Below are 565,722 nucleotides of genomic sequence, written 5' to 3'. Positions count from 1 at the left end.
TCCTCCTGTCTCTGTGATTGCTGTTACTGTAGGTATAAACCATCACACCCAACTCAAATGTTTTAAAATATGTTCACGATTTCTCCCCACTCTTCTGGTTTTCTTTTTTCAGCAGCTTCACCATATCCAGTTTCCCAGTCTCACTTCACTACAATTCCATCATCTCATAGTTTGGTTGTTGTTAATGTTTTGAGGCAGAGTTCTTATGTTTCCCAGGCTAATCTTGAACCCCTTAATCTTTCTGCCTTCACCTCCCAAGTGCCTGGTATTTCAGATATGTCCTACCACACCTGGCTCATTATAAACCATTTCCTTAGAGATTTATCTTCAATGTATTTCCTATGTTGGTTGAGGGTTTTTGAATGAAATAAAGTAGATGCAGTTCAAACTGCATAAATATAATTATACCCAAAGAAGTGTTTTTGCTCTGCAGCCATATCCAATTTTTGAAGATGAGTTTGGGATAGAATTTGGTCTAATTGTTTTCAGGGTTCCTGTCCTGTGGTCACAAAGCCTCATATTTATCATTCCCTGTAACTCAGTACCTCCAAGCAGCCACTGCAATCTCAAAAGCTCTTAACACTGCTCCCCTCTTACCTCAGAGTAGGCCCCATTGTGTGCCTGAACTTCATAGAGGAATAAGCCCATACTTTTTACTTATACATTTGTAATGAAAAAATTAATTTATATATTAAATGGAAGAAAATGTCAATAATTATAAAATTATAATATATTGTAATAAAGATTAGATGGATGTGGTGGCTCTTACCCATAATCCCTGCACTTGGCTGAAATGAGAGGACAAGCATGTAGCCCAGGCTACACTGTGTACTTGAGGTTAGCCTGGGCAGAGTGAGAATCTGGCTAAAAAAAAAAAAAAAAAAGTGAAAGTGGTCTCACCATCCTTCCTCTCCTTTCTTCTAAAATTTCTTAGAGTTCTGAGCAATCTCAGCTTTTTTTTTTTTAACTTTTCTTATTAAATTGAGAAGTTTTTACTTATTAAAAAAAACCACTTTACATCTTCTCTTTGGTTATGTCCAAATTTCCAACTTTACAACTCTTGCAAATTTGGAGCCTTTACTAAGTAAAACAAACGTTACTTGAGCTAGCTGGGAAGTGGCAGTGCATGCTTTTGACGCCACCAGCACTCAGGAGGCCAAGGCTGACAAAGCCCTGTTGAGTTCAAGACCAGAGTGGTGCTACAGAGCTAGTTTCAGGATAGGCAGGGCTACACAAAGAAACCCTGTCTCCAAAAAACAAAAACAAGCAAACAAGCAAAAATATTATGTGAACTGTAACACCACCATTCAGGACAGCTACTCTGAATGAAGACAGAGAGACTATTTACAGTGTAGCAGGGAGTATAAACAACGTGGACATGAGGTATAAAGGGACAATTCTCATCCCAGGCAGAGCAGCATGCAACACTGTGAGACTTCATAAACCTACTCAGAACAGTGTACAATTTAAAATTTACAGTGGGTGCTAGAGAGGTAGCTCGGTAGTTAAAGGCACGTACTCCTATTGCAAAGAACCCCAAGACCCATTCCCAGCATTCCCATCAGCTGGTTCTCAACTACCTGTAAATCCAAGGGAATCTGACATCTCTCGCCACCTCTAGAACTATACACACTCATGCACATGCCCCAACACCAATACATTTCTATTTATACATACCCATAAATACACATATTTTAAAAGTAGAGTAAAAGTTATCTTTATTTCTGGAATTTTATTTAATATCTTCAGGTCGCAGTTGAGCTCAGATGACTGAAATCTATGTGGCTGGGATGAAAGTCAACTGACAGGATGCAGGGTGAGGTTCCAACCCCAGTACCAGGTACACCGGGCATGGTGATTCTCACCCGTAATCTCAGCACTGGGGAAATGGAGGCAAGAGATAAGACATTTGTTATCATAAAATAAAATCTTTAAAAAAAAAAGGGGGGGGCTGGAGAGATGGCTCAGTGGTTAAGAGCACCGATTGCTCTTCCTGAGGTCCTGAGTTCAAATCCCAGCAACCACATGGTGGCTCACAACCATCTGTAATGAGATCTGATGCCCTCTTCTGGTGTGTCTGAAGGCAGCTACAGTGTACTCATATACAATAAAATAAAATCTTTAAAAAAAAAAAAAAGACATTTGTTATCTTTGGTGACAAAGTGAGTTTAAAACCACAACAGGCGTCATAAGACCCTGTCTCAAAAATAACAAGAAATAAAAACCCAGCACAGCAATGATCAGTGGGCAAAAGTGCTTGCTGCACTGGATGGCCTGAGTTCGATCCCTGGATTCCATAGAGAAGCTAGTCAGCTCCCAAGAGTTTCTGACACCTACAGGAGCATGTGCAAACCCACTCTCTGTCATTGTGTGTGTGTGTCTGTCTGTCTGTCTGTCTCCCCTCTCTCTCTCTCTCTCTCTCTCTCTCTCACACACACACACACACACACACACACAGAGAGAGAGAGAGAGAGAGAGAGAGTTTTTAAAAAAAAAAAAAAAAACATCTGATAGATGGGGCTAGAGAGATGGCTCAGAAGTTAAGAGCTCTGGCTGCTCTTCTAGAGTACCTGGGTTTAATTCCCAGCACCCACATGGCAGATCACAACTGTCCTTAGCTCCAATTCTAGGAGGCAAAACACCAATGCACATAAAATAAAAATGAATAAGTCTTTAAAAGGGGGCACTGACTGCTCTTCCAGAGGTCCTGAGCTCAATTCCCAGCAACCACATAGTGGGTCATAAACTTTGGTGGGTCTGTAATGGGATCCGATGCCCTCTTCTGGTGTGTCTGAAGAGAGGGACAGTGTACTCATGTACATAAAATAATAAAATAAAAATCTTTAAACACAAACAAACAAACTCTGAAAGGCAAACTGCACATCCAGGTGGGGAGCCATAATTCGAAATTAGGTACAAACACGATCTGCTTTGCACTTACTGATCTGAACTTTGGCACCTTTGGTCACAAAAAGTGATCTAATGCTTTGTAAATTAAAGAACTCTATGACACCTTTTTTTCCTGTTTGTTTGTTTGTTTGTTTGTTGTTTGTTGCAACAGGTGTAGCCCTGGCTGCCCTGGAACTCACTCTTTAGCCCAGGCTGGCCTCAAACTCAGAGATCCTCCTGACTCTGACTCTCAAGTGCTGGGATTAAAGGCATGCTGCCACACCTGTGCTTGACACCTCTATTTTTTTCCCTCCATACACATATAAGTGTTTGGTTTTGTACTACGGGACATGAACAGAGTTGCATATTTTACATATCAAAACAGGCCTCCAGGTTCTCCCAGCATCCCTCTGTCCCTACCTGTCATACCCCTTTCCCCAACCCTGAACTTTCCATCTCAGGGACTGGACTGCCCTTCCTCCAGAGGCTCTTCCTTATATAATCCAGACATTTCAGTCTCTCCTCTTCTCTTTCTTCAAAAGTGCCTTTTTTCTCTTTTTCCACACCCCCCTGGCAACTTCTTTGGCTTCCTTCTTTGGGGCTAGTGAATTCACCTGCTGGAGAGGAGCTTCTCAACAAACCTGCCTAATCTGGCTTGAATTGGCTCATTTCACCGATGGTGGATGTTATGGTCTGATGGCCACCCCCAGAATAGCTGTAGCTATTTTGTGCCATATTGTTGCTGTACCATGCCTGCCAGTCATTGACACCGAAAAATAACTTGACTCAGAGCAGGGTCATGCTGACCACATACCATGTTTTGTTCTGTAAGGTTTGTTAACCTTAAGAAATTCCACAAAGCTTTACAAGAGACCCATCAATCCAAAGGTCAATATGAACTGTTATGTCTAAAATATCTTGAGTCAGAGCTGACCAGTGGGCAGCCCTTCCTGCATCTATATATGACCTCACTGTGGCTTTTGTTTCTGGCACTGAAGAATATTATTAATAAGCCAAAAGGTTATGATTATAATATTCATACTTTGTCATCCCAATGTTCTGAAATTCCCCTGATCACCACCCATCTATCACCACCACCTTACTCAGGACCAATAACCCTAAAGTTAGCAGATTATACTTTGCCTAGTAAGCCAACTGTTCCCTTCCTTGCCCTTTGAACTTTTGAACTTGGGTTTTTCCTGTAAAAAGTCTACCCTGGGGGCTGGAGAGATGGCTCAGTGGTTAAGAGCACCGACTGCTCTTCCTGAGGTCCTGAGTTCAAATCCCAGCAACCACATGGTGGCTCACAACCATCTGAAATGAGATCTGATGCCCTCTTCTGGTGTGTCTGAAGACAGCTACAGTGTACTCATATATAATAAATAAATAAAATATTTAAAAAAAAAAAAAGTCTACCCTGAGATCAGACTGCTACCAAAATTAGGCTTTCCAGTCCTTTTTTGTGGTCCTGATCATTCAGTTTTAATGTGTTTGTTCAATAAATTATTCTTGCTTAACTGAGATCAGCGTTTGTATGGCTTGAGTGACGATTCCCAAACCCCCAAAACAGAGAAATAACCTATCAGATGGTGCGGAACCTGGGAGAAGTTGAGTTGTGGCCCTGCCGGAGTGATCATATTCATCCCTCATCCCAGAGTTTGAAACCAAACAATGAACATAAAGTTAGAACAAACATTTAATTTAAGAAAACTGGTACTCAGAGTTCCAGAGATAGGAAAGGGGTCATGGTTAATGTAACAAAACCTATAATCCTGGGCTTCGAGTTTTGTACTAATTAAGCAAGATGTAATAGAGTCAGACTTTTAAGAAGAAATAAGTGTCAAATCCCTCAAAGGATAAAAACAAAGTAACTCGAAGAATAAACTGTAATCTCTATGTGGTTGTTTGCTTCTAAAATGTTGTTTCTTGTTTCTTCTAAACACATAATGAAACTCTGCTCCTGTTGTTGAAGTTGGCCTGTACCTTTGACCTAGAAAAGGGGAGAAGTAATTTTTATAACAACAGACTTTTCTCTGTATCGTTCCAATTTTAGTATATGTGCTGCCGAAGTGAGCACAGCCTAGACTTTTAAAGACATCTTTGTAGGATTAGGTTTTTTAAAACCTGCTTTTAATGGGGGTTTTTAAAGGCTTTACACTCCCTTCTAGCCCACCACCCACCAGAGGTAGTGAAGAGGAAAGGTTAATAGAGCAAAGAAGGATGTGAACCTGTTTAGAGCAAATCCGATCTGTGTTGTAAGGATATCAATAGTTCAGTTCACACTAATCAACAGTGGCAGCTCGATCCACTCACAAACACCATTCAGGAGTCAGCAACAGCAGGACTTAAAACACCATTCACAAATCAGCAGTGGCAGGTTGACCCAGAAGAGACTGCTAGGCTCTGCCAATCAGCCCAAGTCTGCAGAAGTGGCAAGAAACCACTGAAACACCACAAGGTTTTTGGTGCATTTCTCTCTATGATGTCATGACAAACAATGACCACAAGCACGGTAAGGTGTACTAATTCCACACAGCCTTGTCCACTCTCTGTTTGTACCCCTTCCAAACATCAGGTGTTCTCTCAAGTGTTCAGTCTAGCAATAGAAAAAGCTCATGCCCTTTTCCCAGGTTGCTTCCAGAAAACCCACATATCTGTTCCCAGCAAAACATCCTCCCCTGTGTCTGCTTCAGCAAAAACACCCTCTCATTTGTCTGCTTTGCCAAAAACATCCTCTCATAAGAGAGTTTCCAGAAAAACATCACATGACACAACTGAGTCTGCAAAAGAAACTAGTACAAATCATGGAAATTTGTGTTGGCATAGAATGTTGTCACTTTAGGTCCCTAAATGATGACGATAAGCAGACTAAAATCGTGCAACGATGACCACAACCAAACAGCATTTATTAGCTCCTTCCCCATTCCTCAGTCATTCTTTTCACCTTCAAACTGTTGTTGCCATAGGTTTACTTTTCTATGAGTTCCTATAAATGTATTTAAACATTACTTGCATACTACCCGTCTTGCACAGTATAATGTCTTTGAGGTATATTTGCAGAAAAATGTTCAGTGTTTTGGTTTTTTTTTTTTTTTTTGCCTTATTATTTATGAGAACTCCACTGTATCAATAAACCACTTTACTTTTTACCTATACATATAAATCATTGCCAATTTTTGGCTAATGTGAATGACTCCACTATAAACACTTCTTTACAATTCTTTGTGTAGATATTTGTTTCTTTTTGTTGGTTGGTTGGTTTGGTTTGGTTTGGTCTTTTTGAGACATTGTTTCTCTGTGTAACAAACCAGGCTATCCTGAAACTCTTTGTAGACCAGGATGGCCTCAAACTCACTGAGATCTGCCTGCCTCTGCCACACCACCAGGCTCTTTTTCTCTTCCTTTCTTTTTGAATTGATTCTCTGAGTAATTAGTGAGTTACATGATACATGAGTATCTGTCATTACTAAAGGCACAGCCAACTAGACTGGGTAAGCATGCTGGTAATCCTAGTACTCAGGAGATGGAGACAAAAGTGACAAGAGTTTAGGGTTATTCTTAGCTACGTAGTTCCCCCCTAAAAACATCGACTAGGGATATAGCATTAACACCTGTTAGCATGCCTGAAGACCTGGGTTCAGTCCCAGGTCTGCATAGACTGAGCATGTTGAAGAACCTAGTAATGCCAGAGCTGGGGAGGCAGAGGTCATGCTCCTTGCATAATCAGCTCTATGCCTACTAGTATAGAAGAGACCCCAGCTCAAAAAACAAAACAAAACAAAACAAAATAAAAGCAGGATGGTGGTGGCATGCACCTCAGCCAGCACTCAGGAGACAGTAGCAAACTCTCTGAGAGGTTTTTGTTTTTTTTGTTTTTTTTTTGTTTTTTTTCTTTTTCTTTTTTTCGGAGCTGGGGACCGAACCCAGGGCTCTACCACTGAGCTAAATCCCCAACCCCCCTCTGAGAGTTTGAAACCAGCCTGGTCTCAGGGTGAGTTCCTGGACAACCAGGACTACACAGAGAAACATTGTCTCAAAAATTCAAAACCAGGGGTTGGGGATTTAGCTCAGTGGTAGAGCTTGCCTAGGAAGCGCAAGGCCCTGGGTTCGATCCCCAGCTCGAAAAAAAAACCAAAAAAAAAAAAAAATTCAAAACCAAACCAAAACAAAACAAAAACAAAAACAGCAACAGTAATAAAAAGCATTTTTGCTTTCCTGCCAGGTGGCACACTGGTGAAAATATCTATTATGTTGCTGCCATGAGAGTCACCAGACTTTGTTTACATTGAAAATCTGTGTCTTTAGCCTTCCTACCAGTGTGAACTGAAAACCAATGATTCTCCAGGAACCCTCCCAGCTTTCTGAACCCAGTTAGAACTGCCAAAGCATCTAGAAGCATGAGCTGAGCAACTACCCTGCCCCAGACTCTCCAGGGTGAAGACAGCCGCTAACCGGACTACATAACGCGAACCATCTAATAAATCCCTCTTTAAGTTCTGAATCAGAACATAGTCCCGGAACAGAGTTGTGTGAGACTTCTGAGCGCATGTGAGAAAACCCAAGAAACCAAGACAAGAGCCTTGGAGCCTCAGTTTCTTCAAATTCCCAGAATTGTTTTTTGGTTATGTTGATTATGTACCTCATGGATAAGAGTGAGTTTACTTCAGACTATTCATTACGACTGGCTATTACTTGTTTATCTGTCTCTGTGGAGAAAACATGTTTTTGGCACACGCAGATTGTCCTTGTGGTTGTATATACTTGACACATGAGAACTTCACCCATGTGACTCCTCTTAACTGTCAAGAAACCGACTTCTGATGTGAGAAAGTTTTGCAGGGTTTTGGGTTGGTTGTGTGTTCGTTTGTTTGTTTGTTTGTTTTTAATCCAGGGCCTCACAGTATGGATTTGACTGGTCTGAAGCTTGAATATTTACCTGTCTTTAAAATAAACCTGTCAAGTAGTTGCTACCCAGGGTAGGGGTGCAGGGGAGGGGTAGGGGAGAGGCCGTGTGAGGAAGGTGCTGGGATCAGGATATAAAGTGAATAAATAAATTAATGGGAAAAATGTCAAAGTGGCATAGTTATCCAAGCCTATGATTTTGCCACCTCTTGGGAGGCTGAGGCAAGAGAACTGTCTAATATTCAGTGTGGGCTATGGAGGTGGTTTTCATATTAAGTCTACTTTTTTTCTCCTTTTTTTTTTTTTTTTTTCGGAGCTGGGGACCGAACCCAGGGCCTTGCCCTTGCTAGGCAAGCGCTCTACCCCTGAGCTAAATCCCCAACCCCTAAGTCTACTTTTTTTTTTTTTTTTTTTTTTTTAGATTTATTCATTTATTATATATAAGTACACTGTAGCTGTAGCTGTCTTCAGATACACCAGAAGAGGGCACCAGATCTCTTTACAGATGGTTGTGAGCCACCATGTGGTTGCTGGGAATTGAACTCAGGACCTCTGGAAGAGCAGTCGGTGCTCTTAACAGCTGAGCCATCTCTCCAGCCCGTCTACTTTTTTTCTAATGGTTTTGTTTTTTTTTGATTTTTGAGACAGAGTCCAGGCTGGCCTAGGTTTTCTTATTATTCTGCCTCTGCCTCACCACGACATCTCTCAGTGAAGATTACAGGTGTGGGTTACTGAGGTGGATTGAGAAATGCCCCCTCCCCATAAGCTCAGGCATTTGAATACTTGGTACCAGTTGATGGCATTGTTTGGGAAGGTGATAGGAGGTGCACTCTTCCTGAAGAAAGTATGACCTCTAGGGCAGGTTTGTACAGCCTCACCCTACTTCCAGCTCATTCCCTCTGCCTTATTCTTGAGATCTCTCAGCTTCCAGCTCCAAAACTCAAGCTTGCCACTTGATGACATGCCTCCTTGACAAGATGGACTTGTATCCCTCAGCAGCCATAAGCTCAAATGAACTCCTTCCTCCCCAAGTTGCTTTTGGTCACATCATAGTATCACAACAACAAAAACTACAACAAAAAAGTAACCAGTACAGCCACCATGTCCAGTTTATGTGGTGCTGACCATCCTATTCAGAGCATTGTGCATGCTAGCCTGCCAACTGAACTACATCTTCAGCCTCCAAAATGAGATGATTTATATCTCACTCCATTTCATTTTCATTTGATGTCAAGTAAAATATACCATTGGTCATTTTTTTTTTTTGTTCTTTTTTTTTTTTTTTTTTTTTTTCGGAGCTGGGGACCAAACCCAGGGCCTTGCGCTTCCTAGGTAAGCGCTCTACCACTGAGCTAAATCCCCAGCCCCACCATTGGTCATTTTATTGGGAAAAAAAAAAGCCCTACAATATGCTTGCACATATCCACCAGCTATTTTAGATACAACAAATAAATGAGGAATGGGGAAATAAAAGACTTGAGTACTGTCTTAAGACACTGTGACCAAGGTAACTTACAGAAGAAAGCATTTAATGGGAGCTCATAGCTTCAGAGGGTGAGTCCATAACCATCCAGGCAGGGGGCATGGCGACAGGCAGTATGGTTGTTTGAATAGATTATGGTCCCCATAGACTCTTGTGTTTGAACACTGTTAGAGGTGTGGCCTTGCTGGAGGAGGTGTGTCACTGTGTAGGGATGGGCTTTGAGGTCTCCTATGCTCAAGTTATGTCCAGACATTATCAGTCCCCTTCTGTTGCACGATACCATGCTTCCTGCCATGATGATAATGAATCAAACCTCTGAAATTGTAAGTTAGCCTCGACTAAATGTTTTTTTCTTTATGAGTTGTGGCATCTCTTCAAAGCAATAAACTCTAACTAAGACAGGAAGGCTGTCATGGCGCTGAAGCAGTAGTTGAGCGTTTACATCCCAATTCACAGACCTGAGGCAGAGAAAAGGATAACAGGGAATGGTATGGACTTTTGAAACCTCAAAGCCCATTTCCAGTAATATACCTCTTCCAACAAGGCCACACCCCTTACTCCTTCCCAAACAGTTCCACCAACTGGGAAACAAGTGTCCAAATAAACAAGCCTATAAAGCCCTAACTTATTCAAACCACTACAGCCAGTGATCAAATGTGGGGGACCAAAATTGTGAGGGTTTCATCGTAGGGTTTTGTTTTGCTTTGTTTTGAGATTGTTTGGGTCTTTCGTTGCTTGTTTTTTTTGTTGTTGTTGTTGTTTTGTTTTTTGGTTTTTGTTTGTTTCTTTGTTTTTGTTTTTAAGGTAAGACTCTCATTATGAGGTGCTAGCTACCCTGGACCTTGCTTTGTAGACCAGGCCAACCTCAAACTTGCAACGGCACCATGCCCATCTGTGTTTGGTTTTTTGGTAGTGGGTTTTAGGGTTTTTTGTTTGTTTGTTTGTTGTATTATTTTGGTTGGTTGGTGTCTTAGTTATGGTTACTATTGCTATGATAATAGACTATGACTAAAAGCAAATTGGTGAGGGAAGGGTTTCTTTGGCTTAGACTTCCACATTGCTGTTCATCACTGGAGGAGGTTAGGACAGAAACTGCATCAGGGTAGGTACCTGAAGGCAGGCAGGAGCTGATGCAGAGGTCATGGAGGGATGCTGCTTACTGGCTTGCTCTCAATGGCTTGGTCAGTTCGCTCTCTTATAGAACCCAGGACCACCAGACCAGCCGATATCATGGAGAAATTTTCTTTTTTTTTTTGTTTTTTTCCGGAGCTGGAGACTGAACCCAGGGCCTTGCACTTGCTAGGCAAGCACTCTACACTGAGCTAAATCCCCAACCCCGGAGGTATTTTCTTTTTTCTTTTTTTTTTTTTTTTTTTTTTTTTCTTTTTTTCCAGAGCTGGGGACCAAACCCAGGGCCTTGCACTTGCTAGGCAAGCACTCTACCACTGAGCTAAATCCCCAACCCCGGAGGTATTTTCTTAATTAAGGTTCCTCCCTGATGACTTTAGTTGTGTCAAATTAACAAAAAGCAACCAGCACAACTAGTTAGGAACCTTTACTTTTGCTTTTGTGAGACATGGTTATGAATAAATTTTTCATATCCTCTTTTTAATAGGTTCTTAAATACTTTAATATTCCTTCTAGCCTATCATCCACCAGAGGTAGCAGAAAAGAAAGGTTTTTAGGATATCAGGAAAGAGGACCCATTTAGAAATTGTTCTTTGGAGCAAATCCTATCTGCCTTGTCAGGAAATCAGCAGTTCAGTTCATAGGAGTCAGCAGTGATGGCTGATCCACTTGCAAACGTTTCGTGGATAAACCAGCAGTCTAGTTCAGTAGTGTCCAGATAGCAGTAGCGGCAAGACCCAGCAAGAACCCGGCCTCAGCCAAATCGGCACAAGTCAGCAGGAGGAGTGAGGACCACCAGGGATGTCAAGGAAGGGAAGATCAGCGAAGACTGGAGCACTATAAGCCCGCCCCTCCCCCCAAACCTTGAGTCCTATTCATACTCCCTCGAAGCATCACGTGTCCTCCACGGGTCTTGCCTCTGCATGTGACTCTGAAAGTCCGTATCAGCTGACATCATTCTGCCAATTGGCCAGTGGGCGAGGAAATGGCAGGAAACCGCCAGCACATCATTTAAAGTCTTTTAATGCCTGTTTCTCTCTATGGAGCCATGGCAAAGGGAGTTCAATTACGTAACGTAAGGCGGACCAATACGTGTGGGTCATTAGCGAAGACTCCTTTTGTGTGCTTGCTTTAACAAAATGTCCTTTCACCTGTGTCTGCTTCAGCGAAACATTCCTTCATGCCTATGCTTTAGCGGAACATCCTTCCATTTGTGTACTACGCTTCAAGGAAATACTTCTCCAAACAAAGCGTCCTTTCATTTGTGTGGCTTCAAGGAAACAGGTATTTGCCTCAGCAAAACACCACCCAACACAATTGATTTTCCAAAGAAAACCAGAGTTTCCATTTCATTATTATGCAAATAAGAGTGGCCCCAGTTGTATTTCTCTCCTCCCCACTCAACTTCCCTAATGCTGGCATTACAGCCTGCTCCAAAGTGCAGGTTTACAACTGAAAATGTGTTTGTGGTCTGTAGGTGCAGAATTCTGGAGTGAAGTAGCATGTTCTCCTTTAGCTAATACTGCTGTCTGCTGCTAGCACACATCGACTGTGCCTTCGTCCTCCATTGCTAACTCGGCATGACTGTCTGATTCCTTAACATTGAGTTAAGATCTTACAGGGCTTTTAAGCCTAAAATCCACAAACATCTGTGCCACGTTATTTCACCGATCAGGGTTTAGGGATAAGCGATTTTCTTGAGAATGTGACTCTGTTGTACACTTATCCTGTTCTCTTTGGTTTTTCTGTAATATTTAACTAATATTTATACCCATAAAATGACACATGAGGTGGGAGCTGTGTAAAAACCTGCTAGCTCAGTTAGGTAATTTTATTTTACTTATTTTTTTTTTTTTTCCGGAGCTGAGGACCGAACTAAATCCCCAACCCCAACCCCTTATTTTCTTAACTGTATACAAAATACCTACTTATGAGCCCGATTCTACAGCTGCAAGGTCTTGGAAAATCTCTTTCTGTGTCATACTACACGGCTGGTCTACCTTCTTCTCCAAACCTAGAAGGGCACTATAACTCTCTCTCCTAAAATCCTGTTTCATTGGAGTCCTGCGAGCTGCTTCTCTGTGGTTCCTGCAAGCCCAAGAGAATCCCTAACTCCTGACTGGAGCCTCTCCTAAGAAGTTTTTCTAAGCCAAAAAGGTACCCAAAGCCAGCCCCAAAGGATGGAGCTCCAAAGACAGAGCCTTTCAAAGGTCCATTTGCTATAAAAGAAGTCTTTATCTCCTCCCCTTCCCCGCGGCAGGCTGAGACCCATCACCCTCTTGGAGAGAGGCACCAAGTCAGTGAAGCCCAAACCGTTTCACCTTTACGATAGGGAAGTTTAAGACCATCCAGCTGACTTTGGCTGGGAGCAAAGAGCACAAGACCTCTCCCAAGCAATTTTTCTTAAAACAGGCGTGAATCTTCCTTCCATTCTTAGCATTCTTGTGAAGCTTTCAAAGGCGCACCCTCTTAGAGGACACACCCAAGGCATCTGACAACCGCCACTTCGACCTAGGCTCTCGTGCTTTGCTACCGTTTAGGTTTTCTATGAAGGCGAATCAAATATCCCATAACGATTTTCCATTCCCGGGTACCGTTAACAGAGGCAGTGCGAAAACTTGTGCCCACTGAGATTGCTGGCGGAGCGAAAGGGCCTCTTGATGCCCTTTCTCAAGCCACGAGGCAGCAGCTTCAAGGGCATCTTAGGGATTTGCAGGACGGTTTGGGTCTGTTGTGATTCTGTAGTAAAGTTTTGAAGATAGGAATTTATGGTTGCTACAGTTTAGGTAGAGTTAAGGCTCCGCCTGGAGTAGCAGTGTAACTGTGGCAGTTGTGAAAGCTGCAGCAATCAGACCAGTCAATCTTTTGGTTTCAGGGCATAGTTGTAAAGCAGGTCCCTCAAGCCATTTGACCAGTCTGACTAACAGGAATCCAGGCGCGGACTTACTATCTAAGAATTAAAGCCAAGGGATAAAGATCAGAGAGCCGGAGAGATGGCTCAGTGGTTAAGAGCACTGACTGCTCTTCCTAGAGGTCCTGAGTTCAGTTCCCAGTAACCACAAGGTGGCTCACAACCCTCTGAAATGAGATCTGATGCCCTCTTCTGGTGTGTCTGAAGACAGCTACAGTGTACTTAATATATAATAAATAAGTAAGTCTTTAAAAAAAAAAAAAACATGGGGTAAGAGAAGTTTGGTAAATGTGGTGACAATTACAAGAGGTTTTTTTGTTTGTTTGTTTGTTTTTTTTTTGGTTCTTTTTTTCGAGCTGGGGATCGAACACAGGGCCTTGCGCTTCCTAGGTAAGCGCTCTACCACTGAGCTAAATCCCCAGCCCCACAAGAGTTTTTTACATGTGGTCAAAACCCAGGAAAGTTCTTCTGTTCCACAGTGTCCTGTGTTGACAGTTCACAGCATGGTTTTACTCATCCCTTCGGAATCCAGAGAAATCATGTAGGAGAGAGCACAGATTTGAAGCCCGGACTCCAAGTTCTGAAGGGAGCAGAAGCCAGACCTTGGTTAGGTCCTTGAGAGAATATATACAGAGCCATGAGTTTGGATAAAATGCCTTACTTCTTGTGATGTTTCTCTGCAGGTGAAATTGAGGGAAACAATGAATAACTTTTTTTTTTTCTTTTTTCTTTTTTTCGGAGCTGGGGACCGAACCCAGGGCCTTGCGCTTCCTAGGCAAGTGCTCTACCACTGAGCTAAATCCCCAACCCCAATGAATAACTTTTAAAGTGCACTTTACTTTGGCAAGCTGCTCCTGAGCAGTTGATGTCCTATTTCCCCCTTTTGTTTATGCATTTGATGTTTCGATAATAAATAAACACGCTAAATTATGGCTTATCATCGGGGCTATAGGGAATGCTATCAGAGACAAGAGCTTCCCAAAGTCGACAGAAAGAACGAAAAGTTTTACATATTTCAACAGGATCATTGTCTGTTTTGAGACCCTCATAACAGGGAAAGCAGAAGTGAGAGCTTGGGTACATTCATGTATTTGAGCTATAACAAAAATAAAACCTGAAAAAATATAAATGCATTTAAAAAAATTTTTATTAGATATATTTCTCTACTTACATTCCAAATGTTATTCCCTTTCTGCGTTTCCTGCCCATAAGCCCCCATCCCCTCCCCCTCCCCTATACAGGTGTTCCCCCATTCACTCCCCCTACACCCCACATTCTCCTACACTGGGGGTCCAACCTTGGCAGGACCAAGGGCTTCCCTTCCACTGGTGCCCCAACAAAGCTATTCTCTGTTATGTATGCAGTTGGAGCCCTGGGTCAGTCCATGTATAGTCTTTGGGTAGTGGTTTAGTCCCTGGAAGCTCTGGTTGGTTGGCATTGTTGTTCTTATGGGGTTGCAAGCCCCTTCAGCTCTTTCAATCCTTCCTCTAATTCCTCCCAAGGGGGTTCTGGTCTCAGTTCAGTGGTATAAACACAATTTTTATCTGAGACAGGGTCTCTCTCTATAGTCCTGGCTGTCCTGGAACTTGCTCTGTAAATCAGCCTGGCCTTGAACTCACAATTTACAGAGTTCCATGTGCTGCTGCCTCATGGATTAAAGGCGGGCCATGTCTCAGATCAGCTGGCCTTGAACTCAAAGAAATCTGCCTGTCTCTGCCTCCTCAGGAGTGCTGGAACTACAGGTGTCACCTACATGGTGGCCCACACCTTTATCCTAAGCCTTGGCTTTCACATGCGCTAAATCACTTCCTCAGATTCTCACAACTGGCAAAAAAAAAAAAAAAAATCTTCCTCTCTTTTTTTTCATTCTCAAAACATCCAGCTATCATAGTCTTCAACACAAATTGTATAAACATTTTACTTTTCCTTTCTACCTGCAAACATCCAATCAATTTAGCTTTCTTAGCTTGTATAAATCTTCTATCTTTTTTCCTAGCTGTACTTAGGTATCCATCCATCTTAATCTTCCTTGTAGTGCCATATTGGATTTGGGCCTGGCCGCTTTGTAACTGCATGGCCATAGTAAAAGTCATGGGATTGCTGGACAGAGGCCTCTCCCATGTATTTACGGCACAGGAAGAAAAGACCAGTAGTAAACACCCGGTGTCTCCACTGCATGACCTCTGCTGAGCCCGGCTGATGCATGTGGAACTGACACACCTGGACCACACCTGGGTGGTGGTCAATTTACTTCTGCCTTTTACTTCCTCAGCCTTTATCCTGGAGATTTAGGCTGGTCTTCTGGGATTTCTCCCTAATTAATTCAGGTCTGGTAGTTGGTCTTTTGTTACCGAAGTCACGAGCCAGGTAGTCACGAGCCAGGGTTTCCCACTGTACTTCCCAGTTATTTTCTACCTGGAGACTTGGGTATATAAGTGGTGAATAAAGCTACAGGAGACTCTCACTATTCCTCCTCACTCTCACTCTTCTTCCTCACACTCACTCTTCCTTCCTCTCTCTCTCTCTCTCTCTCTCTCTCTCTCTCTCTCTCTCTCTCCCTCTCTCTCTCTCTCTCTTCCTCTCTTCCTCTCTTCCTCTCTTCCTCTCTTCCTCTCCTGGCTTGACACGGTACCCTGTGTGTGTGTATGTGTGTTTCTTTCATCCCATAGGCTTTCGCCCGATTCTCGGTACCAGGTCGGTGCAGGCGCCGACACTTCCTTACAGCTTGTTTAAACTTTGTGCCTTCCTTCATCATATATATATATATATATATATATATATATATATATATATAGTTTTTTCATTAATGCTCTGCTTTTTTATCCATTTAATTTTTTAATTTATTTTTATTTTATGCGTTGGTGTTTTGCCTGCATATGTCTGCGTCAGGGTGTGAGATCATGGAGTCATGGACAGTTGTGAACTGCAACGTGGGTGTTGGGAACTGAACCCAGGTCCACTGGAAGGAGCATTTAGTGCTCTTAACCAGTGATCTATCTTTCCATCCCCCATTTAACTTTTTATTTATTGATTCATTTTTCTTAATATCTTAAGACATAGGTGCTTGATTACTGAGAGTAGACACTGAGAAGTAGGTCCTTTTTTTTTTTTTTTTTTTTTTTTTTTTTTTTTCCGGAGCTGGGGACCCGAACCCAGGGCCTTGCACTTGCTAGGCAAGCGCTCTACCACTGAGCTAAATCCCCAACCCAGAAGGTCCTTTCTTAATCAACATTAGAGAGTAAAGGAATGACAAAAATCAGTTTTAAGCTGGTTGTTCCAGCATGGAAGTTTTTAGTTTGCTTTTCCATTCAAATCTGCCAGTGGATTTACCTGTTCACAGCAGGAAGCCTGTTAGCTCTAGGAAAAGGCAAAGCCTGACTTTTTACATTTGAAACGTTTAGGGGCCTAATCAGTATTTGTGTTTCCTTAAGTCAAAGAAGGAAAGTAGGTGGCAGCAATCTCTCTGCTAGCTTGAAGAAGATTAACAAAGTCTATAAAGGCCTTAGTAGTCTTTTGTCTGTTGGCGGAAGAAGACCCAAGAGTATGCCAAGATCAGGGACTTTATTATGTACTTACTACCACGCTTGTGCTGACGGTCAGACCTGTGCAGAATTTAGGAGCCTGTGGATTTGTTTCTTTGATTTGTTAATTAACCATTTCAGGGCTGGATGGTAATTGAACCTCAATTTCAAGACTGTCTTATTTAAGAGAATATGGTAATTAAACCTTTACTTGAAAGCTCTGTGTTTCATAGCAGCAGCGAGAGACATCTTTTGTTGTCTAAAGCTGTTGTAAGACCAGAATGTTCTTAAAGTAAAATCAGAGCTTTTAGCTATGCCTTGTCTGACCCGGCAGCCTCCAGGGAGGAACTGGTTGAGGCCTGACGGCTGCTGTAGCAGCAGGTGGCAAGGCTGCCTATTTGTTTGCGAAGCTAGAACAGGTGACACAGAGATCCCGTAGGAATTGTGTATTGTTGGTGTGCTCAAAGATGAACGCTTGCAAGCTTGTTTTAATGATGTCTTAGTTCTACTGCTCTAAGTAAAGTGCCCCTCCACCCCACCGCACCCCAGACAGGGTTTCTCTGTGTAGCCCGGGCTGTCCTGGAACTCAGCTCTGACCTCAAACTCAGAGATGGGCTTGCCCCTCAAGGCACGCATCAGCACCGCCCGCTTTAAGTAAAGTTCTTAACTGCTGTGCATGCACGAGAGATATAAGAGACAAAGAATCCCGGTAGTGAAAAGAGATGGAACCAAGCAGAAAGATGTGTGCTTGTGCGGGCATTGCTTAAAGGACGTGTGCTATGTCGGCGTGCCTGAGGGAATCAGACTCTTTTCTTGTGGTGAAGTTAAAGTAGAATCAAACTGGGCTCAATAAAGAGAGAGAGAAACAGGGGCGGAGAGATGGCTCAGTGGTTAAGAGCACTGACTGTTCTTCCAGAGGTCCTGAGTTCAATTCCCAGCAACCACATGGTGGCTCACAACCATCTGTAATGGGATCTGATGCCCTCTTCTGGTGTGTCTGAATACAACTACAGTGTACTTATATATAATAAATAAATCTTTAAAAAAAAGAGAGAGAGAGAGAGAGAGAAACAGGGAGACAAAGAGTGATGGAGGGGAGCACAGGGCTCGAACCCTTGCTCCTGAGATTGGAGTTGTCCAAAATTTAACCCCAGCACTCCAGAGGCAAAGGAAGGCAGATCTCTGTGAGTTGGAGGTCAGCCAGGGCTACACAATGAGACGACCCTATCCCCGCAAAAGGCCAATAAATAATTAAACGCGTAAAAAGTCTGAAAGAGGACAAGAGAGATGCCTTAACGATTAAGAGAAGTTGTTGCTCTCGCAGAGGACTTGAATTTGGTTCCCAGTACCCACGTGGAACCACACAGGGCTCGTCATAACCACCTGCAACTCCAGTTCCAAGGGACCCAACAGCCTCTTCTGGGTTTCTTGGTCACCTGCAGTAGTGTGCAAAGGCACACACATAGGTGCACATACACATATATAACTTAAAAATAAGAAAAAAGACGTGAGGTAACTGAGTGTCTTGCTATATTCCTGTAACTCCAACATTCAGGAGGCTAAGCCAAGAGGACTGCTCTAAATGAGTCCTTTTCTTAAACGGCAAGCAAGCAAGCAAACAAACTTCAAGAGTGTCCTCCTAACTGCCAAGAGGGATTGTGATTGAATGAGCAGTTTGCCGCTGTGGTTCCTCTGGGCTGATTTTGATCGTATCTGGATCAGGTAAACCAGGAGAGAGTGATACTATCTCACTTCCCACTTTCCAGCCCCTCAGAAGCTCAGCAAACATCAAAGGAAATAATGAGAATGGGGGTTTCTAAGCGAAGATCACCAGATAGCCGCAAAGATGGCTGACAGTTAGGAGCACCTGTCCTTACAGAGGACCTGACCTCAGTTCCTGTCCCACCTGGCCTTGCGACCTGAGGCCACCCACTCCAGGCTATTCCCAGCCACCTACCGCACGAGTTCTGTGGGAACAGTTTTTCTAAGAGACGCGGTCTGAAGATACGCTTTACACAACAAACTTTCACCCAACCTGTAACCAAGTTAATAATGTGTTTTGGGATCATTTATGGCAATGTTGCTCATTCTGCTCACACACTGTATATTCTAACTGTTCACAATTAATGAGTCCTATGTTCTAGACTTTAACGTAATTCACCCCTACACACTCAGCTTTGACTGTATTATATTTCAGATTTTTCCTTTGTGACTCTTTCCTTCATGGTCCTGACCCAGAACGGTGAACTGTGTGTGTGTGTGTGTGTGTGTGTGTGTGTGTGTGTGTGTGTGTGTGTGTGTGTGAGAGAGAGAGAGAGAGAGAGAGAGAGAGAGGAGACAGAGAGAATAACAGAGATAGAGACAGAGGCAGGGAGACAGGGAGAGACAGCAGAGAGAGAAAGTCCAAGTCTAAGACCCATGTAAAGTGATCATATCCGACCATGGCTTTGTGTGCTGCTGGGTGTTAGTAGGGACAGAAAGACATTATTCTCCCTTAAGAGATTGCTGTGAAAGATTGATTAAGGCAAAGTTTTCTTATTCCTTCTCATTACTATATTTGCCATGCTGCTCAGTACAGAGAGACAATGCCTTTGTTCAGGTCTACGTTTTTAGATTGGGACTCTCTTGAATTAGACTTCTTTCAGATTAGAACAGGAGAGACCAAAACTCTTCTGGGGGGAAAAAAAAAAATCTGGCACTCTTTCGAGTAAATGACACCAAGAATTGGTCTTCATTTATGTGGCATTGCCACAGATCCACGGACCAAATCTGACGTCCTCTTCCCATCTCAGAAGGCAGCTGCACACGTGTGCCACTCGCTCACGCAAACCCACGGTCAGACAAAGAAACTTTGAGACTCTAGAGCACAGGCGCTTAAAGACATTTTAAATAGTGTTTTTAACCCGAATGTAATCGAGTGGCCTTCGTAAATAAAGATCGTCGCCACTGGTTATCTAAGAGGAGTATTTAAATAGTATTTTATTTAATTATTTTATTTTTGGAGACAAGGTCTTATTCTGTGGTCCTGGCCAGCCTGAAAATCTTGAATAGATCAGGCTTGCCTTGAACCTGTAGGGAGGTACTGAGTCTGTCTCAAGAGCTGGGATCACAGACATACACCGTCATGCCCAGCTCAAGAACGAGTTAATTATAAAAATACTTCCATTAGGTTCATTTAGCTAAAGCAGAGAACAAGCCGAAAGATTAACTGTTAGACGGCCGTAAAGAGGTTCATAGGGCTTTACAAACGGTTCAGAGGACATTTATAAACCTGAGGATAATGCCCCAAATCAATGAAAAGCAAGCTCCCATCTATCATCCCGTCACTTCTCCTGTGAGATGGGACATGAGAGTTGCCTGTAAGTTTGAGGGACCGCCTGCTTGGAGTACTCAGCACAGGAAAAAATTCTACAAGGTGGAAGGTGGAACCAACTCCTAAAAATTGTCCTCCAACCACATGTGTGTAAATACACACACACACACACACACACACACACACACACACACACACACACAAAACCTGGCCCATGATTTAAAACAAATAACTGATATAATTTAATAAAATATTTACTGGATTTAGGATTAGTGTTGTTGTGACATGCCCCTAAAGGCTCCCTGTTATTTGAACATTTGGTTTCCAGCTGGTGCTGCTAGGTTGGAAGGTTGTAGAACCTTTAGGAAGCAGAGTTTTACTGACTAAAGTGGGTCACTGTGTAGAGGTCCCACGGATGGTCCCAGTTCCTTTCTTCTCTGTGTATCCTGTCTGTAGATACAATGTAACTATATCCTCTTTGCCTCCTAGCCATGTCTTCCCAGCTGAAATAAACCTCTTCATTGTAAATTACTTGTCAAGTTTATCATTACAGCAATAACAGAATTGATAGAAATATCATTGTTCGTTACTAGTTGATTGGTTACTTGTATTTGTGGCACAGAGGTCAAAGAACACTTGCAGATCCTCAAATTTGGCAGCAAGTACCTTACCTGCTGAGCCATCTTGCAAGCCCTTTTTTAGACCTTTTCTCTCTTGTGGTTATAAAGTAAACGTGTATTGTCTTTCTATGTTGTAAGCCTTTCTGAGAACAGCCTAATCTTTTGATAGCCACCAGGTACAAGTGTAAATTTCATCCCTGTGCAGATGGTTGATACACTAGTGATTACAAAAGGGGTGGGAGCAAGGGAAATATGATCTCAGACCAGTTTTTTTTTTTTTTTTTTAAGGTGGCTCTGAAAAGAGCCTTTGGGTTTGGTGTCAGCTAGGAACGCTCCCTTGGAGCTGGTTACTTGGTGATCCTGGGCAGCAGCAGGTGCACAGTCTTCCGTCCGGATGATGGTCGAGCGCTTGTTGTAATGCGCCAGGTGTGACGCTTCGCCTGCAATGCACTCGAAGATGTCGCTCACAAACGAGTTCATGATGTTCATCGCCTTGGAAGAGATGCCCGTGTCGGGTGCAAATGCCTCAGCACCTTATACGCATACACCGAGTAGCTCTCCTTGAAGCTGTGCTTGCGCTTCTTGCCCTCCTTTTGCTCTTTGGTCACGGCCTTCTTGGGAGCCCTTCTTCCAGGCGGGAGCAGACTTCGCGGGCTCGGGCATGGTGAGACTGGAACTCTAGAACTCTAGCCCTCAGACCACCTTTTACCACAGTGTTCAAGCACAGAGCAGTCGACCCACTGCTGGGACCGTTCACTACAGAGATGAGAGACTTAACCTTTGAAACTGATGGAGTATCCAGCATGGCTGATTTTTTTTAATGATTTAATGTCTCAAATAAAGATTTTAAATGTATCTCTCAAATAAACTCCCTAGCGATCCCGTTGTGTATCTCCCTACACCTACTTCGCTATTTCCTTTATTTGATTCGTATGACTTCTCAGAACAGCTCCCCGACAAATACTAATTCAAACCTAATTACGATTCTTTTTAAATATTTGAAAAATTACATGTATGTAATTGTTTGTGGGCATATGTATATGTGTGTAGGCCGGTACGAACAAGTTCTTTCTTTTCACGATTTGGGTCTCAAGAATCAAACTAGAGTTGCAGGCTTGCTGAAGCACCTTCCCTTCTGAGCTCCCTCATTAGCCCCAGTGAGATATTTATTTCTAAGACGGAGTACTTGGCCTCAACAAGTGGAAGGCATCTTATGTATAAGATTCTTTATGGGTAAGAATTAAGCCTAGCTGAGCATATAGTCACTCCTGTAATCCTAGCACTTGGGACACAGAGGCAGGAAGATCAGAATCAGAAGGTCACACAACGGACACATTGTGAGTTCCAGGCCAGTCTAGGGTACATGAGACCCTGTATCAAAAAAGAAGGAAGGAAGAATAGATAGAAAGAACAAAGGAAAGAAAGAAAGGAAGAAAACAAAGTGAAGAAAACATACACCAGAAAAAACCTCTCTCTCTCTCTCTCTCTCTCTCTCTCTCTCACACACACACACACACACACACACACACACACACAAGTAAATAAAAGTTTTGAGAAAAAAGAGAATGTCAGGAAAAATGGATAGGGCTCTGGCAAAAAAATAAAAAAAAGTAGGATGTGAATAAGGGTGTTTGTATGTGTCTCCGTGACTTCCCAAAGCTAGATTAGAAAGCTCCTGACCAAGGCTAATAATATTAGCTAACATTTTAACATTTATTAGTGTAGTCAGTGGGGGAGGGGCTCACATATGCCACAGTGCACATGTAGACAACTTGAGGAAGTTGGGTCTCTCATTCCACCACGTGGGTCCCAGGTCAGTAACTCAGCCCAGCAGTCTGTCTCAGTGGCCGGCCGCCTTTACCAGCTGAGCCTTTTCTCTTGCTCCCTGACTGACCTTCGGAGCTCACCGTTGCCAATCCCTGCGCTTAATGCTCTACAGTCCGTCAGCGTCACAAAGTCACACCGTTATCTTTCTATGGGAAACAAGTCCTTATGGCCGTCAGTTTGTGGATAAACTGAAGTTTATGGTTCATGGTCACGCGGCAGTAAATACCGTAGCCTGAGCCCTGAGGTTTCCTGTCTCCAAAATGCAGGCTTTGAAACGCTTTACCATTTGTCCTTTGAGAGGATTCCAGCCGCTGGTAGTGCCCTGGGTGAATGAAGACGCCTGACTCCTAATGATCCCACCTAGACAAGGTGCTCTGGGTTGCTCTCCCACTCTGGGTTGCTTTCCCATCTCCTGTCTCCTCTCACCCCTCCTCCTTTCCCAGCCATGAATTGTGGCTCCTCCTTTTCAGGGTAAGTTCTTTGATCAAACTTGACACCTTGTGGTCAAAACACAAGCTTCACCTCTCTGCTGGAATTGGATACTTTTATTCCCCACCGCACATCTTTTTTTCTCCTCAGTTTGATGATGCCCCAGGTGTAGCCACCGGAAAGCCTGGGTTGGACAACAGTTGGTACTAGGAAATTAAGAGTGAACATTCTTTTTTTTCTTTCGAGACAGGGTTCGTCTGTGTAGCCCTGGCTGTCCTGGAGCTCACTCTGTAGACCAGGCTGGCCTTCAACTCAGAGCTCTGCCTGCTTCTGCTTCTCAAGTGCTGGGATTAAAAGCCAAATGTATTTTTATTCCCCACCCCCACCCCCACCCCACCCCCCTCCTCCTACTCCTTTACAGAGTCGTAGAGTAGCCCAGACTACCTGGAACTTAATACCTGTAACTACTTACAATAGCCCAGAACTTCCTGTTTCTACCTCCCAAGTTGTGGAAGTACAGGCATGCGCCACCACTCCTGGTTTCAAGTGGCGCTAGGGTTTTGTGCTCCTTAGCATCTGCGCCCTACCAAATAAGCTAGAGCTACAGCGCCATATTTTTTTAATTAGTTTATTATAGGTGTGTTCATGTTGTTTTAGATTAAATTTTTCCCTTTAGTTTAATATATATTTATATATTATTTATATTTATATATAAATTTATATATTATTTATATATAATATATTATATAAATTATTTATATATAATATATATTACATATATTATTTATATATGTATTTTGCCTGCATGTATGTCTGTACATCTGTGTACCATGCTTGTGGAGTGCATGAAGAGGCCAGATTCCTTCCTCTGGGACTGGATTTAAAGGCAGTTGTGAGCACTCTTGTGGGTGCTGGGAATTGAATCTGGGTCGCCTGGAGGAGCAGCCAATGATCTCAACTACTGAGCCTCTGAGCAGCCTCTTTAGCTCCTACGTATGAGTATTTCCCCCACGTGTACGTTTGTGTGCTACACGTGTGCCTGCCGGACAAGGAAACCAGAAGGGAGCATCAGAGCCCCCTGGAACTGAAGTTACAGATAGTTGTAAGCTGCCATGTGGGTGTTGGAAATCAAGCCCAGGTCCTCTGCAAGAACAGCAGGTATTTTTTTTTTTTTTTAAACCACTGAGTCGTCTCTGTAACCCCTGTTTTGTTGTTTTGTTTTGTTTTGAGACAGTGACTTATTTTTTTCCAAGTCTTGATTTTTATTACTTTAAAAAGCCGCATATTTATTTTGCCTTCTGACTCCGTGCTTGTACCTTCAACACTTCCACAAGTATCTTCTGCTCCTCAATAAGGAAAGACTGCTTGATCCTGTCATGGACACGCTCGGCGCACATGGAACCATCCTAGGTCCTGCTGATGTGTGTCTTTGTCGTAGACCATCTTATAAGGACTTTGGGTCTCACGGCTCGAACCCCTTGCGGTCTGCCTGGCATGTGCGGCATGCGGATTTAGATGCTTTCCCAACCTTCTTGGTGTAAAGGTAAACAATCCTGTTGCCAGGGGTTCGAGGCAGCCTAGTTTTGTTAGAGGCTGTATTGTGGGAAAGCCTACGATGGAAAGTCGTCAAACGCCAGACCATCCTGAGTGCAACATCCGGAAGTGCTGGCTCGTTTCTGAAACTGTGAGGACCCGCCCTATACTCACCGCTCCTTGTTGCTAGCTAATAGCCCTAGATACAGCTCTGTCCCAAGGGCTTCCTGCCCTCCTAACCCCTCCTAAATGGAACAAACACAGAGCAGAAGCAGGCCACCAGACCTTTCGAGATAGTGCTTATGATGCTTCTATTCGCTTTTGCAAGCCTCTGCTTCACCCTTTCTGTTAGGGTTTCGGGTTGTGTAACAATAGCATTTCCAGAACTTGGAGCTAAGTGAAGAGAAAAATGGAAGAATATGGTAGGAAGAAAGCCAGATGTCACCTTAGTTATGGCAGAGGTTTGTTGGAGGATGCAATTTAGCACACGGCTGTACAGACTGATACAGCCGCTCATAGGCAGGCCTGGGTAATCCTGGGGTTGATGGGTAAACTTTAAGATTCACGTCACCGGGGGAGGGGCAGCCCAGGATGTGCAACCTCTATGGAAATGTGATGATTTAATTATCAATTATATATTAATTACCAATCAGGTGATTAACTTTGTCTCCTCTAAAGAAGGAACTGGATAGGAGGTCAGAATCTATGCAGACTTTGGAAGGGCTAATGGCCTGAATGTCTGTCTGTTCAGGAACTTGAGGGGCGATGACTGGGAGGTTGGAGACACAAGGGAAGGACAGGGAGAGAAGACTCAAGTGTGAGGTTTTCTTGTCATGTGTTAATAACTACTAGAAGTACTTATCATAAAAGTGCTGAAAAATGGTTGACAGAATTTCCCAATTAGCTATGTTAGCCTGCCTTAGCCAACGTCAGTGCCAGGCTAACCTGACAGATACAGACGCAGGCTGGTTCTGATGGCAGAGATGGACCAAGACATGGACCCCCTATTCCCAGGGCCAGTCTAATTGTCACCATCTAGACCAACGCTGGGGTCTCATAAGGACATTTCTTTATGGAGGCCAGGTAGAGGATCTCTCTGTCCTGCAAGGGTCAGCGGTCTAATCTCATAAAGACAGACATTCCTGACCTTAAGCCTGAAACTCATGCAACACAGCCTCTGGCCAGGGAACTCAGTACTTCAGGGTAGAGGCTGGAGAGTCAACCTGTGACCTTGTTCCTGTTTGGACGGAACGCTCAGAAAATAATGTGAATTTTTCACTTTTTCACTTGGCACTGCCGTGCCAGACATCGCAGAGTTTCTACGTGTTGGTTTTCTTCTTGTAAGCTAAAACTCTCAGGGAAAACAAAAAGTGGGCCTGTGTTAAATATTTTACAAAACCAGTTGATGGTTTAGAGCTTTATGATCGTGGAGAGTCGAAACCCTGCAGACCCAAATCCACACTGCCTTGGTCTATCCTTAGCCCCCTTCATCGCCACCCTGTCCAACCTGACATCCTTGCGATTATCATGCAACATCTTCTGGAATGTTTTTAACCATAACAGATCCCAGCTTCCACCAACCCCCATGCTAAGAATGCCAGATACAGATGCATCCGGAGCCTATAATAAAGATCCATTGCTGCCTTTTATCCTGCCCCTAGTATGCCCCACAGTGTGTTTGAAAGAATGTGCTAATTTGTAGGAAGCTGCGAAGTGCCAGGCCTCAAAGATGGCGCTGGTTTCCGCCTTCCACCCTCCCTACGGTGAGCGCTCCTTGTAGTAAACAAGTCCTTATTTGGCTATGCCTGCCTGGCCTGCTAGGTTCTGCATAGTGACAGTCTGTCTGCATGACCCACATGGCATGTTGGGGTTGGTTGGCGTTGGGTACTTAAGCTGATGTAGGGCGTTCCCCGGAATAGTAGTAGTGGTAGTAGTAGTAATGGTAGTAGCAATAGTAGTAGTAGTAGTAGTAATAGTAGTAGTGATAGTAGTAGTAGTAGTAGTAGTAGTAGTAGTAGTAGTAGTAGTAGTAGTATAAGAAGAAGAAGAAGATTGTATCAAGGTTCCTGAATAAACTGCTTGAAGAAGATCTCCTCTGGTCGTGTCTTCCTTGCTGGTCGAGGTTGGTCGCGACACTAATTCACGATGTTCTTTTGTTACGTAGCTATAAAAACTTAAGCCACCACCATTTTGGAACATGTTGTTTGGGACAACCTGAACCCACGTCTCTTGGTGTGGTCACTCACACTTTGCTGAAGAGTAAACTGTCTTATACTGTCTTTGAGATGGCAGCTGTGTTTTATGCTGACGCTGCGTGCTTTTGTAAGCTGTGCATTCCTCAAAATACAGTATGTTGAACTCTTCACCCTACTTTCTCAGAACCCCTGTGTTTGGAGGTTAGGCTTCAAAAGGCTGAAAGTAAAATAAAGTCATATGGGTAGGCTGTAAGTTAATATAAGCTGTCTTTTCTTAAATTATGTTTATTTATTTGTGCATGGGGGAGTCAGAGAACAACCTCTAGGAATTGGTTCTTGCCTATCAAACGTCATCAGACTTGCTGAGAAACTGGGCTCACCCACTGAGCCATCTCGATGGCCGAGGTGTCTTTCGAAGAAGCACAGGATTAAAACACAGACAGACAGGAGAGGCCATTTTCAGACTGATGGGGACACCCAGGAGAATGGGAATCTGTTGGTGACATCTCAGTCCCAGCCTTCTAGACTTGGAACTTTGAGAAAAGACGTTTCTGTTGCCCAAGCCACCCAGGCAGTAGTGTCTGCAATCAGAGTCCCAGCAGACTGATACAGATGCTAACATAATCATAACTAGCATTAGTTCAACTTCAAACTTAACTTCCAGCTGCTTGACTCCTACCGACGCTCTGAGGTGGTTGATAGGGTGAGTGAGGTGACGTTTTCAGGGAAAACCACAAGGGTCTTAAACACTCTACGGTGCTGATTGACTGATTAGAACCGATGGCTGTGCAGAGTTGGAATGTCACAAGTCCAGAGACAAGTAGTCTTGTGCTATTTCCGTCTCTTCAAGAGCCATTTATGTCGCGATCTTTTACCTAACATTCTGGAATGTACAAATAGCCCCTTCCTCCCACCAACCCCAAGAAGGTCATCAGATAACATCGGAGGCTCCGGCTGAGATTTCTCCTCTTCACTGCAACCTGCTTACCTGATACTTCTACCAGCATATCTGAAGAGTGTCTTGATTTACGATTTGCCTTGGTCTGTTAGTATAAAAAACTTCATGAGTTGCCTGCTGGGCGGTGGTGGTGCACGTCTTTAGTCCTAGCATTCGGGAGGCAGGGGCAGGTGGATCTCTATAAGTGTGAGACCAGCCTGGTCTACAGAGCGAGTTTCAGGACAGTCAAGACTGCATGGGGAAACCCTGTCTGAGAAATCCAAAACGAAAACAAAGGACTTCACAAAACTCTTACTACATCAGAACATGGCGTTTGTAGCAATTTGAATGTGTTCATGGGTCATGGCCACTCATTTCTGGTTTCAGAATGAATAATTCTGTGTTTCTCTCTTCTGCCTCTATCTGCCTTTTACTCTCCCTGTCTCTCCCCCTCTCTCTGCCTCTCTCTCCTCTCTTGTTCTCAGTGTTTTAGGCAGGGAATGACTTTGTGACCACACTGGCCTTGAACTCATGGAGAGACCCTTCTGCCTCTGCCTCCAAAGTGCTAGGATTATTTTTTCTTTTTCTTTTTTTATTAATTAATTAATTAATTAATTTATTTATTTATTACGTATACAGCGTTCCACATGCATGTATACCTGCAGGCCAGAAGAGGGCATCAGATCCCATTACAGATGGTTGTGAGCCACCATGTGGTTGTTGGGAATTGAACTCAGGACCTTTGGAAGAGCAGACAGTGCTCTTAACCACTGAGCCATTTCTCCAGCCCAAAGTGCTAGGATTAAAGGCATTGCCACTATGTCCAGTATAAATTATCTCTTATTTCCTTTATGATAAAAACTGTTGGTTTTTGTTTTGTCTTGATTTTTGTATTTTTGCTTTCTGCCCTTGTTGTATTTTTGGCATCACAAAAGGTATCATTTTCATTTAGAAAATTAAGGACACGGGAATCCCTAAGATCCCACAATCACATAGCAATGGCAAAACTAGTTCTTAAACTCAGGCTTGGTGGAGCAGGCCTTCATGCCAGCACTGGGAGACAGAGGCAGGTAGGTCTCTCTCAGAGAGTTCAAAGCCAGGCTGGTCTATATAGAGAATTCTAGGCCAGACAGAACTACATAATGAGACCCTGTCTTAAGATATAAAAATTTAGGGCTGGAGAGATGGCTCAGCGGTTAAGAGCACTGACTGCTGAACTGAGAATAGGACCCCCGTTGAAGGAATCAGAGAAAGAACTGCAAGAGCTTGAAGGGGCTCGAGACCCCTTATGAACAACAATGCCAAGCAACTAGAGCTTCCAGGGACTAAGCCACTACCTAAAGACTATACATGGACTGACCCTGGACTCTGACCTCATAGGTAGCAATGAATATCCTAGTAAGATCACCAGTGGAAGGGGAAGCCTTTGGTCCTGCTAAGACTGAACCCCCAGTGAACGTGATTGTTGGGGGGAGGGCGGCAATGGGGGGAGGGTGGGGATGGGAACACCCATAAAAAGAAGGGAGGGGCAGGGATTAGGGGATGTTTGCCTGGAAACCGGAAAGGGAATAACATTGAAATGTAAATAAGAAATACTCAAGTTAATAAAAAAAAAAAAAAATTAACTATCTAATAGAAATGAAAAAAAAAAAAAAAAAAAAAAGAAGGAAGCACTGACTGCGGGCTGGAGAGATGACTCAGCGGTTAAGAGCACCCGACTACTCTTCCAGAAGTCCTGAGTTCAATTCCCAGCAACCACATGGTGGCTCACAACCATCTGTAATGATATCTGATGCCCTCTTCTGGTGTGTATGAAGACAGCTACAGTGTACAACGTATAAATAAAATAAATAAATCTTTAAAAAAAGAAATAAAAATTTAAAAATATAGGTATTGAACTGACATATTCCAATTCCAGTCCTTCCTATTAAAGTGGGGAATCTCTGTTTAAAAGCTCTCTATATAGATTTCCATCGCCAAAACTGCTTAACTTCAAATACTGTACAAGGTCCTTACATTTTGGTGTACCCTAGCTTCCTGGATATATTATCACTAATTCCTTTCAACCTATGCTTTACGGTGGAATTACTCACTAGTCCTGATAAATCAAACACACCTTGCTCTCTTATTCAATGTGGTCATCGTCCCTTCAATGCTTTCTCGAACTGACAAACCCCGATGCTGTCACCAAGATCCAGCCCAAATATCCCCTTCCCTGTGAGCCTTATCCTGACTTTCCCTTGTCTGAGCTCCCACGTTGTGTGTTTCTATAATTGTACCTATAAGATTGGGAAACCAACTTAACAGTGTAGACCGGACAAGGTCTATTGGAGCTCAAACTGTCACAAGCAAATGGAGTAGAGACTTGAAACATAACAAAAAAAAGCTTTAAAAACATTTGTTTTATGGCTTGATGTTGTATTCCTTCAAACATACAAAATGAAAACAAATTTCTTCACGAAAAGAAAAACTAAGAAATGTTTAGGCTCTCTCTTTCGTGCGCATGCGTGCATGCCTGCGTACGTACGTGTGTGCGTGGGTATCAGCTTTCATGAATTGGTCCTCTGCTTCCTACCAAGTAGATCCAGGGGGTGAAACTCACATCATCAGGCTTGCGAGAAAGTGTCTTCACCTGTTGAGTTGTCTTCCAGGCCTGGGAAATCAATTTTTAAGTTGAGGTTTATTGAGCGGGCCAGCAATCTAGGAGTGTAGTGGATAATCACACTGAGGGCTCTGCTTTTTTTTCCCCGGAGCTGGGAACCGAACCCAGGGCCTTGCACTTGCTAGGCAAGCGCTCTACCACTGAGCTAAATCCCCAACCCCCATGAGGGCTCTGCTTTAAGTCTCATCTCTAGCTAGCAGGGTCAGGTGGGCCCCTGGTGTTGGTGCTGTTGTTCTGTGAAAACCCTCCACGCTTCTCGAAGCACTAGGCAGCTGCTTGAGCTCTCCAGGGACACCTTCCCTGGAGAATTAACTCAAAACAAGTAAGCAAGGTGTATATGAGCTCATCCGTCGAAACGTTAACAGTGGGCAGCTGATAGGACTCATGGGGTAAGTGTACCTACCACCAAGCTTGAGGATCTGAGTTTGAGTCCTAGGACCCACCCTCATGGTTGAAAGGAAAATCAACTTCTAACAAGTCGTCCATTGAGCACTGCACATTGCCCTCAGCGCGCGTGCACACACACACACACACACACACACACACACACACACACACACACACCCATACACACACACACACAGATAGATAAATCTAATAGCTAAAAGACCTATAACAATGCATGTGTGCAGAATTCTTTTCACAGTATGGTCTGCAAATGTGCTCCCCGAGTGGGAAGTATCAAGTCCCATCTGAATTCTGACACATTTTATTTAACGAAGTATCTTTCGCTGGGCATGAGTTACATGAAAGGAATGTTCCAATAGAGATAAAGCTATCACCTCTCTTTGTGTTACAATCCTGGTGCAATTTTAGTTGAAGGTGAGGACCAAAACAGGAAATTAAAATTTAGAAAGTCAAGCATGTAAATGCCCCAAGGGAGAGTGACAGAAAGGCAATGCCACCGCTAAACCTCGGCCTGCCCATTTGCAAAGGGCAGGTGTGCACCTGTCTCTCCGGACTGGTGGTGGAATTAAATAGGATGGCATATGGAAATTGTCTAGAACATCTGACATCAACCTTCCAAATATCGGAGCGCTTGTTGTTAGGTTAAAGTTATTTCTGCCCCACAGCACTGACTCCCTGATATTATGTTTCTTTCTTGCTTGACTATAGAACTCCAATCCAGACGTGTTTCCAGCTCTCCTGTACTCTAAGATGGAGAAAAAGGGTAAATATGGAAGCAAGAAGCTGCAACACCTAGAAATGTCTCCACTCGGAATGCTCTTTTTCATAGATCACACAGGATTTCTGTGGAGGGAAGTTATAATTTTAATATGAAAAGGGAATGACACATGTGAATTAGACCGAGAATTAATCCAAATTCTTTGATATTTTCCTTTCCAACAACTACCAGTGCTTGTTACAGAAGATCTCAAACAAATACTTAGAGGGCTGGGAGATGGCTCCGTGCTCAGGACTCATGTAAAAGTAGGGTGTTTATTCTGCCAGTCACCCCAGAACTTGGGATTGGAGGCAGGTGTCTGGGACAAGCTGGTTCTCAAGGCTGTCTATTCAGTGAGAGAGCCTGCCTCAAGATGTAAGGTGGAGAGTAATGGAGAAGGACTCCTGACAGTAACCTCTGACCTCCACAATACGTGTACTCACACATATGTCAACATGCATCCATACATTCACACGCATCAGAGAGAGAGAGAGAGAGAGAGAGAGAGAGAGAGAGAGAGAGATCATACAGAGGAATCTGGAGAGATGGGCTATCAATTAGGAGAACTCGATGCTCTTCCAGAGGACCCAGGTCATTTCCCAGCACCCACATGGTGGCTCACAACCTTCTGTGACTCCTGTTCTAGGGCATCCAACGTTCTCTTCTGACCTCTGAGGCCACTGCACACTCATTGTGCACAGACATATGCACGTGCAGGCCAAACACCCTTCCTCATAAATAAGTAAATAAAACCAGGAAATAATATCAATAAAATTTGTTTTTACAAATTAAAATCAATAAAAACATTTTTCCAATTGAGGCAGGGTCTTACTACATAGCCCTGGCTGTCCTGAAACTCAGTATGCAGACCAGGCTGGCCTTGAACTCACAGAGATCTGCTGCCTCTGCCTACCAAGTGCTGGTATTAAAGGCATGTCCAGCTAAAACCAAAATCTTAAAACAAAATCCATGCTGAGCAAGGGAGTTGGTCAATCGTAGTCAGCTACAGGACCAGCCAGTATCTGGGAGCTCCCCTTCTTTCTCTTACGGGAAAGTCTAGAAATGTCGGTTAACTGAGAACAACAAAAACATTGCTTTTGTCAGGCATGGTGGTGACTGCCTTTAATCTCAGAACTCAAGAGACAAACTGATCTCCGTAAGTTCTAGGCCACCCAGAGCTACATCCAGAACCTGTCTAAAAACAAAACAAAGCAAAAAAGAAACAAGCTATGTAGACACCATGTATTTAAATATATGCTTCTGGGTTTTTCAGTAAGATCTCTGGGTTCTGTTGGTTTGGGACAAAGCCTGGTGTAGACCAGGCAGGCTTTGAACTCCTCCCCTTAAAGGAGCCCCAGCTGTAGGTGTAATCTGGATTTATGCTCTAAATTACCAAACCCAGCTTCACTCTCAGGCACTCAATCTATTCTCCTCCGTTTGTATGCAGACCCTGCTAAGCGGCGGTTTGTAGCTTGGTAATTATAACATCTACCAGCTGTTAAATTTACACAGGGCTCTAATTCACATGCTTAATTACTCTCGGAGCACTCAATTTGCAGCTCATAAACCCCTCCCAGATGGCAATAGTGAGGGTTTCCTTTGAATTAACATTGGAGAGAAGTAAAAGCTTAGGTTTACAATTGGTCCCCTAACACACTTGTGTCGAATTTGGAGCTCCAGAGCAGGGGCTCATTCTGTATATAGTGTCCAGGTTAATCAGCAGCAACAAATGACTGTGTCATTACAAACTACCCCCTCCTCTCCACGTCTTCAGAAAAGATTAAATACTTAATCTGTCAGCAGCAGTGGGGAATGGTAGCCCTGTGTTATAGCCGCCAGGAGTTCTTTCAAAGACCTCGATTCAGTAAAGCTGGGGTTTTGTCTTTGTTGATATTAGGTATTGTATATCAAAACAACTCAAACTCAAAACTAAACAGGTTGCTGAGGACGAACTTGGATGTCTAACTCTCCGGCCTCCACCTCCTGGGTGCTGAAGTTACAGGGTTACATCATCCCAAAGGGTTTATCAGATTCTTCTTTCAAATTTATTTAGATTTGTTTATTTGACACGCATGAGTGTTTTGCTCGTATGTGTATTTGTGCACCTCGTGTATGTCTGGTGCTGAGGCGGTCAGAAGAGAGCATCAAATCCCCTGGAACTGGAGTTGTGCATTGAAAGCCACCATGTGAGTACTGGGATTCAAACCCTGGCCTCTGCAAAATCCAGTGCTCTTAACCACTCAGCCCCCTCGCCAGCCCCTGATTTCTTTTAAAATTGAATTTATGTATATATGTGTCTGTGTATACACACACTGAAACAGCTCAGAGAATTTGCAGGAATCGGTCTTTCCTACCTTGTGGGTCTTGGGAATTAAATTCAAGTCATTAGGCTTGGCAGAAAATGCCTTTAATGGCTGAATCATCTTTCTAGTCCCAGGATTCTAGATTTACTGGTAAGAAAAGAATTTCAAGCTATGTATGGTGGCCCATGCCTGTGACCCTAGCACTTGGGAGATGGAGGCAGGAGAATTCTGGTGATTTAAGGGCCAGCTTGGCCTGCAGAAGCTAGTTTGAGGACAGCCCGGACCCTGTCTCATAAAATATGGCACCATGCCCTTTCCATCCACCCCTCAAAAGGAAGAAAGAAAGAAAGAAGAAGAAAGGAAGAAAGGAAGGAAGGAAGGAAGGAAGAAAGAGAGCGAGAGAGAGAGAGAGAGAGAAAGAAAGAAAGAAAGAGAGAAAGAGGGAAAGAAAGAGAGAAAGAGTGGGCTTAAAATTAGGCATAATGGTTCAGATGCGTAATGCCAGCATTGGCTACATATCAAGATAGTCAGGCTTCATGAAACCCTGTATTAAAACTAACTAACTAACTAACTAACTAACTAACTAACTAACTAACTAACTAACTAACTAACTAACCAACACCCCCCCCAAACCAACAAATAAATGAATAAAAAAAAAAAATTGACTTTTATATTTGTAAGGCAACCTTTGTAAGGGTTTGCCGCCCTCTAGTGGCTGGTAGTTATTTTATCAGCTTGGTTTTTATTGTTTTGATGCCCGTAACAGCACATTTTCACTTAAAATCACTTTTCAAAGTTTTCTTTGAGTAAGAGAATTTGTGCAATCTAGTGGTCAGATTCCCTAAATACAAACACTTAATGGCTGTTTGAACCTGTACAAGCAAATGTTGTGTGACTAGCCCAGGTCTAAGATCTCTGTCCACAAAAAGGCAACAACCGACTAGGGCTAGGGGCATGACTCAGTGATCCAGTTCTTGCTAGCACGTGCCAGGCCCTGATGTCGTGCCCAGTACTGGGGTCAAAAAGGAATAAGATAATTGACTGAGTTAATCTGTATGAGACATTTATAACAGTATCTATCACGTAGTAAACAACATAAACGTCTATCTAATTAATTTTATAATTTTAGCACTTGAGAGGCTGAGGAGGAAAATCTCTAAGATTTCAATGTCAGTTTGGGGCCACTTAGTGAGTTCTAGGAGAGCCTAGACACCAGAGGGAGAACCTAGTTGTTTTCTAGCGAGATTGGGGAAGTGAGGAGGATCTGGATAGAGTTCAGGAGAGGAAACCATGGTCAGATTATATTGTATGAACAAACCCTATTTTCAATACAAAATATTAAATAAATTACAATATGGGCTGGAGAGGTGACCTGGAGGTAAGGCCACTGGCTTCTCAAGAATTCTTTTTTTTTTTTTTTTTTTTTTTTTGGTTCTTTTTTTCCGAGCTGGGGACCGAACCAAGGGCCTTGCGCTTCCTAGGCAAGCACTCTACCACTGAGCTAAATCCCCAACCCCTCAAGAATTCTTTGTGCTTGTACATAGGAGTCTTGTGTTGAACTTGTGTTTATTTTGTAACAAAAATAAAATAAATCTTTAAGAGATAGATTGATTTATTTTGTTCTATGTAGACACAAGTGTTTTGCTTGCGTATATATCTGTGCACCATGTCTGTGCCCAGAGCCTGTGGAGGTCCCAAGGGAGTGTCAGATCCCTTGAAACCAGAGTTACTAATGATTGTGAACCATCACGTGGATGCTGGTGTCAAGTCCAGGTTCTCTGGAGGAGCAGCCAGTGCTCTTAATTTCAAGCTTTCTCTCCAGCCTGGAGTGAGAATTTTGGTTTCTTTAGAAACCCAGCTATCTTATATGAATGTATTTTTGTTTTAATCCTAGGTGTGGAACATGGGGCTGCTTCAATTTGTCCACAGCAGCTAACTATGGTGGTCTTTGCCAGCTGCTGGTAGTTTAATTCTGGGGACTCTGGAGAGGACATAAATGCCAGAGCTCTGAGAGAGAGCCGCTGCTCTGAAGAAGGCGGCTGCGGCTGGTCCTTGCTGCTCGTGATTGCCATTGTTGCAGCTTGTCAAGTGTTTGTTGGCAAAGAGAAGTGAGGAGACGCTGGAGGTATTCTGATATGAAGATAGGCCTTGCTCCAAGGAACCCAGGACCCCTAGTCAGCAGGAAGCAGTCAAAAGAGATCTGTGCTCCCTTCCGCTCCAGCCTTCTTTTTCTCCTAGTGCTGGGGAGGGGGGTTGGAAGGATTTAGGGTGGAGTCAGGGTCAGAGGGAAGGTAGACCTGTAAGAACCCAGTAAACTAGCAAAACAAATACTCCAACGCCACCCACCTCCCAGTTTTTTGTTTTTGTTTTTGTTTTTTTGTTTTTTGTTTTTTTTTGTTTTTGTTTTTGTTTTGTTCTTTTTTTCAGAGCTGGGGACCGAACCCAGGGCCTTGCGCTTCCTAGGCAAGCGCTCTACCACTGAGCTAAATCCCCAACCCCCACCTCCCAGTTTTTAAAAATTACAGTAAAGGTCATTATTACACTGACAAAAATTTACACATTTTTACTAACTTAGAAATTAAACCTCTTTAGGCTCCATATCATCTAATTGTGAATAATTATGTGATAGATGTTTAAAAGATTATTTTATAGAACAGATAATATAAGTAAATGGAGACAACAGAACTTCTACAAAGTATGTTATTGCCATTTTTATAACAGTGGGGTGTATTTGTTACAAAAGTTGAACCAGTAGTGAAACATTACTAACTGAAGTCTGTAGTTAATGTCGTTGTAATTAATGCTCAGATTTTATTAGCTTCAATCTAATGTCCTTTTATTATGCAAAGATCTCATCTGGGGCTAGAGATGTATTTCAGTAGGTTGAACGTTTGCCTAGCACGCACAAACCACTGGGTTCAGTCCCCAGACCACAGTGCTGAGATCAGTAACACAAGTCTGGAATCCCAATAGAAAGGAGGTGGAATCAGGAAGTCCAGAAAAACACAGGAGATCCCGAGATACCATAGAACATTTATTTAGCAGGCCTCTTCACTCTCTTCTTAGCTGTGAAAGTGGAGCCTTTTCTTGTTTTTGTGACATGGCAGTTGGGAGAAATAATTGTTGGGTGTCTTGTTGATTGTCCTTTGTCTGTCCACTGACAGATTCCTTTTCTTCCTCTTTTTATTTTTTCACATTTCTTTCTTTTTTAACAGATTTCTTTCTTAGAATTTTTATTTATTTATTTTTTTAAGGTTTATTTATTTATTATATACATTGTAGCTATCTTCAGACATACCAGAAGAGGGCATCAGATCTTATTACAGATGGTTGTGAGCCACCATGTGGTTGCTGGGATTTGAACTCAGGACCTTTGGAAGAGCAGTCGGTGCTCTTAACCACTGAGCCATCTCTCCAGCCCCCAGAATTTTTATTTATTTTATGTATATGAGTACACTGTCATTGTCTTCAGACACATCAGAAGAGGGCATCAGATCCCACTACAGATGGTTGTGAGCCACCATGTGGTTGCTGGGACTTGAACTCAGGACCTCTGGAAGAGCAACGAGTGCTTTTAACCACTGAGCCATCTCTCCAGACCATTTCTTCACATTTCTAGAAGTCACAATACATAGTCCATCCTTGAGAAATGAAGATGTAGGGGTTGGGGATTTAGCTCAGTGGTAGAGCACTTGCCTATAAGCCAAGGCTCTGGGTTCGATCCCCAGCTCGAAAAAAAAAAAAAAAAAAAAGAGAGAAGAAATGAAGATGTAGGCCCCTTCCTTGAGGACAAAGTGTCTGTACAGAGCTGTAAAAGTATCTTTCATTCTCCTGTGATAATTGTCTCTGAGGTCCGCTGCCTCTGTCTGATAGGCCTAGTCCTGGAAACCTCTAGCCTCTGTACAATCGAATCTAGGCCTAAAATGTTTTCGGCCTCAGACTTGCTCCTGAGTAAGCCCACCTTTCCTAGTTCTTTCTGAGCTCCGTCTGGCTGATTCAACTCAGCTGTTGTGGCTCAACTCTTCTCCAAGCTAATTGATTCAATCTGGCTTCTCTCTCTCTCTCGGCCTCCCCTGAAATGCTCTGCTTGGCTTCATACTAACTTTGGCAATCTGTTCTAATTTGACTCCTCGTTCTCTGGCTTGTTCTGTCTTCACCTGTGTCTAGCTTGTTCTCTCTCTGCAGCCTGTCTCTGTCTGGGTAAAACTGCCTCCCCCCTCATCCCCCTCTCTGCACTGCTCTGCTCTTTCTGTAATTAGCCTTTCTTTCCTCTCTCTTCTCTGAGACTTGGGCAGCTCCTATTCTGTGAAGTCTTTCTCTGATTGGTCACTGTCTCCCACTCAATTAGACATCATTTTCAAACATGGCTGCTTCTTTCTACAAACTAACTTTACCTTCATTGTTTGGAATTAGAGGTGTGTACTAAGGCTGAGTCACGCCTCAATTAGAAACAGTTTTTTTTTTTTTTTTCAGTAAATACCACAATCTTGGGGTTCACAGCGTGGTCAAATATTCTGCAACACAGATTATTTAAAATTCTTCTAGCCAGGTGGTGGTGTCAAACACCTTTTATCCAAGCACTCGGGTGGCAGAGGCAGATGGATCCCTGAGTTCAAGGCCAGCCTGGTCTATAAGAGTGAGTTCCAAGATGGCCAGGGCTGTGTGGAGGAACCCTGTGTCAAAAGCAAACAAACAACAGCAAAACACCTGGGCAAGTTGTCTTTTCTCTTGTTGATTTATTTAACATTCAATTTATTTATACTGGTATTGTTTTGTAGACTACAATCCAAAATTATTTTTACTTGTTCAAATTCTGTTTTTGATCATGGGCGTGCACACTTTCAGCTGGTACTTGTGCTCCCCTTACATATAACCCTGGATATACGTACAATTGTGTTTCACTGCTCGCTCGCCCACCCGCTTGCCCGCTTGCCCGCTTGCCCGCTTGCCTGCTTGCCCACTTGCCCGCTTGCCCCCTTGCCCGCTCTTTTTAAATGTATCATGGCTGGGGCACAGTGCTAGTGTAGAAATCAGAAAACAGATATTGGGAGTCACTTTTCGACTTCCACCTTGAGTCTGTTGCTCGTCAAGTCGGCCTTTGAGTTTCCAACAATTCTGTTATCACCTCCCACCGTACAGGCTTTAGGTGGATGCCTGGGGATCTGGACTGAGGTCCTTGAGCTTGTGAGGCAGCTGCTTTACCTGCTGAGCATCTCCCCATTCCACGCACAGCAGACTCCCCTCAGCTCACCAGTGCTCTCCCATCTAAACCTAAAATACTTAGTTTTAGTTTTTTGTTTTGTTTTGTTTTCGGAGCTGGGGACTGAACCCAGGGCCTTGGGATTGCTAGGCAAGCGCTCTACCACTGAGCTAAATCCCCAACCCCAGTTTTAGTTTTCTTAAATTATATTTATTTATTATATGTAAGTACACTGTAGCTGTCTTCAGACACACCAGAAGAGGGCATCAGATCCCATTACAGATGGTTGTGAGCCACTGTGTGATTGCTGGGGATTGAACTCAGGACCTCCGGACGAGCAACCAGTGATCTTAACCACAGGGCCGTCTCTCCAGCCCCATGAGTTTTAAAATTTTTAACTTACTGTTTTGGGCGGTGGTGTGCCAAGGTTAACGTGTGGGACAAGGAGACAGCCTTATGGTGTCTCTCTCCTTTCTCCTTCTGGGGGGTTCGAGGAATTGAGCTTGGGTCACCAGGCTTGTACAGTGTGTGCTTTTACTCACTGAGCCATCTCACCGCATCGATTTTATTTTTATTTTATTTATTTTTTTTTTTGGTTCTTTTTTTTTGGATGGGGACCGAACCAGGGCCTTGCGCTTTTTGAATCCCCACGATGGGGTTTAGTTGTCTGTTTTCGAGACCTTGTCTCAGGTATCCCAGGTTGGCCTTGAGTTTGCTCTTCAGCTCTGGATGTCCATGAACTTCCAATCTTCCAAGCTTTCAGTCCTAGGGGCTAGGATTTGAAGAATGCACCACTGCGTCCAGCTTATGGGTGCTAAAGATTGGTAACAGGATATCATAGTTTTTGTCAACTTGACACAAACATAGACATAACTGGTAAGAGGGAGCCTGGCCAAAGGAATTGGCTCTTTATCCCACTGACCTGTGGCCAGCTCTGCCTTGGGACATTCTTCTGATTGCTGATGGATGTAGGATCCTCCCACCCCCAGCTATAGGCAGTACTGCTCCTGGGCAGGTCAGCCCAGGGACCTTGTATAAGAAAGGTATCTGAGCAAGCCAGAAGAAGCAAGCCAGTAAGAAGTATTCCTCCACGGTCTCCGCTCAGTTCCTGCTTCTGGGTTCCTGCTGTGGTTTTCCTCAATGCTGGACCTGAGAGCAAAATAAACCTTTTCTTCTCTCGGTGGCTTTTGGCCAGTGCTTTATCAGAGCAATAGAGAAGCCAACTAGAGCACAGTTTGCACATGATGGGCAAGCTGCCTACCCAGTCCTAGACTTCCCCTGCTTAGCTATAAAATTTCATTCCAATTCGAGGCGTTCTCCTGCCAATTGCTGTCTATTGATTCTGTGATTCCGTTTCCGCAGCCTTATGCAACAGGAGTACAGTTGCTGACCCACACCCCATGTGAAACGGCTTTGTCTTGGTGTTTCGTCAGAGCAATAGTAGCTCTATGACCAAAAGAAATTTGGGGAAAGGATTTATTTGGCTTACATATCTCAATTGACATCAATTAAGGGAAGCCAAGGTAGGATAGAGAACTTGGAGGCAGGATGCAGAGGCCATGGGAGAGCTGCTTACTGGTTTGTTCAGCCTGCTTTCTTACAGAACTGAGGATCACCAGCTAAGGGATGGCACCACCCACAGTGGGCTGTCCCTCCCCCCATCAATCACTAATTAAGAAGATGCCTTAATAGGCCTGCCTACAACCCTGCCTTGTGGAGACACTCCTCCCTCTCAAATGACTCCAGCCTATGTCAGGCTCACAAAAAACTGGCTAGGACAAGCTCTAACGACTGAAGCAAATTCACATGGGTACTTGCTTTTGTCTTGTATCTTTGTATTCCTCGAATTTCCAAAGCTACTTAAGGTGCTTTCCCAACAACCTCCTTCAGTGAGAAAGTTTTATAAACCTTTAATATGGTAGGTTTTCCTGCCATGGTCTGCTTCTTGTAATGTTCCCACCTCCTAAATAATTCTATTTTAGTTTGCATACATTGTCTTTCTTTCAAAAATTTTTTATTTGTTTTATATATGTGAGCACACTGTAGCTGTCCTCAGACACACCAGAAGAGGGCATCGGATCCCATTCCAGATGGTTGTGAGCCACCATGTGGTTGCTGGGAATTGAACTCAGGACCACTGGAAGAGCAGACAGTGCTCTAACCACTGAGCCATCCCACCAGCCCACGTTAAGTCTTTTCAAGTACAACAATTCTACAGGTGCACGGAGTGTACCCGCCATAGCAACAGCGCATAGACTGACTCCGCCTGCTCAGAGAGCTCCTGTGCTTTGTTTTCTCTGTTCCTAGCCTTAACTCCTGGAAGCAACTCCGTTTTCCTGTTTTTGTTTTTTTGTTTTTGTTGTTGTTGTTGTTGTTGTTTTACACTTGATCTTAGCCAAAAGGCTGAGAAATAATGCTTTTGTTTTATAGTTTTATCTTTTTGTTTATATTTGTTATGCGTATGTCATAAGTGCATTACCCAAAGAGGCCAGAGGAACATGTCAGTCCCCTGGAGCTGTATGTACAGCCACCTGATGTGGACACTGGGAACTGTACTTGGGTCCTCTGGGAGAGCACTGGGTAAAATCATAGCAATATATATATATATATTTTTTGGAGCTGAGGACTGAACCCAGGGCCTTGGGCTTGCTAGGCAAGTGCTCTACCACTGAGCTAAATCCCCAATCCCGCAATATTTTAATAATTGAAAATGCAGAGTCAGGGGCTGGAGAGATGACCCAGAGATTAAGAGCACTGTCTGCTCTTCCAGAGGTCCTGAGTTCAATTTCCAGCAACCACATGGTGGCTCACAACCATCTGTAATGAGATCCCATGCCCTCTTCTGGTGTGTCTGAAGACAGCTGCAGTGTACTTATATAAATAAAATGAAAAAGTAAATGTTTAAAAAAAAAAAAAAGCAAATGCAGAGGCAAAGAGGAAGCTACCCTTCTCCTCAGTGAAAAGTCCTAGTCATTAGGCTACAGCACATGAATGAAATGTGGTCCTGCCCTTGCACTCTCTAGGAACCTTATGCACCCGAAGGTGCAGGCACACTGCCGTGGAAAGTCCCAGGAGGCTACGGAGATCTACTTGGGAACCTGATGACTTCGTGTCTAGGACCTGGAAGGTCCAGTAGGTGTTGTAGGTGAGAAGAGAAGAGGAAAGCGGTTGGAAGGGGAACCAAGCCAGTAAGCCTTGCAACACAAGGACAGGTTGCCTCACGTCCTACATAACAAGGGAATTTTCATCATCTGCAGATGACACCAGAGCTGGATCTGCACGAGGAGGAAGGATGTGGCAGCTTCAGTCTACTCTGGAGAGACAAGTGCAGCTCTCATGAGTGCCCACGACGGTCAGCCCTGCACTGGGCTCAGCACAGTTTCCCTTTCAGGAGGAGATGGATACTTGTGTACGTAAAGCTATGGGTGTGCTTCAGCAGTCTCTTGTGTACACACACACACACACACACACACACACACACACACACACACACACACACACACACACACACACACCCTTAAAGCTAAACAGGAAATGTTAGGGGTACCTTGCTCCATCACTTTCCGACTTACTTCCTGGAAACAGAATCTCTCACAGAAACAAGAGCCAGGCTGGGGAGCCATCAAGATTCAACCAGTCAGCCAGCCAGCCAGGTGTGGTGGCTCACGCCTTTAATCCCAGCATTCCAGAGGTGAAGGCAGGCAGATATCCGAGTTCTTGGCCACTCTGGTCTTGGACAATCAGGGCTTCACCAAACAAACACCTGCTTGGCTGCCTCAGAGAGTGAAGCTATCTCAGATAGTGCCCAGCTGCATAAACTTGTTGGGTTTTATATGGACGAATGACAAGCCGGGTGGTTAGCATGGGAACTTTCTCAGGAAGACGATGTGCTGACAGCTGCAGTCAGGAGTGTTCAGCAGTCTTTAAGAGCTTCTGAGAAACACTTACGGTTTCTATTTCCTACCACAACCCAGCTGAGGTGTGGGTCGAGCCCTTATCCTAAAACACTGCCATCATCAATGCCATTCGGGGGGCTACTTTGTGATCCAGCAGTCTCCATGCTCGCACAGCGGCTGTCTTCCCCACAGACCCATCTTCTCAGCTCCGGAGAGGTTTTTAGTTGTTCCAAGCAGTTGGGCTCAGAGTGTTGCTATGGGAATCTAGTGGGTAGAGGCCAAGGATGCTGCTAAAATTCCCAGCATGCACCAAGAAGCCCTCATAACTCTCTAGCCTTAACACGCTCGGGTATAGAAAGTCTGGTGTAGCTGACTGTAGCCATAGGTTAAAACTGGGAACGCCACCTTCGCATACTGAGAGCTCAGGCCAGTTGTAAAAAGCGGATCATTTAGCCAGCCTGGATCGTTGCTTGGAAATATACAATCCAGACTTTCATTCAGCATCATTAGGTAGACTCCATGATTAGTCTGGTACCTTCACATTGCCCTGTGAATATGAGATAGCTTGTTTTCCAGAATTTCTTGCACGTGGTGAAGATAATTGTGTCCCACCTAGGGCTCCCGAGGCTGTGACCCTTTCAAAGGCCAATGAACTGAGTCTCCGTTTGAACAAGCTCTCAGTCTGAAAGTGTGAGGGGTCATCGGCACATTGCCCCTCTCTCCTCATTTCACCCAAGTTCTGATATGGGAATCACCCCCACTTTTCCAAGTCTGCGGCTTGCTCAGAAGATCAGGCCAGCGGGGCCCGAGAGGGCGGATCTAGTTTGATTCTGCAACTGACACGCTGTTTGAACAGGAGTCACTCTCTGGTTCCCAGGCATCAGTTTTTCTTATAGTGAAAGTAAAAATTATCATTAGCTACAGGGAAGAGCTGCTGCTGCTAAACCTCTTCAGATACCTCAGCAAGCTTCAGCCTCAATATCCCTGTCAGCTCTGTATTGATTTCTTATCGATTAGATCACAAATATTACTTTCATGCAGGTTACAAAGTACTATGCCTGGTGTTCTGAGGGCTTTTGTTTCAGTGAGGATGCAGACACACACACACACACACACACACACACACACACACACAATCCCAATACAAGGTAGCAAATGATAACATCATTCAAGGGATGGAGTAGCAGGAGGCAGTATGTCTTTTTTTTTTTTTTTTTAAAAGATTTATTTATTTAATTTATAAGAGTACACTGTTGCTGTTTTCAGATACACCCGAAGGCATTGGATCCCATCACAGATGGTTGTGAGCCACCATGTGGTGCTGGGATTTGAACTCAGGACCTCTGGAAGAGCAGTCAGTGCTCTTAACCGCTGAGCCATCTCTCCAGCCCCAGTGGCTCCTGTTTGTAATTACAGAGGCTGGGGAGGAAGATTTCATTAAAATTTAAGGGCAACTTGGGCAATAAAGAGAGACCCTTTCTGGAAAAGGGGAGAAAAAAAATATTACTGCAATTCTGCTATATGCCAGTTTACTAAACAGGCGTCAACAGCAAATGAGAGGTCGGAGGATGGCTCAGCAGTTAAGAGCACTGGCTGCTCAAATCCAGGTTTGATTGCTAGGACCATGTGGTAGCTCACAGCCATCTATCTATAGCTTCTTTTCCAGGGAATCCAAAGTCCTCTTCCTACCTCACCAGGCACATGTGTAGTGCACATACAAGACTAGCAAGCAAAACCCACACATACACATAAATCTAAAGTAGGAGGCAAATGAGACTTTGGAGCATCAGGGAAGGCAGACCCATAAGAGGAAGCCCGGACACAATGTAACCATGAGCATATAGCCTGGCATGGTGGTCTGTGCTGTCATCCCAGCACTTGGAAGGTTGGCGCAGGAGGATCAAGAGTTCAAACTATGGATACATAGTGAATACAAGGGTTACAATGAGACCAAGTCTCAAATGAATAATAAAAAACGACAAAGCCAAGTTGAGTTGTGTGTAATACTATTAAAGGTCAAATATGGGGTGGGGGCAGTTGGGGAGGGAGGGATGGGAAGGGAAAAAGCAGGAGAAAATGCTCCTATGTCAGACCAACCTGTATTTCATTAATCTCAACTCAGTGTTCCCCAGCTGCCCTATGTTCCAATCTCATTTTTCTACTTATCTATGATAGTGTGCATTTATGTGCAAATATGGGCACATGAGCCATCCCATGTGTGTGGAATTCGGAAGACAACTTTCAGAAGTCCCTCGTTCACTGAGTTCTGAGAATTTAACTCATGACATTTACTTGCTCAGCCATCTTGTCTCCCCTAGATGATTTTTTCTTTTTCTTTTTTTCAGAGCTGGGGACCGAACCAGGGCAAGCACTCTACTACTGAGCTAAATCCCCAAACCCCTCCCCTAGATAATATTAAAGGAGAAGAAAAGGCTCCTTCCCAAGCATGCTAACACAAGCCCTATGTGTGCTAACACAAGCCCTATGTGTTTTTATAATGTTTTTTTGAATATTATTCTATTAGCACTGATACAGGGTTCTGTTGTTTGTATGTTCCTGGGGGGTTTTGTGGTTTGGGGGTATTTTGTGATTTTTAGAGATAGTTTCTCTATGTAGCCCTGGCTGTGCTGGAACTCGCTCTGTAGACCAGGCTGGCCTCAAACAGAGATCTGCCTGCTTCTGCCTCTTGAGTGCTGGGATTAAAGGCATGCACCATTAAGCCTATGTTTCTGGTTTTAGTTGGTATGTATGTGTGGTTCTGTGCATTTATGAGTGTGGATACTCAAGAAATCCAAAAGACATTATCGGATCTTCTGGAGCTAGAGTTATGGGTGGTTGTGAGATGCTCAACATGGTTACTGGTAGCTAAACTTGAATCTTGTACAGGAGTAGCATGTGTTCTTAACCATTTAACCCTCTTTCTAGCACCCACTCCCTGCTTTGACATGGGTGTCTTACAGTTCAGATGGTCTTTACATTCATTACCTCCACTTCCTGAGTACTGAGGTTACTAGCATATCATGTGTGCTATTATGACACGTACCATCTCTCAAGATCATCACAGATGAACTCTTAGAAGACACACTCAAACCACCCCCAACCGTGGACACTGGGTTGTCTCCATCTTTCTCCTACTGTGAATAATACTATGTGTAAACCCATACCCGTCTCTTTATCATTCACCAGAAGCAGAACCTCTTGGTCATAAGTGGACCAATTGCAGAGCCCAGGCCCCAGAGAGCCTGTTTGTTTTTTTTTTTTTCCCTTGTGAGTTTGTTTTGGCAAAATTTCTAACTTTTTCAAATTACACCTTCTCTGTGCATGTGAACGCAGTGCCCTCAGAGACCAGAATCGTACATCGGATTCTCTGAATCCCCTGGAGGTGGAGGTACAGGCAGTGGTGAACTACCGGATGTAGGTGCTGGGAGCTGAACCCAGCTCCCTTGCTGTTCTCTCTTGTATACCTTTCTGTTCGGAACAGTTCAAGCTCACAGCAGAACTCTGGAGGTATCTGTTCTCTGACTCTGCAAGTGCTTAACTCTCCATTTTCTGCAAAGATAAACTCAAGAGTTGCCTGTATCTCGGTGTGAACTACTCTAAGCAGCCAGTTGGATTCATTTCTCCTAGGACTTTAGAGGGGAATTTTATTTAGCAAGGGAAGGAAGACAGGGTTTAATTTTAGAACTTGGGTCAATGTAGAAGACAAGGCGCTAGGACACTTTTCTCAGGACAGAAATGCAGTTGGGTTAGGCAGAGGTAGGGATTTGGCAGTTTCTTGGAATTGCAGTGTATTTAATTGTATTTAATACACATCTGAGGAGATCTGGAACCAGGAAGGCTCACTGTCCTCCCCATCCTAGAATCTTTCTGCTTATTCAGTTTATTCTTTCAGGTAGCTTCACTGCAAGGCGGGACTGCCAACAACACCCTCAGCGCTCCCCTGCCTTGGGGCTCGCAGCTTTGCTTCTTTAGAACGTTTCGAAGTCAAAAAGCCCTGGGGATAAATGCTGAGCTTGTGGCCAGCCCTTGCCTTGACAGGTCTGTCCTGTGCTGGGGTCAGGGTGGGAAGCAGTCAGGTTGGCCTGCTTGGTTCACCCTTCCAGCGGAAGACTCGTGAAGTGTGTCCAAAGAGCAGAGTTTGTAACAGGAAAGGCACGCTCTAGAAGAAAAGGCAGTCCTTCCTTCTCTGAAGGTGAAGGGGGTCCTGGGACTATATCATAAGTGAGGTGTCTACCAGAACAGCCTGAGTGAATGGCCATCTCCTTAGTGTAAGAAGCTTGGGGGTGGGGAGGGGCAGAAGCCCTGAGAAAGATCTACGTGTACCCAGTGCAACTCCCAAAACCTGTAGTTGTTTTCTAGCTCTGGAAATCTTTACAAAAATTTTTTTTTTCCCAAAGGGCAGTGGTGTTGCCTGCCTTTAGTTGGGAGACAGAGGCAGTCCTCTGTCTCTGAGTTCAAGGCCAGACTGGTCTATTGAGGTAGTTCCAGGACAACCAGGGCTACACAAGCAAATCTGTAAAAAAATAAACCCAAGTTTTTATTTCTCAGCCCCTGATCCTGGGATGATGATTGAAACTAATGGTCAGTAAATGCCCAGGCCATAGCCTTGGTTTGTTCTCTGATATAAATGAATTATTCTTAATATAAATGTAATCAGTGAATTAATCCATCAGCCGTGTTTCCTTACTTTATGCTAGTCCCCAATAACTGCACAGAGAAACCAAGATTTATTTAAAACACCTTATCTGTTAACCATTAATATTAGCCTGGGGACTAGCTACTTACTTGCCATCTGTAAGGTCCCAAGGAATTCCTTTTCCCAAAGTCGAGCAGTGGCATGATCTGCCTTTACTTTCTGTGCTAATCTGGGCCTCTTAGCCTCATCTCATAATCCTTGCATATTATGACTGAGCTGGCCCTTCCAATCCCTTCTTCACGGCTCCAATCGTGCTATCCTGCCAGCTTATCTGAATCTCCCTCTCTCCCCTCTCTCCTCTGTTGGCAGATGTCCCACCCTATTCTCTATTCTGCCCAGCCATTGGGTAATCACATTTATCGATAAGGCAGAGAATAAATGGTAAGAACTGTTTACACAAACTTGAGACTGGAGATTCTCATTATAAGCATTACAATGCCATGAACTGAAACAAAATTTGAGGGCAGAGAAATCAGCATTTGAATAACACAAGGGTAAACTTTACACAGTGCACAAAAACATTATGTCTACCCTTTGAACTTATCCCTCTTAGTCTATCCTGGGTTCTGCTACGCGGCTGGTTTCCTCTCCTAGTCTTCTTGTGTCCTCAGAGTTCCTGGGACCAATCTCCCCTTTATTCTAACCTGAGTTCAGCTGCCTGCTGGTTTAGGCCTCAGCCTCAGCGGTCCCTGCTGGATGTCCCACCTTCCATTTCCTGCCTCAGCTCATTGGCTATAGGCTTTTTATTGACAGGTGATGCTTATGAGAAATTCTCTCCACATTTTCCCCTTTTAGTCTAAGAAAAAGCTCTTTCTCTTACATACAATAACCCTGGTTTACCTGTCTCACCAGTGATTCCAGCTTGAACCTCCTGCCTCTGACAATTTCCCAGAATTCTCTCTTTCTGCCACTGCCCCACCTATCTCCTGCCTCAGCTCATTGGCCATTGGCTTTTGTATTTACAGGTAGTAATGCTTATAAGAGATTCTTTCTATAGCAATCTTGTCATGGAAAAAACAAAAAATAATCCCTTTTAAAAATGTATGTATGCATGCATGTATATATGTACGTATGTGTGTATGCATGTATGCACGCATGCATGTATATGTATGCATGTGTGTATGCATGTATGTACGCGTGCATGTATATGTATGCATGTATGTATGCATTGTGTGCATGTGTGTATGCATGTATGTGTATGCATGTATATATGTATGCATGTGTGTATGCATGTATATATGTATGCATGTGTGTATGCATGCATTTATGAATATGTATTTTTGAGTGTATGGCACTTCTGTGGGTGCTCAGTGAAATTAAAAGAGGGTATTGGATGCCCTGGAGCTGGAGAGTTACCTGATGTATATGTTGGGAACCGAACTCAGACTCTAGTTTCAGGCCCTAGAAATTCTAGCCTAATTCACCCTTCTTTTCCTCCCCTAAGTTGTCATGATTAATGCCCCTGATAGCATCACAAACCATGTACTTACTGAACTGCATTCCTCAGAGACCTCTTCTCCTCTTAATGTTCAAACAGTTGGGAAGGCAATGTCCCTATTCTACTACCATTTCTTCCCCCCAGAAGCCCTAACGAGGGATATCACATCAAATATCACATTATGCGAGACCTCGTGGGGTAGGCTCCTAACCCCAGATATTAATTCTTGGGAATCTGAGGCAGGAAGATTAACAGTTAATATTAGTCTGGGGCTAGCTACATGGCACCTGCCATCTGTACGGTCCCAAGAAATTTCTTTCCCCTAAAGTCAGGCATATAGCAAAATCCATCACTCCTTCAGAGATATAGGAAGGTGGTTTCTGCTTGCTAGAAGGGGTCACAGGCTTCCTCCAACCTGTTTTTTAGCCTGTGGTGCCTATTAGCATATCAAGGTCTAGCTACCTGCTCTTCTGGCTGCTGCTGCTGGTTCTCCTGCTCTCCCCTCTTTTTCCCCCTTCTCTCCCAACATGGCCCAGCTCAGTCTGGTCTGGCCCACTCTAGATATCTCTGATTCTGGCTATGCTCTCCCACATATTTATAATAAACTTTCTCCTCCACCATACCTGGCAGCAGCCATGTTCCTTTCCTATCTATCTATCTATCTATCTATCTATCTATCTATCTATCTATCTATCTATTCAATGACAATAAAAATAAAAATCACTGGTACTTGACTTTGCTCTGCGTTCAGGATCTTTTCCAACTTCTCTGATGGAGTCACAATATTCACTAGGTTCATATTAAAGATTCCCTCTTCAAGTGGAAGAGGTGGCTCAGAGGTTAAGAGCACTGACTGCTCTTCAGGAGGTCCTGAGTTCAATTCCCAGCAACCACATGGTGGCTCACAACCATCTGTAATGGGATCTGATGCCCTCTTCTGGTGTGTCTGAAGACAGCTACAGTGTACTCACATACATGAAGTAAATAAATAAATAAAAGATTCTCTCGGGGCTGGGGATTTAGCTCAGTGGTAGAGCGCTTACCTAGGAAGCGCAAGGCCCTGGGTTCGGTCCCCAGCTCCAAAAAAAAAACAAAAAAAAAAAAAAAAAAGATTCTCTCTTCAAAGAACCACTCCTCGCCCACCCAGACACACTCGCCTCAGTTGTCATATGTGATCAAATTTGCTTTGTGATCAAATTAGCTGAAACCTAGCTGTCTCTTTGTCTCTGTACCAATACAATACAGGCTCTAGGAAGGCAAGGAGTCACTTGCTTATCAAGCCCTGAACCCAGAGCAGCATCTGTGCCGTGAGAAACAGCGAAGGCTTCTCAGAGGTCTGCACACTCACCCAGGGTGAGATGAAGGGGAATCAGGAATCTTTATGGAATCTTTATGGAATCTTTATGGATCTTTATGGAATCTTTACAGAATCTTTATGAAATCTTTATGGAATAGGCCGTTTCATTTTATGGGACAGAAGCAATTCTCTTACAGAAAAAAAAAATGGCTATAAACATACACTTTTGGTGGGGCTCTGAGCCTGGTCTAAATTCTCATTTGGACATCAGCATCAAGGTGTGTGAATCCTTCAACAGTCCCATCAAGATCTAGGATCAGCTTTGGATATGAGGATATGTTTTATTTCTACACACAGAAAAGTGTACAAAATAGGTTAAGCGGGTGGGTGCTTGTTGAAACAGTGATTACCTCTGGAACCAAGAGGTTAAGGTCAAAACGGAAAATAACATCAGTTCATCTTTGTGTGTGTGTCTTGCCCTCCCAGGCTCATCCCCCAAAACAGGGTCTCAGATAGCCAAGGCTAGCTCTTAAATTGATTGTTTTACTTCTACCTCTCCAGTCCTCCAGTTACTGCCCCGCCCCGCCCCCCACATCCGGGACTTGTTTGCTTGTATGTTTAAAATTTTCTAATTACAGTGTGTACACACACACACACACACACACACACCTACCTGTGGGAACACACTTGTACTATAGTGCATGTGTAGGAGTCGGAGCAGCTGGCAGGAGCTGGTTCTCTCCTTCTACCATATGGGTTCCAGGGATTGAGCTCACTTGGCAGCAGGTGCCGTTTACCTGATGAGCCATTTGCCTGGCCCATTTCTGGGTTTTGATAGACTGGTTGATCTTGTTTTGTTGTTCTCACTATGCGGACGTGGCTGTCCTTGAAGTGATCTCCGTCTGCTGCTTCCTAAGTGCTGGGATTATATCATGTACCATATCTGAATTTTTCTATTCATCATCGTCGTTGTCGTTGTCGTCGTCATGGTCATCGTCATTGTCATCATCACCATCATTTTGGCACAGAGGCTTAAACCTAGGGTCTTGTGAAGACAAGCACAGGGCCTGTGCATGCAAGTCATGCCTCACCTCTATCCCTGTACCCCTTCCTAGCACTTGAACTTGAGCAATCGCCAAGGTGAACAACGTCTGAGCCACAGACAAGGCAGGAGCTTTCTCAGTTTTATCCGTGACTGTATGATTCCTTCAGTCCACTGTAGTTGACAAGTAGCATAAAAAATGCTTTATTGAATGTAATAAATGGATTTGAAGAAACCCCTTGCAGATGTGCCTTACCTAGCATATACAAAGCTCTGGGCTTCATGGCCAACACCAGAAGGGAGGAAAAGAAAGAAGGCGAGGAGAGGCAGGAAGGGAGAAGAAGAGAGAGGAGGGAGAAGAAGTGGGTGTGGGAGGGTCACAGAAAAGATGAGAGGTTCACTGAGCACTAATGAGCAGGCCCAGTCAGCAGACCCAGCCGGGGAAACTCAAAGGTCAACTTAGGAGAAGCTGTAGTGTTTGTTTGCTCAACAGTTTCAATGGAATCACCAGGGGAAGAGCAGTCTCACCTTTGGCCTGCTGTGGGGTCAGATTTCAAACATCTAAGTTGGGAAGCGGCAGGTGTGTCATTCACAGCTCTCATCGCAGCACATCAGGCAGAAGCAGAAGGGACTCAAAGCCATGCTCTACCACGTAATCATCTCAAGGTCAACGTGGGTTACACGGGAGCCTGACTCAAAATGCAAAAAATTATAAAATGAAATGAACTAAATCCGGAAACAGCAGAAGGAAAACTTTCCGGACCCTCAGAAGCAGTCTCTCTTGCCATCTGGCATCGTTGGTTGGTCGTTTGGAGAGGCAGGGTCTCGTGTGGTTGTTAGCCTTGAGTTTTCTATGTAGAAGAGGCTGACCTTGAACCTGTGACCCTCTTGCCTTTCCAGTGTGTTTTTGTTGAGATAGGATCATGTTGTCTAGAACTCACTCCGAGTTGTGAGTTGTCCTCAGACTTGCAGCTGCCATCTTCCCTCAGTCTCCCAGGTGCTGCCATCATGCCTTGAACTCCTGAACTTCCTGCTTCTGGGTACAAAGTGCTAGAATTATATAGGCTTGTTTTTGGTTTGGTTTGGTTTGGTTTTTAAATTAAAGTGTAACTTGACTGTTCTTGGTGATCTAGTGATTAGGATTCTATCCTCTCTCTACTGTATGGTCCACATTTGATTTTGATCAGGGAAGCCTCTCTTCTCTCTGAATCTCAGGCACCTTCTGACCTCTCACACACAGATAAACATGTAAGGAAAAGATTGACAAGGGGCTGGAGAGATGGCTCAGCAGTTGAGAACACTTGGTGTTTTGTTTTATTAAAAATATTTTATGTTTATGGGTACTTTGCCTGAATGTTTATCTGTGTACCACATGAGTGTTTGCTGTCTGTTGAAGCAGAAAAGGGTGTCAGATCCCCTGGGACTAAACTTACAAATGTTCGTGAGCTGACTTGTGAGCGCTGAGGAGCCAACCACAGTCCTCTGGAAGAACAGCAAGTTCTCTTTTTTTTTTTTTTTTTTTAAAGATTTATTTATCATATACAAGTACACTGTAGCTGTCTTCAGACACACCAGAAGAGGGCATCAGATCCCATTACAGATGGTTGTGAGCCACCATGTGGTTGCTGGGAATTGAACTCAGGACCTCTGGAAGAGCAGTCGGTGCTCTTAACCTCTGAGCCATCTCTCCAGCCCCAGCAAGTTCTCTTAACAGCTAAACCATCTCTCCAACACTGTAAATGCTTGCTGCTCTTGCAGAAGTCCTGAACACCCACATCAGGTAGCTCACAGCTACCCATAATGTCAGTGACTCTGACACCCTCTTCTGTCTTCTGAGGGAGCCTGTACACACATACATGCAAAAAAAAATAATAAAACAAGTCTTTTAAATTTTCAGTAAAAGTACAACTGACAAATGCAAATTATATACACTAATATTTGTAGGGCACAGAGTTATATTTTTGCCTCCTGCATGCTGGGGTTACAGGCATCAGCTATCACATCCAGCCCAAGGTGATGTCATCACATCCAGCCCAAGGTGATGTCATCACATCCAGCCCAAGGTGATGTCATCACATCCAGCCCAAGGTGGTGTTTGTCACTGTGAGCTCCTCACCTATCCTTCCGTGTTTCTCAGAGAATTTGGTCATAAATTCTGATCAACAACCGTTTTGGATCTGGAGCTATTCCCCAAACATACAGTTTACAGCGTACAAAGGTGTGGGTTGATGATTGCACAAAAAACTTGTAGCTATGAGGGTGGGAACTCCTAGTGAAATCACAAGATTGTGGCATGTCATCAGTCTGGCTCAGCTCGACTTTCCGTCTCTGCCTACTGTGTTAACCTAGTTATGGTAATATGTTTTTCTATGCACATTGTCTTTAAAAAATATCCATGATGAACCATATGGGAAAAGGGTTATCTTTGCTTAAAATTCAGTGGGTCCTAAAATCTTCTGCCCAATGTCTTGGCCTGCCTGAGTGAAACAGGTTACACAGATCTTGTATTTCTTTGCCCTTGAAAATTTTATGACCCTGTAACAGGCTTTTAATGTTTTCTTAAATAGCCCTCCCTTCCCACAGCAAGTTAACAATGATTAACTGTGGGCGGACAGTCCATTTGGCACTACACCAAACACAGAAGCAAGAAAGCATATTCTAGGAGAGATCAAGAATCTAAATTACCTTTTCTCCTGTCCCCCTCCCTCACCTGAGAAGAGAATGTCATCTGGCAGGTTCAATAGTTCCTTAACCCTGAGAGGCCATTTGAGCCTAGTAATTCCCCAAAATGTCACTGCTCTTTCAAGTCAGAATAAATGTCAATCTGTTTTCTCAAGTAGAATATTTGTCTTCAAATTAAAAACCCTCGGGCTGGAGAGATGGCTCAGTGGTTATAAGCACTGACTGCTCTTCCATAGGTCCTGAGTTCAATTCCCAGCAACCACATGGTGGCTCACAACCATCTGTCATGGGGCCCGATGCCCTCTTCTGGTGTGTCTGAAGACAGTTACAGTGTACTCATGTACATTAAATAAATAAATAAATAAATAAATCTAAAAAAAATTCCACTAGAAAATTGAGACTGGGGGCATAGCTCCATAGTAGGACACTTGCCTAGCATATACAAAGGCATGGGTTCAAAGCCCAGAGGAAGAAGAAGAGGAAGGGGAGGAGGAGGGGGAGGAGAAGGGGGAAGAGGAGGGGAGGAGGAAGAGGGGGAAGAGGAAGAGAGGAGGAAGGGAAGGAAGAAGAGGAAGAGGGGGAGGGGGAGGAGGAGGAGACACAAAAATAGAGAGTAGTGCCACACACTTCTAATCTAGTACTTATGTCTGGACAGCGGTTGAGAGCACAGGATGCTCTAAAGGACCGTGGTTTGATTTCAAGCACCCACATGGCAGTTCACAATGGTACTCCAGTCCCAAGGGATCCAACATCCTCTTCTGGCCTCCTTAGGCACCACTGCATGTGATAAAGAGACATACAAGCAAGGAAGACACCCATACACATTTAAAACCAAAACCAAAGGAACAACAAAATTCACGCATGCAATTACTCTGTAGTGACATTAAGCTCAAACGAGGAGCCTATCCCTCTCTTGCATGAAGTCAGCGTCAGTGCTGAGAAGCTTGTAAATGCCTTTAGTTTCCTTCATGAAACCTGAATGTCCTCTGGACTCTAGCTAGTACAGATGGGCCACATTCTTATGTGCTGTCATGAGCCTCACATAGCCATGACTTTATCGCCCTATAATGTCTTCCCCCCGAATCTCACACAAGAGTTTCTAGACGTTTCCAAAAAGTGTGGCATGTGTACTCAGGGATAAGTTCCCAGTTCTGCACCATTAGATTTCTCTGGCACTCTGCCTATCATTTGGAGGCGCAAAGGGCTTTGTGTGGGCTCTCATCTCCCTGTAGATGACCTCTTTAGGAAGGTAGCAGGGCTGGAGCGACAGCTTGGTGGTTAGGAGCATTGGCTTCTCTTCCAGAGGACCCTGAGTTCAATTCCCAGCATCCTCATGGTGGTTCACATATGCCAGTTGTCTCAGTCCTAGGGGATCCTAATACACAATTCTGGCACCCGGCACGCACATGATGCACAGACATACATACAGACAAAATACCTATACATGTTAAACGTTTCAAACAATTTTTTTTTTTTTGGTTCTTTTATTCAGAGCTGGGGACCGAACCCAGGGCCTTGCGCTTCCTAGGCAAGCGCTCTACCACTGAGCTAAATCCCCAACCCCTCAAACAATTTTTAATAAAAAAAATTATTAGGTGACTCTGTGTGTCATGTTGTCCTGAACTCTGCCATTTTCTTCCCTTGAAAGGTCCAGGAGTATGCTAAAGGTCATGGCGGGGATGAGGGTCATGGCAGGGATGATGATTAAGTTAACACCCAGCCAAGAGGAACCCTGCAGGAAGGGCTTGGGCCTGACTCTCCTATTATGACAGGAGAATAAAGGAAACTTTTGTGTTTTCCTTGGCTTCTATCACAGCTCATGAGGGTAAAAGACAAAGTAGATGTGGTATTAAGTTCTGGATCAAAGCCAGGACTCGTTGGCTTGGCTTCATCCCCTGGGTATAGCTATTTCAAGGTCTTATCAGGGCCATGTAGCTAGACAGTGGGGCTCACAGATTCTACTCAACACAGCTGACTTTGTACGACTTGTGGGAGAAGTGCCCTCGGGAGAAAGAGTTTAAGTACCTTTTCATCATTTTACTTTAAATTTCTAACATTAACCTCAGGAAGTCTCTCTGAACAGCTGAACACATTGATGATAATTCCTCCCACCACGAGGCAAGTAAGCCAAGGATATGAAAACAAGCTTTATGTAAAAACAAAACCAAACACTGGAGACATGGTGTCGTGTCTCTGAGGCTAGCCTGAGAACTGCGGTCGGGCAGACAGTAGTCATACATTTTTGACCCTTCTCCCTCCTCCTTCCTGAGTGCTGAGATTACAATGTGCTATGGTGCCAGATTTTGTTTGGGGCTGGGGCTGAACCCAGAGCTTTTCGAATGCTCTGTAAGCGTTCTGCCCACTAAGCTATATGCCCAGCCCTCAAATCAACTATAGATATTATGTGTGATATCTATACACATGTTCACAGGGCTGTGTACAGATGTGTGTGTAGGTCAGAGGTCAGCCTTGGCTCTCTGCCTCCTTTTGTTGTTTGTTTTGTTTTAAATGCAGGATCTTTCACCGAACCTGGAGGTCACCAACTGGCTAGGCTGGCTAGGAATGAGCTCCAGATATTTACCACAGTCTTTCCTCCTCCTCTTGGCACCAGGGGTTGCAGGCCAACTTTTAAATGGGCGTTAAAGACCTGAATTCAAGTTCTCCTCTTGTGTGGAAAGCCACCTTCCCAGCCCCTTAAAATCAAATGCTTATGAAAACAAATTCCCACTACTTTTGTTTTGTTTTTCAAGACAAGGTTTCTCTGTGTAGCCCTGGCTGCCCTGGAACTTGCTCTGTAGGCCAGGCTGGCCTCAAACTCACAGAGATCCACTTGACTCTGCCGCCCAGGTGCTGGGGTTAAAGGTGTTCAGCACCACCAGCTGACTAGTTTTTGTTCATCTTTAACAGTGAAATCAAACCCATTGCTCACTGTGTGTGGCTCCTTGATGAGTCTATGCTGCTTACCTGCCTCATTTCTTGATTTCTCTTTGACTGTTTTGTTTGTTGTTGTTGTTGAGACAGGGCTGCAGAGAGTCAACTTGACCTGGGTGGGGGTTTGGGGGAGCGGTAAGCTGAGGAAGGCAGTGAGGTGTGGTTTTGGGGGGTGGGCAAACGCTGATGACTTTTGGCTAGTTAACTCTCTCTCGCTATTCTAGGGCCAAAAGCCGATGGCTTAGGGCTACTAGCTCCTGCTGATTGCAGCAGGGAATTAAGATAAGAAACTTATTTACTTGAACTCTTTTTGATTCAGAAGCTCTCACTGGCCAGGTGAGAGGCTCTGAATTCGTTAACTCTTTGTAAGTTAGAGAGAAAAGAAAAAGAAAGAAAGGAACAGGCACAGACACATGCACACTGGATGAAGCAGAAAAGGGCTACCCTACCACTTTATTGCTCTTAGTTTTTTTATACCTTTTCAGGATGATTAACCACATGGTTTTCTAGGCACTTCTACATCCCATAGGTTCACAGTAAAAGTTTCATGTCAGAGGTGGGAAGGTTTGTCATAGCTGTGTAAGGTTTAAGGAGTTACAGCAGATTGCTTACATGTCTTTCTATTAAGACTAGTACCTGGCTGAACATTCCTTATCTATTTTCTAGTTCCATAAGCTCATTATAAGTTTAAAGCAATAGTTTTTTATGCCATAAGTAAGCATGGTTTTGTCAAGCGATAAATCATCTGTCTGTCTTGGGTCTTATTTTTCTGGTCTTGTATAAACCAGTCAATTATTTACTTCTGTCCTTACACCTACAATAAACTGTCCATTCCCAGTTATGTGAAGCAATCTTGGGATGAAGTCTCTGGGGTCCTTACCTCTTAGAGTTTATCCCAGCCATGCAAAATGGTGGGCCATCTCTAGGTAACTCACTTGTTTGCCCTAGCCTTTCCTGGATGGCTCCTGTCACTGGGCATCCTGTATTATAAGCTGGTCTAGAGCTCACTATGTAGCTCGGGCTGACTTTGAACTTTCAGCAATCCTCTTGCCTCTGAGTGCTGGGTTTATAGGTGTGAACCATCATGGGAAGCTTGTGTCCTCTTTTGCAGCATGTTTTTCTCGCTCCTGCTTGCTTCCCTGACTTCACTGTGACACCTGGGTCAGATGTTTCCTGGTCCAATTCCACAGACCTGTCAATGGGTAGTAGAGGGGAATGCCCTTCTTTATGGGTCTAGAAGCCAACGAGTAGGAAGCAAATTACAGAACTGAGAGCCAGTCGGAACCAGAGATGTGATCAAATGGTCACTGGGACAAAGGGGTTCAATACTGACCAAGCTGGATGGACTGAGGGGAGGGAGACTGAGAGTAACAAGATCGAACAGGGCTGTGGAAGAGATAAGATGGGCTGGTGGGATGGCTCAGTGGTTAAGAGCACTGACTGCTCTTCCAGAGGTCCTGAGTTCAAATCCCAGCAACCACATGGTGGCTCACAACCATCTGTAATGAGATCTGATGCCCTCTTCTGGTGTGTCTGAAGACAGCTACAGTATACTTATATATAATAAATAAAAAATTAAAAACAAAACAAAGAGATAAGATGAATGTCAAAGCAATGCTTAGGGGATGTTCACATGCCTTGAAAAACTGAACCAGGAGGCACTCCCATGTAAGGGACTGTGGGAGAAACCGTTTCCTGACTCTCATTCTCACCCTCGTAATTTACCAACTAATCAGTTTCCCGGTGTTTGTAGTTATTTCCTAGCTCCATTGACCCTCAGTTTTCCCCACTGTCAGATGTGGACAATGAAGCCATTGTGAGGATTATTTGGGACCCAATTTCTAAGACACACAGCACAGTACTTAGCACAGAAGATACCTTTTGTCTCTTTATTCTGTCTGTCCCACACAGGGATGTGAGGGGCGGTTTGCTCTGCTTAATATCTCAACAGGAAGAGAAATGGGATTCCCTTGGTCGATAAGGCATCTGGTAACTGAAGTTCCTGGCAACCGATGGGTCTCCAATGTCTCCATCTCTAGACAGAATCATAAGAGAAGCGGTATCTCTGAGGTCACTCAACACCACTGAGACCTTCAGCCAGATCTTAGCCATGACGGTTATGCAGAACCCTTTTCTTTTTACCTTTGGCAAGCTGTCATGGCCTAATTTTTTTTTTTTAAGAAAGGGACTTGGATAAAAAGGAAGAAAGAGAAAAAAACACGAATATTAATCAATCCCCAGACTTACAAACAGTAAGCAGAATTAAAATTGTCTGATGAAACTAATTCACTGAGACACAAACCTAGTTTAAGCTGGGCCGGGTGGCGCGAGTCTGCAACTGCAGTTACTTTGAGGCAAGAGGATCAAGAGTTAAAAGCCATCCTGGATAATTTAGTGACAACCCCCGTCTTCAAGTAAAAAGGGCTGGGGATGAATGCAGCTCAGAAGTAGAACATTGCCTAGCATGCACAAAGTCCTGGGTTCCATTATACCACCACCACCACCACCAATAATACAAAACAAAACGAAACCAAGCAACCAACAAGAACAACAGCAACAACAACAACAACAACAACAGCAACAACAGCCCAAACCTGGCACGCCTTTAATCCCAGCACAGGCAGGAGGCAGAGGCAGGTGGATCTGAGTTTGAGACCAGCCTGGTCTACAGACCAAGTTCCAGGACACCCAGGGCTACACAGAGAAACTCTGTCTAGAAAAACAAACAAAAAAAAAACCCCAAACAAGTAAAGAACACCCCCAACCCAAAGGCAGAACAACCGAAAAGATACATTCCTAATAAAGATCAAGCCTGGGCCAGAGAAATGGCTCATCCACAAGACTGACAACCCGAGTTCAATCCTGCAGACTGAGAGTATAAGAAGAGAACCAACTCCTGAACGTCATCCTCTCACCTCCAAATGTACACCATGGCACTTGCGTACACACACACACACACACACACACACACACACACACCATCATTATCACACATAAACACACCATCAGCCATCATCATTCTAATACATCCTCATCCTCACACACATCATCATCATCATCATTTTAAAAATAAATGTCAAATCTGCTGAAAACCAAAGCAAATCAACCAACCAATCAAAAGCCCTCTTTCAGAACCCAGCATGAAGTTCAGACTAGGGGGGATAGAGGCAAGAGAGTCATAAGTTCAAGATCATGTAAACAGCAAACCACAATGTCTCCACTAAACAACAAAAGGCACCTATACACACTCCAAAAACCCCAAGGCCACACATATACACACACAAGAGGAGGCGAAGGAAAGAAAAACAGGAAAGCTATCTTGGAAATTGAGGGGAGGGCTTTTGAGAATTCCAGACTACGTTTTGGCTTTAAAAATTAAAAACAAAACAAAACAACAACAACAACAAAAACCAAGCCAGGCAGTGGTGACACATGCCTTTAATCCCAGCACTTAGGAGGCAGAGACAGGCAGATCTCTATGAGCTTGAGGACAGCCTGGTCTACAAAGGGAGTTCCAGGACAGCCAGAGCTATACAAATCAAAACAAACAAAAAACAAAAACAAAAATAAAAATGAAAGAAATCCTGATTGCTTAGTTAAAACAACAATAAAACTTTGTGTTGTTCATTTGACGCAGGGCCTCTCATGTAGCCGAGGTTGGCTTTGAATTAAACAGGAAGTAGGGATGACTTGAAGTTCTTATCTGTCACTGGACTTTTGGCCTTTTCATTGGATTCTTTTTCTTCTACCTCCCAGCCATCTCCACCCCCATCCCTTCTAATCCCCCAACACTAGGTAGGAGAGAAAGGAGGTTAGAGGGGAAGGGGGCATTAATCTTGTCAGAACAGTTCCTGCTCATAAGGGGCGTCCAGTTCCTTGGGGCTGGTCCAATCTTCGTTGTCAGGTATCTCCAATCAGCAAGCAGCAATCCAGCAATCATCCAGCAATCCTCAAACAGCAATTCGAAAGCAGCAAGCAGCAGGGGAGCGGCAGGCACCAGTGCCTCTTGGGGTGCTAGTATTTTTATATTTTCTCAAGAGTTCCCAGAATTCCAAATGTAAACTATCTTCAGCTGGCAAAATCACGCTCCCGCCAGAGCACGAAACAAGTAATAGCTGCTGTGGACACTGAAGCAACCTCGTGTTCTGCATTTGGAATTAAAACAAAACAAAAAAATTCACATAGCATTTCTGCTCTTTTAAAGAAACAAAATTTTCACTACAGTTATCTTCCTGCCTCTCCATCCCAAATGCTGGGGTTATAGGCATATACCATCAAGCTCAACTCCTACTTTATTCCAAGCCCAGGATCTAGAGTGACCAGGCTAAATACTGACTAGAAATGACAGGCAAAATAGAACCATAGATCATTATATAGGTCCTGGTGCAGCAGGGTCAAGAAATTGTGCAAAATCTGGGTTTACTTAAATTGCATCGCAGAACAACATAGACTTTTACATTATCTTAGACTTTCATTCTAGCTGTCTTGATTTTAACCAATGGTATATAATTCTCTAGGAAGCTGGCTTAACCTCCCAGAGTATCTTGCAGTTAGGGAAAGGGTCAAAACTGGCATGTTCTAGATGTTGGCAGAGGACAGAGTGCCTAATGTGAGTCTATGCTATTAAGGTTGGTCTAAAGCCGCATCGAGGGTTTTTGATGCCACTCACTGAAGTATTTTTCTTTGTCTTGGTACTAGGCAGCTGTATTAGCTACTTTTCCATTGCTGTGACAAAATACCGTGACCAAGATGAAGTGGAAACTTCCGGTTTCTTCGGAGACTCAGTTGTGTTGCATGATAGTTTTCTGGAGACTGTCTTCTAAGAGGATGTTTGGCTGAAGCAGACACGTGGGAGGGTATTGTGCTGAGAACAGACGTGTTTTTCTGGAAGCTGTCTGGAAAAAGGGCATGTGGTGGACACTTGAGAGAACGCGTGATGTTTGGAAAGGGTGTAAGTATAGCCCAACAGACAGTGGTCGATGCCGTGGCGTTGTTTCCCTTGCCTTCTTCGCTGATCAATGTCAGGACTTCTGTGACTTCGTAGAGAGCTTCTCATGATATTCCAGCAGCTTCCTGCTACTTCTGCAGACTCTGGTTGATTGGCAGGGCCTTGCTGTTTCTACTGGCTCAAACTGCCCTTGCTGATTTGTGTGAACTGAACTGCTGATGTCCTAAACAACGACGTGACCTCGTGATGTCCTCGGTTGCTCTCTACTTTATTCTTATTTATTTGTTGTGGGTGTGGCTGTGAGTGCGCCAGAAAGCACATGTGGAGGTCGGAGAACAACTTTGTGGAGCTTGGTTCTCTGCTTCAACATTTAAAGGACCCGGAGACCGGACTCAGGTTTCCAGACTTGTACAGCAGGCTTCTTTACCAGCGTGGGTCCTTTCACTGGCATAGTTCTCTCTCTGAACCTGGAGATCCCTAGTTCCACTACACTAGTTGGCCAGTAAGCCCCAAGGATCCTCCTGTTTCTACCTCTCCAGCTCTAGGGTTACAGGCATATATGCGGCTGAGCCCAGCCTTTCATGTGGATGCTGGGAAAGAAGCTCATGCCATCATCATGCTCGCACAGCGAGCACTGCACCAGTGGAGCTGGGGCCATCCTCCCAGCCCTTCAGTGGGACCATCATGTAGGGCCACCCACCTCCACCCCACCCCCACCCCGCCCTTCCCGGCCCTTCGAAGATTCATCTTGACAGCCATTCACACAGAAGACAAATACTCTCACGTTCTGGGGCGCTTCCGTTTACTCACGAACATTTCCGCTAAGTCTCCAACTTCCGTTTCCTCAGTGTTTCCTTTTTTTCGTTTAAGTTCTGCACATGCAACCACGCGCACAGCTTCTTTGTCCGAGTTAGATCACTGTGGTTGTTCCATCCTCACTGGGAGGGATGTAAGAAATGTGTTCCTGTGGAAAGCCATCCGAAACTGAGGACTGAACTTCATGGTCTTTAGTCGACTGGTCAGAAAGAACTTCCCGCAGGTGAAGAAGTACGAAGTCAGCAAACTGCGAAACCCTCCTGCTCGTGCGCTCGCTTGCCTTTCTAGAAATGTCTTACCCTGGTTACCTGTGCGCTTTCCCTAGATGGTGAAGTGAACCAAAATTTTGGCAACTCTGTTAAGATGAAAACTCGCATGGTCAGATCGATATGGAATAATGTTATAACAAGACAAAGATGTCCCAGAGGTGGAAGATAGCCTTCTGCCTGAAGATGGGCTAGCTTGGTGATCTCAGAGTATTGGGCCCCACATCCCGCCTTTGCTTCATCTCTGTCAAACTGTGCAAGCAAATATTCCAAAGCAGGAAGACGTTCTGACGCCTCCTACTAACTTTCTTGTAATGGTGTAGATTTTGATCCTATGTTGATGTTGGTCCTGGCTTAATATTTCATTTGGGGGCCTTGAGAGACAGACAGTTTCTCCCCAACCATCTTATTAAAAACATAAAAAGCAAGCAGTGCTTTCTACACCACGCAACTTAAAATAAGGATTTTTGTTTAGATACAAGCTCTTGCTATGTAGCCCAGGCTATCCTCAAACTCATGATTCTCCTATGCCAGCCTTGAAAATGCTGGTGTTCCATATACATGCTATCCTGCCCAGCTTAAGGTGGGATATTTATGGGTTTTTGAGGAGTTCTCCTCTATTACTGTTCAGGTTTCAGTGCCAGAATAGGCTTCAGGAAACCATGACTCAAAAACAAAACAAACAAAATACCATACAACAGTTACAGTTTGCTTACTGTTCCTCTACCGTGATGAATCATTGCGTAGCGGGTTGGGAATATCGGGTCCCTCATCAGCTGATTGCCTTAAAGACACACAGGCAAAGGCCCGGAAGTAGGGGTTGATGAGCCGGCTCCGCGGGCAGCGTGCTTGCCACAACATCCTGACAACCTGAAAGGCAACCGTTATTGGAGGAGTTGTTGGGCTCAAAGCCCAAGTAAGCCCTAGCAAACCAGTCTCAACTGGCTAATTACAGAAACGAGTAATACCAAAACCAGAAAGAGGATGTTTATTCGATATGTCAACATTGTGAAGAGGAACGGAATCCACCTTCGGTCTTGACATGAGGCTATGCGTAGCTAAGCAGGCTGGTCAAAATGCTGCCCCAACCTCACTAGTGTCTCAGCTCCATTCTCCCACTCTGCTAGGCACCAGGCTTCCAGCCTTTTCCTTTTCCCAGCATGAGATTCCTGGGGAAATTCCAACTTCTTGGGGTCCATTGTTTCGATGGTCTGATAGCCAAAGGGAGGGGCACACGTCTTTCTAGAGTATCTTTACTCCTGCCAGGACAGCAATGGGACTCAGGGTCAGTGTCAGCCAAGACACAGACTGATTAAATGACCGACTGGGACGGGGGTTTCGTGTAGCCCGGGATGACCGCGTCCTCCCCTCTCCACCTTCTGAGTGCCGGTATTGTGTGCCACCACACCCATTTTACGTGATGCTGGGAATGGATTCTAGGGCTTCTTGCATTTTGGTGAGAATATGCCCCAGCCCTGGGCTAGATTTCTAAATTCCGACTGTGCAAGTAGCTCCTTAGTCTTTGTTCCTCCCCTCTTTCTGTTTGAAACCCTGTTTTTTTTTTTTTTTTTTGTTTTCTTTTTTCAAATATCACAAAAGTTTATTTTGCAAAACGTCTCGCATGAAAATGTACACGACCCAATTCTACGGCACAATCAAACGGGCCCTTTGGGGAGGGTGTGGACGCCAGTGCTTTAGACTCTTCCCAAGGCTTCTGACCTGATGAGGCCCTTTCCTCAGATGACCACCCTTCCGACCTAATCTTGTTGCCCACTATTTGCCACTTCCACCCACTCACCAATCACACGATACATAAAGGGATCGAAGCCCTGTAGCATTCCTTGTACATGTCTGCCACCGTTTAGCTTCAATGATAATTAAAAAAAAAAAAGATTTATTTTATGCATATGAGTACACCGTAGCTGTCTTCAGACACACCAGAAGAGGGCGTCAGATCCCATTACAGATGGTTGTGCGCCTCCATGTGGTTGCTGGGAATTGAACTCAGGACCTCTGGAAGAGCAGTCAGAGCTCTTAACCACTGAGCCATCTCTCCAGCCCCCAATGATAACTTCTTGTCCATAAATTTGTTCAGTACGGGAAGGTGGGCTTTGCTCAGCAGGCTCTGCAGGATGGTGAAGAGTGAGGGCCACCTCACAAACCGTGGGAGGCAGACTTGGTGAAGATTGGAGCCCTATCTTCTTCCTCCAATTTTTTTTTTTTTTTTTTTGCCTCTCAAGGGGTAGTTTTGGGGGCTTCTTGTCACCTCCTCAGCCACACACAACACCTGCTGCTTTCCCCAGATCCCGATTCTTGCTTCTTCTTTTTTTTTTTCTGGACACTGTGAAATCTCGTAATAGCTGTTTGTCCCTGAAACAATGAGTCACAGTTGTGCCTATTCAGTAGTTTAGAAGTAAAATTTAGATACCCAGGTATTAGTATACTATATTAAAGAGTATGTTTTGTATTATATTTATTTATTTATTTATTTATTTATTTATTTTTTTTTTTTTTTTTTTTTTCGGAGCTGGGGACCGAACCCAGGGCCTTGCGCTTTCTTGGTAAGCCCTCTACCACTGACCTAAATCCCCCGCCCTGTATTATATTTATTATGTGCGGTCCCGTGTGCCACCATTGCATGTGGAGCTCAGAGACAGCTTGTGGGTTCAGTTCTCTCCTTCTACCATGTAGATCTGAATTCTCAGAACATGTCTGTTACATTTCTGATTTTTTTTTACTTTTAAAGACAGTTTTCACTGTGTAGCTCAGGCTGTCCTGTACTTCACTGTGTAGATCAGGCTGCCTCGAACTTACAGAGACAGACCTGCCTCTGCCTTCCAAGTACTAGTATAAAGGGATGCACCTCTACCGCTTGGCTTCTGATGCATCTTTAAAAGACAGAAGGCAGAAACGGAGAAGGACGTCTTGACCTTAGTCAGACGGGGTCATGCTTATTGACCACACAGAGAGGGAACATTATCTCACCTACGGAGAAGTGAGCCATATATCAAATAGCACACAGGTGGAGGAGAGAATGCCTAAAAGGGCGCGGGCGAGGAGAAACAACGACCTTTATAAGAAGGTAAAATTTATTGCATTACATTTCCTCCCATAGTCCCGCCCTTCCGGCCGCAAGGGAAGCTGGAAGGTGTAGTCTTTTTTTAAAAAAACGGGACCCTATCAACCAGGCTTGACCGCAAGCACTTTTAACCACTGGGGCATCTTTCCTGACCAAGATGATATGTTCTTAACCCTAGGTATTACTGTCAGCACTGGGGATGATGCGCAGCTCCACATTGTCATCCTTAGCATCCCGCGGAGTTCCCCTGACTGTGTTGGAACTTCAAGCTCAGCCAAACAGAGCTTCATGGCCACGATGTAGAAAAATCTCTCAGGGCTGGTGGGTGTGACACAGAGTTGGGGTTTTATTAAAGTTACATAGAAAGGCTGCCCTGAAAAAGATAAAAGCACACCTGAGGGCTAAGGCATAGTCTTCTTAAAGAAAAGTTGCAGAAAGTACGACATACCCAAGTGTGGCTCCGCAAGGGGGAGTCCCAGCCCAGCATGCTGAACCATCCATATTGTACCACATAATGGTTTTTAGCCAGGAGCCATTGGGACTGCAGGAGCTGTAAATGGAGTTTTCAGTGAGATTCCTAGAAAAGGGCAGGTTTACCGCTGGGAAGGGAAGAAGGCCTTAAGCCATTGTTAACTGTGCAGGGGAATTCTTGCTTGTCGGTTGCTAAAAGGAAGCTTCAGCCACACTCTGGGCCAAGGGCTCCTTTCCCTTTGAATGTTCCCATATTTTTTCTTTCTATCCATACCTCTATCTTTCCTATCTTTTAACTTTTCCCTTTGCCAAATGTCTTCATTTCTCTTCATCTCCCTCCCCTTCCCCCTCTGCTTCCCCTTCATCCTCCCTCTCCCTCGATTACTAAAATGCCTGTGTACACATATATGTAGATGAAGAACAACTTTTGGAAGTCACATCTCTCCTTCCATTTTCATATAGGGTCCAGGGATTGAACTTTTGACATCAGGCTTGCTTGGTGAATGCTTTTACTATGTGGGCCATCTTACCATTCTAGTTGAACTTTTAAAAAAAAGATTTATTTATTTTATGTATATGAGTACACTATATCTATCTTCAGACACACCCAAAGAGGGCATCAGATCCCATTACAGATGGGATTTGGGAGTTAGAAGTTGGAATGGTTGCTGGGAATTGAACTCAGGACCTCTGGAAGAAGAGTCAGCACTCTTAATTTCTGAGCCATCTCTCCAGCCACCCTAGTTTAACTTTTAAAGGTTTTGTTTTATTAACCTAACACATTAATTATGCATATCAAATAGATGTACAATGATATTCTCCTGCTTCTCTCTCCCAAGTGCTAAGATCACAGTTCCACACAGAGGTGTTTCTCTCTCTCTCTCTCTCTCTCTCTCTCTCTCTCTCTCTCTCTCTCTCTCTCTTTCGAGATAGGGTGTCACATTATAGCCGAGGCCAGCCTTTAATTTGCAGCAATCCTCCCACCTCAGCTTCCGGAGGGCTGAGAGTACAGGTGTGAATCATTACATTCAGGCGACATTTTTTAAAGTCAGGGATGAAACACGAAGTTTAGCTGTATAGTAGCATTTTTTAAGACCGTGATTATTTCCTCAACACCCAAAACCACAAGTCAAATTGTATATTATGACAGGAGGATCTTAGGAGCAAATAGTTCTGCCTCGTCCTCAGGACAGCTGGTAGAACATCTGTACTATGTGAGATACTGTATATGTGATAGAAACGGAATCCAGAATTTGCATGTGCCAGGAAGTGCTTCTCTACTAAAATTAATTCCCAGCTCCTCAAATGCTTTCATATACCACCTGGGATTTAAGCACAGTATCAAACTAGTTTAGAGAGAAAAAAAAACCCCAAAACTAGAAACCATGTAACTTACCTAAGGTTACTTTAGTCAGAACCTCTAGAACTGGGCTCCAAGCTGAGGTTATGGGATCCAAATCCATTTAATGAACCCTTGGGCTAGAGAGATGGCTCAGGGGTTAAAAGTCCTAGCTGCTCTTCCAGAGGTCATGAGTTCAATTCCCAGCACCTACCTGGTGACTCACAACCCTCTATAATGTGACCTAATCCCCTCTGCTAGCGTGCAAATAGAACACTCACACATGAAATAAATAAATAAATCTTAGGGGGAAAGGTTCCTCATGACAGAGGACCTCAGGGATGCTATTGGTTGACCAGGGCCGTCAGAATTTGCAGCAGAGAAAAGGTTAGGAGGGAAAGATGGACTCCATCAATCTTCGTTCATGAATCCAATGGCAAAGGAGTGTTACCTCGTAAAGAAATGTCCCCGCTTTTATCAAGTCTTGCAGGTAAAAGCAGGAGTAGAATGTAATTTACCTATCAAATAGTGCTAAGTTTTTGAGATAGGTGTGATGACTCCCACCTGTTATCCCAACATTGCAGAGGCAGGGGGATTACTGAGAATGACAACACTGGGCTACATAGTAAGTTCCAGGCCAGTCTGGGATTCAGCCTAAGACATTGTTTCAAAAAAACCAAACAAATGGAATATAGACCCTTACCCTAGGGTGGATATAACGACAAGCTCTTCAGCTGGAAGGAAGGAAGTAAGCTATGAGTGCCTCTACTTTGGGAGACAAGAGATTGCTTCTCCAGATGGCCTAGAGAGGGGTAGTGTTCTGTGAAATTCCTGCTTCACAGGAAGCATGTCACCAGACTTTTGGAACTATATGGCTTTGTTAGTTTTCAAGAGGGAGAATATAACACTGTATCAGCTGTTCCTACTTCTGTTTCAATATAAAAGTCACTTCTGGAACAAAACCAGACCCAGAGAGGGAGCGGATAGTATGTCCTCCTCCCCACTGACAAGTCCTTACTTGGCGTGGGATTAAGACGCCAAGTAACCCTCCTGTCAGGCTGAGTCAATGGGCAGGATCTATTTCCAGTTCTCGACTTGTCCCCAGATGCTCGGAGTCTCTAGCCAAATAGAATCAGTGCAGAAGCATCTGCTGGTCCCGATTAAGAACTTTATAGTACCCAGGGAGAGAACAGCAGACGCTGCCCAAAAGTGAAGGGAATTGGCAGCTCTCACGTTGTGCAGCCAAACCATTCGTTAGCAGTGGGAAAGGGAAAGGCCTGGCCTGCGCAGCCCATGTTCCTTACGCAAGATGGATGTTATTTCCAGACATTGCCTCGCCTGAGAAGGAGGACTTCCTAGGGGAATTCTCTGCCTGGTACTTGACCTCCACTGCTCTGACCTCTTGCTGAGGCTACTCTCTGACAGGATAGAAAGAGAGGGGAAACTGTGGGAGCTGCAAAGGAAAGGAGCTTCTGACCCCAAAGCCTGAGAGGGGGAAAAAAAAAACCCCAGCACAATTAGCAAATATGTGAGGCCTTCCTCCCTTCCTATCTACAAACCTGCAATTTTCTAGAACTCTCCCCAGAAAACTCTTCTCAAGGAAAGGGCATAGACTAAACCCTTGCACAGCCCTACTGGGTTCTGGTTTTACTTTAGCAGATATAATCCATCGAAGACAACTGGAGTCATCTATAATCTCACATATCAGAAGGTAAAAAGGAGAACCCAGGAATTAAAGACCTCTTTCAGCAAGCCTGGCCACTCTTGGGTCTCAAAGGGTGGAAGGAGAGAGCAAATTTTTTCACTAGGTACCTTCTGGAAGATGAGTGTGCCCTGGTGCACATGTGCACACATCCACACAAAACAAAGAAATTAAATGTAAAGAAAAAATAACTCTAAACATGTTCTTAAAAAGAAAAAGAAAAAAGTCAGGTTAGGGACTGAACTGGTTCTATAGAAGAGCAACAAGCACTCTCACCTACGGAGCTATCTCTCCAGCCTATTGTTTCTATTTTGTTTCATTTTGTTGAGACAGTGTCTCACCATGTAGCTCTGGCTGGACTGGAACTTCCTATGCAGGCCAGGTGGCCTCAGGCTCACAGAGATAAGCCCATCTCTGCTTCAAGACTGCTGGGATTAAAGGCCTTTGGCCTCTTAGTGTCTTTGGTCACTGTCTGTGTGACTAACTTCTACATATGCAGCATTCTGTAGGTCTTTTGTTTCTGGATGATTCTTCCTGTCATCGGTTCTTGAGTGCTTGTATAATGTAAGCAGTACTGAAGATTGAACAAAGGGCCTCACGCATGCCAAGCAAGGTTCTGTGTGCACTGTAAGTGATATAACCTGCTTCCTTGGTTTTTATTTTCTGTGTGTGTAGGGTTTGGTTTTGTTTTGTTTTGTTTTGTTTTTTGCCACAGAGTTTTTCTGTGTAGCCCTGACTGTCCTGAGACTTGCTCTGTAGACCAGGCTGGTCTTCGGTCCGACTAAGAGATCCACCTGCCTCTGTCTCCTGAGTGCCGGGATCAAAGGTGTGCATCCCTATACCTGACTACGTAAGTTGTACAAAAGGATCCTAAGAGGACTTCCCTACTTTTTAAAAAAGAGATTATATAGTCTGATAAGGCCACAAGGGTCAAAGAAATCAGTGCTATACTGAGCCATATGGAGGTTAAATGCTTTTTAATATTCTCTGACTGTATTGTTCTCTATTTCTATACTGTATTACTCTCTGACTATTTCATATATGTATATATTGTATTATTCTCTGACTATTTCATATGTGTATATACTGTATTCTCCATTTCATATATATATGTATGTGTATATATATACTGTATTTTTGTCATCGCACCCCCCATTACTCCCTCATCTCTCTGTCACTTGCCCTGAATACCTTCCTTCCCAAGTTCCCCTCCTAATTTCACATCTTTCATTTGCAGTTTTATTAGAGATGCTTGAATGTACACGGGAAAGTTATTTGCTGGTGCACAGGCAACTTAAAAATGGCTACATTGGGGGTTGGGGATTTAGCTTAGTGGTAGAGCGCTTGCCTAGCACTTGCAAGGCCCTGGGTTCGGTCCTCAGCTCCGAAAAAAAAAATGGCTACATTGTTGAAGAAAATGACTTCGGGTGCTATTGAAGACATACCAGGGTGGTTAGGAAGGCTTACTGTCAAACACAGGCACCCAGGTAAACACTGTGGCACGGCAGTGCACTTACTGTAACTCCAAAGCTGTGGGAAGTAGACAAGAGCCTCACTGGGGCTTGCTGCCCATATGCGTCAATCATAAGACACTCTGGAGCTGGTTTTCTCCTGCTACCTTATGGGTTCTAGGGATCAAACTCAGGTAAGTAGGATGTGTGGCAAGAGCCTGTCTCTATTGTGCCATCTCACTAGCCAAAGTCCCTATTTCAAAAATCTGTACCTACTGTGCCACCTCACCAGCCAACTATCCTATTTTTTTTTTTAAAATGTTCCCCTGTCTTTTTATCCTACCTCAGAGTCAGTACTGAACACATTCATTAGCATGAGGCTGGATCTCAGGATTTCTGGCTATGAGCAGGCATGTTTGAAATATTTCATAATACCAGGCTAAAGTTTGTGAGGCTGTTGTCAATGAATGGCAGGAGGGGAGCAGCTAGCAAGACTCAAGCTGGCACAGAATCAACAAGTTCAGGGGGAGATGCTGTGGAATTCAAACTGGTGGTCTAGAGTGGTAATTGTTTGAAGATTATTGGGGGGTTTATAATCTGTCTAGAGATCAGATGAGTCATCTAGGTCATTGGAAATTAAATTCTAAAATAGAGACCAGAACAAAAGTCTAGTCACGAAGGTAGGTGTGCTGGCACATGCTTTTAATCCTAGAACCGAGAGGCAATTCTCTGTGAGTTTAAAGCCAGCCTGCTCTACACTGCACGTTCTAGGCCAGCTGAGGCTACCTAGTAAGTCCCAGTCTCAAAATAAAACAAAACAACAACAAAAACCAACCCTGCAAGAATAGAGGTTCATTGGGGCAACTAACATTTAGAATTTCATCAAGGGCTGGAGGAATGGCTCAGCGGTTAAGAGCACTGAGTGCTCTTCCAGAGGTCCTGAGTTCAATTTCCAGCAACCACATGGTGGCTCACAACCATCTGTAATGAGATCTGATGCCCTCTTCTGGTGTGTCTGAAGACAGCTACAGTGTACTTATATATAATAAATAAATAAATCTTAAAATAAATAAATCTTTAGAATTTCATCAAGATGAGACCAGTGGAAGGATGGCTTGACCTAGGTCACAGACTGGAGCTGAGAGTTAAAAACTGTTCCCAGGTGCCAGAAGTTGGATAACTTACCTAAGTTTATGTTGTGAAGGTGCACTGTTAGAATTCTATCAAGAATTTTTCTTATTGTGATAAAGAGGAAAAAAAAACCTGACAAAACAACTTAGGGAAATAGATTTATTGCAGCTTGCCACTTCAGGTTACAGTCCATTGCAGGGACGCAAGGCAGTCATGGGAAGCAGGTAATCACATCACATCCACTGTCCAGAGCAGAGAAAGAATACACAATGTTTCCGAGTGCTCAAATTGCTTTCTCCACTCTTAAGTCATCTGGGACCCAACGGTGTCCTAGAACAAAGAGACTCTAAATCCTGACACATAGGCACATCCCAGACTGTGCCCGTTGATGTTGCTGCCAGTGTTAGGGAATTGGGGTTGGGACTGTATGTCGCATAGCTTGAGCCGGCCACAGATTCGATGTGTAGCTTAGGACTGCCTTGAACTCCTGATCACTGTGCCCCTACCTCACACGATCTAGGACTGCAGAGGTGTACCACCACACTCTTGTCTCAGTGCTGGAGAATGTTAAGTCAGGTCCTTCAAGAATAACAGGTCCATGAGCATGCACTTCTGGTTTGCATGGTTTACAAGTGCTGTGAAATGACTAATTTTGGCCATTACTAAAATGGATCCCACTGAGCTACCCTCAGCCAGAAGAGCTACGGAAGCCAATTCTGACATTAAGGAAACTGTCTATAACACTAGCCAGGAGACATTTGTACCAGTTTCTGATTGGAATGGTAATGAAGGTGTTGGAGCTAAATGCTGACATGCCTCTGTTCCACAGATCCCAATGAAAAGAAACAGTCTGTGGTTTTAAGGTGTTTATTGTCATGGTGGAAAGTGGATGAATAAAACCGCACCCCACTTATCAGGGTGGACCTGAGATTAAAAATCTTTTGCAGGGAGGAGTGTCTGGGAAAGAAAGTTCATTGGCTAAGCCTCCAGACCTTTGGGTACCTCATTGTAATGGAGAGCTGTCTTGAGCCTACATGACTTGAGGTCACATTCTCTACCTATGCAGGGGCATGGGGCATTGTCCTTACTTGACTGATGGCCACAAATCTATGGAGGGATGTGGTTAGTGATGGTGTCTGGTTTCCCAAGAGTCAGGCAAAATGCCTACCATCCTTTCATGGTCACCGGGGATTCAAGCCTTTGCTCGACCAGGAACCAGGGTGCCTTTCACGGTCCCATGGAATTGATGGTATTGCTCATGTGTTTGTGGGGTCAACAGAAGATGCATATCCTCAGAGTTGGCACTGCCATAACGTTCGTTCCAGTCAATTCTACAATCAAGTACAAATCATCTCTGAAATAGGATTTCACTTTGTTCCTTTGGATGGCCTGAACGTTAAGGCCCTGTAGACCAGGCTGGCTTTAACTTATGGAGATCCATCTGTGTCTGCCTTCTAAGTGCTGGGGTAAAAGGTGTGTACCACTAGGCCCTGCATTGAAGTATGTCTTGAAATATACCACGAAGGTTTGTATGAGGTTATTCCTCAGGACGACATGGGGTTCGGTGTCAAGAACGAGACTGTGTAGCCAGGTGGTGGTGACTGCCGCAGCTGATATAATTCCTGATGAGTCTGTGAGTGTTTTAAGTTCCTCTCACTGTCTTCTGCACCATCTTCCTGCTTGTCAGCAACGGACAGTTGCTGCGAGTGTCGTTAAAGCAGGACACCAGATGGCTGCTGGAGTTATCACATGAACAAGTCTGCCCAGTACACTCAGAGGGGTCAAGGAAGGTCATCCTGTTTGGGAAGGATTAGGGGGTGTGGCCCTGTTGGAGAAGGTGTGAGAGCTCCACTCAGATGGACCCCTGCCTTCCACCTTGTTGAGTCTTTGTGTTTTTTTTTTTCTCCTGCCTCCACCATGAGTTTCTGGAGATTCTCTGCCTCTATCTCCCTTTATGAGTGGCTGGATTAAAGGCATGTGCCACCACTGTCCGGTGACACACTGTCTTAAAAACCAACAGACAAACGAACAAAGTGGGCCATTGGGGATGGCTAGTCGGGTAAAGGTGCTTGTGGTGCTAGCCCGATGACCTGAGTTCAATTCCTTGAACCCACGCAAAGGTCAAAGGAGAGAACCCACTCCTTTGACGATCACATTCATGCCATGTGGCACCTACATGTACCCACATAAAAATAATAAATAAAAGCCAGGCATGGTGGCACATGCCTTTAATTCCAGCACTCAGGAGGCAGAGGTAGGTGAGGCCTCCAGTCTACAGAGCAAGTTGCAGGAGGACTAAATCCTGTCACAGAAAACAACAAAATATATATATATATATATATATATATATATATATATATATAATAAAAATTTTAAAAACAGAGAGGTAGAGCTGTGCAGGATAGCCCAGTGATTAAACTGCATGGGAGGCAAGCAAGAGAGCCAGGATTTAGATCCAGAACTCATGTAAATTCTGGGCAGGCATGGCGGTCCTATTGAAATTCCAGGCCTGGAAAGTGCAGGCAGGGGATACCTAGACAGCAAACAGAGGCTGGCTTGATGAGGGTTTGACTGGGAGATTCAGCCTCAGAATATGGTGGGAGATCCCTTAAGGAAGAGTCTCAATATCAACCTGGAGCCTCCACTTGCACAGGCATACACAGGGTCCCATACAGTGTGGCCATGCACGTCTGAACATGAGTAAACTCACATGTATCATGGGCATGGACATTTGTGTCTTAGTCAGGGTTTCTAGTCCTGCATAAACATCACGAGCAAGAAGCAAGTTGGGGAGGAAAGGGTTTATTCAGCTTATACTTCACTTTGCTGTTCATCATCAAAGGAAGTCAGGACTGGAACTCAAGCAGGTCAGGAGGCAGGAGCTGATGCAGAGGCCATGGAGGGATGTTTCTTACTGGCTTGCTTCCCCTGGCTTGCTCAGCTTGCTTTCTTATAGAACCCAGGACCACCAGCCCAGGGATGGCACCACCCACAATGAGATGGCCACACCCACAATAGGTTGGGCCCTCCCCCTTGATTGAGAAAACTGAGAAAACTGAGAAAATGCATTACAGCTGGGTCTCATGGAGGCATTTCCTTAAGGGAGTCTCCTTTCTCTGTGATAACTCCAGCTTATGTCAAGCTGACACATAAAACCAGTCAGTACAACTTGTAAAAAAAAAAAAAAGTAAAATTAACTTGTGTCAGAAGCTAATATTTTACAAGGACTGGCTGAGGTTGCTGGCTGCCCATGGACTTCTTTCCAGTATAAGCAGTGATTAAACAGGACATTGTAGAAGGTGGTACAGAGATGTGTTTGATCTAACCACCCACCCACCCATCCAAACAACCAGCAAAACAACAAAAAAGAACGGTGATCTAACAGTGCTTCCAGGCTACTTCTTGCTACCTTGTATCTGTCTCAGTAGAGTTCCTCCACGGTAGAGAATGTGGCTTAACCTGCTATAAAGAATTAAAAGAATGGCAAGGCTGCCTGTCAAAATGCCATTGCAATAGAACAATGATGACAGTGCTCCCCACCCCACCTCCCAAAAAACCCATCCAGACTCTCGACAGAGGCTGACGTATTCTCAGCCTCAGGACAAGTTCTCTGTCCTCTGAAGATAAGCCACCATAACAAGGTGATCTGTTCAGTAACGCCCATGTGACAGGTTTCATACCAGTTTAAGCTCTGACGTTTGTTAACAATCACTGTGAGTTACCGATACAGATTTTCGTTAGGGTATTTCCAGAGTTTTATATTATTATTCCTCAAGCTAGGCAAAATCTTAGTCCCAGATTATATATGGGCTGCTTGTTTCCTTAAGGAACCTTTAAAAACATGATTTCTACAGGACTACATAGATCCAAATAATGAATATAAGGAAGATTGAGATTCATGATTCTGCTTCAGATTTTGAGTGCTGCCTTTAATTTTAAAGCATCTTTGAAACCAAAGATTCTTTTTTTAAAAAAAATTTATGTACATTGGTGTTTTGCCTGCATGTAGGCGCCAGGGTGAGGGTGTTGGACAGATCCCCTGGAACTGGAGTTACAGGTAGCTGGGAGCTGCCATGTGGGTGCTGGGAATTGAACCTGTCCTCTGGAAGAGCATCCAGTGTTCCTAATTGCTGAGCCATCTCTCCAGCCCCCAAACATTCTATTTTAGTATTGTTTATCCTTGTCTTAGGATTTCCATTGCTGTGAAGAGACACCATGACCAAGTCAACTCTTTTTTTATTTTCCAAGTCAACTCTTATAAATGCAAATATTTCACTGGTGCTGGCTGGGTCAGTCCACTGTCATTATTGTAGAAAGCACGGCAGCATGCAGGCTGACTTGGTACTGGAGGAGCCAAGAGTTCTATATCTTGATCCAAAGGCAGCCAGGAGGAAACTCTTCCACAGACAGCCAAGAGCAGGCTCTCTTCCACCATGGGTGGGGTTTAAGCATAGGACCTTAAAGCCCACACCTAAAGGAATATATATACTTCCTCCAACATGGCCATACCCACTTCGACAAGTATATTTCTTAATAATTCCACTTCCCATGAGCCAAGAATATTCAAACTCCCTGCCTTTTATAGGTTTGTTCAAAAAAAAAAAATGAGTCTACGGTGGCCATACCTAGCCATAGCATAATAAAAACTACATTTATCCCAACTTCGAAAGTTCCCATAGTCTTTCATAGTCTCAGCAATGTTCAGAAATCCAAAGTCCAAACTCTCTGGTGAGATTCATGCAGTCCCTTGACCGGAATTCCCTATAACATAAAAATAAAAAAGCAGATAGCATAGTCTCACCATAACAGGATATACATTAAACATTCCAAAAATGTCATAGAGAAAAACACTGGACCAAAGCAAGACGAAAAACCTGCAGGGCAAACTCCCAACTCTGCATCTGTCCAACACCCTTTCAGCTTTGTTGACTACAACACAGTCCTTCCTCCTGGCCTGGTTCCACTCTGTCAGCAGCTTTCCTCAATGGGTATCCCGCAGCTCTGGCATCTTGAACATCTTTGGGTCTCAAAGGCAACTTCATCTTCACAGCTTCTTGTTCCAATGTCTGGGATCCATACATGATCTTCTGGGCCTCCAAAGGGCTCTACCTCTGCCCTCTGTAGCACCCTAGGCTATGGCTGACTCCACTCCACTGCTGCTGCTGTTCTTGGTGATCATGCCATGGTACTGGCATCTCTAATACACCAGTGTCTTCTGCTGTAATTAGGCTTCACCAATAGCCTCTCATAGGCTCTTTTCATGGTGCCAAGCCTCAACCTCTTCCTTTGATCCCTTCAGTCCTAGGCTGTCAACTGCAACAGAGGCCTTCCATGGCCTCTCACAGTGCTCAGCTGTTCTTCATGACCCCTTTATGCCTTCAAAAACACACCGCATGGGTGTCTTTTACACATTACCAAGTCCAGCTGCAGCATGAGGTACAACCTTGACTACCTTTGGAACACAGCTCCTTTGTGATCTCAGAAAAACACTTCCCAGAAGATTTCACCTCAGTGATGATGGTCTCTTTATCACCTTGAACTTCCTAGTTCTAGCTGACCAGCATCAATTGGCCTAGTAGTCCCTTCTATTTTAGACACTAAAGCTAGAGCCACATGGCTGAAGCTGTTGAGTTCTGCTGCTTACTGGGGCTGGAACATGGTCCCACTTGTTCTGTTACATCACCACCAGCTTTCTGTCTTCCAACTTCCTCACTGCCTAAGCTTAGCTGTCTTGGAGCTTGCTGTGTAGACTGGCCTTGAACTCAAGAGATCTGCATAGCTCTGTCTCCAGAATGCTGGGATTGAAGGTGTGTATCACTGCACCTAGCCTTTCTTAACCTTTTCACAAGACCTTTATAAGTTCTAGCTTGTAGTTCATTCCACATAGAGTCAAGTTGACAACGGAGAATTGCCATCACAATGCTCCCCTTGTCACTTTGACGCATAATCATATCTCCTATGTCCAAATGAAAATCACCAGGTCTCTTTTTCAACTACAAATGAATTAACAATAAACAATAAGCTTAGTTGGGTGGGACCTTGCCCGGAGGCCACCACCCCCTTAATTCCATTTGATATCCTTGAACTCAGCATTTAGCTTCAATCCACTTCCTGTGCCCCTTTACTCTTTGAAGCACACATTTTGTATCTTCCCTGTTTTCAGTTTGCTTCGCTTGATCAAAATGATCCTCATAAGAGTGAACCACAGGATAAAATCTAGGTTTTGGGAGGTTTTTTTTTTTTTTTTTTTTTTTTTTTTAGTTTTTTTTTGAGACTTCCTTTGTCAATGAAATTAATCCAAATCTCTTTACCTTAGCTCTAGGCAGACTTCAGACAAGGGCAAAAAGCAGCCACATTCTTCACCAAGAATGATCTCTAGGCAGCATACTAAAACTCTTTTCCTCTGAAGTCTCGTAAGCCAGGTCCCCAGAGTTCAAATCATCCTCAGTACAACTGTCTTCCATATTCCTACTAGGATGACCTATTAAGCCCCACTTAAAGTATTCCACTGATTTCCAAATCCAAAGGCCCCCAATCTACATTCCTCCAAACAAAAGCATGGTCAGGCTATTCATAGCAATAGTACTGTGCTATGCTAGGTGTTAGACATACAAGTGAGGGCTGGAGAGATGGCTCAGCTGTTAGGAGCACTGGTTGCTTATCCAGAGGTCCTGAGTTCAATTCCCAGCAACCACGTGGTGGCTCACAACCATCTGTAATGAGATCTGATTCCCCTATTTGGTGTGTCTGAAGACAGCTACACTGTACTCATATACATAAGATAAATAAGTCTTTAAAAAAAACCGGGGTTGGGGATTTAGCTCAGTGGTAGAGCACTTGCCTAGCACGTGCAAGGCCCTGGGTTCGGGTCCCCAGCTCGAAAAAAAAAAAAAAAGAGAGAGAAAAAACCCCAAAATACAACAATAAATTAGAATTATTGTCAATTGTAAGCATGGCACTACGTATTAATACCAGGTGTCCAAAGTGCTTTTCCTACTTCACAGTAAGTTTCTTTTGACTATATTCTCAGTAGCAGTTTTTCAGTGTACTGGATACAATGTGTTCTTGATATTTGATGGTGGTAGTAGAAAAAATGGAATTTATCTTTTATATTTTGTTTGTGTGTGTGTTTATTGGTTCTTGCCTTCCATCTTTGTGCCGGCTAGTTTTATGTCAGTTTGACCTAAGCTACAGTCATCCAAGAGCAGGGGACCTCATTGAGAAAACGTCTACTAGACAGTAGGCAATCCTGTGGACAGCATTTTCTTTCTTTTTTTTTCTTTTTTCTTTTTTTCGGAGCTGGGGACCGAACCCAGGGCCTTGTGCTTGCTAGGCAAGCACTCTACCACTGAGCTAAATCCCCAACCCCTTGGAGAGCATTTTCTTAAATTAGTGATTGATGGGAGGACCCAGCCCATTGTGGGTGGTGCTGTCCCTGGGTTTGTGGTCCTGGGTTTTACAAGAAAGCCAGCTGAGCAAGTCATGGGGAGCAAGCCAGTAAGCAGCACTTTTCCACGAACTCTGAGTCAATTCTGGCCTCCAGGTCCCTGACTTGGCTTCCCTTAGTGGACTACTATTCAGGATATGTAAGCCAAACAAGGCCTTTCCTCCTCGAGTTGCTTTTGGTCTTGGTGTTTCATTCCAGCAAAATAGCTCTAAGACAACTGTGTTGAGGGTCTCAGTATAAGGCTAGCTAGCCTATGTGGTTGTGGGTGGTCCTTCACTCTCCATCTCCCATTTTAACTGTAAGGATGCTGGGCTTACAATGTGTACCACTGCCTTTGTTGTCTGTCTGTCTGTTTTGTTTGTTTGAGACAGGGTTTCTCTGTATAGTCCTGGCTTTCCTAGAACTTGCTCCGTAGACCAGGTTGTCCTCGAGTTTACAGATATCCGACTGCCTCTGCCTCCCAGTGCAGGGATTAAAGGTGTGCACCACCATTACCCGGCCACTTGTTTGTTTTTTCATGTGGGGTCTTGGACTAGAACACAGGTTATCAGCATTTTATCTGCCGTGTTGTCCTGATGCATGTATGTGTTTATTCCTATAGCCAATACGTTTTTTTATGGAAGTTTTTTTTTAAGTCCTACCTCTTATTTCAATCTACATCCTCGCGATTAAATTGTAGCATATTTCATATATTTAATTTTTCTTGGACTGTAGACTTACTTACCATCTTGAATTATGAATACTCCACATTATGCTTACAGACGGGGTAAATACAAGCCATTCAGCTTACAGAAAGTACGTATTTGTAATTGTATTATCTGGGGAATTTCAGGTAAAGGTTACACCACCACCACCACCACCACCACCACCTCCACCACTACCACCACCACCACCACCCCCTTGCACTCATTCATTCTCCCACACCCTCGTTGTTGGCAATCAAAACCAGGGCTTCCTGTGCCGTATCGCTGAGCTGCAACCACAGCCCTTGGGTTCTCTTCAAGTGAACTCCTTGCTCCACATCCTAATTCCCCTGCCCACGTTCTTTACTTGTGCCTTACTTGCTTTCCATTCTGAAGTTTCCAAGAAGCTCCAGTCGGAGTCTACCTTCCCTAATCACATCCACGACTTTAACCCAGAAGTTACAAAGTCAGACGCCAAAGGAGCCAGGCAGTAAAGGTCAATAAACACTGGAGGACAGAGCAGGGAAACGTGAAGAGGAGGATCACAGCCATCTGGCTGGCAGACACTGCACGGAGGTGGCTGAGCCAGCTGGCTTACGAATAAAAGGCATGGTCATCTCTCTCTACTCTCTCAAATATAGCTGAGGACTGCCCTGAACTCCCCAATCTTTTGTTCCCGGTGCCTCACCTCCCAAGTGCTGGGATTTTAGGTCCGTGCCACCACACCCAGCTCCTGAGATCACACACTCTGACCTTGAGTCTCTTCCATTGTCCCTGCATTTATAGCCTCAGGATCTATCTACCCCATCAGTCTAGATGTGGGGCACGAAAAGGAAGGGTAGAGGTTGAAACCTACCCACAAAGAGAATAGACAGCCTGCCTTCTGCCCAGATGATTCTCTTTCCCCTTGACGAAGAACCCTCAGAACCACACAGACTTCCAGCTCTTTGATGCCAAGGCTCAGTGATGTCGTACTTGCCCGTTACTGATCCTACCGCACTTCTGCTGTCCTTGACCTGTCTGTCCCTACGCTGTGTCTCTACTCATCTTAAATCCCCTGGGGAATCAAACTCACTCTCCGTAAGATAGATGTAATCCTCTTTTCCTTACTGCCCTCTCTTTACACTTATTTATTCCCTTGCAAATTTTGGTGACGGAGAATTCTCAGCAGCTGGACCTGCATCCTTGGTCGCTGATCGTGTTAGAGAAAACAACAGGATCGCATCAACTGTAGCACTTAAACTCATGCTCATGAACTCTGGGCAGCGGGCACACCCCGCAAGCTCGTATTTTCTCTAACCCATTCATCTCCCCAGCCAGAGGACTACGTCACACCTTTCTTCTCCTTCTTCAAACTCCCACTAACCTTTCCCACTTCTCATCTCAGAAGCATTACTCCCTACGCCACTAGCATACTGAAACTATCAGAATAGGAGACCCGAAGGTTCCCACCACCACCTCTACCCAACTGCACGCCTAGATATACTGTGTGCTCCCACATAGAGAGCTGCAGGACTAGATTCCAAGACAAAACCTCTCCAGGACACCACTCCAGCAAGTCTCATTTCTTATTCTGTATTTTTTTTCCTAATTTTTCTTTGGTGTCATATGCATCAAAATATGTTTCTGCAGTTTTTTCAACATTTTAAAAAACTGATTTTTTTAAACATTCCCAAATGTATATAATGCATACTGACTCCCACTGTCTCCCATCTTCCTGTTACCTATTTATATCCCTTTCTCCTGCAAATCTCTCCTATCCCCTTCTTCTTCAAGACAGGGTTTCTCTGTGCAGCCCTGGCTGTCGCCTGGGAACTCAGAGATCTGCCTGCCTCTGCTCCTGAGTGCTGGGATCCCATGTCTTCTTTCTTCCTCTTTCCCTCCCTCCCCACTTCCCCTCCGTCCTATTCTTTTCCTCTTCCTTATCCCTCTTCTCTCTCCTCCTTTCCCTCTTTCTTTTAGAGGCAGGACTCATGTACAGGAGGCTGATCTCAGCTTCACTATGACGTTGAGAATGGCCTTGATCCTCATACCTCCACTTCTGGAGTTCCGGATACGTCCAGTTTCTGTGGTGCTGGGAGTCAAACCCAGGCCTTTGTGCATGCTAGGCAAGCCTTCAGAGCCCCACCCCCATTTCTTCAAATGCTTCTTTCCTCCTCATTCTTTTCTTTAAAAAAAAATACAAAAATCAAAAAACAACTTTGGGGCTTGAGAGACAGCTTAGTGGTTAAGAGCACTGAGTGCTCAAGAGGTCTTGAGTTCAAATCCTAGCAATCACAACCATCTGTAATAGGATCCAACACCCTCTTCTGGTGTGTCTGAAGACAGCTACAGTGTGTGTGTGTGTGTGTGTGTGTGTATGCTGTATATATATATATATACTGTATATATATAAACTTTATTATTTTATCTGTATGAGTGTTTTGTCTGCATATATGTATGTGTGCGTGTGCTACACACGCACTACTTGCATGCCTAGTGCCCTCAAAGACCAGAGCCAGCACTGGATCTCCTGGAACTGGATTACAGATGGTCTGTGAGCTGCCATGTGTGTGTGTCCGTGTTCTTTAACAGACTAAATCCAGTGGTCAATTTCTTACCATGGTATTCACTCCTCGTTGATACACTAGCTCAATTTGGCTCTCGGGCCACCTTACTCCGTAATTGGCTGCTCCTGAGACTCTGCTCACCTCTTATAATTTGCATTATACCCAGTGCTTCATCTTGATTCTCTATTTACACTCCCTCCCCCTTTACAAACATATCTAGTTTGTAAAAACCAGCTTCGATGCCATCCGAAAATGCCGATAACTCGTGTGTATCTCTAGTGTGGACTATTCCCTTCACCCCATACTCTGGTGGTCACAATCACTGACTGAAGATTGCCATGACAGCTGGGCATGGTGGTATATAGCTTCGATTTCAGCACTTGGGAGTACAGGCAGGAGGACTGGGAGTTCAAGTCCCAGCCTGGCCTTATGCAACCTTGTCTCAAAAAAAAAAAAAAAAAAAAAAAAAAAAGCCAAAAAACCAAAACCCAGACTCCATTTGAATTACAAATACAAAATTAAATGTAACATGAGTAAATAAACGCTTGATCTTTTCCTTCTAGCCAACTATCTGTAATTTTCTCTACCCCTCACTACCCCATTACCCTAAGGTCCCACTATGTAGCATTGCCTGTATAAAACAGGCAGGTCTTGAACTCACACAGATAGATCTGCTTGCTACTACCTCATCTGACCAGTTTTATTTTATTTTATTTTATTTTATTTTGAGGTAGGGTTTCCACGTTGCTTAGGCTAGCTGATCTTTTTACACAAGTACTATGATTGTGGGCATATGTCACCACAACTGGCTTTTACCAGACTTTTCTATATAGTCACTGTGTTTTTTATTTATTGCCTGTCTTCCCATCCCAAAATGTAATATCCATAAAGGTAGGGATTCTGCCTGCTTTGTCTCTTTGTGCATACAGCAAAAGAAAAAAAAATTTTTGAACAGTGTCTGGGAGCTAAGAACATACACACTGAGGAGCTGGAAAGGTTGCTCCATGGTTAAGGGGGCCTCCTGCTGTCCCGGAGAACTGGAGCTTGCTTCCCAGCACCCACGTTGGGCAGCTTAAAACCGATTGAAATTCCAGCCCCTCTTTTATGAGCAATCACACAAATGTGGCAGACCTACACATATAAATAATAAAACCTTAAAAGTTCAAGGAAACCAGTAGGATCCATCCTTTCCTCATTTTCCTTCTTCCTTCCCTCCCTTCTTCTGTCTCTGTCTTAACCTCGGGTTGGCCCTGAATACCTGATCCTGCTTACACCTCCCAAGTGTTGGAATTACAGGTATGAGTCACCATGCCCAGCTCCCGTTTACCTTAATCTTAGAGATTACTGAAGTCATTTAATTAAAAATGAAACACAGTGGCTAATGCACTTATTTGCAAGTAACGAAATATTATTCAGGCTAAAAAACCTGTCTCCAGAAGCTGAGAGCACTAGAAACATAAACTTAGTGGGTATCACGTGGACTTATGGTAGAATGAGGGGGGAAAAATGGAATAGGACCTGCATCTCCCTGCTTTGATGTCACTCGGATCATCAGTTGTCCTTCTAGGGTGGCTCTTTCCCCCTTATTTTGGCCATCAGTGTCAAAAGAAGGAAGCCATTCCTTGATCTGTATAGCCTTAACGGAGTTGCTCTGCCAAGTCTTTTTTTTTTTTTTTTTTTTAAAGATTTATTTATTTATTTATTAAGTACACTGTAGCTGTCTTCAGACACACCAGAAAAGGGCATCAGATCTCATTACAGATGGTTGTGAGCCACCATGTGGTTGCTGGGGTTTGAACTCAGGACCTCTGGAAGAGCACTCAGTGCTCTTAACCACTGAGCCATCTTTCCAGCCCCAGCTCTGCCAAGTCTTAAGTCTCCTGACTTTAGAACTGTGTTCATTCGGCGTTTATTTATTTATTTAACCTTTGAGTCAGGATTCTAGAGGCAAAAGAAAATTCTAAAGTTGTTTTGCAAACAATGCAAACTTCAGAAAGTCGAAATTGTGTGTGTGTGTGTGTGTGTGTGTGTGAGAGAGAGAGAGAGAGAGAGAGAGAGAGAGAGAGAGAGAGAGAGAGAGAAACTGAATGTACGCAAAGCACGAAGTGTCTGGAAGGCCACGCAGAACTGAGAGAGGAGGATTCCCTTCCTCCCCTAGATACCGGTGGTCCCATCTCCAGAGCGCCTCCTTTCCCTGGAGAGGATCTATTAGTTGGTCGCCTAGGAAGCAGCTCCAAGCATCCACAGAATTTCCGTGCAACCCGCTCGCACAGGTCCTGACTCGAAATGGAGACCGGAGCGCGGACGCTAGGGCTCCGCGCGTGCAGCCGCAAGCCTGTAACCCCGAAGTGGGCGCTCCACGGAGCCCACGCTGTGCGCACCCCCGCGCTGCTCGCGCCAGCCTCGGCCGCACCCCTCCCCCGTCCGCGCCTCCCCTTTAAGCACGGAGGCGCAGGCGGATTTGTGTCGGCGGACGCGAGGCTCGACTCCCCTTTATGGCGGAGCCCCGCGCCCGCGCCTTGACAACCGCCACGGCTGGCGGTGGGGGCGGGGTTCTGCGCGCAGAGCCGGCCTCCGCCACCCGCCGCCGCCCGCCGCCCTCGCCGCAGCGCGGCCCCGGAGTGCGCGCGCTGGGGGCGGGCCGTGGGCGGGCCGGCGGGGCAGGGCGGGAGGCCGGCGGGCGGCCGCGCTCGGGTCCGCCTCCGACTGCGGCGCGGCGGGGCGATGGAGTGCCATGGCGAGGAGTCTCTGCGCGGGGGCCTGGCTGAGGAAACCCCATTACCTCCAGGTAGGCCGGCCGCGGCCCCGCCACGCGCCCTCCGCTCCGCGCCACGCGGGACTCCGCGTTCGGTCCTCCCTCCGTGCGCGCCCCGCCGCCTCCTGCGGACCGGCACCTGGCGGCGCGCCTTCCCCAACCCCGGTCCGCCCCGCGTCCCGCTCCCTGGGCGCCGCCCCAGCCCTGCGCCCCTCCGAGTCCCGGCCAGGACACTCTGCAGTCCCTTCTCTGCGCGCTCTCCTGCTTTCCCCAAGGGCCCCGGCGACCTGCCATTCCTGACTTGTGTCTGGGGTAGGAAAGGGTGGTGTGTCATTCCTCCATGTTTCACAGAATCGTGACCGATTGTCATACCAGTGGTTCCCCAAGTCCCATCCAGCGGCTGTGCCTCGTGCAGATCCCCTGGGTTTGGTGTTCTCATCACATCTCTGGTTTAAATGGGAGGAAGGAATCGGCAAGCCCGATCCAGGCGATGGCCATTCGCTTTGCAAAACAGGGGATGGTGACTGCTGTGCGGCTCTCCACTCAGCCCGCCAGCAATGCGAACGCAATTCTCAGTCACGTCGTGTGTACTGTTGGCGTGTTAATTTTTCATGATTTTCTGTTCCGCTGTCAGTAGGCTTTAGAACCCTCCTGCTGCCTTCGTGCACTGTTCGGTCGCCAGGGGGACCTAGTGGACGTCGTGAGTAGCTGAGCGCAAATCCATAGCTCAGATGGAAAAACAACTACAAATCAATGCCTCACACATTGACAGTAGTGTTATGTCTATAGAGGACGCTGCTTACATTAAAAGGTCTGACAGCCAGACTGGTGTTTTAGGTCAGTTGATGGTGTGCTTCTTTCGAGTATGGGAAAAAAAAAGTTGAGGAGAAACCATCTCAGTCCAAATAAATGTTACGTTTTAATTTGAAATTTGCATGTGTAAGTCATTACATTGAAACAAGTGATACTCAGATTGAGAGGATGATTTGACAACTCGCGGTATTAAGGGTGTAAGACTAAATGTTTATAGCAGCATCACCAGAAATAGTTGCACCTTCAATACCAGTGTTGGAACCCAATCTTGCCTTCTACTCCGCCAGAATAAAGTATTTTGGCATAATTAAAATCTTTGAACTTAAACTACTTGACTTTCATTAATTATTTAGGGTTGGTAGAGTTTTAGGCTTTAGTTTTGGCTCTAAATGTTTTCCACAGATGTGAAAGAAATCTTTGGCACTGTAACTAACTGTACAAGGGTTTTCTGATTTGGTTAAGAGTTCTGGGTTCAATCCCAGCACCACACACACAAAATTAGTTTTACAGGTCGTTATGCCTACATTAATGACAGTGTGTTTCTTTCTGAATCTGCATCATTATCAATGATCAAATTAGGGTAAGCTTGCTAGTGGGCTAATATTATTAGATTTTTTAAGATGCTTAAACTTATTAAAATACCAGCACTTGGGAGGTAGGTCTAAGTGAGTTCAAGGATAGAGAAATCTTGTCTCAAAACTTTTTAAAGGTAAACTTAAGATTTCTTTTAAAAGACAAGTTCTCGTGTGACCCAGATTGGCTTAGAACTAGCTAGGTAGCTAAGGATGACCTTGAATTTCTGATCCTCCTGCTTTTAAGAGTTTGTGACTGCAAGGGTATGTATGTATGTATGGTACAATTCATATTCCAGTGTTGTTCCTGAGGAGCCAACAAACCCTCCACATAGGCCAGAGAGTCCTAGGAATCCTCCTGTCTCCGACTCATTCAGGCCCTCAGTTTTCTTTTTTCTTTACTTCTTCAAAGTTATACGTCATGTTTAGCATTAACTTACCATCAAGTTAAATTTGATTATTCATGGAGAGGGTTTTTTGTACATTGTCTTTTGGCAAAAGAAAATAAAAAATACCTTTCCCTTTAACAGCCTTTAACACACACACACACATACACATACACACACACACACTTTTTGAGACCAAGTCTCATTAGTAGCACAGGCTAGCCTTGAATTCCCGGTCTTCCTGTTTCTACCTCCCAAGTGCAGGGATTTCCAGTGTGCCCGATATACCTCGCTTCAGGGAAACTGGTTCTTATGTTATGTTTTGAGGGAATATCTTATAATGCAGATACCTGTTTTGAGGGGTTTTTGCTTTTCCATTTGTGGTCTTTTGAGATAAGGTCTTGCTATGTATGGTGCTGTCTGGCTTGTACTCAGGTATTCAGGTTAACCTCAGACTCACAGTGGACCTTCTGCCATAACCTCTCAAATACTGGGATCATAGGCCTGCCCAGTGGCACCTGCCAGATACCTGATTTCAATAGCATTTCTGTCCAGGTACATTTTTGCTGTTGGTTTTTTGAAACAGAGTTTCTCTGTGTAGCCCTGGCTGTCTTGGCACTCACTCTGTAGACCAGGCTGGCCTTAAACTCAGAGATCCACCTGCCTCTGCCTCCCAAGTGCTAGGATTAAAGGCGTGTGCTACCCACCCCCTCTCCAGATACATTTTAAGTTATGATGAGGTTGTAATCATTCACCAAGTACAGGAGATACTCTTTCCTTTGTGTATAGAAAACAGCAAGGTAGATTTATTTCCAAGAGGAGGGGGAGGACAAAGGGCCTGGAAAGTTTTTGAAACCAGTTTTGTATACTTGGCAGTTCTTGTTTGTCTCGACTGGGTGGGGTCAAAGATCATGTATCCCTACTTAGGCCTTAGAGAGCTTAAGCTTCTTTTTCCCTTAATAATGTTTTTCTCTAAATTTTTTCATACACTATATTTTGATCATATTTCCCCTCCCCCAGCTTCTCCCTACCTCTCTGTCCACCCAACTTAATGTTCCCTCTCTTTCAAAAAGTCCTCGCAAAAACAAAAAACGTTAAGACAAAACAGCCAAAACAAACTAAACAGGCAAAACAAAATGAAGACATACATTTCTTATTTTATGTGCATGAATGTTTTGCCTGCATGTGTACGTGCAACATGTATGTGCATGTTGCCTGTGGAGGATAGAAGAGCACACCGTATCCACTGAAGCTGGAGTTAACATGTAGTTGTGAGCTATAGGAGGGTGCTGGGAACTGAACCTGTCTTTTCCCAAGAGCAGTGAGTCCTTTTAACCCATGGGCTATGTCTCTAACCATAATTTAGAAGGGGAGACTTAATCATTTGACTTGTTGTCAAGGGCCTTCACTCACAGAATTCCCACTAATCCAGATGCCACTGGGCATTTACTGCTACTTCTAGAAAAATAAACATTTTGAGCTAGTTTAAAAATAAAACAGGGTTGGGTATTTAGCTAAGTGGTAGAGTGCTTGCCTAGCAAGCGCAAGGCCCTGGGTTCGGTCCCCAGCTCCGAAAAATAGAAAAAAATAAAAAAATAAAAACAAAACAATAGCTGGGCACACACCTTCAGTCTTAGCTCTCAGGGCAGAATCAGGTGGATCTCTGTGAGTTCAAGGCCAGCCAGCATGATCTACAAAGAGTTCCAGGACAGCCAGGGAAACACAGAATCCAATCTCAAAGAACAAAACAAAACAAAACAAACAAACAAAAAACCAGTAAGTCACCTTTCCTCCCCGCCAAAACTTAGTATTTTGTAATTAATGTTATAATTTCTGAAAGAGCCTATATAACAGGGATTTGTGAGTACATAGCCACTCTGGTTACCTCAGTCGACATAGCCAAGAGATTCTGCTGCTCGTGAAGGAAAGAACTTAGGTGCTGTATCCATAGAGTAAAATACTATTTATTAGACTAGTGGGTACTTAGAGTTGTGTGGAAAGAAAGAGTGGTTTCTGATGGGTAGGTTTTGAGGCAAGGGGATGAGAAGAACATTACCTAACAGTATACTTAAAGGCATATGTTCTGTAGCACATGGGCTATAGTTCAGAAAGACAGTGAGGGAAGCAGAAAGGGAAGTGATGAGTTGAGCTGACTTTGGACACGGACCTTGTTCCTCCCCCACCCCCATTACAGCTTTCGCCAATGCCAGCTCTGTGGTGTAGGGAATTCCTGCTTCCAGGGCAGCAATGCAAGCACACTGTGCAGCCTCTGAATAAGTTAGCTAAGACGCGTGTGCTGAGCACCGGTTTCCCCAGGTCAAGGCATTGTTCTCAGAGAAAGCTAATGTACACCAACATCCTTTGCCGCTGCTCTGTTGAAAAATATCCCTGGAAATAACACTTTGTGGATGTGCCGAGTATTGTGGTATGTGAACTGAGCCTCTTGACTCACCGCCCTGTCAACCAGCTTAAATAAACAACTCTTGGTTACAGTTAGAGCAGGAATGTGCAGGACTAGGCATTGAACCTGCACATGTTCTTAACAGCCTGTTATCTACAAACTGGGATTTGGTTTTTGTTTGGGGCTTTACTACAATTGGGGGAGGATGACAGATAACACAGTAGCCCTGTAATTTGTTGACTTCCGTGTAAAATGCCTGCTTTCTTCTGTCATTAAGCCCTGGAAGAATGAAAGGTAAGACAGTTTGCGGTAATTTTATATGCTTAGATTATACACGTTCTCTGTTCTGGCCATCCCGCTCATACTGTGTGACCTAGGAAAAGATGTACAATTCTAATGAAATTTAAGGTCTAAGACATCTTCCTTTGAAGGTTTTCAAGCCTTTTAGGTAGAATGTTTTGTTTTTGTTTTGTTTCTCAGACAGGGTTTCTTTGTAAAGTCTTGGCTGCCCTGCAGCTTGCCCAGTATAGACCATGCTGGCTTTAAACTCACAAAAGATCTGCCTGCCTTTGCCTCCCAGTCCTGGGATTAAAGGCGTGTGCCACCACTACATCCCGGTGGTAGAAGTTTTAAAATTTGGGATGTTCTCATCAAAATAACTGCTCTGGAATTCTTCACATGTGTTCAGTCAGGGCTGTCATGAATGGATGGATACACAGCCTTTGTTCTTGACAGAATCCCCCTATGTAGCCCTGGCTGGCCTGGAACTCCCCATGTGTATCAGGGTAGCCTTGAACTTGTGGCAGCCAGCCCTCCTGCTGCTAGGATTACAGATATGTACCGCCACATCTCTCAGTGGCCCGCTTTAGACTCTGGGACTTCAACATTACTGTTGGGGCTTATTAAGCATATCTTTTGTTGTTTTGAGATAGAACTGTATTTCAGTCGTGCTTGGTCTTTCTCCCCTTAGTTCCCACGTGCTAGAAGCGCACCACTATTATTTAAATTTTCTAATAACTGGAATTTTGACTTACATTAGTACCATTTTCCAAGCAGTTTGGTTCTTTGTGCCTTAATATTTTGTAGGGTTTAGTTCCAGAGAGAGTTATTGACATAACGGTGGTAGCCATTAGAGTGTTGACAAATGCTAGTGTAAAAGTAAGATGGTCTCTGAATCTTAGAGTAGGTGGTTCTGTATTGCCAAAGGTAGCAGAGGGAGAAGCCATGCATTGACCTTTGCCTGAACTGAAACTTCTAGAGCTGTAATTCGCTCTCTGAAGTTGTGAGTATACAGAGAATGTGCATGACTGATAATGCTTTAAATTTAAGTATATGCCTGCAGTCCCAGGATTTAGGAAGCTGGGGAAGGAAGATTGAGACAGTAACCTATCCTGGGCTACCTAGTGTAATATTGTCTCAAAAACTTGAAACAAATGAATCAAAAAGAAATAAAGTTTAAACATAGATGTAGCATGTAGCTATTTGACATTACCATGCTTCTTGAAAACCATAAATGAATAATTTTCTAGCAATTTTTCCAAACTTACTAACTTAAAAGGGTAGGCCAGAAGAGGCATTGAATCTCCTGGAACTGGAGTTACAGATGGTTGTTAGCCACCAGTTGGGTGCTGGGAATTGAATTTGGGTCTTCTAAAAGAGCAGTCAGTATTCTTAACTGCTAAGCCATCTTTCTAGCCTTCATAGTACTATTTTTTTTGTTTTTGTTTTTTGAGACAGGGTCTCAATATTTAGCTCTGGCTGTTTGAAACTCACTATGTAGACTATGCTGATCTTAAATTTACAGAGATCTCCCTGTCTCTGCCTCTGGTGCTGGGATTAAAGGCATACACCCACATTCAACAACTTAAATATTTTTAAGTGCACTTTTTACACTTTGAGTGTATCAGACCTATAAAACCTTTTCATCTTGCAAAGTTGGTACTCCACCCACTGAAATACTCCCTATTTCCTTCTAGTCTTTCACCCCACCCTAGTCCTTGGTAACCACATCCTATTTTCTGTTTCTATTAGTTTGACTCTCTTAAAATATCTTGTGTAAATAGAACCCTGCAGTATTTTTCCACATATTATCTCCTCTCCTGTCCTCCCCTCCTCTCCTTTTCTTTTTCTTTTCTAGTTCCTAACCTCAACTTCTTTTCTTGTCCTCCTCCTTCTTCCCCTCTCTCCTTTCTTGAAAAACAAAACAAAAAAATATTAATACCCCCCCCCATGTTTAATCCCTCTCCCAAGACAGGTTTTCTTCCCTGTGTAGCTGTGACTGCCCCGCCTCAGAGAGTAGACCAGGCTGGCCTCGAACTCAGAGATCTGCCTGCCTCTGCCTCCCAAGTGCTGGGATTAAAGATGTTCATTACAAGGTTGGGGTTTAGCTCAGTGGTGAGCGCTTGCCTAGGAGGCGCAAGGCCCGGGGTTCGGTCCCCAGCTCCAAAAAAAAAAAACAAAAAAAAAAAAAAAAAAAAGATGTTCATTACCACCATCCAGCTTAGTGCCTTTTTATGTTATTAGAATAACTAGTATTTTATTTAGAATACAGAATAATAGGTTCATTGTGACATTTTAATCTTTGTCATGTGTATAATTGTGCTTTGTTCATACCCTTCCCTCCATCACCCATGTCTCCTCTCTCCTCATTTCCCTTTTCTGTCTCTTAAATATTGGTGTGTGAATATGTATATGTATGTTAATATATATGTATGTGAACATATATAATATCCACTATGGTATGTGTTTTTATAATCTAAAAATGAGAAAAAATGTACAATACGTGATCTTTCCTCTTTAGTTCCCCTCTCCTTCCTCCCAACCTCTTCCTCCCGCTCAATTATATTCACATCCCAAGTACATTTAAGTATTTAAATCTAGATCTACATATGAGAGGAAATGGGTAGTGTTTCTCCTTCTGGTGTATTAGTGAATCTTCATACTATTCCTCATAGTGGGCACACTTTTCCCTTCACATTCCTACCAATGATGTGCAAAGATTCCAGTTCTTTCTAGCACTTGTTTTTCGACTGTAGTGACCACTCTGTGGGAGTGAGAAGGTAGCTTGTTGTGGTTCTGATTTTGTTTTCCTAAAGGCTGGCAGTGTTGAGCATCTTCTCATAGGTTTACTGACCATTTGTATGTCTTTTTAAAGAAAATTCCCTCTTGGTTTATTATTTTGGTTTGACTCTTTTTTCAGTGAGATTATGGGTTATTATAAAAACATTCCTGTTTCTTTCCAAACAATAGAATAACTATGTCTGAGGATGTTCTTGAAAGAAAGATTTTTGCATGTACTGACAGCCGTCTGAGTTAGTGCACAGACATAACAGGTCAGAAGGGACAGAATGATATCTGGAAGAGCTTCTTGCAGGAGGTGGTGGCATGTGCCACCATCATGTACCAGCTTACGATATTTCCAATCACACTTGGGGTGGTAGAGCTAAAGTTTGCTGTGACAGAGGCAGGCTTGTTCGCTATGCTGTTCACTTTTGCTCTAAGAATACATTCAGGATTACAAAGCTCATACGTATTTTATACACATCAAAAATATTTTGTGGCTGCTCTTGGGCTTCATGGAGGTGCACTTGCTGGATGCTCAGTCCCATGGCTCAGTCTTCACTCGCCAGCCACCTACTTACTGATGCTACCTATTTTTGTTTTGTTTTGTTTTATACTTATTTTTTGGAGATAGGGTCTCATATAGTCCAAGTTTAGCTTGAACTTCTAAAGTAGTCAGGGTTGGTCTTGAACTTCTAATCCTCCTGCTGCTACATCCAGGGTACTGGGAATGCAAGTGTGCGTATCACACCTGGTTTTTGCCGTTCAAGGGATGAAACCCAAGACCTGCAAACTAGCTGGGCAAGCACTTTACCAAGTGAGTGACATCATCGCCAGGGTAGAGGGTCTTGTCAGCTCACTCCTTCCAATCTGCTCTCTGAGGGCATTCATTCCCCTTAGTCCAGAGTCTTTGGTCCATTGCCTCACCCACCTGCCTTTGTTCCATTACCGCCTCCCCATTTCTCTAACTCACCTTCCCTGTAGTCTGGAATCCCCACACTTGTCTCCCCTTCCACTCCTCCATATCTCCAGGATTTCAACCTAATTCTCATTTTGAATAGGCTCTTGGTGATTGTGTCTCCTTATATGGCTTCCACAACAACGGGCCTCATCTCAGTGTTCCTAGCCCACCCCTGACCCCAGCACTTGAGTTTTGTGTTTTCATCAGTTACCTCTGGACTGCCAGCCATCTTGAATCTTTCTGCATTTCTTCTAGAGGTCATATCCAATTACATGAGAGAGTGGTGTGCCCAAATTCTGAAGAGTACATCTCCTAAGTAACTCATGAATGCACCATAGCCTTTTGTTCTGCTGGCTGGCCTAGTAGAATAGCCTGCTCTCCCGGTACAGAGGCACCCTCCCACCTGGCTTCAGCAACATCTTCCCTAAGGTGCAAGTCTGTCTGGGCCTCCTTCCTTTGTACCTGTCCTTGAGTGGACTCACTTTCCCCCTCCTAGTGGCCTGCCTTTACCTCAGGAGGTCTGGTTCAGTGGAGAGCATGGCCCTTTGTTCCACTGTCTGTCCCAGCAGTCCTGAGAAACTTGACTTTTCCAAACATACTAGCAAGCCACTCACTCTTCTTGTCTACCGTGTCCTTTCCTCTTTGCTTTAATTTAGTTTTGGTTTTTCTTTTTCAGTGCTGGGGACTGCAGCAGGCGTGTGTGCATGCTAGACATGTGCTCTGCCCCTTAACCGGTTCCCCAGTTCTACCGTTTCCTCTTTGTCCTGCAGAGCGCTTTCTCCGCTGAGACTTTATATCTGCTTACCTGGTTTAATCTCACTTATCTTTTAAGTCTCAACTCAAAGAGGAAGTGACCTTTGAACATCCCTCTCCGGTACCTCCAGATGTCAGCTGCTTCTTTTGCTTGTTTCAAACTCTAAGTAAATGGTAGCCAGCACCTGTGTCTCTTACAGGAGACTGAAGCATCATGGGCTTTCCTGTCTTTTCTCAAACTGAAATGTCAGTTTCCTTTGCCTCCTATGCCTGCCTCAGGGTAGGTGGGCAGTAAATGTCTGTGCTTGAACATTTACGGAGATATGGAGGGTTTTTCCTGGGGAGTCCGGCAGGAATGCTTTACCTGTGGGTTTGCCAGTTTGAGAAAGGGTCTTGTTGTGTGTGTACCAGGCTGGAACTCCTGTTCAGCCTTTTTGTTCCAAGATCACACAGGCACCTCTACAGCTGGTTCCTGATACAGAGTCTTATGGAACTGATTAGTTCCTTATGTGAGAGAATGTGTACACAGTAACTGAAAGCACACGGCTGATCATACCCCACAGGCCTCAGTGCCTCCTTTCACTTCTGTCTGACCTGCTTTAGTCCCAGAGCTTGTCTGGTGGCTGCACCTCTAACTGCTAGCTGTGTCTACTAGATACCATGACCAGGACAACCCTTATAAAGGAAAACGTTTAACTGGCCCATTAGCATCGTGGCAGGAAGAATGGAGGCATACAGGCTGTCTTAGTCGGGGTTTGTGCTCCTGCATAAACATCATGACCAAGAAGAAAGTTGGGGAGGAGAGGGTTTATTCAGCTCACACTTCCACACTGCTGTTCATCCCAAGGAAGTCAGAACTGGAACTCAGGCACGTCAGGAAGCAGGAACTGATGCAGAGGCCATGGAGGGATGTTACTTACTGGCTTGCTTCCCCTGGCTTGCTCAGCCTGCTCTCTTATAGAACCCAGGACCACCAGTCCTGGGATGACACCACCCACAATGGGCTGGGTCCTCCCACTTTGATCACTAATTGAGAAAATGCCTTATAGCTGGGTCTCATGGAGGCATTTCCTTAAGGAAGGCTCCTTTCTCTGCCATAACTCCAGCTGGTGTCAAGTTGGCACACAAAGCCAGCCAGTACAATTGACCTCTTGTCAATGTAACAAACACATCACTATTAAGTCTCAACCCTTACTTTCTTATTCATCCCAAGATCTAAATAACTTTGAGTCCCACAGTCTTTACGTATTAAAATTTCAATCCCTTTAAATTATCCAATATTTTTTAAAATTCAAAGTCCTTTTGAAATTCAGTTTCTTAACTGGGGGGGGGGTGGTCCACTAAAATACTTTTTTCCTTCAAGAGGGAAAAATATCAGGGCACAGTCACAATCAAAAGTGAAATCAAACTAACCATCCAATGTCTGGGATCCACTCACAACCTTCTGGACTCTTCCAAGGGCTTGGGTCACTTCTCCAGCTCTGCCCTTTGTAGACGCTCCTTGTCTTCCAGGCTCCAGATGCCTGTTCTCCACTGCTGCTGCTGTCCTTGGTGGTCATCTCATGGTACTGACATCTCCAAAACACTGCTGTCTTCCACCGCAACTGGGCTTCACCAATAGCCTGTCACAGGCTCTCTTCATGGTGCCAAGCCTCAGCTCCTTTGCATGACCCCTTCAGTCCTGAGCCATCAACTGCAGCTGAGGCTGCACCTTCACCAATGGCCTTCCATGGCCTCTCACAGTGCCAGCCTCAGCTGCTCTGCTTGATCCCTTCATGCCTTCAAACCCAGTACCACCCGGGTGACTGTTACCCATTACCAAGTCTGCCACAACATGAACTACAGCCTTAGCATCTCTGGAACACAGCTCTCAAAAACCACTTCCCAGAAGATTTCACCTCAGTGATGCTGGTCTCTTCTTAATCACCACTAATTTCTTAGCTCCAGCTGACCAGCATCAATTGTCCCAGGAATGCAAAGGTTTCCCTTTAGTAGTTCTGGGATCTTGTTAATCACAGCTGATTCTTCAGCCCCAGCTAACCAAAACCACAACATCTTCACAACCAAAATAGCAACAGCCATGAGAAAAATCTTTAATCTTCTCTCTGAAATTTCACAAGCCAGGCCTCCATCTTCTGCACTGTTCTCAACATTATCTTCCAAGCTCCTACAGAACAGCCCACAGAGCTCTTAACATTCCAATGGCTTTTCTAGCACAAAGTTCCAAAGTCTTTCCGCAGTCCTCCCCAAAACATGGTCAGGTTGTCACAGGAATACCCCATTGTGCTGGTACCAATTTGTCAAGTTGACACACAAAACCAGCCAGTACACAGGCAGACATGGTGCTGGAGAGATAGCTGAGAGTTCTACATCCAGATCAGCAAGCAACAAGAAGAGAGGGAGAGACAATGGGTCTGGCTTGAGCATTTGAAACCTCAAAGCCCACCTTAGTGGCACACTTCCTCCACAAAGGCCACACCCACTCCAACAAGGCCACACCTCCTAATAGTGCCATTCTCTAGGAGCCTGTTGGGGCCATCTTTATTCAAACCACTGTGCTGGCCTTTAACTCCCAGAGTTTCACCTGAGTCCTCCATGGCCATATAAACAATACAGTTATTTTAACTTTTCATTATATTTTTATTCAGATACAGTCCTGTGTACATGTGTATGTGGTTGCTTAGCGTGCATGTGTGTATGTGGTTGCATACATGCCATAGCATGCACATGTAGTCAAATTGCTGTTCTCCTTTCACTCTCCCATGACATGAACGTGAGACCCACAGACTGAAGCTTGTAGCTACCACCTGAGGTAGCAGGATGCCACAGTTCCTCTGTTGTTAAGCACACGGTTAGGATTTTTCCCTTTCCAGAGAGTACCACGTATTTGCCACTTGGGAAGAAAATGTGACATTTGCAAATTGCCTAGGTTTGGTTACTGTTTGACATTTATGTTAAAGAATAATATTTTAAAGCTAATCCTAATAAAATACAAGTTACATTGAGAGCATTGTGAACCTCCGACCATGAGTTTCTTACTGAATGATTGCCTGTGCTCAGCTGTCGATGCAGATGTATTTCCTGTTATCTGCTCCTCAGGTCCACTGACCTGGGCTAGTTGAAGAGCATCAAGCCATTTGAATAATGAAAATGACTCTCACCTCCAGAGAAAGAGCATAGAAAGGTGGAACTGGGAGTCAGCTGATAGTATGCGTCTTTTTAAAAGGCAAAGTTGATGGCCTTAGCATCCTGGTGTATGTTGTCACCGTGCTGGGGCAGTGATCCTGAAATAAGTTCTAAAGGAAGCCCGTGGGGGAAGAAACCTTCTGAGCGCTTTCATGTCTGAAACTGAATTGCTTGTATTCAACTTCCTATTTATTATTGAGCTGGGTGTAGAATTTGAGGCAGAAAGTAATTTTTCCCTGCAAATTGAAAGCATGGGTCCTTGTCTTCTGATAGCACTTTGTTACCAAGGGGCCAATTTGTTCTCTTTTTCTCTTTTTGTTGTCTTGAAATTCCCTGAGGAAGGCACAGGCTCAGTTGTACTGAGCACTACCTGAGCCCTTCGGATAGTCTTGTTTTTCTGAGATAGGGTCTTCCTGTGTAGCTTTGGCTGGCCTAGAACATACATCAGGCTGGCCTAAATCACAGGGGTTTGTTTACTTCTGCCTCCCATGTACTGGGATTGCAGGCCACAAGCTTACCCTCCCTTGGGTTATTAAAATTTAAAACTTTCTTACCTCGGCTCTAGGGTACGCTTGCTGACTTACCAGTTTATACTCTCTTGTTTCCTCTTTCTAGGGCTGTGTCAGATCAGATCATGTGTCTCTTGGTTGGTTCCTTGTGTCTCTTGTCTTTATCGTGTCCATCTTTGTATCATTTTCCATACGCTGTCAAAAAATAACTCAGAGAGGAAAGGGTTAAAAACCTCTGAAGGGAAGCCGGGCTGGAGTGCAAGGGAGAGAGCACTGCAGCAGGTGTCCTGGAGGAACAGTGCCTCCTGGATGGCCTGGCCTGCTCAGCTTCCCTCATACACAGTCCAGCTCACTTAGGGACTCAGTGCCCAGCTGCTCAGGGAGGGCACTGCCCGCATGAGCTGTGCCCTCGTGCATAAGTTAGTGATTAAGAAAATGCTCCACAAATATGCCATGAGCTAATTTCATGGAGGCAGTCCACACCTGAGGCTCCCTCTTTTGGGGTAGGTCGAGGTGACAACCTCGAACAGCTTCACAAAGGTTCTCAAGAACCACAGGCTGGCCTTGAACTTGCCTTATAGCTGATGACCATGAATCATTTCCTTAAATTAAAATAAAAAGCTTTTGTGTACACACACGCACGTACCACCACACTCAAGTGGAGGTCAGAGGATGGTTTTCAGGTTCTTTCCTTCTACCTCGGGTTCTAGGCTTGCATGGCTTGCAAGCGTTCTCCACAGCTCGACTTTGAACTTCCTGTCCTGCTTCTGCGCCTGGATGCTGGTTATGCGAGTGTGTCAGCACGTCTGGCTTATGGGATACACTTCATGCATTCTAGGAGTGCTGGACCAACTGAGCGACAGTCCCGCCTCCCTCCTGGAGTGGCTTTCCCTCCTTGGTATTTCGACTGCAGATCTTTCCTCCCTCCCTCCCTCCACCGCTCCTGGGCCATGCCTCTGCCGCCTCTGCCGAGGGCCAAACCGAAGGCTTGCTCAGTAAGTGTTCTGCTGCTCAGTGTGTTCACAGCTTTCGTGGGAGTTGGGAAGAAGGCCTTATGTCCCTTTGTCTCCTTCAGCTGTGTTTTTCCTGTGCGTTTTCTTAGTTCTTCTTTTTCATGCCCCTGGGCTTCCTCACTTGCTCATCTTTGGTTGTCTGTTTCAGAAAGGACTGGGTAGCTGGTGTGGTAGATTGCTCTGTTTTATCAGTAAACTCCTGACTAGTGTGGGAGCTGGCCTCTCCTCTAGAGGCAAAGTGTGGTGGCTGTTGCTTTGCCCTGTGGTCCCAGGTCCCTTGTGTCACTGGAGTACTTTGCTGTGGTCATCATCCTGCACCTACATAGAAGCTTTGGCCGTCTTGGATTCTTCTTTTCTTCAGAAATTCAACTTCTCTGTTTCCCTTCTTGATTTTTAGAGACGAGTTCTCACACTGCAGCCCAGAATGATCTGGTATTTATGCAGTGTGTAGCCCAGGCTGATCTCCACCTCCCAGACACTCTGCCTGCTGAGAGCTGGGGCTACAGGAATGCACTCCCAGGCCCAGCCAGAAATCTGGTTCTTGTTTTTGTTTTTTGGCTGACCTATGTTGAGTGGGGAAAGCAATCGGGCTGCCAACCAGCAAGGTCTAGGTACAGCTCCTCAAATATCACCCCCACCTCCCCACCGTCACCTACCTCCCCACCCCCACCCTTAGTCTCACTGCCCATACCCACTGTCTTAGGTGTGCTAAGGGGCGGGATTCCTTCTGGATTCCAACAAGAGTTCTGCTTGCAGCCTATTTAGGTTGTGTGATGGACCGCTCTGATCTGTGGCTTTCTCTACCTCCCTCTTCCATCCATCAGAATGACATTAGCCTTTTGAATTCTGCCATTTTGTCAGCCCTTCTGTACACTGTGGAATGCCCAGCTTTCTCTTTAATGGTAGCAGTTTAGTGATCCTTTTGCTTATTTGGATATAGTGTGGCACGGCAAGCTGTGTAATAGCACACATGTATCTTCAGGGTAAAACCTTGAAGTCCTCATATGAAGTTTGATCGTCCCGTGTTTAGTGTGTTCAGTTGTTACAGATTAGCAAGTTATTTCAATAAAATAAGGCAAGAGAATTAGAGCAACCAGCCTTAGAGAGAGAGAGAGAGAGAGATAAGGGAAGCAAAAGTGAGAATGGACAGCAGGATTACCTCAGCTGGAATTACCTCAGCTGGGATTACTTCAGCCAGGATTACCTCAGCAGGAATTACCTCAGATAGAAAGCTTTTGCTGATCATAGGGAGCAGCCGCTGGGATGAATGACAGCCTAGAGATCAAGAGCAAATATTCGTGAAGTACTGTGAATCTCACAAAGGATTAAGGCCCTGGCATACGGGGAAACTTGATAGCTAAGGGACTAGGGAGCTGGCTCAGCTGTGCAGAGCACTTGCTAGTATGATGACCTGAGTTCAGATTCGCAGCAACTACGTTAAAGCCAGGAATGGCAGAGTTTATCTTTAACCCCATGCTGTGGGGTTGGAGACAGGTGAGATCCCAGGGCCTCACTGGAAAATAAGTCTAGCTGAAACTGTGGGCTTCAGGCTCAGTGAGAGAACCTGACTCAAAAGGTTAAGGTGGGGATAGAAGACACCAGATGTCACATCACCTTCTGTGTTCCCAATGTGCACTGTGAGTACTCACATGTTCTCCTCCCCTCACTTCCTCCCTCTCTCCCCTTCTCCTGGCCATGACAACTGTACTGCTGAAGATACCATGTGCTTATGTCCCCAAACACTGAGACACAAAGCTTCACCTCTGCTAGTCCATACACACATTAGAGGAGAAAATTCAACAATATCACCCATCTGTAAACTCCAGAAGCCACAACTGCAACTTCTCTGCACTTCACTCTCCCCCGTCCTTTCCCTCCTTGCCTCCCCCTCTCCCTGCCCTCCCCTCCCCCTACTCTCCTCCTTTCCCCCCTCACCTTGCCTTGCCTGGCCTCTCTTCTCCTTGCCATGCCTGTCCTCTCTCAATGGCCCAAATTAAAACAAAAAACAACTCAGCAAACCTAAATAGATATTTCTCCAAAGAATATTTACAAATGCCCACCAAGTGTAGGAATGCTCCTCTTCACTAAACAGAATGGTTAATGCTGATGTCAACTTGACAGGATCTAGACAGAGCTCTGGGCAAGTCAGTGAGGAATTTTCTAGAAGGGTTCATTGAGGCGAGGATAATTTAAATGAGGGCAGCACCAACCATGCACAGGGACCGAGTACCAAGTACAAAGGGGAGTGCAAACTCAGCGCCCGGCTTTCCTTTTCTCTGCTTCCTGATTGTGCGCACAAAGTGGTCAATTTCCTCAGCCTTCTCTGTCACGATGGACCACCCTCTAACTGAAGGCTAAATAACTCTTTCCTCAAGTTAGGTCTTTGATTACAGCAATGAGAAAAGTAGCTAATACACTATCAGAGGAATGCAAAAACCATGGGCTAAGACTTAGGGTTCAAGACCTGGAAAGGCCACACAAGCATGGATACCCAAGTTTGATTCCTAGAGCCTGTGTGCAGAGTTGGGCATGAGGCCACATACTTGTAATCCTAGCAACTGTGGAGTCGGAGACAGGAGGAACCTTAGAGTTTGCAGACTAGTCAGTTTGGTTTAATCTGTGATCCCTGTGTCCAGTCAGACCCTGTCCAGAAAACAAGATGGACAGTTAAGGAGCAACACCCAAGGTTGACCTTTGACTCACACACACACACACACACACACACACACACACACACACACCTCCCTACAAACAAAAGTAGTGCTTCACTTCAGTACGGAAGGCTTATGAGTAAGCCACAGAGATGGTGGAGTGGGTAAACGGCAGTTGCCACCAAGCTAACAACCTGAGTTTGGTCCTTGTTCTCTGACCTCCACACGTATTCTACAGCGTATGTCTCACCTCCCTCTAAATAAATGGAAAACAACAAAAATTTAAAAGTGGCTATAACCAGAAAGAATACAGATAACAAATTCTGGCAAGGTATGATAAAAATCTTTGTATATGGTGAGTTTGTAAATTAGTGTAGCCAGTTTAGAAACAATATGGAAGGTCTTAAAAAAAAAATGAAATGCCTAGGAAGCGCAAGGCCCTGGGTTTAGGTCCCCAGCTCCGAAAAAAAAGAACCAAAAAAAAAAAAAATGAAAATGGGACCACCACAATCTAGAAATCTCACTATTGGTTATATCCAGAGGAAATAAAATTAGTCTGTTGAAGAGGTACCCATCTTTTGTGTTCAATGCAGCACCATTCACAGACGCTAAGAAATGGAAACAACCAACATGTCCAGCGTTTCTTGAATGGATGAAAAAATGTGACACTGTACACCTCAGCAAACTATTCAGATGTAAAAAATGAAACCCCGCCATTTGTAACACGGGAATGGGACTGATTGTTTGGTGAAATAAGCCAGGCACAGGAAAAGCAACAAAAAATAAGTGAGAACTGGAAAAAAATAATTCCGTTGAGGGGAAAGTGGTCAATAGAATTTTGAATGGTTTCACTGTAAAAGAAAGGCATGAGTAAATCGGTATGTTTAAGCCTGATTTAAATATTATACAGTGCATGTACATTTTTTGAAATGGCAACCGATAACAGTTTCTATGTTTTTGTTTTGTTTCTTCAAGACAGAGTTTCTTTGCGTAGCTTTGGCAGTAACTTTTATGTCTTTAATGTATCGATTTAAAATTTCTGGGCACACGCCTTTAGTTCTAGCACTCAGGAGGCAGAGGCAAGCAGATCTCTGAGTTCAGAGCCACACCTGGCTACAGAGTGAGTTCTAGGACAGCCAGGGTTACATAGTTCTCAAGCCCTGTCTTGAAAAACAAACAAGCAAACAACAGCAACAAAACAAAACTTAAGTGAAACAAAAATATCTTGCATAGCAGTAGTAGATTTTGGTTAACAGGGAACAACCTAGGCTTGGCAGGGGTGTGTCGTCCTTTAAGCCCAGCACCTGAGAGGCAGAGTTGCATGAATCTCTGAGCTAGCCCGGGCTACACAGAGAACCCCTGCCTCAAAAATAAACAGGTATACATACATACATACATACATACATACATACATACATACACACACACACATACACATACATAATACATACATACATACATACATACATATATACATACATACATTTAAAAAAGGACAGCCTAGACATTAGAGTTTTGTGCTAGACGGGCAGCTCAGTGGGTAAGAGTGGGTGCTGCAGTAGTGAAAGGCCCGAGTATGATTCCCTAGAACCCACATAAGAGTCAGGTGCTGGAGTACTAGTGTTTAGTCCCAACACTCCTTGGGGAAGATGGAAGCAGAGGCAGGAGAGTTGGTGGGAGCTCATGGGCCAGCTGGTCTGGCACAGATGGGAAAACACTCATGCCGTGGCATGCAAGTGCGCGCACGCACACACACACACACACACAGGAATGTCTGTGGCTTATTTCGATGCACTATCAAGTACCACAGTACGTCCCACTTTACTAATAGTGCTACTCACACTGCTTTTGATTGTATTTATGTCCTCTGAAGGATTTTTATGTTAATAGAATGACTTGTTTAAGCATTTCTTCAGCTTCTAAGTAGCATTGGATGAAGTGGACTCATGAGATAATTTAGTCCCCTAGGACAGAGGGGAAAAACAAACCTACTTAGCTCACGGTAGTTATTTGGTAAATTTATAATCCTTAATCATTATTATTTAAGCAGTAGTCTAATTTTGCTTCAGTATGACTCTTAGCTTTCAAGTGATATCCTTTGATGGGTATATGTCACTATTCTGGAGCATCTGGTTTTGCAGTTGTCCTTATCCTTATCAAAAAATACTCATTTTCAGCAGCTCCCTTACATGGCTTCCCTTGCTTGCACTGATACTGGTGGCCCTGACTCTTGTGTTTTGAGATGGAGTCTCTAGCGCAGGCTGGCCTCAAACTTATAACGCACCAGAGGACGATCTTGAACTTCTGATCCTCCTGCCTCTAACCTCTCAGGTGCCAGGATTACTGGCAGTGCTACCACACATGGTTTATGTCACTCTGCCAGGTGCCTTATATTGTACTAGAGATCCAAGCAAGGCCTTCCGTGTCTAACATCAGCCAGTGGAGCTGTATTTTCAGCTCTGCTTTGACAGCTTTTGTGTGCTTTAGACAAGGTCTCACTTAGAATCCCTGCCACGCCTGGACCTCTGTAGGCAGAGGCAGGCAGGTCTCTGAGTTCAGAGTCAGCCTGATGACAGATGACTTCCAGGACAGCTCGGGCTGTACAGAGAAACCCTGTCTGGGTGGATGTTCCCTCTACTTAAATGACATTTAAGTTGGTCATGGTGCCACATACCCATAATCCCATCACTCAGGAGGTTGCACTGTGTGAACATAGCTAAACTACTCATTCTACTGTTAATTAGGGTGGGTTTTTTAAGCTGTTGAAGTTGCAAATTTCTTGGTTCTCATCTTTTGTTAAATATATGTGAACATGTGGGTTGAAATGGTATAGCTAGCTCATAGAAATGTATGTGTATGCTTTTGATTTTTAAGACAAGATTATAGTGTGGCTGGCCTTGAACTGCTCTGTAGGCAAAGATGTCCTTGAGTGTCACCTCCTAAGTCTCTCTTCCAGTGCTGGGATTACAAGCAGGCATTGCTGAGCTAAGAGAGTTTATTGGCATTTAATGAACCTCTTGTCTGTACTTTCAAGTCACCAAGACATAGGTATTCCTGAGATCCATAAACTTCCTCAGCCCTTCTGCTGAAGAGCTGACCTCAGATCCCACGCTGGCTGCACAGGGAGCTTTCTCCTTAAACTTGAGCAGCCTGGTAGCTCTGAGTCAGTCAGCGATGGCGGAGGGTGCCTCAGACTGGTTTACTGTTTGTTTTGTTTGCCAAATTTGCCCATGTCTGTTGATGGACCTGTGTCCAAGTTTTCAAAATTGACAGTTGACGAAAGCTCTGGTCCTCATACCAACTTTCCGGAGTAACCTGAATGATTCTGTTCAAAATGGGCGCTGTGGTGATCCATGCCACAGCGCTACCTTATCCTCCTGAGTGCTTCTGGTACTTGTCAGTGTGGGAGCGGATTTGGCTCATATAGAAGCAAAATTTCTGGATCTTCTTCAGTGTGGAGGGCATGCCAATGGCTGCGATGAAAGAACAATCTTGGGGAAAGAGAAATGACTCAGCAGGTAAGAGCATTTGCCGCTCAATCCTGAGGACCAGTATCCAGATCCTAACACTCATATGAGGGGGTTCCCAAATACCCATGATGCTTGTTCCAGGTGATCCAGCTCTTTTCTGGACTCCACAGATATGTGTACACACACACACACACACACACACACACACACACACACACACACACACGTTAATGCATGCACATTAATTATAAAACTAAACATTTTTTTTTCTTTTCTTTTTTTTCGGAGCTGGGGACCGAACCCAGGGCCTTGCGCTTGCTAGGCAAGCGCTCTACCACTGAGCTAAATCCCCAACCCCAGAATTAAACATTTTTAAGTGTTGAGAATATTTAAAATTCTACTCTCACCAGTTTTTAAGTGTACAACACACTGTGGATTTTAATGTATATTTGTTTTGAGGTGAGATTTTTATTATAATCCCCAAACTGGCAGTCCTTTACCCTAGTCTCCTGAATTCTGGGATTACAGGCAGGCACTGTTATTAATTATGCGTGTTATACACGTATACATTTATACAATGTTGTACAATAGATCTCTCCTACCTATACCTCTCAGCCAACTCAAATCTTGTATCCTTTGCCCTATCTAGATGAAACTGTATCCTCTGAGGGACAGTTTCCCTTCCTGCTGTCTTAATAAATACTTAAAATAAATTCTCCAAAGATTCCACTATGTTTTTGTTTTCTCAAACTCAGAGACTTTCTTGCTACTGTGGGTTGGGGAGAGAAAGACCTCAGTAAGGATGGAGAACCTTGAAGTGTGGCCATGCCAGATGCTGTGCACAGTATACATACATTGTGGCCATGCCAGATGCTGTGCACAGTATATATACATTGTAGCCATGCCAGATGCTGTGCACAGTATACATACATTGTGGCCATGCCAGATGCTGTGCACAGTATACATACATTGTGGCCATGCCAGATGCTGTGCACAGTATACATACATTGTGGCCATGCCAGATGCTGTGCACAGTATACATTTGGGCTGAATTTGGGCTGAGGAAAAACCTGGGCATCAGGCAGTGATCAGAACAAGAGGGCTCCCCGGCTTTATTAATGCCACAAACAACAAAAGTGCTGTGGTCCATTTGCATTGCTTTAACAGAATACCCAAGACTGAAGTTTATTTTTAATTACTGGCTTTATTATTACTTACTGAAATGAGTTTATTTTGGAGCTCTGTAGTTGTGGGAAGTTCAGAATCAAGGGACCTCAGGTTCACTGGTGAGGCTTGGGCCCATTGGTATTGCCACTTCCCGTAGGCAGCAGCAGGCAGAAAGGGCAGAAGGGTAGCTCACACATTTATATTGCTATTGGAGAATCAATCTTGCTGTCCCTGTCTGTCTGTCCTTCTCTCCAGGATTTCATGTAGTGCACAGGCTGTCCTCCAGGCTACTGTGTAACTGGGGATATAATTGGGGTAGGGAGATAGCTCAGGCAGTAAAATGCTTGTTTTGCAAACCTGAAGACCCTCATTTGATTCCCAGAACCCATGTGGTGCACACTTGTCTCCCCAGCTCTGGGGAGGTAGAGACAGGTAGATTTCCGAGGCTCCCTGGCCAACCAACATAGTCTAGTTAGCAAATCCCAGGCCAGATGAGAGAGCCTATCAGATAGGCAAGGGGTGTGACACCTGAGCAATAGATTCAGGCTGGCTTTTGGCTTTCCCATACACGTTACACACCCTCCCCGAAGTCATACACAGTATTAAAAATACTTTTATCCATGTATTTTTTAATTTTTAATCAAGCTTATATATGTATGTGTATGGCATGTGGGCTGGATGCCTAAGGAAGCCAGGTCACTTACCCCTGAGCTATCTGACATGCACTGCCAGAGGCTTTGAAAGTAACAGGAATTCTGTGGCAATTGTTGAGTCATCCATGTCCAGAATAAGTTTCAGTTCTGGCCCCAAGAGAGGCCTAGAGACGTCTCAAGCCTCTTTTCTTTCCGGATGTGCTGTTTGCTCTCCACCAAGAAAAGCAGGTGGGAGGTTCCTTCTGCCCACACACTGAGAGTCCCATGAGTTAGGGAGAAATGCAGCTTACAGTCCCTGTCAAGTAGCACTGACAAGTTGTTTCTGCTAAGAGACCAGTTAGCTTGCTGAAAGGAAGCTGGAGAGGTCTGCCTGCCTTCATCACTTAGCTTCAGCAGACAGCTCTGGGCAGCTGACCCAAAGGAACAAAGATCTCCCAAATGCGGTGTACTCTGAGAAAAGGATAGACAGTGTTAATGTTTATTAAAACACTTTGTCTGACAAACGAACTGGAGCTTATCGGCAGTTCTTGCCTCTGGCTCACAGGGTAGGGTAATCACATTGTACTGTTACCTTCCTGTTACTGGTACACCCCACCATCTCACACGACAAGCAGTTCCACAAAGAGCCAATCGTACCTTAAAAGAGATGCTTATTAAACAAAAGGGGAGAGTAAAAGCCCCCAGGGGCAGACTCAATAATGCTTTATTAAATCTCAATTTTCTTTTTTTTAAATATTTATTTATTATGAATACATTATACAGCTTTCTTCCTGCCTGTATGCCTGCAGGCCAGAAGAGGGCACCAGATCCCATTACAGATGGTTGTGAACCACCATGTGGTTGTTGGGAATTGAACTCAGGACCTCTGGAAGAGCAGAGCAGACAGTGCTCTTAACCGCTGAGCCGTCTCTCCAGCCAGCTCTCAATTTCCTTAGTGTTGGTGACAAAGGAACAACAGCAGCTGAGAGACACTGGGGACCTCGGCAAACCAATACAGTATAAGGATGTACTGACCTTAGAATGAAATCCGGCAGTAGTTTTAACATGGGGATGTGGTTGTGCTTATATATTTACAGGGAATGAAAAAGTATGGTTACCAACAGTAACGGAGATCAGATCTGATCAGGAAAAACCTCTTATCAGCTGAGACATGGATGCCTTCACAAAGCAAATAGACCAAGTGATTCATGGACTGTCTCAATTACTGATTTCTCAAAAAAATCAATCAACTTCAAAAGGGCTAGCCCAAGAGATTGGTCACAAGAGAGAGACTGGACAGTCGATACCAGAGGCTGGGCCAGGCCTAGAGAGCTGTGCAGAGCTGGTTTGCATCCTCGCTGATCGTTGTCACCGAGAAAGGCACAGGCATGAACTTCCCTCCTGGCCTCCTCCTCATCCCTCCTGTTGACTTGTGCCTAGGCTGAGGCCTGGCTGTCCCTGCTAGGTAGTGCCACTGCTGCTATCCCAGCTCTACTGATCTGGACTGCTGGAAGATCCATAAAGTGTCTGTGATCTAGCTGCCACCGCGGAGTCCTGTGACCTGAACTGCTGACACCCTGACAACACAGATACGATTTACTCCAAGAACCATTTCTAAACAGGTCCACTCCCTCCCTATCCTTTCTTTTCCACTGCCTCTGATGGGTGGTGGGCTACAAGGAGGCTAAAGCATTTAAGAACCATCATTAAAAATAGGTCTTGAAAAAATAAGAGTTACAACAAAGTGTAACAAAATATAATGTATGAGAAAGTCACAGTGAAACCCATCCCATGTTAACCAAAGTTGTTGTTGTTGCTGTGAATGGTTCAGCGCTTGGGGTATGGCTTAGGGGTAAAACACTAACTGAACAAGCCTTACAACCTGCGTTTAGAACCCCGCCACATGGGGTTGGGGATTTAGCTCAGTGGTAGAGCGCTTGCCTAGCAAGCGCAAGGCCCTGGGTTCGGTCCCCAGCTCCGAAAAATAGAAAAGTAAAAAAAAAAAAGAATCCCGCCACATGTGGTGGCATAATCCCAGTATTCTTGGAGTGAGATAGCAATGGAGACAGTAAGTGTCAGGAATCTTGGCCAACAGCTAGCTTGGCGTATGGGGTATAGAGGAAATTAGAGACCCTGTCTTGAGGTGTGATAAGAAACCGTTCCCAAGGGGCTGGAGAGATGGCTCAGTGGTTAGGAGCACTGACTGCGCTTCTCTTCCAGAGGTCCTGAGTTCAATTCCTAGCAACCACATGGTGGCTCACAACCATCTGTCATGGGATCTGACCCCTCTTCTGGTGTGTCTGACAGCTACCGTGTACTCAAATACATGAAATAAATAAATAAATAAATAAATAAATAAATAAATAAATAGGTCCCCAGCTCCGAAAAAAAAGGAAAAAAAAAAAAAAAACGTTCCCAAAAAGTGTCCTCTCGGGGTTGGGGATTTAGCTCAGTGGTAGAGCGCTTGCCTAGGAAGCGCAAGGCCCTGGGTTCAGTCCCCAGCTCCGAAAAAAAGAAAAAAAAAAAGTGTCCTCTCCTCTCCATATGTGTGCACACTTACACACACACACACACACACACACACACACACACAGATCTGATGACTTGTTGGCAGAATCAAATGTAAACCACATTTCTGCACGCAGTGATATTAAGCAGCAGCACACGGAGGCTGCTGACCCCTGCTGCCATGGCTGGTACTGGATGAAATGGGACTCACACAGCTGATCTGATCTTTATGCTTTCCTGTTCCCCCTTGAGCCACACTTGGGGTTAAAAAACCATCTGTGTAGACAAAGGAATGCAAAGACATGGGATTCAAGGCTCCTTAACACCAACCGTAGGACATGTGTTTTGTTAACGTCTTCTCTCTGACTGTGCAGAGCTGAGTCTGCCACACTTTTTTAAATAATAGAGATGGTATTTCCGGATCAGATATGGAGCAAGGCTACAGGGTGATAAGAATAAGAGAAAGATCTTATCCTCGAGTTGTCTGCAATACATTTTTAAATAATAGTATTAATTTTTTCTCCCCCAGCCCCCATAGTACTAATTTTTATGGTTCTAGTTCCATTTACTTATTGTTTTGATGAGACAGAAATGGGCTCACATTACATAGCTGGTCAGTTACATAAGTTTTAAATCTGCAGTGGCCAGTTTTCACCACTGTGACTGACAGGTGAACTAAGCAAGCCGTTCAGAAAGAGAAAAGATGAGTTTTAGTTCATGGTTTCAGAGATCTCCACCCATGGTCATCATCTTCATCATTTCTGGGCCTTGGTGAGACATAAGGTATAAAAAACAAAACTGATCACCCCATGGTCGTCAGGAAGAAGAGAGACAGGTATAGGAAGGACAGACACAGGCCCTTAAGTTATGTTTACTACTTATAACTATGCTTCACCTCCCAAAGCTTCCAGCACTAACCCCAAATTGTGACACATGCCGGAGACCAAGGCTTCAGCACAAGATCTTGTGGGGAACACTTCACATACAAACCATGATAGTCTCAGTCTTGTGGCTTTGATTCTCATGTCCTTCCTCCTAAATTCATTAGACCACAAGTTTTAAAGAATCATCCAGCGTTTACAAGTGAAGATTTTCTTTGTCATTATATTTTGTTTGTTTTGAGACAAGGTTTCTTTGTATAGCCCTGGCTGTCTTAGAACTTGCCCTGTTGACCAGCCTGATCTTGAACTCAGAGATCTGCCAACCTCTGCTTCCAGAGGCTGGGATCAAAAGCATGCACCACCATTGCTTGGTAGCTTTTCATACTTTTAAACCAGTTCTAATTTTTTGGTGACTCTAGAACTTAAAATACATAATCTATTTATTTATTTATTAGATTATTTTCAGATATGGTCTCGCTCTATACCCTACGCAGGCTGTGAACTCACAATCCTAACACACAGTCTGTTTGAAAGCTGTCACGAGGGTCAGCTGAGGTGGATGAGCAGGTAAAGGCACTGGCTCAGCAACACTGGCCACCTCAAGCTTAGTCCCCAGGACCAACGTGAAGGTGGAAGATGACAGACAACTGCACAACATTGTCCTCTGACCTTCATGTGTGCAAGGTAGCATGCATGTCCAAGCACACACACACACACACACACACACACACACACACACACACACACACACACACCATCATCATTTCTAGATAAAGTAAAACTAGTATGAGTGAGCCAGGCATGGTGTTTCATACCTATAATTCTAGTACTGGAAAAGCTGCCATAGGAGACTTGCCACAAGTTCAAATTCAGCCAGGGCAACAGAGTGAATGAATCCCAGGCTCGCTTAAGTGAAAGTCTGTCTTAAATAAACTGAAACAAAATCCAAACCAAACAATATACAAGGTCTTACAAAAGTTACATAAATAGGGAGGAGTCTATGGTTCAAGTTCTTGAGATGACTGAGATGAAAAGTGTTTATTAAAGACATGAGCATCCTTTTCCTTTTGGTTGCACAAATTAACCCATTTATTGCAGGCTAAGCAAGTCTCAAATGGATGCTCAAATGGATGTCCCTTCGGTCTACTGATGGCAGACTTGAGTTTGACAGTAGAAGAGATATTATAGGTCTAGCCCCCAGCCCTTGCTTTCTGTCATGGAGCCACGGTGCCAGATGCTAGTGGCTTGTCTCTTCATCCTGGTCTTGCCATAGATGGGACAAGTGTTCTTGGTGTACCAGCTGATTTCAATTTTCTTCAACCTTTCCTTGAGAGAGACACCATAACAGGTCTCTAAGTCCAAGTCCACAGAGTTCCTGGTTTTTGTTTTTATAATAAGCATTTGGCAGGCACCACTGCTCGGTAGAGAGAGAGGTTTAGCAATTATTGAACTGACAGCGGGCATCTGTGTGATTTGGGGCAAATGACCTGGGCTTTCTGGCTGAGTTTACTTGTCAGTAGCATACAGGAGCAGGGCACATGAAGTTGTGCCATCTTCAGTACGTAATCCTCACTAATCGTGAGTGTGAGAAGTTGGGCAGAGCAAGTTCCTTGTCACAAGTCTCTGGGCATGAGACGGTCTGTCCCTGATATCCTTCATATTGACACTGTGAAGGAACCAAAGCCAGCCAGCAGTCGATTTCCATCTGCAGCGTAGCCACCACTGTCTGCGTGTAGCAGGCTGGAGAGGAGCCAGGATTTATTTTTGCTAGAAACTATCTTGGCAAATGGGTTTCCCCAGAGATGACTGTTTAATCTTGTGGTGTGGTACATGGTTTGGTGGAAAGAAGAGGAAGGCTTATTTGTTCCATGACTACCTGTGTCTCAAGACTCTGAGGGGGAGGGGAGCTGAGAGGGGGAGAAGGCTGAGAAATCTCACAATGAAATGAGTTTGAACTGTGCACATGCACTTACACAAACTAGAAACTTGGCCCGTGTTGCGTCTGAAGCCCTTTACAGTCTGGATTGCTGCAGTAGCTCCCTCACTGTTTCTCCGTCCTCAAGTTTCTTTCAAAGCTTCCACATTCACACCTAGATTAATTTTAAAATAACGTTTTGTGGGGCTGGAGATGGCTCGGTGGTTAAGAGCGCTGACTGCTCTCCCAGAGGTCCTGAGTTCAATTCCCAGCACCCACATGGTGGCTCACAACCATCTGTCATGGGATCCGATGCCCTCTTCTGGTGTCTGAAGACAGTGACAATGTACCTACATACAAGAAATAAATAAATCTTTAAAAAATTTTTAAATAACATTTTGAACAGGCTATGTTCATTCATTCATTCATTCATTTATTTAGAAATCATACTACTTTATTCTTACTGTCAAACATCTAATGTTTTATATATACAATTATTTCTTTTCCATCCAATGTAATTAATTAAGCAAACATTGTGAGCTTCTAAGTGTAAGCTACTGTGAAAAGGTAAAGATGAATAGACTCTAACTTCTGAGATGTAATATCAACATTATTGTTACCCCACCCAGGATGTTTTCCGCTCGAAGGTTCGTTCTACTTCACTGCTTTCTGCTTAAGCACGCTGAAGTTATGCTGAGGTCATCTCCGCACAGCCAGGCTCCTCAGGAGTTCTCAGTCCTAGCAGCACTTTTTTGTTACAGCTTTGTATATTGCTGACTGTGGTAGCTTATATGAAAATGTCCTCCATAGGCTCAGGCATTGGAACACGTGGTCCCCAATTGGGATGCTGTCTGGGGAGGTTTAAGAAGTGTGGCCTTGGGCTGGAGAGATGGCTCAACGGTTAAGAGCACTGACTGCTCTTCCAGAGGTCCTGAGTTCAATTCCCAGCAACCACATGGTGGCTCACATCCAACTGTAACAGGATCTGATGCCCTCTTCTGGTGTGTCTGAAGACAGCGACGGTGTACTCATCATATACATAAACCGAAGAAGCAGTAGCAGCAGCAGCAGCAGCAGCAGCAGCAGCATGGCTTTGCTGGAGGAAGGTTGTCACTGGCCTCACCTTTGAGAGTAGATAGCACTGCTCTGCTTCCAGGCCACTTTCTGCTTCTTGCTGTGGTTGAGATGTGCTCTGTCAGCTTCCTGCTCCTGCCCCCTTGCCTGTTGCCATGTCACCCACCATGGTAGACTCATCATATAAACCTCTATCCATTGCTTTGGTCTGGTGTTTTATCACGGCGACAGAATGGTAACTAATACATCGACCATGCCTGTCTCCAGAGTTTTTAGGTAAAGATATCATTCACACTTTCCATTTGTCCTTGGAATTTTAAAAGGAACAGTGTCTCGGTTTTGTCAGTCATTATTTTTGTCGGTTCCTCCCCTATCCTAAACTGGATTCCATCTTACTATGTGGTCCTGGATAGCCTTGAACTCCTAATCCTGGCTCTACCACACAGTTCTCAGAATTACAGAAATGTGTTGCCATTCCTGGATATTTTAGGTTGTTTTCTGTTTTTATTAGTTTCTGTCTTTTTTTTAAAAAGATTTATTTATTTATTTATTATAAGTACATTGTGGCTGTCTTCAGACACACCAGAAGAGGGCATTTGATCCCATTACAGATGGCTGTGAGCCACCATGTGGTTGCTGGGAATTGAACTCAGGACCTCTGGGAGAGCAGTCAGCGCTCTTAACCACTGGGCCATCTCTCCGTGTCTTTTGAGAAACTGATGGAAACATCATTATTAAGCAAGAAGACAGTATAAAATAGTGGAATGAGAGAGAGCATAAGCAGATTTTTCTAGACAGCTGAACTGAAAATATTTGAAAAGTGACAGCGTTAGCTAAACAACATAAAGAAGAATATTTGAAGCCGACATACTGACCTCTCCCTTTTCATCTCATGTGCACAGAATGTACGTATGCTGTGGAATAGGGTGCCTGTGGAAGTCAAAAGTTGTCGGATCCTCTAGAAGTGGAAATGTGGGTGGTTGTAAGCCACCGTGTGGGTGCTGGGGATGTCACACGACTGCCCATATGGACTTATGCACACATTAATAAAGGTAAACTACCTTTAAAGAGTACCGTTTGGGGAGCCTATAACTGTCTAAGCTGAGACCCTTAACAGTGTCTGTTAATTACAGATGGCTTTAAGAGTTCCCGATGTGTACAACTCTTGACTCGGAAGTCTCTGTGCTCTGCGTTTTGTTTTGCTTTCTACCTAGCCCTAAGGAACTTTCTAGAGACACCATGCTCAAGACCTTGTCATGATCTATGTGTCTTAGATCCCACTGTGCTCTCCTCAGGGCACATAAGGTATAGCAGCTTGTCTTCACATTCCCCATCCCTACTCCTCTGCCCCTCATAGCCTGTGTGCACCACTCTACCTCACTTCAACATTATACTTTCTGTGTATGTCTGCTAGATTTAATCTGATATGCTCGTCTTTGGGAATACCATGTCTTTTCTGTTCTTTTTCAAGGAAGTCTGTCACAATTTATCTGCCTAAAGTGTTTTTCTATAACCCATGAAAACTAGAACACAGAACTGCTTTCTCAACACAATTGTCAAGTTCTCGAGAACTGGAGTATTGCTTCCTTCTATTCTTACGCAATTTAGGACAAGCAACCTGGAATTTAAAAAATTATTTTTAAGAAGTAGCAGCCGCAAGTAATCATTACTCTCCAGCAGTGGATATCTGGCTTCCCCCAGACCCTGCCAGGAGTGAGTCAGGTCGCTCTTCCAGTTCTATAGGTCGCTCTTCCAGTTCTATAGGCCGCTCTGTGTGTGATAACTTCCCTAGCCTGCACTCCATGAATGTCCTCCTCTTAGTCACCATGCCCTACACCCCTTCCTTCCTCTCACAGGCTGGCTACCATGGTAACAGTCGCCACTCCCTTACTCCGACGCACAGTGTGTTGAGCAGCCTGGGTGCTCAGCTGGGCTCCGGCTGGTCAGTTTAAGCAGCAGAGCTTCCTCATCCCTCCAACACCAACCCGCCATCTTTATTCCTGGCTCCGTGCTAGGGTTTACTCCCTTTGAATGTGCCCTTTCCTGGGAAGACACTTAGCTCGTATCACAGTTAGTCCCTTTCAGTGTTCAGACTGTAACCACCTAAGACTGAATCCGTGACCATTTCCTCCAGGACATTATTCTCAAAGTCTTCAACTCTCTGTCACCTCCAGCTACACAAATCTCTTTAGAGATCCTGTCCTGAACCTGTTTTTTTTGCATGTTGCCGCAAGTATGTTTTTTACATCGTATCTGGACTGTACGCTCTTTGAGGGAAAGGCTCTGTCTCATGCAGTGTCTCAGACTGAGCCCAATGCCATCTGTGTCCTAATAGATTTGGCTCAAATAATACATTCTGTTGATCGGCACCAGTCTTCCTTAAGATGAGAATTTTGTGCTGAACTGTTTAATACTTTTTTATTTTAAAGATTGGTGTTAAATCAATTTATCAGACTTCTGGTGAGCTCCTGTGTGTCCTAATTATGTGAATATATGTAAGAGACTGGCTCGCCTTCAGAGGTCTCACCACTTTCTCTCTCAGGTCTTCCTCTGGACTGGGTAACTACCCACTTGATAACACGCTAGAGTTCACCATGAGGAGAAGGATTGTCTTGGTGGTTACCTGATGCTGAGACCCAGCTGATGGTGGCGGCACCGTTTCATGGGCTAGGTCCCACGCTGTGGTAATAATGGAGCGTGGGCTCTCTAGTCTCGACTGTAGCTGTGATGTGACAGCCTGGATTCCCCTGTCCTCTCCACCTTCTCTTCCCCGTTGGCTTTCCAAGCAGACCTTTCCATCTTCATGTCTTCCCTCGCTCTGTGGTCACCCAGTGAGCTTAAGAGGGTTGTTTACAGCAGTATGGGTGGCTTGCCAGTGGTCATAACAGTGAAGAAAACGTCTCTCCCCACCCCGAGCAACCTTGTAAGCCACAAGGAAGGGTAGAACTTTGCGAGCGCCACCGTATGTACCACATGACAGAGTTGGTAGGCCTAACCTTGGACATCTTGTTCAGTTATTGCTGCTGCTGACAGTTTAAGAGTGAAGTGGCCATCTCGTGCCGAGAGGACAGGTGTCTATAAGAGCTGATGTCTTCTCTACCCCTCCATTCTTTCTGCCTCCTTTTGGTGCGGTTGTCTGCACCTTAGAAGGGGGTGGTATAATTGTCGCATTTACACTAAGTGTTACTTTTCAGAACTTTGACTCGTGTTGAATCTCTGCAGTAACCACTGCCTACTAAACAAGAAGGTTTTTTTTTTTTTTGATATGTACATAAATATAAACATTTAGAAAGCAAATGTTTCCACTCGGCAGAACAACAATAGCTTCTCCACTACAGCCTATGACCTTCCCAGACATGGGCTTTTGACCAGGTTTACAGCACTAGACATGAATTCCTTCCTGTGGAGTGTGTGTCAAACGCAGCCATAAATGATAAGTTACCTCTTACGTAGCTATCCCACTGTTGCACACGTGAGCATATCTTGCCTGAAGTTGGCACATAGGACCTGTTGTTGACGCTTTTGCTGGTAATGCTCCTCCAGAGTGCCGCATGTCACCTCCTAGAACTATGGAAGACACAGCTAAGATTTTTCACTATTATTGTTTATATAAAATGAATTCCTAGATGGACGTGCTGGGATGTGCTTAGCACATAGGACACCTGGGAAACTGATGCCCAAGAACTGCCCGTTCATGTGGTAGCTCCCACCTTTAATCCCAGCACTTGAGAGGTGAGACGCAGAAGCAGGTGGATCTCAGTAAGTCCTAGACCAGTCTGGTCTACACATAGAAACCCTGTATCAAGAAAAACAAAAACGAAAACAAAATTACCAGTTTAAGACTAGTTGGACTAGGTAATTCTGACCTAACCTCATTCAAAGAAAGGGAAGGGAGACTTTCCTGTGTCTGTGCTAAGCTACTCAGTCAGAGCACACGGGAACTGTTATCCCTGCCATCTCCTCCTCGCAGAAGCACACTGTGTGCTCTTCTCGTGGAGCACACTGGCGTTATCTCCTAGTCCTAGTCCTTATGTCCCCAGCATCCTCGGTTTGAATCCTCGGTCTTCCATCATCTGTGCATGATTTCCCAGAGTCTTTGACCATCAAATATGTTTTATACTTAGACAACATCAAATTTAGGAGAAGGATGCTTCAACAACCCTTTCCACAGGAAGACTTATCTTTTAGCCTTTCCCTTTCTGTTTGCTTTATAAACTGCTCCCCCACCCCCAGGGTTTCTCTGTGTAGCCATGGCTGGCTTCAGACTCAAGAAGATCTACCTGCCTCTGTCGCCTGAGTGTCAGGATTAAAGGTGTGCACCACCACTGCCCAGCAACTGTTCATTTTTTTGTAGAGAGCCTTTGCAGTTTTTACAATTAAAAGGTAGATATAGATCTGCTTGGAAAAATAAAATTCAATAATAAGACTTTAATGTTATTTAAGTCTGTTAAATTAACCTGTCTGTGTACATGCTCCCACATGCCCCCTACTGTTAACAACACTGGGCAAAACAGTGTGGAAACTTGGTGGACAACAGGAGTCACAAAACGTTCATGTTTCATGACTTGTAAGCTACTGTTAAAAGACAACCTAAGGAAAATAACTGAAAAGAATAAAACTAAAAACCTCGGTGTGTCTTTTGCTTATACATAGCAGAGTGGAGGAGCTAAAACTAAAGCTAAGAAAGAAAAGGGGCTCGGTAAGTAATGATGATTTGGCTGGATGGCGGGCGCATCATTGCAACACTGGAAACATTGTTAAAAACTGGGCTAACAGTGTTTACAGTGCAGAAAGAATGCTTACTGATTATAGCTGTCTATAAAGTAAATTGCATCTGAATGACTAGGAAAGCAAACAGATAATTAAAGCTGTCCTTCCAGTATAATGGAATTATAGACACATTTTAAAATATAACCAGAAAAATCTGAAGAGTTTCAGATTGTCAGTTAATTCAGATTATTGTTGTCTTGGGAGATTTGAGCAAAAAGATGACCCTGAATTCTGAGCCCTTTCTCTTTTCTGCATGAGCCTAAATAATTACGCCCTACAGATGAAGGAAACCTCTGCTTTCTTATACGTATTAAAACAGACGTGCTGGGAACATATGATATTAGAATGGGTCCTGGTGAAGACTTGTGGTGTGCACCAGGACTCCAGGTTCTCTTGTAGCCCAGGGCTGGTCTTAACTTTACAATAGCTGAGGAGGGTGACCTTAAGTTTGACCCCTCTGCCTTTGCTTTTGAGTGCTAGGATTATAGACATGGCCTCCTAGTCAGTTTCCGTGACTCTGGGAATTGAATCCTGGCCTGTGTGTGCTAGGCAGACATGCCTCTAAAGCTCCATCCCATCTCTTCATCATTTATGATCAAGTGATAGCCTGCTTTACAGGACAGCACATGTTATCTGCTCGCCAGATGATAGGTATTTGGGTTTTCTCCATTTTTCACTATTACAAGTAATGTTGCTCCAAACACCTGGAAGAGGTCCACATTCTTGTGTGGACGCTGTTTTCAGTTCCTCTGCCTGCTACCTAGAAATGGGCCTGCTGGGTCCTATGCTCGGCTTCTCCTTAACCTTTTGAAGAGCTGCCAACTTGCTTTCCAAAGCAGCTGCCCCAGTCTCCATCCCTGCCAGCAATGTGCAAGAGTCTGATACTTCTTGGCATCATTTCCAGCTCTCAATGCAGGACTTGCTTTGTGGTAAACATTGAGTTGATGCCAAATTTCTTACTGATGTTCTCACATCAGGGAAAACTGGAGTGGGTAAAATGAAGGGTGATAGCTACTAAAACCTCTGGCCGATGAGGGAAGCCTCAGGTAGTGTCAGAGCTCTACACATATGGCTACAGCGTGGGTATGGCTTACCCTCCAAATTTCATGTTCGGGAAACTCAGTCCCCACTGTACCAGCATGGAGGCAGAAGAATGACAATGTTGATATGTTCTTTATTTTACTGTTTATCAGGGTTGGAAGAATGATGTAGATCAGAGAAAATAAACAGAGAAGGGTAACAAAAGGCTGTGTCAGAGTAGGGGCTATGGGGCATGGTTAGGGCTCTACTGTTGACAGCTTCTTACCTCTGTGTTTCCTGTGCGCTGCTTGGGAAGCCTGAAAGAATTTAAGAGATTGTTGGACTCATTCACAGGGTGTGTGGAGGAACAGAGTACCCAGTTTGTGCAGTTGATGCAAAAGAAGCTGATAATAGGAAGAGTAAAATTGGTGTTTCTGGCCTAGCAAGAGCAAGGCCCTGGGTTCGGTCCCCAGCTCCGAAAAATAGAAAAGTAAAATAAATAAATAAATAAATAAATAAATAAATAAATAAAAATGGGTGTTTCTGGTGAGTTCTACTTAAGGACTCAGATCCATCTTTGTGGCGTTCTAAAAGCAGAAATGACCCCCACATATGGATAAAAGTGAGCAGACCACCATTTTTTCTCCTTTTCTTCTTCTCCTTTTTTTTTTTTTTTTTCAGAGCTGGGGACCGAACCCAGGGCCTTTCACTTGCTAGGCAAGCGCTCTACTACTGAGCTAAATCCCCAACCCTTGTCTCTTTTTCTGCATATCATGGCTTAAAGAGAGTATTCTTAAGAATCGGAGCGCACAGGGCCACTGATGGGCAGAGAGAACTCATCTATTGCAGCCCAGGCTGATCTTGAACTTAGGACAATCAGCATCTTGGCTCACCCTTAATTCTCTCCCATTTCATTTCACGAGCTCAGGAATAAAGTGTATAAATGATGGTATTAGAGTGAGCCAGTTCTAATTTTGCCTTAGTTAGAAAGCCAACATGTCTTGGCATGAATATGGTAGACAGAAATAGCAGCTCAGCCAACTCTGTTCTCCATTGTGTCTGTATGCACGATACTGTGGCTGTCAATAGTCTGTCCACCTCACTATACCAGAATGACAACAAAAGGACAATACATGCTTTAAATTATCAAGCCTGCCCTGTGACCTTTTGCTTTTTCTGAACTCATAGATGATGAACAAAATCCAAGCAACCATTGAACTCTAAAGACTGCAAGCTCAGCTCTGTACACTTGTCAAGCCTTTGTGTGGGGTGGACTCAAAGGTTCAAGCATATGAAACTGTTTTGAGGTACCTAATGCATTGTAATGCTTTAAAAATTACTTTTATGAATTAGGGAGATTGCCCAGTGGTTAAGAGCACTTGACGCTTTAGCAGAGGACCAGGGTTTTGTTCCCAGCACCCACAGAGTGGTTCACAATGACCTGCAACTTCAACTCCAGGGGATCTGATACCGTCAGGCATCCATAGGCACAAAGCACACACGGTGCACAGACATGCATGCAGGCAAAACACTCATGCACATAAAATAAAAAACCTCAAACAACTGAAGAACTTTCACTCTCTTTATATAAAACTCCACCTGTCTTCCCTTCCATCTCAGAGAATCCTTTATATTGACACATAGATATTTTAAAATTTTTTCATTAATGTAATTCTACTGTAACACTTATTCTGAGTTATTGTCTTAGCCAGGTTTCTATTCCTGCACAAACATCATGACCAAGAAGAAAGTCAGGGAGGAAAGGGTTTATTCAATTTTCACCTCCACATTGCTGTTCATCACCAAAGGAAGTCAAGACAGGAACTCAAGCAGGTCAGGAAGCAGGAGCTGATGCAGAGGCCATGGAGGGATGTTACTTACTGGCTTGCTTCCCCTGGCTTGCTCAGCTTGCTCTCTTAGAGAACCCAGGACCACCTGCCCAGGGATAGCACCACCCACAATGGGCTGGGTCCTCCCCCCTTGATCAATAATTGAGAAAATGCCTTACAGCTGGGTCTCATGGAGGCATTTCCTCAACTGAGGCTCCTTTCTCTGTGATAACTCCAGCTTGTATCAAGTTGACACACAAAGCCAGCCAGTACAGTTATGAGTATGAGTTATAATTTAAAGAACAAACTACCCTTATATCAACCCAAGTGTCTAAGTTGTTAGGCCAGCTGATGCACAATTGTAATCTCAGCTACTCAGGGGGCCAAGGCAAGAGGATTGAAAGCCCATGGTCACCCTGGGCAACACAGGCAAGACCTGTCTCAAAAAGGTTTTAAGGGATTAGAAAGATGGCTCAACAATTGAGATCACTGGCTGCTCTTTCAGAGGGTCCAGGTTCTACTCTTAGCACACACATGTTGACTCACAACCATCTGTCATCCTCTGCTAGAGCACACATGGTTCACACACATACATGTAGGCAAAACACCTATGCATATAAAGAATTTAAAAGTTGGCAAGGTATCTTTGTGTAACTCTGACTGTCCTAGAACTTGCTCTGTAGACCAAACTGGTCTCAAACACAGAGATCCACCTGCTTCTGCTTCCCAGGCTGGGATTGAAGGCGTTTGCCATCATGCCCAGCAGAATTTAAACGTTTAGAGACTGAACCACCAACCAAGGAGCATTCAGAAGCTGGACCTAGGCCCCCTACACATTTGTAGCAGATGTGCAGCTTGGTCTTCATGCAGGTTCCCTAACAATTGGAGTGGGGGCTGTCCTGACTGTTGTCTGCCATTGGACCCCCTTCCCCACCTTGAACTGTCTCATGTGGCCTCGGTGGGAGAGGATGCACTCAGTCCGACTGCAGCTTGTTCCACGTGGGGTGGTACCAAAGTAGGTAGCTGAGGAGAAGGGGAGGAGGTAACTGTGGGAGGGAGTTGTAAGGGTGGGACTGGGAGGAGAGGAGAGAGAAGGGACTGCGATCAGCATATAAAGCGAATAAATAAATTAATGAAAAAAGTTTTGGGTTCAAGTTTGCCTGTGTTTACTAAGTGCCGAAGTCAAAACAGGATCCTAAATTCGTCCATCGCAAGTTCAGAGTGCTTCCCACTTTACCGTGTAGTACTGTGGTTCCAATCAGAGTGCTTCCCACTTTACCGTGTAGTACTGTGGTTCCAATCAGAGTGCTTCCCACTTTACCGTGTAGTACTGTGGTTCCAATCAGAGTGCTTCCCCCTTTACTGTGTAGTACTGTGGTTCCAATCAGAGTGCTTCCCACTTTACCGTGTAGTACTGTGGTTCCAATCAGAGTGCTTCCCACTTTACCGTGTAGTACTGTGGTTCCAATCAGAGTGCTTCCCACTTTACCGTGTAGTACTGTGGTTCCAATCAGAGTGCTTCCCACTTTAACAGTGTAGTACCTGGTGCCCAAACGCAAGGCTCCCCACTTTACCGTGTGCTGTCGTGTGCCTACTGTGTAGTACTGTGGTTCCAATCAGAGTGCTTCCCACTTTACCGTGTAGTACTGTGGTTCCAATCAGAGTGCTTCCCACTTTACCGTGTAGTACTGTGGTTCCAATCAGAGTGCTTCCCACTTTACTGTGTAGTACTGTGGTTCCAATCAGAGTGCTTCCCACTTTACCGTGTAGTACTGTGGTTCCAATCAGAGTGCTTCCCACTTTACCGTGTAGTACTGTGGTTCCAATCAGAGTGCTTCCCCACTTTACTGTGTAGTACTGTGGTTCCAATCAGAGTGCTTCCCACTTTACCGTGTAGTACTGTGGTTCCAATCAGAGTGCTTCCCACTTTACCGTGTAGTACTGTGGTTCCAATCAGAGTGCTCCCCACTTTACTGTGTAGTACTGTGGTTCCAATCAGAGTGCTTCCCACTTTACCGTGTAGTACTGTGGTTCCAATCAGAGTGCTTCCCACTTTACTGTGTAGTACTGTGTGTAGTACTGTGGTTCCAATCAGAGTGCTTCCCACTTTACCGTGTAGTACTGTGGTTCCAATCAGAGTGCTTCCCACTTTACCGTGTAGTACTGTGGTTCCAATCAGAGTGCTTCCCCACTTTACTGTGTAGTACTGTGGTTCCAAGCGGAATCAGGGGCAGCACCGAATTCTGCTGAGGACACAGAAAGACTGGGTCACCGCCACATTGATATCCCCAGGCATATAAAGTGTAAAACTTACCCTTTGTAGAAGTTGGGCAATCACTTTAGAAACACTGACTGTCCTGGGTGCCGGGGTTTCTGAACACACTTGACCTTACCAAGTTTCCTGGCATGGCCCACTGCCCCACAAGTGGGGGCACAAACATTCAAAGCAGTGTAGCCTGGATAAGTCTCTAGAAAATTAGACTCAGTGGAAAAAAAAAAAAAAAACCATCTTGGGGGTTGAAGAGATGGCTCAGTGGTTAGTAGCACTGGATGCCCTTCCCCTTACTCGAATGACAGCACATGACTGACTGCCTGTCTTACCTCAGTTCCTGGTAGTTCAGCACTCACCCGGGCCCTCCGTGGGCATCATGCATGCACCCGATACACTCACACGCTCACGAATTCAAACACTTGTCAACTGTATGAGCCTTTTATATGGCAGTCCTGAAACTAGCGATGAGAATGGATTAATGTTACCAGAGAGTGGGAGGGGGATAGAGGTGACTGTGATTGTCAAAGGCTGTTAACATCTAATGCAGAACTCTTTTGTGTGATCACAAAATCGTATAGAAATCAATATAGCCACCCCATACCATCCACACACAAATGCATGTTAAACAGGGAGTCTGGGGCTGGCAAAATGGCTCAGTGAGTAAAAGTGTTTGCCCCTAAGCCTGATGACCTGAGTTCACTCCCTGGAATCCACATGTGGAAATGTGTCCTACGTGCAAATAACATAAGTAAAAATTGAGTGTGAAAGTACACACACCTTTAATCCCATCATTCAGAAGGCATATGCAGGTGTAGATCTCTATTTCTGTGAGTTCAAGGCCAGCTTGGTCTACCTAGTGAGTTCCAGAATGACCAGGACTATGTTGTGTGAGCCTGTCTGTAAACACAAAAATAAGTGAAAGAAATTACAGCAGGAAATCTGAATAAAGTCAGTGGATTGTATCGGAATTGTAGTTATAGTATTATGATTTCCAAAAGGTTATGATTGGGGAAAATTGGGTTATTTCTCAGCAGCTACCCATGATCCTATAATTATGTACAAATTTTAAAATCCAAGTTTTCATAAATTTTTCAAACTTATAGGTTGGTGATGGTGGTGTATGCCTTTAATTCTAGCTCTTGGGAGGCAGAGACAGGCAGATCTTTGAGTTAATGGCCAGCCTGGGCTACAGAGTGAGTTCCAGGACAGTCATGGCTGCACAGAGAAACCTTGTCTAAAAAGAAAATTATCTAAATTAAAAAAAAAACATTTATATGGGGACATATGGCGGCAGGTGTCTTACAGGACACATATGGCAGCAGGTGTCGGGATGACCTGTAAGAGTTAGGACTCTCATAGGTGTGGGCCCTCAGGGTTGTCTCCGTGGACACATTTGCTGGCAATGCCCTTTACCCCGGAATCATCTTGCCTTCCAGGAGCTGCAGCACTGGTGTTTTTATATTGTCATTAGCAGTGAATTAACACTCAAAGTCATTACTAAATGAAACCTTGGAATGGAAGGGACTGAGTTTCCTATAATCCGTCATTGACTGGATAGGTGTTCTTTCACAGGTCCTCATTTACTTAGTCTTTTTTTTTTTTCTTTTTCTTTTTTTTTGGAGCTGGGGACCGAACCCAGGGCCTTGAGCTTGCTAGGCAAGTGCTCTACCACTGAGCTAAATCCCCAACCCCTACTTAGTCTTTATTTACAGCCATCTTCTCCTAAGTGTGGGAACTTTTAAGGTGAATATTCCTGGCTGGGATGGCACAGCAGATAAAGACTTGCCAAGAATGAGTAATAATCTGAGTTTTGAGCCTTGGCACCCTTGACCTCCAAAGTTGTCCTCTGAGCTCCACACACATGCAATAGTACATTCACATATCATTCGAGCAGACACACACGCACATGCACACACATGCAAATTAAAAAATATTATTCCCAGGCCTAATCCCAAAGATTCAGATTCAGTGGGTCTGAGGGTGAATCCTTGAAACTCTTATTTAAAGAATTTTATCAGCCGATTCTGATTCAACAGATCAATCAAATTCTCTTGAAGTATATCAACAGCCATGAATAATAGGTTATGAGTTTATTCAAGCAGATAAGAACCTCTTAAGTCCTTTTGTGGCATAGAAGAATTACAATTAGGCGAGAATTTTAAAGTCATCTTCTTGATAAAATATCTCACCTGTTTGTTAAAACAATGCGTGACCAGACTCACTGTGCACTTGCTCTGAGGACTCAGAGCAGAAGTGGCTTGGCTTTGGTTCTAGCTCCTGCTGCAGAGCCCCCGCCCACTACTTAACTATTCTGCCTGAGTGATCCCTCATGATTTCTTTGTCACGAGGTGAGGTGAGCAGAGACCCCTGCTTAGTTACCTCTGCTCTGCCAGGCTTAGAAAACAGAAGCTCTTTTATAAGCTCTGAAACAACATACTCATCTAGTTCTGTATTTTTTGGAAATGGAGTGTAGGAGATTTTTGTTCTTGTTTATAATTATCACCTCCTCCTCCTTCTTCAGGGCTCCTCCTGCTCCTCCATAACTGCTCCTCCTCCTCCATTACTGCCTTCTCCTCCTCCTCCATCACTGCTCCTCCTCCATCATTGCCTTCTCCTCCTCCTCCATCACTGCTCCTCCTCCTCCATCACTGCCTTCTCCTCCTCCTCCATCACTGCTCCTCCTCCTCCATCACTGCTCCTCCTCCTCCTCCATCACTGCTCCTCCTCCTCCATAACTGCTCCTCCTCCTCCATCCTTGCCTCCTCCTCCTCCATCATTGCCTTCTCCTCCTCCTCCATAACTGCTCCTCCTCCTCCATCATTGCCTCCTCCTCCTCCTCCTCCTCCTCCTCCTCCGTGTCATGCTCTTTCTTTCCGTCTTTCCCCCAAAGACTAATACTTTCCTGGGGTTGTTCATCTGTTGTCCAGTCTGGCTCATATTTACCTAACTCTTTCTGATCACTCTGTTTTCTAATTTTCAACCATTCCCTTTTCTTCCTTTTCTTCCTTCCTAACTCTGGTGTAATAACTTTCTAACTGGCCCTGCTTTCTTAACTCTAAAGACAGACATTTTTTAGAATTTGAAATGTAGATGTGTTTAAATCTGAAAGTATTTCAATACTTGGTATATTTCTAATATGTCTTACTGAGGTATAATTAACAAAGTAAAAACTGTTTTAGTTTTCTTTTTTTTTTCTTTCTTTCTTTTTTTTCCAGAGCTGAGGACCGAACCCAAGGCCTTGCGCTTTCTAGGCAAGCACTCTACCACTGAGCTAAATCCCCAACCCCTGTTTTAGTTTTCAGTTGTATAGTCTGACATGTTTAGACAAATGTATTCATAGGATAACCAACACATGAATTATATTGATATTCCCATCATCTTAAAATGTTCTCATGTGACCCTGTCAGTCACTTACCCCATAAAGCAACCACTCAGCTAATTTTAAGAAATGTTTGATATAATGTTTAATTAATAACACCTTAGAATAAAACACAAAGTAATATTTTAAATATTACTTTTTTGCTTATTTAAGCAAAAAATGCAAAAATATGAGGCTGGGTGTGTAGCTGTTGGTAGAGAACTAACAAAAATGGGGCCCTAAATTCAGTCCCCAACATTTCACAAACTAGGATTGGTAGTGTCCCCCTGTTGCAGTATCTTCTAATTGCCTGGAGTGTGTGAAGGCTTACCACCTCTGTCTGCTAAGCCAGGCCTAGTCCTGGAAGTGTCCAGCCTCCATACAATCCAATCTGGTCCTAGTCTGTCTTTAGCCTCTGAGACTTACTGCTGAATAAGCTCATCCTATCTAGTCCTTTCTGAACTCTGGCTGGCTGGTTCAACTCAGCTGTGCTGGCTCAAACTCCTCTCCACACTAACTGATTCAATCTGACTTTACACAATTTTCCTGAACTGCTCTGCTTGGCCTCAGACTAACTTTGGCAATCTGTTCTTCTGGATCCTTCTCATTCTCTGGCTTGTTCTGTCTTTACCTGTGTCTGTCTTCTCTCTGCAGCCTGTCTCTGTACAACTGTCCCAGTAAAATGGCCTTTTTTTCTCTTTTCTATTTCCTCTCCTCTCTTTTCCTCTCCTCTCCTTTTTTCTCCTCCCTTCCCCTTCTCTCCCCACCTCTCTTTCTCTGCACTGCTCTCTCTCTTTTTTTCTTTTTTTCCTTTGGATATTTTATGTATTTACATTTCAAATGTTATCCCCTTTTCTGGTTCCCCATCTCCCATGCCCCCTCCTCATCCTTCTATGAGGATGCTCCTCCTCCCACCCACCCACTCCCACCTCACCACCCTGGCATTCCCCTACACTGGGGTATCAAGCCTTCACAGGACCAAGGGCTTCTCCTCCTATTGATACCAGACAATGCCATCCTCTATAACATATGCAGCTGGAGCCATGGGTCTATCCATGTGTACTCTTTGGGCCCCTCCATGGAGGTTTAGTGCCTGAGAGCTCTGGTGAGATCTGGTTGGTTGATATTGTTGTTCTTCCTATGGGGTTGCAAACCCCTTCAACTCCTTCAGTCCTTTCTCTAATTCCTCCATTGGGGTCCCCATGTTCAGTCCAATGGTTAGCTGCAAGCATCCTCATCTGTATCAGTAAGGCTCTGCACTGTTCTCTCTTAAGTAGCTTCCCTTTCCTCTCTCTTCTAGTGAGACCTGTGCAGATCCTGTTTTGTCAAATCTTTTTCTGATTTGTCACTTTGTCTGCCAGTCAATTAGATGTCTCTTTCCATCATGGCTGCTTCCTTCTATAATCTAACTTTACCTTCATTATTTGGGATTAAAGGTGTGTGCTAAGGGCCAAACCACATCACAACTAGAAACAAGCTTTTTTAGTAAATAACACAGTCTTGGGGTTCACAGTGTGATCAAATATCCTACAATACACCCCTAAGTCCCAGCATTTGTGGGGAGAATCGGGAAGGTTAGAAGTTGAAGGTCATCCCTGAAGGCAAACATATAATCCATCATCTCTTGCTCTGTTCCATTCTGCCTTGAGACAAAGTCTTGCACCAAATGTGAAGCTCACTGCTCTGGCTGGGCTAACTGGTCGACCTTCCTGGGACTCCCGTCTCCAGAACTCAGCTCTCAGGTTGCTTCTACACACAGCCATGCCCTACTTTTATATGGGTACTGGCAGTTTGAACACTGGTCCCACTGCAAAATCTTTGTAGACTGTCAGGGTCCAAGAGTCGCAACACAAACACCGATCTCAGTGATACAGGGATGGTTTATTGAATGTACACCCTGATACTGATCAGATTAGGGACATAGTTCAGACTTGAGGAGCCGAGTCTATACCCATGAATATCTTTCTCTATCAGCTTATAAAAGATAAAAAACCACAATGAACTTGTACATAGGTGCAGGAAGTGCTGCTTGGTGGTCAGCTCTTACTCAAACCATTTTAGAAATAACAGTTCATATTGACCTTTAAGTCGATGGGTCTTATGTAAAGCCTTGTGAATTTTTTAAGATTAAAAAAAGCCTCATATAGACGATACAGAACGTAGCAGGGTCTGTGGTCAGCATGACCCTGCTCTGAGTCAAGTTATTTCTCTGTGTCAGTGACTGGAGGCATGGTACAGCAACAGTATGAGATAGCTGGCAGGCATGGAACAAGATGGCTACTGCTGTGCTAGGGGACGGGCCTCAACACAGACCCTTGGTAAATTTTAAAATTCATGCATCTTTTGCCTATGAGACACATGCTGCATATTTAAGAAATTTGTAACAATTCAGATTTCATGTTAAGCATGATGGGTGATTCTGTCACGGTATTTCCTATTAGGGCAGCGCAAAGCCTGTTGCTGTCTAGGCATGAGTGTGTTATGATAAGAAATTACCAGTGTGGAAGTGGCCAGAACCCTTAGAATGTCTCCCTGCGTTTTCTTTATAAGTTTATTCCTAAGTAAACATTGCTATGATCAAAACAGCTGTTATTTTTATTTAAGAACTTTCTCTAGGTTTTGTTTTTAGCTTTCTTTACAATTTGAGAACTGAGAAGGTAATTTTAGATTCGCACCTGTTGGAGAAATTCCAAAATCAGAGAGGGCCATCTGTTTGTGTGCTTTGGAATATTTTCAAAATGAGATTTTGTTCTGTTGCAGAGTCTCACTGTATATCTCTGGCCACCCGAGAACTCTGTCATCTGGGTCGGCCTCCAACTCAGAGACCCTCTGCCTCTGCCTCCTGAGTGCTGGGCTTAAAGGTGTCTGCTACCTCACCCAGCTTACAAAATGAGTTTTTTTTTTTTTTAATTTATTTGGTTAGTGTGTGTGTGTCCATATGTCCTAATATCCAGAGAGCTCAGAAGAGGGAATTGGATGGATCTCCTGAAACTGGGGCTATAGACAGTTCCGAGCTGCTACATGGGTGCTGGGGATTGAACCTGGGTCCTCTGGAAAGCAGCCAGTGCTCTTGACTGCTGAGCCATTTCTCCAGTCCCCACAAACTTATTATTTTAAAGATTAATTTTATTGTTTCTAATTATATGTGTGTGTGTGTGTGTGTGTGTGTGTGTGTGTGTGTGTGTGTGTCTGTGTGTAGTTTCCCACTGAGGCCAGCGGCATCAGATCCCCCGGAACTGGTGTTTAAGGCAGTTGCGAGCTGCCTGACATGGTGGCTGGAAACCAACTTCAGGGCCTCTGAAACAGTAGTATTTGCTCCTAAACTGCTGGGCCATCTATTGGCCTATCAACTGACATTGTCTTTTCTTTTTCAGTCTATTCTGAAAACTACTGCCACTGTGCACATCTTTCTACAAACGTTCCTACAAATCTTGGAGTGGTATTCACTCCGAGAACTCTGAAGAGAGAGCACATAGGCAAGATTGTAACCTAGGCCGGTCCTATAGCCTGAAGGGCCAGAGTTGTCTCTTGTAACCCTAGGCAGGTCCTATAACCTGAAGGGCCAGTGTTGATCTCTCCGTGTTTTCATTATTCTAGGTCAGACATAAGGAGCTCAGGCTTGGGAGCTCTTAAGATGTGCGGTGTTGACACTGGGGTAATGTGTCAACTGGCTCACAACCACCTGTAACGGGATCCAACGCCCTCTTCTGGTGTGTCTGAGGACAGTGACAGTATGCTCATATACATAAAATAAATAAAGTATTTTAAAGAAATAAAATAAATTATGCTATTGTCAAAGAAATGAACCTGTAGTAGATGTCTGTGGAACTGGATTCTGGAGAAAGTAAAATAAGTACATTTGAAAAAAAACAGTGAGTGTTAATTTTTACAAGCTTTTGGGAAAACATTGCAACATGTTATCTTAAACCTCTTAAAACTGCAAAGCGTTTGACCTAGAACTGTCAGTTACCGAAATCCTCTCTGAAGAAGTAATCAAATACTCAGGCAAAGATTTGTGTATTTAATATAATGGACTGCAGAGCAGAGCACTTACAAGTCCTGAAGCCAGGCTGCTTCCATTCAAATCCAGATTCTCTCTCACCTGGGGCCACCATGGCTTAATGCTCTCGTGCTTCAGCTGTCGCTGTCTGCCATGTGAGGACTAGTCCCCACCTGTAGAGTTCTTGTAAGAGAATATTGGCCGCCCCTTCAGCGTCGGTCAGCTACAGCAGTGTGTATAACACCATCTCCCCAACACAACAAGCACGTTTCTCCCTCACACACCAGAAATGCTCTGCTGAGCTTGCCTCTAGGACATGGTGTCACTTGCTCTTCAGGGTCAGTAAATGACCGAGGATGGGTTCCTGTAGGCAAAGCATGCCACACTCTCTTTGCACCACGTTCATTGGCAGTCTCGGGCCAAAGCACATCACATGCTGAACCACCATTCATGAAGCAAAGGAGAGAATGAATCTTCCACAGTTTGGAGGTTCGCAGACTCTGTAATGATCCAAATGATTTTTAAACATTGGCTTTGATGGCCTATGGTCTCTGCAACCACTGAATGTTGCCATTGTAGGGTGGAAGCCGGATCAGTTAACACACGGGTTTATGGGGTCGTGGCTGTAATTTAAATAAAGCCATGTTTTTAAAAGCAGGTGGCACCTTGGCTTATGGACCGGAGTTTTCTAACCATCAAGTAGCTTATTCTCATCAGTCAGAAATCTCAAGAGGATTAAATAAATTAGCATACCTAAAGTACACATCAGTTCCATGTTTGGAACATCACTAGCACATGTTGATCTTCATTAGTAGTATTGTTTTTGTTACTTTAGCAAATATTGGAAATAATAAATGTTCAACAGTCCACATAGGTTCAAATATATTACAGCACACTGCACTTTTATATGTTAGGTATCCATTTAGACAGCATTTAAAAATAACTAAGGGGAGGACCGGCTCGAGTAAGAGTATTTTCTGTGCAGCCAGAGAACCTGAGTTCACATTCCTGGGACCCATATAAGAAGCTGGCGCAGCCACACTCATGCCTGGAAACCCAGCCCTGTGATGGGCCACAGAGACAAGAGGGTTGTTGGACCTTGCTGCCTGCTAAACTTATCTCCAGGTTCAGTGAGAGGTGAGAGGCCCTGACTCAAGGGAACAAGGCAGAAAGTGACAGTGAGACACTCAGTGTCTTCCTCTGTCCTCTGCAGAGGCAGACACACACACGCACATGCATATGCATATGCACACACCACACACACACAGAGACACACACCCGCACATGCACATGCATATACTACATGTAAATACATACAGACACATACACTTAAAAACATTTTTTAATATAAGGGAGAGCTGGAATGATGGCTCAGTGGTTCAGAGTGCCTCCTGGGCCTCCAGAGGACCTGGTTTGCTTCTCACTATTCATATCACCAGAGAGCTCAAAATCACCTATTACTCCAGCTCCAGGGGACCCAGTACCCTCTTCTGTCTCATGACTTAATAAAAACCTAATGGGAAGGGGTTGGGGATTTGGCTCAATGGTAGAGCGCTTGCCTAGCAAGTGCAAGGCCCTGGGTTCGGTCCCCAGCTCCGAAAAAAAAGAAAAGAAAAAACAAAAACAAAAACAAAAAAACAAAAAAAATCCTAATGGGAAAGGAATATGTTTGTATTAAGTAAAGAGATGATTCCTGTTATAACATGAGTCTATTTTTTAAAAGAAAATAATGTGTTTTATGTGCGCACAAGTTTATTCTCCAAGATGGCTGAGAGAGTTAAATAGATGGACACTTTCCAAGGCATAGTAGGAAAAAGCAGTTCTGTTCCAGGACTCAGAAAGTGGTCAGGGTACCAGCCCACGGGGTAGGATCCCCTCACTGACTCTCAGGTTATCCAGACCATATTCCTCGAGCATCCAATCATCCTTTCAGTGATACTAAGGTAGAATACTGGTGTACAGAAGAGAACAGCCTCTCGTGCCTCTGGCCATCTAAATATCCAGACATACCCAACGGCTTCTCTTAGAAAGTAAAGGATTTGCTGCAATGTTTGCTAGCCCTAGACAACACATAGAGTAGCAAAGGGACCGTCGGATTCTTCCACATCCTTTTTTTTTTTCAGTCTCACAAAATATTGACAATTAAGTGTATTTTTTGTGTGTGGAAGGATTGCCCGTTGTACATGTGTATATGTAGAGGCCAGTGGTAACCTTGGTAGTCCTCATGAGCAGTTTACCTTGTTTTTAAGATGTGTCTCACTGGGACCTAGTCCTCAGTAATTAGGCTAGCCTGATTGGCCAGCTGAGCCCAGGATCCTTGAGTGCCTGCCTCCCAGAGCTGGTATTACAGACACGCCATTCTCCTCACCCCTAGGTCCTGCCTCTCAGTCATCTTCTGGAGTGGCACCTGGTCTACACAGCTGGCCCTCAGCGAGCCACACCTCACTGAGCCCGGCCGGCCTGTGTGTGATTCTGGTCTTTATTTTCTCTCAGTTGGTCTTGCGTAACCAGAAGAACGCTGCAGATATGGTACAGCTTCCATCTGGACATTTTAGAACACTTGGTTCAGGAAAATCAACTCTCATGTAAGAATTCCTTTAATCCCAGCACGCTGGAGGCAAAGGCAGGCAGATCTCTTGAGTACGTAGCCAGGTCTAGGACAGGCGCTAGCTACGAAGACCCTACCTCAGAAATGAAACCAACAAAAAGAAAATCTTCAGATTTGTTTAAAGAAAAGTAATCACGATGATGTCAGCGATATTAAGAGAAGCAAAGCTGCTGTTTGTGTGTTTGTTTGTTTGTTTGTTTTAAGACAGGGTTTCTCTGGGTGAGAGCCCTGGCTGTCCTGGAACTCACAGCAATTTGCCTGTCCCTGCCTCACTAGTGCTGGAATGAAAGGCATTTACCACCACTGGCCTGGCACCCCAATCACTCTGGGGTTTTGTGGGATTTTCTCTTTTGTCTTAAATTTATTTGGGGAGTTGGTTTATGTGTGTATGTGTACACACTGCTCCCATCATGCCTGCCTTCTGTGTGGAGGACTTGAAGGAGGATATGTATTTTCTTTCTGTCATGACACTTTTAGGGGTTGAACTCGGGTCAATGGCAAGCTTGGTGGCAAGCCCCCTTTTCCCACTGAGCCAACTCAACAGCCTTGTGTTTTTGTTCCCCTTTCATGTTTATGTATTTTGCTCATATATATGTCTACATATCACTTGTACACAGTGTCTGTGAAGCCCAGAAAAGGGTGTCAGACCCCCTAGACAAAAGAGTCACAGATGGTTATTACCCACCATGGGGGTGCTGGGTCACCTGAATGGACTGGGGTCACCTCGAGCAGCCAGTTCCCTTCCTCTCCCTCCCCCTTGCCTTTGCTTTGAGACAGAATCTCATGCCCCCCAGGCTGGCCCCAAACTCGCTCGATGGCTGAGTTTGACCCTGAGCTTCACCAGCCCAGTGCTGGGATTTCAGACATAGCACATGCCCAGTTCATACTGTGCTGGGGGCGGCCCCAGGGCCTCGTGCCAAGTGCACCACTATTCCTTAGGGTGGAACTGCCAGAGAAGATTTGTTTATTGTGTGTATATTTCCCATTTCCAGGGACTTTTCTTTATTTACAATAAAAGATTGGTGGTGATTCTTACCAATTGGTCTGCCGTTTTAAATTAGTAATAATTTATGCATTAACGTCTAGTTAAAAATGAAATGATAGTGTCATACAAATTTGATATGTTGGATAGGGTGATCTTGGTGGAGGGAATATAGGGTACATTGTAACGTGTTTAGCTGCATCTCTAGATGTTACCCATGAGAATCCAGTGGTGAACCACAGCTTGAGGCTGAAAATGTCTCCAGATGTGGCCTAGTGTCTCACCAAGAGGGCTCTACTGAGGCAGCTGAGAATCATTGTCCTGTGTGTTTCCTAAGACGGCTGTCTTGCTTTACAGGCGTGTAATTTGGAATAAAGCAGTGTTCCATTAGGATCTAAGCACAAAATCAACACAATAAAAAACCTGCTAGGCAGTAATTTTAAATTGTTCAGCATGAACAAAACCTTCAGACTGTATTTCTTAATCAAAGGCTAGATGTCTTGGTAATTGTTATAAAAAGAGATCTCAAGAAGCATTTTAGCAAATGCCACATGGGGAAAGTGGAATTAGTTAATAGAGATGTAATCTATTGTTATTTCTTCGGTTATTTTAAAGTGTAAGTCTACAGATCTGCCCAGTCGAGGTAAAGGTAAAGGTCACTGCACTCGTGTTTATACTTGAGTCACAGCAGTCTCTGTAGTGTGATGGATAAAAGTGTGTTGTAGGTCATGATACCTACAATAGTGGTGCCCAGCACCCTGCTGGGGACCGCGTTAGCCTGACTTCCTCCTCTGTGGAACACCTCAGCCCTCAGGGTGTTCTTCCGCTCACACAGAGAGAAGAGCAAACACTGTTACCCCACCTCAGCCCTCAGGGTGTTCTCCTCCGTGGAACACCTCAGATCTCAGGGTGTTCTTTTCTGTGGAACACCTCAGCCCTCAGGGTGTTCTTTTCTGTGGAACACCTCAGCCCTCAGGGTGTTCTCCTCTGTGGAACACCTCAGCCCTCAGGGTGTTCTCCTCTGTGGAACAGCTCAGCCCTCAGGGTGTTCTTCCGCTCACACAGAGAGAAGAGCAAACACTGTTACCCCACCTCAGCCCTCAGGGTGTTCTCCTCCGTGGAACACCTCAGATCTCAGGGTGTTCTCCTCCGTGGAACACCTCAGATCTCAGGGTGTTCTCCTCCGTGGAACACCTCAGATCTCAGGGTGTTCTCCTCCGTGGAACACCTCAGATCTCAGGGTGTTCTTTTCTGTGGAACACCTCAGCCCTCAGGGTGTTCTTTTCTGTGGAACACCTCAGCTCTCAGGGTGTTCTCCTCTGTGGAACACCTCAGCCCTCAGGGTGTTCTCCTCTGTGGACCACCTCAGCCCTCAGGGTGTTCTCCTCTGTGGAACACCTCAGCCCTCAGGGTGTTCTCCTCTGTGGAACACCTCAGCCCTCAGGGTGTTCTCCTCTGTGGAACACCTCAGCTCTCAGGGTGTTCTCCTCTGTGGAACACCTCAGCCCTCAGGGTGTTCTCCTCTGTGGAACACCTCAGCTCTCAGAGTGTTCTCCTCTGTGGAACACCTCAGCCCTCAGGGTGTTCTTCGGCTCACACAGAGAGAAGAGCAAACACTGTTACCCCACCTCAGCCCTCAGGGTGTTCTCCTCTGTGGAACACCTCAGCTCTCAGGGTGTTCTCCTCTGTGGAACACCTCAGCCCTCAGGGTGTTCTCCTCTGTGGAACACCTCAGCTCTCAGGGTGTTCTCCTCTGTGGAACACCTCAGCCCTCAGGGTGTTCTCCTCTGTGGAACACCTCAGCCCTCAGGGTGTTCTCCTCTGTGGAACAGCTCAGCCCTCAGGGTGTTCTTCCGCTCACACAGAGAGAAGAGCAAACACTGTTACCCCACCTCAGCCCTCAGGGTGTTCTCCTCCGTGGAACACCTCAGATCTCAGGGTGTTCTCCTCCGTGGAACACCTCAGATCTCAGGGTGTTCTCCTTCGTGGAACACCTCAGATCTCAGGGTGTTCTTTTCTGTGGAACACCTCAGCCCTCAGGGTGTTCTTTTCTGTGGAACACCTCAGCTCTCAGGGTGTTCTCCTCTGTGGAACACCTCAGCCCTCAGGGTGTTCTCCTCTGTGGAACACCTCAGCCCTCAGGGTGTTCTCCTCTGTGGAACACCTCAGCCCTCAGGGTGTTCTCCTCTGTGGAACACCTCAGCCCTCAGGGTGTTCTCCTCTGTGGAACACCTCAGCTCTCAGGGTGTTCTCCTCTGTGGAACACCTCAGCCCTCAGGGTGTTCTCCTCTGTGGAACACCTCAGCTCTCAGAGTGTTCTCCTCTGTGGAACACCTCAGCCCTCAGGGTGTTCTTCGGCTCACGCAGAGAGAAGAGCAGACACTGTCGCCCCAGTGCCATCTTTTTACATCATCAAGTGTTCTGTCATCCTTCAACGTTAATCACCGGCTTTGCAACCCGGGTAAACTGAGGCATGCAGCCAATGAGGGGGTCAGTGCTTAGAGTTGCTGATGGGGGTTGGTCCAATGCTGCTTTCTATAGCATCCAGTGATTAAAGAAATTACTCAGCAGACTGTTCTCTAAGGGAACATATACACATATGCACATATACCCATATATGCACATAAACACACCTGATGGACACATACACAAAGTTCCAACAAGCAGGCTCCATGCACTTCACACACACACACACACACACACACACACACACACACAATTGTGGATGGAGCAAGCTACAACACACACTCGGACATATATACATACGGATTTGATGGATGGAACAAAGTTCTATATGCTCTCTCAAACTTTACATATATTCACACATGTACATACATACACATAGTTGACGGATGGAAGAACAATGTTCCAACAACTTTATTCTTTCTTCCATAGCTTACATATCCCAGCAAAGTCTTTCAAGCAGTATACAATTGCAATGTGATTGCATACTATTTTTAGTGAATGATTATGAAAAAGTGTGTTCCCCAGTGGCTTTATAGGAAACAACATTACACAGTACAGGTGAAGAAAACAAGTTATTCCAAAGAATTCACGTACATCCATGAGCAACTGAGCAAGCAAGGGAGTTTCCTCAGCCAGTGTCTCTTACTGGCAGGCAGCAATTTGTGGTTACAAAGAAAGGATTAGTTATTTTATTATTTTATTATCTATCGTTAAAAGTAATCTTATAATAATCTTAAGCTCACAACTAAATTCTAAATCGGTCATATTTATTTTAAATCCTCAGAATGCAATCTACCCATCAGCAATTTTTATTAAATCATATCAGGAAGCTGAGGGCAAAATGGGTATAAAAGGAGTTGGAGCAGTGGCTTAGCAATTGAGCACGGACTGCCCTTCCAGGGGTCCTGAGTTCAATTCCCAGCACCTACATGGTGGCTCACAACCATCTGTAATGGGATCAGGTGCCCTCTTCTGGTGTGTCTGAGGACGGCTACAGTGTACTCATACACTAAATAAGTAAATCTTCTTTTTAAAAAAGTGGGTTCAAGAAATCAGTCAGCAGCAGCCCAGCCTCAGCGAGAGTCACGTCAGCCAGTGCTGCCATTGTTCTTGTTCCCTAACCATGAAAGGTCCCAGCTTAACTAAGAAGGGTGCCTTTCTGAACTTCGGATTGTTCCCTAAGATTTTCTACATCACAGCCAGTAGCAAAAACATCTCAACCTGGCTTCACTAAACAGTTTTATTTTTCCAAATGCTTTGTAAGGGTGGTGGTCATTGCTCACAATCTACGCCTCTAAGTTCTTCTCCAGGGTGGTGATGGAATGGTTCATCTGCTGCACAGCAATGCCTGAAAGAGATGAAGCACTGTCGTTGTGAGTGCCAGAGAGGCTGCCCTGTGAGGGGCCGGAAGCCCCTGAGTTTTCCTTCAGTTCTTAGATTAAGAGAGAAGTGAGAGCAATAGGCAGAGCAGAACTCCACAACAGCACTAAGTCCTCACTCAGGGCCATGCCTCAACCAGAGCACCGATCGATCGTGGCTATGCTTACTGATGGGCCAAATCCAGAGTTCTGACACCATTTATTGTTCCTCCTGCATGGTCCTCAGCTCTCGAAATTGTCAGTTGTGCTTTGTGAGGCTTAGGGATTAGTTCAGTGGTAGTGCGCTTGCACTGAACCCTGGGTCTGGTCCCCAGCACTGAAAAAACTAGAATGGTGGAAGGAGGGAGGGAGAAAAGGGAGGGAGGACAGAAAAGCATGTGGGTGGGATGGCTTAGCTAGTGCAGGTTCCCGCTGCCAAACTGGGGACCTGAATTCAACCTCTGGTACCACATGGTGGTTGTACAGAACTAATTACCACAAACTGTCCTCTGACTACCACACATGTCCTATGGCACTTGAATACACACACACACACACACACACACACACACACACACACGCACACGCATGCATGGTTACTTAATGGAGAAAAAAAATCTTTTGGTTTGACTCACAAATACCATTTTCTCCTTGTTTCTTTCTGTTTTGTTTTGAGATGGTCTCACTGTGTAGCCCTGGCTGGTCTAGAGCTCAGAGATCAAACTCCCTCTGCCTCCCAAGTGCTGGGATTAAATTGTGCTTCATCACTCCTGACTTTCAAACTTCATTTTCTTATTTTTCTTGAAATTAGAATGATACCATTTTCCTCTTCCCTTTCCTTTCTCCAGCCCCCACCCACACCCCTCAAATTCATGGCTTCTTTTCTTTAATTGCACACATATATATTTAATGTGTTCCTAAATATACAAACACAACCTGCTCAGTCTGTGCAATGTTACATCAGTGTCACTGACAACCTGCTCAGTCTGTACAATGTTACATCAGTGTCACTGACAACCTGCTCAGTCTGTACAATGTTACATCAGTGTCACTGACAACCTGCTCAGTCTGTACAATGTTACATCAGTGTCACTGACAACCTGCTCAGTCTGTACAATGTTACATCAGTGTCACTGACAACCTGATCAGTCTGTACAATGTTACATCAGTGTCACTGACAACCTGATCAGTCTGTACAATGTTACATCAGTGTCACTGACAACCTGATCAGTCTGTACAATGTTACATCAGTGTCACTGATTTCAAGGTTGAGTGTGTGCTGTTGGATGGTGCGGCTCTCCCTGGGAAGGCCGTCTGTCCCACTCACCTTTGTTTAATTGCCTACAGTCCTGCCTCTGGGCTGGGGCCCTGATAGCTTCCCCCCTCTGTGTGCCTTTTGGTCTCCTTGTTGTTCTGGTCTTTGTTCTTTGGTTTGGATTTTTTTTTTTATTGAGTCAGAGCTCTAAAAAGATTTCTATGTTGTAATTATTTGCTGTCTTTTTTTAAAGATTTATTTATTTAATGTATATGAGCACACTGTACAACTAGAAGAGGGCATAGGATCCCATCCCATTACAGATGGTCGTGAGCCACCATGTGGTTGCTGGGAATTGAACTCAGGACCTCTGGAAGAGCAGTCAGTGCTCTTAACCGTTGAGCCATCTCGCCCGCCAGCCCTGCTGTATTTCTTAAATATTTTCCAATTTTAAATTTCTCCTTGTCTAGACTTACCCCTTGTGACTTAATTGTTGTCTCTTGTCTTGCGTGTTTCCCACAGACTGTCCTTCGCTTCAAGGTTCCCAGTGCTGTCTCTGCCATTTCCTGTGACCCTGTGGTTACAGCTAGAGGTTTGATCAGATCCAGATCTTCCTTCCTTTAGCCAGTGGCAACACCGTTGGTCTCTTGCATGGCGACTTGAAATAGATTTTACGTTTGGGAGGTGTGTGTTCAGTGCACCCCATGCTTTGCAGGCACTCGCTTCAACCTTCATGGAGCTTCATAAAGCTAGCACCTGCCAACTTATAGCTGATTATCAGACTTCCCGTTAGGGCCAAGTGATCTCAAACCAGTGTGTTTTAGACAGACCTCTTGGTTCCATTGTGTTGTACGTGATTTAATTTTGTGTATGGTGTGTGAGTGTGTGTGTGTGTGTGGTGTGTGGGTATGTGTGTGTGTGTGTGTGGTGTGTGAGTGTGGTGTGTGTGGGGGTGGGGTATGGGGTGTGGGGGTTGTGGGTGGAGTGAGTGTGTGTGTGTGTGAGAGAGAGAGAATTCACTTAGTGCTATATAAAAATGTTTTGCATTACAAACTCTTTTACATTTAGTAATAAAACTCAGACTTACTACTACCCACCATCTAACTGAATTATTTGTACTGGGATTCACCATCTGTGAAAGCCCTTGAGGACAGATGTCTGAGCTGCAGATAGGACCGTTTTCCTTTGGGCTCACCGAGTTGGGCATTTTTTCCCTTTGAGCTCGCTGTCTTCTGCGCGTGCACGGTGGCTCGTCTGTCTCTTTCTGCTTTCTCTGCATGCTCATCCCACTCACAGTATTCTACTGTTTGCAAGTGTGAGAAACTGGCCTGGGAACATAAAAGCAAAGCTAGCTTTTCATCGTGTGCGTGCATCTGTGTGCATCTTTAATTCATTCTGCTCAGTTCTGCTGCTTATTAAATCAAACCACTGGAACTCCAGCCCCAAAAGTAAATATCAGGCTGTGTTGACCAACTGCCACGTTTGAATATTGAATGGCTTGATCTGTGGCTGACGTAGAAAAGCATCAATAGCTGAGACCAGATATCAGAGCAGTGAACACAAACCATCACATAGAGGATCCTACTGTGTGGCTTGGCCCATTGACGTGCAGGGAATAATTTATGCTTTTCTTTCTTTTTGTTGTTGTTTTGCTTTGTTTTTCTTCCTTTGAGACAGGATCTTATGTAGCCTTGACTGGCAACTCAGTATACCTAACTTGAACTTCTGATTCTCCTACCTCCATCTCCCAAGTGCTGGAGTAGGGGCTTGCTGGACCACCATACCTGGCTAAGTCACGCACGCACACACCAGGCAGGGTTTCTCTGTGTAGCTCTGGCTGTTTGGGAACTCAGGGTTAGGGTTAAGAACTTGCTCTGTAGACCTGGCTGGCCTTGAACTCACAGATATCCACCTGTCTCTCTCTGCCTCCCAAGTGCTGGGATTAATGGAGTGTGCCAGCACTGCAAGGCTAAAATATTTAGGGTTACTATGTTTATTCATAAAGACCTTTAGAATTCCCACTTGAACTGTTTAGTCATCCTGCCTGGTCTGGGAATGGCGCCGTGCTGTACCGAGTAAATAGCTTGAGTGGCATTGGACAGGCTAAACATACATCCTGAAGAGTATTTGTTCCCTTTCCTTGCAAGGCTGAGGAACTTACTTTCCTAAGCCCGGTGTTGTCTGGGCTTCTTGAAAATGCACTTTGTTCTGGAATTGCCCTATAAACGCTTGGATTGTATATTGTGCCTCTCCAAGCGAGGAGAATGCCCGTCCCAGGGTGGTGAGTGATGGTGGCTGCTGAGTGACTGTCATGTGTCCTTCCCTTGCAGGCTCGCCTGTCCTACATGCGGGTGAAGTACCTTTTCTTCTCCTGGCTGGTGGTTTTTGTTGGAAGCTGGATCCTATATGTGCAGTATTCAACCTATACAGAGCTTTGCAGAGGGAAGGACTGTAAGAAAATCATAGTAAGTATTTTAAATGTTTTAGTTATTTAAAAAAAAAAAACCTCCTATAACAGACTGTGGTTACTACATAGGGAGTAATTACTAAATGTCTTCAACAGTAAAGGCAATTTGATATTACAGTTGAACTGAACTTCCTAACTATTTAGTAAATCCAATTCTCAGAAGTCTAAATATATAGTACTGGTAAATCAGTGTGGAAGCGATCTCACTGTGAAAAGGTGTTTTTATTTTCAAATATATTTGAAATTTGGTTTATTTTCTAGATAACATACTTTAAGTAAATGGAGTTATATCTGATCCTGGCTGTGAGTGCTGTAGGGCACTTACTTTCAACCCTTGAGTTTCTTAGTTAACTTAACTCCTTGTTTTCTAGCAGTGTCCTTCAACATACATCAGCACACTCTCTCAGGAGCATACATACTTATTTTTGGATTATTTTGTTTTTGTCTTTATGGGACTCTGGTTCAAACCATGGACCTCAGGCATCCAAGCAGGTGCTTACCTCCAGACTATACCCATCTCTATGCAAAAAATTTAACGTGTGTGTGTGTGTGTGTGTGTGTGTGTGTGTGTGTGTGTTGCAAGCATGTGCCTTTGAATGTCAGAGGACAACTTTTAGTTTTCCCTCTCCTCCATGTTCCTGCTTCTGCCAATGCTCCTTGCTATGCTGTCTGTGTGAGTGTCTGGCCGATTCTCCTTGTCCTTTCCTAGCTCACCCTAGGAGTGCAAGGTGACATGTGTGAGCCTGTGTGAGCAGATGCCGCTGGCCTTTTACATGGGCTCTATGATTGAACTCAGCACCAGAGTTACTTATCAAGTGCTTTTACCCCTGGGGCCATCTCCATGGCCTCATCACACAACTGTATTTTTAATAATAATGGCTTGCACCTTCTGGGTACAATGGAGACTGAGGCAGGAGGATCATAAGTTCAAAGCAAGACTGGGATACATAGTGAAAAATTATATCTCAAAGTAAGAGGAGGAGGAGGAAGAGGAGGGTTGGTTCTTAGGATTTCAGTACTACAACTGTAGCATTATAAGCTGATGCTTATGACATAAGATTGCTGGAGTGGTTCCCCTAGTGCACTGTTTCTACTTGGTTAGGGGTTGGGGTGAGAGGTCATCGGCAGCCACATTCCTCCTGCTTTATTCTGAGTGTCTGCTGTCTCTTACACTCTCTACTTCTGTGTGAGGGGTTGTATCTGTTGTGGTGTGAGTGGTGTGAGTGGTGTGAGGGGTTGTATGTGTTGTGGTGTGAGTGGTGTGAGTGGTTGTATCTGTTGTGATGTGAGTGGTGTGAGGGGTTGTATCTGTTGTGGTGTGAGTGGTGTGAGGGGTTGTATCTGTTGTGGTGTGAGTGGTGTGAGGGGTTGTATCTGTTGTGCTGTGAGTGGTGTGAGGGGTTGTATCTGTTGTGGGGTGAGTGGTGTGAGGGGTTGTATCTGTTGTGGTGTGAGTGGTGTGAGGGGTTGTATCTGTTGTGGTGTGAGTGGTGTGAGGGGTTGTATCTGTTGTGGTGTGAGTGGTGTGAGGGGTTGTATCTGTTGTGGTGTGAGTGGTGTGAGGGGTTGTATCTGTTGTGGTGTGGGTGGTGTGAGGGGTTGTATCTGTTGTGCTGTGAGTGCTGAAGTGAAAGCTCCTTAGATATGAGGTCAGTCACCTTCTGAACTGCATAAACTGTGCAAGCCACTGAACTCCTGCAAAATGGTAACTAAGACCATTTCCAGATACTTACCTTCTACTACTATATGATTACTTACTATCACCATAATTCCCTAATTACTAAGTGATTGCAGTCAATCCAATTTGACCAGCTGTGTAGAAATCTTGTGTAATTGGACTCTGTAGGTGGGATTTCCCAGACATGGCCTGTTTCATTAGCTGGAGAGGGAGAGGTGCTTCTCTGCTGTGCACGTCTGAGGACCACAGAGTTCCATCTGAGTCCTCTGACTGGCTTCTCTGCGGTGGTAGTTCAGGGTCCAGTCTGCACTTCTCTGAGAAGTGCCCCGCCACATTTTAGAGGGCTGGTGTGAGTGTTAAAGGAACACACCCTCTAAACTGAAGCACTAAAAGATCGCAGGGACCCTAATTTAATCACAGTCTCTTTAGAGACTCAGTTTCCAAAGATAATGGTTTGTTACTTAAAGCAATCAGCTTAAGACGTACTAGATTGAAGCCATTAGGAGCCATGTTCTTGGTTAGACAGTAAATGCACAACAGTATTCCATTTAGCCTCGCCTCGCCTGAGCATCTTTAATGTTTGAGGAAGAAGTCAATAGAGAGAAAACGGGGAAAGATTGAGACAGAACACAGAAAACGGCAAAGACTGGAAATGTCGGAGAGAGGAGTGGAGAAAACAATGATTGGAGCCTGGAAACTTTCCAGGCTTTGTGAAAAACCCAGCTCTGCCTTCTCTGTGTGCGTCTGCTTGTGTGTCAGCCTCTGTACATGCGTCTGTCAGTGTACGTCTGCATTGTATGTGTTGTGTGCCTGTCTGTACATCTGTGTGTGTCTGTGTGTGTCTGTTGGTGGGTGTCTCTGTGCCTTTTGCCAAGCTAGCTTTACCTCTCTGTGTGTATATGTGTGTGGGTGCTGTGTGTCCGTATGGGTGTCTTTGTTGAATTTGTGGAGGGTGGGGTGTCTGTGTATATATGTGTGTGCCTGTCTGTCTGAGTTCATGTGTGCCTGTGTGTGTACATGTGTGTGGAGGCCTGTATGTTTTTAAGTGCCTATGTGTGTGTCTGTCTCTGTATGTGTGTATATGTGTGTGTGTCTGTATGAGTGCCTTGTGTCTGTTTGTGTGTGAGAGTATGTATAGGTGTGTTTATGTGGGTGTCTGTGTCTGTGTGTCTTGTGTTTTTTGTGTGTTTGTCTGTCAGTTTGTCTGTGCCAGTGTCTTTGTGTGTATGTATCTCTGTGCTTGGTTTTTTCAGTCTTAAGGAGAGCCAGCTGTCTGAAAGTGATATCTTAAGTACATTTTTAGAACATGGATTTTTGAAAATATTTGAAGCCAAAGATTACGCATATGTTTGTGGTTATTGCCCCCTTGTGGTCCAGTTTGCCGTCTAGGGAAGGATTCCCTCAATAGGGGTGAGGTTTGTAAAAAGAAGGCAAACAGTGCCCCCTTCTGCTATAACGAGGAGTGTCCAATCAGAGTTAAACGCGCACGGCGTATTACAACAGGAAGTCTCAGGACTTAAAGTCGCTTAGTAACAGTATTGGCTATTTGATATACACCTGAAAATTTTTATAGACATTTCTTAGAGTGATTATAGTTTTCTGAAGCCAGCTGCTTTTTTCATGCAAACGTTTGGGAAACGTGCCTTTGATTTGGGATGGAAAGCCACAGCTGTTCTTTGTGACTGTCCCTCTGACGCAGGATTAGCTTGAGGCCTTTCTCATAACAAGAAATCTGATTCTTATGGCTGACTACCAGACTAGTCACTGCTTACTGATTTACTAATAAAAGCCTTTACTAAGAAAATAAAAAGGAACTTTCAATACTATATACTGTTCTGTACACTACAAGGGGAGGGGAACTTCAGAGATGCCCAAGACAGTCTGTGCCTCTAAATCACCTGTGTTCCGCCAGCAGGATAGCCAGGCTGCAGATGATGCTGGACTTGGGGCTAGAAGGAAAGAAGAGAGGAGGAATGCTGGCTCAGGGTGTGCGGCCATTGTCCACGTGGAGAGGGAAGCGTTGCAGAGGGCTGCTTTTGAATATTAATTGTATACAGTGAAGTGATGTTGGGATTCAGGAGTTGAAGTCAGGTCAGTTGAAGGAGGCGGCTGTCAGTCCTGCCCCAGCTCTTCATGACAGAATGTGCTACACCTAGAGAAGGCTCCTCAGCTTGTCAGTTTGGCAGGTGCCCTTCTCTGTGTTTGATGATCTGTCAGTCGTTGCACAAAAGTCCCGAAAGGACAGCATGGAGCTGCGGCTCTGTCTCAGGTGGCTTGTGTGGAGGGAGGGGGTGATCAGTGAGGTCTCTGGGAGGGGCATCTGAGTAAGTCAACTTTAAACCTGTTCTTCTAGTTCCAGTTCAGCTTGTCAGCCTAGCTGGACTGACTAAAAGCACAGGCTCTGGAAGCTGACTGGGCCTAGGATTCATTTTCCTGCAAACAAAACTCCGTGCAGCATGTGGGGTCACCTGCTTTCTTTGGAGGAAAAGATCTTTTGATTACTGACTTAGTTTTCGTTGGTAATGTCGTGAACATAATAGGAAAACACTTCACTACTGTATAAGGTCTCTATGTGTGTGTTCTGATTTTTAACTTCTTTGGGTAGTCTCTGTCTCTGTCTGTCTGTCTGTCTGTCTCTGTTTCTGTCTGTCTGTCTCTGTCTCTGTCTCTCTGTCCCTGTCTCTCTCTCTCTCTCTCTCTCTCTCTCTCTCTCTCTCTCTCTCTCTCTCTCTCTCTCTCTTTTCCTTTCTTCCTTTATTTGGTTTTTCAAGACAGAGTTTCACTGTGTAGCTCTGGCAGTCTGTACTGGAACTCACTCTGTAGAGCAGCAGGCTGGCCTTGAACTCACAGAGATCCACCTGCCTCTGCCTCCCGAGTGCTGAGATTGAAGGTGTGAGCCATCAATGCCCAACTTTAGGTAGTTTCTTGGTTACTTTTTTATTGCTATGATAAGACACGCTTATTCCATGACCAAGAGAAGAGTTTATTGGAGCTTACATTTCAGAGGGTAAGTCCATGATCATCACAGTGGAAGGCAGGCATGGCGCGGGAACAGCAGCAGAGAGCGTACAGCCTATTCCCAAGTAGGAGGCACATGGGCATGGTGTGGGCTTTTGAGCTCAAAGCTCACCATAAGTGACACACTTCCTCCAATACAGCCACACCTCCTAATCCTTCCCAAACAGTTCCCAATGTTCAAAGATGTGAATCTACACGGACAGGTAGCATGCAAAGTAATGAGTTTCATCATGGCGTCTGCATACGTGTGTCATACTTTGTGCTAGTTCATTCCTCTCAGTACCTCTTTATGCTTCTTTCTTCTTGAGCAATTCCTTTTTTCCCTCTCAGTTCCGATTTCACTATTTAATATATTCACAAGAATCCAGGTAGCTCATGCCTATGTCTGGGAGACCAACTCAGGAGGATCCACATGGGCAAGCCTAGGCACAGAGTTCCAGCTCAGCCTGGGTTACAGTGGGTTAGCCTGCCTACCTGGGTTACAATGGGAGAGCCTGCCTGAGTTACAATGGGACAGCCTGCCTGGGTTACAGTGAGACAGCCTGCCTGTCTGGGTTACAGTGGGACAGCCTGCCTGGGTTACAGTGGGACAGCCTGCCTGTCTGGGTTACAGTGGGACAGCCTGCCTGTCTGGGTTACAGTGGGACAGCCTGTCTGTCTGGGACATTTTTTTAGAACAATCTGTTACCCTGGTTCAGCTTTGCTGCTTCATCAGCATTGTTTTTGTTATTTGCATTTTCTAGGAAATTGTTCATTTTAAACGTATTGCCATGAAATCATTCGTATTTTTCACAGTCACCACCCAGTGGTTGCCTGTTAGTGCTTCCTTTTGCCTTCTGTCCTGTATCATGGCCAGTCTTCCTGAGATTATGAGGATGAGTCTCTGGTATCCATTGCTTGTTACTCCGTTGCTCCCGTGCCTCCCGTATCTTGAGGAATTGACTCTGTTGTCATTAGTGCAGTTTTTGGTTTTACTTAGTTTAGGCTTTAAGTTTGAGCCTATTTAGTGCTGCATGTGCTTTCTTACGTTTTCAACCTTGTGTTTGGAGTTGTAAATTCCCCTCGCAGAGATGCTGGTGGCTGTTTCCTACAAGTTTTAATTGTTGTTTCATTCTAAATATTTTGCATTTTCATTTTCAAGTCTACTTTAAAATTTCCTTTTAGATCGTTCTTGCTCCTCCCTCTTCATCTTCCTTCTCCACCTCCTCTTTAAAAACGGAGTCTGGGGCTGGAGAGATGGCTCAGCGGTTAAGAGCACCGATTGCTCTTCCAGAGGTCCTGAGTTCAAATCCCAGCAACCACATGGTGGCTGGGATCTGATGCCCTCATAAAATAAATAAACAAATCTTTAAAAAAAATGGAGTCTTATTCTAGCCCAGGCTAGCCCAAAGTCGTCTTGTAGCTCAGGCTGCTCTAGTGAACTCTCACTCTGAGTGCCCAGCCTCCTTTTCTTCCCACATAGACTTTCAGTAAATTTTATTTTCATCTTTTTGGGAGTGGCAGCCGTTGGGGATGACTTTTGTTTTCCTTCCAATCTGTTTATTCATTCATGATCAGAGAATGTGTGGTCTGCATGGTTTAAATCCCTCTGTGGACAGTCCCTGCAGTAGGCTTCACCTGCCTCAGGAGGCTTCACCTGCCTCAGGGCTCCCACCCCCCTGCATCAGGAAGAAAGGAGCCAGTGAGTCAGTCGGTCATCTGCTGCCAAGCACATGCACCATGCAGATGCCCACATTTCCTAAGAAATCTCACAAAGGAAAGGCATTGAGCATCGCTGTACCCGCATGGCCTCCCAGACCTGCAGTAGGGACTGGATTGCTTTGTTCCATCTGTGAAGGTGGACTCCACACTCTCAGTTACAGCCAGAGCTAACAGAGAAAGCAGGGCACAGCCCAAGGCTTGTCCCAAAACTAAAGGCCACTTCTCCAGGTAGTAGCATTTTCCTCGGGACCAGCCCTGTTCACAGGGATCTGCACCAAGTGCTGTTAGTAGTGGGAGGATGTGTCAGGAGCCCGGAGCACCACAGTCTGCACAGGAGTGGGGGGGGGGGGAGCCAGGCAGCCTGGGTTGGGATCCTGGCGTTTTAAAATGCCTTAACTGACACTTATTCCCTTAACTTTACAGTGGAAGTGGCAATAAATAAGTTCTGTGACAGAATTGTCAAGACAATAGATGATCGCAGCACTTGCCACACTGTGGCCACACAGGCACGGCAATACTGCATCAGCAGTTCCCAAATCAATGCCAAGGATGCTGTCATCCCTACCCGCTCTCCAACTGGCTGCCATGCTCAGTTCCTCCATTCATATACATTGATATCCACAGTCCTGAGTATTCATTTTTGAAGTCCAGTAAATGTCAAGGCACCTGTCACAAGAGTCATTCACATCACCTCTCCTTAGGATATATACCCTTCCTATCTGCAGATTAAAATGAAGCTTTTATAATCTACACTGAATTTTTTTTTTCCACTGTTCTTGTCAGCTTTCTGTCAGGGTGGGTAACAGTATACCCAAGAAAAACCAGCTTCAGGAAGAAAAGTTCATGGGGCTCATGCCACGTGCTTCATGCCTGTCTAGATCCACTGCTATGGGTCTGACAAAAGGCAGAACTGTATGGTGGCTGGAGCCTCTGGTGAAGGAGCCAGGAAGCAAAGGCTTGGGGAGAAGGAAGGGCGAGCACAGAGCATCCTTCACAGGCTCTACCCAGCGGCCCCATCACACAGCTCAGCTTTGCTTTCTGACTGACACCACTGCCCAGCAGCCCAGCTGGAGACCGGTCTTTCAGTGCATGAGCCTTGGCAGCGGTGGGGGCTGGGGGGCGCGTTCCAGTTGCAAACCCCAGCATGTGCACTGCTGTGCATCTTTTTTTTTTTTTTTTAAATGAGACAGCGTTTTCTCTGGGTAGCCCTGGCTGTCCTGGAACTCACAGAGACCCACCTGCCTTTGCCTCCAAAGTGCTGGGACTAAAGGGGTGCACCACTGCTCCCAGCATGCAACTTCGGTCTTCCATATCATCTACAGATTTATCTCAAGTTGTTTTTACTTTTTCTCAGTTCCTATTCTCTTCAGTTTTTTCAATATAGTATCTTCGGTCTTCCTGTATTTTTACCCTTGTTTATCCTTTCTCCCACACTACCTTTTAAAATAAAATGGGTAAGTATCTGTGCCTGCGTCTTTGAATACCATGAGCATTCAGTGGAAGCAGAGAGGAGGTCAAATCCCCCCACAATTGGAGTTATTTATGGCTGTGAGCCACCACGTGGGTCCTGGGATCTGAACCCAGGTCCCCTATAGGAACAGCAGGTGCCCTTAACCACTGAGCCCTCTCTCCAATCCACATAATGTGGCTTTTTACTTCTAGGTTTTTGTTCCTTTACTTTCTAAATTCCATTAGCTTATTCTATATCCCCTCTGTTTTGTTGTTTTTGATGCCTCGAAGTCTGATTTAAGGGGCGTCAGTAAATCCTTTGAATTCACAGCACTCTTTCTGTTCCGCCTCATCCCAGCAGTTCCAGGATATTCTCTTTCTCTGGTAGCAGTTTTCATATTCCTTCATAAACAGCCAGGCTGTAAACCAAACTAGAGGTGAAGTTGGTGTGCATGTGACTGTGTGTTGTGTGTGAGGAAGAGAAGATGAGGCTGAGAGACAGGCTGGCTCCCCTTAGTTCCCCCCAGACGCTGCAGGACGCTTACCACAGCCCCTCCAGCTCCAGTCCCCACTGCCTGCCTCCAACAAGATAACACTTTAAGGATTTTGCTGTTTAGCCTTGCGTTGTTGAAGGCAAGTGGAATTCTGGGACATTCCCACAGCTGTGTCCCTTACACCTTTTAAGCCAGGAGGATGGTTTGGTTTCTGAGCTGTAGCTTCTACTTGGTGCCTTGACAACTTGGTCTGACGTCTCAGTGGGAATTTAATCTCAACTACTTCTGGGCTCTGACATAATCTTTGAATTACGTAGATCATTGGTGGTAGTGGTGGTAGTAGTAGTAGTAGTAGTAGTAGTAGTAGTAGTAGTAGTAGTAGTAGTAGATCATCCTCATTTATTGTGCTTAGGGTTACACTAATATATTTTTGTTTGTTCTGAGGCAGGGCCTTGCTGTAGTCATTAGACTCAAGATCCTCCTGACTTGGACTCATGAGTGCTGGGAATATAGGCCCATACTACCACACCTAGATTCAAACATAATTTTTATCAGAGATAGAGTAAATGTTTCTCTTCTCCTCTTTTTCTTGTTTTTGTATGAGTTCAAGGATGCCAGAATGACCAAGGTAATGTTATTTTGTATTTTTTTAAAGGTTTGTTTTATGTATATGAGTACACTATTAAAGATTTATTCATTTATTATATATAAGTACACTGTAGCTGTCTTCAGATACACCAGAAGAGGGCATCAGATCTCTTTACAGATGGTTGTGAGCCACCATATGGTTGCTGGGATTTGAACTCAGGACCTCTGGAAGAGCAGTCAGTGCTCTTAACCACTGAGCCATCTCTCCAGCCCCCTCAGCCCATATTTTGTTATTTTGAACTTTTAAATTTAATTAAAATTCAAAACCATTTTTTAAAAAAATATAGTACTTTTCTTTTGGAAGGAGTAGAAACCATACTGCCTCAGACCAGGTTAAGTGGAAAGAATACTTCCAAATTCTCTCTCTCTCTCTCTCTCTCTCTCTCTCTCTCTCTCTCTCTCTCTCTGTGTGTGTGTGTGTGTGTGTGTGTGTGTGTGTGTGTGTGTGTGCCCTCCCCTGGCTGTCCTAGAACTCGATCTGTAGACCAGACTGGCCTCAAACCCATAGAGATCCCCTTGCCTCTGCCTCTGCCCCTGCCTCTGCCCCTCTGCCTCCATTCCCCTAGTGCAGGGATTAAAGGCACACGCACCGCCACTGCCTGGTTTGAGAGTAACTATCAATCACTCAGACTCTTCAGATATTTCTACTCATGAGCATTTACCACCTTCTTATTTCTGATTCCCAGTGTGACAAATACAAGACTGGAGTTATTGATGGGCCTGCATGCAACAGCCTCTGTGTCACAGAAACACTGTACTTTGGAAAATGTCTGTCCACCAAGCCCAACAACCAGGTATGGATCTGGCCGTTGTCATCATTATTAATCATTGGTTTTTGCTACTGTCTTAACTGTCTTACATAGGTCAGACTGGCCTCTCTCTGTGGCTGTAGCTTTTCTTAATCATTCTGCCTCCAGCTTCTAAGAGCTGTGTTTAAAGTATTGTACTATTTTACCTGGCTAGTAAATTCTAAGTTTCTCTTAAACTAAAAAGCATTATTAAAAAATTCTTAAAGTTTGGGAGCTGGAGAGATGACTCAGTGGTTAAGAGCACCGACTGCTCTTCCAGAGGTCCTGAGTTCAATTCCCAGCAACCACATGGTGGCTCACAACCATCTGTACTGTAGACTGATACCACCTTCTGGTGTATCTGAAAGCAGCTACGGTGTACTCACATACACTAAATAAATAATATTTTCCTAAAAGTTTTGAAGCAGAGGGATACTTATATCAGGAGACTGGAGCAGAAGGATTTTGAGTTTGAAGCCAGCTTGATATAAATAGCAAATTCCAGGCAAACCAGGAAGGGGGGGGGAGAATTCTGTCTTAAAGACAAAACACATCCTCTCAAATATACATAACTAAAAATTGTTGAATCAAATGAAGCTTTAGGACTTTTATGTATTTCCATTTTGTAAGGTTTGATACGTCATTCAGTAGGTATTTATTAGGCAAGGTGTGTGCTACATGCTTGTAATTGAAACATTTGGGAGACTGAGGCAGAGCACTGTTGTAAATTTAGTGTCATCCTGGGCTACTCAGTGAGTTCAAGGTGATCCTGACCTACCTAGAAAGACTCTTGTTGTGGTATAGTTAAGAAAGGGGCACTACTGGTTCCCATGCATCACCACTCCACCATTGTCCCCTGGTAATCTTGGACAGGGCAGTGACTCCCTGGTATTGATTCTGGTACTGTAGGGCCATATAGAACCAACATTAATTTATTTCAGCAACAGCTGGCTTCAGTGAGGCACCATGCCATGTTAGCCTAGCTATCTTCCGGCCCTAGCGGTCTCTCTGTTCCCATTGCTAGTCACCCTGGCCAATCCTGGCCAGCTGGGAACTCTGGTCCCAGCTACCCAGTAATATCAAGACTCAACAAACTGTAACCCAACAACCAGATTTATATGCTAAATACTCAATGTACAGTACATCCACACAATACAGCCATAAGGATATAAACCACCCACCTAGATAGGATAAATTTGCCTACAGAAATCCATCCCAGCTACCTTGGCAATTCAGGATCACCCGGGCCTGGGGTCATTCTTTCTCAGTCTCCATTTTGATTCTCCCTCCTTCTCCTTCTCTCCCTCCCTACAAAGACGTTGTCCCTGCCTTATTCTTTTACTGTCCAGTCATGGCCTTGGTCTAAATTGTGCGAGCCTTCACCTGCATAATGACTGCCTCAAAGGAGACAGAACAAAGGTTTCTTAGTCTGCTTTCCCCATCATTTACACACTGTCCGAGCCATGAAGAGGGCTTTGTTAACAAAGCCATTCCCATCCCAAATGGAGGGATGAGGCAGAGGACGAGACTGGCGTGGTCAGCGTCAGCGTCAGCCCCACCACTTCTTGTTCGGCATTCAGACACACTGTGGCATGTGGGATCTGGGGCTCCAGCAAGTCCAGCAGGGACACTTCCTTGCTCTGCTGTCTGTAAGTCCCTCATACATCCCTTGTATTCACATCTATCCTCTGAGTTTCCATTACAACGTTGACTTTACTCCAAGCTCATCACACCATTTAGGGGCTGTTTGTGGGGAACTCAGCCTTGAATAAAATGCAGTAAATACTGCATAATGTTAATTTGATAAGTACCCACTTAATGTCCATGATTTGCCACCAGCCTAAACATCCTAGGGGGGCCCTAAATCTTAGCTGCACAAAAAGCATTGCACAAAAGCACAAAATGCCCCCTTGAACTAGGGCCTAGAGAAGGAGATCATATTGGGCCTTGCTTTTGGATCCTTCCAGTTTTATTTTTAAATGCATTATGTTCATCTTTTTTAAATTATTTATTTTTATGTATATGAGTACACTGTAGCTGTCTTCAGACACACCAGAAGAGGGCATCGGACCTCATTACAGATGGTTGTGAGCCACCATGTGGTTGCTGGGAATTGAACTCAGGTCCTCTGGAAGAGCAGTCAGTGCTCTTAACCACTGAGCCATCTCTCCAGCCTTCTGTTTATCTTTTAAAAGTCATTTAAGAAGAAATACTTTGGGAATACTTCAGATTTGCACTCAGGAATAAAGTCAGGAGCTGAGTATGCTAGTGTATACCCAGGAGGTTAAGGCAAGATTTGAGTATGAGCCTGGGTTACACAGTGGACTGCCTCATAATGGTAAAAATAAAGTCACAGATCTAGCTGGGAGGTACAGTGCTTGTTTACGTTTTATAGAGGACCTGAAAAATTCTGCTGTATGCTTGTGCGGTTTCCTTTCATATGTGCATAACTTATGCTTTTCTTCACAAAGATGTATTTAGGAGTTTGGGACAATCTACCAGGTGTTGTGAAGTGTCAAATGGAACAAGCTCTTCATCTTGATTTTGGAACTGAACTGGAGCCAAGAAAAGAAATAGTGCTATTTGATAAACCAACCAGGGGAACTACTGTACAGAAATTCAAAGAAATGGTGTACAGTCTCTTTAAGGTGAGTCCGTCTAGCGCTACCTCAGAATGAAGCCTCGTCCCTTACAGAGGGGCTGGCAGAGCCTCACATCGCTGACTGACAGCCTTTTATTTCCATGAGAGACGGTCTGGAAGAAATGATCCAGAGAAAGGTAAACAATTGGAGGACGTTCAGCTTTTTTTTTTTATTTACTGTAGTTATTAGATTGAGGGGTCTTAGATTATTTACGATAGTTATTATTAGAATTGAGGGGGTCTTAGGTTGCTGTGCATTTTGACATTCACCTGATACAGAGCCAGGTACAATGGCTTACTCCTGTACTCTTAGCTGCTTTGAAGACTGAAGTAGGAGAGTTGCCTTAAGTTTGAAGCCAGATGGGCAGGCCAACCTGGACTATAATGTGACACCACTTGTATAAATAAATCAATAAATCTGAAACCAAAATAGTGAAATAAAATTAGTGTACTCTATCTCCCTGGATTCCTGTCCATTCCTCTCCTCTTATATGGGGAACAAAGCAAGGACAGACAGGGACACTGAGCTGTATCCCTAGCCCGCCCTTTTTATTATTTTTTTTAACTGATTTTGAAAAAGACTAAATTGATCAGGCTGGCTTTGAAAAAGTATCCTCCTGCCTCAGCCTTCTGAGTAGCAAGGATTAATACAGGTGTGCACTATTACATTGGACTTGAAATTATTTAAATCTAAAGAAATCCATTGTGATGTACATATATAATCTCAGGACTTGGAAGGCAGAAGGAAGAGAATCAGGAATTTAGTTTAGAGTCCCTTTAGGCTACATTTGACCATCTCAAAAGAAAGAAAACTTAAACACCCAAAACCAAAAATAGTATTAGAAATAATTTACTTTTTATTCTAGGGAGATGGCTCAAAGTAAATTCACTTGCCACCAAATGTCTTAACTAGAATTTAATCTCCAGAACCCACATGGTAGAAAGAGGGAACAGATTTCTACAAGTTGTCTGCCAACATCCACCCACACAACAGTTCATAGTACACCACATGTGCACAGACACCACACCCCTATTATTTGGGACATTTTTTTTTTTTTTTTTTTTGGTTCTTTTTTTCGGAGCTGGGGACCGAACCCAGGGCCTTGCGCTTCCTAGGCAAGCGCTCTACCACAGAGCTAAATCCCCAACCCCATAAATTTTCTTTTTTATTCAGTGGCAAGGTAACTGCTAGCACTGTGGTATGACCTAGAACTGATTCTTTTACAGATGCTTTTTGTTTTTAGACCAGGAGTTAAATTCAGGAGGACCCTCACCCACAGAACTCTAGACTTGGATTTACTTGCTAAGTTAAACAGACTGGCTTTGAATTTAGGATCCTAATTCTAGTCTGTGTAACTCAACAAATTCTTGTCTTGGCAGGCAAAATTAGGTGACCAAGGAAACCTCTCTGAATTGGTTAACCTCATCCTGACAGTGGCTGATGGAGACAGAGATGGCCAGGTGTCCCTAGGAGAAGCCAAGTCGGCATGGGCACTTCTCCAGTTGAATGAGTTTCTCTTGATGGTAATACTTCAAGATAAAGAACATACCCCCAAACTAATGGGATTCTGTGGTGATCTCTATGTGATGGAAAGTGTTGAATATACCTCTCTGTATGGAATAAGTCTTCCATGGGTTATGGAACTTTTTATCCCATCTGGGTTCAGAAGGAGCATGGATCAGTTGTTCACACCATCATGGCCCAGAAAAGCCAAGATAGCCATAGGACTTCTAGAATTTGTAGAGGATGTTTTCCATGGCCCTTATGGAAACTTTCTCATGTGTGACACCAGTGCCAAAAACCTAGGATATAATGAAAAATATGACTTGAAAATGGTGGATATGAGGAAAATTGTGCCAGAGACAAACCTAAAGGAACTTATCAAGGACCGCCACTGTGAGTCTGACCTGGACTGCGTCTACGGTACAGACTGCAGAACTAGCTGTGACCTGAGTACAATGAAGTGCACTTCAGAAGTAATACAACCAAACTTGGCAAAAGCTTGTCAGTTACTCAAAGACTACCTACTGCATGGTGCTCCAGGCGAAATCCGGGAAGAACTAGAAAAGCAGCTTTATTCTTGTATTGCTCTCAAGATCACAGCAAATCAAATGGAAATGGAACACTCTTTGATACTAAATAACCTGAAGACATTATTGTGGAAGAAAATTTCCTACACAAATGACTCCTAGTAAAATTTGGACTATTACCACTATTGAGAATCTACTTATGATTGAGCATTTAAAAGAATGACTTCTTTCCTCTGGGCCTATGGAGTCGTTTTAAATGCATGTTATGACAGTGATGGCAGGTATAGAGCCAAGAGATGTCCAAAACTCATTCCTGCCTTTTTACAAGTTCACAAGTATATTCACTGTTAACTATTTTGACTTTAAAAAAATTAATGCTGTGAAAAGCCTCATTGCATACAGTGAGTGGTCTGTAGGTGTTAGCCAATCCCATTGCATAGTGAGTGTTCTGTAGGTTGTCAACCTATCTATCCCATTGCTGGACATTGTTTGCACTGAAGCTGCTGTCTAAACAAAGACATTCATACATGGACTTACTAATGTTTTAGCATGGTAAAAGTTTGCACAGTAACACAAAGAATGCTACACAGGTAAACTCAAAGGACTCGTTTATTAAAGCTCAGTTAATATAGCATGGTTTACTGTATACTTACACATTTTACCTTCAGATGGCTCCACTGCTGAATGGCTTTTTAGCTTCAAGCATACATTCTACATGCAGTTATCACTGCATCTGAAATTCATTATCCTGAAGCTCTGATAGTGTCAACAAGTGATGCACATTATCTTAGGCTGGGGATGTAGACCAGCAGTCAACTGTTTACCTGACACTGTAAGGCAGAGGCTACAGATGCAGACTGCCTCAGCTGAGACAGACCAAGGAAGATAGGAATAAATCAGCAAGAGTTCTTGCTCCTTGTGGATGAAGGGCTATTTCTTAAGAGGCATAAATATATCACCTAGTACTTTCCCACATGAACCTGATAGGCAAGGTTTAATATTTGACCCTTTCAAGTTATTTTCTTGTACATTCGGGTCTGGCATGTACAATAAAAATGAAACAAAACAAAAAACAAAAACAAAAAGTCCCAGTCCTCCCTTTCTCCCCACACCATAAACTCCATTGTTGTTCTCAAATCTTTAAAGCCAAGGATTAGCACCAGTTGGTTCACTTTCAAGATTGACCTTGAGGTACTTTCTTCCCACTAATCAACTGGTTGTAATAAATGAAGAACTATGTCCTGATGATCATGCTGCTAATTATCAGATCTGAAAGTCTGAAAGACAAGGACTCCTTCCAGAAATACTAGAATCCCAAGAAACACTCATGAGCTTTACAGGAACCCATGTAAGCTGGCCTTTCCCAGTTAAAAAACAAAACAAAACAAAACAACTTTTTTAGAGGAGAAACAAAACAATCTCAGCTATGTGTGGTGATACTTGCCCTTACTCCCAGCAGAGGCATGCCATGGTGCAAAAACAACAACAACAAAAGGTAAAATAAATTAAACTATTTACTCCTTTGCTTTTGTAATTTCACACTATTTCCTAGTCTCATAATAACAGCTTAACACAGAAAAAGCTGCTTTGATCAATGTTTATTGTCTTTATGAAAAAATCTTCATAGAAAATGGCTTTAGCTTTCAGCAGCCCGTTCCTGAGCTCTGAGGAAGCTTGCCTTCTTTTGGGCAACCCGGTCTTTCTTCTGGGCAAGAGACATTTTGGGACGATTCCACCTACAAAACAAAGTAAGGAGTAAGACAGGAGTATCTCTCAAGTTCAGCTGAAAAAGAAAATGACAAGACCTTTGTAATTGGATAGAGGCTGAAACTCTGATTATCTGAAGACCTGGTTCTCCTAGATATCCTTTAGGTGGCTTTGAACTTGTGACAATCATGCCTCAACCTCCTGAGTGCCCGTATTAAGTTCTTTTTTTTTTCTTTTTCTTTTTTTCGGAGCTGGGGACCAAACCCAGGGCCTTGCGTTTGCTAGGCAAGTGCTCTACCACTGAGCTAAATCCAGGTACTCAACTGCACTGGCTATTCTGTTTACTCCAAACTCAAAAGCCACCTCAGCTGAGCATGATGGCCCACACCATAAGCTCAGTATTCACACTGTCAGGTAGAGGCAGAAATGTTATGAATTCAGGCAGATCATGAATGCAGGCAAAGAAAGACTCCCATATAGGTAGCTTATGTAGGACTGTACTGGGACAGAATGGGCACCTCAGCAACTTCTGAGGTTGGTACATTGCTATCACCAATTACTCTAGCAAACCTGGTTCCCTTAGCTGCTGCCACATCATGCAGAGCTAGTGATCGAGTTTGCACAGAATTTGACCAGCAAGATGCAGGTTTCTTTCCCAGAGAATGGTAAACCACACACCTCTTCTTCTTCACTTCTCTCTTGGGCTTCTTCTCATAGACTGGATTCTCTCGGATAGCAGCATGAGCTTTCTTATACATCTCCTCCATCTGGAACAAAGCAAAGCAAACAGTATTTGCCTTCATTTCACCTGCCCTATTATTAAGGTACATACAGTTCACCTGCTGTCAGTTCTCCAAGACCTTAACTAAGCCAACGCTACATCCTTAAATCCCAAGTAGAGTCCGCCCTTTCCTTAGATCTCACTGCTTAGGATGAGTAACCTGCATGTATTCCTTTTTTTTTTTTTTTTTTTTTTTTTTTTTTTTTTTTTTTTAGGAGCTGGGGACCGAACCCAGGGCCTTGCGCTTGCTAGGCAAGCGCTCTACCACTGAGCTAATCCCAACCCCTCCTGCATGTATTCCTAAGGAAGGCAACCACTCCTGGTGTCTACAAGCCCATTTATGTACAACTACACCACACTCTCTAGTCTACTGACCAACCTAAATTCTTTCAAGAGAAGGTGCATGCCCAAAAGACATGAACTATATGGACATAAGGACACACTGACCACTGAGGCCAAGGGCATGAGGGGGTATCTCACCAAACTGGGCAACAGCTATTTCTTTTGTCATCCCATATATCCAAGATTTACAATCCCTCTTATGTGACAGGCCTTTTAAAGCAATTCCCAGCACTAGAGACATACTCCATACTCTAGTAGTACTTTAGTGTGTGGCAGCTTGTATGGTCTCTAAACTGACAAAGCCACCCCTCTCCCCACTGACTAGATTTTGTTACTGGAATCTTGGTTCTAAAGTTTGTTTTAAAAAATAAAATTCAAGGCTGTAACCCCCTGAAGTATATAGGTGCTCAAGAACAGGAGTGCCAAGAGCTTGATACCTGGCAAGCTCTTATTAAAGTGTCTACACCCCAGCTTTCTAAATCGATTCATTTCAACATGGAGGTGGAAAAGAGGAAATAATGCAGAAACGTTTACTGCATTGCAGGCCCCAACTATTTCAATCCCCTTCCATGCCCTAAGAGACAAGTCCCCATGAAGTGCAGATTTCCTCACACTCTCAGAACAGTGACCCCGGTAGTCAGTAAGACAGAATGTTCCTTCAACCCGCTATCAGTCTGAAAACTGCAAAAATTTAACATCCCAGTTCTTCCTAACAGAGAGGATGGGATGATAGCTTCGCATATGCAGATGAGGCCGTGGATTTATTCACTCTGCTGAGAAACAGGAGGTTTCAGGAGCTACACAGAATACACCAGATAAAATGAACTACAGAGGTTGAGCACTGATGCTTCACTCCATAGAAAACCCTGGATTTGATCCTCAGTACCACGAAATAAAAAGCATTAGCTGAAAAGCAGTCATGAGCATGTGATAAGGTGTGAAGCCCAAGAACCTCCTGTTCTGAGCAAGCACGACACGAGGAGTCAGCACAAGATCCCGGAAGACAGCAGTGAAGCAGGCTGTCCATGGCTCCCTTCCTTTCAAGAGGTCAAGCTGAGTCTAGTGTAGGTGATGCCCAGAGCACACACAGACCAGACCACAGGACGTATTTCCACTTTAGACAGGAAACTGTAGAGCCGATAGATTCCAGTATCAAACTCGAATTACTTCCCCCACCCCTACTTTTTTGCAAACAACCAGTACAGCTCCCAAGGAGCTCAATAAACTTTAAAATGAAGTTTTCATACCATCCCAAAACCAAAGTGCAGTAGGTACAGCAACTCAAGCCTTTAAGTCAGGACTGTCTTAAATTCAAAGGTGGCCCTGGTAATAAAGTCCCTAGACAAATCCAGGGGAATTGACCCCTCCCCCATGCCCCCAGCTCAACTCCCAAAGCTGGGTGGTGGTGGCGCACACCTTTAATCCTAGCAGAAGCAGACAGATCTCTGATTTCCAAGACCAGCCTGGACTACACAGAGAAATCCTGTCCCACAAAACAAAAAGTCTCTTATTAAAAGAGAGAGAGGGAAGACTGTACTGGGACAGAATGGGCACCTCAGTAGCTTCTGAGGTTGGTACATTGCTATCACCACAATTACTCTAGCAAACCTGGTTCCCTTAGCTGCTGCCACATCATGCACAGCTAGTGATCGAGTTTGCACAGAATCTGACCAGCAAGATGCAGCAGGCAATGCAGGAGTCACTCCGACCACACCCATTTGCCCAGACTTTAAATGCTAAAAGCCCGTGTACATGAGCATCTAAAAACCCTTTCCCACCAGACCAGTACACAACCTCACTCCAACGCAGCAGCAGCTTAGTAGCCACCTTTACCTACCTACAAAGCCACATCTAACGTGTTCTACAGCGTGAAATAAACGCATGTTAAGACTACAACCCCTTATTAAACAGAATAAGCAGTTTTTTCTGTAAGTGAGCAGCGTGTTCAGGTAAATGTTTACCATGTCTGGAGTCACGTTGTTCTTGATGTACTGAGAGAACTGTTTCTTATACGCATCCTCATCCTCCTCCATCAGGTAGCGCATGTAGTCTGCCACATTCTGACCCATGATGTGCTTCCGGTGCACCTCTGCATTGAACTCCTTGCTTTCAGAGTCATAGCCAGGGAATCGTTTGGTACTAAAATGAAAAGTTCACCTTAGTATACAGACAAGAAATTAAACACTCCCAGGAATTCACTTCAGGAGCTGCCATCAGTCCCGTCTTGAAACAATGATTACATCATATGCAATCAAAGGACCAACTACTAACTGCTCAGTTAGTGCGGTATCATCATTAGCAGCTCCTCTCTGAATTCCACAAACACACTCGCTTCCCCCACGGCATCTCAGAAGTCCTGTGCTGGAGCCATCCGGTTGATGCCAAGCATCCAGAGGGCTAGGCTGCTGCCAGTGCTTTCTATCTCAACATGGAGTCAAGACAGAAACCTTAATACTATTTATTACCTATGGGGGATAGACAAGCCTCCATCCACAGCTCCCTTCAGGGCGCCAAAAACTTTATTGCCAGTTGTAGTTCGGGCAAGACCTGCATCCAAATAGCAAGTGAAGGCACCAGGCTGACCGTCAATGCTTTCCACATTGTATTCATCTCCATTCACCTCCACTTGGCCTTCATAGATCTTGTCCATGCCAAACCTATTCAGAAGCTATGCACAGAGAAGGCAACATAAAAGTCTCAGTAGTCAAGCCACTAATCGTAATTCATGTCAAAACAACGTAATAACTTGGCCCCTTCCACATTTCTTCAGTCTGATCTAGGTACTTGGGTCTTTGCTGCCTACCTAGAGCCAGCTAGTCTACACTGATCCAGAAACAACGGTAAGACAAACAACTGCTTGCTTCCCAGACTGACAAAACCATGTTCCCTGCAAGCCACAAGCCAACAACTGATGTTCTTTTGAAGCCATAGGCACCTTATTGAAGATACTGTGTACGTACCCTGCGGGCCAGCAGCAGGCCAGTGCAATAGGCTGCAGCATAGTTTGTCAAGCCAACTTTCACACCGTATTTTGGAAGTTCATGTGCATATGCTGCACAGACGATCATATCCCCTTCTATACGGGCATATGCAATCTGCAGTGAGAAAAATCAGATTAATGTGTTGCTTTCAATTCTACAGTACTTGTCCCACCTTTTAACAAGATGTGGGGAGAAGAGACAACTCAACGAACATTAATCTGTGTGGGTGTCATTACATAGTGGTTTAGGGGGAAAAGTATGGCTAAAATACATACAGCATGTCAGAACCAATCATAATAGCTATTTCTAAATACTGAAACTATTTAAGGCTGATGAGCTGGTGAAATCATAGGTGCCTTTAAAAGTAAACAAACTGGGGAGGGGGATATCTTGGAATAGAGCCTGAGCTCATGGCTCTATTGCAAGATTCCAAAAAAAATGTCAAAGTCAAGTAGATCTTTAAGCTCAAGGTTAGCCTGTCCTACAAAAATTACAGGTCAGCCTCGGTCATACACTGGGACCCCATCTCAAAACAGGGCACCTTTAATCCTAGCACTGAGGCAGAGGCAGGCAGAGCTGTGAATTCAAGGCCAGCCAAGGTTGGTTACAATGATCTGAACCTCCCCACCAAAGAAAATACTCATTTACTGAAAGTACCTTTTGAGCTAAATTTAACCAAGTCTCTGACACTTCATCCTTTATTATCAGAACATCAGACAACCCCACCGTTGTAGTCAACAAATTTGCACAAAAAGCAACTGCATCTGTCTCCCAGTCAGCAAATTTCAGCTAAGCATCGCCCTTAACTGTAAAAGCCCTGAATACAGGAATTTTTTTAAAGGACTTTCACAGTAGAAGATGTTTCTGTACATTTTAAAACCTATTTAAACAGTAAACAGAAACAGCTTGGATTACAGATGAGCCTCACAATTACCAGCCCTTTTAAATCAATAAAATGTCACACAAGCCCATAACATAAGACAGCACATGGCAGATTATGGTAAATGGGAGAGTATTCACATAAGCCGGGTTTTCCAGCCTTTCTTCCAAATTCGAAATGAAAAGTCAGGTTTTCCAAATCTCACCCCCACAACTGCAATCTTTAAATCTACTACAAGAAAATCATCTCTACCATAGTTACTATGAGTTGTGGGTCTGATCGCACTGCTCAAGCCTAAAACACAGCTCACCTGGCAGATGATGTCTCTGTTCGTTACACGAACTATCATCCTGTATTTCGGTGTGTTGTACTTATTTTTGTCCTGGATCACCAATCGTTTCCGTGCATAGTAGTCAGTTTTACCCTCTGCAAGGAAAAAAAAGATTTGAACAAGAAAATGTTCCACCCCGAAGCTGATCCTTCAGGAACTCAAACAGGAAAAGTTGGTCATACCTCGCCGCCTTCTAAATCTCACTTGGTATCTTTTAAAGTAGGCCTTATTCTTGACAACTTTCACGAACCCCTTTGAAGAAAAAAAAAAAAAAAAGATCAGTGCTTTGGTGACTGTTTCATTCATTCCCTGACTTTTCTTTTGAGACAGTCTGTCACTATGTAGCCCAAGATGACCTAGCATTTGGTAGCTTCTGAGCACTAAATTACAATGCCTAAGTTTCAGAAGCAAATCATTACGACCGTCAACTTTTACAGCATGTTTCTAAACTGACTGTTAACAAGTATCGCTGTAGTGCGGTGCTTCTCAACCTTTAACACGTTTAGTTCCTCATGCTGTGGCGAGGCCCAACTATACATCTCGTTGCTGCTTCGTTAACTGTAATTTCGTAGTTATTAATCGTAATACAAATATCTGACAGATGGGTCGCGAACCAGATTGAGAACTGCTATTGCAGTGGTTCTCTTCGCCAAGTACACCCAACGAAGCGTCTAAAAACACACAAAGATGGCCCAAGCAAGCCTCAGCCCTCTCCCTTCCACAACTGCAGGCTCCTCGCTACACTCACGGGCACAAACACATTCCCGTACCATCTTTAAACAATCCTCCACGTCCTGTACCAACCGATCCCCACGCCAGCCCTCTGGGATGTATCACCTACACCGCACCCAATCTGTGCCGACAACCGCACTACGCTGACTTCCTGCCTAAACTGGGCTCAGCAGGCCAGTACGATCTGCAATTACTCCCCGCTCATGAAGAACCGCACCCCAACTCAGTCCGGTTCCAGCAAAACACTGAAAACAGGTCCAGACCCTGGCCAGGTAGAGCCAAGGGCAGCCACATCCCAAATGACACGGACTCCCTTCCCGGACGCTGCGGCGCCACGACCTCAACAGACACTCCCGGCTTCAGGGCCCTGTGCGCGGCCGAGGGACTCCGGCCTCCGCAGCACCGACTCCTGACGATCCCGGAGGAGTCTGCGGCCAGCGGCCAGCCTCGGAAGCCACGTCCCGGGCACCCTCCGCCGCGGCCCCTCCCCCGGCTCGCACCCGGCAGCCATTAGGCCACGCTGGAGCGGCGGCCGCAGAGCAGGGAATCGAACGCCATCTGCCCCCCGGGCCGCACGAGCGGGCCCCGAATGGGCATCCGCGAGAGGAGGGGGCGCCCCCGTGCACGCGCGGGCCTGAGACCCAGATGCCCACTCACCATCCTGCGGAACAGAGACCCGCAACTGCGGCTCCACGCAGACCTGCAGAGTCGGCCGCGCTAGGGGGAAAAAGACCGGAGTCGCGTACGCATGCGCAGTATGTAGCACCTCCAGGACGCAAGCGACGTGGGAAAGAGAGTGGCTGGAGGCCTCAGGGTGCGCAGCCTATCGCCCCCTGCCGGTCGGAGGACGAATGTCAGATTTTTCTCATCTCAACACGCAAGCAAGATGAGAAAAGGAAATACAGGCTTGTTGCTAGGACATTTTTAAACGCGCACGCGTACGAACACACACACGAATATAATTTTTTTTTCTAAGCAAAAAGGGGTAAGATTAAGTTTAATAAAATGAATTTGCCTATGTCTTGACTCACCTCTGGAATATATATATATATCGGAATTCCCTGCACACAGGGCTGCTAGGAAGACCAGCCTCAGAGCCTCAAGCATGAGTTAGGAGAGTCTCCGCCGCCTTTACATAGCATCTTGGCATCTGCTTCACGCATACTTTTCATTCTCCAGCACTTCTCAGTACTGACCTCCAGTAAGTTCTTAGTTTACATGATAAAAAACAAAACAAAACCCACTGCACTCTCCTATTGCCTTATGTTTCCATTGTCCCCGGGATTCCCGACATTATCAGTGTGCCCCACCACTACCTCCATCACTCTTAGTTAGCTTTTTAAAGTCTCCTTCCTCAGGTGGCTTCCTTTTAGGGCTGGGTGCGCTGCTCAGTACTGCAGCCTCAACACTTAAAAAAAAAAGAGGAAGAAGGATCACAAAGTGCAAGGCTAGCCTGGGCTACATGGTGAATTGGAAGCCAGGCTGGGCTGCACGATATCTGAGGGGGGAAAATAAATGCAAACAATTATTTAAACACATGAAAGGTCGAGAGCTTTATAAAGTCAATGAGAATGCAATTTGAAAATTGCTTCCCCAAACAAATTCTGTGTACCCAATTATTTCGGCAATAGCATTTTATGACTCTGGTACTCTGATTTTGCAGGGGCAGTAGAACTCCTTAAAAATATTTGTATTTTTGGGTTGGTGTGCATCATGGCAACCGTAGCAGTCACCACCAAAGTCCCTGAGATCCGTGATGTGACAAGAATCAGGCGAAGCGGCGCTCACGCCCACATCCGGGGCCTGGGATTGGATGATGCCCTGGAACCAAGACAGGCTTCCCAGGGCATGGTGGGGCAGCTAGCTGCCTGGTGTGCAGCTGGCGTGGTGCTGGAGATGATCTGAGAAGGGAAGATTGCAGGGCGGGCCGTCCTCATCCCTGGCCAGCCAGGCACTGGGAAGACAGCCATTGCCATGGGCATGGCCCAGGCACTGGGCCCGGACACACCGTTCACAGCCATCGCAGGCAGTGAGATCTTTTCTCTGGAGATGAGCAAGACCGAGGCTCTAACAAAAGCCTTCTGCCATTCCATTGGTGTCCGTATCAAGGAGGAGACAGAGATCATTGAAGGTGAAGTGGTGGAGATCCAGATTGACCGGCCAGCCACAGGCACGGATTCAAGGTGGGCAAACTGACTCTCAAGACCATGGAGATGGAGACTATCTACGATCTGTGTACCAAGATGATCGAGTCCCTGACCAAGGACAAGGTCCAGGCCGGGGACGTAATCACCATCGACAAGGCCACTGGCAAGATTTCTAAGCTGGGCCGCTTTTTCACACATGCCTGAGACTATGATGGCTCCCAGACCAAGTTTGTGCCCGGACGGAGAGCTGCAAAAACGCAAGGAGGTGGTACACACCGCGTCCCTCCATGAGATTGAGGTCATCAACTCCCACACTCAGGGCTTCTTAGCCCTCTTCTCAGGAGACACTGGGGAGATCAAGTCAGAAGTCCGAGAACAGATCAATGCCGAGGTGGCGGAGAGGAGGGAGGAGGGCAAAGCGGAGATTATCCCTGGGGTGCTATTCATCGACGAGGTCCACATGCTGGACATTGAGAGTGTCTCTTTCCTCAGCCGGGCCCTGGAGAGTGACATGGCGCCCGTCCTTATCATGGCCGCCAAACGTGGCATCACTGGGATCAGAGGCACCAGGTACCAAAGTCCCCACGGCATCCCCATGGACCAGCTAGACGCTCTGCTCATTGTGTCAACATCGCCCTCCAGTGAGAAGGACACCAAGCAGATTCTGCGCATCCGCTGTGAGGAGGAAGATGTGGAGATGAGTGAGGACGCCTACACAGTGCTAACCCGCATTGGGCTGGAGACCTCCAGCTCATCACGGCGGCCAGCCTGGTGTGCCGGAAACAAAAGGGCACAGAGGTGCTGGTGGATGACATCAAGCGCGCATACTCCCTCTCTCTGGATGAATCCCAGTACATGAAGGAATACCAGGATGCCTTCCTCGTCAATGCGCTCAAAGGTGAAACAATGGACACCTCCCGAGCTGACACTGCACCCCAGCCCTTCCCACCCTGTTTTCTACAAGTTCAAATACTGTGACTTTGTATAAAATTATTGAAAACTGGGAAAAAAAATTGTATTTTTATGGATAGCTCAGCAGATAAAAGTGATTGCTGCACAAACCTGATGCATTGAGATCAGACCCCAAGAACCCTTATGGAAAGCCAGGCATGGAGCATGTATCTGTAATGCGGCACTCCTGTGGTGAGTTCCGTGCTGAGGCAGAATCCCCTGGAAGTGTGTGGGTCAGATAGTTTGTAGTATGCAGCAGCAGCGACAGCAGCAGCAATCAAGGGAAAATGCTCTACAGCTGGGTCTCATGCAGGCCTTTGCTCAACTGAGGCTCCTTCCTCTCGATGATTCAGATCTTGGAAGTTTTCCAGCCCCCCACATGGCAGCTCACAACTGTCCGAACCCCCGATATCTGACACCCTCACACAGACTCACATGCAGGCAGAACACTGATGCACATAAAATAAAAGTAATAATTTTTTTTAAAAAAAATGTGTTCAGTTATTGTACTAGCTGGTTTTCTGTTTCAACTTGATACAAGTTAGAGCCATCAGAGAGGAGGGATATTCAGTTGAGAAATTGTCTCCATGAGATCCAGTCACAGGGCATTTTCTCCTGGTGATTGATGGGGGAGGGCCCAGCTATTGTGGGGTGGTTCCATCCCTGGGCTGTGGTCCTGGGTTCTATAAAAAAGCAGCAGAACGAGCCAGCACCTCTCTCTGGCCTCTGCATCAGCTCCTATCTCAGGCTCCTGTCCTGACTTCCCTTGTGTAGGTGTAAGCACAAAGGTGAATAAACCCTTTCCTCCCCAACTCGCCTTTTGGTCATGATATTTCATCACAATAATAGAAACCCTGATTATGATGACTATCAAGCCTCCCCCCATGGGTTCCGATCATAATTATTTTATTTAGGAAGAAAAATATTGTTTTGGTTACAGAAAATACAAATTTCAAGCTCTTAAAAATTCAGTACAGAAATTTAAAAATTGTTAATGACGGCAGTTAGAGATCATTAGACACACAACACTGATTCCTGGCCAGCTTTGACTGCTAATAATCCTTAGTTCTCCAAGAGAAGTGATTTTCTTTGCCAGAAGAATCTTCTCCATCTAAGCACAATAGGAGAATTTGTTACACAGTTGCTCTCAACCTTCCCAATGCTGTGACTCTTTATACAATTCTTCATGCTGTTGTGACTCCCCAACCATAAAATCACCTTGTTGCTACTTCGTGACTGTGACTTTGCTACTGTTATGAATTGTAATGTAACAATGATATGCAGAATACCTGGTATATGACCCCTGGGAAAAGGTTGTGTGTTGAAAACAGCTGTCTTGGGGTTGGGGATTTGGCTCAGTGGTAGAGCGCTTGCCTAGCAAGCACAAGGCCCTGGGTTCGGTCTCCAGCTCCGAAAAAAAGAAAAGAAAAAAAAAAAAAGAAAGAAAAAGAAAACCGCTGTCTTACATGGGCTTTCAGTTTTACAGCTCCTGATTTTATTCTGAAAGGCAAATATACTCAAACCATAATTATCATATTAACTTATCATGCATGATGGCTGCAGTTCCTTACATTAGTATATCATACTAATACTGATATACTAACAGTATATCAGCTTTATTCATTAAGAGCTGGGAGGGGTGGGGAAGATTGACCACACCACACCCACTTCACAAAATCTCCATTTCATTCTGTCAATGGGTAGCTTCAATCTGAGTTCTGAGAATCACACACACACACACACACACACACACACACACACAAAACATATGTATAGTACATTTGCATATGCATGTATATAATGTTTACCTACATATATATACATGCACATTAACTAGTTCAGATCATGTTTATATATCTTTATATCTCGACTTTTCAAAGGTACTAAAAGGAGTTTTCTCTCTCCGCTTTTCTTCTTCTTCTTACATTTATTTATTTTTTAAGGGCTGCACTGTCTGTGCCACAGCAGGCATGTGGAAGTCAGGAGACAACTTGCAAGCCCCAATTATCTCCTTCCACTATCAGAGTTCTGCTGATCAAGATCGGGTCATCAGGGGTTAGGGTAGCAAGTGTGTTCATCTGCCGAGCCACCTCGGCCCTGTCCCTGAATTGAGATAGGTGTCCGTGTGCAGCTCAGGCTGGCTTCAAACTTACAGGAGCCTTCTGATTCTACTTGAGTCCCGAGACCACTTGTGGACATCACCATACCCAAATCAATTGAATTCCTTTTAAAATTCAGATCTCTTTGGGCTTTGAACACTTGTATTGACATAATTCAGAGCAAGCAATACTAAAATACTCAAAATTCATTTTCCTGAAAAGACTGATTTGCTCTCTGAGAACCTTTACTGTCTTGCTCTATGTATGAACGTGAGTGTATGCATGGGTATACACACATAAAGGCTGTACGAGGGCATCGGGTGCCTGCCTCTGTCATTCTCAACCTTGTTCTTATTGACCTGAACCTTAAAAGTTTTGGCTGCCCTGGCACCTGGCAAATGCCATTTATCTTCTCGTCTCTGCCCACAACAGTGCTGAGGTTACAGGATGCCTGAAACATGCCTGGCTTGTTATCTAAGCTGACTCGATTACTCAAATCCTCACAGTTAAGCAGCCAATGTTCTTAACTACTGAGCCATCTCCCCAGCCTGGTGTTCTTATACTATTCTAGAATATCTCTTCACTATTCTAAAATATCTCACATCAAGTCTAAATTAACTCTAGCTATTTTAACACAAGGAATGCATCTGGAACCAGAAATTAGAACATGGAGACAAGTAAGAAATGAACGTTTAGGACTGGGGTTACAGCTCATTGTAGTACTTGCCTCTCCCCACCCCTCTTTGCGAGGAAGCTGGGCTAGTACACAGCAAATGCCGTTTGTCTTTCTGTCTGTTCCCCTCCCAGTACTGAGGTTACAGGCAGGCTTGAGAACATACCTGGTTTCAGGTTCATGTTCAGTAAGAGACTCTGCCTCAAAAGAATAAGGTGGAGAGTGATAGAGAAAGATACCCAATACACTCGTACAGCCTCTGTATAAACACACACACACACACACACACACACACACACACACACACACACACACACTTAAGCTTAAATTAATTAGCAAGGCAATAAAGATGCTCAAATAGTAAATCATTCTTTTCAGAAAAATGAATTTTAAGTATGTTCCACTGCCAGTAACATACTAATCGTGGGGGATATGTATGTGTATATATGTGTGTGTGAATATATATATATTTTTTTTTTCCTCAGAATTTGGGAGTGGAGGCAGGTGGATCAGAAGTTCAAAGAGGCCTCTGACTACATCTTTATCTATCTATCTATCTATCTATCTATCTATCTATCTATCTATCTATCCATCCATCCATCTGCTGGCTACATGGGGAATTCAAGGCCATTCGGGGCTAGAGATCTTGCCTTAAACAAACCAACAGAAGTGGGTTGTGCTACTTAGCTGTGACACTTCATCGTTTAAGAATCTTTTCCTGGGGGGTTGGGGATTTAGCTCAGCGGTAAAGCGCTTGCCTAGCGAGCACAAGGCCCTGGGTTCGGTCCCCAGCTCAAAAAAAAAAAAAAAAAAAAAAACAAGAATCTTTTCCTGGGCTGGAGAGATGGCTCAGTGGTTAAGAGCACTGACCGCTCTTCCAGAGGTCCTGAGTTCAAATCCCAGCAACCACATGGTGGCTCACAACCATCTGTAATAGGATGCTCTCTTCTGAAGTGTATGAAGACCAACTACAGTGTACTCACATATAAATAAAATAAATAAATCTTTAAAAAAAAAAAGGAGGGGCTGGAGAGATGGCTTAGGGGTTGGGAGCACCGACTGCTCTTCCCGAGGTCCTGAGTTCAAATCCCAGCAACCACATGGTGGCTCACAACCATCTGTAATGAGATCCGATGCCCTCTTCTGGTGTGTCTGAGGACAGCTACAGTGTACTTATATATATAATAAATAAGTAAAATTTTGAAAAAAAAGAAAAAAAAAAGGAATGTTTTCCATGGGGATGGGAAAACGGTTCAACAGTTAGGAGCACTCGATTACTGACTCTATTTCTAGCACCCACATGGCAGCTCACAATGGTCTTTAACTCCAGTTCTAGGGAATCTGACATCCTCTTCAGATGGACCACTGTGATGATGAATGCAGGAGGAGCACATTTGTGCAAACATGCAAAACAAAAGGAACTTTAAACAAACCTATTTCGCATTCACATTGTAAAAAAGAATTCCATAATTTAATTTTCTTTTGTGTTAAAAAAATGTATTACTCAAGCCCCACTGCACAAAAAAAAGCATTTTTCAAATGTCAGCAACATCAGAAACCAAAGTCTTCATGACCTTCAGACACAATTGCCTTCTGTTTTGAGGACTTAGCACAAGAAATTTGCGTTAGCATTTTCCTGGTGTCTAGAAGGTATCGACCCTAGGGTAATTGCTTGGAGTTTCTGGTTCACAGTGTATTCAGTGAGGCGTGGCCTTAATCATGTGTTGCTTTTGTTTTGTGACCAACATAATAATGGGATTTTTCCATTTGTTTCTGTGTATGGCTTTGTAAAGTTCAAGGCTAGAACAAGATGATTTCCTCCTGCCCGGATCAAAGGGAAGTTCTTCCTGGAAACCCTGACAGACTCCAAAGATCGCAGGATGTAAAAACATCTTTGCAATCCCCATGTGTGCTGGGCTTTCACTGGCCTCTCTTGATCTATTGTTGATCTCACTGACTCAGACCCGAGTGTGAACTAGGACATGAGGAAAGAAAATGGGTCCCTCATGTTTCTGTGTATGAAAAATAGTACAAGCAAGGTGTACAGCTAAGTGACAGGACCCTTAACCTTTCATATGTGGAGCCCTGGGCTTGATCTCACCACTACCCTCTGTCCTGGCTAGATTTATGCCAACCTGGCACAGGCTAGAGTCATCAAAAGGAGAGAACCTCAATTGAGAAAATGCCTCCCTAAAAAACGGCTGTAGGGCATTTTCTTAGTGATTTTCTTTTCTTTTTTTTCCGGAGCTGGGGACCGAACCCAGAGCCTTGCGCTTGCTAGGCAAGCGCTCTACCACTGAGCTAAATCCCCAACCCTTTATTAGTGATTCTTGTGGAACAGTGGACCATGCCAGGAAACTTAAGGTTGAGTGAGTCTGAGTCCCAGGCACCCAGGCACCCACCCAAGACAGTAGGGTGCCCCCTGCTCCCTAGTAGAATCTTGGCTCAGAACACATGCCACGCTTCCCACACAGCCTAAAACAGAGTTCTCCGTGCTAATGAGATATCTAGAATCTGCTGGTTTAGCCAATAAGCTTCTCTTTCCAGACATCCTTCCTGCAAAAGTTATTTCATCTCTGGTCCACCCTGAGGAGTCCGTATGCATCCATTTTCCACGATGAACAGTACATAAACGGTATGGATAAACATGGACTATCTCTTCCATCAAGACCCGCTGTGGGTAGGGGTTGGGGATTTAGCTCAGTGGTAGAGCGCTTGCCTAGGAAGCGCAAGGCCCTGGGTTTGGTCCCCAGCTCCGAAAAAAAGAACCAAAAAAAAAAAAAAAAAAAGACCCGCTGTGGGGAGCATGGAGAAAGCGGACTACCGAGCTGCAGCCTGAGTCTCTCGAAAAAGGCCCCTCTGTGCTCCCAGACAACCTCTGCCAAGCTAAGGACAATCACCAATGAGCTAAGTCGGAGCTCCCATTTCCCCAGCCCCAGCCTGTGGGCCCAGACTCCGTTCCCAACGCTTCAAGACCCAGCAGCACCTGGATGTCCAGGAGTTTAGGAGCCCCTGGTTCTTGGCTCATCGTCGAGGTCCTGTGCACCTCCAACCCTTTGTTCCCAACTCCTCTATGAAATTTCCCAGCGGCGACTGGATGCCTGGGAGCTTGGGAATCCCAGCATAGGTTTCCCACATCCTAGGCTGCATTCTTCCCACTCCCTGAATGGCATCTCCAAGCTTCTTTAAAGCCCAACACCTGACAGGTGGTGGTGCAGGGTAAACACAGTCGGGGCTGAATGTAGGCCCACAATTGCTGGGAATTTATTTCTATTAGAAATTTGAATTATAAGTACATCTCTTCTGGAATCATCAAAAGTGATGATAGTCTGTTTTTGAAGTCCTTCAAGGCTTACATTTATTTATTTATTTATTTATTTATTTATTTTTTATTTATTTATGTGTACATGTGTTCTTTTTTTTTAAACTTTTTTTTTAGATCTATTTATTTATTACATACACAGTGTTCTGCATATATATGACAGACGAGGGCACCAGATCTTACTATAAATGGCTGTGAGCCACCATGTGGTTGCTGGGAATCGAACTCAGGACCTCTGGAAGAGCAGCCAGTGCTCTTAACCGCTGAGCCATCTCTCCAGCCCGTGTGCATGTGTTCTATGGCACGTGTGTGTAGGAGTCTGAACACAACTCGTGAGTGTAGAGAGAATCTCTTTTGTAAGGTATTGAAGCAGCACCTGTCAATAAAAGCCTGATTAACCAATGAGCTGAGGCAGGATTAGAAGGTAGGACATCCAGCAGAGAGAGTCAAGAGTCAAGAGCAGTAGATCCATCCTGAACTCTGAGGAAGTTGGACATGGGAAACTAAGGAGATGTAACCAACTGTGTGTCAGGCAAAGACTAGAGTAAATGGGTTATAAACCTTATGAGATAGTCGGGGGATAGCCAACACTTATGGCCTAGGCATTAACTCATAAGTCTCAGAGTCCCTACTCTGGGAACAAAGAGGCTGGGTATAAAAGTTCAAGATTACAAATGGCAACACATATAGGGCATGTTATTCAAGCATAGGGCCTGAGAAAGCTCCGAAAGACAGGCAAGAAAGCAGCCAGGGAAGAAAACTTTGAAAGTGACTGGAAAAGTGGGGAACAGGTACTGTGAGCAGTGGATAGCTACTGAGAACCTGAGCCTCGGGCATGCCTTCTGGACAGAAGAACTTCCCAGAGCTGGGCAGATAGGCTCAGCTCCAGGTGAGCATGAGGCTCCACTCAAAAACTGGCAAGGGCAGCCTACTAGACCTATCTAAGGAGTCTGGCCTGCGGAGCCTGCAGATTATCCTGGAGCTGCAGTGGGACTAAAAAGCCCAAACTTCTGAACTGGTAAGGTATTAAGTTTGAAAACAATGAAAGAGAAAAGAAACTGGGTATTAAAAAAAATCATAGAAAGAAATATTTAGTTCAAAACTAAGAAAGTGAAGTCCTTACGGAGAGAGTTGGAAATTTAAAAAAGAAAATTATTTGTGCGTGTGTGTGTGTGTGTGTGTGTGTGTGTGTGTGTGTTAAAATGGAAAATACAATGACACAATGTATCTAGATCCCTTGTGACTTTGTTTCACTTATCGCATGCAAATAATTGTTTTTTCAGTAATGATTACAATTTTGTACGTCCTTTTTAAGAGATATCAGAATAAAACAGGTTAGGAGAGGAGTGAACGATGGAATGGTAGGTTACAGGCCATAGAACAGAGGTTAGAGAAGTCTTTAAATTAGAATAAAGAGCCTTTAGATGTTACCCTTCCTGCTCAGATGGGAGATGTCCTGGGACTTGAAAGCTGAGGAACCACACAGCTCTGAGGTGGAACCGTGTCCAAGGGAAGAGTATTCTGAGACACGGGAACTCAGGAACCACACAGCTCTGAGGTGGAACCGTGTCCAAGGGAAGAGTATTCTGAGACACGGGAACTCAGGAACCATACAGCTCTGAGAGGAAGAAGCCTCCTCAGCAGAGGCGTTGCAGCTCCCAGGGAGCGTATCCCCAGCTGAGCTGAGGAGTTCGGGCCTCAGCCATGCTCCTTTTCTTCTCTTTTTGGGTCTTCTGATGAGTCACGTCACACCAGGCTGCAAATCTCATGGAAGAGATTTATTGGAGGTCCAGGGTGAGGAAGGATGAAACCAGGGATCGCTGCCCTCTGCCCTCTGCTTCCTGGAGCAGACAGCAGGGCACTGGACAGGTAAAGGGTTATATAGGGTTTCTTGCAGGGAGGGGCAGAACTTTCTAGGAGATTTCTAGGGATTGCTGGTATTTCAAGTCCTGAGCTTGGAGGTGGGAGGATCTCAGGGATTGTTGAGTTTTCCTATTCAGGGATTAATGGTTTTTGGTCAGACTTCCCCCCAACCCTCTCCCCTCCCCGGAGCTCAAGACCGAACCCAGGGCCTTGCGCTTGCTAGGCAAGCGCTCTACCACTGAGCTAAATCCCCAACCCCCAGACTTTTCACTTAAAATTAGCACAATCTAGGGAGGGGGCTGGAGATGACTCTTTTTTTTTTTTTTTTTTTTAAAGAATTATTTCTTTATGTTTATGAGTACACTGTATCTGTCTTCAGACACACCAGAAGAGGGCATCAGGTCCCGTTACAGATGGTTGTGAGCCCCCAAGGGGTCGCTGGGATTTAAACTCAGGACTTCTGGATGAGCAGTCAGTGCCCTTAACCACTGACCCATGTCTCCACCCCACCCTACCCCAGATGACTTTTATGAACTTTACAGTGGTTAGAAAGCACTATGATCCTTAGGGAGGTCTAGGGAAAGGGCCTGGCTGCGGAGGGTTTAAAAGTTTCCAAAGATTCCAAAGGGAGTCCACCTCTGAGAAAGCCTTTCCTGCCACTTGAGTGGCACAAACAGACAACAGTTACAGTCTCACAATTAAGCTTAAATTGTTTAGGGTTTAAGAAAATGTTTTAAAGTCTAAGATGCTTTTAGGTTGGTAATGCAAGTTATGATAGGAATTGATTTAGGTACAGAACTCTGAACTCACCAAGATAGGGTTGATAGTAATGCACTTTATCCAAGTTTATCAAATACTAAGGGACCTGACATTATGATCGTCAATCTTACCTGATACATTTTCATGATTGTTATTATTGCTTATGGTTTACTATTGAAAGAGAAAGAGGCCTTTATTGGCCTAAAAGGGGGAAGTGTTGACAGAATTCTCTTGTGTTCTGTATGGAAGCATTGCCTATCAATAAGAGGCTGCTGGCCTATTAGCTGAGCCAAGTGGGCCTTACGGTAGGGAGAGAGGAATGCTCTTAAAGATTCTTAAAGCAGGGAAGACATAACTAGCCACGAGGCACTCATAGTATAGGATACCTAAGTTACAGGCTAGTCAGAAAACAAAACCAAGCTTATGGCCTAGGCATTTATATATACCTCTATACCTCTATATCTATATCTATACCTATGCCTCAGAGCTGTTATTTTGGAAACTGGAGCATGGGTAGAAAAGCCCTCAGTTACACATGGGAATTGGTTGGTTTTTTCTACTCTATGGACTCCAAGGATTGAACGTAAGCCATCAGTCTTGGTACCAAGCACCTTTACCTGTTGAGCCAATGCTTAAAACATATGCCTAATAATAGACTTCATAAATCCTTTGAAGAATCCATTTGTTAAATTACAGTGATAATATATGCCTTTTCCTTCCATTACTAGAGCATGTGAAAAAAAAAACTAAGATATATACATATTCAGCAGGATCTTTGGGAGAAACAACGAGGATTATTAATTCTTTCCTGAGCATTTTAAAACCAATACAACTCCTTCAAGGAAATAGTCTACACATAAAAGTATAATTATTACTATCAGTTACAGACATCAGAATGGAGCTCCTTTTCTTTAAAGAATTTATTTATTTAATGTATATGAGTACACTGTCACTGTCTTCAGACACACCAGAAGAGGGCATCAGATCCCACTACAGACGGTTGTGAGCCACCATGTGGTGGCTGGGAATTGAACTCAGGGCCTCTGGAAGAGCAGTCAATGCTCTCAACCACTGAGCCACCTCTCCAGACCCCAGAATGGAACTCTTCTGTTGAATCATTCACTTGTGCATGAAGTCAGCATCCTAGGAAGTTTGTGCTTTAAGGAGTCATTTGATTGGTCTTGGAATGTACAGGGAGTGTTCAGCAGCTCTGGTCAAGAAGGACAAACACATAAACTATACTTGATAGAGGGCCAGGGACAACAGACACCTTAGAGTCATATTTGATGCCTCTCTTTTCTGATATTCCGTGTCCACATTCTATGTCCTTAGCATGTACATACACGCACACACAAACAACCTGGCACTCTGCTTCCGTCAAAGGCTGCCCTGAGCAAGTCCACTACACTGATACCCAACCCACCCCACCTCCAGTCATCGTGGTCACTTTTGAGATGACATCTCACTATGTTGCTCAGGCTGATAGCAAACTTTGGAACTCCTGGGCTCAAGCAATCTTCCTGCTTTAGCTTCTTGACTAGTTGTTACTGTAAGTGGGCACCACTGTGCCTGGCTTCATTCTCTAATTTTATTGAAGGTAGTAGCATTGATTATGGGTAGTTTGGTCTTGTTGCAGTTCTACTTTGCGACAGAAGGAGGCCCATGGTCTAAGGGGCAGAAGGCAAAGAGGAACCCAACAAAGGATCTAGTTCTCCCATCCAAGTGTTGTTGGGAAGGTGGAGAGGAGGATACAGATGAAATCTTGGGAGATGCTTATTAACAATCCTCTATTTTCAAGTGTGGAGACTTGGGGGTGGTGGTTCCACTAGCTCCCTGAGATCAAATTACTTTTCATTAGATTTTTTTTTAAATTAGATTTTAATTCATGTATTTATTTGTGTGTGCACCCATGCGGTGGTTAGAGGATCGTCAGTTCTTTGGACCACTCAGATCATCAGGCTTGGATGCAGGTGCCTTTACCCACTGGGCCATCTTGCCAGCACCCTGAGGCAGAATTCTTAACCTATAAATTAGCAGTAATAGGATCATCTATCTCTGAGTTACCAGAACTATCAAATAATGGGTTTTTTTGGGTTTTTTTTTTTTTGGTTTAAAATTTGTTATTAGGGCTGGAGAGATGGCTCAGTGGTTAAGAGCACTGACTGCTCTTCCAGAGGTCCTGAGTTCAATTCCCAGCAACCACATGGTGGCTCACAACCATCTGTAATGAGATCCGATGCCCTCTTCTGGTGTGTCTGAAGACAGCTACAGTGCACTCATATAAATAAATCTTAGTTTAAAAAATTTATCATTAAATACATATGAATTATTTCAAGACATTGTTTAGAATGCCACTTGTAATGGAGGGTAACCTTGAACTTCTGATCCTTCTGGTTTGTGAGATGCCGGGGTGTTGTGTGAGAGACTTTTCCTGGGGAGACATAGCCCACACATTTCTATTTCCCTCACAAAGGGAACTTATCAAGAACAAAGTGACATCCGCACTATACTGGAAGGATTTATGTCAGCCTGACATAAGCTGGAGTCATCGGAGAGGGGGGAGCTTCAGTTGAGGAAAGGCCTCCAGAAGACTGGGCTGCAAGCAAGACTACAAAGAACTTTCTTAATTACTGATCGACGCCTTTCCCATTGTGCGTGGTACTACCCTGGGCGGTGGTCCTGGGCTCTATAAGAAGCAGCTGAACAAGCCATGGGGTGTAAGCAGTGAGCAGCACCCTCCATGGCCTCTGCATCAGCTCCCACCTCCAGGTTCTGCCCTGTGTGAGTTCCTGTCCTGACTCCCTTTAAGGATGAACTGTGATGTAAATCCCTTTCTCACCAAGTTGATTTTAGTTATGATGTTTCATCACGGCCATGGGAACCTTGACTTAAAAAGACATAAGCCGGGTTGGGGATTTAGCTCAGTGGTAGAGCGCTTGCCTAGGCGCAAGGCCTGGGTTCCGTCCCCAGCTCGGAAAAAAAAAAAAAAAAAAGACATAAGCCAAAAGTCCAACCCCGGAACCAATGAGTTGTACTGGAGTTACTAACAGAAGTACGGGAGAGCGGTTACTTACCAGGAACAGAAAAGACTCAAATGCAGCTGCTTTGTCAGTGGTGGCACAGCACTCAGGAGGCAGAGGCAGGTGGATCTCTGGGAGTTTGAGGCCAGCCTGGTCTGCAGAGTGAGTTCCAGGACAGCCAGGGCAACACATTAAAAACCCTGTCTTGGAAAACCAAAAGAAACAAAACAAACCCCTCACAACCCAAGACAGCTTCAGTCCACCACCACCCCTCCCCCTCCCCACAGTGCTCAGCTCGCTGTGCAGACAGCCAACAGGTCAGCTCTGCTGGTCGGAGTCTCCCTCAGCAGCTGTTTACTGCTTTTCCACAAAGCTAGGGGAGGGGCATTCAACAGACACAACCTTGCAACATTCTGCTTTCTCAGATATGTGATGTTTGTCCACCTCAATCTCGTGAGCCTCTCCCTGGCTCCTGGAGGGAATATTTCAGTTAGGAGGAAACTTTAACATAGCAACTGAACCCAGGGCCTTATGTATGCTAGGCTGACACTTTGCCAAGGAGCTACATTCCCAGCCTCCCTGAGCACTCCCCTCCCCCACTTTAAAGACAAAGATTCACAGTCTATGAAGGGACTTTGGCCAGCTTGAGCCTGGCAAACAGGGATCTGGCAGGCTTCTCCCTCATTCCCTCTGCCTAGCTAAAAAACGAAAACAAAACAAAACAAAAAACCAGATTACATTCCTAAAGCTTCCCCTTATTTGACCATTTCCTCATCTTGAATCTAACTACCAATGTCCAGCTATCAAAGTATTGAAGTCCAGCAATCAAAACCCGCCTTTGGTTCACCTAATTAACATGCCCAGTCAAAGTATACCACTGCATCCTAGCCCATTCTAACAGTTCTCCCCTTTCTGTCTTCTTGAAAGTTAACCTGCAGGGTCATTTCTGCTTGAGTCAGAAAGCAGCCACTTTAACTTTTCCTCCCTGCTTGGTAAAAGATTTCTCTGTGAAAACAGATGTGCGGGAGTGGTTCATGCCCAACCTAAGGTCTAGACCAGATTGGTCAGAAACTCACTATGTATGTAGCTCAGGGTGGATTTGAACTTGAGACAGTCCTGCCTTATCCTCCCAAGTGAAGGCATATAATTTTTTTTTTTTTTTTTGGTTCTTTTTTTTTTTTCCGGAGCTGGGGACCGAACCCAGGGCCTTGCGCTTCCTAGGCAAGCGCTCTACCCCTGAGCTAAATCCCCAACCCCATAATTTTTTTTAAAAAGATTTACATACTGTTTTTTTTATGTGTATGAGTGTTTTGCCTGCAAGTATGGATGTACACCTCATGTACCTAATACGGAGGAGTCCTAACTGAGCTTTGGATCCCCTGGGACTGGAGTTACAAATGGCCATGCACTACCATGTGAATGATGGGAATCAAACCGGGGTCCTCCTGTTGTGTAACAATTTCCTTTGGTGTTGAAACAGGCATCCTGCAGGAAAACTTCTAAGGCAGGAGACTAAACTCAAACTAGGTTCAGAAAGCTCCCAAAAAAGGCCAGATTCACTAGACTCCCCTGCTAAAGTAAATAATAAAAGCTGAGAATCCTTCTCAGTCTAGGTTTGAAGCTGAGTTACAAAGAGGGTTCTCAGAGGAGAAAAATAGCAAAGAGGGCTCTGAGGCTGGACCAGCTGCCTGGAAGAAGCAGAAGTCAGCCAGGCTGCCTGGGAGAGGTTTAGTGTAAAAGTATATTTTATTCTTCTGCTCTAATTGGCATCTCTAAAGACTTACTGCCTCCGTCTGCTAACCTAGGCCTAGTCCTGGAAGCGTCTAGCCTAGAATGTTTTCAGCCTCAACCTCAGAGTCTTAACTGCTGAATAAGCCCACTTTTTCTAGTTCTTTCTGAGCTTGAGCTGGCTTGTTCGACTCAACTGTTCTGGTTCAAACTCCTCTCCAAGCTAACTGATCCAAAACCTGACTTTTCTCTCCCCCTGATTTTTTTTTTACTCTGCTTAGCCTAATACTAACTCTAGCAATCAGCAAAGCCTACTTCAGCACGGGTGACAGCTCCAAAAAGCTGGCTACCTGGAGCACGCTACACAGCCCACAGGTGGCTCAGTAGATTGGAGACTGTCCTTCCAGGTCTCAGTTGGTCTAAACTGTTGCAGGATATTTCATCACACTATGAACTCCCAGACTGTGTTACTGAAAAAGGCTGTTTCTAGCTGTGTGGCTCAGCCTTGGTACACACCCTTTAATCTCTCTGGCTGGAATGCAGACACATCCTTAGCACACACATTTTTTTAAAGATTTATTTATTTATTTTTATGTATATGAGTACACTTCAGACACACCAGAAGAGGGCATCAGATCTCATTACAGATGGCTATGAACCACCATGTGGTTGCTGGGATTTGAACTCAGGACCTCTGGAAGAGCAGTCAGTGCTCTTAACCACTGAGCCACCTCTCCAGCCCTAGCACACACTTTTAATCCCAAACAATGAAAGTAAAGTTAGTTTGTAGAAGGAAGCACCATGTTTGAAAGTGATGTCTAAGTGAGTGGCAGACAGAGTGATGAATCAGAGAAAGATTTGACAGAATAGGATCTGCCTAACTCTCAGGAGGAGAGGAAAAAGAGGCTACTTAAGAGAGAGCAAGCAGGGTTGGGGATTTAGCTCAGTGGTAGAGCGTTTGCCTAGCAACCGAAAGGCCCTGGGTTCGGTCCCCAGCTCCGGAAAAAAGAAAGAGAGAGAGAGAGAGAAAGAGAGAGAGAGAAAGCAGCATAGGACTGGAGAGATGGCAAAAGCTGTAGTTGCTGTTATAGAATAATGGCTGAATGTAACTATGAAATAAAAGTAAAGATGTTATTTCAGTTCATAGCTGTTACAGTTTATCACTGAAGGGAGCCAGGGAAGAGTGAAACAGGGATCACAGATGAACCCTGCTTACTAGCTTGCTTCACCATCTATCTTTTTTTATACAGCTCAGACCCACTTCCTGCATAAGTCCTCCTGCCTACATTGATAATTAAGAAAATGTCCCACGTGTGCTTATGTATTTCAGAATACACACATATACACACACAACAATTAATGATAAAAGAAGCCATGAGTTTGAAAAGGAGGGGTATCCAGGAGGATCTGAAGGGAGGTAAGGGAGAAATGATATAATTATATCACAGTATGTGTACGGTAACCATCAAGGACAGGAATCACCCACGCATTCCTGAATGACGGAATAAAGTGAGGTAAATTAAAAAAAAATAAGTAAATACATATAAAAGAAGAAGAGGAAGAAAGGAAAATGCCTCACAGCCACGCCTACAGGCTGTAGAGGCACTCCCTCTTCCCAGGTTTGCCTAGCTTTGTTGACAAACCTGACCAGAGCAGAGTTGCTCCTGGCTGCTCTGATTCCTGGGTTCTGGTGACCCTTCAGCCTCAGCCCATAGAATACACCAGGAAGAAACCTGAGTCCTCATCACTGTTCAGATCTCAGCTCTTGAGACCCTTTCGGCAAATAGCTTGGTACTTCACTCTTCCTTCCTAAGGTTCCTTCATGCAGTTGGCTGGAACAGTTGCTCCTTTCTACGGTTACATAGTATTATGTTAAGGAAGCTCCTGCAGTCTGCTGTCAGAGTACTTACATTGTTGCTGCTGTGGATATTCTTGAATGTCTCCTGAAACACAGGAAAAAATTTGTTCAAATTGTTTTGATGAAGTGTCCACTACAACCCAAGTGACAGCTACATTTTGTCCAATATTTTTCATGCCAGCAGTAGCTAGCAATCTTACACTTCCATGCTATAAAGTTACTACTAAAAACAGTAACTATTTAGTTTTCTTCTTAGGTCAAGATGTGTAGAGACTGAATTGGTAGCCTTTCCATGTGTTATGGTTTGAACACAGACCCCAGCTTCTGGGGAACTTTTAGGAGGTACTTGAGCATTGCTGAGGGAAGTGGGTCACTGTTAACCCCTATTCCGGTCCTGATTTAACACTCTCTGCTTCCTCATGCTCCCACAAACACACGAAGCTGCTCCAGTTGCCTTGTCTTCCCTGTAGGTTGGGACTGATCACTCTGAAACAATGAGTTCACAGAACTTTCCTCCTTATTGTTGTTTGTGTCAGTGGTCTGTCACAGTGATGCTAAAGTCATTAGTACACTACCTTAAAAACAGAAAGATATAAAGAGATAGAAAACCTTTTTGTTGTTGTTGTTGTTGTTGTTGCCTTCTAATTTAATTACACTGTTGTCACAGAAAAACATTCCATACAGGGCTGAGTCAATGCTCAGCTGATACAGTGCTGGCCTTACAACTCTGAAGACCTGAATTCAGTTCCCTGCAGTGAAAGCCAGTCCTAGCCATACATACCTGTCCAACTTCCAGGTTCAGTGAAAGACCTTGGGGTTGGAGGGAGGGTGGTTCTAAGACATCCTGGACTACTGAGTTAGGCCCTGTCTCAATAAAGAAAAGCAAGAAAGAAAGCTTGTGTGTTAACTTTTGCGATAGAAGAAAATGTAAAATGAGCTTTCAGTGATCATCACAGAAGAGAGGACAGAAAGATTGTAAGATCCAGAGGGAGTAGATATCTACAGCAAAACAGTGTCTCCTGGACCTGACAGTACAGATGCACGCAAGAATTTATATGCCCAGACTGCATGCACAAGATCTGCACAAGGTCAGGACAACCCAAGTCTCAACATGGGCTCTGAGGAACTGTTGGGAGTTGATGGCTTCTGGGGTGAGAGGGTGTCAGTTTTCTTCAGAGATGTGGGTGGACTCTGAGAAGCTATATATGTTCCAGTAAATGATTATACATCCACACACATTAAATAGACTCAGTGGATATTTTGAAGAAGAGAGAGAGAGATGGTGTGTGTGTGTGTGTGTGTGTGTGTGTGTGTGTGTGTGTGTGTGTGTCGCACATAAAGGGGGAGGGACTTGGGTAAACAAGGGAGAAGTTGGAGAGAAAGGAATTGGGGGTAGACTTGGTCCAAACACACACTATACGTTCAAATATTAGAAACAGGTTGTTTTTTTTTTTGTTTTGTTTTGTTTTTTTTTTTTAAAGAAATACAACACTAACAGATGAATTGGATAGAAGTTTTTCAAAATGAATCCTTGTTGATACAACTGCTACAGTTTTCTTCCTTCAGGGTGATTTTTCTAGCAAGAGCACAGTGGTATAGAATACAAATACACATATGCTACAGGCAGCCCAGTAGATGAGAACCCAAAGAAAGGGAGTCCAGCCACTATCAGCTACCCACCACATTCTTCATTCCACCACAGAGGGTGGGGTCCTCACTCACTGCCCCTGATAGCACCTTGTGAAAGTTTCTCCGACCACCTGCGGATCATCTCTTGACTGCAGATAAAGAAACCAGCACTTGGTTCTCACTCCTGTTCCCTCCCCAGTCCTCTCTGTTTTAGGAAATGGCAGTTCTGGCTTTTAAGTGTCCAGGCCGAAAGCTTCTCTGACCCTTTTATCCAATAGCCTGTCTGAAGGAAAATCTTGTTGGCTAAAGTTCTATTGATATTTGGTAGTTTCTCAGCACGGGTACCAGGCTGCCAACAGCCGTCAGTGGCTTGAAGCTGGTCTCCAGGCTTCTGTCCTTGCCAGTTAGAGGCAGTTCCCTGCAGAACAGCTCGTGGATGCTTTTAACCTTTAAGCCATCAGATCCCTCTGCTTAGAATAAAAGCCGAAGTCTTAACTTGGCCTATGGGGGCTCTGTGAAATTGGACTCTCTCTGACTTTGTATATTACCAATGTTTTTAATTATGCTCAGTGTATTCTCATCAAACACGTGTCCTTGGAGTTCCTTGATTACGTCACGTACATTTGTGCTGTTCTTTCTGCCTGTAATGTTCTTTACTCTGTGTGTGTCTGTGTAATTGAATGCTCTGTGTGTGCGTGCTTGCATGCGTCTGTGTATGTGTGTGTATGTGTGCGTGCATGTGTGTGTACGTGCGTGTCTGTGTAAATGAATGCTGTGGGTATGTATGAGTGCACGTGAGTGTGTGTGTGTGTGTGTGTGTGTGTGTGTGTGTGTGCGTGTGCGTGTGCGTGTGTGTGTACAAACCCTTAGAGGTCAGATGACGATGTCAGAGCCCCTGCCAGTAGCTGGAAACCAAGCCCGAATCCTCAGAAAGAGCGCAAGTACATTAACTGCTGGGCTATTTCTCCAGGTCCTCCTCCTTTTTTTTTCTGTTTGGGAGCACCCCTAGGACCCCACATATATTAGGCAAGTGCTTTATTACTTAACTACATGGTGACTACCTTTTTTGCTGTGGTGGGAAAAATACCCGTAACCAGAAATTTACCATTTTAACCCATTAACCCATCTTGAGTTAGAATCCACTGGTGCTGAATGCATCCGTTGTTTTACAAAACTCTCCCGACCACCTAGTTCCATTTTCATCATCACCACGTGCTGACCAGAAGCTACACCGTGAATCAGTGACTCCGTACCCCCCTCCTCTACACTCTAGTATCTTCCAGTCTACTTCCTGTGTCTATGCGCCTGACTACTCTAGGTACCTCATGTAAGTGAGGTCATGTGATGTTTGCCCTTCTGAAACTGGACAAAAGGCAAACTCTGGGCTCTTAACCTGTTACAAATTAAAAGCAAGATGTTTATTTTCCTCTGCCTGCTTTCTCGGAGCCTGTAGTAAAACACAGTTTCAGTCACCAGGTCTAACTGTTTATTGACTGAGAGTCCCTTATGAGCAAACCTAGCGAAAGCACACATAAGCTGTCTAGCTTCACTGGCTCTTAATTGAATGTAGGTGGGCTCTGAGAAGGTATATGTGTTCCTGCAAGCTATTCTTTGACTTTCACCTGCACGCTATGGCAGGGGTGTGCTCTGCTATACACACATATCCATACGGAAACAAATAAGTGTAATTTAAAAATCATGTGCCAGCTTTAGATTAAGTTGCTTGTTTGTGTGTTTGTGATTTATTTATTTATTTATTTATTTATTTATTTATTGTTTTGTATGTATGTGTGTATGTATATATGTATGTATGTATTTTTTATTTATTGAGAGAGGGTTTCTCTGTGTAGCCCCGACTGTCTTAGAACTCGATCTGTAGATCAGGCTGTCCTTGAACTTACAGAGAGATTTGATTGCCTCTGCCTCTTAAGTGTTGAGATTAAAGGCACATACCATCACCACCACACAAACATTATTTTCTGATCAAATATAAGACTTGCAAATATTTTATCCCATTCCAGTGGTGTTCTTTTCATTCTCTTGATACCGTCCTGGCTTCGTTGCCCACAAATTGTCCTCTGACAAATTATTCCCAAATTAACTTCCTCCTATGCTTTCTGTTTGACACTTTTTAAAAATATATGTTACAAATACCTGAATGAGTCTAAGGGGACAGGTTCATTTCAGCTCGTGAGTGCATTCCATAGTTATCTGGGGCTGTCGGGAGGGCACGGTGGAGCAGAGAGCAAGGGACAGCAAAGGGCTGAGATGCCCCAGTGACCTACTTCTCTCAACGAGGTCCACTTCCCAATCATGCTATCATATTATGAATCCACCCAGGGATTAAGCCATTGATTGAGACTGAGTTATCATGAGTAACCTCTCAGCGATCTGGTTCCACCTCTGGGGACCATGCCTTTATCACATATATCTCTTTGGAGTATATTTCTTATTCAAACCATTTTATGAGAAACATTTTCTCATAAAAGTCCTATCATTTGGTCTCTTAATTCTAATCCCTTAAGCCACCTGTGTTAATTTTTGAATATATGTAATGGTCCAACTTCATTCTTTTACATATATTTAGTTTTCTAACTGTGTGTTTTTTTTTTAAGATTTTATTTATTTATTTATTTATTATGTACGTGAGTACACTGTAGCTGTCTTCAGACACACCAGAATTGGGTATCAGATCCCACTACAGATGGTTGTGAACCACCATGTGGTTACTGGGATTTGAACTCAGGACCTCTGGAAGAGCAGTCAGTGCTCCTAACCCCTGAGCCATCTCTCCAGCCCCTCTAACCGTGTTTTTAATTTATCCGTCTATTGTTTCTTTTCCTTCCACTAGAACTTAAGCTCCAGCAGAGCAAGAGTTAAACTATTTCTGTCACTGCCATATGGGATCAGTTATCTTGCTATTTATAGAAACAAGTCACCTCGACATTTAACGTAGGAAAACATCAAGAAACACATACTTTCCTTTAAGGTTTCAAGTGTCAGGAACTGAGTATCCACTCTCTGATTGCTTCTTCCTCACGGGATGCAGTCAGTTTGGGACCAGGACGGGAGTCCCTGAAAGCATGGGAGGGTTGAAGGTCTGCTTTCAAGGTAGTTCATTGAAACAACCGCTATGTTGGTTTCTGATTGGATTTTTAAATTTTTTTTTTTATGTGTAGGAGTGTTTTGCTTGCACACCTGCCTGTGCATCACTTGTGAACATGCTCAAGAAGTTGTAAGAAGGAGTAGGATCTCTTGCAACTGGAGTTACGGTAGCCCAGACTCATGATTCTAGCTTTCTTTTTTTTGGAGCTGGGGACCGAACCCAGGGCTTTGCGCTTGCTAGGCAAGCGCTCTACCACTGAGCTAAACCCCCAACCCCTGATTCTAGCTTTCAAGATGCAGAGGTTGGAGGATCAGAAGTTTAACAGCGTCCTTAGCTAAACAATGAGTTAAGGTCAGCCTGAGCTACATGAGACCGCGTCTCAAAAAACAAAGCCAAAACCAACCAACCGACCAACCAACACCAACAGCGGCAACAACAACCCATAGAGAGACTGTTTCAAAACAAAAAAAATTAAAACAAACAAACAAACAAACAAACAACCCAGGTGGTAGTGCACACCTTTAATCCCAGCAATTGGGGGACAGAGGCAGGTGGATCTCTGTGAATTTGAAGCCAGCAGCGTAGTCTATAGAGTGAGTTCCAGAGCAGCCAAGGCTACACAGAGAAACTCGGTCTCAAACAGAACCGGCTGGAAAGAGGAATCCTTGTGCTGTTTTCCCGCTAGGTCCGCTTCTCCGAGAATAGGTGGGGTCTCCTGGTTCACATCCTGAGCATTTCCTGAGGAGACCACAGGGGATTTTACTTTCCTTGCTGTGGTTTGCAAACCTTCAAGGTAAGACTCTCCCCACTGTGGCTAAGGTTCAGTGAGGGAACCACATCTGTGATAAGTACACGGGAGAGATGCGGACAGTGAAACAGTACACCTCTCCCCTCCAGGTGAGGTATCCCTTCCGTATTTCCCACCATATTGCATCTCCGTATTAGGGAACATACACACTATTATCCATTTATTTCTTACATTCATTTTTTAAAAGTATTGATTAACTGATTGTGTGAGATGTTTTGCCTGAGTGTGTATTATGTGAGTGCAGGAGCCTGTGGAGGCCAGAAGAGGGCGTCAGAGTCCCTGCAACTGGGGCTACAGGAGGTTGCAAGGCACCAAACACGTGTTGGGACGTGAACCTAGGTCCTCTTCAGCAGCAGCAGGTGCTTTTACCCACCAAGCCATCATTCCAGCCTCTTACATTTGCCTTAAATATCACACTATATTTCCCTATATCAGATTGTGAACACGGGTACCCCGTTTTTATAATTCCAAACGACACAGGTTTTTATAGTCAAGGGAGATCTAAACTTGCATTTTGTGTTTCCTTTTACTGTTAGTTGTGACTGTGGGTCAGCCACAGTTTTCTCAACTTAAAAAAATTATTTTATGTATATGAGTGTTTTGTCTCCACGTATGTCTGTGCATCGCGTGTATGCCGGCTGCAGAAGAGGCCAGAAGAGGAGGAGTGGATTCCCTGGGACTGAAGTTAGAGGAGACTGTGGGTTTCCATGTGGCTGAGAATCGAATCTGAGTCCTTTGGAAAGAGCAACCAGCGCTCTTAACCGCTGGGCCATTCATTACTCCATCACAACCCCGAAGTGGGTCTAGCGATATCTATCTCGTGTGAGTGCTTGTAATGTTATCATTGAGCTGAAAATGTGACTTACTGACCTTCCCTTTAGCAAAGCATTTGGCACAGTTGATCACCATATTCATACATAAGTACATACATACCTACATACATACATGCATACATACATATATGCATACATACATACACGAGTACATCCCCAACAAGGAACTTAAAGGTAGCTAAAACACCAGAACTTCCCTCCTCTCATACACACACAGACCCTTACAGGCATCGTCAATACCAAGACCCTACCCCAGTTACCTGTTTCTGTCTTAAGTCGTTTCAGAAGGCATCACATAGGCACGTGAGGATTGTGAGCCTCTCAAACCTCCCTCTGAGAGGGAATGTTAATAGGTCCTATCATGTGACAGTCTTGTGCCTGTCATTAGTACAGCTATTCTGCTTTGAAATAACCTCTAGGAGATATCTTTTTGAGTGGTGGAGTGAGTAAACAAATAAAGACTTTCTTGGCATTTACTTGTGAATGGGGATAACCACGGGGTTAGAGATAAAGGCTATAGGGCTAGAAAGATGTCTCACACCCATTGTTTTTGCAGAAGCCCTGAATTTGGTTCCCAGTACCTATAGAGGGCACCTACAACTGCCTATAATATAGACCCAGGGGATGTGATGCCTCCTTCTTTACAATTGAATTCATATGCATACACATAGTTCTAAAAAAGATTTAGGTGATAGATAAAAAAAATGCCACTGGATATGGCAGTACAGACACATTTGCGATCCCAGGCAAGGATTTCAGGAGTTCAAGGCCAGCCTCAGCTACATAGAAATGTCAAGCCTAGTCTGAGCTCATGAAATCTGTCCCCAAAACCAAACTAAAGAAAAGAGTGAAAGAAAATTAAAAAAAAAAAAAATGATTTCATAGATCCCAACGCATGATAAGTGCCTTAAAACGTAAGCCATGATTAACAAGACAAGTCTTCGAAACCAACACTTTAGATCTCTTCCGAGAAAATGGAGCTCTATTTAGGACCGACCCCCACAAGGTCTACCAGTTGGTTCCACATTATGGCAAACTCTCTACTCGTAGTCTTTGAGTACCACTGTAGCCTGTAGAACTTTCAGGAGAGTATAGTGGGGTGGGATGGGCATGGGTGTGGGTGTGAGGATGAGACAGAGACAGAAAGAGACAGAGAGATATCCAGGTAATAATTTGTCTTAGGTTAAAGTCCAAGCTAACAGTATCAAATTAGACAAGCCTCTAGCCGGTGCCTCAAAACGGGCACCTCAGTCAAGATCATTCTGACATGAGTCAGGAAGGGAAGAGGGAGAGAGGGAGGAAGGAAGTGGGGAACAGAAGAAACCAACATCTATTAGTACGCCTGGATACTCAAAAGGCTTTGCTTCCCGTTTTACTGATCCCCCCCCCCCCCACATCCCCAGCCGCCCTGCAAGTTACCACCCCGCAGAGCTAGGGGCTGGGACTGAAAGGGTGTTAAGTGGGCGGAGCCCCGGGGCGGCGGCCGATGTAAACACTCCTATGAGTCAGCTGTAAATTAAATTCAAATCCCCAGCCTCCTAGTCTCCTCCTCCCATCATGGTTACCACCAAGATGACTGCTGTCTTTAGAAACCCTAATAGGAGACAGGTAAATGTCTGAAAATGCAGCTTGTTTTTTTTTTTCCTTTTTTTATAGTGCTGATAAAGATGCCCTTAGTGCAGCAGGGGATTTTAACTTTTACTGGATCAGCATCTGTGTACCTCGCTCAGTCTTTAAGGCACAGCAGCTGTTTGTGGGTACGCCTTTGGTTTTATTTTAAGAATATTATCTCATTGCACTTGTGGCCGTTCATGTGAGCAACCCGGAGTTATATAAAGTGGAGGGAGAGTTGTAATAATTAGCTTTCGTGCTTCAATAGTTTCTTTCTCTGCTGCTACTGGCTACTGGGGATTTGTTTTGCTTATTTAATAAATAGAGTCCTACTTTGTCCGTTTAGGCTTCTAATTTCCCACATGGAGATAAAAATTAGCCAAGGAATATGATTACCATAACGTGTGTTCGAGAATTCTAGTTGGTGGCAATGTTGACTGATGGTCGTTTCTTTCCTTAGGTGCCCCTTGTGCTTAGGAATACAGGCCATTGTAAATCGAAGTTAATTTTACTGTAAGGTTATCAGGCATGGTGGTTTCTGCCTGGGAAATGGAGGTGAGGGTTTGGTTCATTAAGGGTATACCAGCTCCATAGCAAGTCTGGAGCCAGTGTGGGTTACATATGCTTCCACATGAACATACTACAAAGCAGCGGTGTTTTTTGTTTGGGTGGGAATAAGGGAAGAGATAATTTACACTGAATGAATTCTGGCCCTGGCTTGACTGATACAGACCACCATCTCATGTGAAGTAGAAGCCTATCTCTCAACACCCCTGTCAGGGTGGGTGGGCTTAACTTTTGCTTTTCAGGCTCTTCATTTTGTCTATAGTGAGTGTATTTGCTCATGTCTAAAAGCAGGTGCACGAATGCCATGGTGCACATGTGGGGGCGGAAGGACAGCTTTGGTGTCCTTCACAGTCGGGAAGTCAGGATCCCTTGTTTGTGCTGCTGTGCACTTCAGGCTAGCTGATGGGTGAGTCTTCCGGCTGATTCTGGCTCTGCTTTTCGTCCGAGAGCAGAAGAAGTGGAAGGATTACATAGGCCACTGTTCTGCCTTGTTATGTGGGTCCCAGGGACAGAATGCAGGCTTCCAGGGTTGGTTAGTGCCCTTTATCCACTGAACCATCTCTCTTGCTAGACTCTTAGCTTTAGCTAAGGAACAGAACTGTACAAGATCAGCATCCAAACAGCTAGTGGGTGGTGGAGTCAGGATTTTTTTTTTTCTCCTAATTCAGAGTCTTTTTAATATCTGCACTGGTTACCTTGTGGCTTTGGAAATAGTAATTGCAATAACTACCACCTGCCGAGTGTCTATAGGCTTGGCATCAATGCTCCACTTAATTATCAGGTTAGTGCTTAAGTAGATATTACTAACTGTTTTATGGATGGGAAGACTGAGATACGAGGAGGTTAAGTATACTTTTGCTGAGTACACTTAAAATTTTAGGTTACAGCCTACCGTCACGCACCGTACAGAAGGTGGAAGCTACGAGTTCTCAGAAAGTTGGGTAGTTTAAGTGAAATGACTAATCCTAGTTGCATCAACTTTTATCTTGCTTCAGACAGATAAGGAAGCCAAGAAACAAACAGACTGCTTTTATCAGGTACTTCTTTTATCCTGTGCTGATATTCCATTTTACGGTATAATTTCGAAACTCGTTATTTGGTTTGGCGGAGTTTATAAAAATAGAAATAAGGTGGTGGGTGGGCTGCAAGCAATGTTCTTAACCCTCGAATGTAAAGACTGATGTGCAGATTCTTAGACCGGAGTGGCTAGGCAGCTCGCCTGTGAGTCCAGGTCCCAGAAGGCCCAGACAGGAAGCAGGAAGCAAGCCGCGGGAGCTGCATCAGAGAGTCCTGGCTTCGGTTAAGAGACGTTGCCTCTTTTCGAGTCTTGGCTCCAATACGACCAAAAAAAAAAAGAGTAACAACGGTCGTGCCAAAAGGGGCCACGGCCATGTTCAGCCAATTCGCTGCACGAATTGCGCCCGGTGCGTGCCCAAGGATAAGGCCATTAAGAAGTTTGTCATTCGGAACATTTTAGAAGCCGCTGCAGTCAGGGGCATATCTGAAGCAAACGTCTTCGACGCATACGTGCCTCCCAAGCTGTATGTCAAGCTGCACTACTGCGTGAGCTGTGCCATTCATAGCAAGGTAGTCGGGAATCGATCTTGTGAGGCCCGGAAGGACCAAACACCCCCACCACGATTCAGACCTTCTGGCGCTGCACCCCAACCTCTACCAAAGCCCGTGTAAAGAGGTGATTTCATGAAGGCAGAAAGAAAAATACCATGGAAAAATAAAATGGAAGTTATACTTTAAAAAGAGAGAGAGAGAGAGAGAGAGAGAGAGAGAGAGAGAGAGAGAGAGATTGCCCCAATTAATTAGGAAGAGGGTGATTGCTACACACGTGCACACTCACATGTGAACAGGCATGCAGACAACATGGACAGACCCTTGCAAAAACGTTGTCCAAACTCTGTAGTTATAACCCATCTTTACATTCATTGTGGTCTAGTTTCTAACTCCACACGAGGGTCCAGAGAGCACAAGAATGAGCGCTGAGAAGCGATGTTCTTCCCTAAGGCAATGCTCCTGTCTTACAGTCAGTGGATACAGTGAAGGAAAAAGCAAAAGCCATTTTTAGAACCCTGGTAAGTGGAGAGGTCCCAGATTTTGTGCCCGAGTATCTTAGATTCCTATTGTGGTAAGTAAAATGCCTAACGAGGTGTGATGTAACTGTTTCAGTGTGAGCCTTCATTTTTTTTTCCCCAAACACAAAATGTTTCAACCATTGCCTGGAACCCTCCGAGGAGTACTCTTTCTCTTCCTCCTGCAACAGTGCCACCAAGATAACTTCTGACAGATGGCGACGTTCTGCCTGTGGTCTTCTAGCCACAGGTGCTGTTACCGATCTTGGAATGGGTGAGTGTGACTGAGAAGCTGAAGCTGTCGAGATACAGAGATACAAGCACGTGTCTAGTGGCTCTCGTGGTCTCCAAATGAGACGGTGAGATCCTAGAATAGAAACAAGCACCCTTCTTGTTTAAGCTAAAATTCCAGCTGCTCAGGGTGAAGGTGGCTGTGAGTTCCCCCTCCCTATCTGGGGTGACTTGACCTCTCTGAAGAATGGGTTTGCAGGATAGAACACAGAACTTCGAATTGCTAACTGAATTGACTGTACATAAAAGCAGCCTTTGTGCTGCTACTTGTCCACTGCCACAGATCCTCTGTCTCTTCCACCGGAGGGTAAGCGGCAGGGGCAGAGGTGGTGTCAGTAGGATTCACACAGTGGAATATCACTTACGCCAGTGCCTGAGCCCTTGTGAGAGCTAGAATTAGCAATTAAAGTGGGGCATTAAAGTGTGAGCTCTTCTGTCAAATAAACTGACACACTTGGGGCGAGTGAGAGAAAGGCATTAGTCAGGGATAATGCTGGAGGGCCAGAGCTAATGGTCTCGTCAGCACTATTACCTTGAGAGCATGTATTTCAAAAATAATGCCACTGTCACACACTGAGCACAATAAGCTGTCCCTCCAGTCCCATCACGACTGTTTTCACTACATTCAGTTTGCCTCTTCTGGAATTTTGCATATACGGAATCATATATTGTATACCCTGGTGTTATTTCAAAACTGGTAGTTCATTCACATACTTTAAAATGAAAAAAAAAAACTACTTTAAGCCTTTGGATAGTTATAAAAAATTACCTTCCCATCTCTGGAAATGCTTCTCTTAGTTATCCTCCCTGCCTTCTACATTTGAAACAATAGCTAGTGTTAATAGTTTTGTGGGCATCCATGGCTATCTTTCTATCTATCCTTCTTAACGGGGATAAATAATTTAAAATAAATTATTTTAAGTTATTAAAATAATTTAAAATAAATTATTTTAAGTGATTAAAATAATTTAAAATAAATTATTTTAAGTGATTAAAATAATTTAAAATCTAAGATTAGAGATATTCAAGGAAACTTTAGCAGATAAAAGCAGAGAATTTGCAGATAAATTGGAGAGTAGATTATAATGTTTTTGCTATGGTAGATGCATTAAGTTACTAAGAAGTTTTTTGTTTGTTGTTTGTTTTTTTGAGACTCAGTGGTCTTTGTGTCCTGAAACTCAGCTCTGTGGACCAGGTTGGCCTTGAACTCAGAGATCTGCCTGCCTCTGTCACTCAAGAGCAGGGACTAAGGGCTTGTGCCACCACTGCCTGGAACAATGAAGATGTTAAATTGCTTTTAATAACCTGACCTAAAGTTATGCAAAAATAATTGCCTCAGACTATTTTGAAAATTTCAAAGCTGGGTGGAGGAAGGACAAGTGGTTTTACTTCCCATTTCTTATATCCTAATCTTGTTGAAAAATATTCTTTTCTAGAAGTGCTTACGGTAGTGGAACCTTTTCTGGACAGGTCTTACAAATATAAATGTAAAAAACAGTGGTATCAAATTAGTGAAAAAAATTGGAGCTTTTCTGACTGCGTGATAATTATCACTATCCTTTTGGTCACTTTTAAGTGTATAGCAAAAATGATTTATATTGCCTTTATTAGTTTTTGTTGTCTGCTCTTCCTGAGACGGGACCCAAATGAATAGGCTTTTTTTTTGTTTTGTTTTTGTTTTGTTTTGTCTCGAACTAAGTAATTTCCTTCTAAGAATTTCTTGGTTGATGTTGGATAATTGCCCACCCTCTGCCCTCTGTCGGACTCCCGAATAAACCCACCGTGTCCAGAGGATTGGTGGAAGGCCTGTTTTACCACCGCGAGTGCCCTTTTGATTAATGTTTTTGGGAGTGGGACTGGGGCAGCCCTCGCAAGGCTGCGCCTCCGCTGTGCGCGCCCCTGGCCCGGCAGCCCCGCGCGGTTGCTCGCCCGGGGTCTCCGGGGGGGCGTGTCTTGTGTTGCCCTGACTGGCGAGGGCCGCTGGAGCGACTGGGAAGTCAGCAGTTTGCAGCGCGGAGGGCTGGGCGCTTGGGAAAGAGGGGCGGAGGACCTAGAGGGATCTCCCCGCCTCCGCTTTCCTCGGTCCAATCCCTTCGGCTTCTGCTTCGGCTCCGCCAGCGCGGCCCGGGCCCTAACCTGCTCGAACCCATTATGCCGTAGAGGCCGCCGGCCGGGGCTCTTTAAGGCCCTCGCCGCGCCTGCGCCCTGGGCTTTCCTGAAGCGGCCGGGCCGGAGCCGGGAGGAGCTGGCGGGCGCAGCACTGCGCGGAGTTCTCCCGAGTCGCCGGCGGTACGGCGGAGGGTCGCGGGCCGCACCGGGATCCCGAGCGGGAGGCGCGAGCCGGGGAACGCGGCCGCGGAGGTCCAGCCGGCCGAGGCGCTGGGAGGCGGCGGCGGCGGGGCCGCCGGCTGGATGGGAAGTTCATGTTGACGGCGGAGTCCACCCCAGGTTTCCAAGGTGAGGGGCGCCGCGCCAGGCCGGGCTGCGGCGAGGGAGGCGCAGGCGCCGCCGAGGGGCCGGGCCGCCGCCGAGTTTGCGGCGCAGGCCGCCGGGGCCTGCGTTCCCCGCGCTCGCCTGGCCCCGGCGGCCTCGGGGCCCGTCTTCGAGGACACCGCGGTCCGCCGCGCCCTGCTCGGAAAGTTGGCGTCTCCATACGGCCTGCGGCGGCCGCTCGTGCGAGCGGCTGCGGGCAGGTGATGGGCGAGCCAGGTGTGCCGAGCGCCCGAGCGCCGGGTCTCCCTTCGCCTAACGGGGCTAGCCTGAGATTAACCGCGGGTTTCCGGTGGGTCGGATTGTGGTGGTGGCGTCTGCGCTGGTGACTCCGACCTTAGGTCTTTTCACCAGAGAGTTAAGCAAAAAGTTCTGGACCGGTTCCCTCGCTGTCCTGTTTCTGCCGGAGGGGGTTTTGTAGAGCAACAAGCGGTTTTCTGTAGAGAATAATTGCCTCTTCCGAGGGCATGAATTCCAGAGTTTCCTGAAGTTAGAGGAGCGTGATCTGTTGTTAGTTTTTATCTTTGCGCGGTGTTTTGTCTTTAATTTTATTAGTAACATTTTCTCAGTGTTCCAGAACTTTGCTTTCTGTAAGGCAGAAAATGCTCGCCTTCTATGAGAAGAAGTTTGTGTCAAGGAAATCTTAGAAAATTCATTCAAGTCTATCTGGAGTAAAAAGATCACAGTTTTAAGTTTCCAGGTGACGAGTTTTAAGTGAACCAACACAAACCAACAAGAAATTAACTAGGTTGGGATATATACCACGGAGGAGTGAAAATACTGTTTTTTGTTTGGTTTTATTTCTGGGTCAACGTTTTGCTATGTAGCCCAGGCTGTCTCCATACAGGTCCCCTGCCGTCGACCTTCTTGTAGTATGTTATTGCACTATTTCTGGTAAATTATTGGGTTTTTGTTTTTGTTTTTGATTTTTAATTTCTGGCTTTAGGTTCTGTTGGGCCTTTTCTCAAGACGGTAGTACCATCTAACACTCAATGAAACTCCAGTTATTCCATACTTACTGATGATGCTTATCTTGAAAAAAATGCTGCGACTCTGTTGGCGGTACAGTACTTTATCAGTGTGTGTGTGACTTTATTTTGCGCGGTGATCGAGTTTAAAAATATCTTGTTCGCCATTTTTGTATTGATCTTTTGTGAAGTGCCACTTTTACGAATTATGCTTAGTTTCTCGTGATTTTACGTTTCTATTGTTTTTTTTTGTTTTTTGTTTTTTTTTTTGTTCTGTGGTTTGTTTGTTTGTTTTTGGTAGGGTTGGAGACAGAACCTACATCCGTGGCATGAGCAACTGTGTTACTTTCCAAGGTTTCTTTTATCTGCGGTCTGACAGTATCTGCAAAATTCCAGAAATAAACAACTAAGAAGTCTTAAAATTGGACTTATGTAGGTACTCCTTGGCAGGCACGGTTCTGAGGGCTTGATACAGATTAGCTCACTTAGTTTTTTTTTTTTTTTTTTTTTTGATCTTTTTTTTTTTCGAGCTGGGGACCGAACCCAGGGCCTTTGCGCTTCCCTAGGCAAGCGCTCTACCACTGAGCTAAATCCCAACCCCAGCTCACTTAGTTTTAAGTTACGTGCATTTTGAGTAGCTGAATACTATCCAAGTGGGATGCTAATTACTCCTTTGTCCCAGCTTATCTGGGCTGTACACAGCCGTTGGTTACTCAGTAACCGTTGGGGTTGTCAGATGGACTGCTCTGCCATTGCCCTGCTTGTGCTCAAGTGTCCCTTATTTCACTAATAATGGCCCCTAGTGGAAGAGTACTTCCTTTTGTATGAGCCAAAAGTGGGGCTGTAAAAAAAAAAACAAAACAAAACGCTCCTTTGAAGTGAAACAGCAACTATTGTTGACTTAATAATAATAAAGAAGTTGTGTGTTGTAGATGTTGCTAAGAACAATCTTCAGTCTGTAAAATTGTAAGGAAGGATAAAGTAGTTGTGATAGTTTTGCCATAGCACCTCAGCATGCAGGGCACAGTCACACAGTGAATTGCGGAGGACGGGGCTATGGGAGCCTCCAGGGAGTGCTGGATGTCTTGGAATGGGTCTCCTGTGGATAGGAGGACACATCTGGCCACCAGCATTCTGCAGCTGGGCAGAGGAAGTGGGAGTGGGTGACTGCTCTTTGCCACAAACACTTCTGCTTAATGCCCTGGCTTTCAGCCTTGTTCTTCACTCTGCCTGGTCTGGAGTTACTCCATGTTAGTGTTTCCAGGAATAACATGTGAGAGGATAGGAATGGGATCCTCAAAAGCCTTGCTGTAGGGTTGGGGATTTAGCTCAGTGGTAGAGCGCTTGCCTAGGAAGCGAAAGGCCCTGGGTTCGGTCCCCAGCTCCAAAAAAAAAAACCAAAAAAAAAAAAAAAAAAAAAAAAAAGCCTTGCTGTACCCTTACACGGGCTAAGTGTCTTAGCCTCTTCACCACTGACTGTGGGTAATGCAGGGCCTTAGTCTTTCTGGGCTTTTGTGATTGGCCCGAAATAGTTGCTTCATTGACTGTATGTATGTATGTATGTATGTATGTATGTATGTATGTATGTATCACTCTTTGTAAGCTGGAAGGTTCAGCCTCCCCTTAGTCATTCGCTCATCCATCTCTTGCCTTGTTTTGTGGATATCTTGTTTTCTCCGGTCTACCTCAGGAAGGTAAAGATAGTTTCAGTAAACTTTGTTTTCTTTGCTTAGTTTGCTTCCTCCAAGTTAACTTTCAACTTGGTATTATTGCTTGATTGGTAGCGGGTCTTCTCGTGACTGCCTGACAGTCTCTTGTTTTTCTGTTCCTGGTTAAGAAAAGCACCTGACAGCTAATAGGCAGGAAGAGCAGATCATAAGCAGGAGTCACTAATGTCCAGGTTTACCCTGTCATCTCATTTTCAGGCAAAAGTTCTCAGCTTCGGCTGAGTCTTACAATCTCACGGAGAGATCTTGTCATTAGTAGACTGAATACATCAGCATCTCTAGGGGTGGGACCCACACAGTAATACTTCTAAGACTTGATGTTATTGCATATGATAAATTTGCAGTATTAAGTATGTGGTTTGGTGGTTTCACCATGTACCTGATGCAGACTCAGAGCAGTGGGAATTCTGGGCACTATTATTCAGGGTATCTATTCTCTGCTCAGTAGTGTCTACCATTTTGACTTCTTGGTTCAGACAGTAGTGTCTGGATTTATTTTTTTAAAGACTTATTTATTTTATGCATATGAGTACACTGTAGCTGTCTTCAGACACACCAGAAGAGGGCATCAGATCTCATTACAGATGGTTGTGAGTCACCATGTGGTTGCTGGGAATTGAACTCAGGACCTCCGGAAGAGCAATCAGTGCTCTAACCGCTGAGCCATCTCTCCAGCCAATGTCTGGATTTTTTTAATTAAAAATGTATTGTTAGAATCTGTATTTTTCTCTCTCTCTGTCTATCCTCTTTCTCTCTCTCTCTCTCTCTCTCTCTCTCTCTCTCTCTCTCTCTGTGTGTGTGTGTGTGTGCCGTGCTGTGTGTGGTGTGCAGAGGACACCCTTTTGCATGTGTTCTGGGCCTTGAACTCAGGGTGCTGGGCTTGCATGGAGCCATCTTGCAGACCTGCAGCAGCGTCATGCTGTGTGGGAGTTTCTGTCCCCAGCATTTGTTCTGAAAGTTCCTCAGCTTTTTGGGAAAGCTGTGGTATAAACTGAGTTTGTTCTCATACTGGCTCAGTTTTTTATAGCCTCTGAAAATGGTGATGATTGTATTTTTTTTTCCTGTTTTCCCTGACCTTAATGGTTTGTGTCTTAAAAACAACAGCAATATTTCATTTTCTTCCTTTTGCACATATCCTTTTGTGTGGTGGATATGTGTTCATGTGTGTGTGTGTACACATCTGGAATTGTTCTTAAACTGCCCTGTGTTTTTGAGACAGACCCTCACTCAGTCTGGAGCTTCCCAAGGGACCCTTGTGTTCACGTCTCCAGGGCAGGAGTTACGGCTTCATGCTGCTCTGTGCCCAGCTTTCTGTGTGGGGAATGAAGGCTTGAAGTCAGGCCCTGGGTCTGTCACAAGCACTTGACAACTGGGCTATCTTACTAGTCTCAGCAGAACTATCAGTGCTTTAGCTATGCTTTTATGAAGAAGCAAACTAGGTTGTGTGTTCCGTCTGCACTCTAACTTTGGTGAGTCCCAGCTGCCTGTTATCATACATACGTGCTTTTACCATACATACATGCCTTTATCATATATATGTGCTTTTACCATACATATGTGCTTTTATCATGCATACGTGCTTTTACCATACATACGTGCTTTTACCATACATACGTGCTTTTACCATACATATGTGCTTTTATCATACATACGTGCTTTTACCATTCATACGGGCTTTTACCATACATACGTGCTTTTATCATACATACGTGCCTTTACCATACATACGTGCCTTTACCATACATATGTGCTTTTATCATACATACGTGCTTTTACCATACATACGTGCTTTTACCATACATACGTGCTTTTATCATACATACGTGCCTTTATACATACGTGCCTTTACCATACATATGTGCTTTTATCATACATACGTGCTTTTACCATACATATGTGCTTTTACCATACATACGTGCTTTTATCATACATACATGCCTTTATCATACATACGTGCTTTTATCATACATACGTGCTGCTGTCTCTCCTGCATGCCTGTCAGCTTACCTGCTTCACACACTCACACATTTTAAGTTTGGTTTTTGAACAGTTACCAAGTTTGGCTGCCAGGAGGGAGATCTCAAACACACACATACACACACACACACACATACACACACACACACACACACTCTCACTCATTCCCTGTCTTCGCCTAGGCTGACCTTGAACTCCTGACCCTCGTGTCTTCATCTCCCAACACTGAGGTTACAGGCTGTTGTTACCAAGACCAGCCCTGTTTTCACATTCTTTCTTTTTAGAAGTACTCATTGTTCCAGAATCGTACAGTGTTAGAATTGGAAGTTATTGTAGAGATAATTCAGCCTGGTGAACTATTCGATACTTTCTGTAAGGCACTTCTCTTAAATGTGGGAAGGTCAGGTAAGAGGTGAGAAATACGTTTGGGTATCTGGAAGCTGTAACTCTACATGTGCATTAACCATTGAATGAGTGACTGATAGATTTTGCATATTATATTATACAATATTAAAACTTGTTGAAAAGTTATTAAAGGGAAGTCCTGTGATAGGGAGAGGTAGCACTTACACTGTTATATTCATCTATGCAAGTGCTCTACTACAGAGTTCGACCTGTTTGTTGTTAGAAGTCGGAAACCACTGTTTAAGTCAGACCTTTGTCATCTGCTAATAGTTACAGTGAAGGCATCTGTGTCAGGTGGCCACAGAGCTTGGCGTTCTTCACTCGTCTTCCTCTCCCACCCCTCCTCCTAGTTTATTTTTTCACATTTGGTTTTTTTTTCCTCCTAAAATGTATTTGTTTGTGTGTTGGGCGTTTTAACTACATGTATACATGCGTGTGTATAATTCTGTACAGCCCTTCAGAGGCTGGATGAGAGTGTTGGAGTCTCTGGAACTGGGGTTACATAGAGTTGTAGCCACCATGTAGGTGCTGGGAACTAAACTTAGGACCTCTGTAAGAACCACAGTGATCTTAAGTCAGTGAGCCATCTCTCCAGCCCCATATTTTAATTTTTGACATGAGTTCTCTCATGTAGTTCAGGCTGGCATCAAATTTGCTATGTAGCCAAGACTGGCTTTGATCTCTTGTCTTCTTGTCTCTACCTATCATGTGATAGGATTAGGATTATGGGTGTGCATGCACCATTGTGTCCAGGGTGTTTTCTCTCTCCGCCCTCTCTCCAAGACAGGGTATCTCTATGTAGTCTTGCCTGTTCTGAGCTCACTGTGTGACAAGGCTGGTCTGGCCCTCACAGATGTCTTTCTGTCTCTGCCTCCCAGTCAACAATGTACACCACCACACTTGGCCAGCTTTTTCTTTAAAACACAGGAGGCATCAGGTCAGTGAGATGGCTTAGTTGATGCTTGGTGTCCTGATGGCCTGAATTCCATCTTGGGAACTCACATGGGAGAAGGAGAAAACCGACTCTTGCTGGCTGTCCTGTGTGTGTGTGTGTGTGTGTGTGTGTGTGTATCTGTGTGTGTGTATCTGTGTGTGTATGTGTGTATCTGTGTGTGTGTGTGTGTGTATCTGTGTGTGTGTGTATCTGTGTGTGTGTGTATCTGTGTGTGTGTGTGTGTGTGTGTATCTGTGTGTATCTACACACACTAATATGTCAATTTTCTTTTCAAAACCCTCATAAGCCAAGGTTTTTTTTTTTTGTTTTTTTAAAGTTTGAGACTGGCTGGCCTGGAACTTGCTATGTAGATCAGGCTGGCCTTAAACTCAGAGATTCTGTCTGTTTCTTTGCTAGAGTTAAAAGTACACCATCATGCCTAGTCAAGGGACAGAAATGTTGAGACATAATTAATTTTCTCTCTGTAGTTCCTGCTGAAGTAGAAATAAAATATAAAATGTTTCTTGTATGTGAAGCTTATATAAAGTATATACCTTTTGTGTGTGTGTAACATGTGGGCATATATATTTGTGTGTATACATATTTGCATGTGTGGGTACACACTCGTGTGCACATAGTTTTGGAGGCCCTCCTATCGATTTCCACCTTATTCATCGAGGCAGAGTCTCAATTAAACACAGATAATGTTTTCACTGATAAAGGCTAGTGAAAATCCCCTGTTTTCTTAAACAGTTCTAAAATTTCAGACTATAGTCCTCACATTTGCTTGGCAAGCATTTGACCTACAGATCGTCTCCCCAGCCCAGGATACACCTTTATACGTCTTGTCAATTTTTGTATTAAAATGTCCTTATGAAGTCTGTGCTGCTAAATAGTACTCTTTAGCCACCGAACCTGTGAGCCCCGTGGTGCTCCTCACAGTGCCTTTTAACAAACTTTAACAGCACAGAGTGACCAAGGCGCTCACCACTGCTCAGATCCTTCCCGTTGTGCTACATCACAACCATTTTTCTTTCATGTTTATAGAACACTCCAGATGCCAGTCAGAAATGACCTTGGCAGTTACTACTTACCATGGTGTATGATAGCCTTTCCTCATATACATGTCAGTTAATACTGTGTTTGCAGGTAGACCCTGTTGGCTTTGGTCTCTTCAGTTTTCTCAGGAAGGACGATCCCATCTCTCATTTCTGCGCTTGATTACTGTTTCCTGTTTGCACCCCGGCTGCCTATTACTGAGGCTGCTTGGGACCCTCCTTGCTCGTGCAGTCTGCAGTTCGTTGCTGCTGACAGTCGGCAGCCGGGCATTCCATCATCAGGGTTCACTCACTAGGGGCCCAAGACAATGCCGGCTCAGAACTTGTTCATTGTTCATTGTAATCACCCAACACTTGCAGCTGTGTTCTGAAAAATGTCCTAAAACTGGTTAAACTGGCCCAATCTGGGCTTTCTTTGTTGGTTTTCCTCTTTATGGTCTCGCAATTTAGTTCATTAGGATTCCTGAAGGACTCTGACTTCTGTGTTCTGGATCTGTGGTGAGAGTTGCATGGGATTGACTTTCTAGTGGATAATGCATTCTGTCTTTATTAGTTCACGGGCATTTATAAGGCACTGGTGTAGAAAGAGGATGCAGATTTTGACTCTGAATTGGTACTGACATGATGAGTTGCTATTTTTGACCTAGTATAGATATTTGGTCGTGTCTAATATAAATTCAAAGGTTTTTTTTTTTACAAATTAGTTTATTGGAATAGTGTAAGTGGTTACTGGATAAAATTGTTGTTTTAATAAACAATTATATAATAAGATGTGAAAGAAGAAAAATGTACCTTCAGGTATAACATAGTAATTTAGAAGACTCACTCATAATTTGATGGTGAGAAGACAGAACTTGAAGTTGAAGATGGATTTTACATTTACTATTTGTATGTTGTGTGTATATGATGTATGTGAACATAAATTTGAGACCTTTTTGGATTTCCCTGAGGTATAAATAAGATATGGAGATTCTCATATAGTTTAAAGCTTAGGCATTTTGCTGGGGCATCTCTCAGCTACCGTCAAACGTAACCAACTATTCTAGCCTATGGTGACCCCCATGCCTGTCCCTTTCTGTTCCTTCTGAATCTCCCATGCCGTTTGGCTTTCCTCTCCTGTGTCACCCTCTGCCCGGAAGTTCCAGTCTCTTCCTCCCTGCTCAAACTGTTGGCTGTCAGATCTTTATTACAACCAATCAGTACAGAGACAACCTCTGATACACACCTCTAGATTGCCTTTAGGCAGGTGAGGAAGGAAGAATATTTACAAAATAGAAAACCTGGTGACAGGTCATAAAAATGACAGTACTAAAATTCTGCCCATACTGAGCTCTTTTTCAGTACAGTATTAACAATTAAAAACACAGAGGTACACTTTCACACAATGTCCAGACCAACAGGCATGTGTGTGCCATAGCACATATATGGATGTGAAAGAGCTGTGTGGATTCCATGTTCTCCTCCCACCTTTTTGTAGGTTTCAGGGGTTGAACTCAGGCTGCCAGGTTTGTGAGGCAAGCATCTTTACCCACCGGGCCGTCTCACCATCCCCAGAGGATGGTTTCAAGTGAATAAATAGATGAGAAGCACTGTGGGTATTTATTAGGAATTCCTGTAGCAAGTGAGAACAAAAATAAAAGCTGTGAACTTGTTTGCCTTTTCGGGTTTGTTACACTGTTAGATAGAAAAGGTAATAGGGGTTAGGCAGCCTGGTGCATTTGTGTGTCACGTAAGGCAGGTCGAGTGAGTTAGAAACTGTGTCAGGTCCAGGGAACCCAAGCTTGAGCAGCTCGGCAACTGATTATCAAGCATAATGGTGGGTCTGGGGAGGCCAGTGTACTCTATTTTGCCAAAATGGATGGAATTCTTTGTTCACAAGACTTAAAAACTGAGGAAAGACTCAGTTGATGTATCCTTGTTTGTAAGCAGGAGTACGATACACCCCCCCACCCCTTTTCCCCAAGACAGGTTTTCTCTGTGTAGTCCTGGCTGTCCTGGAACCCACTATGTAGACCAGGCTGGCCTTGAACTCACAGAGATCCAGCTGCCTCTGTCTTCCAAGTGCTGGGATTAAAGGCGTGTGCCACCACTGCCTGGATGTGCACTTTTAATTTTGAAGGGTGATTCAGTGTTTGTTTGACTTTATTAGAACTTTCTGTAACTAGTCAAAGAAAAATGTCTAGTGAACTAAAAGTTTTACAACTTTCTTAAAACTAACTAAATTTATATTTTGAGTCAGGGTCTCTCTACATAGCCATGGCTGGCCTCTACTTTCTGAGTGCTGGGAAAGTTTTACATCTTAATGCTTCCTTACTTTTCAGTCAGTGGGATCAGATCCAGAGCCTTGAGAATGCTAACTATGTGTAAGCTACCCTTGAACTTAGCCTGCGTGTGCCTCTCTAGGGCTGAGACTGCAGGTGTGGGCCTTCACACTTAGCTCCCTGTGTGGGGCTGTGACAGACACAACACATGTCTCTTCATCCCAGGTAGGGAGCCCAGGACAGACCAACGTATAGACACCACCTGTAGCCATGAACTTTTCCATCCAGCCTCTTTGTCCCCTGAAATAACGACTCTTAGACTTAATATTTCGTGATTAAATGCCTAGAATTTCATGAGAAAAGGCCAGAGGCTCGTAACTGAATTATCCATTTATTCTATTCTGAGTCTGCCACATGGTTGGTCACCTCTTCTCAGTTCCATGTGACGATTCCTTCATTCTGGTGAGTCTCTAGTATCTCACCTGTCTCTTAACTCCTCTCTCTCTGTGGGATGTCCCACCTGTTCTCACCTCATCTCATCGGCCCATAGGCTTTTTATTGACAGGTGATGCTTACTTAACAGAGTCTCTCTAACCACCAAAGTCAAATGATGATCCAAAGTATTTTATTGGGATTACAGGGATATGGGTGAGAGGTTATTTACAGGAGTGGAAATAACTCAAAGTCAGCTGCATCATCAAAGCCGACCCCTGCATGGGTGACAGCTCACAGCATCCAGGAACCCGGAGGTGGCTGAGTGTCTTTTCCAGGTGACTCATTCTAAAGCTCTTCCAGACAGCTGTTCTGGTCTTCCGTAGCATTCATTTCAGCTTGACTTCTCTGAGAATGACTGTGAATCTGGTTAGTTTTAGGGACTTCCTGAAGCTATTTTGAATTGTCTAAAGGAATTTCCCTGCAGGATGGAAATAATTCCATTTCCACTTTTCCATCTGAGTACTTTAATTGAATTTTCTAAAAAGCTATCAGTTGAGTGGAATTCTCAGACATGTTTTTGTTTTTATGTCTTAAAATTGTAGCTGACCTTATCAGTGACTTACAGTTGATTAGATTTATTTTAGGACTGGTATCAGATGGCTCAAGCATCTATTAGCTAAGGCATGCTGGGGAAGTCGCTGACTTATCTCAGTGAGGACTAAATACGATGCGAGGGTGAAGTCTTGTCGCAGCCTGGCCCGTGGTTATGCTGTGGTGGCCGTTCAGGTTTTGCTTTTCTGAAGTTTAGCTCACAGTAACGTCAAAGGAAAGGGGCCTTTCACCACTCTGTGTTGTTTCTTGTTTTTCCATTTCTCCATATTTTCTATGAATTTTTAGATTTTTTTCCCAGTATTTGTTGTATTTTTACATTCCACTTCTCAGTCATTTTTATGTTATATAAATGACATAGTTTTAACCCAGGGCTGTGCTGGCTATTCAATAACAACAATGTTGAAAACTTAATTTTGTTTTTGTTCTTGAGATTGAACCTCCAGTGTTCTGTGCTCTAGATATGTGCTCTGCACTGAACTGTACCCTTTGGCTCTGAAAGGCGTAGTTTTAAAGTCCTTTTTTTTTTTTTAAATTTATTTATTTATTGTATGTGCTCTATCTACTTGTATGCCTGCAGGCCAGAAGAGGGCATCAGATCCAATTAAAGATGGTTGTGGTCGGGGTTGGGGATTTAGCTCAGTGGTAGGCGCTTGCCTAGGAAGGCGCAAGGCCCTGGGTTCGGTCCCCAGCTCGGGGAGGATGGTTGTGGTCACCAATGTGGTTGCTGGGAATTGAACTCAGGACCTCCTGAATAGCAGTCAGTACTCTTAACCACTGAGCCATCTCTTCAGCCCATAATGACCCTTAAATATATTCACAACCTGTCAGTTTCTGCGTGTAAGTGTATGAGTCCTCAGAGGCTGATAAACCTGAGACACAGAAATAGTCAATTTTAGACTTCAAGTATCAATATTTAAAAACTGTAAGAGGTCTACAGAATTATCCACTTATTCTTTCTTGTGAACTTCTGTGTTGCTTGGTGTAGAGTAGGTGCAGTATAAGGTTTGTGGAGGATGAGTAGTATCTTCTCTTTGGCCAGAACAGAGAAAACCAGAACCAGTTGTTCAGCTCTGCCTCTTTTTCAGGAGAGCTGCTAATCTGGAGCTATGATCTCATCATATGGTGATTATTTTGGAATTTTTACCCCTTATTTTTTTAAGTATATATATTTAAACTTTTATGTGTATGGATGGGTGTTGTTGCCTGTGTGTGTGTCAGTGCACTACCTATGTGCCTGGTGCCTCTGGTGACCAAAAGAATTTACTGGGTTCCCTGCACCTGGAGTTACACATGGTTGCGAGCTGTTGTGTTGGTGCTGAGAACTGAATGTAGGGCCTGAGGAAGAGCCGCCCGTGCCCTTAGTCATCTCTCCAGACCCCGAATACTTTCTAAGACTAGAAATAAAGTTGTCTTGACATGATGGACTGTACAAAAACCATGTTCCCATGTGTGAAAATAGTATGTATTTATCTGTTCAAGTTCATTGGGACAGTTAAGGATGTAAATAATACTGAAACTCAGAGACAAATTCTGTTGAGCCTTGTAATTGTGCTTAGTAGCTTCTGCTAGAACTATAAGAAGCCAGTGTGGTACCTAGTATGCCATTGTGCATAGAGCATTGTTTGTAAGAACCAAGAGCTAGAAAGGCCTGACATACACATAGAACATGGGATGCGTGTGTGGATGATATGAGTATCCTGCCCCAGAAGCTTCAAAACATCATGTGAATAAAGAGCCAGATATAAAGGGACGAGTATCCTATAATTCTTTGTATGTGAAATATCTGGAATAGGCATTCTTAGTCAGGGAATAGATTAATAGACTACCCAAGTGTTGGGGAGAGAACCCAAGAAATAAAGTTCTTATCTGGGATGCTAAACCTTGGAAACAGACAATGTCTGCCTGCTTCTGCCTCCCCAGTACTGAGATCAAAGGTGTGTACCATCAGGTTGCCAGGCACGTGCCTTTACCACTGCACCATTTTATTGCCTTAGGTGTTTTAACACACACGCCCACACGCAGGAGTATGTGCGATTGATTCGTCTAGATAGTAATGTTACAGTTATATTAACATATATGCTTCGATTGAGCAGTGATATATTTGAAAATACTTATTTTATGTAAGATATTTTCTTAAATGAAATATCTCAGAGCCATCGGTGGTAGTGCATTCCTGAGTCCAGCACTCTAGAAAGGAGGGGGGGTGGGGACCATGAATTGAAGTCAGCCTAGGATACATGAGACTCTGTCCCAAATAAAAGAAAGTACACATCACAAATAACATTATTATGCTTATGGGTACATATGTTGTATATAAGTATATCCTTGTATTTCTTTTGATGATAATGGACTGACCCTCTGAACCTGTAAGCCAGCCCCAATTAAACATTGTTCTTAAGAGTTGCCTTGGTCATGGTGGCTGTTCAGAGCGGTAAAACCCTAACTAAGACAAGTGGTCTCCCCATGTTTAAACCTTTAGTGGTTTCTAGTTATACTCTAGATAGATCTCAATTTCCTAATATCATCTTCATGATTTGATCTCTGATATTTTCAGTTTCTTCTCTAACTCGAGATCTGCCTGCCTCTTGCTCCTGAGTGCTGGGATTAAATGTGTTAGCCACCAGTGCCTGACTCTGTCCCTTATTGTTTAGAAATAGTGTCTTTCTATGCAATCCTGAGATCTGCTTGGGATCACAGATCTGCACAACCATTACTGGCTCTAGGACTGCTGTTCAGCCCAGCACATCTTTTATTCCCTCAAAGCCTTTGTGCATGCTTTTTTGTTTGTTTGTTTTTGTTGTTGTTTGGTCTGGCACTTTGCACAGTGGCCTTCTTCCTGCTTATCTTGTAGATCTTAAGTTTTGCCTTTTTCTCAAAGGTAGTCCTGAAAGACCCCCTCAAGTCCTGATGCTCCTTGTCCTCATGCCATATATATTCTTGTGTCTGTTGGTTCACTTTTGGTCTGCTTTCTTGACTAGCTCTGTGAAAGAAACACACCTGTTTTGCTCATGACTTCATTTCTGGTTACATTTTATTTGTTATTTAATGTGTGTGCACATAGGCATGTGTGTGTCATGCAGGTGTATAAACTTTAGAGGACAACACACAGCGGTCTGTTTTCTCCTAGCATGTGAGTCCCAGAGATTGAACTAGGTCGTCAGGCTTGGCAAGTGTCTTTACCCATTGAACCATCTTGCCATTCCTACATTTTAAAGTGATCCATCCCAGTAGATCCTACATAAAATTTCTTCAGCTATTTCAGGAGGCTTAGGGTAATCTGCAACTTGTGTAAAGAAAGAAGCCTAAAGAATTACTTGTTCCTAACGAGCACCAACAGAGAAAAGTTTATGCAAATTTAACTTAAAAAGGCCAGATTCTGTCCAAGCAGGAAGAAGAACCTGGCAGCAGGCTGGGCCCCTAGTTCTGAATGAGGGTCTAAGAATACAGGAGTAGGGGCTGTGGACTCATCCTCCACAAGTAAGGCCAGGCATGTGGCAGGGCAGTCCTTGCACGGAGGCTGTGAGTGAAGGCTGGACTGTGTCGGATTCCCTCCCCGTAGATATTGGAGATGCCAGAGCTTTGGATGTCTGCCAGGGGGAGCTGCATAAAGGAAGAGGAACCGCCCCAGTAGAAAAGTGTGTAGCAGTCAGCAAAGCTAGGAGTGGGAGTTCGGGAGATCTCGGGTGTAAGCCCTTTGACATCAGATAGGGAGTCACAGGAGGTGAGTTTACCTGTGGACCAGTCTTGTTTTGGTCCAGTATTTGCTTATTATGTCTCTTTTCATCCCCTTTAGAATAATAATGTATATTCTGTGCCACTGTATTTTGGAAGTATGTAATTTGATTTTTGACTTTACAGGGGGAGTTAGAGTTAGAGATTGTTTTGAGTCAGACAGTACTTTGGTCTTTGGACTTTTAAATAGTGTTGAGACTATGAAAGAACGATAGGACTTTTGAAATTAGATTAAATGTGTATTGCACTATACATGTCTACAAGTCCACGGGGGCAGAGAGTGGAATATAGTGGTTTGAGTGAGAATAGCCCCTATAAGATTATATATTTGAATGCCTGGTCCTTAGCTGGTAGGACCATTTTAGGGAGGTTTCTTAGGATTTTTATTGCTATGAAGAGACACCATGTTCAAGGCAACTTTTATAATGGAAAATATTTAGTTGGGGACTTATTTCCAGTTTCAGAGGCTTAGTCCATTGTCATTAGGACAGGGAACATGGTAGCATGTTGGAGAAGTAGCTGGAGAAGTAGCTGAGAACTTTATATCGTGGTCCTCAAGCAGCAGGTAGAGAAAAACTGGCCTGGAATAGGCTTTTCAAAGTCCACCCCCATTGACACACCTTCTCCAACAAGGGCACCCCTACTCTAATAAGGACACATACTTCCAAAACTATCCCAGTAGTTTACCAACTGGGAATGAAACACTCTAATGTCTGTCCATCTGTCTCCTCTCTTTCCCATCTCTCCTTCTTTCCGTCCCTCCCTCTTCTATCCTCCCTCTCTCCCTCTTCCTTTCTTCCCCTCTCTTCCTCTCTTTAACCCCCCTTCCCCCAACTCCCCTTTCTGCTTTGGATCTGATGCTGCTCCAGTGCCGTGCCTGCCTCTCTGTTAACTGTACCACCATGATGGGGGTGGACTCACCCTCTGAAACTATAAGCAAGCTCCTGATCGAATGCTTTCTTTTATAAGTTGCCTTGGTCATGGTGTCTCTTCATAGCAATAGAACAGTGACTATGACAGCTGGATAATGAAAATTGTTATATTCAATGGAGTTTTATTCATCCACAAAGAAGAATGCAGTCATGTTGTCTCCAGAAAAATGGTTGGAACCTGGAGGTCATCATGTTAAATAACAGAGGACATCATTAAACAGATGTAGGCAGAGACAGGTACATCTCTGTGATTTGAAGCCAGCCTGGTCTGTATAGTTGCAGGACAGCCAGAGCTACATAGAATGACTGTCTTAAAACAAAGGAAAAACCAAAACAAAAATGCTCCCCTCTCCTCCTGAAGTTGGAATCTGAGGAGGAAGACAAACTAAAATGGAAGGGGAATGAGGACTGAAGGCTAGAGAGATGGCTCAGCAGTGAAGGACACTTGTTACTCCTGCAGATGACCTGGGTTTAATTCTCAGCACCTGTATGGTGGGTCGCAGTTATGTCACTCCAACTCTAGGGGGTCTGACACCCACCCACTTTTTCTGACTTCTGGGTACAAGGCACACACATGACGTACAAACACGCAGGCAAAGCACTCACATATAAAATTAAATGTTAAAAAACTGTAAAAGGTCTTAGGGGGGTAGATACTATCACTGTACACATACATGTATGTTTGTTACAATAATTCTCTGTGTATAATTAATCTTTGCTAATTAAAAACAGTTGTATTACACAGCTTCCTATCAGAGACTACATGCTAGAAAACGGGAAAGGGAGGAAAGAAAAGCTGAAATTTTCAAAGCAAGTTAACAAAAAATGATAATAGGACAGTCATAACATGAAGAGTAGTTTGTGACACATGGGATCGTAAAGTCTAAGAGCAAAGCTACCAAACCCAGCATTGCATCTGGTTTAGTTATGCATGCTGTAATCCCAATACCTAGAAAGCGGAGGCAGGAGGATTCTGTGTTTCAGGCTATAATAGGGTACATAGCGAGACCCCCATGTTAAGTTCTGTTGTTAGGGTAAAGCACGTCCCCCCCAAAAAAAAGAAAGTTGAGGAGGAAAGGGTTTATTTGATTTACACTTTTATATCACTGTTCATTATCAAAGGAGGTCTGGATGTGGACTTAAACAGAGCAGGGACCTGGAGGCAGGAGCTGATGCTGAGTGTATAGAGGGGGTGCTGTTCAGTGGCTCAGCCTGCTTTCTGGTAGAACCCAGGACCATCAGCCCAGGGATGGCACCACCCACAATGGATTGGTCCTCCCTCATCAATTACAGCCAGATCTGATGGAGGTATTTTCTCAATCGAGGTTTCCTCCTTTCAGGTAACTCTAGCTTGTGTGTCAAGCCAGTACACTGAGAAAAACAAATCTCAAACAAGCTCAATGGTAAAAAGTCTGCAACCCGTATGTAAGGATCAGAGTTCAGATCCCAGTGTCATCCCAGAATGAATGTAGTGGCATGCACCTGTAATTCCAGCAGGGGGTAGGACAGGGTGGGCGGGAAGGAAGGTGCTTCTCTAGAGCTTGCTGACTTGCCAGTGTAAACACTAGGTGAGCTCTGGGTTCAGGGATAGACCCTGCCTCAAACAAGATGGAGAGTGATACAAAAACCCAACAATAACCTCTGGCCCCACTATACATGCACACATGTGTGCACACATACCTGTCCTTAATGAAGACAATATCACACACACACACACACACACACACACACACACACACACACACACACACACACACACACACACACCGAGAGAGAGAGAGAGAGAGAGAGAGAGAGAGAGAGAGAATAGAGAGAGAGAGAGAATATATTAGTTCTAGGGTCTAAAATACAGGAGAGCGGTATCTTAAGAAAAATCTCGAGAGCAGTGTTTGGTGATGTTTGACTTTGGGGAGGGGTTGTTTTACTCATATTTATTATTTTTTATGTTTTTTTAGTTTTTGAAATTAAAATATAATTACTTTTGTGTCCACCCTTTGGTTTCCTCTCTTTGATCCTCTCTATGCACTCCCCCGCTTTCAAATTTATGGCCTCCATTTCTTTAATTGTGTGCTCTCACTCATGCTCTCTCTGTCTCTGTCTCTGTCTCTGTCTCTGTCTGTCTGTCTGTCTGTCTGTCTGTCTCTGGATACATAAACACAACCTGCTCAGTTTGTACAGTTACCTGTAACATATGACTTCAGGTCTGACCTCTGTAGTGCCCAGCCCCAACTGATACTACCCAACTCTTGTACCTAAGTCTCAAGGATCATAGTGGAAGAAAGCAGAAAGATTGTTAAGAACCAGAAGATTAGGGAATTTGCTGTCACATTTCATTTCCTAGAAATGTCAGAGTAGACATGATGAGACCCATGAGGTTTCATCAGCATGACTGCCTAAAGAAGACCTGAACAAGGATGACATCAAAAGATACACTAATATGAAAGATGGAAATTTTATGGGGCCTTAGGACCTAAACATAGAATTACAGGCAACTCATAGTTACAGGAAGTCCCTGAAACTGACCAGATTCAAATGGTCTGTCTGTTTCTCCCTCCTTTTCCCCAAGGTTACATAAACAAACAGTAAGAACTGCTGAGGAGAACAGACTAGCCTGCTGCCTGGAAGAGACTCAGACCTGCCTGAAGGAGAGATTCTCTGACCTGTTGAGCTCTCTGCAAGTAGTGTAATGAACTCCAGGGTTCCTGCTCTTGGTGATGTAGCTGTCTTTGAGTTGTCCCTGCCTTGGCCCTTGCCCTTTTACCTATACTCTTGTGAATAACTAATAAACTCGTTGGTTTGCCAGATTGGACTTTGGTGGTATCATTATTTTGGTCCTGTCATTGGTTCCCTCTTGAGTAAATGTTTGTATTGAGTCTCAAATGAAAATAGTGTATATTTCCCTTATCATTGACCTAAAACAGTGGTTTTCAACCTTCCCGATGCTGTGACACTTTAATACCACATGTTGTGATGACCTCTAACCATAAAGTTATTTTCATTGCTATTTCATAACTGTCATTTTGCTGCTGTTATGAATTGTAAATATCTGTGTTTTCCAATGTTCTTAGGGGACCCCTGTAAAAAGGTCGGTCAACCTTCAAGGGGGTCATGACCTACAAGTTAAGAACTGCTACCTAAAGTATGACTTGGTGACTTTTTGTTTATTCATACATGCAACTATTGTCATAGTCAATTTTAAAACAGTTCCTGTCACCTTAGGAGGTGACACTGTTATACATCAGCTTTCGCTGCTCTGCTCCTCTGCTCTTGTCAGTTCTCCCTCATCAGTCTCTTCTGGCTGCACACACCCCTATAATGGGCATTTCATTCAGATGGAGTCACTGTGCAGTCTGGATTCCACTTCTTCCATTTAGTCCACTGTTTCAGGGTTAATCTATGCTCTAGAATCTATTTGTGTTTCATTCTTTTAATGGCTGTGAACTAATTTTCCACATTTAATTTAATTAGGAATTGTTTACCACTGACCTAAGAGCTCTTATCCCTTTGTTTACTGAATATTTTAGCCTGTTTCAATAATTGGTCTTACTGAAAATAGAAATAATTACAACAGAATCTTAATTTTATTTAAAAACTTATTTTTTTATATAAAAGACAAGATTTATGATTTCAAGAATGTAGCATACTTAAGCAAAAGGCTTCTTGGCATTGTTTTAGCATGATAATCAAAATATCATTTTATAACACTGATGTAATCATTCAGTAGATCTTTGTGAAGGTTTATTTACATTCTGGCTCTTGAGTTAGAAATTAGTAAGTTTTTCCTATGTTTTAAAATTTTTTTAAACAAGATTTCTTTATGTGTGTAGGTATTTTGCCTGCATTTATATCTGTGCACCACATGTGTCCTGGTACCCGGGGAGGCCAGAAGGTGTCAGTTCCCTGGAACTAGAGTTACAGACAGTTGTGACCTTCCATGTGTTTGCTAGGGATTGAACCTGAGTCCTCTGGAAGAGCAGCTGTTTTAACTGCTGAACTATGTCTCCAGCCCGAGTTTTCCCTATCTGTCTTAGTTTGGGTTTTATTGCTTTGAAGAAACCAAGGCAGCTCTTATAAAGGACAACATTTAATTGGAGCTGGCTTACAATTTCAGAGTTTCAATCCATTATCCTTTGTGGTGGGAAGCATGACAACATGCAGGCAGGCATTGTGCTAGAGAAGGAGCTTAGAATTCTTTACCTCTTGATTCCACAGTGGGTGGAGCTTGAGCATAGGAGACCTCAAAGCCCGCCTCCACAGTGACACACTTCCTCCAACAAGGCCACACCTACTTAGTCAAGGCTACACCTCCTACTAGTACCACTTCCATGGGCCAAGAATTTGAACATAAGAGTCTATGGGGACCGTTCCTATTCAGAGCACCACAGAATCTTAATTAAAACTATTTTCAGGCCTCCAGAATTTAATATAGTTTTTTGGGGTTTCAAATTCTAATTACTGTTTTTTTAGTATGTGGTTCTTGTATCTATACTACCTTCAGGCAAGTAAAACACCCCCCCCCTTCTATAGTTGAATCTGCTGTCTCCTTAAAAACAAGCTCCATATTAGTCTTTACTAATAGCGGAAATTTAATTTTCTGGCTTTGCTTTACGCGTTGTTAATATTTTAATTTAATAACAGTATGGTGCTGTTCAAGTTAGTAGAGTTGTATAACAAATCACCATCATACTTGGTGACTTCATATAATCATTGAGGTGTGTGAGCATCTCCTGTGATCAGGGATTTAGCAGCCAGAACCCTGAGGAGACCGGCTGGCCTTGCAGCCTGTGCCTTCCGCCCAGGATGATGTGAATTGTGTTCACGTGCATGGTTGGGAGTTAATGCCGGCGTCCCAGCTGGGCTGTCTGTCATCCAGAGAATCTTCTCTTGGCTTCTCCTTAGTCTCGGTGTAGACTAAGTTACATCATTACATTTCTGTACCCTCTCACTCCCAGTGCTGGGGATGGAATGAGGCCTCACATATACAGAGCACACACTGTACCCTGAGCTTCATCCTAGTCCCATTTGGACATCTACCCTCTACAACTGCAGCACAAAAGATTCCGTATGTTTTAAGCTATCTGGTTCGTGGTACTTTGTTATGGCAGTCCTAGAAAATTAATACAGGCCACCTGTAGAAACACCAGAGAGGCTACAGGTGGATAGTTAAAAATGATAGCTTCATCACATTATGACTTTTTATTTTGTCTTTGTTTTCAAAGGCATTTTGCTATCTATGTAGCTCAGGCTTTGAACTTGGAATCTTCATATGTTAGCCTCCTGAGTGCTGGGGTTACAGGTGCCACCACACCTGCCTTACATCCTTCTTCATACAGCAGCGGAGGTTGGCTGAGTATTAACCATGACCCAAGTTTATACGTTGACATTTTTCTCTGTAGCTTACTGTGCATTTGTCCTCCTTTTAAGTGTTGGGGGCTGAACCCAGAACCTCAGACACACTAGGCAAGCACTAAATCACTGAACTGTATGCACCCAGCCGAATTGAATGTACTTTCTAATTACACTATTTATATTTTAAAAGTATGTGTATACATGACACATGTGAGTGCTGGTGTGAGAATGAATGGTACATGTGTAGAAGTCTGAATAGTGTACAGGAGTTATTTCTGAGCTCACACCTTGTTGAAGCAGGCTCTTTCTTGTTTCTTCCATTCTGTATACTCGGGTTGCTGGCCTGGAGCTTCAGTTGTTCTCCTGCTCCTGAATCTTTAGGAATGTTGGGATTACAGATTCAAGCCACTGCATCTGGCTTTTTGGTGACCAGGCTCACGTGGTCAGGATTACACAGCAAGTGCTTTGGCTTGTTTAGTCATTTCACCTAGGTGGACTTTGTTTAGGTGACAGTGTTGATGTTTTCTGAATATTTTTATTTCTTAAGGAATAATAGCTAATGTAACAGTGTACGGACAGTATGAGACATGTAGTATTGTGGGGTTTAAATTAGGGGACAATACCAAGTAGCACAAAAAAAGCACTCATTGTTTTTTTACTATATATTCTTGAATTCAAAATGTTGAATATAGCCTGAAGTATCTTAAAGATGGAGAGAAAAGTGAGGTGGGTACAAATACTCTCAGGACAAGAGCTATTTAGAAATAGCAGCCTTTCCCAGAATGTCAAAGAGACTCCTGATTAGACAGGTTGTAAAGGTACAACATGCTTTTATCTTCTACTTGTCTTTAATTAAAGAACTCATCTGTATGGAGAGATGCTCCGTCCTTTAGAGCATTGGCTGTTCTTCCAGATGACCAGGTTGGTTCCAGCACCACAGGCAGCTAACAACAGTCCGTAACTCCAGCTGCAGGAAGTCGATGCTCTCCTCTGCCTCCTCTGGAGCCAGACATTCACATGGCACACAGACAGGCATGCAGGCAAAGCACCTATGTGTGCCAAATAAATAAAAGTGTTTAAAACTGGGCTGGTGGGATGGCTCAGTGGTTAAGAGCACTGACTGCTCTTCCAGAGGTCCTGAGTTCAATTCCCAGCAACCACACGGTGGCTCACAACCATCTGTAATGGGATCAGATGACCTCTTCCGGTGTGTCTGAAGACAGTTATAGTGTACTTACATATAATAAATAAATCTTTAAAAAAGATTTAAAACTTTGTTGCCTTGATACAACTTTACATTTCAGTAAAGTAGTTATTGGAAAACACTGCTGTTCAGAAGGGAACATGTCCTTTCATATCATATACAAACTTGTATTTCTGAGAGGAAACTCCCCTTGCCCCCATACCAAAATAGAACCAGAAACTACCAGATGTTTTCATACCTGCCCTCCTCTGTATATATGTATGTAAATCTTTGTTTCCTTTTTTTTTTTTTCCCTTTTTTGAGGCATGAGATCTCATATAGCCCTAGGCTGGCCTTGAATTTGGAGTCTTCCCACCTCAGCTTTGAGAGTGCTAGGATGCAGGTGTGTTCCACTGTGCCTGGGCCTTGCTTACTTCCGTTTAGGGCTTTGCTGATAAATCAAAAGAAATTTGAAGTAGCTATATTAATTTTGGATAAAACAGACTTGAGAGGAAGTTTCCAGGAATAAATACAGTCATGTAGGACAAGGTACAGTCATTCATTTCTTCAAAATGACGTCAGAACTGGAGGACATTAAACATTATCCTAAAATAATAGGGGATAAAGAAATTTCAAGAGAAAATAAAAATGTTGTGGAAAAAATAAGAGCAGTGAAAGGTTAAGAGGCTACTGTTAAATGCTGAAGATGTGTGTCGGAGATAAAGGTAAAGTCACTGGTCAGAGTTTCTAGTGCAGGGAATTAAAGGCTGTCCAGTATAGGCCTAAAGCATATGGAAGATAAGGCACACTATGTAATTGAATATGAGACACTATAGAATTTAATGCAAAGATGTGAAAAAGTCAAAACAAAAAGCAATTTTAGAATTTCATCTATTTTTGAGACAATATACTGTAGCTGAGGTTGGAATCTTGGGGATGAACTCAGGGCACCAGGTTGCATGGTAAGCACTTTTACCTGGTGGCAAACCTGGAGCAGCTGTCATTAGATGCTGTTTGAGGGAACCAGATCTTGTCAATGCCTCTTTGAATGCACAGCATGCAGCTTGTTCAACCTGCCCCTCAAAGGCAGCCTCACTGACAGTATTAGTAACTCACGTTGGCCTCCCTGATTTGGTTTATTCAGACCCACTGAAGGTGTGACACCCACATTGAGAAACTGCTGGAAGCCCTCAAAGATATAGACTTAGTTTTTTTTTTTTTTTTTTTTAAAAAAAAGATTTATTTTATGTATGTGAGCACACTGTCAATCTCTTAACACACACCAGAACAGGGCATTGGATCCCATTACAGATGGTCGTGAGCCACCGTGTGGTTGTTGGGAATTGAACTCAGGACCTCTGGAAGATCAGTCAGTGCTCTTAACCTCTGAGCCATCTCTCCAGCTCTAGACCTAGTTCTTCTAAGTAAATTCTCTATCCCATGATTGTTTCCTTGGGTCCCATATTTCATGTTGCTTGCTTTTCTTAGGGACTTTCCCCTCAGTAACCAGGCCCATCTGGTGTCTTCTGTAATACTATTTCAAAAGGAAAGAATCTAGCAGAGAGGGATTCTGATCTAATGGGTTAAAACCCTGGCCCCATTAGTACTGCTGCTGACAACAAAGGCTGTCTTAGACGTGTCACTGCTTTGTGGAATGGTTTAGTATGTCTAAGAATGTTTTTATACTGTTCTTTTCCTGAATAGAATTTTCACACTAGGGTGAAGTATAAGATGTGGGGAGAGACCACCACTTTTCAGCTTTAAAGGAGAATCTGTGATGAGAGTACGGTCAGAAGTTGGAACAGATTTTTGCGCATGCATTGTTGTTTTAATGTCTGTGATTGAATTGCTATATCTAAACTTAAAGGTGGCTGACATTTTAATCCAGAGGATAGTTTATAGTGCTTAAGCTTTTTCCCATCACATAAGAGTTGAGATCTTAAGATCATACAAGGACGGCATGGCTTGTGATCTTTATGGCTACCTATGTATGTCACACTCATGGGTGTGTGTGCCATGGTACAATCTTTATGGGTACATGTGTCACAAGTTTTGTGTTTGTTTCTCATTACTGTAAGTATATGTGTGCATGTGCTCCCACTCATGGACAGTGCGCCGTGGTACACGTGTGGAGGACAGAGGACACTTTGTGGGGCTTGTTCTCTCCATCTTTTGTGGGAGCTCTAGGCATCCACGAGTGTGTTTTACTGCTGAGACATCTCACTCGTCCACAAGGCCTTTGAAACATTGTTTATCTATGTGTGGTGCACGCCTTTAACCCCAGCACTCAGGCGACAGTGTCAGGTGGATGTTGGTGAGTTTGAGTAAACCCTGATCTGTGTAGTAAGTTCCAGGATAGCCAAGGCCGCTCCCCCCCTCCCCTCCCCCGAGCTGAGGATTGGACCCAGGGCCTCCAGCTTGCTAGGCAAGCGCTCTACCACTGAGCTAAATCCCCAACACCCACATTTGGGTCTTATAGTTGCTTGTGGCTACTGGTGGGACTTAGCCTAGTATGTTCTGCATTGAGCCCTCCCACTCTCTTAGCCATTTTAATGAATTTTGTGCCTTTGAAGCTGGAACCTTTAAAGCACTCTAGTGTATTTAGATTGATAAAAGATCTTGTTGCACAGACCAGGCAGTGGTGGCACATGCCTTTAATCCCAGCCAGCACTTGGGAGGCAGAAAGAGGCAGATTTCTGGAGGCCCATCTGGTCTACGTAGTAAGTTCCAAGACAGCCAAGGATATACAGAGAAACTCTGTCTTGGAAACTCACTCTCTCTCTCTCTCTCTCTCTCTCTCTCTCTCTCTCTCTCTCTCTCTCTCTCTCTCTCTCTCGTCTTAGTCTTGATTGTTCAGGATGCCCATCCATCCTGCTACTCCTTCTTTGGCTTTTTGAATTTTTGACCAAAATCTCAATAAAGAATATCCTTTACAAAGAAAGAAGGAAAAATCCTGATGGAATATACCCGTGTATACACAAGTAGTTTGTGTGTATATATACTTTTAATTGTTTTAGTAGAAGTAAGTTCATTTTGTGTCATAGTTCTCAATGAGGGGTGTCTACAATGGTAAGGCATCATGAGCAGAAGGCCAGAGTAGGAAGCTGAGAGATCACATCTTTATACTTGAACAGCAAACTGAGCACTATATAGATTTTTAAGGTATATGCTAGTGAAATATACGTTTTGTAAGACAACATCCTCTTTGATATTTTGGAGACAAGGTCTCTCTTAGTGGTCCTGATGCTCCTGGAACCAGGAGTAGGCCAGGCTGATGTTGAACTCACAGAGACCTGCCTGCCTTCTGCTTCCTGGGTGCTAGAATTAAGAGTGTGCCCTCAGGCTGGGCTTCACTTTATAGCTTGGAAAGCACTCTTCTGGTTTGTTGGTGTTGGAAGCGCGTAGTAGAAACAAACAGTTCCCAGCCTGGAGCAGAGGTGGCTCATGAGGTATGGGCACTTGCTGTTCCTCTAGACGACCTGAGTTTGGTTCCTAGCGTTTGCATAGCCTCCACAACCGTGTATGACTCCAGTTTCAGGATCTGACATCCTCTTCTGACTTCTGAAGGCAATTGGCATGTGCACGATGTGTGGACATACATGTAGGCAAACATGAAATAAAAAGCAGAAGTTTCAAAGTTGGATGTTAAAGCAATGGTAGCAAAACCAGGTTTCATCCCCATCACCTCAGAGATTTTTAAGGAAAACTTAGCAGTGTCATCAAGTTTGTGCTAATGACTGAAATAAAACTAAACTATGCTTTTTGTCCTTACTCTTAGGTGGCGACAGACAAGGTGGCAGAAAAGCTGAGTTCTACTCTCTCATGGGTGAAGAACACAGTCTCGCACACAGTCAGTCAGATGGCCAGTCAGGTGGCAAGTCCATCAGCCTCACTACATACCACATCCTCATCTACCACACTGTCAACACCAACACAGTCACCATCTTCCCCATCAAAGTTGAGTCCAGACGACTTAGAACTCCTGGCTAAGCTGGAGGAACAAAACAGGTGAGTGCAGCTGTGGCCATTTCTCCTGGTTTATCCTACAACCAAACCACAGTCCAGCTCAAGTGCTCGTTCACACAGAGAGTACTTGTTTCCTGGTCTCTGGTCCTTTGTTCTTCAGAGTTACAGAACAGACACCTTCAGGAATTGCCCGAGGACATGAGTTTAAGACTAAGACAAGCTTTAACTAATAGCACTCTCTAATTCATTTCTTAGCACTCTAGACTCTAAATCCTTCATGAATTTTATGAATTATTAGGGCAAAACTACCATTTTTGTTTACTTTTAGAGCTGGGGAGTGAGCCCCTAGGCCTTGCATGTTAGGCAGACACTCCTCACTGGCCTGTGCTCTCAGTCCTCTTTTTTTACTCTAAACTTTCTAAGTAGTTTCCTTTGGTTAAAATATATAATTCAGTCCAGTGAAGAATCCTATGGAAGGCAAGGCCCCATTCCCATGAGAGTGAGACATTCCTCTGTTAGGAATCCAGACTCTGTTTACTCTGTTATTAAATTTTGAACTCTTTAGAGATGGGTGTCAGTGCAACCCTGTGATCTTAGCACTCAACAAGGCAGGGCCAAAACTCCTAGCTTGAGACCAGCTTGGTCTGTATAGTGAGTTCCAGGACTCTGGACTGTCATCTACTAAAGAAAGGAAGGGACAGCAGCCTTTTGTGTCTGGTCAAGGTATAGTGCTACAGCTTTAAGGGTAAAGGATAAGTTTTAATAGCTTCTTTGATGTGTTAGTAACTCAAACTATTCACATAGTTTTAAAATGTACAGTTTGATTAAGCTCTTTTTTTTGTTTTGTTTTTCTGAGACAAGAGTTTCTCTCTGTAGAAATTGTCTGCTCTTTCTGGCTGTCCTGGAACTCAATCTGTAGACCAGGCTGACTTCGAACTCACAGAGATCCAGCTGCCTCTGCCTGCTGAGTATTGAGATCAAAGGTGTGCGCCACCACCACTACCTGGCTGACAATTGCCCCTGCCGTTTCTTCTTTGATTGTTTTAGTTGATGTCATGTAAACATTAGTTTGGTTAATACATCTGAACCTTTGGCCAAGGTCACGCAGATGTCACTGTTATGGGGTAGAAGGCTGAGAAGTGTCTAAGCAGACTAAAGTGGAGTTAGGACAAGATGGGGTTACCTTCATCACGTTAGTTATGATCAAACATTGTTTCTGAGACTGGGTCTCATGTAGCCCAGGCTAAGGGGATCTTAAACTCCTCATTCTCCTGCTTTTATCTCGTAAGTTCTGTTTCTACAGGGGTGCACTACACACAGCTTATGTGGTGTTGGAGACTGAACCAAGAGCTTCTTGTGTGCCCGGCAAGCACTCTACCAACTGAGTACATCCCTAGGCCATGATCACGGCTTTGAGTTTTAGCCGTTTTAGTAGATATTGATACTGCATGGTTTTATTTGTTTTCTAAGTCTTTTGAGATAAGACCTCTTGTTTGACCTAGAACTTATGTGTAGCCGAGGATGCCTCCATTTCTCAGTTCTGGGGTTGCAGGCATGTGCTACCATGTCTGGCAATGATGCCTTTTTCAAAAAAGAACTATTTACTTTTAAGTGTGTGTTTGTAGGCATATATGTCTGAACATCATGTGTGCCCGGTAGCTGCAGAAGTCAGAAAAGGGTGTTAGGTCCCCAGAACTGGAGTTAAGGTGGTTATGAGTGTCGTATGGGAGCTGGGAACCTGAGCCCTGTGTGAGAACAGCAAGTACTGTTAACTTGTGAGCCGTCTCTCCAGTCCCAGTAGTGCGTGCTGGTTCATTTATGTTTTTCTATGGATGTTAATGTATTCTTTCTACGTTTGTTTGCTGTCTGCACATACCTTTTGCTGTTGCTTTTTGGAGGCAGGGTTTTACTAGGTAGCCTTGACTGACTTGGAGCTCACTATGCAGACCAGGCTGGCCTTGAACTCAGATATTCACCTGCCTCTGTCTCACCAGGGCTAAGAGTAAAGGCAGGTACCATCATGCCTGGATTATCTCTTGATTTTACAAATTTATGTTGTTTGCTCTAGCATATCTTGAGAATTCTTTTTTTTTTTAATTTATTTTTACTTTGTATGTATAGCTGTTCTGCCTGCATCTGTATAATGAGTATCATATGCATGCCTGCTGCCCTTGGAGGCCAGAAGAAGGCATTGGACCCTTGGGACGTGAGTTGCAGATAGTTAAGAGCCACTGTAGGTCCTGGTAATCAGAGTCAGGTTCTCTGGAACAGTGAACAGCTCTGCTCTTAACCGCCGAGTCATCTCTCCAGCTACTGTCCTGAGAATTCTTTGTTTAAGGTACAGATTCTTTCTCAGGAGGTTGATTTTCAGATCTTCCTTTCCCATTGGTGGTTGTCATTCTCCTAAAATATCTTTCGGGGAATAGAAGTTGTGTGCTGTACATGTGTGCATGTATGTATGTGTGTGTACACATGGATGTGGGTGTGTGTTCAGTGTGGATGTAAGTGCATGTCTGGAGGTGGAGGCCAGAGATATAGGCCGAATGTCTTCTCTGTTGCTTTCCACTGTACTTTTTGGGTCAGTTTCTCACTGAACTTGAAGCTCATTGATTATCTGGCTAGCAGGTTCCAGGGTCCTTCCTGTCAAGTGTTCTCCCTTTCTCACTGACCATTGGACTGCAGGCTTGTTCATGGTGCAGAGGACCCAGACGCAGATGTGACCTCATGTTCACACAGGAGGTGCCTTACTGACTGATCTAGCTTCTCAGCACCTACATTCTGACGAAGTACCACCTTAAAGATCCACTTCCATGGATTGTGCATTTAGTGACCAAAGGTCATACAAAGTATCTTCTGTATTTTCTTATAGTTTTACTTTGTTGATGTTGTTAAGAGATGGCACCACACTGGATTGCTAGCTGCCCCCAGACTCCTGGGTTCAAGTGATTTTATTAATTTCCTTGTATGTGATACAAGATCAGAGTTTTGAGAAGTCTTTTAAGATTTTTATTTTATGTGTATGGGTATTTTGCCTGTCTGTCTGTCTGTCATCTGTCTACCACTTATATGCCTGATGCTCACTGAGGCCAAAAGAGAGCTTTGGCTCTCCTGAAACAGTTGTATGGATATTTGTTCTATGGCATCTGTTAAAATAACTTTTTTTTTTTTTTTTTTTTTTTTTTTTTTGAGATGGGGTCTCTCTGCTCTGTAGCTCTGGCTGTTCTGGAACTCCCTATGTGGACTAGGCTGGCTTCCAAGTCCCAGAGATCTGCCTGCCTCTGTCTCCCCAGAGCTGGAATTAAAAGCATGCCCCATACCCAGTTCCTTTCTTTGCTTGATCACTTGCTCTTTTGGTAGTTAATTGGACACTTTAGTTAGACTTCAGTCTCACGTGTGGTATTTGAACGAGAATGGTTCTATAGGCTCAGATATTTCAATGCTTGGTCTCTAAATGGTGGAGCTGTTTTGGTGGGAAAGATTAGATGTGGCCTTGTTGGAGGTGCGTCACTGCCAGTGGGCTTTGAGTTTTCAAAAGCCCATGCCAGGCCCAGCAGAAAGATATATTAAACTTTATAAAAAACAAACAAAAAAAATCCAAATAAAATGTCGTACCTGAAGATCTAGCTTTCTTCCTCTCTTTACCCTGCCACCTTCTCATTTTTCCAATCACTGGTAAGGAAGTCGTGTCGTTTACAAGTCTAAGGTAAAACGTGCTTGGCGTAATTACTGCTACCTGTGACCCCACAGTAGGTGTCTCAGCAGAATGGACCCCATGGAGGCCCCATTCCGTATGTCTGTAACCGTCTGATTTAAGTGGTGGAAAGTGGGAGCAGTGTTGCAGAAACTTAAGATGTAAGACACATGAGAACAGAGTCATGTTCCTCTACATGGTCTCATTGCAGCTATTTCTTTAAAAAGTAAATGTGGCAGCCCAGAAAAACAAGAAGAAATAGTTTAGTGCAATATCAGAGATTTGTTTGAAGAAAGTTAATAATTGATAGACTTAAAGTTGAAATAGGACAGATGTTTTTAGTTTGTGTTAATGTGCTCTTTTTCTTATTAAAAATACAAAGGCACTGGCAGAGATGAATTTAAGGAGGTAAGCTTCAAGTGTGGATGATTTGTTTTAATTCAGTGGGGAAATGTTACTGTTGAAAATGTTACTACCTACTGTGGTATTTACATTTTGGTGTGGCATTCTTGTCTCCTGTTGCTTACCACTTTCCAGTGTGTCACTCGAGGAGACACAACAGTGATGACACAACTGTGACACAACATATGTATACTACATATGTCTTAAAATGTAATTACCATGAATCTTTGGTACCCTAGTTTAAATATCTACCTAACGTCTGTACTGTGTAGTATGTTAGCTGCTAGCCAACAGAGTTGTTGGGTACTTGAAATGTGCCTAGTCTGACTGAGACACACTGTAAGTGTAAACTATGCCAGATTTTGAAGATTTGTTTTGAAAAAAGTCATATATCATCAATTTTAAGAAAACTGAGTACATGTTAGAATGACATTTTCTGTTTTGAAATGACATTCTTTATTGGATAGAGTAAGCTCTGTATGCTGCTGGTTCATGCTTGAAATCCTAGCACTTATAAGGCAGAAGGATCCCTACAAACTCCAGGTCAGCTTGGGGTATAGAGTGAGACCCTATCTCAAAATAAAGAAACTCAAATAAAATAAATTACACAAATCAGATACTTTTTAAATTTTCAAAATGTGGCTGCTGCCTGGAACATTAAAAATTGTGCAAGTAGCTTGCATTGTATTTCTGTTGTACAATCTGGTCTAGATGGTCTACTGTTCATTAAATACTTAAAAAACATCTTACAAAAACAGCTTACCTCAACTTCTGTAGGATACTATATAAAACATCCAGCAAAATTCATTAATGAATGAAAATATTACAAGCAAAACAGATACTTCAAGTCTATGTCAAAACGTATCTTTAAAAAGGATTTATTTTTATTTATTGTGTCTGTTTGCCTGAATGTGTGTGTAAACCTGTAGAGTCCAGAGAAGGCTGAAAAGGGTGTTAGAATCGCTGGACTGGAGTTAGTTATGGTTGTGAGCCAACATGTGTGCTGGGAACTGGACCTGGGTCTTCTGCAAGAACAGCAGGTGCTTTTAACCAGTTAAGCCATCTCTGCAGCCCATTATCTGTCCCTGTGCGTGTGCGTGTGTGTGTAAATTATATAACAGTGCATTAAACATATATACTCACATACATTATAGGAAAGCACTTCATTTGAGTTGGTTTTTTTTTTTCTGAGGTTTTTGTTTCTTCTCTCCTTCAGATGAAGGCAGGATTTTATTTAGAGTCTCAGAGTCTCCCATGGCTGGTCTAGACTCAGCCTCCCAAGTGCTGGGGTTTGAGGCATCCGCCATCACGTCTGGCTGAGTGTTATTTTTTGCTTAGTTTTTGTATAAAGGACTCTTGAACTTCTTGAGCTGTCATCTTATTTTTATTTTTTTAAAAAGATTTCATTTTATGTTTGTGAGTACGCTGAACTGTCTTCAGACACCTAGAGGAGGGCATCAGATCCCATTACAGATGGTTGTGAGCTACTGTGTGGGTGGAGGGAATTGAACTCAGGACCTCTGGAAGAGCAGTCAGCACTCTTTACCGCTGAGCCGTCTCTCCAGCCTGAGCTGTCATTTTAAAGAAACAAGGCAAGGAAGAAGTTGGATTTTCAGACTGGAGAGAGGCGGCCATTTTTACCTTTTTGTGTGTTGTTTTGAGTTGTTTTCTGTGCTAAACTCTTGTGGCTTTTGTTAATTCTATCAACCAGAGAGGAATCTGTATGTGTTGACCTGAAAGCTTGTCTGTCCTCTACCTCAGGCATGTAGTTTTGCTGTGGTCTGAATGTTTGTGACAACAGAATCCTGCGTTGGATTCTAATCTAGAATATAACAAGCAGGTTGAGCCTTTAGGAAGCTCTTTTCTCATGGATGGGATTACTGCCTTTTATAAAAGAGACTTTAGGGGTGGCCTACAGGCACACATGCAGGCAGAATGCTGTATACATAATAAATAAATGCATAAATATTTTTAAAGAGAAACTCTTTAGGGAGCCTTTGGCAGCAGCATCTGTCAGGTGGGTTAGGTGTGAACACACTAACAGAAGCAGCCTTTGGCAGCAGCATCTGTCAGGTGGGTGTGAACACACTAACAGAAGCAGCCTTTGGCAGCAGCATCTGTCAGGTGGGTTAGGTGTGAACACACTAACAGAAGCAGCCTTTGGCAGCAGCATCTGTCAGGTGGGTTAGGTGTGAACACACTAATAGAAGCAGCCTCTGGCAGCAGCATCTGTCAGGTGGGTGTGAACACACTAACAGAAGCAGCCTTTGGCAGCAGCATCTGTCAGGTGGGTTAGGTGTGAACACACTAATAGAAGCAGCCTCTGGCAGCAGCATCTGTCAGGTGGGTGTGAACACACTAATAGAAGCAGCCTCTAGCAGCAGCATCTGTCAGGTGGGTGTGAACACACTAACAGAAGCAGCCTTTGGCAGCAGCATCTGTCAGGTGGGTTAGGTGTGAACACACTAGTAGAAGTCAGGGTTAGTGAGAAATAGCCCTGTCAGGTCTGAATCTTAGTGCTTTGGTTTTGGACTTCCCACCTTCCAGAACTGTGAATAATACATACCTGTTGTTTATAAATTATTTAATTCAGTTTTTTGTTATAGAAGACCCAGATATGTGTCAGTTGTTGTGTTCCCTGATTCTCCACTCCTTACAGGATGGTGAACCCATCTGGTAAAGAGAATAAGTAAGTTTTAGAGGAACTTCTCAGTGGCTACAGATGTTTATCAGTGGTGCTGCACCCCGTTTTCCCAGTTGCCAGGCTCAAGTCTGGGAATTGTTGACATCAGGCACTATGTCCTCTGGCACTGCTGTTGATGTTGAAATGACATGGCTATCGGCCATCTGTTTTGGGCCCTAAATGATTAACCAATTTAACAGTAAGAAACGAGAAGACTTTATTCTAACTATATAGAGTCTATGTATTAAGGCAGTTGTAAATACTCTTTTCTGCATGCCTTATCTAAGTACAGTCCTGTATTACTTAGTGATAGGACAGGTCTAGAAGAGACACTGGGCTTCACTATGTGAGGATGAGTGTTTACACAGACTTGCCTGTTGCTTCTCAGCTGTAATCCTGTATATCCTATTATTATTGTATAACATAATGGCATTGTTAAGACAGTGGTATTTGTATATCTAAACAGAAAAGGGCACACAACATTAACATCAAAGTTAACAACAGTTGTTAGGCTTGTGTATGACACTTACCACACTTACCACATGGACTTGGCAGGCTCTGAGCCACTGAGTGAATGGGAGGACCTGGTATGCTAATGGCTGTGGGCTTTCTACACCCTGTGTATTACTGTGAGTGTGAAGGCCCAGGACATCACACTGCCGTAAGCTTTATTGGCACTGTATATTCGTTCCAGTGGAGTGCTGGGGTGGTGAGTGAGAAGCCTGGAACACTACACTTCTGTAGGCTTTATGCAAATTATAGATTTGTTAAAGGATTCATTATTTAGGTTTTATTTTAAACAAAATCTATGTAGCCCTGACCAGCCTAGTGCTCCCTATACTGACCAGGCTGGCCTTAAACTTGTAGTGCTTTTTCTGCTTCTGCCTCCCATGTGTTACAACTACCAATGTATACTACAGTGTCTGGCTATGCTATGTTAGAGCTACATTTTTTTATTCGAGCTTTTTTTGGGGGAGAGGGGTATTGAGACACTCTCATTACATAGTTCAAGCTGGCCTTGAACTTGTGATCTTCCTCTGTGTGTGTGTGTGTGTGTGTGTGTGTGTGAGTGACAGTGTAAAGATGCATTTTAAAGAACCTGATGCCTAGAGAATATCAGCATGACTGAAGAATGGCTTGGTTTTTACAGTTCTATTAGGACAAGAATGCTGTTTCAGACAAATACAGTTGACATGTCAAATAATGTTTTATTAGAGTATGGGTCAGGGAAGACTTCAAAGAGCTGCATATACAGCACAATTTAAAATATCATGGCTATTCTTTGTGTATTGCAAAGTAATTACATGGACATTTTACACTATGATTGTGCTCTTCTCTGAGTTTGGTCAAAGCTATTCTTTAACTCACCAAATAATGCCTTTTTGTTTTATGCATGTACCTAGGAGTGTCACAAGGTTTTGGTAAAATGCAGCTTAGTTTTATTAACAAACCAAGTTTCTTAAGTTTTATTCCTGGGAGGTTGGATATTCATGAAAATGCCTTTAAGCTCAGGTTTCTACCTTATTTAATAAAATTACTGTAAAAGTATCTTTTTAGCTATAACCTGGAATTTTTTCATAATTTGAAAATGTGACCAATCTAAATGAAATGACAAGGCTGAGGGAAAACTCAATAATTTCAGCTAAATAAGTTCTTAAAAGTAAAAAAAGCCTATTCACACAAAATTTATGTAATGGCTAGAATAATTGGTTTATTACACAGATGCATCATTCTTGACTGTACAAGCCCCAGAGGAGCAATTAGGTCTCTATACACAAGCTTTTTTCATCAAGTTGAATGTCTACCTTTACATCCAAATAGATTAAGCAGTTAATATAATAAAAATAAGAGCTATTAGTGATGAATCAACTGAGAAACCGCAAGTAAACCAAAGAATATGGAGAGAAAGTGTGAAAGAAAATAGGTTGAGTCATCCGTGTGTAAAGGATTTGGGAACAAAGCCAGGCACACTTTATGGACCAATAGTGCCGATCTATTTTTGTTGACCAATTAGACTTTAAAATACAGGAGGTGGGTTGGCTTAGTCTGGTTGGCTTTAATGTTCATTTAAGCTCTAGGTCTTTTGGAATAAAATAAGTACAGGAACATTCATGTTCTTCACCTAGCTTTTCATTCATTTAAACATTTAGCTGTAAATGGCTTCCACTGAAAAGCCATCTCATTGTCTTATAGGTTGGGGACCTTTACCCCTTCTGAGCAGTATCTTGTACCCACCACCCTCACTCACACCTTGTTATCCAGATTTAAGTCAATAAGGAAAACTTTTAATCTCACACCTAGGTTATGCCTGGAGAAGGCCCGTCTGCTAGGAGACAGTGTTGGTACAGAAGCACAGTATTTTTGGTGCGTGCAACATGCAGCAGTACTGTATCAGATGAAGACCGTGCACCAGGGAGGACGAGGCCGGTACATCGTGGGTTCACGGCAAACAGTCAAGTGGGAATCAAAAGGACTTTCTCTTTCAGAGTTCCCCTAGCTTTTATTCGCAGAGGATCCAATAATCTCTTTAGTCACATGGCATACTTCTGAGTCCATTCCCGAGCTGTTCTGTTGTACTTGTCTCTATCTGTTTTGTAGATCTGAGCAATCTCAGGCACTAAGGGATCATCGGGATTGGGATCACACAACAGAGAACTGATGGACAAAAGTACTTTTGAAATAGTTAGTGCTGGAGACCACTGTGACCGAAGAATATCAAGACAAATGCTGCCATTACTGTTAACATTTGGATGATAAATTCTTGTTGTAAATTCAACCTTAGGTGGTTTGAAGGGGTACTCTGTTGGGAAATCAATTGTCAAGAAAAATGCTCCACCCTGGTAGGGACTGTCATTTGGCCCCATGATTGTAGCTTGCCAGTGGAACATATCTTCCCCGACAGGACCTGCTGAACACTGTGCTGGGGGATCCTGCGCCAGGTCGTTCAGTTCCTTGTGGATTCTCTTCAAAGCCATGGTGGAAGGTTGTCTTGGCGGGCCCCTGGTGGAAGGCGGCAGGCACCGACGGCCTGTGGCTGCCTTGTTGGTTTTGGATCAGCCGCAGAAGAGGAGGCAGGCAGTTCTGGCCTGGCCCTGGCAGAATACGCTGAGGGCCGAGGCCCACTCAGCTTCCGGGCCAGCCACCGTGGACACTATCTGCCTTCACATCGGTTGGCGCATCACCCTGTAGCCGCTCTTTTTGTGCTGCCGCAGTAGCTGTCTCTTCTTCCGAGACCTTAGCGTCTGCGGATCCCTCCGCCGGAGCCTCTGCCCAGGGCTCGTGGCAGGCAGCCTGGCTGTAGCGGTACCGCAGACCGACGCAGCTCGGGCAGCTCGGGAGGGTGACCGTTGGTCAGGGATGATGTGATTGGCAGCGTAGTAGGTTTTTTGTTTGTTTGTTTGTTTTGTAGCACCACCATCATCACAAACTCATAATAGGCTGTGTGCTGTAATGTCATGATGGCAGCTGTTACCAGGTTACCAAATCTTACCTTGGGCTCACTTTCTCACTTTGAACAAACTACTGACGGCTGCGGTTCACTGGGAAGAGTCTTGATGTGTCAAGTATTCCACAACGTGTCAAATCTCAGACAGAAGGAACTTTTTATTTCTTAATTTTTTAAGAGAATTTTAATTTTTATAATTAGAACTTTTGAGAAGAGCATCCTAAAATTTTCTAGAATATAAAAGAAACGAGAAAGCAGCTTTATTGTTCATACCTCTTCTTTTTACAAAGTCTGTTAAAAAATAACCTCTCACTAAGTAAATCATATCACTTTAAAACACATTTGCAAAGTTTACAGTAATAAAAGGGGGCTCTCTGTATTCATTCCTAGTCCCACATTTACACCTTCTTTCTTTCTTACTTTAGGAAACAGTTGAGTAAAAACAAACCAGAATAAACAATCGCAAAATTAAAAAGCACAAGAAACACAGATTTAAAAATAACCCATAACAACACAAAACTGGATCACATAATATATGAGCAAATAACCAATAAGATTTAAAAAGACACACCCCCCCAAAAAAAAGAAATCTATCAAACCACCATTAAGTTCATTTTGTATTAATAGGCCATCAACTGCTGGCATGGGCCTACCTTCATTGTGGTTTATATACCCAGTGAGGTTCCATTAGAGGGAGCTAACCTTTTCTCCCAAGTGGTTGTGAATTGGAGATGGCTTCTAGGTTAGGGGTGGACCCTGTGTCCACTTCCCCCTCTCAGCATTGGGAGCCCATCTGGCCAGGACTGGTGAGGGCTCTGTGTGTGATGCCACAGTGTCTGGGTTTATATGTGCATCAGCCCTGCTGTGTAGAAGGCCTTGTTTCCCTGGTGTCATTCACCCCCTGTGGCTCTTACAGTCTTCCCGCCTCTTCCTCCTCCGCACAGATCTCAGATTTCTGAGTAGAGAAGTTTAATAAGACATCCCCTGTAGGATTGAGTGTTCAGGTATCTCCAGTCTCTGCACATTGTCTGGCTGTAGGTCTTTGTCTTCCATCTGCTGTAAGGGGAAGCCTCTCTAATAAGGGCTGAGTAAGAGAGAGACTGATCTGTGCGTATAACAGAGTGTTGTTAGAAGTCTTTTTGTTGCTATATTATTTAGCAGAACAGTAATGTTTGTTTTTCCCCTAGGACCATGGCCTATCTAGTCTCATGATCTTGGTTCCTTGAGCAGTGTCAGGCATGGGTTCCATCTGGTGGAGTGGGCCTTCAGTCCAGTCCAATAGTGGCTGGTTATGCCCACAGTATTGGTGCTACTATTGCACTAGCATCCTTTGCAGGCAGGTCACTCTTCGTCAGAATAATGACTCAACTAGGTGTAACTCATTCATGGCACTGGAAGTTTGATTTGGTGGTGTAAAATGTCTAGTTGGGGCACTCCATTCAGATTTCTTTTACATATGCATATATTTTAAGAAGCTCCTACAGGAATAGGTTTCCATGGGACTTTGCAAATGGCCCTTAGTGTTGCTTCCCTCCTCAATAATCCCTCCCTGATTTCACTCATCCCTTTCCTTTTAAATCCTGTTTGGTTCCCCCACCCACAGCCCCCACTGTCTTTGGTTCCATTTGGAGTAGTCTGCACGGCACTAAATATAGAATGTTTGCCTTCTTCCGCATACAGCCATCTAGTTTGAGCAGCAACCATTTGTTGAAGATGCTGTCTTTTCTTCAGGGTGCATTTTTTTTTTTTTTTTGCTTCTTTGCCAAGAATTGAGTGTCCACAGGTGTGTGGATGTACGTCTGGGCCTTCAATTTGATTCCATTGTTCAGTGTGTCAGTTTTTATCACTATTAGTGTATTACAACTAGAAATCTGGGATGACAATACTTTTAGGAGCTCTTTTATTCAGGATTGCTGTAGCTATCTGTGAGCGTGCGTGTGTGCATGCGTGCGTGCATGTGTGTATGTGTGTTTCCCTATGAAGGTGAAAATTGTTTTTTTCAATTTCTGTGAAGAATTGTGTTGGAATTTTGATGGGGATTGCATTTGCTTTTGGTAGGATAGCCATCTTCACTATATTAATCCTATCGATCAATGAATCTTGCCATCGCTTGATATCCTATCAATTTTTTTCTTTAATGTTCTAAAGTTTTTATTATACAAGACTTCACTTGCTTGGTTAGAATTACTGCAAAGTAATTTATTTACATATTATTTTTTTTGAAGCTGTAAAAAGCACTGTTTCCTTGACTTCTTGCTCAGTCTGTTATTTGTTTATGGGAAAGCTTCTGGTTTTTGTGTGTTGATTTTTGTATCCTGCTACTTTTCTAAAAGTGTTTTTCAGCTTAGAAGTTTCCTGGTGGAGTTTTCGTTTTGCCTTGTTTTGTTTTCTTTGAGACAGGGTTTCTTTGTGTAGTTTTGGCTGTCCTAGACTTTGAGCCCTGTAGACCAGGCTAGCCTTGAGTGCTGGGATTAAAGGTGTGAGCCACTAGCCCTCAATTCCTGGTGGAGTTTATATATAAAATCATTTATATATAAAATCATATCATCTGCAAATAAAGTTACTTTGACTTCCTTCCTTCCTGTTTATATCTCATTGATCTCCTTCAGTTGTCTAATTGCTCTAGCTAAGACTTCATGTATTGTGTGTACTGAATAGGTCTGGAGATAGTGGACAGCCTTGTCTTATTCCTGGTTTTAGTAGAAATGTTTTGAGTTTCTCTCCCTTTAGGTTGACATTGGCTGTGGGCTTGCTATAAATCACCTCTATTATGTTGAGGTGTGTCCCTTGTATTCCTAGACTCTCCAGGACTTTTATCATGAAAGGGTATTGGTTTTTGTCAAAAGCCTTTCTGCATCCAATGAGATGATCGTGTGGTTTTTGTCTTTCAGTCTGTTTATATGATAGTTTACATTTATCCATTTACATGTAATGAACCATTCCTGCACCTCCGGGATAAAACCTACTTGTCTCTTCTTAATGGTGACCTTGTAAAAAGAAGTGGGCAATAGTCCTTCAGTTTCTATTTTGTGTAGTTTTGGGATTAACTCTTCTTTGAAAGTCTGGCAGAATTCTGTACTAAAACCATCTGGCCCTGGGCTTTTTTTGGTTGGGAGACTTTTAATGACTGCTTCTATTTCATTAGGGGCTATAGGTCTGTCTAAATTGCTTTTCTGATCTTGCTTTAACTTTGGTAGGTAGTATGTATCAAGAAAATTATCCATTTCTTTTAAATTTTATAGTTTGGTGGAGTTCAGGTTTTTCAAGTACGTATTTAAAATCCTCTTTATTTCCCCAGTGTCTGTTGTTATTTCCTTTTTTGTCTCTAATTTTGTTAATTTGAATTTTCTCTTTTCCATCTTTTAGTTAATTTGGCTAAGGGTTTATCTTACTGATTTTTGTCACAGAACCAACTCTTCCTTTCATTTAAACTTTGTGTTTGTTTGTTTCTGATTGGAAAATTTCAGCCCTGAGTTTGATTATTGCTCGATGGGGACTGCTTTGGGTGTTAGTTCCTCTCTTTGTTGTGAAGCTTTCCAAGTGGTAACATGAGATCTCTTTAGTTTTTTTTTTTTCAGGAGGACACTTAGTGCTATGAACTTACCTCCTCTTAACACTGCCTTGGTTACATCCCAAAATTTCGTGTATGTTGTGTTTTTATTTTCATTCAATTATAAAAAATGTTTGATTTCCTTTTCCATGTCTGTGTTGGTCCATCTTGAGTAGTAGATTGTTCGGTGGTATACAAGTTTAGTTGGTAGGGAGAGGTCTAATGGAATGCAGGGTGTTGTTCTAGTTTTTCCTCATCTATTGAGGTTTGCTTTGTGTCCAGTCATGTGTTCAGTTTTGGAGAGCATTCCCTGTGCTGCTGAGAAGAAAGCATAGTCTTTGGTGTTTGGGGTGAAATCCTCTGTAAATATCGGCTAAGTATGTTAAGTTTATGTCATTGAACTCTAGGATTTCTCTCTGTAGTTTTTGTCTTGACGTATTGGTGAAGGTTGGGTTTTGAACTTGTTATCAGTGTGTCAGGGTCAGTATGTGATTTTACTTGTAGTAGTTTTTCTTTTATGAACTTGGGTGCCCTTGTGTTTGGTGTATACATGTTTAGAATTGTACAATCTTAGTGGGTTTTTCCTTTCAGTATGTAATATGCTTCCCTATCTCTTCTGCTTAATTTTGTTTTGAAGTCTTATTTTGTCAGATATTGAAATGGCTTCACCTGCTTACTTCATGGATTTATTTTTTGGGAGTATGTTTTTCTATCTTTTTTCCCAGAGGTAATGTCTATTGGTGATGGTAAGATGTATTCCTTAGATATAGCAGAAGAATGGATTTTGTTTTCTAATTCATTCTGTTAGTCTGTGTCTTTTTATTGGGGAAAATCAAGATCATCAATATTAAGACTTATCACTGAACAACGTTCCTTTTATTTTGATGATGTGGAGTTCTTATCCCTCTTTTGATTCACTGGCTTGGGATGATGCATTTCTTGTGTTTTCTTGGGTGTGGTTAGCCTCTCTAGATGAAAGTTTTCCCTATGGTACCTGCTATAAAGGGGGATTGGTAGATAGGTACTGTTCACATTTGGTTATTATTACAGACTATTTCCTCTTATCTGCATATTGTGATTAATAGTTTTGTTAGATATAGTAACAGATGGGCTGGCGTCTGTGGTCTCTTAAGAGCTTGCAGAATATCCGTCTAGGCCTGTCTGGTTTTAGAGTCTTCACTGAGAAGTCGGGTGTTGTTCTAATGGATCTGCTTTTATGTTACTTGGTCTTTTCCCCTTGTAGCTTTTACTATTCTGTCTTTGTACATTTAGTATTTTGATTATTATGTGTTGCTAGGAATTTCTTTTCTGGTCCTGTCTACTGTCTTGTCTGTATGGTTCTTGTACCAAGATAGGGACCTCCTTCTTTAGGTTAGAGAAAATTTCTTTATGATTTTGTTGTTGTTGGTGGTCATGGTTTTCTTCCTCTTCCTCTTCTTTTTCTTCCTATAGTTTATAGATTTTCATAATATCACAGATTTGCTTGATGTTTTATGCCTGGATACTTAGATTTAACTTTTTTTTTTTTTTTTTTTTTTTTTTTTTTTGTAAGAGGTATTCTGTTTCTTCAACCTTGTTGTGAACCTGAGATATGCTCTGTCGGGGAGGCTTTCTTCTCTGAGGTTTTGTCTTACTTCCTACAGTTTTTAATTTCTAATTTTACCTCAGTTGGGTTTTCTTTATGATTCTGTTTCACTGTTCTCATTATTTCCTTCCACTGTTCATTCATGTTTTCAGAGGCCTCATTAGGGATTCGTTCTTATCCGTTTTAGGGTCCTTAACTGTACTCATAATTGCTATTTTGAAACCCGTGTCTCGTGCTCCAGCTATGTCACCTTTCTTATGGCTTACTGTAGTAGGGTGGGTTCCTGGGTTCAGGGGGACATCTCGCCTTGGGTAGTGATCACTGTGGCTTTTGCACTGGTGTCCAGGCACTGGGGCTTAGCCTGATTGAGGTGCCCGTAGATGCTGACTTCTGGTCTGGTCTGGTCTTGGTTGAGTGAGTGTTTCATTCATTGTTGTGATAGTTTGATATCCTCGGCCCAGGGAGTGGCACTATTAGGAGGTGTGACCTTGTTAGAGAAGGTGTGTCATGGTGGGGGTGGGCTTGGAGACCCTCATCCTAGCTGCCTGAGATGTCCAGTCAGTTCCTGGCTTCCTTCAGATGAAGATGTAGAACTCTCAGCTCTTCTTGCACCATGCCTACCTAGATGCTGCCATGCTCCTGCCTTGATGATACTGAACTGGACCTCTGAACCTGTAAGCCAGCCCCAATTAAATGTTGTTCTTTTAAAGACTTGCCTTGGTCATGGTGAATGTTCACAGCAGTAAAATCCTAACTGAGACACTTGGTGTCTGTTGCCCTCTCTGGATCATAGGAGAGTGTGGCTGAGGCTGCCTGGTAGGGAGTGCTTCTTAGGTTGGTGGATGGCAGAGAGGAATAGAGCTGAGCTAGGAAGGAGAACAGGCTGAGGGCCACTTCAAGAAAGATCCAAGGGGAGTTTGTCCACACTGAAAGGTGGGGCAGAGTTCTCAGGCTGTTTGGGGTATAGTTGGAAGAGGGTATCCCGCCAGTTGGTTGCAGTAAGGCAGAGAGGAATGAAGACACACAAGAATGAAGAGGTGGAGTGTCTGCCAGCTGTGACCACAGGGGTTGGGGAGGGAGGCGAGGTAGCAAGTGCTTCTAGAAGGGAGGGCAGAAGAATCCACAGAAGGAGTAAGTCAGAGTCCACACCAAAGCTTAGCAGCGGTCCCTAGGTTATGGGTTGGGGGGCGGAGGACAGCCGCTGGGGCTAGGCCCAGGGAGAAGAGGGACCTGCATGCTGACTGCTGTAGGGCTCTGGGTAAGACTAGAGGGATTGTAATGGAAGACAGGAAGTAGAGTGAAAATTGCATACTTGAGCCCAGGGTTGGGGTGTCCAATGGATGGGCCCAAGTCAGTCTTGCTGGCTGACCCAAAGGAATGGGTATGGAGTAGGAGGCAGGGTTTAGTGGCCTCCAGAAAGGGGGAAAGCTGGGTCTGCTGCCATGTTTGGTGGCTTCCCCAGAGAATGGAGGTAGACTGAAAGGTAGGGATCTACAGGTTCATTTCATAATCTGACACCGGCGGTTTCTGAGAGCCATGTTAGCTCCATGCTGCCTAGCTTTGGTGTGTGGAGACTTTAGAGTTAGCGTGGTTTAAATTATGCTCTGTGTTGTCTAAATTGGACCGTTTTTATGTGATTATTGCCTATTTCGTTATCTTCTTGTCTTCTTTGCTTCTAACAATATTTGGGAAAATTTAAAATTATTTAAATTTCTGTTGCTATGAAAATATATTAAATTTTTTCCAAGTAAGGATAGAACTTATTTGTTTTTATAATTTGTAATATAGTATGACTTATAGCATACCTTCTAGATATATGTACAAGGTTTTCAAAACTCTACTATTATCACATTCTTTTGTTTAATACGCTTACACTGGACTAAATGCTGTAGGGGCTATAAACATGTTACAGATCTGACTTCTGAAAGGTAAGAGTTTATAATCTACAAAATAGGATTTAATTCATATTACTTTTCAGCCTCAGTACTCATTTTAAAGTAGTGCTGAGAGCATTTGTTGTACCCCAAACAGATGATTGTTTTTGAGAATTTACTGAAAGTGACATTAAACAAATATACATTTTAGGTCTCCTCCTATCTGAACCATTCATAATTTTTATGGCCACATTTTCTAGACTTCCTTTATAACCTGTGCATATGTAATTGAAATTTGGAACTTCATATTGTAACGAGTCATGGAGTAGATTCTTGATTTTTTTAAGGCAAGGTTTTTCTGTGTAGCTTTGGCTGTCTTGGAACTTGCTCTGTAGCTCAGGCTGGGTTCAAACTCACAGATATCTGTTTGCCTCTGCCTCTTAAGTGCTACATTTATGGTGTGGACCACCACACCTGGCTGGAATAGATGTTTTACATTTCCTTAACCATCTTTGTGTAGAGAGGAGCCTAAAACAGGGCTGCAGTCTCCAAAGCCAACAGGGATCTTAAGAGAAAAACATAGTTTTACACGACCAGCTCAGTGATGTTCAAAGCTGTTGCTTAGCCTGGACCGTGAGCTGATGAGGGATTACAGAGCATAGCAGATTTCGGTGCTTACTGCTCCTGGCTAGGAATCTGAGCCTGGTTTTGCCACATCTTTATGTGTAATGTATAATTTCAACACACACACACACACACACACACACTCACACACTGTTTGGATAGATAGGCTATACATGTGTGTGGAACAGAAAAAAAAAGGGAGTTGGTTTAATCATTACTTGTTAGGTCTGGTCACATAGTAAATATGGGATTTAAGGATTAGTGAATCTATAGATTCTGTTGAGGTTTTTCCAAATATATGTTTTCCCCATGGAGCCACCCCCACCCCAGTTTCCCTAATTTAAATGTAAAACGTGTGTGTGTGTGTGTGTGTGTGTGTGTGTGTGTGTGTGTGTGTGTGTGTGTATGTATTTTTGGGCACTTGTGGAGGTCAGAGGACAACTTGTGAGAGTTGCTTCTCTCCTTCTATCATGTGAGCCCCAGGGATTGAACTCAGGTCATCAGCAAGTGCCTTTACCTGTTGAGACATTCTATTGGTCCTTGAGTTGCTTTTGAGATTCTCCAGGCTGGTCTTAAAACTCTGGGATTAGCTGAACTTTCTGATAGTCGAGTCTGTTCTGAGATTCTGAGACTATTGGGGTGCATCACTGGGCTAAGCTCCCTTACTTTTTTTTTTTTAAAGTATTTCTTTTGTGTGTGCTGTTGTGGCACACATTTGGAGGTCAGAGAAGAACCCAGGGGAGTCAGTTCCCTTCTTCTGTTACGTGGGCACTGGGGATTGAACTCAGGTTGTCAGATTTGGCAGCAAGCACTTTATCCTCTGAGCCTTTTCATTGGCCTCTTTATTTTCAGTGGCAATGAACATGAACTATTATGGGGCTAGTTGTATTTAATGGCTTATATCTTATTGGCTTAGTTTTTAACTGTTACGCATAGTGAAAACGTGCAGCAGTTGCTAATTTCAAACTGTAACTTAGAGCTGGCGTGATTGCAAATGCCTTTAATCTATTCGGGAGGCACAGGCAGGTGGGTCTCTAGTTCAAGACCAGCCTGGTCTACAGAGTGGTTTCCAGGGCAGCCAGGGCTACAAAGAGAAACCCTGTTTCAACAACAAAACTTAATTATTGTAGTGAAGTTTTTAAATGCCATTCTTACTTTATCTAGTATCATGTGAGATGGTATCTTAAACAGTTTTAATTCTGTTTAGATTAATAGAGACAGACAGTAAGTCTTTAAGATCAGTGAATGGGTCAAGAAGAAACAGCGGCTCCTCTCTTGTCTCAAGTTCATCGGCCTCCAGCAACCTCAGCCACTTGGAGGAAGACTCTTGGATTCTATGGGGAAGAATTGTGAATGAGTGGGATGATGTACGCAAGAAGAAAGAAAAGCAAGTGAAGGTATTTCGCTGTTTACTGAAGTCCTTTCTCTTATTCAGAGGGTAAGAGACATGGACTTGTAGGGTGTTAGGAAAAGCAGAAGGGTTCTTCTAAGTAATCTGTGTGCTGTGTTATGAACAGGTTGCCTTTTTATCTTCATTATCCATGTTTGATGGGAGTTGTAAGTTGTAGAAATTCACAATTGAAAATTATTTTTAGAAATTAAATTCTCTTGTTTTGTAAATTCAGAAATGAAACTGTGAGAGTCTGTGTTAGTATTTTGCCTTTTTCCTTCACCAGCCCTTTGAATGTGATGGTACAGTAGCATGATATGTGTGGCTTTGGACTACCGGACCTTCATACCTTTAAAGGCCACAATCTCAGTGAAATGACTATCTATCATGGCTTTGTAGCTCCTGATCAGAACTTACCCAAGGGCCAAATCGTAGCCTTGTTTAAAGAATTTCATTATTATTAAACAAACTTTGTAAATTATAAATTTGATAAGGTTTTCCATTCCAACACTCCCCTCCCTAGAATTCTTGGATTATAGGGTATGAGACAGTTAGAAGTTTGTTTCCTTTCTCTTCTTAGGAGCTCGTTCGTAAAGGGATACCCCACCACTTCAGAGCCATAGTTTGGCAGCTTCTGTGTGATGCTCAGACTATGCCGGTTAAGGACCAGTATTCAGAGCTACTGAAGATGACGTCACCTTGTGAGAAGCTGATCCGGAGGGACATTGCCAGAACTTACCCAGAACACAACTTCTTTAAGGAAAAAGATAGCCTTGGACAGGAGGTTTTATTTAATGTAATGAAGGTGAGCTCCATTTACTCACTTTTTAAAAATGAAATGAATCTGTAAAAGGCAGAAATTCTACATTTCCATACTGAAGCATGAATTCCCTTCATGATAATCAGGTACTTGGGCAATAACTTAGTTTTAGGGCACTTTCTGCTTTAATTCTGAGGCTTCATCAACATGTAGTTTGGAGAACTTATTAGAAAACTTGTCACATTATTTACCCTTGGTTGACAAAACTAACTAACTTTCACTGACTATGCTGTTTTTTTTTTTTTTTTTTTTTTTTTTTTTTTTTTTTGAGCTGGGGACCGAACCCAGGGCCTTGCGTTTGCTAGGCAAGCGCCCTACCATTGAGCTAAATCCCCAACCCCCTATGCTGGGTTCTTTATGATAAATAGTTCACACTGCAACCACTTCATAAGCCGTGATAATGGTCCTCGTTGTAAAGTGTGCTCAGCTCTTTAAAGGTTACCCTGGCTTCTTCAATGTTGCCTTCCTAGTTTCTTTTTCTCCCATGTAACTCTGTGAAGTACCAGTCTCTTAAGTCATTTGAATTTTGTTGTTTTACCTTAACTGGATGTACTATTTATCTCTATCAGATAAAGATTTTACTTGACTTTTAAGCTCTATGGCCTTTCTGAGTACAAATTACTTTATTTTCTTTGTCCTTAGGAGCTTCCACTTTCTTATTGGGAAATTGTCAAAAGAAATTTTATGTAATAAACCATTTGCTTTTTAAATATTTATAGAATAACATCTGCAACAAGTAAGCAAGAGCTTTTAAAACAGTAAACAGACTTTTAATTTAACTGTCCCACCAGTTTTAGGTTTTAGAGAAGGTGATAGAGTATCCGTGTGGAGTATTTGAATGTCACGTTTTACTTCTAGGCGTACTCCTTAGTGGACCGCGAGGTTGGCTACTGTCAGGGCAGTGCTTTCATAGTTGGACTGCTGCTTCTGCAGGTGAGTTGGTGGGCGTGAGTAGTAACTCCCTAAACATAATACACATAGTAATTTACATTTGCACTTAAAAGGTAAAACGATGTATGCTAATACTGTCTTGCCACTGAAAGAAATTTCAAATCCTGCACTCCCTCCTTTCTCCTCCTTCCTCTGCTCCTCTGCTTCCTCTCCCTCTCCCCTCTTTTCTCTTCTCTCCCCCTTCCTTTTCTCCTCTTCCCTCCTGTCTCTCCCTTCCTCCATCTTTCTCCTTCCTCTTTACTCCTTTGCTGGAGATTGAGCCTAGGGCTTTGTGTGCTGTATCACTGAGCTGCAGGCCCAGTTTTCTAACTTGGGAAAATAATTGCAGAACCTTTTCATATGTGCTCTGTATGTGTGGCTTAGACACAGCTTGCAGGGGTTGATTCTCTTTCAGGAATGTAACTTGGGTCACTCAGCTTCCTTTACTGTCCCAGGGGCATGACGCTATTGATTAATTTGGGAATAGATTTGGGTAGGACATTCTTAGAATTTAGAACAAGACAATATAGTTTTGAAGGGAAATGACATATACATTAATTTCTTTAGCCTTGTTGAAAATCTATTTATTCTATTTTCCTTTTTATTTAGTCTCAGAGTTTCAGGCCTGGAAAGTGACTTGATGTGAGCTGCGTATGTAGGCTGTTGTTTGCAGCTCCGTTCTGCACTCACCTGGGCTGGATTTTAGGTAATCTTCATGTGGTACATTGTGAGAGCTACATGAAGTGATGCAGGTGCGTCTGCAGGCGTTGGCACACGGGAGGCACTCAGAGGCTCGTCTGTTGTAAGGAGGTGGACAGAGTAGGAATCAGAAGCTGCTTTGTGACTCTCAGGCCCCGTGTGTGTAAGGACTCTCCCTTCTCACTTTGTCTGTCGCTCAGGTGCTAGGGATAGAGCCCAGGGCTTCAGGCTCCCTGAGCCCCTGCTCTCTACTGTTGCATCCTACACACTGCTGACCGCCACTGTCATGCCCACTGTTATGAGAGCTGCTAGCCGTCTACTGTAGGGTATTTTTCCATGGTAGGTAAAGCTGAGTTATCCCTTACATAGCATATGTAAGGGATATGTTAATGTTGTTACGTATGTTAATGTTGATGTAGTTAGATCTTCCACAAAGTTGTGATCTTTCTGACTTGTAAGTGATTGTCACCTTTTTACTATTAAAGTCAAATATTGTTATTATCAGCCTAGTGAATTTCACCACAAATCTCTTCTTTTATATTGACTTCAAAATAACATTTTAGTGTTCATCTCTGCTGAGCATCTAGACTCTAGATTCTAGAGAGCAGTGTTTTCCTTCCTGATGACCGAGTCTTGCACAGCTGCTTTGCTGGAGTTTGCTGTGCAGCATCCGTACCACAGTTTCCCTTCGCTCTAACAATTGTTCACTAAGTATTTAGCCTTAGGAAGCCTTGGACCTTCCAAATTTCTTGTTTCCTGAGCCTCTTGCCCCTCCACAAGAGAATGTTTTAGTCTTGGAGAAATAAGTACACAAGAAGTAGAAAACAGATGTCAATTTGTGGTGTGGCTGTAGAGCCTGAGACATTAGCTGCCTGCCAGGCTCAGGCTTCAGGGGGAAGTCAAAAGCTAGAGAATTCATCTTAGTGAAAAAGAGTAGGAGTTGGTAGAGGCGACGCAGCAGTCTAAGGAGGTGACCAGCAGTTCGAGAAGGCCACATTAAAGTTTGTGAGGGAGTAGATGGGTCGTTTGGTTGGCACGAGTCCTAGGAAGCAGAGGCTGATTCTGTGGAAGTGGCTCTGAAGTTCAAGTGATACTTTGCTAACTGCTGCTCTTTCAGGTGACCTGAGGGTGGGGACATAGCAGCTACCTTAGGGTGCAGCATGTTTCATCTGACGGAAGACACAAGCAGAACTTTGGAACTAGAGTCAGATGAGGAGAGCCATATGAAATGGCTCAGGCTTCATGCTGTGATTGGCATAAGTCAGTGGGGCTTTAGGGCTTGAATTACTATAGGGATGGTTTCCACAGCAGAACGTGTGGGTGTGTTAGGGCAGAGGAAGGGCATGCAGGCGCCTTATGTCCTTAGCTGTGTTGAGGCTGGAAAGATGTATTTCATCATTTGCAAACATCTTCAGTAAGTGGGACACTGAGAGATCTTTCGGGGATATTCTCTTTTAAAATGTATTTACAGAGCTGGGTGGGGGTGGCACATGCCTTTAGTTCCAGTACTCTGGAATCCGAGGTAGCTGGATCTCTGTGAGTTAGCCCTGTCTACAGAGTGAATTCTAGGACAGCCAGGGCTACACAGACAAACCCTGTGGGGGAAAAAACCCACCCCAAAAGAAATGTACTTATAGACTGCAAATGAAGAATAGAAAACTATTATTTTTCTATTTTTTCGAAAGATATCTAGTTATGCAAATGCTATCCCTTAAATATTTTCAATGCTTTTAAAAAGTTACTTCTTTCAATGTCCCTGTGTAGGGGAATGCCAGGGCAGGGAGATGGGAGTGAGTGAGGGAGTGGGTGGATGGGGGAGCACTCTCATAGAAGCAGGGGGAGGGGGTGGATAAGGGGTTTCCAGAGGGGAAATCGGGAAAGGGGATAACATTTGAAATGTAAGTAAAGAAAATATCCTATAAACAAGTTATTTTGTTATTAGGTATTTCCTAGTGATTTATACTTTTAAAACACAATTATGGATAGAACTCGGAAGTTCTTTTAATGTCTACATGATATATCACTTCTGTTCAGAATTCCCAAAGCTTTCCAGCTGTCTTAAGTAAAAGTAAAAACTTAATGGAATGACTGGAACCTAGAGTGTTTTCATTTTTCTTCTTTATTACTCCTTTACTCGTGACTTCTTTTAAGTAATACAAGTTTAATCTGGTTAATTTTTTTATTCTGCTTGGATCTGCTAAGTGCTTGTGCACATTGCACCTTGTTCACGGCGTAACCTGAGCTCCAGCTCAGTGGCCTCTGCTTGCTGATCAAGCTTGCAGCAGGACTCCGTCTTTAGGTCTGTCTTAGAGACTTTTCTATTGCCAAGAAGAGACACCATAACTGGGGCAACTTACAAAAGAAGGTTTTCTAAGGGCTTGCTTACAGTTTCAGGGTGAGGCCATGGCCATCATGGTAGGGAGCATGGCGGAGGCAGGCAGATAGGTGTGGCACTGGAGCAGTAGCTGAGACCTCACATCCGAGAGTTGGAGTGGAGGGGGAAGGAGAGGAAAAGAGGGGCAAAGAGGAGAGAAGAAGGGGGAAAGGAGAGGAGATACAGATAGAGACTGGGCCTGCTGTGAGCTTTTGAATCCTAAAATCCCACAGCCAGTAACATCTTCTCCCACAAGGCCACACTTCCTAATCCTTTCCAAAATGTCCACTAAGTGGGACTGAGCCATGGGATCGTTTTCTGTCTTAGGTCTGTACTCTCTTTCTTCCAGGGCTGTTCTTTCCTCAATACTCCCTCGTCTCCTTTACTAGTTCTTAAAATGTGTTTTATTAAATCTCCATTCCTTCCTGACTTACATAAATAGCGGTTTGTTTCCCCAGCACTCCCCCCTCTTCCAGTTTATTTCCATAGCATTCATCACCACCAACAAATTAGTATGATTTATTCTGTGTATTATCTGTTTATCTCTAGAAAGTCTAAGGTCCTTAAGAGTAAAGTCTATACGTGTTTTGATGTTATTCTTGTATTTAGAAGGAAAAATCTACCTGGAAATGGATACTTGTTGATTACATTAGATAGGTTCAGTTCAGGGTACTATGGCTGTAGACATATAGGTTGATTAAAAACTGAATATATAGCTGTAGACATATAGGTTAATTAAATTACTGAATTAGACCAGTTGAGGCATTGGTCTCAGAGTTTCCATTCTCAGACTTGGAAGCCTGGAACCACCTGACTTTGATGGTTGTACTGCTTTTTATATTGGTCTCTATGTCCATTCAAAACATTGTTCGTAGGCCAAGTTCAGTGTCCAAAACCCTTGTGCGAAAGCAGGTGTGGCAGGTGCTTGTGCAGTCCCAGTGCTAGAAACTTGTGCTCCGTGCATCCCAGGACAGTGAGAGACCCTGTCTCAAGAGAACAGAATGTATGGAGCCCAAGGAGTGGCCTCCATGATTGACCCCCTGGCCTCTGAACACCTGCACACATAAACACATGTAGGTCAGAGCAAAAAAGAAACTATTTGCTACTGAACTATGCTTTGTTTAGAATATGGTTTTATTTGTATGTCATAAAGTGTTATTTTTTCTTTTTAAAATAGATGCCAGAAGAAGAAGCTTTTTGCGTATTTTTTAAATTAATGCAAGACTACCGACTTCGTGAACTCTTTAAGCCAAGTATGGCAGAGTTGGGCCTGTGCATGTACCAGTTTGAATGCATGATACAGGTAAATGTCTACTCTCACCTTCTGCACCCCCTCTTTGAAAAGTCATCTTGGCAAACTTTATACAAATGCACAGAAGCTGTTCCTGTAGAGAACCTGGTGTAGTTCCTGCCACCCACATGGCACCTTACAACCATTTATAAATCATGTTCTAGAGGGTCAGATGCCTTGTTGTGGTCTCTGTGGCATAGAAACATACAGTGCACAAAAGTACATGAAGGAAAAATACTTAAACACGTTTTAAAAAGGGGCAAAGCAACATTTGGGAAAAAAAAACCAGTGTTTTAATTCCATGATGATTTGGTCAGTTTAGCACAATTAGACCTACTTCTTTGGTTCTTTTTTTTTTTTTTTTTTTTTTTTTTTTTCCAGAGCTGGGGACCGAACCCAGGGCCTTGCGCTTCCTAGGCAAGCGTTCTACCACTGAGCCAAATCCCCAACCCCAGACCTACTTCTAAATGAGGAGCTGTCAACAAGCCAGCTGTGATCTGGGACTTTCTCATTCAGACTTTAAGCATTGGTGTCAAATGTGCCACAACTGACCTGTGTGCTGCTGCTGTCACTGCTGGGTCTGAGTCTCCTGTAGTACCCAGTTCACTGCTTGTGGACACTGTGTCTGTTACATCCCTTCCTTCCCTTCCTTCCCCTGACATCTCATTTCCCCCATCTGATGACGTAACTAGTTTAAGGTTCAAATGATCTAGAAGTCACAATAAAGGTGAAGAAGATTAGAATCAAAATCAAGTGGAAATTTTTTGATTTTTTTTTTTTTTTTTTTTTTTTAAAGATCGGGTCTCACTATGAAGCCTTGGCTGGCCTAGAACTTATGTAGACCAGACTGGCCTTAAACTCACAGGGATCTTTCTGCTTTTGCCTCCTGAATGCTGGGATTAAAAGTGTATGGCACCACACCTGGTGAAAGGTGAAAAACATTTTTGAAAATTTTTTATCTTTCTAGATTTGATTATTTTTTAACTTAATTTTAAAATTTATTTATAAATAACCTTACTGTACTGTCCTTTAATAGAAAAGTATGAGTATTCTTCTTTAGTTAAATTTCAGTTCGATGGAAAGAGTTTTAGAATATGGGTCAGCCTTTCTGTTGACACAAGAGGCAGAGTACTTAAGACAGGGTTTCTTTGTGTACCCCAGGCTGGCCTGGAACTCCCTGTGTAGACCAGCCTGCCCTTGAACTCACAGAGAGAGATCCGCCAGCCTATGCCTCTGGAGTACTGGGATTAAAGGTGTGTTCAACCACCGCCCAGCCGAGAGTCACCTTTCTCTGGAGTCATAAAATCTTGTGTGTTGTATAAAGAATGGGATATGAAAATGTTTTCATACTTTAAGAAAAAATCAGAATACATCTTGAGGTAATTTTTCTTCTTTCTGAAATAGTAATTTTGTTTGTTGATGCAAACCTTAAACTCTTGATGCTGAGTGTTAAGACAGTTCTGAAGGCCTTGTCATTTTTCCTACTTTGCAGGAAGTAAAGATGAATTGGTATATGTAGTCCTCGAAAGTCCATCATGGCTTTTCTTTTATTTAAACATTTTTAGAAGTATTAAAGCTAACTAAAAAGTGTAGAGGACACCAACAACTACAGGCACCAAGACGACAAAGAGGAATAAACATTCTTTGACTCTGTTGTTCAGTAGAGTGTTATGGCTGGCTGGATGTTTGACTCTGATAGGTTTTGCTTATCAGTGAATCAGTGTGAAGATGGACCTGAAGTTCAGTTCCTGTCATTTCTTTGCCCTCCCTAGAGTGCAGCTGTTAACTCAGTGTCAATGCTTACAGTTGAAGTTTTCTGTAATTCTAGGCCTTTGTGTTTAGTAGGCTTACCTGGGGATAATTTGCCTTGAACCCTCAGCGTAACTGTGTTTTAACTATTCTTTTCTCTCTCCAGGAGTATCTTCCAGAGCTCTTTGTACATTTTCAGTCTCAGAGTTTCCATACATCAATGTATGCATCATCCTGGTTCCTGACTATCTTTCTTACAACTTTCCCACTACCAATTGCAACAAGGATATTTGACATCTTTATGTCTGAGGTAAGCTGCATGAACAGACTAGGAATAACAGCATGATAAAGGAGTCATTGGTTAGTTAGAGCAGGGCAGTGCAGGGAGAAGCGAGAGAGCCCGAGTCTCCACCGCACTGCTTCTGTAATTACCTCATTTAAACCTCCCAACAGCCTTATTGGGTGGTGCTGATCCTATTCCCATTGTTAGATGAGGAAGCTGAGATTTACAGGGCGTCTGAGTGCAGACAGGTCCAGTTCTTGAGGCTGTATCGAGGATTCAGATATATACAGTTAAGTTTGAACTTGCTCTCTGAATTCATCCTCCTTATCACCTTTGAATGGTACAGGGAGAGTAAATGAGAAGTAAATTCTCTCCCAGTTAGTATTGTTGTAGTGCATCTATTTCCCAAACAATAAGACAGGTCATTCCTGTGACTGCTCTCCCATTGCCAGTGACATGGAAGTGATCTTTGTCCTCTGTTTCTGAATGCAACATTGTTACCTCTTGGAAGGATCAGTTTATATGATTTATCTAAACAGTTTAGGATGGAGTTGGCATTCAACAGGTAGTCAGTGCTGTGATTTCCATATCAAGTCTGTCCTCTCATTTGTTTTCTTGGAACATAGCCCTGCCCATTTTTACATGTGTTGTGTCCACTGCAGGGCTACGTGATAGAGAGGGATAGTCAGAAGGGTGGGCATCAAGTGTAAAATGCTTGCTCTCTGACTGTTACAGAAAATATGGGTCAGTTCTCAGTTTAGATCCTTAAATGCTTACTTTGGTATTATTTTGATTGGTTAATTTTTTGTTGATGGAAGAGTAAACAAATTTAACTTTATCTAATTTGTTTCATCAGGGTTTAGAAATAGTGTTTCGAGTAGGATTAGCGCTTCTTCAGATGAATCAGGCAGAATTAATGCAACTTGACATGGAAGGGATGTTACAGGTAAGTCATTCAGGAGTTCTTAAATGTTTCTAGATCTGTCATTAATGGAGCATGTATAGTAACAATTCTGCTTTTCATTTATTATTTCTTAGCACTTCCAGAAGGTCATTCCACATCAGTTTGATGGTGGCCCAGAAAAATTAATCCAGTCAGCTTACCAAGTCAAATACAACTCAAAAAAAATGAAAAAGTAAGTAATTTGTGTGATCGCACAGCTATAGAACTTACTGAAGCATCTAGGCAGTGCAGTGGACATAGGAAACAGTGCAGTGAAAAGTGCCCTATGTTTCTTCCTTAGGCTAGAAACGTTTTAATCTCACTAGGTAGTATCAGCTTCAGTACAGCACAGACAATATTAGGCTATCATTCCACTTTTAATACTGATACACAGGATCACTCTGCATAACTTTTTTTTCTCTCCCATGATCTCTTTTTTCTTGCTTCCCATTCTGATGGAGTTAGGTGCATTCATGCAGGTGTGGGCAAGCCTGCTGCTGTTTCTAATCACTGTGGTTACTCTTGGGAGTGAGCAGAGGGACTGAGCATTCTAAATGCACGTTCCACCACCAGGTTGTACACCAAGCCTCCCTCCTGTGCTACTTTTCTAAGAACACATTGAGTGGTTCTAGCCACTGACAGGGCTCTCCTCACAGTCCGCCCCAGTGTTACCTCCGTGCAGGCAGCACAGCCAACCAGCAGGTAGGATGAGAGATGTTCAGATTCTCATCTCATTTCCAAGATGTTCAAGATGCTCAGACTCAGTTCCTGCCTTAAACCTTCTCTCTGTCTTAAAGTAAGGTCAGTGTGACGTTAAGTAAGAGTTGTAGCTGTTTCTTCTCCAGCTCCTAGTATTTACTTAAATGACTCCTAGCCCAATGGCTTAGTTAGAATTCATGCGCTGGAGCTTCTGTGGTTTAAAGTGTTTCTGAGCTGTAGCAGTGCTTGCCGTAGCAAGATGTTTGTTGTTCTTTTGAGATAGTGTTTCACTTTGTAGGTCAGACTGGCCTTGAACTCTGGCCGTCTTCCTAACTGCACTTATACAGGATTAAAAGTATGGTCCACCTTGTCTGACTTCCTCCCTTTTTCTAAATAAAGTATTTTGTTCCTTTTTGATACTAATTCAGAGTACAAGATACTCCCATCTCCTCCAGGCCTGTGCTCTGTTAATATTCCTTCTGTACTTTATCCTTAACTTGTATTCATTCAGTCTGCATGCTTGCACCCACAGACAGGCTCGATGGAGTCTGCTCTTTCCTTGTCTTTCTTGTGATATGGCCTTATTGTGTAGCCCAGAATAATCTGCAGTTCACTATTTTCCTGCCTGTACCTCCTGGGTGCTGGAATCACAAGTGTGTGCCACCACACCTGGCGTTTTGAAGCTCCCTTTTGTCATTTTCTTTGTGCTAAGAAGGTAAATTTGCATTGACACTTAAAACTGCCAAAACAAAACCAGCGTAGCATTCCATCTTGCTTTTTATGAGATCTAAATCTTTTTTTTTCTTTTTTCTTTTTTTTTTCGGAGCTAGGCAAGTGCTGTACCACTGAGCTAAATCCCCAACCCATGAGATCTAATTCTAAAGGAATAGTTTATAGTCACTAGCCTGACTCCTAAGTACCATTTTTTTTTCAACCAGGAAAATATTCATATATATAAAAATAGATTAGAATGATAAATACCCATATTTCATATCTAGCTTTAACAGTTATTAATACTTTGCCATATTTATTTTCCTTCTTAGAAATTATAAAGCAGAGTACAGAAACCATGCTTCCTTATTCTCTGATACGTCAGTGTTCATGGTATAAAGCAGTTTTCTGCTTCCCCTGCTGTGTGACTGTGACTTCTTAACCATGGTGCTGTGTCTGGTGCATGCCTCGGGTATTGTTACCACGGACTGTGTCACACGCGTGGACTACATCTACATTTCCTGTCCTGACCTCCCCACTCCACCCAGTCCACCGCTCTGCTATTCGTTTCTCACGAAAACTGTTTCTAGTTGTACCTGGAGGAGAAGTTAGGGATGCGTTTGATGTTAATAATGTTCTTTGTTGTTGCTTTTGGCTTTTTAGTACAGGGCTTCTCTGTGTAGCCCTGGCTGTCCTGGAACTTGCTCTATAGACAAGGCTGGCCTCAGACTCAGATCCGCCTGCCTCTGCCTCTCATGCCTGGCTAACATGTTCTTTTAAGTTAAATAATTAATAACTACTTTTGAATGAAAATATACCTTTAATTTTCTCTCTTATTTTTAGACTTGAAAAAGAATACACTACAATAAAAACTAAAGAAATGGAAGAGCAAGGTGAAATTAAAGTAAGCATCACAGGGCTTTTCTTTTTTTTTCTTTTTTTTTTTTGGGGGGGGGCTGGGGATCCGAACCCAGGACCTTGCGCTTCCTAGGCAAGTGCTCTACCACTGAGCCAAATCCCCAATCCCCACAGGGCTTTTCAAATCGCTGCAGATACATTTCTTCAGGCCAGGGATTTGGTAGTAGATAAATTTGTACTTATTGGGATCTGCCTGTAGTTGGAAGTAGGATGGTGTGAGTGAAGTTGCTGTCCCTCTGCTGTGAGAAGAAATAGCTGTTTTCCATGCCTTGACCTGTTCCTCAGGAGAAGAGCTGTGGAAACTGCGTTCTTCTGCAACGTTTGTAAAACTGGCAGAGAAAGTATTTGTTGTGTTGTGCAGTTCAGAGCAGGGTGACATAGTTTGGCTGTACAGAACAAGGGTTGGACTAGTTGGGCCAATTGTGGCCTGGCAGGATCCCTTGGCCAGCATAAATTTTTCTCCTTTAAGCAAAAATTATGGTTTTGAATCATCCTCCGGAAAGCAGGTAGATTTTCAATTTGAAGCAAATAAATGTATTTGTACTCTGAACTCCATATCTGTACCTCTGCAAGACAAGAAATTCCTTTTAATTTAGAAAATACTGGTTTCCGTAATCATATAAATAAGGTCTTACATATCTAGTACAGTGTACTAACCTTGTGCAAGAAAAAATAAGTTTGACATCTTTAAACTGATAGAACCCTTAATGTTTATACAGTGCCAGCTCAGCACGGTGAACTCAGATATATTTCCCAACGTTTCCAAAAGGCTGGAACCTATGTTTATCTGAGATAGGCAAGCCTTTTAAATCCTTCTGAGCCTACTGCTCCACTGTAGGAGTGGGACTGTAGGCATTTGCCACCAGGCCTGGCAACATCAAACAATTCTTATTACACTTATTCACTTAGTAATTCTTGTGTGACTGTGTGTGTGTGTGCGTGTGTGTGTGCGCGTGTGCGTGTGCGTGTGCGTGTGTGTGTGTGTGTGTGTGTGTGCGTGCGCACGCGCGCGCATGCGTGTTAATATGTCCTTTTGTTGTTGGCTTTTTAGTAAGGTGTACCATGTGCACCATGCATAGCAATAGTACAATGGCGCGCTGTGTCTTGCAGGAGTTGGCTCTCTTCCTTAGACTACCATGTGTCTGCCCCAGGGATGCTGGCAAGTGCCTTTGCAGACAGCCCACCTCTCCGCCTCAAGCCTAGGATCCTTATGAGCCCTTGGTGCGCTCAGAGCTGATGTTTTCTTCTGATGCTGTGGGGTGGAAATCATGGATTATGCACTCTGATTGGATGATCCAGTAGTATCTAATTTCCTTATGTGCCAATCTCTAGTATGCCAAAAATAAAACAATTTAAAGAAATTAATTGTGGGCCAGAGAGATGGCTCAGTGGCTAAGAGCATTGATTGCTCTTTCTACAGGTCCTGAGTTCAGTTCCCAGCAACCACATGGTGGCTCACAACCGTGTGTAATGGGATCTGATGCCCTCTCTGGTGTGTCTGAAGACAACTACAGTGTACTTAATTATAATAATAATAATAATAATAATAATAATAATAATAAATGTAATTGTGTATAATGGTGTATAAGTGGTGAGTACTTGGAGGGAAGCAAAGGCAGGTGGCTCTCTGACTTTGAGGCTAGCCTGGCGTACAGATTTGAGTTGAGGCCAGAGCTACACTGGGAAACCCTATTTTGAAAAGAAAAAAGAAATGTTTATGGCTTAGTTTGGATTTTCATTGCTGTGAAGAGAAACCGTGACCAAGGCAACATTTAATTGAGGCTGATTAGAGGTTCAGAGGTTCAGTTCATCATCGTCATGGGAGGAAGCATGGCAGCATTGAAGTAGGCATGGAGCTACAGAAGGAGCCGAGAGTGCTCTATCTTGTTCTGAAGGCATACAGGAGAAGATCGGCTTCAGGCAGCTAGGAGGAAGGTCTCACAGAGCGCACCTCCACAGTGACATACTTCCTGCAGCAAGGCCACACCTCCCAACAGGGCTACCAGGGCTACTTCCTAAGGGCCAAGCGTGATCATGTGTTTATTGGTGAGAACAACTCTGGGATTTGATTCTTTCCTTCTGCCCTATGGGTCTCATGGATTGAACTGAGGGTATCAGACTTGGCAACAAATGCGTTTACCTGCAGTTCTGTCCATCCCATAAAACAACTTAAAAAATAGATTTACTTATTTTATGTCTGAATGTTTTGCTTGCATGGATATTAGTAGAACATGTGCATACCTAGTGCCCTGGGGTTCAGAAAGAGTGTGGGACCCCTGCGCTGGCTTTAGTGCTGATTGGGGTCTACCATGTGGGTGATAAGAACTCAACCCAAGTTCTCTGAAGGAGGAACATGTGCTGTTAACTGCCGACATAAGCTAACTTTATTGATAGGTGTGTCTGATTTTTCACTTGGCCCTAGTAAGGCATCAGATGATAACCATTAAGTGTTATTGGGCATGGCTATAAAACACTGCTTGTTTCCAAATGGCTTCAATTAATGGAGTAGGTGTTTTTGGCTCAGTTTTTCTCAGAAGCCTCCTGGGTGATGATCCTCCCTGTTCCCTATGAGTGTGCCCACCTCATAGCAGCTATCTCCCACTGTACTTGCTTGCTCACAGTTCTGTCATCTGGTCTGAACCTGTTGGAGGTCTGCACATTTTTCATTTTTAGAACCGTGTGGGCCGCCGCCGCCAACAACTCGTCCTCTTCCTCCTCCTCCTCCTCCTTCTCCTCCTCCTCCTCCTCCTCCCCCCCCTCCTCCTCCTCCATTGTTACTAAACTCCCGCTGTGCAGTTTGCTTTGCTTTTAGGGCTGTTAGTACTGTTAAGTCATAACCCATGTGGGAACCCATGGAAAGGGAGAGTCTTTGTCTTGATGAGTGGGTATAGAGTGTGGGCTATCACAAAATTTGGACATTTGGGACTGCAAATCAAGTTTCTGAGGATGGGAGACATCTTGTGTTTTGTGTTAATTCATTTACAGTTCTACAAACAATTCTTGTTCTCAAGAGATGTCACACAAAATCGAGCCATATGAATACAGAATCAAAATGGAAAAGATCTTTAGGCAGCAACTTACAGTGCAGAATAGTCTAAATGAGAAGTAACACTTAAGAAAGGGACCCTGAGGGGCTGGGCAGATGGCTCAACAGCACTTCCGAGGCCCTGAGCATGAGCTGGCAGCTTCTACTGTCTGTACTTCCTTCTGTCTGTACTTCCTACTGTCTGTCTGTACCTGCAGTCTACAGCTGTAGTGCTATGGGGTATGATGGCTAATTCTGGTGTGCAGCTGCACATGCAGACAAAACACCCACATACATAGAATACGTGTGTGCGTGTGTGGTGTGTGTGTGCGTGTGTATGGTGTGTATTAACACTGAGGTGTATTAGTCTTACCTGTTAGTTAATTATGAAGTCATAGCACACATGTTTATACAGTGATTTATTTAAAGACCGTATCAATGCCCCAGAGTGGGTGAATACTTGAGTGGGGGCATAAATAAGACAGTATCAAGACATTTGGTTAGGTGTTATTTGTTTGTTCGTTTGTTTTGTTCAGAGGGAATATTTATAGGAAAGTAGAAGATTTAAAGGGGAGATGGAAATCCAGGTGAATATTCTGAATTTTATTTTAGTATGATTTCTATTGTAATTAACTTGTACAATGCTGCCTGGTTCAGATTTAGCTGTCTAAATCTTTTAAGATAAACAAACTGTTTCCTTTTGTTGTTAAATGTAACTTAGAAAACTTGGCGAATCCTTCTTTTTGGGGTGGTGTCCCTTCCCAGACCATGAACGATGTTTGTAGTCTGTGGCAGCTGCTATACTGCAAAGAGTGGGACGAACACTTGAACTAACCACACCCACAAACACAAAGTTCAGGAACAACTTAAGAGATTACTAAATTATGTTGATGGACTATAAAAATAAGTATGAAGAGATTGATTGTCAAAGGAATGATTTAGGTTTAACGAGTAGTAATTTGGTAGTAAGTATTGAGAGTCTGACACTAAATAATTACATTATTCAAATGGTATTGAACATATTTTTAAAAATTCGGTTTTACTTTTTATTCAATAAGAAAATACTGGTAATTAGAGTTTTTAATTTCTTAATTAGAAACAATTCATAGTAAATGCTTTACAATATTTATAGACTGGAAGGCTTTTTGATTGTGGATTTATAACATGAATGGAAATTGATATAGTTTAAGCAACATTTTGGCATTTTCCCTATGAATATCCATTTTTAAAGTTTATTCTTTGTTCAACTAATATTCGAACACCAATTATATTGTTTCTTTTTTTTTTCTTTTTTTTTTTTTTTTTTTTTTTTTTCCGGAGCTGGGGACCGAACCCAGGACCTTGCGCATGCTAGGCAAGCGCTCTACTACTGAGCTAAATCCCCAACCCCTACCAATTATATTGTTAATAGGCGACAGGGATGTTAGCATGAGAATATCTAAGTCAGGTTGGAGAGATGGCTCAGAGGTAAGAGCATGGCTGCTCTTCCAGAGAACCAGGGCTCAAGTCCCTGCACCCACATGGTGGCTCTCTACTGTCTGTTTCTCCACTTCCAAGGGACTCCAGCCTCTTCTTCTGGACTTCTTGGGCACTGCACACATGTAGTACACAGATACATGTTCAGGCAAAACTCATAAACATTGAAATAAATCTTAAGACAAAAAGTACAAGCCATTATGAATGGAGAAAACAAAGGCTATTTATGTAGTATTACATTTAATGTTTAAAGTTTAGTCTCAGCTAGAATAATAAGTGTGATTGTTTCCTTTGCTGTGTATTCTTACTCAATGTTTGATAATCTAACAGTTCCTTACAGTCATTTCTTATTATAAAAGGTACACATTCTCAACACTGTTGACTTAGGGATCTGTTGTTTTCCCACTTTAAGAATCCTTGCAAACAACCTTTTTTTTTTCTTGGCAGAGGTTACGCACAGAAAACAGGCTTTTAAAACAGCGCATTGAAACACTAGAAAAAGTAAGTTAATGACCATTGCAAGTTTCTGTTGCATGATTATTGTTTAACTCTAACAAATCTTCACCGAGTCTGGAGTGTGTACCACCTGAATTGTGGTGCTGACCTCAGCTTCCTTAGCTTACTCTAGTTACTAAAAGTCTCACTGTGTCACCGCGGTAACATTTAGCTGACGTTTTATTTAGAGAATGGACTGGTATCCTTTACTTTCTTTTCACAGAACTTCTAAAAAGTGTGACTTAGTTGGGGCAACATTCAGACAGGATGTTTTAAAGATGAATTTCAAATGTGCCCTGTCGTTTTCGCCACATGTTTGAACATGGCAATGGTTCTTTTAAGGCATATAGCAAACAGCTTTATATTTAGTCAAAGTGACTGGTTCCCACCTTAAATTCTGTTTTCATGTTGATTTTCAACACCAGGTACTTTTATAACTCTTTGCTTGGTAGAATTGACTTAACATCTGCTCACTAGCTTTTCCTTCCTGTTTCATGTAAGATGAAAGCAAGGAAGTTTTCTTATTTTTCTTCCTGTGCCTTTGATAGACTGTATTTTTAGTGGTGTTTTACAGAATGAATTGGTTGATAGAATCTGAGGCTTCCTTGGGTAGGCACGTTGCATGCACAAAGTCCTGATCTCAGTCTCAACACTGTGTAATCTGGACATGGTGATGTCTGTTCATAAGCCTAGCACTTGGCAGTGGTAGAAGGAGGGTCAGAAGTTCAGAGCCATGCTCAGCTGTACTGTGCCAACCTAGGACACATGTCTGAGACTGTGTCGCAAAAGCAAAAGCAACCAATATGAGAGTTTCCTTAGTTAAAAATAGCCAAATTCAGGGTTGGGGATTTAGCTCAGTGGTAGAGCGCTTGCCTAGCAAGCGCAAGGCCCTGGGTTCAGTCCCCAGCTCCGAAAAAAAGAAAAAAGAAAAAAAAAATAGCCAAATTCAGAAACTTTTTTTTAAAGCTAAAGGTTCAGAGTAAATTGGTGTGGATCTGCTGCTCATGCTACGCTAGTACCAGGTGTATTTAAAATCTTTCCGAAAATTCATAGCTAAATATCCAAAAGAGAAATAACTAGGAAGGGGGATAGTCGCAATGTTTGTCCTTTATTCTAGAAACCTTCATGATTTTATATTAGGTAGTGTTGCAGAAGAACAAGCTATTCATTTCAGGTTTGCTGATGGTGTGATGGTAGTGTACTTTATCCCGAGTCAAATATAGTTCCTCCAAGATAGTTTTGCAGCGCTCGGAAGGCGATTGTACTTTTTGATAGCTGCACGTATATATTGAGTGTACTAAGTCCTTTTGATCTGTATTATCCCTGCCCTCACTGAGTACCCAGTTTGCAGTAAAATATGCAGCTTTCGTCATTAGAGTTAGACATTTTCACAGAGAAGGCGTTTACTTCACCACACCTTTAGAATGATAAAGGAGGTCTAAGTGGATAGTGGGTTTCGTGTCTAGAAAGTTGAGTATCTGTTATCCACTGGCATCTGCCCTCAGGTTTCGGCTTCACTCTTAGAATTCTCTAAGTATTTAGGTCTCCGTTGAATTCCTGAACCAAAGTGTTCATCCTGGATTATTTCGAGTTTAAGTTGAATTTCTGAGTTCTGTTGTCAGCTCTCCTTCCCTATTTCTCCGGTGCTGACGTTATACCCAGCTGCTGCCATGTTTGTGAGTGGAATTTTTCTGACCCATATCCCTTTGTTCCTTTCATGGAAGTGATTTGATGCTATGATTAGGCCTAAAATAAAGATTTAAAAGTATATTTTCAAGAAAAAGTGCTTGTTTGTCCTAAGTAATGAAACATTTGTCTCCTTTAAAACATGATTATCTATAGTTTGTCCCTATTTTGATATTTTTAAGATTTAAAAATAAAAATGCATTTATTAAAAATAGATTTTAATTTAAACTTCTATTTTAATTAGCAGTGAAAAGTAGATGGAATTTGGATGTGGATGTTTCTTCTTATTCCTAATTTATCACTTTGATTTCCTGTCTTTTATATTTCTATCTAAATTTTTCCTTTTGTAGGAAAGTGCTTCCTTGGCAGATAGATTGATACAGGTATAGTTTTTTATTTTTAGTGTTTTTGCTAACCTCTAAGGAATCCTAAACTTAGAAATCCATACTTTATGCATGCAATTTTACATGCATTTTTCTAGAAATAATTCTTTGGGCTGGCATATGGCTGTATACTTAATGTTTTGATAAACGTATTATCATTAATTGGGTGCCTTTCTCTGCACGTTTTAAAGCTAACCTTATTTTTAAAGTATTTATTTTAAATGGCAAACAGTGGGTTCTATGACATTAACCACTGTTAATTGACATTTTAGCTCTGCATGTACAACTCAGTAATATTGCATGACTTTCATTTTTTCTTGATTTAAGAAAAGAATTATTCTTAAGACTATGAGATGAAATTTTCATTTAGTTTCCTCAAATTTGCTAGAGCAAAATAACAAACTTCTAGCTAATAATTACCTAGGCTATTCTGTTCTTTGAGGTATTTTTTTAACATGTCAAAAAAAAATAACTAAACCTCACAAGGCAGTCTGCCTTGAATTTATTCTAAATTGCTTTATACACACAAAACAATTATGTCCTAAGGGACAAGTGACCAGAGCCCAGGAGGCTGAGGAAAACTACCTCATAAAACGGGAGTTGGCCACCATCAAACAACAGACTGATGCAGCCAGGGCTAAGCTGGAGCAGGCTGAAAGCACCATCAGGGAGCTCCAGCACCATCGCCATTGGGTAAGGAGTCTGCTAGAGCTTGTCTTGCCTTCCCTTTAGGTCATACTGTGAAAGCACAGCTCTAGGGGAACTGTTGAGACACTCACTCCCTGTGTGTTCTGTAATTCAGAGGGGTCGTACTATAGACACAAGGATCCCTGTGCTTTTTATTTAATCTGTTTTGTTAGAAGTAGATACTATTTTCTTTTATGTTATACTCTAAATTCTAGGAAATAAGCAAGTACAATGCTTTGTATATTTTCAGAGATTTCTCTTATAGGAAGTAATCTTGACGTCTGGTTTTTGACCCTTGTAAAGATGTTGTTAGTACTTAGATTTTAGAATATATGCATTTAAAACATTCATAATGTTGACAGCTTATATTTCATGAAATATTCTAGCTTAGATTTCCTATATCGGAACATTGAGTTATGGATTAAAATGTATGTTTACATTTACTTAAAGAGAAGACAGTTTGTCAAACGGGCGGTAATTCTTAAAAAGTATGAATTGCATCAACCTAAAGATGTGAACAGCCACTCATTACATAGCTATCCTTGAGTGTTGTCTTAGGGTTTCTGTTGCTGGGATTAAAGAAACACCATGACCAAAAGCAGTGTAGGGAGGAGAGGGTTCAGTTGGTTTATGCTTTCCTGGCACTGTCTGTTGTGGAAGGAAGTCAGGACAGGAACTCAAACAGGGCAGGAACCTGGAGGCAGGAGCTGATGCAGAGGCCATGGAGGGGTGCTGCTTACTGGCTTGCTCTCATGATTTCTCAGCCTGATTTCTTACAGAACCTAGGACCATGCCCAAGTATGGCCCCACCCACAAAGGGCTGGGCCCTCCTCCATCAGTCTCTAAGAAACGCCCTACAGGCTTGCCGGCTTGCCTACAGCCTGATCTTACCTAGGCATTTTCTCTATTGGTGTTCCCTCCTCTCAGATGACTAGCTGTGTTCAGTTGACATAAAAACTAGCTGGCACAGTGTCTTTTAGAATTTAGACATAATTTCTCATTGTCACACTCAGAGTAAGGTGAGCCTCACAGGATTGTGAGGGTTAGAAGGAAAAGCAGCTGTTGGATAAGGAAGTTATTGCTTCTGTTCTCAAGTGGGAGCTGGAGGAAGAGAAAGCCTGTCAAACCTACTGGTCTAAAGAAGCCAGAACAGCAGATACAATGACCGCAAAGTGAGCATTACTTTTTCTCAGTAAAATTAAGAAACATCATTATTTGCATTCAAAAGTTAGAAGATCCGAAATAAACAACCAAAAAAAAAAAAAAAAGTTAGAAGATTAAAAGGACAAAAAAGGGCAGTGAAAGCCATAGACACTTTTTTTCCTTAGTGAAGGCAGTTAAGAAAAATAGGTATATTAAAGTAATATTAAAAGGACCACAGCTGCAATGGTTTGTTCTGCTTTTATGTGAGGTTTAGTTAATAACAGGGCATGTAACAGAAAAACAGTTCTTAACAATGAAGTGGAAACAGTTGTCACTGGAGTGCGGTTTGTGTGGAAGGACAGTAGCTCTCATGCACGCATGAGCACCAGCTGCAGTTTTTATGCATTAAAGCCGTGAAGCATGAACGACAGTTAATGCTGAAACCTTTGCATAAGAGTGAACCAAGTGGACAGAGTGCTGGTTTACAGCCAGTCATCTGGGCTGACAAAACTGAGCAGAGTGAGCTTAGGCATTTCTGACTAAAAGGAAGAGAGAAGCTCCATACTCATCTTTTAGGGTGGAATAGACCTGCACCATGGAGCTAAAATTTACCAGGGAGAAATCAGATGTTTACTTCAGAGTTTATTTCCCTTTCCTCACAAAGAAGATGGTCTCTTAAATTGCATTAAATTATAGATCATAGAAATAAAGCTATGAGGGTATACTGAAAAAATGAAATTTAGCATCATAGCTTTGAACTTCCAAGTTCAAGTTTTACATCTAAGATATTAAAATGCCTTGCAAGATTATTGTAGAAGTAGTAGAAATTGCATTTTTAGGAAATGAGAGGTCCAAAGACTTTAATGTAGTAGACACATGTGTTTCTCACAGAAAACAGTAAGTGAGAGTTAGGTTTGGGAATGTGGCCTTGTTTATGCTTCATTAAGAATTCTTAGTCTATTTTATGGCTTGGTGAAAATTAACTTACTATGTCAAGACAGAAATGTTATTTTGTAGCAATAGCTACAGTTTTATAAGTTCATTTGATACGTTCTTTAATGGACCTTTGTTCTAGTCAAGACAGAAATTAAGATGAAATTAGTAACTATAAATGGTTAGATATATCGAGGCTATTATGTTCCTGTGAGAATGTGTTTCTGTGAGAAGAGACTATTATGTTCCTGTGAGAAGGCATCAAAGGACTTTGTAGTTTACACCTGTGCATGGGGCTTCATATCAGACGGCCCATGTGCACAGTGTGTTCAAGAGTATTATATGTGAACTATTTTAAAAATAAAGCCAGTATATTAGATGGTAAATCAAGATTAATTCTTTAATATTACAAACATTTAATCTCTATTCAGAACAAGAAGGTGAACGATCTCACAATATTGATAGCTCACCCTGCCCTCAAAATTAAGATTCAAAACATTCTTACCAATGTCATATGTAGCAAAATTATAAGAGATTTTAATTGAGAAAGAATCAGAATCTTTTTTAAATGATTTATTTATTTTATATATGTGAATACATTGTAGCTGTCTTCAGACATACCAGAAGAGGGCATCAGATCCCATTACAGATGGTTGTGAGCCACCATGTGGTTGCTGGGAATTGAACTCAGGACCTCTGGAAGAACAATCGGTACTCTTAACCCCTGAGCCATCTCTCCAGCCCAAAAATCAGAATCATATCCATTGAATTTTTTGACAAAAGAAATACTTTTCAAAGAAGTAGATAGGTCAGTGACGGGAAGTAAGTACAATTATTGCTAATTTGCTTACAGTCTTCCTTTAAACACAGATTTATGAATGTTTGACCTCTCCCAGTCAATACTTACACCCACACTCCTGCAGAGGTAATGGATTTCTAGTACAGCATCCTCCTGCCACTGCCCACTCCTGCCATCTTTGTAGTTCTCTATGCTGTGAAGAACTTTAGGTTTTAGTCCTATTTTGCTAACTGCAATCTTTTATATTTGATGCACTTTCGTTTGGTTTCAGAGATGATTTATGTAGAGCTAGACCATTTCAAGTTTTTCCACATATTTTCCCCCCACATATTTGTGAAATTTAAGTATGTGATTTGATATGTTTACATGTAGAGGGGTTGTGTAATCACCACAATAAAAATGACAATTTTCATCACCTCAGGATGTCCTGGGTTATAGTTCATTTTCTACTCTCATCCCATCAGTCTGTGCCTGAATACTTTGGACTTTTCTAGAACTTCTGTAAGTGGAATTGTAAGTCAGATTAAAAATTTCTTTTAATCATCACACACACTTATTTTTATCTATATATTGTTATTTTTTATTGTGATAAAACATATACAACATGAACTTTACCAATGAAGTCTGTTGAGACTGTTTTCGTTGTTTATAAACATTACCACTGCTTATAAAAATTCTAATGGTTTTATACTCTGTAATCTTTAACAAACAAATAAGCTTAATATAGCAAAAAGGCTTACCAAAACAACACATTTAGTCAGTGTGGTTACAGTAAATATGTACGACAGGGGCCTGGAGAGAGGTGGCTAGGTGGTTAAAGACACTTGCTCTTTATGGAGGACGCAGGTTGATTCGCAGCACCCAACCAGGAGCTTGCAGCTGTCTGTGACCCCAGTTCCAATTCCCCTTTGGGTTCTGTGGGCACCTCAGATGCATACATGCATGTAGGCAAACATGCAGCTATAATAAAACACCTAATAAACACACTAATAAGGTACTGTGCGTATAGAAGCACATGGAGTTCTGTGCTGAACAGCAGGGTGATCAGTGTAGGATCAGAGGGAAGCAAGTGGAAACTCCGTCAGGGCCAGGCTTGGATATATCTTAACACAGGGTGTGCTTGTCTTTAGAATAAAGAATAAATGTGAACTGAAGTAGAGTAGGTCAGTGGTCTGGAGTAGAGAGATGAGCTCCAATAGATGCATGACCAAGGGCTTGTAAGACTTTAGCCCCCAAATCATTTGAGAAATAGAGAAGATAGGAATTTATAGTACCTGGGTTTTCATTGATTGATGAGAAGAGAGCTTCTTTGGCAGCTGGTGGTCAAAGGGGCTATTACCCACAGCCAAGGTTGTGCTTTTAAGATATGATGTTTGAATAGACCAATTCTGTTTACTGTACAAGAGGACAGAGACCTGTGTTCACTTCTAGGGATAAGGTGGGCATATAATCCAACTGGACATTACTGTGACATCACATGGAGCAAGTCAGCTTTCAGGGAGACATTTGTATTTGGGTCATGGTTTCAGCTCATAGTTGTTTCCTTGGGCTAATGGCAGCATTTGTATCATCATGAGAAGTCTAGGTGTAGGACCTTGTTCCTCATGGCAGCCAGGCAGCAGAGATGGAGTTCTGTGTCTCTCTCAAGGGCATATCCTTAGTGCACTCCCTTCACTACACCCCATCTCTTTTTTTTTTTTTTTAATTTTTTTTTTTTTATTATTAACTTGAGTATTTCTTATATACATTTCGAATGTTATTCCCTTTCCCGGTTTCCGGGCAAACATCCCCCCCCCCCCCTTCCTTATGGGTGTTCCCTCCCACCCCCCCCCATTGCTGCCTCTCCCAACAGTCTAGTTCACTAGGGGTTCAGTCTTAGCAGGACCCAGGGCTTCCCCTTCCACTGGTGCTCTTACTAGGATATTCATTGCAACCCTCACGAGGTCAGAGTCCAGGGTCAGTCCATGTATAGTCTTTGGGTAGTGGCTTAGTCCCTGGAAACTCTGGTTGGTTGGCATTGCTGTACATATGGGGTCTCGAGCTCCTTCAAGCTCTTCCAGTTCTTTCTCTGATTCCATCAACAGGGGTCCTGTTCTCAGTTCAGTGGTTTCCTGCTGGCATACGCCTCTGTATTTGCTGTATTCTGGCTGTGTCTCTCATGAGCGATCTGCATTCACATTTTGATCATCCGTCTTGAGTTTCATTTGTTCTAGGCATCTAGGGTAATTCAAGCATTTGGGCTAATAGCCACTTATCAATGAGTACATACCATGTATGTCTTTCTGTGATTGGGTTAGCTCACTCAGGATGATAGTTTCCAGTTCCAACCATTTGCCTCACTTAATTTCATAAAGTCATTGTTTTTGATAGCTGAGTAATATTCCATTGTGTAGATGTACCACATTTTCTGTATCCATTCCTCTGTTGAAGGGCATCTGGGTTCTTTCCAGCTTCTGGCTATTATAAATAAGGCTGGATGAACATAGTGGAGCACGTGTCTTTTTTATATGTTGGGGCATCTTTTGGGTATATGCCCAAGAGAGGTATAGCTGGATCCTCAGGCAGTTCAATGTCCAATTTTCTGAGGAACCTCCAGACTGATTTCCAGAATGGTTGTACCAGTCTGCAACCCCACCAACAATGGAGGAGTGTTCCTCTTTCTCCGCATCCTCGCCAGCATTTGCTGTCACCTGAGTTTTTGATCTTAGCCATTCTCACTGGTGTGAGGTGAAATCTCAGGGTTGTTTTGATTTGTTTCCCTGATGACTAAAGATGTTGAACATTTTCTTTAGTACACCCCATCTCTTAAAGGTCTCACACTTTGTGTCCTTGTCTCTAGGGACATTGAGGACCTGTTGGTGAATGAGACCCACTCAGTAGCAGAGATTTAGAAGGAACAGGAGGCTGCTCTATGGCCCTGGAAATTTGTATAACTTGGCAGCTGATGGAGACTCATCCCCATTGTGAATTTTCAGGAGTTAAAGATCGAGTCAGTCTGCCCACACTGTTGGGTGACTGTGCTAATTGAAGTCAGAGTGTGATGGTTTGAAAGAGCCCTATAGGTTCGTAGTGTGAATGCTTAGTCCCTAGTTGATGGACTGTTCAGGAAGTACTAGAAGGTGTGGCCTTGTCGGAGGAGGAGTAGCACTGGGGATGTGGACTTGGAGAGCTCAGAACCCCAAGCCAGGCGCAGTCTCTTTGTCTCCATCTTGCTGATGAGATGTAAGCTCTCAGCTATTGCTGCTGCACCATGCCCCCTCCATGATGACCGTAGACTCAGCCTTTGAAAGTGTAAGCCAGCCCCAGTTGAGTGCTTATGTGAGTGGCCGTGGCCGTGGTGTCTCTTCACAGTAGTAGAGTGAATGGTACTAAGGTGGGGACAAATTAAAGATGGAAGCGGAGAGCATCTGTATCAAAGTAAGTTTGGACTCAAGTCATCTCAGGACTACCCACAGTAGCAGCCCTGCTGCTTCCTTGCATGTAACAATCCGGTTTACCTTTATGGTATCTAGAAATAGATACACTGAAGCAGTAATTCACATGTAACAATCCGGTTTACCTTTATGGCATCTAGAAATAGATACACTGAAGCAGTAATTCACATGTAACAATCCGGTTTACCTTTATGGCATCTAGAAATAGATACACTGAAGCAGTAATTCACATGTAACAATCCGGTTTACCTTTATGGTATCTAGAAATAGATACACTGAAGCAGTAATTCACATGTAACAGTCTGGCTTATACTTAATGTGTCCTAAGCAGCTAAATGGCTGGGCACTTCCAAACCTCCCTGTGGCTAACTCACTCTCCCCTCTGATATTCCTGAATCGTTTCCTATTAAATTTTATAATTCATCTCTGACCCAGTGAGGGGAGTGGCCCCTGGGGCCCCTCTCCCCGAGTCTCACATGGCTGGTTCTGTCCTCTGCAGCTCTCATGTTTGCATCCTGTTCCTTTCCTGGCATGTCCTCATGCCTGGGAGATCTAAGTCCTACTTCTGCCTCCCTACCCATCGATTGATGTTGGCAGCTTCATTTACCAGTTAGAACCAGCTGGGGGCAGTCAGCATCTACATGCACACATGCGGATTCTTGTGTAATGTGTGGAATCCAATTAACATAATGTAAGCAGTGAGCCAAATCTACAACAATATATAGCAGTCAGCACTACCACTGATAGAAGGCTTTGATGCTGAACTGATAAAACAGGGGATGTGGATGAACTCAGTTGGTAGCCCTTAAGATTTGTTGTTTTTAATTATACTGTATGTGGCTGTGTGTGGGTTTGTACATATGTGTGCAGTGCCCACAAAGGCCAGAAGAGGGCGTCTGGATCTAGAGTTACAGGCACTTGTGAACCTCCTGATATGGGTGCTGGGAATTGAACTCAGCTATCTCTACAGCCCTAACACACTTAGTCTTTAAATACCTCATCTCAGTAACGGTGGTGAGCTCTCATTATTGAGTAGAAAATCCAGAGTTCTGTTGCGACTTTGAACTCACAAGCATTTATAAAACAGTATCCAACAACAGCCAAGTATACTTCCTCAGTATGATTGTAATGTTTATAAATACACATATTCTGGTCACAAACTTTAAAATATTATATTTAATACTTCATATAAATATAATGTGCTTGGATCTCTTAAAAATTTGAAAGAATTAAAGTATTTTCTTTGACCCTATTATCATTCGGTTCAGATTAGTAATAGAGGGGCCAGAGAGATGGTTCAGTGGTTAAAGCACTCATCTTTCAGGCATTTGGATACCTGGATAAATGTTGGGTGGGAGTAGCAGTTTGATTGTAATTTTAGGACTTGGAAGAGGGACATGGGATCCATGAGGCAAGCTGGATGACCAGACCAGTTTGCATTATAGATACAATGAACGTTCAGTTTAGTTGAGTGATCCTTCTGCAATGAACAAGATGGAAAGCAGTCAAGGAAGGATCCTGTTGTCAACCTTGGGCTCCCGCACACATACAAACTTGTAATACCTCTCTCTCTCTCTCTCTCTCTCTCTCTCTCTCTCATATATATATATATATATATAAATTTGTAATACACTTCCCTCACACACACACATTCTCTCTGTCTCTGTGTCTCCCCCACCCACAAATTTGTAATACACTTCCCTCATACTCACTCACTCTTGCTCACTCATATTCTCTCTCTCTCTCTCTCTCTCTCTCTCTCTCTCTCTCTCTCACACACACACACACACACACACACACACACACGAAAAAGTTGGTAATAGACTTCCCAAACGGTTGGAAGTTAATACATTTCTACATTTGAGTGGGAGAAGGCGGGTCTGAAAGGAAACTAGAATATACTCATAATTTACTGAAGACACAACAATATGAACACTTGTGAGCCCCATCATTGCCATGCTTAGTAGAGAAATTTAGAACAATGTTTGTGTTATGTGAGGCACTAAGTCTTAAAAGAATAATTTGTTTTGCCCTTAAAAATGCAGATTTATGAGAGTAAATTGAACTTAAAGCAAACAAGCAAAAAAAAAAAAAAAAAAAAGAAAAAAAAAGAAAAAAAAAAAAAAAAAGGAAAGGGAACATGACTGTCTGTTCCTAGGTGTGGTGGAGAAGAAAGTTTATTGTAGGTAAAAAGGAGAGCCCAGGCAGAGACAAGGTCATCTGTGAGAGTCCAGAGTAGATGTGACCAGACTGAGCTAGGCCATGGAGTAGTTGGGGGGAAGACAGGGGAGTCAGGTGTAGTAGCCAGGAGGCCCAAAGGTACAAAGAGAGCTGGTAACCAAGACGGTTGGATTCTATAAGGAAGAACAGCCCAGCACCCTGGCCTGGAGAGATGAGGGTAGGGAGCAGGGTATGATATCTAGGAGGTCCCCATAACAGTTAGCAGCTGAGGCATTCTGGGAGAACCTGGAAACCAGATTCACTTAGATACGTGAAATAGGCACCTTACCTATTTTTCCTGGGGCTTGCAGCCTAACAGAAATCAATTAGAAAGCTACACAAACCAAAGTCCAAAGCATCAGTGTAACTACAAGCTGAGTCTTTGAAATGATCAGTGAAGTCACTAGGCCTCTGTCTGTAGTGACTAAAGAAGGGGGAGAGACAGTAACTGGTATCAGAAATAACAGTGGCCTTTGCAGATCGGACTCCATTGTTTTATTTCATACTCTGAATTTTTCTGGTACTTTCTCATTATATCATTGTATTTTCTATAAACTAGATTCAATTTGACATTTAGATGAGAGAGGACATTGTAGAATTCATTTTGTTTTTAATCAGAAACTGAGTTGTGTCCAAGACCAGTGATGAATTTGGTTACTAGGCTTAGATTGGTTACTGTAGCCTCCCTTGTAAAGATGTGGCTTGTTCTTTACAACTGTTAAGTAATCTATTGGGAATACTTTTATATCAAGTAACTACAGCTATTTCTTGGTGTCTGTAGGATGATTGGTTCTAGAAACCCTTGTATACATTTAAATCTGTGGCTGTTCAAATTCCTATATAGCATGGCATCATATTAGCATATACCCTCTACACATCCTTCTGTGTACTTTAAATATTTCTGTTTCTGTTTTTTTTTGTTTGTTTTTTTTTTTTTTTTTTTTTTTTTTTGTTTTGTTTTTTTCGGAGCTGGGGACCGAACCCAGGGCCTTGCGCTCGCTAGGCAAGCGCTCTACTGCTGAGCTAAATCCCCAACCCCATTACTTTAAATATTTCTAAGTTATTTATGCCTAGTTCAATGTAATAAACAGATAAATGAATAGTTATTATACCATATTACTTAGAAAAAATATCAAGAAAAAATTCAATGTGGGTTTGTTTGTAAAACTTTACATCCTTGGGTTGTGTCTATAAATATGGAACTCACCGATATGGGATCCATCTATATAATCTATATGTCTCTTATCTAAAGGACATGTAAAGTTAGTTATTACACTAATTTTCCAAATCTTTTAAATCATTGAAAGTTGTGGATTTTTTTTAAATAATTTGAAAAAATGTGTTTAATCGTACATAAGAATTCTGTGTACCTGACTTATCCAGTGGGTCAGTATTCCCGATAAAACTGGAACATAGTTGATACGTCTCTATAAAAATTACACATTTAATCTTGTAATTTTGCTTTTTTTTTTTAAAGTGGGGAGCTATGTATTGAATCCAGGGTTTCATGCATGTTAAGCACATTTACTAACCCCAAACCACACTCCAACCTCTTACAAATTCTTAAGATTGGTCAGTATGCATAAATCTGGGCAGAACTTTTAAAAGTCCTTTTGAGGGGCTGGAGATCAGGCTCAGCAGTTACAAATACTGCTCTTTCAGAAGACCCAGTTTAATTCCCAGTCCCCACATCTAGCTGTTCATCACTGCCTATAGCTCCACTTTCTGATTACCTCTTCTGGTCTGTGAGGGGGTGCACACGTGTCATGGGTTCTTAGACACACACGTATGCATATAAATTAAAAATAATAGTCTTCGAATCTTGATCTTTAGTCTTTAAAGGTTAAATACTCATATTTACACTTTTTTATTTAATTTTTAATAAAAGAGGTCATCAAAGTGAGAATCTTTTTCTTAGCATTTCTTTGTTATTAACAGCAATTAAAAATAACTAGAGATAAAATTTCATTTTAAAGGATTTATGCAGTTTTTCAGATATTTAAATGAAATAATACTTAAATGGTAGGTATTTTTTGATAGCCCTGGGGTTTGACCTCAGGGCTTCATACATGCTGGACATGTGCTCTGTCACCGAGTTGTACGTTTTGTCTTGATGCATTGTCTCATGAAGTTACACATAGTGACTCTTGAGCCCAAACTAGCTTTAAATGTTTGATTCTCCTCTTAGTTCCCAATGCTTTAGTTTATAGCACTTGCCACTATGCCTGGTTAAAAAGCAGCAGCAACAGCGACAGCCAGAATCCCTGGCTTTTCCGGGCATGTGGGGTAGGGATGGTTGTAACCATCTTTGGGTGCCATGTGCTGGAGGTCAGAATGTTACAGAAGTCTGCTCTGGAGTACTCTTACTTTTGTGATTTTTTTTTTTTAATTTCAGATGCTTATTGATGTGATAGTCACATGTACTGTCTTACTGTTTTGTCTTGTGATATATATATATATATATATATATATATATATTACATATTTTGTCTTGAGAGTAAATTAAAAGCATTGTATCATTTTAAAATGTAGCTCTAAATTGCTAGGTGGACATTTGATAAAAATAGATTATTTTTGCAGCATATAACTTCTATATCCCAGGTCTAACACAGATTATCTAATATAGGATTTGCTTATAGGTAAGCCTAATGTTAATTAATTCATTCAGTAAATACTATTTGCTTACTTACTGTAAGAAGCACTGTTCAGGTTTTTCTGTCCCTGGCACTGCTGCTGTAGGATACATAGAGAACTTTTACATTATTTTCACACTTACTTATTTGGGTTATGAGAAATGGTACAAAAGAGTTGTATGGCTTCCTTTATGAAGGATATGTAAATGTATATGGTATCTGTTGTTTGTTTGGTTTTCTTTGAGGCAGGATCTCTGTGTGGATATATCATCTTGAATGTAAAGAACAGCACTGTTTTAGTGTTCTATTGCTATGAAGACACTCTCTCTCTCTCTCTCTCTCTCTCTCTCACACACACACACACACACACACACACACACACACACACACACACACACACACACAGAGCTTGGCATAGGCTTTTGAAACCTGAGAGCCCACCCCTAGTGATTCTCTTCCTCCAACAAGGCCACACCTCCTAATCTTCCAAATCCTTTCAAGTAGTGCCACTCCCTGGTGACTCAGCATTCAAATATAGGAGCCATAGGGGCCATTCCCATTCAAACCACCACAAGCGCTGTTTATAGTTAGTGTTTGAAAGAGTTGTGTCCATTGTCTTTTTAGATTAGAATCTTTTCTCTTACTATACAGATTGAGCGTCCCTATTCTGAATGTAGGAGATGTTCTGAAACTTTGAGCACTATTATCACATTGTAAAAGTTTTGGGTTTTGGAGCATTTTCGGAATGTGGATTTTAATGTTAAGAGATGATCTACTGTTAAAAGTCTATGCAAACCTCTACCTTCGAATCTAAAGATTTTCTGTATTTCAAGCAAAGGGTTAGCCGTTGTGTAAGAAGTATCTCCAAATACACACCCTCGGTGTGTCACTTGGTGTGTCACTCTGCCACCGTCTTAAGACAGAAGCAGAGAACTTCATCACTTATATTTGCAACTTCTTGCAATACCAGCAGACGACTGGAGCTGGACCAAGCAGAGCCATCCTTTGCCACTGTCCTTGGGATAGGGTTTGCTAGGGTCACAGGGGCATGAAGAGATTCATTACAGAACTCGGGGCAAACATAGGGAAGCCATTCCCTGCTTATGTGTGGACTGAAATAAATGGTCCTTGCCAACTACCATCATTATAATTGTGGTAGTTGTAATGTAGTAAAGACAAAATATGTATGTGTCCAGGTTACTAATTTGAATATTCAATGCAATCTTTAGAAACTTCTTATAGTGAGAACACTGTGTCTGTGTTGTGTTTATAAAAAGCCCCAGCTGTATGTCATCCAGTTTCTGGCCTCTTGATACATTTTATTGATAAAACTCGTCTCTAGTAGTTCTCTAGTGTTTTAGTATATGGTTCAAGTTATTTGTTTCTGCCTGGTTGGGGATTCTGCTTTCTTTTTTAAAATTTTATTTATTTATTCTGCTCTCATATACCCCAACCACAGCCTCTCCTCTTTTGAGCCCCTCCTCCCTCCTCTCCCGGATCTACTGCTCCTCTGTTCCCAGTGATATCAGCCAAACTTGGCATAATGCGATGCAGGATAACCCTCATATCAAGGCTGGACAAGGCATCCCAGTAGAAGGAAAAAGGGCCCACAAGCAGGAAGAAGAGCCATAGAAACCTCCACTTCCCTTGTTAGGAGTCCAACAAGATCCCCAAGCTAGAGAACCACAGAATGTATACAGAAGGCCTGGTGTAGACACATGCAGGCTCCATGGTTGCCGCTTCCACCCTGTGAGCTCTGCTTAGTTGATTCTGGCAGCCATGTTCTCCTGGTGTTCTTGACTCCTCTGGCTCCTACAATCCTTCCTCCCCCTCCTCTGTGGAGGAGCTTCTATTTTGATGGGAGCCATCTGAGTTTTATATTTTCTTAGGGCTATCAGGATATCAGCAAGCAGACTGGATCAGATCCTCTCAGAGTTACAAATTAACATTGGTAATGTCCATAGGATATCTGTGACATCATTAATATATATGATACCTTTAGCTTGGCTGAGATCAGTCCAAAAGAGTATTTTTGTTCAGTTAAGTTGTTTATGAAGTGTGGTTGCAGATACATTTTTCCGTATAAGCATTGTTTTAATAGAGCCAGAATTACTAGACGTGACATGTTGGTTAAAGTGCCTTAGATTGAGTTAGTCCTAGCCACACAGGCGGGAAGATCAAGTTCAGTTCCTACCTGGCCAGCATAATGGGGCTAAGGTGCCCTGTGATGTGGCTCAGTGGTGCCGTGCTTGCCTAGGCACAAAGCCTGGGATTTGTCCCCAGGACTAGGAGGAGGGCATGCTCCCACTTGTACCTCTGTTGGGTGCATGGGCAGAATGCCAAGCATCTTATAAACAAAATTGAAATGCTTTCAGAAAGCATTTGATCATTTTTAATAGTTTCGATACCCACTTTATTCCTAATGTAGAGTAGAAAGAACCATTCACCCAAAACAGTTCAGCTAGGAGAGTTCTCTATAGCTCTTTTAAATTTTGGAGTTGCCAGTTTTTAAATTATCTACGTTAAGTCTAAAGTGATGGCTATATGATCTCTCTCTCTCTCTCTCTCTCTCTCTCTCTCTCTCTCTCTCTCTCTCTCTCTCTGTCTCTCTCTCTCTCTCACACACACATACACACACAAACGTAGTGAAGCATTAGATAACTTTCTCCCTTCCACCCACTTTCTTCCTCCTCTTCTTTATTTTTTTTAATTTATTTATTTTTTGGAGATAGGAGCTCACTATGTATCCCAGTCTGCTGTGGAATTCATGATTCTCCTGCCTCAGCTTCTAAAATGAGTAAATGAGTGATGGGATCATCTATGTGCACCAGCACCTCAGCTTAATAATACATTTATTACTTTTGCACTACAGTTTTTGTATGTACTGGGCTTTAAGAAAATGTAAGTTGGCCACATTTTGTGTGTATGTGCGTGCGCGCGTGCGTGTGTGTGTGTGTGTGTGTGTGTGTGTGTATTTATTTGTGTGTAAGGTGCCATACCTCTGTCTCTGTGGTTTATTTCTTTTTTTTTATATATATTTTTGTTATTATTAACTTGAGTATTTCTTATATACATTTCGAGTGTTAGTCCCTTTCCCGGTTTCCGGGCAAACATCCCCCTCCCCCCTCCCTTTCCTTATGGGTGTTCCCCTCCCAACCCTCCCCCCCTTGTTTCCCTCTCCCCAACAGTCTAGTTCACTGGGGGTTCAGTCTTAGCAGGACCCAGGGCTTCCCCTTCCACTGGTGCTCTTACTAGGATATTCATTGCTACCTATGAGGTCAGAGTCTAGGGTCAGTCCATGTATAGTCTTTGGGTAGTGGCTTAGTCCCTGGAAGCTCTGTTTGGTTGGCATTGCTGTACATATGGGGTCTCGAGCTCCTTCAAGCTCTTCCAGTTCTTTCTCTGATTCCTTCAACGGGGGTCCTGTTCTCAGTTCAGTGGTTTCCTGCTGGCATACGCCTCTGTATTTGCTGTATTATGGCTGTGTCTCTCAGGAGCGATATGCATTCACTTTTTGATCATCCGTCTTGAGTTTCATTTGTTCTAGGCATCTAGGGTAATTCGAGCATTTGGGCTAATAGCCACTTATCAATGAGTACATACCATGTATGTCTTTCTGTGATTGGGTTAGCTCACTCAGGATGATATTTTCCAGTTCAACCATTTGCCTCGAATTTCATAAAGTCATTGTTTTTGATAGCTGAGTAATATTCCATTGTGTAGATGTACCACATTTTCTGTATCCATTCCTCTGTTGAAGGGCATCTGGGTTCTTTCCAGCTTCTGGCTATTATAAATAAGACTACGATGAACATAGTGGAGCACATGTCTTTTTTATATGTTGGGGCATCTTTTTGGGTATATGCCCAAGAGAGGTATAGCTGGATCCTCAGGCAGTTCAATGTCCAATTTTCTGAGGAACCTCCAGACTGATTTCCAGAATGGTTGTACCAGTCTGCAACCCCACCAACAATGGAGGTGTTCCTCTTTCTCCACATCCTCGCCAGCATTTGCTGTCACCTGAGTTTTGATCTTAGCCATTCTCACTGGTGTGAGGTGAAATCTCAGGGTTGTTTTGATTTGCATTTCCTTATGACTAACGATGTTGAACATTTCTTTAGGTGTTTCTCGGCCATTCGGTATTCCTCAGCTGTGAATTCTTTGTTCAGCTCTGAACCCCATTTTTTAATAGGGTTATTTGTCTCCCTGCGGTCTAACTTCTTGAGTTCTTTGTATATTTTGGATATAAGCCCTCTATCTGTTGTAGGATTGGTAAAGATCTTTTCCCAATCTGTTGGTTGTCGTTTTGTCCTAACCACAGTGTCCTTTGCCTTACAGAAGCTTTGCAGTTTTATGAGATCCCATTTGTCGATTCTTGATCTTAAAGCATAAGCCATTGGTGTTTTGTTCAGGAAATTTTTTCCAGTGCCCATGTGTTCCAAATGCTTCCCTAGTTTTTCTTCTATTAGTTTGAGTGTATCTGGTTTGATGTGGAGGTCCTTTATCCACTTGGACTTAAGCTTTGTACAGGGTGATAAGCATGGATCGATCTGCATTTTTCTACATGTTGACCTCCAGTTGAACCAGCACCATTTGCTGAAAATGCTATCTTTTTTCCATTGGATGGTTTTGGTTCCTTTGTCAAAAATCAAGTGCCCATAGGTGTGTGGGTTCATTTCTGGGTCTTCAATTCTGTTCCATTGGTCTGTCTGTCTGTCTCTGTACCAATACCATGCAGTTTTTATCACTATTGCTCTATAATACTGCTTGAGTTCTGGGATAGTGATTCCCCCTGAAGTCCTTTTATTGTTGAGGATAGTTTTAGCTATCCTGGGTTTTTTGTTATTCCAGATGAATTTGCAAATTGTTCTGTCTAACTCTTTGAAGAATTGGATTGGTATTTTGATGGGGATTGCATTGAATCTGTAGATAGCTTTTGGTAGAATGGCCATTTTTACTATATTAATCCTGCCAATCCATGAGCATGGGAGATCTTTCCATCTTCTGAGATCTTCTTCAATTTCTTTCTTCAGAGTTTTGAAGTTCTTATTATACAGATCTTTTACTTGCTTGGTTAAAGTCACACCGAGGTACTTTATATTATTTGGATCTATTATGAAGGGTGTCATTTCCCTAATTTCTTTCTCGGCCTGTTTCTCTTTTGTGTAGAGGAAGGCTACTGATTTATTTGAGTTAATTTTATACCCAGCCACTTTGCTTGAAGTTGTTTATCAGCTTTAGTAGTTCTCTGGTGGAACTTTTGGGATCACTTAAATATACTATCATATCATCTGCAAATAGTGATATTTTGACTTCTTCTTTTCGATCTGTATCCCCTTGACTCCTTTTGTTGTCTGATTGCTCTGGCTAGAACTTCAAGAACTATATTGAATAAGTAGGGAGAGAGTGGGCAGCCTTGTCTAGTCCCCTGATTTTAGTGGGATTGCTTCAAGTTTCTCTCCATTTAGTTTAATGTTAGCAACTGGTTTGCTGTATATAGCTTTTTTACTATGTTTAGGTATGGGCCTTGAATTCCTATTCTTTCCAGGACTTTTATCATGAAGGGGTGTTGAATTTTGTCAAATGCTTTCTCAGCATCTAATGAAATGATCATGTGGTTTTGCTCTTTCAGTTTGTTTATATAATGGATCACGTTGATGGTTTTCCGTATATTAAACCATCCCTGCATGCCTGGGATGAAGCCTACTTGATCATGGTGGATGATTGTTTTGATGTGCTCTTGGATTGGGTTTGCCAGAATTTTATTGGTATTTTTTGCATCGATATTCATAAGGGAAATTGGTCTGAAGTTCTCTTTTCTTTGTTGGGTCTTTGTGTGGTTTAGGTATAAGAGTAATTGTGGCTTCATAGAAGGAATTCGGTAGTGCTCCATCTGTTTCAATTTTGTGGAATAGTTTGGATAATATTGGTACGAGGTCTTCTATGAAGGTCTGATAGAATTCTGCACTAAACCAGTCTGGACCTGGGCTCTTTTTGGTTGGGAGACCTTTAATGACTTCTTCTATTTCCTTAGGAGTTATGGGGTTGTTTAACTGGTTTATCTGTTCCTGATTTAACTTCGGTACCTGGTATCTGTCTAGGAAATTGTCCATTTCCTGCAGGTTTTCAAGTTTTGTTGAATATAGGCTTTTATAGTAAGATCTGATGATTTTTTGAATTTCCTCTGAATCTGTAGTTATGTCTCCCTTTCATTTCTGATTTTGTTAATTTGGACACACTCTCTGTGTCCTCTCGTTAGTCTGGCTAAGGGTTTATCTATCTTGTTGATTTTCTCAAAGAACCAACTTTTGGTTCTGTTGATTCTTTCTATGGTCCTTTTTGTTTCTACTTGGTTGATTTCGGCTCTGAGTTTGATTATTTCCTGCCTTCTACTCCTCCTGGGTGTATTTGCTTCTTTTTGTTCTAGAGCTTTTAGGTGTGCTGTCAAGCTGCTGACATATGCTCTTTCCTGTTTCTTTCTGCAGGCACTCAGCGCTATGAGTTTTCCTCTTAGCACAGCTTTCATTGTGTCCCATAAGTTTGGAAATGTTGTATCTTCATTTTCATTAAATTCTAAAAAGTCTTTAATTTCTTTCTTTTATTTCTTCCTTGACCAGTTTATCATTGAGTAGAGCATTGTTCAATTTCCACGTATATGTGGGCATTCTTCCCTTATTGTTATTGAAGACCAGTTTTAGGCCGTGGTGGTCTGATAGCACGCATGGGATTATTTCTATCTTTCTATACCTGTTGAGGCCCGTTTTTTGACCAATTATATGGTCAATTTTGGAGAAAGTGCCATGAGGAGCTGAGAAGAAGGTATATCCTTTTACTTTGGATAGAATGTTCTATAAATATCTGTTAAGTCCATTTGGCTCCATGACTTCTCTTAGTCTGTCTACGTCTCTGTTTAATTTCTGTTTCCATGATCTGTCCATTGATGAGAGTGGGGTGTTGAAATCTCCCACTATTATTGTGTGAGGTGCAATGTGTGTTTTGAGCTTTAGTAAGGTTTCTTTTTTACATGTGTAGGTGCCCTTGTATTTGGGGCATAGATATTTAGGATTGAGAGTTCATCTTGGTGGATTTTTCCTTTGATGAATATGAAGTGTCCTTCCTTATCTTTTTTTTGATGACTTTTAGTTGAAAATTGATTTTATCTGATATTAGAATGGCTACTCCAGCTTGCTTCTTCTGACCATTGGCTTGGAAAGTTGTTTTCCAGCCTTTCACTCTGAGGTAGTGTCTGTCTTTGTCTCTGAGGTGTGTTTCCTGTAGGCAGCAGAATGCAGGGTCCTCGTTGCGTATCCAGTTTGTTAATCTATGTCTTTTTATTGGAGAGTTGAGGCCATTGATGTTGAGAGATATTAAGGAATAGTGATTATTGCTTCCGGTTGTATTCATATTTGGATGTGAGGTTATGTTTGTGTGCTTTTCTTCTCTTTGTTTTGTTGCCAAGACGATTAGTTTCTTGCTTCTTCTAGGGTATAGTTTGCCTCCTTATGTTGGGCTTTACCATTTATTATCCTTTGTAGTGCTGGATTTGTAGAAAGATATTGTGTAAATTTGGTTTTGTCATGGAATATCTTGGTTTCTCCATCTATGTTGATTGAGAGTTTTGCAGGATACAGTAACCTGGGCTGGCATTTGTGTTCTCTTAGGGTCTGTATGACATCAGTCCAGGATCTTCTGGCCTTCATAGTTTCTGGCGAAAAGTCTGGTGTGATTCTGATAGGTCTGCCTTTATATGTTACTTGGCCTTTTTCCCTTACTGCTTTTAATATTCTTTCTTTATTTTGTGCGTTTGGTGTTTTGACTATTATGTGACGGGAGGTGTTTCTTTTCTGGTCCAATCTATTTGGAGTTCTGTAGGCTTCTTGTATACCTATGGGTATCTCTTTTTTTAAGTTAGGGTAGTTTTCTTCTATGATTTTGTTGAAGATATTTACTGGTCCTTTGAGCTGGGAGTCTTCACTCTCTTCTATACCTATTATCCTTAGGTTTGATCTTCTCATTGAGTCCTGGATTTCCTGTATGTTTTGGACCAGTAGCTTTTTCCGCTTTACATTATCTTTGACAGTTGAGTCAATGATTTCTATGGAATCTTCTGCTCCTGAGATTCTCTCTTCCATCTCTTGTATTCTGTTGGTGAAGCTTGTATCTACAGCTCCTTGTCTCTTCTTTTGGTTTTCTATCCAGGGTTGTTTCCATGTGTTCTTTCTTGATTGCTTCTATTTCCATTTTTAATTCCTTCAACTGTTTGATTGTGTTTTCCTGGAATTCTTTCAGGGATTTTTGTGTCTCCTCCCTATGGGCTTCTATTTGTTTATTTATGTTTTCCTGGAATTCTTTCAGGGATTTTTGTGTCTCCTCTCTATGGGCTTCTACTTGTTTATTTATGTTTTCCTGGAATTCTTTCAGGCATTTTTGCGATTCCTCTCTGTAGGCTTCTACTTGTTCTGTAAGGGAGTTCTTCACGTCTTTCTTGAAGTCCTCCAGCATCATGGTCAAATATGATTTTGAATCTAGATCTTGCTTTTCTGGTGTGTTTGGATATTCCATGTTTGTTTTGATGGGAGAATTGGGCTCCGATGGTGCCAGGTAGTCTTGGTTTCTGTTGCTTGGGTTCCTGCGCTTGCCTCTCGCCATCAGATTATCTCTAGTGTTACTTTGTTCTGCTATTTCTGACAGTGGCTGAACTGTCCTATAAGCCTGTGTGTCAGGAGTGCTGTAGACCTGTTTTCCTGTTTTCTTTCTGCCAGTTATGGGGACAGAGTGTTCTGCTTTCGGGCGTGTAGTTTTTCCTCTCTACAGGTCTTCAGCTGTTCCTGTGGACCTGTGTCTTGAGTTCACCAGGCAAGTCACTTGCAGCAGAAAAGTTGGTCTTACCTGTGGACCCGAGGCTCAAGTTCGCTCGCGGGGTGCTGCCCACGGGCTCTCCGCGGTGGCAGCAACCAGGAAGATCTGCGCCGCCCCTTCCGGGAGGTTCCGTGCACCAGGGTTCCAGATATCTTTTTGGTGTTTTTCCTCTGGGCTCAGTACTGTGTGCAGCGTGCAGTCTCTTCTGGTTTCCCAGGCGTGTCCGCCTCTCTGAAGGTTTAGCTCTCCCTCCCACGGGATTTGGGTGCAGAGAACTGTTTATCCGGTCGGTCCCTTCAGGTGCGGTGTCTCAGACGCGGTGGACCTGCTGCTCCTGGGCCCTCCTCTACGGGTACCCAGAGGCCGTTGACAGTTTCCTCCTGGGCCAGGGATGTGGGCAGGGGTGGGCAGCGTTGGTGGTCTCCTCCGCTCTGCTGCCTCAGGAGTGCCCGCCGACCAGGCGGCGAACTCCCCTCCAGGGGCCTGGGAGCAGAGAGCTGCTGAGGGCAGGGATCCGCAGGCCCGCGTCTGGCCAAACACCGAAGTGTCCGGTCCCAGAGGAACTCCGCCTCTGTGAGACCTGAGTTTACCAGGCAAGTCGTTTGTAGCAGAAAAGTTGGTCTTACCTGTGGACCCGAGGCTCAAGTTCGCTTTCGGGGTGCTGCCCACGGGCTCTCCGCGGCGGCAGCAACCAGGAAGATCGGTTTATTTCTTTGTGTAGCATCTGCTCTTTTTCTTTGCTTACTCTAATCTATGCAAATATTTTAAAGGAATTGACATCTTTAAAGCAAATACAACTTTCTTTAGGATTTAAGATACTTCACCTTAACTACTGTTGCCATTTTTGCTTTCAATGGATTAAAAATAGAATTTTGAAGTCTTTGGATGATCCTGTAATCTACAATGGAATCTAAATAAGCAGTCTAAGAAATTGTATTATCCATACTGAAAAGAGCAAAAGGGATATCAATGTTTTCTTTACCTAGTGTATTTAAAATATTACAACATGCAATCCATAACAAAATCATTTTGGTATTTCATGTGTCTATTTAATTTTATACTTTTGGTGGTGCTGGAGGTTGAACTCAAGGTTAAAAGCTAGTTTGTGTCTTTTGTTTATAACCACACTCAGCAAAGATTTTTCGTATTTCAAGGACTATTTGCATAAGGCTAATGTTTACTGTGTTGTACAGATCATGTCTGTCTATAGAGTCAGAATAAATTCTTAGTATTATGATAGGTGGACAGCAAAAAGAAAGGTACTTTGTATGAACATTGAGGAATGTAATAGCTTGTTACCAAGCCAAAAATTATGATAACTTTAATTTCCTTTCTTTCTTTGTTTCCTTCTTTGTTTCTTTTTTCTTTCTTTTCTTAAAGCTCATTTGTTGAGAAAACGAAATAATTTGAAACACTGAATATACTTTTACTTTTTAGTTGCTCATAATACCCAAGTTAAATAATCATTTTTTCCTCTTTATATATATTTATACGTTTGTGTTTCCATGAAATTTCAGTATATGTTCATAATCTTTAGCATAAATGCAGTTCCACCTACAACGAAGATTTTGTGCTGCAGTTGGAGAAGGAGTTGGTCCAAGCCAGACTGAGTGAAGCTGAGTCTCAGTGTGCCCTGAAGGAGATGCAGGACAAAGTGCTGGACATAGAGAAGGTAAGAGGCTGCGTGGTACCTGCTTCTCAGCCTGCGGGAGGTATACCAGATGCTGTCAAGTACTTGTTAAAGAGTTGGCTTGGACGTGATGTTTTACACATGAGGAACTATGAGTATGAGTTGATTGAATCAGCAAACAAGGAAATGTTGCTAGTGAATACAGGAGGTAGCTTGCAGCACGTACAGCCAGGAAGGGTGGCACTCACCTAAAATCCCCAGCACTGGGAGGTGGAAGTTCAAGGTCAGCCTTGGCTGCCTGGTAAGGTGAGGGTCAGCTGGTGTGCATGAGACCCCGCCTGAAGAGAGGGGATAGGCAGAAAATAAACGTAACCGTAAGGCTGCCAATTCAGAATCCTTCACTAGGTCAGTGAGCTCAGGATTGTTCTCCACCTCCTCTTCAATCCGATTCAGGGCATCTGGTCTTTACATTGAGGACTTTGGTCCATTCGGGGTTGAGTTTTGTGCAGAGATAAATACAGATCTATTTGCATTCTTCTTTAAGCAACCATCCAGTTTGATCAAGTATTTGTTGAAGATGCTATCTTTTTTCCAGTGTGTAGTTTTGGATTCTTTGTTAAAAATCAGGCATCCATGGGTGTGTGGACTTACATCTGGATCTTCAGTTTGATTCCGTTGATTTAATTGGTTCAGTTAGCCAATGTGTTTGTTGTCATGTCAATACCACGCTATTTTTATTATGATAGCTGTGTGGCCAACTTACCTTCTAGCAGTTCTCCCATTGTTCAATCTTGTTTTAGCTATTTCTGGATCTTTGTGTTTCCATACAAAACTGAAGATTGATTTTTCAATTTCTTTGAAGAGTTTTGTTACAATTCAATGGGGATTGCATTGAATCTGTAGATTGCTCTTGGTAGGATGGCCGCTTTGACTATATTAATTCTACCAGTCCATGAGTATGGGAGCTCATCTCATCTTCACAGTTAACTGTGCCAGTTCCTCTTTGTTTCTTTGATACAACTCCATGTTCCATATTTAAGAGTACAAGTAGAGCTCTATCCCCAGAGTCTGCATGGTGGAAGGAGAGAGGGCTAACTCCTATAGCTTACTCTCCAGCCTCCACACATGTATGCATGTGTACAAACAGGCATATATAGCTAATTTAAAAAAATCTTAATTTTTCTCTGACTTTAGAAGAACAACTCATTTCCTGATGAGAATAACATTGCAAGGCTTCAGGAAGAACTCATTGCTGTGAAGCTGAGGGAAGCTGAAGCCATTATGGGTTTGAAAGAACTTCGACAGCAAGTCAGAGACTTAGAAGAGCACTGGCAGGTATGTCAGGCCTGACCTGCTTTCTTAAAGGGACTAAAACGGAAGAACTTGGTTTGTGTGAATTTGAAATAGCAGGTGATGAAGAATCTTGCTTTTTGTCACAATTGAGACACCCCCAAATCCTCCCAGACACACCCTTTGCCTTCTTCCCTCCCACCTTCAGGACTCTTTTTTTCCTAAACTCACTGGTCCAGTCTGTGCTGCACATGTACTTATGGGTATGGGATCATTCCTTTGAGCAAGATTGATCTTCCAGGGGTCACATTCTTAAAGGAAACCTACCCTGCCTTATCCAGGAGCAACTGTCAGGAGCACGTGCTTGCCCTGCTTCATGCCGGAATGCCCACTGGCTTGGTTATACAGGCCGTGTGCAGCAACTGCAGCTGCTGACAGTTCATGAGTGCAGTGTCCTGTCAGGCCAGGACCCTGCTTGCCCTGGTCTTCCCCAGCACTCCTAGGCGTTTCCATTCCCTCCTCACAGTGGTCCCCGAGCCTTGCTGGGATAGAGTGGGACACAGATGCCTTCTTTATGGCTGAGCTGTCCATATGAACTTGTTCTCTGCACTTTGATCATTTGCCAGTTTCTGTGTTAGCTACGACCGACCCACTGCACAAGGAAATTAGTCTGATGAATCGCTCTAACCTATGGTATAGAAATGGAACTTAAGTCTTTGGCTGTGAACCTAGCCTTTAACTGCTGAGCCATCTTTCCAACCCTAGAAATGAAACTGAGAGGGCAATTTGATAGTCTGCTCATTCATCAAATGAAGATTTTCTTTACTATTAGGTACATTGCTGGGAAGTGTGAACCACCTGAAGGGGACATCAATGTATATACATACATTTTAACTTCTTTTGAAAATGCTTGTTAAAAAATAAATGACACTTTAGGTATATTTCCACGAACGTGAAATTAGGTCAAAGAACAAAATGTAACAATCTCTAAGACAGAGAAGAATGAGTTTTTAAATAAGTTACTGGGGTGATGAAGTACACCCTTTAATCCCAGCATTTGGGAGACAGAGGCAATCAGATTGATGAGTTTGAGGCTAGCCTGGCCTACGAAGTGACTTCCAGGACAACCAAGGCTACACAGGAAAAAAAAAAACCCTATCTTCAACCCTTTCCCCCACCAAAAAATCCCCATACAATTTCAGAACGGTGGTCTTGGCTTGAATGGGGTGGGAGGGGTGGGGGACTGGGGGAAGGTTGAGAGGTTGGGAGGATAGGAAGAGAGAGATCTAATAAAGGTTGAAATTGGTCTTTGAGGGGTCCTGTGAGATGACTCAGTGGGAGGAGACACTTGGCTGCAAGGCCTCATAACTAAGGCTGAGCACCTGAGTTAGGTTCCCTGGATTCACATGGTGAAAGAGAACTGACTCACAGGTTGCCCTCTGACCTCCATATATGTGCTATGGCATATTCCTCACCCCCAAACCAGTGAATAAATATAATATAATTTTAGAAGAACATGGCTTTTAATAATTGAATTTTCAAAAATTCAGGTTCAATAGCATAAATTAAGCTGGGCTTGGTGATGTCTCTCTGGAATCCCAGCCCTTAGGAGGCTGAGACAGGAAGAGCATACGTCCAAAGCCAACCAGGAGTAAGATTACAAGGCAAAAGCTTCTCTTAAACAGATTAACAATTGATGATGGGCAGTGCTTACATGCGTGCTCTGTTAACTCATCCCCTGTAGAGTACGTGTTGCAATCTCATGGTTTCTGCTTTAGCGTCACGTAGCTCGGACTTCTGGGAGGTGGAAAGACCCACCCAAGAGAAACGCCGTGAGTGAGCTGCAGGGTGAGCTAATGAGCATTCGCCTCAGAGAAGCGGAGACCCAGGCAGAGATGAGAGAGATGAAGCAGAGGATGATGGAGATGGAGACGCAGGTATGATGGGCCGGCCCAGGTAGGCGGGAAGTAGCGTGGATCAGAGCACCACACAGCTGTCTTCTCAAATGTATTTTATATAGCTAAACATACCAGTGGCGAGATACTGTGAGGTTAAGCACAGTGAAAACGTGGGGTTTAAATGGAAAGTGTGAACATTGTGCTGTCATGTTTAAGGGAGTGGTAAATGAATCAGGTTCACTGTGGTGTAGTCCTTAGGACTGACACAAAAGCTGAGGTCTAGACGGCAGTTTCTAGTCCTCCTGCAGACAGACAGAACTTACCTTTTGCTGCCTGCCCTTGTTCTCTGAAGACAGTGCTGTTAGCAGACCTGGAGCTCCAGCAACTCAGTCTTTGTTGTTTGTTTGTTTGTTTGTTTGTTTGTTTGTTTCAGTTAAGCTGGCTGGCTAGCACAGTCCAGTGATCTGTCTGCCTGCCTCCCTGCCTGCCTGTACTGTGTGCAACGCTAGAGTTAAACGTGAGCTCACTTTCTGTATGAGTCCTGAGGAATCTAAACTCGGGTCTCCACACTTAGACAGCAAGCGCGCTCTCTGAGCCATTAATGTGCCCCAGCCTCTCAGCGCCGAGATTATAGGCAAATCATTTTTCCTCTCAGAGATGTAATCTCTGCTTTGACCCTTCAATAAATTTGAAACAAGTTAGACTTTTGGGTTTATTAGTAAAACTCATCAGGTTGCCTTATTGCACAAATTAAGAAGGAAAAATCCTCAATTTGAATACTTTTTTTAACATTTGAGCTAGAAATCATTTGTTTTATTTCTCTACCCCGTGCATTATATGATATTTAGCAGCACCCTGACTCTGCCTACCAGATGGTTTTCTCCGTAATGAGTAAAACATTTCAAGTAGAGAATCACATTTTGTCAGCTACAATGGTCATTCTGCCTTTCCCAGTATATAGTGTGATTGTGAGTAATTAAGTCTTCTCATGTTCCCCTTTTCTATATTAAATCCCTATCTTAAATAAATTTGGCTTAAGATGTGCAAATTATTGTGTTTATAAGACCTGTTGTGGGGGCTGGAGAGATGGCTCAGTGGTTAAGAGCACTGACTGCTCTTCCAGAGGTCCTGAGTTCAATTCCCAGCAACCACACGGTGGCTCACAACAATCTGTAATGGGGATTCAATGTCTTCTTCTGGTGTGTCTGAAGACAGTGACAGTGAACTCATATATATGAAATAAAGACCTGTTGTATTGTACAGGGATATTTGGCTTTTTTGAGTTAAGTTTATCTGAGCTGTATTTCACACAAGGCTGTCCTGTAGGATCTGTGGAACAGATTGCAGATCTCTGCTGAGAGCGAAATCTTCAGATGCTCAAGTTCCTTAAATAAAGTGGTTTATTATTTGTATCTAACCTATATACATTCTTCAGTATACTTTAAACCATCCTTAGGTACAAGGCCCAATATAGCACAAATGTGAGAGAAATAATTGTTACTCCATCCTGTTTAGGGAATAACAAAAGTCTGCACATGTACGGTACAGATACATTTAGAAAACTTTATCCTTAGCAGTGTGAATTCATGGATCCATAGAAGTGCTAATGGAACATGTGATTGGTTGTTTCAGAGGATTTCTTCAGTCAGTAGGGGGCATAGTCTACTCACATGTCACTTTGTATTCCAGTGAACAAATAAATGGACATTCCATGTCAGGCACCATACTTTAATTAATTAATTACATTAATTAAATTACTTTAATCCAATTACTTTCTCAGAAACGTTTATTGAAATTAAAAATATGGAAGAGGCTAAAATTATGCCCTTGTTTCCCCCAACCGTTTTTGTGACAGTACAAAGGACCTTCTCCTTTTTCGTCTTCATTTCAGTCTTGGCAGCTGAGTATTTCCTTTTGTATGAGGCCTCTCTGGAATGCATGGCAGATCGGGAGTACCTGCCAGCCCTCTAACCAGCACAGGGTCTGGCTGCCGTGGGGCTTCCCCTTCGAGGCTTTGTAACCTCAGGCTACCCTTTTGGCTGCATCTGCACCTGGGCACCGGAGGCGGCAGCAGCACCGCCCACTCTCCTGGCCACAGGGTTCTTCTCCTGCGTATCAGGTTTCTCTGCCTTTTCACCCGTCTTAAGATGGGGAAAGAGCCACAAGTGTTTTTTAATGCATAATATGCTAAAAACTTCCAAATTCAATGTACACTGAAGTGCTGAATTTTATAAATGAGCTTTATCTCAGTGAAACTCGTAAAAACCCAGCCTCACAGTTTCTTATACATCCTGCCTGTCCATATATCGTGGTTCCACTTAAACTAATTTCTGTCTGTTGAGATTTTTGTCTTGATTCCTTTCCTTCTTCATCTCTTGGATTTAGTTTGGTTTGACTTTATCTTCACAGGTGACTGGTTTAGTGTCCCTTCAAGCTGTTTGTTAATGGCTGCTTTCTGTTTGACAAAAAGCATCTTTTTTTTTTTTTTAAGATTTATTCATTTATTATATATAAGTACACCAGAAGAAGGCATGGGATCTCTTTACAGATAGTTGTGAGCCACCATGTGGTTGCTGGGAATTGAACTCAGGACCTCTGGAAGAGCAGTCGGTGCTCTTGACCTCTGAGCCATCTCTGCAGCCTGACAAAAAGCATCTTTAGTTAGTGCTGCCTTCAAACAATAGTGCTGAGCAGCGGATTGTGTGGTGAGTGAACTCACAGTAACTGCCGTTGTTCTCAGATGGTCCCAGCCTTCAGAGTATCTTTGTCACACATACGTTAACGTGTGAGTACTTCATCCTACCAATTGAGTTATATTGCTCTTGTGAAATCCATTTTTCTTTTCAGTTAATTCAACTTCAGCTCTTTATTTCTTTGTGTAGACTATATTCCTGTCTGATATGTCTTTATTTCTTATTTCTTCTGCTTAAAGACTTTTCTTTTTGAGACTGGATCTCTGCAGCCCTGGTTTTCCTGGAACTTAGATTTTTTGAGATTGTTTTTGCTATTTGAAGAAGTTTTTGTTTATCCAATTTTCAGAATCTTATTTAATTATGTATATGTGTGAGTATGGGCATGTGAGTGCAGGTAGTCATGGAGGCCGGAGGCATAGGATCCCTTGAAGCTGGAGTTACAGGTGGCTGTGAGCCACCCAGTGTGGGTACCAGGAATTGAATTTGAGTCCCTTGCAAGAGCAGTGTGGTGGTTTGTATATGCTTGGCCCAAGGAGTGGCACTATTAGGAGGTGTGGCCTTGTTGGTGTGGGTGTGGCCTTGTTGGTGTGGGTGTGGCCTTGTTGGAGGAGGTGTGTCACTGTGGGCATGGACTTTAAGGCCCTCGTCCTAGCTGCTTGGAAGCCACTCTTCTCCTAGGGGCCTTCAGTTACAGATGTAGGACTTTCACCTCCTCCTGCCCCATGCCTGCCTGGACACTGCCATGCTCTTGCCTTCGTGATAATGGACTGAACCTCTGAACCTGTAGCCAGCCCCAGTTAAATGTTTTGTAAGAATTCCCTTAGTCATGGTGTCTGTTCACAGCAGAAAAACCGTAATCAAGACAACAGCATGCATTCTTAAACTCCTCAACCTATATTTCTCCTAATTTAAAGAGCAGGCACTGCTTTTCTTATTTATTTCTTATTTATTTATTTATTTATTTATTTATTTAATACACTGTAGCTGTCTTCACACACACCAGAAGAGGGCATCAGATCCCATTACAGATGGTTGTGAGCCACCGTGTAGATGCTGGGAATTGAACTCAGGACCTCTGGAAGAGCAGTCGGTGCTCTAACCGCTGAGCCATCTCTCCAGCACCAGACACTGCTCTTCATTTACAGATGCTTTCTGGGCTCTGCTTACCCTTTGGAGATATGTCTGTGCACAGGCCTTACCTCCTGTGTCCATGCTAACCAGGCTGAGCCCCTACGTCTATCAGATAATTCAGTTTCTCTGTCATCCCAAGGCTGCTTGAGTGCATTGCTTTGTCTCTTGTTATGCACTCCTGTCTAGTCCTGTCGTGCTTGGCCTGTTGGGTGTGGGTTAGCAAGACTAACAGTGTCAACTTACCTGGACCCCTGGGAGCTCCCAGAGACTGAGCCAGCTACCAAAGAGCATACAGGGGCTGGCCCAAAGCCCCCCGGCACCTTGTCTGGCCTCAGTGGGAGAGGATGCACCTAATCCTGCAGAGACTTGATGCCCCAGGGTGGGGGACATACCTGGGGGAGGCACCTGTCAGAGTCAAAAGGGAAGAGGTGAGGGGGAAGAGCTCTGGGGACCAAGGAAGGGCAACATTTGTGATGTAAATAAATAATCTTAAAAAAGACTCGGGCCAACCTTTGGGTATGTGACAAAAAGTGTTCAAGAGCTTATGAGTCTTTTTTTTTTAATTGGATATTTTTTATTTACATTTCAAATGTTATTCCCTTTCCCAGTTTCCTGGCCATAAGCCCCCTATCCCATCCCCTGCCCCTTCTTCTAAGAAGGTGTTTCCCCTCCCCAACCACTCCACCTTTCCACCCCCACCCCCTGACATTCCCCTGCACTGGGGAGGTCCAGCCTTGGCAGGACCAAGGGCTTCTCCTCCCATTGGTGCCCAACAAGGCCATCCTCTGCTACATATGCAGCTGGAGCCATGGGTCTGTTTGTGTGTACTCTTTGGGTAGTGGTTTAGTCCCTAGGAGCTCTGGATGGTTGGTATTGTTGTCTTTGGGGTTGCAAACCCTTTCAGCTCCTTCAATCCTTTCTCTAACTCCTCCAATGGGGACCCTGTTCTCAGTACAATGGTTGACTACAAGCATCCACCTCTGTATTTCTCAGGCTCTGGCAGAGTCTCTCAGGTGACAGCTATATCAGGCTCCTGTCAGCATGAACTTCTTGGCTTCATCAATATTATATAGCTTTGGTGACTGTATGTATATGGGTTGTGTACCCATGTGGGGCAGGCTCTGAATGGCCATTCCTTCCGTCTCTGCTCCAAACTTTGCCTCCATGCCCCCTCCTATGAATATTTTGTTCCCTTTTAAGAAGGAGTGAAGCATCCACACTTTGGTCATCCTTCTTCTTGAGCTTGATGTGGTCTGTGGATTATATCTTGGGTATTCTGAGCTTTTGGGCTAATAGCCACGTATCAATGAATGCATACCATGTGTGTTTTTCTGTGATTGGGTTACCTCACTCAGGATGATATTTTCTAGTTCCATCCATTTGCCTATGAATTTCATAAAGTCATTGTTTTTGATATCTGAATAGTACTCCATTGTGTAGATGTACCACATTTTCTGTATCCATTCCTCTGTTGAAGGGCATCTGGGTTCTTTCCAGCTTCTGGCTATTATAAATAAGGCTGCTATAAGCATAGTGGAGCATGTGTCCCTGTTGTATGTTAGAGCATCATTTGGGTATATGCCCAGGAAAGGTATAACTGGGTTCTTAGGTAGTGGAATGTCCGATTTCTTGAGGAACCTTCAGACTGATTTCCAGAATGGTTGTACCAGTTTGCAGTCCCACCAACAATGGAGGAGTGTTCCTCTTTTTCCATATCCTTGCCAGCATCTGTTGTCACCTGAGTTTTTGATCTTAGCCATTCTGACTGGTGTGAGGTGGAATCTCAGGGTTGTTTTGATTTGAATTTCCCTGATGACTAACGATGTTGAACATTTCTTTAGGTGTTTCTCAGCCATTCGGCATTCCTCAGCTGAGAATTCTCTGTTTAGCTCTGTACCCCATTTTTAATAGGGTTACTTGATTCTCTGGAGTGTTCCTCAATTTCTTTCTTCAGAGACTTGAAGTTCTTGTCATACAGATCTTTCCCTTGCTTGGTCAGAGTCACACTGAGGTACTTTATGTTAGTTGTGACTACTGTGAAGGGCATCATCTTTCTAGGCCAACCCTTGGCTTCCACTAGTCTGATGGTCATCCTAGCTAAATTGTCTTTACAGCTTAGAGCTGCTTCTGCCCTGGTAAGAAAAGCTTAAATCCCCTCCCTTTTTCCTTAGGAGGCTTCTAGGTTAAACTGAGTTCAAGCTTGGTCCGAATCCCCAGGCTTATTTAATCAGAAGACTGGTGTCAGTATTCTGGCTCTAACCATCCCCAGAGATCAAAGTCCTCATCATCTGTTAGTTTGTAGCTTCCATTGTTATCCCCCATTTATTTTTCCTCTTTCCTAATTTTAGTTTTTTCATTTATTTTCTCTTGTAAGAAATTTTCTCTTGACTTCTTTATTACTTCTTATTACTGTTTATTACCTGGAAAATTGGAAATACTTCCCTGGCTAAATGAATTCTAAAGGCAGTAATTATGTCTTGATTTTTAACAGTAAGGTCGTCAGGGGAACTTGCTGTGTCCATCCATGTTACATATTATTCCATGTACACCTTGTACGCCTGTAGATGATTGGATACGCTGGGGTCGTATGGAGTCCGTGCTCATTGATTTGGTCTGTCTCATCTGTTTACTCTGTCTGCTGCCTCTTTCCTCTTTCTCTTCCTTCCCCTTGCCTCTTCCTTCTCCTCCTCCTCCTCCTTCTTGCTTTGTTGCCCAGGCTGGCCTCAAACTCATGATCCATGAAATAGCTAGGATTATAGGTTTGTGTATCACTCCACTTGTCTTTCTTTAAGTTTCTTAAATTGAGGTTGCCTTTATTCTTATATGAGCACTTAATTGAGTAAAGTCTTATAGGGATGAAAAGCAGTCTTTAAAGCATTACATATTTTTCTGGTAAAGTGCCTTCATTGTCTGTCCTTCGTATATCCTGCCTTTCTCCTTGACTTGTCTACTTTGTTAGCACTCTGAGCCTTATTCCGTGTCTAGGTGAGGATTTGGTTGCCTTTGTCATCCTTGGGGTTAGTGGTGCTCCCTGAACTGTAGACTCATATCCATGTGTTATTTTTGGAAGCAGTAGAGATTGAGTCCATGGTAGTGTACCAGCGAGCTTCGATCACTCTTCTTACTTTGGGACGTGGTCTCACTAAGTCAGTCAGTGGACTTGCCTTGAGTTCACAGCACGTTGGCCTGGAATCTGAGGTCCTCTTATCTCAGCCTCCTGAGGAGCTGGGATTATAGCCTTACACAACTAGGCCTTAGGCTTTGCCCACACTTTTTTCTTGTAGAGGGCAGGGGAAGAATAAAATTTTCTCAAATGTTTACGGACCTTACCACAGCTTTTAAAAAATGCTGAAAATTTGGATCTTCTTTTATTTACTGTGTCTTACACATTCTGTTAGAACACTAATAGTTTTCAGTATTCACGCCTAAGCTTTATTTATTCCTTTCGTTGTATGTGGGCGTCATGCATATGTGCATATTTGTATATGTTTGGGTGGGAATGCAGAGGCCAGAGGCTGACTTGGGGTGTCTTCCTGGATCCCTCTTCATGTTATTTTTGGAGGCACAGATCTCCCTTTGAACCGAGAGTTCCTCTATTGACCAGGCTAGATGCCAGGGAGCTCTACTGTCCCCTGCTGTTTGCTCCCCAGTGTTGGAGTTTCAAATCTGCGCCACCATGCTTATCTTTATGTGGGTGTTAGAGATGAAAGCTGAAGTCTTTGTGGCCATACATGACAACCATTCAATTTACTGACTAGTTGCTCTAGCCCTCATTGGATTTCTATTATCAACAGTTATATTGATTTTTAGAAATTTTATTTGATTAGTTTTTAAATTTGTGAAATTTCATGAGGCATGACACACCTTTATGATTTTTAAAAGATATATAAACACTGTCGCTGTCTTCAGACACCAGATGAGGGCATGGATCTCATTACAGATGGTTGTGAGCCACCATGTGGTTGCTGGGAATTGAACTCAGTGCTCTTAACCTCTGAGCCAACTCTCCAGTCTGATGACATACATTTATAATTGAAACACTCAGCAGGTAAAAACAGAAAGGTTGTAAATTACAGACCAACCCAGGCTACATAGCAAGATGCTGGCTCAAAAACTAAAAAAGTTTTTTTGGCCAAATTCACTGTTTCTCCTCCCCCTGCTCTGACTTTGAGGTAGCACTGAGTGCTGCAGGGTGGCCTTGATCTTGGTCTCCAGTGCTGAGATGATGGGCCTGCCCCGCCCCGCCCCTTCTTCCTGGCTTCTCTTTTGCTCATGCTTTTTTTTCTTCCCTGTATACTTTCATAATTTTAAGCATTTATTTTATCTGAGGTCCTCATATAATTATCCCACTATGAGAAATTACTAGAATATACTCTTTTCTTTTTTGTCACACACTTCTCACCTACAATTAAGCCTTGAATCTGGTTTTGCATTTTGTTGTTGGAAGAGTTTTTCATTCTAGAATTCTTTGCAGCAGTGTTTAATTAACATCCGTCGGAAATAAAGTTGTTTATTTCAATGGTAGCACATAAGACAAAGCTTGTAGATTTTTTTTTATATAAATGATATATTGAGGTCTAAAATTTTCAGCATTTCTAGCATTTTGAAGCAGGATCTCATGTAGCCCAGGCTAACCTCAAACTCACTACAAAGACAAAGCTGGTCTAGCCCTCCCTCCCAACCCTCCTGCCTCTACCTTCTAAAGGCGCCGATGCCAGGCTGATGTGCTGGCTAAGAGTTTTTAATACTCTTTTGGAGAATTTAGGTTTTTTAAAGATCTCTCTATCTCTGTCTCTCTCCCTCCCCCTCCCCTCCCTCTCTACCTCTCCCTCTCCCTCTCCTGCTATATAGTATGGGATGTCCTCAGATTCCCTGTGTAGCCCAGACTGTTCTTAAACTCTTAATTGAACATCCTTCCTCAGCCTTCCAATTACTGGAACTACATATGCCACACAGCTGGCTGAACATTTTTTTTTTCTTTTTCTTTTTTCTTTTTTTCGGGGCTGGGGACCGAACCCAGGACCTTGCGCTTCCTAGGCAAGCGCTCTACCACTGAGCCAAATCCCCAACCCCTGGCTGAGCATTTTTATACTAAAGTATACTAATATAATAATATAAGTAATTTAACCTGGGTTCGGTCCCCAGCTCCGGAAAAAAAAAGAAAAAGAAAAAAAAATAAGTAATTTAAATAAGTAATATAATATAAAAGGCAGTTTTATATCATTCCATTTTTAGTACACATCTTAATTACTTTTTATAGGCTGTTAAAGTATAAGATGGACAGATAAAAAATTATTTGAATTTTTCATCCTTTATAGTGTATCATTTACATTTCTCACTAGAACCAGATCAATAGTAACCAGCTTCGAAGAGCAGAGCAAGAGGTGACCAGTCTGCAGGAGAAGGTGTGCTCCCTGTCTGTGAAGAACAAGGGGTTGCTTGCCCAGTTAAGTGAGGCGAAGCGCAGGCAGGCAGAGATTGAATGCAAGGTGAGTGTCAGTGTGGTGGGGCTGTGTACATTTATCAGGATCGGATTTGGCTTTGTTTCTTTTAGGCAGGCTTTCAATGTATAGCCTGGCTAGCCTTGATTTTGCTTTATAGACCAAACTGGCTTCAAAATCTCATTGATTCTTTTGCCTCTGCCTTATTGCTGGGATCACAGGCATGCACCACACCCAGATTAAATTTTGCTTCTTTTTTCCTGATCATGTTTCAGTGGTTGTTCTCAGACAGGTTAGCCCATTTTCTTCAGAGGGTGAGTTTCAGGGAAGAAACCTCATTTCAACCTTAGCCTTGGTTAAATTTGTGTCTGCATTGGCAGTTACTAATGCTTCTTTGTGATGTGCCTTTTGACGAGCATCCCTTTAAAATGTAGCTTGTAATGACTCACCTGAAAATGCAGGTAAGTGCAGAGGTTGAAACTCCTACCTTGATTCATCATATTAGCAGGCAGTCACTACTAATGTCTTTGCGTAACAGAGAGCAAGAGAAGTGTGTGTGTGCAGGTGGGTTAAGAAAAATTAGGACAATTTCTGTTAATCTTTTAAAATAAATTGCATTTAAAATAAATTCCTTTTTTATGAAAGTAATGTAAGTAGCTTACAATTGGCTGGGGCCATCGGGTGAAGAACAGAGCACAAGTGTGTGTGAGAAATCACTGAAAAGTGCAGACTCCTGAAGGGAAGTCGTGATACTTTAACAGGAAGTACTAAACTCTTCAGCAGACAGTAGGAACGATGCCCTTATGAACTCAAGCTGCCTTATTCTTTGAAAATTAAGACTTTCGGAGGCACATATAAAGCTGTAATTCCATCAACTGACTCTGGTGTCATTAAAAACCAAGAGTGAAGCTTGAGTGGTTTATCAGTGTCACTGAAATCCAGAGATGAAATTACATCCTAGTAAATATTCATGGCCTTTAGAATTTAGACTGAAGAAATCTGTAGGCAGCAGTAGAATTGTACTATCTCAAGAATTGTCCTTTTTCAAAAATGGAGGTGGATTCATTTAGAAATAATGTAGTGCACACTGAGGTTACATCCCTGTGACTTGTGATAACTGGCAGACTATAATGCCACATTGCCCTTGCCGATTCATCTTCAATAGAGAATTAAATTTAATATTCTCTGTGTGGATGTCAGTTTTCTTTAAACATTTTGGTAACAGTGGTTCTGAATTTAATACTATAGTTACCTGTTAGCAAACTAAAGTGTTCAATTAAGATATTTATTTTGAGTTTTTCTAAGTAATGGATAAAGACTCAGAATGGTAGACTCGGCATATGGATACAGGATTTTTCTCTAAGTTTTTATTTATCATTTATGTAAAGTATACCAAGGACACTAGCTCTGAAATGCCCCGTATGTGAGCTCTGCTTGATTCAGTCTTCTCTACTGCCTTTGCAGATCCTGATAATACATGTTAGTGTATAAATTGTCATTTTAGCACCTAGTACTTGTCCTGTTCCCTTTGTTAGAGTGTAACAATTCCATAACAACTGTAACTTTTCAAGGAAGGCAGTCCCTTTGCTATATAAGTAGATTCATTTTCATTAAGTTTTTTATGATTAAAGCTTATGATTTGGGGGCTGGAGAGATGGCTCAGCGGTTAAGAGCACTGACTGCTCTTCCAGAGGTCCTGAGTTCAATTCCCAGCAACCACATGGTGGCTCACAACCGTCTGTAATGGGATCTGATGCCCTCTTCTGGTGTGTCTGAAGACAGCTACAGTGTACTCACATACATAAGATAAATAGGTGAATCTTTTTAAAAAGCTTATGATTTGTTTGTGAATGATCTTTAAGCTCATTTTATTTTCATTTATATAAAGTATCTGGATAGTGTTTGTGTTCACATTATTTTTACTCTACAAATGAATTTGAATATTCTCACTTTAAATAGTAAAAGCCTATAATCCCCTTTCACAATCCAGAACACCTAAATCCCAAAAGTTTTCTCATAAATTTTACCAGGTTCATCTGGAGGCCGAGCCTGCTTTGAATTGATAAATGGCCATTTATAAGTTGGCTTTGAGTTGATAAGTGGGCATTTATAAGTTGGTTTGTCCTGTTGGTCGTGGTTGTTTATACCTGGCTGCCTCAGACACTGCAGGGTAATAATGATGTTGCAATTTATATATCTTAAAATTTTGTAAAGTGCTTAGCTTCGAACTGAACTGTTTTGTCGCTGTGTCTTGTTTGCTGCTGTAGAATAAGGAAGAAGTCATGGCTGTGAGGCTCCGGGAAGCTGATAGCATAGCCGCCGTCGCCGAGTTACAGCAGCACATTGCTGAGCTTGAGATCCAGGTATGATGTGCACGTGATGTGCAGTGCTGGGTCCGTCCTTCCTTCCCACACACCAGAGTAGCTCCTCTCTGCATGTGCCTCCCGATGGCTGTGGTTCTACTGTCAACGTTAATCCGCTTCAGGATGCTTTTGTGCGTGTGGGGGTGGGGAGTCATGTGGAGGCCAGAGATGGAAGCTGGGTGTCTTTCTCCATTGCTGTCACTGTATTTCCTGAGGCAGCCTCCTGAGTGCTAGCATTGCAGGCAGCTGCCATGCTTAGCTGACATTTATAGAGGTGCTGAGAATCTGAACTTTGGTTCCCCCAGAGTTGAGTGGTAAGTGCTCTACCTATTAATAAATGTCCTCAGCCTTGGGGGCATTTTTATTTATTCGTAACATAAAACTTTTAAAATTTACTATTCCATGACATTAAGAATGTCTATGCTGTTGTATGACCACCAATACCATCTAGAACTTTTTCATTTCCTGCATGAAACTCATTAAATCCTAACTTGACATTCCTTCCTTTCATAGCCCCGCCATTCACCATCATAGTGTTGGTGTCTTATCTCTCTGAATTTGACCACTCTAGGGATCTGTCAGGATCACGAAACATCCTTGACAGGCTAGTTTCCCTTAGCATGAAGTTGTTAGGTTCATGAATGCAGTGCACGCCTTTCAAAGCTGAGTGCATCCTTAGTTGCCTGTGCCTACTACAGTGCATCATCCATCCATCCATCATCCATCCACCTTTGCTGCTATGAATAGTGCTGCTGTGATCAGAGATGTGTACATACCCCCTAGACTCCTGCATTCAGTTCTGTGAATTATCTACAATTCCTGTGACAGTATTTCTGTTTTTTTTTTTTTTTTTTTTGGAATTGTAATTCTATTTTCTGTAACACATATCATTTTATATCCTTAATTCAGAGCACAAGAATTCCAGTTTTTCCTTCTGTGGGGCACTTTTTTAAGATTTATTTTTATTTTATGTGTATAGTCTTTAGCTTACATTTATGTCCGTATATCATGTGCATGCAGTAGGCACAGAACCCACAAAAGAGTTTCAGATCCCCACAGGTGGTTGTTTTTGATGCACAAAAAGTTTAGTTTTTTTTTTTTTTTTTTTGAAGTCCAAAATCTTAGCATAGAACTTGGGCTTTGTTTTTGTTACAGTTCTCAGTCCATCTTGAATAATACTTTATCATTTCTCCACACTGTCAGTTCTATTTAAAAAAGAGAATTTGCTCCCATCACTTGAGAGGCTAAAGCAGGAGATTACAAGTTTGATATCAGGCTGGGCCATGTACTGAACTTCTGCCCCACCCTCCACCCTCAAGTAATTTTGAATATTCTCCTTTTCCCCCTAAGGTTTATTTTTGTTGTGTTTTGTTTTATGTGTTTGAGTATTTTACCTGCATGCATACATCTCTGAACTCTGTGGTCCCTGAAGAGGTCACAGCAGTGTGTTGGATCCCCTAGCATTGGAAGTACCAATGCTTGTAATTTATGTCTATGAGTATTTCCCTGCATTTATGTCTGTGTGCTGTGTATGTGTAGTGTCCATGGAAGTCAGAAGAGGGTATTGGATCCCCTGAGATTGGAACTAGAGATGGTTGAGTCACCGTGTGGGTGCTGAGAGCTGAACCTCAGTCCACTACAGTAGCAGGAAATGCTCCTATCTGCTGAGCTACGTCCTGGCCACACATCCAACTTGTATGTTTTTAATTTATAACCTAGGATGAAGAAGTTAGCATCCTGTGTGAGGATAGTATTCCAGGCTTGCTTCTCTGCCTGGCGTCTTAGTGACTGTGATAAGCACCGTGAACAGCAGCAGCACGGGCAGGGTTCATACAGCTTAGCTTGTCATCCATGGAACTCAGGGCCAGAACTCAGGTAGGACCTGAAGCAGAAGCCACCAAGGAGCACCATGTATGCATAGGGTTGCTCCCCATGGCTCACCCAGCCTGCTTTCTTAGAGCACGCAGGACTACCACTCACTGTGAGCCGGGCCTTGCCATTCAATCATCGATCAAGAAAGTCCTCCAGAAGCTTGTCCACAGGTAAATCTGGGGTGGGGTGTGAAGTCAGTTTTTTTCCTACTTCATCCCAAAGTTTGTTTCTTCGTGTCTTGAGTCCTGATTTCTAGACTATTTATGACCACACTGAGAACACTGAAGCCTGGAGTAACGTCAGATACTTCTTTCTTACCCTCCAAAATGCGTGCCAGAGGTGCAAGGGTTCAGCTTCAGTAGCCAGCATTGTGCACCTTATAGTTACTTTCTTGCCAATACTTTTTTTGTTTTTAAAAGATTTATTCATTTATTATATATAAGTACACTATAGCTGTCTTCACACACACCAGAAGAGGGCATCGGATCCCATCCCATTACAGATGGTTGTGAGCTACCATGTGGTTGCTGGGATTTGAACTCAGGACCTCTGGAAGAGCAGTCAGTGCTCTTAACCTCTGAGCCATCCCTCCAGTATTTTACCTGCTGTATGGACCTAGCACTACAAAAGGAAAAACAGGCCTCTTTTTTAAGTCTTCCCAGCATTTAAGTCAGTAATCTCCCATCAGGTTTTTTTTTTTCTCAGCCTCAACTGGAGATAACTTTCCTACACTTAGTAGAGCTACCTTTGTTTGACAGAAGTGCTTGTCAGTTGCGTTTCCCTGCCCAATCGTGTCAGAACTCCTCAGCATGAAATTCTGTCCTTTTGCCATCACTCAGACTCCTGTGTCCACTGTGGCTCTCAGCACGATGTCTCCATCCCACATGCAGCACTGCCCACTTGTCTCCAGACTGTCCTGCCAGGGCAGGGCCCTCACATCCTTCCAAATTTTTGTGCCCCCCTGCACACTGTTGTCTTCTTTAACTTTCTGTGCCTTCTACTTTTGAGGCAGTTTCCTTGCCCTTCAGGACTGAGGCGTATGTGCTCTTGATCTGACTTGCTGGTAATTCACTTAGAAAGAACGTTTTCAGTAAATGTCTCAGTAACTCAACATTTATCTAATGTAGATTAGATCCACAGACTAGCACTCTGAAGATAGAACAGGAAGATTGAAAGTTCAAGGCCAGCATGAGCTACTACAGAGATACATCTGTAAATCAGCCTCTTAAATTGTTTTTGTTTAAATTTGAAACTCTTTTTCGTTATAAAATATTACACTTCAGATAATTCACAGTTGTCATAGTTGTGGAAATATGTCAGACCATTCTCGAGTTCCACTAGGGGGACTATGAGTCTATATCTTACAATAATCTCTCCAGATCAATGCTCCCAGGTAGTGCTCTGAAGCCTGGCTGACCTGAAACTCCGCCATCTTCCCACCTCTGGACTCCAGCGTGCTGAAGACATAGCACCAGGCTCAGCGTTTGTAAGGGTCTCACAAACTAAACTTTTTCAAAGTCTTGGTATAATAACTCATATTGTTATAGACCATGATTTTACTTTGGACTATGTCATCTATTATTCATAAAATTAAAGCATGCTTTTTGGTGTAGTTACGAGTATCCATCTATCATTGATCTATCATATATCTGCCTGCCTGCCTGCCATGCTAAGGATTTACCCCAGGGCCATGTGCACTCTGCACCATCTATCGTGAAGTTAGGCTACTCTCGGCTCATTTTAAACTGAAATAAGACAGGGTCCGGCTGTTTTCCAGGATGGCCTCAGACTCTGGACGCTCCTGGTTCAGCCTCCCAGGCAGCTGGGCTTGCAGGTGTCCTGCAGAAGCGGCTTCGGACTCCATCCTAATAACATTCCCATCTTGGAAAAAAGAAAGAAAAGCCTCGTGTGCATGAGCACTCTGCTTGCATGTGTGGATGTGCACCGCATCCTGCCTCATGCCTGCCCCACAGCAGAGGAAGGAGAGTCAGAGAGGGTGGTGTTCTTCCCGGTGTGAGTTCCAGCCTGAATGAGGGAGGGCCTTCTGCAGGCGCAGGGAGCGCCGAGTGCTTTCAGCTGCTGTACCATCTCTCCAGCCCTCAGCACTCCAGTTTAATTACTTTACTTGAAGCTGCTTTGTCTATTTATAGTTTTAAAGTAAATGTGTTCTTAGGATTCATAAAAGCATAATTGAATATATTCATGGAGTACTCTTTCATGCGTCCATACGTGAATGCTGTACTCTGTGTTGTTTAAATCAGGTCAGACACATCTGTTTTCTCACATGCTTATTTGTTCATTTTGTGGTAGGATCTCAGAAGCCTCAGATTGTAATGAAAACTGGGGATCCCAGGCCTCCACACTCTGACTGTTGTCATCACAGGCTGACTCCACTGCCCTCAACACATGCTCTTTCTTTTTGGGGAAGCTCCTGAGTGTCATTCCTTTAGGTTTGGGAAGTGCACAGACTATTTTATTCTCTGCAGGTACCCTGCTGCGCAGTAGCACACAGGGATTGTGTGCTTTCTCCCACCTAACCTCTTCTTTGTCTTCCTTCCCGCCCCTCTCTCCTCTTCCCTCTGCTGTCTGTGTTAGGGGTTAAATCTGGGATCTCGAGCTTGCTAGGCAAATACTCTGCCACTGTTGAATCCTGGGCCTCCCCACTTTGGCTAGGGCTTCAAATTCACTAGAGGATGATCTTGAACTCCTGATCCTGGGCTGGGATCATAGGCATTAACCACAATACCAGGCCCTTCACCCAACTCCTTGATTTTTTTTTTAATTTTTATTTTTGCTACTTACAAAAGTGTGTATACATGTCCATGCCAGTGTCAGCAGAGACCAGAGAACAGTATGGATCCCTCGAGCTAAGCAAGCTAATTTTTGTGCTATATAAAACACTGTTTCAACGTTTTGTTTATGGATTTATTGCTTTTAGAAACATTTTTCATACTGGCAACTTTAATTATTCCAGCATACCAATAACAAAAATACTAGTAGCCGGCACTTCTGGACACAGCATGCCCAGCAGTGTTCCCATCTCCTTAGTTTAGTCTTCAGAGCAACCATCTAAAGCAGGAATTGACTCATATCCTTATGTTTGGAGAAACTGAGATAGAGAAGATTTAAAAGTGAATTGCTATTTATGATGGAACCTACACTTTAGTTCCTTTCATTTAAAACGTTGTTCATTAGTATTAGAGTCCTCTGCCAGGGCAGGTAAGCTGTCTTCCTCGTAGACTGACTGTCTCCTTTAGTTAATAATAACTCCTTCGCTTGCACCGCTCACTGCTTACAGCCTCTCTGCTCCTTTCCCATCAGAGAAGTTCTCGTTCTCAGCTTCCTTCCCTTCCAACTTGATGACTTCCTTTCCTTGGGTGCCATGGGCTGTCACACGGCCTTTGGAGCCTTTCTTCCTACGTCACTGGTGTGCCTCCTCTGACACAGCCATCAGTGTGAGTGGTGAGGCACGGCCAGCCCCAGCCGTGTGCTGTGCTTCCGGCAGCGCCCTCTGCAGCTCCTTATGCCGTCCCACACCAGGGTCGGTACACGGTTTTCAGCTTTTTTGTATGAAGTTCATTGTGAGGAAGAACTGTTACTTGGTTTCACTATTTCTAACATCAACATATACAGATAGTCAAAACATTCATATTTATTAAAATGCAAGTGAGGCCGTTTATTTCCTGAAATGCCGTTTTGATCTTAAATGTTATTCCCATCTAAAAGATATGAAAAACAGGTTAAATTATGAATCTAAGTGGGTATTGACTTCAGTTCAGCCAGGATTTATGGCATGTCTGTGATACACCTGCTACTGTTCAGATCACTACCTGGATTAGTAAGCAACTCAAACTTATCTCCTTATTTAGCTCAGCGGTGGGCAGAAGAGTCTGACGGGCAGTACAAGTGACTCCCATGGAGTGTAGTTTAGATGGTGACATATCTCCTTATTTAGCTCAGTGGCAAGCAGAAGAGTTTGACGAACAGTATCAGTGACTCCCATGGAGTGTAGTTTAGATGATGAAAGTCACGGTGAAAGAATAGAAGAAAAGGAAGGTGCTGAGATAAGACTGCTGCTCCTTTATTAATGTGATCAGGCAAGGCTCCTTGGAAGGGACATTTAAACAAGGCTTTGAAGACAGGCATGCAAGGCTGGAGAACTCAGTGGTAAAGAGCGCAGGCTGCTCTTCCAGAGGACCCTGACACCGCTGACCTGTGTACACACAGACACACACACGCACACACACACACACACACACACACGCACACACAGACACACACTTAAAAATAATAAGGAACAAAGTAAGACAGGCAGATATGGGCAAAGCACGCACTGGGAAGAGTAAGGACGGCCTTTCCAGAGTGAGCACATGGAGCGGTCTCTGGGCGGCATCAGATAAGGGAGGAGAAAGTCTGAGAAATAAATAGGACCTGTTACATGGAACCTAAGAACTTTGGCTTTTCTCTGAGAAACATGGAAAATCACTGAAAGGTTTTGAGTATATCATTTAGCCTATAAAGATGCTCAAATTAAACCTCGTTTAGAATAATGCATGTAAGAATGTGTCATTTTTGGAGTAGTGGGAAATGGCAAAAGTCACTTTTCCTCCTGTTGGTGTTTCCCCTGCTCTGTGGATCCAAATGTTGTCTGAACTGTTTTTACATTGACAATATATAGAATCAGTGGGATAAGGCATAGAAAAGTTCATTTTAGCTCCATTGAGGAAAATAGGTGAGAATTAAACCATGCTTCCCAATTCTTAGTCATGGAACTGAGTTTGTATTTTGTTGATTAAAAAAAAAAAAAAGCATGTTGTCTAATCAAAACCACGTTAAACTGTGTCCTAAATGATCCTTTAGGTTTGTATTTCTATGTTACAAATAACGGAAAGTTTTCATTTAAAATGGTATGGGTCTACTCAAACCCAACTTTGGCTCTTTTCCTGGTACTTAGTAACATTTACCCACATTTTCTAGTTTGCCCAACAGATAACCTCTAGGGATGCCTCAGATGGGCAATACCCCAACCACTCTTGGCTTAGGAAACGCCCACTCACAATTCTGTTCTGACAGAGAATGTGGGATCTAGGTTTAAATCAGTGTGCCCTGAGCAGCGTGCACTTTTGACAGAGATAGAAAGGAAGTGATAAGGTCTTTACTGCCACCTTTAAATTTTAATCCTTTTAATAGTGTGAAATTACAGTATGATTTCTGAATTATGGAATTTACCATAAAACTTCGTAATTGATTTGTACTTTCCAGCTTCCTAAATTAATGGTTACACAGAGGGTGATAATTTATATGCTGTGTTATGGCTGACAAACTTCTTTTTGTCTGAGAGGATTCCATCTGACCCTCAAAATATATTTATTGTTTCCCTTCTGAACAACTTCCTTAAATTATAAAGTATTTGTCTTTTAGGACTTTTACTTTGGGCATTTTAAAATGCAGAAACAGCTAGTTTGTAACTCTCTCAACATAGATAGCTGGGTATAGGGAGTATCTCACCTTGCTTGCTGTCTTGTCATTAGGATTTGTATGTGGCATTTTGGGATCTTCTTCTTGCACCCAGATTCTGTTGTAGAAATCTGCAAATACTTGACTAGCATAGCTCAAAGCCATGGGGAAAAAAATACAAATCTGAGAAACTGTCGCAGCCAGAGGAGCCTAAAGAAGTAAATAAATTGTTACTATGTCTCAGGTCAATGTTTACAACAGAAAAGGGGGTGGGGATTGTCAGGCCTGGAGACAATATAAAGAAGATCTGAGTTCATAATTATGTGTCAATACTGGTTCCTGAATCTTTACAAACATAGCCAAAGAATGTAAGAGGCTAATGGGGAAAGTGACTGCTCCGTTACATGGAAATACCTGCTCAATTTTTCTTTAAACTTAAGATTATTCCAGATAATGTCTAATGTAAATTATATGACTTCATAGTTTTTAGAAACTCAGATTATGTAGATTTAAAAATATCTGTAACAAAAGTAATTCACTCCCAGCTAAACTACAATTTATAAGAGACATTTTCTAGCTTTTAGTCTAGGGCTGATCTTTTCATGTGCACATTTGTCCTGAGTTGTCAGAAGTGTCACTTTAAACTTCTAGTATGTGTTTCTCTTTCTAAGTCAAACTTCGCATGAAAAAAATGCTAGAAAAGTAACTCTGACTTCTTTTCTCCCTTCTGTACTTTTTAGAACGCATATCTTATAGATACTCAAATGTGTTTTCATTTTCTTCAGGTTACTAAAAAGACTATTCAAACTTTGTGCTCATGACTTTAAATGACAGGAAACTGTTTTGAGGATTCATCAGTTGCACACGAGATTAGTGTGATTTGTTTTTAGATGTTTCAAATGAGTCACCTCAAAGTCATGGAGAGGTTACCACTTACCACATTTACTGTTCTGATTAACTTTTTTTTTCCTTGGGACTGAGTTATAAATCAGTAATAGCTTATTAAAGTTAGTGGTTGTTCTTGATGTTTCAGTATTACTTCATTCATTAGCCAGGCTGCTACCTGTCTTTGGGATTGAGTTATAAGCCAGGAATAACTTGTTAAAGTTAGTAGTTGTTCTCCATTTCAGCATCACTTCACTCGGGTGCTACCTGTCAAGGTCTTGCAGCCATTCAGTGCAGCTACAGTGCATAAGACCTTTCCCTTAATAGATGAGTTGAGAATAACGAATTAGAACATAACAATTCTAGCTATGCTGTAAGTCAATATTGTGGCCTCTCTGACCGTTGAGCCTCGTTTCATAATATAGCCATAAAATGTTATTTAACTTTTAAAATAGGTAAGAGGTAGCTTCTTGAAAGTATTCTGTAGAACCAAGTGGTTTTGAACAGGGAGAGAGCCTGGCTCTGCCTCTGTGTACTCCAACCTCTTTTACTGAGTTTTTTCTCTGTGGCTGTAACATAAAATACTTTTAAATGTAAGCTGTACACTTGCTTCTGAGACTAAGCAACCTGTGTTGTGTCATGACCCTGCTAATACCACAGACCTTCTGTAATACTACTCCCAGAGTAAACCCACATCCTATGCATAACCTTAGATTTATTTTGAAATCTTTATGAAAAGAACGTGGGGGAGATTACTAATTGTTTCAGCTATTTCCTTTAGGGCTATGATAGTTATTTATAACCAGTGCTTTTCATTTTAACTAACAAGACTAAAAAAATATCAAGGTCTATTAAATAATTATTTCAAATTCTAGAAGTAATATATAAAATTTTAATAACTATGATTTAGGTGAAAATTTTGCTTGTGTGTCAGATATCTGAAGAAAACTCAGAAGGGGAAAGCCAGTGGGACTCAGAGTAACCAACACACACATGTAATCTAAAAACCATGCTGATGTGACACTAGTAAACTGCCACAAGTGTGCGCACTGCAGGTCTCACTTTCCTTTGAGACATGGGCTTATGTAGCCCAGGCTGGCTTTGGATTCAAGGTCATTATGCCTCATCTTGAGTGCTGAATTCAGGCATGTGCCACCACGACTCTCTCCAAACATCTGTAAACTTATTTCATTAATCACTGTTTATATTTTCTATTTTAGATTTGTGTTATTTAAATTTTCTGTTTACTTTATTGTGTGTGGGTGTGTACACACCACAATACACACATGGAGAACGTGGGGCAACTTTGTAGAGTCTGTTCTTTCCATTTTTTAGCTCAGACTCAGACTTTCCCACAAGTACTTTTATTTGCTGAGCCAGCTCACCTTCTGCATTCTTTTTTTTTTTTTTTTTTTTTTTTTTTTTTTTTTTTGAGCTGGGGACCCGAACCCAGGGCCTTGGCTTGCTAAACAGCGCTCTACCACTGAGCTAAATCCCCAACCCCTTCTGCATTCTTATGTGAAATCTTTAGATGCATAGCTACAAAATTACTTTTAACACAAATTTTTATTTTGTTTTTGTGTATGATGCCTAGATACAAAATTACTTTTAATATAGTATATTTTTATTTTGTTTGTTGATGTGTATTTATGTGTGTATATTGTAAAATTTTAGTGTTAGAAATTGAGCCGAGTTATCATGTTTTTAACAATTGGTAATCTTTCCCATTAGTAGAATGGTTAGTCTTTGATATTCTCTAGGTCCATAAACATCTTTTAGGAAGAATAAATAGTTACAAGACATTAAGTGGAAAGGAGCAAATTTGAAACAGTATATTACTATTTAATGTGTTAAAAGTATATCATGGATGTATTTTATGAGCATTTATGTTAAATATGTGCATATTTAATACATTTAAAAGCATGCACATGTGGAGGCTGGAGAACTGGCTCAGCAGTCAAGAGCATTTCCTGCTCTTCCAGTGGAGTTTGGTTCCCAGCACCTGCACTGGGCAGCTCATGTACCTAAAGTAACTACAGCTCTAGAAGGTACCAGCACACATGTGGCATGTGCAAACAAGAACATAAAATTTAAAATTAAAATATACACATTTGTATGTGTAATGTATATGCTAATGTACATATTTAAGTAAATTTGGATATGATCATTTTAAAAAGACAGTGTGTTTGTCTTTAAATGAATTTAACCTGTTTATAATAAACCTCATTAAAACTGTTGCAGTATTGCCTCTTGGGCGAATAGAAAGCCTGATGATACAGAGAGTAGAGCCTAGGTCATCTCTTCTTTACCGTATACAAATTACCTGATTGCTGTAACTTTTAAATATTCATACATTTCAGTTCTTTTTTTTTTTTTTCCTTTTCTTTTTTTCGGAGCTGGGGACTGAACCAGGGCCTTCTGCTTGCTAGGCAAGCGCTCTACCACTGAGCTAAATCCCAAACCCCTACATTTCAGTTCTTTAAGGTAACCATTGCTAGACAGAAAACAAGAATGAAAGTAAAAGCAACAAAGTGTCTGTTACCAGCAAAGCTCCTGTCTGCCACAGGAGTCCTTGGGCTGCTTGGCTCTGCCTGCTTCTTCTGTGCTAGTTAGCACGTTTGCCTTCACAAGCAAGCCTCAGCCATGCCTGCCTTCCTTTTTCTCTGCTATGTTTGTTTATTTATAGAGAAAGCATCTTACTGTGTAGCCCTGGCTGTCCTGGAATTCACTGTGTAGACCAGGCTGGCTTCAAACTCAAAGAGATCCCCCTGCCTCTGCCTCCCGAGTGCTGGACTAAAGGTGTCTGCCCTCATGGCCACGCCCATGCCCACACCCAGCTGTCTCCATTTTTCATATGAAGGCTGTTGCTCTTGCTGTTCCTCATATTTGGAAGTTTTTGCTACATGATATTTTTCGTGTCTGACTCTTTTTCACTATTTGAATTTCAGCCGAGAGCCTTCCAGTGGCTCACAGAGATCCCCCCACACCTGTATTAAGCAGCCTGCTCCTACCCTGGTTGTTTTTCACCTCTTCTTTACGTTCCGTGTTTGAGCGTGTGCTGGGATGTGCTGTGGCTTAGGTATAGGTCAGAAGACAGCTTCAGGAGTCAGTCTCCCCCTCTGGGTTCTGAGGATTGAAACCAGTCTAGCAGAATGGCAGCACCTTTACCTGATGACCAGTTCAGGGCTCGGTGTTGTGTTCCATAGGCTCTTCTCAGTGTTGGGGCGAGCTTCTTTCAAAGACTAACTGTTGCCCAGCATGGTGACCACACCTTTAATACCAGCACTCAGGAAGCAGGGGCCCACAGGTCTCTGAGTTGGGGGCCAATATGTTCTACATAGCAAGTTCTAGAGCAGCCAGGGCTGTGTACTGAGACCCTGTCTCAAAAACAAACAATCTCTCAGGTATGTAAGTTAGAACTTGGTGTCATTTAGTTCTGAATGCCTATTTCATGGCAAGTGTCCCCACCCCCAAATGGTATCTTGGATGTGTAATCAAGGGCTTTAATTCAGGAGATGGAGGTAAGAAAATGTCCAGTTTGGACTAGCCTCAGCTACATAGCAAACATTTGACTCTAGAAGCACACTTTATATGTAGCTCAGTCTAGTGGGGTTATAGACATGTACCACATGCCTAGCTTCTAAACCAGCCTTTTGATATGCATTGTATTTGGTTTACTCTGGTTTCTCTTTGTTTTGAAAAAGTAATTTCAAAACAGTGTTCTATTTGGAGTTTTATTGGACTTCAGAGTGCTGTTTTAACGAATAATTTATAGCCTTAAAAGTTAACAATTAAAAATGTAGAGAGGTTATTAATAGATCAAACAAGGCTAAAAAGTAGTAAAGTACCAGATATAAGCACAAATTTTGGGTTGATTCTAGACAGTAAATAAAGCATTTTTAGTCCTTGTGGGGGAGTTTGAGTAAGAACAGGTTTGATGGTATTGTGGAATTATTGCTAATTTAGAGATTTGTAATGTATGTAGGTCAAGTTATAAAGAGCAGTTTCTTATCCCCAGACAATTCATGATGAAGTATGTAGTAGGAAATGTCATAATATCTGCTATTTATGTCCAGTGGATCACAAAAATCTATGTGCATAATATATAGGTGGAGAAAGAAGGAAAGGAATTGAAATAGAATGTTTATTGCATAGGACTATAGGACATAGAGGTATTGTATGGTTGTCTCAGCTCTTCTATCGGTTTGAGAGTTTTGGAAAATAAGAAGGTTGGGGAAATTTAGGCAGATGTAAATGAAGGACCAGGGGCTGTGCCGCTTGCCTCCTGGTCTGTTGAGGTTTCTGTTACCTGGGCTCTAGCATCTGATGGATCACTTAGGAGCTACTGGGTCTAAAAATCTTAAAAACTTTGTTGTCTGATTGTGTAGAATATTTTAAAACCTGTAGGTTGAAACACAGCTTTTTAAAATCAACTATCTTCCTGTCTAAGGAAGTGCCCTTCCTGTGCAAGATAGGGTAAGTCATAACCAACATGAGACAGATAAAGAGGCACACAAGAGTGGCCTTCAGGCACACCCACCTTCTCTGTGTCCCAGCGTTCTGAGTTAGTCCTGCTAACCACATTTTCCCAGCCACTTCTCACAGCAGCTTGATGCCATCTCTCTCTTGCGTTCGCTGCATTGCGTTCGCTGCATGGTGACATGCGAACACTGTTCCTTACAACATTCTCCCAGCCTTCCGGCTTGATGCACCATGCTCAGTTTTCTGCTTGAAAAATGGTGTGTTGGAGGGCGACAGATAGAGGTGAAGGTACTCCTGAATCTGCTCTCTGCCCTAACCTGATACTTGTTTCCTCACTTCCAGTGACCCATTAGAGTGTGACACGTCCTGAACACATTTTGTCTCTTCCTCATGCGTCCTCTGATTAGAGCTTCCTGTGATTAGGGGATAAAGTAGTGAGTCTGTGGCTGAAGCCACAGTATCACATCTTGGTACAGGACCCATCTAAGATGCGTTAGTGTGTGCTGTTTACTACATCTGCCCATTATTAGTAAGTTAGAAAATTAGTTTCCTTCATTTATTGTCATTTCTTTCCATAGACACCGATGGCTTCCTGTGGCCAGAGAATTATTTTGTTGCTTACCAAGTCTTTGATTTTTCTTCATTCTTTAGAATAGTTCTTGATTTTTAGTCACAAGATTCTTACGTCTGGACCTATATCCTAAACAGTTCTTTAGTTCCTCATTCATTATACATTAGCAAATTTTAGTGTTTTCCGAGCCAGGTAAAGGTGGGGTGGCCCACACCTTTAATCCCGAGGCTCAGGAGGCAGAGGCAGGTGGGTCTCTGAGTTTCTAGTCCACAGAATTAGTTCTAGGCTAGCCAGGACTACACAGAGAAACCTTGTCCAAAGCTGGAGAGAGATTGAGTTCACAATTAAGCTAACTGTAGAGAGGACCTGAGCAGCTCAAACCAGCACGGAAACCACTGTGAAGTGAAACTGGCAGCAGAATTGAAAGAGTAAATTAAAGACCCTGACAGCTCTTTTCCATTTGTGTTCTGAAGTTTATCTACTCGGGAAATGCACAGGTTCTGGGTGAACAACTTCATGAATCCTGGCCTGCTGGGTCCTGCCACTGTGGTGGTGGGCAGTAAAATACTTATGTAATGGGATATTATTTGATTTGGTTTTTCAGTGGTTGAGACAGGATCTTCCTAAGTGGCTTGGATAACCTGGAGCTCAGAGGTCTGCTTATGCAAGCACTGCACATGTGCAGGGATTGTATGAGATCCTCGGGAAATAACATGGTTATCCTAACTTAAAATTAGTGAGATATTTTATGTATATAGATGGCATATACTTCACATTTTTAAATTAATGTTTGAAATTATATATTTTTGAAGGTGGTTGAAGCCAGTACATTTCACACATATGTCTTCATACTGAATACCTCACAGTTTCCCCGTGTATAACTTTCAAAGCATACTTTCAAACCCCAATCTAAGATGTTTAGAAATCGGATCGTGAGTGGACTTTCAACCTCTTTCTTTATAAAACTCCCAGTGATAGTATTGAATAACCATCTTTGACATCACTGTTTCTAAACTATTTCTAGCTTAGTTTATAGTGTCATATTCAGTTACTAACAAAAACTTGAGAAAGTTTATTTAGAGTATTCTTTTATTGTAGCTAACAGGAAATCAACCTAAGTTAGCCTAAGTAATGAAGAATGACTTACCAGTATAACTAAGACGTCAAGAGTGGAGTGGGCTGCAGCAGTCTCTGATTGAGACCCTAGTTGCTGCTAACCATGACTCTGCATACAATGGAGTCTCCCTCATCCACAGTCACATGCATTTAGACGTAGAACTCTCCTCCTGTCACAGCATGGCAGTGTTCAGAGTGGTTAATTTGGAGCATTTTGGGTTTTGGATTTTATTTTTAGGGCGACTTAGCCGATATGACAAATAAACTGCATAAAATAAGAAGTTAACTCCTTAGTGTGTGGAGGTTGCTGCTTAAAACATAGGTTCTGAAGCTTGCACTCAGGTCCCTGTGCGTGCAGGCACTCAGCACTAAGTGGCACACCTAGCCCCAGAATCTAATTTTAGAGCAGGCTGTCTCTGCAATATTTGAAGAAGAGTCTGTGGTCTTCACCTGTTCCCATTATGCAATGTGAGTGGGACTGGCATTATATCCTAACCCAGTCGGCTGGCAGGAAGAGTCTACACCAGACAGGCCCATCACAGAGAGAGTCCAGATCAGACAGGCCCATCACAGAGAGAGTCTACACCAGACAGGCCCATCACAGAGAGAGTCTACACCAGACAGGTCCATCACAGAGAGAGTCCAGACCAGACAGGTCCATCACAGAGGGAGTCTACACCAGACAGGTCCATCACAGAGAGAGTCTACACCAGACAGGTCCATCACAGAGAGAGTCCAGACAGGTCCATCACAGAGAGAGTCCAGACCAGACAGGCCCATCACAGAGAGTCCAGACCAGACAGGTCCATCACAGAGAGAGTCTACACCAGACAGGCCCATCACAGAGAGAGTCTACACCAGACAGGTCCATCACAGAGAGAGTCCAGACCAGACAGGCCCATCACAGAGAGAGTCCAGACCAGACAGGCCCATCACAGAGAGAGTCCAGACCAGACAGGTCCATCACAGAGAGAGTCTAGAGAGAGTCCACCAGACAGGTCCATCACAGAGGGAGTCTACACCAGACATGTCCATCACAGAGAAAGTCCAGACCAGACAGGTCCATCACAGAGAGAGTCCAGACCAGACAGGCCCATCACAGAGAGAGTCCAGACCAGACAGGTCCATCACAGAGAGAGTCCAGACCAGACAGGCCCATCACAGAGAGTCCAGACCAGACAAGTTCATCACTTGTAGTTCGTAGTGATTGCTCAAAGAGTCTGACTTTGAAATTTTTTGATGGAAGTTTTAGACTGTATTTTGATACAGGTTGGATTTCACTAATCTGAAAATCTAAAATAAACTTTTTTTAAAGCAGGCAATGTGCGACAAATGGAAAATTCTATACAAATATCTGCATTAAAAATTCATTGAAGTATTTTCAGCGTATGTGAATAAAGAGTGTGGAAAGCGTTTGTGAGCTGGGTGTGGTGGTTTACTCTGTAATCCTAGCACTTAGGAGACTGGGGTAGGGGATCACAAGCTCAAGGCCTGAGCTTTAAGTCTAGTCTGCATAATTTAGCAAGAACCATCTCAAAATGAGAAACAAAAGTGGACTGGGGACATAACTCAGTGGGAGAGCACCCTCTCACATGTTAAGGCCATAGGCTTAGAAACAAACCAAAGTACAAACATTTTAAATACATAAATAAATCTCATGATGTTGTGACTTGGGTTTTGTCTCAAAGACTTCTCATTGTGGGTTTGCAAATACTTCAAAAACAAATATAGAACACTTCTGGTTACAAAAAGTTTAGAGAAGGTATAGCTTAATCTCTATGACTTGTCATACTAAATTCCCAGGAAAATAGAATTAAAGGAACATTTATTATTGGAAAGAGATGTTGATTTTTTTAAAACATTTTTTATTGGATTTGTTTAAATTACATTTCCTGGTTTCCCGTCCATAAACACCCTATCCCATCTCCCCTCCCCCTTCTTCTATGAGGGTACCCCCCCCAAACCACCAACCCCTTCCTGCCTCCCTGCCCTGACATTCCGCTACATTGCACGGGGGGGGGGGTCCAGCCTTGGCAGGACCAAGGGCTTCTCCTCCCATTGGTGTCCAACAAGGCCAGCCTCTGCTACATATGCAGCTGGAGCCATGGGTCTGTCCATGTGTACTCTTTGGATGGTGGTTGAGTCCCTGGGAGCTCTGGTTGGTTGATATTGTTGTTCTTATGGGGTTGCAAACCCTTTCAGCTCCTTCAATCCTTTCTCTAACTCCTCCAATGGGGACCCTGTTCTCAGTCCAATGGTTGGCTGTGAGCATCCGCCTCTGTATTTGTCATGCTCCAGCAGAGCCTCTCAGGAGACAGCTATATCAGGCTCTTGTCAGCATGCACTTCTTGGCATCAGCAATATTATCTAGTTTTGGTGGCTGTATGTATATGGGCTGGATCCCCAGGTGAGGCAGGCTCTGAATGGCCAGTCCTTCAGTCTCTGCTCCAAACTTTGTCTCAGTATCTCCTCCTATGAATAATTTTGTTCCCCCTTCTAAAGATGTGGATTTTTTTATTTATTTCTGTGCATATGTGCTGGGGAGCTAACCCACGGCTTCTTCCCAGATGAGAGACAACTGTTGTGTCACTGAGTTGTGTTAAACTACCAGCCTTCAAAAGGTAGACACTCCCCCAACACACACACCCTGCCTCCATGACAGGATTTAATTGGCCCAGGCAGGTCTTACACTACTGATACAATTGTTCCCAGCTGCCCAGTGCTAGGATTATAGATATGGGCCACTGTGCTTAGCACAAAAGGTAGATTTTAAATGCAAAGTCAACAAACCATTGGAGGTAGGTATTTCCTCCTGATATAAATGAAGGCTAGTGTGAAGCCTATGTACCTTCCCAGCAGGTGGTGTGAGGGAAGGAGGGACAAACTGTTCTGTTAGAGTGGTGTCTTTCCTCTGAGTACTATGAAAAATGTACAGACACAGTGAGAACACTGTAATTAGCACATCTAAGTCACTGTCTTCATTCTGTGATGTTGCTTATCAGATGTTCATCTCTTCGTTATTCTAGCCTTCTTACTTTTTGATGCACTTCTAAGTAAGTTTTATTATTCTTTGCTTCTGAACACTTAAGTGAAGTGATTATCGACGTTTTGGTTAAAAGCTTTATACACAGAATCTTTGGCTTAAGGCTTGATTCAAATCCTGAGGTAGACACTGTCTTGGTAAAGCTAACGGGGAGGGTGTGTATGCCTGTTAGAATCACTACTTTATGTCATTTATGATCCGACAGGAAGTGTGTGTGCAAGAGTCTCCTTGGTGCACACATGGAGGGTCGATACACTGAGCCCCTTTCTCCACTAATTATTTTTACATAGTAAACCAGTGAGCTGGCAATCTGTTGTTATCAGCTAGACCAAAAGAAAACCTCAAGAACTCAAGTCTCTGGTAAATTTATTATTGTAGCTGACATTTCCCACTTTCTTATCAGAAACAAACATATGACACTACTTGAAAATAGGAAGCCATAAAAATACTTAGAAAAAAATCTTAAACATTAGATAATTGAATGAACTGTCTTAGAAGTGCTATGAAGTTAACGTGTAATTCATAGAATATGTAGGTCTTTAATATATTTTATATTTTGAATATATATTTTGCTTTTATACTGAAAGAAGTTATTTACTAAAAAGCCTTAAAGTGATATTTAAATGAAAGTCTGTACAACATTAAAAATCAAGAATTTGTACAGGGTCATTTTTATTTGTCATTAAATGGTATTTAGGGTATTTCTGACTGTTTCCCCTTTTAAATATCATTGATCTCTCCTTAAGTGGAACATTGTCTGTACATGCTCAGCCCTTTGATAGGTGTGTCTGTAAAAACACTGGGGTGCTGCGGGTAGGTGAGAAATATTCTAAGATAAAAATGGAGCTGATTAATTATATTTTCCTCAGGTGACCCTGCATGCACTAACAGTTGTTACTCATGTTCCAAGGTATCTTTAAATGTAAATATTTTATCCATCGTATACATTTGACTTAATTGAATATAGCATGTTTTTCTTGGAAATCTCTTTTGTCCAGAAAATACAAGTTCAAGGAACATGCTTTTGTTTTTTGTTTGTTTGTTCGTTTGCTTGTTGGTTGGTTTTTGTTGTTCTTTTGTTATTGTTTGGTTTCCTGGTGCTGAGGATTGAACCTAGGACCTCACGTGTGCTAGGCACCACTGAGGTTTGTCTTTAACCTTTGCTTTTTTGTTCATTTTGTTTGGGGATTTTGTTGGTTTTGGAGAGGGAGTTAATACACATTTTGGATATCTTTTTTTTTTTCATTAAAATCCTTCTATCTCTTTAATTTAAAACTTTGTTTTAGATTTGTTTATTTTTATTTTATGAGTGTTTTGTCTCAGTGTATGTGTAGACCACATGTTTGCATGCTGCCTGTGGATATCAAAGAGGGCATCAGATCCCAGGAGCTGGAGTCACAGATGGTTATAAGCCACCATGTGTGTGTTAAGAATTGAACCCCAGCCCTCCGCAAGAAAAAAAGCCTTAACCACTGAGCCATCCCTCCAGGCCTCCATCTCTTTCATTGGACAGTTTTCAGGTGTCTCCATTTTCATTAGTGTTCCTTTCCTTCAAAAAACATCAACTGCTCTAGCAAGCTTATTTTTAGCCAAACACACCTTTGGATGGAACATCTTTGGACTCAGTTGTTTTAAACAGGCTGACTGATCCCTGTATTGCCCTGTATTGCCCGAATAGTTTCTCCATTGCAAGTGTCCCCACAGGAGAGAGTGAATATAAATTAGAGTTGCTGCTCCTTCCCCAGCTTCTCAAACCTGAGGTCTTTCTGTGGTTTTTGCCTTCATCCTCACAGTCTAAAAGCTTATCTTTGGCTAATCATCTTATTTGTGTTAAATTTGATATCAGCTTATATCTTCCCACTGAGTTTACATCTTATTTAATTGAGACTATACTATGGCAGGATATGAAGATTTGAGGATTGCTGAAGACATCTGATGAGTGACTGTTACTAAATTAGTCTCCCGTGGATGGACAGGGGCTCACTCCAGAGCAGTGATGTCATTTCTTCCTGTCAGTGAGCACCCTCAGTCCTCGCAGCCTGTTCGCAGTGCAGTTTTCCTTCTGCCCGCTGGCTCCCTTTTACTGCAGACTTTTCCTGCATTGAAGAGGCAGCAGTGTGAGGTGGAGTTGGTGTAGAGCCAAGCAGACTGTAGGGGAAGGGAGCCATGGGCTATGGAGCCTTGGGCTATGCTGAAGTTTCTCTTACTTTACTGTCCCTGTTCTGTGCCTTTGAAATACTTAAATGAAAGAGGATGGCTGTCCACTGTTGAAAGTAAGTCTGTCCTCTTTTGGTCTCAGGAGTGACTTAGTTATTAGAGCAGTCACCTCTAGCTAACAGCTTCTAAACATTTAAAGCATCAATACATAGTTTCCTAATTTTAAACATTTTGGAATATTTTAAAACTGTTTTCACTCTTTAAGGAGCCCGTTATCTAGAGAGTTCACTTTTCATGGTATAAGAAAACTGGCCAGTCTTGGTGGCACATAGCTTTAGTCTCAGCTCTGGGGACACAGGAACAGGCAGATCTTGAGTTTAAGGCTAGCCTCTTCTGTATAGTAAACTCCAGGCTGGGGGATCTCCAGTGAGGAGAAGGGAAAAGGCACTCCTCCCCTTGCTATGGAAAACGACTCCACATCTACCCAACAACTGTGAGGACCAGAAGCCCCTTTTAAAGACTTAGTTTACTTGTTTGTAGGTTTCAGTTATTTGTGTGCATGTGACTCTGTGGGGCATACACATGGAGTGCAGTAGCCTGACGAGTCTAGAGGAGAACATCTGCTATGCCAGATCCCCTGGGGCTGGCCTTGCAGGCTGCTGTTGACAAGGATGCTGGGGATTGAACTCTGCGTCCTTTTCAAGAGCAGTACATGCTCAGAACTGCTGAGCCCTCTCTCCAGCCCCTGCAGTGTCTTAAAATCAGCTACACGAGGATTCCCAGGACACATTCTGAGCAAGTTTAGCAGGAGCATCAGTTAATTATCCCTTTCTAGAATTGGAGAACTTTTTGTTTCTTCAAAATACTTCAGGTTTAACTTGAACTCCAGTTGGGAGTTTTTGACCAGGCACTGCCTGAGACAATAATTACATACATGACCTTGAAATCTGAGGGTAACTTTGCCATCAGAGGATTTGTTGGATAATTAATTTTAAGACTTTCTCAAGGGTTATTTTATAAGGTGTGTGGTTTGTCAACACGCATTAGTCATGTTTTAGAAACACTCAGTTTTATTCATTTTGAATTCTTTTCCAATAACAGAAGGAATTTGTTCAGAATTAAGCTAACTAAACTGCTGCCCTAGGTCTTGAATTTTTTTTTTTTTTTTTTTTTTTTTTTTTTTTTTTGAGCTGGGGACCGAACCCAGAGCCTTGCGCTTATTGATTTTGTTTTGTTGTATTGTCCCCAAACAGAAAGAAGAGGGTAAGCTCAAGGACAACTTAACAGGTCTGACTCTAAGCAGTACATTCGGGAGCTGAAGGACCAGATAGCAGAGCTGACTCACGAGGTGAGTGAGCGATGATAAGTGCTGGTCTTCACATATTCCTTCCTTCCTTCCTTCCTTCCTCTGTCGGTGTGACGCGTTATTACTGACCTTTTCATGCCAAGTGTTTCTGTGAATTCATGATTATCAGTAAGAGCACCTCAGAAGATTGCCTTTATAACCAAAGATTTTTGTGCTCAAATATTAAAGTTTGTCTTCCTTAAACTCTTAGTAATAACTTAAAATGGTCAATCCCTGACCTGTGTCTTATTTTTTATTGTGAGTGACCTGAAAACATCTGGTGGTTTCCCAAGCCTTAAATATACTCTGGTTATATTAAACTTTTCCTTACACCTAACTGACTAGATTTGTGGTGCTACCGTTGTGGGAGGTGTCTTTCCCCTCTGGCCTCCTTTCCCCTCACGGTGTTCTTACTGAGATTGCAAAAAAGGATCCTTGCCTAATATCAGTTAACAGATTTCTCAGTGTTTGCATGCTTGCTAAGCTGCCACCTAGGATCTCTGGCATTCAGCCAGTGAAATTGTCAGAATTTGACTAGCTCTTAGGCTGATTTAAATTACTTAAACTAATCTCTGGTGATGGAGAACCTGTTTGCTGGTGTAGCTTAGGTCACTTCCTAGCCTTCATTATTGTCTCTGATACATATCAGCAATGCAGGTGAAACTGCGTCTCTTACTTTGAATCTTAGTAAAGGAATGTTTATTCACAGTAATGACATTTGAAAGGATAGCATAAACTTGATTTGCTGTAAAGAATGAAGAAGAAAGGAAACTCCTTGGCCACTAAATGAATTCAAACCTCAAAGGAACAAGTGTGGATATTGCCCTTTCATAGCCTGACACCCTTCAGCTGAAGGCTGAGTGTGGGTGAGATAACTTCCTGCAGGGAGTTAGTCTAAGAGCGAAGAAGAAACAAAACTTAAACCAACTGGACAGATTCTCATGTGGGCCACTTCAGCTTTCTCTGCATAGGAACATTGCTATCAATATTAGCATAGTTAATATTTATGATAGCATCAAATTAGTATCAATTATATATTAGAATTATTATAAATAATTGGTATTATAATAACATTAGTATTAGTATCCATGGAAACATTTGGGGGCAGATCCTATGTATAATCTTTACCTATTAGTATGTATTAAACAAACAGCTTGTGTTTCATCTCCACCCATGTGGAATTCTATAAATCCTCCCCTGGGAACTTCTCCTTGTGTCAGAGGATGTTTTTAAGAAATTCTGAAATAAAGCAATTTCTCATAAAGTGTAAGAAAACTAATATTGTTGGATTAAAAATTAGGTAAATTGATTGTATTTCTAATACTAACTCTAATTAATCAATATGCATTAATTTTGCTTGTCTTACATGCATTACATGCATTATCTTAAAAAAACAGAAAAGTTTTTCTTATCAAGACAGACAGGAAATTATTCACATGAGATTTAGCTTTAATGCATCGATTGGTTGATTGATTAATTGATCGATCGATCTGTTTTGGGAGGCAGAATCTTGCTTTGCCATCTAGATTGATTTCAGTCTTTCAATCCTTTTGCCTCAGCCTCTGGACACTGGAATGATAGGTGTGCACCACTCGCTAATTATGTATGAGTGTGTGAGGTGTTGTATGTCTATAGATTAGTGACTTTGAAAGCAGTTTCTTATATAAACTTGAAAACTAATCTTCAGAGTACAATGTCCTGTTAAAGAGCTAAATCCAAATTAAAGACTTTAAATTTGTGATGAGACACAGTTCAGCATAGCCAAAATCCTGGGCTTAAGAAGGCTCCTGATAGACATCATGGGCCATGGAAAATTCACAGTACAGCTGGGACCACACACAGGCTCTGAACTGAACCTGAGAACATGGTAGGAGCTCAGTGGAGGCTGAACCTCACTAAAGAGTTAAGGATGGGGTCTTTAGAACGGAGGGTAGACCAAGTAGAAGGATTCTGCTAAGCCTTTTAAACTAGAAAGTCTGTAGGGCACAGGATGAAGAAATTTCAGCTAGTCAGTTTGAGATGCTTTTTCATTGTGTTTCCAAGTAGATTAATTCATTTGCCTGTTTTAGTTTATCACAAAACAGGTTGAACAACAGTGAAGTTTGATCCAAGATACTGGTTGAATAGTCAGACTGCCTGACAGAATGAAGAAATGGCTCAGTGATTAAGAGCATCTGCTGCTCTTTGTAGAAGACCTGAGTTTCAGAGGCTCACAACTGACTGTAATTCTAGCTCCAGAGCTCCATGTCCTCATCTGGCTTCTAAATACCTGCACACATGCATTTGCGTGCACATGTAACACACAGATAGATACACATGTACTGCACATGTATAAAGTAAACGTTTAAAAACAGGAGTAGACTTACCAAAGAAAGGACTGCTGTAGAGGTCAGAGCGATGGCTCAGTGGTTAAGAGCACTCACTGCTCTTGTAGAGGACTTAGGTTCAGTTTCCATCACCCATGTCAGACAACTTGCAACTGGCAGCTTCAGTTCACACTCACACATACATGATGTACATAAACTCATTACAGGCTCACATACTTACTCATGAATACTATGTAAAATTTTTTTAAATTAATGCTATAATTACCATTGTCCAGTTCCGTTATTTTCTGAGGGGATTAAATACTGAGCCACTTTTACATTCTATTTGCATTCTTTGGTATAGCAGTTCACAGTTTAAAAAAGATAGCCAAAGTCAACCTGACCTTGGTAACATTTATATGCTAGAATTTGCTAAACCTTTAGCTTTCAATATGAAATTTTTTTTAATTAATACTGTAGTTGATCATGTAACTGCTAACAGTTTGTTAGCTGATCTTGTACTTACTGAAGGTACATCTCGAGAGAAACTTGGCACATTTGTCTCCCTCTGCACATACAGCACTATACCTGTGCTAACTGTGACCCTGCTCATTGTCAGCTGGATGAAGAAGGTTGCTTTTATGAATGGTAGATACATTGATGGTCTGTGGAGCAGTGGTGGATACATTGATGGTCTGTGGAGCAGTGCTGGATACATTGATGGTCTGTGGAGCAGTGCTGGATACATTGATGGTCTGTGGAGCAGTGCTGGATACATTGATGGTCTGTGGAGCAGTGCTGGATACATTGATGGTCTGTGGAGCAATGGTGGTTTTGTTTATTGAGTACTGTGTCAGGTGGCTGATCTTGGACAAAGCCCTCTTCATTGTGAGACCATTTCTCAGCTGAGTGGACATGAAAACTAAGACAAAGCAGTGTTACATATGTTCCCAAGTGTTGTACAAGCAGCTGGGTTGACCCAGCATTAAATTTGGTTCACTTGCTCTCCCTGTGCTGCTATACAGACATTAGCACTGATACCTGGATTCTTAGGAGTAGCCATTAGCATGTCAACTATGACATTTCTCCCTGGAGCATGTTGCAGATGGCCAAAAGAGACAGGTTTTTCTTTTTTTAAGTTAGACCACCATATGTCCAGAATCTTCTGTTTGTACAAACTTAGTAGGCAGTTATAAATTTGAGTGAATAAAGGAAATCTATAAATGATATTTGCTGATATTTGCTTAGAAAATGTGTTAAATATTCATTTTAAAATTCTGATATTTATATACATCTGAGCCAGAGATATGATTAAATATCCACCAAAACTTTTTAATGCCCACAAAATGCTTAATATAATTTTAAAAGGCACATTCATTTTGTTACTTAAGTGGGAATTTTAAAATTAAAAACTCCTTAGGTTATAGAACTTTCCATTTTATAGAACTTGCAGAACCTCCTGCTGGTGCCAGCCTGGAGACCAGTGCTTTAGTACATGCACTTCTGGGGAACACAGACGACCCAAGCTATAACAGCACTTAAAGCCAAGAGTTAAGATTCATGTGTGTTTAGGCTGATCTGTTTTTAAAATTTATGTAGCATTTCATTATGTTTCATTAGATATGTGAAGAAGTTAAGGCCCAAGAATTAAGGGACTTTTAACACAACAGTTGGTATCTGAGACCAAATTAATGTCCCTGCAAAAGACTTGATCTATAGCATCTGTTTGTTCCCTTCTATAAACCTGAGGATATGTGTGGCTGGACATGCTATTAGCATACAAAAGTTCACTGAATTAAAGTGAGTCACTTTCCTCAGAACACGTTATCCAGTGAGGGGAAAATCTAGTCTCACCTTCTGTTCTTTCCCTTTCTTTCTTTTACAGATTTTGGATTTTCATTTCATCCAAAACAGGGAAATTGTTTAACTGACCTTGCAGATGCCTCAGTTTCCAGTGGGGTTTCCTAAAATCTTAAAGATAAGGTGAATTGCTAGACAAAAGCAACTGATGTTTTCTAGCCAAATTTGATATTTCTAGAAATAAATAGATGAAAATAGTGACCATAATTCATCTATACCTGTATTTAACAAATAAAAGTGTGGCTATAGATGAGTTAGACAGTTTAGTTTACCTGTTGAGTCTGTTCTGTAAGAAGAAGTCATAGTTTAACTGGTGGCCAAATTTCCAAATGTTCTGTTTATTTTTCTCATTTACATATGTCTTTCTGCTCATTCCCTGACTCAGAAAGAATATAATTTACCATATTCAGGGTAAAACTTCAGTTCTCCATAAGCTGCCTTGCTGTAACCATTTCCCAGGCTTATGTTCTATTGTCTGAAGAAAGGTGTGCCCAGTCACATGTGTTTGTGTGTCTCATTTGTGCTGTAGGTTACAGGTTCTCTTAACTTGTTAATAAATTATGTGCATCTGTGATCTAATTAGAGACTGGAGATTATTCATAAGAATTTAAAAAATAAGTCTGGTGGGAGGTGCTAAGATGGTTAAAAACCACTTGAAGGAGAAATTCAAAATCAAAAAATGAGGAAAGGTGCTAGAACTTAGGAAAGCAGGAAGATCTCTTGGAAATATCCACATTTGCTAAGGATTTCTAGGACAGGTCTGCAGAGATGACTCGGGTTAGAACACTGGCTGTTCTTTCCGAGGACCCAGATTCAAGTCCCAACTCCCACATGTTGGCTCACAACCACCTTTAACTTCAGGCTCAAGGGATTGGAACCTCTTCAGACCTTTGAGGGCACCTGTTATGCACATGGTGCAGATACACACATGCGTGTGAGCAAGACACCCGTACATATACAGTAATAAGGTAATCTAACAGCAGCTAAGGAGATCTCTAGGCTGAGATCTGAGCAACTGGCTGCTTCAGAACCAGCCACGCTGGTCACCGCAGGGCGAGTGACTGTGCATGTGGAGCCGAGTGGGGCTGAGGAAGGGGAGGCCACAGACCCTACTTCATGCCTGTCCTTGGCTGTTATAGTCCCTGTGAGTCTCAGAGTCAACCTAAGTGGAAATCAGCAGCAAGGAGAGTCTTGGTCAGCTCTTTAAGTCTGCTTACTCTTGAGGCAGACACTGACACTGTGACAGGAGCTCATGACTGAAACTTTTTTTTTTTTTTTTGAGTTCACGTTGTCCCGTATTTGCCAATGGGGATTCTCTCAAGCTGGTTCCAGTATTGGGTCTTCCTCTGCCCCTGCATGCACATCCCCCTCCCCATGACCATCATTAGTTTGTCGTTCTGAGTTTGTGAGCATCTAAATAGTAGTTTACATTACATGGGAATATTTATACTAAAGTGTATACCAAAGCAGCGTTTAGTAGTGCTGACCAGTAAATGTCCTAAGGGATGGTTCTAAAAAGTATCAGTGACAGAACTGCAGTGTAAGACAGTGTGATGACTTATAACAACAGAGCTCAGGAGACTGAGGCAATGGAGTTCCTGGGAGTCTGAGGCTAGCCTGGATTACAGAATGAGATCCTGTCTCCAGAGGGGAGGGAGAAGAGAGAAGAGAGACAACTGCAGCATGTCATTAGAAAGTGGGTAGTTGCAACCTTTAGTTGTAATCCTAGCAGTTGAGACTCAGGTAGGATTACAGAAAGTACTAGGCCAGCACAGGCTACAGAGCCAACTTGTCTCAACAAACAAATGAACAAACAGAAGACCACGTAGGTTATGAAAAATAAAATGTGCGTGGCAGCCCATATTTTTGTAGCAAATATAAGAAACTGTCAGACAAGAAACTTACCGTGAATTCTGTGGTTCTCTCTAACAGTTCTTAGCAGATGGAGTGGGGGTGAGAGGAAGCCCACAGCATTTCTGAGAAGACCGTGCAGTGGCCGGCTCTTACATAGTCCATAGGACCAGTGAGGCATTAGTGTCTGCGAGCATGTCAGTTACTTGTGCACTCTCCCTGATTACCGAGCCAACATCTACAGTGACCTTTGCAGAACGTACTTAAGGCTCATTCGGCTTGGTAAGGAATAGTAAAACTCACCCACATGCAAACCCAGTCTTCCTCAGCTGCTCCAGTTCTGCATGAAAATCACGTTCTGATACTGTCTGATATTTAAAGGCTGAGTATTCCTGTTCTTTGTCTAACTTCTGCTTTTTCCCTTTGACTGTTAGGGCAGTTCTTCCAGATACATTGTTAAAGCCGAGAGAAGGAAGATGCTTGATGTTCATGTAGATTATTTGATTTATTTGGTTTTTAACAACAGTTCAGAATGTCTGTCTGTCAGTCGGTCTGTCTGTCTGTCTGCCTATGTGCGTGTGGGGGGGTTGTCTTAGTTTAGTTTTTGTTCCAGGTTGTGCGTGACTTTGTTCTCCATCACGCTAGAGATGATTAGAGGACTCACTGTGGACTTAGAGTCAGGAGGCCTGTGTTTTAGGTCTGTCCTTGGCACTGATCCTGTGACCTTAAAATGCCAGTTCATTTTATGTATCCATCCAGTTAGCGAACATTTGAACAGCGTTCAGTTCCCAGGTTTGCCTTAGATGCTGCCTCCGTGTATGATCCTGAAGCAGTTATAGTAAATGGTTCTTAAGGTCCTTCTCATCCTAGACTGGGCTGAGTGAAAGCCATGGAACAGGAAATTGGAAGTGGAGGGAAGCAGCCAGCATGACTGTGCTGTGGTACAAGCGCATGGAAGCCTGACCGGAAGCATGTCAGGAACTCTCCAGTGTGGGCTGCAGAGGTGACTTCATACTGGGGGCACGTGCTTCTGAAGCTGGAGGACCTGAGTTAGGAACCCAATACCCATGTTAAGGAAGAACAAAACGAGACGGGTGTGGTTATGTGTTCTGAGGGCGGAGGGAGACAGGTGTGTTTCTGTTGCTTGTTGGCCTCTAGCCAACCTCCAGGTTCAGAGAGAAATCGTCAAAGGAATAAGGTAGAGGTGACAAAGCAGGACACTGATGTCCTACTCTGTCCTCTTTGCACACAGGTACCCCACACCCCATACACAGTCCCCAGCTCTGGGGCTGCCTATGCTGTGTAGTAGAGGAGGAGGAGAAAGTAGCCAGGGAAGGGACAGCACAGTATGTTTCAGGTAGAGAGGCATGTGTGGGAGAAGATTGTTAGGGCAAGCACTCCCAGAAGCAACCAGGGAGGAGTACAGAAGTCGTCGAGAGATCACAGTGAGGCCCTGAGGCCAGGCCAGGCCAACACAGCTCCCTTGTTTTTCATTTAGATCAAGTGTGTTAGACCAGGCTGGCCTTGAATTTAGGGAGGCCTGCCTGCCTCTGCTGCTCCAGTACCAGGATAAGGGCATGCATTTCCACACCTAGTAACTTAAGTTTTATGTTACTTTTTAAAAACTAAATAATACAGTGCTAGCTTTTTTTTTTTTTTTTTTTCAAAATTAGGAACATTTGCCAAGTATCAGTTAAAGGAGCTTTGGTAAAAAATGAACTCCTGGCTCTCAGATTTACTAAAATACAAAGTTTTAAACTGTGGCTAGAGGTTTTTAAAGCAGTGAATCATGTGCTTTTCATAAACAGTATCTCACAGATGCAGTTGGACATGAGATAATCAGATTTTTTCTCCCCACAAACAGAACAGCTGGAAATGTCTACCAGTGTACGTGTTACAGACTGCGCTGCTCTGCTGCCTGTCTGATTTAAGTTGTGGTCAGTGCGAGGAACCTGTGAGGTGATAAGATAGCATTCGTGAGGTCATGTGGTTTGCAAGTACCCAATCTTCACTGAGCAGCCTGCACGTCCTCCTCGCAGGACAGAGGAGTAGGATGCTGACCTAACCGAGGGGGTTGTGCTCCCTGGCAAGGGGGAGGGGTGCTACATGTTTTAAAGTCGTGTTTTTCGGAGCCACAGCTCCTGAGGGAGGGAGAGCTGCAGGTCACTCAGGAGGCCTCCCTCACACTTCACTCTCAGCCCAGAGCCCTTGGCTCTCCTTGCAGCTTGCTTCTCTGTTTCAAATGAAGCCGAAGGAGGTAGCCATCATTTATTTTCCCTTTGAATAGTTTTTCATTAATTAATTAATTTATTTACTTTACATCCCAAATCATTTTTTATTGAGGGAAAACCTGCGTGTAAAGGTTTACATTACCTTTTTCTATCAGTTAGAAATTACCTTCCAAGTACACAATTACTTATTTTCAGCCTGCCATTATCTCTATTTGAATCATACACACAAAGGATAATTTTATTCAGATAGTTGTGTGATTGGCTTTCCCCACACAGAGCTCACGTTCTGTGGGCCTTTGTTGTGTTCACAGGGTCCTCACAGTTGTAGGACTCTTGGCAAGCTAGGAAGAAATGCTGTAACATCAGCAGTCACTCCTCATTACCTCCGGATTTCTTTCCTCACCCTAGGCCACCAATGGCCCTCTTTCCATGTGTGTAGAGGTTCCATGATACTGCACATGTCATGTAAATTGAAATATGTAATATTTGGTCTTCTGTGTCCTCCACGTAGCATAATGTCTTCAAGAGCTATCCATATGGTGCTCAATGTCTATACTTCATTCTTTTATATTGCCTAATAATATTAAAAAATGAGTATACCACATTTTATCCCTTGACTAGTTGATAAACATTGGGTTATTCTTCTGTCATGAATAATACTTGTCTTTAGTTTTATTGCTGTGGACAGACATCATAGCCAAGGCAAGTCTTATAAAAGACAACATTTAATTGGGGCTGGCTTACAGGTTCAGAGGTTCAGTCCATTATCATCAAAGCAGGAGCATGGCAGCATCTAGGCAGGCATGGTGCAGGAGGAACTGAGTTCTACATCTTCATCCAATGGAAGCCAGGAACAGACTGAGCATCCCTCAGGCAGCTAGGAGGAGGGTCTCCAAGCCCACCTCACACTTCTTCCAGCAAGGCCTCACCTCCTAATAGTGCCACTCCCTGGGCTGCCAAGCATATGCAAAGCATCACAATGTTACCATGATTGTCACATACAAACTAATGTATGAACCTGTTTGCATTTCAGTATATAAGTAGACTTGTTGGATTGTAAGTCAACTCCATGTTCACCAGCCAAGGAAATACCACACTGTTTTTCAAAACTCGTAACAATTTCCCTTCTACCAGGTGTGTGTGATGCTTCTGATCTCCAGCTAGCACTGTCTTTGTGGTGACAGCCATCTAGTAAATATGAGCACTGTAGTCTCCTTTGTAGCCCAGGCTAGCCTCTGTCTAACTAACAACTCTCCCTTGGTCAGTCTCTCAGGTATACTAGGGTTTATGTGGTTTTTATGGGCATTCTTTACATGGCTTAAGGAAGTGGAATATCTTGGAATAGCCCAGTTGGCCATTTATATCTTTAGGGAAATGTCTGTTTAGGTTTGTTTGTTCATTTGTTTGTATTTTGAAACCATACTTGGTTTTTATTTATTTGTTTGAAAATTGAGTTTTCAGAGTTTTTTTATGCTTCAAGTATACTCCTGTTGCCAGATATATGATTTCTGGTTTTTAGATATATTTTTCAGCATGTTTGTTAAAGTGTAACAACTTACCCTATCACTAGAGTGGTTTTCAGCCTGTCTTCCACAGAGTACATCCAGTACCTGACTTTCTAGATTGAACCATGATTTTTGACCAGAAAAGAAAATAGAGCTTACCTTAAAGACTTATTCTTAGGTATGACACCATAAACAAGGCAGTAAAGAACAGGCGAGCTCTCAACTCTAATGCTTCAAAGGCATCAAGAAAATCAGAAGACAAGCTTGCAAATAGAAGACGCATATTGAAGCATCTTGGGATAGGGTTACTCTGTGGGTGCAGTGCCCGTTGAGTTCAGATCCCTACCACCCATGCAAAAAGCCCAGCATGGCGATACAGTCCCAGCACAGAGGGAGGGCGACAGGAGCATTCTAGGACTCACTGGCCAGTTTGGTAAGCTACAGCTAAGTAAAGGCTCATCCTAAAAAGAAAATGGAAATAGAACAACAGAGGAAGAGACTGGGCTCTGACTTTCACATGCACACCCTGCGTGCGCCTGTATACACCCCGTACACATGCCCAGGCAGGCAGGCAGGGAAGCAGGCAGGCAGGGAAGCAGGGAAGCAGGCAGGGAGGCAGGCAGGGAAGCAGGCAGGGAGGCAGGCAGGGAGGCAGGCAGGCAGGGAGGGGGGCAGGCAAGGCAGGGAGGCAGGCAGGGAGGCAGGCAGGGAAGCAGGGAGGCAGGCAGGGAGGCAGGGAGGCAGGCAGGCAGGGAGGCAGGCAGGGAGGGAGGCAGGGAAGCAGGGAGGCAGGGAGGCAGGGAAGCAGGGAGGCAGGCAGGGAAGCAGGCAGGCAGGCAGGCAGGCAGGCAGGCAGGCAGGCAGGCACATGAACGTGTGTAATAAGATATACAGAGCTTTCAGTCTCAGTTAAGCAGGTAAAGGCTCTCAGTGGGCAGTGGTTGGGCGCACACCTTTGACATTGCCAGCACTCAGGAGTCAGGTGGATCTCTCTGAGTCTGAGACCAGCCTGGTCTGCACAGTGAGTTCTAGAACAGCGAGAGCGACACAGAGAAACCCTGTCTTGACCCCTTCCCCAAACCCCCAAGCCTCAAGAGAGTATTTCCTAATACCATTTACAAATGGCCAATAACCATAAGAAAAAAGTTCAGCACCATTAACCATCAAGGAAATGCAAATCAAACCTACAGGAAGTTTTACTTCAGGAACATAAAAGTATATACTTAAAATTGACAGAGATGTGGAGAAATCTGAACTCTGTACATGGCAAGTGGGAAAAGAAAGTGGCACAGATACTGTGGAAGATAGTGTTTCGTTTTCTCAAATGGCAGAGCATGCTTTCCATCTCACCTGGAACTTCCTCTCCTGTCTTTATCCCCAAGAAAAGTGAAATATCTACACTGAAACGTGTACATGGATATTTGTTGCTGTAAAATTATAAAAAAACAAAATGCTGTCTTTTACCCCAGTGCCACTACATCCGGCACCGCAGTGCCCCAAGATACCTGTTAGATCTCTCCATCTCAGTCAGCAAAGCGTCTCACCCGCTCGGCTGCTCCACCCCTTATCACACTGCCGATGGCTACTCCCTGAGCCTGGCAACAACCTTTCTACCTGTCTAGTCCCCAGGACAGCTTGCCACCATGCCAGACATACACATCCCAACTCCATGACGACTTACTGTCCCAGCCACCACACACTCTCTTAAACCTAAATCGCCACAAGAAAGAACACGCAACACAATAACCTCTGATCCAATTGATAAGATATAATTGCCCACCTAGACATACAAAGCCCTGTACACATCCATTCCTTAAGAATATTCATAACACGGTCCCCAGCTCCGAAAAGAAAGAAAAAAAAAGAATATTCATAACAACCTGTAAATGTGCAGAGAGGAATCTTAACCTCAGCCTCCATGTTCTCCCAGCAGCTTCTCCTCCTCTTCCCTCAAATTTTTCTCCTACCCATCCTTCCTTCTCATCCAATGACACGCCTCATTCTATCTTTTACCTGTCTTCACCTGTATGACATCATCCCACAAATATTCATAACACTGTTATAGTAGCCAGAAAATAAAACTAGTCCAGACATCTGTCTGCCGATGAGTAGAGATGCGGCATGTCCATACAATGGAAGGGAACTAGGCAACAGAAGAATATAATCTGATGTGTGCTGTAACACAGACTAGGAGTATAAGAATTTAGTCACAGAGGGCCACACACAGTGATACCACTCACATAAGAAGCACAGAATAGGAAAATCTGCAGAGACAGCCACAGATCAGTGGTTACCTGGAGTTGAGGAGAAGGTGGCTGGCAGGCAGACCATGCATGGCAGCAGAGTATGCTGTGTGTGTGTGTGTGTGTGTGTGTGTGTGTGTGTGTGTGTGTGTGTGTGTGTGTGTGTTAGTTTGGGTGATGACAGAATCCTTAGGTTGCTTGTGGTGATAGTTGTGCAGCTCTATGGCCTTGGTAAGACCTCTTCAAACATCTGGGCTGCTGTGTCTCTGTACCCCTACCTGATTTTTTCCTTCATTTTGAGACAAAGTCTCACTAACCAAGGCTGGTCTCTAACTTAAATTTTCAAGTTCTCATGTGTGCCAGTGCACCTACTGATTCAGTAGCCATCTTTGAAAATTGATGTTCTCTGTCTTTTGAAATTCCCTGAGGTCTATGAATGGAACTTAATTACATTGTTTAAAGGTACTTTGTACACAGTTATTTGTACATCTTTTGAGAATGGATCATATGTCTTGACTGTTCTGGTACCTGAAAGCTTCAGGACGACTACCAGTGACCTACTAAAGAGCCCGTGGTACTCAGCAATTAGCAGTTGCTGTGTGTCAGACGCAGACTTTCTGATAACTTTGTTTACATCCCTCATTCAGTCTTATTTGCAGCTATTTAGGTTGTTAGTGGCTGCGCAGACAGTAGGGGACCTGCAACAATCCAGGTGTACAGGTGACTCCCTCACTGTGTTAGTATACAGTAGGGGACCTGCAACAATCCAGGTGTACAGGTGACTCCCCTCACTGTGTTAGTATACCTGCATGGGGTGACCTGCAACAATCCAGGGGGACCTGTAATCTGTAATCCAGGTGTACAGGTCCCTCACTGTGTTAGTATACAGTACCTGTAACAATCCAGGGGGTGACCTCACTGTGTTAGTAACAGTGTAGGGGACCTGCAACAATCCAGGTGTACAGGTGACTCCCTCACTGTGTTAGTATACAGTAGGGGACCTGCAACAATCCAGGTGTACAGGTGACTCCCTCACTGTGTTAGTATACAGTAGGGGACCTGCAACAATCCAGGTGTACAGGTGACTCCCTCACTGTGTTAGTATACAGTAGGGGACCTGCAACGATCCAGGTGTACAGGTGACTCCCTCACTGTGTTAGTACACAGTAGGGGACCTGCAACGATCCAGGTGTACAGGTGACTCCCTCGCTGCGTTAGTATACAGTAGGGGACCTGCAACAATCCAGGTGTACAGGTGACTCCCTCACTGTGTTAGTATACAGTAGGGGACCTGCAACAATCCAGGTGTACAGGTGACTCCCTCACTGTGTTAGTATACAGTAGGGGACCTGCAACAATCCAGGTGTACAGGTGACTCCCTCACTGTGTTAGTATACAGTAGGGGACCTGCAACAATCCAGGTGTACAGGTGACTCCCTCACTGTGTTAGTACACAGTAGCGGACCTGCAACCGTACAAGAATACAGGTGACTCCCTCGATGTGTTAGTATACAGTAGGGGACCTGCAACAATCCAGGTGTACAGGTGTCTCCTTCTCACTGTGTTAGTATACAGTAGGGGACCTGCAACAATCCAGGTGTACAGGTGACTCCCTCACTGTGTTAGTATACAGTAGGGGACCTGCAACAATCCAGGTGTACAGGTGACTCCCTCACTGTGTTAGTATACAGTAGGGGACCTGCAACAATCCAGGTGTACAGGTGACTCCCTCGCTGTGTTAGTATACAGTAGAGGACCTGCAGCAATCCAGGTGTACTGATGACTCCCTCACTGTGTTAGTATACCTGCAATCCAGGGGGTGACCTCACAACAGTGGGGACCTCAATCCAGGTGTACAGGTGACTCCCTCACTGTGTTGTAGTACCTGCAACAATCCAGGTGGGACCTGCAACAATCCAGGTGTACAGGTGACTCCCTCGCTGTGTTAGTATACAGTAGGGGACCTGCAACAATCCAGGTGTACAGGTGTGTGTTAGGTATACAGTAGGGGACCTGCAACAGGTCCAGGTGGGGACCTGCAACAATCCAGGTGTACAGGTGACTCCCTCACTGTGTTAGTATACAGTAGGGACCTGCAACAATCCAGGTGTACAGGTGACTCCCTCACTGTGTTAGTATACAGTAGGGGACCTGCAACAATCCAGGTGTACAGGTGACTCCCTCACTGTGTTAGTATACAGTAGGGGACCTGCAACAATCCAGGTGTACAGGTGACTCCCTCACTGTGTTAGTATACAGTAGGGGACCTGCAACAATCCAGGTGTACAGGTGACTCCCTCACTGTGTTAGTATACAGTAGGGGACCTGCAACAATCCAGGTGTACAGGTGATACAGTAGGGGACCTGCAACAATCCAGGTGTACAGGTGACTCCCTCACTGTGTTAGTATACAGTAGGGGACCTGCAACAATCCAGGTGTACAGGTGACTCCCTCACTGTGTTAGTATACAGTAGGGGACCTGCAACAATCCAGGTGTACAGGTGACTCCCTCACTGTGTTAGTATACAGTAGGGGACCTGCAACAATCCAGGTGTACAGGTGACTCCCTCGCTGCGCTAGTATGGGCAGATGTTTTGTTCCTCAGTTACCTTGTAGGAATTAGTGGTGGAATTGAAGTCACACCAGAAAGGCACTTCAGTCGATGCCCAGAGCTAATATGCTCCCATCAAGTTAGTAGGCCATAAAAGAAGACTGCGATGTAGCTGTAACAGCATGACTTCCTGCTCTATGGTTCCCATAGCTTTCATTAAGTCATTCAAGTCATTCCTCAGCATAAATGGAGATCCTTCATAGTTTAGTCCCTGCTTCTCTTGTTTCATCTCTCAAGACCTAGATCTGCTGCACAAAATCCTTTTAGTTTCTCAACACGTGAAGTGTTCTCAGGCCTCTCTGTCTCTCACCACGACGCCACCTATACCTGAATTTCCCCTCTAACACTTGCTGATCCTTAAAGACCCAGCTGAAGCCTTGGCCTTCAGGCTTCTCTGTTCTTGGCAGTGCCGGGCTCCTCCTGGGGTGTCTTGTGCTTTGCTGTGACACCGGACAGCAGACGCACACTCTCTTCCGCCTGACACAAGGTCTCTGGTGGCAGGAGCCTTACTTGCTTTTTCTCTTCTTCAGCTTGCCGCATCTAGTGCACTGTCTGAGAGCTCCCAGTGGCCTGACTGATAGACTGATGAAGCCCATCATAAAGCTTTAGCAATTCCTGTTAACAGTAATTCAGTCCAGTCAGAAGAGAAAACCTTCATGAGCTCATCTCGCTAACAGTCTGAGTGTTTTTTAATGCTTCATCTAAAGGTTAAATCAAATGAAATGTTGGTGGTACTTTGATCTAGCCTTAAAAGTTCAGACTGAAACAAGTGTGAAGTGATTTATTTCCTGTGATTGGTCATACATTTACATAGAGCCTCATACCTTATCCCCACTCACCACCTCATCACCACTGGTATTAATTAGACTGCTGTCTAAATATTACTAATGGTTTCAGTTTTGTCAAGTCCATCAGCTGCCAGGAAGAAGACATCGGCGATAGTCTCACTCTGCTTGTCCACAGGACTGCATAGGCTTCCTCTGTGTGACAGAGTCTCTGTAGATGGCTCCCCTCCCTTCTGCTCTGGAAACATGTAGACAGGGTCGGTTTCTCCAATTCCAAACTTTCTGCCTTTCACATGTTGGTACACAGCTATTTGCTGCTTCTGCATGTGAATTAACCATTGTGTTTTATACATTTTTACATAGAATCATCAATTTCTTAAATTTTCGGTATTTTTGGTTTTTTGAGGCAGGGTTTCTCCGTGTTGTGTAGCCCTGGCTGTCCTGGAATTAATTCTCTGTAGGCCCCACTGGCCTCAAACTTATGGAATCCACCTGCCTCTGCCTCCCGAGTGCTGAGGTAACAAGCGTGCACCACCACTGCCTGGTTAAACTTTTCAGAGTCTGTATTGACTGACTGTTTCTTTTTCTATAAGTTACTAGTGTTTCTGTGAGGCAGGCGTCTTACTGCACCTTAGGATTTGGCCTGCAGTGATAGATTGAGAAAGCCGGACCAGATGATCACTGTCACTGGGTCCTCTTTGGGTTCTCTGGAAATCTTTTGGTTTGGGCGTGTGCTTCTGGTTTTAATCTCTGTTGTATTTGTAATAGTTTTTTAAAGACGCTGATAATTAAGAGAAATTTAGAGCCTGGCTGGACGTCATTCTAATTCCTGTGCTTAGGAGATCAGGGTGATCCTCAGCTTGGCAATGATGATAAAGGAAAGAAAATGTAGCATGTAATTACCTATTTTCATTTATTTTAAATTCTCAAATCCAGAAAAACTATTGAAAGTATTCTATAAAGAACCCAACAAACTTGCTGACCAAACATAAAGATGGGTAGGATGTGTAGACCTTAGCAATCCGTGTGACTGTCACGGCTTACGCCTGCTTTCTTATATGAAGCATGATGTATACTTGATTCTTGGTGTTGAGTGTTGTCTACAGAAATGTTATTCAGCTTAAGAAGACCTGTGCTTCACAGACAGTGATACACAAAGGCAAATGTGCGGACGGAGCTCTGCAATCTGATATGACTCAACCTTGGAAACTTACTGCAACTGTTGGCAGCTCACATGACTCACTTCGGTAGTTCAGACCTTGTCTAGGAGTGATCAAAGTTCATTTGGTTAGGGGTTTTTTTGGTGTGCGGATGGCTTTTTCCACTTTGTTGTGGATTGATTGTCTTTCAAAATACCCGGTATTCTTTTCCTCAGTTTTGAATCTCAGAATGTGGGACTTGTGTGGACCATGCAATCTCTGCTCACACACAGAGAAACCTTATGCTCGCTTATGTAGTATGTATCACTCACTACCTGTAAAATGCCATAAAATCTGTTTTTATTAATATCTTACTGTGAAATGCTTTGTTTCCATGTCAAAATTAGAAAAATATCATTTGTGTCTCTTTAAAATCAAATAAAAATGAACTCTAACTCTTGATAAGTTAATGATGTTCTAGAATGTGCCTTAAAAACTGCAAACACTGAGAGAACAGTTATCTCCTCTGACCCTGTGGGCACTTGCCCAGGTGACTAGGTTTTCTCAGCACGGACTTCTCTGCTACTTAGTAATGGTCTCTATCTAGAAGCTTCAAGCTCTGAAATTAGGTCACTTGTTTGATTCACAAAATAAATTTAGCATACAGAGGCTTAGTTTCTAGAGTAAACGATGGTGAGTTCTACAACACTGACATAGACTTAACTGTATGGAGTCATGTGGAGCTTTGGAATATGCCGTCTCTGCAGAGTCTTTCTGTTCGGAATGTTAGGGCCAGTCTTACTGTGGAATACTCACAGCTGCTGTTAGCTTTTGGTGTTGAGTTTTCACTGTCATTAGTTAGAAACTCTGCTGCTTCCTGTCAAAGCCTAAACTCATCAGACTACGAACACAACAGCTTCCTGTTTTGTTATTAACTATACAGCATTTTATGCCTTATTCTTTGCTGGTGATAAATCTTACCACCCTCATTTGCTAATTGCTAATTGGTTGGGGTTTCCGTGCTTACAGAAAAAGCCTAAGTTCTGGTCTCTCTGTTATTAGTGCAGGGCTAGGGTTTTACTGGTTTTTAAAGTTGTGGTAAGTGTCTCTCTAGTGTCTTAAGTGTTCTTTGTGTACATTCTTCATGTTCTTACTTCTACTCTGTTTCTTAATGCATAACATGATGAAGTAGTCTACATCAGGTAAGGAACAGTGCCCTTTATCCCCTGTGAGTGTTTCTGTCTGTCTGATTGCTAATGTTTGCATCCAATGTGTAAAAGGGTGGCATGAATGTAGTCAGGACCTGTCCAGAATTCTACCAGCTTTTTAATGTAGTTTGTGTCTTACTGAATCAGAATGCTGAATTATTCAAAACTGATTTTAATATCATCCCTGTAGTCCAAGGACTAAAGATAAAGATAAAATATATGTTCAGCAACCAATATCCCATGTTTTTCTGGAATGCTCACTTAAATATAAAACTCCAACATCAGACATAGCTATATTCTCAGCCATGCACAAGGTCCTAGGTTCAGTACCCAATAATATGAATAAATGAAGCTTTTTGGTTTTGGTTGAGATAGGGTTTCACTCTATCACTCAGGCTGGGATTACAGGCCTGTGCCCCCTGCATTAGCTGGTAAGTGGGTGTTGTTTGTTGTTTTATAAGGTGGTTTGCATGTGAGCAGTACTTTTCCTGCTTTTATCACTGTCAAGGATCAACTTGCAAGTCAGTTTTGAAGCCTGTTTGAGTATGTGGGAGTTTTTATATTTCTATTTTACATGGATGACTGTTTGCCTGCATATATGCATGTACTTTATGCCCTTGCCTTATGCCCATGGAGGCCAAAAGAGGGTGCTGTATCCCCTGAAACAGAAGTCATAAGGGATTGTAAGCCACCATGTGGGTGCTTGAGAACCAAACCCAGGACCTCTTCAGGAACAGCAAGTGTTCTTAACCACTGAGCCATCTCTGCAGCCCCCTCTACTTCATTTCTTGAGACAGGGTCTTTAATGGAGCTCCCAAGAATCCTTCTGTCTCCACCCTTTCCTTGTGATAGAGCTATAGGTGCATTCCTTCCACCACGTCAGCTTTTGACTGGTTCTGTGATGTAAGCTGAGCTCTCGCACCTGTGTAGCGAGCACTGCCCCATCTCCACAGGCTCCAGGGATGTGTCTTTAGTAGACACATGCTACGCCTGTTGCCGTGGTACCTATATGACTTTCAACAGCTGAGAAGAGGAGGGAGGAAGACCAGTTTATGTCATCCTCAGCTGCAGGCACTAGTCAGTTAGTGGACCACCCTGGTAAACCTGAAGGCCAACCATTTTCCAGGCAGTGCCAAGGGTATGAACTCTTACCACCTTTCTGGCTCTTAGCTTAAACATGGAAGTCAAAGTTCTTAAGAATGCTGACCCTTGTACTGGACTTTATGCCTCTTGATACACATCTTGAAGAACTGACCGGGCACCTATGAGAACTGTGTGCTCAGATGTATTGTGGTTCTTTAAACCGTGTGCATGCATGCATGCGTGTATGTGCATGTACGTGTGTATCAGGCAGGGGAGGGTGTAGGATCAAAGTTTCCCAGCAGGAGGATTGTTTAAGAAGATCTTGGTGCATTTCTAAATGAGGCACCACTCAACCGTCAGAAGATGAGGAGGCTAAGAAGCATGGAGATGTACTAGCGGTGAGAAGCAGGCTGTACGGTCGTGTGCGTAATGACCAGTAAGGTTAGACTTCTCTCAAAAGATTTGATGAATGTCAATGTTTGTCACAGGGTTAGAGACCATGGAATTTCTTTGTTTTCTATCTCGTCTTTGGTTAATATGATATTTATATAATAAATTTATAATAAAACTAAATAATATTACATAAAATATACATAATATTATAATAAATAATATAGGCAATGTTGGCAGTTACCTGGCAGCATGTCCTCACAAGAATGAAATGCCTGTAAGTATGCATATCTGTAGGTGTGGTTGTGAGTATACATATCTGTAGGTGTGTAGTTGTGAGTATACATATCTATAGGTGTGTAGTTGTGAGTATACATATCTATAGGTGTGTAGTTGTGAGTATACATATCTGTAGGTGTGTAGTGAGTATGCATATCTGTAGGTGTGCATTGTAAGTATGCATATCTGTAGGTGTGTAGTTGTGAGTATGCATATCTGTAGGTGTGTAGTGAGTATGCATATCTGTAGGTGTGTAGTTGTGAGTATACATATCTGTAGGTGTGTAGTGAGTATGCATATCTGTAGGTGTGTAGTTGTGAGTATACATATCTGTAGGTATGTAGTTGTGGGTATACATATCTGTAGGTGTGTAGTGAGTATGCATATCTGTAGGTGTGTAGTTGTGAGTATGCATATCTATAGGTGTGTAGTTGTGAGTATACATATCTGTAGGTGTGTAGTTGTAAGTATACATATTTATAGGTGTGTAGTGAGTATACATATCTGTAGGTGTGTAGTTGTAAGTATACATATCTATAGGTGTGTAGTTGAGAGTATGCATATCTGTACATATATAGTTGTGAGTATACATATCTGTAGGTGTGTAGTTGTACGCATACGTATCTGTAGGTATGTATTGTAAGTATACATATCTGTAGGTGTGCATTGTAAATATACATATCTATAGGTGTGTAGGTGTGAGTATGCGTATCTGTACATATGTAGTTGTGAGTATGCATATCTGTAGGCATGTATTGTAAGTAGGTGTGCATTGTAAGTATACATATCTGTAGGTGTGTAGGTGTCTGTCCTGTGTTGTTTTTGTCCTGCATCTCTTAGAGGCTAACTTTACATCTCTGGTAGTATTTGACTGTTTTAGTTTTAAGACTGAGGAGTAAGCATAGTTCAAGCCAGACAGGTCTCAGCAAGGGGCAAGTGGACATAAGCTCTCACCCCAACCAAGAAGCAACCTAAAATTGACACCCACTTGCAAAGAAAAATTCCTTGTCTTCACTGGAGTCTCACTGGATATATTGACCACACGTAAGGGTAGCCGCATGCCTAGCAGCAGAGGTCAACACAGAACGACGGCAATGCTGTCTTTGTCTCACTCGCTTTGTTTGGGCTGGTTTTGTCTCACTGGTCTTTTGCTTGTTTATTATGGTTTCTGATTTTGTGTTTTTATAGTGGGTGTGTGTGTGTGTGTGTGTGTGGTGTGTGTGGTGTGTGTGGTGTGTATGTTTGGTGTATGTGTCTGTGTGTGCATGAGTGATGTGTGTGTGTGTGTGTGTGTAATGTGTATGTTTGGTGTGTGTGTGTGTGAGTGGTTTGTGTGTGTGTGTGTTTGGTGTATGTGTGTGTTTTGTGTTTTTGTGTGTGTGTGTGTGTGTGTGTGTTGTGTGTGTGTGTGTGTGTGTGTGGTGTGTGTGTGTGTGTGTGTGTGTGTGTGTGTGTGTGTGTGTGTGTGTGTGTGTGTGTTTGGTGTGTGTGTGTGTGGGGTGTGTGTGTGTGGTTGTGTGTGTATGTGTGTGTGTTTGGTGTGTAGTGTGTGTGTGTGTGTGTATGTGTGTGTGTGGTGTGTGTGTGTGTGTGTGTGTGTGTGTGTGTGTGTGTGTGTGTGTCTTATGCTTTCTCTCTCCTCATTCTGGTCTGCTTTTTGTTTGCCTGTTTTCTAGAGAAAGAAGAGATGGAGCTGGGTGGATAGGAAGGATCTGAGAGAAGCTGGGGGAGAGGAAACCATGATCAGAAGATATTTTTCGAAAAAATTATTTTCAATTGAAAAAGACTGAGGAGTAAAACCAGTAGGAAGTTGAGTTGGCCATGTTGACCTTAATCATCTTTGTAGGATAATCTACCCGAGACTGTTCTCTTGCAGTGTCTCAAGACTCTATAAAAGGCTCTTAATTATAATGTGAGTCACAATTCCTCTATTTCCATAGCAAATCTCTCTCATTCTTTCTCTCTCCTCTCTCCTTCCTCCCCAGCTTCTTAGTGACTCGCAGAAGTACTTCACAGCACATTGGGAACTTTAAAACATATATCATCTGGGTTCACCTAGGAGTTTCACAATTAAGGAATTTTTGTTGTTTGGTATCATAAGGATTCTTGTTTATATCTTTCCAGGAATTAATAAAGGCAGTGAGCCTTAAAATAGTTTGCTTAAAATATGTGTACTTTTCAAGACATACAGAGCCAGATGTCGTGATTCAGCTTCTAAATCTCAGTATTTGAGTGGTTAAGGCAGGAAGATCACAAGTTCAAGACTATCTGAGAAACATAGTCAATAGTTTTCATCGATTATTTTTATTTCGTGATTGACCCAGAAGATTATCTGGTAAGACCAGAAGCACAGAGGGAACACATTGCTGGAGCAGCAGTGTTTAACTTTAGATGTGCATCATCTAAAGCATGGGAGAGGGGATGGATTGGCTCACAACAGCCTGCATGTGCCCTGCAGGACAGGGTTCCCTGGGCAGTTGGCCAACACCAGGCAGGCAGGCATTGTCTGGACAGTTTTAAAAGTCCTGACAGTTCTCATTGACTCAGCACACTGGCTTTGAACAGAGGTCTGCCACAGAGGCATGAATTTTCTTGCATTCTTCTGTCACTCAGTATTAAGCCCAAGGCTTTTTATGCAGTAGGCTAGCATCCTCTCTCCTTGTGGAGTAGACCAGAGTCCTCCCTCCTTGTGCAGTAGACCAGAGTCCTCCCTCCTTGTACAGTAGACCAGAGTCCTCCATCCTTGTGGAGTAGACCAAGTCCTCCCTCCTTGTGCAGTATACCAGAGTCCTCCCTCCTTGTGGAGTAGGCCAGAGTCCTCCCTCCTTGTGCAGTAGACCAGAGTCCTCCCTCCTTGTGCAGTAGACCAGAGTCCTCCCTCCTTGTGCAGTAGACCAGAGTCCTCCATCCTTGTGCAGTAGGCCAGTGTCCTCCATCCTTGTGGAGTAGACCAGAGTCCTCCATCCTTGTGGAGTAGACCAGTGTCCTCCATCCTTGTGCAGTAGACCAGAGTCCTCCCTCCTTGTGCAGTAGACCAGAGTCCTCCCTCCTTGTGCAGTAGACCAGAGTCCTCCATCCTTGTGCAGTAGGCCAGAGTCCTCCATCCTTGTGCAGTAGACCAGAGTCCTCCCTCCTTGTGCAGTAGACCAGAGTCCTCCCTCCTTGTGCAGTAGACCAGAGTCCTCCATCCTTGTGCAGTAGACCTCCCTCCTTGTGCAGAGTCCTCCCTCCTTGTGCAGTAGACCAGAGTCCTCCATCCTTGTGCAGTAGGCCAGAGTCCTCCCTCCTTGTGGAGTAGACCAGAGTCCTCCATCCCTGTGCAGTAGACCAGAGTCCTCCCTCCTTGTGGAGTAGACCAGAGTCCTCCCTCCTTGTGCAGTAGGCCAGAGTCCTCCATCCTTGTGCAGTAGACCAGAGTCCTCCATCCTTGTGCAGTAGACCAGAGTCCTCCCTCCTTGTGGAGTAGACCAGAGTCCTCCCTCCTTGTGCAGTAGGCCAGAGTCCTCCATCCTTGTGCAGTAGACCAGAGAGACCAGAGTCCTCCATCCTTGTGCAGTAGACCAGAGTCCTCCCTCCTTGTGCAGTAGACCAGAGTCCTCCCTCCTTGTGCAGTAGACCAGAGTCCTCCATCCTTGGGGAGTAGACCAGAGTCCTCCCTCCTTGTGGAGTAGACCAGAGTCCTCCCTCCTTGTGCAGTAGACCAGAGTCCTCCCTCCTTGTGCAGTAGACCAGAGTCCTCCCTCCTTGTGCAGTAGACCAGAGTCCTCCATCCTTGTGCAGTAGACCAGAGTCCTCCATCCTTGTGCAGTAGACCAGAGTCCTCCATCCTTGTGCAGTAGGCCAGAGTCCTCCAGTGCAGTAGGCCAGAGTCCTCCCTCCTTGTGGAGTAGACCAGAGTCCTCCCTCCTTGTGCAGACCAGAGTCCTCCATCCTTGTGCAGTAGGCCAGAGTCCTCCATCCTTGTGCAGTAGACCAGAGTCCTCCCTCCTTGTGCAGTAGACCAGAGTCCTCCATCCTTGTGCAGTAGACCAGAGTCCTCCATCCTTGTGGAGTAGACCAGAGTCCTCCCTCCTTGTGCAGTAGACCAGAGTCCTCCATCCTTGTGCAGTAGACCAGAGTCCTCCATCCTTGTGCAGTAGACCAGAGTCCTCCCTCCTTGTGCAGTAGACCAGAGTCCTCCATCCTTGTGCAGTAGACCAGAGTCCTCCCTCCTTGTGCAGTAGACCAGAGTCCCTCCTTGTGCAGTAGACCAGAGTCCTCCCTCCTTGTGCAGTAGACCAGAGTCCTCCATCCTTGTGCAGTAGGCCAGAGTCCTCCCTCCTTGTGCAGTAGACCAGAGTCCTCCCTCCTTGTGCAGTAGACCAGAGTCCTCCCTCCTTGTGCAGTAGGCCAGAGTCCTCCATCCTTGTGCAGTAGACCAGAGTCCTCCATCCTTGTGCAGTAGACCAGAGTCCTCCATCCTTGTGCAGTAGGCCAGAGTCCTCCATCCTTGTGCAGTAGGCCAGAGTCCTCCCTCCTTGTGCAGTAGGCCAGAGTCCTCCATCCTTGTGCAGTAGACCAGAGTCCTCCATCCTTGTGCAGTAGGCCAGAGTCCTCCATCCTTGTGCAGTAGGCCAGAGTCCTCCATCCTTGTGCAGTAGACCAGAGTCCTCCATCCTTGTGGAGTAGACCAGAGTCCTCCCTCCTTGTGCAGTAGACCAGAGTCCTCCATCCTTGTGCAGTAGGCCAGAGTCCTCCCTCCTTGTGGAGTAGACCAGAGTCCTCCCTCCTTGTGGAGTAGACCAGAGTCCTCCATCCTTGTGCAGTAGGCCAGAGTCCTCCATCCTTGTGCAGTAGACCAGAGTCCTCCCTCCTTGTGCAGTAGACCAGAGTCCTCCATCCTTGTGGAGTAGACCAGAGTCCTCCATCCTTGTGCAGTAGACCAGAGTCCTCCCTCCTTGTGCAGTAGGCCAGTGTCCTCCATCCTTGTGCAGTAGGCCAGAGTTCCCCCTCTTCTCCAGATCTCAGCAGCCATTCTCACAACCTCAGTATCTCATACTTAGGAGGAAAAGATTCCAGGATTTCTGTCCATTAAATGGAAGAGGTCTTTTTTTCCCCAATTAACTCCCGAAAGTCTGGTAATTAGGATTACAAACACTGTGTTTACAGCAGAAAGCCAAGATCTCTAATGGTGCAAAAGGCCTACCATCGGCCTTCTACACAAGCCCCTGGATACGATGAAGACTTCCAGTGATTCGCCCATATGTAGCCCTTTTGAAGTCATGCTCAGTTCCCTGAGATTCCCTGCCCAGGTGCTCACTGACAGTCCCACACAGGCCTTCCTCACCACAATCCAGCGTTCCCATTCCTTAGTCCAAGACAAAGATAAGGAGCGGCTTCAGTCATACGTCATCTCTTACCTTTCTTTGTTTCTTTATACAACCAAAAATTTTCTCTGCTTTGTTGTATCAGTGGCTCTCAAAGAGGCTTTAGCCATCATCCTCAATGTGGAGAAACAGAGTCTTCAAGCTGTAGTTAATTTTCTGTAGTTGCACCATCTGATAAAGGCTACAATGTGTTCATTATGGTAGCTTTCTTAGAGCAAAGGAAAACCACAGCTTTCCAAACAGTTCTTCTACCCCTCCTGGTAACAGCAGGAAGAAGGAAGACACGTGTCCCATAGTATTTCCTCAGAAGGATCTGGGGAAGAAAAGAGAAAGGAAGAGATTAACTGACTGAAAACAGCACTCGGGGCTGTAAATCAAGTGTTGCAATATGGTGATGGGATGTTGCATCAGAGCATGGCGGTTGTCGTAAAGCTCTGGGCCTCACGACCCAGTTTCTTACACGATTCACTACTTTTGCTGAAGATCCAGTGCTTAGTTTAGCGTCCCTCAGCTGTGCCAAGGGACCACATGCTACTCTGGTTTCACTGTCCCCCAGTATAATTTCTTCTCTTGTGGTAGGGCAGGGACATTTCTTTGTAGCTGAAGGAACGCCTGAGCCAGATAATGGCCTGACTGAACAGAGCATCCCTTGTTCCAGTTGTTACATGCGAGCAAGGAACTGCTAAAGTGTCTTCACTTCTTCCTGGAAGTCTTGTCAGGAAAGTTAGGAGGCAGCGCAGCAGGGTTTGATGGCTTTTCTCTCAGAGCCGTTAGTTTTGAAAGCGTTTGTAACATTTCCTGTCTGTTTCGCATTGCCTTTATCTCAAGATTTGAAAGATAGTCACTCGGAGCTCGTCACTGAGAACAGGGATAGTGGTGGTAGAGTGGAGAATGCAGGGATACGAAGTGCATCTTAGCACCCTTTAATGCTCAGCCTCCGTGGTAGCCAGTTAACCATTTTTTGCTGTTCTTAATTCCACGTTTTTTATAGGGGGCATAGACACAGTATACAGGACAAATGAAAGTCAAAATTGACTTTATATTTTCAGCCTAAGTTTCCGAGGGCAAGATGTTGATGCCCGTGGTCGAGGGGAGCGTGCAGCTTTGATGGGCTCTGGAAAGTGCTGCTTATGGAGGGCGTAGTTGAAGGTTAGCAGAGCTAACAGTTTCCCAGCACAAGTGCAGGCGGCCTTTTACCTTCTTCAACTCATTATGTGAGACATAGAGAGAGATGGAAATCTCTAGAGAGAGAACAGAGGTGTGGTTGCCAAATCAAAAAAAAAGAAAGAGAGAGAGAAAGAGAGAAAGAGAGAGAGAAAAGAAAAGGGAAAATCTTAGTCCTTTTGAGAGAAGTCAGGCATTCCAGAGAGAGAGGAGGCAGAGGTGACACACAGGGCGGGCATATGTGCCCTGGATTTGAGGTGAGGTTAGTATGTGGTGGCCTGTGGAGTTGGAGCATGTATTCAAGCTGGCCTCAAACTTGTTATGTAGTTGAGAACAACATTAAATTTGTGATGCCCCTGCCTCCTTCTCCAGTGCTGAGACTGCGGGGGCTCATCAGCAAGCCTGGTTTATGCCCTGTGGGGGAGAGCACATAGATTGTATGCTCTAGTGAACCTCCCAACCAACTGATCTACCTCATCAGTTCCAAGACTCAGAAATTTAGTGAGTTCTGATTCATTTTTCTCATTTACAGACTAAGGTGACATGCTTTCAAGATGCAGAGTTTATAGTGCAGAGTACTGTCTCTAAGTTCCTGCCGTCTAGGAACACAGCTAATATTTGCAGATAAATTGATAGGCTGTCTGTGATTTTCCTCAGAATAATCTGGGAATAAGTGGTATAATTTATAATGCAGCCAGACTGTCTGTGATGTGTGGAAATCAGGGGATGCATGGAGTTCATATTATCCTTAGCACAATAAAGGTTTTTTTTTTTTTTTTTTTTTTTTTTTTTTTTTTTTTTGGGAGAGCTGGGGACCCGAACCCAGGGCCTTGTGCTTCCTAGAAACACAATAAAGTTTTAATTGAAATTAAAACTATTAGCTCTGAAATCTCGTCAGGTTTCTCACAAGTTTATTTTCTAATCTATAGAATAAGAATAATAAAATCTAGTAATAGGACTTAGAGTCCATCAGAATGAGTTACGTCCCATTACATATTTCTATAAGTGAAAAAAGATCAAGGCTTTGTCTTCCTTGAATCTAAATTACCTGCTTTTTCATGGAACAGTCGTGTGCCTTGGTTTTGAGTACATCCAATAACCTGGATTTTGTTCCCACAGCTCAGATGCCTAAAAGGCCAGCGGGACTTCTCCAGCCGACCTCCTTTTGATGGGATCCACATTGTCAGCCATCTAATAGGAGACGATGAGTCATTCCACTCGTCTGATGAAGATTTTATAGATAGTTCCTTACAGGAAAGTGCCATTGGTTTTCCTTTGCACAGAAAATCTGGCCCAGTGTCTCTGAATCCTGCTTTGGCAGATGGCAGTGAGAGCGAAGCAGAAGATGGTGTGCTGGGAACTCAGGAGAGTGACCCTGAGGCTCCAGAGAAGCAGATCCCACAGAGGGAGTCCTACTCAACTACCGTGTGACCGACCGACCGTCACTGTGACAGCTGGAGTCCTGAGGGCAGCGGTGTTACACGAGAAGAGCCGGAGCCATCCCTTGTCCTGTACACATAAGTCTGTTTCACAGTCTTCTCTGACTGTCTTTGCCAAATGCTCACTGAATTTCCATTGCCACAGTAGGCTGAAGTATGTAATTGGTAAATGGGGCTCTAACAGTATTACCGAGTATAAATGTTTCCTATTTAGAAAATACTGCTATGTCTAAATGTGAGAACTGTTTAAACATTGAGGACTGTGGGAAATTGGGTTCTTTTTAAACAAAACTGCTCTTGTGCAGTGGTTTATGCTCCCTGAACAAACTGTACATTTGTGTTCATTAATGTGCTTCCAAGTCAGCTGCCTTTACCCATCTGACCAGAACTTAGATGTGATTCAACCTGTGTTTGAGGATATCTCTCTCTTCACTAAAATTCAGTTGTTTGTGGCAATTAGAGACTGTCACACAACACTTTTTCTCTGTATAATTTCTAAACACAAAGTAATTGTTCTGAAAGTTTTTTGTTTTAGTTTCTAAGTTTTATGTGTATTATACTTCTCTCTGTTAGTCAGAATAGTAGCAGGTTAACTACAGATATAGTATTTGTACATATTTATAAATCTGTATCACCCAGCATCCTCTTACAGGAGTAGCAAACATTGACAAGGACTTCCTTCAGCGTTCTAACAAGACTTCTGTAAATAACAGGTGAAAAGAAAACTAAATACAAATCAGACACTACCGGCTTAGCAGCTCTAGTAACTTGCTAGCAGATTCATAACTGATTGCCGCTCAAACACTACTGGTGAAGTCCTTTCCTCCGTCTTTAATTAATAAACTTGTCATGGTTAAAGAGGCTATAGCACACACTATTTCATGCTAATCTATTTAATATAATTTAGCACTAGAATAAGGTCCAAGATGCACAGCAAATATATCTGAAAAAAATGTTGTGAGTCTTCTATTTAAATTCTTTAGTTTCTAACGGACAGGTAAAGCCATAAAAACCCTTTACTCTTAGTCGTTTCCTTGTGTTCAGACTTTTTCTCTAGAAAGCCGAATGCCTGTTAGTTGTGAGTTGAGAAAGGACACTCAACCTGTGGGAAGGCTGCAGGCCAGTGTTGACTGGATGTCTCCACACTCTTGTTGGCAGCCTAGGAAAGGAAGAGCCATAGTGGGAAATAGAATTTAGTACATTTACGGAGTTGCATTCGCACACAGAATGTTGTTATATGTAGAGAAAAATGTTTTACAGAATGGAGTAGAAGAAACAAAAAAGTTGTCATTCTAAAACTGTGATGCCTTACGCTGCATTGAGCTAGGCTTTCCCAGCAAGACTGCCCCAGCTCCTCTCTTACTTGGCAGACAAGATTGGAACCGTGCCGTCTGTGTCCAGAGCACCCACTAAATTCTAGTATTTAATTTACCTGTGATCACAAGCTAGTTATTTAAGGTATTAATTCAAATCTCTTTCCAGGCTTTTCTAAAGGCCTAGCTAATGAGTTTTTCAGTTCCCTGCTCTCTGGCAATAAAGTAAGGTTTATTTAAATCTGTTTCCTGAGAGTCTTCTGTAGAGGTGGGCATTCATGAGCATCATAGTCAGGGCTCTGGTGAGAGTGGATCCTGCTCCCAGTGTTGACAACACTGCTGGGGTCTAGTCCTTTAGGGTTCTCCAGGCAGTCCTGAACTGTTAGTCCAGGGAGTTGTCGATAGCCCAGTGAAGTGAAACGACTTGTAGCCCTGTTGTTTATCAAGATCCACATCAGGAAACCTGAATGGGGCCAGCAGAACAGCTCACAAGTTAGGATGCTTACCTCTGAATGCCCACGACCCTGTCTCCAGTTCCAGCACCACCAAAAACAAACAAGCTCAGAGAACTTCCTGAGCTCTTTCTGGTTTGAAGTAGGTGTGAAATAACCGTGGTAATTCAACTTGAATTCATTGACGCTGTTGTGGTCTGTACAGTCGAAAGCTTGAAGCAGCATCTATTCAAGGTTCTTTGAGTCAAGTCAGGTGCAGGGACTATGCCTTCATCTCCTCCTTCTCTGGAAGCTGAGGCAGGAGGATTGCTTGAGTACAAGACCAGCCTGGGTAACAGTAAGATTTTGCCTCAAAAAAAAAAAAATTTTGAATTTACATACACCTGAGAGATGTGAAGTCCTTCTGGCCATTAGGGTCCTGCAGGACACTTTGCTCTGATCTGACTCTGTCTCATTCAAACTAATGTTAAGGGTCTGTTTAGGACTGCGAGGTGTTGGACTGTGCTCTAATGATGAGCTTTACTTCATCTGATATCTTTGTGTCTTTCTAATGGTATCTGTTCTAAAACTTGAAGAATGTTCTAGGGAGTAAATGGGCGGACGACGGACCATAGAAAACCCTGCTCTCTTGGGATATCGACTTTCCGCCCCAGGTGACACACTAAAGGAGAGGCTGCAAGCCCAGACCTTAGGATCCAGAAAGCACTTTAACAAACTTTCTTTTCAGTACTGGGGATGGAACCCAGGGCCTTACACAGTGGGCAAGCTCTCTACTACTGTGCCACACCCAGATCTGACTTCTTCACAATCAGTGCATACATTTTCTTTATGGAGAACGAGGCCAAAGAGTTTGTTTTTTTCAACTTCTACTCTGGTTTCTTGTTGTTTGAAGTTTTTGTTTTGGTTTGTTTTTATTTCGTTTGGCCAGTTGGCGGCCAGTCAGTCTTTGCTGGTTGATGGAAACATCATATTCCAGCTAACTGTCTGTCTGTGTTGAAAACAAGAGAAGAAGCCTTTTCTAGCCCTGAGCACAGTGCAGCTTGTGAATTTCCAGGCAGTGCCTTTGATTGGAAATGATGTCACTGCTTTTGAAGTACATTGTCCCTGGCTTCGTAAGAAGTCACTTGGTTCCGTGTTCACCATGCATAATGCTCTGTAATTTCAATTTTAGAGGCTAAGGATGTCAATTATGTTTCGGTAAGCTCTTCATGGTCAGCATGGTCACTGCACAACACCAAGACATTGCTGGCTAGCGTATGCAGAGTCAGTAACTCACTCACTAAAGCAGTGAGTTTCAGCGTGAAAGTTACTGCTGCTCTAGATGAGCAAGCAATTTTTAATTAATTTCTTATTAATTCTGAAATTAATTAAAATTTCTTATTGACAATAGAGTAGGTAGATGCTATTTAAAATCCAACTTTTTACATTACACCCATGGACCTACATACCTCTTCCTTCCAGAGAAGAGGTGGCACGGTAATACATTGGACATGCAAAGTTATAAATGTATCTCATTGTACTGTTGGGTTTTCTTAATTGTAACACTGTATAACCTAAAATGTTTACTTGTGCCTTTGCTTTAAATAATTAAAGTTTCTCATTTTGCAAGATTTTATTTCCTTAAATTATTATTAACTTTTAGAGTGACGGGGCACCAGAGTCCTATTGATGGACATAGACGATTGGTTCTGGTGAGGGTAGTGCTCCTCAATGGGGATGTCCCGTCCACCTGCTCCACACAGAGTGGCAAACCGTCTGTGGCACGCAGTTGGTATCCAGAAGATGTTTTCCGTTTTGTAGACATCCAAATGTCTAGATTTGTTTCCTTCTGAAACCATTATCAGTGGCATATTTTTATCACGAATACAGTTTAGGTGATTAAAGGCATTATCAGTGAGTTCAGTAATACGCTCAGATGTGTGTGCTTTAGGTGTCACATGAAAGCTACTGGGGATGAGCTTCGTAACGTCTTTGAGGTCCGCAGCCTTATTGCAGTGTCGATTTAGTGAGTTCAGAAGAAGGGGGTGTGCTTGTGAGATATCACAAGACATTTGCGAGAGGTATGCATCATCCAGGTTTCTCTACCTTGGAACGTTTGTTTGGATTCCTATCTTTGTTGCAGGACATCCTGCATGCTGTACGATGTTTGTGGTATCCACGGCCTCAACCCACAGATGCCACTAGCACACATGCCTTCCATTGAGGCAGAGTATCTCCAGGTGTGGATCTCCAGGTGTGGATCTCCAGGTGTGGGGCAAGAAGAAAGCCTTTAGTGAAGTTTGTAGTGAATGGGTGCTGTTGACTGGGCACAAACTTGTCAAGGACCCATGAGAAAAGGACAGAACTTCTCCGTCCTCTGTAGTGTGAGCTCAGATAAATGGCAGAGTCATCCTCCAGTGAGATCCAAGTGTGGATGTTGATAGTGCATAGAGAAAATGTCCACCCTAGCTCTCTCCCCTTGGATGAGATGGATGGCCCCAGATGGCTTTCCTGCAGAGACTGCTCCTCCCAGATTAGCTAAGCCTGTTCTCTTGATCCATCATTATATCCTAGCCCCTGCCTTCTTTATGTCCATGTAGTAACCACACCTTGTTCGGCTGTATGCAACAATTCTACCTCTCGGCTCCACTGTATAGAATACACGTGTGAGATTCCTGGTGCTGAAGTTTCTCCATCAGAGAGCCCGGTCCCTCTGGCTCCAGATTTCCTGTGTTTGTCTTTTCCATCATTCCCTCACCAGTCAGGTCTGTCCTTGGAGCCATGCAAAGGATGTGGCATCCAGGATCAGTCACAAGGAGGAGAGGATAGAAGTGACTCCATGGTTGAGAAACACTTAGAAATTTAGAAGCGTAGGAAGAAAGTCACTAGAGTTAAATATAAGAATATACCATACTTCTTGAAGACACAGGAAAAATCGTGATCAATTTGTAGTAGTCAGTCGAAGAGGGGAAAACGTGAATGTTAGTAGGTACCGTTTCACATCCATTAGGGTGGCTATCCAAAAAGAAAAGTAGTTCTGGAGACACATACCTGCCTCAGTTCTGTTCTCAGGGTTCTGAGGCAGAAGGATTCCTCCACCAAGAAATTTGGGACAAACCTTGGTAACCTCACCAAACTATATCTTGAAAAGGAAGAAAGAAAAAATAAAAATTTGGCAGTGGTGTAGAAAAGTTGGGGTCTATGGAGTCACTGCTGAAACTACTGTGGAGAACAGTGCTTTTGAAAAAGAGTTTAACGGGGCTGGAGAGATGGCTTGGCGGTTAAGAGCACTGACTTCTCTTCCATAGGTCCTGAGTTCAGTTCCCAGAACCCACATGGTTGCTCACAACCATCTGTAATGGGATCTGATGCCCTCTTCTGGTGTGTCTGAGGACAGCTACAGTATACTCATAAACATAAAATAAAGAAATAGAAATAATTCTTAAAAAAAAAAAAGACAAGTGTTTAACAGAATCACTAAGTAGCCCAGCAGTTCTAGACAAATACTTGGAGCAGGACTCGGTACTTACACCCCAGTGTCCACAGCAGTAACTCCTGTCCATCAACAGCTGGATGGAGGTTGGGTACGCGTGATGTATGCCTACAAGGGACCTGAACCTATAAAAAGTGAAGTTCTGATGGATTATACAGCAAGAGAGGAACCTTGAAAACATATTGTAGTGTTTTCAGTAGTAGCCAGAAGGATCCGGTCCCCTTAGAGTAGACCTTTTACCAGGAGATGGGATAGCCCAAGAGATTATGTAGTAACTACAAATCTGCTATTTGGTATGTCAAGAAAGTTCCAGAAGTGGGTAATCCTGATTGGTGCAGCCATGAATGTGCCTGTTGGGGTAGGGTGTGGAATGCCCCACTCTCCAGGCTTATGTGTTTGAACACTTGGTCCCCAGTTTTGATAGCTGGGCACACCATTTCCTAAAACAGTAAATGATACTGTTTTAGGAAATGGTGTGCCCAGTATGAAGTGAGGCCTTGCTGGAGGGACTTTGAGGATAATGGCTGCCGTCCTATCTAGCCAGAGATCTCTGCTTCCTGACCCACCAAAATGTGAAGGAGTGACCAGCACATACATGCTTCCGCTGCTGCAGTGGACTGACATTTAGACTACTTCCCTTGAGTGGTAGCTTCTTTGAGGGTATTTTGGTCACAGAAATGTTTAAGTAATAAATACAGGAAGGCAGCAGCACTAAGCAGTGAGGTTCTGAGATGACGATCCGGTGACTTCTAGGCCTTTGGGACTTGTTTACAGGAGGCGGTTGGAGCTGCAGGATGTAGTGTGGTAAGCAGAGCCTCATGGGCCATGATGGGAGCACATAGGGCCAGCATACAAATCAAAAGGTGGACAGGAAAGGGTAGGTAGGCTCAAGAGGCTTCCCAGGGGAGCAAGGACTTAGGCATGGAGCTAGAGGCCATTCGTGTGACAGGCTAGCAGGGCCACATTCTACCGTGCCCTGCATCAGTGAAGCTGAACTGGAGTTAATGGCTGAATTGTTGTATGGGGAAATTTCAAGGCACCGAGTTTAGGAAGTGGTGTGGCTTTTGCTCACTCCTTTTAGCCAGATCGAGGCAGGGAGGCGGGAGCAGACAAATGCAAAAAGTATGGTTTTATCAGGAAAGGAACATGACCCCAGTAGCAGACAAGGCAACTGTGGGCAAAGAGACTTGGCACTGGGACAGTGGAAACCATGCCTTGGGGACAAGGCTTCACCAGTGGAAGGTTTGAAGGTACAATAATATATAAACCCATTTTTTTAAACTTCAATTTAGAGTGTCTGAGAAGACAGCCTCCAAAGAACTCTGCTCCAAAATGGCCACTGAGAGAAATCTGTTGCCTACTTCTGTCACACAGGTTCTTAAAAGCCACTGCAATTAAGGCCCAGGGTGGCCAGGCACTGTCTCAGACTTGAAGCAGAGCTTGGCATCATACACATGGAGCTGGTTTTATAGGGATGCTGGTTGAAAGAGTGACGGGGTAATGAAGGTTGTGTCTCAGTTCCCCAGAAGAAGCGGGGTGGTATGTAGTGGAGTCGAAGATGAAGGACGAGTTTCAGTGAAGACACCAGGAGGGTGGAGATGCCCAGGGAGGCTGCATACACCAAATGCAGCCAGCTCAAGAGTGAGGCCAATGTACTTCAGGCCATAGGACTGGGCAGAGGGTTCTTCCAAGCTCTAGAACCCACATGGTGCCACCACGAATCACAGGTGCTAGACACAGGCTCAGAATTTGCTCTTTAGAGTCCTGGCTCTTGCTTTGTTAAATCTTCCCTCTGTTTTGGATAGGCAATATACCCACCCTTGTGTACTGGAAGTCTGTAATTTGTTAACAGTAGCTCACTAGACAGACTGTCCCAAGGGCTCAGAAGAGACTTTGGATTTTGAATCATGTTGGCATTGGTAAAGGTACTTTTTTACCAAGAAGGAGTGGCACACACCTGTAATTTAAGTAGAGGCAAGAGGACAGCTGCAATTTCAAGGCCAGCCTGGTTTATGTGGTAAGTCTCGGGTCAGCCAAGGCTATGTAGGGAAGCCTTGACTTAGGGGGGGAAAGAAACAAACACACCCTGCAGAGATCTTTACAGTTCAATGTATTTTGCTTTAAGAGATTACCTTTGGAGGCCAGTTGGATATGAAAATGTACCCATGGGGTCATGTGTTTGAATACTTTGTCCCCAGCTGGTGGTGGTGACTCTAGCCACCTGCCTTCACTACCATGGGCTTCTCACATATTGAGCCAAAAATCATCCACTCCTCCCCTTGAAGTTCACCTAACCACAACAAAAGTAACTAATGGGATACTTAAATTATTAGTTTAAAAAAACACTAGGTGTGCTTAGAATTTAAAGTCAGCTTATAAATGAAAGACATTTAGAAGGAAAAATAAAACCTGAGGTTATAAAATTTACACATTCATGAAATTTTAAAAGTTATTAGACAAGCCAGGCATAACAGCACATGAGTGATCACAGCACTCTGGATGTGACGTCACACTCAGCTACATGGAGAGGTTTTTGCAGCCGCGGTGACAAGAGACCTTGCCTCAACAACAGTGACAGTTTGGCATAAAAATTAGGCAGTAACCTGGTGCTTAGGTTTGTATTGGTTGAATCTGGACAAAATTTAGAAAAAAATGGCCTGTGCACATGTGTGTGCATGCATGTATGTGCAGTGTGTATGTGTGTGTGTGTGTGTGTGTGTATGCGTGCGTGCAGGTATGTCTGTATGTGTGTGCCTCTATGTGCATATGTCTACATGTGCATTCATGTGTGTGCATGTGTGTGTACATACATGTACACATGGAGGACATATAGTATTCTTTTCTTAGGACGCCATTTTTCAATGAATCTGGGGCTCACTATTGTCTTTATCTGCCAGATCACAGAAGAAAAATCTGTGGCCCCTCCAGGGCCTTCCATTCTAACCTGTCTCCTGCCAGATTCTATAAAGCTGGCTCCTACCTCCTTCAGGGCCCTGTGTTGGCATCACCTTCAGGAAGCCCTTTCTGGGCCTTTCCTCAGCTTTTCCATTTTTGTATTTATTGGAAGGACAGTGCCCACAACCCACAGTACCAGTGTGGAGGTCAGAGGGCAACCTTCAGGAACTGGTCATCACCTATTTTCTGGGTCCCAGGATTTGAACTCGGTCCTCAGGCTTAGCAGCAAGTGCCTTATCCCACTGAACCACGTCATTGGCCCTCAGCTTTACTTTCTCTATAACGCTGTTTGACCTATGTGTTTTTACTCTGTTTATTTATTGATTCTAGAGACATTCAAATGCAAATAATGTTCCAACCATTCCTAAGATTTACACATGAAGGAAGAAATACTTGAATAGTTAATCTTAGTTCCTAGGAAAATGAAATACTAGTTCTATTTAGTTATAGAGAATAATTCTTTCAGTGAAATAGAAAACCCAGAATTTTGAGTGTCACTGTAATGCATGGTGTTTTCTATAACCTTGGATTTTTCCACCTGACCACTTTGTTCCCAGAAACAACAACTCTAAGACTTTATTATTATTGAATAAATGCCCAGGCCAAAAGCCTTGGGTCATTTCCTGACTAGCTCATAACTTAGTCATCTTATTATTCTATCCTAAGGTCTGACACATGGCCGGTTATCTGGTCCTCAGTTTCATGCGACCGTCTTCTTCTGTGTCTCGAGCAAACTCCCCATGCCTGACTCAAACTTAACATCTTTTCTCTGTTGGAACCCCCACCTCCGTATTTCCTGCCTAAGCTGATAGGCCAACAGCATTTTATTGACAGGTGATGCTTCCATACAGTAAAAGAGATTCTTTTCATACCTCTGGGCTGTGTGATCACTGGATGGTGCCCAGGCCACTGCAGAGATTAAGTTCACAGGACGTCAGAGATTGCATCTGGGCTGGGTTGTAACTCAGGTGGTACAGTTCTCACCTAGTGTGTTATGAAGTCCTGGGCCCCATCCTTCATGTTCTAAATGAGAATGACTTCCTTAGGCTCATCTATCTGAATGCATGCTTCCAAGTTGGAACTGTTTGGTAAGGACTAGGAGGTGTGGCCTTCCTGGAGGAGATGTGTCACTGGGGGAGGGCTCTGAGGTTTCAAAAGCCCTCACCATTCACAAGTAGCTCTCTTCTTCTCTCTGCTTTGTACCTGTGGATCAGGTGTAAGCTCTAGGGTGCTGCAGCACAGTACCTGCCTGTCTGCTGCAATGCTCCCCACCATGGCGGTCAGGCACTCACCTCCTAAAACCATGAGCCCCCAAACTAAATGCCTGCTTTGACGAGTTGCCTTGGTCTTGGTGTTTTGTCATGGCAAAAGAAAAGTAACCAAGATACAATCCCACCATGTCATAAACCAAACGCGGTAGTACAGATCTGGACTCTCAGCACTTGGAAGGAGGAGGAGGAGGAGGAGGAGGGAAAGGAGGGGGAGGAGGAAGAGGATGAGGAGAAAGAGGAGTAGGAGGAGGAGGAGGAAGAGGATGAGGAAGAAGAGGAGTAGGAGAAGGAGGAGGAGGAGGAAGAGGAGGAGGAGGAGGGGGAGAATCACAAGTTCAAGGCCATCCTCTGCTACACAGCAAGTTCAAGACCAGCCTAGGCCACATGAGAATGTCTCAAAAAGCAACAAAACACCCAGCACCTAGAGGTGGGGGGACCTCTTCAGGAATGTATCCCAGGTGCAGCTAAGCATTGTCTTCGTTCCCTCGATGCTGATACCACCTAGTGGGGTCTGTGTTAGAATTATATCTTAATCCATTGTATACCGAGGGAGGAGTTGGGTTTAGAAAGCCTTCTGCATGTCCCTCAAAAAGGAAGCTGCTACTGTGCGGACAACGGCCCTCACCCCATGCTGCCAAGGATAGCTGCTGCTTCAGAGGCATCCTCATTAAGGGGAGAATGGAAAGGTGCTGGCTGACTTGAAAGATGTCTCTCTGATTTGTTTTACAGGAAGTGCGTTCTGTACACATGAGAGACTCTGGGTGGAGAGGCATTGTGGCGGTTGACATGCACCTGGGAGAGGCTAACTGCCCCCGCTTCTACCACAGCTCTGCATGGCACGCTGGGGCAGGCAGCCGGCCAACCACTGTGCCTGGAGCCTCATCTCTTCCAGAAGAGGTTATCTGGGCTCTGCGTATCCTCTGCTCTCAGCTGTGGTGTTCCTTCCCGGGGCTTTCTGTAGTCAGCCTCCAGGTACACTTACAGCCTACCCTAGCCAGACTGGGAAGAAAGGATTTAATTCCCATTGACCTCTGTTTTATCTTCCTGGAAATCCAGTCCTTGTTCCAGTTAGTGGAGCATGGGGTTAGACCAACCACACTGTTAAGAGTTTTGGCCTGTAGGCATAGCTGGTACAGTACTTGCCCAGAATGCACAAAACCCTGAGTTTGATCACCACCACCAATAAACTAGGCACGGTACACATCTGTAACTCCAGCACCTGGGAGGTAGAGGCAGAAGGATAAGAAGTTCAGGGCCATCCTTGGCTACACATTGAGCTTGAGACCAGCCTGGACTACATGAGACCCTTTTTTCAAAAACAACAAGTGAGCAGATGTGCTGAGGGTCCCCTGGAAGAGCAGCTAATACTCTTCCATGCAGACAGAGCCTGTCTCCAGACGCTCAGCTGCTTCCTGTCCGTCTCCAGAGCTCTGGCCCTGCCGGCGGATGCTTCATGAAGAAGGAGTGAGGCAGTGGTCAGCTCGTGTGTCTCAGCTGGCTTATGTGTATGTGTGCTCCCGCTGGGGCGTATGCACACCACAAGCATGCAGGTGCACACAGAAGCCAGAGACCACTGGCACCCTTGGACCTGGAGTTGCAAATGGCTGAGAACTGCCCAGCATGAGCGCTGGGAATTAACCAGGTCCTCTGTGAGAGCAGCCACTGAGCTAGCTCACGAGGTCTTTGGGGCTCATCTATGTTGTAGCACATGCCCACTGCTTCTCCCCTGCCCCATTATTCCAGTGTGTGCATATTGAATTCAGTTTACCCGCTCGTAAATTCACAGACGATTTGTTATCACGTCTTTGCTACGGTAGACGGTGTTAATGCAGTTACCATACACACTTTCTATCAGGGCGTAGATTTTCAGTTCAGTGTGTCCCTAGAGGTAGAATCAATGGGTCACACATAGCCCTGTGTTTAACAATGCCAAGACATCTCAAAGCTAATTCCAGTGATGGCAATGCTTCACAATCCTACAATCCCTAGCTCTCGTCAACATTGGCCACCTTGGATGTCCTGTGGGGGCTTCTAAGAGTGAATTTGCTTTGCCCTGTGGCTGATGGTGCTGAACACACGTCCATGGGCTTACCAGCCCTTTGTGTCTCTCTTTGGAAAATGTGTACTTTTGCCCACTTTGAACTATGTCGTTTTTGTTGGTTTATTTTTTGTTTCTTGACTGTTTTTTAGCTCTGGTTTTTTTTTTTTTTTTTTTTTTTTTTTTTTTTGGAGCTGGGGACCAAACTCAGGGCTTTGCGCTTGCTAGGCGAGCGCTCTACCACTGAGCTAAATCCCCAACCCCTTTAGCTCTGTTTTTAAACCTTCGAACATACCTTCGTGCTGGTCTTCTGATTGACGATGACTTGGAATTCTTGATTCCCTTGCTTCCACCTCCCAGGAGCTGGGATTACACCTGTGTACCACCCTGCCTGTCTTGGTTGTCACTTGTGGTTGAGTTGTAAGAGTAATTTATGTATTTTGTATACTAATTTCCTTGTCAGATATATGACGTCCAAATGTAGCAAATATTTTTCCTGTTAACAGTTTTTTTTCCTCTTTCTTAATTTGTTCTTTGAACGGCCAAGTTTTCACTCTGATGAAATTCACGCTTGTTTATTTATTTGTTCGTTTGTTTTTAATTAGTATTTTTAAACATAAGTGAGGACAGTTTGAAGGAGCTGTTCTCTCTTCTGATATATGGGTCCCAGGGACCGGGCTCTATCCCTCAGGCTTGTTGGCAAGCATCCTTACCCACTGAGCTGTCTTCATGTTGGAATTGTTTTAGATTGATAGGCACTTTGCAGCCTTGGTGCAAAGTCCTCGTGTCACCTGCACCAGCCCCCTGTTGTCTAACACAGCCACCATCTTTTAATCCCTGCAGTAACGTCTCTTCGGGTCTCTTACATTTCCCCTAAGACCCTTTTTTATTTTTATTTTTTGCTATCCTAGGGTCTAACCTAGAATAACACATTATATTTAGATAGGCGCTTTTTCTTTCTTATTTTTTGTTTGCTTGGTTTTTTTTTTCCCCCATACTCACTCTGCTGTCTCTCAGTGCAGTAGTCTACAGTCGGGCAGGAGACGCAGCAGACTTGCCTAACATGCGATGGGTTCAGTGCCCAGCACTGGATAGAGAGCTTGAGGCCAGCCTGGGATGCACGAGAAGACATGCTTTCTCCAGATGTGCTCTGATAGCTAGAATGACTGCAGGGGAGGGTGCCTGGCTGCCAAGGACTACGTGTCTGGAAAGGTTTTTATTTTACTTGACTGATGTTTTGGAAGTGTACACCAGACTTCCTGCTCCTAACAAGCTCTACATTCTGAAACTTCAGTGCTGTTCCCGCATAGAGGACTCCTCCAATTAAATCCTTTCAGTTATGACGGTGATAACTATGACGGTGTAATTAGGTGTAATTAGATGCTGTCCTAATTGCAGTTACTACTGCTGTGATGAAACGCCATGACCAAAGATGCTTGGGGAGGGAAGGGTTTATTCTGCTTATATATTTCCACATTGTAGTCCATCACTGAAGGAAGTTAGGACAGGAACTCACACAGGGCAGGAACCTGGAGGCAGGAGCTGATGAAGAGGTCATGGAGGCTGCTGCTTACTGGCTTGCTCCTCATGGCTTGTTCATCTCGCTTTCTTATAGAACCCAGGACCACAGCCCAGGGGTGGCCCCGCCCACAATGGGTCTTGTACCATCAATCACTAATGCCTTACAGTTTTGCCTACAGCCCAATAATCCTATGGAGACATTCTTTTCCTAATTGAAATTCCCTCCTCTCAAATGACTTGAGCTTGTGTCAAGCTGACCTAAGACAAGATAGCCCAGATACCTTTCTCTTCCGTTTCTCTCCTCTTCCTTCCTCTAACTCCCATAATATTCTTAGTGGGATTTTAAGACTTCTGCATTACAGCTCTATTTTCCTAGGATATTTTATCCCAACCACAGCAAAGCAACTAATACATAACTAAAATAAATCCTTTCTTAGGCCAGGCATGATGCTGTATGTATGCATTTAATTCTAGCACTGGAGAAGCAAAGGCAATCAGATCTCTGTGAGTTCAAAGCCATCATGGTCTACACAGTGAGTTCCAGGACAGCCAGGACTACACAGAGAAACCCTGTCTCAGAAACAAAACCAAACCAAAGCTCTTTCCTTCTCTGTCAGATGTTTCGGTTCAAGCAACTGATTAGTTGTTTAATGGATTGTTTATTTTTGTGATAACTAATACAGAACACTGGACAAGAGAACTGTAGGCACCACAGTGAATCTGTAGGGCTTCAAAACTCTTATGAGACAAACACAGAAGAACATGTGTGGCGGTGTGACACAGGGAAGACGCAGAGCCCAGGAAGCAGAGATCAGTGCATGAATCTGGTGCAAGCTCAGAAAACCAAAGTGCTGGTCTCCTGTGCCATCCCTCAAACCATTTGTTATGTTGTGGAGAATCCAACCACGCTCTGCTGTGGCCTTGAATTTTATGTTCCGTTTAAGAGACTAAAGAGATTCCGTGATAGCACTGCTCTTAGAATATGCTGTGCCTGTTCCTCACTGCCTCTAGCCAGATTTATGGTGAAATTCAAGATCAATGAGCAGAGTAGAAGGATGTAGAAAACATACATTTTAATACAGAAACACTTTTATTCACCAAGGGTGAACCCTGCATAAACAGATGCACAGGGCAGGAAGGGTCTTGCCCACACAGGGAAGTGTTCAGCCACACAGAGGCTGCTCTAGCCATGGCCTTGTGGCATCACCCAAGCAGTGCTGGTTTTGCAGGCATGCATGAAATTCCAGGGTCGTGGGGACTGTACCAAGGCCCCAGGAAGAAGCCGGGAAGGCCGGGCAAGTGGGCACCAGCTTTAGTGGTCTTGCTTTCTATCACTGCGACAAAACACCATGACCCAGGCCATGCCTTTGCTACCACAGTAACCTATGCTCTCTGAAACAGTGTGCCTAAATAATGCCTTCCTCCCAGCCTCTTGCAAAACGGGAAGGTTCAATAGGATTCTGTGAGGTCTAACATGGACTTTAGAGATGTGAGAGTGCAATGATCTGCAAGCTTGAATGTGGACTTTATGAAGAAACTTCAGTTTATACCCAAGAGAAGTCCACCACCGTTACCCTGTCTATAGATGAGGAAACCACGACTCACGGAGGTCCATCCATAACTCCCAGCATCCACCAGTCTAGCTCAGGGCTTGTACCTTTACCATACTCAGCTGCCCCTCAGTTACTCTGAAGTTAATCATCTTTCCTGGAACAGGTGTAAGAGGTAGATGCCTTCAGGAGAATGACTCAGTGGTAGGTGTTCATGGACCTTAGGAGGGGCTCAGTCTTGATTCAATAGTGGATTTAAAAAAGTGTTTTAAAATTTATTCTTTGAGAGTTTCTTATGTGTATACATGTATATTTTTTTTTTTGGTTCTTTTTTTCCGGAGCTGGGGATACATGTATATTTTGATCATATCCACTCTTCATTCCTTCTTCCCCAACCAACTCATACACATACACACACACACATGCCACACACACACACACACATGCACATGTATACACAGATACACATACAGACACACAGACACAAACATGCACATGCCACACACATATACACACATACAGACATACAAACACACAATACACACATACAAACATGTACATACACACACATGCACACACAGAGACACATACACATACACACACACAGACACACACACAGATATGCACTCACACATACACACATACACATATACATATACATACACACATGCACACATAGACACACACACATGCACTCATGCAGAAGACATGTACTCACACATACATATGCACATATATACACACATACATATGCACATATACACACACATACACGCATGCACACATAGACACATACACGCATGCACAGAGACATGCACTCACACACACATACACACATATACATACACACATATACATGTTCATACACACACACACACACACACACACACACATGCTGTCCATAGTGTGTGGATGTAAGGTCATTCACTGGAACATGGGAAGCCTAGCAGGGCCAGCTCCTTCCTCAGCAGCCATCAACTGCCAACAGCTCCTCACTATAGGTAGAACCTTGTGAGTCCCAGCCCCAGCCATGCTGGAGTCATGTCTGGCTTGATGCCTTCAGCTGTGTGTTCAAGTACAAAGGCTACTCATAGACAGAAGACACTTTCCTGGTGGTCGGTCTTTAGGAAAAGCGTTTACAGGATTCTCTATGAACAATAGTAATGCTAGAGGTACCACAGGAGGTGATTCTGGACAGTGCTGCGGACTCCATGGTGGTCAAACCGGCACGGTACTGCCACTGACAGGATCGTTGATGAGCTAGAAGTGAGGATGGAATCTCAACAGAGATGCCAAAAGCGTATGCAAGAAACATGGCCAGGGCTGGAGAGAAGGTCAGAGGTTAAAGAAACCACTTGCTATTCTTACAGAGGACCCAAGTTCAGTTCCCAGCTCACACATGATGTTCATGGCCATCTGTAGGCACGCAGGCAAAACACTCTATGTATTAAATAAGTGTACAAAAAAGGGAGGGAGGGAGGGAGGAGGGAGGAAGGGGAGGAGGGATGGCCTCTTTTACACATTATACTGAGACTTTAGTGTCCGACATACACATGACTGAGGTCAGACCCCTGTTTTACACTCTGGACAAAGGTCAGTTTTGAATGGGTTAAAGACCTTAACAAACTTTGAAACAATAAAATATAGGGAAAGGGTTTTAGATGCAGATATTGGCAACAAGCTGCTGAATAAGACTCTAATATATCAGGAAGTAATTGCAGGAGCTGACGGGTAGGGCCATATCAAATTAAAAGCCTCTGCACAGAAAGGAAACAGAGTGAGGGGAGTGCCTATAAACTGGGGGAAATCCTGCCAGCCTTCTATCCGACCAAAGTTAATACCCATCACATGTAAAGAACCAACCAATTAAATAGAGAAAAAGCACAACCAAATCAATAAATGACAAATGAATAAACAGCTCGTGAAAGGAGTATAAATTATCAATAATTGCATGGAAAAAGTTCAGCCTCTTTAATGACAAGAGAGATACAAATCCAATCTACGTTGAAAATCTCTTTCACTCTGATCACAATGGCTGTCATCAAGAAAACAAAACCAGAGTACTAGCAAGCACACGAGAAGCCAGGAACACTTATGACTGTTGGTCTGAGTGTGGATTAGTTTGTCCACTATGCAATTCAGTATGGAGGTCCCGCAACAAACATAAAAATAGAACTACCATAGGATCCAGCGATACCATTCCTGAAAATACATCAGAAGTAATAAAAGCCAACGTACAACAGAGACAACTGCAAACTTGTGCTTATTGATCCAATATCCACAGTAGCTAAGTTGTGGAGTCAGGGTGGGTGTCCATCGATGAGTAAAAAAAAGCGTTATAATTTTGCCATGGAATATTACCCAGTCATTAAAAAGCATAAAAATGTGTCATGTGTAGAAAAGTGGATGATAATTACATTAAACAAAGGGAGCTACAGTCAGAAGACATTCATGTTTTTTTGTATGTAGAATTAGGACATAAGGGTAGAAGGGAGATTATTTGGGAAGAGGAAGGGGCCAATGGGCGTTAAGAGAGAACAACAGGTATAGGAATATGATCCAAGTATATTATATACAAGATTATATATGTATAACATATATATATAATAGTGGAAAGAAGAGGAAGACAGACAGAGACTATAACCTCCTAGTAACAGTAAAATCACAGCACGTCGTCTAGATGGACAACTGTATAATACAGTCACAGCGTGGAGATAAGCATCTAGATGTTTTTATGAAGACCACACTTCTAAATGTCCCTAGTGTTTTACTAACATGGTGACGATGGATGTGGCATATGGGTATATGTTTTTAATTTCCTCTTTGAGAATGTTTTACTGGTGTTCAGGAAGTAGAGCAGTTGGTAGAGTGCCTGCCTAGCATCACAAAGTTCTGGGTTCGGTGCCCAATACCACATAAACCAAGCACAGTGGTAGAGGCAGGAGGGTCGGGAGTTTATGTCATACTCAGTCAGGTACACAGCTTATCTAACGGCAGCCTGGCCTTCATAAGACCTTGTTGGAAAAATCTAGAAAAAAATTGTTTTCCAAGAAAGTAACAAAGAGAGTGTTTTATAGCCCAGCTGCTTGAGGGACTTTAATGCTATTCTTTTCTGCTCTCCTGTTGAGAGTAGACCAAAGAAGTCTGCACTGCTGGGGTGATGGGTCTTTGAGAGAGGGGAGGAAAGACTTTATTTCTTCCTATTTTCTGTTCCCTTCACATCTCTCTCCAGCCCACGAAAAAGCTCAAAGCTCAAAGCTGTACCACTCAGGTGCAAAGAGATGAGATTTTTGTTTCAACAGAATTGTTGGACTTAAATGTCATCTTAATTTTTCAACTTATCTAGAAAAGAGCAAAGGTGCACGTGTTTCTGGGGCAGCATCTCTGGGCCAGCATGCAGACCTGAGCCTAATTAGACCACTACTTGGATAAGGATCCCTGAAACAGAAACCACTAGATTCTCTGAGTGGGGAACAGAGGGATATTCTCTTCATGAGGCCTTGGGAGCAGGGAGCAGGTTGCATCTGCCTGCGCTGGGACCCCAAAGTTCCTCTGATCCAGGAATCCCATCTGAAGGCAAGCCTGGGGTGGGAGAGATCACCAGGGCTGACCCAGAGCTGCACCCTAAAGTTCCCAAAACCCCTAGCTTCTACCTCCCCTCTAGATACTGGGTCAGACATTCCTTCCAGAGCTGGGTTTTGTGAGTAATTTTTTAAAGTTATGATACATAGACTCTTCCATTTAGAATAAAGTGTTTCATCAAACACCCTGGAGGAAGTGATGAAACTAAAAAGAAAAATAAACTCATTTTTTTTCTCTTTCTCTCTCGTTACTTTTTCCATTCACTAAATAAAATTGACTCTTTTTTCCGTGAGAGTTCACACTGGGTCTGTCTCTGTAAGAGTCACACTCTTCAGCCCACACATGCTGTGATATGTTATTTACCCAGTCTCTTCTGAGGAACCACTCTCACATGTGAATCCTGAACACCAACTCCCTCCCTCTTCAGACTTGTGAAACCTGTCTTATAAAGATTAGCATTTTAGTGATATCATATTTTTATAAACTTATAGACTTAAACATGCCAGTCAGAAAAGGGTCATTAAAGGAAGATAACATTTGCTTTGTGTTTAAAAGATTCTAGCATGTATATACAATAGTGTCTCATCCTGTAATACCAGTCCTTGAGACTGACTGCTGGGGGAGCATTGCAGTGTTGAAGACAACTTGGTCTACAGATTAGCTTCCACCACGACTAGGGCTACTTAGTAAAATCTCGTCTCAAAAAAAAGGGGGGGGGCAGGCAGTGGTCTATTAGACAAACTAATTTTAAGGTTTATAATTGGAAAAAGCTAAGGTTTGTCAGCAAATAAAAGTTGATGCTAGGGGCTAAAGCGATGGCTCAGTGGTTAAGAGCACTGACTGCTCTTCCAGAGGTCCTGAGTTCAATTCCTAGCAACAGTATGGTGGTTCTAAACATCTGTAGTGGGATCCAATTCCCTCTTTTGGTGTTCATGAAGACAGGGCACTCATGTATTTATAAAGTGAATAAATAAATCTTAAAAAAAAAACGTTGATTGGGTCACAGAGGACAAAAGGGGACGAGGGAGAGGAGTTCTGAGATGGCTCAGTGGGCAAAGATATTTGATACTCTGAAGGTCTCTCATGAACACACATGGTGAGGGAGTACATTTTCAGAGAGGCAGGTTTTACTCACAGTGGACATGCTATAGCACTTTTTTTTATTGTTGAGTTTCTCCTTATCTTCTGACTTTTGCATTGCCTATTGACCATGAGTGACATCCATCAAATCAAACTCTAACCGTTGTCATTATTTGAATGTTGTTTTGATCCATTGCTACTCATAAAGGGAAGGTTTTATTTTAATTATATTAAAATATATTTTTTATACTTATTGGGGGGGGCATTCGGAAGTCCGAAGACCGTTATGGGAGTCAGTTCTCTCCTTTTCTCGTGTAAGTCCTAGGGGATTAAACTCAGGTTGTGCCGTTTGGTGGCCAGCACACTTACCCATTTACCAAGGGGTAATTATGTATCTGATGGTAAGTTCAGATGTCACACAATTACCACTTTGTATTTGTTTGAATTTAAATATTTTAGAAAAAAAACCCCATGCACTCCTCTTCTTTCCTCTGTGCTCAATAAGATGGTTCCTCCAAAGACAAAAAAATCAAATAGACTTATATTTTTCAATACTAGAGACCAACTACAGAGATGTGACAGGGTGTGGCCACTGTTCTAACAAACACTTCTACTAAAATAAAGACCAGTTCTACAATGGCCCCTTGCAGTCTTCCAGCTGTTTATTGATTTGAATTTTTTGGCTTATGTATCACCCAAGATTCTACCTAAAACACTTCCAACAGGCACCAAGGACCACTCAAATATTCACTACTGAACTTAGAAACTCCACTCTTTAAAAACAGATTCCAAAGGAAGAGTCTGAAACAGGGGCATGAAATGGGTTCATCTCCTGCGCCATGCACACATGAACAAAGAAAAGGAGGAAATGGTGTTAAGAAAACTTACATCATACTATTTAAAAAAAAAAAAAAGGAGGAGGAGGGAGGGAGAGAAAGAGAGAAAGCTCAATGCTTAGGCAAGAGTGCTTAAGAAAATTACAGTTAACAGATCATTTACAGCATTTAGAATGGCAAAAGATTATTATAATTTTAAAATCTATTTTTGTTAACATAAAACAACAGTGCACATATTAATAATAATGCTACATATCGTGTTTTAATGTGATTTTCCCACCCTGAAGTAAATTTTACTATAGAAAGTTTGTGTTCTATAAAATAAATATGCTAGGAAAAAACAACACACACTTATAGCTATGATTTTTTTTTCTTTTTCTTTTTTTTCCGGAGCTGGGGACCGAACCCAGGGCCTTGCGCTTCCTAGGCAAGCGCTCTACCACTGAGCTAAATCCCCAACCCCATAGCTATGATTTTTTTTAAAAAGTTATAGCTACAGGATTGTTTTCTTTTTTCAAGACTAAAAAACCTGGAAGGTTTTGTGGGGGGCATTTTTTCCTTATCAGATTGTAGGTAATACACTTTGTAATACTTTTAAACATCTCCATAACCCTCTTACCTACCGCCCTTCAGTCTAGCATCCCCGATGAACCTGTGAAAAGGAACACTGAAGGACTTCACCGCCGCCATTCTGCAGTCCCTGCTGGTTGATGGTCTGATTCCTGGTGAGAAACAGCTGGCAAAGTTGAGCTAGCTTGCCCATGGTCATGGGTTGGTTTTGGCAGAACACAGACTGATAATCACATCTGCCTTCTAAAGTCACGAAGTTCATTTCCCTCCTGGTAACATCTGAGCAACGCAAAAGAGGCAAACACTACCAGAATGCATGCTGGGAGCACGAGCAGCGCCCTCTCTGGGCTTTCCCAATCCCCAATCTTCCCTCCTGGAGAACGTTAAAGCCTTAAACACTGTGCGGGTGTGGGGTGGGAGGTGGGGGTGGGGGGAGTAGCCAGGATTAATACTATCTCATTATCTTTATTCATGCTTCAAGTCTTTTGTTCTTTGAAGCTAAGTCTAAGTGTTTACGTGTGGCCTTCCTGCCTCGGCCTCTTGAGCGCTGAGGCGATTACTGGCAAGGGACCTCCTCACTTGTCTTTTTCAATAGCTCTATGAGATGGCCCCTCAGATAAACAGGTGGCTGGCCAGATACTGTTCGGAAGATGGGATTATCTGGCATTGGGCATCTACAGGTGCATTAATAATGTTACTTATTAAAAATTTCAGTAAGTTGCTTGAAAACCCAGTGAATGCAATTGTTTCTCATGAACCTTACTTCTCTCAATCAGATCTCCATCCCCAAAGCAAGAGGGACCCTTCTGGCTGAGGGAGGGGGTAGGGGAGGAGGAGAGTTCTCAAGGCACCTGGTTCTCTCTTTACCTTCAGTTTAGCAATAAAGTAAACAAGAGGCGATTAGAAGCCACTAAACCAGACAGGTCTTTGTAACCTCTTCTCCAGGCCAACCTTTTAAGCTTTCTGGGTGCAGTTCTCCCTGCCTCCCTCCTATGCTCCCCAAGTATAGGAATCACACCCCAGCACCTCCATGTACCTCAGAGTGTGCTATCCTCGCTTGCTAACTGCTTTGATGTGTATTTATTTAGTTTAAGCACGGAGGATTCCACAGCCATCTGCCTCTGACAGCCTCCAGAGGACCCTTGCGCCTGTTCTTACGAGCCAAATCCCAAGAGGCCACCAATAGCGAATAGAAAGTGATTAGTCAAAGGCGGGCTTAGTGTTCAGTGCTGGCGAGCCTTCATGGATCCTCCAGCAGCACTTAAACTGCTCTCTAGTCACAGAGCCTGAGTGGGAAAATTTGACTCTGAGCTTCTATGAAAAAAAGAAAAAAGAACCAATCAGTTCTACCATTTATTCTGTTTTGCTTAATAAGAAGTTTAATTGTATCGTTCTTGTAATTCTCTTTTTGAAAATTTGATTTTCCCTGTCAAGAAGAGTAGAAGATAGCAAGGTAAAGATTTGCTTTGGGACTATGAATTGACCCAATGAATTGACAAAGCACACAATAAATGAATTATTAATAGAATATGCCTGATTTACCTTTAGCTGATTCAGTATGTGTGATCCTTTTAAAATTGCATACCTCTGCGTTCATTTATTTTTTAAAAAGAGGGGTGTGTTGAGAATCCTGCAGCTGAGGACTGGATAGCAAGCAGACAGGATGTGTCTCCTACCACACAACAGTGATATAGGCTGTATTGATAAAATTTGTAACTTATCAAAAACCCTGAAGAAATGCTATGCTAGCCAAAAACTTTGTACAAATTTACTTTTTTTTAACAGTGAAAAATATCATTGACTTTTTTCCCCACAGAAAGGGCTTTTTCTTATAACGGTTTTAGATTTATCTAAAATATAATTGCAGTTAGTTCACTGTCAGGTGCGTGGCAAAAGAGTGCAAATCGCGGGGTTCGTCCTTCAGAACCAGCAGGGCAATACGCTTGAGCACGTATTAGTTGTTTTTGTAATCTGCGGGGCATCACCTGACCCCCCAGGATCTCGTTTCATAATGTTGGTGCACGAAATAACGTTCGAAATCCAGCCCAATTCGCTTGGAAGAGCACTGTGCTGACAACAGCTTCACCCCTGCGGGAAGGTGCACAGTTCACAGACCCAGCACAATGGTCTCAAGTGGTTATATTTTTTATTTGCAGAAGAGTGAGGTTTGAGTGCCAGCCCCCACCCTGTCATCAATAGTGTTAATTCCACGCCTCCATTGAGGGCAAGGCCACGGTGGACATTATTCTGAAGCCTTCATTTTGCAATGACGCCAAACGTGCCCCTGGCCCAGTAGTCTGCTGCGGCTTCAGGCGCCACCCCTCCCAACCCACCCCAGCCTGGACCAAGTGAGGCTCAGCTGAGCCGCAGCCCTGAAGTCGCCTTTAATTTCCCAGCTCCGACCACCGGAAGCGAGCGCGAGGCGGGGGCCGGGTGGGTAGGACGCACCCACCGATGCCGCCGGCGCCCGCTGGACGCGCCACCAGCCCGGCCCTTGTTCGCCGGGCTCGACGCTCGCCCACCTCTTCCAAATTTAACCGTTACCTAAATCCGAAGGGAAATGAGCAAACCTCTGGGATTGGGTGTCAAGGTATTTTCAGCTTCGTTGGGCGTATTTATCCTCAAGTGTTTCCACAACAAGTTATTTCGGGGGCCCGAGGCGCAGGTTTCGCTCTGCGGACGCGGTGGCCAGTGGCCGGGCTCCAGCCCGGCAGCACCGGGGTTCGGTGATTCACGGCTGCGGTGGGGGAGCGATGCTTGCCCAAGCAGGCGACCGGGTTGTGTTGCCCATGGCCAGAGGGTCCAGGAACTGTGCGAGCTGCCTGCTCGCAGCGCTCGCCAGCTCCCGTCAATCTGTGTCCTGAATCTGTGACTTCTCGCTGCGGAAGTCTCCAGGAGCCAAGAATACTTCGATTTTCTTTCTAGTCATTTCTAGTGCTGGGTTCTCAGACATCCCGGGGACTCCATAGATAGCCCCGCGGCCCCACAGATAAACAAATTGGGTGGGGGTAGCTGCTCAGGGGTGCCCGGGGAAGTTGGCCGCAAGGATACCCCCCTCCTGTCACCTCCTGACCCCTTGCGCAAAGGAGGCTCGTGGCCCGCTGTCCCACTGGGGGATGGGGATGGGGCTGAGAAGGCTAGTGAGCGCCTCTAACGCTCAGGAAGTGAAGTTTGCGGTTTTGGGGGCTGAGCTCGGAAGCAGATTAAGAAGAAAAAAAAAAAAGTCAGAGAGACAGATCAGTCTCTCCCGAAAGCAAGATTCAGTTTGCACACTCTCAGAGCTCGATGCCCGCGCCCTGACCCCGCAGGTAGGTTTGCTGAATTGCTGGGCCTCCCGCCCAGGCGGGGGTGGCCTCGAGAACTGGTAGGAGGAGGACATCGACACTGTGGGGACGTCCCGAGGGCGCAGGCGGGTCCCCACCTGCCCACCTGCTGCAGAGCTCGGGCTGCTGGGTTCCGAAGCCACCCAAGCGGTGGAGCGAAAGATATGGAATAGAGGGGCATACGGTTTGGCTCTCAGAGAGCAGGGTGGGATCCACGCGGGAAGGAAACATCTGGTGGGCATGTGGCGGCAGCTGGGCCCTGGAGGCCGCCTCCTGAGCGCCCTGCCTCCAGCTCCCGAATTCCCAGCCTCAGAGGACAGGGAAGCCTGGCGGGCGGCTGTGTCAGGAGCGTGCCGCCCCGCCCCCGGGACGCCAGCTGCAGCACGAGGTTGGCTTCCCACGCGCCGGGCCTCCTCGCCGTCCCCCTACCCCTCCTACCCGGAACCCAGCAAAGCCCTCCGAGGCGTAGGCTTGTGGCCTGGGCGAGGACACCACCTCTGTGTCTGCCCTGTCCCGCGTGGTGCTGACACGCAGGGTCAGCGCGGGACCAGGCAGCCGTGCTTTCCCACGGGTCTCATTCCTGGCCATCGCTGGCCGAGCCTCACCGAGACCCCCGTAACTCTCGCCGGGTTCCCCTGCTCTCCGTGCGTGCTTTAAGAACTGTGGTTTGGTTGGAGCGTCTGGCTGTGCGGGAAAATTGAAGCGGCGGAGCCCGCGTCCTGGGAGCCAAACCCGACCGAGGCCCGTGACTCCCTCGCCCCGAGGTCCCCAGGAGCCTAGGTCGAGCCCTTGGGGACCACAGGCTGTGTCCTGTTTTGTGCCCGCGGGCAAAGGGGCTCGGGTCCCGCAGTCTGAACCGCACGAAGCCCAAGGGCCAGGGGCGTGCGCAGCCCTGCGCCGTGGTCCCCGAGCCCGCCGCCGACATTCAGCCTCCATTGCCTCGGACCGTGGAGGCAGGCGGATCCGTTTCAGCCTAGGCCTCCTTAGGGTCGCCCCCGGAGAGGGCCAGGAGCTGGGACGCAGTCGCGGCCCCGCCTCCCCGCAGGGCTCAAGTTTCGACCCGAGATTAGGTGAACTGATTGGGGGTTAGAGAGAGCGACGCCAGCTCTCGGTCGTGCTGGCTCCGGGACCCCGGCCTCCTGGCCACTGCTCACTGGTGCGCGCTCCGGTTTCATCTTGCTGGCCCGGGAAACCGTTGGCGCTCCACAAACTTGGGCACCGCGTGCTTTGCCAACAAGCGCGCAGTTCACACCAACTTCCCTAGGACAAGATTTTTGGTGAGCAGATCGGAAAATACTTCTTTCCGGGACTTAGGTTCCGAAGCGAGGCCCACGGGTCTGGAATGTTTCACAGTGGTCGCTGCCCTGGCCAGTGTCGCGCCACTATTCCAGTGGGCGTTTCTCCTGGGACAAGTGCCACCCCACCTCACTTTCCTGTCCCTCAGGCTTCCCGCCTTCTGCTCCAGCCACTGCAGCACACAGTCCCTAGGCAAACCAGTCCCTCAGTTCTGTCTAGTACGCCCCTTTGTCGCTTCTGTGTGTCGCGGGGCTCCAAGCCCCTTCCGGGTCCCAACCACTGATGCCCCTGGTCGGCTAAACTAATCCACGCTTCCCGGGCGCGCGCCGCAGCTCCAGAAGGGAGCAGGCGAGCTTGCAGGGCTGACTTGGGATAACGGGCCGGCCGTGGACTACAGTTCTCTGGAGTGATGATCTAGCTTTGCTAGGGAAGGGGAGGGGCTGGGGCGTGGGCAGGGCAGAGCCAAGGGACGTGAGCCAGAGCCCGGGGACAGGTTTTACCACTGAGCCGTGGCAGTGGCGGCGGAGGCCCGGACTCGCGCCACCTGTCCGAGTGCCACCTGGTGAGCGTGGCGCCTGGGTCCAAGCCCCTCCTCCCGCGGCTTCCCTCTCTCCACCCCGGACCGCACTCTCCCTCAGCCTGGGAACGGACCACAACCGCCATCGGTGCTGACCCTCATTTCCACCCACTTTTCCCCTCCTCTCAGAACTCAGAGTAACCGAGGGTCCAAACATCCGACCAGCGGCTGGCCACCATGCCGCGCTCATTCCTGGTCAAGAGCAAGAAGGCGCACAGCTACCACCAGCCGCGTTCTCCGGGGCCGGACTACTCCCTGCGCCTGGAGACCGTGCCTGTGCCGGGCAGAGCAGGTGCGAGGCGCGCAGAGGCCGGGAGGGGCAGCTGCCAGGGACGCCGACTCTGCTTCAAGCCACCTCGCTCCCTAGGAATCAGGGGAGGCCACGCTAACGCCCCTCGGGTGCTTTTTTTTGTTGTTGTTTGTTTCCGGGAGCTCAGATTTGTTGAGCTTGCCAGAGATGCCCCGGTGCTCGCTGTCCGGGCTCTTGAATCGGGGAGGGCTCCGGGCCGGGTCTGAGTGGACAGAGGAGGACGTGGGTACCACGGTGGAACCACTTCAGTTCGGCCAGGTTTAGGTTTATTTCTCTCCTGAATCTTCTCCGCAGACGGCGGCGCTGTGAGTGCAGGAGAGTCGAAGATGGAGCCCCGAGAGCGTTTGTCCCCCGAGTCTCAGCTTACCGAGGCTCCAGACAGAGCCTCCGCGTCCCCCAACAGCTGCGAAGGCAGCGTTTGTGACCCGAGCTCCGAGTTCGAGGACTACTGGAGGCCCCCTTCTCCCTCTGTATCTCCAGGTAAGGACCCGTGGCGAGGGCTTGTGGCAGAGTGCGGGGGAGAGGGGAGGCACAGCACGGAGGAAAGCCCGCACAAGGCATGCACAGGGTCAGCCTAGGGAGCTGGCTCCTAAGGGAACAGGGTTCAGGGGGAGGCATCCAGATGTGCGGGACATCTTGCCCGGTGTTCTCTACCTCCTTCCAAGACCCTTAGCTCTAGGCTGGCCCTTATTTCGTTTGCCAGGAACTGACAGGTGAGGTCAAATGAGCTGGTCCTCTCTGGCTGACATTTCTTTTATATCCAGAACTCATTGTTTAGAAAGTGTCAGATCCCAGAATCCAGGACCCAGACCCGAATACCTCAAGCAGGAGACCTGGGCAGTGGGACAGAGCCGGGCACCACACTGGGGAGTGAGGTTGCTGCTGAAAATCTCAGCTCGCTGGCTCTGTCTTCACAAGTTTCATTTTCTCTCCTGCTAAGAAGGCCCAGTCTGGGGAACCAGCATGCTCAGGTTCATTTCCAGGGAGCTATTGGCGAGGGTTGATGGGGGTATCTCAGGTCACAGAAGAAGTAGAAAGGAGATCAATCCAAGTCCTGCCAAGAGCAGGTTATTTCCCGGTCACACTAGCTCATTCACCCTCGCAAGCAGAGGGCTCTTCCTGGCTGCGTGTGACCAGGCTTTCATGGGACAGGTCCGCCCAGAGTCTGTGGCACATTTCCTTGCATCCACTCACTATCCAGTTGTAGCAAAATCCACGTGTGTGGAGGGAGAGGTGTTCTTCTGAAGGTGGTGGCTAGCCCTTAACTGTAACTCTTCATCAGGAATTTCTCAGGGATGGGCACACTTCGCGCCCCTGTCTGCTGCCCCTGGCTGACCACGCTGAAAAGCTTCATAGCTTTGAGAAATCTTGGTGCCATCCCAGTTTGTTTAGTCTGATACTCCTAGATAGCCTGGGCCCAAAATGTATTGACCTTCTCCGTTCTTCATAGTCTATTGCAAAGAGAAAGGGATTGAGTGGAGGAGTACTCAAAAGGAGTCAGGAGTCAGGACCCTAGGCCTAAGCTCTAGGTGTCTGTCCCAACAGGACTAGCAGGAGCTGGGGGCTGGGAGTGGGTGGGGTCCAGCCAGAGAACCATCATGAATTTACCCACCTCTTCAACCTGTACCATTTAAGTACCACTTTGCTGCCCTACCACTGGCCCGGGAGTCCCGCGGGCCCACCTGAGTTTTATCCGGGGTGTCCGGGGGTACTTGGCTTTCTAACCAGCTAGGGCGCCTGACAGTAGCGATCACGCACTGCGGGCTCCGCCCAGCAGCCTCGAACCTGACCCAACGGCCTCCTGTGCCTCCTCAGCGTCGGAGAAGTCGCTGTGTCGCTCTCTGGACGAAGCCCAGCCCTACACGCTGCCTTTCAAGCCCTACGCGTGGAGCGGCCTCACGGGGTCTGACCTGCGGCACCTGGTGCAGAGCTACCGGCAGTGCAGCGCGCTGGAGCGCAGCGCTGGCCTGAGCCTCTTCTGCGAGCGCGGCGCGGAGTCCGGCCGCCCGGCCGCGCGCTATGGCTCGGAGCAGGCTGCGGGCGGAGCGGGTGCGGGACAGCCTGGGAGCTGCGGAGCAGCCAGCGGCGCCACCAGCGCAGGGGGCCTGGGGCTCTACGGCGACTTCGCGCCTGCGGCGGCCGGGCTGTACGAGCGGCCGAGCACAGCCGCAGGCCGGCTGTACCAAGATCGCGGCCACGAGCTGCACGCGGACAAGAGTGTGGGAGTCAAGGTGGAGTCCGAGCTGCTGTGCACCCGCCTGCTGCTGGGCGGCGGCTCCTACAAATGCATCAAGTGCAGCAAGGTGAGGCTCCCGCGCACCCGGCCTCATCAGCCCTGTGTCCCCAGCCCGTGACCCTCCAGCGTGCGCACCCCGCCACCCCCCTCAGCGACCTTCTCCCTGCCCCCCCACTCGCCCTCAGGTGTTTTCCACACCGCACGGGCTGGAGGTGCACGTGCGCCGGTCCCACAGCGGCACGAGACCCTTTGCGTGCGAGATGTGCGGCAAGACTTTCGGGCACGCGGTGAGCCTGGAGCAACACAAGGCCGTACACTCGCAGGTAAGCTTGGCGCTTGCGTCCTGGCGCTGCACTGGGGATCTTTCAGTTCGTCCTCCGCTTGGGCACCAGCCACTTTCCTACTGTCCCAGGACTTTCCACGGCCTTTCGGTGCCCCTTCTGCTTGCTCCTATTTAGGTGTACAGAGAATCCTGGGTGATAGAGGTCCAGAGTGTGGTGCAATCTGAGATTGCAGCGTCACACCGCTGTGAGCCTCCAGCGGTGGAATTCTGGTGTTTTGTCGCAGTTTGCTGTAATGCACTGGCTTGACTGTCTATGTCCCCTTCATCTTTCCTGACTGGCAAGGGAGGATCTCAGTTCACGCACAGCGTCCAGTAGTGAATGCTAGCCATTTACTCATCCATTTAGAACTTGTTTAAGTCCGAGGCTTTGGGCGCCTGAGAATCACAGCACACCAGGTCCTGTATGATGACTAAAGAGAGGGAGATAAGGAAAATACTACACAAGTGTCTGTGACAGCAGCCCATCTGGTCCCAACCCCACGGTGACGGGGAGGAGGGGCAATCTTAAGTGGCTGATGTCCTGCTGAAGAGGGTGTCAAAAATTCAGGGCGGAGCTACACTTTTGCCCTGGGGTGTGGAGGGTTGTGGCTGTGAAGTGTTTTGATAGGAAACATGTTAATCAGTAGGTGTTGAATGATGGGGTGGAGGGAGGGGAGGGTTTCTGACTTTGGGAGGTCGGTAGGTGTTGGGGGAGAGAGGGGGGAGGAGAGAGGAGGAGAAGAGAGAGAGGGAGGAGGGAGAGAGAGAGAGAGAGAGAGAGAGAGAGAGAGAGAGAGAGAGAACGAACGAACACCAGCCACACGAAGGAGGCACCCATTTCTTCCTCCCTTCCTTTCTGCAGGAACGCAGCTTTGACTGTAAGATCTGTGGCAAGAGCTTCAAGAGGTCATCCACGCTGTCCACACATCTACTCATTCACTCGGATACCCGGCCCTACCCCTGTCAGTACTGTGGCAAGAGGTTCCACCAGAAGTCAGACATGAAGAAACACACTTTCATCCACACAGGTGAGCTAAGGCTGGGCTTGCAGGAGATACCTGGAGATGACTCCCCTCCAATGTTCTGTCTCCAATGAGTTCTCCCCGAGAGGGAGAGGAACACTGGTTTGCTCTTGGGTCTGAAGGAGTATCTTCCTCTATGGTAACAGCTTTGCTGCATCAAGTCCTCCCAGGGGGTCAATGTAAACGTTTTCTAGAGATGTCAGGATTCATATAGGTCACCCAGGCTTCATTTTTCATAAGGCTTACTTTGAGTGGAGAAAGAAAGGCAAGTGTTCCCAAGCTTCCTGCTGTCTGTGTTGACAACTCCAGGAGACAGGAGCTGTTTCTTCAGCCACAGTTTAGAGAGGAGGAAGTCAAGGCTCGGAAGGATGAAATAATGTGTCCAGGATTACAGAGTTCAAGCTCAGGTTTGTTGGTCTGAGCTCTCGAATTCATGTAGTCTGGACTTGTTTCCTGTGTAGTAGACTTTCACAGCTGTGGGAGTTGGTTAAGGAGGATTCGTTTGTTGTTCTTTTCAAAACATCAACAATTTTGTTCCCCAACGGTGACAATTCCTTACCTAGTACTTTGGAACATCCAAGTTTCAAATGGTTCATTCCCCTTTGGTTTTTTTCCTGCTGCTCCATGCAGTAAATTGGGATCCTCTTACTCAGACAGCGAGTGATCTGTCAGTCGGTTTCAGTTCTCCAGGTTCCAGTCTGGGACACCTTCCTTAATACTTCAGGAGCAGATGGGTGGGCTTACTGTCAGGAGCTTGTGAACTAAAGCGATCCTTTAATCAGATCACAGTGGGATACAGTGGTACACAGGAGGCAGAGACCGGTAGAGACCTGTGAGATGGAGGCTAGCCTTGGCTACATAATGAGTCCTAGGCCAGCTGGGACTATACAGCAAGATCCTGTATTTAAAAAAAAAAGTCACAGTGCCTTCAGGACCCCACAATTAATGTTTGTAAGTATTTGTGAACAGTGTAGACATTTGTATCAGAAAACTCAGGCAAAACAGCCTGGGTTTAATCGTGTCCCCTTGACTGAAGTTTCCTTGTAATTCACTCTTTATAAGTTGCTTGCGAAACTTATCAAAGTGCAAATGGAACCTTGACGGGATGGCCAGTTAAGTCTTTACTAAACATTTATTTAATTAAATGATTATTTAAACGTTTTAATAAGCCTTGGCTAGAATTCATTTCTCAGACATATTTGATTCTAGAGGGACAGGGCAAGTTTTGTGGGGTGAGCCTTTATCAAGAAATCTTGAGCACAAACAGAGATGGACGTTCTTTAGAAACCAGCAAACAGGCACTTTTCAGTTTGATTCCCTCGAGGTCAAGTACCAACCATAGAACTATGAAGGGATTATTTGGGAGCATGTGTCATTTCCTCAAATTTTAACCAGAGCACAAGACCAGGGAAGACAAAACCTGTTGGTTTTCTTCCTATCGCCTGCTTTGAAACAGTTTCCCTCTATTGTTATCTATTGATCTGTTGTGAAGCGTTGACATATTAAGAATCCTGTGATTCAAACCTCGAAAGGAAGAAAGAAAGAAGTAAAAGGTAGAATAGACAACCTTAAGACATTATTTGTGGCTCGAATGTGGATTTTTTAAAAAGTTAAGACATTGGACAAACCTGTGTTCTTCAAGAGCAAGAAGGAAGACAGCTTCACTGGTCACACAAAACAACACCCACTTGGAAACTCAGATTTGAAAACTTCCTCTGACGAAAGCAGTCATAGGGTCTGTAGGACAGCCCCTCCCACCTCCTGCTGAACATCTGCTCTGGGGGCCCTGTGCTTCTAAAAGTTGGCAGGCTGGTCCTGGGGTGGATTCAGCTGGGGAGGGCACGTGGCCTTTACTCAGTTTCCGTTTAGCAGGAAACCGTTTGAGACCTCTGTCTGGGAGCCTCCACTCAAAAAGTCTCCCTTCCACCTGGTACACCCGTGGCTTACTGGTACTAAGTTGCAGGCCAGGAGTTGGTTCATGTTGCAAACCATCACTTTGCAACGTCATGAAAGTCTTAGCCAGCTGCTAGCAAGAGCGCGTGGGTCCCAACGGGTCCCTCTCCAGCTTTATCGTAGGCTCATACTTCCTGCCCTTGGTCTCCCATCCTTGCAGGTGAGAAGCCCCACAAATGCCAGGTGTGTGGCAAAGCCTTCAGTCAGAGCTCCAACCTCATCACTCATAGCAGAAAGCACACAGGGTTCAAGCCCTTTGGCTGTGACCTGTGTGGGAAGGGCTTCCAGAGGAAGGTGGATCTCAGGAGGCACCGAGAGACTCAGCATGGACTCAAATGAGTACCCTGGCAGTCTGCAACACCAACTGTCTAACACTACTGTGAGGGATGCCTCCCTCCAGCCCCTTCTCAGGCCCTGAGTCCAGTGTGCAAAGCTCATCTTGGTTATTCCCCTTCGCCTTCCTTCCCGGAGCTCCTGGAGGATATGAACTCCCAGTTTCTAAGGTCAGCCCAGTGTGGGATCCACAGAAATCGTTTGTGCTTTGGGCTTCCTTACAGCTGAAGCCGGGAACCAAATGAGATCTTGCACCTCCCAGTTCTTCCCTTTTCTGCCCTTCTCACAGGCGGGAAAGAACTCTGGGCAGCTGCTAAAAGGGGAGGCATCACCGCTTGAACTTTGGACCTTTTCTGGGGAGACTGCTGACCTCTTTGTCCTCCACCAGACACCGGTTTAGGGAAGGAAACGTATCCCTTTGAAATCATCAGATGCACCATCAGGCCTGCCAGGAGAAGGAGCAGGAAAAGGCGGACTTGGCGATGAGAGGGAGTCAGAGGTCCCGTGGAGCCAATCAGAGTGGGTGAAACGGCAGAGGAGCAGCTCCTCTCAGAGGAACGGGCTCCTCTTTTACTCAGCGCGTGGTTGTTGGCCACTGGTTATCAGAGTAAAGAACCGCATTAGGTATGGGAGAGCCAGAGGTTAAAATCGACGCTCCTAACCCCCAAAAGCTATCAGTCGGACCCCAACATAGCTAGAACCCGTGTTCTCCGCCTCCAAGGGAGTTCGGACTTCTTTTTGACACTTCTGGAGTTTTTCAAGCGTAAACGAAACAGAAATGGAGAGTTACTTCAAAAATTCATGAGCAAATCCAGTTTTTATTGTTAGGTGGAATTTTATAAGATGCCTGAGCTGGCAGGTGTGGAGCAAAGGCTGTGGCCTCAACTGCCGCCCCTTATCATCTAGGAAGAACGCATTTCCTGTGCGGGTGTAAATGTTTCTAAATCTCCTGAGTGCATTGTGAACTAGCATAATCATATTTATTAGAATGTTGTTTTAACTTAATAAAGTATTAAGATTATTACAACTCGTCTTTCATTAGGCCAGGAATTTTGGGGGGAAAGGGCATTGGTGTTTTTGCTTATTTTTTTTTCCCCTGTGGGATGCACCGGGACCAGAGGACTGCAGAGGAAAACCAAAATGTAAATCACAATTGCTCCAGTTTCCATATTCCACCTCCCCCCTTTCTTATTCCTGAGAACTTTTAAAAAGATTTATGTTTTGTTAGTTTTAATTATGTTTCCATGTATCCCTATGTGTGTGTGTGTGTGTGTTTCTTTTTCATATCTAAGCAGTCTCGGACATACACTCTGTGTGTGTGTGTGTGTGTGTGTGTGTGTGTGTGTGTGTGTGTGTGTGCATGAATGCACATAACCACAGAGCCTAGAGGGGGCATTGGATCTCCTAAGGCTGGAGTAGTTTTGAGTGGTTGCAAGCCACTAGATATGTGTGCTAATAACCAACGCAGGACCTCTGAAAGAGCAGGAGGCAACTCTAAGTTGCTGAACCAGCTCTCCAGCCCCTAAACCAATCTCTCTCTCTCTCTCTCTTTCTCTCTCTCTCAGTCTCTCTGTCTCTCTCTCTGTATCTCTCTGTCTCTGTCTCTCTGTCTCTCTCTCTGTGTCTCTCTATCTCTGTTTCTCTCTCTGTATCTCTCTGTCTCTGTCTCTCTCTCTGTATCTCTCTGTCTCTCTGTCTCTGTCTCTCTGTCTCTCACTCTCTCTCTGTCTCTCTTTCCCAGTATCTCTCTGTCTCTCTCTCTGTATCTCTCTGTCTCTGTCTCTGTCTCTGTCTCTCTCTGTATCTCTCTCTCTCTGTATCTCTCTCTGTCTCTCTCTGTATCTCTCTCTCTGTATCTCTCTCTCTGTATCTCTCTGTCTCTGTCTCTGTCTCTCAACCTCTCTCTCTGTATCTCTCTGTCTCTTTGTCTCTCTCTCTATATATATTATATATATTATATATATACGTTATATATATATATAATTTCTCCCTTTCCTTTTAAAACCGGGGCCTCACTATATCTATATAGTGAACTCCTAGAGATTTGTCTGCCTCCTAAGCGCTGGGATTAAAGGTGTGTGCCACTATACCTGGCTAATATGTCTTAAATGAAAACTTAGGTATGAAATACTCAACCCCTATAGCCTTGTAGAGTCCTGGATGGACCCACAGAGACACCAATTTTTACCTTTGAGAATTTCACCTTAACAAAAACAAACAAAGGGGTTGGGGATTTAGCTCAGTGGTAGAGCGCTTGCCTCGGAAGCGCAAGGCCCTGGGTTCGGTCCCCAGCTCCGAAAAAAAAAAAACAAAAAAACAAAACAAACAAACAAACAAACAAAAATAAAACAAAACCTAAAAAAAGCCTATGTCCTGGTTTTTTGAGGACGTGGGCTTCTGGATGAAAAATTATAGACCTTTGATTCAGAGACCTGAATGCTTTTAAAATATTGTGTGTGTGTGTGTGTGTGTGTGTGTGTGTGTGTGTGTGTGTGAGACCGAGGTATTCTGTGTCTTGGCAAGTGTTTTCACTTTCTAGTTTCCTTAACCATAGAGCATAGCTGTGGTCCTTCCACCCCCTTTTGACTACTCAGATCCCATGGAGACTGTAGAGAAGGGGAGAAAAAGGGAGGGGAGGAAAAGAGAGAAATTGATTGATTGGCTGGCTATTGTATGGAAGGGAAATTGCAATCCTAAAATATGAGTGAAATGTGAAATGAGGCTCAGGACTTGCCTTGGGGTCATCCTGTGATTATCACGTTACGTTCTATTATGACTTGGATACCCCAAGTTCCATATTTTGGGGCAGGAACTCAGCCCTGAGGCAGGAGCTGATACAGAGGCCATGAAGAGCATTGCTTACTTGCTTGCTCTCCGTGGCTTGCTTAGCTTGCTTTCTTACAGCACCCAAGACTACAACCCAGGGATGGCCCCACCCACGATGGGCTGGGCCCTTCCTGTCAATCACTAGTTAAGAGAATGCACCACAGGCTTGCCTACACCCCGATCTTATGGAGACATTTTCTCAACTGATGTTCTCCCCTCTGAGATAATGCCAACTTGTGGCAAGTTGACATAAAATTAGTCGGCACAGGTTACTCTGTTCCGGTTCCATCAGTTGGTCCTTCAAAAGACTGAAACCAGGATAAGGTCCTAGCTTCTCTACTACCTGTGCTCTGAAGGCTTCTAGCCAGAGCTTCAGACCATGTGGCCCAGGGAACTGACAACACTATTTCTACTGATCAATTTCTCACATGTCAACTGAGTACCCAGCCTGTGTTTGGGAGCACAGAATTGAGGACAAGTCCCACGGAGGAGCTTCATTCTATGGAAAGCCATCTGCCTCCGTTTGCAGCCGGGAATCACACAAGGCTTTCTCAGTGGGGCTTGGGTGGTGGTGGGGTGAACCTCTCAGATTAAGTCCTTGGCCGTCCTTGTTGGTTTTCCACGACTAAATCTTTCCATGTCAGCTGATTCCCATTCAAAGTTTACCCCGGTAGAGGTTTGAAGGTAGCGTCTCAGAAACTGTGGGTGATAAAGAGCCCAGGCTTAGGGGAATCGTTTCACAGTATCTGGGGAGGCAAAGCCCTATCAAAAGAAGATCAGAAGGCGCCTTGCTCACAAGTCAGTGTGGGCACCCGTCTCTTAGGTCCAACCTGATTCAAAAGTAAAATTATAATGAAGGAGGAGGCAAGCTGATTGAACCCGTGGGTTCTGTCTTCTCCCCATCTTGCCGGATGGCATCAGAATATTTGTTTCATAGGTTTTGTTTATGGTATTAGGAGTTCTCTCTCTCTCTCTCTCTCTCTCTCCCCCCCCCCCCGCCCCCCCAAGGCTGGGCCTTGAACTCGCAATTCCTACGCTTTACAACTCAAGTAGTTGGGATAACAAGAAAGTATGTCTCACTAATGCTTAGGCTAGAAATTATAATTTTGGCATTCGCCCTTTTATTGGGGAAAAACATTTATCTCTGTATCCCTCAGTTTAGAATCAAAACAAATTACTGTGCCAGTCGCCCTGTGAAATTTGAAGATTGAGAATATCTCTCTTAATGTTATTACTTGGCTCCATTAAAAATGGATTGTGAATATTCCGCCTTGCATTATTCACGAGGTGGGCTCTATGCCTTTTGTCTGCCGGAGTAACAGTAGAAAGGGTAACGGGAGACACCCAGCGCACCTTTGTTTCTTCCACTAAATTTTTAATAACGCCTCCAGCTAGCCAGTTGGTGAAGCTCAGCTCTTGCACAAAAGTGGAAAAGCACAGCTAACCCTGTTAGCCGAGTCTTTCAAGAGCTAATTTGAGTTTGTGTTCATCTACACCAGACATGATTAAATTACCTATCAAGTGTGCCGAGCTATCAGGATTCAAGCCCAGTAAAAGGTGAATTCCATCTGATTGATTTGAGACACAAATGGAACAACTGAGGTCTCTAAGCACCGCCTTAATTAAAGGGGCAGCAGAGTGTCATTCCGGTGCCTGCCACCGCCCCTGAAAACTGCCCCTGAAAACTGGGTGTGCATAATGATTTAACCTAAGTCATTCTGCTGGGAGCCTTTCTGTTTAACCTGGTCATCTGACAGGAGTAAGCTAAGAGCGAGGAAGCCAAAAGGCTTCACTCTCTTCCTTTGCTTGTCTAGGGCTCTGTATGGTTCAATCTGCACTTCTGAATTATTACCCAAGTCAAAACTTTCTATGGAGCCCGTTATATATTTATTTAAACATTATTTATCATTAAGCCAGATCTAAAACATAAAAACTTCAGAGACATTTCACTCAGTGCCTTTCTAACTTTAATCCATGGCTTAGTTTTTAATTTGTTTTAATAAACACTTATACTTATTTTTTTATACTTTATGGTCAGGGTACCTATGATTTATATCTAAATGCTTCATTCATTTATTTACCATATAGGCATATATTTAAAACTGAAATATGGGGTTGGGGATTTAGCTCAGTGGTAGAGCGCTTGCCTAGAAAGCGCAAGGCCCTGGGTTCGGTCCTCAGCTCTGAAAAAAAGAAAGAAAAAAAACCTGAAATATATTTCATAATGAGAATTTGGACCTTGTTTTTTGTTTATTTTGAGACAGGTTAGGCTCCAAGTTGGTCGTCTTCCTGCCTCCAGAGGGTTAGATTTACAGGTGAGTTCTAACAATCCCTGCTTGGACAATTTTTGTGGTTAAGGTTTTTTGTTGTTGTTGTTTGTTTTTGTTTTTTAATGCCTTAGTACTTAATTATAAATTTTATAATTTTTGAAGACTTATTAGGAAAAAGTGAAGTTTTTAAATTATAGTGCTTTTCACTCTAAGCAAAACATTTAAACCACCTGGAAATTACAGAGAAGAAATAATAACTTCAGGTATACATGCCATTTACTAAAGTATTTACTTTATATATTTTATTAATTTTAAAATTTCTGTGTTATACACACACACACACACACACACACACACACACACACACCCTTTAGACTCTGGATACCAGGCTTCGGTTGGCAAGCCCCTCCACTCACTTTATTTTGAAATAGAACCAGTTTCTATCCCCCAGATGACAGCATGGGAGAATTCCTGCCTGTGTCTTCCAAGCCTTAAACGATGTTTGGAGAGTGGATGTGAACGCGGCTGTAATCTGTATTTCATGGTTATCTCTTCACAACTTTATTGGCTTGGCTGGTCTCCCTCACCGTGAAATGTTTGTTCACGAACTTTGGATATTTTTTTTTTTTAAACCAGGCTGCCAGCTTCTTTATCAGCTTCTTTCTGTGTGTACTGAACACTCACTCGTTAGAACACAGGCTACAAGATGAAAGGACTCTGTCAGACAACATGGCGGGCGTGTATTCCCGTGACCTTCCTCTTTTCTTGTTCATTTTTGGTCATTTTCAAGAGAAAGAGTTTCTCTGTGTAGCCCTGGTTAACCTGAAACTCCATCTGTAGACCAGGCTGGCCTTGTTTCAGATCTCCCTGTCTCTGCCTCTGGAGTGCTGGGATTAAAGTGATTGCCTTATCACTTTGATGAGAAGGTCAGTTTGGTTTTTGTGTTGGTATAGTCAGATGTACTGGTATGTCCCCGGGCTGGTTAGTTTTTTGCCAACTTGACACATGCTTGGGTCATCTGGGAAGAGGGAACCTCAACTGACAAAAATGCTTGGACCAGATTGGCCTGCAGGAAAGTCTTTTCTTGACTGATGATAGATGGTGGTGCCACCCTGGGCAGGTAGTTCTGGACTGCAGGCTGCACAAATCATGGGTAGAAATCTGGGAAGCAGATTTTCTTCTTGGTCTTTGCCTTGAGTTCCTGATTGCTTGAGGGGAGTCTTAGCTTCCTTTAGGGTGGGCTATGATGCTGACTTGTAAGCTAAACTAACCCTTTCCTTCCCAAGTTGCTTTTGGTTGAGTTTTTTTTTTTTTTTTTTTTTTAATAGCAGTAGAAAGTGAATCAGGACAATTCCTCTATGGTTGTTTTTGTTGATTCTTTCTTTAACTTAAGAATCTCTGGGGCTAGAGAGATGGCTCAGTGCTTAAAAGTACCTGCTTGTCTTGCAGGGGGGACCTGGGTTCAGGTTCAGTTCCCTTCCCTTCTGATTGTGGTAGCTTCTATTTCCTTCCTTCCTTTTTTTTTTTTTTTTTTTTTTTTTTAACTTTTCCTTTTGTACTTCCAGGATCACATATATCTATGCGCCCAGCCCAAGTTTCTGTTCTCCGTGGGCCTTTCTCTGGGTTTGCCACTAGTCCTACTGTCTATCTCTGCTTGAGCCACAGTCCCATAAATAATTAAAGTAAAAGTTAGCTCCTAATGACTAGCAGAGGAGGCTTCCCTCTGACCTGATTCATTCTCTTCAAAATATCGTGGCTACTCCTGACCCTTGTTCTTGCACATGAAAACTTTCTTGGAATTTTGGTGTGTGTTACTGTCATGACTCTGAGCCATCTTTGGGGTTTCGGTTATGCCCCTTGGTAAAAGGATTATCCCACCTGAGCTTGCTGACTCCCCTTATGGAAATGTGGGTAGGGTCATAACTGAGTATCCTGTTATCTGTGGTTTGCAACTCTGCCTCAATTGTTTGTGGCCCCTGGGAATAGGAGGAGCTAGAGTATATGGGTAAGGAAGACTAGGGGAGTTGAGTTCAGTCTATTCTGCTAGGGAAAAGCATCATTCCTACTTGTGCAGGTTTGGGGGAGGAGCACCCTGCAGGAAACCCCCTCTTGCTGTGCTCGGTAAATTCACTTGGTCCCTGGTGGAATCTTGCCTCAGTCTGTTGGTTTGTTGTTGGGACCACAGCGGGAAGAGTAATTGTTGCTTAGGGCTCCCCTTGGGAAAGAGTTTATCAACAGATACATTGTTTACTTTGAGGAGAGTAGGAATCATTTTGATACTAAATATAACATAGTAATTATTTATTTGGTTTTTAAAAAGTTTCTTTGTCAGGTTGGGCAGTGGTAGAGCGCTTGCCTAGGAAGAACAAGGCCCTGGGTTCGGTCCCCAGCTCCAAAAAAAGAACCAAAAAAAAAAAAAAGTTTCTTTGTCATATTCTCCCTATATGAATATATATGTACTTATAAACACATATGACGGTGTGCTGATCTTACAACTCTGTTACATTTGCTATATATATAATTCTAAGCAGCCTATATAAGATAATAATAGTAAGATATGAAAATGATTATAGCTTTTTCTCCCCCTCCTTTTAAGTTATTCTTCCAGTCTTTGTGGTAGCAATGGTCAGTACTGTGTTGAATGGGAGTAGTGAATGCTTTTAATTTTTTAAATTTAGTGTGATGGTTTTGGTAGGGTGGAGGCAAATAGCTTTTAAAGAATCAAGCTGAGGGGTTGGGGATTTAGCTCAGTGGTAGGCGCTTGCCTAGGGCAAGGGCCCCTGAGTTCGGTCCCCAGCTCCGAAAAAAAAGAAAAAAAAAAAAAAAAAAAAAAAAAAAGAATCAAGCTGAGGGGTGGAGAGATGGCTCAGTTGGTAAAGTGCTAGCTTTGCAAGCATAAGGATTTGAATTTGGATCCCCAGAATCCATGGGAAAAGCCAGGCAAGAACCTCTAATGAGGATACTGGGGAGTTGGAAACAGGAAAATGCCTGGGGCTTGCTGGCCTGCTGGTCTTTCCAGATCAGTGAGCTCCAGGCTCACTGTTAGAAAATCATCATCATCATCATCATAAATAATAATTAATAATAACGATGAATATAGAGAGTAATATAGGAAGACACATGCCATTGTCTTTGGCTTTCATACTCAGGTACACATGTGTGCACATACACATACATAACACACACACACACACACACACACACACACACACACAAAATAAATACATTGTGGTGGCTGATCTTGATTTTCAGCTTGTTACAACTGGAAGAGGGTTCTCAGCTGAGGAACGCCTCCATTAGACTAGCCTGTGGCCACTTCTGGGGCATTTTCTTATTTGCTAGTGATGTAGACGTTCTCAGCCCACTGGGACACTACTGTCCTTGGGTAGGTAGGCCTGGGTTGTATGGGAAAGGTAGGAGCCAGGGATCCAGCCAATGAGCAGTGCCCCTCATGGTCTCTGCTTCCGTTCCTGCCTGAGCTCCTGCCTTATTTCCCTCAGAGATGGGTTGTAATCGGTGAGATGAAATAAACTCTTCCCTTCCCAAATCGCTTGGGGCCATTGTGTTCATCACAGCAACAAACACCAAAACAGAACAGAAACAAATGTTCGCAGAACTGTATTTGTCAGTCATGGAAGCACCCGTATTCTCAGCACCAGGGAGGCAGATGCCGGTGGATCTCGGACAGTTCTAGTTTAGCCAGAGTGACCCGGTGAAAGCCTGCCTCGGAAAAAGAATTCTTCTACTCGGATTAGGGTAAGATTTCTATTTCCCTCCCTTCTTTGTAAGTGATGGGACTGGAATCTGGGGCCTTTGATCTACAGCACCCCAGTGCTGAGCTACACCTGGGCCCTGATGTGGATGTTTTCCTCATCTGGTTATAGTCTTCAGAGATAAGATCTCTCCGTGTAGTTCATTTGCCTTTGTCTCCCAAGTACTGAAAGTTCAGGTGCGTAATTACCCAGATACTTGAGTTCTTCTAGTAGTTAATAAGTATTTAATCTTACCCTGTGCTTTTCAAATTTCTTGAAAAGTTTTATGGCCCTTTCCTTTAATTTGTTTATGTGACAAATATTTACAGTTTAAAAAAATGTTAAAATTATTCGTACTTCATTATGACCACCCAAGTGCTGGGATTTAGGGATGGGCTACCATGACCCACTAAATGTTAGTCTTTTACTCTGTTACATTGTCTATAAATGTTAGCTGTTCCCTAATTTCCAATAAGCATTTACTAATAAAATTTTACATGCATGTGAAAGACAGAGAGGGAGAAGGAGAAAGTGGGAAAGATTGAGACTGAATTATTCTGACCGGTCCCAAACATATTGCCTTAGTATGCCAGTTCATTTTCTGATATTTGGGGAAGGATCCTAAACTTGCAAGGCTTTTTAAAGCCTGATTTGTGACTGCAGGGAAGAAGCAAAAGCAGGAAGCCAGATTTTCTTCTTAAAGCTTTGCAAACTTCATTGAGAAATTTCTTATTTTTTTTTTTTAAATTAAGAAGCCTAGTTTCAATTCTGTTTTTTGGTTTTTTTCCCCCCTCCACACGAATCAGACATTCCCTGGTTGTCCTTTCTGAGAAGTAACTGTCTCAGACTAAGGTCTGCAGAGACAAGTGTTCTATAGTTAGAAAGATCAGCCATATCAGAGCAGAATGCCCGTGCGTGACTTGTGGGGCAGTTGGGAGCCATTCTTTCTTTAACATTTAGTAGACCCCTGTATATTTCACCTCTTGACTTTACCTTCCCTGAGATTTCACAGAAACCCGACTTCCTCTTTCCCGGCACTGAGACCACTATTCATGGGATGATAATAATCTCGACCTCGCTGAGGGAGAACCGCCACAGCACAGTGTTTTTGTACTGCCTACTGTGACTTGCTCTCGCCTGGTGTTTGGTTATGCCAGATAATGTTCAAAACTCTTTTATTTGAAAACCTTCCTCTTTTTTTTCTATCTAAACTACCATTTAAAAAAAGTCTAAACACGACAACTATCAAAGCATGCTTCAGATGTAGCTAGGAAAGCCCTTTCACTCCAGAAAAACAGATTTACGTTATCCCTCTACTCTGTCCGTTCATCTGCCTCTCCCCATGGTTCAAAGAGGAATGAGTGGCTGTCGTCCGTAGATGCTTATACATTTCTGTGAAATGACTTTGTTCCATGTGTGCATTGCACATCCCTTGTTGAATTTTCACAAGGAAGGTGTTAGCAAAGCCAGACAGCACTGAACATGTACTCAGCATCCGATGGTTCACCATGCAGCCTGCTGCTGTGTGACTTCTCCTGGGGATCCCTAACAAGCCTCTGTCCACCCAGACGCAGCACCAGTGACTGACCACAGAGAAGAAGTCTACTAATCCTAGCCTGGTGAACCAGAGTGCATTGCATGTACTGACGGAGCGTGGGTGACTCGGGCAGCTGCATCACTGAAAAGCCCAACCCAGCATGGGTGGACTACCCTTTAAAGCTGTATCCCTGGAATTTCCTGCACAGTTGGCAGGCGGCTCCACAAAAGAGTCCCCTCTCCTCCCCAAATCCTTTACTACCTATAGGACCTCTGTGGGGAGGCTCGTGGGTCTTGTTACTTTGTTGTAAGTTCACAGAACTTTCTCATTAGTCTTCGGCATTTGTCTGTTGGGGGATGTTTCAGCCAGAGGAAGCGGCTGACCAGTGCTTTTCAAGTCTCAGTTCATTTTCAGGGCAGGTTTTGGCTGACACACAGGTCAGTACCTTTTTTCATATTGGGCATATGAAAAGGTAAGTCAGCAGTGGACTGGGAGATGTGTAGGAGCCCCAAAACTAGGGCCAAACACGTAACTGGTCCAGGAAACACACCAACACTTTCTGTGCACCCCTAGTGATTCCCTGTGTTTTCGTGGAGGGCTCTTTTCTGTTAGTCATTGGTGGTCCAAGATTGGGAAGTTTCGGGTCTAGGATGTAAGTCTGAAATTTTCTAAGAAAAATTTCCATTAGTTTGGAGAAATAGAACAGTTGAGTTAAGAAGCATGGAGTTGTGCTGGATGTGGAAGTATATGCCTGTGATCCTGGCTACTAGTTCAAGGCCAACACAAACGTATGCAAGTCCTGGTTTCTTTTCTTTTTTTTTTTTTTGGAGCGATTGCTAGGCAAGCACTCTACCACTGAGCTAAATCCCCAACCACAAGTCCTGGTTTCAAATTACTAAGTAAAAGTGTCTGAGGAGGCAGCTTAAGGCAGAGTTCTTGTCTAGCATCAGAGGCCTCTGGCCAGGTTCAGTTCCTAGTACCAAAAAGAAAAGGAGTGGGCTGGGGAGATGGCTCAGTGGTTAAGAGCACTGACTGCTCTTCCAGAGGTCCTTAGTTCAAATCCCAACAACCACATGGTGGTTCACAACCATCTGTAATGGGATCTGATGCCCTCTTCTGGTGTGCCTGAAGACAGCTACAGTGTACTCATAATAAATAAATAAATAAATAAATAAATAAATAAATGAATAAATAAATGTGTTTTTTTAAAAGGAAAGGAGTGAAACCCCCTACAGTGTACTTACATATAATAACTAACTAACTAAATAAATAAATCTTTTTTTTTTTTAAAAGAAAGGAGTGCAAACCCATTGAATTGAAAGCAGGAAGGATTGCCTAGTAGTTACCTTTGTAAATAACATTATATTGAATTGACTTGTATGGTTATGGAGGGTGGACCAACACCTGCAGTGAGGGTGCTGGAGGCCTGGGGTAGCCAGCAATGTCATTCCAGTGTGAGGGCTCACCACTGACATCTTAGATATAGTATATTGGTGGGACTGAGACCCCCCAACCCCAGATGATTCTATTTTAATCCTTAGTTGATTGAGCAAGGCATTACAGAGGACATTAGACCTTCGCTTTCACAGTAACTTGAGTGTTAACCTCATTCAGAGAGGCCCTCACAGACACACCCAGTATAATGTTTGACCAACTCTCTGGGAGCCCTGTGATGTAGTCAAGTTGGCATGAAGTTAATCATCATGGTCGTCAAACTGCTAGGGTGCTTGTCAGAGCAAACAGCTCGCTAGTTGCTGTAGTGCACGCCTCGAAATCTCAGAGCTTACACAATAAAGTTTATTTCTCAAACATCATGGTGGATTTGGGTTGTGTGCACACAGCTGCCTTTGCCTGTCATTGAGAAATCTTGACCTCTTCCTTCTTGTGGTGCTCCTAGGGAATTCTGGGAGTCTTTCTCTGGATTCCCTGCATTTAGCTTACCGACGAATGGAGATAGGCAGCATGTAGAGATGACATGGAACCTCTGCCAAGACTGGGTGATCCTTGGGTCGGTTATGCTTGATTGGGCTGCCATGTGACATTCTGACTCCACTGTAAAGGAGGAAACAATGTATCCTTCTCTTGATTGTGCTGCAACGTGACATTCTGACTCCACTGTAGAGGAGGAAACAATGTATCCTTCTCTTGATTGTGCTGCAACGTGACATTCTGACTCCACTGTAGAGGAGGAAACAGTGTATCCTCCTCTTGTGCTAAGACAGAGAACATTGAACTGGTGAGCATGTATTCTCTACCAGAGCCCTAAGTGGCTTTTAGCAGGTTCATCCTTTCTGGGTAAGTTTCCTTTTTTTGTAAACTGAGGAAGATAGACCACTTGCTCTCAAGGGGACTTTCCAGCTCTGACCATCTAGTTCTGTGATTCTATCAAAACCCTGGCTGGGTTCTGGAAACACCCAGTACAGAGACTGGCTTTTCCCAGCCTAAGCGGAAAGAACATCGAACAGAGACTGTCTCACCTCACGAGATTCTTTTGAGGTTGCACTGTAGCTCTGACCTGGTTTTGTCCTTCCTGAAGTTCCCAAGAATTACGCTGACACCTTGACCCAGGGTCATAGAGTCTCCTAACTTTCTGGCAAGTGTGAGTGGATAAAAATATGGCTGTGACATGTCTTTTATTTTCTTTCCTCCTTTTCATGTTGTGAAAAGTGATGCTCCTTTGGGGGTGCTTTCTAAGATGTGTTTTAGAGAGGGGTGAGTGTTGTATACATCCTGACCCCAAGGCAAACCAGGGGAGATCATGAAAAGCTGGCTGTGTCAGAGTGACTGCGTTTATAAGCTATCTTTATGTAACTCTGGGCTTTTCCTCCTGACCACTTTGTTCCCAAAAATAATGACTCTAAGACTAACTATTTATTAATGACTACTTAGTCCAATAACCTTGGCTCTGTTCCCTAAATAGCTCATATGTCAATAATCCAGTTCTATTAAGTGTGGCACATGGCTGGTTACCTTCTTCTCAGGTTTATTTATCTGCCTCCTCAGAATTTCTAGGCAAATCTAGTGTCTGACTATTTCCCAGAATTCCTCTCTCTCTCTCTCTCTCTCTCTCTCTCTCTCTCTCTCTCTCTCTCTCTCTCCTAACTCCCACCTCCTACTTCCTGCCTCAGCTCATTGGCCAAAGGCTTCTTTATTGACAGGTGATGCTCCCATACGTTACATAAAGATTCTCTCTACACTTTTATTTTCCTGATGATCTCTTTTATTTACTCTTTTATAATTAATATATAACTCAAGATCATGTCTATTGTATTTTTTACCGCTTCTCCAGGGTTTTTATCAGTTCGGGTCAGAAAGTAAATACTTTATGAATAGATATTACTGGGGCTGGCATGTACCTCCGTAGTATCATATATGTGTAGCATGTATAAGAACCTGGACCTTATTTTGGAGGTCCAAATTCTTTAAGATAAATATCTTTAAGATAAATTTTGGAGGTTCCCAGCACCTCCAAAATTTATCTTAAAAATTTAAAGTTCAGAGCAATTGGAATTCTGGGTGTGGCTATGTTAGAAATACATGCATACATTTACCTACTTATTAGTGTGTGTGGTGTCTACACATATGCTACATATGTGTACAGATGTGTGTGTGTGTGTGTGTGTGTGTGTGTGTGTGTGTGTGTGTGTAGGTGCCTGTGCATGTAGACCTCAGAGGTCTGTTTGGATGTCTTCTGTCATTGTCACCTGAACTCTCTGAGACAAGATCCATCACCAGCTAGACTGGCTATGATCTCCCAGGATCCTGTCTCTGCCCCTACACTGGCGGTGTTAACATGCCTGCCACATGGCATCTTTCACATGGATGCTGGTGTCCTGAGCTCATGCTGTCATGCTTGTACAACAAGTACTTTTGAGATGTCTCCCTAGCACCGCTGATATTTTCAGTCTAAACTGAGCCTACACTGCAGACAGAACGAGTGAACAAGAGGCCAAGAGCAGCCATACTTCATGGTCTAGCCTGGGCTTAGGGTTTCAGAAAGGTTAAAACTAAGAGTTTGGCTGTAGTTCCCTCATATCAGAACGCCTGTGTGTGATGTGAGTTTGGCAGGAATGGGCCAGACTGCACTGGGAGGGACAGTAGTTTACTGCAGAGTCAAGCAGGTAAATCATGGCTGTCTTGTTTTGGTCTCATGGTGTGCAAGGATTAACTGAATTTGTTGTTGTTGTGCTTTGTTTTGTTATGTGTCCCAGGCTATCCTCTCGCTCCCACCCCAAGTACTGGGATTACGCCGGTGTGTTCCCATACCTGCCCCTAACTTTAGATTATCAAGTAAAAAGGAGTTGGATGTCCCGAAGCTCGCCGTCCCTGAAACACATGCTGTGATAGATCTTTCCTTAGCCCATGTTTTCAGTTTCACTGTGACGTTGTCTCTTGAAACATCTGGTTTCCTCTGCTCACCAATCCCACTCTAAAGATTAAACACAATTCAGAAGCAATCTGCAGCAAAAAAAAAAAAAAAAAAAAAAAAAAAAAAGATTACCACATCACACAGGGCAAGAGCTTTACCGGTGCAAACCAAGTGCAGCCCCCACTGTAACCCAGGGCTTGGGAGGCTGAGGAGGTGCGTGAGTTTTGGGAAACCTTGGGGAAACGAAAGGCAGGAAGACAGGAGAAGGTGTTCTGGGATGGAGTAGGCATGCGGTAAATGGGTCACCGTCATGTTTGTCACCAATGTCTTTTTAAATTTGGGACAGGCTTTCCTGTAGTTCAGCCTGGCCTCGAACTCATGTGTAACAGGATATGACCTTGAACTTCTGAGCCTCTGGCTTCTCTACCTTTTGAGACCTGTGATTACAGGTGTGGCACATGCCTCATATTAGCGCCTGCTACCACTTATTAAAAGGATATCAACAAGGGGCCCATCAGGGGTTTGAGTCCTCGGAGTTTGGCCCTAAGTCAAATTACTGGCCTCGTTCTTTAAGGTGAGCGCACGTCATTAGTTAATATTCTCAGTTAGATTGTGGTTAATTTTAACACTATCAACTTAGGAACGAATCGCACACATTTTGATAAATCTATTCTGGTAGTTTCTTCCTGTCACACAACTCCCAGAGATCTTTAAGAAATCAGCTGCTCGTTGTTGATGGGATTCCAGAACCATCTCTTTACCCAAACTGTGGGATGAAGGCCAGACAACCAACAGGATTCTCTGTGTCCTTAAAGAAATACACCTGCCTCTGACACCGGTCACTGGCTGCTGTCCAGAGGCAAAACTCTACTTTTCACTGACTTGTTTTTTTCCTCTCCGTGTTTGTATGTGTGATGTGCATATGTGTATGTACGTGTTTGCATGTGTGTGATTGACATGCATCCGTGTGTGCATACGTGTGAAGGCTAGAAGTTGATTTTATATGTCTTTCTTAATCACTCTGACCTTATATATCGAAACAGGGTTCCTCACTTGAACCCAGAGTCCACAGATTTGGCAAGTCTAGATGGCCAGCTTGTCCCTGGGATCTTCTGTTCCTCCCTCTTGAGATCTAGCACAGCCAGGGGACCGCCACAGCTGCCTGGAATTTATGTGTGTTCTGGGGATCCAAACTCTGGTCCTCATAACTACTGACCCCATGTCCTCAGCCCCTAATCCCTGACTCTAAAATCAGAAATGCGAATATGTTTCCTTACTGACTGGGGAGTAGGAAGGTGCATCCCATTCCTGACGGCAGACTCTGTCAGAGAGTGACTCCAAATTTTCTGTGTGGCTCCTTTCCTTTAACATCTGTTAAACTTACATGGACGTTTTTTAGTTTTTGTCTTGTGGAGACAAGGCCTCACGTAGCTCAGTCTGGCCTTGAGTTTTCCAGTGTAGCTGAATGATGTTGGATTATTGCTCCTCCTGTCTTTACGTCCCCTGGTACTGGGGTCATAGGTGTGTGTCACCATGCCTAGTGGATGTGTGTTTTTATTTCAGAGCCCTTGCCATGTGTGAGGGAATACGTGTCATGAAGTTGTAGGCTGTGAATGTGCTAATAACGTTGAGCAACCCTGGCAGTTTGAGCTTAAAAACTGGCATTTTATTGGGTCTGAAGAGCTGGCTCAACAGACTCATGCTTCGTGCTATTCTGGGGCAGGCATCCAAGTCATGTTCCCAGCACCATATCCATCCGGTAACTCATATTGCCTGGAAGTCCAACTCTGGGGGATCCAATGCCATTGGCCTAGTAAGCACTCATGTACACAAACCTACACACAGACACACAAACCCACACACAGACACACAAACCCACACACAGACACACAAACCCACATACAGACATACAATTATAACCTAAAACAAGACAACTAGAATTCTATCAGCGCCCTTGATTTCTGTCTGTTCATGCCCACCCCGGCCTCCTGATTCCTCTCTTTGTATTATTGCTAGTTCTACTACTGCTACTTGTTTGCAAAGTCCAGAAAGACCCGAAATGTTTTACCGCAACAACAAAATAATCGGTTTTGTTTCTCACCCAAATCGTGGAGATGAAAAGCACCATCTCCACGGCAGGCACCCTCTTTCCCAAGCTCTTGCTTTTGTACAAAAATACCAGCTCACTGCTACTTCTCTATTTAGAGATTGTGTGGTTTCAGTTTTCATTGTGTCCTTGTGGGTTTCTCTGTTTTGGTCGTCCTAAAAATGCCTCTCTTATCATTCCTCCACATAGCCACTCTCTGAAGCACCCGGTTAGCGAGCCTTCAGTGGAGTGCGGTTTGATCGTGGACACCTGTTGTCGTTGGGATGTCCTGACATCTTTCCTATTCCGACCATAGAAGGCTTAACCAGGACGTATAAAGAGAGAGAACGCAGACCTCTGTGCACCTCTCATGTGCACAGGAGTTGCCAATGTCCTGCGTGCATGGTAGAAGGGACGCTGGGATGCAGAGCCTGTATGTGGCTTCACTGTCTGTGTCAGGCACTCAGCTCTAGATGTCTGGCCCTCTTCCTCCTGACCCTGAGGTCAGACAGTAATTGACTTTACAGTAATGGTAATTCCCATTCACAGGGCCATCGTGGGGCTTAGGGAGACATCTTTAAACTTCAGAGGACAGCACTACAATCACCAGACTTGTTATTTATATATTTAAAGTGCGCACACATGCATAAAGTCAGTGTGTGTGTGAGGGTGCATGTGGGTGCATGTGGATTCGAGAGGACTGATGTCATCTTTAGAGATGCTGCACACATCCTTCAAGGCAGGGTCTCTCATTGACCTGGCCAGTGAGCGCCAGCAGTCTCCTGAGCACTGGGATTACAAAGGTTCGTCCCTAGGCCTTACATTTGCACCTGAGCTTGGGTCCCATGCCTGCAGCTATCTTATCCATAGTCACTTCTCCAGCCCCATTTGCATTATTCTCTGATCATCAGGTGCTGGCAAGTGCGCCCTGGATCTCTGTCACTATTCGTCACTGTTGTGGGGACAGGCAAAGCTCACCAATCTTGAGTTATACACGATCCCAACCCTAGGCTAGCTCTGTTCTCACGTTCTCAATTTCCAAATCTACTCACATATTTGCCCCTTTCCTACCTCCAAATCTTCTTTTTAAAAAAAAAATGACAAAGACATGGTTCTGGAAATCAAGGCCTGGAAGATCCCCAGCCCACAAACTCAGTCAAACGGTGTCATAACACAACACTATCTTACAGGCTATCCAACTTATCAGAAAGTTGTAACCTACGGGCAGACAGGAAGATACTTGTTTTTATTTATTTATTATCTATTTTGTGCCCCCATCATGTGTTTGTGCCTGAATGTGCGTGTATGTGTGTGCATGTATGTGTATGTGTGTATGTGTGTGCATGTGTGTGTGTGTGCACATGTGCCACAGCTCAAAATGTGGAGGTCAGAGGACGAATTGTAGAATTCCGTTCTTGTCTTCCACTACATGTGTTCTGAGGATCAAGCACAGGTTGTCAGACCTGGCAGCAAGCACCCTTACCACTGAGCCTTCTTCCTAGGGCCCAGTTGTTGTTGTGGTTTTGTGTGTGTGTGTGTGTGTGTGTGTGTGTTTGTGTGTGTGTGTGTGCGCGTGCGCGCGAGTGTGCACGATTTAATAAATTAACTCAGAGTTTCATTGTATAGTCCACTGACCTGGTGGTCACAGCAATCCTCCTGCCTTAGCCTCCTGAATGCTAGGGTTGCAGCATGAATCAACATCGTGCACAAAGAGATGACTTTTATAATTTATTATCTTTTAAGCTCATGCTGATGCTCACAGCTTGGGAGAGAACCACAGGGAAAGCCCTGCATTGTTGGTAGCCCTCCTCCATGCATTCCTGACTCTCTTTGGTCAAAGGAGGGAAATCTCTGAAGATAATGATTCTTCTGTGACTTCTCTCTTCCTGCTTCTGTTGGGTTGAGCTCCCTTGCAGCCTGCTGATTGGTCCTGGCAACGAGAAAGTGTGTATGCACCTGTTAGTGGCGGAGGGCAGTTTGCAGAGTTATTTCCACTAAGTTGATAAATGCCCTCCCCCACAACGGTTTTCTAGACTCCAATCACAATCAACACCTTCTTTCCAAATTCCCCAACCACACTGTTCAGGAAGTCCAGCATCTAGAAACCACAGGGAACTGTTGGACTCAACCTGTAGAAAACTGGATAGAGGTCAGCCGGCCCTCCCAGGAGCTCCGACCTACTCCAGGGTGAAGAAAGCGAACTCATATTGTGTAAATTGTACCCGGCACTGTCTCAGGAAGTATCATAGCTTCCTGATTGTGAATGCAGATAATAAAGTGTAAGGCCATAGCGGCTAAGGACGAAAGCCACCAACCCGCCAAAATGTAGAAAACGACATCTCTAAACCTCGGGTGCAAGAAAGTCATTGCAATGGTAAGGAGGACTCGGACAAGGAATTGGTTTCCTGCCAAGATCACTGGGAGCTTTGAGGATGACAGGGAAGGGCTGGGAGACTTCACTGCTGATCTCACACAACTGTTGGGTTTCCAGGGAGTCAGGACTACTGCTAGCCACTTCCGTTCCCCCATTTTCTAAGGGAAATTATGAAACAGACCTTGATAAAGGAAAAATGAATTTATTTACAGTTGGGCAAAATTGGAGAGAAAGAACCGCATTTCTTTCCTCAGTGTCTATGGTTGGGATTTATCAAAACCCCTGAGATACAGGCCAGAATATTGCAGATTTACCTTTGTCCGTTCAGCTCTTGATCTAGGGGCAGAGTGACTCAGCCCTGGGTTGCCATTACTCCTCACAGACTGCCTGGTGCTGCCACCGCCTCCTTCATACATACAAGCATACATGCACATGTATGTATTATACACACAAACATATATGAACATATATGCATTATATACACACATGCACACATATGTATTATATACACATACATGCATGTTTGTATTACACACACATACATAGTTATTGGACATTTGAAATATGACAAGTGAGTGAGGAACTGGTTTTAAATTTTTTAAATAAAAAATATTTACTTTGAGAAATGGTCTTGCTTGTGTATTCTTGGCTGGCCAGATTTGTGTGACAAAACTTTTCCTGTGGAACAGATATGTCTATTCCCCCAGCTAGGGAACCCATGACAGACCAAGGTAGGGATCCCACCATCATCCAACTTGGTGACCCAGTGAGTTTTATTGGGGTTACTACAGGGATATGGGTGAGATAATTACAGGATCAGATAATTCAAAGACAGCTGCATTACCAAAGCCATCCCAGCATGGGTGTCAACTCACAAAAGCTGGGAACCTGGAGCACACTGCACAACCTGCAGTCAGGCCAACAGGTTGGAGAATGTCCTTGCCAGGTGCCTTAGTTGGTCCAAACCTCTTCTATGTAGCTTGGCTGGTTTTTGCTTCTTTTAGGCATCTGTTCTGGTCTCAGAGTCTTCTTTGCAGTTTGGTCCTTCTGAGAGGGATTTTTAGCTTTGGTCAGTTTCAGGGACTTCCTGAAGCTATTTGTGTTGTATACCTTCCTGCCAAGGATGCTTCCCTGAAGGATAGAATGTTTCAATCTTGGAGGAAACTGTTACTGAATACCAGGTCCCCACTATGTAGTCTGTCTGTCTTTGTTAATATTCTTAAAATTACATTTTATTTTCTGTGCACATGTGTATGTGTACAGTGGTTCATGCATTTGCACAGGTAGAGGTCAGAGGGCAATTTGTGAGAGTTGGTTCTCTTGTTCCATCATGTGGGAATTGGGGGTTAAACTCAGCTCATCAGGCTTGATTGCAATCATCTTCACCCACTGAACCATCTTTTTGGTGCAAGTGTGAGGAAAGAAGTCTGGGTCCTGAGACCCACATAAAGCTGTTAGCCCTGCAGCAAGCTGAGAAGCAGAGACAGGAGCATCTCAGAAAGCTCATGGCTAGCCAGTGACATCTGCAGCAGCTAACGATAAAAGAGACCACTTTTCAGGGCTGAGGAGATGGTTCAGCTATTAAGAGCACTTATTTTGGAAGAGGATCTGAGTATAGTTCCCAGCACCTACGTGGTATCTCACAAATTTCTGCCACTCTAGTTTCAGGAGATTTGGATATTCTCTTTTGGCTTCTGTGGGCACTGGCATGCATGTGGTGCACATACATACATGCAAGCAAATACTTATATATAAAGTAAAAATGCGCACACATACACACACACACACACACACACAAAGAGAAGAAAGGGAGAGGGAAAGGGAGAGGACAGGAGAGAGGGAGGGAGAGGGGGAGAGGGAGAGCTAGCTTTTCTCAAACACTGGTGTGGACAGATGTGTGCCAGGCTTTTCTTTTTTTTTTTCTTTCTTTTTTTTTTTTTTTTTGATTCTTTTTTTTCGAGCTGGGACCCAACCCAGGGCCTTGGCGCTCCTAGGCAAGCCGCTCTACCACTGAACCAAATCCCCAACCCCGTGCCAGGCTTTTTTAACCTCCATATGTGCTCCAGGAATGCATCTTCCCACATACACAAGAATAACTTAGGAGGTAACAACACCAACAAACAAATTAGCCAAGTTTTGCCAGAGATAAAGAGGGTCATTTTATGTAGATAACAGGAGACAGGGCTAGAGAGAGGACCCAGTGGTGGACAGCATGTGTTTCCCTTACAGAAGGACCTGAGTTCAATTCCCAGCATTCATGTAAGGCAGCTTCAACAGCCCATAACTTTAGCCTCAGGGAAACCACCCCTTCTGGGCTCAGTGAGTACCCTATACATGTCACATGCACACACGTGGACAAATAAAAATGAATCTTTTTTTTTTTTAAAGATTTTATTTATTTTATCTATGTGAGTACACTGTCACTGTCTTCAGGCACACCAGAAGAGGGCACTGGATCCCATTACAGGTGGTTGTGAGCCACCATGTGGTTGCTGGGAATTGAATTCATGACCTCTGGAAGAGCAGTCGGTGCTCTTAACCGCTGAGCCATCTCTCCAGCCCATAAGAATGAATCTTAACAAAAACAAAAGATACAGGGACAGTTCCTCAAGAAAATGTCATAATCCCCAAAAGTATCACTTTATTGAAGTACGGTTGACGTGAAAAAGCTATACATACTTAATGTATGTATAAATGTATGAGTTTAGAAATAAGTGTTCACCCTTGAACACATCACCACAGTCTCCCATTTGCCTTCTTATCTCTGTCAAAGTTTTTCCTTTCTTCCGTCCCATCCTCCTTTAGAGCCAATGGGCTAAGGCTTGACACAAGTTGACTGCACCCTTAATACGTCTTTAATGCTCTACATCACTGCTGACAGTGCACAACAGCATAGGCTAGGTCTCTAGGACATACTCGTTTCGCGTAAGTGGACCTTTGCACCCATGACCAAGGCTTCCCACTTTTCTCTATCCTCTCAGCTTTGGGAACCCAGCATTCAGACTTCACGTTGTCTGGGTCACACACTGAAGGAGTAATCCCTGGTCTGTATTGTAGGAATAAGAGAGGTGGGGCTTAGTGGGAGGAAGTGAGGTCATCGGCGCTGTGCCCTTGAAGGGGATTGTGGGATCACGACCTCAGCCTGTTTCCGTTTGCATTCCAGCATCTGCAGAGAGTACAGGTTTTCTCTGACGTATACTACCATAAGCCTAAAGCAACAGGGACAGATTTTTCCTGAGAACTTTTGAAACTGTGCGCCAAAATAAATCTGCTTCGTTGTATCTGGCTTTGAGATTGGTCTCACTTTATAGCCCTTTCTGGCCTTGCCTCATAATCCTCCTGCCGATTTAGCCTGGGAGGCTCTGAGGTGCTGGGATTACAGGTGTGTGCCACCGTGTCCGACTAAGCCTTCCTCTTTTTAGATTGATTATTTTTGTCATAGAGATGGAGAGCACATATATTAGCATTTGTCCTTGTTTATATCTTAGCATCGGGTCCTCCCAATTCAAACACTTTGCTGCAAATGTTAACGAAGCTCTACCCTCTTGTGTGTTTGCACCGCGTTTTCCTCACCTGGTCATCCCTCCGTGGTTTCTGTTCTGGCCTTTGGGAACATTGTTGCAGAATATTGATACCTGAGCTTAGGTTGCAGATATCTCTTTGAGATGCTAATTTCAATTCCTTCAGATACAGTTCCAGAAATGGAGTTGTTGGGTACATGGTAGTTCGGTTTCTCGTTTTGTGAGGAGCCTCTGTGTGCTTCCCACTTTGGCTGCTCTGCAACCAGCACCAGGCAGCAGGTCCCTTCCTCCACATCCGTGGCAACATCTATCTTTTGTTTACTGATAATCACTACATTCACTGTGGTGAGGTGCTAGTGTTGTGGTTTTGATTTGCATTTCCCTCGTGATTGATGATTCGGACATCTTTTTATAGATTACTTCAAATAGAGTAATACTTTTCTATGGTTCAGAATATCACCTATCTAAATTTTCTTTTCATCTTTAGAAATAATGTATATTCTTTCTTTCCCTCCTTCCATCTCCTTCTCCTCTCCCTCTCTCTCTCTCTCTCTCTCTCTCTCTCTCTCTCTCTCTCTCTCTCTCTCTGTGTGTGTGTGTGTGTGTTGACTACTCAAATGCTATATCCTCAGGTAACGACCTCGGCCTTCTGTACATAACAACAACATGTAGTTTACTACTGCTGGATGGAATGTTTTTATTTACTAATTGGGTAGAGATTGCTGGTGACCTTATGCCTGTTTGTTCTATCAGGTATTGAGAAAGCAGTTTTGAATTGTGGTGGGGCTTCTGTGTTACTCTGTGCAGTTTTATGACGTGTTTTGCTTCACACATAATAAAGCTTTGTGAAGGGCCATCCAAACAAGTTTTAGATGGCAGATCGAGAATGGGAAAGAGCGATATTTCTCAAGCGCAGGAAACCCATCAAATCTCAAGCAGGATATATGTGTGTATAGAGTTCTCACCCAGACACATCATACCGAAACTGCGTAATACTCACACTTATATGAAAGAGAACCTTCAAAGCAACCAGAGAAAAGACCAATTTAAAAAGCAGAAACTAACGGGGTGGCAAAATGGCTCAGTGTGTAAAAGCAATTGCTGTACATCCCCGATGACCCGAGTGTGGTCCCTAGAATCTACGTGTAAATCCTAGATTCAGTGAGTCACATTCCTGCCGTGAGAAGGGAGGTAGGGCAGGAGAGTCTAGCGGAAAGGCATATGTGGCACAGTAGCAGAAAAGACCATGCCTGAAAAAGAAGGTGGACAAAAGAATTGTCCTTGAAACATTGTCCTATGACCTCCATGCATACACTGTAGCATATGTGCACCTTAACACACACACACACACACACACACAGACACACACACACACACACACACAAACACACACACACACACACACACCCCTACCTCACACAAACACCAAATAAGTACTTTTAAAAATCTGACTGTTCACGTTTTTAAAAATGGTTTGTTTGGGGCAGTGTGATCTCTCTTTGGAGTCCAGGTTGACCTACGACTACAGGCAGCCTTCCTGCCTTGATCTCCCAAGTGTTGGGAGATACCATACTTGGATAGTTTACCTCTTACAAAACAACAGAAGAGGTTATTTCATGGCAACCATTGCACCGAGAGAGGATGACTGTGAACCCAGCACTCAGCATACAGTGAAGCTGTGCTTTAGGTAAAAGGTCACATGAAGACAATTTTCAGGTGAATAAAACAGCAGGAGCATCCGCCTTGCTCAATAGCTGATGTCACGGATTTGCTACTTCAATGGGGCTAGAAAGATAGCTCAGTGGTTACCAGCATTTGTTGTTTTTGCAGAGGACTATGGTTCCATTCCCAGTGCCTACATGCAGGCTCACAACCATCTGTAATTCCAATCCCAGGACACCTAACACTCCGTTCTGTGAGGACCAGGCACACACACGGTGCACATATATACACACAAGCCAAAAACTCATATATGTTTAAAGACAAAGGACCAGGTGTTCTTCTCTGTGGTAGAGGCCTAGCCAAATGTGGCCCTGGCTCAATCCCTAACAAAAATAAACAAACGAAGTCTCATTTCTACATGTTGTTTAACCCAAAACTGGACAGATCATCTCTGGCCTCACCTGGAGAATGAGAGAGGTTCTACAGCTCAATATCCTAGTTAGCCAAAGGGAAGAGGGAAAGGGTCTGGGGGAGCACTTGAGAAAGTTTGAGTGAGTTCTGAGTTTGACTGTGTGCCCATACATGTGCCAAAACATACAGACACACATACATGCACACTGCACCTCACATACATCTTTAAAAGTATGATTCCTTTGATTCTCCATCTATTCTGGCTTTTAAAGACTTTCTTCTCCCTGCTTGTCTTTTTTTTTTTTTTCCTTTTCTTTTTTTTGGAGCTGAGGACCGAACCCAGGGCCTTGCGCTTGCTAGGCAAACACTCTACCACTGAGCTAAATCCCCAACCCCTCCCTGCTTGTCTTTAACGTCTCCTCGGTCTCCTCGGCTGACCCTCCCTCAGCAGCTTCTGAGGAAGGAGGGCTAAGGATCGTCGAGGCTTGCCACCACCGCAGTGTCATTCCCATTTTTTAAATATGTGAGGTGTGGTGTGCATGTGTGTCTGTGTATTTTTGAGTGTGTGTGGGCACACATGTGGGTGTACACGCACATCTGTGTGTATGTGTGTAGAGGCCTGGGGTTGGGAGGTTTTTGTTTGTTTCTTTTTTTTTTTTAATTACTCCACTTTATTCATTGCGGCAAGCCTCTCAATCAAACTCAGAGCTCACGGATGGGACTAGTCTTGCTAGCCAGCTTGCTTTGGGGGATCCCCTATCTCTGCCTTCTGGGGCTGGAATTATAGGCAGATAAATCTGCTCACCTGGGATTTATGTGGGCATCTAAGGATTCAAATTCTGGTCTTCATTGTAGCGGGTTGATCTGGTTGTGTGTCTTTAACATGGGCTGCTAGAATTATACATTCATTTTACAGCACACCGCGAGCTCTCAACTGCTGAGCCATCTCCTCAGTCCTGAGAGCACAGTTGAGAGCAGCGAAATATAGGTAAGAGCTTACAGCAGAGTCAGCAGATGCCCGGCTGCTGCAGCGTACAACAGACACTTAGAAGCTGCTTTTGATAATTAAAAGCAACCACACAAGGTAACTAAGAGTTAGAAGGAAGCCTGACACCTGTGCCTATTTCCATGGCTGAGGCTCAGACTCCTGCTTGGATGTGCATGACAAAATGGAGTGTCTGTCTAAAAGCCAAGAGGTCTCCTACCTACCTCTTTACTCTTTAAGACTGAAGGACCCAAGAGTCATTGCGTTAAACCTATAGTCATCTTGGAGTACAGAGCAGCAAGGCCTTACAGGCAGGATAGGCTATCTTCCCCCTCCCCAAGATGAGAACAGTTATTTATGGGAGAGTGTCTTAGTCAGGGTTCTCTAGAGTCACAGAACTTATGGGTAGTCTCTACGTAGTCAGCAGCAGCTGTGAATGAATGAAGTCCAAGCATCCAGCAGTAGCTCAGTCCCACAAGGCAGGAGAAGAAGATGGAGAGAGAATACCTTCTTTCTTCCAATGTCCTTAGGTAAGTCTCCAGCAGAAGGTTGTGTCCCAGATTAAAGATCCACCACGCCTGGATCTGGGACTTGCTTTGTCCCAGGTGACCTTGAACTCAGAGATCTCCTTGTCTTAAGTTCCTGGGATTCATAGCCACTTTGCCTCAAGATGTCCATACCAAGATCCAGGTAACTTGTATCTCTCAGCCTCAAGATCAGGATCACAGGTGAGCCTTCCAATTCTGGATTGTAGCTCATTCCAGATATAGGAAAGTTGACAGCCACAAATAGCCGCTACAGAGAGGTATACGTCAACTGGCTGATTAGCAATTTGTTCTTGACACCCTTTCAGGATTAGAGGTTGGACAATGATGGGCAGGACCACCTTGACCAGGACTGCTTGTCTCCTGTCCCAGTTCTTCTGTTTAAACCTAAAGGTCAGCCTTTGGGTCACTTTGCCCCTTTATCTGTTCCAATAAAAATCAATGGTTACCCTAATAGTGCTAGTGTACACAAGGGAAACTTAAGAGCCATGAGTGGAGGAGAGTAAATGTTTATGCTCTGAGGATAAAGCACAAAGGAACTGGGGCAGTTTTGCTGAATGTATTATGAATTTTTACAACATTTGAATTCTGTATGATTCCGTATTCCTTCTGGATCAGACAGGAAGGAAGAAAGAAGGGCAGCTTCAAAACATTCCTTCTCGGGCTGGAAATTGTGTAGTGGTTAAAAGTACTTCAGAGGACCTGGGTTCAGTTCCCAGCACCCACCATGGGCATCTCACAACCTCCTGTATAACCTTAGTTCCAGGGATCGGATGCCCTTCTTGGCTTCTGAGGGCACCTGCACGCAAGCGGTGAACAGACATATATGCAGGCACACACAAATGCACATAGAATAAATAAATCTGTAAGTAGTTATTCTGGGTCTTCACGGGTGAGATCTATCAATTTAATGCTTGATCACCAACAATAAATTTATTCACACATCACTTTAAGTTGATAAATGAATCCAACTTTTAAGATATTTTAGGTTTCATCACTTTTTTTTTTTTGAGAATTCAGTGAGGTTATTTATTGTAGTAGGCAGAACAAAGGATTTCAAGGTGGTGAAATCAAAACCCGATGTAGACTGCCACTCAGAGCTTTACTGATTCTACGACGTTGCTTTAACATTTAAACATATCTACCTGGGCACTGTGGTGTGTGCCTGTAATCCCGGCACTGAGGACGAGGCAGGAGGATTAAAACGTTAGCCTGGGCTACACGGCAAAATGAAACAGAACTTTAAAACCTCCTATACACACTCAGTTTTTCCTCACAACCTCTTGATGATATATCATGTAAATATGGCCTAGTGTGTAAAAAGGGGTCAGACTTAGGCTGTGCAGTTCCTCAGCTCAATGAATGACAGCACCAGGAAAACCAAGAAAATGTCTCCAGGAGTTGGATTATATTTGAGACTTTAGAGGAACTCTGAAAAGAGCAGAAGGCCGAGGTGGAAATGAGCGGGGAGCCCCGGGGTGGGTGGTGAGGTGGTGGGCATTGGTATTCTTGTGTTACAAGAAGGGAAGGGCACAGTTGTGGATATCAAGAATAACCAGTGGTAAAGACCACATCACACCAAAGCCTCATTCTAGACCCAGGGAAAGGACACCTTCCCAGCTTCCAGAAGTAGCGATGAGCATGGAGCTCAAGCTCCTCTGCCCCTTCTTGGGCTCCTGGAAGGCTGACCAGATCCCAGAGCCTAGAATTCCAGGTATCTCCGTGCAGAGGTAGTCTCGCACGGGATGTGTCCTGAAAAGGTGAGGCAGGAGCTAGAAGATGACTTTTAGGGCAAGTGACTCAGAAGTTGGAAAACCATTTCGGTTTCATGTTACAGGGCTTCTGTTAACATAGTAACAAGTGTTGGGAGGAGACAAATGGGTCAGCCAGATGGTTCCGCATGTAAGAGTGCTTGCTTCTCACCCTAAGGACCGGAGTTCAATTCCCAGAACCACAATGTGGAAGGAGAAAACCGATTCCTAAAACTTGTCTTCTGACATACATACACACACAACACTAACTAACTGACTAACTAAATGAAGTGTTAGTTAGTGACAAGCATCATCATCATCATCATCATCATCAACAACAACAACAATAACAACAACAACAACAAAAACCAATAAACCAACCCAGAGCTGAGAAATTTATAGTTCAGTGTCAGAGTTGATGGTTATTTGATAAGTACCAGAACCCGGTTTTATCCCTATCAGCTTCCATTTTTACCATTAAACAGGAAACTCAGACTATGATTTATGAAGAACATTAACGAGGATTGGGGAATTCTCTGTAGTGGAGCTCAGCTGCTCAGCTCGCCTCCTGTGGGTGTTTCTGCCCTTGTCAGAGTAGCGCCATCCCTTGAGGCCACACCCCGATATATTCTTTCTTTATTTATTTTTACAGGGAGGAATCATTTGTTTTTGCTCATGCCTTGTATTTTCTTTATGTTCGAAGATGCCACCAATCGATCCCCTTTGGATTCTTCGCTAAAGATTAATGGAGTCGCACTTGAAGCCTTCCCTCACAAGCAGCTTGTCTCCACACTGTCATGGCACTAACACTAACAGTGAAAAGCTCACCTTTACAGACATACAAAGCAGCCCAGGAGGGTAGAATCCCAGGGCCCTCACCCTCAGGTTGCCCACTGTAAATGGAGCTAGTGGGCCCTGCTAGCCCGAGCGCTGGCAGGACCGCACAGCAGCCGGCTTGCAGAAGGGCACCGTTCACACCTGGCTTTCTCAGACTTGTCAGTTTGCAAGCATTCTTTCTTCAGCTGAGAGATAAAACCACCTCCCCGTGTAGTGCCCCAGGGTCGTTTTGAGAGCTTTTCTAAGAGTCTTCAAGGAAGGTGTATATCCACATCTCTGATTTATGTAAAACGATCCGCCCCAAACCAAAACAGACCCTTTCCCGCCGTGGGTCTGGCCTGCTTCCCAGCTGTTGGCATTCTCCGGAATCACTCGCAGCAGCACCGGCTGCTCCACCGGAGCTGGCACAAAGTCAACAGCTCCGCCAGGCAGGCGCCCCACCCGCCATTTGATTTTGTTAAATCACTCCTTTGGCTAATATTTCAGGGACAGACACGCGACGCATCTGGCTCCGGCTAAATATTTTCAGTCGCTCGGATCCCAAGGTAAATATTTGCAGGGTCGATGGCTGCAAGGTAGGCGGGTGCAAAGCGGGGCGGGTCCCCAGCTTTCACTCAAGGCCCGCACAGCTGCTGCGGCGCCCCGCCCACTTCCCCAAGCCCCGCCCACTTCCCATGAGCCCCCGCGCGGGCCACCCCCTCGCTTCGTGTGTGCAGCACGTTGCCAGACTTCAGCTCCTGCGAGGCTGGTTTCGAGGTAAGGCGCGCGTGTTGCCCCGTTACCCTCTGTAATGCTCATGTTTGCACTTTTGTTTATTTTCGGTTTTATTTTTTAGCAGATATTGTCTCTGTTCTCCCCCAACCTCTGCTAGGCAAGGTGGTAGGCGTGATCACGTGTGGAGTCAGGGCGCCAGGAGAAAGAGTATGGAGGCTTCGGAGAACCTGGGACAGGTTTGTCTGAATTACCCTCTGAGACTTTCTCCTGGGAAGGGATTCCCCTATGCCAGGATTTTCCTACACATGTGGGCACATTTTAGGAAGAGTTATGAAGTGCTAGGGCTTTGGACCTAGGAAAAGGTGGAGTAGGTTGAGGATATATTAGATAATAAGTTTCTTTATTGTGGCAGGGTAGCTTAGGTGTAAGCAGAGGAACCTATGTGGATACTCTTACTCTGCATCTGTGGGGAAACCTCGTATCCTACGTTTGGCCTACCCGAGACCTGCAATTCTTTGAACATGTAATTCAAGTGAGCATTTAAAAGAACAAAAACGTTATAGTATTTTAAACGCTCAATCCCGTGATGATATGCTTGCCATATGTTGCTTTAACTTTTTTCCTCCCGCACTGGGTTGGAGGGCGGGACTAGGGTGTGCTGTACAATTGTAGTCAGATGCATCCTTATTTAAAATGTTTATATTTTGTTCATCATGACTCCTGTAAAATGTTAACGACGGGCTTACTACGCCCAGCTAGGGAAGGGTATCCTTAAAATGTGTTAGCAAAAGTCAGTAAATAAAATCATTACAAGTTCTCCTGTATTAATTAGAAATCAGATTGAGTCCCAGGCATCCAGACTCCCATGCAGAGTGGATGGATCTAGCTGGGCCACATAGGTCCTTTCTGTCTGCAGCTAATACCTTTACTGGCAGGCTTGGAACCTGCTCCTTGTGGGTAGCTGGGTCCTCCTGTGGAGCCCCTCTGCTGACTTCTCTTACTGCTAATTGACTTTCTGATTGCCCACAGCAGCTGCTGGAAACCTTTCCCGCTCTCCCTGCTATTGACAGAAATAGTGTCAGGTGGTTCGTCTTAGTGACCAGTTCCCATTCCCACATCTTACCCTAGTTTCCCTGGGACCTTCACCTCCAGATTCCCTTACGTCTTTATATTTCCAGTACCTCCTCCCCTGACCCCCAGCTCTGTTCTGTTCTCCCTCAGCCTGCAGAAGCTCCAACCATATTTTCCTCAAAGCTAATAATTCTCCCCAGCCCTCATCCCCAACCTCTTAAAGGTTATTTTTTTCTCCTTATAAGAGTAATGAATATTTTTAGTAAGGAACTTGGAGGCGCTTAGGGAGATGGCTCAGTTAAAAAAGAGTTTGCTGTGTAAGTATGGAACCTGGAATTTCCCAGCGCCCGTATTAAAAACCAGGTGTAGTGGCCCAGGTCTGTAATCCCAGTTCTGGGGACAAAGACAGGCAGATCCTGGGGTCTTGGTGTCTAGCCAACCCAGCTACACAAGAGTTTAGAGAGAGGCCTGTCTACAAAAACAGGTGGAGGAACCGCTGGAGAAAGACAGCTCAAGGCAGCTCATAGCTTCCCTCCACACGTGCCCTTATGAGCGAGTAAACACATCACAAATACATCATACACACGTCAGAAAAGTGTAAACACACGTTTTACAGATAGAATCACACTTCTTGAACCAGCCATTGATAACAGCCTTTGTTTCACGGCTTTCTGTAAACAGTAAGGTGGCCACAGGCATTCTGGAGAGCGCATAGACTTTATTTTCCTGTGTGTGACGGCTAGGGGACAGGTTCAGTGTCATTTCTTAGGGGTCTTCTGTCTTAAGTTTTGAGGCCTAGACTCTCACTAAGACCTGGGCTTGTTGATTACGGTTAGGCTGGCTGACCAGAGAGCCCCATCAGTCCACTTGTTTCTAATTCCAAGCCTTGGGATTACAGGTGTGCACCACTACTTACCTTTTTTATGTGAATCCTGGAGATAACGGAACCATCTCTTAACTCCGTTTTGAGCCCCCTGTCCCGTGTCTCTCATTAGAATGTTGCTTCATGAAGGAGGCCTCATTCCCTTTGTTCCTGAGACCTGACAGGGAAGACTCATTACGGGGCTGGGAAGTAGCAGGGCTTCTTCTCTGAAGTGTAAGTGCCTTGTGTTCAGAAGACAGGACTCTGCAGCTTTCTGACAGTTCACACACAGCAGTAGGAGAACAGGATATGTGGTGGACAGGAGAAAGGGGTCCTAAGAGTGGGACAAGGAGCTGGTGGCACGAGGCGATGGAGGAGCCAATGTTGATGAAGGGAGTGCACATGTTTCTCTGCCTGTCCTGCAGGTGAGAGACTTGAGGATGTTCAGTACCTCGCTCTGTCACATGGTGAGTGCTAGAGTAGGGTTCAAACACAGTACTGTGTGAGTTCACACAGGAGAGCTCACACAATGTACTGTGCACATTGGTGTCTAGGCAGCTCTCATCCGGACGCTGCCTAGGGTCTGACTGTCCAGTGATTTCTAAACAGAGACACCTAGTGGCCTTCAGCCTCTTGACATGAGGACAGTAAGTGACAGACATTTATACAAGTCTCTCACACCTTGGAGGAGGCCAACAACAGCCACCGTTGGGGGCTTTCTAACAGGCTTATTCAAATCCCTTAGTGGTTGTTACCCATCTTTGTCCCCTGCCAGTGTCAACCCTGGTTGACGTGCACTTGAGGACCTAGTAGCCAGAGCACAGTGATGTCTTTAAAGAAGGAGTCTCTGTGGTGTCTGTACTTGGACAGCTGAGCCTTGCCTGCTTCCTGATAGTTGGAAGTACCTTGAAGCCAAATCACAGGGCAGGCTGGGCCTTAGCACTAGGTAACTTTACTGTTACCTAGGTGTTGAACACACCCATATGCAGATAATTAAAATAAATCTTGCGTCCCCTCCCCTCCCACTATGTAGTTCAGGCTATCCTGGAACTAGTCTAGGCTGGCCTTGAATTCACAGAGATCCTCCTGCCTCTGCTTCCCCAGTACTGGGTCTAAAGGTATGCGCCACCACGTCCAGCTCTAAAATAAATCTTAAAAGAAAAAAGTCTGGGGCAGGGGTACACGGAGAGTGAACAGGCCCCCTCCCTGCTGTCTCACGGTTAACGCTTACACGTTCTAGCCTTTGTCTCTTGGTTCCATAAGATGGCCATAGGCATGGTAGAGAAAAAATTGACAGATTTGGTTTCCACTTTTTTTATTTAAATATGGGGAACCTTGGTGGCGTATCTGTGGACCCAAAGGTCCAGTAACAGCTTTATCACAGGCTCAGAGCTACAGGATCAAGTCCTCGCTCCGACACTTGTGGACCTGTGAGTGGAAAGCAAACCTTTTCCCTTTATAAACTCTTTATCACAGGCATTTGTTACAGTGACAGCTGACTCCGTGGAGAGCCATTAAGACATTTCAAATGGTGACTAAAAGCTAGTAATGCATCAGCTGGCTACAAGGATCCGCACAGATCTCTGGGGTCAGATTTATCAGAAGACCTAATGCAACACACGTGGTAGGACAGTCTTCTTGTATGCCAGCTCACGGATGGGCCCTGGTGGTCAGAGGCTATACTAGGAATTTCCAGAGAACCACATGTGGAGTGGTTGTAGACCATAAAAATATTCTCATTTTTGCTCCTCACAAGCCTTCGTTGCCCTTCTCCTAAGCCGCCCCAAAACTCTGGCCCCTAAGCAACCAACACTCACTGCCCACTACTGGAGGCAGCTTCAGCTGAGCTCCGCAGCACTGGCAAGAATACTGCTCTTCTAACATCCATTTTGATTTAAAATCCTTCGTGTTTGAGATGGACTTTTCTCTGTTGACAATGGGCTGGGCTTTGCCTGCTCACTAGGTGTGGTGCTCGAGGCTTGTGGTAAATCCTGATTGGAGTCCAGTGTAAACCCGTTTCCTGGTGAACGTGTAAATGTATATGGATGTTGGTTTTTCTCCTCCCTGCCACCGGCCACTGAAGAAGTAGCAATCTAGAGCAATTCAGGCGTGCTTCACATCTGTCCCTTATAAAAGTGTGGGTACGTCATGATTCTACACCAGCTTGTCTTGCTTAGGAAGAGCCGAATCCACCCATTTGATTTGCCTCCTATGTTGGCTCTGAGCTTCCCTCCTCTGTGGCAATCAGTGTGATTTGTGTGCAGAGACACAGGCAAGTTAGAATTTGAGAAAGGGAAGCAAGGAGAAGAGGAATGAGACCCAGAATCTCTGCACCAAAGCAAAACCAACAGTTCACAGACTCAGTGACAGAACAGTTCAACAGTTCTCAGGTCACAGACTCACTCGCTCTTGAGGAACAATGGAGAATGGGTGCCTTCTTTTATCTGTGGGGGCCAAAGACACTCATTTGGTACGGGCGGCCAGTAATGGGCTGCCACATCGAGGTGACAAGATGTAGAGCTCTGGCTTCAGAGTACTGCTGAGTGCCTAGTCCCAGGGCACAGACCTGTCAGGACTCAGACCCATGTCGGTCAGGGTCCCAATACTCCCATTGTTTGATAATGACATTGATGTCAAAGAGTACACACATGGCTTCCCCTTGGTACACAAGAAGGCCTGGGACATCCCTGTGTCCTTGTCCTCCACGGAAGTCTCAGCAAAGCCTAGTTCTGTCACTCTGCTGTGGGAGCAGCAGGCTGTTAATCTGATAACCACCTTCCTGCTAATGTACATGGGTGTGTGTAGTGGGTGGTGAATGTCACTGTTGCTTTATTGTCCTGGAGAGTGGCATGTGGGACACTCTAGGATGAGCTCAGTCAGCCCTGGGTGGGACTCCATGCTCTGCTTATTAGCAGTGTGACCTTAAGTTGTCTGAATTTTATTTTCTTCACCATTAAAATGTAGCTGAGAACACTTACTGTTGCTGTAAAATTATTAAAAAAAAAAACAAAAAACAAAAAACGCTGTCTTTAATCCTGCACTAGATCCTGCACCTTAGTGCCCTAAGATATCTGGTAGATATCTTCATTTCAGTCAGCAAAGCCTCTCACCTCTCTGCTCCATCCCATATCACACTGCCAATGGCTTCTCTCTGAACCTGGCAACAATCTCTCTACCCATCTAGTTCCCAAGGCAGGTTGCCGCCATGCTAGAAATACACATCCAATTCCGTGGCAGCCTAGTGTCTCCAGCCACCACATACTTTCTTAAACTGAAAGAACACGCAACACAATAACCTCTGATCCAATTGATAAGATATAATTGTCCACCTAGACACACAAAGCCCTGTACACATCCATCCCTTAAGAACATTCATAACAACCTGTAAATGTGCAGAGAGGAATCTTAACATCTGCCTCCATGTTCTCTCCCCTGCTTCTCCCTCTCTTCCAGTCTCTTCCTATTCTCTAAAACTTTTCTCCCGCCCATCCTTCCTTCTCTTCCAATGACAGGTCTCGTTCTGTCTTGTACCTGCCTACACCTGCATGGCGACGTCCTACAACTTACACTGAAAGTAAGATGGGACCCCGTAGGAACTGTGTCAGGCACCGTTGCACACAGCCGAGTTAAAGGCAATGTTTCTGTGGGGGTGTGGCCACGCCTCCAGGGAAGTTATCCTGATATCAGGCGCTGTCTGTGTTTCATCTCTTGGATTCCGTCATGTTCAATCATGCATTCATTTGTTCACATAGTGCCTGGTAAATATTCACCGTGTCTGCTGCTGGGCATAGTGTGCACGAGACAGTTTGCTCACTTTTGTGCTTTGCTGAAGTGGGACCGCATAGCAGAGGGACTCATAGAGGGGCCTTGGAATATAAGTCTGGCCTCTTCAGTGGGATCTGTTAGAGTCTGGTGCTTAGGAGTCCATATTTCCTCTGCATGCCCAGCAGGGACTCCTGTGGTGGTGATGGAGCACTCCTGGGCGTTGGAAAGTGGTGGGGCCTGTGTAGGGGAAGGGAGCAGTGGCAGCTGAGTGGGAGGGAGAGAAGAGAGGCAGAGGAGCGGCTGTTAGAGCTGTAGCCACAGCTTTTGGGTGGCTGGTCAGCCTGACAGCTATGCATACAGATTTTACAATACTATTTGAAAATAACTATATAAGAATGTTCATATGTTAGTGAAAGTAATTGAACTCCTGCTTAGAACGCTTCTTACAAAAATGGGCCCAGAGAGTTTCTCTCATCCTACCAAATACTAAAATACCAGTACATGCAGAACTTATAGAAGACAAAGTTGAATATTTCACTTTCTAACTCATTCTGGAGATCTCCAGGATGCAAGATTACATGACATATGCCTAAGAATGGTCATTATCATTAAGAAGCAAGGACAAAAGATTACAGGTGCATGAATAGCCTTTGGTAAAATTCAACAGTCGTCCATGATTTAAAGAGAAAATCCCTTCAGGAAACTATGAGACACCAGGAACTCTTACAATTTGATAAGTCCATTTTTTTTCTGTCTGTTTGATCAACTAACCAACCTACCTTCTACCTTCCTTCCTTTTTCCCTCCCTCCCTCTCTCCCTCTCTTCTTTCCTTCCTTCCTCTTCTGAGACAAGATCTCACTATGTTGCTCTGTCTGGCCTGGAACTCACAGAGAACCCCTTTGCCTCCTGCGTGGTGGGAATAAAGGTGTGCAGCACCACACCTCACGTGGCAGGATAAAAGACTGTTACTGGAAACTTACTGTTTACTGCTGAAAGGCTTTCCTCTGAGAAGCTTCTATAAACTGAGTTGTTTCCCCAAACTCTGAAAGTTTTCAAACAAAAATTAAGCATCTCTGGGCATTAAGCAACCCTCTGTGTATTCTGCCTGAAACTCACACCCGTCTCACAAGCTACTTGCGTGGGGAGCAAAGGCTAGAAAGGCAGCCTCAGTTTCGCTCACCCAGGCCGGGCAGACTGCCCTATCCCAGGTGGGTTTGGATGGAGAGAGTCCTGCTTGAGATGCTGCTTATGTCTTTTTCAAGGCTCGTTGGGTTTTGATTTATAAGCTTACACACGAGAAGCTGGCATCTGCACACGCTAATGGAGGATCACGTGATGCTTTAGTGCCTAATGCTTGAATCAGGTCAAAGATACCTTTTCAAATACTTTTCTTGAAAGTGAAAACAGGCCACCGTTTCTTCTAGCCTTCGGGGTATACAGAGCGACTTATCCTTGGTTATGATACTTCTTCCTGTCTCATTACTACACTTCCTGATCCACATTTTCCCTTTTCTCCCCATAGATTCTGGCACCTACTATCCCCCACCTCCTTCTCTTCTTTTCCCCCCTCTCCACATTTACCTGTCTCTCTGACAAGAGTGTCTGGTAGTTTAGGCCTCCCTGGAACTTGATGGGTGGTTGCAGTTGACCCTGAACTTTGGATCCTCCTCCCGACCCCTCCCAGGCGCTGGGACTGCAGGGTTGTGACCTCACCCCTGCTTTACACGGTCCTGAGGATCATCTGTAGTTGCTTGCGAGGCAGGCAATCCCTCCAACGGAGCCACATCCCTAACTAGGAGTTCCTTCGTTAAGTGGCTGAACAGTGTCATTTTCCTTCACTTTACATGACCGAATACTAAATTTTCTTTGTCCACTCCTCAGTTGATGGCACTTTGGCTTTCTCCACTTCTTGTTTTATTTGTAATAGTTAATTTTTTTTTTTTTTTGGTTCTTTTTTTCAGAGCTGGGGACCGAACCCAGGGCCTTGCGCTTCCTAGGCAAGCGCTCTACCACTGAGCTAAATCCCCAACCCCAATAGTTAATTTTTTAATGTGGGAGTGCAGGGTGTGGATGTCTCCTTGACAAATTCATTTCATTTCCTTTGGCTATGGATCTTGGGGTAGGATTTATCAAATGATTGATTGATTGATTGATTGGTTGATTGATTTTTGAGATGGTTTTCACTGTAGCCCAAGCTGTCCTTGAATTTGTGATCCAGAGTTCTGGGAATACAGCCCCATGCCTGGTTTTCTTTTTTTAAATCCATTGTTTCTGGAATGAGGTAGTATCTCACTGTGGTTTTTATCTACATTTTCTTAATGATTAATGATGTTGCCTTAGTTTTCTATGTGCCTGTTAGACAGAGGTGTGTCTTCTTTCTTAGAAATGTTTACTGTTAGAAACAGAATTGGGTTAGAATAGAAATCACTATTGAGCTTTAAGAGTTCCTTCTGCATGCTGGGTATTAGTTTGTTAGATTTGTCAGACATGTCGTTAGTATATATTTTCTCCTGTTTTGTAGTTGTCTCTTTGTGTGTGTGTGTGTGTGTGTGTGTGTGTGTGTGTGTGTGTGTGTGTCCGTGTCCGTGTCCGTGTCCGTGTCCTATCACATAGTAGGGTAGTATAAGAACTGGGTTCTAGCAATTGCTGCCATGGGACTTGTGTCAGACAAACCTCTCTGGGTCTTACCCTTCTGCCCTTTTTCCAGTGAAAGACTTAGAGTAACTTAGTAACTTCCACTTCGATTTCCTAGCAGCAAGACTGTGGACAATGAAGATGTTGTCTAGATGCTGAATATGGAGAGGAAGTGTAAGATTCTGGATGGCCAGGGCCACGCGGCCACAGTGAAGAAGGCTCTGTGTAACACGCTGGGTGCTCATGTCCTCCACCTGAAGATAGATAATGTTAATAGGGCAGCTTGAGGAGGAGGCTGAGAACTAAGCGTGGGGCCGCCATTCTCCATGTTAAAGAATGGAGATTAAGGGCGCCATTGACAACCTGAGCAGATAGGTTGCACTGTCCCTCTCATTTCTGTGCGTTCCATTGTTTTCTTCGTCCTGCAAAAGCCTCGTGAGGTTGGCTGACTGGGGTCAGGTAGAAAACAGCCGGCTTCCACTTTCTTTACTGATGGAAACTGGAGGTGACTGAGAACTTTCTTCTGTTCTGCAAGATGTGGGGGGGTTTCGAAAGCCCCAGGGGAGTGCAGAATTTCCTGAAGATGTTGCAAGGTGCCTGGCTGGCTTTTGAAATCATGCAGTATTCTCTGCTTGGTTATGACTGCAAAGGTGCTAGGGAACAAGCTGAAGACTAGCACCTCCTTGCATCGGAATTTCCTTCTGGACCCCCCGGGATGAGGCTGGCTCTCTGAAGGGAAGTCCCCTGCAGGGCTCTTCTCCACAGGTCAATTGGCAGTCAGTTTTCCTGGGGGAAGGACAGGCAAGTTCCCATTCTGCTAGCTTCCTTTGGAAAAAGAACTCTACTGGACATGCTGTGTCTTATTAGGACATTTCTGGGGGAATCAGTCTCTGTCTCCAGGTTATGCTGCAGGATGGTGACAAGGACCCTCTATGATGGGTTCTGATGAGCACACACCAGTTCGTGCTTCCCAGTCTGCATGGCAGTTACAATGCTGACCCCAGACCTCAGCTTCTAGGCACATTTAGCAGTGAAGTCACCTCTTCTCTTCCAGGGGCCTCAGCAGATATGGGCTTCTAGGTAGCTGTATTTCTGTCATGAATCCTTAGAAAAGTGATCCTCCCTGACAGAAGAACAACCACCATCGGGCATGATTTGCCACAAGATGCTGAAACCGTGGGGACCCCACCAAGTAGGCGGGCCTGGGAGCATTTGTTCTTTCCAAGAAAGGGTCTCACATGAGTTTAGTTTTGGGTTCTTTTCCTTTACCCAGGGCCTTTACCTGCAGGGAAGAGCTCCTATGCCAAGTCAGTCTCTAGCTCTAATCGCAGTGCATAGTACGTATAACCTTAGCTGACAGCACAGTGACACTCCCCTGCCCCGCTTGCTGGAGCTCAGGGGCTACAGGCATAGGCCACTACACTCAGCTCCTAGCTGGGTTTTTTAATTCGAAAATACCACAGGAATGAGAATATTCAAGATTTTTTTTTAAAACCCTTCCGGTCTGGATATAAGCTGCATGCACTGCTCCCGGCGTTTCATAGTATTTAGATGGAAAGTGAAAATCACTGTCAAAACCACCCAGAGCACAGGTCTTCGTCCCCGAAAGAGCAGTGGGGTTTTCCTGAAACTTTCTCCCTATTCTCCGCCATCTTGAATTCACAAGAAAACCCGGAGGCGATGGTTGTCGAAGACCACACAGTTTTCAACAATGAAGAACGCCACACAGGGGTCAGGGTGTGGAGGTGTGGAGGTGTGGAGAGGAGAGAACTCAGGCTCCAAGTCCACGTGGCCGAGCCAGCTGGTCACACCTTGAGAGGGTCAAGAGCTCACCAGCGGCAGAGTGGTGTTTAATGTTATTTCATAATTCCTCTGGGAAATAGGTCGGCTGAGCTGGAACTTAGTACGCACCAACGTTTAGAAAAAATTGGGAAACCTTAGGAAGAGAATATAGTGGGCAGGGTGGGTCTGGGAAAGTTAATTTCCCAAGTTCGTAATTGTAGGTTTTTTCCCCCACACCCCTTCTCATCTGCTTGGAAATGCCTTGCTGCCCAGAGTTCTGGTCCTTGTAGTCAACTCCCAGCACTAACTGGCCCTAACAGACCCTGCTAACTCCTCTCCTGAGGGTACTCATGCCTGGGCTGACCCCTACCCACCCTCATTTTTTGACTCATATCATGACCCTTGAACTACCCTCTCTTGCCTTTGTCAGAGTGGAACCTTTTAGTCTGTGCCTGCTACGTGGCATGACTATACAAGCAAGTGTCCAAAGCAAAATGCTTTCGGGAGGGGGGAGTAGGGGCAGTGCTTTTAGTTAAAATTGTTACTGAAATAATACATATAAATTAGGACTGCACAGGGCATCCAAGTTCTCAGGGTAGGGACCATTTTTCTCTTCCAATGTCTGGTCCTTTTTGCTGTTAAAGAACTTGTTTGCTATCTGCTGAAAGATACAAAACTGGGACAAAGTCTTCAAACCCTGACCTGTTTCTATCTTTAGCATTTCTTTAGTCATATCTGTGAAAACTATGTGCATTTACTTTTATCTTAAGGATTTATGCATAGCATGTATGTTTTTTCCGTGTGTGTCTGTGCATGCTTGGTGCCTACGGAGGCCGGAAGAGACATCAGATTCCCTGGAACTGGAGTCACAGGTGGCTGTGAGTTCCCATGGGGGTCTTCTGCAAGCAGCCAGTGCTCTTAACTCCATTTCTCCAGCCTAGCTTAGGCTTGCTGAAGACCAACATTGTGTTTCATTGTTTCTGTCCACTAATGTCTTCTCTCTCTTCCAGTCATAAGAAATCTACCCTATTCCGTTTGATTTATATGCTAGACAGCGTTCTACTGCTGAGTTATATCCCCCCCAAAAAGGTAGGGATGTGTGTGTGTGTGTGTGTGTGTGTGTGTGTGTGTGTGTGTGTGTGTACATGCACACGTGTGCTGGAATGGGCTCATGTGGCCTAGACTGGCCTCAAACTCACTGCATAGAGAAGGATTGCCTTGAACTTCTGATTCTCCCGCCTCCATGTTCAAAGTGCTAGGACCACAGGTGTACACCATTATGCCTGCTTTATATGGTGCTAAGGATCAAACCCAGGGCTCTGTGTATGCTGGGCAAGCACTCTGCTAACTGAGTCACACCTCAATCGCACAATGGTGATTTAAAAAAAAAATGGTGCAGAAGTTTCTTGTTTTGTCGAGGTCTCTTGTGGCCGTGCATCTGTGGGTTCCATGTGAGAGACCTTTGAACTGTTTCCCAAGAAGTTTGTGCTTTCTCTTTTTCCCTAAATGCTCTGCAGTCTTAGCATATATGTCTGTGACCCGTTTCGAGTTTATTGTTGTGTGTGGTAGTGAGGGTCTTACATCTTTCTTGCAGTTGATAACGGAATCGCCTTGTGTCGTACGTTGGAAAGGGCGTTTTCCCCTCGTTGAACTGTCGTGGCATCTTTGTTCAAAATCAGTTGACTGAAAAAGTGTGGATTCATTTCTGGATTCTCCCACTAAATCCTATCATTCTATACTGTTGTAATTGCCATAACATAAATACTTTAACAGCATAGTAATTTTAATAGTGATTGAGAGTATATAATATAGCTTTAATTATGACACTTTTCTACATGATTCATACTTTGATATATTTACCTCATAACCTTCCTGTCCTCCAAGCTTTCTACCCCTTGTCCTCCAATCATCTCTCCTTAACCTTGCTTTCTTCTCTCTCTAAATCTACACTGCATGGCAGAAAAAAACACAGCATTTGCCTTTCTGGGTCTCATTACTGCACGTCACAGTAATGATTCCAGGTCCTCACACTTTCCTGTGAAACTGTTCCATTTTTCTCCCTAGCTTAAAATACTCCCTGTCTGCTTCTCTGTCATCCATCAACCGTTTGCTCTACCTCGCCCTTTCAGTCGTGTGTTGATGACTGGCACCCACTTGCTGGAGGGAGTCTCACTGTGACAAACACGAGTGTGCAACAGTGTGCAGACATTGTTTTTAAGCTTCCCTTGGTTTTTTGGGCCTGTCAGGAGTTTGAAGTTAGTTTGGGCCACATAAGACCCTGTCTCAAAAACAAAGGAAAATGTTTCTTTCTAACTTTTTGTCTATTTTAGGCCATTTACATTTTCTATAAATGTTACCATCACCATTTGCCATTTTTTAAAAGAGCATCTCTTGTGTTTTTTTTTTCTTTCATTAGTTTTTTTTGATTTGTCTGTTCTTCTGGATGTATATTTTCTTGATACCTGGTTTTTTGAAATCTTTATATATTTTGGGTATTAGCCCTCTATCAGATATGAAGTTGGTAAAAATCTTTTCCCATTCTGTAGGGTGTGGCTTTGTCCAAATGATGGTGTCTTTTGCTGTACAGAAGGTTTTCAGTCTCGTGAGTGCCTTTTGTTAACTGTAGATCTTAGTGGCTAACCATGCTCTGTTCAGAAAGTCTTGTCCTGTGTCCTTGAGTTTGTTATTTTCCACTTTGTCATCTGTCCAGTTCCATGTATCTGGTCTTATACTTAGATCTTTCATCCCTTAGAAGGTGGAGTTTTGTACAGGGTGAAAAAAAATGTAAGGCAAAAGACACTGTCATTGGACAAAATGGCAACCAACAGATTGGGAAAAGATCTTTAACAATCCTACATCAATAGGGGGCTAATATCCAATATATACAAAGAACTTAAGAAGTTAGACTTGAGAATAAAATAATCCTATTAAAAATGGGGTACAGAGGGCTGGAGAGATGGCTCAGTGGTTAAGAGCACCCGACTGCTCTTCCAGAGGTCATGAGTTCAATTCCCAGCAACCACATGGTGGCTCACAACCATCTGTAAAGAGATCCGATGCCCTCTTCTGGTGTGTCTGAAGACAGCTACAGTGTACTTATATATAATAAATAAATAAATCTTTAAAAAAAATGGGGTACAGAGCTAAACAAAGAATTCTCAACTGAGGAATACCAAATAGCTGAGAAGCACCTAAAGAAATGTTCATCATCTTTAGTCATCAGGGAAATGTAAATCAAAACAACCCTGAGATTCCACCTCACACCAGTCAGAATGACTAAGATCAAAAACTCAGGTGACAGCAGATGCTGGCGAGGATATGGAGAAAGAGAAACACTCCTCCATTGTTGTTGGGATTGCAAGCTGGTACAACAATTCATGAAATCAGTCTGGAGTGTCCTCAGAAAATTGGACATTGTACTACCTGAGGACCCAGCTATACCACTCCTGGGCATATACCCAAAAGATGCCCCAACATATAACAAAGACACGTGCTCCACTATGTTCATAGTAGCCTTATATATAATAGCCAGAAGCTGGAAAGAACCCAGATGCCCTTCAACAGAGGAATGGATACAGAAAATGTGGTACATCTACACAATGGAGTACTACTCAGCTATCAAAAACAATGACTTCATGAAATTCTTAGGCAAATGGACAGAACTAGAAAATACCATCCTGAGTGAGGTAACCCAATCACAAAAAAAAAACCATACAGGTTATGCACTCACCAATAAGTGGATATTAGCCCAAAAGCTCGAATTACCAAAGATACAATCCACGGACCACATGAAGCTCAAGAAGGACAACTAAAGTGCAGATGCTTCAGGAATAAAAATATTTATAGGAGGAGATATGGAGGCAAAGTTTGAAGCAGAGACTGAAGGAAAGGCTATCCAGAGACTGCCCCTTTGGGGATCCACCTCATATACAGACACCAAACTAGACACTACTGCTTATGCCAAGAAGTGCTTGCTGGCAGGAACCTGATCTAGCTGTCTCCTGAGAAGATCTGCCAGGGCCTAACAAATACAGAGCTGGATGCTTGCATCCAACCATTGGACTGAGCACGGGGACCCCAATGGAGGAGTTAGAGAAAGGACTGAAGGAGCTGAAGGAGTTTGCAACCCCATAGGAAGAACAACAATATCAACCAACCAGACCCTACACAGCTAAAGAGTACTAAAGAGTACACATGAGGGATCCATGGCTCCAGCTGCATATGTCGCAGAGGATGGCATTGTTGGACATTAATGGCAGGAGAAGCCCCTGGTCCTGGGAAGGCTCCATGCCCCAGTGTAGGGAAATGCCAGGGTGGGGAGGCTGGAGTGGGTGGGTGGGGGAGCACCCTGATAGAAGCAGTGGGAGGGAGAATGGGATAGGGGTTTTCCAGAGGGGAAACGGAAAAGGGGATAATATTTAAAAATGTAAATAAAGAAAATATCTAAGAAAGAAAAATAAAAAAAAAAGTATGGTTCTATTTGGATTCTTCTACATGCAACTGTCCAGTTTGACCAGCACCATTTGTGGATGATGTTATCTTTTTTGTCCATTATTTGATTTCTGGCTTCTTTGTCAAATATTAGATGTTCATAGGTGTGTGGATTTATGTTTGGGTTTTCGGTTCAACCCCACTGATGAACATGTCTGGTCTTGTGCCCGTTCCGTGCAGTTTGTGTTACTATAATTCCATAGTAAAATGTTAGGCTAGGTATTGTGATACCTCCAGCAGGGATCCTGTTACTGAGGATTGTTTTAGTGTATGCGTGTGCGTGTGTGTCTTCATGTGCATGTGTGTGCATGTATGTATATGTGTGTTCATGTGTATGTGTGTGCATGTATGTATGTGTGTGTTCATGTGTATGTGTGTGCATGTGTATGTGTGCATGTGTGTTCATGTGTGTGTGTGTGTGTGTGTACTGTTATGCAGCCTTGCAGAGAGCTCTACACAAGGTCACTTTTCAGACAAGGCCAGCTACCTCCCTTCAGGGACACTCTCCAGACAAAGAGACAGGGAAGCCCCACCTAGAAAAGGAGTCCTCCCTTTTGGTTAAGCTCAGAAAATCATCCTGTCGTGGGGGGACTGCTACCTTTATAGCAAGATTCCCCAAAAAGAGATCTTTCAATTTTTGGATATCTTATTTTCTGTCTTCAATTTCTTAAAGCCTGTATTATACAAGTCTTTTACTTGCTTGGCTAGAGTTTTTTCATCTCAAGATAGTTTGTTTTATTTGAGGCTCCTGTGAATAGTATTGTTTGTCTGATTGCTGGCTCAGTCCAGTTGTCCTTTGTGTATAGGAAAGCTACTGATTTTTAAAGTTAATTTCGTATCCAGTTACTTTGCTGAAAGTGTTTATCGGTTGTAGGAATTTCCTGGTGGATTTTTTTTTTAGCATTGCTTACATATATTATCTTATAATCTGTAAATAAAGATCCTTTGGCTTTCTCTTTCCAATTTGTATCCTCTTGATCTCCTTCAATTATCTTATTTCTACAACTAAGACTTTAAGCATTATATTGAATAAATATGGAAAGAATGGGCAACTTTGTTTTGTTTTTGATTTTAGGAAATTGTCTTGAATTTCTCTTCATTTTGGTTGGCACTGGCATGGGCTTGCTGTAAACTGCTTTTACTATTTTGAGGTATGCCCCATGTATCCCTAATCTCTCTTGGACTTTTATCATGAAGAGGTGTTGGGTTTTGTTAAAGGCTTTTTCTCCATCTAATGAGATGGTCATGTAGTTTTTTCTTTCAATCTGTTTATAGGGTGGATTAAATGTATGGATTTATATGCATTGAACCATCCTTGCATCTCTGAGATGAAATCGTGGTGGATTATATCTTTGATGGGTTCTTAGATCCAGTTTGCAAGTATTTTGTTGAGAATTTTTGTATCTGTTTATGAGGGAAATTGGTTTGTAATTCTTTTTTTTTTTTTTCTTTTTTTTTTTTTCGGAGCTGGGGGCCGAACCCAGGGCCTTGCGTTTGCTAGGCAAGTGCTCTACCACTGAGCTAAATCCCCAACCCCTGTAATTCTTTTCTTTATGTGTTTTAGGTATTAGGGTAACTCTGACCTCATAAGACAAATTGGGCAATTATTTTTCTATTTTAATTTTGTGGAATAATTTAACGAATATCAAGGTTAGGGTTAACTTTTTTGAAAGTCTGAGAAAATTCTGCACTAAAGCCATCTAGCACTTGTTAATATCTGCTTCTATTTCACTAGAGGGTTATAGGTCTGTTTTCTATTTCACTAGGGAGGTGATATTGTTTATCTGATTTTTATTTAACAGTATGCATTGAGAAAAGTAACTAATTCTTTCAGATTTTTCAATTTGGTGGAGTATAGGGTTTTTTAAAGTTTGTCCTCACAAATCTCTGGATTTCCTTGGTGTATCTTATATCCCCCTTCTCATCTCTGATTTTGTCAGTTTAGATCTTCTCCCTGCCTTTGGCTAATTTGGCTAAGAGTCTATCAATCTCACTGATTTTCTTAAAGAAGCAACTCTTTGTTTCATAGAATTTAAAATTTATTTTTGGTTGTGGCCATTTGTTTCTATTTTATTAATTTCAGCCCTGAGTTTGTTTCTTACTGTTTACTCCTTTTGTGTGTGATTTCTATCCTTTCTTTCTTTCTTTTCTTATGTAATAGCCCATGCTGTCCTGCACTCACTTTGTAGATCAGGCTGTCCTCAAAGTCATAGAAGTCAGACTGCTTCTGCCTTCCAACCATTAAATTAAAGGATTAAAGGCATGTGCTACCATGCCTGGCTCTCTCCATTTTTTTGCCTCTCAGAACTGGTTTTATTGCGCTCCATGTTTGGGTATGTTGTGTATTTATTTACATTCAATTCTAAAAAGTTTTTAAATTTCTTTCCTAATTTCTGTCTTGGACCCATTTTTCTTTCAGTAGTATGGTTAGTTTAGTTTTCTTAAGTTTGTAAGCTTTTTTTTTTTTTCCTGTTTTTGTTGATATCCAGCTTTAATTTGTGGTGGTCAGATAGGGTGCAGGGAGTTATTTCAATTTTCTTGTATCTGTTGAGACTTGATTTGTATCTGAGTATGTGGTCAGCTTTGGAGAAAGTCCTATGAGGTGCTTAGAAGAAGGTATAATCTTTTGTGTTTGAGTGAATTGTGGAATTACTGTTATGTCCTCTTGGCTTAATAGTCTGTTAGCCACAGCATTTCTGTTTAGTTTTTGTTTGGATGATCTGTGTCTTTTGGGGAAAAGTGGTTATTCGGTCTCCCACTATCAGCGTGTGAGGGTCACTGTGACGTAAACTGTAGTAACATTTCTTTCACGAACTAGGGTGCCCTTGTGTTTGCTGCATAGATGTTTAGAACTGCAATGTTTTCCTGGTGGATTTTTCCTTGGATGAATATGTAATGTCCTTCCCTATCTCTTCTGATTAGTTTTGGTTGAGTTCTGTTTTGTTAGACATTAAAATGGATATACCAGCTTGATTTATAGGTCCGTTTGCTTAGCACATCTGTTTCCACACTTTTACGTTGAGATGTCTATCCTTGATGGTAAGGTGTGTTTCTAGGATGTAGCAGAAGGATGGATCCTGGTTTTGCACTTATTCTATTTCCTGTGACTTTTTATTGGGGAAATTGAGATCACTGGTACTGATAGATAGAAATGAGCAATGTTTGTTGGTTCCTGTTATTATATTGGGGGGGGTGTGTTTCCTGCCTTTTTAATTTGTTGGTCTGGGATGCATCCCTTGTGATTTCCTAGGTGTCATTAACTGTTCTAGGTTGGACTTTCCCGTCTAGCACCTGTTTGGATTTGTGAATAAATATTGAATTGGATTATATCATGGAATGTCCTGTTTTTTTCCATCTATTATGATTGAAAGTTTTGTTGAGTATAGTCGTCTGGGCTGGTGTTTTCGGTCTCTTAAGGTCTGTACAACGTATGTCCAGGCCCCTCTGGCTTTTAGGGTCGGTATTGAGAAGTCCTGTGTTATTCTAATAGGTTTGCCTTATATGTAATTTGGTCTTTTCCCCTTGCAGCTTTTAATATTCTTTTGTTGTTCTGTACATTTAGTATTCTCATTATGTGCTGAGAAGAATTTTTTTCTGGTCTAGTCTGTGGTATTCTATATGCTTCCTGTGATGTTTTATATATGCTTGGCCCAGGGAGTGGCACTATTAGGAGGTCTAGCCTTGTTGGAGTAGGTGTGTCACTGTGAACTCTTTTTTCTTTTTTCTTTCTTAATTATTGAATTATTTTTATGCATATTTACTATTTAGCGGTATTATATAAATCCCCTACCATTGAGGTATATTCTAGCTTTTTAATCTATCTTCTTTTTTTTTTCACTTTTTTACTGGATATTTTTAATTTACATTTCAAATGTTATCCCCTTTTCCAGTTTCTAGTCCATAACCCCCCTATTCCATCCCCCACCCCCTTCTTCTATGAAGGTGTTTTCCCTTCCCAACCACCCATCTCTTCCTACCTTCCCACCCTGACATTCCTCTGCACTTGGGGGAGGGTCTACCTGTAGCAGGACCAAAGGCTTCTCCTCCCATTGGTGTCCAACAAGGCCATCCTCAGCTACATATGCAGCTGGAGCTATGGGTCTGTCCATGTGTACTCTTTGGATAGTGGTTTAGTCCCTGGAGCTCTGGTTCGTTGATATTGTTGTTCTTATGGGGTTGCAAACCTCCTCAGCTCCTTCAATCCTTTCTCTAACTCCTCCACTGGGAACGGCATTCTCAGTTCAATGGTTTATGTCTAGCATTCAACTCTGTATTTGTCACGCTCTGGCAGAGCCTCCCAGGAGACAGCTGTATCAGGCCCCTGTCAACATGCACTTCTTGGCATCAGCAATATTGTCTGGGCATGATGACTGTATGTATATGGGCTGGATCCCAGATGGGGCAGGCTCTGAATGGCTATTCCTTCAGTCTCTGCTTCAGACTTTGTATTCATGTCCCCTCCTATATAAATATTTTTGTTCCCCCCCCCTTTTTTTTCTTAGATCCAATTGGTAAGATATAATTGCCCACTTAAACATACAAAGGCCAGTACCATCCATCCCTTGAGAATATTAATAACAACCTGTAAATACACAGAGCGAGATCTTAACATCACCTGCCATGGCTTCTCACCCTCTCTATGTCTCTGTCCCTTCTTTGTTCCCCCTTTTAAGAAGGACTGAAGCATCTTCGCTTTGGTTTTCCTTCTTCTTGAGCTTCATGTAGTTTGTGGAATGTACCTTGGGTAATTTGAGCTTTTGGGCTAACACCCTCTTATCAGTGCGTTCATACCATGTGTGGTTTTTTATTTTTGTGATTGTGTTACCTCACTCAGGATGGTATTTTCTAGTTCCATCCATTTGCCTATGAATTTCATGAAGTCATTGTTTTTGATAGCTGAGTAGTACTCCATTGTGTAGATGTACCACATTTTCTGTATCCATTCCTCTGTTGCAGGGCATCTGGGTTCTTTCCAGCTTCTGGCTATTATAAATAAGGCTGCGATGAACATAGTGGAGCACGTGTCTTTGTTGTATGTTGGAGCATCATTTGGGTATATGCCCAGCAGTGGTATAGCTGGGTCCTCAGGTAGTTCAATGTCCAATTTTCTGAGGCACTTCTAGACTGATTTCCAGAGTGGTTGTACCGGTCTGCAATCCCACCAACAATGGAGGAGTGTTCCTCTTTCTTCGCATCCTCGCCAGCATCTTTTGTCACCTGAGTTTTCGATCTTAGCCATTCTCAATGGTGTGAGGTAGAATCTTGGGGTTGTTTTGATTTGCATTTCCCTGATGACTAAGGATGATGAACATTTCTTTAGGTGCTTCTCAGGCATTTGGCATTCCTCAGCTGAGAATTCTTTGTTTAACTCTGTACTCTACTTTCTAATATGGTTATTTGACTCTCTGGAGTCTAACATTTTGAGTTCTTTGTATATTTTGGATATTAGCCTTCTATCAGATGTAGGATTGGTAAAGATTTTTTCCCAATTGTTGGTTGCTGTTTTGTCCTAATGACAGTGTCCTTCGCCTTACAGAAACTTTGCAATTTTGTGAGGTCCCATTTGTCAATTCTTGATCTTAGAGCATAAGCCATTGGTATTCTGTTTAGGAAATTTTCCGCAATGTTCATGTGTTTGAGGCTCTTCCCCACTTTTCCTTCTATTAGTTTGAGTGTATCTGGTTTTATTTGGAGGTCCTCGATCCACTTGCAATTGAGATTTGTGCAGGGCAATAAGAATTGATCGATTTGCATTCTTCTATATGCTGACTGCCAGTTGAACCAGCACCATTTGTTGAAAATGCTCTTTTTTCCACTGGATGGTTTTAGCACCTTTGTCAAAGATCAAGTGACCATAGGTGTGTGGGTTCATTTCTGGTTCTTCAATTCTATTCCACTGGTCTATCTGCCTGTCTCTGTACCAATACCATGCAGTTTTTTTTTATCACTATTGCTCTGTAATACTGCTTGAGTTCAGGGATAGTGATTCCCCCAGAAGTTCTTTTATTGTTGAGTATAGTTTTCGATATCCTGGGTTTTTTGTTTATTCCAAATAAATTTTCAAATTGTTCTAACTCTATGAAGAATTGAGGTAGAATTTTGATGGGGATTGTATTGAATCAGTAGAGTGCTTTTGGCAAGATGGCCATTTTTACTATATTAATCCTGCCAATCCATGAGCATGGGAGATCTTTCCATCTTCTGAGATCAATTTCTTTATTCAGAGACTTGAAGTTCTTGTCATACAGATCTTTCACTTGCTTGGTTAAAGTCACACAAAGGTATTTTATATTATTTGAGACTATTGTGAAGGGTATCATTTCTGTAATTTCTTATCCTTTGAGTAGAGGAAGGCTACTGATTTGTTTGAGTTAATTTTATACCCAGTCACTTTGCTGAAGTTGTTTATCAGGATTAGTAGTTCTCTGGTGGAACTTTTGGGGTCACTTAAGTGCACTATCATATCATCTGCAAATAGTGATATTTTGACTTCTTCCTTTCCAATCCCTTTGACCTCCTTTTGTTGTCTGATTGCTCTGACTAGGAGTTCAAGTACTATATTGAATAAATAGGGAGAGAGTGGGCAGCCTTGTCTAGTCCCTGATTTTAGTGGGATTGCTTCAAGTTTTTCTCCATTTAGTTTGATCTTGGCTACTGTATATTTCTTTTACTATGTTCAGGTATGGGCCTTAATTCCTGACTTAACATGAAGGGGTGTTGAATTTTTTCAAATGCTTTCTCAGCATCTAATGAGATGATCATGTGCTTTTTTTTTTTTTAATCTTTGAGTTTGTTTATATAGTGGGTTATGTTGATGGATTTCTGTACATTGAACCATCCCTGCATCCTTGGGATGAAGCCTACTTGATCACGATGGATGATCATTTTGATGTGTTTGGTTTGTGAGAATTTTATTGAGTATTTTTGCGTAGATTCTCATAAGGGAAATTGGTCTGAAGTTCTCTTTCTTTGTTGGGTCTTTGTGTGGTTTAGGTATAAGTGTAATTGTAGCATCATAGAAGGAAGTGGGTAGTACTCTGTTTCTATTTTGTATAATAGTTTGGACAGTATTGGTATGAGGTCTTCTATGAAGGTCTGATAGAATTCTGTACTATACCCATCTGGTCCTGGGCATATTTTGGTTGTGAGACTTTTAATGACTGCTTCTATTTCTTTAGGGGTTATGGAACTATTTAGATGCTTTATCTTATTCTGATTAAACTTTGGTTCCTGGTATCTGTCTAGAAAATAGTCCATTTCCTTCAGATTTTCCAGTTTTCTTGAATATAGGCTTTTGTAGTAGGATCTGATGATTTTGTAAAATTTCTTCCGTTTCTGTTGTTATGTATCCATTTTCATTTCTGATTTTGTTAATTGGATACTCTCTCTGTGCCCTCTGGTTAGTCTGGCTAAGAGTTTGTCTATGTTGTTGATTTTCTCAAAGAACCAGCTCCTGGTTTTGTTGATTCTCTGTATAGTTCTTTTTGTTTCTACTTGGTTGATTTCAGCCCTGACTTTGATTATCTCCTGCCATCTACTCCTGTTGGGTGTATTTGCTTCTTTTTGTTGTAGAGCTTTTAGGTGTGCTGTCAAGCTGCTGACATATGCTCTCTCCTGTTTCTTTTTTTTTTTTTTTTGGCTCTTTTTTTCGGAGCTGGGGACGGAACCCAGGGCCTTGCGCTTCCTAGGCAAGCGCTCTACCACTGAGCTAAATCCCCAATCCCTCTCTCCTGTTTCTTTTTGGAGGCACTCAGAGCTATGAGTTTTCCTCTTAGCACTGCTTTCATTGTGTCCCATAAGTTTGGGTATGTTTTGCCTTCATTTTCATGGAACTCAAAAAGTCTTTAATTTCTTTATTTCTTCCTTGACCAGGTTGTCATAGAGTAGAGTGTTGTTCAACTTCCATGTGTATGTGGGCTTTCTGTTGTTTTTGTTGGTGTTGAAGACCAGCCTTAGTCTGTGGTGATCTGATAGGATGCATGGGATTATTTACATGTTCTTGTATCTGATGAGGTCTGTTTTGTGACTAATTATTTGGTCAGTTTTGAAGAAGGTACCATGAGGTGCTAAGAAGAAGGTATATTCTTTTGTTTTAGGATGAAATGTTTTATAAATATCTAGTAAATCCATCTGGTTCATATTCATCTGGTTAGCTTCTCTATGTCTCTGTTTAGTTTCTGTTTCCATGATCTGTCCATTGATGAGAGTGGGGTGTTGAAATCTACCACTATTACTGTGTGATGTGCAATATGTGCTTTGAGCTTTAGTGATGTTTCTTTTATGAATGTAGGTACCCTTGTATTTAGTTCATCTTGGTGAATTTTTCCTTTGATGAATATGAAGTGTCCTTCCTTATTTTTTTGATAACTTTTGGAGAAAGTCATTTTTATTTGATGTTAGAATGACTACTCCAGCTTGTTTCTTGGGACCATTTGCTTGGAAAATTGTCTTCCAGCCTTTTATTCTGAGGTAGTGTCTGTCTTTGTCACCGAGGTGCATTTCCTATATACAGCAAAATGCTGGGTCCTCTTAACATATCCAATCTCTTAGTCTATGTCTTTTTATTGGGGAATTGAGTTCGTTGATGTTAAGAGATATTAAGGAGTAGTGATTGTTGTTTCCTTTTATTTTTGTTGTTAGAGGTGGAATTGTGTTTGTATGTCTCTTCTTTTGGGTTTGTTGCAAGATTACTTTTTTGCTTTTTCCTTGTGTTGGAGTTTTCCATCTATTATCCTTTGTAGGGCCGGATTTGTAGACAGATATTGTGCAAATTTGTTTTTATCATGGAATATCTTGGTTTCTCCGTCTATATTAGTTGAGAGTTTTGCTGGATATAGTAGCATGCACTGGCATTTGTGTTCTCTTAGGGTCTGTATGACATCTGTCCATGATTTCTGGCTTTCATAGTCTCTGGTGATAAGTCTGGTGTAATTCTGATAGGTCTGCCTTCATGTTACTTGACTTTTCCCCTTACTGCTTTTAATATTCTTTGTTTTGTGCATTTGATGTGTTGACTATTATATGACAGGAGGAATTTCTTTTCTTTTCTTGTCCAATCTGTTTGGCGTTCTGTAGGCTTCTTGTATGTTGATAGGCATCTTTTTCTTTAGGTTAGGGAAGCGTTCTTCTATAATTTTGTTGAAGATATTTGCTGGACCTTTAAGTTGGAAATCTTTCCTCTCTTCTATACCAAATATTCTTAGGTTTGATCTTCTCATTGTGTAGTGGATTTCCTGGATACTTTGGGTTAGGAGTTTTTGTGTTTTACATTTTCTTTGAGGGTTGTGTCAATGTTTTCTATGGTATCTTCTGCTCCTGAAGATTCTCTCTTCTATTTCTTGTATTCTGTTGGTAATGCTTGCATCTATGACTCCTGATCTCTTTCCTAGGTTTTCTATCTCCAGAGTTGTCTCCCTTTGTGATTTCTTTAGTGTTTTTAGATCCTGGATGGTTTTGTTCAAATCCTTCACCTGTTTGGTTGTGTTTTCCTGTAATTCTTTAAGGGTTTTTTTGTGTTTCTTCTTTAAGGGCTTCTATTTGTTCACCCCAGTTGTCCTGTTTCTTTAAAGGAGTTATTTATGCCCTTCTTAAAGTCCTCCATCATCATCATGAGATGTGATTTTAAATCTAAACCTTGCTTCTCTGGTGTGTTTGAATATCCAGTATTTGCTTTGGTGGGAGAACCTGACTCTGCTGGTGCCAAGAAATCTGGGTTTCTGTTGCTTAGGTTCCTACACTTGCCTCTTTTCATCAGGTTGTCTCAGGTGTTAGCTGGTCTTGCTGTCTCTGGCAGTGGCTTGACCCTCCTGTAAGCCTATGTCAGCACTTCTGTAGACCTGTTTTCTCCCAGCGGGAATCTAGGAATAGAGAGCTGTGGGACCGCATCTGCTCTGAGAGCAGGCAGAAACCAGAAGTGTCCTGCACCTGACTGCTCCATGGTTCCTGTTTCCAGAAGGCACTAAGTGATGCTACCTGATCTTTAGTAGTTTTTTGTTCCTTGGCTTCTATTGTCTTCTCTGGTTCTTAGGAGGGTGAGGTGACTTTGTGTTGCTTGGTCTATGTAAATTATGTTTTTTGTTATTGGGAGTGGACATTCAGGAATGGGGATGAGGTAGTTGGAGGGGTTTAGGGGGTCCGTTAGAGTGGAAAGCAGGTCATTCCACAAAGATCTGCCTAGTCCCTTGGGAAAGAAGCAGAGAATGAGAGGCCAGAACAGGTAGTTTGCTACAGAGCTGGGGATTAGACTAGGGAATGGATATGGAAGAGGGAAGGAGTGAAGATCTAACACTCACCTACCTGCTTCAATGGCCTACTTGCTTGCAACTCTGGCAGGCTTGGCTGGACGGTTTCTAGGGAATACCTGCTGGAGTTGGTGGCTGGGGAGGAAGGTTGGAGATCTGTGTGATCCAGGGGAGATGGGGGCAAAGCCAGAGCAGGTGCTCAGTCATAGGTTTGGGGGTGACACTGGGGAACTGCATGTGGAGGAGAGGAGGAGAGGTGAAGATCCGCAGGCTGGCTGCTCTCCTTGTTCAATTTGCCACAGATTCTCATGGATTGCCTGCAGGAGCTGGGGTTCGAATAATGGGATGAGCGGGGAGAAGGATGTTTGGAGATCTGTGTGATCCCCTGGAGGTAAGGGCAGAGGAAGGGGAGGCCACAGCAAGTGTTGTGCTCCAGAGCTGGGGATGAGATGGGAATTGGATTTGGAGGAGAGGAGGGCGAGGTGAAGACCTGCAGGGAGCTTCCTTTCTTCCCTCAGTTCTTCACTTCTTTTGGGTTTAGCTTTGGTTTCGGTGAATCTAGAAATTCATCCATTTCTTTTAGGTTTTCAAGTTTAATGGAGTACAAGTTTTCCTTTTTCCTCTCTCTGATATTATTCTGAATTCTTTTTGTGTCTGTTGTAATATTTCCCTGTCCATTTTTTTTTTAAATTCTGTTAGTTTAGGTCCTTGCCTTTTTATAGTTAGTTGGTTTAAGGGCCTGTCAGATTGTCTTCTCAAAGAAGCAAATTTTAGGTTTATTGATTCTTTGTATGGTTTTGTTTCTATTTCAATGGTCTCTACCCTAGTTCATTATTTCTTGCCTTGAGTGGGTTTGGATTTGGTTTGTTCTTGTTTTATGCAAATTCTTGACTTGTATCACTAGGCCATTATTTGTGGTCTTTCTGGTTTTTTTAATGAGGCATTTAGTGCTTGCTATGAGTTTTCATCCTAGGACAATGTGTCCCACAGGTTTTATTTTCATTTGGTTCCAGATTAGTTTTTCTTTCTTGGTTTTTTTCTTTGTTCTAGTCATCATGCATAAATGAGATCTTTGGATCTCCATGAGCCTGCGTATTTACTAGACTTTAAATGGTTGGATAGAATACCAGGAGTGCTCTCAATATTGTTTGGATTTGTAGATTTGTTTTGTGTCCAAGGGTGTGGTCCATTTTAGAAATGCTTCCTTGTGCTGCTGAGTATAATGTGTGTTCGTTGGTGATTGGGCAGAATGAATATTCTGTAGATACTAAGTTCATTTGATGTATGATACCTATTAAATTCTGATGTTCTCTGATTTTTGTGCAGATGAACTGTCTTTTGGAAAAAAGGCATTAAGATCATCGTTTACAAATGGATTGAAGTTCTTCTGTGTCTTTACATACAGTAGTAGGTTTTTCTTTTTTATGTAAAATTGGATGCTCCACACTTTGGTCCGTACCAAATAATGGATAATAATGTCTTCTTGGTTAACACTCCCTTCCTTGATTAAAGAGCCCTCTTTATCTCTTTGGATTAGTTTGTTTGAAATCTTGTTTCATCAGATACTAGGACAGCAATGCTGATTGCTTCCTGATCCCAATTAGAGTATTTTTGTCCATCCCTTTATCTCTAAGGCAGTACCTATATTTAAAACTAGATGTTTCTTGTAGGCAGCAGATAAGATGAAGTTCTCTTGATCTATTCAGTCTATGACTTTTGATTGGAGAACTAAAGCTCTTGGTACTTAAAGTTATTAACTGTGATGGTTATGTGTTGATTGTTGGTGTTGTGTTCTCAGTGGTCATTTGTCTTAATAATCATGGCTCTTTCTTTAGTGTTCCTTTCTATAGTCTCTGTAACGTTCACCCCCTTCATTGTGCTTCCTGTATTTGCCTTAGGTTTGGATTGCTGTACATAGGGTTGCTTACCATCACCGAAAGGTTTTCGTTCTCCTTCAGTCATGACAGGATAGTTTTGCTGGGCATATTTTAGTCCAGTTTGGCTATCATAGTCCTTTAGGACCTGGAATGCATTGCTTCAGGCTCCTCTGGCTTTCAGAGTTTCCACTGAGAAATCAGCTGTTAGTCTGATGGATTTTCCTTCTATGTGACTTGTAGTTTTTTCTCCTGCAGCTTTCAATACACTCTTTTCCCCATATAGATAGTGTTTTTTTTTTTTTTTTTTTTTTCGGAGCTGGGGACCGAACCCAGGGCCTTGAGCTTCCTAGGTAAGCGCTCTACCACTGAGCTAAATCCCCAGCCCGATAGTGTTTTAATTATGATATGCCATAGGGATTTTATTTCCCAGTCTTGTTTATTTGGTGTTTTGTGTGCTTTTTGTATCTGTTAGAGTGTGTCTTTCTTTCCTTAGTTTGGGGACATTTTCTTTTTTGGTATTGTTTAAGATCTGGACATGCCACTGACTTGGGATATTTCCCTCATCTAAGGTTAGAATTCAAAGGTTTTTTGTTATGGTGTCCATATAACCTGTGTGTTCCTTTTCCTGCCTTTAAAAAATTCATATACCATACTTGTCTAGATTCTCTTCTTTGAGATTTGATATTCTGCTTGATTCATCCTATGTGTAAAGATTGTGAGTTTCCCAATTGAGATACTGGGTTTTTAAAATTCCATCCTCATTTAACTTTGAGTTTGCTTCAGCACTTTTTTTTCAATTCTTTTTTTTTTTTTATATATATAAACTTTTTTTCTTAATTTTTTTACTGGATTTTTTAAATTTACATTTCAAATGTTATTCCCTTTCCTGGTTTTCTGTCCATAAGTCCCCTATCCCCTCCCCATCTCCCTTGGCCCCCCCATTCCCCAACACTGGGGGTCCAACCTTGCAGGACCAAGGGCATCTTCTGCTATATATGCAGCTGGACCCATGGGTCAGTCCATGTATAGTCTTTGGGTAGTGGTTTAGTCCCTGGGAGCTCTGGTTGGTTGGTATTGTTCTTATGGGGTTGCGAGCCCCTTCAGCTCTTTCAATCCTTTCTCTAATCCCTCCAATGGGGGTCCCATTCTCAGTTCAGTGGTTTGCTGCTAGCATTCGCCTATGTATTTGACATGCTCTGGCTGTGTCTGTCAGGAGAAATCTATATCCAGTTCCTGTCAGCATGCACTTCTTCGCTTCATCCATCTTATCTAGTTTGGTGCACTAGTTGTGCACCCAGGCTAGATTTGGCCAGTTGTAGAAAGGCATGGATGGGAGGGAGGTTAGGGTGGCTTACCTGGTTAGAACCTGGGAGGAGGATTTGGGAAGTGTGGGTACCAAGTTGGAAGCTGATTAAAAAGGTTCTGTTGGTGGTTGGGGTAGGTCCTGGTGTAAGTCTGGAGGTTGGCTGTGGCACAGGCAGGGCTGGTCAGATGAGGCTGGGGGCATGGGATGCGGGGCATCAGGCTACCAAGCAGGATGGCTAGAAGCAGTGTAGGAGTTACCTGTTAGATGGTTGTAGGTAGGGCAGGTCCTACCAGAAGCCTGGCTGCATTGTTAGGTGGGAGTGATCATTTAGGCAAGATGTGGGATACCTTGGAAACCACGAGATTCACTGCTGTGTATATGGGGATAGTTGAGGGTAGTTGGGGGTAGTCAGACTAGGCTGGGTACTGGCTGTAAGACCCTGGCTAGATTTGGCAGGTTGGTGAAAAGGTGTGAATGGGGAGCTCAAGGGTAGTCACCAGCTAACCATGGAGGAGGAGGACAGGGATGTCGTGGTACCAAGTGGGGTAGTAGTTGCATTACAGGAGGGCTCTGGTGAGAGCTTAGAGCTGGGCAGTCAGCTCTTGAAAAAGTGACTTCACTGAAGATCACATTTATTGATCTAACTTTGCTGTTATTTGTATGATAGAGTTTACAATACGCCACAGATATCATTTTCTTAAGTTTTGGCTATAATCAAAAAGAATAAAGGTAATTACATTTTCTCTAACATTCATTCAAATTTCAATTTAAGACTTCATTTTCTCCTCATATCCTGTGTTTTGAAGGTCTAGATGTAAGAGCTTCCTTCTTGCTGGGGCATGGCTTTTCTGTGTCTGAGGAAGTTATACACTTAGTCATCAGTCACCCATGGACCCTCACTGGCTAAAACTCTAGGTACGGTGAGAAGCATTCATCTTCTGTCTTCCAAAGTTATATCTGGGAAACAAAAAAAATTTGGATAAGAAACCTAAACGTTTTAACATCTACCTCAGCCGTTGTTGTATGTTCCGTCTCCTCTGCATCATTGTCACGCTCTGTGGTTGTTTGCTGGGCAGAGACCCGGTTCAAATTCCATCCCAGAGCAAGTCTTAAGTGATCTAGTGCTAAGAAACATCAGTTTTCTCTCTTCTATGCCCTCCTGTTAAAATTTTTACACTCAATATCCCATGGTCAATAAAAACCAACCATACAAGCAGAAAAAAAATCTATATAGTCAAAGTAATATGGTTTTTGTTCACTTATAATCCTTTATAATTTGAGAAAGTGTGGGGCAAGTGAGAAATGTACATAAAGTCTATTGAAACATCTATGCTTGACAAAGTCCATAAGCCACTTGAATACCACCTGTTTCCACATGCTTAAAATGTGCTAATTAAATGACTTTTAACTGGTATCCATTAGTTAAAGGTTCAGAATGACTTCTAATTAGGCATCATGTGTTTCCAAGTATGCCTGATAAGCCTTCCCACCAATGGACATGGCTGTAATGAACTGACAACTGGATTTAAAATTCCAAACTGACCATTTAATTTTTATTCACCTTACATCCTGATCACTGCCCCTCCTCCCAGTCAGCCCCTCCTACAATATCCTTCCCCCATCCATGGCATCAAGTCTGCAGAGCTAGGCACATCATCCCCACTAGGGCCAGACCAGAAGAGCACAGCCCACAGGCGGGCAACAGCTGTTGGGACAGCCCCGCTCCAGGTGTTCAGGACCCACATGAAGACCAAGCTGCACATCTGCTGCATCTGCTAAGGACGCCTAGGTCTCTTGGCAGACAAGCAAGAACAGAATGTACAAGTGTAGCTCGGTGGGAAGGTATTTGGTTAGTATAAGTGAAGCCCTTGGCTCTACACCATGGGGAAAAGAGGGAGTGGTTTCTATCAATCTGTTAGACAGTTACTCCCTCCCAACTTACGCTGACGGTCCGGCTCTGTGTACTTTGGTGGGTGGGTTAGTCTCTGAGCTCACCAGGGTCCAGGTTGGTTTACTTTGTTGGTTTTTCTGTAAAGTTCCTATCTCTTCCAGGGCCCCTGGTGTCAGGGATTGGTGCTTGAGCATGGGATGGATCTCAAGTTAGGCCATTTATTGGTTGGCCATTCCCTCAGTCTCTGCTCCATCCCTGCTTTTCTTGTAGACAGGATAAATTTTGGGTGGAAAGTTTTGCGGGTGGGTTGGTGTCCCTATCATTCCACTAGTGTTCCTGCTGCAAACTTAACTGTTATTTTTAAAGATTTTTGAAAATGATGCTTATACAAGTCAATCTGAGCTCACCTCCCTTAGGAAAAACTTTTGTTTCACAGGGCAAAGATTATTTTATTTAAAAGCACAGGAAAGGAACACAGAGGAACTCTGGGATGCCATGACAAAACTAAACCTTCAAATTGTAGGCACAGATTAGGAAGAAGCATCCTAAGACAACACACATATCTATACAGATACGAGAATTACACAGGACACCAAGTAATGCAGAACAAAGAATACTGAAAGTTACAAGAGAAAAAGGCACAAGTAACATAAGCTAAAGCAAAATTATCTGCTGTAATTGTAGAAGGAAAAACTTTCCATGATCCAAACAGTCTGAAAGAATTCCTATCCAACAGACCAAGCCCACACAGGATACTTACTGGATGCCATACTTGAGACTGAAGAAAGGAAATGAGTGAGTGAGAAGGCAGCAGCATGGCTGCTGCACCTTTCTCCAGTCACATGACACAGGTGGGCTGGAAGAATAAGAAACAAATCCATCTTGGTCTTGTCTGTAAGGCACCACATTAGAGTAAAAGGATGGAAAACAGTGCTTCAACCTGGTGGGACCAGGAAGCAAGCAGGATTACTATCCTAACATCTGGCCAAACAGACACACAAAACTACTATAAAAAACAGATTAACCAACCCATTAATAGTGATTTCAATACCACACTTTCATCAGTAGACAGGTCATCTGGACAAAAATAATCAGAGAAACATCCAATTAGTGTCATGCATCAGATGGATTTATAAGCAGGTGTCTATAGAATATTCTACTCAGCCTATAGAAGCGTATTTAAAATAGACCCCATCCTGGGATACAAAACAAATCTTAACAAATTCAGAAAGGTTGAAATCATTTCCTGTATCCTTTCTGACCATTATGCTGTAAAACTTAAAAATCAACAGCAAATAAACTCAGTAAAATTAAACAACTCATTACCAAATGATGAAAGGTTCAGAGAAGAAGTCAAAGAAAATGACTGAAGATGAAAAAACAAACAGAACTTCTGGGATTCACTGAAATCAGTCCTGTGAAGAAAATTTATAGTTCTGACTTAAAAAGACCAGCAGAAAAACACACAAATGACTTAATGATGCAATTCAAGAATTTGGAGTAAGAACAAACCTAACCTAAGTCCCATAGACGACAGGAAAATAGAACGAATCTAAGCACTGGTTCTCTGAGGAGATGAACAAGCTGCACGGTCCTTAACTAACCACATGAAAGAATACTAAAACCATGACCATATAAAGACATAACAGAAAAGACAATTATAGGCCAGTATTCCAGATGAACATTGATCCCCAAAAAATAAAGTAAACCACCACAACCAAATTAGCTTTATCCTGGAATGCAGAGCTGGTTCAACATGTACAAGTCAACGAATGTAGTCACACTGACGGACTCAGGGCAAGGTAAGGGAAGGAAGGCAAAAGCATCCATGTGAAGAGATGACAGGATAATATACCTTAGAGATTCCTACAAGTCTATCATGATCAACAATCTCAGCAAAGTAGCAGAACACAGAATCAACTTGCACAAATCAATAGCTTTTAAAAATACACCAACGACAAGCAGAGGAAGATGTCACACACCAGTTCACAATAGCTTTAAAGAAAGGAAATATCCAGGAATAAATCAAAACTTCAATGAATTTAAATGAGATGAAAACTTTAAATTTCTGGATTGTTAGAATTAACAAAGTCCCCATTTCCTTCTTCACAGTGATAGGGTCCACACAATACTCTGGTTGGCCAAAACAATCCTGATCATAAAGACCCGTGGCACATAGATTACCGTACCTCTGAAATATAGCTTGAAGTCTGGAGTGGTAATCAAAATGGTATGCCACACAAAGACAGAGACTCGAACGTGAGAACACGCACCCCGGCCACTTAATATCTGACACAGAAGACAGCAGCATTGGTGCTGGGGAAACTGGATGTTCACATGCTTAGGCCCATGTTATCATCTCACACAAAAGCTAAGTCCAAACGGATCAAAGACCTAAACGTGAAAACTGAAACACTTACAGAAGAAAACACAGACAGTATTCTTTGATACAGGTGCAGAAAAGCAATAGGACTCCATTTACCTAGGAACTAAGGCATAGGTGAAGAGGAAGCCCACAGAATGGGAGAGAGTTCATGCCAGCTATACACAGGATAGGTAGAACTAAAAACCATCACCAAACAACAAAGGCCCCTTCCAAAGATGGGCTATGGATCTGAACAGAGTTCTCAAAAGAAGAAATACAAATGGCTAAGAAAATCTTAAAAAATGTCCGTCATCCTTCACAAATCATCTTACCCCAGTCAGAATGGCAAAGATCAACAAAACAAGTGCTGGAAGGGATGCAGGGAAAGGGGAACCTTTATCCACTGTTGGTGTGATTGCAAAGTGAGCAGTAACTCTGGAAATCAGTGAATTCTGAAAAAAGGTAAAGATAAATGTCCCACTCCTTGCATATACTTGAAGGACTCTACAGGTACGTGCTTGTTCAGATAGCTCACTGTCACTCTATCCACAAGAGCTGCAAAACAAACAGCCTGCCAGCTACCCAGGGTCAGCTACCCAGGGTTAATGAGGTCATGATCTTAAAGGAGAACCTATTACTGCTACTTTACTAAACCATTGTAATTCCTAAATACATTCTACTCATACATAAGTATAATGTTTCATCCCTCACCAAAAAAACTTCTCTTTGCAGTAGATGGAGACCATCACAGAAAATCACAACTACTCAGAATACAGCAAGCAATGCATTATGGGGTGCCTAGCCCAGATAAACCACCAACACAACTCCTATACCCAAGCAAGGCTCAGGGAACATCTAGGAAGAAGGCATGGGAAGACCACTGGAGCTCGAAGACCAGGAGGGATGTGTCTACTAGAAATAACAGGGAAGCCTCATCCATGATTCTTCAATAATATGGTTGCCTAACAAAGACCAGAATAAGGGCAGCAGCAGTAGACATGCTAACAAAGCAGGGGAAAACATTTGTAGAGGGGGTGGGGGGAGAATGAATGAACTAGTCCTCTCCAAGGATGAGCCTCTTGATTGGCTGTCCAACATCAAGTGTCAGCCATGAAAGAATATATATACAAGCAACCCTAAATGGACTCAGCAGTGGTGTATGTATATGAATGATTATACAACAATAAAAAAACAGGTCATGAATTTGAGAGGAGGAAATCAAGTAATTACTTTTGAGATGACTACTCAGGCAAATCACCGTTAAGCATGACAACCTGAGTTCAATCCCTGGAAATCATGTGATAGAAGGAGAAAATCTACTCCAAAAAGGATCTCTGCACAGTAATGTAATATAATCAGATATAAAAACGGTAGAACACAGGAAGAAACAGTTAATTTACCTGGACCCTTGGGGGCTCTCACAGACTAAACTACCACCCAGAGAGCATGCACAGGCTGGACCTAGGCCTCCTGGCGCAGATGTAGCAGATGTGCAGCTCAATCTTCATGTGGGTCCCCAACACTGGAGCAGGAGATGTCCCTAAGGCTGCTGCCTGCCTGTGGATCCTCTTCCCCTAACTGGGCTGCCTTGTCTGGCCTCAGTGGGAGAAGATGTAGTCTTGCAGACTTGATGTGCCAGGATAAAGGGCAGGCCTCCGCTCTCAGAGGACAAGGGGAGAGACGAGTGACTATTTGAGGTGGGGGACCAGGAGGTGGCACAGTGATTGGGATGTAAAGTGAATGAATAAATTACCATGGGCGACACCTTAGTTCATCCATGGTATTTTTGGTCAGTTAATAAACAGTCACAATTTGGCAAATTGAAAAAATAAATTAATGAGGGGAAAAACTGATTAGTACAAGTATGTTTTGGGGATTGGAAGCAGAAGTAAGGAAGACCTCTTATTCTTATTACATATGTGTATTTCTGTGTTTGGTTTTTACAATAAAATTTTGAGTTAATTAAAGAAATTAGGCAAATTCAAAATTAAAAGAATCTATCCTATCTGAGCACAAGAAGGGGCATGTGAAATGAGAAAACAGAAGGAATACAGTTCAGGGATGTTCTGATGGTCACCTGCAAGGGCAAAAGACTAGAGTGTTCCTGGAAGCAGGGATAAAATTCAACAAAGCTAGATACACAGATTTGCCTCTTGTCTGTACTGAGGGAACTGAGATGATGCTAGAAAGAGGCTGATGTCACTCTTGGGGCAGCAGACCAAGAATGCTCATGAAGGCCACTGCAGGGAGCTGCTGTTTCCCAGGGAAACACTTCCCAGGTGGGACAAGGGGGGTGTCCTGGAATGCAAGAACTGGAGCTGCAGAGTGTACAAGGAGGACCTGCAACAAGGACAGGTACAAAGTCAAGTGGACAGGAAGCAGCAGAGACGGCTGAGGACGAGGGGTAGCTGAGTTGTTAGCAAGCTAAAGTCAGCTTGAGGTTTGCAATTGGTTTTTGGAAATTTAAACCTGTGGCTGTGAACACGTGAGCATGATCAGAAGCTCACACAGCTAACAAAATAGAAAGACACAATCCAACTTACCATTCTTGTTAGCAGCTGGTTCTAAATATAATGGCTAAGTTTTCCAGATCTTCACATTTTAGATGCAATTCTGTCAGCAGGGTGGCTATAAACTGTGTAAATACCACATTTTTTGGAGAATGCTTCTGAATGCCGAGAATCGGTGTCAACCTGAAACCAATAATAGCAATGTGTATGAAGAAACAAGATGGACCACGGAACACTCACCTTCAACTTGCTGTGGTGAATCTCCTGAGAAAGATGTACCCTTGAAATAACAAAATTCCTATTCAGAAGGGCTTTACTAAGACAGAAGTCTTGGATTCAAAGACCAACAAACACTATCAATTAGGAAAGATGTCTACATGCCTGTACCTATTAACACACTTGATATGCCAGCAAAAACTCTTAGAAAAAATTAATAAACCCTTCATTTGTACAATGTAAGTATGTGTGTGGGGCTTTAGAAACAATCTATATAGAATGTTTGGATTCTACCACTGTGGCGGGGGGTGGAGTGGGAGGGCGGCGGACAAAAATCAAGCTTGCCATTTGGGATATAACTCTTTTTAATAAAAAATATTAAGTAAATTATATATCATAAAGTGTTTAACACCAATTGCTTGCTTTCTTCAAACACTTGCAATAAATTTCTCTAAAGACTGACTAAATGCAATGGAGACTTTAATTCTCACCAAAATGTCATCAGTAAGCAAAATTCTGATTTTATTAGAAAACTTTCAATGTGCTTGTGTGGATTGAACTCAAAGCTCTGCCCACTTGAGACAAGCTCCATTCCCCGTGCTAACCTTTCTTTTCTTTTGTTCTTCTCTCATATATTACATCCCAACTGCAGTTTCTCCTCCTCCCTCTATTCCCAGTCCCCTCCAGCCTCCCAGTTCACTCTACTCCACTCCTCTCATATATTACACCCTGACTAGAGTTTACCCTCTCCCTCCTCTATTCCCAGTCCCCTCACCCCCCCCCCCAGTCCCCCCTACTCCCCTCCCCTTCAGAAAAGGGAAGGCCTCCCAGGAATATCATTCAAAACTTGCAATAAGACTAGGCACCTCCCCTCATATTAAGGCCTGAAAAGGGTCCCCAAAACAGGCAATAGAGAGACAGCATCCCACAAGAAGACAGAACTCTGAAAGATTCCAGTGCAGTTGTATATCCATCCATGCCTGCGATCCCAGCACTTAGGACACAGAAATGCAGGGAGATCTGAGGCTGATGCCAATCTGGTTTGCATAATGAGTTCGGGGGCACTAGGACTACAGCTACATGGCAAGGTCCCATTTTTTTTTTTAAAGATTTATTAATTTATTTTTTTATGTATGAGCACACTGTTGCTGTCTTCAGACACACCAGAAGAGGGCATCGGATCCCATTACAGATGGTTGTGAGCTACCATGTAACCACATGGTGGGAATTGAACTCAGGACCTCTGGAAGAGCACTGTTCTTCGCCACTGAGCCATCTCTCCAGCCTACAAGGTCCCATCTTGAAGGACCACAAACAACCACGCAAACAACCTTTCAAAAGAAGGAAAAACTGAAGGAATCCAGGGCTACCAGACCAATTTACAAGAGATGATTGAGAGAGTCCTGTATCCATGAGGAAAAGCAGAGAACCTTCAAACACAGAAGCACATAAAAGCACACTAGGTGAGGGATGCATAGGAGAAATAAATATGAATACTGTTTATAGTATATATAACCAAACCAAGAGGACTAACTAGGAAAAAAAGGGCCTTCAAAACAAGTGAAAGATGACAAAAGCCAAATTGATTAAATTACTATTAAAAGATAATAGATATCTGTGATCCCTAGCACTCAGGAGGCTGAGACTAAAGGGTTGTGGAATGATCAAAGTTAGCCTAGGATACATAGTGAGATCGTAATCTCAACAAACAAAACAAGATACAGATCGTCTAAATGGACTAAGAAACCAAGAGCTATCAGGTAGGGTGATCTATAACTGTAAATTAGCACTCAAGAGCCTGAGAAAATGAGGCCGGGTCGGAGCTCTACAGTAAGATCCTGTCTCAAAAACCAAAACAAAATAGACAAACAAGGCCCAACAATATGCTGCCCCGAGGAAACTCCCTGCACCAGTAAGGACAGACTGACAAGGAAAGACCGTGGAAATGAAGCAGGCAGTAGTAGCTACTTTTGCCCACAAAACAGACTTCTAACAAAATGAGGAGCAGTAGATCAATGAACGTTTGAATCATTTGGAAGTGATACATTGATATTCAACTACTGTTAGTGCACACTACTGAGTGAAACACACTATAGAAGGGACTGGTTCCAGGAAAAGTCAGGCATTTTAATACCCTGTTTTTATTACTGAATTCAACCCTGCCCCCTCCAAAAATATCAAGAACCATCAGAGTTAATCTGTATTCTACATTAAACAAATGTGACAGACATTAACAGAACAACAGCTTAAACATACATATTCTATTCACTGGCACATGTATGTTCTGCAGATAGATCCCATGTTAGGTCACAAGTCAAGTCTTAAAAAAGAAAGAGAAAAGAAATATTTTGCTTTTCTGATCACAATGGGATAAAACTAGACCTCAACAGCAAATGAACCTTCATAAGTCACAAGCACATGGAACTGTGCGGCACACTTCTGGATGAATACATAAACCACACACACACGGAACTGTGTGGCACACTTCTGGATGAATACACAAATCACAAACACACGGAACTGTGTGGCACACTTCTGGATGAATACACAAATCACAAACACATGGAACTGTGTGGCACACTTCTCAATAAGCAGGTAACTGAGCAAAACAAAAGGCGATACATTGTTCTGTTTTGTTTTTGTTCTTTTGAGACAAAGTCTCCATAGCCCTATCAGTCCTGGAACTCACTCTGTAGGCCACACTGGCCTCAATCCACAGAGATCCTCCTGTTTCTGCCTCTCAAGTGCTGGAAGGTATGTGCCATCACACCCAGCTCAGGAATTCAATTTTTTTTCTTTAAATGGAAAGTACATGACAAAACCTGTGGAATTCAGCAAAGGTAATACCAAGAAGGATATTTATATAGCTACTAGTGCCCACATAACATGGGTATCTTCAACATTGGCAAATCCCAGTATTTGTGGAAGGAGAAAAAGATGAATGAGGGCAGATAAAAATGGGGGGGGGACACTGAAAAAAAAATCATACAACAGATAATGAAACATGGTCCTTTGAAAAGAAATGAGTAAACTTTTAATTAACTTGGCAAAGAAAAATAGAAGCTCCAAATAAAACGAGAGATACAAAGGGACATATTACCACTGATGGCACAGAAATACAAGGTCCCATTAGAGACAGGATGGAAAATGAGTGGTTACACTGGAAGGTATATTAGAAATGGACACATACGCTCTGTCAACGCTCAATTATGAGGACAAATAAACCAAATAGCAAGTCCCATAATGAACATTCATTCCTAATACGCTTCCTGACAGAAAAGCCTAGGACTGGAGGGGTTCAGCTTCACAGTTGAATTTTATGTATCTTAAGGAATGAGAACCAACGACTGCTCAGAATGGAAGGCAAAAGAATCCAAGTTTATTCTGACATCATCCTCGTCTTTAAAGCAAAATGCACAGGGTTGGGGGTAGAGTATCAGAAACACCTAAGACTTCTCAATGAGTATTTAAGAAATCAAACAGGATATCAAAATCATTCACCTATGATTTAGTTTTATCTTAAGGATGAAAAGATGAACCAACAACCAAATGAATAAATAAAACATCACATCAACAGAAGGAAGGATAAAAACTATTATTTGGAGAGCTAAGGCTGTCCCACAGCCCTTCAAACCCAAAACCTGCCCGAAAAGAGCTGGTTTCCCAGGTGTGCTCTCAACTCCTAAGGCCACAGGTGAGACCTGACTTTCACTCCACTAACTGTCCACAGAGGGACCCTCCAGGAAGGCACAGGGCACAGGAACTGTGGGACAGACTGGGATAGGATCCCAGAGCTAAGCCTGTCCCACAGCTCTCCAGACCCAAAGCCTGCCCCGAGAGAGCTGGTATCCAAGAAGCACTCTTACTCCTAAGATTACAAACTCAGGCCCACAGGAGGGACAAGCTCCAGTCAGAGACAGCAAGAACAGCTTACATCAGAGATAACCAGATGGCGAGAGGCAAGTGCAAGAACATAAGCAACAGAAACCAAGGCTACGTGGCATCACCAGAACCCAGTTCTCCCAGCACAGCAAGTCCTGGATACCCTGACACACCAGAAAAGCAAGATTCGGGTTTAAAATCACATCTCATGATAGAGGACTTTATGAAGGGCATACATAACTCCCTTAAAGAAATACAGGAGAACAAAGGTAAACAAGTAGAAGCCCTTAAAGAGGAAATACAAAAATCCCTTAAAGAATTACAGGAAAACACAACCGAACAGGTGAAGGAATTGAACAAAACCATCCAGGATCTAAAAATGGAAATAGAAACAATAAAGAAATCACAAAGGGAGTCATCCCTGGAGATAGATAACCTAGGAAAGAGATTAGGAGTCATGGATGCAAGCATCACAAACAGAATACAAGAGATAGAAGAGAGGATCTCAGATGCAGAAGATATCACAGAAAACATTGACACAACAGTCAGAAAATGCAAAAATCTCCTAACCCAAAACATCCAGGAAATCCAGGACACAATGAGAAGTCAAAGTTAAGGATAATAGGTATAGAAGAGAGGAAGGATTTCCAACTTAAAAGTCCAGTAAATACCTTCAACAAAATTATAGGAAAAAAACTTACCTAACCTAAAGAAAGAGATGCTCACGAACATACAAGAAGCCTACAGAACTCCAAATAGACTGGATGAGAAAAGAAATTCCTCCCATCACATAATAATCAAAACACCAAATGCACAAAACAAAGAATATTAAAAGCAGTGAGGCAAAAAGGTCAAATATAAAGGCAGACCTATCAGAATTACACCAAACTTCTTACCAGAGACTATGAAAGCCAGAAGATCCTGGGCAGATGTCTTACAGACCCTAAGAGAACACAAATGCCAGCCCAGGGTACTATATCCAGCAAAACTCTCAATTAACATATATGGAGAAACCAAGATATTCTATGACAAAACCAAATTTACACAATATCTTTGTATAAATCCAGCCCTACAAAGGATAATAGATGGAAAACTCCAACACAAGGAGGGAAACTACACCCTAGAAAAAGCAAGAAAGGAAGAAGTATCTTCTTTCAACTAGCCCGCCAAAAGATAGCTACACAAACACAATTCCACCTCTAACAAAAAGAAAAAAGCAACAGGAAGCAAATATCACTCTTCCTTAACATCTCTTAACATCAATGGACTTAATTGCCCAATAAAAAGACATAGACTAACAGACTGGATATGTTAAGAGGGCTCAGCATTTTGCTGCATACAGGAAACACACTTCAGTGACAAAGACAGACACTACCCTCAGAAGAAAAGGCTGGAAAAATTTTTTTTCAAGCAAATGGTGCTGATAAACAAGCTGGATTATCCATTCTAATATCAAATAAAATCAACTTTCAAACAAAAGTTATCAAAAAAGATAAGGAGGGACACTTCATACTCTTCAAAGGAAACATGTACCAAGATGAACTCTCAATTCTGAACATCTGTGCTCCAAATGTAAGGGTACCCACATTCATAAAAGAAACTTTACTAAAGCTCAAAGTATACATTGCACCTCACACAATAATAGTGGGAGACTTCAACACTCTGCTCTCATCAATGAACAGATCATGGAAACAGAAACTAAACAGAGACACAGTGAAACTAACAGAAGTTATGAACCAAATGGATTTAACAGACATTTATAGAATATTTCATCCTATACCTTCTCAGCACCTCATGGTACCTTCTCCAGAATTGACCATATGATCGGTCACAAAACAGGCCTCAATAGATACAAGGATATTGAAATAATCCCATTTGCATCCTATCAGTTCACCACAGACTAAGGCTGGTCTTCAATAACAACAAAAACACAAAAAGCCCACACATGCATGGAAGCTGAACAACACTACTCAATAACTTGGTCAAGGAAGAAATAAAGAAATTAAAGACTTTTTAGAATTTAATGAAAATGAAGACACAACATACCCAAACTTATGGGATACAATGAAAGCAGTGCTAAGAGGAAAACTCATAGCTCTGAGTGCCTCCAAATAGAGACTGGAGAGAGCATACACAACAGCTTGACAGCCCACCTGAAGGCTCTAGAACAAAAAGAAGCAAATTCACCCAAGAGGAGTAGTCAGCAGGAAATAATCAAACTCAGAGCTAAAATCAACCAAGTACAAACAAAAAGAACTATACAAAGAGTCAACAAAATCAGGAGCTGGTTCTTTGAGAAAATCAACAACATAGACAAACTCTTAGCCAGACTAACCAGAGGGCACAGAGAAAGTATCCAAATTAACAAAATCAGAAATGAAAATGGAGACATTACAACAGAAATCGAAGAAATTTTAAAAAACCATCAGATCCTACTACAAAAGCCTATACTCAACAAAAGTGGAAAATCTGGAAGAAATGGACAATTATATAGACAGATACCAGGTACCAAAGTTAAATCAGGATCATATAAACCATCTAAACAGTCCCATAACCCCTAAGGAAATAGAAGCAGTCATTAAAAGTCTCCCAACCAAAAAAAGCCTAGAACCAGATGGGTTTAGTGCAGAATTCTATCAGACCTTCAAAGAAGACCCAATACCAATATTCTTCAAACTATTCCACAGAACAGAAACAGAAGGGATACTACAAAATTTGTTTTCTGAAGTCACAATTATGCTTATACCTAAACCACACAAAGGCCCAATAAAGAAAGAGAACTTAAGACTAATTTTTCTTATGAGTATCAATGCAAAAATACTCAATAAAATTCTTGCAAACCAAATCAGAGAACACAGCAAAATGCTAATTCACCATGGTCTAGTAGGCTTCATACCAGGGATGTAGGGATGGTTCAATATATACAGAAATCCATCAATGTAATCCACTAAAACTCAAAGAAAGCAAACACATGATCATCTCATTAGATGCTGAAAAAGCATGACAAAATTCAACAGCCCTTCATGATAAAAGTCTTGGAAAGATCAGGAATTCAAGGCCTATACCTAAACATAGTAAAAGCAATATACAGCAAACAGTAGCCGACATCAAACTAAATGGAGAGAAACCTGAAGCAACCCCACTAAAATCAGGGAATAGACAAGGCTGCCCACTCTCTCCCAACCTATTCAATATAGTACTTGAAGTCCTACCCAGAGCAATTAGACAACAAAAGGAGGTCAAAGGGATAGAAATTGGAAAGGAAGTCAAAATATCACTATTTTCAGTTGATATGAAAGTATACTTCAGTGACCCCAAAAATTCCATTAGAGAACTCGTAAACCTGATAAACAACTTCAGTAAAGTGGCTGGATATAAAATTAACTCAAATCAGTAGCCTTCCTCTACTCAAAGGATAAACAGGCTGAGAAAGATATAAGAGAAAAGACACCCTTCACAATAGTCACAAGTAATATAAAATACCTTGGTGTGACTCTAACCAAGCAAGTGAAAGATCTGTATGACAAGAACTTCAAGTCTCTGAAGAAAGAAATTGAAGAAGACCTCAGAAAATGGAAAGATCTCCCATGTTCATGGATTGGCAGGGTTAATATAGTAAAAATGGCCATCTTACCAAAAGCAAACTACAGATTCAATGCAATCCCCATCAAAATTCCTTCTCAATTCTTTATAGAGTTAGAAAGAGCAATTTTCAAATTCATATGGAATAACAAAAAAACAAACAAACAAACAAACAAACAAAAAAACCCAGGATAATGAAAACTATTCTCAATAAATTTCTTGTAAAACTTTCTATCTGGGAGAGAATGCTCCCCTGCTCACTTCTTTCAGCTGCACTGACCAATCCTGCCTCTGCACCAGCTTTGGTCTGTCTTACCTCTGGGGTGTCTTCTCTGCTCGGCTGTGGGCTTTTTCCTGTGACTCCTTCCCATGGCAGTCAACCTTCACCTTCATCTACCTCTTTACTCTGCCTTCCTCTCCACTGACTTTCCTGTCTCTTCATTTACTTGTTTACTTGTGCCCTTCACTTCAAAACACCACTGGGCTCCTTTATCCTGACTGTCACACTGGAGCTAACCAGTAACTACATGAAGGCAGCTTAAGGAATCACTTTGTCATAATCAATGTGATTTTTCTTTATCACAGAAATCTCCCCCCTTTCATTTTTAGAGAAAAAGGATGGAAGGAGGTATTTTGATTCTTCTTTTTTGCTTGCATATAGCTGCATATTCTGGCCAGAATACCCCAGAACACCCATGAGGGATTTGAAAGGCGCTTTAAATTCATCAGGTGGACAGCACTACCCAGGAGCCTCCACCTCAGCATGCATTTCCCTCACTGTCTATCTTGGAATTCTGTGTTGTCAGCTGTCAGGGTCAGAGCCTGGGCTCTGGCAGCCCAGCAGGAGTGGATCCACTCCCATCCCCACAGACCAACCGAACAGCCAAACAGTGAAACGCAGGGAGAGGAGACTTACTCAATGTGTTCACTTTGGGAAGAGGAACAAATAAGGAAATCTAGTTACACCTCTGGCTCCCTAAGTCCTGACAATGAGGTTTAAGTTTGAACAGAAGGCAAGAAATAAGCATAACTAGGCACCCTGGTGTAGGTGTCACCTGCCGTCACTGACCCATGTCCTAGCTCCTGGTTTCCTACAAGGTGGTGCAGGAAAGGTTGTCAGAGGCTGTGAAGTCTTTCCAGGAGACGTCTCTCTTCTACCTGGTGCTGCACTTAAGCCTGTTCCTTCTCCCTGCACGCAGTTCCTGGGGAAATCCCAGTTTCTTGGGGAGTGTTGTTTTGGCCAGTACAGCAAGGGGACAAGTGTCTCTAGGATACCTTTTTTTCTGCCAGAACTGACTCATGGGAAGTGCTGATGCCCCCAAGAGGAAACCCAGCTAAGTGTCTCTGGCTGTCTGCAGTTTTTACCTTACTTCCTGTCCTAAAACCAGCCAACAGAGCAACCAACTGGCTCCAAAAAGAATAATAACCATGAACCAACTATGTTACTCAGGATAGACACGAATTCTGTGTAGCCCTGGCTGTCCCAGAACATACTCTGTAGACCAGGCTAGCCTTGAATGCAGAGATCTGCCTGCCTCAGCAGTGATTCAAGTTGTCTACCCCCATGGCCTGACTTCGCCTGATACCATGGCGCTTCAGCTCTGCCTCGGTTCCGCTCCCAGTGGGCCTCTCGCTGCAGTGAAACAGAGGGCCTCAGAGTACAGATGTTGTCTGGCCTCACTACTACAAAAACCTAACAACCCCAAGACTGAACTAGGCAATGGAAGGCGTGGAAGGACTTCTAAGTTATCTCTGAAGTACACCTGCAGGATCTTATCAAGTGCTTACCCCACTTTTGTTAAACTGACTTTCTAGGCCCATGCATGCTTTTTCTCTCCTTTTGGAGACTGGCTATGTTGCCCAGGCTGACTGTGAATTCCAGGACTCACGTGGTCTTTCTGTCTCAGCCTCCCAAGATTACAGGTATGTGTCCACCCTGAGTTTAAGTAATCCCATTCCATCTTTTTCATTAGAGAGAACCCATCATGTGTTGAAAGGGACTGAGATATCTATTTTAACTTTCACACTTCTAATACTGGATACCAAAGAAAACAGTGAACTGAAAAACTTCTACTTGAGAGATAGACACACCAGAGTTGATATTTGATGATGTGCTTTCTGTAGGAAATATCTTTAAATCATTGGTGGAGAATGTGAACACGAGTGAATGTTTTAAAAGTTAATGTTTAAAAGTCTGCCCAAATGGGAATGAGGGCAGAGGGGACAGTAGCAGGACTGCAGGTGACACTTTGCAGGTGATGCAAACTCGTAACATAAAATCACCAACAGGAGAAGAGACTTCTCATGGAAACGCAAGGGGAAACACAGGGCCATCTACAGCTGGTTCTTCACTGTGTGGCAAACAGCACAAGAACAAAGCACAGCCAAGTGTCAGACAGCATCCCACAGACACGCCCTTAGCCCACTGCTCCACATATGTTACACATCAAACGGCGAGATGGCGTCAGGTTAGGACAGGCGCTCCATGTGTTGTTCTAACACCTGCTTAACAGGAACTACATACGGTGCTGGGAAGAGCTTCAAAGTCGGGCATGACAACTGAGGGATCGTTAATAAAGCATTAGAGTCGGGACTTGGAGCTGTGAAAACGGCCCACTGAGACCCAGAAGACCCAGGGATCTTGGGTTTGTATCCTGTCACCAGATGGAGCCACATAAAGGGTTCGAGTTTTGGTTTATCGAGCAACTACAATTAACTAGCAGATTCCATGCTGTGTTATCCGTCCGTAGGGCACTGAAAGTCAGCACTGGACTAGGATTTTCTGTGGCCTCCTCCTTTCAGATCCCTGCTGTGTCAGTCATGGCATCGCGTTAAAGCACAGGCCTCCACTTGGGAACTGCTAGAACATTGTATATTACAGCGGTCTGAATGAACACTTCTTAAACATCTAGGGCACTTGCATCAGAGAACTCCCAGGACTCCACCCTCAGCACTGATCGTCGGGGTTTTCTGAGAGCAGGTGGGCTGTTGTAAAAGGCACTGGACAACCATCTCCTCACATACAGATGATCTGAGTGAAGAAAGCTGTGACAGTCTGTGAGAGTAAATGTCACCAGAAAGCACACTATGGTTATGGGTGGAGGAAGGGACAGGAAGCAAAAAGCCACATTTCTTTACCCTATCAGATTTGAGAAGTTTCTGGGTTCTTACAGAGCTCGGCTGCAGGGAGGGAATCCATTCTGTTGCTTGCCATGCGTAAAGGCCATAAAGATACCATGGCATTAAATATAACACTGGCCTTACAAGAAACAAAATGAAACAAAAACACGCCCCGCCCCAAACTCCAGACCCTTGCCCCTCCTACCTCTCTTTGATGAAGCCTGGGTGGAGGCTCACATCTGTAATTGCAGAACTTCTGAGGCTGGAGTATGAAGACTACACACGTTTTAAGCTGGCCTGGGTTCAGGATGAGACTTTAAAGTTCTAAATAACAAATGTAATTCCAGACTCAAAGGAAAGCAAAGGCTGCTGGGACAGACAAGATAGCTTTATGTTTCATTTAAAATGAGATAGGGTCTCACTTCGAAGCCCAGTCTCACGCCTCAGCCCCTTGAGTACTGGGGTTACAGGCACCGTGAACCGTAAGAACGGTGCAGGTGAAAACCTAAAGCAACTTTAACTGGTATTTTAATGAAGTTACACCCCTAGTTTTCTCAAGTGTGATTCAGCGCCAGTCTATCCTGTTCTAGAAACTGAGCTGGGATTTACCCTTCTCCCCAGAAGAACTAAATGACGGAGGATTAAACCAGAACCCGTCCTTATCGACCTACACTCACACCCTGTGACCCATAACACAGAAGTTCAAGATGTCATTTGTCTTCAGAAAGCTGAGTGCTCAGAATCCCCAGATGTTATGTGAGGCATCTTCCTCAGAAATGAAAAAGAAATTGGGTATATACTTTCAAAAAAAATCCTGCCTCTATATTTAGAGCTCTTCAGAATACAAATGATTGGAATTTCAAATTTTAGGTTTCATATTTAACATGAACTTCCTTTCTCTTTTCCTTCTTGAGACAGGGTCAATCTCTGTGTAGACCAGGCTGGTGTGGAACTCAGAGATGCGCCTAACGCTGCCTCCTGATGCTCCACTGGCCTGTACCTTGGACCTACGTTACTGTATGGCCTCTTGAACAGGACACAGAAAGCCTAATGATGGCAGGGAGCCCACAAACACTTGTCTAGCCTTTGGGTCAGACTTCCTCTCCACAAGAGACGACAAACAGCTGGGCTAAAAGTCCAGTCAGTGCTGCCGAGCCTCCTCCCTTCTATAAGGTAACACAGGTTAGGCCATGGCTAGGCTGTGGCAACTACTGCTTGTTTTACTGACCCTGAGGAGGAAACAAGCACAGACAGGCTAGAGCTGAGCTTCACATTCAGACACTTCACAATGGATGGTAGAAATGTACTGTTTCTCTTGCCAACCCCAGCCCTCTGAGGATCCCAAACGCAAGTGAGTGGTTTACAACAATACAGTGATTTCTAAAAATATATTTTTTTTAAAAATAGGACTAACTTGTTGGCCTTTCTGTGAAGTTGCAGCAGGTGTGAGGCCAAGCACCTCTCTTAAGGTCATGTAAGTCAGTAACAGACGAGCAAATAACCCCAGAAGCATCCCCACAGTCTGCACTTCTAACCACGAGACCACAGTAGCTCACACATCTGATTCATTTTCAGAATGGAGCAGGTCTCATGGTTTTCGAAGGCCATTTGTGTTAGGCTCTTCAAATAAAGCACAGTGTCTGCCATTACAAAGTAAACATGCTAATGAAAGTGGGCAGCCCTCCTCTTGTTAACTCTCCTGTCTCCTGTGGGCCACAGCCTAAGCGGGCCTGTCACACACGGTCCAGTCAACCTTATTCAGAGACAAAATCTTCTGGGTTCAAACTCCATCTTAGATAACCTAAGACTGAACTCAAGTTAACTAACTGGCCAGCACCCAGCACCAGTTCCCAGGTTGGGGCACTCCCAACAAGACCTATGTTTAGCACCAGTTTCCAGGTTATTCCTCAACAAGTCTACACCCCCAGGTTACAAGCCTGCCCCGGCACTTCACTTTCTAACCACCACCAACGAGGAAAATCCAGAGGTTAAGTTTATGGTTTGACTCCCAACACCAGCCAATTATGTTAAAGGCTAAAATGGCCCCCAATCCCGTGTGCCAGGCTAGAACCCCCTTCTTGTCTCTATAAATACTTGCCTTAAACTAAACTTAGGGATGTCCCCTCCATTCCACTGTGTCAGAGACGGAGGCATGGCCCAAGCTTGGGCTAATACGATTGCATCGGAATTGGCTTCTTGGTGGCCTTTTGGGGTTCACGAATGCTACCTGACACATTCCTACTTAGCACCCCAATACACCTGAGTTAAAGCAATGATTCTTGGTTCTTTGTGTACAATTAGCCCCTTAGAAACTAAAAAACAAAACTTCTGTCCAGGCAAAGATCAGCAAATCAAAATCTGTGTAACAGTCATTGGTAAATGTATTTTTAAAGTTCCTGATGTGATGCAATGGGCAGCCAGTATAAAGAAACAATAATCAAAGTCCCCTAATTGTCTTCACTGCATCTGTGCCTGGGCTGGCTTTGAACTCTCAGGCTCATGTAGTTCTTTGACTTAGCCTGAGTAGCCGGAACTCGAGGCAAACACACCCCTCCTGCATTCTGAATTGGATCAGTGGTTAGACGTAACCATGGTGAAGCAGTGGGTCTCGCTGTTCACTAGTTGCGGAGACACTGACATGTAAAGGGAATCTTTTTACAGGTTGCACTCACAGGCGACTAACACAGGAGGTGAGGTTGTGACCCGGAACATGAGCTTTCAGTACAAGTCAGACACGTACAGTCAAGCGTCAGCCATAGAGCTGCCAGATGCTTGATAAAGAGAAATGCTACACGATACGATGAGGCCACATCACAGGTCATCTGGCTGGGAAGTCATGAAAGTAAAATAAAAATAAATTTATAAATAAAATAAACAAAAAATAATTTGTTCTTAGAAAATTTTGTGCATGTACAGTGTATGCTGACCACTCTTACCCCCACCTCCATCCTTCCCAAAACCCTCTCATGTCCATGTCTGTTCATTTTGTGTTGTAGTTCTCTGAGTTTGATTAACTTGGGCTGTCTGTGTGAGTGTGGAGTGGGTGTGGAGTTAACTGTTAGAGCCTCCTGGGCTCAGTACAAATAGAGAGATCTCTCTGCCTCCAGGAGCCTGAATACTCGGTGGTTCACAAGTGGAAGAGCGAGCCCTGTGAGCCGCTCCTGCTCCCATGTCTGACTGTTGACAGGCTGTCCTTGTGTGGGCCCACTGTAGGTAACTGTAGTTGTTGTGTATTAACCACTGCAAAGGTTGTATCCAGAGAACGGCATTCCGCAGGCCTTCACCCTAACTTACAGCTCTGCATCTTCCTGTACCTCCTCTGTACTGTCCTGGAGCCATAGAGGGATGGACGGCACAAGTATCTTGTGAGACCTGGGCCCACAGTCACTGCATGTTCTCTGCATGGCAGGAGTGGGGTCTCTGCCTAAGTGGCAGCTGTTTTCTGTTTGTTTTAATCCCACTATACAGGACATGGTTCAGTAGGTAAGAGCATGTCCTGCTTGTTCTTCCAGGAGCCCTGAGTTCTGGTCCCATCACCTACATTGGGCACCTTACAGCTGCCTGTAATTTCAGCTCCAGGGGCTCTAATGTTCTCTTCTGGCCTCAGTGGGCAATCAAACATGTGTCCATGCATACAGACATACATATACACACGAATAAACAAAATATAAAGAATAAAGCACACGACCAGGGTTAAGCTTCAATGAAAAGACAATAGCTGGGAGGACAGACGAAATGGACACACAGCAAGCAGTTCTATTCAGGAAGGCAGTCTATGCTGGTGCATTGCAGTCACAGTAGGAATCTCACAAAACAGACTATAATCCCAGTGCTTGGGAGGCAGAGACTAGTGGCTCTGAGTTTGAGGCCAGCTTGGTCTGTCCAGCAAGTTCCATACCAACCAGGGCTACATAGTGAGATCTGACTCAAAACAAAACAAAACTAAGTCAGAATAATCAAATATAGGAGGTAAAGGGCAAGTGTGTTAGCCAGAACTCTTCAGAGGAACAGAACTTAAAGAATGAACCCATCCATCTGTTCATCCGTCTGTCCGTCCATCCATCCATAAATAAAGGGAACTTATTAGAATGGCTTATAGTCTGGTTAGTACAGTAACAGCCGTCTATTCGTTGAAGGTCCAAGAATCCACTAATTATTCAGCTCACAAGGCTGGATTTCTCACCCAGTCTTTCGCAGACTCTGGAGTCTAGAGTAAGTAGGCCCTAATGCCAGTGGACTGCCCAGTGAGAGCAAGGGCAGGCAGAACCTCCTTCTCCCATGTCCCTCAGATAGGCTGCCACCAGAATGTGTAGCCAAGATTAAAAGTGACTCTTCCCATCAAAAAAGATCCAGATTTAGGGTGGGTCGTCCTTCTTGAAATGATTTAATTGAGAAAAACCCTTCACAGGTGCACCCAGCCACTTGGTTTTAGTTAATTCCAGATGTAGTCAAGTTGATGACCAAGAATAGCCACCAAGAGAAAAAGAGCCCCCACCCCTAACCACACTTTTTATATAAGGTCTCACTGTGGTCCAGGCTGGCTTTGAACTCTTAGCAATTCTCCTGTCCCAGCCTCTCTAGTTCCCACTGTGCCTAGCAGTTTTCAATGCTGGGTAATTAGGAAGAAACAAAAGAAACAGGGGTTGGTCACCTGAAAGGGAAGATAGGTTTGATCTCGACTTTGAGTCTTGAAGTGCCTGAGGGATATTCAAATAGAAATGATCAACAAACAGAATCTCATCCATCTTCCAGGGGAGATATCAGAGTGGGAGACATAATTCTGGGATGAGGTCACACTGAAATACTTGGCTGAGGAGACCCATTTTTTTCTTGAGGTAACTCCACCATCTTTTACCAAATATATTTGCTGTAACTCCTTTCTGCATGCATGAATGTGCATGTGTATGAATATTCACGTGTGCATGTGTGCATGTACAGTGAGTGTGATGAACGCAGTGCTCATGTACAGACCCCAGGAGTTGGTCCTCACTTTGCATCTTGTTCAGAGGTGGTGCTTGTCTTCTCGCCAAGGATGCTGGCCCATGAGCTTCCAGGAACCCTCTTGTCCAACGCTGGCATTACAGACACTTACACTTTAAACCCAGCTTTTTACATATGTGCTGGATTCAAACTCAGATCCGAATGCTTGCATACAAGAGCTTTACCCACAGAGCCATCTCCCTAGCTTCTTGGTCTCCTTCTGGAACCAATGTCTTGCTATTACTTTCTGAATTTTTGTCCCCAGCAAAACTGCAATCCAAGATCAATGCTGCTTTTTCCACACCACAGGGTGCCTGTAAACTCCTAGGGCAGGGTTAGGAGGGAGGGAGGAGGGGAGGGAGGGAGGAGGGAGAGAGAGAGAGAGAGAGAGAGAGAGAGAGAGAGAGAGAGAGTGTGTGTGTGTGTGTGTGTGTGTGTGTGTGTGGTGGGGTGTTCATCTGGCGACAACACCACAAAGCCATGATCTTCGGCTTCATCAGAATCCTATGTCAGTCTTCTGTGGCTCTTGGTCAGCTCCTTGTCTGCACCGAGGACCACTGTTGTTATTTTTATCCAGATCCAACCTCTGTCCCCTGGGAGAACTGTCTCTCATCCCACTCCACTGAGAATTCAAGGTGTCTGTTTAGAAATTTCTCTATGTAACCACACCACTGTCTACCTGACGAGAACAGCTACACTGTTCCTCACTCGGGCTCTTTGTCTGCTCATGCCCCATGACTGTCTGTTTTCAAGCTACGCTGCCCTAATGCCTGCCCTCGCTTCTAACTGTTGACTGTGTAATGGCTCCTCACCCATGCCCTTAGCTGAGTTACCAAACCTGACCTCTTTCTAAAGCTGTCACGGTGAAATCTCTCCTACGCTCTTTTTAGGATAAATGTGTTTATTTAGTGCGGGTGCCCAGCTTCTGCTGCATTTTCAGTACTCAACAATCTGACCTTGACCTATGGCGTAGAATACACGAGCCATTCCCAAGTCAGCAGCCAACGCCCGGCCTTGCATTTAGAACAGATGCAGATGATCTAACAGGAGAGGGAAAAGCAAAGACTCTACCTTGTCTCTCCTTTGACTCTTACATGCTGGGGAACTGTGAACAAAAAGGAACAGAATGGAAGTATTTGATTTCATCTCCAAGAACATCGAGATTTTACCGTTAACTACGATGATCGGGATGAAGTAAACAAAACAAACGCATAAAGTTAACAAAGGAAAAATTCTGGCAAGCTCTCCATACATTTGGGAATAATAATTTTTCTTTCTATAGTTTCATTTAAATTTGCAAGACGATGACTAAATGGATTTTACAAAAACTAAAGAAACCTTTTGTGCTAAAGTAAGCATTTCTATCAGGCCCTACTAACATCTGATAGATACCTTTGTGCCCGCCATCCTTGTCTGCCTTCCAAGTGCTGTTGATCTCGGGCATGTGCCACCACCACAGAGCCAGACAATCCTTGCAATGTTTTAGCTGTTAGCATCTGCTACTGAATGTATTTATCAAAGGCTGGTTGTGGGGGTGCACATCTGTAATTAGGAGAGCAGGGCAGACCGAGGAAGGTTAGCCTGAATAAGAACAAATGAACAGTTCTCTAGAAGTATGCTCACTTATTTTGTAACCACAGACCTTAAAAAATAGGGCTGGAGAGATGGCGTGGTGTTATAAACGTGCTTGCTGCTAGACCTATCGACCTGAGTCCAATCCCTGGGACCCACACAGTGGAGGAGAGGCCTTGCCTGACCTTCACAAGCTGCCTCAGCAAAGATGTGCCCCAGCGCTCAGCCATTTATGGCCTAGGCAATAAAAGTTTAAAAACCCTAGGTGGATGAGGATGTATGTGTTTTTAGTTTTTTAAATTATAATTTATTGATGCATTTATTGTTAGGGGTGGGGCCTGGCTGTGCTGTGGGGTCCCACAACTTGCAAACACTCCATCCATCCATTCATTGATTTATTCAAGGAATAGTTCCTGAGTTCAGCTGGGCGTGAGGGTGGCATCAGGATAGGAGACAGTAGCAAGTGCACTGAGCAGAGGTTCCGTTTCTGTAAGAACATGTTTCAAATCGCTCCACTGACTATAGACAGTGTTTCCCCATTTAGTACTATTGACGTATTGTCCAAACATAACCTGGATAAGAAAGTCTCTCATTTTTACAGAGACCTGTGTACACACACACGTCTTTCGTCTCTGGACTAGTAGGCCATGGGAAGCAGAAGGGCATGGGAGGTAGAGATCAGAAACATGAGAGCAGAGTCACCAGGGTTGGACACAGTTGTATAGGCTGCCTGTTTCAGATTGCGCCTTAGTTTTCCCAGGGCAAATCACCGATCTGGGCAGGAGGAGAATGAAGTGGAACCACTAAAGAAATAAGAGTGAAATAGTGTTTGGACGCAGAAATACAGTTTATCATATTTTTAATTCAATTTAATTTGATTGTGTGTGTGTGTGTGTGTGTGTGTGTGTGTGTGTGTGTGCGCGCGTGTGCGCGTGTGCGCGCGCGCGTGCTAAACCCAAACCCAGCTTTGTACACCCAGGACCAACATTCAACTCCACTAGCCCTACTTCTTCATTTTTTACGATCTTGAGTAAACCTTTACCAAGTAACACTGACTTCAAGTCAGAGAGAGAAGCGTCAGGGAGACAGGGGACAGCGCTAGGCTAAGGGATGAAGAGGAACAGAGGAAGAGGCCTCTGGTGACCTTCCCAGTCTCTGACAAGGCAGCCATCTTTTCAGAGTATGGCTTTACTCTAGTGTGGACTCCAGCCACGGCACAGAGCTGTCACCATTTCCTTCAGCACCCCTCACTCCTGCGTCAGCTGGACATGAGGGATGTCACCTTCAGCTGCTGGGACTGTCTCATTAGAAACAAACACTGCCTCAATAAAACCTGAATTCAGTCGAACTCCTCATGCTTCCAACGAGGAAAATGACAGTCAACGAGGTTGAATAGTTTGTGCAGCTGGATTCAGGGCTTCAGACTCTTGTACACGTGCTGTCTGAAGGGCAACTGAATTACATTGAATGAAATACAGCTCACTAAAAGGTAATCACACACAGTTCTATTAACTCTGTCGTAGGTAAGCTGAATTTGTGCTGCACCCTTGCAATCCTAGACCTGGAAGACTTGAGGCAGCAGGACTACTGTGAGCTGTGGGCAGCATGGCAGCCTGGGCCACAGAGTGAGAGGATCCCAAAACACTAAACAAAAATTTACCTTAGGTACAAAGACAAAGTCACCAAAGTAAGAAAGTAATAGGTAGATAAGGCCAGTAACGTGATGGTGTTGGAGATCAGAGGGGACGGTAAGAAAGCATGCTGGGGACATGCCATCATGGGCCTGCACTTCAGAGCTTTATCTGGAAAATGGAGATAAAAACTTTGATTACAGAAGACCACAGCAGTCAAATAAAATGAAATGTTTTTCTTCTAACAGGTGGCTCATGCCCGGATGATGTTTGCGTTTAAGGGTTTAGGATTACCTATTAATAAGGAAACCAGGGTGCTTCCCACTGATATTTCTAATTCAAAAGAAACAAGTCCTTTGTAAATCACTGTGGAGCGATATATTACATGTGTGTTTGTTTAAGGGGCTGGGGTGGAGTAACTTTAGAACTTTATATCTAAATCCTGTTTGCAGCAGGTCTGTAAAGCAGCTCTGGATGGGCTCCAGCAGCCTTTCCTCCGAATCCCTGCTCCTGGGCAGTGCTCACAGGACGGCGGGAGCTCTGGCTTTCTCCTGCTCAGGGTGCCTGACCAAAGCGGGATCAAGCCCCACACAGTATAATCTCTCTACTCTGCTAGTGGCGATCCCCACGGCTGGGTAACACTACCTGTAAACTCGAGCAGTTTGTTCAGACAGGCTGATGCATTAGGAAAGCCAGGGCCTGGCCACGAAAACTGAGGCTGTAATTGGTTAAGACCACTGCTACCTCCCATTATCCTCGAAGCTGCTGGAGCCTCCCCTCTTGAGGAATCTTGTGTGTGTCTGTGTGTGCACGTGCGTGTGTTTATGTGTTTGTGTGTGCTGCCAGGGAGGGAACACAGGGGCCTCACACACTGGTAATTTTTAACAAGGATTAAAGATAGCAGGTTTGGAGACCCTCTACAATTTATGGATAAATAAAAGACTAAATTATAAATTTGCTGGAGATGTGGGAAATTCTAAGGAAAAAAATCTTTGTAGAAAGGAGGTTTTGGTTAGAAAATGTAGTGTTATTCCTTCAGAAATTATCTGGGTTGGGGGTTAAGGAAATGAATGAGCAGGTAAAGTGCTCTCTTAGAATGTCTGATGACTGGAGTCAGATCTTGGAACCATGGGAAAAGCTGTACAGGAGCGCACATCTCTAATACCAGGACTTCTACTCAAGATGGGTAGCAGAGACGGGAGGACTGCCTGCCCCAAAGACTGTCAGTCAGCTAGCACACTCTTAATTGTCAACCCTTCTAGAATAAAAAATGTCACGTACATCCAACATCCAACAGCACAGGGCAAACTTCTCATTCCACAAGAGAAATGGTATACACAGAGGAGGAAATGGGTCAAAGCAAGACTAAAAGACAGAAGGTCAAACATGAAGTCCTACAGCTCCATGTCCAATCCACCGTAATACTGTGTAACCCACAACAGCTGCCCAAAGTTTCCCTGGCTGGATGCTCGCTTATGGGATAGCAGTGTCAAAAGTCACTGAGGACGGACCTTTCCCTCTCAAGGTTCAAGTCCCACCTCCTGTGTCTTGGGAATAGTAGACAAGCACAGAAGGGGATGGTATCACAGCTGCGCCTTTCTTAAAATTGCTGACACCAGCTGAAAGGACAGCTACAGGTTAGACAGAAGGCAGAATGAAGGGAGACATCAGAGAAAGGCTATTTTCTCCTGGTAAAATAAAGCTATTTTATAGATGTCATTTTAAAATTCTTCTTAACCTGATCTGATAACAGTTTCTGCTAAAAATAATGGCATCTGAGTTGCATCTTTGACCCTAGGCACCCCAAATTGCCTAAGACTTACTTAAGTAAAGAACAAAGACACAAGCTAATCTAAGCAAATCTGTCAATTACCTATACAGGAAAAGGCCCCCTGGAAAGCTGCCTCTCCAGAGATGGCAGGAAAATAGTAAGAAGTCTATTCAAACATGTACAATGGGCATAGTGTAAAACTGGATACAATCGGGTACATTAGGGCCTTCTGGTTGCTGTCTACTCTGATGCCTGACTGTGTCTCATGTAATTGTCTAATAAACGTTGCCATCTGATGGCTAGCCAAGGGGACATAGGACATCTCCACTGTGCCTGAGGTCTCAGCCTCCCAGTTTCAAGTAGTTCCCTCTTAGGGGCTTCTTGTAGAGAATCTGGGAAGACTATGCTTGGTCTCCCATGCCTTCCTTTGAAAACTTAATGGGAATGTCCAAAACCTCAAAACGTTTGCATCCTGAATGCCTGTGACACCAGCAGGAAGGTCTCCCATGAGCTCAAGCAGTAGCCAATCCTCTGAATCAAGGATTCAGTGGTTGCCTGGGTCAACTTGGGAAAGCACTTTCCTAGACTGTACAGTTTTGGCACCTGGTGGCTTTCTTCCTAAAAGAAATTTATATGCTGGGGCCCGCAATGGGTGGGGTTTGGTATCTTTTCTCTCTGTCTTGAGAGTGCCGGCTACTTTTCATGGTGTTAATCTCATGAAAACCGTCCGCCTCACTCCTTTACTGGGTAGACAGCACTTTTTATTAATCCTTCTGTTCCTAAGCCCCTTGCTCCTGATCCTTACTGTTAGGATTGGCTAGGAACAGCCACCAGTAACTATGCAACATTATCACACTGTCTCAAAACTTCCCACTACATTAGTCCTTCATTTCTCAGTTCAGCACAGGACACAGACTCAAAGCAGACAAATCCTTTGCCAGGACATAGTAAGCACGGCCTTTAGTTGAGTTCCCTCTGGAACCTCAGGAGTCTGGCCTCTGCCGGCCCACTCCGGTTGGAGTTTTGGTCTCTGGATGACATGAGAGTTGTTTATTTGCCTTTGCTTTCATCCCTGTAGCGGCTCCTGTACCCTGCTTCTCCAGTGTTTTCCAAACTGCTGCAAGGTAAACAGTGTAAGAGCCACGTCACCCGGCGTAGTACAGCAGCAACCCCACTTCTTGGTACCAGTATTTTGTGTTACTTACTACTACACAGCGGTTACAAAAATATCTGACAATTAAATGGAGGAAATAGATCTTTTTTTCTCGGTTTTAGAGAGCTTATTCCAATATGGTTCAGAGGACACAGTAGAGCAGCAGAGTCCACAGCCTGGTGGCTGGGAAGCAGGAGACGGAAGTGTTGGGAAGGACCACCCTGCAGGACCTATCTGCCTACTTTCAGTCAGCTACAACCCCCAAAGCTTCTTTGTGACTTCCCCAAACAGCGCCACTCGCTGGGGCAAGCATACGACAGACCAGGCTGTAGAGTACTGCACGTATGAGCACCTATGATGACAACTGGCTGCAAGGATGAGATAAGCCCCTACACGCTGCCAGGGACTGTGTGAAATGGTGCAGCTGTGGACCGAAAAAGCTTGGCAGTTTCTCAGAAGGTTAATCATAACCCAGCAATTCAACACCAGTGTATACCACTAAATCGAAAACATGTCCCACAAGAACATGCCTCAGAGCAGAGATAGCTGAAATAGCTCTCACTGATAACTGAGTACTGACGGAATATTATATAGTCATGAAAAAGTATTGTTACATGCTGTGACATGGACAAAAACTCTAAAAACATGTTAAATGAAAGAAGCCAAACATAAACAGGTATGTCTTCACTGATTTAAATACTTAGAACAGGTAAACAGAGAAATGGTTATCCCACTGGGTTGTGAGTGGTTGTCAGAGAAGTCAAGGCTGAACTCACATGAGGTTTCTTTTTGCGGTGACAAAATTGTTCTGTTATTAGACAGTATGGACCACTGTATACTATAGCAAATATACTATAAAATCCAGAACTGTCTACACATTAAAATGGGAATTTTATCTCAAGAAAAATCAGTTATAAATATTCCATATTATAAAATACAAAAAATACTTCCAAAAGTCTTCTAATACAGTCTCAAAAACCAAGCTTGATTTGAATGGTAGAGAGAAGTGGGATCCAGGAGCAGTTCCAGGAGCCATCTGCTTGTTCTGAGGTGTGAGCTCGGGTCTCTGTGAGATGGAGTGGGAGGGAGGAGTGAGCAGGTCCAGGAGCCATCCTTGTTCTGATGTGTGCTCGGGTCTCTAGGAGATGGAGTGGGAGGGAGGGAGGACGCACGGCTGGGAGAGGGTAAAAGCTTTAGTCTCAGCTTTCACTTGTGCCCAGGAGCCCCAGGGAAGGGACTCTCCAGAGGACCTGTCTGATGACGCCTTAAAGTGACTGTCTGCATCCTGATGGCTTTTGTTGAGAGACCATGGTCAAGTTGAGCTTGTTTAAAATACCATTTCCCAGGACTTACATGCTAATCCCTGAACGATGGGAATACTCAGAGCTTTTAGAGGGAATAGACTATTGAATGGTCCCTGACTACACACAGGCCACAGTTCACTGGAAACAGCCAGTTCAGATAAGTAAAGTGAAAGCAGACAGACACTTGGAGATGGCCTTGAAAGCTTTCCATTAGAGAGCACCAAGGGCATCCGCGTCGGAGCAGCATGTCTGTCCCGCCTGCGGAGGCTGCCCTCTCCTTTACCATCTTCTCTGAGTGATGCAGACAGGACATTCCTCTCTCCACTGCACAATGGTTCCAAGGAACACTGAAGTTTCACTAGTGACACAGACGGGACCCTCAGCTCCCCCCTTGCACAGCAAAGGTTCCAAGGATCACTGCACAGTTTCAGTCGAGGAAACCTGACCCCCTCTCCTGCCACATGGGCTGCACACATGGGACTCAGCCTGTTAGACTGCTGTGTGGGCCTTTTCCTTGGCTGCCAGCTTTGATCAGGACCGTTCCCTAGATTTCTCGCCAGCATGGCACATCTATAATGACAGTTATAGATAGTTACAGACTAGCATGGCTTTGAAGACAATGGTGGCTGACCTATGACATCTTCTCAGACACTGTACTGCGAGCATACAGGTCTGTCACGCCTCTACTCTTGGCAAGACGGGAACTACGAAGAGGAAAAGGAGTGTAAGGGAGCTACGTGCCAGAAGATGCCCTTGATAAACACAGTGTTTCCTAATGTGATGTATAAACAAACTATATATTAATAGGTTTTATCTAATATAATATAGAGGTTCTGAAATGCAGAAAAGCTAATATATACATGTATATATATGATATATATGTTTATTAAGAGTAATATATCAAAAACTAGTAAGAACCCAGTATTTTATTTGGGCATATTTATTTGGGAAAATTCAATTCAAGCTATATTATTCCAATGTCCAGCCCTATCCAGAGAATAAAGTATGGCTAAGTTCAACTAGAAAAAATTATTACTTAGGGTAAGAGTGCCAGACAAGTGCAGGATTCTGAAACCAGCTAAAGAGGGTTCTTTTGACAAGCACACTCGTCCACAGCAGCAGAAAATGCCAGGTCTTAAGTTTTCACACCAGTATTGAAGTGTGCAAGACACTGCTATAGAAAACCATCTTTCCTGGTGACTCTTGTAGTCAATGAACATTAGCAATAAAACTTTAATATTCAAAGAACTGTAGTAGATTGCTATACTATTTATTACACAAAATTATAAATATCTTACTGTATAAGATAACTGGAGTAGTATCTTCTAAAATATGTATTTATTGTGTGTGTGAGTACTAGTGTACACACGCCACAGCACGTGTGTGGGGCCAGAGGACAGCTCTCAGGCGTCCGTCCTGACAACGTGCGGGGCCTGGACCTAAGTTAGGCCTGAGTGCTGAGCCCTCTGCAGTCTGTTTACCCTTTCTCAGTAACAACAGTCGCTCTACAGAATGAGGCTTGGTTTTGAGTGTGCATTTTAGAGATGCCTACAGGTAATGAGGCTTGGTTTTGAGTGTGCATTTTAGAGATGCCTACAGGTTCCTAGTAATCCTCCTTGAACATCTGCAAACAGAGTTCTGTGAAGGTCTCTGAAGAGTGCCCAGGGGAGACTTTCAGGCCTCCTCCCCGTTTAGTGGCAATAACCTAACAGCTGAAAGGAAAGGTCACTTACACAAACTGTGCCTGATTCCCCTTTGCTGAGCTGAGCACATCACTGGGCATCTGAGTTCTCTCCCCTTTCCGTGGGAGGCTCTCTGTCTAACACTGACCCTCATATCAAGGGCAATGCAGTCCTCATCTTCATCCAACTGTATGTAGGAGGAAGGTATGACAGTATACCAAATGTAATTACACCCAGTAGAGGTGAGTGGGATTCACTTTAAATATTTACATCTTTATTTAAATATTTAAAATTCTAAATGAAGTATTTAAGTTCTGTTCCTAACATGCTTAGTAGTAGTTATTTTAGGAGGACAGGGTTGTGGATGAAAGGGGCCAACAGCTAAGCGACAGGTTCCTTAGGGTAATGTGAGAGGGTCCAAGGGGCTTTCTGAAGACAAGAGATGAATGAAATAATATGTACCCAGATGGAAGGCTTGCGAGCTAATGATAAACGATGACGAGGGACACCTGAAGCCTGAAGCTGCACAGGGTGCAAATGGACTGACGGAACGGTTAAGGAGGTCCGCGGCAAAGACACAAGATTTCAAGAACGAAAGCCTAGCAAGTACTTTGGAACATGGGATCTACAGTGACCCAAGATTTTCAAAGCCAAAGGACTTACTCCAGACATGACTGGGCTGTGTACGAATCAAAAGGCTCAGTGGCTGGGAAGGTTGGCTCTACCTATGGGGTCAGGACATAAGTGTGACAGAGGACACAGAGTGGCGCTCACGGCTACGATCTTAAGACTGTACACGGGAAACTAATACAGATAAAAAGCATACAACTGAATCCTGTGGCTTACTTTTCCAAAGAGTTGTTACACCTAAACCAGAAGTCAAATGGTGCAAAACAGCACTAGCTAATAGTGTCAGTATCTTTCATTACATGGTATCCATATTAAAACCAAACATAGGTTTTCTTAAATGTTTGTTATAAAGTATTCATGTGTGTACATGTTCATGTGTATATATGGAGGCCGGAGGTTGGTTTTGGGATGTCTTCCTCAAATGCTCTCCACTTTATTTTCTGAGGTAAGGTCTCTCCCTGAGCCAGGAACTCATCAATTCGGGTCAGCTGGCTCACCAATGAGCTCTGGGGTGTCCTTGTCCCCCACTCACATGCTGGAGTGACAGGCACACAGCCACACCAGGCTTCTAGGTGGGTTAGGGTCACAAGTGTAGGTCCTTATGCCCAGAGTCTCGTTTTCACAGGGAATAATTACATGGATTTTATATTATATTTTATTATTGTGTTTCTCAACACTCCCTCCCCCCAAAGACAGGATTTCTCTGTGTGGCCCTGGCTTTCTTGGAACTCATTCTGTAGACCTGCTGGCCTTGATCTCAGATTCCACCTGCCTCTGCCTCCCGAGTGCTGTGATTAAAGGTGTGAACCACCATTGCCCGGCTCACTCTTCTAATTGCTAGACATTTTGGAGATGTGGCAGTAGTTTAATACAAAGTAAAGGGCCTAGTGCGTCTTCAATTTCAGAAGGAAGAGTCTGAGATCACTGTTCATGCCTCTAACATGTCAACCTAAACACTGCTTCCCCCTCAGTGTAATAAATTACCAAAGTGAGTTAGATAGTTGTCTATGGGCCTTTATTACCAGGCATATGATACTGTGGGTAAGCATAGTTATTGATATTTTCTGTCAATGAACAAAATATTACACATTTCATAAAGTAGAAAACCTTTTAAAAATTAATAATATATCTTTCATGAACTGCCAATTCAACTGGAACACTGAATAGTAGAAATAACAAAAGATTTGTTCTTAGGGTTGATTAAAAATTTATATCAGAGCATTCAAGTAAAGTTATTTTCTGTGTTCTGATTTAATGAATCATGTGAGTTGTATCGTTCGGGCGACACAGATTCCGGCTCACTGAAGCCTAAGCTAATGCTCCTCACACAGCTTTCCTTGGGACAGGGAAGGCACATGTCAGTCTAAAGTAAGATCAAAGGAAGAGCAGTGCTGGAGACGGCGTGAGCGTGACTGACCCGTGAGCATCCGTAAGTTGCCAATTGCCTGTGGGCTTCAATGGCCTAACCAACACCCACCAGCAGCAGCAGCAGCAGCAGCAATGAGTGAGCCGCAAAAGACTGCCCAATTTAAGCTGAAAAACACTACACCTAATACATGGCTTTAACCCTCTGAAGAACAGCCTTAGACACCGCCAGTGGCTTCTTAAGAGCTGGCTGAGTTTTAAACGTTTTATGTATACTGGACTAGTGTTTACTTAGCTCCTTTAAACCTGTTAATTTTAAAGTGTACATTTAGAAAATAAGACTTATCCACTATTATTAAACACAAACTATGTCCAAAAATGAAATATATATACATAAACAGATGTAAGACAATGAAGTCGCAATAGAATAGATATTAACAAGAAGATGTAAGACTGCTGCATAAATCTTGCATATGGGGGTGTTCTCTGGTAAAAGAGAGATGATATTTATGAGAACTAGATTCTCCCAAGATGGTGGAATTTGGCATTACCCCTCTACATGGACGCTACCTTCTCATAAAAATAGGAAAATCAGGCACAACATAGGAGAAATGGCATTCTCCAAGAGTACTTACAGTAACAGCAAGACCACAGCGATTAAAGTCCACTCCACAGGTTTGTGGATAATGTTTCTATTTGATAATCTGAAAGACATCAAGATTTACCTTTGAGTTTTCGTTTGCGGTAAGAATCATAGTTTAATGTGTCAAAGAAGCAGCGTTCTTCACCTGTTTATTCCAAATACTCAGAGCAAGGACCTGTGACCAATGAGCTTTCAAATTGGTACTTTTGAATTTATTATATCATAGTTGTCTTTACTTAACATCTGAATAAAATTTTAGAAAACTTAACATCTACTAGTTTGTTAATCTGGATTTTCTCTATAGTTTAGAAAGAATGTTTTTTTCCAAATCACAAAAGTCGAGCTACAAAATGGCAGTACAGTATAATAGTCAGCTAACGTGGCCATCAGTGCAGCTGCTGTCACTTACTGTTGTTAAAGACTCAATCTTTGGAGAGCTGGTATATACAGAAGGGTCAGTAGCCTCACAGGCTTCTGTAAAGATCCAGTGTACAAAAGGTGCACACGGCTAGATCAGCTTCCCTTCACGACTAGCCAGCTCTGACACAGCCGAGGAGAGCGGTCCTCCATGGACGTCTCCGCCTGGTGTGTGTGTGTGTGTGTGTCTGTCTGTCTGTCTGTCTGTCTGTCTGTCTGTCTGTCTGTCTCTCTCTCTCTCTCTCTCTCTGGTATCACTTGCCAACCTCTTAACCCTGAGCAACCTGGGCTTCTGCCCCACGTCTCTCCTCGTCTCTGCAAACAGTCCTACAGCACCAAGACCTCTGTGAGCTGACGCTCTCTGTGGTCTGGACGTCTTTCCTTAATTCGCGTCTGTATCAGACTGCATGCAGCGTAAGCACGCACTCCTCGTGTCTGGCAGGGGTAGCTGTTCTGTGCTCTGACCGAATCTTTCTTCCTGACTGCCATTACTTTCCTAGGTTTATCAACACCCTAAACGGTCAATGACTTTGTCAGGTTCACTCCTGTTCTCAGGTTTTGTTTTTAGCTTTGACAAAGACTGTTGCAGCCGTGGTAAGTCATTCCAATACATTCCAAACACAAAACGTTCATATCCATGTAAGATGTATAGATCAATCAATCAATCTCTCTCTCTTTCTCATACACACACACACACACACACACACACACACAACCATACACACACAGAGACACAACCATACACACACAGACACACACACAGACAGACAGACAGACACACACACACACACACACACACACACACACACACACTCTGGACTTAGGGCCCCTGGAGGAGCAGCCAGTGCTCTTTACCATTGAGCTGTATCTCCAGCCCCATTTTCAGGTTTCTTAAATCTTTTTGTTTTTAGCATGTACTTCTATGTGTTGAGTCTGTGTGCTACAGCACATGTGTGGAGGTCAGAGTACAATTCTGTGTCTGTGTGTGTGTCTGTGTGTGTGTCTGTGTGTGTGTTTCCGTCTTTATGTGAGTCTGGAGATCAGACTCCACCAACAGCAAGTGCCTTTGTAGCTGCAGAGCCATCTTGTCCCTGTGCTCAGGCTGTTCTGTCAGATGACCTCAGACAGTCCCAGCTTGATCCTCATCTCCCAGCAGCCCTTTCTTTACATGCATCGCTCCCTGCTGTCTTTCTCCAGCAGATTTTCTAACACCGGAGCTTCTTATTTTGCTTCTCGTCTTCTTGGAAGACATGGAGACTGACTGGACAAGAGAAAGAGTCTCATAACAGTATGCCACACTAAAATGTGCAGACAGCCTTTGACAGACGAGGCAAGGGCTGTTCTGTTTATTTACTGTCTTGTAGCAAACAAAATGGAATCCAGCACATAACCACAAAGAGCTTGAATGGTAGGATAAGGGGTGACAAAAAAATGACAAACAACCTCCCTGTGTGTGTGTGTGTGTGTGTGTGTGTGTGTGTGTGTGTGTGTGAGAGAGAGAGAGAGAGAGAAAATTGAGATTTTCATTATGTAGCTTTGGGCTGGCCCACCTCTGCCTCCCAGTACTAGTATTAAAAGTGTACACCATCGGGCCTAAAATTCTGTTTTGGGTTTTTGTTGTTGTTTGTAAGCCTCTCAGGTAACACATATTTAGTATTTCAGGAGTTCATTTTGTCATTCAGGAAAAACAAGGTAGCACGTGTGTACTCTCTACCACTGTTCCAGGAACTGGAGGAGCACAAGGAGGGGCTGTGTTAGTTACCCTTCTATTGCCCTGACAAAGTACCACAACTAAGGCAACTTACAGAAAAGTCTATGGGGCTCACGGCTTCAGAGGGAGAGGCCATGACCACCATGCTGGGAGCGTGGCAGCAGCAGGCTTGGCATGGCCTTGGAGGAGTAGCTCAGACCTTACATCTGATCCATAGCAGGAGACAGACAGCTTACTGGTAATGGCTTGGGCTGTTGCAACCTCAAGCCCCCGCTCCAGTGACACATGTCCTCTATCAAGGCCACATCTCCTAATCCTTCCTGAAAAGTTCTACCAATTGGTGACCAAGTATTCAAACACGTGCTCCTGGGGCCTTCTCATTCAACCCACTGAGACTGTAATTTTATCTCACGGTATTTCTGATACATTAGTTGGAGAGCAAAGTTCCAATTGTTTTCATATTGCTGATCCATAGAATTTCTACTATATATGCTAAATAAATATATTTACTATTGTCTAACTAATAATTAAAAAAACAAAAGGGGCCAGAGGGATGGCTCGGGGTAAAAACACTGGCCACTCTTCCAGAGGGCCTGGGTTCAATTCCCAAGTCATGTGGTTCATAGCCATCTGTAACTCCAGTTCCAGGGGACCCAGTTCCCTCTTCTGGCTTCCCTGGTTATTAGGCTCGCTATTTAAAATGTATACATGTTTAGAACGTGGTCTTGAGTCATCATACATGTAATTTAAAGAGGATTTTATTTCACATCTGCTAAGACAAGAGTCTTAACCTGCTGGGGGGAGCATGCCCTGTGCTATGCCAGGTCAGTGGTGCCAGACATAGCCCAACTCGGGGTGGGTGGATAGGAGTGAGCAGTTCTACTCACGCATGAAAAGTTCTTCGGAGAGCCCTAAATAGCCTCTCAGCTCTGCACGCTGGAATCACCTAGGGGGCTTTTAAGCTATACTGCTGTCTGAGCACAGCCCTAACTAATCAAAAGAAACCTGGTCTCCAGGGGCCAAGGCCCACATTCGCAGTTGTTAAATGGCTCGGGAATGGCTGTTCTACAAGCTCTTAGTATTGACGACCATTTCAAAAAGAAAAATATTGTTGTTTATGTCAACGTTTTCCCATTGGTCGGTATGGACTGGAAGTTCTCCTCCACAGTAGTCACCACTAGCTATAGGGCAACTTTTCAGAGAAAGCAGGTTACAGATCACAGTGTCCCGTCAGAAGCAGAGGACTCCTTATCCTCGGGAGCACCTGACATTCCTCTGAAGTTAGTCAGAAGGATTAATCTTTATTAGAGCTATCGACCCCCTCACAGGTTTTAGAACAAAATGAGAGTATAATTCTATAGTAGCCCCTACTAAGGTAATGCTTACTTTTTGGCTTATTTCTCACAGATGTCGTCATTAAATTTCAAGCATATATAGCAGTAAGACCACATAAAATAAATAAAATAAGCTGTGTATACTCTTTATTATTCAGTCATGCTGCACCTCCACGGCCCATTCTTAACTACCACCCCTACTAACCTAATAGCATCCTTTAATCATTTAATTATTGTGACCAATGAAAAAAGTAACTGGAGGGAGTCAGGCTACACAACTGGGATGACGGAAAAAGTGATAAAGTAAGTTTATACATTAAAGGGGACATTAGAGGGAGCTGGAGAGATGGCTCAGTGGTTAAGAGCACCGACTGCTCTTCCAGAGGTCCTGAGTTCAAATCCCAGCACCCACATGGGATTTGATGCCCTCTTCTGGTGTCTGAAGACAGTGACAGTGTACTCATATACTCCTATAAATTAAATAAATCAATCTTAGTGTGGGGGATTTGAAAATGAGCCTCTGCGTATCTGCCGTCTGTCTGTCAGGACAGAAGCACCACTGACGCGCCTCTTGTCCTTGCTAGCTTCTGTGTCAGAGGAAGCTTGGTCAATAGCATAGGCTGCACCGTAGGCTCCTTACACAAGCTCTTACAGTAATCCCAGTAGGCCTTCGGGTTTTTCAAGTTTGGTCTGGTGAAGTTACTGCTTTTCAACTTAATATTCTTGGAAGTACTCAAGTGTACTCTAGAATGCTCCCAGAGGTCCCTTTGATACGTGACTGAAAAACCAGACAGATGCTTAGTAGACACCAGCAAAGCTGCTGGCTTAGGGAATGGGAGTTGTAATGCAATGCCAATGATGCAGGGGGTTCTGGGGTCTGCTCTCACCTGGGCCTCACGTGTGCTAACTGCATGTCCTACCTCAGAAGCACACTCCCAGATCACACAGCATGCTTCCAACTCTTCATATTCCAGCTCACTCTTGCGCTTGCGCTCACGCTCGCTCTCTCTCTCTCCCCCCCCACCCCCCCTCCGAGACAGGGTTTCTTTGTGTAGTCTCAGCTATCCTGGAAGTCAGACAAGACTGGCCTCAAACTCACAGATATCCACCTGCCTCTGCTTCCCAAGTGCTGAGATAAAAGGCGGCGTGCACCAACACCAGCTGGCTTATATGTCAGCTTTCGGTCAATTCTTTACGATAGCACTCCTGAAGTACATCCTCCTAACCTGCAAGGCAACTTCCTACCACACGCTTCAGAACACCTCTGTGGTCCTCTCCGGAAGCCTATTAAACCTACCATGATTGATTTTCCAGCTTTACTGAGGTACAGTGGGTAAAACTGTCTGTCTGTCTGTCTGTCTCTGTCTCTGTCTCTGTCTCTCTCGTGTGTGTGTGTGTGTGTGTATTTATCAGAACAAACTGGGCTGACCAGCACTCCTCTCACCTTATGTAGTTCCTTAGTGCATGTGTAGCAGTAACAGGAGCTCCTCTCTTAGCAAATTCTCAGCCTGGTTAGTAGGAAACACGTGAAAGCAATAAATGTCCCCAGTGTGGCTGCTGATGCTTAAGGAAGAGACTGTATTGAATGTGTGCTCAGGGCCTAAACACAGCAAGTGGATAAACGCTGTCTAGTGAAATGTCTGCGTAGAAAACCTAAGTTAAAGGAAGGGGTAAAGAAGGAGGGAGACACCGGGCTGAGACCACACTTGCCCTTACTCTCAGGTCCTGTTAGGGAGCTCACAGAGGGGCTCCACCCGGTGAGTCAAATCAGATGCAGTGTCATGTCTGTGTGCTGAGTCGCCTTTTCCTCTGCTGGGCTGAGATCTGCTGAGTCAGAACGTCTGAAGATATAGCACGACAGCGAGCCAGCCTGACACAGGGGTGCTGCAGGAGACGCTGCACGCTCTCCTCAAAGGCTGTAGGACAGGACGTGTCGGTGGCAGGATGTATGCTCATCCTGTGTCAGGCCTGTGTCCATGTCCATTCTCCCACAAACGTGACCAAATATGCACCTGCACACACATGTATGTGTGCACGTAAATGCCCATTACTAATTTCTTACTTTTTTGGCATGGGGAGCGAACCCATGGCCTAGTACATGCTAGATAGTGGTTTTTAATACTGAGTCGCACCCCTGGCCCCTCAAAAGAAGTTTTAGTTGTCTAGTTCAGAAGCAAGGGGACCAGACAGAAAATCAAGCATGGAGGGCACTGACCTCATCTAAGCAAGGGGTCTCGTCTAAAGCACAGACAGAAGTGTAAAAACCTGATTCACACTCTTTCATAATGCACAACCTTTTATCTGCCAAGAGTAGAGGCAGCATAGGATCCACACTTAGGCTTGAAATCAAAACCCAACGACTAGTTTTATATGATTTGAGAGAGGTTATCTAACCTCTTGCTGCCATTTTTAAAATGATAACACCACTGTTGTTTTGTTTTTCCTTTCAGAAATTAAACAACATAGGTACACTATCAGGCAAAGCCTGGCATGTTGATGAGAACTGACTTCATGTACTGACATCAGTCAGACACTATTACCAGTGCTGCTCAAAAGACCAACAGACTAGACAGTGGTTTTCACCATTAAACACCTCTATTTCCATGGCATGTGCAATAATAATGGAGCGATTCCAGTCACTGTAATGCCACGAGTCAGATGACATCATAGGAGTCAGATGACATCATAGGAGTCAGATGACATCATACGAGTCAGATGACATCATAGGAGTCAGATGACATCATAGGAGTCAGATGACATCAGGAGCTCCAATGGAGTGGGAGACAGGCCTATAAGACAGCGTCACACTCCAGCATTCCACCTGTAAGTCGTCAGCACATCTGACTAAAACATTACATATTTAACTGAAAAGCCACTTCATCAATTCTGGACAAGTTCTCATTAGCAGCCCTTTTATAAGAGTAATGTTTTAAACAAAGAGACAAATAACTCACACTTGGAGACGCAATCATGTGCCCCACAGTGAAAGACAAGGATGTCCTTAGACGCGGAGGAGAACAATGGAAAGAATCACTGAAGGCATCTCCCCAAGGTCTTCACTTGGTAAAGTTAGACTCTGACTGACTGCGTGCAGAGGGAAAACCAGGGGGCTGGGATGTTCTGTGAGACGGTCGGCTGTACATACACATATACATGCTACACAACAGTCAGTTCTAAACTATCTCCTGTCACTAAGTGCCAGGCCAGTTAAGTCAGACGCATGAGAACTGAAGGACAGCAGGGCCAGTTCATCCTTCTGCAGCCGGTTTTCAACCTGGAGCACATGTCGCTGCTTAGACGGCTACTGTATACATTTCCACTTCCTCTGAGACCTAGTAAGACCTGAGAGCCTCAAGTTTTGTCATTGTTTAACACAATATTCAAACCTCACTTTGGTATATACAAAGTGAACTCTGTTTAATCTACTTTAAATGAGGTCAGGAGACGTGTATGTTCAGGATGAGAGGACTTGCTTAGGTCAGTTTTTGGTAGTGCTGGGGTCAGAACTCAGTGCCTCATGCATGCTAGGCCAGTGTGCTACAGGTGAGCGACAAGTTCCCCTCCTAGAGGACTTATCCGGAGAGCTCTTCTGAGGTGACGTCACCAGCTTGCACAGAACAGTGAGGCGGAATCCACCCACGGTCTGAAGGGAAATGCACAGCAAGCCCTGACAAACCAGTGAAACTGCTACTGTGCCTTCATTCCCTGAGAAGGCAGAACAAAAATGCTCAGTCCTGGGTCCGCACTGTGGACCTCTAACCCAACCTCACCATCACTGTCTGGGGTCCGCACTGTGGACCTCTAACCCAACCTCACCATCACTGTCAACTTTTCCTTTGCATGCACGGCCTTGCCAGGGACATAAGTTCATTCCATCATGAACTGGGAAACAGAAGACCATTCAGCTTTGTAATATTTGGCCCGGACTCTTTTTACACAGCACTTAATCTTCCAAAGGCCTGTGCCAATCCGAAGAGCACTCTGGCATCCCTGACTTGGCACGATGAATGATCTTACAGTGGTATTCTCTCTAGGACAAGTGACAACAACACCGATAACTAGAAAGATCACGCTGTCCAGATTTAGTTTTAACCTTCACTTTCAAATGTGGACATCTCAGTGAGACTGTTCTTAGGTGCATCTTTCATCACCAGGAGACTCAACTGTTTCATTTTCCAAGGTGCAAAATCTTTCTTCTGTCTTTGGAGTTCTCAGAAGTCAGCGTCTTCACCGTTCAGTAAAAGCCACTGTCCTGCACTGCTCACTACACTCCTTCCTCAATGCTATCACAGGTGAGGCCCACTCTGTCCTGCACTGCTCACTACAGTCCTCTACGCTGTCACAGGTGAGGCCCACTCTGTCCTGCACTGCTCACTACAGTCCTCAATGCTGTCACAGGTGAGGCCTACTCTGTCCTGCAGTGCTCACTACACTCCTTCCTCTATGCTGTCACAGGTGAGGCCCACTCTGTCCTGCACTGCTCACTGCACTCCTCTATGTTATCACAGGTGAGGCCATCTCTGAGGATGAGGATCCATCAGCGCTGCTTCTCATGCATTACCCCAGCTCACCACAGAGCTGCTACCACTAAACTCCGTGTTACTAGCTTTGTGTCACAGATGTAATTTGCCTATGTGTGTGTACGTGTGGGGAGGTCTGTGTGTGTATTCGTGATGGGTAAATCTGTGTGTGTATGTGTATAGGGAGGTTTTTCTATGTATATGTGAGGTGGTTTGTGTACATATATATGTAAAGGGAGGTCTGTGCGTGTTTATGTGGAGGGGGGGGTTTGTGTGTGTGTTTATGTACGTAAGGTTTGTGTGTATGTATGAGTAGGGAGGTTTGTGTGTGTATCTGTGTGTCTGTGTGCCTGTGTGTGTGTGTGTGTGTGTATGTATGTATGTATGTATGGGAAGGTTTGTGTGTGGGGAAATGTGTGTGTGTGTGTGTGTGTGTGTGTGTGTTATGGGAAGGTTTAAAGTGTGGGGAGATATGTGTGTGTGTGTGTTTATGGGAAGGATTGTGTGTGGGGGGAGGTGTGTGTGTGTGTGTGTGTGTGTGTGTGTGTGAGTGTGTGTGTGGGTGGGGAGATATGTGTGTGTGTGTGTGTGTTTTATGGGAAGGTTTGTGTGGGGGAGGTGTGTGTGTGTGTGTGTGTGTGTGTGTGTGTGTGTTTATGGAAGGTTTAAAGTGGGGGAGATATGTGTGTGTGTGTGTTTATGGAAGGTTTGTGTGTGGGGGAGGTGTGTGTGTGTGTGTGTGTGTGTATGGGAAGGTTTGTGTGCGTGGGGAGATATGTGTGTGTGTGTGTGTGTGTGTTTATGGGAAGGTTTGTGTGTGGGGGAGGTGTGTGTGTGTGTGTGTGTGTGTGTGTGTGTGTGTGTGTGGTCAGAGGATAACCTTGGGTTTAGACCTTCAGGTGTTGTCCACCATTTCTAAGTCAAGGTCTTCTCCCTCTGGCGTAGCACTTGCTAAGTAGCCTAGGCTGGCCAGTCAACAGGCCTGCCTCTACCCCCTCAACGCTAAGATTATCAGCACACAATCATGCCAGAATTTTCATTTTTTAAACTTGGCATCAGGGGCCGAGTGCAGGTTATTACGCTCACAAGGCTGGCATCCTGCTGACAGAGCCATCTCTCTCCAGCTTGTACTTCCCCTCCTAAGTGGAGCTACTTTACAAGCAAGCTATCAAAGTAAAGTGTGTCAGAACTTGAGCCAGCAGAGATGTGTTCAACAGAAACATGAAGAGGGAACAGCTCTGAGTCTAAGATGAGTCCTCACAGGTCAGTTACTTCTCTCCTCACGCTCCCGTCCATCTGTCACCGCACAAGACAATCAATAGTCAGTAACAGAGAAGGAAAAATTACCACATTAACACTAACCTGAAAGTCTGAACAAGGTTTTTAAGTTCAGTGTAAATATCTCCCATTGTAATTTGAAGAGGACCCAAAAGTCCGGGCAATCTGGGGAGAAAAGAACAAAAGAAAATTATATATGGTGCCTACCTCTGGGGTTTCCACATCCAACAGTGGCCCTGAGGAAGTCTCTAAGGCTAAGCTACCTTGTGATGAGTAGGAAGAAGTCAAAGTGCCGTTCACAGGAAGCCCTGCTGCTTTGGTCTGTGCTGCAGAGTAAGGCCTGTACTGCAAACCCCACACGGGCTGCTGTCCTCTGTCAGTCTGTCTGTCAGCACCTCTAATTCCATAGCCTCACTATGAAAGCACTGTCCTTTGACTAACCTTATCAACACTATTTTCCAACTTCTCAAACAGTGATTAACACACTTTATGTTTTCTTGCTAAAAAACTACAGGTTGGAAAGTTCAAGGTAGATCTCATAGTTCTGGAAAAAAAATTGCAAACTTTTTTGTTTTGTTTTAAACAGAAACAGCAGTTTTTAGCTGTTCCTTGTGACTGGGCTGATTTTAAGAACAATCCTTTCCATTACAAGACACCTCAAGCCAAAGCTCAAGTTGAACTGAGGGAAACTCATGTTCTTGAGTGTGAAACGGCCTAGGACCATGCGGCCGTGCTGAGCGAGCCAACCAGCTGTGGCAGTGTCCAGTGGTGTGGCAGTGTCCAGCTGTGTCGGTGTTTAGTGGTGTGGCAGTGTCCAGCGGTGTGGCAGTGTCCAGAGGTGTGGCAGTGTCGCGCGGTGTGGCAGTGTCTAGCGGTGTGGCGGTGTCCAGCGGTGTGGCAGTGTCCAGCGGTGTGGCAGTGTCCAGTGGTGTGGCAGTGTCCAGTGGTGTGGCAGTGTCCAGTGGTGTGGCAGTGTCCAGTGGTGTGGCAGTGTCCAGTGGTGTGGCAGTATCCAGTGGTGTGGCAGTGTCCAGCGGTGTGGCAGTGTCCAGCGGTGTGGCAGTGTCCAGCGGTGTGGCAGTGTCCAGCGGTGTGGCAGTGTTCAGTGGTGTGGCAGTGTCCAGCTGTGGCAGTGTCCAGCGGTGTGGCAGTGTCCAGTGGTGTGGCAGTGTCCAGTGGTGTGGCAGTGTCCAGTGGTGTGGCAGTGTCCAGCGGTGTGGCAGTATCCAGTGGTGTGGCAGTGTCCAGTGGTGTGGCAGTATCCAGTGGTGTGGCAGTGTCCAGCTGTGGCAGTGTCCAGTGGTGTGGGCAGTGATCAGTGGTGTGGCAGTGTCCAGCGGTGTGGCAGTGTCCAGTGGTGTGGGCAGTGTCCAGCTGTGGTGTGTTCAGTGGTGTGGCAGTGTCCAGCGGTGTGGCAGTATCCAGTGGTGTGGCAGTGTCCAGTGGTGTGTCCAGTGGTGTGGCAGTGTCCAGCGGTGTGGCAGTGTCCAGCGGTGTGGCAGTGTCCAGGGGTGTGGCAGTGTCCAGCGGTGTGGCAGTGTCCAGCGGTGTGGCAGTGTCCAGTGGTGTGGCAGTGTCCAGCGGTGTGGCTGCATCCAGTGGTGTGGCAGTGTCCAGTGGTATGGCAGTGTCCAGTGGTGTGGCAGTGTCCAGCGGTGTGGCAGTGTCCAGTGGTGTGGCAGTGTCCAGCGGTGTGGCAGTATCCAGCGGTGTGGCAGTATCCAGTGGTGTGGCAGTGTCCAGTGGTGTGGCAGTGTCCAGTGGTGTGGCAGTGTCCAGCTGTGGCAGTGTCCAGTGGTGTGGCAGTGTGCAGGGTGTGGCAGTGTCCAGCGGTGTGGCAGTGTCCAGTGGTGTGGCAGTGTCCAGCTGTGGCAGTGTTCAGTGGTGTGGCAGTGTCCAGCGTGTGGCAGTATCCAGTGGTGTGGCAGTGTCAGTGGTGTGGGCAGTGTCCAGCGGTGTGGCAGTGTCCAGCGGTGTGGCAGTGTCCAGCGGTGTGGCAGTGTCCAGCGGTGTGGCAGTGTCCAGCGTGGGCAGTGTCCAGTGGTGTGGCAGTGTCCAGCGTGTGGCTGCATCCAGTGGTGTGGCAGTGTCCAGTGGTGTGGCAATGTCCAGTGGTGTGGCAGTGTCCAGTGGTGTGGCAGTGTCCAGCGGTGTGGCTGCGTCCAGTGGTGTGGCAGTGTCCAGTGGTGTGGCAGTGTCCAGCGGTGTGGCAGTGTCCAGCGGTGTGGCTGCGTCCAGCTGTGGCTGTTCGCAGGGGCAGAGCGCCCTTGGCTTGTTCTCTATTTCTTGGCTGGCTTAGGAAGGCGTGGGGTAGTTTGCTTTTCTATTCTACCGTCTCACCTTTCCCTTTTATGACATTCCTATGTCATCTACAAAAACAATTTATCTAAAGATATCTGAAAAAAATAAATCTTAAAATGGAAAATTTTCAAGTGAGGAAATTCATGCAAGCTTTTCAAATTATTACAAAATGTTCAGAATTCAAGGAAAATATTCATAAATTACAAATTCATGAAAATACTGAGTTAATTTAAATCTCTTAAAAAGCTAGAATGAGGGGTTGGGGATTTAGCTCAGTGGTAGAGCGCTTGCCTAGCAAGCGTAAGGCCCTGGGTTCGGTCCCCAGCTCCGAAAAAAAGAAAAAAAAAAAAAAAAAAAAAAGCTAGAATGACACGTCCATACTTACACTTTGCTCAATTTTTCAAGAACAATCCGTCTTCTAATCTGGTTCTGGGAACTCGAATCAATCAGGGGGAAGCTGGGATCACGCTGAAGCTCATTCTTAAAGCAGACCGAGAAACAAACTTGTTTTTAATGACCGGAGTCATAACTGAGTGGAAACGTTTGCTCCTCTAGTGTAGGAAGAGACTTGAGAACTGAAATGTTTAAACCTGAGCATCGGCATATGTCACCATCAGGTGATGCCCTGCTAGCCCCTTTGCCCCCTTTGGAGGGCAGTGGTCTCCTCTGTAAACTACCAAACTCGCTATAAATTACACTTAAGGATTAACATCAGTACTTGTACCTGGGGGAAAGCATTTCTAGAAAAAGGTAAGGTCATTCCAATGAACTAGGAATGAGAGCTGAAAACAAACAGCCAAACCAAATCCACTTCGCTTGTTGGCAAGCAGCACAAAGCTAGCAAGGCAGTAAGGAACTGGGCTAGACCAGGAGAGGGTAACTCAGGAGTGTGCTGGGCTAGACCAGGAGAGGGTAACTCAGGAGAGTGCTGGGCTAGACCAGGAGAGGGTAACTCAGGAGAGTGTGCTAGGCTGAGCCCCTGCAGAGGGTAACTCAGGAGTGTGCTGGGCTAGACCAGGAGAGGGTAACTCAGGAGAGTGCTGGGCTAGACCTGGAAGAGACGACTCAGACACTAAGGACCTCAGCAGAGAGTTTTCTAATGGAATCATAGGTCAGGGGATGCCCATGAAGGCGGGTTATGGGTAAAGCTTCCCAGTTGGAGGACAGACTTGGAAGGAATACACTCTGTAGCAAGGCTGACTCTTGAGGACTGCTGCCACCATTAAGTCCCCTCGAGTCCTGATCAGGTCATGGTGACGTGGATTGCTGGGAATCTTGAGAGGTGAACAGCTCCATCCCTAGAGGATGATGATACTATCCTGCATCTCAGGTTAGGGTCTCCAATGTGCACAGACTGGCTGCAAAGTCGTGATCCTGCCTTGGCCTTCCAAACACTGGGATTACAGGCACACACCGCCAAGTTCAGCTTACAGCACGTTAATAGACAACGTTTGATGTCTAATAAAATAAGACAATAGTGAAATGGTATTACTGTTAAGTGCTATATTGTATAATGCATATAAAGACATTCAACATCTTTGAAGAAAACGGAGTTGAAGCTTTTAGCAGATAGCTGGAGCCATGTGAAAGAGCTACCAGACGCAGAAAGGACAACAGCAGTCAAAGCACTCATTGGGCAGTGGTGCGCAAAGGTCACATTCTCCCTGGTGACACTGGGACCAGTGTCCGACATGGAGCACAGTACCTATGGCTGGCAGTGGTGGCAGCTGGGTCTCTGACAATGGTGAGGGAGCGATGAACATTTCCTCATGGAAGGCCTATACCAGGAGCTGCCACCACCTCCCTCTTGCTGCGTGTGGCTGTAGTGTTGGAGTTTGTAAGAGACGGAAGGCTGGCTGCTATGGGGAGCAGCCTTGGAATCACCAGTGCTGGGGGACTTTTCAGTGACGCAGTTGTGCTATGGAGCCTGTGAGTAATCCCAGCACGCTGTCTTACAGAGTGAACCTAGATAGAAGCTTTCCTTGGATTTCTTTCCTACCGGGGAAGTCACACAAAAGCTCATGGGACACAGGCTGGGGACTCGGGGCTAATGCACGTATGCAGTGTGTATGCATCATGAACTACAGCATGGATGTCTAGAACAAACCAAACTGAACCACGTGGTATTTATTATGACAAACTGGCCAACAAAGAATACAGGCTGAACCACGTGGTATTTATTATGACAAAGTGGGCAACAAAGAATACAGGCTGTTCGAGAGCTGGCAAGGTAGTCTCCACTACTGTGTATGAGTAAACTGCAAACAGGCAATGGCCAGGGACAGACACTGATGCTCAGGTCTCCTTATAAGGAAGCACCTCCTGGTCTGGGGAGTAACGTCACGGGTGCTCAGTTTAAATATTCAACAGTCTGGACACTGATATTAAATGCCAATGAAAAAGCTGTAAAATGCTCTATAACAAAGTCACGGGCTTCAGACACTTAATTTTCTTTTTTAAGGCTTTGTAGTGTGGAAAAACAGTGAGTGATGGTGGCTTATGCAGCTCACTGGAGAGACTAGTGTCCCTTCTAGCTTAATATAGGTTTGGATGCCATCTGATATTAGTACTGAGATTTCAAGTATAGTCCCAAGCCAGGCGAGAGTTCTGTGAAGATGCAAGAAACTCTTTTCTAGCTCCACGTTCCCTCTCCAAATCTCTAAGTGCAACATCATGTCTTACACCTTAATAACAATTATACGGTAGAAATAGGCTGTTGCCCACTCTTTTCTGCATGCCATATGATTCCCAGGTAGTGCACATGAACCAAAACCATGAATGGCAAGGCACACAGCCCTCCTCCCTCCCTCCCTCTCAGCATGCACCCTGCCTGTATGTGTAACGCCTGTGAACCATGCTATCAGCAATGTCACACGCTCCGAACAAATGAAGGATACAAGTCCATCTACAGATACGTGGTGTCAAAGAGCTAACTTTAAGAAGCTAGCAGATGACAAGTGGATAATCAAATATCCATATCCATTTCTTCCCAGGAAGTTCCTTTCCTGTATTTTCATCTGTAACATTTTATCTTGCAAGTTTGTGAGGTGTTTATACATGTGCACTCGTGCATTCATGAGCATGTGAGCTTGTGAGGTGTTTATACATGTGCATGCGTGCATTCATGGGCATGTGAGCTTGTGAGGTGTTTATACATGTGCATGCGTGCATTCATGGGCATGTGAGCTTGTGAGGTGTTTATACATGTGCATGCGTGCATTCATGGGCATGTGAGCTTGTGAGGTGTTTATACATGTGCATGCGTGCATTCATGGGCATGTGAGCTTGTGAGGTGTTTAAACATGTGCATGCATGCATTCATGGGCATGTGAGCTTGTGAGGTGTTTATACATGTGCATGCGTGCATTCATGGGCATGTGAGCTTGTGAGGTGTTTATACATGTGTATGCGTGCATTCATGGGCATGTGAGCTTGTGAAGTGTTTATACATGTGCACACGTGCATTCATGGGCATGTGAGCTTGTGAGGTGTTTATACATGTGCATGTGAGCTTGTGAGGTGTTTATACATGTGCATGCATGCATTCATGGGCATGTGGAGGCTGGACATCAATGCTGTGTGTCTTCTTCTATCACTGTTCTCCACCTTAACTTTTAGATATAGTCTTTTACTGAACTTGAAGATGTCCCCTTAGACTGGCTGATCAGGGGCTACTGGAATCCACCTTCTCTGGCCATGCTGCCTGGCAGTGTCTAACAGATACACACATAGGTAAGCTGTGCCTAGCTTTTATGAGTGCTAGGAATCTGAACCCAGCTCCTCAAGCCTAGGTAGCACATGCCTAATCTAGTAAGCCACCCCCCAACCATGTCTGTAACATTTCAAATGGACATGCTAACTACACATCACCTAGACAAACATCTATCTAAGCAACTTATCTGCTCTGTGAGTTCTCGAAATATGAGCAGCCTAAAACACTCATCATGAAGACCTACCTCTTTTGAGTCCTGAGACTTGGTACTGTCTTCATTTAAAACACAGCGTCCTCTGTAGAACTCCCTGACCCTCAGGTTCAGCATCTCTGTTTCCTTTTTCAGGCTCTCATAACTCGGCAGTGGCTTGATGGCTGTGTCTGAGCCTCTGAAGGGGAGTGTCTCATCCAAGGTGCTCTGAGCTTGACAGCTTATGTCATCTTCATCAAGTTCTTCATCAGGCCCAGAGGCTGCAGAGGGTTGCAGGCACACAGAACCATGGTCCTGGCCATATAAAAACTTCAGTGTTTCGTCTGTCTTCCATTCAGTCAGGGTGTCCTTTAGAACTCGGAGTAAATTTGCCTTTGCGACCTCAGGACGCACCTGCACCAAACCAGAGGCTGACCCAGACCCTGGGTTGGATTTGGCAAATTTGCTCCTGAAATGCTCAGCACTCTTCTTGCTTATGCCCACAAGAGTAACTTGTGATACACTGCGTTTATTTTCAGACACTGTTGAAGTGTTTAATCTGTCACACAAAGGGCCAGGCGGAGAAATCTGAGTGTTTTCTTTCTTTGCAGGAAGTTTACAAGTAGCCACTTTCTCCTGACTATCTAATCTACAATTAGCCAACTGCTCCGTGACCTCTGACACGGTCTGTTCTCCGTGCTTGGAGTTCACTTTCTGAGCAGCCCTCTTCTTCACGGTGCTGCTTTGTCTGTGTGGCTTTGTGCCCACGGCCTTCGGTCTGTTTCCTGGGAGAAGAGAAGAAACAAAGCCTGGCCCCTCCTCATCGCTGGCACACTCGTCGCTGGCACACTCGTCGTTGGCACGCTCGCTCCAAGTGCTGGAGGAAGCAGGTTCACACTGCGCGTCAAAGGCACCAGAAGCATCGACGTCTGCTGCTGTAACGGCGTCTCTGAAGAACTGTATGACCTCTCCAGAGCAGCCGCTGTACAGGGAGAAACCATCGAAACCATGTCAGTGGAAGAGGAGTCTTCACACAGGTTCACTCCGGATGCTGAAGGTGAGAACTGCTGGCCCTAGACAGCCTTACGTCTTCTACTCTCACACTGAGATTGCAGAAAGCTTTCCTTTCCCCATGTCTAATACACGTGTGTCAGAAGGCTGCTTCTGCTTCCTTCTGTTTGATCCTAACATTTTACAGCTCTTAAAGCCGTGCAGTACAGACTGTATCCTATCCAACAATTTTGTTGCCTGAAGAAAAGGTTAATATTTTCTTATTCTGCCTGGCCATTATTCAAAAAATTTCATGTAATGAAAAAATACAAAAGCCACAACAGAAATGAAGTTGGCACATCAGCATGGTTCAATGGATGCTATTTAAATCTGAGAGCTCACAAATGCAAACAAAAAGGTAACAGCTGGGCTGGAGAGATGGCTCAGTGGTTAAGAGCACTGACTGCTCTTCCAGAGGTCCTGAGTTCAAATCCCAGCAACCACATGGTGGCTCACAACCATCTGTAATGAGACCTGATGCCCTCTTCTGGTGTGTCTGAAGACAACTACAGGTACTTATATATAATAAATAAATAAATCTTTAAAAAAAAAAAAAAAAAAAAAAAAAAAAAAAAAAAAAAAAAAAAGGTAGCTGTCCCTGATTGCACCCTTTGTCTTTGAGATTCAGTTTAAATCAGATTAAGAATCCCCAGGCAAAGCGGGAGCTACTTTGGTTCGTGCTGGGACAAATAAGCACACTTGTAAGAGCTCTGCTGCCTGGTCTAGGAGCAGCGGTGGGAAGGAACAGAGGCCATGCTAGACAGCGAGGCTGAAAGCAAGTCTAGTGGGAAACAGAAACTGATCGATCGAGATTCCAAAGTTCAGGGTCAGTCTAGTGGGAATACAGAAACTGATCGATCGAGATTCCAAAGTTCAGGGTCAGTCTAGTGGGAATCCAGAAACTGATCGAGATTTCCAAAGTTCAGGGTCACATACAGTTTTTTACTAGAATCTAACCTACATCATCAGGCAAGTGACTTTTGGATAAGAAGAAAAGAAAGCTTAAGAAATTCCACTAGGGAGGACATGGGTTCAATGCCCAGCACTCAGGTGGTTCACAACTACCCTTAACTCCAGTTCCAGGGATCCAACAGCTGACCGCCCAGTGCCCACCAGGCAAGTATGTGTGTGTATGTATACGTATATGTGTGTGTATGTATGTGTGTATATATATACATATATATATACACACACACACATATATATATATATATATCACATCAACATACAGGCAGGCAACACTTACACATATAAAAAAATGAAATACATAAAAACAGTTGCCTTCCAGTCTCCAACTGTGCCCCAGAGCTAACCCTGTGGCACAGCTCTCCACACCCGAATCCATCCCAGAGAGAGCTGGTCTCCCAGGACTGCTGACACACCTAAGATCACAGGCTCACAGGCCCACAGGGGGGACAAGCTCCAGTCAGAGACAGCAAGACCAACTAACATCAGAGATAACCAGATGGCGAGAGGCAAGTGCAAGAACATAAGCAACAGAAACCAAAACTACGTGGCATCACCAGAACCCAGTTCTCCCACCACAGCAAGTACTAGATACTCTAACGCACCGGAAAAGCAAGATTCGGGTTTAAAATCACATCTCATGATAGAGGACTTTAAGAAGGACATAAATAACTCCCTTAAAGAAATACAGGAGGACAGAGGTAAAGAAGTAGAAGCCCTTAAAGAGGAAACACAAAAATCCCTTAAAGAATTACAGGAAAACACAACCAAACAGGTGAAGGAATTGAACAAAACCATCCAGGATCTAAAAATGGAAATAGAAACAATAAAGAAATCACCAAGAGAGTCATCCCTGGAGATAGAAAAGCTAGGAAAGAGATCAGGAGTCATAGATGCAAGCATCACAAACAGAATACAAGAGATAGAAGAGAGGATCTCAGGTGCAGAAGATACCATAGAAAACATTGACATAACAGTCAAAGAAAATGCAAAATGCAAAAATCTCCTAACCCAAAACATCCAAGAAATCCAGGACACAATGAGATCAAATCTAAGGATAATAGGTATAGAAGAGAGCAAAGATTCCCAACTTAAAGGGCCAGTAAATATCGTCAACAAAGTTATAGAAGAAAACTTCCCTAACTTAAAGAAAGAGATGCCCATAAACATACAAGAAGCCTACAGAACTCCAAATAGATTGGGCCAGAAAAGAAATTCCCTCTGTCACATGATAGTTAAAACACCAAATGCACAAAACAAAGAAAGAATATTAAAAGCAGTAAGAGAAAAAGGTCAAGTGAACATATAAAGGCAGACCTATCAGAATTACACCAGACTTCTCACCAGAGACTATGAAAGCCAAAAGATCCAAGGCAAATGTCATACAGATTCTAAGAGAACACAAATGCCAGCCCAGGCTACTATATCCAGCAAAACTCTCAATTAACATAGATTTAGAAACCAAGATATTCCATGACAAAACCAAATTTACACAAATCCAGCCCTACAAAGGATAATAAAAAGAAAACTCCAACACAAAGAGGGAAACTACAACCCTAGAAAAAGCAAGAAAGCAATCTTCTTGTAACAAACCCAAAAGAAGAGACACACAAACACAATTCTACCTTTAACAACAAAAACAATAGGAAGCCACAATCACCCTTCCTTAATATCTCTTAACATCAATGGACTCAACTCCCCAATAAAAAGACATAGACTAAGAGATTGGATATGTTAAGAGGACCCAGCGCAAGGCCCTGGGTTGGGCCCCCACCCCCAAAAAAAAAAAAAAAAAAAAAAAAAAAAAAGAGAGAGAGAAAGAACTGAAGGAGCTGAAAGGGTTTGCAACCCCATAGGAAGGACAACCATAGTAACTAACCAACTCCCCACCTCCAGAGCTCCCAGGGACTAAACCACCAACCAAAGAGGACACATGGAGGGACCCATGGCTCCAGCTGCATATGTAGCAGAGGATGGCCTTATCAGGCATCAATGAGAAGAGAGGCCCTTAGCCCTGTGAAGGCTAGATGCCCCCGTGTAGGGGAATGCAAGGGCCCGGAGGAAGTACTGCGTAGCAGGGTACTGGGGGGGGGCACCATCATAGAAGCATGGGGAAACCTGGAAAGGGGTAACATTTGCAATGTAAATAAATAAAATATCCAATTAAAAAGAAGTTGAGGGGTTGGGGATTTAGCTCAGTGGTAGAGCGCTTGCCTAGGGAGCGCAAGGCCCTGGGTTCGGGCCCCAGCTCTGAAAAAAAAGAAAAGAAAAAAAAAAAAAGAAGTTGAAAGAAACCTTCATAGTTTTTATATCCCATTCTGTCTCTTGAGGTTTTTAAGGCAATTACATTTTATACTAGGCTAAAGCCATAATGGTGTCCATCAATAAGCAAGGGTCTCTTACTTGTGCTCAATGCCCTGTGACTAAGGCAGTGACCAGCAACCAGGGACATTTAATCTGAGAGTGAAAAGCCCTGTCCTGAGTGATGGCTGGAGCTGGGCAAACACCACCATGAAGAGCAGTGAGGTGGGATTAGCAAACCCAAAAGCCCAAACCCAAAACCTACAGCCCATGCTTTCAAATCATTAACACAGTAATATCTTAAAATCTAATAAAACAAGACCATAAAACGCTTTCTCCAAATATAATGGGCACGACCTCACCAACAAGGGAGTGATGTCTGAGATACAGGCTGTGTTTGTGTCTATTTCAACAGGTTCAATTAGACTTCCTCAGTGGGACAGCTGTACGATAAATCAGACAGATCAAACAAATCATCTTTCCCTCACAAAGGAAAATGTTGAATGTGTCACACATTTCTTTGTAGCACACCAGCACAGGAAGTCCAGGCGTTCACGCCACCTGGCCCACTCAGGTCAGTGAAACTGACTGGAACGAACCTTTGTCCTTTCTTCAGCAGCTGAAATTCAGGAGGCCTGGAACAAAAACACAGAGAGAAGAACCTGAAGGCCACTGACCCAGCAAACATGGGCAAGCGTTTACTGCAGCTGTACTGCGTAAATATAATTAAAGGAGCAATTCAGCTGACTTTTTCTCCCTCAAAGAGATAAAGGACAAAGTACTGTAAAATACATGCACAAAAATCTGGATTTGGTGGTTTTGTTTTTTACTTAAAATTTACTAATTTTCAAAACTAAGTTCAAATTCCATGCACACAGTGCAGCTTCCTTTGACAAATGTGGGCAAAAGTAAAATCACTCTGTTTTCTAAATTCTAATCACTGTGAGCTCCAATTAATATGTTATCAGGTTTTCTTTATTCAGAACTATTACCTAAATGTTTTCCTTTACACATGTTTAAGTTGGCTTCTTAACTGATTGATCCACCAGATCTTTCAGACAGAGACTATATTGTAATTCTCATCTGGTTTTGGTTTTGGTTTTGAAGGTCCTGAACTCATAAAGGCCCGATGCTGGGAGTAAAGCTGCCACCATACCTGGCTTTTTAAAGCGCTGTTTTGGCTACATGACTATCTGTGTACTAAGCGTGTGCCGTGCCTGGAGAAGTCAGAAGGGGTGGTCAGTTACAGGCAGTTGGGAGTTACATGTATTCATGAGGAAGTAGACCAGGGTCCTCTCTGCAAAAGCAGCAATGTGCTCTTAACCACTGAGCCACCTCTTCAGCCCCTGTACAGATGGATCAAGTTAACCTTAAGTCTATGATCAATTTGGGTATACACTGTCAGGGATCACATTTGACCATTGTGAATACTGAGATGGCAGATGCAGAGCTGGAGACATAGCTCCGTTGGCACAGCCTGCCTAGAGTACTTCCCTGCCAGCACCACATTAACCAGGTGTGGTGGTGCACGCCACAATCCCAACACTCAGAAGACGGAGGCACCAGGATCAGAAGTAGTAATGTACCAGATTCCTCTGAGAGAGAAACATTCCATCCCTCAGGGAACTTCTCAAACCAGATGGTCAACAGCTCAAAACAGGTAGTCCCTGAAACTGACCAGATTCACTAGGCCCCTCCCTTCAGAGGTAAATAATGAGGCCTGCAGGGAGTCATTCCTAGAGAAGCCAAGCTGAAATGAATGCTATGGAAGACCAGAACAGCTGCCTGAAGAGCTTTAGAATGAGTCACCTGGAAAGGCACTCAGCCAATCTGTTGAGGCTGTGGAGTGTCCTCAGGGTTGCTGGCTTCTGTGAGCTGTCACCCATGCTGGGGTCAGCTTTGGTAATGCAGTTGACTTTGATCATTTCTGCTCCTGTTAGTAATCCCTCAACCATATCCCTGTAATAACCCCAATTAAATGCATTGGGTCACAGACTTTGGTCTGTTCTGGGCTCCCTAACTGGGGTGGGTAGGATGTATGTTGTGTTTCCCCAGAATGTCTTGTCACAGAGCAACAGAAGTTCAAGGCCAGCTGCGGCTGCTTCAGAGAAAAAAGGGGAGGGCAAACACAAAAGGATAAATATCAAAGTACCGCTGAAGTGACTAAAAAGAGGCCTTCTTTTACAAGTAATTTTTGTGTTGTGGCTGGGGAAGTGGCTCAGCAGTTAAGAGCACTGACTGCTCTTCTAAGACCAGGGTTCAATTCCCAGGACTCACATGTTAGGTCGAAACTGTCTATAATGCCAAGATCTCACACAAACATACATGCAGACTGAGCACCAGTGCACCAATGTGCATAAAATTAAAAAAAAAAAAAAGGCAGGAAAAAGGTAATTTTTGTGGTGCTAGAGTCTGAACCCAGGGACTCCCACACACTTGGCAAATGTTCTACTACGTGTTCCTTCCCTAAGTTAAGAAGAACAAGTGCCTCTGAACTCCAAATAAACAGGAAGCAAAACGAAATATAAAGGCCCAGGGGTGCTATACAGAGACATTAAGCCACCGAATATAAATCCTATTTAAAGGCCAAACAAGGGTTACAAGGGGGGGGTGTAAAACTACAAAATAAATTTAAAGCCAAGAACAAAACCCCCAACCTAACCCTTTTAATTAAAAGTCAAGCTAATGTACAGATGAAACTAGAACATATTTGAATTTTGGCCTTTCAAGGCTGCCAATTTAAAATGTCAGGCCCAAGCGCCTCCCTCTACAGTGATCACGGCGCTGGCCAGCTAACCCTCACCCAGAAAAGCCTGCACACTCGTTTCTCAGCAGGGACGGCTCTCAGCTCTCCTGTCGTTGTGACGGGACTCACGGCTGACATCTTTCCCACTACATCCTTAGTTCTTCCCATCGTAAGGCTCATGGAATGAAGCCTTGTCTGCCATTCCTGACATCCTGCAGCTCAGCAACTCTCCCATTCTCCTGTGGCCCACAGCAGCAGGCCTTTCCCCAGCATCTCCACGGTCCTGGTTTCCCTGCTGCCTCCTGTTCTCTGAAATCAACTCACAGTCCTCACTTGAGTTTGATGGTGTTCAAGGCTGTAAATGGCCTTGGATGGCAAATACCCATCACCATTCATTCCACTGGTCACTCGGAACGCTTGCGGTGTGGACGGTTTCCACACTTCTTCCACTCTGTCTATACCTCTACTCATTCCACATGTCCTGGCTAGGCTTATGTCACCCTGCACAAGCTGGTGTCTTCTGAAAGGGGGGGTCTCCACTGAGACACAAGACCAGGCTGTAGGCAAGCCGCCCCGTGTGCACTTTCTTAAGTAGTGGTTGGCAGGGGAGCCCAGCCCCCTGTGGGTGGGGCCATCCCTGGGCTGTGGTTCTGGGTTCTACAGGAACAGTCAACAAGCCATGAGCAGTCAGCCAGGAAACAGCACCCTCCAGGGCTCCTGCCTCAGCTGACTCACAGGTCTGAATCCCTGCTTTGTGCCTCTTCAATGTAATAACACTGGTGCTATGTAAGCCAAATAAACCAAGCCCTTTCTCCACGGGAGTTGCTCAGTCCTAACAGTAGTAACTCTAAGACAACAGGCTTTTGGCTAAAATATTAAAGTTATCATCACTGTGTATGTGAAGTGTGGGGCAGGTGTCCAAGTGCCACAGTGCATGTGGAGGGCACGGGCAGTACTGTGGAGTCCGTTTTCTCCTTCCACCTTTACAGAGATTCTGGGAATCAACTTCGGTCAGCGGGCTTGTAGGGTGCCTTAGTTCCAGTCCTGTTGCTGTTGATAAACCTGACAAAAGCTAACTTAGGGAAGAAACGACTATTTGGCTCACAAGCACCAGTGACTGTAATGTGGTTACTCCATCACTGTGGAAGTCAAGGCAGACGTGTAAAAACCACCCACAGTCAGGGGCAGAGGAGGAATGAGCACGTGGAGCTCTGCTTGCTCACCTAACTTAGTGCTCAGCGAGTCCTCTTTACTCTTTTTTTTTTTTTTTTTTTTTTGTTAATTCTTTTTTTCGGAGCTGGGGACCGAACCCAGGACCTTGCGCTTGCTAGGCAAGTGCTCTACCACTGAGCTAAATCCCCAACCCCCCTCTTTACTCTTATAACAGAGCATGATGCTGCCCACGGAGGGCCAGTATCCATGTGCCACTCCATGCTAAAGTTGTCCTACTGGGGGCTGCAGACATGACTCAGTGGGCAAAAGAGCTTACACAGCATGAAGGTCAACGTCTAAATCCCAGCACCCAGGTAAAAGCTGGGTATAGCTATGCGCTTGGACATAACCCCCACTGTGGGGCAGAGACAGGAGGGTGCTGTCCTGCAGCTTGCTGGCTCCATGTTCAAACCCTCCTCCAAGAGAATAAGGTGGAGAATAATAGAGCAGAATACCCAACGCACACATGCGGATATCACATGCATATATCATAAACACCACGCACATGCATATATCACTTATATATCGCATGTGCATGTCACACACGCATATACTGCACACATGCACGCCACACACATATACATCACACACATGTATACATTACACACATATGTGTATCACACACATGCATGTAGCACCCACACGTGCATACATCACACACATGCAATATCACATACACATTTCACAGTATATTTTGTGTTAAATAAACTTATGTGATAAAAAAAATCAGATTCATCATATAATTCAAGAGGACATGTTAAATGCATGAGAGTTATATGAAGAGGATATCAGAGACGATGCTGAACCAATCAAGAAAAACCGGGAATGATTTCAGCTGGTCAGTTTATAGCTACAGTTTGCATGCATGCATGCATACATACATACATATATGCACACATGCACACCACACACATATACATACACACACAGTTTATATCTAAAGATGTTTGAAGAAATCCTTTGACATTCCCTCTATATGCCTTTCTTTTTAAAGAGGGAGATCATATTGAAATCCACTCCCTCTTACCAGGCCAACACCTCCCTGTCTGTCAATGTCAGTATTCCATTGACCCCTTTGTTGTCAGCTTTCTTTAAAGAAGTCTGCCTCAGGTGGAGAGATGGCGTGGAGGGTAAGGGCACTGGCTGACCTTGCAGAGAGAAGACCTGGCTTGATTCAAAGCCCTCCCATGATGGCTCACAGCCATCTGTAGCTCCAGTCTCAAGGCGTCTGTTGAGCACTTTTGGACTTGATGGGTAAGATGTGCACATGATACACAGGCACACGTGTAGATGGAACACCCATGCACCTAGAGAGTCGTTTTCAGGTCCACAGCTGTCATCCAGTCATCTACCTGTCTCCTGGAACCTACTCCCACCCCTTGCTTAAAACAGTTCTTGTTGAGTTCACCAGTAACTCAGTAACTATTGTGGTGGTAACTTAATGTTTTTCTTACTGCTGTTTCCCCCCTTTTTAAAGTAGAGAGAAAGAATTTAATCTAAAAGTAAGAGGAATGAACTAAATCATAAAGGCAGGTCTAGGACAAAGGAAAAAAATCAGCAACAAGAGCAGAGCTGTCTATTTGCAAGGAAGAGAAAAAAAATGAGTTTATAGAAAGGAACAGTGCTGACAGGCCAATGTCCTCACATTCAACCCCAACCTCTGTAACCCAGACAAGTGTCCCTGTGGTTCATCACTACACTTCAGTTCCACTGTCCCTATCCTACCTAAAATGTTAGTGGTCTTGAAAACTTCCTCAATAATGCCCACCAATCCAAGTTCAGGAAAAATGAATGGATGGATGGATGGATGGATGGATGGATGGACGGATGGATGGGAGAATTGGATGGATGGACAGGATGGATGGATGGATGGATGGATGGATGGACGGAGGGGAGGATGGATGGACGGATGGACGGATGGATGGATGGGTGGATGGATGGGAGGATTGGATAGATGGACAGGAGGATGGACGGACAGATGGACAGATGGATGGATGGGTGGATGGATGGGAGGATTGGATAGATGGACAGGAGGATGGACGGACAGATGGACAGATGGATTGGACCTTGGGAGGAATCATCTTGGAGGGCAAGGCTGTTAAGTGCGACTGGAGCATGAGAAAGCAAGTATGACAAAGGTCTGTCAACCCAGGAGAACAGAACTGGGGAGACAGGAGGTTAGGAGGTCGCAGAACAGACTGACAGCTGTAGATAAAGCTACGGTCAGAGTAGGAGGGACGCTCTAGTTTAAGACCCTGACAGCAGAGTTCCAAGTAAGAACAAGGCCTAAACGTCACTGAGACCAGGGACAGTCAGTGCAGGTTAAGCTAGCCCATTTTCATAGAGTGGATTTTTTTTTTTTTTTTGAAAGGGGATCACATTATGTTGGTCAGGTCGGTCTTTAACTCCAGGTCTCACCGGGTCTTCCTGCCGCGGCCTTTAGCACTGGGGACCCCAGTCTCAGACTGTTGTGTCTGACTGTTTCTGATGGCGGGAGGGATGTTAGCATACGGTAAGGAGCAATCGTATGCGAGACAGGTGCTGGCTTCTCCCTGTCATAAACACGGTGATAAATGTGCCCCTTAGGGGAAAGCGTTTATCCCGGCTGCTGGATCCAGGCATCACTGTAGATCAGCTCTGCCAGGGTATCTGGTCAGGAAGCAGAGAGCAAGGGATGCATGCTGCGCTCAGCTTGCCTTCTGCATCCAGTCAGGACGGATGGAGCGAGCCTTTTCAGTGGGCAGGTCTCCCCACCTCAGTTAACAGCAGCGCCAGACATTTTACTGTGCAGCGCAAGACATTTTCACTGCTGTTTGGCTCCCACCACTACTGCGGCTGGCACTGTCACCTTCATAGGCCATCTCTGTGGTTTACACACTACTTCATCTTCCGACTTCCAGAAGGTTTTACAGGTAAGGAAAGGGAAGCCTCTGGCTGACTGACCTGAGACTGCACAGCTAACATAAGTCAAGATTAGATTTAGGCTCATTTCCAATTCTGAGTTCTTTCCACCTGATGTTGCCTCTGGTGTGAGAAAAACAAATACAACAACGACGACCACCATCACAACCCCCTCAAAAACAAAAACAAAAAAACGAGAAACCGTACCCTGAGGACACGCGTTTTGGTGTGTTCTGCCCTAGGCTCGGAACAAACTCCGTCAATCTTCTGTCCTTGTTGGCCTGGACACGAGCTGACATTCTGAGGGCCTACAGCTTTGTGGGTCCCTAACCTATGAAGGGGGTGATGGCTCCTACAGCTGACACTGCTGTGTGCAGCCTTACAGAGAACAAGAGAGGGTCATCGGCTTTCAATCTTGGGTAGAGTTAAAACTATCTTTGTGTGTTAAAGTGGCTATTTCTCTTCATGCCAAGTATCTTCTTCATGATTTATGTTGCTCTGGTGATAGTTCTGGAAGCCTAATCAAAAACACAAACCAGCAACTGCTGTAAAAACATTACAGAATGTTTTTAAAATGGCTGTTCATGAAGACCTCCTCTTAGTTTCACTAAAGTGTAAGTCAGATGATTAATGTAAGTATTTTTATAGTTTGGAACTAGAGACATGATTTAGCCTCGAACTCACAGTGCAATGGAGAATGACTTATCGTCTGCCTTCCCGATGCTGCCATCACATGTATGCGGCCATCATACCTGGCTCTAGATGCTTCACTTACATTTTAGCAAAGTGAATCTAAAGCAGAAATAATCGACACCCCAAACTTCATGTAGGTCTGTTTGTATATCTGTGAACCAACACAACAGTGCTCCCTGCGGAAAGACTCAAGTGTACCTGGACACACTGAAATCCTTCCCTCCGCTCAGAGAGAGTCGGTTATAAAGACTGTTTGCAGACACTCTGGCTTCCACCCTGAGATTGTGCATGCTTACTGCTTAGAACTGATACGGAAAGATCCCCAACTCTAGGCCACATGATGCTTTTAGCTCTGTCAGCATTGATTTTTAAAAACAAAATTTTCTTCTCAACATTTGCCCTTCCTTTTTTAGATTTAGCACATAATTCTACAAACTTGTGTCTTCCAAGCTCTGACAGACTCTACATTTACGAAACCATACAGGATTTATAAATGCAACCACAGACTATCTACCGAGCGCGGCATTTTGGCAGCAGAGCTGCCTGTGGTCTGTCTGTGGCCACCAGCCCTGCGAGCAATTCTAAGTCACAGTGTGAGGCACATCACGCACTATGAGCTGCACGGCTTTACTCAGGGCTCTGCCTCTGGCAGGTGTCAGGGGACGTGTCTGGAAGCACTGCTCCCACTATTTAAGGATGCATTTTAATTCTAGATATTTTCACTATAATTAATGACACTTCCTAACTCTAATACAGCAGTAAGAGAAATAGTAAACTTAACTAAAGCACAGAGTTATAAATCTGATATGAGGCTAGGGGGTTTTAAAATCTAGTAAATTTATCCTTGTATTTATAATAATCTTTTTGAGATCAAATTGGGTCAAATTTAATATTCTGTTTCCTATTGGTATCTAAGACCATGATGTGTCAGGGTTAAAACACATAAAAAATATCCCTGGCTTTTCTTCTCATTTAAAACGTTGACCCAGTTCTCTGTCAACCTTCATTTTTATCATTCTAGTTAGTCTAAATTCTTAAATCAGAGCTTATCACTAGACAGTTCAAGTCTATCCAGTCTCATGCTGATCATTAATCAGAATGTGACTAAAACAAATGCAAACTTCTACGTTTACAAAGGTGGAGCCATGGTCTGGGGCTAATACTAAAGCATTACTGAAACCCTGAGCTGGAGTAAACAAAACTATTCCTCAAACAGCGGGTGACAACAGACATGTGGTCAGTAGGACATAAAAATGGCAGAAAATAGACATTTAATGACGTTTTTTAAAGTTATACGCATAGGTTACACTACAGGATGTATTAACTTAAAAGTTTATAATTCATTGCAATAAGGTATTTTTTATTTGAAATGGATTTAAAATTTTTATTTTAAATTGACTATTAAATAACTGTCATGTAATTTATGTTTATGATTTAAAACAAAAATCTCTATGTTAAACACTAAGGCCTGCTATTTATTCTAAAATGCATCAACAAGTTAAAACGCAGCTCAGTGACACCAGTGACCTCTAGTGGATTTACTGGGTAACAGCACAGGCACACTCTCTTAGAGGTTAAGCCAGCACTGTCTGATCCAGGGAAGTCCTAACACCACCAAGAGTAGACACTCTTCTGGTTGGACGACATCAATGGGAAGATGTACGTGTAGACTGCCCCTTCACTAACTTCCACTAATCACGCTGACTACAATGAGAAGAATCCTGACCTCACGCAGAAGCCACCATTAGCTTATAAAATAGGCTGAATTTTTGAAAGGTTGCTTAACAAAGGGTCTAGACTGACTCTCTGGATCCTTTAAGCTTTTGTGATTCTCTTTCAATTCATCATGTAGAGCAACGCCAGATCAGGTTCTGCTCAAAACAAAACAAAACAAAAAAACAAAAACCTGTGTGTCCTGAGTTTATCTGTTGGGCCCCTGATTAGCAGGTAAAAGGCACCAAGTTCAACCCTCAGTACCACAAGACAAAGACCTGAGAGCACCTCCTACACCACTCAGCCTGGCTTTTCTTGCCAGTATGATCTTGTTTTCTTGCTAGTATGATCTTGTTTTCTTGCTAGTATGATCTTGTTTTCTTGCTAGTATGATCTTGTTTTCCATGACATACAGTAGTGCCCTCTAATGCATGAGGGACACACCCAAGACCCCAAGGTGGAGGCCTAAAATCACGAGTGATAGCAAACCTCATTGCACTTGTTCTTTTCCTGGGCAGCTAGTGAGTGACTGGCAGGTGAACATGTGCACAGTTTGGAGAAAAAAGATTCATGCCCTGGATGAGCAAGAAGGAGCAACGTGGTGTGAGATTTCTACTGTGCTAGTCGGAATGGTTCACAATTTAAAACTTACAAATCGGGGCTGGGGTTTAGCTCAGTGGTAGGCGCTTACCTAGGAAACACAAGGCCCTGGGTTGGTCCCCAGCTCCAAAAAAAAAAGAACCAAAAAAAAAAAAAAAACTTACAAATCACTTCTGGACTTCTGTCTAACATTTTCAGACTAGAGTCAATGTTGTTAACTGAAAAACTACAAAGTGAAACAATGGCAGGTGGGGTCACTACAGCGAGTGAGCTCAATACCCAACCAGCTCCCACTGGTTTTCGTTTTCAGTTTGTCATTAAGTGATGTCACAAGACTTACCTTACATACTCAGGTTATTAAATATTGTTTCATCATTTACTGTATTTATTGTTATCTCAATTACAATTAAATTGAGATTTACGTGTGCACATGAGTATGCATATACAAGCACGTGTCTTGTCAGGTACATATACGGTGACATGAATATGCACGTACATGCATGTGTCTTGTCAGGTACATATATGGTGACATGAATATACTTGTCTTGCCAGGTATACAGTGACATGAATACACATGAGCATATATGTATCTTGCCAGGTACATAGAGGATAACATGAATATGGATATGTTTGAATGTATTACCATGTACATATACAGTGACATGAATATGCATGTGCATGCATGTGACTTGCCAGGTGAATATTGCATACTTTGTAAATTAATGGCATTTGTCTAGATTAGAGAAATAAAAGTCTATTTTCATCTTTTTTCATCCTCCACTAAAAATGTAAGAAAGGTTACAACAAAGTAACATAGATCAAGGCTTCACGTTCTATGGAAAAGCAGATATTCTGAACACAGAGAGGTGAGACTTTAGGAAAAAGGCCAGTTAAGTGCCAATAACTATGTCTGAGGAAAAGGGCTGACAGGATAGCTTGTTTGGTAAAGCCTTCTCTTCTCCTTCTCTCTCTCTCTCTCACTAAGACAGTGTCTCCTGTCCACCAGGCTGGCCTGGAGTTTATTCTATAGATAAGGATTGCCTTGAGCCCCGCCTCCTCGAAGCCCGCTTCTTCCATGAGTTTGGGGATTACAGCCATGCACTGTCATGTGTGGTTAGGTAAATGGTTTGGAAGTAGATAATAGAATGCTATAGAGGGTTGAACTCAATCTGGGCTCATGGGGGCTCAGAGAGACCGAAACACTAACCAAAGAGCATGATGGGGCTGGACCTAGGCCCCTAACATCTGAAGCAGATGAGCAGCTTGGTCCTCATGTGGGTTCCCTAACAAGTGGAACAGGGCTGTCTCTGACTCTGTTGCTGCCACTGGATCCCCTTCCCTACCTGGACTGCCTGGTTGGGCCTCAGTGAGAGAGGAGGTGCCTAGTCTTGCTTCAACTTGATGTCTTAGGGCGGACGGGTACCCAAGGGGGGCTTCCCCTTCTCTCAGAAGAAGGGGAAGAGATAATGGAAGCAGGGACTTGTGAAGGTAGGCATTGGAGGAGAGTCGGAAGGGGGGAGCTGTGATCAAGATGTAAAATGAATAAACAAATTAATGAAAAAAAGTGTGAGCCCCCATTTACCTCGAACGATGCTGTTTTTAACTCTTCTAAAAGAGAAATCTTACAGATAGTGGTGGAATGATCAAGTTAGTCTTATCATATTCGGTTTAAGGTCAAAGACTGGTGGGTAGGTTTTGCACAGGAAGGATAACGAAGGAATATACCATCAAAAGCACTGTCACCAGTCAATGAGCTGGCAGAATTTGGAGTGGTGGCCTCTGTAAAGGACGGTCTTGTACCTTTTCCCTGTTTGTTTTGAGTGCAATGACTGGATACCCATCTGTCTGACCACAGACTATGGGGCTTGTGCTGTCTCTTCCCACCCTTCAAGAAGACACTAATCTCGAGCCCTTGTCTGAGTTTCTATACAATTTACTTTAAAAAGCAACAACTGTTGCTTTTGTTACACTTTCATACTCACTCACGGTTTAATATATTCCTTCAAATTCTGCGTCAGTACAATACCGCAAGTGTTAACTATTTCCTAAGGCAAAAGCCCTATGATGACCACAAACATTTTAGCAAAAAGGTACTTTTTAATTGGTTTTCTTTGAACTCAGGATACTGTCGTTATTGTAACAGAGTGTGTTACCACAGCAGCAAAGTAAGTTTGGCCAGATTCCCAAAAGCTAGTATTCTGAAGAAAGTTAACTTTTTTCAGGATTGTAACATTAGCAGGATTCAGATACTCTTGGCAAAGCGAGAGGCAGAATAATTTTGTGATTAAAAATACATTAGAAGAAAATATTTGCATGCAAGACTTTCCATTTAAAAACCCTTAACATCTATGCTTAAGATATAACTATTCCCCACCGCTACCACGTATAAAATGTAACAGTCTACAGAAGACTACGTCCACTCTCAGCCTATGTTAGACGCACAAAGGCCATTTACCACCGGAATAAACAAGATAAAGATTTAATTACCTCTCTTCCTCTCGAACCCATACTGGAGTTTTGGGAATCTGTGCTTCAAAAAATTTAGATGCTTTGTAACAAAAATTGCTGCAGAAAGACTGAAAGAAAAATCTGAAATTAGCTCATTATCTATTTTGAAACATAACCTACATGCAATGAACATGAATGTGCACATCAAGGAGTAAGAGAAACCTGAAGAAGGGGCTTCTCCCACACAGGGTTGAGAGTAAAGGACTGTACCTCAGATGGCTTCCATGTGCCCCTGCCAACTACATCACCTTCCGTGTTCCCCAGAGGTCAACTTATTATCAGAGGTTCCTCTTCGCCACTCCTTTTGGCCATTACTTACCTGGTTATATATACAGCACCTACCTGCTCATCCTATATAACACCTACCTGCACATCCCTATGCAGAATACCTGTGCGCTTGTCCCTACGGAGCAGCTACCTGCCATCCCTGTATAACATGCAGCGTTGCCATTTTTGAGCTATATCTAAGTAGGGTACGGCTATTTGTTCACATCTCATTTCTGTTTGTTCAAAAATCACTTCTAAGATTCACCCAGGTTCTTGTGTATTTACTTTCTCTGTGCAGCATTCTGGAGCCAGGCACAGGAGGCAGACCACTTGCACGGCGCCTGCAAGGCCCTGAGTTCAACCCCACTGCCACAGAAACAAACATGTTTTTTACTTATGTACAATTAAACGGTTTGATGTTTTTGCTACCTCTTTTTTTTTTTTTGGTTCTTTTTTTCGGAGCTGGGGACCGAACCCAGGGCCTTGCGCTTGCTAGGCAAGCGCTCTACCACTGAGCTAAATCCCCAACCCCGTTTTTGCTACCTCTTAAATGTGATAAAACTTTTTTTGCTTTTGAGACGGGATCTCACTTTGTATTCTGGGATGGCTCAAAACTCACTGTGTAACTCAGGCTGGCTTTGAACTTGTGACACTCCTATACCAATCAAGTGCTGGAATGTCAGTGTGAGCCACACCACCACCTTAATAAAAAATGGCTTTTAAAGACTACATTCAATACTTTCACTTTTCAGTTAATTTGTACATGTGTGCATGTATGTGTATGCACACACCACAACATGGATATGGAGGTCAGCACAACTGGGAAAGTCGGTTCTCCTTTTCCATGTGGTTGTGAGCACCTTACTCACTGAGTCATCACCTCATTGGCCTGTTTTTGTTTTTTTGTTTTTTTGTTTTTTTTGGTGACAGAGCTTCATACAGTGCAAGCCAAGTTCAAATTTTCTATGTAGCTGAGGATGCTTTTCAACTTCTGAGCCCTCCTCCTACCTCCGCCTTTTGAGTCCTAGAATTTCAGGGATACACCTGGTTCACTAATTTTTCTTGTATTGTTATGTCTGTGCATGTCCTCATGCATATGAGCAGTACCTATGTGTCTGTGTGTGCACTCATGCACATTAGTACTTATGTGTCTGTGTGTGCACTCATGCACATGAGCAGTACCTATGTGTCTGTGTTTGTACATTCATGCACATGAGCAGTACCTATGTGTCTGTGTGTGCACTCATGCACATGAGCAGTACCTATGAGTCTGTGTGTGCACTCATGAACATTAGTACCTATGTGTCTGTGTGTGTGCACTCACGCACATGAGCAGTACCTATGTGTCTGTGTGGGCATTCACCTCTGCAGCTGGAGTGTGACAGGGTTTTACTCCTTAATCACTTATCTTATTTTTTTCTTTTTCTTTTTTTTGAGCCTGGGTCTCTGAGTGAATTTTGAGCTTGCCACTGTTGGCTCAGTTGACTGGCTGGGGAGCCATCAGGGTCTGCCTGTCCCTGATCCCAGTGCTGAGGTTGGGAACACATGGCAATTAAACTCCTGAGCTGTCTCCCTGGTTCGCTCTCTTAATCCTTTGTTTTAGAGACAGAGGTTTGCTGTGTAGCATAGAGGGCTTCAAACTCTCAGTTCTCTTGCCCTCGCCTCCTGGGTGCTGGGACCAAGGCAACGCCGCACACCGTTCCTCATCACTACGTCTTAGTGCACAATGACAGTAAGCTCACACTGCTGTACAGCTCTTCAGTATGGATCTTTGGAATTCGTCTCAGTACACAAAGGGAAACGACACCCACGAAACAGTGACTTTTCATTCCCACCTCCTCGCACAAGCTCCGTTCTGCTGTAAATGATTACTGTAGGAACCCTGCATGAGTGTGCTATACAGTATGTCCTTCAGGGTTGGCCTTCTGCACTTAATGTCTTCAAAGTTCCTACAGCACTTGCCTTCTCTTTAAGTCAGATTATCATCCCACTATATGCCTATACCATAATTTATAGTTATGAGTACTCTTACACAAGTACCCTGGTATACACAGCCCAGCAAGGTTTTGAAGGCGAGGCTGCGACTGCTCTGGGCTTGTGGCTGCACTCAGCGTTAGTGAGCCCTTCTAGTGAGTTAGAGGCTCCGGGTCTGAGCTCAGCCTCCCCCCACTTCACGGTGTGAAACGGACTCCAGAACAGGCTCTCTACGACAGCTGTGCCGGCCTCTGTTCTCACCTCTGGGGCTGTACCACAAACTCACTGTGCGTAGAGTGGCTTTTTCTCCAGTTAACAAAAGAGACTGACCGTGGTTTTGTATGTGCATTGACCATTTGCGTTTAGTATATCAAAGTTTCCATCAGGTTGCCTTCTGTTTTCTTAGACTATACTTTCTAGCTATCAACTTGCGGAAAATGTAACTTTACATTTTCTCTTGTTTACTCATTTTCTAGTGAACGAAATCTCTAAACTTTAATATAGGAAAGTTTATCAACTTTTTGTATGTGGTTTAATTTTCTGCCCAGGTATATATTCTCCTATACAGTTTTGAGAGAGGTCTGCTCCACCTTTCTCTTATCCATTTGCTTTGGCTGGAATAAACCAGTTCTCATGTTTTCTACCTGGACAACTGACTGTGCCGGCTCCCGCTTCTCAAACCCATTCCTCCTCCGTCCCCTATGGTACGTATGTACCATACATCTAGGGTCCATCCATGTGATCAGTCTGCACCTGGCTCATCCTTCTTACCATGGCCGACCTGCCTGTGTCTACACCAACATGTGCTTCCTGTTTTTAAATGTTCAAATTGTTTTTGGGCTAGAGAGGTAGCACAGAGAAGCTCCAAACTGGCTGCAGGGCCAAGAATAACCCTGACTCTTGACTCTCATGTCTCCACCATCTTCAAGTCTTATTAAAGCTCAAGCAAGAAACTTCCTTAGCAACTGAGCTTTTAATAGGAAGTCTATAAATGTAGCTACTTTCTAACAAATTTTAAAGTAAAAAAAAAAAGTTCTATATAATGTCATTTAAAAATTAACTGACACATTATAGAGCTTTGAACTTACCTTTCTTTCAGTAATATCATAGACTTTATTGGTTTTAGTAGAAATCCGGTATTTCTGTTTTGGTATCTAAAGAAAAATAAAGTATAATTTACAAAGAATTTAATTAAGGAACACAAACTTTATACAATTAGGACATCTACAATGAATACTTTTGGCCAATCGAAGTTATTACTAGTTCATGACCATGGGCTTCACTTACTATTCTACGATGTTTTGTAAAAATTAATAAATGCACTTTATGAAGAAAAGTACTTACAACCCCTAGCTTCTTCTGACATAAAGGATAGCCACAGAGTTTGATGATGGCCCGCTCATCCACGACGTCGCTGTAGTGAGCGGTGTGATGAACATCCCTGGGGAGAAACCAAAGGGCATTTCCCAAAGACTGTGAGTTCTGGGAGCACAGGAAGGAAAGGCACATCAAGAAGTGTCTGACATAACGTAACATTGATTTTAAACACTTCTAACAAGATGGCTCTGAGGGCTAAGGTGCCTGCTGCCACTTCTGCGATGCACGAGGGCAGGACAGAACTGAGTCTATAAAGTTGTCTTCTGATCTCCACGTGCATGCTGTGTCAGATGGGGGTCATGGCATGAATGGTGCCTTCACTAATCATATGCAAAGAAACTTAAAAATGCACTACATGGACTATAGCCATCTTCCTGTATTCTCATGCGTCATGTTATCTGTGTCTAAGGACTAAAAAACCAAAGATTTCAATACTGCAAAGTTTTATTTTGCATAGACTTAAAACACATTAGATTTGGGGGCTGGAGAGATGGTTCAGTGTTTAGGAATGCTTACTGCTCTGCGAGAGACCCTGAGTTTGGTTCCCAATCACCCATGTCATGTTGTTCACAACTGCTGGTAACTCCAGCTCCTGAGGAAATGATGCTCTCTTTTGGACTCTACAGGTATGCATTCACATGTGCTATACAAACATATTTAAAAAAATGGAGCTGGAGAAACAGCTCAATAATTAAGAGCATGCGCTGCCCTGCAGAGGTCCTCAGTTTGGTTCCTGGCACTCATGTTGTGCAGATCACAACCAGCTATAATGTCAGTTCCAAGGGATCTAACGCCCACTTCTGGACTATGGGCATTGAATGAACACTCCCAGTGCACATACATAGAAGACACTTGTTTTAGTTAGGATTTCTATTGCTGTGAAATACCATGAGCAAATAGAAAAAGGTTTATCCTGCTTGCACTTCCACAGTGCTGCTCTAAATGAAGTCAGGACAGGAACTCAAGCAGAGCAGGAACCTGAAGGCAGGAGCTGGTGCAGAGGCCATGGAGGAGTGCTGCTTACTGGCTTGCTCAGCCTGCTTTCTTGTAGAACCAGGACCACAGCACAGGGACGGCTCCTCCCACCATGGGCTGGGCCCTCCCCTGTTGATCACTGACAGAGAACATGCCTGACAGCTGGACCTGATGGAATCATTTCCTCAGCGGAGGCTCCTTCCTCTCTGATGACGCTAGCTTGTGTCAAGTCCACACACAGAACCAGCCGGGACATGGGACCCTTCAACTTGACCCACAGACAGATCACTGTTAAGCTATAATCCTTCCTTTCTTACCCATTCCCAAGATCTCACATTAAAAACATAAATAACTTTTAAAGTCCCACAGTCTTTACAAATTAAAGCACATTAAGATGTCGGTCCCTTAAAAATATCCAATCTCTCTAAAAATCCAAAGTCTTTTAAAATTCAAAGTCTCCAAGTGAAATACTGTGGGCTCCATCCAGTAAAATAACTTTCTTACTCCAAGAAGGAAAATCAGAGCACAGTCACAAATCAAATAAAAATCAGACTCCAACTGTCCAATGTCTGGGATCCATTCACAATCTTCTGGACTCTTCCAAAGGGCTTGGGTCACTTCTCCAGCTCTGCTCTCTGCAGCACACACAGCTTGCCTTCTGAGTTCTGGCTGGCTCCACTCCACTGCTGCTGCTGTCCGTGGTGGTCTTCCCATGGTCCCTGCACCCCTGAAACACTGGGGTCTTCTGCTGCAACTGAGATGCACTTTCACCAATAGCCTCTCCTAGGCTCTCTCCTGGTGCCAATCTTCAACCTCTTTGTCCCTTCAGTCTCGGGCTGCACCTTCACCGATGGCTTTTCCTGGCTTCTCCTGCCCAGCCTCAGCTGCTCTCTATGACGCCTTCATGCCTTCAAAACCAGTACCACCTGGGTGACTCTTACATGTAACCAAGTCTGGCTGCCAGGACAAGGGACGACCGCAGTCTCCTATGGACACAGCTTCTCTGTGCTCTCAGGAAACACTTCCCAGAAGCCTTCACCTCAATAACGTTGGCCTCTTCTTAATCACCACTGATTTCTCAGCTCCAGCTGACCAACATCAAGTATCCCAGCAGAGCAAAGGTTTCAACTTAGCAGTTCTGGTCTCTTGTTAATCACAGCTGGCTCTGTAGCCCCAGCCAACCAGAACCACAGAATCATAATCCAAAACAGCAAATGGTCCAAGACTTAAAACTTCACAACTCTTATCTTCTGCACTGTTCTCAGCGTTATCTTCCAAGCTCCCACAAAACATCCCACTGAGCTCTCAACACTCAATGGCTCCCCTAGTCCAAAGTTCCAAAGTCCTTCCCCAGTCCTCCCCAAAACATGTCAGGTCTGTCATAGCAATGCAGCACTGTGGCATCGACTTGCTCTAGTCAGGGTTACCATTGCTGCGATGAAATACCATGACCAAAAAGCAAACGGGGAAGAACATGGTTTATCCTGCTTGCCCTTCCACATTGCTGCTCATCACCAAAGGAAGTCAGGACAGGAACTCAGGCAGGGCAGGACCCTGGAGGCAGGAGCTGAGGCAGAGGCCATGGTGGAGTGCTGCTTACTGGCTTACTGCCCCATGGCTTGCTCAACCTGCTCTCTTGTAGAACCCAGGACCACAGTCCAGGGATGGAAACACCCAGCACGGGATGGGTCCTCCCGCATTGATCACTTATTGAGAAAATGGCTTACGGCTGGATCTCACGGAGGCCTTTCCTCAGCAGAGGCTTTTTCCTCTGTGTGTCTGACTTGCCTGCACTTTGTTCCTCTGTTTGTCAAGCTGTCAAGCAAGTACGATGCTCATATACACAAAGGAGTCTTTAAACTCAGATATTAGACTTTAAATGTGGTAATCTGACAACGTGGTACGTACACACTCCTTCAGGAATTCTTCTGTGATGTTCTCCTCCAGGAGCTGCTCTACGAGGCGTACAGCTCTCCTCTCAGACTCCACCTTCCTTTGCAGGGCAGCTTCCAGTTCCGCTTGTCTGAAATTTTAATGAGATGGTTAACCAGTTAAGGACTCCTACCTCCAACACTCCATGCTTTAAAAGCCACCCCTAACCTAACTTACTATTACTGCCAATAAACCAGTTCTCCGCCACTTCCGATCCAATACCTTCCAAAAGTAAGCAAACTGGTCATCCCAGTGTGAACACGGAAGCTGGCCACGAGGACTACGTCTAGGCTCAGAGCACAAGGAAGACTCCGGTAGGAGGAGGGCTGGGCAGGGGTTTTTGGTGGTACATGGTCACACACTTGCGGGGAGGCAGTGGGGAGATTCAGAGTTCAAGGCAAGTGTGACCTACACAGTAAGAACTTACATTTTGAGGGCTTTACTCTGCCACAGAAGCGAACAGACATGACTTCTACTCCCCACCCCCCCACCCCCAATAATCTAGGCTGTTCACTGAGGTAGCCCAATTGCTCTGCAGTGCAAGAGCGATGCTACCTCAGTGAACAGCCTAGCCCAGCTGCACAGCAGGAACAGAGACCAGAACTAGCTCTGCTGGTCACCTGGTCTTACCCTTCTCCCTCACGTCCGGATACATTCTCAAGTGTTCACGTGAAGGTAGGGACCTTCACTGACTTTTGAGACTTCAGACTCTAGTTCTTTGTCTAGAGCAGTATGTCCCCTTTAACTCCCCATAACTTAGAACTCTCGTACAGTTTCACCAACAATTCTTTTAGCAGAACACACGACAATGAGAATCTTGCAACCAAACACCCATTTTTATCCCATCATTTCATCAAGATCATTTTATTGTTATTTTAAGACGCCGGGGATAGAACTCGGGGCCTCGTACATGCTAAGCAAGCACTCCACTACTGAGCTATAATCACTTAAGTCCATAAAGACCACGTTTGTATCAAAGAAATTCAAAAGATATGAGCACAGATTACATTACGGGTCTTTATATTAAATACGAAAAGCTATTTTTTCCCGTTTTGCGCCCATCAGTAAAGGTGATGTCATGTACTAAGATTAACATACAATTTGCTGGCTCAAATCGTCCGGCACACTGACTGTTTAACCATTCTCCCCCTAACAGACAGAAATCTACAGCTCCTTACTATGCTCTCTGTCTCTGTTGTACCTTCTGTCACAAAAGAGGACAGTCAATGTTGTTCTGGCGTGCTTAGGTCAACTGACACACACACTACGGTCACTGGAGAGCAGGGAATGGCTCAGTAAGATCCAGCTGTAGGCAAGCCTGTGGGCATTTTCTTAATTAACGATTGATGAGAAGGGCCCAGCCCATTGTGGGTAATGTTATCCGAGGGCTTACGCTGTATGCAAGTAAGCTGAGCAAGTCATATTGAACAAGCCAGTAGGCAGCACTCCTCCATGGCCTCTGCATCCGCTCCTGCCTCAGGGTTCCTGCCCTGTGTGAGTTCCTGCACTGACTTTCTTGAGTGGTGAACAGTGATGTGGAAGTGTACGCTGCCTATCCCTACCTCCAGAGTGCTGGGGTTAAAGGTGTGCACCCCCACACCCGACTAGCTTAAGGATCACCCACCTCCCTGCCAACCCCTATCTAAACTATTCGTTCCTCATAAAATCGGCCATTTTCCTTATATCACTTAGTGCAGTTTCTAATTATGTTTTCACCTGTGCTAGTTTGACTGGAATGTCTTAGTTACGGCGAGCAGAAACGACTTGTTCAATGACACATCCTAAGGGCCTAACTCAAATACAGACTATCCTGTATCTGGGAAATATCTTGAAAGAAGAATCAGTGAGTCTTGGAGTCGTAAATTACAGATACTTTTAGTGTCTTCAGATGAGTCTTGTTCTAGATATCTTTTTGTGACATGAGAGACCATGGCTTTTTGGAAGCTCTAAACAGTAAGGATGCTTCTAACTCCCTACTTAATGTCACAAAGACGGCAAAAGGCCCCTGGAAGTGATAAAGAAAGAAGCTGTTTCAGCGAGTCTGGCACAAACAACAGTAAGGGTGAACCTGAAGAGATGGGAAAGGAATGGTTAGCTCAGGAATGATGTCCTCACAGCTGTTCACAATAGTTTCCAACAGCCTGAGCCTCCAGGTTGGTTTCCCTAAAGCTGGAGGACATAGCAGTCTTGCATGAGAACTGACAGTCTTCTCTTAAGTATTTTCTCAAGAAATATGAGAGTAAATTAGCTTATACCAAGTCCCAAGTTCAATTCCCAGATTCCCAAGACCAGAAAACAGAACATCAAAACCGAAAAATCAGACTGAATTAAAATGAGATAAAAGGAAAGTGAGACCCAGTTTTCCAGGTGGTTATACCTTTTAGACGCATCTCTTCGTTTCAGGGCACTGGTCTGTTTAGTACCTACAATTGAAGAGAGAATAGACAAGTGCAAATGCATTTGATGTAGCAGAGTCTTCCTCAAATATCACACTGTAGGCATCGTTTCCTTTTCTCTCACACATCTCATTTCCCGATGCGTTGAAAACAAAAACAAAATAAAAAAAGATGGGGGGAAGGGGTGTTTAAACAGGAAGCAAATTCCACTGTTTTTGTAAATTAATTAAATTTCAAATTTTCATGCCTACAGTCTCTTCAAGGACTGCCCTTTCTCACATTCAAGTGCTTCTTAAAAACCCTTCTTAAAAACTCGGTTTCTTTAGAATAAACATTGCTTGGTCTCCCAAATGTTCACTTGCTTAAAGAGTCTGAGACCTCAGACACCGGGTACCAAAGCAGTCCCAAGTTTAACACCATCTGCCTTGGTCACTTGTTCCCTGGGGTCCCAAGCACAGGGGAGATCCTAAAATCCCGGTGTTAGACTGTGGGATTCTTCCACGGAAGGAACCAGGGCAGCCTGCGGTGGAAAGCTCTGGGTCTCTCCCCTCACCCCCTCGGCGCAGCCTCAGAAAGAGCACCGCGCGTGCGTAGTACTCAGACCAAGGTCTCAAGGTCCCAACCTGGGAAGAGGCTCTTGTTCGTACCGGTAGCGTCTCGGTGGGTGCTGGAAGCCCGGGCACTTGGGCCCAGAGAGTAAGGAACAGCAGAGTCCGCCATGGGAAATGCCGTCAGAAGCAAGGGGCGGGACAGCTCAGCAGCCGCGAGGTTCTACCTCCTTTCACACCGCCCTGAACCAAGCTGGGGGCGGGCCCAGGGAGGGCGGGGCTAGCTGCGGAGGGGCGGGTCCAGGAGGGCGGGGCGAGCGGGGGCGGGGCTATCCGCGGAGGGGGCGGTTCCAGTGCGGGGAAGAGGCGAGCTGCAGAAGGGGCGGGCCCAGCGCGGGGCGGGGTGAGCGGCGGAGGGGGCGGGTCCCAGCCCGGGGGCGGGGTCATGAGTGCGGCCTACGTAGCCCGAAGTGGAGAAGCAGGGCAAGAAGCAGGCGCGTGGACTGGCGGGTAGGTGGACGTGCAGGATCAGGGTGGATCGGGCTCGCCGAACACGACCTGCGCCGCACGCGGCTCGCCTGCTAGGCCCCTGGAGGTGCTGGAGCCTGGACGCCCTGCTCTACAGGAGCTGGGGGAGGAAGAAATGGCCTCCTTTTGGCTCAGCCCACAGGCGCGGTAGGATGTGATTTTCCTGTTCGCGCCTGCAGGGCAAGGACCATCACTGCTGGCCTCATTTTCGTGATATTTGGTGATCTCACTGACGATTGTTTCTGTGATGAGGGAGGTCCTGTGGAGAACGGGGTGGGCGGCATCGGAATCTTCAACTTCTTGGGGTGACTTAATGGTGTCGGATTCCAGTTTTTGTCAATGGGACATTTAAAAAATTACCTAATGTTTCATTCAAGGTCCACAGTGTGAATTTTTGTTTTTCATGAAGGATTACTTTCTCCTTTTAAAGAAGGCTCTTCTAGTAGTTCTTTCTAGGGCTCTTTTTCTTTTTTTACTTACCATTCTTTCAAAATTCTGCTGTTTAGGCATTACAGTAGGGGCTTTAAAAATGCTTCATTAGGCCAAGGCACTAACGTTCAGTAATAGCAGTTAACCTATAAAACTTTTCATTGTGTTGTCTAATAATTCAAAATGAAACAGTTTATGAAACATGAAAGTTACATGGTATCACACAATTAACTGTTTTGTATTAGTTCATTTCAGCATCAAAACTAGGAAAAGTAATTAGGAATGGCTGTGGAGGAACTTCAGTGCATAATAAAAAGATGTGTAAGTAATTCTCCAAAACGCCTTTAAATATACGGGAAGAACATAGTGTATCTTTACTTTGTAGTCACTCATTTATCTTACTAATTTCTGCTTTTTTTTTTTTGACTTGTAAATATCAAATAATTAGGAAAGTAGACTAGATGGTGGTGGTGGTGGCTTTTAGTCCTAGTACTTGGGAGGCAAAGGCAGGGGGGCTCTGTGATTTTTTGAAGTTGGCCTCGATTACATGGTGATTTCCAGGACAGCGCAGGCTATGTAGAGAGACCCTCACTCACATAAGGGGCTAGAGAGATGGCTCAGTGGTTAAGAGCACTTGTTCTTGCAGAGGACCTGGGTTCATTTCCCAACACCCAGACCCTGTTCTGGCCTCCATGGGCCCCAAGGCATGTGCATATATGTAGGCAAATGCTCACACTTATAAAGATAAACCTTAATAATTCTGTATGTAAAGGCATTTGAAGTCATGGATGTGTCCCTTTGTGTGTGTGTTGGTGGGGGATGTCTAAGTGCCATGTATGGAAGCCAGAGGTTTAAGACCACCTAGAGCTAGAATTACAGGTGGTTGTGAGCCACCAGACCTGGGTGCTGGGAATTGAACTCAGGTCCTCTGCAAGGACACTATCTGCTCTTACCTACCAAGCCATAAGTTTCTCTGGTGCAGTAGGTTCAAGATCATTCATTGAGCCGTACTTGTTCATACTTATAACCAGCAGTCAGAAGCTGGGCAGGAGGGTCTGAAATTCCACGTCAGCCTAAGCTTCATGAAAGCCTGTCTCAAAAGCCAAAGTGAATAAAGCCAATCATTAAAGAATTTTTTAGGACAATTCTAATTTTCATCTGTGTATCATGTGCATTTTTTTCTACAATTTAAGATATTTGTTTTCCTAGAGAGATGAAATCAGAAAGTCGTTTATATTAAATTTGTATTTGCATCTATGAATTTTTGATTGTTTGTTTATAGCAAATCCTAGAAGAGCATGATTTTAAAGAAGAAGATTTTGGCCTCTTTCAGCTAGCAGGCCAAAGATGCATTGAAGATGGGTATATAAACCAGCTGCTAGAGATTATTCAAGATGAAAAGAACAAGGTAAACCCAGGCTTCCTGTCTACTCCTCAGACATGAATAATACATTGTTGTCATTACCCTTTTAGGAAGGGAATGATAAATTGTGTTATTACTCATTTGAGAAATAACATTGTTGTTATTACCCATTTAGGAAGGGAAATACATTGTTGTTCTTACCCAGTTGTGCATCCTCTTAGTTACTTTTCTACAGTGATGAGGGACCATGTCTCAGCCTTCCTTAGAGAAGGAACAGTCACTGGGGCTTACAGGTTCCGAGGATGAGTTCATGCAGATCACACCCGAGAACGATCAACCTCGTCATTACCTGGTCCTTGAGGCTGTGTGTCTCAGCGGTCAGCACAGTCCTACAATGGGTGCTCCCACTGGGGCAGGGCTGGATGTCGCAGTGGTCCTGTGTGAGCCCAGAAACCTAAAACAGCTATAGAGCTGCTGGTCCTAAGTCACCATGAAAACTTAGAAACTCTGTCTCTGAGAGCAGGGAAGGAGGTATAGCGCAGCAGCAGCAGCACTGCTGCTCTTAACCACACACTGCAGGAGGGGAGGCCAAGGAGCAAAGGCGTAATCCTTCTACCATGCCCTTCCTCTCCGTGCTGCTACCACACCAATGAAAGCAGTTAGGGCACTGCTGCATCTTGTGAGAACCCCAGCTGATGTTAAGATCAACTATTCTATACTTTTATATCCTCCACTACTATCAGTTTTGTGGGGTTTTGTTTTTGAGGCAGTGTCTTTAGCCCGTGCTGTCCTGGAGTTCTGAAAGTCACTATGCGTTTTTCGTTGTTTGTTGGGGGTTGGAGGGAAGTGTTTATGGGAGGGTATGTGCAGATGCATGTCGAGACCAGGGGTTGGCATTCCTCAGTCACTTCCCATCTTTTGAAACAGGCCCCTCATTGGACCCAGAGTTCATACATTCATCCAGGCTGGGTGGCCAACAAACTCCAAGGACCTGCCTGTCTGTGTTTATAAGTTTTCTTAATTTTTCTCAGTTGCATTATCAAAGGATAACTTTTGACAATACTGTTGCTCTGATACTAAGATTAATTACTGATATTTAAGTTCATGCCAGACGCTTCCTGCTATGTTACCTTATTTAGCCTCTCCAGCATCTCCTAAGATAGGCACTGCTATTGAATTCATTTTGTAATACCTGCAACTCTAAGCAACTTGAGAGGCTGAGGTGGGGGGAAAACAAGGTCAAGACCACCTGGGCAATATGATGGTGCTCTTATTTCAAGAGAAACAAATAAAGCAAATCAACTGCTTTATAGAGAAGAGGTAGTCACTGAAAGACGTATCAGCTTTTATATGACATCCAGGATTCAAACTTTTGGAGCTCTTGACTACTGTGTTGGACCTGAGACAGGATGTCCTGTATCCCAGGCTGGCCTAGAAGTTGCTATGTAGTTGAGGACCTGGGACTTCTTAGCCTCCTATTTCCTCCTGGAATTATAGTTGTGTGCCACTACATCTGGTTATATGGTGCTGGGAACTGAGCCCAGAGCTTTGTACACACCAGGCAAGCATCTACCGACTGGCCTGTGCCCCTAGGCTAGACCTACAGAAGTTAAGGTAGAATGAAGGAGAGGATGGTTGTGGGGGCTGAGGTTTATAACTTTATAAGGGGATGACTGTTGGTTTGTTTGTTTTCTTTCTTTTTCTGTGTGCTTTTGTTGTTTGCATCTGTAACACAGGATGTGATCTCAACAAAAACAACCTAACTTGAAGAGAAAGCTTGCAAAAGGAAGGCAAGGGAGTTGACTTTGAGACTTGGTCTTTTAAGAGCTAGCAGGCAATGGGGAAGTAAGATTTTGATTTATATATAGAAATAGGAGGCTACTGTTTGGCTGTGGGTCTCTGCATCCCTCTGAGTCAGCTGCTGGGTGGAGCCTCTCAGAGGACAGCCATGCTAGACTCCTGTCAGCAAGCATAACAGAGTATCATCAATAGTGTCAGGGATTGGTGCCTGCCCATGGGATGGGTCTTAAGTTGGTTCAGTTATTGGTTGGCCATTCCCTCAATCTTTGCTCCATCCCCCATGCCTGCATTTCTTGTAGAGTTTGGGGTTGAAAATTTTGTGGGTATCCCTGTTGCCCCACTGGGGTTCCTGCCTGGCTACAGTAGGTGGCCTCTTCAGGTCCATATCCCCACTGCTATGAGTCTCAGCTAAGATCACCCCCATTGATTCTTGAGTGCTACCCCTATCCTGCATTTCTGTCACATCCCATAGATGCCCCCAACTCAGTTGCAGATTTCCATTCATTTTCATGGCTATCTGGCCCTCCCCCAATTCTCCCCATCCTTCTTCCACCCAGTTCCCTCTCTCTACCTTCCTCCTATGACTATTTTATTCCCCTTCTGAGTGAGATTCAAGCATCCTTGCTTGGGCCTGCCTTCTTGTTTAGCTTCTTTGAATCTGGAGTGTAGCATGGGAATCCTGTATTTTTAAAAAGTTTTGTGAGTATGGTGTGCATCTGTGTGTGTGTCCATGTGAGTATGGTGTGCATCTGTGTGTGTCCTTGCGTCTGTATGTGAGTGTGGGCAGAGGCTTGCTGTAGCACATGTGCAGAGGTCAGAGATAACAGGGCCTCTGTGTTGTTATTTGCTGCCATATATGCTGGGCCCTCCATCTTGCAGAAGGACACGAGGATTGCACATGGACACTGCCATGCCCAGACTTTATGTGGGTTCTGTGGATTGAAATTCAGATCCTCATTCTTGTGAGCACTGGGCCCACGGAGCCATCTCCCAGCTCACATTGGCCCCTCCTGAGGAGCTAAGGTAGCTGAGAATATAGTTGTCAAGGTGCACCTCAGAGCACTGCATCAGTGAGCAGAGGAGGAGAGAGCATAACAAACACTGAGGTATTGCATGGCTCAGTGGTTTATTTTTAGTATATTTTTAAATGGCTAACAGGATAAATTTAAAGATAGTAAGGCTTAGGACTAATATCTGGAAGTCACCTTTGTACTGTATAATCTGATAACTACAAGTTCAGATTTCAACACAATATTTAACACTGATATTCCTTCCAGGTGATGTTTTCAGGACTGGTCCTGATTTACTATTAGTCTGTCCATGTTAGTATTTTTTAAAGATGTATTTATTATGTACAGTGTTCTGCCTGCATATATGCCTGTATGCCAGAGGGAGCGCCAAGATCCCACTACAGATGGTTGTGAGCCACCATGTGGTTGCTGGGAATTGAACTCAGGACCTCTGGAAGAGCAGTCAGTGCTCTTAACCACTGAGCCATCTTGCCAGCCCCCACGTTAATTTTTTTTTTAATCCCTTCCCCCCACGTTAATATTTTTAAAGGCCATATGAAGACTAACTTGTTTTAAGACCTTGTAATGTAGTCTTTCGCACTTGAGCACAGTTTTTATTCTGGCGAGGATCATTGTCCTGTGCACTGTAGAATATACAGCAGCAGTGGTGGCCTCTCCCTGTTACACCAGCAGCCCCTTCCTACACCAACCAAAAGTCTCTAGACCTTGCCATGTGTCTTCCGGAAACTTGGAAGCAAGACCGCTCCAGTGGAGAGCGATTGGAGTGTGGGATAGCATAGGCTTGGAGCTGGAGAGATGTGAGCTCTGGCTTTGCCACAGTCTTACGTGAGGTTGGGGCTGGTGACAGCATTACCTGTGTGCTGCTGAGGGGGGATAACAGTACTACCCTGTGTGCTGCTGGGTGGGGTGGGGGGAATAACAGCATTACCCTGTGTGCTGCTGTGGGTTGGGGGGTGATAATAGTATTATCCTGTGTGCTGCTGGGGGATAACAGTATTACCCTGTGTGCTACTTAGTTTCAAAACACTACAGAAGGTACATCAGGTATCTCAGGAGGTGGGGCAGGCTAGTCTCTGAGTTTCACACTAGCCTGGTTTTTTAAGTCCATGTCTAATTCCTTTCTGTATACTGACATATTATTCCCTCCTTCCTAACAAAGACCATGAAATATTTGATATTAGAGTCTATTAAGTTCCAAAACACATCATTCTATAGTGCTGGGTAATCTTGTGACTGATATTTGTAAAATGTATAGCAAAAATTCTTGGGGTAAGCAGAATGGCTAATGGGTCACTTGGCTAATGGCTAATGGGGTTAAATGGCTAAGTCACTTGCCACCAAGCACAATCTGAGTTTTAAGAGAGATTGGCAATCTCCAATTTGTCCTCTGACCTCGACACACATGCTGTCACACATATGCCAGACATGTATATACATTAAGTAAATGAATGGTTAAACCATTGTTTAAATATTTAGATAAACATTTTCAGAGGCTCACTTACAGAAAGAAGTGAGCTGTGCAGAGAAAAACTCCTAGTTAGAAGGTGCAGCACCAGGAGTTAAGGCTGCTTGGTTTTGGTTTTGGTTTTGTTTCTTTAAGCTTAAGGACAACTGTATTGGAGTTTTAGGAGAAAACCAGTCTGTCCTAGGTAAGCTGTGATCTCAGTAGCTGCTGAGGGAGAACAGAAAGGAAACAAAAGCCTTTGCTTAAGTTAAGCTGGCAAAGAGGTCAGCCTTGTGGTAGCAGGCAGTCATATGGCAAGAAGTGGGGCTGCAGAGAGAGAGCAAGGAAGTGCAGTACCCGGAAGAGTACACCTGCTCTGGCCAGCATCAAAAAGAGAAGAAGGAAAGGAGAAAAGATGCCGATCCGCATGTAGGGCTGTGCTGGAGCCAGGAATCCTGGGAATGGAAGGTAGAAAACTCACTGAAAAAAAAAATTGTCCTGCCTATCCAAGGGCCAAATTTTAAAAAGTGAATTTATTCTTCTGTAGCAAATTATGGGGAGATGGTAATTTCGTAAATTTTCAAAAATTTAGTTACTAATTCATAACATGAATTCTTGAATATATTTTTAAAATACTTTTTAATGATTTATTTTCATTTTATGTACATTGGTGCTTTGCCTGAATGTATGTTTGTGTGAGGTTGTTGGATCCCCTAGAACTAGACTTACAGATAATTGTAAGCTGCCACATGGGTGCTGGGAATTTAACCCAGGTCCTCTGGAATAGCCAGTGTTCTTAACTGCAGAGCCATCTCTCCAGCCTCGAATTTATGAATATTAAAAGTCAGACTATACCAAAGACAGAGGAAAATGGAACATCAGATCTTTGGAAGCAGGATAATTTGCTGTACTCCCAAGTTACTAGGTATCATTCTACTGCATAACCTCTTTGTTTGCTACCTTGGTTACTAGACCTGCTTTGTTACTTTGTAACAGATCCTGTGCTTGCTGCTGGCACTAGATACAGTAACAAACAAATAAGACTCTGCCCAGAAGAACTCCTGTAACATTCTTTCTCTTTGCTTGTTCGTTTGAGACAGGGTCTCTCCATGCAGTCTTAGCTCTTCTGGAACTCCTATATAGACCAGGCTGGTCTCAAACTCAAAGAAATCCTCCTGCCTCTGCCCCCTAAGTGTTGGGCTTAAATGTGTGTGCCACCATTCCTGGCTTACAACATGACATTCTGGTAAAAATATATGTACCCAGAGAGAGGTTTAAAAAGTGGAGGTAATGATATATAGAGAGGAAAATAGAGTCATGATGAAGGAGATGAACTATGACTAGAGGTTTGAACAAAGAGGGGATGTTGACTGTGGAACTTTGAGAGAGAAGTGCTGGGCACAAGACACCACAGCACTAAAAGAATATTCAAGGAGAACACTGGGGAAAATACTTGCTTAGCAATCATGATGACCATGACCTGCATTCAGTTCCTGGAACCCATGTAAAGGCGGAAGGAAACAGATTTCACAGGATTGTGCTCTGGCCTGTACCTCCCTCTCTCTCTCTCTCTCTCTCTCTCTCTCTCTCTCTCTCTCTCTCTCTCTCTCTCTCTCTCTCTCTCTCTCTCTCTCTCTCTCTCTCTCTCTCTCTCTCTCTCTCTCTCTCTCTTTTCCACACACACACACATTCACACTCCACATATACACACACATACACAGGTGCATACACACATATATACATACGCACAGTAATAAAGAATATTTTTAGGAAGACAATTGAATTAGATAAAAGTGTGAGCTCCGTGAGTCTCTCCAAGGAGTGTGGAGCCTCCTGTGCCTTAGACTTTTAACCCATCTATTCCTGGCTGATTTGTTCCTTCAAAAAGCTTTAACGTAGCTCCTGGAAGTCTTCTCTTGCCTTTCCTAGATACAAATGACTTTTCTCTTATTGGCTTCATATTCTGCTGTTACTGTGGGAGTTTCACACCGTGCACTCTGGTTACAGTATTCCCTTCCCCGTCCTCCCATGCTTACCACACCCAACCTCCACTTGTAACCTCCCCTGAAAGAAGTAAAAATAAACAAAAATAAGAAAAAAAAGAGAAGGGGGGAAAGTCTACTTGTCTTAGTTATATATTCACTGGAACATGGCCTCTCTCTCAGTGGCCTGCCCCTTAGCTAGAATTGCCGCCTTCCCCTCCCACATCTCTGCCAGAAGCCATCAATTGTGGTGAGCTACACTTCAGCATCTCATTATGTTTTATGAGTTTTCCTTTTCAAGAGTTCTCTTTGGTGGCTTCCTGTCTAGGCTGTTACTTTTCTTTTTGGGGGGGGGCGTGTGTGGAGGGGTGGGAGTCGAGGTTGTCAGAGCATCCTTCTATGTCCCTCTCAACTGTGTCTGCAGTCATTGATACTATAGCAAAAGTTGCCTCCTTGCTCTTCCCAGTCAGTGTGAGCATAGATAATGGGCCTTCACAGACCACAAACATGGCCCCAGGACATCAGCGTGGCCTCGAGGGGCAGCACCAACCACAGACCTCCACATGGCCTTTGGTGGTAACTCAGACTGTGGACCCCAACACAGACAGGTCCAAGGGTGGCCCTCAGCAGCAACAAGGACCCACTATCACCATGGACCCAGGTGGCAGCTCAGGCAGTCACATCAATATGGCCCCCAGCAGTAGCACACTCTCTGGGCATGAAAATGGCTTCAGCCTGCAGCACGGGTCATGGACCTGCATGTGGCCCTTGGAGGCAGGAAGGGTCTGGATTCACCATGACCTCAGGTGACTCAGATCAGTATGGCTCCTGGTGGCAGCATGGCCTAGGGACATCGGTGTGGCCCGTGGTAACTCAGGCCACGGCTAACAACACACCCTGGCTGTTGTGGGACCATGGATGGACCTGGACACCACCATGGCCTCAGGTGGCAGCTCAGGTCATGCAGATCAAAATGCTGCACCCCAGTACACCCTACAACCCCGGACCTGGCTGGCTCACCCAGCTGCTGGCCCTTCCACTGAGCATCTGCCCAAGAATTTCAGAGAGAATTTTTTTTTCTCTGATGTGTTAGTACCTAGAGTATTAGTACATGTATGGTATGTATTAATGACTTGAAAAAAAAAAAAAAAACAGGTCAGGGAGTTGGGACATATTGTTAATCATTTTAAAAATCTGGTTTTTGATATGAATGTAATTCATTAATTTTAGAGGTAACTTTTATGTGGAAAGCATTTGAAATGTGTTTGAAAAGGAGAAGGAAATGGGTGGATGGTGGTGGCCCACAGCTTAAACCCAGCACTTGCTGAGGAAGAGCCAGGCACATCTCTGCTTGAAGGCAGCCTGGTCTACAGAGTGAGTTGCAGGACAGTAATCCCTGCCTTGAAGAAAGAAAGGAAGGAAGGAAAGAAAGAACGAATAAAATCATGCATAGGAGAGAATAAAAAGAAGCCACGTTCCTCATTTCACATCTTGTCATAAATAGCAGAACTGCTTAGGTCCTAGGTCTAGTTACTGAGTGGAAATTAAGGCCTTTTTGCCTCCCTCAGTGAAAACATCAAAAGCATTTGAACCTGGTGATAGCTGCTGGCTCTGAGCAAGTCAGTGGTGAAATGGGAGCCTCACGTGCCTCATCCTTCCTGTCGGAGAAAGACTGTGTTCCTCATGTCAGGGAAGGATCCATCATGAGTTCTGTTCCTCATGTCAGGGGAGCACCCATCGTGAGTTCTGGATGACAGCGTTTGCTTTACTCTTTCCTGATTGCAGACCATCATTAAGACTATGGGGTGGAATCTTGTTGGTCCTGTTGTTCGATGCCTCCTGAGGGGCAGGGAAGAGGATAAAAGAGAAGAGTGTTTTCTGATATTTGATTTGCTGGTGAAGGTGAGTCAGAAAGCTTGCTCTGCCTGTCACTCACACAGCAGCACCGCCGCAGTTCCCTTCCACGTTTAATTCTTGTTCTTCGGTAAGGAGATTCTAGTTCAGGAAATTATTCTTGGGTAATGCCCAACTGAACTTGGCTGGATGGCTAAGTGGGCAGCTCCATCTGAGCATCGACATTCCCAGATACAAGAATTAGCCAGTCTGAGACCCGATTCAGTTTCCAGTAAGAAAGCTATAACAGAAGTTAGCACGTGCTCTCGTTACATAGGTGAAGTCAGTTGTAGAGAACTTTTAATGCCGTGCTGACCCTTCTGTAGCATTAGAGGTAGAATCAGATACCAGATATGAAAGTTATGAGTCAGCAGTCATCACCAGAAAGATATGAGACTGTAAGGGGCTTGGGGTTAGTGGGAAGTATGGGGTGGGGGTCAACAATAACAGCTTTTGTGTGAAAATGCCGTAATAAAGCCTGATATAGAAAACCCTTTAGAGAGTGCTGTGGTAGACACAAGTGAGTGCCCACATGGGAAAGCCCCTCCAGGTAAGAGGGAGGCAGTGGCTGGGGGCACAGCTCGGGCGGAAATGCTGAGACAGCTAAGCAGATTGAGGGTAAGGCAGTCAGGGTGCACCACAGAGACCAGGGCCCTGCATGGAGAGCCTACAGTGAGGAAGCCCGAGCTCTGAAGGGTCTTTAACAACCAAGTAGGGCACTTTACAGCTAGCAAATATAACTGTATTTTCTTGGTATGTCTTCTTTAAAATAGTAATCATGTGGCTTTAAATACAACTTGTATTAAACAGGTTCAATTGTGAATATTTTTATAGTTGTGTAATCCAAAGGAATTGTTGTTGGGTTTGCTTGAACTCATTGAAGAGCCCTCCGGGAAACAGATATCTCAAATTATTCTTCTTTTACTGCAACCATTACAGACAGGTAATGAGCATTTTGATATCTAAGTATTTCTTAACTTATTTGCACACGCACCCTGATGTTTACCCGTATATGTGAGCAGTCGCCAGTGTGGAGCTGCAGGACGCCTGAAGAATGGCTGTGCAGTGAATGCCTTGCTGTGTGTCATACTGTTTGCATGTATGTAGTCTTTGGCTAGCTTTCTTTTAGTTCCATGTATATGTGTGTGTTTTGTCTGCATATATGCCTGTGCACCACTTGCATTCCCAGTGCCTTTGAGGCCAGAAGTGAACACTAGATCCCCTGGAGTTAGAGACAGTCGTAAGCTGCACATGGGTGCTGGGAACTGAATCTGGGTCCTCCAGAAGAGCCAGCGCTCTTAGCCACTGAGCCCTCTCTCCACTCCCTAGTAAGCGTCTTGTCTACAGCTGTCTAAGCATAGTTAGTGGCTCAGTGGGACCTGCGCATGCAGTCACAGCAGTGTGGCAGGTAGTCCTGTAGTGTGGTTAAGAAGGGTGTGAGACCGGGTTCTGCTCAGCCTGTGGATTGGGAGGTTGGAGGTAAAAGGTTCACCAGAGTGAAATGAGGCATGTAGAGAGAGAAGCTTCATGACGCAGTATTGGCCAATAATGGCTCCCAGCAACCAAGATAGACACTTCCCATGAAAGAAGCCATCACTGTTGGCGTGTGTAGCACATATTTATGCTTCGGAATATGATAGGGGGGTCTAGACACTTAACACTTTTAAACATTCCAAGTCTTCCAAGAACACAAAGCTCTCTAATACATTGTACATTTATACAGTGCTTTGCAGTTTTCCATTTGTATTTTGTGCTTATAATCCAATATAAGGGGAAGACGTAACCACTTATAAAACTAGTGTATTGATTTTCTTATTGCTGGGCCCAAGCGCCTGACAGCTGGCAATTTACAGAACTGTTGATCTGGTTAGGGTCCACAGTCCATCATGGTGGGGGAGGCATGGTGGGAGTAGTGTGGTGAAGAACCTGTCACATTGCAGGCTCTGCCACCTCAGAGCCTGCCTCTGCGGACCACTTCCTTTAGCAAGGCTCCACCTGCTAAGGATCCAGAACCTTGTCCTATATGGAGTGTGCTCACGGGCGAGCACAGGTAACTCTTCATGGGGCAGCACAGGTAACTACTCACGGGGCAGCACAGGTAACTGCTCACAGGGCAGCACAGGTAACTGCTCACAGGCGAGCACAGGTAACTGCTCACGGGTGAGCACAATGGTAACCACTTGGTCTCTGTTGCAGTTATTCAGAAACTTCCTAACAACAAGGCATACTCGGCTGGATTAGCATTGTCCACGCTCTGGAGTCAGCTGTCTCTTCTTCCTGTCCCACACTCAGAAGAACAAATACAGGCAGATGACTATGGCCTTTGTCAGTGTTGCAGGGCCTTGACAGAGTTCACAAAACCCTTTGTGGCAGAAGTAGCTAGTGATAAAGAAGACCCAGCAAACACAAAGCTGAAGGATGAACTACTGAAATTGTAAGTGTCTCCAGCGGAGTGAGCCATGGCAGCTGTTACCTTAGGTTTCGTGTTTGTGCATGTGAATTTTGAATTATAGACATCGGGCTGGTACAGCATGCGGGCTGGTACAGCATGCTTGTTTAATGAGACACTGAGAGTGTAAAACCAAACCCTTCACTTAATTTACTTTCCTCTATCACAGCAAGCAAATACTGAAAGAGCAGCAGGAACTCTATTTAATTCAAGGAATTTATTGTCAGTGGGGAATTGTATTTGGAAACAGTAGGCAGTTGAACCACTAGACAGTTGAGCATCCACCCTGACTACAGATTCAGCAAAGTCACCCACCACTGTTCAGTATGGCTGCCAGCCCCTTGGCAGGTGGACGGTCCCAACTGAGATGCACTGTCAGTAACAAACAGCCTGGAGACAGATGAGCTGACGTGGTGCTCACCAGTCATTGCACCCTTAGGAGGTGAGGGAGGATTGATTACAAGGTGAAAGCTAGAGCCTGGATTACAGAATAAGTTATCTCAAAAACCAACACAAAAGCCCTGAGACAAAGAACACCCCATAAAGAGAGAGAAGAGTGAGTTCCTAACCTTTGTACAATTGTGACCTGTCAGAGTAGTTCAGCTATAATTGAGGTAAATTATTAATTTCTCCTCACATTAGTTTCTCACAACTTTTCTCATGTGACTACTAAGGAATCTTAAATTCTAAATTATATATGGAGTTTGTGTTAACTTCCTCTTGGACAGGACTGATTTCTTTTTTAATTTGGAAGACTAATGCTATTGTTACTTTTCTATTTTGCTGGGCTAAGGCATTTAAAGTTGTTTTTAAAACAAAAAAGTTGTTTTAAAAAAGCTATTTTAAAGAATTAGAAAGCACTCAGTTACAGAATAAAGTTAGAGTCTAAAAGAAGACAACTTTATAAAAACCAATTACTACATTGTGACTTTTCCTTGGACTTGTGATGGCGACCTCTTGGAGTAGCACTGGTCCTCGGGCAGTCTAGAAATTGAGGTGAACCTGAGCTGTGCAGTCTAGCGAGGCATTCTCGTGTTGCCCAGTACTGTCCAGTGAGAAAGGACTCCTCGTGTGGTGCGGACTGAGCTATCCGCGCTTGCCTTAGGCCACTGTGGGGCTGCAGCAAACGACCGGGTGTTTGTTACGAAAGTCTATTGGCTGCAGTTCTCGGCCAGGAGTCCCAAGGCTGGAGTGAGCCTCAGGTACCCTGCGCTCGTGTCTTCAGAGCAGCCACATCTCTCCCAGCAGCGTGAATCCCACCTTTCCAAGGTCCCACTTGTTAATACTGTCACAGCGACAAATTTCACCTGAGCTGAGGGAATGAACAACTGTGCAGCGCTTAGCTTTCCTGTAAAGCCAGATACTAAGAGCTGGTGTGCTGCGCCTGGACTGTTGACTGCATAGCTACCTGTTTCTTATGCCGTAGCTGTTTCAAAAGCTTGAAATGCCCTTTGCTGACAGCACAATTCCTCGAACAGTCTGAAGAAGTTGGAAATGACCCTTTCCGGTGTTTTGCATCTGAAATAATAGTAAGTACAGCCACTCTAATCTACTGTAATACTTGGAATTTTAAATTTATCCTGCTATATGGTGATATATGAGCAGCTGAATTGATAATTTATGAGTGGGGCAGTGTGTAGGTTTTAGAACACAGATCAACAACAGAATGGAAGTTAAATAGCAATAATGTTATCCAAAGCCTTACAGAGGCTTTTATTTATATGCTAATAAGTAAGAAAATGTGTACATACAGGGAAGGTCTTGAAAGATGTATTTTTCTCCTAATACTTTATTACAAACCCTTGGTATTAATTTAATATTGTTCCTTAGAGAGAGACTGTGTGCGAGTGTTGTGTGCACGTGTTGTGTGTATTTGGCCTGAATGTATGCGTCCCACATGCATGAGTCCCTGTGAAAAAGGAGACAGCATCAGATCTTAGTTGGTAGCCAGTATGAGGGTGCTAGGAATTGAACTTGGATCCTCTAGAAGAGCAGCTCGCCCCCATCTTAAGCACTTTAAAGTACAGCATTAAGTGTATTTCTACTCCTGTGCAGTCAGTCACCAGTGCTGCCAGCTCAGGGGCATGCCTCTCCACCTGAACTCTGTACTTGCTAAGTACCCCCACCCTCCTGTCACTGAGGCAGCTGCACGACGTCCGAAAGCAATTTACTGTTCTCATGCTGAAATGGTTTCTCTCTTTCTCTTTTATTTTTAGTATTTTGGAGACAAGGTCTCTCTACAAAGTTCTAGCTGTCCTGGAACTCTCTTTGTAGTCCAGGATGGCCTTGAACTCACAGAGATCCACTTACACCTGTCTCCCAAATGGGGGATTTAAGGTGTGCACCATCATGCCCAGTTTTGTTTGTGTTTTAAAATTACTAATTTTATTTTATCACAGTGGGTTTGTATGTATACCACATGTGTGCAGTGGCCAAGGAGGCCAGAAGAGGGTATTGAATCCCTTGGAGCTGGAGTTATAAATAGTTGTGAGCTGCTGTATGGGTGCTGGGAATCAAATCTGGGTCTTCTGCAGGAGCAGCAAATGCTCTTAACTGCTAGGTCATCTCCAGTCCCTGAAATGGTCTGCTCTAGCTTGCCCTAAACCCTCCCTCAAGCAATCAGATAGTCAAGCTATCAACAAAACTCATGTATATATGTATCTTTAATTATGATTTTGAGTGAGATATTGTCTCAAAAGAAGGAAGGAAGGAAGGGAGAGAGAGAGAGAGAGAGAGAGAGAGAGAGAGAGAGAGAGAGAGGACAAGTGAACAAACGAACCCTGCATGAATAGGTAAGGCCCATCCAGGGTAATCTTTTGAATAACTCAAAATCAATTGTTGAAGACCTGCATTGCACCAGCAGACCTCCTCACTGTCTTAGTCAGTGTTCTACTGCTGGGAAGACACTGTGACCATGGCAACTCTTAGGAAAGAAAGCATTTCCTTGGGGCTTCTTACAGTTTCAGAGGTTTGGTTCGTCATCTCCATGGTGGAGGGTGCGGCAGCACACTGGCAGACAGGGTGCTGGAGAAGCAGCTGAGAGTTCCCTCAGACCCACAGGCAGCAGGGAGAGTCAGGCCTGGCCTGGGCCTTTGAGACCTCAGAGCCACCCCCACTGACATACTTTAGCAAGGTCACACCTCCTACCACTCCTCAAGTAGCGCCACTCCTTGCTGACCCAGCATTCAAGTGTGTGATCCATGGGGCCATTCTTACTCAGACCCCTGCATCACCATTGGCACTTGAGAGGACCTAACAATGGAGTGACACTCAAGTGTCACAAACTGTGTATACCATCAAAGAGAAGGGGTATGGACAGGCTGTGGATGTGGGATAAGTGAATGATACAGAGTTTATAATGCCAATAGCTTCCTTTTTAAAAACCCATTTACAGGGATTTTTATCACAAATTGGATATCCTGTCCCCCAAATTATTCTTAATCATGGAAGGAAAAAAAGGACTTGGGATTACCTTGAATTTGAAGAAGAAGAAGACAGACAACTGGCAGACTCTGTGGCTTCTCTGACATACCTAGTCTTTGTTCAGGGCATCGGTATCGACCAGCTTCCCATGGTCTTAAGGTAAGTGTCAGTCTCAAACTCTAGGTTTATTTACTAGCCAGTACACGTATATTAATATACAAGCACACGAGAGGTGGCAGTTAGAGATGCCTAGAACTTTCTCCACCAGTAAAGGAAAGACATCAGGTGAGTGTGGCTTCAGGGAGAAGGGGTGGCGTGGAAAGGCATGGGCGTACGACAACATCATAGACAGACCAGGTGAGACCCAAGTGTATGGAACATTCGGCTTACAAAGGAAACAGCACTCTACCATCGAGAGTCAGGGAGAGTGCTTGGCGTGGGGAGAATCTGCCCCCGTGGAGTTGTAAGAGGAAGGAGAAGAGCCTTGATGAGCCCCACAGACACAGAGCATGGCGTTCTGCATGACACATGAGGCTTAGAGGTCTGTGATCTACACGGTCAACAGAGCTGGCCATGGGGGCCTCATACTTCCTGGCTTCTTCACTGATGCTATAGGGGGGCCTTGAGAGATCTTGCAGGCAGACTTTTCAGCTGAGGTAAGTAGAAGCCAGAATTACCAAACCTCTAAGCTTTAAAGGCTTACCCTCTGGTGACCAAGGGAACAACCACCCTGAGAATCATTGTGGGCACAGGAGACATGGAGACAAAATGATTTTGACTTTAACCCAGATCAGGAGACATACGGTTTCCTTAATGGGAAGTGCAGACTCCCTTGCAGAGGGAAGCAGAGGAGACTTGTAGCTAGAAACTGCATCTTTACCTCAAAGGGGTCAAACTGGCTCTGAGTGAATAATAATGCCTTAGCTGCTGCTCGATCTGTCCCAGGGCCACACGCACACCTGTGGTATGAGAGCATCTACAAGTGAGTCTTAGTATCAGCTGCAGGAGAAAGGAAGGGTGTTAAGCTTGCCACGTTGCTGGGCCAACCCCTGAGAACACCGACAAGCATTTAGGCCAGCAGCAGCGATGGCAGCATTATGCCCAGCAGGACTCAGTGCAGTGGACAGCAGCCCGAGCAGACAGTGCAAGGAGCCAGGTCTGAGAGCGAGCGTGTCAGCAGGATGGAGGGCAGCGGGCAGGCGGGTCGCTCTGTTAGTTCTCGTGTTCTGTCTTCACCACCACCCTGTGGGTCTTTCTCTTCCTCCTCCTCATGCTCTCTTCTTTTTACCACTTCATTTCACTTCTAATTTTACAAGCTTTAGAATTCCAATTTATCCTGTACACATCCTAGCTTTTTCCTATCCTTATGTGAGTATAGTTGTTTTCATTTTTCTTTCGTAATTAAATGTTTGTGGATCTTTGTTGTTGCTGTAGCCTGTCCCCACTTGTCCCTGATTGTCACCGCTCTAGAGGTGGTGGGACCTAGGAGAATGGCACCAGTAAACAAGGTAGACTAAAATCTCACACAATGGCCAACTTCAGTCAGAGCCCCAGACATTTATACTCAAGGTCATATGCGCCAAGTCTATGTGAGGAGAAGCATGAAACACATTCCAAGAACAGCTCCATGTTTGGAGAAACTAAGGTCACAGGGCGCATGTTTTCCTTGAGTATTCTTACAAGTGCTCAGATGTTTCTCACAGCTCCGTCCCTGGACCATGTTCCACACTCGTGTGTAGTGGGAGCTGAGAGTGGGAGAGCGTTGGCTCACGAAGACCCACAGAACGCATCTCTCTCCAGGAGCCAGCTCCAAACAATGAAGTGAGTGAAGTGCCAGAGAATTTAAACTTGGTTTTTAGCGAGGATTTCTAAAATCTATAGAAGAAAGGTACATCCAAGGGAAGAGGCACTTAGAGTGGGCATCCAAGAAACTCTCCATATGGAAATTTAGCTAAAATGTCAAATGTACAGAAAAAACAATATGGAAAGCTGTAAGGACGGAGTGCCAAGCTACTTTCAAAGGCAGACTCATCAGAAATTCATCTAACCCCAGCAAAAGGGAACAGACAAATCATGGGATGCTATACTTCAAGCTGAAAATAAATGGCTTCCCAAAATGGATACTACCATACCCAGCAAGGTTTAGGTGGTGATAAGGCCTTCCAAGATCAGTACAGACTGTTAAGTCTGCATAAGAAGATACATCAGGCAATCCTGCACACAGAGAAGCAGCATTGGGACGAGCAAGTCTCAGGACAAACATGACCAACAAGAGTTACTAAACCTCCAAAACAAGGTGAGTAAGTTAAAAAGTAAACCAGGACAACAACAGGAGTTAGCTGTGTGCCCCTCACTGTTAACCCTCAATGTGAACTCTCTTAACTGTCTGAGGGATTGTGCAGGTCAGCCGATGGGGTTAGAGTGATACCCGCTAGCTTCTATCCCTTTAAATTGATATGCGTGTGCATCTGTTCATGTGAGTGCAGATGCCAAGGAGGCTGGAGTTATTGGATCCCCTAGAGATGGAGGCACACGTGGCTGTGTGCCATCTGGTTTGGGTCCAGGGAACCCAACTCAGGTCCTCTACAAGAGCGGTGTGTGCTCTTAACTGCTGAGTCATCTCTTCACTCAAACTTCTTTTTATCTTTAAGAAACACACTCAGCACTTGGGAGGCCTTGAGTTCGAGGCCAGCCACAGGGAGTTCTTAGTGAGGGCTACATAGTGATACCCTGTCTCAAAGAAACACAGACAGACAGACAAACGTGGATGAGGATGGGGATGGGGAGAAGAATCCCACATACACCTAAAGTAATGGAAAATGATATTCTAAAAAGAGTGGAGTCTGAGAGTAAGCTGGACTAGCCTGTCTCTGATAGTAGAGACCCCAAGCAAAGTAATCGAGCCTGCCATGAAGAAGATATAATGTTTACACACAACTTCATAAACAGTGCAGATTCAGCATGGGGTAGGGTTCAGCACCCAGTCTCATCAGTAGACTGTCACTCAGAAGCACTAACAGATGAACGTTAGTGATGCTACGTCACAGATCAAGGCTGCTTAACAAATGTCTGCAGAGTATTTCCTCAACATCTTCAGATATGCATTCTTAACAGCTGCGAAGCTTCCTCCAAAAAGAAGTCACATTCTGAGCCATTAAACATGCTAAACTAAATTTTAAAAAAGAGTATCTGTCTTATCAGTCATAATGAGATAAAATTAGAAATCAGTAGCAGAAGCTATAGAAAATAGGCAAACACCTGGAGATTGATAACATAACACTCTTTTGACCAATCAGTGTCTTGAGGAAATTGGGGTAATTTAAAATTTCTTTAGAATCAACTGAAAAAAATATCACCTACTGTGAACTTTGGGATTAACCAAGGCAGTTCTGAGAGGAAATGTGTAGTTGTGAGTGCCTCCATTAGAAGTACCATGGGCTAGAGGGCTAGCATAGGTCAAGTGTGCTTTCTGCCTATTTAGAGAACCAGTGGTTCTGATCCTGGCACCCATGCAAGGCCACTCCCAACTGCTTTCAATTCCAGCTACAGGGGGTCTTATATCCTCTTCTGGTCTCAGTGGGCACACACACACACACACACACACACACACACACACACACACACGTGCACATTCATACACATATATCTCTTTTAATGTGTATGTGTGTGTGGAATCTCAGATAAAAAACTTGATGTATTTGAAGGTCTTAGAACAACAGAAGTAGCCCAAAACAAATTTAATAGAAGGAAGTAAATATCAGTGTGGTGAGATGGCTCAGTGGTTAAGAGCACCATCTGCTCTTTCAAGAGGTCCTGAGTTCAATTCCCAGCAACAACATCTCACAGCCATCTGAAATGGGATCTGGTGCCCTCTTCTGGCCACAGGTGTATGTGCAGGCAGAAAGCTTTACGCTGTATACATAATAAATAAGTAAATAAATACTTTTTTTAAAAAAAGATCAGTGTGGAAAGAAATGACATGTTATCTAACAGAGCAATACAAAAGATCAAAGAAACAGAGCAGTTCATTCATAAGGCAAATAAGTTGACAGACATTTAACCAAACTACCAACGAGAAGATGATGAAATTGTGATACAAGGTGATGATGTAGCCACTAAAATCCAGAGGGTCACTATGAATTACTTTGTTCTAGTAAATTGGAAAATCTAGACATCAGCACATCTCTAGTCATCTCTGACCTATCACAGTTGAACTGAGATATACTAAGAACCTAAATGGATCAATAACAAAGCATCTCCCAACAAAGAGAAGCCCAGGACTGTAAGACCCACCCCTGAATTAATTCCACCAGATGCTTAAACAGCTCTGACCGTTCTGATCCTGAAGCTGCCCCTCAGTGCACAGGGCAGGAGTAGGAATAACTGGCTGGGTGTGGAGCCGCGTACTTAGAATCTCAGAATGTGGGAGCCTGAGGCATGGAGAAGACCGTTTATGGCCAGCCTCGGCTGCACAGCGAATTCTAGGAAGTCTGAGTTAAATATCAAAACCATGATTAAAAACAAACGAACAAACCCAAACAAAACCCCCAGACAAGCAAGAGATGAGCACGTAAAGAAGGCTGAGTTGATAAAGCAACTGTCAGGACGGCCCGACTAACTTGAAATGGCTCGCAGGACCGGAAGTGGAGTTGATGACAGCACCCGTGAGGACGGCCGACTAACTTCAGGACTGGAAGTGGAAGAAAAGTGACTCCCAAAAGTCCTTTGACTTCTACATCAGTGTCATCATCTCCAGCGCCCATGTGCAGGCATGTACACAAGTAATACAGTATTAAAACCCCAAAAGACGACAACAAAATAAACATGAAAAGAAAACAACCCGCTCTCCTTGCTTAGCTTAGATGTAGAAATACTCAACAAAATGCTTCTGAGGCGAACTCTTCAGTGTCATGATAAGATCATTTATCGCACTCAATTTGGTCTCAGTTCAGATGAAGAAAGTGTTTCAGCATACATCAGGAAACCTAACTCAGGGCGTACGTATATTGACTCAAAGACAAATATCTGTGGTTGTCTCATTGTCAGATGCAGGAGATCCTTTGACAAGATTCAGTATCCCTTCCTGATTACAGCCCCAAAGAAACAGAAATAGAAGGACTGTGCATCACTGATTCAGGCCAACATCCCACTTCCAGTGACACACTGAGTACATTGCTTTTCAATCAGTAGGGCTGCCGTATCAAATAAACAATTAAAGTGCAGAAACATACTGCCCTAGTTCTAGAGGTGGGGAGTATGTGGTTATCAGAACTTGCTTGTTCCTGAGGGCTGGTGCTACAGTGTGCTTTCTGTTGCTACGATAGATACCATGGACAAAAGCAACTTGAAGAAGAAAGGGTTCATTTGGATTCCATTTTCCCTCATAATCCGTCTTTGAAGGAAGTCAGGACAGGAGCACAAGGAAGGAGCTTGGAGCAGGAACCCTGCTTACTTGGGGCTTACCGTGTGGCTTGCTCGCTGGCTCAGGCTCAGCTGTCTCTTTAACAGCCCAGACCAGTGTACCTAGGGAATGGTGCTACCTACTGTGGGCTGGGCCACCCATGTCAATCACAGCCATAGACACAGGCCAGGCTCACCAAGGTAACTCTGCACTTGAAATTCTCATTTCCTGGATGAGCCTAAGTTGTGTCAAGTTGACAATAAACTAGGGAGTCCAGCTAGGAAGAAGAATTTCCATGCTTCTCTGCATTTGGATCTTTAATGGTCTTTGCCTTCATATCCCTACATCATTCTTTGTGATGCCGTGTTTTACCTCTCTGCCTGGCGTGCTTTGGCGCCACAGGCATGCCAGCTCGGAGAAGGCTGGGCAGTCTGGAAAGGAGAGTCCACAACCTCTGTTTCCCTTTGGGGCATCAGATGCTGCTACATGCCTCACCAGAATGGGAAAGTGGGGTCTGGGATAAATGCTGTAGTTCCCCATCTCCTCTCTGGGAACCCAGGCCCTGCCAGTGTACTGCTCGGAAGTCAGGAACTTGGGTCTGAGGTCCACACTTCCCCTCAGGGCATGTGCAGGTCCACATTTCCCTTCGGGGTGTATATACCAGGCTGGAAGGGGGAAGGCAGAGTCTGAGATGAGCAGGATCTGGTCTCTTTGGTAGTGAGTACTGGAGGGGTGGGAGAAGAGAAAAGCCTTCTTCTGGAGTCTTCGGTGTGACTCATTTAGGCAGAGGCCTTTCTGCATCTTTAGTGAAACAGCTCTTTGAGGCAATGCTTGCCCGACTATATGGCCTTATTGGCAGAAAATGTGAAGCATATTGCTTTATTCAGGTGAGCCAGGGATTATATACCTCTTGGGGGAAGGGCGGGATGGTATCTAGGAAGGGAAGGTCATTGGCTGAAGGCTAAGACTATCTAGATACCTAATTAGTGCCTGTGATCCTCTCAGTTGGGTGTCATGGTTACGTGTTCCAGGGCAGGTACAGAAACAGGCAGGGAAGGGCTCCACTCTTGCCATTCTCAAATCTCTGAGATTCCCCAGAGTTTGAGCTCACTCAGCCTCATCCACTCAACTCACCTGCCCCCATTTTTTTTTTTAATGATTCATTTAGTTATATTTATTTGTGTGCCTGCAGAAATCTGAAGTGGACATTTGATCCCTGGGGCAGGATTACAGGTAGTTGTGGGCCACCTGACATCTGTGCTGGAAACTGAAGTTCTCTGCAAAAGCAGTATGGGCCTTCTTTCCAGCCCCTGAATTTCCTATTTAGTAGGCATGAGGTACTGGGTGAGAGCTGACCTCCAAAGACCTACTGTATGTAACTCAATAAATTCTTAAGTCCAATCTTGTGAGTTCAGGAGGCTCTGAGTCCAACATATGTTTTTGAAGGAGAACACAATTCAAACAGTATGTGTATGTGTGAGAGATTCGGGGGCTATAATTGGAGATCAGTGTTAAGAGTGCTTATCTAGCATGTGTGAGGCCCTGGTTTGCTCAGTGGTTGAGGAGAAGAAATTGCTGTTTCTTAACATATTTTTAAAATTATTTCCCATTTTAGCCCTTCATACCTTTTGCAGTTGAACATGGAGCACATTGAAGTGCTTCTGCAAAGGTAAGAGCATTTGGATGAAGTCCCAGGGTTAACTGTAACAGTCACTGGGAGGAGAGGACGGTGGGGGGAGGACGGTGGGGGAGAGGGGGTCCGGGTTCCCGATCATCCTTAACAATATCAAGTACTGAGGCCAGGGGTGTACTACATGAGACCCTTTGGCAAACAGCACCAACAAAAAGAGCATGTTGACTGACTCTTCTACAGAATTTCTCCTCAGCGTACATATCATTTAAATAATTAATTTTGAGACAGCCTTGGAATGAGCCCTGGTTAGTGTCTAATACTGGATCCTCTTACTTCAGCCCTCCAAGTGCTAGTGTTACAGGTGTGCACCAATCATTCCAGATAATGAAGACCTTATATTTCAACTTTTATTTGCTCATCCTAAAGTAAGGAATCATTCTAAATAAATTATGAAACCATAGTGATAACTTTTAATGTTTTCTTTCAGAACAGAACAGTCTGTCTACTCCAAAGGCTTGGTAAGGTTTCTTTACTGTCATTGTGCATGTGTGTGTGTGTGTGTGTGTGTGTGTGTGTGTGTTTCTGTGTGTGTCTGTGCGTGTGTGTGTGTGGGGGTACTATCATTGTGCGTGTGTGCATGTGTGTATATGGGGCTACTATCATTGTACATTTGTATGTGTATATGTGCCTGTGTGCGCATGTGTGTGTGTGTGTGTGGTGGAGGGGTGCATGCATGTGCACACTTGTAGAGGCCAGAGGACAACCTGCAGAGCTATTTCTCTCCATTGTGTGGGTTCTGGGGATTCATGTCATCAGGCCTAGGGTAAGCCCCTTTCTTTGTTGAGCCATCTCATTGGCCTGTTTGCTAGCATTATAAATTGTAAAAGTAACTGTCAGCTGCGCCTTATGTGCATATATGTGCATGTATGTTCATGTGTGTTCATCTGCAGGAACTGCTGGAGACTAGCTTATTGAGATTAGAAGACAACAGCCTATGTTATCAGTACCTAGAAATCAAGAGTTTCCTTGCTGTGCCTCAGGTAAGCAGAATATGTATTCAGATGTTGCAGCAGCTCTTGTCTCTTCTGAACTGTACTAAGGCAACGTGTGCTGTGTGCAACTCCTCTCCTCTGTTCTCCACCCCTGTAAGTGCTGCTGTGACCTCCAGCTGAGCCTGCAACTCAGTTTCTGTGCACATGGACATGGTCCGCTTTCTGTGCTGCCATGACAAAAGAAGACTACTTGCTAGGTGGCTAGTAAGACAACGGAACTGAATTTTAAATTCTATTTTGATTAATTTAGACTCCTAGGATTAACGTATACTTAAATAGCTATTGGCGACCATCCTGGTTGATGGCCTAAGGGAGGCCCGGAAGCAAAGCCCCTGGCCTTCTGACTTAGGCTCTCTCTCAGTCATATCCTCTCTCACTGATAAAGGCCTGAAGCCAGTTGTTCTCTTTGTAGGCCTTAGCTGTGAAGGTTAATATTTAAGTAGAAAGGTGTAGCTTTTGCTACTGCACTAAGCTTGATTATATTTAATTAATGCATTATATTTCTGCATATTTGATTGGATTTCCTTGCTTTCCTACAAATAATTGAAAATTACCATTCACTTTAAAATTACACATATTTACATCTCATTTCATGCTATGTATAAAACTAATTGTAGTTACTTTGCCATGTAATAGCGAAAGGCCAGAGGAGCAGGTCTCCGAGGCTCACACATACCCTTTCTATATCCTCTTTCTCTCAACTCTGAGTTAGCACCTCGGGATAATTGAACTTTGCAGAAAGAATCTGTTTACATCTGGATTTAAAATGTTTTTTTTTTCTCTATTTCTAGGGCTTAGTCAAAGTCATGACACTCTGTCCCATTGAGACACTGGTATGTATGATTTGGGGTAACTGGTGAGTTACAGTAAGATGCTCTAATGGGTAATGGAGTTGCACTCTTTGTTTCATTTCAGAGGAAAACAGGGTTAGCCATGCTTCAGCTGTACATCGACAAGTTGGACTCCCAAGGCAAATACACATTATTTAGGTAGGTACCAGCTGATGAGCTAGGCCCTTTTCCTTGCCTGACGAGACAGCTGAGGAAACAACCTATGGAGAGAGCTTATTGGGCCTGGTGTTTCCAGAGGTGCAGTCTGGCCTGCCGGCTCCTGTGCTGTGAGCACGGGGAAGGTAATGGACAGAGTTGTCGCCTCTCTCAAGGACGCCATTATAATATGACTCAGTCAAGGGGTAATCTATTGACTGGCTTGAGCCTCAGGACTTAACCAATCACTTCAACAAGTCTGTCAGCTGCACCCGGTCTTTAACACATGAGCTTTAGGTGTGTGGCTGATCAAAGTCTATTAGTGTCATGTAATTATTTAAAGGGACAGCATTTGTACAGTGTCTGTAAACCAGAAATGAGCTTTTCAATATCATGGCCTCGTGTACTATGCACGTAGGAGTGTGTGAGTGCCGTCTGGTTGGAGCACTGTGACCTGAGGCACTCTCGAAGGTAACTGAGGTTGATGTTGCTCCTGCTGGAGCTGCTGGACCCTGACAGAACTCAGTGGTCTCCATTAGTCACAGCTCACTGAGGCACCAGAGGCCAGCTGTCACCTTGACAGGTTTGTCACTTCAAGTTACTCTTAGATCTTTCTAGTAGAGTGTCTAGGCAACAAGTTAGAGACTAGACAACTTCAGGCTACATCATAAATGCAGGCTTCATAAAGCTGTACAGAGTTTGTGTGGGAACTCTACTGTCCTAATATTAGGAGGTAGGCCTGTTCTAATAACACTGACATAACTAATGCTAAAGTTAGCCGGCAGATCTTAGCCTGGTTTACTCTGTTCACTCATAAGAGTGAGTTATGGACTGATTTAAGCAACAGTGAAATGCTGAAAGGTCTTTGGCTGTGCCCACTACTAGCAACCTTGAGCCCATCCTTTTCTTCAGCTGATAATACAGTCAGACCTAGGTCACAGTCTCAGCCCTGAGATCTTAGACCACAGTCAGACCTAGATCACAGTCTCAGCCCTGAGATCTTACCCCAGAGTCAGACCTAGATCACAGTCTCAGCCCTGAGATCTTATACCAAGTTTCTTATTTTGTTCTACTAGTACTCTACCAAGAGATCCCTTTTTCTTAGACTTTCTTAGTAGCTTTTGGCTCATGGCTTCGGCTCGTGGCTTCAGTCTGGGAGCTTGCACTGTTGCTTCGGGACAGACTATCATGGTAGTGTAGGTAGCAGAAGGGCTGCCTCAGTTCACACAGGCCAGGAACACAAACATGGGTTGCTAGAAAGGGTTTTCTTCAAGCAAACGTCCCAAGTGACCTAGCTCAGGGTTAGGGCTAGGATTAGGGAGGCCATGACACCTAAAGTGCTCGCACCAGCTGAGAACCAAGATTTCAGCACATGAGCCTTTCGGGGACACTGGAGAGCGGAGCCATTAGCACTCACCGGGTCTCATTAAGCAGCATTGGCCTCTTTCACGGGGAGCAGTTCTGAAAGTTTTTAGGGTAAACTAGTGCTCATTCTTGCCATGTTATCGTGACCATATGTATAAAAGAGACTTGAATTTGGTTGAATAAAAATTTCTTGTTGGAGGGCTGAGGAGACAGCTCAGTGAATAGAACCCCTTCATAAGCATGGGACCCGTGCTCTGATCTCCAGAGTCAGCATGAAAAGCGAGGCACGGTCACATGCACCTGGAGCCCCGGCTGGAGGGACGGGAACAGGAGGATTGCTGGGACCATCTCAGAACCATAAGGAGACTGAGAGAGCAGGACCCCGCTGCTCTCTGGCCTCTGTGCACACACATGCACACACTAAAGAAAGAGAAAAAGATCCAGTTATGCATACAACTTACCAGTTAGTAAAAGCAAAACCTGTCAAGATGACCTTGTAGTTGCCTGACCACATTGATAATTGTCTTTGCTGTGAATTTTATACTCTGAAAAGTTATATAAAGTCCAATTGAATTGCATAATCTTATGTGTTATAATTATGCTTTCAAGGTGCTTACTAAATACGAGTAATCACTCAGGTGTGGAAGCCTTTGTAATTCAAAATATCAAAAATCAGATTGATTTATCATTTAAGGTAAGAGCGCAGACCAGGTAAGGGGTCATTTACCAATTTATTTGTTCTCGTGTGGCATATGTCAGTATGGTTTACTCACAGTATTTTTATGTCTATAATAGTAAAGAATAATTCTCTATTTAAAAAATAAACACGACCCCACACCCCTGAATTTTAAAAACTTCTTAGCTATAAACTTAAACTGCATTTTTCTCTTGGCTTTTATTGTGCTGTGTGCTTCAGAAATAAAGACTTGATCACATCTGTATTTGAATATGCATAACCCCACGTAGGAAAGAGACCACCAGTGTTCTCACCCTGGCAGGATTTCCACACGTGTCTAGAAAGAGAACAGGCACGTGGAAGTGAAAGTCACATGTTTGTTAGCGTATAATAGGTGTGTACTGTTGGGTAATTGAGTATGTAAGATTATCATACTATTACATAGACTTCCTTTTGCTTTTCAGAAAACCCATAACAGGTGGTTTGCAGGCGCACAGCTGACCTCTCTGTTAGACCTGGTCCTGTCCCTCCCTGAGGGCGCTGAGACAGATTTACTGCAGAACTCAGACCGGTGAGGTGACCACCACGCAGGTTCTGGTAGTCAGCTGCCTAAACTGAGGAGTATGATTTCCTGTGATTTTATGACCTGTAATAGTTCATAAAAGTATGTAAAGTTTCCTATTTGTTACTCAGTGACTTATACAGAAACAAAACCTCTTCTTTGAAGAACAGTGAGGTACTGAGCATTACACAGAGATTCGAAACCACTCATTTGTGACTAAGAATCTCACAAAACAGTTCACAAAGGGCTTAGGTATTTGGGTCCACTTTCTCCCTATAGAACATTTACTTTTAGTGTATTGGGATGGATGTGGAGAAGTGCTTGTATTAATAAAGAGAATCCTGAGTCCTGGGAAGAAGTGGTTGGTGGTCTTGAGGACAAGGGGAAAGCGCTCACCTTGTATTTGTAGCTTAGATCAGAACAGTGACAAGCTGTGGCCGGTCCACAGGTGGGGTGAACCGCTTCTCACGGCACACATATAGCCAGCGGTATTTCCACGGCTGTAACTCGCTTCATAAAACACTGCAGTTGTTGACTACATACATTTATACTGCAAGTAACAAATCATTTCTTAATCAACAGGATTATGGCTTCACTAAATTTGTTGAGGTATTTGGTTATCAAAGATAATGAAGATGACAACCAAGTAAGTGAGTGACTTGGAAAGGAACCTGTGAGTATATTCAGGATGGGAAGGAGTGTGTGAACTTTTCTGGAGTATTATCCTAAGCCATTATGCGCTATCTTTATGAAGCACCTGGTCTGCCATGTGCCACTTCCCAGGCACCCTCGCTTTTCACATTTCACCTGTTGTTCTGCACGCTGCTGCTCTTTTGTAGCAAGTCTCATTAAGTCCTGTTGTTAGGTAAGTCCTGTTGCTAGGTAAGTCCTGTTGCTAGGTAAGTCCTGTTGTTAGGTAAGTCCTGTTGCTAGGTGAGTCCTGTTGTTAGGTAGGTCCTGTTGGTAGGTGAGTCCTGTTGGTAGGTAGGTCCTGTTGGTAGGTAAGTCCTGTTGGTAGGTAAGTCCTGTTGGTAGGTAAGTCCTGTTGGTAGGTAAGTCTTGTTGGTAGGTAGGTCCTGTTGGTAGGTAAGTCTTGTTAGTAGGTAAGTCTTGTTGATAGGTAGGTCCTGTTGGTAGGTAAGTCTTGTTGGTAGGTAAGTCATGCTAAGCCCTGTTGGTAGGTAAGTTGCAGGCTTTGTGCTAACTGACCTCCTGGAGCTCCACAAACACGTAAACATTTTACTTTACTTATCTTTCTCTATGCATGGTTCCGGATTTTAATCCTAGCTATATGAAATAAAATTATTTGGTATCACCTCATCAGACATGACAAAATGAAGTATATTTAGCCCTAAAACTGAGTTTGTTAATGGCAGTTTTTGAATGGTATGTAGGAAGTTGGGTATTATTAGTAGCACTTCGTTAGAAGTGTTCAATAGGTAGAAAGCTATTTGACGGAGATTTGTCATACAGTAAAATCACATTTACTTTTGAGCTCCTTTCCACCTACTCCATCCTAATAATTGCTCTCCTATTACCTATAACCACATGAATCATGTTGTTAAAATGGCCTTTTTAAAAAAAGCAATAGGAAGAATGAAAATAATTAAGTTTCACATAAAAGTGCCAGAGAGATCTTTTATACTCAGATAAGTAACCGCCTAGGCTGAGCAGTCTGAGGAGCAGCAGTCTGTGAGGAGCGGCAGTCTGTGAGGAGCAGCAGTCTGTGAGGAGCAGAAGTCTGAGGAGCAGCAGTCTGTGAGGGGGCAGTCTGTGAGGAGCAGCAGTCAGTGAGGAGCAGCAGTCTGTGAGGAACAGCAGTCTGTGAGGAGCAGCAGTCAGTGAGGAGCAGCAGTCTGTGAAGAGCAGCAGTCTGAGAGGAGCAGCAGTCTGTGAGGAGCAGCAGTCTGTGAGGAGCAGCAGTCAGTGAGGAGCAGCAGTCTGTGAGGAGCAGCAGTCTGAGAGGAGCAGCAGTCTGTGAGGAGCAGCAGTCTGTGAGGAGCAGCAGTCTGTGAGGAGCAGCAGTCTGTGAGGAGTAGCAGTCTGTGAGGAGTACAGTCTGTGAGGAGCAGAAGTCTGAGGAGCAGCAGTCTGAGGAGTGGCAGTCTGTGAGGAGCAGAAGTCTGAGGAGCAGCAGTGTGTGAGGAGTAACAGTCTGAGGAATAGCAGTCTGTGAGGAGCAGCAGTCTGTGAGGAGCAGCAGTCTGTGAGGAGTAGCAGTCTGTGAGGAGCAGCAGTCAGTGATGAGCAGCAGTCTGTGAGGAGCAGCAGTCTGTGAGGAGTAACAGTCTGTGAGGAGTAGCAGTCTGTGAGGAGTAGCAGTCTGTGAGGAGCAGCAGTCTGTGAGGAGTAGGAGTCTGAGGAGCAGCAGTCTGTGAGGAGCAGCAGTCTGTGAGGAGCAGCAGTCTGTGAGGAGTAGGAGTCTGTGAGGAGCAGCAGTCTGTGAGGAGCAGCAGTCTGTGAGGAGCAGCAGTCTGTGAGGAGTAGCAGTCTGTGAGGAGTACAGTCTGTGAGGAGCAGAAGTCTGAGGAGCAGCAGTCTGAGGAGCGGCAGTCTGTGAGGAGCAGTGTGTGAGGAGGAACAGTCTGAGGAATAGCAGTCTGTGAGGAGCAGCAGTCTGTGAGGAGCAGCAGTCTGTGAGGAGTAGCAGTCTGTGAGGAGCAGCAGTCAGTGATGAGCAGCAGTCTGTGAGGAGCAGCAGTCTGTGAGGAGTAGCAGTCTGAGAGGAGTAGCAGTCTGTGAGGAGCAGCAGTCTGTGGGGAGCAGCAGTCTGAGGAGCAGCAGTCTGTGAGGAGCAGCAGTGTGTGAGGAGCAGCAGTCTGTGAGGAGCAGCAGTCTGTGAGGAGTAGCAGTCTGTGAGGAGTAGGAGTCTGTGAGGAGCAGCAGTCTGTGAGGAACAGCAGTCTGTGAGGAACAGCAGTCTGTGAGGGCAGCAGTCTGTGAGGAGTAGCAGTCTGTGAGGAGCAGCAGCAGTCTGTGAGGAGCAGCAGTCTGTGAGGAGCAGCAGTCTGTGAGGAGCAGCAGTCTGTGAGGAGTAGCAGTCTGTGAGGAGTAGCAGTCTGTGAGGAGCAGCAGTCTGTGAGGAGCAGCAGTCTGTGAGGAGCAGCAGTCTGTGAGGAGCAGCAGTCTGTGAGGAGCAGCAGTCTGAGGCAGCAGTCTGTGAGGAGCAGCAGTCAGTGAGGAGCAGCAGTCTGTGAGGAGTAGCAGTCTGTGGAGGGAGTACAGTCTGTGAGGCAGAAGTCTGAGCAGCAGTCTGAGGGAGTGGCAGTCTGTGAGGCAGAAGTCTGAGGAGCAGCAGTGTGTGAGGAGTAACAGTCTGAGGAATAGCAGTCTGTGAGGAGTAGCAGTCTGTGAGGAGTAGCAGTCTGTGAGGAGCAGCAGTCTGTGAGGAGTAGGAGTCTGAGGAGCAGCAGTCTGTGAGGAGTGGCAGTCTGTGAGGAGGAGTCTGAGGAGCAGCAGTCTGTGAGGAGCAGCAGTCTGTGAGGAGCAGCAGTCTGTGAGGAGCAGCAGTGTGTGAAGAGCAGCAGTCTGTGAGGAGCAGCAGTCTGTGAGGAGCAGCAGTCTGTGAGGAGCAGCAGTCTGTGAGGAGCAGCAGTCTGTGAGGAGTAGCAGTCTGTGAGGAGCAGGAGTCTGTGAGGAGCAGCAGTCTGTGAGGAGCAGCAGTCTGTGAGGAGCAGCAGTCTGTGAGGAGCAGCAGTCTGTGAGGAGCAGCAGTCTGTGAGGAGCAGCAGTCTGTGAGGAGCAGCAGTCTGTGAGGAGCAGCAGTCTGTGAGGAGCAGGAGTCTGTGAGGAGCAGCAGTCTGTGAGGAGCAGCAGTCTGTGAGGAGCAGCAGTCTGTGAGGAGTAGGAGTCTGTGAGGAGCAGGAGTCTGTGAGGAGCAGTCTGTGAGGAGCAGCAGTCTGTGAGGAGCAGCAGTCTGTGAGGAGCAGCAGTCTGTGAGGAGCAGCAGTCTGTGAGGAGCAGCAGTCTGTGAGGAGTAGGAGTCTGTGAGGAGTAGGAGTCTGTGAGGAGCAGCAGTCTGTGAGGAGCAGCAGTCTGTGAGGAGCAGCAGTCTGTGAGGAGCAGCAGTCTGTGAGGAGCAGCAGTCTGTGAGGAGTAGCAGTCTGTGAGGAGCAGGAGTCTGTGAGGAGCAGCAGTCTGTGAGGAGCAGCAGTCTGTGAGGAGCAGCAGTCTGTGAGGAGCAGCAGTCTGTGAGGAGCAGCAGTCTGTGAGGAGCAGCAGTCTGTGAGGAGTAGCAGTCTGTGAGGAACAGCAGTACCCACAGCAGATCTAGTAGACTCAGTAATTTGACCTCATGTCTCTTCACCCAGAAATACTTCATTGCTATTATCCATTCTGGCTTAGTCTGTACTAGACGATAGTTTCAATATTTTATGATGAAAATATTAAAATGTCCTGCAATGGCAGAGAACGTTACAGCAGCCATCCATTTCCAGAGCCTACTCCACCTGCTCCCGTGTATCATCTCCCTCTCTATCAATTCTTGTGTTTTTGGTGCCTTTCAAAGTTAACTGTGGACATCAGCATATTTTCTCCCAAATATTTCCGCATATATTTCATTAGGCAAAGTTAAATCTCTGTCAGCAGTTTTTCTGTGAAGTAAAATTTACATAAATAATATACACAGGTTTTCAATGTGTAGTCATGAGTCTTGGTTTGGCTTGGCTTTCAAACACAGATGTATAGATCTTTGTATCGTGTGCCATTATCACCATGGTCCACCCAACCCCAGCAGAAGTGGTTCTGTCCTGCCCACAGGTCATTCTTCACAGTCATTCTTCATAGTGCTGAGAGAAGTAGTCTTTGTCCTGCTCATTAACCCTCTCTGACAGGAAGGATCAACAATTCATTCAAGGGCAGAGGTCTAGGAAGTAATAGAACTTTTAAAATTAAAGTAACTCTGATCCGCAGTGCTAAAAACAGAAGAGAACAGTCTCAGTTGAGCAGCACTGGGCCCTGGGCCTCTGGCAACGTCCTTAGGGGAGGTGGGAGCAAAGCTTTGCGGTAATCAAGAAGGCAGAACTTACACAGGAGTGGATGTGACTGCTTGACACAAAGCATGCTCCTGATGCAGAAGGCCTCCTATAGTTGCTGTAATGTACACCTAACCAGGGTCAGAGGCTCAGAAGGACGGCAATGCCTTGCTGTACTTCAGTGAGTTACAGACGACAGCCTGTTTACTTTCCGGAGTCCTCCCAGCCGTACTGTCCCCCTCCCAGGTCCCTGCGTGTTTCCTGACTTTGTCCCGCATCTCAGCCTCCTGTCAGCTCAGAACCTTACAGACTGATGTGTCCCATCTCTGGTCTTTAGAAGCCATGCTCTCTGCTGTTGGGATTCGGTAGGCAGTTATTACTTGTTTTGGGCTACAAGTTTATTTTAAAGCAGAGCCCAGTTGTGCCATTTACCTTTTGCTCTTCACTCAAATCCTTTCTAATGCCTGTTTATTCAAAAGTCAAACGTACCAGGACCAGTAGCCCTGTGGCAGAATAACTGTCGTGAGGACATGGATTCAAACCTCAGCACCACAACACAAAAGTGAAATGAAACGAAGCACACACACGCACACGCCCCATGCATGCACACACACGCACACGCACATGCACAGAGTCTGCAGAGCTACACAGCTACAGTAGCAGAAGTTCTTCGGACTGAAGTGGTAAAAGTTCAGTGCTACCACTTAATAAATGAGGCACCTGTTAGGAGAAAGAGCCAAGAAGGGGACATGGCCATGCCCTTTTCCATTTATTATGGTTCACTATGTCTTTGCAAGATTCTCACCTGTCCCAGAACCTATTTTTATGGTGGTGTAGAAATGTCTAGTGGGGTTGGGTAGGCTGCAGTGAATGTTCAGTGCGTAGTTAAGTCAGAACTCAAAAGTTAAGTCAATGATGGGTACAAGATGAGAGGCAGACAGTTGCAAGGATTTCAAAAGTTCAGTTCTTATTGTAAAAAATCGCTTTAATTTTTTAACATTAGAGAGGAAAGAAATCTTAAACCTACTTCTTTGGTGCTTTAAAAAGATCTGGTAACTTTCATGTAAGACAGAGATACTTTTACCTCATAGAATCTTCCCTCCTATGTGCTTCTAAAAACAGTACGTTCATTATAGAAAACACTGGATTATGCTGAACAGCATGTGAAAGAAAATTCTCTTTAGTCTAATTTCGAAGGGTGTTTTTATTACTCAATGTTTTAATGTTATGGAACTACAAATTAAAATAAATTATTGCCCTTGGCTAGATGCCACGGCTCGTGCTTATAATTACAGCCCTTGGGAAGGGAGGTTAGCACAGAAAAAGAAACTGAAGTGTTTATACAGTGTATATACCTTTGTTGCTGTTTGTAAGTCCATCCTGTGCTATTGCTTCTGTTATCTCTGTGTGTGTGTGTGTGTGTGTGTGTGTGTGTGTCCATGTATCTACTAGTGAAGGTCAGAGGACAGCTTTCAGGAATTGGTTCTGTCCTTCTATAATGTGTTTCCCAGGATTAAACTCAGATTGTTAGAGTTGGCAGTGAAGGCCTTAACCCACTGAGCCTTCTTGCTGGCCTCTTGTCCATACTGACCTGGAACTTGCTATGTAGCCAACAAAACACAAATTCTGGATTATAAAACCCTTGTACTGGTTGAACAGGCACAATAAAAAACAGGCCAGTTGGTGAATTCCATCTAGATTTATCTTGTCCTGACTATGAAGAGTCTCCATCTGTGGGAAGGTGTGTACCCTCAGGACGACTTTGCTCAGTTCTGGAGGGTGCTTGATAGCCCAGGGGACACTAGCATACAGACTCCCACCCACATCCCCATTCCTCTTCTAGGGCAGCCCAGTAAAACTCAGCAATTACAACTCAGTACTTTCTCTGATTTTCGTTTCCAAGAGTGGGCTTCACCATGTGCCTCTGGCTGGCTTAGAACTTTGCCAACATCTTACGTATATTAATACATACATATTTTTATATTAAGTGACATAGATATAAAAAAGTGTTAATTGGGGTTGGGGATTTAGCTCAGTGGTAGGCGCTTGCCTAGGAAGCGCAAGGCCCTGGGTTCGGTCCCCAGCTCGGAAAAAAAAAAAAAAAAAAGTGTTAATCACCTGGTTATGAGTTAATGGCTACCTCTTGAGTAAAGGGAACTTCAACCATAACTAACACTTTCTTTTGAATAAGTAAAGCTAAGTGTAGGTCAAATCCTTGAGAGAGGATTCAGTGGTTAAGAGTACTGGTTGTGGACCGAGTAGTTGGGCTGGGTAGTTGGGGCCCACGGTGCCTTTAATCCCAGCACTTGGGAGGCACAGACAAGCAGATCTCTGTGAGTTCAAGGCTGCCTGGTGAATTCTAGGATATCTAGGGCTGTCTTATGTACAATGGAACTATCTCAACAAAAATAACACACACACACACAAACAGTGCTACTCTTGTGGAAGACCTAGGTTTGATTCTCAGCACCCACTCTAATCTCAGGAGATCAAGTGCCCTCTTCTGGTCCCTCAGTGCATACATTATAGTACACAGATTTATATTCAGGCAAATCACTCATACACATTCAAAAAAGAAGTGTTAAGAGTTCTTCATGTATGCAGTACATTTGCCTGTCCACAACAACCTCCTCAGCCTTGGAAGCAGCAGCTCTAGTTGTGCTTATAAACTACAGGTAAAGGAAAGTGGGACGTTTATGTAAAGGGGGGTAGATGTGGAGACAGGAGTTAGCCCAAGGATAGATGGAGAGGTGTGAGCAGACCCGAGAACAGTGCTGACACGAGCACCATGCTGGTTCTCAGGCTTGTGCGAGTGCAAGCCAGAAATGCACATAAAGAACAACGTCCTATTACCACAGGATTGCTACACCAAGAAGAAACGAGAACTAGAGCTGGCAGGGTGGCTCTGTGGGTGCAGCCATGCCTGAGCTGAGAGATGTGGAAGAAAGAGAAGCAACATGGCAGAATTGTGCTCTGATCGCCACATGGGGCTGTGACCTGCACATGTCACATGCACACTAAACATAAGCAGGGAGCATGGCTCAGCAGCTACGGTGGCCTGCGAGCTCAGTCTCTGGATCCCACCAACTCCAGACTGTCCCTTTGACTTCCACATCGATACCACAGCATGGTATCTATACACACACACACACACAGATTTACAAAATAAATGAAAATAAAAGCAGGAATCACACACCCATCACCCCTTGTTATTAAATGCTTCTTGGCACTTTGAGCATTTTTCTCTTTTAAATAAAAAACAAGTCATGCTATGTAAAATAGTTTCTTCCACTCAACAGTATTTATCAAGGGAAAAAGCAATGGCTATGTAGTTTCCCATTGTGTGACTTACCACTACTTAACATTCCTGTTAGGAGACATATTCTTGCATTCTCTTTCATTAAACATTGTTTTTAAAGACTTCTCTACAATGCAAGCATTACAGATTGATCTTTTTTTTCCCAGGATGGATCCATAGATGTTGATGGACTAGATAGGTATACTTTTGAAGTTTGAATTTGAATCTGGTTTCTCGTTAGACCTCTGCATTTCCCATCAGTGGACCAGACACTGAGTTTCACGGCTGTGCTTTCAGGGCTGCAGAGGATGCTTCTACCCTGGACCCCTTACTCTGGTGCCTGCTCCCTCCTCCCACTGCTTCTGTTCTCCTCAGTCAGTCAGTACCTCTTCCCCTTGTCTTTTCCTTTAAAAAAAAAAAAAAGTGTCGATCCTGCATCTGAGAGACAATGAGTCATCTGCCTGAGTGTCTGTCTTACTCTCATTTTCCTGGAATGACATTCTTTAATGTCAGGATAATACTCTGTTGTATATACATACCAGATTTCCTTTCTGTGTCCTGTTTGCAGGCACCTAAGCTGGCTCTGTAACTTGGGTATTGTGGGTAGGGCACAGTCTATCTGCGTATGTGAGAATCACTACTATACGTTAACAACAATGTATGGGTGTGACAGATTTCAGGGGAAGTATGTGCGGAGGCATTGTTATATTGGTCTAGCTTTCATTCACAGAATTCCTGTACCTCGTTATAGAGCAAGTACCTTCCATCTCGTTGATGTGGTTAAGGAACCTGAACCCTTTATTCCTCTTTCCAATGTAAAGAGTATCTGAGGTCTTATACCACCAATGCCTTGCACTTCTCCTTCCTTTAAAAAAGGAAATGTGGAAGGAAGGAACTACTGCTCCCTTTTTTGTACCAGCAGTATAAATGATCTTGACACAAAAACTCAGATATATGACAGAATAATGCTAAACTGACCATCTGTCCGGGTCATCAAGAAATCCAAAGTTAGTTTTGTTAAAGGTCTCCATCAGTATTCTAGAATGTGACCTGTGGCAAGCACATCACCTGAGAAGTCCAGTGATGAGGCTATTGAAGTATTTAGCCTTGTGGAGATGATCTGTAGAAGACGAAAAACTATAGCACACCAGTTAATTCTGTCACAGATCTCAAAACCAAGGGGATATTTGAGTGGAGCAGTGATGAACAGTGTGCCCCGTGTGTGTGTGTGTGTGTGTGTGTGTGTGTGTGTGTGTGTGTGTGTGTATATGTGTGTGTGTATATGTGTATGTGTTTGTGTGTATATGTGTATGTGTGGTGTGGTGTGTGTGTGTGTACGTGTGTGTATTTGTGTGTGTGTGTACGTGTGTGTTTGTGTGTATGTGTATGTGTGTCTGTGTGTGTCTGTGTGTGTATATGTGTGTACGTGTGTGTGTGTGTGTGTGTGTGTGTATGTGTGTTTGTGTGTGTATGTGTGTCTGTGTGTTTGTGTGTGTGTACGTGTGTGTGTGTGTGTGTGTATGTGTGTGTGTGTGGGCCGCTGACTGACGTCACAACTCAATGCATAGCAGCAGCATGGTGGCACAGTAGTCAGTGTTTCTCATAGTTGGTGGATGTTTATTAACAAGAAGCCATCTTGTATCTGCTGAACCAAGTAACTAATTTGTTCATTAAATCTTTTGAACAGACTGGATTATGGACAGAGCTTGGAAAGATTGAAAATAACTTTCTACAGCCACTTCATGTAGGACTTAATATGTCAAAGGCACATTATGAAGCAGAGATTAAAAACAGCCAACAAAATAGCCAAGGTTGGTGATTACATAATTACGTAAAATGTGTACTTTTGTTTGCCATGAGGTCTAACCACTCAGATTCTGGGATGACCATATTTTTCATATTTATTTTGTGTGTGTGTCCGAGTGTATTTATGTGCACTGTATGTGTGCATGAGCCTGTGGGTCAGAAGAGGTGCTTGATCACTTGCAACAGGAGGTACAGGACTTTTGAGCCTCCCTGCGGGTGCTGGGAAACACGCCAGGTTCTCTGTTAGAGCAGTGAGTGCTCTTAGCCACTGAGGCATTGTTCTAGCCCCAAACTATCACATTTTAGTACATGTTCACTTTATACAAAAACGAGGGGCTGTAAAAGCAATATCTGTGTAATTAAAATGATTCTTAGCCAATACTGAAATCAGGTTAATGAAGACTTAAACCAAATTGAAACACTTTGTGTTTTAAAGGCTTAAGTTCTGAATGTGAATGGGTATATTACAAACATTTCTCCTCAGGTCCCATTGAACTCTTTTTATATCAATGGTCCACCCCTCATTGTCCCATAGTAAATTTGCACAAATTGTAAAAAATAAATTAGATTCAGAATTACTTCTTTAAAGTTAGCAGTTCTGCTAGAGCAATCCTTGTATAGACAATAATCGAATATAGTAAACCAAAAAAGTTTTACGTATCCTATACATGCCAAAATAAGACAATTTCTCTAAAGATTCAGTTCACATATTTCGTAAGTCTAGTGCTTAATTTTATTTATTTATAACAAGGCGTTACCTCATTGATAACCAAAGTAGCTTATCAATGTACTGTTACCATCTGAGCGATGGCGAGATGGCTCAGTGCTGTGCTTGCCATCAGTCATGCCCAAATCTGAATTCAATCCCTGGGACCCAAGTGGTGGAAGAAGAGAGCCAACCCCCCCAGGCTGTCCTGGCCCTGCACATGCACACGCTACACCACACACACACACAAAGAAATAGGTCTATTGGGGCTGGGGACCAGCTCAGCTGTAAAGCATTGGCCTTGAGTGTTCAGGACCCCTCGGTTTGATACCAGTACCTCACACGCACGCACAGTGCTGAGACCCTCAACCTGTTACAGGGGCTAAGTGTGGAATGCCCTTTCTTCCCTGCAGCAGCCTCGATGTGTAAAAGTGTTTGTTCTGTGACTGTAGGCGGAGAAGAAATCCCCACTATGCCTCCTGAGATGCAGCTTAAGGTAACCCCAGCCTGAAGTCTCTGGTGTGCTGCTTCAGAGGCAGCATGGATAACGCTGATGCCCTCGGGGTGTGGGGACATGGGCCTGGAACCCCAGCAGTGGGGAGCCTGATGCAGCATTGGGAGCTGGAGGCCAGCCTGGGTGGTTGAACAAGGCCGTCCCTCAAAAGAGCGGTGTGCTAACAACAGTGACGCTCTGGCTTGGCTTTTCAGGTCTTACATTCCGCCCTCTTCACATTCGACTTGATTGAAAGTGTCCTGGCTCGAGTCGAAGAACTCATTGAAATCAAATCAAAGTCTACCTCTGAGGAAAACGCTGGGATGAAGTAAAAGCTCTACTTCATGAATAAAAACCAATAAAATGCCATTTTTCATTATACTTTATACTGCCATAAAATAGTTGCAGAAATTTTACTACAAGAAAAATTGCATAATTCTTTTTAACAAGACAGCGTTGTTTTGGCCGTCAGCTTCTGATGCACATCAGCAGTAAACAGCCTTTGCTTTCAGAAGCCTGCAGAGATGGCGCGGTGGTGAAGAGCAGCACTTCCTGCTCTTGCAGAGGACCTGGGTCCAGTTCTCAGCACCCACATGGAGGGCACAGCTGTAACTGAGATGCAGAGGAGGTGACACCCTCTTCTGGCCTCCATGACACCAGGTACCCATGTGGGACAGAAAGGCAGAGAGTTCGAGGTCAACCTGATCTACAAGGTGAGATTAAGGACAGCCAGGCTTGCTACACATTACAAAATAAAACAAAACAAAACAAAAAAAACCCCCACAAAAACAAAAAGAAAAAGTCCCATCTCAAAAAACAAAACAAAAGCTCATACACGTTTTTTTAAAGTACTAGAAGATTCAAATACTTTATTCATCCACATACTTGTTAATTTATAAAAAGAAAAAACAGATCGGCTGTGTGCTTGTTGGGTGCTCTTTAACGCTCTAGAGTGCCTGCTGTCAGGCTGAACAGCGCAGCACTGTGGAAATATAACTACTTCAAAATGGTTGGTGGTTTGTAACTTTCCCCCTTTTCCTGACTTGGAAGCAGTTTTGGGGGACTCCCCAGTACCTTTATTAGGAGGGAGAGGCAGAAGGATCAGAGTTACAGATCAACTTCTACCACATGAAACCCGGTCTCAAGAAACAGTTACATATGAAAATGCCTGCAGAGATTAATCGTAGAAAACCCCAAATGTGCATGGCTTTTTCTTTAGTCCAACCAATAAATTCGGCACTTTCATTTCCTATTATATTTAGAATCATTAAGAAACTATGAGTTTTGTTTATGTGTCAGTTATCTTCTTTTTTCCCTGTAGTGTTTAAAAGGTCCTGTATATGCTAGGGTAGCACTGGTCATGCAGCTACACTCTTAAACATTAAAGGAAACACTCAACCATACTCCCCAAATAAAATAATATTTAACTGTATACATATTCTTTTAAATATAAACACCCTTAAGTCTACATTTGGACATTACAAGTTAATAAGTTAATTAGTTTGCTATTCCCCCAGAGGAGGAACACACGCTCACTACTGTGAATCTGGACTCACTGAGTCAGTACTCAGTTCTATCTTTTGAAGTGTTCTCCAAACAGGGCTCTGCTCTATGATGTAAGCTTTAGTTGTTATCATTCTGTAGCAGATGCTGTCTATGTGTGGTTTGGAGGTAGTCTGAAAAAGATGTAAACACATAGCATTATTTATAGAAAGAGTATTTTTGTAGGATTATATATTACAGAATTCATTCTGCTGGAGAGATGGCACGCACCTTTGATCCCAGCACTTAGGTGTCGGAGGCAGGTGAATGTCTATGAGTTTGACTGAAACCAGTATTGTCTACATGGAGAGTTTTAGGCCACCCAGAGCTACAGAATGAAATCCTGCCTCAAATGATAATTCAGCAAACATCTCTTGACATGGATGTGCCAAAACACTGTGTATGAATTAGAGTGATTGAGTACCTGAACTGTCTTTAAGCAGCTTTACTGAAATCCCTAAAATGCAGTATTAGAAATGCTTTAGGATTCCCAAGTGCAAAAACTAGGAAGGGAAGTTGGACATGTCCATGAACAGTTCCAAGGAGAAGCTACCTGAGAAGAAATTGAACTGGTGGGGAAGTTACCAGAAGTAAACTGGGAAGATGTCAGGCTTGGGAAAGAAATAAGTGGAAAGCAGGAATCTTGACAATCCTCAAGAGGGTAAACAACTTGAAGACATATTTAAAAACAAAACCCTTAATATCAATAAGGACGTCTTTAAAATATCACAAGGAGTTTACCTTAAAATACCTATACTGTACATAAGTCAGTAGGTAAATATATAATTTGAAATATATAATTTTCCCATTGGAGCTGACAAGCATTGAAGAGCTGTAGACCATCTAACACACCCCAATACTCGGCATGAGAAGCTCTCCTTTGAGTTCTTGGTCAGAGTTGTTCAAGGGACGCTCAAAACATTAGAAGCAATTGTATTGCTCTTGGTTGCCCTCAGGTGGAAGGTGAGTCCTTATTGCAGAAGACACTGCACTGCAGACACAGGGCCCAGAGCTGACCTGAAAGCTTTTCTGAAGATTACCTTTCTGACCCCAGAAGGGGTTGTGCACGCTTCCAAACGAGGGAAGCAACCTTATAACCCCAGAAGGGGCATGCATGCTTCCAAATGAGGGAAGCAATCAACAGTCCTACCCAGTATTATGTCTGAACTACAACAGTGACCAGCATGGCATGATAACCAACTGTAAGGGTGCAGTAGTGGCCTGCATATCTTAGGAGGGACCAACAGCTCTGAAATTGGACTTAAGACCTGCTCATGAAGAGGGAAGTCGGTTGGGAATTTAACTCAGTGGTAGAGCGCTTACCTAGCAAGCACCAGGCCTTGGGTTCGGTCCCCAGCTCCGAAAAAAAGAAAAAGAAAGAAAGAGGGAAGTCATACTGGCAACCTTGACAACTACCCCGGACTAGGGAAGTCATGGACCTTGGAGGAAAACCTACAACCACTACTAAACCAGCATAATACCTAACTACACTTCAAATGTTTGTCATATCCACAGTGAGTGTAGTTCTCACCCCTCATCAAGGAAACGTCTGCAGAAGAGAAAAGATCATTACAGAAAACCACAACCAATCAATGCAGGGTTATGGGTCCTAGTTCTGATACAACTACAACACAACTGCTACACCTAAAGGCTCAGGGAGCATTGCAAAGGGGGTCAAGGGTTTTAAGAGCCAGAACAATAGGGTCTTTGCTGTGAGGTTGTGTCTCTTAAAAGTGTCAGGAGCTACACACATGAAGTCTCATCAACATGGATGGCTAGGCATGACCCCAAAGGTCACCAGCAATAGGAATGATACCATGGAAGGGAAAGGCTAATGAGACTCCAGGCCTGACTAAGAACAGGTAGCCCAGGAATGCTGACATCAGGGGAAAGGTCTTCCCCAGGGAAAACTCCCAAGTTGGTAATCCAGTACAACGTGGTCAGCCTGAAAATCATATACAAATAACATTAAAGGGACTGAACAGATTATATTTATGTACTTAGGAACACATATGTAACAAAAATAAGGCCATAAATCTAAGAGTGTAGTATGTAGTGCATGGGGATTTAAGAAGCAAATGGAGGGTAGAAATGCTATATTATCTCAAAATTTTATTTAAAATCAGAACTGTAAAATCTCTGGCCAAAATGTATATATTTGTGTCTCAGTCTTTTCTTCCAGGTGACTTACCTTAGCTACAGTGCACATAAGATCAACAGCATTTACTGTGTTGTGTACTGGAAGTATTCGTAAATTACTGCCCAAGAATCTGGAAAGAAAGTGGTTAAGTGACTGACTGACTGGTATTTGCTGTCTGTCACAGGTAGCACAAGGAGGGGCCAGAGCTGTGTTCTACCTATGTTCGTTCAGTCACATCCTGCTTTGTGCCCTAGATCTGAGGTGGTGTTGTGTAACCAGGATTTAGTGCTCATTTTGGTTTGCTTTTGTAGAATAGGCCTGTCATCAACATCGACTCTGGTCACCCTGACTTCAGGAGTAGCTGTCTGCCCTGTTTGATTACATATGACAGCTTATAAAGTTTACCTTCTAGCAAAACTCAACTGCCTAAAAGCATTAAACACTGAAGTAAAGAAAACTGTAAGAAAAGCTGGCTGTGCTTTGCTTCCATACCTCTGATGAATCCTGAACATGAGATTCCTTTCTTCAGGTCCATGGAGTGGGGCAAATAGAACCAAAAAACTATTTTGGTGAATGTTAATAAACTTCTCGATTTTGGTTAGAAACACTTCCTCAGCTGATGTCATGCACGCCTTGGCATCCATCAACAGAAATGCAACTCCTAGGAAAAGTGAATATGATGTCGTTACGTGGCCGCGTAAGCTCAATGTGACCAGGGACCGCAAACTCATAAGGGGTAGAATTTATTACAATTCTTTTTTTTTTTTTTTTTCCGGAGCGGGGGACACTGAGCCCTACCACTGAGCTAAATCCCTAACCCCTTATTACAATTCTTATATAACAAATTGGTTTGGATATTTCTTTGACATGCTCTCAAAAACAGAATGACTCGTTCTAAATGTTTAAAGGAAAAACATTGGCCAGTAATTTTTTTTCTGCCAAGGAATTGGGCACATGAAATTGACACCTAATTTTTAACTAAAAGATTAGGTCTATTTTAAAAGTTAACCCTTCAGGTCAGGTGTGGTAGTTCACATCTATAATCTCAGCATATGAAAGGCTAAGACAGGAGAACTGTGGTGAGTCCAAGGCCATTCCAGGCTATCGAAACAACCATCCAGGACTATATAATAAAAACTTAAACTGAAAAAAAAATGTCATACTAAAACTTTGAAAATATTTCCTGGCTTATTAGAAAAGCTATTCCAAAGGATATGAGTAAAGAGCTAAAAGAAAATGCACAGGGACAGGTATCTAGGAGGAACAGGGACAGGTACGCAGGAGGCACTGGGGCAGATGTCCAGGAGGCACGGGGACAGGTGTCCAGGAGGGACAGATTCCAGGAGGGACAGGTGTCCAGGAGGCACAGGGACAGGTTCCAGGAGGCACAGGGACAGGTTCCAGGAGGCACTGTAACAGATGTCCAGGAGGCACAGGTGTCCAGGAGGCACTGTAACAGATGTCCAGGAGGCACAGGTGTCCAGGAGGCACTGTAACAGATGTCCAGGAGGCATGGGGACAGGAGTCCAGGAGGGACAGATTCCAGGAGGGACAGGTGTCCAGGAGGGACAGATTCCAGGAGGGACAGGTGTCCAGGAGGCCCAGGTGTCCAGGAGGCACAGGGACAGGTGTCCAGGAGGCAAAGGGACAGGTGTCCAGGAGGTACAGGTGTCCAGGAGGTACAGGGACAGGTGTCCAGGAGGTACAGGGACAGAGGTCCAGGAGGTACCATGCCCTCCCACAACCACTACCTTATACGCATGTGTTCAGCAACTCTAGATTCTATAATGACTCAGAGGTGAGAACCAGTGAGAGAAAGGAAGTTTAAAGCAAATCTTCAGTTATTTCTTACTGAAGAGACCTTCCTCCCTCGGGAGGAAACATGTAAATTAATGTATTGAAATAGGCAGGTACCTTGTGTCTGAAATGGGACCAAGTCATCTGGATGGTCTTAAGGGAGACTTGAGTTTAGTTATAGCTGTTCAGAAAATATAGGCAGGACACAACCTACAGAGAGCTGTGTGATTACATAGTGACTGAATGCATTTGTACATTTTATTGATGTCTCTGAATGTCATTGTCCCCCTCCTCAAGAACATGTAAAGAATACCTGTTTGTAAGCATACAGGTGATAACCAAAACATACAAGTCACCAAAAATACCCTTTTTCTCTGGAGTGTTTTCCATTTAAGCAGAAGGAATGCTTTGGGATCTGGATAATTTTCAGCATGTCTTTTTAGATGATTCAGAAAGCACCTGCCTTCCAACATCCCTGCTAGAATGGTAAACCTCCTAACAGAACTGCTTCTTTCTTTCTGATTCTGCGATGGCCTCACTGTGGCGCAGGCTCGCCTTGGACACCTGCACTGGGGTCGAAGGCTTGTCTATGACAGGGCACACACTGGTAAGTCTGCCTCCCTCCCTCACTCCTGTCACTCTGTACTTCCCAAGCACAGGTGGAGGCTGTCCCTCCACATCGCCAGCACCTTCTTAGCCTAATTTAACCCCTAACTTTGTCCATGTCTCACACACAATTTATAATTTCAGGAACATTTATTTGTCCCTATAAAGCTCTTCAATGTTTATTTCAGTGAATCATAATAATATATCATATATCTGCTTGGGTATGTAAATTCTGGCCAGAGTTACACCATTGGCCTCTGTTAGCAACTTACATTTATTGCTAGGCAGGTGGAGCTTTCTATGTTCACCTGGGTTCCATAGCAAGTACTTTTCTCCATCTTCTACCACTTAACCGAAGAGGCCACTCTACCCCACAGCTGCCGTGGGCACTGCTTCTGTGGCAGCGCAGAGTGCAGCCATTCACTCTTCCAAAAGATAACACGCTAAGAGATGACGTCACTGCTGAACTACAAAAACCAGCAAATGCATCCACAGAGTTTACAAACAGTGTAAAGGCAATTAACAAAGATACTGTACCAGAGAGAGAGAATACAATCGATCCACTTTCCAACGTGTCAGAATACCGAACCTTGTGGCTTCGACTTTCTAGGGCAGTTGCAATTTCATTACTCTTAAAAAAAAGAATTTTCAGAGACATGAACATAAGACATACTGGAAATGATTTTTATTACAGCTGGTAAATAATTAAAAGTGTTTAATGGTTTATCACTCTCCCACTTAAAGGTTGGTCACCACAGAAACAAACCTACTCTCTGGGGCAAGAGACTGTAAAGGAAGGAGTGAAACTATTCTGCTGAAGCTGAGTGTTCCTTGGGGTCGGAAAATGAGGAGCAGTGTCAGAGAACTGAAAACCGAGAGGACTAGGGACAGTTCTTTTTCGGAAATGACCCAGCAATATTCTGACCTGCATTAGTGTATAATTGTCAAAGAAGCTGGGAGCTGTTTCATAGATGGCTGAGAGGTCTGTATAGTAATGTAGAATACCGCATCGGTGACAACCAAATCCCCAATACATGTCTTTACATTTACTGTGGATGAGCCAGAAAGTAGATAAAGGCAGCATTACTACATTCTAATTTACATATCATTAAAAATAATTACCTTATTTACTGTTCTATCCAAACCACTAGATTTTATCAAAGGGCTAAAACCTAAGTGGTTGACATATTTCCTAACTAGATAGAACTGAAGCTTGTTAGTCTCCATCTTAAAAAAAAATTAACTAGGTCAGGGAGATAGCTCAGTGGGCAAGAGCACATCTTAGGTAAGCATTAGGAACTGAGTTCAAATTCCTAGATGTCATACGAGAAGTCAGGCATGGTCACACATGTCTGTAACCCCGGTACTGGGCTTGCTGGCTACCCACCTAACTCCAGATTCAGTGAGCAACTCTGTCTTAATAATGAAGAGAAAAGCAGGGCAGGACCCATGGCATTCCCCTCTGGCTTCCGAAAATTCGTGTACTTGCACCCACATACATGTACACAGACACACACACACACACACACACACACACACACACACACACACACACACACTCCTTACCTAAACTGAATTTATACTTTCCTTCAGAACAATGTAATTTAAGCAATCTAAAATATATGCTTCTTTTCCTACCCAAGGAGAGCATTTCATGTTACTGAACCCTGGTCCTGCAGTTCAACCATGCCCCTTTCTTGCGTGCCTTTTAAATTGTACACTGCTTCCAGCAGTGACACATTCAGTAATTTAGGCCAACTCTCTGTTAATAGAAATTGAAAAAACGAGAGTTTAAAAAAAATCTGTACAAATACATCAAAGAATTAGCAGGATAGTGAGAAACTGTAAGGGCAAGGTCTATACAAAAAACTCAAAGCTATGACCCCAACATGTAGGCCATTTCTTCCCCAAGGGCACCTGCCAATTCAAGAAGGGCAGGGAAAACCAGGCAGAGCTTTTGACAAAAGTGGAGCAGCTCTCATAGGAGTGTAGCAGCCTCGACCACCTCAGTCCTGGAAGCGGCGGTGTGCGGCAGAGCTGCCAGAGCCTGCAGCACCTGGGAGGAGCCTTTCTCAGCCCGGCTCCTCACAGCCCGGCTCCTCACAGCCCGGCTCCTCACAGCCCGGCTCCTCACAGCAGATCTGCTGTTACAGGAGAGACCTGAGAGCCTGCTATCCCCATTCTCATAGCCAGTGCCATTCTAGATGCACACACGACTAGTTATTGACACGCGGCTTGGTCTGCCAGACTCAGCAAATACAAATAAACAACGCCCAGTTAAACTTGCATTATAAATGTGAAATTTGTTTCCAGTGCTGGGAACCAAATCGGGAGCTTTGCACATGCCCCTACTATTGACCAGCCTTGTGATGTGATTTGAAAGTGTATGATATGTAATATTTAGAACTTATATTAAATGCATTATTCATCTAAAATTAGAACTTCTATTTTGCTTGGCAATCAGAGCATCAATTTAATTCTATTACAGAATTAAGGCCATATTCTTATAGACCTCAGATTATGTGTACAATTTTAAGATATAAATTACAACACACGCACGCACACTCACACACGCACGCACACTCACACACACGCACACTCACACTCACACCAGCCACACATACAGATAAGTTTGCATGAAAGAGAACCACCATAAATAGTCACAGTAGGTCTGCTTCTATGTTCAAGGAGATTAAAGATCTTGAAAATTTTAGTAAAGAACTAAAATATATGAATGGAGGCACCAGATATACAATAGGCAGCAAGGCTGCCTAAAATGTTAATCATATCTTTAAAATAAAAAAAAAAGAGTATATTGAGCAGGAAAAGACAAACAAAACAAAGGCAGAGGTGAGAGGAGCAGAGGCTTCAGGGGAGCAGAGAGAAGCTCCATGAGCAGGCGCTGGTCTGCTGAGGGGCAGGCAGACCAAGACGGCGACTCCACAGCAAGGTTTGGGAATGACTGGCTCCGACCCTGAGGATCCATGGCACCATGCTGGTGACTTATGATCATCAAATAAGAAACAGACAAAGAGAAAGTGCGAAGGAAATAGGGCATTTGAGGGTTTCCTAGAAACAATCAGAACTTAAGACTTCATTTTCCAAACTGCTTTATATCTGCGAAATAGGGAAAGATGCTACTTGTTCAGGAAAGACTGGAGCTGGAGATGCAGATTAGCAGTCGAGCACTTGCCCGGCAGAGAGCCTCGGTTCAGCCTCAGCAGCACCTAAACAAAGCAGCTCGGGCTGGAGAACACTGTTGTGCCTCCTTTGGTGTTGGATATGCATTGGAGTCCGCCACGCGCTCTGAAGGGCAGCGTAGCTTATTAAAAACTTGCTTTGTCTTGTTTATACATCACAGATGAAAAGGTATAATAACCTTCCTGAATATATAATATCTAGTAATAGTCTTTAAAACTAGAATCCAGAAAATCTTGCATGAAAGAAAATACAGATTTAAATGGAAAACAGCACTTAAACTTAATAGCACATTAAATAGAAAACTGCACTTAACTGATCAAAGGTTTATTAAACAATAAAAAAGAATTCCAATATGAAAATCTTCCCCATGGAAATGGCAAATTTCAGAGTTCAACTTAACAAATTTAACCTCTACAGTATGGGTAAATATTTGCAAACACATAACTTATAACAATATACTCCCAACACAGTATAGAGAAATCATTCCTTTTCTACATTCCTTAGGAGGTTAGGAGCACAAATGACTGAATCTGACACACCCCACCCCCAAGTTTGGGGCTTAAATCTAGGGTTCTGCAATCACTGGCAAGTGCCCTACAACTAGGAGACTTTCCCCGCCCAGGCAATCTCTATAAGCCTTAATTTCCAAGCTATGTATGCACATAAGGACTCTAGGACAAGGGGAGACTGCAGAGGTAAACCAGTTGACTGTGCAAAGAAAGAAAACAGAACCATAGACCAATCTTCAGTAAATACTGACTCAAATGTAAAATGTCAGCAAATGAAATTACAAGAGAATAGCAAGGAAAGTTTTCAGTTACAACTCATAACAGAGAACCACAAAGATTTGTTTCTCGGGATCTTTTTTGTCAAATAACACCAAAAAATGCATTTAAACACTGACCACCTCTGGATGTGTTGAGTTATGAGATCATGGGGGCTCTGATCTAATGGACATTTAGTTTACTGAAGGATTCGGAACCAGAATACACCAACAAGACAGGGAAGGCAGCACGGGTCTATATCCCCAGCTCTTGGGACGTCGGGGACAGGAGCACCAGAAGACCCGGTACTCAAGGCCATCCTCAGCTATACCCAAGTTTGAGGCTAGGTTCAACTACATGAGACCCCGTCTCAGAAAAATAAGTAAAATAGGTACAAATAAAAGCCAGCTATTTTTTTTAAAGAAGCCATAAGGGAAATATAAAGACCATGGGCCAGGTGCAGTAGCACACACTTGTAATCACTGTGCTTGGGGTCGTTAGGCAGGTTAGACATCCTCTAGGTCTTCAGTTCTGTGGCGAGTTTGAAGCCTGGGCTAATGAGATCCCACCTAAGGAATGGCACTAGAACATTTCCAACTTTCAAAGATTTAGGCAATTGGGGTTTTGAAACTGAAGGCAAAACCTTTATAACCACCTTAGAAATACACTTAGCATATTCCCCTCTGGTTCACACAACGGGGGATTCTTTAAGCCAAGGAGCTTTCAAAATGCTGCCTAATATGCGGTGTTTAAGGTTTGTAAATGAAGACTGGTGGGCTAAATGCTCCTTACCTTAAGAGATGAGCTGATAATAATGGTGGTTGTCCATTTTGCTCTTTCTTTCCCACCACGCCCATCCATTGACATGCCGCTGGATAAGCCCAGCTTCTAAGGATGCTGCAATCTGAGGGAATGAGGACCGGAGGAAACAGAGATCTGATGAGTGAGTGAAGAAAAACAGGTGGTGAAAAGTCTTCGGCAACCTTTGTTGGCCTCAAACTCGGTCCTCTTCCTTCCCACTCCCAAGAGCTAAGGCCACAGGCGTGAGCCACCAGGCCTGGCTGGTGAGCTTTCTCTCAGCATTTAGAAGGAATTGTCTGGAGAACACTAACCTAAAGAGAAGAGGGCATGTCAACAACTGTGAGAGTCCTAAAGTTTTGTCTGTTTGTAAGCCACAGAGTTACCCTACCAGTGTCGGCATACAAATAGAGGACGCAAACTCAGACAAAAGGATGTTCTGACCCATGGTAATAGCACCAGAGCAGCCTCAGCGATAGCATTTTCTGGTACCAGTTCTTAAGCCCATACCCATAGAGCCAGGGAGCAAAGACCAGGAGACATACGAGCTCCTATGTCGGTTGTAACGTAGGAAGGGAATCGGTGTAAAGGAATCTTTAGCCTTTTACAACAATTCTGAATGCTACTCTGTAGGCAATTCCCATCACCTACGAAACATGCACATTTGGCAACCAAACATCTAGCAAACCAAATTTTTACAGAATTCTCCAATTCAAGGAACTAGGTTCCTTGGAGACATGGCTGATCGCATGAGTTAGGCGGGAAATATGTAGGAAGAGGCCGAATTCTGTATCACCCAGAAGTAAGGACATGTTCAAAACAAATGCAAAAAAACAAACCACATTGATGAGCATAAGGACAGAGGAGGCCAACGAAACAGCCAATGGTGAGCAGAACAGTTCCAACAAACAAATGAAAACCAGAATTGTATTATAGATGAAAGTATAAAATAACCACGCAGGAGTTCACGTTAGTGCAAATTTTAAGCTAACTAATGTGTGGGAACTGTGGCTGCAGAGATGGCTTCGTGTGCAAGAGCTCTTGCACATAAAAGCCTACCTGGATTTGAATCCCCGGAACCCGTGTACAAAGCCAGGCAAGGCCACGGCTGCAGCCTAGCATTGGAAGGCAGAGGCAGAGCGATCCTGAGAGCTCATTAGCCACCTAGCCTAGCTGGAAAGATAAGCTTCCCAGTCACTTATCTCAAGGCAATAAACGGAGAACAGAGCAACGAGGAAGACACCTCATGTCCCACTCTGGTCTCTATGTAACACCCCTACCCCCACCCCAACAGGCACACAGACTCCAAATAATTGATGACCCAACGTTAAGATCCTTCAGGTGATGCTGCACATGGTGACTTTCTTCTGAAGAGTACAGCATGGAGTGGAATGGGTAGCAGCTTTGTACCAGAGAATCCTGCCACTGCCACCTCATTCACTGGTGTGGTCTATACTGACAATCACAGATTGTGTTACTAGCATCTATCTTTGGTATGACATAGCCTTCCTCTCAGTAAATCATCTGGTCATGAGAAAAACCACAAGTTTCAATAGAAAGTCATCTTACAAATGATCTGAGTAGTAAGTACTCCATAAAGAAACCAAGGCCATTAAAGGAAATCTGAAAAAAGATTACAGTCTAATTATCCATGGAAATATTTTGATTAAACTCAATGTGTTATCTAGGTTGTGATCCTGGAACAGATTAAAAAAAAGATGTTAAGTAAAAATTAAAAACATTTGAACAAACTTGGGCTTTAGTTAATAATAATATAACAAGACCAGTTTATTAAATATAGTAGAACCATGTTAATAATAGGGAAGTTGGGCAAAGATGTTATCATTAATAACAACAGGAGCTAGGGGAAGGGTACTGGCTATACTGGCTATAGAGGTGTTTTAGTTACTTTTCTATTGCCAAGACAAGGCATGCCCAAGGCAACTTCAAGCATTTAATTTGGGGGCTCATGGTTCCAAAGGGTTAGAGACCATCACAATCACGGTGGAGAACACAGCAGTAGGCAGACAGGCATGGTGCTGAAGCAGTAGCTGAGAGCAAACATCTCATCCACAGGCATGAGAGAGAGAGAGAGAGAGAGAGAGAGAGAGAGAGAGAGAGAGAGAGAGAGAGAGAGAGAGAAACGAACTAACCTCAAAGCTCACTCCCAGTGATCCCTCCTCCAACAAGATCACACTTCCTAATCCTTCTCAAGCAGTTCTACCAACTGGGGACAAATTTTCAAATATATGACCTCATAGAGGCCACTCTCAGTCAAACCACCACATTGGACATACTGTGCATTATTGTCTCGAATTTTGTATAAATCTGAGTGCTCCAAAGATGGCTTACTCAGGACCATAAAGATAGCTCAACAGTTGAAAGTATGCATTAGTCTTGTAGAGGACCCAAATCTGAGTCCCTGAATCTAGAACAGAGACTAGAAACCACACACGACCCCAGCTCCAAGAGCATTTGATGTCTCTGCTCTTCTTGGGCACCAGTGGTCACAGAGGCCGGAAGAGCACGTGACACCTCCTGGAACTAGAGTTACAAACAGTTGTAAGCTGCCATGGTAAGTGCTAGGGATTGAACCCAAGTCCTCTGGAAACACAGCCGTATCTCCAGCCCCCCAAATAATAAGTCTTTAAGATAATACATTTAAAAGTTCCATTACAAAAATACTTTCCCTTAAAAGCTTATTAAAAACCAGGTCTACTCCAAGACACTAACCCTTTAACGAAAGGAAACTTATTCAGAGTTTGCCTCACTCTGTTGAACACTTAGCATATTTTCTCAACAAGACTGTTTAAAGGTGTATTTCACTGTACCAACTAAATCACAAACTTTTTAATGTCAACTAGATTTACATTCTGCACATTACCTAATAGAGAAATAGTTCAAAGCTAAATTTAGAAAGCAACCAAAGCAAACGAGACTCGCTCTGGCTGATGGGCAGTCAGTGTCTCCCAAGGCAGTTTCACTCTACTTACGAACAGCTCTAATAATTAGCAAGTTCTTCCTGCTGAGGTGAGACCTGCTGCTCCATAACTTCCTCATTTATCGCACGAACGAGGGAACAACAAACCAACTCTGACAGCAAAGACATTTTCTGGTGTACCTACTGCAGCCCCGACACATGGTGAATACAGTAAATCGTAATGGCAGTTACCTGATGATGCGCCCGCAAACTAATACCCGAGCACAGACTGGTGTACGTATATCGGTAAGACATACGTTTGTTTAATCTTCACGCCCTTATACTTAGGCTTGAAAACCAACTGTATAAGAAGTGATTATGAGCAGTTACATGTGGGAAAAGAATTGGGGTCGCTTTTTCCCAAAGGTGTACCGTCGAGGATTAGAAATCAGGAAACTAGGGCTAGGAAAGCCACGTAACCTCAGCATCTCCATGGGAAAAAGTAGGCTAGCAGTCAAGAACTCATTCACTCTGGAGAAACTTAACTAACTCTGGCCAAATCACCTGGCCTCGAGTTGGTGGCCTTCCTCTTCTGAAGATGAATGACCGTAGACCTAAAGGGCGAGAGGGTGGATGACTCGGCCGTTAAGAGTAGGACGGGGCTTCAATTCCCAGTACCACAGTCTCCTTGGACACTGAACATGCACGTGTACATGGATATAAATGAAGGCAGAAGACCCACAAACAAAATTAAAAAGCCAAGAAAACTCAGATTAGGGGTTGGGGATTTTGCCCAGGGGGAGAGCCCCTCCCCAGCAAACCCAAAGCCCTGGGTTCGGCCCCCCGCCCCCGAAAAAAAAAAAAAAAAAAATAGAAAAAAAAAAAAAAAGAAAGAAAACTCAGATTATTGAGATGTCCTCAAGTCCTGGGCTTTTGCTGTTCCTGTTTCTTTCCAACACTGAGAATGTCCCTACGTTTAACTATATTTAGTGTTGCACAGTGATTTCCGGAAAATCACCTTCCCTGCTCGTGTGACCCACGTGGTCTTCATGGTGTGTCCCATCCCTGATTCTTTAAATAAAGGACGGTGGATAAGATAGTTAACGCATAAATTCACAGGGCTCACCACAGGCCTGAGAAGCAAGAGGCTCTACAAGCCAACACTGAGGAACTTCCCCGCCAGGGCCCCTCAGGGGCAGGAAGGCTCCTTCCTCAGGCCGCCAGGCTCTGAGGTAAAGATGGAGTCTCAAGTCAGAGGAAACACCACCTCGGCAAGAAACAAACTGGGGAGACAGGTCTGTGGCGCCACCCGCAGGCTGCAAACACACCTACCGGCCAGGTCCCGCTGCACTACGCTGCTCCCTGTGGACTGAGCTTCCTGAGCGACGCCTTCGCCGCGGTGCATGCTGGGTCTTGGCTTTTGCGCAGCCGCAGACCCAGCTCGGACCAAAAGCAGCTGTCAGCTGTGAAGGTTGGTGCCGGAGGTTCATTGGCTAAGGAAAGGAAAGCAGGACGTGACTTCAGTCTTGCCTTCAGTCGCAGCAGAGGCAGGCAGAGCTCCGTGAATTTGTAGCCTTTGATTAGCAACAATAACAACAACAAAATCCAAGTGACCTGCTGTTTATCCAAACTGTGAATGACTTAGATTCTCTATAATGGCTCTCTATGTAAAATATATACCCAAAAGAAGCTTAACACATTGTTCAATCGCTGGTGTTCAGAGTAATAAGAATTTTAAAAGGGAGCGGGGAGTAAAGTTTAGATTAGATTAATATTCTAGGGGCTGGATAGCTCGGTGGTTAAGAGCTTGTATTGCTCTCCTAGGGGACCTGACTTCAATTCCCAGTGCCTGTGTCTGGCAGCTGAGCCACCTGTAACTACATCTCCAGGGATCCAAGACCTCTAACCCAAATGGGTACCCGCAAACACAGCACAAACTCAGACGCGCGCACACACACACACACACACACACTTATAAAATAATATTCTAATTGCAGAATAGTCTATGAATGTGTCTTACTTCATCAAATATATTCCTGAGCAAAAGGGCTCTAGGAAAAATCTTCTGATGTACACTTAAAGATTATTATTATTATTATTATTATTATTATTATTATTATTTTAAAAAAGGTAACCATTTCAGAAGTTTAGCATTTCATGTAACTAATATTAAAATTAACTACAGTCTTTTGTGCTCCTGTTGAACAATGTGTTAAAAGAGGACAGAATGGATGTGA

The 565,722-nt window shown here is 43.9% G+C and overlaps 9 protein-coding genes, 2 long non-coding RNA genes, 3 other non-coding genes and 3 pseudogenes across 26 annotated transcripts; 7 read left to right on the top strand and 10 right to left on the bottom strand.

Moving 5' to 3' along the window:
• Window positions 1-17,145: 17,145 nt before the first annotated feature.
• On the bottom strand, window positions 17,146-21,430 carry LOC116912690 (annotated as a pseudogene).
• Window positions 21,431-64,724: 43,294 nt separating this feature from the next.
• LOC116912699 lies at window positions 64,725-65,143 on the bottom strand (annotated as a pseudogene).
• A 20,410-nt stretch (window positions 65,144-85,553) lies between these two features.
• Window positions 85,554-157,339, top strand: Dipk1a (divergent protein kinase domain 1A). The gene is made up of 5 exons (XM_032915960.1): window positions 85,554-85,670; window positions 141,838-141,972; window positions 151,649-151,756; window positions 154,222-154,398; window positions 155,772-157,339. The coding sequence occupies exons 1-5, from the start codon at window positions 85,617-85,619 to the stop codon at window positions 156,582-156,584; spliced, it is 1,287 nt and encodes a 428-aa protein (XP_032771851.1). The 5' UTR covers window positions 85,554-85,616; the 3' UTR covers window positions 156,585-157,339.
• A 662-nt stretch (window positions 157,340-158,001) lies between these two features.
• On the bottom strand, window positions 158,002-164,957 carry Rpl5 (ribosomal protein L5). Of its 2 annotated transcripts, none has more exons than XM_032915959.1 (8): window positions 164,834-164,957; window positions 163,627-163,696; window positions 163,424-163,539; window positions 162,213-162,347; window positions 161,718-161,920; window positions 161,214-161,391; window positions 158,808-158,893; window positions 158,002-158,158 (listed from the first exon to the last, which is right to left on the bottom strand). In XM_032915959.1, the coding sequence occupies exons 1-8, from the start codon at window positions 164,834-164,836 to the stop codon at window positions 158,059-158,061; spliced, it is 891 nt and encodes a 296-aa protein (XP_032771850.1). In that variant the 5' UTR covers window positions 164,837-164,957; the 3' UTR covers window positions 158,002-158,058. The 2 variants fall into 2 exon arrangements, with proteins under 2 accessions (XP_032771850.1, XP_032771849.1); XM_032915958.1 differs by having other exon boundaries at window positions 158,003-158,158; window positions 158,808-158,896.
• LOC116912951 lies at window positions 158,623-158,752 on the bottom strand. Its single transcript, XR_004389518.1, has one exon. It is a non-coding gene; the product is annotated as a small nucleolar RNA SNORA66 (small nucleolar RNA).
• LOC116912948 lies at window positions 160,782-160,913 on the bottom strand. The gene has a single exon (XR_004389516.1). It is a non-coding gene; the product is annotated as a small nucleolar RNA SNORA66 (small nucleolar RNA).
• Window positions 161,459-161,552, bottom strand: LOC116912945. Its single transcript, XR_004389513.1, has one exon. It is a non-coding gene; the product is annotated as a small nucleolar RNA SNORD21 (small nucleolar RNA).
• Window positions 164,958-165,889: 932 nt separating the features above from the next.
• LOC116912687 lies at window positions 165,890-167,301 on the top strand (annotated as a pseudogene).
• Window positions 167,302-190,495: 23,194 nt separating this feature from the next.
• Window positions 190,496-348,198, top strand: Evi5 (ecotropic viral integration site 5). 7 transcript variants are annotated; one of them, XR_004389481.1, is made up of 21 exons: window positions 221,367-221,596; window positions 240,616-240,805; window positions 241,379-241,603; window positions 242,477-242,551; window positions 246,799-246,924; window positions 248,828-248,971; window positions 249,801-249,890; window positions 249,983-250,080; window positions 252,141-252,201; window positions 257,164-257,217; window positions 259,248-259,280; window positions 259,827-259,973; window positions 281,526-281,660; window positions 282,813-282,953; window positions 284,687-284,845; window positions 293,973-294,119; window positions 296,339-296,434; window positions 317,271-317,365; window positions 335,087-335,096; window positions 336,528-336,626; window positions 344,504-344,608. XR_004389481.1 is itself a non-coding variant. In XM_032917013.1 (20 exons), exons 1-19 carry the CDS (start codon window positions 190,530-190,532, stop codon window positions 317,334-317,336), a joined length of 2,268 nt encoding a protein of 755 aa, XP_032772904.1. In that variant the 5' UTR covers window positions 190,496-190,529; the 3' UTR covers window positions 317,337-317,365; window positions 344,504-344,606. The 7 variants fall into 7 exon arrangements, 6 of the variants coding, with proteins under 6 accessions (XP_032772904.1, XP_032772907.1, XP_032772906.1 ...); XM_032917013.1 differs by lacking the exons at window positions 335,087-335,096; window positions 336,528-336,626 and adding an exon at window positions 190,496-190,580 and having other exon boundaries at window positions 344,504-344,606; XM_032917015.1 differs by lacking the exons at window positions 335,087-335,096; window positions 336,528-336,626 and adding an exon at window positions 195,775-195,982 and having other exon boundaries at window positions 344,504-344,606.
• LOC116912616 (40S ribosomal protein S26-like) lies at window positions 191,112-192,839 on the top strand. Its single transcript, XM_032916742.1, has 2 exons — window positions 191,112-191,138; window positions 192,327-192,839. Exons 1-2 carry the CDS (start codon window positions 191,112-191,114, stop codon window positions 192,837-192,839), a joined length of 540 nt encoding a protein of 179 aa, XP_032772633.1.
• On the bottom strand, window positions 230,016-231,664 carry LOC116912828 (ubiquitin-conjugating enzyme E2 D2B). The gene has a single exon (XM_032917017.1). It carries the CDS (start codon window positions 231,303-231,305, stop codon window positions 230,862-230,864), a length of 444 nt encoding a protein of 147 aa, XP_032772908.1. The 5' UTR covers window positions 231,306-231,664; the 3' UTR covers window positions 230,016-230,861.
• A 20,538-nt stretch (window positions 348,199-368,736) lies between the features above and the next one.
• Gfi1 (growth factor independent 1 transcriptional repressor) lies at window positions 368,737-381,977 on the top strand. Of its 3 annotated transcripts, none has more exons than XM_032916912.1 (7): window positions 368,737-368,771; window positions 370,789-370,951; window positions 371,264-371,449; window positions 372,785-373,272; window positions 373,391-373,528; window positions 374,390-374,555; window positions 376,663-376,892. In XM_032916912.1, exons 2-7 carry the CDS (start codon window positions 370,837-370,839, stop codon window positions 376,839-376,841), a joined length of 1,272 nt encoding a protein of 423 aa, XP_032772803.1. In that variant the 5' UTR covers window positions 368,737-368,771; window positions 370,789-370,836; the 3' UTR covers window positions 376,842-376,892. The 3 variants fall into 3 exon arrangements, with proteins under 3 accessions (XP_032772803.1, XP_032772802.1, XP_032772804.1); XM_032916911.1 differs by lacking the exon at window positions 368,737-368,771 and adding an exon at window positions 370,592-370,644; XM_032916913.1 differs by lacking the exons at window positions 368,737-368,771; window positions 376,663-376,892 and adding an exon at window positions 381,926-381,977 and having other exon boundaries at window positions 370,704-370,951.
• Window positions 381,978-440,337: 58,360 nt separating this feature from the next.
• Rpap2 (RNA polymerase II associated protein 2) lies at window positions 440,338-510,682 on the bottom strand. The gene is given in 14 exon segments (XM_032916456.1): window positions 440,338-441,454; window positions 468,795-468,863; window positions 478,147-478,227; window positions 480,749-480,843; window positions 484,320-485,247; window positions 489,182-489,217; window positions 500,935-501,023; window positions 504,285-504,350; window positions 504,541-504,620; window positions 504,623-504,637; window position 507,102; window positions 507,457-507,571; window positions 509,858-509,903; window positions 510,524-510,682. Coding segments are annotated over 14 exon segments (1,836 nt in total). The 5' UTR covers window positions 510,597-510,682; the 3' UTR covers window positions 440,338-441,312.
• On the bottom strand, window positions 501,617-501,923 carry LOC116912398. The gene is made up of 2 exons (XR_004389456.1): window positions 501,766-501,923; window positions 501,617-501,651 (listed from the first exon to the last, which is right to left on the bottom strand). It is a non-coding gene; the product is annotated as an uncharacterized LOC116912398 (long non-coding RNA).
• Glmn (glomulin, FKBP associated protein) lies at window positions 510,545-550,494 on the top strand. Of its 4 annotated transcripts, XM_032916455.1 has the most exons (18): window positions 511,106-511,702; window positions 512,664-512,789; window positions 520,787-520,903; window positions 521,729-521,837; window positions 523,091-523,328; window positions 524,770-524,872; window positions 526,738-526,925; window positions 533,783-533,836; window positions 534,288-534,318; window positions 534,751-534,840; window positions 535,644-535,685; window positions 535,768-535,841; window positions 537,813-537,897; window positions 538,344-538,450; window positions 539,024-539,087; window positions 548,400-548,523; window positions 549,638-549,720; window positions 549,933-550,494. In XM_032916455.1, the coding sequence occupies exons 1-18, from the start codon at window positions 511,664-511,666 to the stop codon at window positions 550,047-550,049; spliced, it is 1,791 nt and encodes a 596-aa protein (XP_032772346.1). In that variant the 5' UTR covers window positions 511,106-511,663; the 3' UTR covers window positions 550,050-550,494. The 4 variants fall into 4 exon arrangements, with proteins under 4 accessions (XP_032772344.1, XP_032772342.1, XP_032772343.1 ...); XM_032916453.1 differs by lacking the exons at window positions 549,638-549,720; window positions 549,933-550,494 and adding an exon at window positions 510,545-510,572 and having other exon boundaries at window positions 511,627-511,702; window positions 548,400-549,385; XM_032916451.1 differs by lacking the exons at window positions 549,638-549,720; window positions 549,933-550,494 and adding an exon at window positions 510,883-510,934 and having other exon boundaries at window positions 511,627-511,702; window positions 548,400-549,385.
• Window positions 539,094-540,166, top strand: LOC116912397. Its single transcript, XR_004389455.1, has 3 exons — window positions 539,094-539,323; window positions 539,460-539,510; window positions 539,634-540,166. It is a non-coding gene; the product is annotated as an uncharacterized LOC116912397 (long non-coding RNA).
• A 758-nt stretch (window positions 550,495-551,252) lies between the features above and the next one.
• Window positions 551,253-563,894, bottom strand: C11H1orf146 (chromosome 11 C1orf146 homolog). The gene is made up of 6 exons (XM_032916457.1): window positions 563,738-563,894; window positions 560,560-560,671; window positions 556,340-556,433; window positions 553,892-554,060; window positions 553,451-553,529; window positions 551,253-551,393 (listed from the first exon to the last, which is right to left on the bottom strand). The coding sequence occupies exons 2-6, from the start codon at window positions 560,632-560,634 to the stop codon at window positions 551,253-551,255; spliced, it is 558 nt and encodes a 185-aa protein (XP_032772348.1). The 5' UTR covers window positions 560,635-560,671; window positions 563,738-563,894.
• Window positions 563,895-565,722: the final 1,828 nt, after the last annotated feature.

Source organism: Rattus rattus, chromosome 11 (genome assembly GCF_011064425.1).
Source record: "Rattus rattus isolate New Zealand chromosome 11, Rrattus_CSIRO_v1, whole genome shotgun sequence".
Classification (NCBI taxonomy): Eukaryota; Metazoa; Chordata; class Mammalia; order Rodentia; family Muridae; genus Rattus; species Rattus rattus.
This window is presented reverse-complemented; position numbering and strand designations above follow the sequence as displayed.

Excerpts from the sequence above, each read along its gene's own strand:
- Dipk1a (XM_032915960.1), top strand. The coding sequence starts at position 85,617 with ATGGCGAGGAGTCTCTGCGCGGGGGCCTGGCTGAGGAAACCCCATTAC. Across the intron at positions 141,973-151,648 it reads AGGACTGTAAGAAAATCATA|TGTGACAAATACAAGACTGG; the intron begins GTAAGTATTTTA and ends TCTGATTCCCAG. Across the intron at positions 151,757-154,221 it reads CCACCAAGCCCAACAACCAG|ATGTATTTAGGAGTTTGGGA; the intron begins GTATGGATCTGG and ends TTCTTCACAAAG.
- Rpl5 (XM_032915958.1), bottom strand. Across the intron at positions 161,921-162,212 it reads GCCTGCTGCTGGCCCGCAGG|CTTCTGAATAGGTTTGGCAT; the intron begins GTACGTACACAG and ends CTCTGTGCATAG. Across the intron at positions 161,392-161,717 it reads GGCTTGTCTATCCCCCATAG|TACCAAACGATTCCCTGGCT; the intron begins GTAATAAATAGT and ends TTTTCATTTTAG.
- Evi5 (XM_032917013.1), top strand. The coding sequence starts at position 190,530 with ATGGTTACCACCAAGATGACTGCTGTCTTTAGAAACCCTAATAGGAGA. Across the intron at positions 190,581-221,366 it reads GAAACCCTAATAGGAGACAG|GTGGCGACAGACAAGGTGGC; the intron begins GTAAATGTCTGA and ends CCTTACTCTTAG. Across the intron at positions 246,925-248,827 it reads AGTTTGAATGCATGATACAG|GAGTATCTTCCAGAGCTCTT; the intron begins GTAAATGTCTAC and ends TTCTCTCTCCAG.
- LOC116912616 (XM_032916742.1), top strand. The coding sequence starts at position 191,112 with ATGGTGGTTTCTGCCTGGGAAATGGAG. Across the intron at positions 191,139-192,326 it reads TTTCTGCCTGGGAAATGGAG|ACTGATGTGCAGATTCTTAG; the intron begins GTGAGGGTTTGG and ends TCGAATGTAAAG.
- LOC116912828 (XM_032917017.1), bottom strand. The coding sequence starts at position 231,305 with ATGGCTTTGAAGAGAATCCACAAGGAACTGAACGACCTGGCGCAGGAT.
- Gfi1 (XM_032916912.1), top strand. The coding sequence starts at position 370,837 with ATGCCGCGCTCATTCCTGGTCAAGAGCAAGAAGGCGCACAGCTACCAC. Across the intron at positions 371,450-372,784 it reads TTCTCCCTCTGTATCTCCAG|CGTCGGAGAAGTCGCTGTGT; the intron begins GTAAGGACCCGT and ends GTGCCTCCTCAG. Across the intron at positions 373,273-373,390 it reads AATGCATCAAGTGCAGCAAG|GTGTTTTCCACACCGCACGG; the intron begins GTGAGGCTCCCG and ends ACTCGCCCTCAG.
- Glmn (XM_032916455.1), top strand. The coding sequence starts at position 511,664 with ATGGCTGTGGAGGAACTTCAGTGCATAATAAAAAGATGT. Across the intron at positions 511,703-512,663 it reads AGTGCATAATAAAAAGATGT|CAAATCCTAGAAGAGCATGA; the intron begins GTAAGTAATTCT and ends GTTTGTTTATAG. Across the intron at positions 524,873-526,737 it reads GTTTTGCATCTGAAATAATA|GGATTTTTATCACAAATTGG; the intron begins GTAAGTACAGCC and ends ACCCATTTACAG.
- C11H1orf146 (XM_032916457.1), bottom strand. The coding sequence starts at position 560,634 with ATGTCAATGGATGGGCGTGGTGGGAAAGAAAGAGCAAAATGGACAACC. Across the intron at positions 556,434-560,559 it reads TTATCAGCTCATCTCTTAAG|AGTAATGAAATTGCAACTGC; the intron begins GTAAGGAGCATT and ends CTTTTTTTTAAG. Across the intron at positions 553,530-553,891 it reads ATGTTCAGGATTCATCAGAG|ATTCTTGGGCAGTAATTTAC; the intron begins GTATGGAAGCAA and ends CTTTCTTTCCAG.